This window comes from Sylvia atricapilla, chromosome 14, assembly GCF_009819655.1.
Source record: "Sylvia atricapilla isolate bSylAtr1 chromosome 14, bSylAtr1.pri, whole genome shotgun sequence".
Lineage (NCBI taxonomy): Eukaryota > Metazoa > Chordata > Aves > Passeriformes > Sylviidae > Sylvia > Sylvia atricapilla.
The window spans coordinates 4106295-4622518 of NC_089153.1; the positions used below are offsets into that span (position 1 = coordinate 4106295).

General features: G+C 42.1%; 2 protein-coding genes across 5 annotated transcripts; both read left to right on the forward strand.

Annotated features, from left to right (window-relative positions):
- The first annotated feature begins 6307 nt into the window (after nucleotides 1-6307).
- Nucleotides 6308-477972, forward strand: SLIT3 (slit guidance ligand 3). 3 transcript variants are annotated; one of them, XM_066328944.1, is made up of 36 exons: nucleotides 6308-6993; nucleotides 27190-27261; nucleotides 29758-29829; nucleotides 49374-49445; nucleotides 243866-243937; nucleotides 269050-269121; nucleotides 289777-289848; nucleotides 294224-294387; nucleotides 308574-308715; nucleotides 323319-323390; nucleotides 328636-328707; nucleotides 337230-337301; nucleotides 348639-348782; nucleotides 351281-351444; nucleotides 364703-364853; nucleotides 366433-366507; nucleotides 374219-374362; nucleotides 377764-377907; nucleotides 382852-383015; nucleotides 385191-385323; nucleotides 393840-393908; nucleotides 394981-395052; nucleotides 395235-395306; nucleotides 401229-401300; nucleotides 405718-405881; nucleotides 409653-409777; nucleotides 424916-425013; nucleotides 431136-431275; nucleotides 443182-443275; nucleotides 448122-448259; nucleotides 452693-452933; nucleotides 453869-453999; nucleotides 468197-468351; nucleotides 470540-470825; nucleotides 472912-473120; nucleotides 474603-474926. In XM_066328944.1, the coding sequence occupies exons 1-36, from the start codon at nucleotides 6809-6811 to the stop codon at nucleotides 474842-474844; spliced, it is 4566 nt and encodes a 1521-aa protein (XP_066185041.1). In that variant the 5' UTR covers nucleotides 6308-6808; the 3' UTR covers nucleotides 474845-474926. The 3 variants fall into 3 exon arrangements, with proteins under 3 accessions (XP_066185041.1, XP_066185042.1, XP_066185043.1); XM_066328945.1 differs by having other exon boundaries at nucleotides 474606-474926; XM_066328946.1 differs by lacking the exon at nucleotides 472912-473120 and having other exon boundaries at nucleotides 474606-477972.
- Nucleotides 477973-485122: 7150 nt separating this feature from the next.
- Nucleotides 485123-507878, forward strand: PANK3 (pantothenate kinase 3). 2 transcript variants are annotated; one of them, XM_066328948.1, is made up of 7 exons: nucleotides 485123-485355; nucleotides 494069-494421; nucleotides 495258-495511; nucleotides 495619-495795; nucleotides 497719-497842; nucleotides 500101-500226; nucleotides 501553-507878. In XM_066328948.1, exons 1-7 carry the CDS (start codon nucleotides 485328-485330, stop codon nucleotides 501601-501603), a joined length of 1113 nt encoding a protein of 370 aa, XP_066185045.1. In that variant the 5' UTR covers nucleotides 485123-485327; the 3' UTR covers nucleotides 501604-507878. The 2 variants fall into 2 exon arrangements, with proteins under 2 accessions (XP_066185045.1, XP_066185044.1); XM_066328947.1 differs by lacking the exon at nucleotides 485123-485355 and adding an exon at nucleotides 485363-485450.
- Nucleotides 507879-516224: the final 8346 nt, after the last annotated feature.

Consider the following 516224-nt stretch of genomic DNA (forward strand, 5'->3'; position numbering starts at 1 on the left):
ACACCCTCAAGCCTGAAAGGATGCCACACATCACAGCCTTTTATATATTTCATAAATATTGAAATTATTTAGGTTTTTCAACTAATTTGGTACTTCCTTGCAGGATTCTTACACTCCCTGTAAACGGAATGAAATGTCTTGAGTATTGCCTGCTACCTGTAAGCCATATTCTTATTGACTACAGGTTTAAGAAGAAAATGCTCATCATTAAGCTTTTCAGTGGTAAAAGCATAGAATGGTAGGCTTTCCTTCCTCTCTTTTCCTCTTTGTGGTCATTTATTTACTTAAATGCTGAGCATGAAGCAGAAAAAGGTATAGCAAGCTGTGTGTGCATGAGACAGGTAACTCAACAGTTAATGCTCTGGCTGATGGAATATATGGCAGGGTAAGCGGCAGAGGGGATATAATGTGGAAGGCTCGTTTCTGATATAGGATACAAATCTAATACAGAAAAAGTTAATTTAATTTACTAAGCTTTCAGTGGAACCACTTTTTGTTTACTTCATAAGCTGTAATTTAAAATTCTTTAACACATTTAAAACCTTTTCAGCAGCTGTGAAGGTGCATGATCCCATCTCAATGTTGGCTTTCTGGTACTTCCCACTTTGACTGCTGGAGCAATAGCAGATTAGGAACTATAATAAGGAGCAAGTGAATTCAATACCATCCATTATTAGAATTAAACTGACAGAATAAACTAATTCCAAATTTCAAGGACAATTGCAATTCAGTCTCTGAATTAAAGCAAGAGACAAAATAGATGGTTTAAGTTCCATTCATGATCTCCTACGTAATTACTGTACATGGGCATTGCGTTCCGAGTGGAAGAAATCCCATTTAAATTCTTTGCTGCTTAAAGTTACCCCACTTTTCGTGTCCTATGTGGTGAACCCCAGCGTGCCAGGGGACAAAGTGGCAGGGAGTCTTGCATCTTCCCTCTTCCCACGTCTCCCAGGGGCAGTGCATTTCTGGGAAAAGACGTACGGGTTGGTGACATTTTAACCTGTCATGTAAGGCTTCTCTCCTTGGCTGCGCTTCCTGATCTCTCCACTATTTCAGAGGAAGCAGTAACCTTCAGTCGCGTCTCGGATCTGATGGCTGCTCGCATTTTCAGCGCTTATTTCAATAGGCACGATGTCCGGAAAGGCGGGCACGGGTGCGAGCAGTGTTTTATCCGCCAGGAGCGGGTTAAGGTGACAGCCCGAGCGGCGTTCTCCCGGTGGCCGGAGGATGGCCGCGAGAGGGCACCGCGCCCCCGGGGCCGCCCCGAGCCGCCGGCTGCTGCCCGAACCCGCCGCGGAGTCCCCGGCATCGGCCGGCTGCCCCCAGCCTGCTCTGTGCCTGTTCAGGCAAGGCGCTCGCAGACTGGGTTTAACTCGCTGGATGTCACTGCTCCCCCGGGGCTTGCAGCAGTGCCTTTAAAATTAGGCGCGGTTTGAGCCGGGCACGTTCGAAATGCTCACATCAGGCCGGTCATGTGAGGAAGAATTGAGTGATGTGTCTGATGTGCTTGAGAGCTCCTCTCCGAGCTGTTCTGAGAGCTCTGGGACTTTGATAAGGTTCAAGGCTTGATTCCTTTGAAGTGATCAAAATTAGCCATTTCCTCTCCGCCCTCCTGGTTGCTGCTGGTGGAAGCTCTGCTCTGTTGCTGTGCAGGTAGTCGTGCAGCATGGGCTTTGAGATGTCTTCTGCTCCTCAACCAGAGTGCCACATGCTTGGGTTCCTTTCATGAGGCTTACTTTTTGCCCATAATCTTTTAGATTTCAGGACTGTGTCCAGCCGACCAGTCCTCATCAGGCCTCTAGACAACTGACTCTTGGGTCTGTGAGAAGATGAGCTTTTGGGAGCCATCAGCTGTCTTGCACATGTGCAGGCCACATGCACAGCCCCAGTGCAGCCAGCCCAGTGCTTCTCAGACTTGTCACACTTGCTGCACAGCGTGTGCCTGTGCACAACTGCCCAGAAGTCCCCAACGAGGGACACAGTGACGTGATGTATGACACACCATGTAATTTATCTTTAAATGAACAGTAAACACTTGTGCTTGTGTGTTTCGCGAAGCATGTGCTGGATGTCTAAAATTGTCTAGAAGAAGGGATTTTTATTTTATTTTATTTTCTCACTGACTTCCCCCCAAGCAGCAGCTGTGGTGGTCTGGTTCTGCCCATCCTGCTCCAGAACTCAGCTTTCTTAGCCTGCTATGGACAGTGCTATTGCGAGGTACTGAAGATATTGGCAGGGGATTCTCAAGAGATGACAGCTACAGAAGTACTTAGGTGGCAGCACTGCTTGAATGCAGAGATATTCTGAACATCTGCTTAGTAAATGTCAGCCCATGCTAAGGGGAAAAAAGCAGAATGCCTTTTCTTTATTTGAAAAAAAATATTTATGTGTTAGTCAGTTTTCAAAGATGTTCTAAGTAGTGAACTACTAATTTGCTAAGAGAAGCCAGATTTCCTTGTACTATATAATAGTAGAAGCAGCAGGCAAGATTTAAATCCCTGCTGAGCAGACAGCACACCTTTGATAGTAATCTTGTTTGCAAGGGGTTTTACATGTATGGAAATGTTGGTAGTGTCTAATACTCGAGGGAATAGTATAGATAAAAGCTGTCCAGCTTTAGATGGCTCCTAAAAATAACCTGACTAAATTTGTATTTATATTAAGAAGAAGCATTTTATATATTCAAATTATCCAATAATTTGTAGTTTCATGCAGTTTTATGATACAATGCTGTGCTGACCTCTGCCAATGACCTAGAAAGAGAATGAAGAGTGACCTGTTTGCCAGCTTGTGGCAATTGCTGTGGGCCAGAAGCCATAGGATGTGTGTGAAGGGAAACCAGAGTTAACATCCTGCTCCACTGTGTCTTGAGATTATGTGGCCATCTCCCTTTAAGAGCTGTTTTAACCGGAATCCAGGAGAATGTACCTCTCAGTTTTTACAAAAATTAAATATGTTTCAAGGATAGGCTTGGTTTTTGGCTCATCAATTTTTCTGCCGCTTAATCAGGTTCACTTGTCTTTCAGGGAAGTTTTATTGTAAGGGATTACCACTGAAGCATGGAATATGTCAACTGCTTTGGATGACAGTGTTGAAGAGGTTTTAGGGATATTGTTGTTTTAGAATTTGAAATTCATCATAGATAAAACAGTTACAAAAAAAAAAAAAATCCATCAGGCTATGATGGAATTACCTATAATCTCATTTACTGAGCATCCAACTGCTTCTGTACCCCCATCCTGAGGTGAGGGGTGTGTGCCTCTCCTTAGGGCTGTCCTCAGAGCTGGGAACATGATTGCAAGTGAACTAGAACAGGAAAAGGAGCCTTTCCTTGCTGCGATGTTGCCTGGCTGCCAAGGAAAGTTAGGTTCCAACAAAAGTATTTTCACTGTCAGAATGAGCTAAGGACGTGCGCCATCAGTCTGTGCACAGGAGACTTCAGAGCTTTCCCAGTACTTTGTCTTCCTAAGAAGTGTAATTTCTGTCTTGCCTGCTCTGAACCAGCTGTTCCTTGTTCAAGAGCTGATCTGTTGTAGGCTCACACTTGAGGGAGGGTGCCTGCCTCAGAATAGATAGTGCTGAGTGTTGGTGACATGCCTGGAGCTGCCTGTGCTGTTGGCCCCTCGAGAGGGACATGGCTCGGGCCGTGCTGGTTATCACTGTGCCCTGAGGCTGGACAAGGCTCTGTGGCATTGCCCCTTTCTTCTGTTCATGCTGGTGGTCAAAGTCATTCTCCTCTGCCTTTTGATCTGGGCAAGGAGAGGTTAATTTGGGACTCCAGGCAGGGCGATACACACCTTCCCAAGCTTGTGGATTTGGGATGAGAAGATAGTGTTTTCTAATCTTTTCTGAAGCAGCATAAAGCAGCCTCTTGAAGGGGTGACAGCCGTGTCCCTCTGGGCATTTTCAAACCTTGTGTCACTTTCCCCTGAGCCGCCTTGGGCTGGATACTGCTATGTAAGGGCCACCTCACTGAGCTTTGGGTTCTCATGTAAGGGGTTCAATCTCAAGGCTTCATCAACTTAATTTCCATAAACAAATACAGTTTTTCATGCCAATAATTCCCTATTATATGAGAAAAACAACTTTCTTGCTTCTTCAGACAAAGACCAGGAGAGCTGAAGGTTAACTTGTATCTTCCTTGTGCTCTTTGACAAATTTGCCTTGCCAAGGAAACACTTGAGTGTCAAAGCTTTGCCTGTTACAGAAGGCAGTAGACAAGTAGCTGCTTTGCTGGTGGAGGAGGACACCTCACTGGTTTGGGCAAAAGCAGCTACCCAGGAGGGCAGAAATGCCCTCAGGGAATTCCAAACTTCAGTAACCAAAACATGAAGAAAACATTGCCAGAAATGAACAGGTTATTTAGGATGTGCTGCTGCAAACTGGAAGGCCGTATCCATAGCTTGTGGTGAACATCTTAGAGAGGTGTTTTTCCTACCAGCCCTTCACTTGAAATGCTAAATACTTGTAGAAGAAAAATGAGATGATATTTTGGGCACAATCTGAGAACCTGAGTCCTAATGTAACTTAGCCATGCCAAATCTTTGGAGTGTTTGTGAGGGTTTTGCAGTAATGCTGGCCATGATCCTTGTTGAAAACTTCCCTACCCACAGGATCACAGCCTAGACTCCATAGTCATGGACCACAAGTTTGTGATGCAGATAAAGAAGAGATTATCTGTGTTCCCAAGTAAGTTAGTCATAAACCTGTCTTTTGAACTATTTTTAAGTCTGAAATAAAAAACAAGGTTTATTGAAACAGGCAGATGTTCATCACCAGCTTTATTTTGGCTCAGGAGGTCACTGTGTGTACGGTGTACTACGGGGAGACCCTTCCTGCTTAAGACTTACGTTAAAAAAACGCTCTGTGCCAGGACTTGGCATTTTCTCGGTGCTCTAGGACTTTGGGGCTGTGCTGTCTTTTTTGGCCCTCTTTAGATAAAATATCTGAGCCTTAAACCGCGTCAAATCGGAACAGAATGACCACGCGCAGGGAACCTGCTTTTGCCTTGTTAAGCAAACTTTTCCAAGTTTCAACTTTTGGTGCTGAACTTCAGCGCGCAAAGTCCAGCGGTGACCTCAGCGGAGTCCCGGGGCGGGAGAGGACGGGGCCGGTGTCCTGGGCTGGGCAGCCCGGGTGTCCCCGGCGGTGTCCTGGGCTGGGCAGCCCGGGTGTCCCCGGCGGTGTCCTGGGCTGGGCAGCCCGGGTGTCCCCGGCGGTGTCCTGGGCTGGGCAGCCCGGGTGTCTCCGGCGGTGTTCGGGGCTGGGCAGCCCGGGTGTCCCCGGCGGTGTCCTGGGCTGGGCAGCCCGGGTGTCCCCGGCGGTGTGCGGGGATGGGCAGCCCGGGTGTCCCCGGCGGTGTTCGGGGATCGGCAGCCCGGGTGTCCCCGGCGGTGTGCGGGGATGCGCAGCCCGGGTGTCCCCGGCGGTATTCGGGGATGCGCAGCCCGGGTGTCTCCGGCGGTGTTCGGGGCTGGGCAGCCCGGGTGTCCCCGGCGGTGTGCGGGGATGGGCAGCCCGGGTGTCCCCGGCGGTGTTCGGGGATCGGCAGCCCGGGTGTCCCCGGCGGTGTGCGGGGATGCGCAGCCCGGGTGTCCCCGGCGGTATTCGGGGATGCGCAGCCCGGGTGTCTCCGGCGGTGTTCGGGGCTGGGCAGCCCGGGTGTCCCCGGCGGTGTGCGGGGCTGGGCAGCCCGGGTGTCCCCGGCGGTATTCGGGGATCGGCAGCCCGGGTGTCCCCGGCGGTGTTCGGGGATCGGCAGCCCGGGTGTCCCCGGCCCAGCAGCCGCCGCCAGGGGGTACTCGGGGAGAGCGAACGCGGGCAACAAAAGGCGGCGGAGCCTCTCCGGCCGCAGAGGCAGCGCGGATCCGCTGCGCGCCCGTTCCCGTGCTCCAGCCCGCACGTTTCTTCCCGAACGGGGGCCGGGGGCAGCTTCGCCCCCGCTCCAGGACCCGCGTTCCCCCGCCGCGGCGCCGGGCGGGGAAGGGAAGAAGGGGCTGCGAGGCGCCGCCGGGATCCCCCGCGCTGTCCCCGGGCCGGCCGCGCTCCGCCGTGCCGCGCTCCCGTCCCTGTCCCGGTGCCCGTCCCGCTCCCCGCGGGTCTCGAACCCGCGGCGCCGAGGCGCGGGCCGGGCGGGCGGTGACGTCAGGCGCGGCGGCCAATGGCGCGGCGGGGGGGGGGGCGCGCCCCGCTCCATCCCCGCTCGGCAGCGGCGGCAGCGCGGCTCCGGCACAGCTCCGCTACGGCTCGGCTACAGCCCGGCACGGCTCGGCGCTGCTCCGCCACAGCCCGGCACGGCCCCGGCACAGCCCCGCACGGCCCCGGCACAGCCCGCGGCGGGGGCGGGCCCGCGGCGGAGGGGTCGCTGCGAAGCCCCGGCCGTCCCCTCCGCGGGTTACCTGCCCGGCCCAGGTGGGGCGGTGCAGAGCGGAGGAGGCTGTTTTGGAGGTTGCCGCCGCTCCTGATGGATGTTTTGTGTGTGTTTGCCTCCGCTCCCGGGTTCTCTTTCATCTGAGGACGCATCTGGCTCGAGCTCTGTTAAACTATCTGCCTTCTGGTACCGTTCGTAGATAACAGAAAGAAACCTGAGCCCGAAAGGCAATTCCCCACCTTCTTCCACCTAACGTGACCTTCTCGGGCGCCTTTGAAGCTTTGCTGGTGCTCCGGCGATGATGGCAGTGGTGGTTTCCCTTGGGCTGTACTAAGAGCCTCTTGTTTTCTTTCCCCTTTTTTCCTTAGAGGCATTTCATCTTTAAGGGCCGGCTGCTCACGCTCACTTTTATACCCACCGGAGCCATCGAGAACCATGTTGGCTGGTGGGAGAAGTGCGTTTTTGTGCCTTGGAATGGTCCTAAGCTTTTGGAGCTCCGTGAGTTGGATGCCTGTCGGAGGATGCCCGCATAAGTGTACGTGTATTGCTTCCAACGTGGATTGCCATGGACTGGGACTCAGGACTGTGCCGAGGGATATTCCCAGGAACGCCGAGAGACTGTAAGTAAAACCCGCTGAGGGCTTCTCGAGCACTTGTGGGAACACCTGGGATGAGTTTCCCAACACCTGCCTATCAGTGCAGAGTGCTGCGAACAGGAGCTCAGCAATCCAAGAGGGATTAATGTTTTCAGGAGGGAAGGGGAGGAGCTTTCCAGGAGTTGCAGCGCTCCTGCCGCTGTGCCTTTGTACAGCGATCGGTCTGGGAGTTTCACGGTAACTTTCAGCCTGATCGGGTTTTGCAGTGACTTGCTTGAAATGGAGTTCGGAGCTGTACCCGGAGTGCTGCCGGCTGTAATCACTGTCAGTGCAAACACCAATTTAATATGCAATTAGAAACCTGGATGTTTTCACCTGGCGGCTGGTAGCAATTTCTCCTTACTTTTCTCAGCATGGTGATTTCATCACCGTGGAAAACCGAGTGCTTCCATAAACTAATTCAAATAGAGAAGTCACATTAAACAGCCTCTAATTTCTGTTTTAAACTGCTGCGGGGAAGCTGGTTATTCAATATTTAATCTGCTTCAGGGTTTATGATAGCAACGTAACGCTGTGGGGAGCACGGAGAATAATGAACGCGTTCGTGGCAAATCCGCCGCATTGGAAGTTCTCGGGAGTTTTTGAGCTGTTTTCACTCGCTGAGCGAATTCCTAGGGAGAAAGCTGAAAGCAAACCGGCGTTTTCTGATAGGGTTCTGGCAGTGGCTCGGTGCAGGCGACGGCGTCTGTGACGTGCCCTAATGCATAGCAGATGGCACATCTCCGAGTGGCCGGCGGAGACAGGGACACGTCCGGGAGGAGCGCTAACCTCAGCGGCGCTCCGGGCTGACCCCGGCACTCCGCCGTGCCTCGCCGCCTTAGCCCAGGACTTAAAACGTTTTTGAACTTGTAGGCAAAGGCTGGAGATTGGATGGCCCCACTTCCTGCTTTATTTCCTTCTGGGTCATAGACTTGGGGAAACTTCAAATTCTCGGGCAGTTTTTGCTCCGAGGAAGAAAGCTGGATGAGGTTACTAAGCAAACAAAGTTTGTGTGCAGAGAGCGCTCCTAAGGGCTGAGTTCTGTCCCAGAATGAAATTTTATAGAATCCTTGGCTGTTTCTAAGTGCGTTTTATAGCGTGGAGAGCTCTTAAATGATAGCAATGTGCAGCTTTCTTACTACACTGTTCTACAAGCTTTAATGTTTTGCGGCCGTATCAGCCCTCCTTTTAACCTCAGCGGTGTGAGCAATAGCTTTCAGATGTCAGTGCTATAGAAACCTTCCCTTCGGTGCCTGAAACCGAGCACTCTGAAATTGCTGGGTGGCGACCTGGCATTTTAGAGCCCCAAAACCCCCCAAATCAGGAACAACAAACCCCAGGACAAACCAGTAGCAGGGGAGCGCGCCAGGTACATGTGATAACACGGCTGGTTGGTGTGCTTCACTGGGGAGGTGTGTGCATGGTTTAAAGAGTTAAGGGCTACAATTAAACTTCTAAATTGCAGGTTAAAGTGATTCACAAGCACAAGGTTAGTTGGCCACCTGAGAACCATTTCATAAATGGTAATTTGTTCTAGCTGGAGTTTTAGGAGGGCTGAATTGGTGTTGTTCCTGAGTTTGGTTTGTGAGAATGAGCATCACAGGGATGTGAACTTTCCTTGCCTTCTGCAGCAAGCTGAGCCAGAAGGAGGAGGCTCTTGGCCGGTTAAGTGTTAAAAAGAATGAAGGAGAGCATAATCACTGTCTTGGTCTTGTTCTTTTTGGTGTTATTTACAGATTTAAATTTTAGATTAATGGCTGTGAAAAGAACAATAGTAGCGATTTCACAATATTCAGTTTGAACCTGAATATTTAACCTCAGAGATACCACCACTGATAAATATGAGATGTAGCTGTGTTGGATGGTTTGTTTGAGATTGTTTTACATATATAAATAGTGTATTGTTGGATCATTCTGTGGCTGAAACCTTGTGGAAATAGGATACAGAATGTCATGTGGTAACACTTTAATCCATATTTTAAATACTGTTTTCAGTTTTCATTTCTGTCAGTCCATTGTGAACCTTTCACTGTTTTTGTAGTGTTCACCAACATCTTCGTTACAACTGTTTTAAAGCTTATATCAGTTCCTTCAAATCCGTATTTCTACTAATTGCACTAACTTGTGTTTTCTAATGTAAGCAATAGAGAGGGAAAGACTCTATTCCTCTGAGTCGAAATTCTGCTCACAGGTGAAACATAGTCAGCCACAGGATATCTCAGAGTATCTCATTTTGCCCTGTGGTCCTCAGCAACTTGTAACTATTTATGACACAACAGTGGGTTGATGTGTAATCTTACTAGTATGTTTAGCGTGTAAATAAGACCAAATTGATCGTATCTGAAATCACAAAAATATTTTTTATCTCGGAGAAATGTTTATGTGTTGAGAAAATAATTTTAACTAGTTTCTTGATGGCCACACACGAAGTGCCTTTTTAAACTGTTATGCTCTGGAAGGGTAGTTATTTCTCTCTGCATTCTCCTGAGCTAAAAATTCCACATACCTGTTCAAGTCGGAAACTTTTTGCTCTAATTAGTAAGAGATCTAATGGCACCACTTAAAATATTTTGCCACCAAGCTTTTCGAGTTATGTTTGGACAAATGTTACAGATTGTTTGGGCTAGTGGAGCCAAGTTAAATATTATTCAAATTTGTGTTAATACGAAACCCAGGAAAACTGAAAATATAACATTAAGGAAACAATGGGAAATATCTTTAGGGGAAAAGAATTTCTTATTCAGAAGTTCTATTTAATGAATTAATAGCTTGCTTTGATTACTGATTCTTCATGAGAAATGAGATGCATGCTTGATTTTTTTCCCTCAACACTTTGAGGGTCTGTAGGTTTGCACCTATGATTTCTGTCTTGGAGGAAATCCACAGATTAACCAGTGATCACAGAAACAGAGTTATAAAACAATGCCATACTCTTATTTTTAATTTTTCACAGATCCATCTTTAATAGTAGCTTTGCAAATACAGCAAGTAGTGTTAGGTCTGTGTTGCAGTTTTTACCTTGTTATTACATTCTGTGCTAGTCTTCTATCTAATTGCGTGGTTGAGATGGAAGCTTTGGCTCAGCTCTCATGAAGGGCTTAGAAGAGGTGAAAACTGTCCTGCTGCACGATGGAATGACTCAGTCTGGAGAAAATCAGAGATGAAGCATATCCTTGTCCCTTCCAGGAGTGACTTGCAGTTATCCTTGTTGTGGAGAAGGAATGCTCAGGATTGCCATCGTGTTCCACATCTGCAATATGCCCTCACATTGCAGGATGTGCTGCTCCTCAGGGGCCCTTGAGCAGGATGGTGGAGCTGCCCTATGGCTGTTGTTAGTATTTACTGATCCCTTCCACACTTGGGAAGCAACTTAGCACCTTACCAAAAACAGAAGTTGATAGAATTTTTGTGTTCTGGAGGAAAAACTGGTAATTTATTAGATAAAATAAGTTTTGTATTTATATTGTCTTTATCTATAATAAAAGTAAATCTGGACTGGGCACAGTGATTCTTTTCTTTTAGCTGGGCAACTGATATGACATTTTGATCTATTAAAGGAGGAAAATTTTAGGATGTGTAAACACAGCCACGAGAATCCCAAATATTTTACCTTTCTGAAACTTTCCTTAGGGTCGCATCATCAAGCTCCCATAATCAGAGTTTCCTTAGCTGTGCTTCAGTTCTGGGCTTTGATTATTTATAGGATTTCCTTCAGTGGGAATGTCTTCTGTATGTGTAGAATATCATGCATGTGGCTCTTTATATCACTTAATAGTGCTGGGGGTCACGTTTAGTTTGAGATGATGCATCAATGCAGTGAGCAGATCAAAGCCACCTGCCTGACAGTTCAGTTCTTCGGCTCTGAAAGGAACAAGTGATACCCAGAAACTGCCCACAAGTCTGCTGGGTCAGGGTCTGCCTTCTGTTTGAATTTGTGGTTTTCCTCCCAGTCATGCCTGGTTATCTCCCTGTCTGTTAGCAGCACATTATATATGGAGAAAAGCTTCTTTGGAGAATTTAACCATGTTTGAGTTCTTGATGAGTTTATGTTTGGTGGCTTGGGCTCTTGTTTAATTGATAGCTCTCCTGTGTTAGTCATTGCTTTGTTTTGTCTTTCATTTGAAGGATTCTTTACCTTGCTAAATCGATAAAGCTTGCAGGACTAATCTGTTCTGTGCTTTGTCTGAGCAGCTAAATTGAGTGTGTCCACATTTAGGTGCAATTTAGAAGCTTAGTCATCTGCTTACTCCTGAGTTTTCATGTGGTCTGGGGTTTCTGTTACACAAATATATTATTATGGTGGTTTTGGCCTAGGTGCATTGAGCTGCTGAAGTTGCACTGGCTTGTAATAAGTCTTCAACTTCCTCATTTCTGTCTCCAAATTAAATCAAAGTTCCTGTCTTGAATGCTTCCATATTCCTGCAGAAGGCGATGCTAAACACATGCAAATATAATTATGTGACTCTTACACTGACATTCTGCTTTTCTAGAGCTCTTCCCACTAGGGATTACCACTCATTTGTTTGTAGTAATAGTCTCCAAAACCTTGCATGGAGCATTTCTCAGATTTTTTTTTTCCCTAGGTCGTGTGTCGGTAAGTGATGTACGTGGCTTTGGCAAGCTTGCTCTTGGAGGGACTGATCCTGGGAAAACTCTCTATTTTAATGGGGGTATTTCCCTTTCCTAATGTAATTCTGACTGGTGGTGCTTGAGTGGATGTTGGCACAGCCTTGAGTAGGGTCAGGCTGGTGCTGTTAAATTTGTTACGTGCTTTTGAAGCGATGGGAGCAGGGAGGAGGATGGAATTAGCTGGTGTAAATTGGTAGCTGCAGAAGCAAGTAGTGGCCATTGTCATGTTGCCCGTATTTATTTGCACAAATTTGGATTAGATTTTGAGATGAAAGAGACCAGGCTACTTCCTGCAGAACTTTTTAATGAGCTTCTCTGAGACTATTTACTTTTATTCATATTCGTGCTTTCGCAGCTCAGTATTGATTCATGCAAAGGAATTAGGCCAAAGGAAAATTGCCCCTCTGAAGAGCAGCTGTTGCCTTTTAGGAAGTCCTAAAATACAGATGATGAATATTGTTTTTATATCCCTGGATTTTGTGTATTGTATGGCTTTGGGAAAGCATCTAGCCAAGAATACAGGTATAGCTGTGGGGATGTGAGGCCAAAAATAAGTAAATCCTATAATACTCTTTTATTGGTGTAGTAGCTGTATAGAACTCCTTGTGTTGTACACTGTCATTTGACCTTTAGAGTGAGAAATACTTGTAGTCTTTTGGAACGTCACTGCCAGGGTACAAGCATTTCCAGTTGTGTTTAAAACAAAAGTAGCTTGTCCTGCGTGGACATTGACTTCTGGTATTTGTTGTCTGTCTTTTCAAGAGTATTTAGGCTATTCCTTGACTTCCACAGAGCAGGGGAAAATGATTTTCTCACAGAAATCTCACAGGCTGTTTGGGGATAGTGATAGTAGGGGAAAAGAGCTTGCCTCTAGTAAGGATACTCAGTGAGTAATTTCAGTGACTGTATGTAAAGAAGTGAGCTTGTTTACTGCAGAGACTATTCAGAAGGCTTAAATAATCTTGTGTTCCCTCCCAGGAGCTAACAGCTCGAATGACTTGAAGCTTAATTTTCCCCAAACCCTTGATAAAGTTTATGTGGTGCCCCTCGTGCCTGATTTCCCACAGTGTGACTGGGAGCACCTTGAGGAATCCCTCACACCTCTTGTGGTCCCACAGCTGTCCAGAGGGGCTTCTCTTTTCCTCTTGGGCTTATTTTCCACTCCTGCAAGACCAAACAGTGATGCTTGTCCTCCTCAGGGAGCAGGAGACACAGCAAGTTTCTAACTTCAGGTGAGAAAGGAAGATAAGTTTGGGGAGCAAAGCTGAAGTGAACCTTAGAGGGCAAATGTTTTTCAAGAAAAATAATGCTGGCCTCATGATGGACAATGACTGCAGGGGACATGTGGCAAATTCCTTCAGGTGACTGTCAATCTGTAAAATCCTCACAGGGATGGAGACAGGAGCAGTGGTGTTCAGAAAATCTTGTAAGAGAGGCCAGATTTATTCCCTGTCCTCTCCTGAGGTCTGAGCGCCAGGCTGGTGGCACTGTGCCTCCTGTCCTTGGCTCCTGCTGCTGCTGAGGTCACAGGAAGCTTCCAGAAGTTCTCATTGATCCAGAATCAGAATCACTAGATTGGAAGAGACCTGTAAGATCAAGTCTGACCCAACACCTCAGGTAAACCCTGGCCCCAGTGCCACATCCAGGCTTTGTTTAAACACATCAGGGATGGTGACTCCACCACCTCCCCGGGCAGACCATTCCAGTACTTCATCACCCTTTCTGTAAGGAACTTTTTCCTGGTGTCCATCCTGTATTTCCCTTGGTGCAGCCTGAGGCTGTGTGCTCTCCTTCTGTCAGTGCTGCCGGAGAAAGAGCCCAGCCCACCTGAGCACAGGCACCTTTCAGGACAGGGATTTTGATCTAGGGCTGCTGTGGTGACTCCCATCCCTCGTGTGTTCACTCTCAGGTTTTGTTTGCCAGTGTAAAGCTCTATGAATTCTATTTTGTTTGTTTAAGTCACATTCAGGATAAGAAAGGGCTGGCTTCCAGTCATATTTGGGTTGCAATTTGGCCTAGGCTGCTCTGTTTTCAGTATTTTTCAAGTTTTCTCCAGAGTTCTTTAATGCTTTATTTCCAAGTCTGTTTTCTAGTGAGACATATCATCATTTAAGATCTTGAATGGATCTTGTCAATGGCAAGAACTGCTTCTTCCCCGTTAGCAAATGGCCTTGTAAGCAGCTGACAGTTTGTCTAATGGCATTAAACACATCAAAGATAAGGGAACAGGTCTGTGCTCTGTACTCAGTAAATCTGGGATTGAGCTGAAGGCCATCTCCACAGAAAAGAGAATTTAAGAGGATGATTCTTACCTCCTCCAGTTATTTTCAGCCTTTTTTCCCCCCCTACAACTGAATCTGGTCTGTCAGTTTTCTCTGTCAGAATAAATTTTTGTATTTCGCTTTTACACCATCTGTTTGATGGCTGCAATATATGTTTTTAATTTTATGATTGATAGATTTCTGGAGCTTTTAATTAGATTTTTACCTTTCTATTTGTGATTTACCTCTTTTTCTAAGACCCTAATTTTGTCTCTCAGGTAGAAATGAGAATGTAGCCATTGGCTCAAATCTCCTTTGCCGTCACTGGTAAAGGGAGCATTTACAGTAAACATGAGTGTGGTTAAAATGAGGCAGAAAACTCAGTTTTAAAGCTGATGTTGTCTTGACTTTCCATTGATCAGTCTTCAAAATCTATCTGAAATTTGCCTCTAAATTGATGACAGAATTGATGTTACCCAGAAGTTCATTTTAACCTGTTCTCCTCAATAGTTACAATACTGCTGCAGAAGTGATTTTCGACTTTTTGTCAGAGGGGCTCCTCAGGAGAGTGCTGTGTGCTTCCTGCCTGCAGGATGCTGTGCCTGCCTCAATTCCTGCTTCAGCTGCCTGCACAGGGAGCAGCCGGGTGGAACTGGCACCAGGGGACTGATGGAGACTCTCGGACACCTGGAAATGTGTTCGGAGTGCAGGCAGCCCTGAGGATTTTGGTATGACACAGGGATAAATTTGGGGAGCAGATAACACATTATCCCTGTTGGGACCTTCTGGCTGCCCTGTGCACCCACATCAGTGTGGTTTGGGGCAGCAGTGTTGTAGTTAGGAATTGATTGGAATTAATGTTGTATTTAGGAGTTAATGAGCCCTCCTCTGTGGTGTGGGGACACAGTGGTGACATTGTGCTGTGTCTGTGTCACCCACAGCAGCAGGACACAGGAGCTGCAGGTTTTCAGGGTGTTTTCTCTGCACCTTGGCAGCTTTTTGATTCTGCAGAGACACAGATTGGTGATTCTGTTTCAACCAGGGCTCCGTGGAAGGGGAGGACAGACTGCTCTGGGGTCAAGGATTTGGAGATCAGCAACCCATTTTTAACTGCCTGTCCATGCTTGTAGGAAATATGGAGAGGATGGTGAAGAACTCAATTTCTGATAGATTTGGTGTTTTTTTTTTCCCTTCCATTCTGATGCTGTTTCTTGAGAAGAACAGTCCTGGTCCAAAAGAAAAAAAAAAAAAAAGCAAAGGCAAAACCAGTTTGTTTTGCAAAGCCTAAAATTTGCTGTAATTTTAATTATATCAGTTAAAATTATGGAGTGCAGGTTAGGCTGTGTTGGAGTTGAGGACAGTGCCTGCTGTACTCATCAGTTCTGTTTCATCTGCTTGTCTTCATCCCTTTGTTGTTTTTTCTTTGTGGAAAATCCCTTGGGAAACCTTTGTTTGCACAGTGCTCAATATGAAGAAATCTTGAGCTGTTGTAAGGGTATTCTGGGCATGATAACAGAACTGGTAATAAATTTCATGATAAGCATGTAAGTTAATATCAGGAAGATAACATTTTGATAGCAGAAGCAAGGTGCATGCTACTAGTTATGGGACTATTCCTGAATCCTTGGGCTTTTTTTTTCCATTGGTCTTTTTCCTTTTCTCCTGTGGCAGGGGAGTAGTGTGATAATTAACTGTGATAATTAGCAGAATACAAGTGTTAGCTGACTGTGAGGCATTACCGGTGTACATTGTTGTGGGATCTGAGAAATGATCCTGAAAGTTTCAAATAATGTCATGAGTTGTGAGCCTTCCTAATTTTCTCGGGTCAGAGTAAAACCAAGTATTTTAGGGCTGTTTAACAAAACTGTCTGACTGAGTTGTCATCTCTGACATTTTCTCTGGGCAATATTGAGCACTTCTTCAGATATTTTAGCTGCTTTTTAAGCTGAAGTAGCACTTAGTTGTCTGCCTGCCTAAGAGGTTTTTCAGTGTATGCATTAAATGCAGTGTCATGTGTTATAAGATACTGCCCTAATGAAAAAAATCACTTTACGTGGAAGAGTTTTTCCCACAAACAATTTGTAGAAAATATTCCAATTCCTAACTTCAGTTTTCCTTTGAAGATTACAAAAAGTTTGTCCAAAGATGGAAGACTCTTCCTTAGAATTGTATATTGTCTTCCTTGGGATGTGCTCTCTTATCCAAGGTGAATGAACAAAGAGATCCTGTGTTGTTGCACATTCCCTGTGTAAGAATATAACTTAACTTTACATTAATGGTTTTTCTGCTCTCCCAATGAGGAAATAGCAAAGAGCAATTTGCCCATTCTCTCTGGTTTAGGGTAGAGTGCGTAACATGTGAAGTTCACAGACCAGATGTGGTCACAGGACCTCCAGCCCATTAAAGTAATCCTGCGTATGTATGTCCTGCTTGTCCACAGCTATGGAGACAGCAATGTTTAATTAAAACAGTTGAGTTGTTTAAATATGACTCTGAGAAATTTCAGCGAGGAAGAGATGACTCCAGAAAGCAGTTTGTGTCTTGTGCCTTCCTGTTTGTCCTAAAGCACGTTTTGCCTGGACTTTGGTGGGAACTTGGCTCATGGATTTTCTCCAATTTTGCCTTTTGTCTCTGTGATGGTTTTGTTTAGACTGGGGAGGCATTCTATCAGGATTTTTTTTTTTTCTTTTTTGGAATGCTGATTTTGGCAAAACCTGGATGAAACATCTTTGTTTGGGGAGGGCAGCAGTGGTTACAGCATCACTGAGCAATGTGGGAGCCTCTGGGTCTCAAGCTTGTGTGAAATAGTTGCAGGGTGGTGAGAAGAGGCCCTGGCAGTCTCATCCTCTTGAAGTGGTGGAGCTGGTCAGAGATGGGGTTTGCAGAATACAGCTGGGCAGCAAAAAAGAGAATTCATTGTGAGGGAATGGTGCAGGGAAGCAATAGTACATTTCTGAAATGCCTAGATAAATGCAGCAGGGAGGTTAGCTGGAGACCAGAAAAAAAGAGGTGGGGGGAAAAAAAAAAAATGGAAGGGAAATTCTTGAGCAAAGAGAACTTGTTTTCCAGAAGTGGAAATAGATACTGAGAAATAAAGCCCTAAGGGAAAGGCTGGTCCTTCAGAGAGATGAAAACACACATCTGGATATAAGTTTCTCAGATAAGAATGTGAAAGTGTAGGAAACAGCCCAATGATCCTTTGGAGCGTCGAGTTTTAATAGATAACATGTGAAAAGGCAGCAGAAGATAAGGAGCAATCAGAAGTGTTTTATGGATTTTTTGGGGTTTGTTTGGCATTGGTTTTGGTTTTATGGTTTGTTTTTTTTTCCCCTCTGGAAAGTTCTTTAGCTGATGAAGTTTTTTAGAAGATGAAAATGGATTGTTCCCAGTTGATGTTAAGGTCATTTTATAGAAGAGATAATTTCCAGGTTGGTTGTTCCCTGGCCCTTGTGTGCAGCAGGGTTAGTGCAAAGAGGTTTTATAAGCGTGAGGAGTTTCAGTAACTTGGAACATCAGATTTCTGTGCAAAGGCTTTAGGAAAACTTGAGTTTTCTGTTCATTTAGCAAACATTGTGAAATCAATTCAGCTTTACTGCAGCAAGTAAAAAACCAAAAATGGGATGCGGATGGGGGACAAGGAAGGTGGGAATCTATTCGAGGGCAAAGAAAATTGCTTGTAAACTGGTTGCAACATCTGGTTGCTAACATCAAGTCAATACAACCCTTCCTTCAAAATTCATTTTACACATTAAAACTGTCCTACGCATTTTATTGGAAGGTTTTGGCTTCCTCTGCTCCTCAGTGGCCTCTGCAGACACGTTACACTCAGTGTGGTGGTGCTAGGAATGAATAGAGCTGGTGAAACTGGATGCTTTTTACATTAAAAAACCAAAACCCTGAACGGCAACAAAAAGAAAAACCCCAAACATAAACAGAGATCTCTCTTACCTTTCCAGGAAAAGATCTGGGGAGGGTTTCTAGTCTGTGCATGTCTGAAAGTGAGCAGGGTGATGAAATCAAGGCTTGGTTTTCATGCCAGGCTTTGCTAAAATAATTTGTTTGTTCACAGAATGTCTTCCCAAGTTATCAAGAATTTACAGCAGTCAGGAGCAGGTGTGAAATATTGCAAGTCTGAAATATCAGATTGTCTGTATAAGTGAAGGGCACCCAAACACTGCAGCTTCTTCACTGTGATCTATTCAGTCACACACACACTGGGAAGTGACATACAAAATTAAAGCAGTGGATGTTTTGCTGAAGTTTGCATTTTGCCCAGATGAGTCCAGAAGTGTGAGGCACATCTCTGTTCATGTCCTGATGAGATTGTCCATGTGGCAGCTGAGCTGAGGGAAAATATGAGAGTACTCGATGTGCTCTGATTTCTGCCTTTGTGCAGTGTGAGCTTTGGAATAGCACTGGCCACCTGAAATCCCTGTGGCCAGCTGGTCCTGCTGGACAGGGAAGAAGAGCTGCAGTTGTAGGAGCTGAGTGGGAATGGCTAAACAAGATCAAGGATTCCAAGAAGTTAAAAAAGTGACCTTTTGTATGTGCAGTTGTTAACCTTGGGCTTTATTTTTTTTTTTAAATGACGCTTGAGCTTATCTGACACAGAGCTGTACTTACTACTCTTTATGATGTGCACATCCTCCCTTCTTCATATTAAACCATGTTTCTGTAGCAGCTGTATTTTAAAGTATTTTCTGGGGGGTTTTATGTGTCATATATAAAGTTTTCTGCTATTCCTTGAACTCCCCCAGAAACAAAAGACAACAAATACTTGTTTTACCCTTTTCCTGTGCAGAAAGGGTAGAATCATGGAATTGTTAAGGTTGGAAGGGACTTCATGAGGTCTCCTGGTTCAGCCTCTGCTCGAAGCAGAGTGTGGAATTCAGACAGGAAATGTCTGTTTGGGTCTTGAAAACCAGAAATTGCCTCTTGTAGGATTTTCAGTGACTTTCCCAGTACCAAAGTGAGGCTGCTGCTGACCAGCCTGCACTCTGCCACGTTGTGCTTTTAAACCTTGCGAGGCAGAGGTGATGTTTGCCTGTGCTGGAGGTGTCAGGGTGAGGCTGGGCTGGGTCAGCCTGATCTCTGCCCCAGCAGATGTGTCCTGTCCTCCTGCAGCCTGCTTCACCTCAGCAGCTCTCAGGGGATGTTTGACTTGATCCTCTGCCACTCCTGGGCTGTTCCTCTCCTCCCTGAGCACAAAACCATGGGGGACTGTGCTGGTGGGGGCTCTGAGCTCCTCCCTCTGCCCCTGAACCATCACATCTGGTTTGTTATTTCATAGCTAATGCACTGCTGGGAGCTTTTCTTGATGACCTTTGCCAGCACGAGCTCCAGGTGAGCTTTGGCTTTGCTCAGACCATCACCTGAGCTTTTGGCAGTGTTTCTGCAGCCCTGGGTGCTGTTTGTCCTCTCCCTCCTGTCCATCAGCAGGTGCCTCTGTAGCCCAGGTGTGCACTGGCACAGGAGAAAGTGCCAGGACAACCTCCACCCCTTTGATTCTTGCTGCAGTGTGTCTGTCCCTCAGCAGGGCACAGGTGACACTGCCAGAGGAGAGCTGGAACACATCAAGAGCGAGGACAGGACTCTGGGGACAGGGGTGAGGGACACAGGAGGGTAAAATACACTGTTAAACATTCTGCTGTCAGCATAACCATTCCTTTGTGTGGATAATAAAAGCTGTACACTCTCATAATTAGACAGGAATTCCTGCAGGCTGAGACACACGTGTATTTCCTTGGAAGAGGCAGAACACTTGAATAACTCAATGCATTATTCTGCTTTCTGTGGGCCTTCCACTGAAGTCTGCTATAGGGAATTCAGCCCCTGCACAAGTTGCAAAAAGTTATGGTTTTTTGGTGTTTTTTTCCTGAATATTTTTTAACGTTTGTAGTTTGCCAAATGGTTTTTTTTTTCCTTATTTTTATAAGGATGAGGGCAGAAGTGTGTTGTCTGCAAGCAGTTCCAGATCATTTGGACACTTAATGTGTGTTATTAACCAAGCAGCCCTGTAATGGGCTTCAGAATGGACAGCTTATTCACAAAATTAGGGCACTTAACCTCCGAGGTCCGTTTTTCTCATTGTTCAGACAGAAAGAAAACAGTCTGACTCATACCTGAAAACCTTCTGTAATCAGAACAGAGGATCTAACCTTTTTTGAATTAAAAGCTGTCGTGTAGGTGTGTTACAGAAATATGATGGACTGCAGCATGGGGTTTGCACACTCCAACTATTGTGTGGCTGTTTAATTGCTATTTAAATTTTCCTGAGAGCTGAAACTATCCAGTGTCACACACGTGGTGTCCCACAGCTACAGCAGAAATGATGAAATGTTGAGCTGTGGGTTGGTTGTTACCCCTGTGTAAGATGCCCACATTGCAGGATCCCAGCCTTGCTGTGTGGATCTGTGCACTTCTTGTTGCAGAAACTCTGCAGAATGTCGAGGAACAACTGGTGCTTGTGGCAGGGCTTGGTTTTTGTTTTTTTCTGTTTCTCCACCTGTGGCTTGGTCTTTCTGTAGACCAGGCAAGGGGGTCTGCAGTCTCCAAGCTGCTGGTTGTAAGTTTGCAGTAGGATCTGCCCTTAACCCTTCTTTAATTGAAGTTCAACAGACTCAGGTGTCTCAGCCGCTGTTCAAATGTCAGCAGACATCCTGACAGCCTCTGACCTGTCCTGGACAGCCTGCACTGACCCAGGCTTGCACATGGACTGTCAGACACCCACAGCACCAGGCAGCACTGAGTTATTTCCAGTTCCCCAACCCCTCTGTCTGTGGTTGAGGTGCCTTTGCTGCTTCAAGGGCCACTGCTGCAGTTTTGGGGTGCAGTGGGACTCCAGGAGACCTGGCTGCAAAGCATCTTCCTGCTCACACAGAGTCCCACCTGTGATTGTTGCAGGGGCTTATTTCCTCTCAGATGGAGGGCTTTGGATATTGTTCTTCCATTGAGCTAAATGGTGGGAAATGTTCAGAGTGCCTGTCTTTCTAGAGCTTGGTAGAAATCAAAATAAATTCTCATGCTCCTTTGAAAGTCAGCTGTTTAGAAGAATAAAATAACTCGAGTCTTACAGAGATGAAATGTATTATTTTTTAAAAAATGGAGTTACCTCAGCTGAATATGATTTTGAAGTTTTTTGTCTTTCTTTAGAAGTGATGTTCATACTTGCCCATGTGATTTGGAAACTAGTGGAATTTGTGTATTTCATAAAATCCAGTCCCAGGAATTCATTTCCTGCATTGCAAAACTTGAGATGAAAATATGTTCAATCTGAAGATATGCAGATTGTGCTGCCAGAGGGCTTGAGGATAGTGTTATAATTGAGTGGTTTATCACAGTAACTTTGAAGTTCTTGGATTGAAGGCAAAGGAGAGAATTGCCAAGTGGTTTCTGTTGGGAATTATGGTCATTTAAGGTTAAGAGGCTGGTGGCACTTCATACCCATTAAAGAAAATTAGCTGCACAGCAGAAATTCTGGAAAATAGTTAAAATAATAAAACAGATACTGGGTGTGTGAAGACTGGAAAGGGCAGCCAGAATCTGCTGTGTGGGTACATTGACACATGGGAGTGGATTTTTGTCCCTTTCCTGGTCCTGGTTTCAGCATGTTCCCAAACCAAGAACTAAAGCACTCCAAAAGAGGGGAGACTTTACTGAGCAGCTTTTTGCCTCCAGCTCTGCAGGCAGCTTTGCTGAAAATCAAGAAGGTTTTTCCTCATGGGTTGAAGTTTCTGGAGTGCAAGAAGTAGCCAGGTCAAGGGTGAAAAAATGCATTGCTGTGCAAAATGCAGATTTCTTCCAGCTCAGGTGCTGCGTGTTTGTGATGGTGGTTACCTGGGGATGGGGAGAACAAAGCACAGGAAAACTTGCAGGGGATGACTCAGCTGTGTCCCTCAGGATGCTTTGGGCTGACCAAGTCCTTCAGCAGTGCAGTGGCACAGAAAAAGCCTTGTTCCTCCAGGAGCGAGGGCTGCTTTAGTCACTTGGAGGAACCGGGCTAATGAAAAACATCAGGAACTCCTTAGACCCAGGAATCTGGAATAATTCACTATCACTTGCATTTTAGCTCCTGTGTTTTTAGTCTTGATTTGTCATTTAAAATAAACCCTTTGGAATGTGGTACAAATTAATCATAGCAAAGGATGTGTGCTATCAGTTCAAAACAGGTGCTCTTAAATTTCTTGGAAAATGACTTTTCTTCTGTTCTTCATTAACATTTGGAAGTTGCATGACTCGTGTCCCAGGTGAGGTTTGTTTTGATGGGAATTCTAGATGGTGTGTTGGATCCTGACCTGTTTTTAGGGGGATCAAGAGAGGTTTTTATTAGTTCTTAAGCTTTGTTCTGTGACACACACATTTTATGCATTTTCCTTCTTGGAAAATACCAAAAGTGAGGTGAAGAGAAATGCACCTTCCCTGCAGATTGTGGGGTGTTGGTTAAATCTAGATTGCCTTCAGGGTGCTGGGTTCTGGGCTGATTTGTTTGTCCATACTGTGACACAAATGTGTGGAGCTTTGAACTGTGGTAACCACTTGGAAAACCTAACAGGAACAGAAACTAAACTTTGTGTTTGAGGTTCTGTGACTAGAAATGAATATTTACCTTACTTAGGAAGCAGCTGGACAGGAAAGAATCTCAGTGCTGTTTAACTGGGGTGGGAGCTGCTTTTTGAAGTGTATGGCAGTTAATTTTTCCTTAAATACAGTTTCCCTACTGCTCTTATTGAGATGAGCTTCTCTACTGCCCTTACTGAATTCTTTATTGATGTAAATGAAGAAATATCTGAGGACTGCAATCAAGTCTGGTGATCCTTCTCCTTAGACAGCAGGTTGTTTTTGTTTTCCATGGATTTTCATTTTATGTGATGTTCTCTTAGGTTAAAGACAAATTATATTAATTAGACAATAAGTATTTTTCAAAACAACAATCTAGGACTTATGTTTGTCACTGAAATGCAAAATCAGCTACAGCAATGAAATGATTTGGCGTCAAGGATCTTAATTTTTATTGTTAGGAGTGTCACTGTTTGCCAGATGGGCACCTGGGAATTCTCTGAAACAGAGGCAGATTTGTTCTTGAGCCCTTATTGATAATAAATGGTTTTAACTAAATGAAACAACTGTGTTCCTTCTAGAAAGGGAACTAAATTTTGGCAATTGCTTTTCTGATCGAAAGATAATGGAATCAGGTTTGAAGTCAGGTAGTTTTTCAGATCAGAAAAGAATGTTGAGTGGCTGGTGGTGGTGGGTTGTTTTTTTTTGTTGTTTTGTTTTTTTTTTTTTTAAGCACAACATCTTAAAGCAAACACAGCATTTGCAGTAAGAATGGGCCCAATTTGGCTACTGTGTTCCTGGAAAAGCACAACTGGGCAACCAGAGCTCTGACATGAGCAGCTGATTAAAAGACCCCAAACCTGAAGTCTTGAAGTTGTTGAGGAGTATGTTAGAGATTGACCTCTTTAAGATTCACAATTATGATGAGGGCCCAGACTTTATTATCCAGATTATCTTGGATATTAGAGTAGAGAGAGGGTTGAGATGGCAGCAGAATAACCTCTGACTGCAACAGGAACTTGCTGCAATCCAGTAGTGTTGCTTTGAATTTTTGCATCCTTGTATATGAAAGGATTTGAACGTTGTAGAAGGTATTTTATTTATATATGTATGTCTACTGAATTATTGAGCTGAAGATGGTGCAAGACTTCAGGATCTGGTTGCTGTTGTTCCTGGATCCTGTGTGAGGGCTGCCCTGTTCCTTGGGGGGGTGTTGGGGTGTCAGACCCAATCCTGGGTTTGCCCATCAGGGAGGAGAGGAGGCTCAGAGCTGTGTTTGCCAAGGCTGCAGAGCCTGGGAAGCACAAAGTGGGAAGAGGCAAGTGGATTTATTTCTCCAGTCATAAACTTTATCCAGTCCAAGGAGGAGGGTGGGGGCTGAGGACAGTGTCCGGATGTTTTGGAAGGATTGAGTGGCTGAAGAGAATAATTATCAACTGAAAATTCAGTCGTGTAGCAGAGGAAATCTGTGCGCTCCTGGGAATGTTGGTGCTTTAAGACATTGAAAAGTCTGTCTCAAATTCACTTGATTGTCTTCAGAGAAGAATGAAAGATGAAGCAATTCAGAGGAATTATTGCAATGAAGCAGGATTTGCTCCAGTTGCTCCAAGCATCCCTGTTTGTAATAAGTGTGTACATTGTGTGACTCAGTCTTCAGCATCTACAAAATATGTGTTGAATTAAATTGTTATTAGAACATAGCAGGACATGTTTATGAGTAAAGCTCCCTTAATAGCTCATCTGAACTCACTTTCATGATGTCTTGTACCACTCTAGTCCAATTCATGTTTCTATTCTCACTGAAATAATTCCTTCCATGTCTTTTTTCTTAAAGCTACCACTGTAGCTGCGTTGTTCTTAGCAGGCGTCATCCTACACATTTATGTTAAAATAAATTAATGGATTGACAAGGCAGACCTAATGTCAAGACCTTTACCAAAGCTGGTGTAGATGTAATTTCTGATTTCTTTTTAATGGAGTGATAATCAACTTTGCTGCTGACACTCCAGAAGAGACCTGTATTCCTTAATGGAGTTTTTTTAGGTGTTTTTAATTGATTAGACTATCCTATTGGAATGTGAGATGACCAAGAGTAGTAGCTGGTCCTGCGGGAGAGATCAATGTGTTGAGTTGGATTCAAGATCTGCTTGGCCCTGTGTATTACCCAAAATTCAGGAATTCTGCACAATAAGAATATTATGTAGGATTATTTCATCTGGATATAGATATGAGCTGAAGTGAAATATAAATTAAATTTGCCTTCATGGTATTATTTTCCTCATATCTTAGACCCAGATGATTTCCAAGAAATCAGTTTGGTTCCAAGAGTCCTTTTGAACGCTTGATGTGTTTGAAAGCCAACCAAGATTACATGTTAAGGTTTAGCTCTTTGTAGTTGAAACCCACTAGTGAGCCCATAATCAGCTGCCAAACTTTATAAAGGAAACATAAAATATTATGTTGCCCACAAATACCAGCTGTAAACCACTAATGTCTGCATTAGTTCAGTAATTTCAGAGTCACAAAGTTTAATTGACTAATGGGGTAACCTGTGGCAATCTGCTGCTTTGCAGCAGCATTAGACCTACTGTGAGCAGGAGGAAGAAATTCTGTGTAGTTCATCACAGTTTTAGTCTGTTTTTCTTCAAACGGCAGATAAGCCTTGAGGCAGAGCACACTGGAAAAGGCAAATGTTCAGAAGGTAAACAGTGTTTTTTAAAACAGACAGAGGCTGCAGTTATGGTTAGAGCAAAGTGAACTTCGTGAGGAATGTTTCTCTAAAGGTTAGGGCATGGTGCAAGTAATTGGAATAACAGAAATGGAAACCTTTCACTTAGACTCTACACTTTGGAAGTGACTAATAGGATGATTGATATTGTGTATACAGGATAGGCTGTGCCAATCTGCAGGAGTAGAGGAAAAAGCAATCTCCAGATATGTGTTGATCAAGGAATGTTACAGCCTTTCAGAGCTGAGAGCTGCAGATTTCCCCAGGGGGAGAATGTTGAGTGTTCCTGGGGCTGAAAGCAGGGAGGAATTGTGCTGGTGTGTGGGGCTGGTGTCTCGGGCTGGGTGTGGTGCAGAGGTTGCTGTGTGGATGGCAGGAGTGGTGGCTCTGCATGCACTGGCTGAAGCCAAGTAAAGCTGTGCTGGGATCACGCCTGACCAAGATACACAAGAACTGGGGCCACGGACACCGTGTAGCTCCGTGTCCCTTGGCTGGCTCCTCTCTGCCTTGGGGGATTCCAACCAGCTTAATGCTGTGTTTTGCTAGAGCCTCTCTGAGATAAAGGGAAAGCTTGTGATGGAATGCCATGAAAAGCAGATGGGGAGCAACATGCGAGTCAGGCATGAGCTATTTACGCGTTGCTTACTCCAGACGTAATTCTTTCCAGGGTTTCTTGCAATCAGCTCATGGCACACCCGTGAGTAGTTAATGATGCACCAGGGTAGAAGAACTGAACTGGGAGCAGAAGAGGAAATTGAGCTGGAAAATCTGAAAGATGTAGGCAGTGATTCAGAGGTATTCTTGGGGAAAAGCATGAGTCGATTGCCAGGGTAAAGACAAATGGAAGAGAATGGCTGGTACGGGCAGTGGAAGTGCCCTGTACAGGCCTTGTGGTTTCTTCAGTCAGCCTTTTAACATACAGCTGACATAAGTCAACTAGGGGTACAGGCTGTCTTATTCACACAGCTGAAATATAGAGACTTTTTTTTCCTCTTTCATGTCTTTATCTTTGCTTCTGTGTTTTCCTGACAGGAGAATGTTTCCTGTATTATAGAAATGTCTCACACTAAGATGCATGAACTAGCTCCTATAGTTTTTAAATCTGTTTATAATCCATTTTATGGCTTAAGGATTTTATTAGTATTATTTTGATGTCTGTCAATAACCATTAGAAGTAGATTCCAATATCCTTAAACACTTCTGTGCTCTAGTGCATCACATACGGCTTCAATCCATTTAAGGTCTTGCTTATGTTAGACTCATTGAAAGACTGATTTCAAATGTTTGAAAAAGTTATGCCAAAATTATTATATGTTTTGTATCTACATGCCATATTTTTGATGGCATGAAGACCAGAAAGGAAGACCAGCTGTTTGTCTTGTTCATGTTGGATAGCACTAGGTCAGGGAGAGGTGTGGACAGGACTGAAAACCATGAAACATCTAAGGCCAAATAACAGGACGTGCTCAACTGGCAGAATTCAGGGGTTCTTGGCCAAGGCAGGTCCAAAGGGGAGAAAATGGCAAACCAGGTCCTATGGCACCAGTGAATATTCCAGTCATCTGGGTAGGAGCACACTAAGGAGTCTGAACTAAGTTTTTCTCTTTTCAGGCTCTGTGTGGCCAAAGATTCTGCAGCAGGTTGGACTCACTTGGGTTTAGAATAATAATTTTGGGGCCCTGTACTCTTTCTTCAGCTCTTTTGTGCTAACTGGGTCTTGGATATACACAGCCTCTTGCAGAACTGTAGTCTGAGAGGGAAAGAAGCATGTAGTGAGGCCTGACACTGGAACTAAAAATGGGAGAAACTTCATCTGTGAGAAGAGCATAGAGGAGGAGGAGGAGGCAGAATGCATCGGGATCGATGACTTGCTTTGTGAGATTGTAATGCAGGTGTTTGTACAGTTTGAGCAGCTGGTGGGTGCTCCAGTGATGCAGATACTTCCTGCTAATGGAATTTTGGGTGTCAGTTGTAGTGTCTGAATGCTGCTTTCTTTTTGCTCTGCAGGGATCTAGAAAAAAATAACATCACAAGGATCACAAAGACGGACTTCACAGGGCTGAAGAATCTTCGTGTCTTGTGAGTATAATATGTACCTGGTTATTATGAGACTGTTTTAGGGTGCTACCACTTAGAATTTCCATAATTCCAGAGATCAGATTCTCGTAATTTTGAGATGTTATTCAGTTGTTGGTGTTCTTCTACATCAGGCAACCTGAATAGTTTGTCAGGTGAAACAGGAAATTTCAGGTCTACACTAAAGTGACTGTAGTTTTAGAGCTGTTCAGTTGTTTCTTAATAGCTTTGGTCAAGTCATGTGGTAAAAATTTTGGTCTGCTTTGCAATCAGTTATGCATAAATCAACTATATTGAGACACAAGCAAATAGGACTTGTAGGTTTTGGCCGCTGTAAGGTACAATCTCATTAACAGCATTTTAAATAGTATTAAACAGAAGTTGGTCAAGAATAGCTGTAGAATTTGAACACAAGGAAACTGCTTGTGTTTCAGTCTTAAATACAGAGATTTCAGGTGGTGCTGTCTTGTGATCTCAGTATCTGTCAAGAGCTTAGCCATACCTGTACATAGGCCTTGAACATCAGTTTACAGACTTTTTCATTCCTGGGTTCCTGTTTTCTCTACATGAACCTCAAACAGCATCACTAAGGTAGTGATGAAAACTTTTCCTCTGGGTATCTTCTAAAACAAGCCCTTAAAGCTGAGCTATTACAGTTCTTTAGTGAAAATAGTGAAAGGAAAAGGTGAGTCTTTGCTCCTGCTCCCTCAGCACTTGGGAACAAGTTGTCATATACTGAGGAAACACCTCAAATCTTTTGGAAAACGTTTTGTTCTTGTGGTGTTTGTCTTATCTCTAGCAGAGGAGTTGTTTGGATTTCCTTGGCTCCCATCACAACTGTCAATACCATTTTAGGAGTAACATTAAAATACATGTTCTATACTAGATTAATATCAATAGTTGTTTCAGTTTGGTTGGGTTTTCATGGTGTCAGACGTTGCCTAATGCTGCTGCAGTCTTTTGTGCCTTCAGCAATAACCAGAACTGCCGTCTTTATGTGGAGCTTTTGTCCTGTGTTCATTCCAGGTTTATGTAATTCATTTCTTCAGAGTTTGAATAGTGTAGTGTCTGCCACAGAAGTCACTGGAATAAAATATCCTTCAGATTTTTCTTAACTTTTCTTTGGTTTCTTGAATGGGCTCTACATAATCTTGTTACTAAACCACTGTTTTTCACTTTTTTTTTTCCTCCTTGCCTTGTTAGCTGGGGGGCACAGTGAGAAGACAGAAATCTGCAGCCTGTCCCAGTGTTCCTAGAAAGGCAGCCTAGTCCTGTTTGCACACATCAGAATTAGGGCTAGGAACGAGTGGCCTGGAATCCTGTAGCCCTGAACAGCAGAAAATAATCCTCCAGTCTCAGGCAAACACCACACATTCAAAATACTCTTTAGTTCACCTTTTCCTTTCATCCCTTACAGCTTCATCCTTTTGCCTTATCCTCATGCAGAATTTCCTCCCTGTCCTTTGAGCAGTGTGACTGTCGTTTATGTGCTTGAGTCTTGTAGTTGTATATTTTCATTTCTTGCTGTTACCTGTGGAATGCTCTCTTGCTGTCTGTGCCCTCAGCTCCTCTCCAGTCAGACAGCTCTGAGCATCCTCAGAGGATTGAGGGCAGGGGAGTGGCTGTTGAACAGGACAGAACAGTGTTTTCCCCTGGTGTTCACTGAGTCCAGACTGTTCAGAGGTGTTACACAGGATGTTCAGGGTGTTCAGTCCCTGCTGGAGGGCTCTCACAGAGGCAGGGATGGGGGTGTGCTGGAGGTCACTGAGATGGGACTGTTGGAATCTCTCTCCTTGCCTTCCCCTTCACCTGTCCAAGAGCATTTCTGCTGTGGCAGAAATTTCAGCATTTCTGGATAGCAGTCATCCCCTGCACGCTGTAAATCAGAGAGAAAGCAGTCTCTTTTGCTTGTAACCTTTCCCAGTGTTGGTGTCAGGTGGAGAGAAAAGCAGGATCAGCCCCAGGGGAAAGCTGGACCTGTCCCAGGTGGTTTTGTGCCCTGTCGAGTTGTGTCCTTGTGTCCCACAGCTGCTGTTCTGACAACTGGAACTCCTTTGGAGCACTGAGAGAGGATTTGCTCCAGAGCAAGCCTGAAATCAGCACAGAACAGAGTCTGGGCAAAAAAAAAAACAAAACATTGCCATTGAGTGTGTGCCTGTTGTGGGCTGCAAAGTCAGTTATCTCAGTTGTGGCACACAAATATCCCAGACAGATGAGGAATGTCCCAGGGATGTGACCACCAGCCTCCAGACCAGCACCTTGCTGAGCAAAATGTGGTTACAGAAGTTTAAGAACAAAACTATGTAGCAAATATGGTAAATGACCAAATTTCCTATTAGTGACCAAGAGAAACAGTGCTCCTCTGCCCCTGATTATTGTAATAATCTCCAGTTAAAACTGGTGTTGATACTCAGATGCAAAGAATTTTCATAATGTTTGTAGAGAACTGGGGATGCTTTTATATTTTGTTAAAATTAACTGGTATTTCTGGAATTGCAGGCACTTGGAGGAAAATCAGATCAGTGTGATAGAACGTGGAGCTTTTCAGGATCTGAAACAACTCGAGCGGCTGTAAGTATCTGTATTTACACCTGTGGAAAAGCTACAGATTTTCTACCGCCTTGTTAATGGTCATCCATAATATATAATGATAATAAAATCAACTTTAAAAGAAAGAGAGAGATGAGTACCTGCCTAAATTAAAGTATGCTCTTAAACACAGCAGAATTTGTATTACATGATAGGCTAATACTTGAAATAAAATGTAGAGTGGCTGCCAAAAAAATAGAACTGGCAGTGAAACCAGAGTCTCAATAACATTATCAAAAGGACATTATCTGGGCAAGTCTTAAAATTGGTATGTGGGGGAAAGATTTTTTTTTTTAAATAATAGTTTCATATTATTGTATATTTTTGTATTTTATATATGTCTATGCAGATGGAAATGACAATTTTCTCTTTTGAGAACCACAGTATTTCTAAAAGTGCCTTTATATTTAGTTTTCTGATTCAGTTTATTTCCTCTGAAGTAGGATAATGGCAGTGATAGCAGTGGATTCCAGGGTACCATGGAAGACTTAGTGGAGGATGGATTGTAAATTTCCTCTGCTTTTGATAGCAATTAAGTTAATTTCTTCTCCTTTTTGGAGAAGGTGACTATGAGATGTCTCTTAATCTGGAATCAGTTTATAGGAAACTCCTGGCCTTTCAGGAGAATGAATTTAAATATTAAAAAGGACAAAGTTAATTCTGCATCTGATTGTTGCTCTTAGCTGGGTGTGCTTCCTTATCATCATCATTAATTCTGTCTGCTGATGGTGGGAGCAGAACAAAATCTCTGTAAAGCTGAAATACCTTGGAGAATTATTCTTTGTTAGAGGTAGGTGACCAGAACAATATCACAAGCTGGTTTGGAATGCAGGCTTTTTATGCCTGATTGGTAACTGTTATCTGTGAGGCATTTCTTGTAGGACTTGTTATTTTCCCATTGATATTTTCTAAAGCGGCTTTCAAGAGTTAAGTGCCCACTAGCAATTATTCAAGAGAAGGCTGGAGTGTTGAGCTAATGCTGTACTAAAGCTGTTTCAGATGATCTCAGGATTAGATTTGCATTTGAGTTGTTTAATGAGTGCACTGAACATTTAAAATTAATTTACCCAATACTTTCGTCATGAATCAGAAAGCTCCATCTATGGCAATAAGGGCGATGAGTTTTAAATTCTGATTATAACAGATTTTCACCTATATTCAATTACAAAGTACTTTCATGTGCAGAGGTTTGTCATAGCTGATTTGTTTCAGAAAAAACAAACAAACAAAAAAACAACCTAGCTTAATTTTCTAAAATTAAACATAACCTGACCTTGTAGAATAGTTTTTTCACATTAGATATCATCTTGAAGAGTTAGTATCCTAACTACCCAGTCCTACTTTTAAGCTCATTTTATATACAAGTGTATACATATATAAATAACTCTTTTTCATACCTATATTTAGATAAAGATTCATGTAGTTTCCTCATGTCTAAATTTAGATAAAGATTCACATGGTTAAATTTTGAAAGAATTTTGAAGAAGTTCCAGGAGAAGGGCTGGCTGTTGGTAGCCAGAAACAAAACTCAAGTGTCATCTGTGTGTTGTGTTTCTGCAGAGCCTGCTCTGCCAGCAACTGAAAACAATATATATTGTGAAAGCAGAAGGCAGGAAATCTGATACCTTTAATAGTGTCTCTTAAAGCCTGTGATGTTTGCAAGTCTCAACTTTTTTTTTTCCCTTCCCTGTACGAACTCTTAACTTGGCCTGTTAACCATACTGCATCTCTGCTTCTCTTTTAGGATTGCCTGTCATTAAAATATTTCCTAAATTAATGTAGTATGAAAGGGAGGTCTGGAAACTTGCAACTTTTTGGTATTTTAGCTTAAATCATTTTTAGGACAAAACTATAAATCTGGCTTCTTTGCTATGAGTCAGTAGGCTTTGGAGAAGGAGCTGTGGAAAGTTTGGCGTAACTTACAAAGGCTAAATGGCAACATTTTAGGTAATATTAAAGCGATTTTATTAAGTATTGTCAAACATTGCAAAATGTTAATGAAGAAAGTATGTTGGTTGCATTAAAAAAAAAAACTGGCTTTTTTCCATTTAATTTCTTTTAAATAACAAATAAAAATCACTTACATTGCTTCGATTTTTGGAATAATGTTCTTTTTTGATCTATTTGAAGTGGATGCAGAAGTAATCATTAACTTATTTTTAAACAAAGCAGCTGCATTGGGTCAAACTTTAAAGAACAGGAGTAATTTCTCTTCCTGGCAAAATACCACATATAAAGGTTTTCATTCAAAGTAACAGTGGAAGTATGTTCCACTCCTCTCCTCATGATAAGCATTCAATGGGCTTAAGCTCAGGTGAATATTTAAGCTCATTTTATTTTCCTTGTCTGGACATTGAAGCGCTTTGCATTGTTATTATCTGAGCAAATTAGCAAAATTTTGTTTGATGTGTGTCCTGTAAAAGTAAATTTTAAATAAAATGTCTTTAGAGCTGATACCCACTGCTGCCAAGTATGCCATGGGGGTGGCTCTCCAGTTTATCTGGATTTACTCTGAATTGTTTTTTATTGTGGGACATTAATGTTTAAAATGCAAGTAAAGGAGGATATTGTCAGAATTGAATATTGGCTCAATAAAATTCGGGTGTATCGATTGAAGAAAGAACATCATGCAGGGTATCTGTAAGTGACAGCACAAAGCTGAGAAATGAAGCATGTGGAAGTGGAAGGCAGAAGCCACTCCTTTTTTTGGCATGTTTGTACTCAGCACTTGGAAAGTGCAGAAATCTAACCCGTTGTCTCATAGGAAAATTCAGTGTGTTCAGTGTAAGTTCTACTGAATCCCGAGGTCCAGAATCCTGAGAAACACCAGTGGTACTCAGCACAGTGGAAAAGGCCAAATGTTTCCAGTGCTTTTATTACAGCAAGGTTGTGTAGCTTTGTTCCAGAACATACAGATGAGTGGTGAGTAGCTGACCCCTAGTTTGGATTTGAGCATTTCAGTTTTACGCTTTGCCATTAACATTGGGCAGGATTTTAAGATAAATGACGATGAAATTTCACGCGCCGAAAGGATCGAGAGGCGGACTGGTGGGCCTGAAAGATGAACTGACATTTCTTCCAGAGCCAGATGTATGTCACACATTTGTGTGAAAAACGAGGCAGGATATAAGACACCAACAGATCCTGACTTTTCCACGGCCAACTGCCAGAAATTGTCACGTAGCTCTGTAATCTTCAAAAGAATGGACTTTGGCTGATGGCTGCTTCTTTCTCCTCAAATTAGTGTCTTTAGCAGGCATAAAAGATCTCAACATCTGAAAACACTAAAACTTTGTTTTTGTTGTTTAGGGGAGGGGGGGAAAAATGTAAAAGCGTGGCCAAATCAAATCTTCTCAAAGTTGGGGAAAATAATTAGCTCTAAGAAAAGGGCAAAAAGCTAGAATCCAGATTTTAACCCTGGTCTGCTTTTGGTTTGGTGTGTGTGAAGACAGAGGTCAAGATGGGAATTACGTTTGATTTTTAACTGCAGTGATGCTACTGTGCATTGAGTCTTTGTAAGCAGCTTCCCAAATGCTTGATTGAGGTATTGAAGTGTATTTATTTGGCACAGTGTACTCTAAAACTGCTATTAGTGACCAGAGATGCTAAGGGAAAGAATAAATTGTTATGCGGTGCTTCACAATCTGGATTTCATAAATTGCCGTTGAAGAGGCTTTAAATAAATCATGTAATACAAAAAGCATCTTCCACAATTACTGTGCTGAGTGGGGAGAGTGTGGTAGGTGCTTCAGAGGAGCTGGGAAAGCAGTGAAAGCTTTGGGCAGCTCTTGACTGCTGTAAACAAAGGGCAGTCCTTGGCACAGGAGCAGCCCGTGGTGTTTACACGAGGTTTGCAGTTGGGCTGCAGGCACTGCACAGTTCAGGGGCCACGTGCATCTGGGGAGATGTCACACGGTTCAGATGGAGCCTGGCAGGAAAAAAGACCTTCTTGTTTCCAGTGCCCATTTTCCTGTGACATGGTGGGTGACACATCCCACTGGAAATCCGTGCTCATAAAATGCTTATCTGGAAATGCAGGAGAGCAAAGACACCCTGAAATGGATTTAGAGCTGTGACTGGGTATTTAATCAGTTTCACCAGTTGCATGTTTCCCTCTTGCTGCTCCAGCTCCCACAGGTGAGTTGGTTTAGTACCAGGTTTGCTGCCAGACTGCCCAGAGAGGTGGAAGTGTCGCTTTGCACACTGGACTGATGGATTTCTCTACTTTCACACCAAAGACAGCAGCATCCCCCTGGCTCCTGAGGAATTGGGTGTGGGAGATGTCAAAACCTGAGCTGCACTTTGCTGCTTGGCAGAATTACTGCAGCAGCACCTGCCTTCATGAGGGAACAAGTCCTGTGGAGCCCAATCCCAGGTCACAGTCTGGGTTTCAGTGGTGCCATCTTTTGTAAGTGGGAGAAAACTGTTTCTGTCAGACACCACTTGTTAACTGAACCACTCTGGGACCTGGCAAAGAATAAACAAAACTCAAATTCGGATTGTGACACTTGGAGGTGTGTTCTGGTCTCCTGGTTCGAAGGATGGATTGGTGCTTCTTGTGCTGTCTGCAGCTGTGAGCTAAGCAACGTGAAGCTCCTTATTGAATTGGCTGATGCCTGCACATTTAAGTAATATTTATTGGTTAATATTTAATTAGTATTGTTCATAACTTTTTCCCCCCACATCCTCTGAGAAATTATTCCAGCTATTTAAAAAAAAGAGTCCTGTAACCAATGTCTGACAAAGCAGCCTCTCTCACCTTGCATTTCCAAGCAAATTTAGCCTTGCTTTTCAAATGAGTGTCTGTGTGACTGTTTACGTTGTGAGAAGTCCCACGTGATGAGCCAGAATGTTTTGGGTGGGAGTATCTGACAGGTTGTTACTGGTTTTATTCCTGGATGCTGATGGGACAGTCATGGAGAATGGGGCACTTGGTGCTGCAGAATGTTTTGAGTATTATTCGAGTCCCTTCCATTTGTTTTTCCTCTCAAGTGTGGGGTTTGTTCAGGGCTTCCCTTCCAGACAACGTCTCTGAATTTACATGGAAAATTCATGAATTTATTTGGAGGGACTGTGGAGTACACCAACCCCTCATCCAGCTGAGAAAGCCGGGGGGAAAGGGTGGGAAGCTGGCAGAGGTGTAGAGGAGGGTGATCCATCCTTCCCTGTGTGCGGCTGCAAACTGGCACTGCTGGGAAGGGGATGTGGGGCTGGCTGGGCTGGAAGTCACTCCCAGAAATGGGGATTTGCTGGTTTTCACCTGTTGCAAGAAACTGAACTGCCTCTTTTATCACGATCTGACTCTGTCCCTGCTGAGCTAGCTGAGCACCTTTTGAGTATCAGGGATATGCTGCCCTTCCCAGGGAGAGGGCTTTGGTGCTTTGGCAAGCCCTGCTGTTTTATCATGCCTGGAGCAGAGGTGTTCCATGGACTTCCAGCTGCCCTTCACTCCTGCAGGAGCTCGGGCTGGATCTCTGACTTTAGAGGAGACTTGTCAAGTCACCAGTAAGGAATTTCTGTTTCTTATAAGACTTGCTTAACAAAACCCAGGCAAAATCAGTGGCTTCCCTGAGGAATGTGAATTATAACAAGAAGATGAAATTATAATAAATACATATTTTAGAGTGCAATAAATGCAAATGTTGTTCATGAGCTATGATGGAAGCTGCTATGCAAGATGCAAAAGGTGGCTTGCTGAGCTGTGTGGTGGATATTTTACCTTTAGAATCACACAGGACAAAACCAGTAAGGAGGACAGAGTAGCTCTTGTGCATCTATATGGGGGAATGTGTGTGTCTACAAATAAAAGGATAAAATAGTAAAATGGGTGTTGGCAGATTGAATGGGAGTAGTGCACCTCAGTCAGCCACTGGGGAGGACTGCAGGTACCACACTGTAGGTACCACACTGTACCCAGTCTCACCTTGGCTCAAGCTGACAGCTGACCTTTGGTAATTCTTGGAAAGAAGAGAGGAGCTCATTAATTTTGGTCCAGCATTATGTGCTGCCCTTGGCTCAAACAGCCAAAGGAAATGTTCCCAGGGTATGGCTCACATGCTTCACTTATCTGTCAATACTGTGCACTGGCTGCTCTGGAAGATTTCACTGAGATGTATTTTTCTTACACTATTTAAGTGCCAGTAATTTACAGAAATGTCAGTGCTTTGTGTAAGTGATGTGTCAGATATGGTCAGGAATGATTATTGTTCTTTTTTATTTAAAGGAGCTTTCTTGTTGCTGTTCCCACAGTCCAGAGATACAATCAGCATAAAATTGGGAGAGGAGGGGGATCTGCAGCTTTCAGTACAAAAAGTCATTTTTTCTGTAAGGGGATGTTGCAGGATGTCTGGTACATACATTTCCATATAGAGTCAAGATTCTTACAACAATTAAGGATGGGAGAAAATACTCCAGTAAGGCCTAGTTCATGCAGATATACCCAGTTCACATGGGGAATAAAGTATTCTGTCATTTCTACTTATCTTTCAGAAAAAAATGTTCCCTTATTTTGGCTTTAGTACAGTGGTAATGACCAGGAATGATAATAATTTTCCATATTTACCCTGAGCAGTAAATGCACATCCCAAAACGAAGACAGTCTTAAAGCTTCACATTTTTATAGTCCAAAATATGTAAATTTCTCTTAAATTTTGTTGATTTTGCATCTGTAGCCACCAGTTTTATCAGGAGTTTTTCCCAGCAACTCATTGAATTTTCCTCAAAAGATCTACCACAGGGCTGAGCTAACTAGAACCTTGAAACTAGAGAATTCATATTAATTTTTAGAGAAGCCAAATAAAAAATGGTATTTTTTTTATTAAAACTCTAAGAATAAGAATTCTGTTCGTGGTTAAAACTGAATATTGTGTAATGTAAATGTGCCCCATAATAACCAAATAGTCTGTCTTCACACAGAGACACTTCTGTCATGTCCATGCCTCGGTATCTCAAGATTAATTAGTGTTTGCCTTCTCCTGCCAATAGGGGCTTGCAGGTAGAACTTGTTTATATTTTGGGAGACACAGTGGTTCAAGTGTAAGTACAGATCACTAGTGAAGTCAGACTGTGGTGAAACTACAACAAAAAAGGCTTGAAATGACTTCTAGAAGCAAAACCTGGGTCATTTTCAGATGCCCCTGGTGTTTGTCACTGTCCTGTTCAGCGTCTTAATAAAGCTGTCTGTGGTTCTACTCCAGGTGTTTCAGTAGTTTAAACCACATTGTGAAAAGGTCAGTTGGTCTTTAGAAGCATCTCTGGGAACATGACTTACAGAAGAGTAAGGAAAAGCTAAAACAGGAAAAAAAAATGTATCTGGGGCTTTTTTTGGAGGCAGACTTTGTCCTTCTGTGTGTGCTGGGTATTGAACAGGAGCAGTGCTCAGCTCTGTCCTGTGCTCTCATCTGGGTGTTACCTCAAAGGAGAGGCGCCTGTGCCTTGGATCTTGCTGTTGGGGTTTTTTTCCCTTAGATTAAAGCTCCTAAGTTTAGTTTTTATTGAAGTTAATCAAGCATTACTGCAGGCATTGATATACGTATCTTTGAGGTGAGCTGGTGTGGTGTGAGTACAGGTCGTGTGCTTGAGAATATTTTGTATTTCTAACCATCCATTTAGAAAAACCTAAAAATTGCCTTTTCCTATGACCCTATTGAAATTATGACAGACTGTCAAATTGCCAAAAAAAAAAAATCTGCATTTGCTGCACATGGAGTTTCACGACTGAAAAAGTTCCCCAGTCAGCCTGGCAAAACTTGCTGCCTGTGTCAGCTGTAGGTGTGATAATGTGTGTTCCTGCACCCCAGACACTTCACTGGAATTGTACTTGATGTGAGGGGCAAAAACATTCTGAAATGGTGAAAGTTCCATCCTTCTGCTATTGATGAGTACCTTGCAAGGGGTAAGGCTTGTCTCTGCAGTCTGGTGATGAAATGGAAAGGAGGTAGAAGAGGAACCAGAGAACCTTGATCAGCTTTGTGAGTCCCCTGCAATTCCTGCTGCTTTGGGTTTCTGCTGGGCCATATTTATCTAGCAAAAAAATTACCCCAAACCCTAACAAACATAAAAGCACCACCAAAAAATAATTAAGCCTGTGTTATAAATGAGATCAAAGATGAATCCCTCACACTCTTCCTTGTCCATGAGTTTTGTCCAATAACCCAACTTCTGTGTTTATTTTTATGGGTCTTTGGTTGAAATAAATTCTAAAATGGTACAGTAGCTGTCACTTCCTTACCCTTTGGGGACTATTCAGTAAATGAAATAGTTTTAAAAAACCACTTCTTCTTTGGAGGTGTGTAGAGGTGTGATATTTTCTAACAGGGTATTTGCAGTTGGAAAAATCACAGTTGCTAATTGCTGTGTTTGTGTCCTGTGGACTCCAAGAGGGCACTAATGCCATCACATTTCATGGCTTGCTCTGTCTGTAGCACATAATTATAGAGTTATACATTTCTCAGCCATTGCTGGACAACCAAGCTCTTGGTTATGGCTGGTCCAAGAGCAAACCTTTTATTTCTTCTGCAAACATTAAAAAAAAAAAAAAAAAAATATTAAAAATTGGCCCTTCTCTTCCAGGGGAAACCATTAGCAGCTCTGTCAATAGGCCAGCACAGGAGGAGTCCAAACACAGGAAAAGTGCAGAGGAGGCTGAGGGCAGGAGCAAGGAGCAGGATGCAATGCTTCAGTGAGAGGGTTTGGTTTGCATTAGTACCTCTGACCAGGGCCACAAAACAACGAGGTTTATTTTAACAACATGAAAATAAACGGACCTGATTTCATCAAAAAAGTTTTTGTAGTAGGTCACTGACCCCAAAGAACTCATGGAAAAACAAATTTGAGTCTCATTTATGCAGACAAGAGGTTCTCTAACCACAGGATTCTTGAGCTTCCGAAAGCAGTGGTTACAAAGCAAGTGGAATAAGGACACTGCCATAATTCAGTGGGAATAGCTGATCAGCACTGGACATTACAGCAGAGCTTTTAAACATTATTCTTTTCTGTGGCTTGTTTGTTTGATTTTAGCAGGGTGGTTTTTTTTGGTTTTTTTAATACTTGATGAAGATTTATGAGGATACTTGCTTAAGCAAAACACTTAAGGATTTAGCAGTCATTTCTCCCAGATCTGTGGGAAATGCTGAAGTGTCTGTGTTACTGTTGGGTAAGAACTGCTGCATCGGTGGTCTGGATTATTTGGGTGAACATTATTTAGCTTAAATAATTGCATCAAAAGAGTTTTGCTTCTTTGAGCTTCCTCATGTTAGAAGGATTATGCTGCTTGCCATCCCAGAAATACTATAAGTGTTGGCTGAATTTTGGGCTGTTGAGCACAGCAATCCTTAAATAATCCTGCTCCTGAGTGAAATGATGATGACTCAAAGCACTTAACTTCCTTTTGTTCTTGGAGAATACACGAATATGTCTTGAAGTCTCTCTGTCATGGATCAGGTCAGCACAGTCTTGACTTTGCTTTTCCTGTGGCACAACTCCATTTGAGCTGTGTCTGTTAAACTGGAGCTCCCCTCAAGCTGCACCTTCCTTCCCCATGGAGCAGAGCAAACCAATCCCTGTTGGCTGATAGCTGACTTCATGTTAGTGTCTTGTTCTCAGTTCCTTGGAGATAATCTCTGGATCTTTCTGCTTGTGTTAAGGTGTTCTAGTATGAGGATCCCCCCAAAAATGAGAGGATTTTAGGGTTCATGCAGATGGTGTGGACATTCATGTACATTTTCATTCTTGTACTTGGTAACTCTGAGCGGAATAGAAATCCTATTGGATATCAGGAATGCAGGGGAGAAATGGGAGCTGCTGGGTGCTGAAACACTTCAGAAGAGCTGATCCCTGCATTTGAAAACCTTCTGGGAAAGGGGAGTGGGTCAGAGGAATTATCACAGAAATCGGGTGCTCTCAGCATTCAGACAAGGTGGATTTTGTGGCTGGTTGCTCTTGTGGCTTCCTCAGGAGACGATGTCCTTTGGCTGAGTTTGACAGGTAATTCCCACTGCTGACAGGAGTTGAGCTGTTTCTGTTTGAATAGGTCAATGCTTTGTTGGTATTGGCTTTTTGGTTGTCAAATTGCCCTCAAGTGTGCAGTGTGGTGTTCTTTGTGCCACTTTATCATTTCCTTGTAGCTGTTCCATTGGCTTGGGAGGATGGATCCTTTTTTAAAGCGTCCAGTTTGATTTCAGCAGGAGATGATCCTGCAGGTCTTCCTTTTTTCCTGGTTCTGCTTGGCACAGATCCCTGGGAGAAAGGAGCACCACAGTGCCCCAGGCATTCCTTACTATATATGGATGGTGTGGGGAGCAGGGCTGGTGTTGCCTTATTCAAACAGGAACAGGGTTCTGCTTCTTCTGCTAAAAATTACAGTAAGAGTTGTACTTAGAAGTTCTCCTGCTAATTTTTCGCAGCAATTTTTGACTCGTGGAAATAATATTAATGTAAACTTTTGAGACTTGTCAGCATGGGCAGCATGACTTGAAGAAGTGAATGTTAAAATTTACTTTTTTTTTCTTTGTAGACTTTTAGCTATGACCTGGAAAGATTACTCACTGGTGTAAAAAATGGTTTAGTCATATCTATGTTACTGTCTTTGCAAAAATTGATGAAATATTAAAAGTTATGGACCTTTAGGGGTACTCCAGTAGATTATGTTCCTTGTATTTTATGTTCCTGTTCTTTTCACAATAGTCAGTGGAGTACTGAAAAAGTAACCCTGCTTTTATCACTGTGTATGAATGTTTTGAAGTTAGAAAGTGTGAGTTCCTAATTTTTTTCAGATTTGAAAGAGGAGAACTTTCTAAAGCTTTTCAGAAACCAAGGAGTAGCTTCAGCAGAGACCATCTCTGCTTGAGGATTTATGGCTCAAGCTTTTTTGGCTTCTTGGAATGATAGTTAAAAGAAATAGTTAATTTTTATAAAATCTTCTGCAGGAAGGTGTAAGCTGCTACACTCAGTATGTAACTCTGGAGTTCTGTAAACTTGCTGCTGTGTTAAACTGGACATACACCTCTGCTTGCCTCCTGGATTTAAAGGATTTTCTTGCTGTTGTCATTAATGAACACTCTGATACTTAGGAGTCTCTGTTCTCATCTTCCCTTAGGCTGGGGCTAAGGTTTCTGTCCATTTCTGTATCACTTTAAGGCATTGATTGCAGTTTTTGACCACGGGAATGTAATTAGGACGTTTGCTTTTTTCTTGTGTCTTTGGGAAAAGTTGAAATTTAATCTGTTCCTCCTGCTTCCCTTGCCAGTGTTCCTAGTTTGTTCCTAGCCAGAGACCATCTGTGTAGTTCTTTCCTCCATCCTAATGTCAGATTTTTTCATATCAGGAGATACTTAGGAAAAATAAAAAGATGGATTCTAATATTGAAAGCTAGGAAGTGTTACAGAGGCACAGTTGCTGTGCTGCTGAAATGCACAGACATGTACTCTGCCCTTCTGGGAGAGGGGAGATACTCTTTCTCAGTCTAATGAGAAGTTGGTAATAAAGGTTATTACTTGTGACAGCTTTGAAAATGTGAACCAGGACCACCCAGCCTGCTGAGTTTGAAATAAGGAATCTCAAAGTTATAACTATTATAAACAGTTTTCCTTCAAAATATGGTCCCTTAGCAACTTGCAGTGGTATCTCTCCCAGTTTTTCTGTAAAAGCTTCTGAAATAACACATCATGTGGATAAAGGACTTCATTTGTCCCACACCATAATCCTGTAATATTGTTGTCCTGGGCTTCCTCCTGGTGCCCTTATTGAAATTCCATTATAGATCGTCTGGCTTTATTTCCTAGGGCAGTAATATAAAGAGGTGATGACAGAAAGTAATGGATAAGGTTGACTTTTTTTTTACTGGGTGCTGCATCTTGGCTGTTTTTCCTTACCAAGAGGAAGTGATATGGAGCAAAGGAGAAGTTATATTAGTGATCACAATGTATTTCTTGACTGTAATAGGATTTTCTGGTGAAACCATTGCAGGCAATTGGCTGTGCTCCTGTTCTTGCTTCCCAAGCCGGTGCTTCCCAAGAAAAACTTAGTTACTCCTTGGAGTTCAGTAACTCCTGTCTTTCTGTTCGAGTCTTTTATGCCTTAAGTCATTTTTATTGCTTATTGGTTCTGCCCAAGCTTGTGATGTAACCACTTCTTCCTTAAAGTAACTTGTAGGAACTCTTTCAGCTGCATCATGTTCCCTGAGCCACATCTCCAAGGAGGATGCCATAGAACTCTTGAAAGGAGAAAAAGGAACCTTGCTTATTGCCAAGAGGGAGGCCCAGATGTTTGGAGTGTGAAATAAAATAAATTGCCACTCTGGGAAGTAAACCCAAAGTTTTGGGTTTTTGGATAATTTCTGAGTATTAAAGGCTGAAGTAGCAGGACTTTGAAGCTGCCCATGTGAAAAAAATGAAAAGCACTGTAGTTTTGATTTTTCTGTTGGAGAATGAATTGTGTAATAGGCAGCGATGTGAATATGGATGTTAAACTTGAAAGTTGTTGAACTTGTGTGGAAAGGAATCGAGTGCTACGTATTTCATGAAAAATATGAAGTGCTTTGATTTGGGTCAAAGCTGGCAGTGCTCAGCAGAAAGGCAGACAGGATTTGATGGCTGATGGCAGGATTTGATAGCCCCACACATTTGTGGGTTAAAACCAGCTAATTGCTCTATTTGGAGACAGTAAGAAAACGGTCAGGTTTGGGTCAGAGTCTGTGTATCAACTTAAATTTCTGGGGGGAATGTGTTGTAATATTACTTAATATAATACTGCAAGACATTTTAAATGAAAAACAAAGATATGCAGGAGATTTTTGCTGTGAGATTATCTAGCAGAGCCGGGTCTATTGCTTTTTTTCCTCCACAGCCATGTGGATTTGCTCAGGCCTTAAATTTTTGCAGTTTTCCTGAAGTAACTGATGTTACAGTATTCAAAATCTTCACACCGAGTCAGTGGCATGATGAGAAATCAAATTGCATTGGAAAACTGCAGTTTGCCAAGTTTGAATAAATAAGACTTGCATTGCTTTTACGTTGGGCTTTCATATTGATGCCATAGCCCATGGGAAGCAGGCAAGTGTCTCTTTGAAGGGACTTGGAAGGAGGAAGTTTCTTGTGGAATGAGTGGGCATCAGCTCACTGAAACTTTTCAGAAAAGGGGGTTTGGGTTTTATCTGATTTGTTCCTTACTCAGAGTAAAACTGTCCTGCAGCTGTGAGAAAAAAAGCATGGAGCTGAAAATTCTATCTCAAAATACTGGCTACAGTTAGATTTGGTGTGGTCTGTTGATGTTGCTGCTCAAACCCTCTCCTTGTACACCTTTAGTATAAATGAATGAGAAGACAAGGATTGTGATTGCACTGGAGCTTTTCCATATTACCCAAATAATTTGTATAGGAAATGCATAAGTCCGATACTTTAATTGTTCTTTTTACCTGTTTATTGGATTTCTGAATCCTGAAATTCTTCTGAACCTTCCAAAGCCTAGCTCTTGTGATATTAGCCCTGAGGAGGGGATGCTCTGCATGTGAGGGGTGCAACACTGCAGGATTGTTGGAATGTCGTCTTCTTTTGCAGTAGCAGAGAATCTGGTTTAGATTCTTCGTGCAAAAAGATTAAAATAGCTGCAAGTTGAGCAGTGTTCTAGTTCTGCTTCCATATGCATTTTGTTCTTTTCCATCTAACCTACAGTAGAGAGTAAATTTGGCTCCTCTTGCTCTTATTGTGAGTGGAGCTCCATGAGACAACAGAACCAGGATTGGATGTGACCCTTCCAATGGTGTGAGCATTGAGGGATGCAGCTGAAATCAGAAAGTTTCTTCATCCTCTGCATTAAGAGCAAAGTGAAAATTTTCCTACCAAAACTTAGGGGGTTTTATTCACTCAGAAGTTATCCAGAAGAAAGGGAATAAAGCAAACTTATAATTAATATTATAATAACCTTTGTAACGTGTAGGTCTTTTGCTCCACTTGTTTTAGAGAATGATTCTGATAAACATCTTCAGTCTTCCTCTGGACAATTGTTTCTTTCCAGGCTTCAATGGTTGTTTCTTACTCTGTGTTTAAATAATCAGGGGAATCTTAATAGTTAAGTTTCTCTCCTATCCCAGCTTCAGACAGAGGAAGGAATATGATTAGCCTGGTTGGAGCCAGGAAGGCAGGAATTTCACAGTTAATAACTTCTCCATTGTTTTTTTAAGGGCCCTTGATATTCTGTGATTGACACGGAGGTTGTTTCCCTGTGTCCCTTTGCCTTCAGGACACAGGAACCCCCAGTGGGGCAGAGGGAGCAGGGCAGAAACTGGTCCTTGTTTATATATATATGACCAAAATAATTCGGGAGGTGAGAGGAAGTGTTTGTCCTGTGCTGGAACGGTGTGTTTGATGCCGTGTGGGGCTGCTCTAAAGAAAACATAATAAACCAGAGGGCAGCACTGTGTGTATGGGCTTAGAAAGGTCACTAATTCTGTAAGCCTGCATTTTAGGCCATTTGAGTTATAAAGAAAGAAAACGCAGTTTGTAACATGATAAAGCTGTCAAGTACAGGCATTTATGTACTAATTTTATATGAGAAGTCTACATCCAGTATTAAGAATGAGTAAGCAGCCATTATTAAGGATGTGCCAGTGATATATAATAATTTCAGAGGAAGCAATATTTGACTTTTGCACTGAATTCCTGCAGACAGAAGTAATGGGCTTTTAGCTTTTATCCTTTGCAGCTCCCTAAACATCTTCCAGCAGAACCAGGGTGAGTCTGAGCCTCATGGGACAGCAGTGTCCTGGTGTGGTGGTCTCCATGCCAGCCCTGGAGGGATGGATGGACTCCTGGAGACCCTTGGCTTGCACATGGAGGATTTTGTGTGCTCTTGGTGCCTGATCAGCTCTTTGGGGTTCACTTCTGGGGACATGAGGAGCAGACTAACAGAACAGAATATGCCAAGGTCTGTTTCCTGTGCACAGCAGTGGTTAAAGCACTCTGGAAGATGGAGGGAGCTGCAGTGTGTGGAGACTGCTGACTGCACAGCCAGCATGTGTCTAATCAGAGTTAATAAATTTGACTCAATGCAGGTATTGCCCGAGCTGATATGACTCCTGGAGAGCCTCTCTGCACAGTTCTTCAGCTTCCAGCAGGCTTTATTAGTCTGGGCTCCATGCTGTGCACATCCAGAGCTGCCTCTGATCCAGCACTGGAGCTAATCTGTTCCATGGCATTAGATGATTATGCATCATTCTGCCCGGTGCTCCGAATTCCCGGAATACTTTGCAGGTCTTATTAGCTGTAAAGCATCCAGTTTGGACTACCCTGGAGTCTGAGCAGCTGCATTCCCATCCAGCAGGCCCAGGTCAAATAATGTGCACCAGATCTGGCCTGGCTCTGTGCCCCAGCCTGCTCCCTGCCCCAGGGTGTCCCTGGCTGCTGGATGGTGCTGGGTGTGCACACAGTCCTGGCTGCAGGGCTGCTGTGCTCCCAGCCTCAGGGAACAGCCCAGTTCCGAGGGGTTCTGTTAGTGCTGCATCCCAGGTGGCATTCCCAGCCTCAGCAGTCCCAGGGGTTTGGTTTGATAATGGTATTTTTCCTTTAAATTGTAGTCTGCTGTTCACATTCACAGAGCTGACCTGTCATTCCTCCATGGTGTGGCCAGTTACAGCTGCAAAACTGGCTTGGTTCTAAATTCTTTTTCCAGGTATACCCTGATGCTGTTTCTATTTTAAATCACTAACTTAAATTCAGGAATATCTGTATTTGTTAATAAAGTACAGGCCCAGGAACAATGTCCACTGAACCATTTTACGAGATTCTGGCTTGTTTTGTTTATGAACTTCTTGCAGCCTGTTTTTATTTCACTGTTACATGGCTTCACCATTTCCAAGATACTTGTTATAAAATCAAAAGTGCTGCTGTAATTAAAATTGGACAGCTGACAGGATTGGGATTTATGCAGTAATAGGGTGGTAATAGGTCTAGGCAAGCAGGGGCATTTCTGTTCCTCTCCTGGGATCATTTGGTGTGGGAAGGGGCTGCAGCCCAGCAGATCCTGTGGTGTGCCCAGCCTGTCCTTGCACCTCTCCTGGGCACAGCTCCATCCCTGTGCTGGCATTCCTCGTGTTGGCTTCACCTTGTGCTGCAAGTTTCCCTCTCTGTCCTAGAACTGATACTGATGGGTGAGGATAAACTTCAGTTCTTGTCAAATGATGTGTCAGGAGCTCTTCCACTGCATTTCATCTGTGTTTGGCACTTCTTTGTCAAACCAGAGGAAACAGTGCTTATAAATGACCATTCAGAACATTTGGTCTTTTCATTAAATAATCTTTAAATGCTTCTCTGTCTTTTTTTTTTTTTTTTTTTTTTTTTTTGAATTTAAAACATCCTCTCTGGTACTTTGATACTTCTATATTGAGGACTTTGTTAATGGCCTTTCTCTCAAGCCCAGGAAGAGAAATAAGAGGTGTAATTGGGATTTTTTTTTTTCCTAGGCTATTGGTGGCTTTCTGGCACATAATAAATACGAGCATGTTAAATGTATCCTACATCAAGTATGTCTAAGTTGCTATGAGGTGATCTAGTCTTGTGTTTCAGTAAGAATTGCAGTAGAAGTTATGATACAGTAGGTGATGTTCAGCAGAAACACCCCCACTGTTCATTCCCTCGGTTCCCCTGAGAAGCAGACTATGAATAAAATTACTTTGAGCAGAAGTTTAAACTTGAAATAAACCTTAGGAAGTGGTGGAAGGTTTGGGGACTCCCATGGCTTGAAAGAAGACATGGATAGACACTTGTCTTCAAGTGTTGGGTGTTACATTAATTTGCTTCCTTAGGAATTAGTGCCATAACCTGGCATTAGGGAGCTGCAGCCTCTGGTTTGTGGCAGAGATAAAGCTCACCTGAAGCTTCTGGAGGATGGAATCTCTGCAGGAGCACTCAGAGTAGTGCTGTGGGGGAGTTAGAAAATCAAGTTTACGTAAGTCAAATCAGTGGCAGAATTTCATTGAGCTCTTGGCCTTGCTACACAAATTCAGTTTGCTTTCTGGTGCAGTGTAAAAAGAATTCCATTTAGAATGATATCATATTAAAAATATTGAGTGCATTTAGACCATACAATATGTTTACTGCTAGTGAAGAGCAGCTCAAGAGTGTGAGCTTTGCAAGGGTCCTTATGTGGATGTCACTTCATAAAATGTTTGAAAGAAAATCAATGTGGAGGGGACTTCAGGTTGAGGTACTGAAATGCTTAGGAGTTAAAAAGGGCAGCTGAGAACTTGGCCCTTTTGCTATCACAGGTAGGAGAGTGTTTGCCCATACAAATAATAGGAAATAATTTAAGGTGTTCAATCTTCTGAGTTAACTCGATAGCCAATTAGAGAAAAAACCTCGATGTTAGGGCTTTTTTTTCCCCCTCTGAGTTGTGTCACTGCAGGTTGTAAATGTTTGACTTCTCAGAAGCTTGCTAACCTGGAAATACAATTTCTTGTTACTACATATATTTTCTTGTCTGCTTGTTGGTGTGAAACTTCCTGTTCTAGAAATTTAATCTGATTTTGATTAGTTTCTTTGACTTAAAACAATAAGCATAAGCTCAGCATTTGTGAAACTCCTTGTAAGTAGAGAGAAGCATGTTCTTAAAAAATACTCCTGGGATGTTGCTTTGAGATGAGTCAGATGACTTTGGGTTGACAGTGTGTAATTATGTGTACAGTGTGAGATCTGAAATGATAATCAGGAATAAACATTTGACACCGTGTGTAATAGATGCATTTCACTGGCACTCTTGCATTTTGGATGATAAATAAGTTGATTTTATTCAGTGTTTCTCAGTTACTAGTGGTGGCCTTGGTGAAGGAGGATGGATGAGGAACGCTAAGCCCTGAATAAGTCTTTTTTTTTTTTTTTTGTTATATTTCATCCTGTTATTCTATAAGATAAACATGATTAACCAAGGTAATGACTTTGATGAGGGCTAAGTAGCACATTGCCATCAACCTTGAATTAAATAAGATTGTTTACTTAGGTACAAAATTGTGCAAAGTCACATGGGTGTAAGGGAATCCAGTTCCAAATCTTCCCATGTATTTGCTCAAATACAAAACTAGCATTGCTCATACTCTCTAGAGATTCATTTGCTGTTTTATTCATTTATCTCAAAAACGTCATTAAGTAGTCGGTAAAAGGTGCAGGAAATAGCTTCAGCAGATACAAATCCTGGTTCTCATGTGCTGTGTGTCATGCACAGTGCTCAGGCTCTGTGGGCCTGCAGACACAGCCTTTGATCTGTTCTAGGTGTCAGAAAGAGGAGTTAAAATTCCTCTCTCCTCCGTCACCCCTTTATCTCGCAGGGTGTGTTCATATGGTGGCCATGTGAAAACTGTGCCATATGAAACCCCACAAGGTTGGTTTGATCTCAGGAAGGCCTCTCAATTCCAAAAATTCTTGAATTCTGATAGTGTAATGACTCAGTGTGGAAGAGGTAGACTAGACTAGAAAGCAGATAAGGGGTGCTAAGGGGCGGTGGGTTTATAAAAGTTCCAGGTGTCTTTGGGGAGCAAAACTTCAGCAAAAAGAGATCTGCCATCAGAGTTAACCTGGAAGGTGGATGGGGAATGGAGGGAGCACAAAGACAGACTCATATGTGAACTTTCAGAACAACTCAGCTTCCCCTTTGTGCAGTGAGGTGGTTTGTAATTAGCTCAGGTCAGCTCATTATGCAAAGAGCATTCATTAGCACTGTGAGAGCAGGTGACTGTTTCTCATTGAAGAAGAATTGAAGAACAGGATTGTGTCTTACAAGCAGAACTGCTTTTCGATTTTGCAGGGCTGTCACACGTTTTGTGGAGAGGAGGCTCATGCTTTTTATAGTTACAGGGCTGCAATAGCTTGGAATGGTTGTTTTCTAAAAACTGGCAAGTTGTCACCAGAGTAAAACTCATAGAGTGAGTGAGTAAAAGGGACTAATGTATAAACACTAATCTGTTCTCTAAAATGTTCCTGGAAGAATCTTCAGGATTAATATTCTATTTCAAATCACCATGTAGTCATCTGGTTACCCATATGTTCATATTTTCTACAACAGTGCTCAGGTTTTCCAAGTGAAGTTTCAAGAAAATTCGTTTAAAAAAAGAAATTATGTATACTACAGAAGTAATAGCTAATCTGGGAATAATCTTGGTTGGTCAGGTTACTGAATTTACTGTGCCTACATTTTTTGAAGGAGAATGAAAATCCAGATTCCTGCCAGCAGCTGTTCCTGAAGCAGAGGAAGCTGAGTGTATGATTCTCAGTTTTAAAAGTTCTGTTTGTGTGTTTGTCCGTATGAAAACGTGGTGGTGCCTGTCCCTTGGCTCCCCACCCTGTGGATGTGGGCAGGTGCTCCACAAATGACACAGTTTGGCTCTTGGATGAAAATAAATGCACAAGGCATCCAATGGCAAGTTCCCAGCATGAGGTTTAGTGCAATGAGAGCTTCATGTGTTTATGCATACTGGAATAAACTTCTTCAATTGAAAGATAATCTGATCTATTTTTTTTTATTTTATTTTGATTGTAACTGTTTAGGCGTCTGAACAAGAATAAATTGCAAGTTCTTCCCGAGCTGCTTTTTCAGAACACACAGAAGTTAACAAGGCTGTAAGTATAATCTGATTTATTTTTCTGTGGTGTGTTTCTATTTTATGTTCCTTATTGTGCAGATTCACATGTTTGTGTTTTGACTGCGGCGAGAGGTTTAATTTTTGTGATATTAAACTGCCAGCTAAGTAAGGGCTTTTTAGGGGATGTGTTATGTTTGCTTGTGTGTAGTTGTAATTTGGTAGAGCATAAATATCAGAGGGAAGAGAAACCACACAATTTTTCTATTCCTCATATATTCACCAGGATGACGTCAAGGTGACTTATTTTGAACTCTGTCTGTGGAGCCACAGAAACCATGGAAAGTGTCAGGTTCACGTCTCTGGTCCAGGCTGGACGTCCACAAAGAGAGAGTGCACAGACTTATTTGAAAATAATGGAGGCAGCTATAAATTCTTTGGTTTGGAAAATTATCTTTTCAAGTTAAGTCAAGGCTTTGCCAGATAGACCAGTGAAGTTATGGCTGCTGCCTCGTCAGGCAGGAAGAGGAGAAATTATGGAGAGATAAAGAGGTTTTTTTTCTTTGAAATAGAAAAACTGTGTTATAAAATCTTTAGGTGGCATCAAAGCCATTTCAACAGCAAGAGAAGGATATCATGAACTTGGCATTAATTTATTTTTGGTGAGAGGAGGGAGAGGGCAGTGTTAGAAAAATAACTGGATGATTTATAAAATATATATATTTTTAAAAGTGTATAAAAATAAAATGGATGAGCAGGTGTCTGTGTAGTTACTATCAAAAAAACCAGTCATCTGCCTTTTTAAAGGTGTGGTCAAAAACTGTTTTAAATAATTTTCTGGATCCTGCAAAAGTTAAACCCATGATCCAGACTGGCTTTTTAATTTTGGTTAAACTGTTATTTTAGTGCTTGAGTTTGTTTATGGAAGATCAGATACTAAAACTTGTGATTTGGTTAGTGAAATTGTGAAGTCATTACAGGGTGGCTGAAAAACTTCTCCATTCATGTGTAGTTTTTATAATTGTTTTAATACATCAATGTGCAACCAAACCAACCGTTTAGACAGTGCAGTAAATTTTTTCTTCCTGTGGAGATACAAACCACATGGTGATAGTGCAGATTAATTTTGGAATCAGATGACTTTAAAGAAGTAGGATCTTGGTTTATGTTGAAAAAGGCAAGCTGAACAGTGCTGTGCAACAAGTGATATTGATAGTTTGGGGAAATTGTCTAATGAACTTTTGGTGTTGTCCAAACTTGCTCTTGAAAAACTGTACAAGTCAATGCCATTATTCTGCAGTTGGAAAAACAATTAAAAATTATAAACTATAGCTGTCTTTTAGTCTTAAAAGCTGCTTGGAAAAATCTTTGTTAGACTTGTTTTGCAAGCTTTGTCCTGACTTTTGAATTCACTAGAATATATTTGCTGAATTGATTTACTTGAGCTGAACAATTTGGTTGCATTTCTTCATATTCTTTGCATGGTTTTGAAATTTTGCATCTTGAAACTCCACTTGGGTATAAAGTGTGAGCTGGGACATGGTTGCAGACACATTTATCTGATCTCTGGAAGGTGCCAGTTGGATTTATTTGTTTGAAGAGCTGCATGAACAGTGTGGGTTGGTTGTCTAAGGATATGATGATGCTTTCAAGAGAAAAGCTTTTACAGAGTTTACCTGGATCTCTACAAATTCCAGCTTAACGTGTTGAAAATTGCTCTGTGAGTGGTCTCATTGTACCTGGATATCACGAGAGGAACTCCCAGGTAATTTGTGGTTTCAGTGGAATGCTGTGTGTGTCGATGACTTGTGTGCATCTGTCCTCAGGAGCCTCACACCAAGAGCTGAAGTGAAAGTAGCTGAGGCTGCCCAGCACCACAGAGAGTATTTTTCAGGAGGTCCCGTGATCATGATACATTACAGCCCTTAACAGCAAGGGCAATGATTTTGCTTTTAGAATATAAAGATTGTAATAAAGTTGCATAGAGGGGGATGATTAATCGGAATGCCGTGTTCAGTAATCCTCCCCACGGGTGCTGTCGGAACATTTGTCTTTATTCACTGACATTTCAGTCTTGCTTACTGTTGAACAGAGCATTAAATAGATCACTCTAACACTGTTTGTCAGAAGAAACTCGCTTTTTCTTTTGAAGATACAAGTGTTATATAAATAGAGTGTGTATTATAAGCAAATAAATCTTAGCTCAAGTGAACTGTTTCAGTTCCAAGTGGAGTTTGGTTGCGTGTTTTTGTGTCATGGGGCAAGAATGAAAAATCTGCTTCCTACTGGAATTTGTAAAAATATATATATGCACATATATATGGTTGCTCTCTATTGTTTCGTGTTTCTTGGTCCCGCTGCTGGTAGATTCAGAGCTGTTCTTGCTGCTGTTGTGACTTGTCTGGATGCAGCAGTGCCCCTCTGCTCTTGGCTGGCTCAGGTGAGGCGCAGTGGTGCCTGCATTCCTCCCAGCAGCTGCTCCCACCCAGCCTCTCCAGAAGAAAGCAGAGCTGAGAAAGTGATGAAAGGGCATAAAAGCGGTGAAACAAAAATCAGTAAGGCAGGCTTGATGCAGGGGTGAGGTGGATTCTGTGGAATTTACGAGGAGTGAATTTAAATGAACATTAAAAAGTATAGATAATGCTGGTCTTAATTTTAATTTTCCATGGTACAGCTATAGTGCTTCTGCTGCCTTATTTTCCAACTCTGGACTCTGAGTTACTCAGATGTTACTCCATTATTATAATAATTATAATCCTCATAAAGTAGAAAATCTAAAAGTCAAGTATTTTAATTGTGAAAGCTTGCTACAGCTCAAACAATGCAAAATTTTCAGGAACTAAATATCTTGATGCAGTATGTCCAAGTGATAAGATTTAGGTTTATTCATTGGAACGAAGAGCGCCTAATCTTAGCCATGGAGGAAATAGAGATGAATCTGGTGGTTCTGAAGCTGCCCTGTGCAGCAGGCATGCAGTGAATGTACCAGTCCATGGCTTTCTTCATGCAGGTACAAGCTTGACTGTTTTTTAAGATAAAGCTGCATAGAAGGGTGGCATTCTAAGTTTGGTAGCTTGATGAGAGTGTGAAAATTGAGCATATTTATTATCATGAATAAAATTTGGTGGAGATGGAGTGACTGAGCTGCTTACACATGCAGGAATTTTGTGTGCTGGAGGGTTTTGGGGAAGACCTGTTCATGTTTTAGGAGCAGTTAAACAGAAACAGCAGCTGAGTGTTTTCTCAGTGTTCTGTCAGCAAGGCTGAAACCTGGGACTTCACTGGGGGAACCAACTTTGTTTCTGTAGATTGGTATCAGCAGAACCTCTTCAGCCCTGCTGCTGCTGGCAGTCAGAATGTAGGATGTGGTTTGCTGTCACTGATGTGCTTGAAAAGCTGCAGGACAAACCTGGGGGTTCCTGTGCTCTTCCATGTGCACGTGGTTTGGGACAGTGCTGGATGGATTCTGTGCCTGCCACCAGCTCATGCACGCTGCATTTCCACTGAAATCCACCTTCTGAGAGCTACTGAAATCGAATTTACAAAGCTTCTCAGATTATAACTGCATCCTCAATCCTCACTTCAGGTACCTTTGGCTTTTTTTCTCCAAGCCTCTCCTAAATTCTGAGCTTCAGGATATCCTTGCATCTTTTACAGGGCTGCTTAGGCTTCGTTGTCACATCTGGTTAGTATTAAAAGCAGGAATACATATAGTGAAATAAACCTTAAATGGAATGTGAGGCGTCCCACAAAACGAGTTTCTCATAAGGCTTTGAGCCTTTTCTTCTAGAAAGAGTGGATTTGAGACTCAGGGATTTTGTTTGCTTTGGTTTAGATAAGGGTTTTAAGTTTAAGTTGGAGGGTGAATGAGCCCCTGATTGGATTCTCTAGTGGAAATGTTTCTCATTGCTCTGTTGCCTTCACTGCCTGGGTTTTAAAGCTTCTGAACTGTTTCATCTGGGATAATTATCTAATAAATCAAAATGCAGGCACTTTTAATGAGAAAACTGAATCAAGGAAAAGGCATTTTTAATGAATTGAGAAATAAAAGGATGAAAGATTTTTTTTTAATAGTTTCACATACTTACTAATATCTATCTATTAAGGAACAGGTATTTTTAATACAGGTGATGAAATGCACAGAAGAAGTATAATAAAATGAATCATGTAATTTAATAGCTATAAAACTAGGTTTTGATTCTAAGGCAATTATATTCTTATATCCAAAACAACTCATGAAATTTAGCTGCAAAGGTTGTGAGCAAAGATTTGTGCCTGCTGGAATCCTGTTTCCTTTGTGTGCAAAGCTGGTGTATAAAATGATTGTAATGCATCTGCTGTCCCTGAAAAACAAGTCTTCTCGGGATCCATGAGATACTTATTTTTCTTTGCAAACAACAGGGGGAAACAAGCTCGTTTTCCCACGAACACCCTGTCATGTAAGAATATATTTGTTCCATTGTTGAGGCCTCTATACCTCAGGCTAGCTGCTAAGTAGTCATGGTAAAGCTCCTTTGTGTGTGTGAAAAAAACCTCTTAGAAGGGCTCTAAACTCAAGTATTGCAGTGAGAATTAATGTCTCTACCAGATTTATAGCCATGGACCATTTGTTGGGTCTGTTTACTTTTAATGAACTGTCTTGGTTGTCACTTGACTGAGCAAACCAGACTCTGGAAACGTAGATACTGGAATCTGGTACCAAAACATCAGGATAGTGGAAGCATCCATTAGACTTGAAATGAATTTGTTTACTTTTTTTGAGTAGTATCAGAATCTAGATTTCAAGATAGATATCAAAACGGAGTGTCTTTGTGTGAGCAGAGCCCTGTGATCCTGAACTGAGACAATTTGGGTCCATGGCTGAGCGTGCCCAATATCTTTGTGTCCTACTTTTCTAGTCATGGTGTCCCAATGTTTCCTCATATTCGTGTGTAGCTATTTCTAAAGTAGGCCAAAGTAGCACAGTCAGCAGAATGGAGACACTGTAGACAATTATTTGTTTTAGTAAAATGGCATTTCCTCCCAGTACCGGGAGCAGCCATTCTGTGAGGAGCTGATTGTTGTTGATGTGGTGTAAGTATTTGTAGCACTGTGAGATTTGTCAGAGCTGGATCAGTGGGATGCTTTTTCCTCGTCTAGTGGAATATTTTGAAAGTTGATTGATAGATGGGTAAAATAGTGAGTAAGTACTTGCAGCACACAAATTCCATGAGTAGCCTTAAAAAGGGGCAGTATTCAGTTTTGGCAGAATCACAGAAGAGCTGAGGTGTGTGCTGGGCTCACCCTGGCAGGGTGATGCCCAGAGCTGCTCTGTCACTGCTCTTCTCAGCTGGCAGGGACAGAAAATATAATGAGAGGTTTGTAGAGTGAGAAAAAAAGCAGGGAGAGATCCCTCACCAGTGACTGTCACTGGTAAAACAGACCTGGCTCAGGGATGTTAACTTTACTGACAATGAAATTGCAGTAGGGCAGCATTTTATTTTTAGAAACTGCTATTTGCCATCTCTTTCCTTGACTTGCCCACTTCCTTATGATATCAGTGTGAGTGCAGTGTGTGTGTTTGATTTTGTGTAAGTAGCTTCCTTGGATAATTCCTGCTAGGAGCAGCTGGAGCTATTCAGTTCATGCTTTACCTGAGGAGCTGCCCTGGTCAGACACAATGTGAAGGTGTTCTCACCTTCCCTGTGGACACTGCTGTGCTGCAGGCAGGTGTTGGCCCAGTGAGCAGTGCCTCCTGCCTGGCCCTGGACAAGGGCAGTGTGTGCCAGGTTCTCTCAGTGCCTGTGCAGCTCAGATGGTTATTGCAGCCAGGAGTTGTTGCACATGGCTGTGATTTGCCCAGGATTTGCTGCTGGAAGCCCTCTGAGAAGTGTCACTTGTAAACCCTCCCCTGCAGCCCCATCCTCAGCTCAGAGCATCAAACCACAACTCCTGGGCGAATTCAGCCTCTTTCATCTTGTGGGTGTCATTAGAAGCTGTGCTTGGAAAAGCAACCAGATCATAAATTTTCTTAGTGTCCTCTTTATTTCTCTGTTTGTTCTCTTTCTAGAAAGAGAGCTCTCCCAGATTGCTGCCTCAGAGCTCCATTATCGTTTCCCATTAAAGCAGGATCCTGACAATTCAATTGTTGCAGGAGTTTGAGTTACGGTGTTGCCATGACAAAAGAGCACAGGCTTGTAACAGGGTGTTTTTGTGGTTTTATCCACATCCAATAATTGTAGTTTTACTGTGTATAGATCACAGCAGGTCTTTTCAGAAGACAGTAAATAATTACAGTAAGTGTTTGCTGGTCTCTGGGGTGCACTTTTGGCTTGGGAAAGATGCGCATTAGGTCAGGGGCTTGTGCTGCAGATAGCTGGATGACATTTACACCATTTATCAAGCTGAAGTCATTCTGAATCTTCTTTTGGGCTCTGCTTGTAAATAATGTATTTACCCTTTTTTTTTAATACAAGTACACACCAATTTTACTTGAAGAGTCTAAGGATCTTCTGTCTAAATTAGTGAAGAAGACGAATTAAAAATATAAAAGATTTTTATATTTATTATTTTGAGAGTAGAAAACAAAGGAAAACATGTTGAAAAGCCAGAAGGCTTCCTCCTCGGTGCTGCTTTTTTCCCCTGTGTGAAGTTGGTTATTTGAAATGATAGTGTGCAGATGTCATGTTTCCCCTCTTAAGGAAAATCAGCACGACTGGGGAAGAAGGGGTGTTTTCTGTGAAGATTATTGCTGGGTTTTAGTGGCGTCTCCCTTCTGAGGAGGGTCCCACTGCCAACTCCTGTGATCAGGTCATCTTATTACAACGCTATTTAAGGGAGTTTGTGGCAAAGGATTATACATTTCCAGAAGAAATGCCACACATGCAGATTAACTGTAAGTCTGCTTTGGAAATAAGTTGTTTTACTCTGTTAGCTGAGCAGCTACTGCCTTGCATTTCCCATGGTTTTTCCTTTGCTACTTGAGGGGTGACATCTTTTCATTGATATTCAGCTCAAGAAATCAGGAGGCTCCAAAATAGTGGCATTAATTGGCCATTTAATGATTTGATAATTATTTGGTAGCCTTAGCCATGCTGCTGGGTGTCTGTTTCCTCAATGTTGGGGTTTTTAAAGCACTCTCAGATATATTCTAGTTTAAATCACATGGCTTGGAGAGAGCACATTAAAAACACTGTTAATATACTGTAAGTGGCTGCTCAAAGCAATCCTGAACTGCAAAATGCTAACACCAGTGGCAGCCTTGTGAACTTTCTAAGTCCAGTCCATGATTTTGCTCAACAGAGACCTTTTATGTAGTTTCTGATGCTTCTTAAAATTTGCCTTATTCTTAGTGTCAGCCAAGGAATACCGACCAATTCAGTGTATGCTCACAATTAGACATTAATTCCCATCAGGGCTCATTCTTTTTGAGAACATCCTGGAGGTGCTTAGCAAAATGAAGCGTTTCTGAACATCTGCAGAATCTGCTGCTGCTTTGAGTGAGTCCCAGCAGGGGCAGCTGCATGGGGCTCCATGGTCAGTCCTCACCTGGAGAGCTGCACATCTGGATTCTGAGGGTGGCTGTGCTGCTCTGCCAGCCCTCAGATGTGTCCTGATTCACTGCCTCCAGCTTCTGTCTTCAGAGTGATGAGTTGAAACAGGGGGAAAAGCAGTGACTGAGCTGCTGGTTCCGAGGGCTTTCACATAAATGAGCTGTCCTGTCTCAAAACACAGCAGCTGTGGGTGGGCATTATTGGCTTGCTGTTGTCTTAAATTAGACTTCAGGATCTGGGCTTTCTTTTTTTTTTTTTTTGCTTCTGTGGGCAGCAGTCTGAGTTCTGTAGCTCCCTGCAGTGCTGGGTTCTGGTTCCTGGGGTTTGATTTGTGATGGTGGCAGGGCCAGGGAGCTGCTGCTGCCTCTGCAGGGTGGGTTTTGTCTGTGGCACTCAGGGGCTGCTTTCAGGCTTGCCAGAGGATTGAGTGGCTGTGGAGGTTGCAGCTGGAGATAAATTAGGTTATATCACAGGTATATTATTACTGGGGGATTCTGACCTGATGGTTTATAGGCAGTTTCTTTTCCGGAAACTGGATAATCCTTGTAGTCTGTGCAGCTCTGAGTTTGTCAGGGTCAGATTTACTGCATTTGCGTTGTTAATGTGGCTTTTTCTGGCCTTGCCATTAGAGCTAGTCAGCAAATGTCAGCACATCACAGTGTATTTGCACACACAGTGTATTGCCAGGTAGATATTGCTTTTCTCGTTTGAAAACTTCCTTTTTAATCTGTTCACATATGAATGTTTTTTGCCTTTCCCCTTGCTCTGAAAGCAGCTGAAAACTGTTTTCCTGAGTGTTCAGTGCTTCTGAGCTGCTGCAATCTTATCCATGGTCAGAATGGGAAATTCACTTGTAAATGGTCATTATTGCAGCTGGGAGACAATGCAGAATGAATATAACTCTCTTTTCTTTCTGGTGAGCAGGAGGTTAGAATACATTTGGCATCATTTTCACACTGAGGCAGTCTCCTCGCACAAAGCGAACGTAGGAACAGATTGAACTGATGACCCGAAGTGCAGACATCTCATCTGCACAACAGGAAAAATATCATAATGATAATGTAAATATTTCTGCTGCTTTCCATAATAGACTGTCATCCTGAGGCCAAAGATGAGTTTACATTCGTCGTCTTGTAAAAGTCCTTTCAAATACTTTGGAAATACGTCGCAGATAATGAGAATTTCTTTCGGTGTGTGTGTGGATAATAGAAGTAAGGGACATGATCGTTGGTGTAGAGATACTAATGAGGGTTAAATTACAAGTGCTGCACATGGAGTCTTGATTTTCATCAGTATCTTAAAAAAAAAAAAGGCTGTTTCCCACCAGCAGTTTTCTGCCTTCAGCCCTCCTGGTTGTTTCATGGCAGCAGACCCCTGATTTACCTACAGAGATTTATTGCTCAGTCAGAGTGCCCCATGAGTTCAGGGTTTGGTGGGTAAAACAATGCAAGGCCAAATACTTCCTTGTTTTAATTATCATTTGGTTTTCTTCTTGAAATCTGCAATGTGTACAAGGGGAAGCTTAAGTCAGGCTTTCTGGAGCTTTTCCATGTGTTTCACAGGGGTAACAGGCCATGCCTGGTTAAAGTATTTCAGACACTTAAAGGTCTCGAAAATGAAAGCTGCTATTACTTTTAAATGCACTAAGTTTGCTTTTGAAATACAGTCATAAATGATGCAGGATTTCATTTTGGTTCCAGTCCCTGCAGTTGGGAGAGCCGTGGGATTGTAGCCTGGGGCTGTGTGTGCCTGTCAGAGGGGTCAGAAGCCGGAGCAGGGGATTGGATCTGGAGCCTGACACAGCTCCACGTCCCCAGTGCAGGCTGCTCTGTAAAACTTACAAGGGTAGAAAATATTCATGAAACAAAATTAAAATAACCCGTGCAAGTCATTAAATGTTACAGGGCTACGAGAATAGATTGGCAAGGGCGGTTTATCATCATCCTGCTCTCATGACTAAGGCAAGGATGTTGTACAAGGTGTGCCTTTGAACTGCTTTTATGTCTTCACTCAGTGCAACACTCTGAAAACAAAAGGTTATGGCACCGTGTGTTACACAAAGTCCATGAGCTGATTTTTAATGTTTTCCTTATAGCATACTTTGGAACTTAGTGAGATTATTCAAATATACAGTGATTGCCACGGTTGAATATTGCAGTTTTCTACAATGAAAATGCAAATACTGTTGAGAAAACTGACTGAAGCATATTTGAAATTAAGTACCTGCCTTTTGCTTTGCTCTGTTAAACTCCCTGATGGGCTGTTGCTAAAGACATCTATGAAATGTTTTCTTCAGGAAACAGCTGATATGAATTTACTCCATTCCTATTGATCTGTGAAGGAATGTTAAGTTTAATGTTTTGAATGGGTTCTGTGCATTGTATAACATCAGTGCTCAGTGAACTGTGAGGGGAAAAATGCTGACAAGAAAAGCATTGGATATGAAACCAAATATGATGCTTATAGAGTTAGTTTCTTTTGTGGAGAGAATACTCTTGTATCCTACCACACAGCCCCAGGAACAGAACTCCCTGTAAGCTGTGAATTCATGCAGGGTCAGCCCTGCCTGGCTGTCCCTTTGGGGAGTGAAGAGGTTTGCTGAGTGCACTGGGACATCCAGGCTCTGAGCCCCAAGCTGATTTCTTTACAGCAGGAATATGCACAAAGCAGCTGTATCTTCAGAAGCACTGGATGGATTTTTTTCTGTTTTCACCTTGAGTTTGTACTGCCCTGTCCTGCTTTTTCCAGTAATTGCTCCATTAACCCCATACCTTAGAGTCCCTTACTGGGAGCAGAGCTGATGGTCTATTGTGCTACGTTTTTGACTAGGACTTCTTCTGCAGAAGGGGCAGCATTTGCAGTGCCTTGGTGCTACCTGATCCTGAACTTGCTGGTTTGTAGGAGGCATTTCATTTAAACACCTTTTCTTCCTTGGCTGCAGGTTCCTCTTGTTGCTCCTGCTGTACAAAGACCTGTCCAGGCTGCACTGGGAGCACCATCCTGGCATGGTTTGGGGTGGTGCAGTGCCACTGGGCGGGCTGGAGTAAAGCCCCTAAACCTGTCCTTGGCTGGGTTTGTTGGGAGGACACGCTGGCACATCCCTGTGAGCCAGGGCAATCTCAGTGAGGCTGCTGCAGAGCAAACCCCAGCTGGTGTTCCCCTATTAGGAAAAGAGTTTAAGCCTCACCCCTGAGCTTTTAAAGAACCACCAGAAACTTCCATGTTTTTCTCACCATGTGCCAGGACGAAGGCACCTGTTGGACCCTTGAGCTGTTCCTCAAGAAATGTAACTATTTTCTATTGGGCATCAAATCAAAAATCCCTTCCAGATCCTTGAATACTTAAGAGAGAGCAGGGAGATTGTTGGGGCTTTTTTGGGGTGTCTTAGCAGGTGAAAGGGAACCCCCTGCACTGTGAACCACTTTTATTCTTTTGTTTTATATAGTTTCTTACTTTCTATTTAATTAAAACCTTTTTGCTTTTTCAAAACACCTCCAATCAAGTCGTCTCACTAATTATTTTTAAGCCGTTTCTGGGAGGTTGCTGGTCACCCTCAGAGTGTGATGACCCCTGGTTAAAAGCACGCTGGCCTCGGGCAGAAATTCACTGAGGCTGTTTTGGTGATTGGCATGGGATGGGGAATGCCAGTGTCCCTCCCAGCAGCTCTGGCAGCTTGGCCTGACATTGCCCAGGTGGGCTGCTCAGTCCTGACTTTCAGGGCAGCATTGGTGGAGTATTTTGATAAAGTGTAATTTACAATACATCAGTAATTACAGGCTCCAGAGGGACCATGGTATTTTCTTCCTGACAGGACAGAAAACAAATTTCCCATGAGCCTGGGGAATGCAACATGCCACTTGCCCCAGTTGGTGGTGAACTTCAAAGGAAAACAATGTTTCTTTTTACTGGCCTCTGGTTTTGCACTATTTTATCCTCAAAACTGGCATTTCAATTGCTGGAAGGGAATTATTTTTCTTCGCTGCTTGTTACTCTTATTTTTTTTCCCAAATGGCGTTGCTGGTTTTTAAAAATGAGGACCACCTCACTCTCTTGCAGCTGGAGCTTATTCCAGCTCGTCTTTAATGAGGTAAAGCCATTTCATTGTGTTTAAATAAGCCCATGAACAAAGGGCCAGTTGCTGGGCTGGCTGTGGATGGCTGTGGCTTGCAGCAGGCCATGTGCTGGGTGTCAAACTTGGCAAAAATACCAGCTGGATTGTTTTCCACTTTGTACTTAAGGTTTGTAAATAAATACACTTTTATGGAAACTGTAAATGATATACCTTTAAAAGTTGAGACTTATTTATGACCAGTCTGGGTTTTTTTCACCTCTCATAGTTCACTTGAGAGAGTCTTTCCTTTCTAAAGAATGAAATGAAAGAGGGAAAAGGATTCCCCTCTTCCTTTAGGGCGTGTTGAGATACCACAAAATATGGAAAAGTGAGGGTTTTTCACTCTGGCTTGGCTCTGTAGCCTTGCTCTGAAAATGAAGGAGGAGTTCAGTTAGCAGAGACTTTCTAAGGCATTTTTTGTGTGTGCCCCAGTGTCTGAGTGTCAGATTGGCAAGAGGAATGCCACAGTGAGCTGCTCTTTGGGCTTTCAGCCTGGCCTCTCCCTTGTGTACGGCGACCTGAAAGATTAAAAACTGAGGGGAGGCGACTTTTATGTATGAAAATTTCCAGTGTTCATAAAGAAACAAGGCCCAGAGAATATTCAGGAGCTGGAGGGCTGCTGGGGATGCTGCTGTGCTGAGCAGCCTGTGACAATGCTTCTGTGTAACTTTAAACTGTACTTTTTAAATTATGCAATGCTCAGATACTTCACTGAGCTTTCTTCTTAAGTAAATTTCCACAAGTGACTTCATCTGCACGGGTTGGGGTGGTTAGTTGTAGAAATAGTCAATGGCTTGTCTTGGATCAGCAGTCACTGAGTTGTTAGGGGTTTTTTCCCCATTAATGTGCCTGCTTTTTAAGGTTTTCATATTTAGTATTGTGGTAGTTAACCTATTAGTTTCTTTCTCCTGTAGAAGGAGATTTTTCTGGTTTTCTTTCCAGAAATATAAGAATATGTATACAATACAGTATAAGGAAGAATGGAGCATTTTCACCTCATCAGCATTTAACTGGCTGTGTTTAGAGTGGGAAGTTGAACCATATGACCGTAGAGGTCCCCTACAACCTGAAGTATTCTGTGGTTAAATGTGTTATTTACAGTATTTAATTCTAGGACTTGGAAGCTTTTAGCTGCTTCAAGGTTTGGCAGATACTGTGGATGGGATACCAGACTGTGGAGTTTTTCTTTTTTTTTTTTTGTCCTTCTTCTATTCAGAATGAAAGGTTAAATGTATTAGACAGGATTTTTGTGGGTGCTGGAAGATGCTAGGAGGTGCAAGACTGTGCTCATCATCAGGAAGTTAGAGTATGAGGTGTTGGTTTTCAACTCCCCCAACCCTGGAAAGTCATCAGCAGCCAGAATTGATGAACTACTGCTGAGGAAAGCAAATTTAGTCTCACCCTAAATTGTGCTGTTTGAATCCACTTGAAATATTGTCTTTGGTGTCCTTTCCAGGGGTAGGACACCTTGGTGTTGAGTCTTTTTGCATTTCATCATCTTGCATCTTATTGTGGGAGGAACTGACTTGCTTTATCCATTTTTGCATGTGTCTTGTTTCTGCTTTGCTTGAACCCAGCCTGTAAACCCAGAGTGGCCGTGGTGGGGCCATTGTGTGACACAGGCAAAGAGCTGCTGCCTGGATGTTGTTGGAAAACAGTGTGGAAAAGGAAAAAGGGAGTGTAGTAGAGATGGCTCCTGTTCTCTGGGTTTTCTTCCCAAGATCCTGTTTAGAGTGGGCTTGGCATGGATGGAGGATCCAGGTTTTCCTGCAGGAGGAGGTGTTTCAGGGCTGGCCTGATCTGTGCTCACATCCAGTGGGAAAATCTGAAAGAAGGGCATGGTTGGCTCAATCTCCCTTTATCTAAGAATGTAGCTTTTGAGTTTAAATTATTAACTTAGTTTCAGGTTGCAGGTACAGTAAAAGGTTTGTTCTCTTTCTCATCTTAATCTGATGATCTTGATTTAATTTTTGAATTTGTTTCCAAACAGTCTCAAAGGTAATGTTACTAAATGTCAGCAATCTATTTAAATTACAGAAAAATCCCAACTATTTAAAAGAAAAGTGGTTAAAAGGAAATGTTGTCTTAGTGCCCACTGGGCTGTGCTGAATTTCAGGCATGTTTTAAGCTGCTGCAGCACTATGCCCATGTTACAAATGGGGTTTGTATGTGAAAATTCAAAAAGGTCCAGCTCCAGCTAAGGAAAACACAGCACTGTTTCTTGCGTGATGATACTGGTGATACTTCCCTCTGACACTGAAGGGAAGGACTTCTTTAAAATGTCTTCAGGAAGGCTCAACTTGACTCATTTAATTAAGTTACTGAATTACAAACTTACTTAAATGTGTAAACCAAAAGGTTTTTCTCAAGTAGTGTTGTTTTTTTCTGAAAAACGTTTTTTTTTGAGGTTTTCTGGCAGCCATCTGTATACAGAGTATTAAAAAATTCCAAAATCTAACATCTGTGTTATGCAGATAATTTAGTTTAGAGTTCTCAGCTAGTTGGCCAGAGAAATGATTTATGCTGTGGAGACTGCCATGCCAGGGACAGGTAATATGTGAAGTAACTGTTAACTATGTGGGTGAGACAAGTACTTCAATTTTAGGAAGGTTTGTTTTTTGAAGAAAAAATGAGATATTTGAAATATTTTCTGTTTTAATTTTATTTTTGTAATAAAAGACAAATTCAGTTCTTGAGTTGATTAGAACCATATAATAATATGGTTCCTCCTTTTATATTTTTGCAGACTGAAGACAGACATCACCTCATAGCCCTGCATCTTAAACAAATCCAGATCGCATAATTATCTTCAATTACTTAATTATTACATTATTCTCTACTTTGTTATTCTGAAGGGATTGCAAATAATTGAGTACACACTTTACACAGTAACTCTTCATGAGTCCATACATCCCACTCGTTCCATGAAGTAATGAAGCTTATTGAAACTGGTACATTGAAGTATTAATTAACATTTCATAGAGTTATACATTTTATAATTCCTAAGAGAAAATGCAGAGATTCCAGTTAATGTGCAGTGCTCTTATTCCTTTGAATTACCCCAAGGCACCTGAGCACTTGAATGAAGGGATGGATAATGTGGTATTTTTGCTTGTTGTTAGCTGTGGTCCTTGGCTAACACACATTTAGAGACTTTTTATCACACTTATGGCTCTTTTTTGCAGAATTCTGTGAAGGTGTGAAAAAATCAGTAGGATTTATTTCACTTGTAAAAAATATTAGGGGACAAAAGAGCAATGGATATAGTGAGAAGAGTAGCCAAAACTGGCATCTGCCAGGCTGGAAGAGGATTTTGGGGCAGTTGTTTCATTCTGCTGTGGTACTTTGGGGTTCTCCAGGCTAAGGCATGGCCAGAGGAGCTGGGTGAGGATTCCTGCTCCACACTCCTGGTGCTGCAGTGCCAGGGTGAGTGTTCCCTGGGCTGGGACAGTTCTGCCCATCTCCAGCAGCTCTGGACACACATTGCTTCACTGCCTGAAATCTAAACTGGCAGCAGAGGCTGTCATTATCAACCCCTGGGAAGAAATGCAGCCCTTTTGAACTTCTGCTGACTGTTGAAACAAACCCCACCCAACCAAAAAAACCCTCAAGTCAGACAATTGGAAAAAAAATATAAAAATACAGCTCTGTCTTACATTGCCTTTGCACAGCAGAGTCCATGTTCTAAATATACCAAGTTACAGAGAGTCAGGAGAACAGCTGGGGTTTAAATTCTGCATTATTGAGGGTTCTGACTGTGCCTCTGTGCACTGAACTCTCTCAGTTGTGTGCAGAGTCCCTCTCCTGAAAATCTGACATTGTCCTGCTCAGCATATCAAACTGTGTTAGGGAATAACTTGGGGAAACAAAAATTCTGCATGGAAAAACAGTCCTTCAGTGACTATAAGTCGAGTACGTGGACTGATTCTTTAAAGTCATGTTGGAAAATATTAATTATTAGATGATAAGACAAAAAAATTACCTGATAAGGGCAAGGAATCTTGGAATGTGGAGAGCAAGACTCAGGGTCCTGATTGGAATTCTCAGTTGTTGAATTAAGTGTATTATTTAAACAACTTGGATCCTAGAGGATTGGATGGCATTTGGAATTAAGTCACTTAGTGTGGGTTAGTTTACTGTTAGACAGCACTGGTGTTAGGAGCTGCTGATTTATTGTGTTGTAGGTAGCCAAACATCTTTGTGTGCTGGTTGTTCCACACACACACACACATTTTACTCACCCTCCTGGTAGGTACTTTTTTCCATCACTGCTCTTGCATGTGTTGTGCTGTTGCTGAGTTGCTCTTGGAAACCATTTCTTACTATGGACATGGGGACTGTGTTTCAAGACAATGAAGTGCTTAATAAAAACAGCATGTAATGCAACAGCCTAAATAATTACCAATGTGCATACTAGTGTGTATTCCACAAAAGAGTTACAGTAATGCTGCTCTTTACCTTCAGCTGTTATATTATTGGCATATTATATAAGTAGCCAGCTATTGAGATACTTGGGAATTTTTGAATGAAAGCTTTCGTAGAATTAAAATCTGCTGGGTTTTAATGGGAATATTGGGAAAATTAGGCACTACTTGAATTATCTGAAGTTACTACAGAATAAGTAAATTCTAAAAAGGCTGCATTGTGATCATTCCTGTTCCAGAAGTACTGATGTTTTTTCAGCAGTTGTAAATCAGCACTTAAAATGTCTCTTGGTGTAGAGACAGGACACAAAGGGTTTAGCTGTGCCTTGCCTTGAAAAGTCACGGAATTTCTTTGGTTAAACACGAACTTGAAATGGTGTAATCGGAGTGAGTGATCTAAGTAATTTTTGTTGCAATTTTCTTCAGCACTTACATTGCCCAATTTTTGTGGCAGAGTAGAAGGACACAGATCAGAGATTGAATTATGGTTCCTGGCAAAGTTGTTCTGATATTAATAGAAAGGAATAAAATAAATGGGAGCCATTTTTATGCACCACTGAAGGGAATGTGTGATGGTGAGCCTGGAAGAGCAGCCAGGCTGGAACAGAAACAGGCCTTGAGTTTATGAGCTTGAGATAAATATTTAAAAATGCCATTTCACTACGTGCAGAGTGTATTTTTCACATTTAAGTTTGGTTTCCTTTTAAAGTGCGTGTCAGATAAGAGCACCTGCTGCTGCTGCTGGTGGCAGGTCTGGAAGCCCAGAGGTGGCCAGAGCCTGTCCAGGGAATGGCTCCAGAGCCTGGCAGCGAGGAGGCAGAAAATGGTTGCAGTGAAGTTGAGAGGGCCAGTTTTGGAGAATTTCAGCTATGTCATGGGAAATGGCCACAGCCAGACTTGTGATTAGCACCAGAGAGCAAATCCCCTGGGTCATTGCCAGGGTTCAGGAGGGCAAGACGCTGCTGGGCTGTCAAATTGTTGCCATACTTTGTTTGGAGAAGAAAAGGGAAAATAGAAGTGGGGGGAAGAAAACCAACCTAAAAAAGAAGCAGATGATTTTTTTGGGGGTGTCAAATGTGCCATCGTTTTAATGTTGTACATCCTGGGCAATGCATGAGGACAGAGAAGGGCTGGAACAAGTGCTTTCAGATATTGAAGGTATTGAGGAAATTTGAAAAGTTAATAGCTGCTCAGTTGTTTGAGTTTTTTTTCCTTTGGATTAAAGGAATGTTCTCATAAATTGCACTGATTTTTTTTCTTCTTATGACATTTGCCTACATCAAGGCTACTTATGTATTACTGACCCCAAAATAACTTAAAGCTGATTTTTCTGTATCCTAAGTGCAATGTTATTGAGGGAGTATAAAAAAGTATTTTACCTTTTCTTTTTTTTTTTTTTTTTTTTTTACCAATTAACAGAAGTATATTCGGAAAGGATAGTAATTAGAACCAAAAGCAAAGTAGACAACTGCAAGTGCTCTCAGTACACTGACGGTCATTGAATATTTTTGGTGTGAGGCAAGCTGTTGTAAATACCTGCTGTATTGGTCAGACCTGCTGAGTGTGATTTGTGAGGGCACTCAAGTAGGAGTTTCCTGGTTCTGGGACTCTGCAGCTTTCCAAGTCAAACCTCTTTATTCCTTCAACCCAGGTAAGTAAACAGAGGTGTTCTGCTCTGCCCTTGTGTGGCTGCTCCCCAAACCACAGAGCCATGGCTCTTGGGCCAGAGAGTGGAGGGAGGTTGTGGCACCTCTCCCTGGGGCAGGTGGTGGCTGACCACAGGCACAACCATTCATTTTGTCCTCAGCCCATTTCTCCAGTGCAGGAGCAGGCTGTAGGGTGGATTGTGTCAGCCTGGTTCAGTGGGAACCCACAGCCTGTGGGGTGAGGCCAGATCTCCCTGGATCTCCCTGGATCCCTGCCCTGCATCCCAGTGGGATGTGTGGGTGCTGCAGAACACCCCAGAGGGCTGCCAGGGCTCCAGACTGACAGGGTTCCTCCTCTCAGGAGCCTTTGTCTCCGTGGCACTGATGCTGCCCTGACCCTCTCCTGGGGCCTGTGCTCAGGGGTGTCAGGGTGCCCAGGGCTGCCTGGGGAACTTGCTCCTCTGGATGTTTAGCAGAGGAGGAATCCACTGGGGTGGTGATGCCTTAAGTCTGAGCTTTCATGTTTTTCAGATTCTGTGCTGCCCAGGGGTGTAGTTCTGAGCTCACATTCAGTGCTGGTAAACTTTCTCCATAGAGTGGGTAGACAAAGCAAATCCTTCTCCTGCTGGAGACCAAAAGGACAATGGTTACAACTTTCAGGCCCAAAAAAGCATAAACAGCAGTGGACTGAAGAGAGAAACAAGGATGAGATTTGTAATCTGAAGCTGTAATTGGACAATTAAACCCCAATATGCAAACGGACCAAAATTTATAAAAGTGTGAGATCTCATGACCAGTCACCCATTTTGTGACCATTCTGGGTCCACCTTGGGTGTAGCCCTGGTCAGGCTCTGTCCTGCCCAAGGTGAACCCTCAAGGCCTTCCAGTAAATACCTGCTCTATTCCTCAGCTCTGTGCAGTCTCTGTTCCAGGTCAGCCCTCCCCAGGCATCAGTGGCAGAAGAAAACCCCAAGTCCTTTTAGCTGGGTTAACCCTGAAGCTCTCCAGTCTTGTTTCCTGATCACAGGTGTGGGTACTGCAGCTGCTGGCCAGGGCAGGGACACTTCAACAGCTCAGAGCTGATTCTGCCAGACCTGGAAGTGACAGAGGTGCTGATGAGGCTCTTTCCAAAAAGCCTGTGTGTCAGGCCTTACATAGTGCTCCGCTTTATTTTCTGATCACTGGGCTTTTATTTATTTCTTGTTCCCTCACAATACTGATGACATTTCCAGTTGATCTTTCTGGTTTTTCATTTCCTTACACGTTTCAACTTTCAGTAAGTACAACTCCACATTCTTTACTCATGTGTAAGTTACAGAAAACTTACCCTAAAAGCGAGTCCCTGCAATTTACATGTCAGTAATTATATTTTGCTGTATTAATCTGATTGTTTGAGTTAATCCATCCAACCTATTTCTTTGGTAAATGCAGAAGACTTACAGGTTAGTGTTTCAAGAATAATACTGTAAATGAGCAAGAGCTTTGCAGACTTCTGTGCCAAATGCTGTGTAGATGTAGAGTTCTTTCCCACACAGTTCCTGCCCCCACTCCTCTGCAGTGGTGGGAATCAGAAGCATCACCCATGACTCATAGCACAGAGCTTAATATCTGCTGTGGAAGCTTGGAATGGGGTCTGCCTTGGCCCCAGAGGTAAATTGGGACTATTTGCTGACCAGTTCAGAGTTTACATGGAGCATTTGGCTGGAGAAAGACATTGTAAGTCTTCATGGTGATAACACAGATGCATTTGGGTTGTCTAAAGAACCAAACCTAGGAAGGTGTAAGTAGTATCCATAAAGTGAATCAGTGTTGGTTTTCACGTGTTTCTTTGCAAGGTTAATGTCAGCAGGCTCTTGTTAGTACTTGAGGTTGATGGGTTAAAAAGCATCAATTTCCTAAATGAGAATTCATTCACTAAGACGTAGCTAAAGCAGATGTAGAAGTAAGAGCCGAGTTTTTCCCAGAAATAAAGCTGCTCACTTGAGATGACATCTGAGTCTCTGGTTTGGCCTGAGACTTTGGATTTTAGGTGAGTTTCATTCCTAAAGGATAAATGGGATGGATGAGCACAAAGTGCATGTCTGGTTTGTGTTGTCACCAGTGGCTCCACTGAGGGCTCTGTTTGCACAGGCTGACATGCAGGGTCTGAAAGGCAGTTCTGAGGAAATCTCAGCCTCTTAGCTGAGGGATTAAGAGGTCACCACAAGAACTTCTGGGCACATAATCCTGGAGTCAGAGGCTGAGGCAGTGTTCCAGTGCAACCAGTGACAAAACATTACTGGTGCCCTTGGCAAATACGGGGACGAAGAGGAGGGAGGAGCAGGTATGAATTATGGGACAATCTTCAAAGGATGGAGAGCTAACTGAGCTACCTGGAAACTTACAGAAATTCCTCGAAGTTTTCAGCATTCTGAGAACCAGATGAAAGCCTAAAAATGCCCAGATGTGTAGAAGAGATTTGCAGTGTGAATGCATGAATTCCATAATGACTGACACAGTCACTTGGAGGAATGTTTCTAATTACATTGTTCTCATGTAGTGCTGTGTGTGAAATGTTTTGATCTCACATAGGAAGCAGAGTTAGGTCTGTAACAACGGCAGGCATGGTGTGAGAGTGCTTTGCAGTGTGTTCCTGTGCCTGGAAAAACTGGCATCTTGTTCCCTGTCATCAGCTCAAGATACGAAGAGGAAATGTACAACTGCTGAAAGTTGTGCAAAGAATCTGCTGAGGAATCTCCTGTCTTTGAAGATCTCCATATGTGAGGTATTCATGCATGTTTTGAAGATGACTTGGCTCTTGGGATTCCTGAAGGTATTAGGGAGGAATGAGTGTAGCAGGCTTGTGTTTGGCAAGAGTTGAACAGCACAAACCAAATCACAAATGCATAAATATGGTAAGTTATTGTCTCTGTCAAAAGTGAGCACAGCTAGAAAGCTCTGTCCAACTGTGAGCTGTGTGGTCTGGCTCCTGGCAGTCAACCTACTGCAAGTGTAGAAGTTAATGTTCCAGAAACTTATCTGCAAGGAGCTGTCTGAGCTCCTGATGGGCAAGGCTCGTGTTGTCAGAGATCAGCTCGTGTTGTTCTGATAGCAAACCATCCATCTTGTTCTTGTTGGCTGCCTTAGTCTAGTGAGGCCAGATTTCCACACTAACGTGCCTTCCAAGTACTGAGAGTGCTGAGGTTCATTTCTGGAGGGAAAGGTGTGCTCAAGGAGCTATTTGATGTGAGAATACATGACTTGAAAATCGTGGAAAGTTTCTAAAGGGAGAATGGGAAAGAGTAACTGGAGTTCAGAGAAAGACTATAAATTGCATCTTTAATGGCACTCCATGCTGTGCTCAGAACTAGACCTATAGAAAACAGATAGTGTACCCCTTAAAAATAAGAAAAATCTGCTTCTGTTTCAATACAGTCTTTCTTCCCTCTATGCACCTTGCTGTATTTGTAGTTGCATCCTGCAGCACCTCCCCACTGCTCAGCTGTGAGCTGTCACTGTCCTGCAGATTGCTCCTGCAAACCCTGCTGCTTTATGGCAAACTGATTCCAAACAGCCACAGTTTTTAATCAGCTCTGGAAATGTATAGAGCTGCATGGTGCAGTTCATGACCTCCTTCCATAACAAACTTGATAAAGGTAATTAATTTTCAATAGCGGTTGCTGCAAATCCTGGGAGATGTTTTGTTTGTGTGGCTTTGAGGATATTCTCTGAGAACAGAAGCAGTGCATGGCAAAATGAAAGAGATTCCTCCCCTCTCCTGCAGGATAACAGTGTTACAGGGGAAAAAGGACATTTAAAAGAGAGGCCAGAATCAGCTTTCATTCTGAGGCTGGTGGAGCAGGGCTGTTGAGAGTGACCACGGGAAAAAAAGCTCCACAATTGTGGAAGTGGGGCATTTTCACAGGACAAATCAACCCCATAGTCAGGGAATTCTGTTTTTTTAACAGGATGCAGTAGATTTACTTTTTAGACACTTATTTAATACTTGACTTCCAGCCTTGCCTTGATTTCCTTGGGGCTGGTTCGTTGCTGGGTTCTGCTTTGCACCTCACATCCTTATTTGGCTTGCTGTGTGGGTTTTCTGTGTTTCTTCTGAAATCAAATCCCTGAGGGTGCCAGGTCAGAGCTGCTCTCCAAGTAACAACCAGGAGAGAGGGGGAGAGATGATGATCATGGGCAAACTGGGCTCTGTGTGTGGGTGGTATCTAAAAGCATTTGCCCACACTTTTCTATCACAAGCTGCAAGTCAGTTGTGTGCATTTCCAGTGACTTTGTTCTGAATTAAGGTGAGCTGGTAGACATACAGATTTAGAGCCTAAATGTTTCTTAGCTACAGTGCTTCTGGTGAAGTTCTGCTGTTTTGCCACAAAACAGATGGAGCTTTACTAAGGTGTTTCATAAAAATTCAGGGGATGGCTTTGACAGACAAATCAGAAGGAGAATTTAGCACTCAGATGGCTCTAAGCTGTCCCAGGAAATTCTGAGCAGAATTCTTGCTCTGTGGTGATTAAAAAAATCTGAGAGTAGAGATTGAATGCTGGATTCATAGAAAAGTTGGCTGCTTCTATAGTAATGAGACATAATTGAGCGTAGTGTTTAATTCACAGTGATGTTTTCTGAGTGATATTTGGGCCACAGGGAGAGCAAACCAGGTAGACATTTTTTGAGGAATAAATTTGATTTTTTCTTTGATGTTGAGCATTAACATCAGCTAGGCTGGGCCTGGTGGTGGAGTGTAACTTGTGGTTTCAGTCTTCAGGCAAGCAGAAAATGTACTCCACAGCTTGGCCATCTCTGCTTTTCCTGAGCAAAGCCAAGGTGAGTCAAGATCCTCATTTCAAACCGTGGAAACCTTTTGGCCGCCTTTGCATAAAATGATGGAGTTTGTCAATTCCTTATAACTTTGGTTTGTTTGTTTCTTTTCTCGTTTGACTTCTTGCTAGCAAAGATACTCTCACAATGTCCCGTGTCTCAGTAAATGTTGTGTGAAATTAGGGTTTTGTAGGCTCCTGGTTTTCTGTGTCCATTCCAGTGTGTTTGGGTAATGAGAACGAGCCGTGTGATGCTGCTCTGCTCTGGGAAATCCTGTGAGGCAGAACTGCTGTGGCTGATGAGAAAAATATTTGCCAGTAGGTGCAAAATCAGAGATAAGTTAACTTGAAATACTGGTTAAAGTGTGGGGGAAAATCTTTGGGAACACAAGAAGAGTTTGGAGGCGAGTGACAGGGAGAACAGAGGTGGATTTTGTGTAGAACATCCCTGCCTGGGTTGGGCTGTGGGGCTGAATCCGTGCTGGAGTTCCTTTGGGCCATTTCCATCTGAGTTATGGTTCCTGTGGGTGGTTAGAAGGTTTAGGGGTGGGATTTTACTCTGAAATGGTCCATGGTGTTCCTTCAGCTCCACAAGCTGAGTGTGGACTGAGGTGGTGACCTGTCAGTGCACACTGACTGGAGGTGGAAGTACTCCTGGAGTCCTGCAAGAGCGTTAAACATTGAACTTTCCAAAATCATAAATAGATGTGCATTTGTTTCAACAGGCTGATCAAAGCATTAACCTCTGTGGCTTTAGAAATGAAAATTAACTTCAGCATTTTTTTTTTAAAACTGCAACACTAAAATAAACAATTACTTCTGTAGTGTTAGAAGTGTTAGAATATTGATTAATGGCTTAAATCTAACCTGCTTTTGGAAACGTTCTCCAATAAAAATGTGTAAATGGAAAAATATTTAGGTGATAAAAAAGTGCTGTTCTCCCATGGAGCCTGTTCTGCCTGTTAAGGTGTAAGCCATAAGAGTTTATGTCTTTCAGAAATAAGAAATATATCTGATCTCTCAACTGGGTATAAGTGTTACCTCTGCTGTTTCCATTGTGAGTGTTGTTTGGCCTGACTTTGAATTGGTTGTAATATTTATTTACTGTTTGTTTTCTGATGTTAGTTTGGACTCTTGATAGAAGGTGTACATTGACTGTGCCATGGAAATGCAGAATCACAGGTGTAGTTACCATGGCATCTCTCCTCTGGGCTAGCGAGTGTATAAATTTTATTTTGCTGCTTAATTTCTGAGTAATCTAAGGCCAGATAAACGTAACATTTTCCTTTGTGTACTTTAATGTAAATTGATTTTCCCCATGTCTATTTTATGAATTTTACAGACCATTTATAGATCTGTATCAAACAGATTCTCTGTACAAGTGATGCTAGATTTGTCTGTTCTTTTCCCCATTTGTTTTTTAAATTATAATTTCATCTGATGGAAGGTAATCAGTGCATTTTTAGATACAGTCTGTACATTAAAAATAACTCTCTTAGCTTACTGCAAAAAGAGATTATGCAGAGAAATAGGAAAGTAAATATAAACTGTAAAAGGAGATGAGATTACATCTCTGACTTACGCCTAGGCATTTTAGGAGGAGGGCTGCTCATCAGCTTCACTTCAGAGTGGATTTTTGCCATTAGTGAACTTGTGATGCAGAAAGCTTCAGTCAGTCTTTAAATAGAAAAGGGTTACAGCTGTTTGGGGCTTTTTCTCATCCTAAAAAGGCAGACAGACTTTAAAGCCCGGTTCTGCAGCTTCTCCCTTGTTTGTGAAATTCTCAGAGGGAGAGATAAGAACGAATTTTGCCCGTGCCCTTATCAGTGACCCTCCCTCGGCTGATCTGCCCCCTGTAAAGGGCTGATGGGCCATTTTCCGGCTGCAATTAAAACGGGAAATGCTCAGACAAACGGAACAAGTCGGGAACAGCCACCAAACACTTGTGAGGAGCCTGGGGCAGGGAATTCTTGCCGGCAGCAGAGGGGCTGGCTGAGCCCGTCCTGCTCAGTGCTGAGTAACTCAGATGTGCACAACAGCAGCTGCTGCTGGAAGGTGATGTGACCTGAGCCCAGGGGGTTAGTGACCATCCTCAGAGGTGGACAGGGCTGCAGAGCCTCGTGGTGTAAATATTCTCAATATTGCTTTTGGAAACCTGTGTGTGTTTTTCTTCTGGACTTTTCAAAATCCAGTTAGCCAAATAACCCCAACAGTTTTCTTGTATTTATTTAGGCCGGAAGCCAGCTGCTCAATTTGTCCGTATTAACTAGCTGAGAATTTAGAAGAATAAATATTCTATGAAGTTTCATTCTCTTGAAGTATAAAGTATGTTAAAAACCTTCCCTGTAAACGTCCGCCTATCTTTTGTCTACAGATCAGCAATTTCTAATTGAAGAACTGCCTCGTTTCAGGACAATTAATTTAGCAGCTCACAGCTAATTAATGGTAATTGTAACCTTTGGACAAAAGGGTCTGATAAATCATAAGTATTTTGTGTGAAAAGATTCACAAACTTCTGCTGATTATAAAGTAGGAGGGAAAAGTCAGTTTATTTTGCCAGAATTATTTTTAAAATCTCTTCCTTTAATGCATCTCCCTTTCCTGTAAAAAAAAAAAAAAAAAAAAAAAAAAAACAAGCTGCTACTTCTGTCACCTTTTGACTTCATAAAAGTTTCCCAAAGAAAGTAGCAGTGTTTATTTGGAAGGTAAATGTTTATTTTTGTGCCTAAGGACAGGATGTGTTTGTGCCTCCTCTTGGCCCTTGGGAGGGGAGGAGGCAGAGAACTCCTGAAGGCTGCCTTTGGCATTTGAGAAGTCATCACAAACTTTCAGCCTTAGCGGAATTGCTGAAAAGGGGGTGACTCCACCCACACAGTCAGAGGTGATGGTTTTGGGTGCCCAGGCACAGGTAATAACTGCAGTGAGCTGTTTGATCCCACGGGGCAGAAAATCCAGGGAGATGAGCAGAGCTCCAGAGCACAGGCACAGCTGAAACCCTGCTGCAGACAGGGGAATAAAGAATATAGACCCCAGAGCCTGGGGATGCAGCAGGTCCTGGTTCTCACAGGTTTATTAGGTGAACAGAAAAGCAGCTGAAAGAAGTTTGTGAAATAATCCTTTTTGAGTGAAATTAAGCTGCTTGGCTTCAGCCTGGGTAATCAGTGTGAATACACAGCAGCTTGGCTTGTCAGCAGGAGATGCTGTCACCTGCCCAGTCCCACCTCTCTCTGTGCCCTGGGAGGCTGTTCCTGCTGCATGTTTGGTACCCAGGGGATGCCCAGGGGTGAGGGCACTGCCCAGGTCTCACTCCTGGCCAGGAGCTCAGTGCCTGCTGCTGCCACGGGCACCCAGCAGCACTGGGAGATTCCAGATCCCTGCACAGAGCAGCTGACTGCATGGAGAGGAGATGGTGCTTGGGCTGGTTTTTTCCCAGCAGCAGAGTTAGAAAACTCGTGTGGGTGTATTTGATGGTTGTAACTGTGAAGGTTCTTTGGGGTCTTTAGAACTTGAATTAGCTGGTTGTGTTCAGGCAAGCAGAGTTTTATCAGGGAATTTTGCAGTATAAGCAGTATTTGGGAGATCACTGTTTATTACAGAATTTGCTGTAATAAAGCAGCTGGTTCCTCTGGGCTTTTATTTCTTCCTGTTTCTATTCTCTGGTCATTTTGGTGAGTGCAATTCCCTTTTCTGTTTGCTGTCCTGGTGTGACACCCAGAGCTCTGCAAGCCCCATTAAGAAGGTGGGGATAACCTTCGAGGAGCTGAAATGGAAACCAGCCACTTGAGTTGATTGCATTCCATTTACTTTTGTTGGTGGGTGAGATGACACCTGAAGCATTGATGTATAAAACCTCCTTGGGTAAAGCACAAAGAACAATAATATCTGACTGCTCCAGCAAACTTTATTTACTGTTATCAGGCAGCTTGTCTATTTATGTATTTATTGAGGCTGCGTTTTATTGACATTTTTGTGCTTGGTTAGGGTGTTGTGTTGTTTCCAAAGCCATGTCTGTGATATTGGACAGATCTGAAGGGTGAAGCCAAATACGTGTCACAAATAGCAAAGCAAAAAAATTTGCGTTTCTAAATATTCATCAACATTTATATGAAGTTACCTGTCTTTGTATCTATAGTCCTGATTGTTACAGGATTCAGTTAAATCAGTAATAATATCAGTTCTCAGATATACCAAAGGACTTTGCAGAGTCAGTTCAACTGTAATGAAAAATGTTCCTTTTGTATAAGTTACTAGTGAAATTCAAAATCTGGCAGTAACTCCAAGATGAGGTAGGTTAGGGGTGAGGGAAAGTTGCCTTGAAAATGAGCTAATGAGCATCTGGCTCTAAATGGGAAATGAACTCTTGCATTTAGGAAATAGGTCAGGCTGGTTAACAGGCCATTATCTAAATTCAGCAATATCTCAATTATTGTTTGTAAATGTATTTGTAATTCCATGGAGGACTCATGGTTTGTTTTGGTGCCTTTATTTTTATTTATTTATTTATTTATTTATTTATTTATTTATTTATTTATTTATTTTCCCCCACACATTTGATGATACTGTGATCCTGCTTTGGTCTTCTGTAGAATCTTTATTTAAACTTCCCTGAAAATGAAGATTTTGGCCTTAGTTCCTCTTAGGTCCTCAGACCACTTTTTTTTTTTTTTTTTTTTTTTTTTTTTTTTTTTTTTTTTTTTTTTTCCCTATGCTATTAATGGCCATTTAATTCAATATTTCAGTCTTTAGATGAAGACCAACTTTTTTCAAGCAGTGAGAACTAGAAATCCACTCCAGGGTTGTGTTACAAGTTTGGATACACAGGTGGTGATGGTTCCTTACAACAGCAGGTTGGATAATGGCACTTTTCCCTCTGTAGTGGACGTTCTGGCACCTGATGGGCAGGACAGGACTTGAATTTAAGAAATTGCTGTGGTTTTAGCTATTGCTTGGCTGCTTGCTGTGAGAAGTGATATTCTGTATTCCCTGCAAGAGTGGCTTCAATAACTGCATTTTCTTTCCTCAGAGGACTATGAACATAGTGCTGTCATTTGCTGTCTTTGAGATTTAAATCCTAACTGAATGAACAAAAACACACTTTGAGGTTTTTTTTCACTTCTGGTTACATGTGGAAAGATAGAAAGCAATAAAAAGTATTAGAGAAAGAGATGCATAGAGAGGATGTTCTGTTTCATTCCTGTCCTTTTTGAAATTATAGTCATTTGCAAAAGGCTACTCTTAGTCATCAGAAATAGGAGCAGAAGTCGCTGGTGACTTGTGTTATACAATTGTTTTTGAAACCTTTGATTCCCACACACACCCACAAAAATAAAATAGAAAAACAATACAAATCAAAACAACCTCCCTCAAAGTCTAGATGCCAGAACAGAAAATCATCTCTACATCACTCACTTTTAATGAAGTCACTTTGTGTGTGCCTCTTCTTGATGGTGTGTGACTTTTTGAATCTTCCTGTTATAGCTGTGGATGTTGCAGTTGAAGAGCACTTCTAAAAATCTGTGCATTGGCTGGTCCTTTAAAAATCCAATGCAAAATTTGGGAAATTAACTAGGAGCTATGAGAGGTGTATATGTGGATTCCAGAGTTTTGTCTTTACTCTCCTCCCTTCTGAGAGAGTCACGTAATTCTCCATGAGGATTCTGAGTGTTGACAGAGTTTTAAAATGAATGGAAATTCAGTGTTTGTGACTATTTGCAAGTAAATCTTGAGAACAGTGTGACCTTTGTGCATGTGGGCATTGGCAACTGCAAGTCCCCTTCAGCAATTAACTTCAAGTCAGCTGTACCTAAAGCTGTGCAAACCTGTTCAAACACAGTGACAGTGAATTGCTGACAGGGGGAAGGTCTCTCTGAAACTCTGCATTTGTTGCACATGGCTTATTTTCTTGCTGGGTACCACATCCTCACAGAAAGGCACTGTCCAGAGGAGAAAACAGAAGCATTGAGTGACTAAAGTGAGCAGTGTTGCCTGTGTGTCTTAGGCTTGGCAGATTTGGAAGAAGAGCTTATCTCCCATGCAGATTGAGTGTTTGCTCTTCAGGACTGGGCTCATTTGTAGTGACTTTCATGGGAACTGCTTCTGATATTTGGAAACCAGTTTTTAATAATAAAAACGTATTAAGGGAATTTTTGAAACATGATATTACAAATTGTCTTTAAAGAAATAACGATCGACTCCTTAACTTCTATCTACTGAAAAACATTTAGGAATGGAGTATTTTGTGCTGTTTCTGAAGGAAACATGGTTATTCACTTCTAGGCTTTTTAATGCTGCTGTGTAATAACAGCTGCTGCAGACAAAACCCCTGTGGGGTTTTACTGACAGCCGTGGTGATGGGTTTGGCATCACCAGGACTCACTTGTGGCCACAATCCCTGACTTCCCTTGCTGATGCATCGTTAGGATGTCACCTCAGAGGAACAGTGATTGTATCTGCATGTTTTCTTAGACTGAATTATTGGAGATCAAATGGTTGCATTGGTACCACGGTTTGTGTCCAGTTAGCAAAGCTGACAGACTCCTGTTAATGGAAAAAGAGCTTTAGTTAAATAAAAACACCCCAGAAACAAAGCAAAAACAACCCCCACCAACAGACAGTGGATCTTGATCTTATACTTATATTTAAAGTTGAGATAATCAGGTTTTATTTGTAATAATTTTGAAGGGAAATACTGAAGTTGAGAAGCAAGAGGCTGGAGGAATCCTGTTGATGGAGGCAGCACGGAGCTGTACTCAGGGTTGATGTATAGTTCCATAATGTGCAGGAAACGTGTCGTTTCACTTGGTGCTGCAGGATCAGGGGCATAATCCATCTCACCCACTGTAGTGTGACGAATCAAATCACTGTCTGACAAGATCTGCTGCTTGGGAGCTCTGCAGAGATGAAATGAGGTCTAAATTCAAGGGCATGTGAGAATAATACTTTAGAAAATACCTGGGGATGAGAATTAAATGTACCAAGAGAAGCTAAAATGTTTAATTTTTAAAGGCATATTTGCTGTGTATAGTTCAACGAGTTAATGCTTTCCATATTCTGTGCTCACAAAAAGAAAAAGCAGAATGTGTGTTCTCAAGCAGTTCCTCGACAAGGGCCAGTCCCATTTCTGTCATTAACGACGGATAATGTCTGGAGTGGCAAATGTCCAGAAAAAGCAATCCACTATAAAGGCATATTTACTTCAGTCAGAGAATTCGAGCTGTGGTTAAAGTATCAATATTAGCTTAAGAAAGTATTTGGCAGGGAGAGGGTCCAAAACACGACTGGTTGCCTTACCCTGTGTGTTGTGCCTTGCCCTGGTTGTCACAGAGCCACTTTGGAGCAAAAGGATTCATCTTAATCCCTTCACTCTGCTCGGCTCTGGGGGAGAGCCTGGTTGACAATAATTCCTGCCAGGCCCTGGTGTGTGGTGGCATGCAGAGCTGTGTGCTGCCCTGGCAGTGGTGTCTGACAGGAGGAAGGTGGCTGGCAGGAGTTGAACAGCCCAGCTGGTGCTTTGCCAGTTCCCTCCTCAGGTACCGAACGGCTCAGTGAGCGTGTCACTCGTGGTGCAGCATCCCACATTCTGCCTCTCACAGCATCTCCAGGGTGGAAGAGAGCTTCAGCACCATCAGAGGATGATCCAGCACCTCAAATGAACCATGGCCCAAGTGCCACATCCAGTCCTTTTATAAACACATCCAGGGGTGGTGACTCCATCACCTCCCTGGGCAGACCATTCCAGTACTTCATCATGCTTTCTGTAAAGAATTCTTTCCTGATATTCAACCTGCACTTCCCTTGTCACAGCTTGAGGCTGTGTCCTCTCCTTCTGTCAGTGCTGGACAGAGAGCCCAACCCCAGCTGAGCACAGGCACCTTTCAGGGAGTGGAGAGTGATAAAGTCACCTCTGAGTCTCCTTTTCTCCAGGCTGAACACTCCCAGCTCCCTCAGTTCTTCCTCACAGGGCTTGTAACACTCCTCTTTGATGGTGATGGGGTTCCTGTAAATTCAAGGCTGCAGCATCTGTGCACAAACTGTTCTTGGGAAGAATTCCTTCCCTTTTATTGGTGTGCTTGTGGAACCAGTTTCAGGCTATCAGCACTCCTTGACACCCTTCCCCCGTGTAGATATTTAAAAATAAAAATGAACTCAGTCTTTAAATGGGAAGCATGAGAACCTTTGTGGGTTATTCCACCTATGTGAATATATCTGGGGCTAAGTATTGGTCAGATAGGAAGCCTAATTTCCAGTGACTCCTTTGGGGATGCAATTCTGGAGGGGAACAGTCCTCTGCATGATGTAGCCTCAGTCATGTTCACTGTCAGCATTCCTCGTTGGCTGTAGATGTGTTTCAGGTTATTTTAATGTTTTGGCCAGGTTTTCCCTTAGATATTCAGCTATGAGGGTCTTTATGCATCCTCCAGTTTTCAGAATCAAAACCTTTTCTGTCTTGTGCAGAAACAGGCTGTTCTGACACACCCTTCAGTATTTCCTAATTAGAACATAATGAAATGCAGAAATTCTCCCTTGTAAACAGATTATGTGGTCTGGTGCAGCAATATGAGAGTAATTGGAAATGTGGTGTAACCTTTGAGGGGATGTGTGAGTGTCCTGTGCCCCTTCTCATATTGTTCTCAGGAGTTGATTCTGTGGTGAAAAGTCAAGAAAGGTTAATCTTTTCTTAAATGAGATTAAGGCTAGGGAGCAACATGATTCGCATTCCAAATATAATTAGCAATAAATGCATAAAATGCACAATTACTTGCTTTGACTGTGATGAAGATGGAGATTTTTTTTTGTCTGGGTTTTTTTTTTTTTTTTTTTTTTTTTTTTTTTTTTTTTTTTTTTTTTTTGTTGTTGTTGTTGTTGAAAGCAGCATCAATGCAATTTTGGAATATAAGCTGATCCTGTAATGCCTTGAGTAAAGTTAAAACCAGGAAACTGCTAATTGGATTGCATTTTGTGTTAGTTAACAAAATTTTAATTTCTTTAGGAGAGTGGTTGGTTTATTTTGTTGTTTGTTTTGTTTTGTTTTTCTTGTCTCAATCTTTGTCCCTTGAAGTTGTTATTTTTTTTTTTCCTTGAGTAAGAATTTCAGATATAGATTAAATTCAGGACAATTGGTATTTAATACATCTTCTCTGAGCATGAGGGTCTTTATAGAAGTATTTCCTATTAATTAAAGGTGTTGGCATGAAATAAGTTCATCTTGGGTATTAAAGAAGTTCAGTTCTTGAGTGGCTTGGTGTAAAGAGTGTTTTTGTATCTTCAACAATATCAAGACCAGCAGATTTCCCTTGTATGTCTCCTTTTCAATGCCCAGATCTCTTCATAGTACAGAGGGTTCTGGGTAACTTGATTAAATTATTGATTTATCAAGTTCTGGATTTTTCCTTTTTTTTCTCTAGTTTTACCTCTCTTAAGATGATTCTAACAAGAGAATGAACACTTTTGCAGTGTTGTCTTGACTTATTTTGTGATAGATGGCTTTGGCATTTTCTAGTCTCATCCTTCCAAAGTATTTTGAAAGATTTTGTAATAAACATCTTCTCTCAGAAACTGATAATAAAGGTCTGTTAAGAGTAGGAATTAAAAATGTCAATTTGTTTGAACAGCTTGTGTTGTTTTAGTACAAATTGTTTGGTGAGTACACAAGGCTCCAGTTCCATCTGAATGGCACTAAATTATGCTGAACTAATTATATTCTTGCTTTATGTAGCCTGACATTTAATTACAGAAATTAAATTCTCTGTGCACACCTCACCCCATGAGTGCATGACATGCAGCTCTTTTCCTGTAGCTCTCTTTCACCTGCTTTATCTCCCCATCAACTTCTCATTTGCAATAAAAATGTGTTTTCATGAGAACTTTGACCCAAGATGTTGCCTTCAAGTTGCAGATCATATGGCATATAAGCAATTGGCATAGGTGCCATTTTTTAATTATTTTCAAGTTTGTATCAGTCTTAAATGATGGAGTTGAACTCTTCAATAAATTATGATTTGACCTTTTTTGTTCTCCATGGAAACCAGCCTTTTATTAATGCTACTGTTCTCCAGCAGCTTTTGTGCTGTATCTGGATCTGTAAGCACATATTAAAGGAGAATAACTCCACACCAACACTCCCTTCCCCCCTTAAAGAGCATAATTTATTTAAAATTGCATTTTCAGGTATAAAAATCATCTGAAGCATTGGATGAAATGGTGACTCTGTCAGGTGATAGCACCATGGAACAGGGACTGCTCTGGCAGAGTGGAGCAGTCAGTTCCCAGAGGATTGCTCTGTTGGGAAGCCTGGATTTGCCCCTGCAAGGAGCACTCCAAGGAGGAGGAATATTCCAGGGTGTCCCTGCAGTGGCATTAGGACAGGATACAACTGTATAAAATTCATTTTCATCGGCTCCCAGCGTAGCAAAGAAAAAAGTTCATTTCCTGTAAAAATGTTAAAATATAAATGGATCACCAGAAGTCAAGTTTAAGCACTTAAAACATTAGATGTTGTGTTCAGTACAAGTTTTGTCCTGTGGTAATCTCTGAAAAAATTCTCAGAAAGTTAAAAATCTTTGTTATTAAGCTGCACTTTCCTTTGCAGTATCAAGTTTCAGTTAAATACTGGAGCTAGAACCAAGCTGTGAAGTGTATCTGGAGATCACTGTGGCACATGGTGTCCTCTGGTTGTGCCTGGAGTCATTTCAAAACAGGATCAGGTTCTTGTCAGATAAGTTTTTTTCTGACCTCATAATTAGCTATCCTTGTTTTTCTGGGTGATGTTTTGCGCTTTTGAGATGCCTCAGACTCTAATGCAGACTTTAAACTACCCTCATCTGTAACCACGCAAAAAAAGATGGTTTGGGTTTTTTGGAGCACTGTCTGGGGAATTGTGGATGTGATGTTCATGAGAAGATAGCTCTGCTCAGGGTGAGCAGGCATTTGCCCAAGGTGTCAGTGCAGAGAGGAACCAGGACTGAGCTCTTGGTGTGATCCACCAGCCCGTTAGTTTGTGGGAGTTTGATTGCTTCCTCTGCAGAATCAGCACGTTTATTTGCTTGTCAGTCAAGACATCATTAGTATAAGATGCTCCAAAGCAGAGCTGTAGCTGCTGGAGAATATTGAAAACAGTACCTGCAATTTGGAGAAGAGCTGAAGCCTTTTCCTCCCTTTTCAGTGCTCTTCTGCTTCAGAGAAGTTTTTAACACACAATCTTTCCTGTTCAAAATTCTAATTACGGTCATCTGAGACAGACTACCAGAGTTGTTAGGTGGTCGTTTTTTGGAGAGTTTTTTGGTATTTTTTAATTTTTTTTTTTTTTTTTTTTTTTTTTTTTTTTTTTTTTTTTTTTTTTTGGTTTTTGATTTTGTTTGTTTGGTTGGTTTTTTTGAAAAATGCTGCTGTAGAATTAAAAGCTTTTTCTTTTTATCTGTGCATGTCAAAGAAAATGAAGTGTTTTGGGATCTAAGATACTGCCTGTTAGAAAACAACAACTGTATCATGTCACTGAGTGCTTTGTCCAAATGTAGTTTTTAAAAGACTGTACCATGTTATGTCCAAATGTTGCTCTTTGGAATGTAAAAAATTGAGTGTTCTTCAAGCCTTTGTTTTTGTAGACTAAAGATCTTTTACTTTTTTGGAAGGACTGTTGCACTCTCAAAAATGAGAAGCCTGAAAAGTGCTTGTGTTGTCATTAGACTTTCCCAAGTTAGAGAATAACCTGAAACACAGAGGGGGACAGCAAAAGCAGAGGCAATTCTGAGCCTGGCAGGTTTGATTTGTAATGTGCACTGGTGGATTTCCTCAGAGGGTGCACAGTGAGTCTCCCTGAGCTGCTCCCTCCCTTGGCTGGCACAGGCTGGAGGACCACAAAGCCTTTTTCACTTTGCCCATTCAAAGTTCATCAGCATTAACCTTCTGCAGAACACAAAATTTGACCCTCTATTTACATTTATTTATTTATATATTTATATTACATACATACATACATATATATATACACACACGTATATATAAATCTATCTATATTATCTCTATCTCTATCTCTATCTCTATATCTATATCTATCTGACCCCAGACCATGCAGAGGTGCCTGCAGGTGCTGCTGGGTGTGAGCAGGGATGTGCAGAGGCAGTGTGTGTGTGTGCCTGAGCTGCTGACCGGGCTGTGCAGGGGGCAGGGTGCCCAGCCAGGAGGGTTTGGTGGTCTCAGAGCTGCATGGTTTGGTGCTGGGTTGGGTTAAATTGTGGGCAAAGCTGGGAAGGGAGGATGGCAGTGTGTGTTCCTGAAAGGCTCGCTGTAGATTGAACTTCAGCCTCATGGAAGGAGCAGGTTTGGATCTGGGTGAGTTTGTGAAGTCACTGAGGTGCTGGCAGGTGTGAAGCCTCCACAGCTTCTCCTCTGATGTTAGGGAACACTTGTTTCCTGTGCCTGCTGAACTTCTGCAGGACAAAAACGTGCTAAGACCAAGGAAAAACATTTCAATCTCGGTGGGAATTTTCAGGCAGGTTTAATTGGAGTTGCTCATGGTGGAAGCAGAGCGTGTTTGCTGACCCGAGCATTGCAGAGACTGCACAGCTCCTGCAGTGGAGTGCTGCAAATAATAAATTGTGTGAACAGGGACAAACTCTGAGTAACTGCATCTGTAAGTGTCACACACCTGGGTCTTTACCATGCCCAGTGCCAGTGATAGGCACCAACTGCTTAATCCTCTCTTAGCAACAAATGAATGTACTTAAGCTGAAGTTTCATGTATTTGGGGTCACAGGAAGACAATTATGTTGTCTTCAGTTTATTTTGTTATCCATGTGTGCCTGTTCCTTGAGGAACAAAGTATGGATTATCTTTTTAAGTTAAAGCAATTGCTAAATGATGACAGAAATAGTGACTAGCAGAGAAATGGCAGACATTTGCCAAACTGCTTTGACTCTCCTTGAAGGGATTAAAAAATTCCTGCAGTTTATATAAAATAAACAAACCCAAAACTTAGGTCCTCTTTCCTTTCTGTTGTGTGGTCTTTTAATAAGGGACTTTTTTTTTTTTTTTTTGGTGGCTCCAATTAGAAGGTTTTCTTGTGCTAAAGATTGATTAGGGGAATTTAGAAGAATGGAGTTCTCCAGTTCAAGTTACAAAATATACAAGGCTGTTCAGTAATTACATTTCCTGGAGCTGCTGCCTGGGCTTGATGCAGAGGTTGATGTAGAGTGGGAAGTGCTCTTGAAAACCAATATCTTGAAAATGTGGCAGTTCAGTGCCTTGAGAGGGGACTGGCAGAAAATTAAGTGTGTTGTAGAGATACAGTGGTTATTCTTTGTTGTTTTAAGGAGAAAGTGGCCACACAGTTACAGAACCTGAGTTTTGAATTGAAAGGATCATAACCCTTCTAGGTCAGAAATGCCAATTAATGCTGCAAGAAGGAATGAAAGATGCTGAAAGTTTCTCACAGTGGGGCCGTGGTGCTCAGAGAGATAATGACATTATGGCAGAGCACTGACTTAGTTGACACAGCCCAGGTTTGTGTGATTACTATGATGTAGGAGATTACTTCTGTGCATAGAATATCCCAATTCTGAAGTTAATACTGAAGAGGTTCTATCAGAAAGTTATTCTTTAAGCATTTCCAGTGATGTAAAAGGAAATAATTTTTGCAATATATGGGTTTGCTTTCTTTGTGGCAGATTTCTTGATCAATTAGATTAAAACTATGAAAATTAACATTATAGATACTGCTTTAGGAGTGATGCTTCTTTAATGTAAAAACACAGGTTATTTAGATAGGTTCAGCTTGATAGAAATATTAGAATAATTTCAATAGCAGATGAAAATCTCAACTACAGTTGCTTTGACTGAAAAAAAATTGCATTTGGGCAGAAGGATTTTAAAGAAATACTTAAAGAGCATCAAGAACTTGTAGGTTAAACATTTTGGCCCTAGCCCTGACTTGGGGCTGTTGTGAAAGTGCTCCCTGAGATGAGGTGTGAATACCCAGCAGTGCCCTGAGGGGCAGGGCAGAGGCACAGACAAGGATTGTTAAAATACTGGAGTGTAGAGAGAGGCTGGTGAGGAGGTCAGGGGAGGCAAAGGAGAAATGAAGTAGAGAGGAATTATCAAATGTGCAGGAGCAGTGAGAGGAAGGGGCAGAGCTGAGTGTTTGCTTCCCTTTTTGGATTTTAAATAAGCTCGGAAATTTGCAGTGTAATATATCATCTTTTTCACATTCTTTTTGTTAGGAAATAATTTGTGTGAACCAAATGTTGTGGGCTTTTTTGTTATTGGGGTTTGTAAATTGCATGTGAACATCAAATTGGTTAAAAAGTTGACTGCAGGGCTCCCTGTCTTCTTTCTTGCCACCACTCCAAGAAGTCTTTTGCTTTTTCTTTAGAGCACTAAGACCACCAGCTAATTTAATTTGTTATCTTTCAAATATCCAATTTCCAAAGTATTTTTGTTGCATGCAACATGTATTTTTCTTCTTATTATACATTTTTATGGTTCCTTAAGTTTCAGAAATTTAAGAATACTGCACTGAATAAGGAAGTTTAAGTTTAAATGAAGTTATAAAGAAATGTTAGCTGCAAAACCAAGCAGTGATGCTTTTTGCTCAAGTGGTTTTTACTTTGGATGGATAAAATTGTGCTATTTAAAAACATCAAAGTTCTCTCTTGCAAATGTTTGAAATATTTGATAACTGAAGGGAGTATCAAAATAGAGGTTTCAGAGGACATCTTTCTGTGCAGAAGAGAATACATGTTTCAGGCTGACTTTTTAAAAGCTTGGAGGATTCCAAGAGATAAAAGATCAGAATCAATCTAGTCTTGAATAAGAAATATCATCTCCCAAGAGACAGCATTCAGCAGCTGAAAGCTTTGTAGTTTATGGTGCCTGAGACCCTGAGGTGCTGTTTAAGCACCTTTATTTCAGTTTCTGGAATTCCAAGCTCTCCAGTTCACCTGGATCCCACTTCACTACACCCAAAGCTGCTGCAGCTCCTGAGCATTTTATTGATCATGACAGGGGAGTTGTTGCCCCATGGGAGTAGAGCAACAGTTTGTGAGAGCTGAGAGACTTGCCTGAAAAATGCTGCAACCTCCTCGAGCTAGATGTGTCTTCAGTTACAGAAAGAATTAGAGTGAAAAGTCCAGTTCTGTTTTACAAGCAGAAAAAAAATATTCTGAATCAATGACCATTCTCTTTATGGAGTGAGGTTCCTCTGATGGTAAACCCCACTGTCACCCATGTGGTCTCAAAGCAGAAATTTGTACCCCCTTTACCCTGCCATGTGTTGTGGCTGACCTGTAATAATTCAGAAGAAATAATAGCAATTAAAATCATTATATTAGGCTAAAATAATAAGAAAGATTTTATTTTGAAGTTATTTCTAACTGGGGTTCAAGAGGAGGAAAAAGATCTCACTTCTCTCCCAGCTGAGCAAGTGAAGCCTCAGGGTATGAGATTGGTTTTAGCCATTGTGTGAGTGTAGGTAAGCAAGTGTTGATAGTGAGTTGCAATGTTGAACATTTAATAATATTGTACTTCCCCATCCAACTGTTAAATGTTTGCCTCTGGGTGCTACAAATTTTTGTTCCTGTATATATTTTGTAGCAGCCTTTTAGTCTACGAGATTTACATTTTTGTCTTTTTGATCAAATGGAAGATTAAGTTTATTTCTGAAGAAATCATGTATTTAAAGAAGTCCTCCTTGGTTTAATCTCTTTATATCAACACATCTCAGAGTGCCTTTTTTCTCAAGCAAGCAGGTGTTTTTGTTGAAACAGCTAACTGTAGATAGCAGTCCCACTGCAAATGTTAAGGCAAATCATTAAAAAAAAATCCACTTTCTGTTAAGTTCTTTCATGCTTTTGAGAGGCTCTTCCTGCTGGAAATATCGGTGCACTGATATACCCCGAGGGCCCCTGCTGTAGGCTTACAGCTCAAAAGGTGAACATTAAAGTCCATTATAACATTTGGGGTCACTGGGGTTTTCTCATGGGGTCTCTGTTTACTTTGGATGCTCCTTTGAGGCTTTTGAGTGTGAAGTGGTGGAAGAAAACATACAAATCCAAATTTCAGGTTGTAGGAGGACAAATAGCAGGCTCTGGGAGAGTTCCTTTGATGAATGCTCTCTGCCATGGATATAACTGTGACATTTTGGGGGAATGTTTTATCCTTTGAAGCTGTTTGCCTCATTGTCTCTCGCTTTTCAATTTCTCATTATTTTTGTGTGCTATATAGCAGTCATCAGTTTGTATTCTGGATTCTGGTTTTACTTTCATTACATGGTAACATGCTTTCTCCATTTCTCTTGGTAAGCACTGTTCCAGACTCTTTAAAGAGAGGTTGCTCATGCAAAAACTATGCTGAAGTGCAAATCTGGACGTATTCAGAGAGCTGTTGGATTCATTTTGCTCAAGCTTTCAATTGATTTTAAGGTATGAAAACCTGGGCTTTTATCCAACTGGCCAGGCCTATTACACCATCTGCTTTTGCAGATATTGCACCTTTCTTTGGATCTGCTAGTGATATATTTAAGGTATTCACAGATGCCGTGGTGAGAGGCACCATTGTGGGTGTCATCAGTGATGGGGCAGTGGGAAAGCTCAGATCTGGTGAGGTGTGATGTGACTGCCTTGCTTTTTAAAGCCAGTCCTAAAGAACAGGATGGGTAATTCCTGTTTAGGATAAATGTGTCATTAGCACAGGGACTGAGGGAGAAAAATGAATTTCAGTGTTTCTGTCACGTTAGGTGAAATGATGCTGTTTTACAGAAATTCAGTGTTTAGCAATGAATATGTGAGAATAAAAAGTTTTATGCTAAACTTCAGAAAATCAGCCCCAAACTGGTATTGGCTCTTCATCTGGGCTCTTTGTGGATCCTTATGTGAAGAATTTCCTCTGATTTTGGGGCATGTGAATTTCTCCTTGTTGGGCTTGCCACCTTTAAGGCTTTGGCTGTGGTGGCCTCAGTGGCTCCAGCGTTGGCTCTGTGCCCACAGGTCCATATGTTCTGTGTGATTTCACAAGTTACAGTGAATGTTCTTCTCCTTTCTTTTCACCTGCATCACAATCTCTTCAACGAAGCAGCATCCACTGGCAAATGTTTTTTACATTTCAAGGAAAAATATATGTGCCTGTGAGTTCCCATGATTAAGACCAGGGAGTTTGACACCTGGGAATATAAAACTCCCTCCAAAACACAGCTTTGGTTTATTTGTGCCTGAAACACTTGTGGAGTCACCCTGTGCACAGCACAGATGGAAATGTGTAGAAGGGAAGCTCAGAGATTAGATCCTTGAATTTCTGGGCCATTCTTTGAGCAGCAGGAGAAAGATTTCCTGCAGGTTTATTTGATGACTGACCAGCCTGTGCCAAAGGATGCAGTTCCCTGAGACTTTGGCTCCATCTGAGAGAGTAACTGAGCGTGGTGCAGGGAGAGTGGCTCCCAGAGCCCAGCAGAAAAAGAAATGAGAGCAGCAGCTTCTCAGTCACTGCTTGCAGCCATTCTTGCCAATTGAAGAAAGTACATTTTAAGGAGTGAAGTCATAGGGACATTCAAAAATGTTTAGGAAAAAGTCGACATATTGTCTGTTTGAATTAATATTTAACAAAATATTAGCTTATTCTGTTCTCTAAAGCTTTAAACCGTGTGTTTTAAAAGGGAAAAATTGGAAGTACTTATTGATGCATTAAAGTGTAAGTGCTGTTAGCTAAGCTTCATGGAAGGATCATCATAAGCCAAGAAGAAGCAAGAACATCATCAAGGAACAGTCTGGATTGAAAAGAGTAATACATGGATGACTGTGTGGAAACAAAAATGATTTCTGTCAGTTTGAGCTAAATCCCAGTTAGCCAATGTCACATCTCTCAGGGACATTAAGGCTCCTTCTCCTGAGGTGAGTTTGTGCCCTCTCAATGGCAGGCAGTGTTAAATACACAGTAATCAGGAGAGGCTCGGGGTGACCCATGGTCATTTACAGAGTTTAACCCCAAATGAGTAAATCTGCTGGTTTGTGCATCTGCAGCTCTAGCATGCAGTGCTTGCACGATTGCATCTGCAGTCAGGCATGACCTGCAGCCTCCTGGAATGCAAACAATCACAGCACCAGGCCCTGCACATCAGGATTCTTCCCAAACGTGACAAGCAGCTTTTGACTTTTTTAAAATGATTATTTTTCAGCAGAGAATATTTAGCTGTGTGGAGAGCAGTGCAGCTCAGATTACAGAGAGTTCTGTAAATGACTGCTGTGAATGGATGGACAGGCACTGAGAGCGCACTTTTGTCAGATTTGGCAAAATGTACCCTGTGAAATGGGCTTTATTTCACCAACATTCTTTGCTCCAGGAAGGAATGTCGATAGATGCTTCAGTATCACCACTTGCCCATGTTTGACACCCCCATCAGCTCTGTGCTGTTTGCAGGGCTGTTTGCTTTCTGATGGCGTTGCTTTTTGGAGGTTTTTCTCATTTACACGTACTTGTATTTTAATTTTTTGGTTTGTCAGGATGTTTGGAGGATCTCGAAATACACAGGCTTTGTTTACCTTCAAACAGAATTGCATTTCAAGATATTTAAGTCCTTTTCTAGATTTTCTTCTGACATAAAGTTTTACAATGTATCTTCCCCTGTATTTGGGTGGCCACCGTGCTTTTCCTCTGTCACTGACAACATCACTTTGCAGGAATTTGGGCAGAATTGTAGTGTTCCAGAATTGAAATTTCTGAGATGCACATTAATTTTTATTTGTGCACATGAATTCTTTTCCAGCTAAACGTCTATGAACCCTTTAACTGTTAATTACTTCAGAGTTCCTTTAGTATTATGCATGTGAAATTATCATATTTTAACATTTACAAAAGCTTAAAAATTACTTCTAAAATAGGGAGATGTTAAAACTTTTTTGGGGGAGTGATTGATTAATTAGGAGCATCTATTGTTTTTTACATCTGCAGATTTCTTTGAATTTTAGTCTATTCTCTCAACTTTGGGAAAAACAGGTCTGCCAAATGAGTTTCAGAAACTGATTCCAGGCCTGATTTCTTCAAGCAAGGGATCGGTATGGGAGGAATGCTGTTATCCTGCATTCTGTGGCCTGGAAACCTCATGGGGATTATACAGTCAGAGGATGCTGCTTTTTTCCTTTTTAAAGTATTTCTGCACTTCTCATTTGGCTTTATGATTAATACTGGGAGAAGTTTGGTTGCAGATATTAATATATTCAGTGGCACTTGATGCCTGATGCTCCTGGCTTGTGTTAATGGCATGTTTGTGCAAACTCTCACAGCTTTGAACTCCTCTAAGATTCGTCCTGTTCATCCCAAGATCTGATGAGGATCTCACTGGAATAATCAGAATTTAAGGGGAATCTCTGGGAACTCTGGTTTATTTGCAGAAGTGGACAGGAAAGTGTTTTACCCAGGTGGTGCCATTTTGCAAAGATTGCTTATCAAAGAAAGGAAGACGGGTTTGTGTGTGAAGAAAAGAGGTTCTCAAAAATACTATCCTGAACGTAAGGCAGTCTCATTTTAATTTCGGTGGTTGCAATAATAACCATGTCAGGAGCACAAAATAGGCACTCTGTGTCGAGCAGGGAAAATTGTGGGGTAAGACCTCCATTTGTGCAATCTAAACGTGTAATACAACTCGATTGTACACACATTTATACTTATGACAGCCTTCATTTTGCATTCTATTTAAGAGGACCTCTGTATCTGAAAATGAGTAGCAGGCTCGCCCAAAATAAAACAACTTCAGAGAGAGGATGCTGTTCTGTAATGCACTCCCCAGCCAGCCTAATCAGAAGCCATAAATCAATAGGCAAATAGGACATGCCACTAATTAGTCAGTAGAAAATTCTACCAATGTGTTTTTCAGCAGAGGCCTGTGCCAAGAAATCCCCCACTTGTTGAAGGCATCTTTTCAACTTCAGTGCCTAAAAGACAGATCTGTTTTTTTCAGAAGAAAATTTATGTAAATGGTCTGAGATTTGTGTCGAACTGGAGTAAACCAACGTATCACTAACTGAAATCAAATGTTTGTGAAAGTGTCTCTGGGATAAATCTAATCCTGTCTGATTTCTATTAGCTGATTTGTTTTGCAGTTTAATGGCTGTCAAATTTGGCCTCAGTGTCAGAATCCTGTTTAGCCAAATGTCATTGCCAAGGCAATCTAACAGGCAGTGCTCTTGGTAAATAAAATTTGGCAGAAGGTTCATCAGTGGTTCCGCCAGCTCCAGTCTGTATTTCACACATGTGTGAATTCCTCAGGGTGTAGTACCTCTTATCAAATAAGCATATTTTAGTTTCGTGCTTGCCAAGATTTTTGGAGAAATGGGAAGGTCCCCTCGAGTTGAGCTCTGCAGAGCACAGGATGGAGTCCCACGTACCTGCCCCAGTTCTGTGTGTGAAAGCATGCAAAGACTTTGTGGATACCAAGTATGAATCTAATATTGAAAAAGCTGCAAAATAAATATGCCTTTTTTTTTTCTTTCACAACTGTTATTTAATTTAAATTGTGTTATTTTGTGGTACTCTTTGTCTTTGCCCAGCTGTTAATTAGGACTTTTGACATGCACGGCTGCAGGGGTGATCCCTGAAGGAAATATTTTCTAGTCTTTCACTTTCTAAACACAATTTATGTCTTTCCAGTTGAGATACTTGCATATAAACTGCTATTCTGATGCACGTTCTTGCTGAGTTGCTTCATAAGTCTTCTGAGTAGCTTCACAAGAATGAATATGTGCAATCTACATACAAAAACTGCTGCATATAACAAAAAAAATCTGTTAAATTAATGAATTTTCTGGAAAGAGCAAGCTTTAGGAGAAGCAGAAAGTTACATGAGATACAGGATAATTTTGGAGTACAATTTCCCCTTTTTTTAAGTTCGGGTGCAAATGTAATTTCTCTTTTAGCTGTGTGCTGGAGCATTTTTTGCCTTTGGAAAGGGTGGACATTTTATTTATACTTATCTCGTGTTTTTGTGAGGTGACAGCACCATGTGATATGAGAGAGTATCTGTGAAACACATTAGAGTCTGAATTTTATCTTTACTGATGCCGAATGTCAGACAGATCCCAATGGAATGTGTGTCGGGCACTTAAGTCCTCCAACAATTCAGCTGTACCACAAAAAGGACAATTATTAAGACTCATTGGAGCCTGAAACTTGTAAATCAAGTAATGTGGAAATTCAGTATTACAATTACATGGAAATCTTGCTCAGAATGCATTTGATCCTGTTGAAATGAACAAACAAAACCTCACTCTAAAGCCTCACCAAAGAACCCCCCAAGAGCTCCAGCCTCAAATCCATGATAGTGGTCTGGCTAGTTCTTCACTCCCCAGTGAAAATACATTTAAGGGAAAAAATTTAAAAGCTTAATCCTTTAGTAAGTAATGTGGATATTACATTTTATTTCCATAAAATAAAACTTTTGGCAGAATGCAACAAAAGGGGAACAAAAGTAGGGCGCTCCAGAATCTTTGATTTGTTGCAATAGCGGCTTTTTTAAAAAATGGGTGAACTGGGAGTTCTTCAGCTCTAGGAGGAAAAGACAGTGGTTCAGCAGAAGTCTCTTGATTTTTCATCAGCTCTTTCCCCTGGTGCTGGAAGTTGGAGATTGTCTCCTGCCATGACTCAGCTGTGAGACTGTTGGCTCCATCACTGGCTCTGCTGGGCTGCTCTTGTTCCAAGGTCCATTTAAAGGTGCACTATCCCAGTGTGGGCAGGGACAGAGGATGCAGCTTGTGTCAGTGTGTCTGTCAGCCTGTCCCACGTGTGGGAAGGGAGGTGTGCCCTTGGGAATCCATGGGATAACGGGAGGGGACATGGAGGGCAGCCTCCCTTGTGCTGAGCATTGCTGGGGTCAGTCTTGGCTAAAGTAAACAGCTTGTGCAGGGGATGTTAAAAATTTGGAATCCTGGAGCTTGTTTTCCTACAAGAGAGGATTCTTTGAGGATTTGGTTGTCCTGCTTTTGATAAAATGATTCCTCAGTTTGTGTAATCATTGTGCAACTCCAGCTTTTGTAAAGGGGTTTTGTTTATTGTGAGGAAGGAGACAGATGTTTTTTGTAAGAACTCTTTTTTTCCCCCCGGTGCTTTATAACATCAAAACACAAATCTGTTACTTAGTGCTGTAATCCATGGCTGGTTGTGCTGTTTATAACTTTGTGCTCTGGTTATTTCACTGGTTGCGTGGAGTCTTCATTGAGGAAATAAAGCAACACTGTCATGGCTGTGAGCAATGCTCAGGCATTAACACAGTGCTTTTAGAAACGTCTATAGTGAATGCTGAGAAACATCCTGAGGGATTTGGAGCTGCTGCTTTGGATATGCTGCTGGATGTTAATTCCTCCCTCCGTGCCTTGCACCCCTGTTGGTTGTACTATCCTAGGAAATGTGAATCTCGAGTTGCACAAATGAAGGAGGATAAATTATTGCAGCTGGGTTTAGGGAGAAAATAAATTGTTGCTTTTCATAAATGACTGTTTCAGAATTTGGCATCTGTGTCTGAGGGAATGATGGAGGTATGTGCAGTGCACCCCTGGGTGCTGTTACAGCCTCCTGGTCCTCCATCATCGTGCCCCTTGCACCATGGTTCTTAAATGTGCTCCTGGAACTGTTAGAGATGCTTTGGGCAGGACAAGGATGTCTCCCAGTCTAGTGAAATAATCCCTCTGCCTATTTTAGCAGTGGTATTTTGGGGTGGATGGAGTTCCCCTAAGGGCTCAGTTTGGGAGAGTTTGGCTGTAGAATTGCCATATCGCTCTTTTCAAGAGTGCCAGGAGCCAGTCATCCTGTCAGTGCCTTAATCAGAGCTTTGCATCTCTGTGCATCTGGGACACATTGGTTTTGTTTGCAGTCCCTGTTCCAGGTGGTCAGGCAGAGAACCAGCTCCCTGTGATCACAAACCACACGCACAGAAAGGGCTGCAAACGTCGAGCGTTCGCAGTCACCGAGCAAGGGGAGTTAGAGGAGAAGACTATTTCTGGCATAACAAGGGTATAATTTGGAGGAATAAACTCTTGCTGTATGTTCTAGCCATTTTTTAAATGCAATTTGATGTTTCCCTTAAATATGCCATGAGATCTTTAACTCTGGCAGGAGATGAATACTGTATTCTTCTAAACAACATCAGATACATATGCATCCCCGGATGTGGTAACGCTCGGATTTCCTCCCAAAAATTTCATAGCAAGCAAATGTAGAGAGTAGGAAGTGAAAAATATTTCCAGTGAAAGATTCCTGACATCTTTCTTGCTACTAATGCAAAAAAGAAATGATCTGTAATCACTGCATTTCATGTTCATAATGTAGCAAACATTTAAGGCAGTGATGCTGAAGGTAACTTGTAGGGAATGAAGAAGATAAAAGAAAACCTTGTTGTGAAGAAAACCAAACTCCTCATGAGAACACAGCATTGAGAGGTGTGTTCTTTTTCCATTTACTCTCTTCTTCTGCTTCATGAGGCTCGGGAGCTGGAGTTGTCCAGCCCAGCATTCAGCACTCCATTTTTGCCTCCTGAATGTATCCTTCAGCTGAGAATTCAGTTACAGAATTTCCTATGCTGAGACACTCCCTTTAAAAGGGAATTTAAAAAAGGTTTGGACCTGAATCCTCCTGGAATGAAGTAACAGTTTCTTGGCTTGTAGGTTCTGAAATCAAGTTGAAGGGCCAACTTTCTGAAATAAATTAAATCAGTGTTTTTTTTTTTTTTCAATCCATAGTCATATCAAGACCTTTTACTGGAATAAATTAAAGGGCAAATCTTATCTGAACTGCCAGTGTTTATGATCTTTCCCAATGCTTATCTTCACTTTTCTATTGAGAAAACAGAACTCAGACTTTGGAGTTGTGGATTTGCCAACATCTGGCTTCAAGCAGCGTAGCACAGGTGTCTGTGAGGGATATTTTAAACAACAGAATTGTGTGTTATTCGTAGACTGCACTGTATTCTACAGTGGCTGGAGTTCCAAATCTCTTCCATGGTCAAGATCCTGCTCTTTCTCAGTTTCTAGAGGATTTCTGTGTGCTGCAGTGCTGAGGGTGTTGACTTCGGATTACACGGAGATTTTGGAGATACAAGGATCAGGGTTCCGCTCTCTGGAGGAAATTATCTGTAGGATGTTCTAAGTTATTTGGGGCTTTTTTTTGTTTGTTTTTTTAAATATGTTTTTTGGTTTAATCAAACCAGTGGGAGGTGAATATTGCTTTTTTCCAGCCTTACGTTGCCTCAATATGCTAAGAGCAAGAAAAGAAGACAAAGTATTTTCCATCTGTATTACTGGATCATTTCTTGTGTGGGCCCGTGCCTTGTGGAAGGATGAAACATCCAGTGTGGTTCTACTAACTAAAAAATCTCCCTTTTCTGAGGGACATATTGCCATGGTAGTCCAGGGAGCTTCTCCAGCAGGAGCAGAAGAGGAATGCTTGAGAGTAACAGAACTCTGAGATGTCTGCTAGCACAAATTTCTGATACACGTCTTGTTTCCTAGAAGCTGGAATTGTTTTTGAGTGTGTTGGTTTTTTTTGGTTTTTTTTTTTCCAGAGCATTTCTCTCCTCTTCCTATGTCCTTCCTACTTTTTCTTAATTCTCTTCGTTTTCCCTTTGAAGATTGCAAGTGCATTGAAAGTCAGAATTGACTTTTAAAAGCTGCTCTTTTTGAGTATGAAATCAGGGAGAAGAAATGTGTGTTTTCTCCGTGTCCTCAAGGGTTTTTTCAGGGGGCAAAAATGTTGTTGTTGTATGGAAGAATGGGGAGGCAAACAGCACATGAGGGAATCCAACAGCTGAGAATCACAGCCCAGCTGAGGCTGGCAGGGAGATCCAATCCAACCTGCCTGAAGTGGTGTCCAAACAGATACTGAGTATCTCCAGGGATGGAATTCCATCACCTCCCTGGGCAACTTTATTTCTAAAACACCCTCAGCAGCTGTTTGTTGTTGCAGACAGCAGCTTACTTGCTTAACTGCTGGTTTATTTAGGATAGTAAAAGGTTTGTAGATCAGACTTTTTGGCAACTTTGTTATGAAATACAGCCTAGTAAAAAATCTGTCCCTTTTAAATGAAATAATTACAATGACAACAGGTGTTTGTATTTATCTGGATATGAAAACTTGATGCAAGATATTCTTAGTCCAAAATTAATTTACTTAATAAATGCTTGAAGATTAATGAAAGTATAGCTCTATGCAGCTTTATAAAAGAATAATAAAATTATGTGGATCATAGAGTGGTTTGGGTTGGAAGGGTTCTTAAAGGTCTTCTAGTACAAGCTCTTTGCAATGGAAAGGGATGCAACTCACTAGAACAGGTTTCTCAGGGGCCCATCAAACTTGGCCTTGATGTGAAGCATGAATAAATAAATTAAAGTTAGTTAGCGGTACTTATTTTTGAAGTTAAGAAGCTAATATTAAGGTTTAAGTGTTAAAGTTAGTATAAATGTTTGAATTATTTCTTTCATCTGAGTTTTCTTGGAAATTAAAATTAATTCTATAAACCTCTTCTTATTTTTCTCCTCCAAGTGTGTCTAGTGCCGGGGCAAAACTCTTCTGTACAGAAAAACCATTTACCAAATTGGATGTTCAAGGCTGCAAAGTGAATGGTGGGAATTTGGGGCATTGTGTCTAATAATTAGACTAATAATTGTGTCTAACTAGTGAATTCAGCGCCGTGCACGGTTATATAGTGAGAGTGGTGTTATTTTTGATGAGTATTTTGGAGAAGAGGATCTGGAGGTGTGTGCTCTCAGAATTCCGGAGCGGTGTCAGCCCTGGCGGTGTCCTGCTCCCAGGGCTGGGCACAGGGCTCTCAGAGCACAGCTCTGCCTCCTCCCTCTCCTTCCTTCCACTGCTCACACCTGCCACAGCTAAACCAGCTCAGCAGATAATCCATGGCACGGTTTAGAGTGGTGTGACTCGAGCAGCCCCTGCCCAAATCCATCCCGAGCCTCTCCTGCAGGAGGGAGGTCCGTGTCCTCAGAGGGCACAGCTGGCTGCTGGGAGCAAAATCCAGCGGCCACTCTGCCCTGTCCAAACTGCCTCCTGGATTTGGAAAGAGTTGTTAGAAGTGAGATGGGCAGGATGGGTTTTGTGCCTGGAAAAATAGACGTAAAAGAAGTGCCAAACCTCTGAGTCCCTCACTGAAATGCTCCTCTCTGCTTTTTGGTAGGTGGGATAGTGGGAGAGGAATGACACTTCTACAAATTTCATTCATGTATCAGACGTAGTTATGTACTTTTGTTTTCACAGCTGTGTACTTCAGGAAGATTTATTTGCTATGAAACTGAGGAAGAGTAGCCTTACAAACTACCAGTTTTTGGCAGTGTGTGATGAGACAGGAGCCTGAGGGAGTGGGCACAGCCTGTGGCTTATGAGACTCCCTGCTTTCCGTGGGATTCCTGCAGAAGGATCCTGAACTTCCTGCTGGCACAGCCCTGTGGTTTTATATTGGAACAAACCAGAAATATCCTGCTAGAAGTGGAGCCTGGGATTGCATTTCGGGCTGGTGGTGTGTGTGCAGTGCAGGTGGCTGGGTCCATGCCCAAGTGTTACTTCTGTTGGTCCCTTTATTACCCTGATGTTTTCCTGTTGTATCAATATGTTGGTAGGGCTGTTCAATTATTAATCGAGATGATGGATTGTTCTAGAGAATTTTTGCTGCTTAAAAGTTTGTTTCTTTTTTAAAAAAACTGCTCTGTAATGCAGATGCTCCTTTTGCAATTTCACAATTTCTTAAGCTTCTTGAAATCATACCAGAGTTGTGTTTGAGCTTTGGCAAGTTTTAAATTGTGGGGCTGCCATAGCAGTTTCTGATAGCTGGACTAAATAAAGTGGTGCTGTAAAACACTTCTGTCTTTCCAAAAAAGCAGTGAGAAGGTAGCCAGACGTTGAATGGCAGTTCTTTTGCAAAGCAGTTAATCTTTATAACATGCTACTTAAAAATATGTAACTGTGCTCAGACATTGGCAAGGGTAAATTTAGTGGTGATTAAGTGAAATCATGAGTTACGCTTCATAATATCTTTCAGTCTCTTTTTTCTGCTCTCCCTGGGCAGTAGCGGGTTTTTTTTTCTAAGGTGCCAAGTTTAGTTTATAAATTAGAAATGTGTAAGGAAAGAATGTTCTCTGCACTGACTCACTCTGGTGTCTGGTCTTTATTCCAGGCTGTATTGATGACAAAGTATGCTATGAATTTAGAACATCTACAGCCCTGGAGGTGGCAAATTGCTTTCTGCTTTACCTCCAGTGTTTGCATGCTCATTAGGTTTGCTTCTTGACCTTTTCTACACCAAGTTGCTCTTGCACAGCAGAGCAATAGCACAGGTGTGCTCTTTCAGGGGAAAATGCAGCCTTTCTGGGATATCAGTTTTACAAACTCGTGCTTGCTTCCCTTTGTACTCAAAAATAGGAGTTTTCTCTATTTTGATTTTTTTCTGTTTTACCTGAGAGCTTATGTAATTGATAACTCTTCAAAATACCATCAAAAAACCAATGAAAAAAGAAGTTTGTGATTTTTCAATGTTTCTGTTTAATGGGAACTGTGCTGGCTAGTCAGAAATCATTAAATCCTGGAGGAAACCATTTGAACAGTCTCTAATCTTAACATGGGAAGCCACCAGAAGGAGGAATTTGAAGAAAAGCCTCGTGGGTGCCGCTGCATCTGACCCAGGGCTTTGTTCCCTTCTCCTCCTTGGGAACCAGTCTCTTACTTCTGTGGCTGCAGATCCGTGCCCCCTTGGAGCAACAAGCTGAGGAGCTCCCCTCACATCTTCAGCTTATCTGGTGTCCCAAAATGTCTTACTGTACTGGTTTTTGGGGAGAAGAGGCTTTCTGGATCTGTCCCTTGATAGGTACACAGGCAGTTGTTTTAAGGAATTTTCCTTCCTTACTGATTTTATGTTTGTCATTTGTGCTAAGAATTGACTGAGCTCCCAGAATAAGTGACTTAGGTGTTAGACTTCAAGTACATTTTTGAAAAAAAGCCATTTTTTCCTGAATGGTGCTGTGCATAATGTTGCATAGGTGAGATCTGGTTGAGGGTGGGTGCCAGAGGGTGTTTCAATGTCTCTGAGAGATCTGCAGTTAATTGGTTTCATTTCCTCTCTGGGTAGATCACCTAGACAGCATTTGCTTTGCTCTGGGTAGGGAGGTTCAAGTCTAAATTAAACTCTGCTCTTACACACCTAGCTCTGCAAATTATTTCTGCAGTCATCTACCCGGGTTTTTTGTCAAAGACAGCTGATGAGTGTAGGAGAGGGAAACATCCCTGCAGAGAAACTGCTCCAGCAGCCTTGGTGTCCTTTGTGCAGCTTGGAAATGAATGAACTCTCGGCAATAATTCTGTCAGTCTTGACCTGGAAATTTGAGTTTATGGCTACATAAATATGGGCTTGGTTTGGAGTTGTCATTATCTTTGCTCTGGGTAATTGTCTACTGATCGATCAAAATCCTAAAAATAGCAGCTGATAAGATATGGGACATGCTCTTAATTTTTTATTAATCTGAGGTGGTACCACTGAAGTAGTAATTATATTTCCACAGACTAATTTTATGGAGCTTGAACCTGCAGGTTTCTTTATTCATTCACCTTTTTCACCATTTTCATACTAGAAATATCTTTGAAAACTTTTACTAAATTTAATTATTTTAATTCTTTTACTGCTACTTTTTAATTTCTCCATAGATTTGAACACATTTCTCATCTGTGGCATTCAGTTCACTTAAGCGACCTTCACAAACGTTGGAAAATCTTTTAGGACTGTAATTCAGGGTTTTTTTCCAGTAGTTTTATGTATTTTTATGCACAATTTGTGTATAAATATATCTAAAACTATTGGAAAATAAATAAACTATATAAAATACATTTATGCTGTTAGGCTATTGTTGTCTATCACTAAATTCATCTGTACAATTTTCTTTTTGCTGTCCCAACACACCTATTTTAAGCTCACCATGTCTCTTCTTGGCATGACATGATGATGTTGCATAACCAGTTGGCATTGTGGCTGTGATGGGTTCAAGCTGAGGAGTTTGGTGCCTGGGCTGGAGGGATGCAGAGGCTCCATGGAGCAGCTGAGGAGTGTGGTCCTGCAGCAGGGAGGAGGCTGCAGCAGGCAGTGCTGGGTTCTGCAGCAGCCTGTGACATTTCAGTGCCATCCTGAGAGTGTTTTGCCTCCCCTGCTGTGCACGGGCGGAGGGCACGGAGATGGATAATTAAACTTTGAACCAGCAAACAGAGTGGGGGGGCCGGGGCTTTGAAGAGCAGGAGATGACAAGGACAGTTTCCTGGGGGTTGCTTTGCCTTTTGCTCCATGTGGAGCTGAGCCCCGGCCCCTCCTGCCACCAGCAGCAGCCTGAGCACATGTGGCACAGGCAGCTTCATCCCTCTGGAGCCACAGTTAACATCAGTGAGGGCTGTTTCTAAATAGAATGGAGTGATTTGCTCTCCTTCATCTTCCAAACCTCTTTATTTTCTGCTTCAGCAACGATTCCAGAATGAAATTTGTCTTTATTCCATCGCTGCTAAACTCAAGGAGTTAGAAAAACCTACCCCCTTTTGATATTTTATCTTCAGGCAAAATTGGGGGCAAAACAGACTAAAAATACTAGAATTTGATCTTCCCTGTTGATGCTGATGTAACTGCTTTAATCCTGCAAGTGAAGCTCTGTGTGTGGAAGTGTTGCCTGACAGTCCTTCAGCAGGAGCACCACGGTCACTGTCAGTGGAGATTCACCTTTCAAACCTCACCCCTCTGCTGATGCCTGGGGAGGGTGACCTGGAACAGAGACTGCACAGAGCTGGAGAATAAAGTGGGTATTTATTGAAAGGCCTTCAGGGTTCACCTTGGGCAGGACAGGGCCTGACCAGGGCTACAGCCAAGGTGGATTTGGAATGGACACAAAATGGTCAAACGGTCACAAGGTCTCACACTTTTATAAGTTTTGGTCCATTTGCATATTGGGGTTTAACTGTCCAATTCCAGCTCCAGGCTGTGAGGTCTCATCCTTTTTGTTCCTCCCTCCAGCCCACCCGTGTTTGTATTTTTGGCCCTGGAAGTTGTCCTTGGTGTGCAGCAGGACAAGGATTTGTTTTGTGTCCCTGCTGTGTGCAGAGCTGAGTGACACTGACTGTGAGCTCAGAGCTGCACCCCTGGGCACCACAGAACATGAAATACCTGAAAGATAAAACTGAAGGCATCCCTGGGTTCTGTGCTGCTGGCCCAGGAGCGACTGTACAGACTGAAACACACACATACTGTAACATACACAGGCTGTGCACAGGGTTATATCTATACACAGGCTTAGTAACAACTCACAACTGAAAATGTCAGTACTGAAGGTCAGTCTGCCCTCAGCAAATGAACTTGCAATTCTTTTGTTTTTATATTTGTTTGCTATTGTCAGCTTTGAGCTTATGTATGTTATTCACTGTCAGGAAGCTCGTTCTCCAAATAATAAATAGACCTGCCAGAAAACCTTTTACCTACCTTAGAAATATTCTGTAGGGAAAAAAAGTCTTTATAGAATAATGCATGTTTCTTGCTGACTTTGTAGAAGAATTTGAGGGTGCACAGTAAACTTTTATTAAGAATTTATGGTTTCCTGGCTTACATTTATTGTGTATTGATAAGAATAATCTCATTGTTTTTACATGGCTCTATTGGCTTGTATTCTTTTCTCTGCCTCCCATTGGTGGTTTTTTTAATGAGTCAAAAAGAAAAAAAAAATCCCTGGGGAGGACTTGAGAGCAGAAGGTAAAGTTCAGAACCAGAAAATTGTTTTCTTGTATGGGACAGCACCTGGCTGACCCTTTGCTGTTTGAATGTGGCCTGAAATTCTTTGTGGTTGGAGTGTAAAACCTTTGCCTGCCTTTGCCCCCTGGCAATTAGCAAGTCAGCACGGAGCTGGAGATGTTTTAAATCAGAAAAGGAGCAAGTGGCTGGTGGTGGCTGCAAATCCCCTCAGCGTTGTCCCTGTGAGAAGGGGGCACAGGTTACATCCAGCAGGTGAGAGGGACCAGGAGCAGGATTTGTACTCTGTGGAATGTTTTGTGCCTCTCTGCACCTTGATCCAGCAGACAATATCCATTTTCTCACTGCCTGCCTGAGAGAACTGGCTGGGGTCTGGGATGGAGTGAGGGAATGCCGTAGCACAATGAGAGGGGGGTTATTTTTTTGTTTTCTTTTAAACTTCAAGGCAAAGTGTGACCTTCTAATGCCTTTTTAACCTCTGAGCACTTTTTCAGCTCGAAAGCGATTTAGTGGCAAACAGTAATTAACCCGGAGGGAAACACATCTTTGGGTTTTATTGGATCTCAGTATACGGGTCAAATTAATAACACTGCAGAGGTATCATCTGTGGCATTTGAATATATTAGTAGAAAAAAAATCAGCAGACTTAATTTAAAATTAATATTTTCAAAGATGTAAGTAAGGAAACTTTATTAGAGCAGTGGTGTTTTGAAAGCTTAAACTTTTTAGTGGTTTTTAATACAATTTTACTCTTTTGAGATGGTGATGGACATCAGATGGAGGTTTGGGGTTATTTAGGTTTTTGTTTGGTTAGTAGGTGATGTCTGATACAATTCCTTTGTAATGTTGCAGAGCCAGTTTGTTAGTGCAATCTAACTTTTGTATTTATGTATTTTGTATTATGCTGTTACTTAGCAGGGGTCACAAACCCCACAAAAGAGAATAAATTTTTAATACCCAAGAGTTTCAAAGCCTATTACTAAGTCTTCAGAGGAACTAATGTAACATCCTCAACCTTGCTTTGGGCATAAGGAGATTGTCTTAGAAGGAAAAAAAATAATAAAAACAGAACATAGAGATTAAGTGAAGCAGCATCTTGAGTTTTCAAAAGATCAGCTGTTTAAGAGGTTGGAGTCAGGCACAGGGTTTGTAGGACACAGAACTGGGGCCTCCATCTGAGGCTGTGCTCAGTGTTCCTCATCTGCTCTGGGTATTTGTTCTTTGAATCACTTTGGCATCATCTCAGCTGCACAAATGGGGTCTGAAGGTAATAATGGACCAACAGGTCTTTTAAATGACTAATGACTCTCCTAATAGAGGGAACAATAAGAAAATGGTGGTGGGAGGGCAGAAAGAAATCTAAATTCACTCAGTGGTTTTTCCTACTTGTGAACCCTCTCCCAAGCTGTTTATAAAATATTAGGTTTGCATTACACAGCTGAAGGAATTCACAAAATGTTAAAGCTGTGACTAAACCCAGCCTGTTAGGGTTTTTTTTTTTTTCCTTTGGTGCTCAAAGAAATGGGAGTTGAGGGAATTGACAATGAAACATTGCAAGTTTTCGGCAGGAATAGAGCTCAGAATTGATATTTGAAATGGGGCGGAAGGGAATTAAAGCCAAACACAAACTTCAGCACCATTACCCCAGCAATGCATGGAATGCACTGCTCTGGGAGAGCTCCTTCCCTTCCTATACCCCCACCCCAGCCATGAGTCCTGCAGCCCTGCAAAGCTCTGCTCAGGAAAGCAGCGAGAGAAGGCAGGAAAAAGCCAGAGTTGGAAACTCTGAAGAAGGCCCTTTGAAAGGGGATCAGGTTCGTTCTCTGGGCCACACAGCATTAGGAATTTCCATAAGGGTGAAAGAATTTACGACGTGCAGCCTATCCATAGGCAGCTCCTGCAGCCTGGAAAGCTCTGCCTGTTTTACCCCCAGAGAGAGCTGGTGGCCCTCGTGTGCCTGCTCACCTGGGCTGGGGTGATGTCCCTGGGTGATGTCCCTGCTCACCTGGGCTGGGGTGATGTCCCTGGGTGATGTCCCTGCTCACCTGGGCTGGGATGATGTCCCTGGGTGATGTCCCTGCTCACCTGGGCTGGGATGATGTCCCTGGGTGATGTCCCTGCTCTCCTGGGCTGGGATGATGTCCCTGGGTGATGTCCCTGCTCTCCTGGGCTGGGATGATGTCCCTGGGTGATGTCCCTGCTCACCTGGGCTGGGATGATGTCCCTGGGTGATGTCCCTGCTCTCCTGGGCTGGGGTGATGTCCCTGGGTGATGTCCCTGGGTGATGTCCCTGCTCACCTGGGCTGGGGTGATGTCCCTGGGTGATGTCCCTGGGTGATGTCCCTGCTGTTCTGGGCTGGGGTGATGTCCCTGGGTGATGTCCCTGCTCACCTGGGCTGGGGAGGTGCCCTGGGTGATGCCATCCTGGCAGTCTCCTGCTGTGGGAGATCCCTGCCGTGCTGTGCCTTGTGTAGGTACAAAATTTGAAACCTTTCTGTTCTGTGTCACAGGTCAGTGAGGGTGGCATTGTCACTCACCTCACCAATGCTTCACTATGACACAAGCCTCCCTCTGAACTTGAGCACAGCAAATATTATGCAGGTTTACTGTTAAAAGCAGAGTTAAAATTTTGTTTTAATTCATGGTCACTTCTGATATTCAAGAAGTGTGTTTAGTAACGTCATTGAGACATTGAAGTCGTTGTAGCAAACATAACAAGTTATCCTTTACTGCAATGGTGTTTCCAAGAGTGAAAGACAGAAAATATTTGATGTGAGTGTCCTTCAGTTTGCAGAAGTGCAGAACAGCAGCCCAGATTTCATATCTGCAGTGTGACCCTCTACTCTTTTCAAACTACCCTTTTTGGCAATCCATCAGGAGAACAGAGTACTTGGGCTCAAATGTCACAAAGGTCACACCAAAATTCACTGCCATAACCAGTAATATGCCTTGGAATCTTATTTCCAGAGCTCCATTTAACTCTGAGACCAAGGCATTTTCCTCCTGTCACTGCTCATTCCTGGCTGAGTGGATCTTTTTCTTCAGCAGTGGTGTCAGTGACCTCCTGCCTTTCCACAAATGCCATGTACCTTGTTCTTGGCCTCAAGCCATGGCTCTTCATCAGCTCTATAGAATATTTTCTCTATTACTTTATGGCAGGGGTGTTGGGAAGGATTGAGATGGTCCTTCCAGGATTTTTGTCATGTCCAGCTCCAGATTCATGCCTTGCTGTGCCATCTTTGCCCTGTGCTTTCCCAGAAGGTTCCAGCTGAACCAGAACATGCCCAGACCAGCAATTCAAGCAATCCTGGTTTCTGCTGGTTGTTCCCAGCTCTCCCCTTCACCTGAGAGAGAAAAACCCACCCCAAGGAAACAGACACAGCCCCTTGTCAGGCACTTGGGGGGTAGCAGAGAAATAAATAATCCTACATTTGCACATTTGGGAGGTGGGAATGTGCTTTGGAGCCACGGCTTTGGTTTGGTGGAGCTGGAAAAGGAGAGATTTCAGTCTCAGATAAGGAGGTGCTCACCTTTTGATTAACCAGACCAAAGCGTTGGCCCTTTCAACACACTGGGTAACCTGGAGAGGTCCAAATGAAAAGCACTAATTTTTCAACTCAACAGAACACAAAGGTCAGGATATTTTTGAGTTCATACCGTTCACTTTCTGAAATGCTTTGTAGTGAGCTGTAACCCTGTGGTTTCAGAACAGAGCAGTTATTCAGGTTCAGTAACATGAAAAGAGTTTTATGAGGTTGGGTATAAAGAAGTGTTTCCAAGTTATGCTAGGAAGGCATATATAATTACTTTTGAGACTGTTCTCAAAAAAATTCACTTGAAATACCAGATTGATAGATGTAATTTTAAAAATTTTTGCTTTTTTGTGTGTGTGTGTGTTGTTTTGGTTTGTTGATTTGGTTTTTTGGGGTTTTTTTGGGTTTTTTGTTTGTTTGTTTGTTTGGAGTTTTTATGGGGTTTTTTTGTTGTTTTTTGGTTTTTTTTTTGGGGGGGGGGGTGGTTTTGTTCTCTAGTTTTGGTTTTTTGGGGGGTTTTTGGGTTTTTTTGTTTCCCAAACAGCACCGTTCTGCTGTAAAAATGCAGTCAGTTGTTTCAGTGATTAAATGGCTGGAAAAGCTCTGGAATGGCTTTGAATTAGGAAAAATAAGGCATGCATGGGTAACTTCCTGGCTGTGGACAAGGCTTTTTGGGATGGCTCCTATGGGCAGCTTCGTTAGCTTTGCTGGTGACAGGAGTTTGACTGTGGCACGTTCCAATTTCAGTGATGTTGCAGAGGGTTTGGGCTGCTGGCAGAATGGAGCTGATGTACCGGACTGAGGAGCTGGTTGGGCAGAGTGGGAGAAGCTTTGCTATGCTTAAAAGCATTTTATAAATTGGAAGTATGATGGCTCCTGTAGGTGGCTGTGTGATCACATGAGCTTTATCTCAAAGTGAGATCAAGTATTTCCAAAATGTAACTTTTAATTCTACAATCTTGTCCTGTTTTAAGATTAATTAAGAACACAGTAATTTTGAGTTTCCTCATTCTTAGAATTCCTCATTCGAAGAAATTTTTCAATGGAAGCAGTGAGTGATATCCTGTCACATTTCTTTTTGGTGCATAGGAGTGCTAAGAAATTCTAGGACATAGAAAATGGGATATGCAATTCTATTTCAGCTTTTGGAATTTAATTATGTAAGAGGAATTAAAAACACTGCCTTGGAGTTATCAGACTGTCTGATTTGAATCAAAGTAGCCTTATGTGCTGCTGCAAGTATGCTGGAAAGAAAGAGGGAGATAAATCTCAGTTAAGAAAAAATTGGATACCTGATCCTGCCTTTAAATGTGTTTAAGTGATATATTCATCTTGAGCATGGTCTTGCTTCTGATACTTTCTGCCCTGTGGTTTATTTTGCAATTGCTAAAGCTATTCCAGATGCCAGAAGTGTCAAACAGACAAAGCAGTGATTCCAGCCGACTTAAATTCAGATTATTGATTTAAGGGGTCAGTAGCAGCATAAAAATACATTATACATTTAATGTGTGAACTGACATAAAACGTCTTTGAGCGGCATTATTTTGGTGGCAGGCAAATATTTAGTATGGTTTGAATCCAAAATCCATCAGTTTTTAAGCTGAGGTAGGTAGAAGTGTTTGTAAATATTATTTAAAAATGAAAAAATCAGAAGGGAGGATTGTCAGATTTTGTTACAGAGCATTGGAACCAAAGAGCCATTCTGGATTTCTGGTTCAGGAGAAAGTCAAACATGAGTTATTCGGATGATTGATGGGAAACTGCAATTCAAGCACACTTTTGTGGAAGGGCTTTTGTGGAAAAGGCTTTTCACCATCACATGTATTCCTTTTCTTTCCAGGTATGTTTAGCCAAAGATCTTTTTTTCACTTGCCTGTGCTCTAGGATCATCTGGACCTTCAGCTGATTTCTGGGATGTCAGAGTTATCTAATGCTGATCAGTTACCTCCTGAGGATCCCTTGTGTGTGAGCACATACAAAAGATGTGTGAGTGGCCTGTGACTTGAGAGCTGCTCCATGTAGGTTTCCCCCTGATAAATAAATGAGGATTTATTGATATTAGATGAGGGATAGGCATTGAAATCAATGGGGAAGGGCTCAGCTGGTGTGGCCAGTGCAAAGTGCACTTTAGACTCTGAGTAATTCTAGTTGTCTGTAAAGTTTTTGGAAATCTCCTTTTCCTGAGTGATGTCAGTATTTTTTTTTTAACATCCCCACTACTGAGAACTTGGCCTTTCTGCTGTATCCCCCACCTCCCTGCCCCCAAAACCTCCGTTAGAATTAAACAAATGGCTTTAGCTTTAAAATATAACCCCATAAAACTGCGAGTATAAAGCTTGGAGACCCCCCACCACCACACACACTTTTAATTAAGTCATTGTGTTGTTTCCAGATGAGAGGAAAGATGACTCATTTGGTGACTTAATCTCTGTTTTGTATTCAAAAAGTAAAAATTACATTCTAAGAACTACTTCAAGTTGCACCTTAGCACCTGCATCATAATTGGATGTACTGTGTCTGTTCTCAAACTAAAATTTCTCAGTCTGATTTATATTTTTTCCTCTAAAGCCTTAATTTCTAGCGTCTGAACCTAAACTTTTAGGTTTAATGAAGTTTTAACTTTATAAAAGCAGTGTTTTATCATGGAAAATGCCAGGCTTCCACCAGGAAATTGTACTTACACCTTCCATTATCAACCCAAGGGGTGTTTTTTTAGTCATGAGTCTTAAAATAGAAAGAAGGAAGCCACTTTAATTAATACAAAACTTTGCACTGGGATTCAGAAAACTTTGTGTACAGATTTGCTGGTGTTTAACTGTGCAGTCATGGGCAAAATTCTGTTACTGATCATTGTTCCTGTGCCATTATTTGCTTTACTTCCATTGGTAGCTCAGTGTGGAGCATCTCTGGCTTACACCAACCTCAGCTGCAGTCCCTGCCCTTGGTGTGCTGAAAATGGCAACAGACCCCAAACCTGAAATGCTTCAAGAGGCTGCAAAGCTGCAGCTTTTCTGCTGGAGTAGAGGCATTTACCTGGAAGCCAGGATTGGCTTCTGGGACAAGCACAGAATCGACTGCACACCTCTGCACTGAGTTTTTAAATAAAAACTTGATGGTTCTGTTGCATCAAGATGCAGTAGTTGCAATTATCTTCTTTTATTAGAAACTAAGGAAAAAGCTTTTAAACAAAACCCAAGTTTTGCTTTACACCCTTTAATCTTTGTCTTTAATAACCTTGGAGGGTGGTTAAACACCTCTGGGTAGTTTTTTGGGTTGGCAGTTGCTTATTTCTCAAGTGCAATGGGATGGTGAAATTACCATTAATTATTAACAATCTCCATTAGATGTCAGGACTTGGAGAGATGCAGAAAGATGCCTGTTAAACTCAGTTTAAAGGAGAGACATGTAAAGTGTTTATTGCACCCTGAAATTGAATTTTTGCATTGGTGATGGTGCACTGAACTTAGTTTTCATGCTGTGACTATGGTTATAATGAAAGTTTTAAATAAAATCTCTCAGTAAGAGTGTGTTTTTATATGTGTAGCACAGTTTTGTTCTTTGACTCTTTGGCCATGCTGCAGCTAAAGGAACAGGGGGAACATTTTACAAAATGATGAATATTTCCTGAGCAGAAATGAGATGTTGTTGGGAATGAAGAGAAAGACAGACTAAATCTCTTCTGTTTCCAGCATGCTGTCAGCTGGGCTGAGTCATAAATTCTTCAGTCAACAGCAGTTCTAGCAATGCTGGGAACAGAAATGTTAGTCTTGTACAGAGAGTAAAGAGCTGAGACTTGCAAGTGAACTGAAAGGACCATGATTCATTAAAATCCGAGAAAAGTAGAGGTCCACAGGTGAGAACAATATATTCTTGTCATGTGCCCTTTCAGCACAGCACAGTCATTCATCATTCTGCTCCTTGCTGTAACCAATGTGTGAGGAGCTGTGTTTCCCTTCTGGGCATCTTTTCCTTTTTTTCCTTCTTCTTTCTCCACCCCCCTCCAACAAAAACGGCAGTGGAATTTTGCTCAGATATTTGCTTCTGCTTCCCTTGCTGAATCTTCCATAAATCTTTATCTGTTGGGTCAATTACGAGTCATTACTGAAATAATTCATTATAGGCTTCAGTGAAGTGAATATGGTTAAATTATGGGCAACTGGAGGTTGTTTTCTTTGCTGGAGTTTTCCTTGGGGCTGGCAGAGGGTGTGAGGGGGCTGTGGGGCTGGGGGAAGAGCAGCCACAGGGCTGGCTCCTGTCTGACTGACCCAGAGCTTTGGGCTTTGCCTTTATAATCATTGCACCCCTCCTGGTTTTGTTCTGTCCGCACATAAAAGAGAACAAATTTTTTTCTTCCTGTCTCTTGTTGAAGTAAAAGGCTCTCTTAAAGCAAAATTTATTGTGGATTTACAGGCACAGGGGAGTGGTGCTTCCCAGCCTTGCTGGCAGAAATGTTCCAAGCACAGAGTTCACTACTTTGTGTGACCTAATAGGGAGAAAAACCACTATTCTTCTTAAAGACTGTCATTTAATTAGCTTTGTAATGGATTTCCTTTGACTTCCTCTGCATGAGAACTGCTCCATTAGTTCATTACTATGATTTAAAGGCAGCTAATTACAGTCATAGCTAAATAATTGTACTCAGGTAGTTCAGCATGTTTTGATTCTCATATTAACAGTTTCCAGGCAATGCATCTCACTTGTGTCTCATTTATAGCCCCTTCTACAAATGAAGTGATGGTAACATAAATGTCTTTGTTTCTATAAAAACAAAAGGGAAAATCAATAGTGTCATCTATGAAGAATGTAAGTGTACCAGCATTGAAAATGATATAATGAGTATGAAATGCGTCTTGTCCACTTGTGAATGAGAATATAATATTCCTCAGCAGCAGTTGGTATCTTCAGATTTATTGGGATGGAACCAACAAAGAAAACTACCTGGTGGAATTTCAGTCCCAAAGCCTGTAGGGTACAGGCTGACAAATCAGGCAGAGGTTGAATGACTTCTACATAGTGGACTAAAGATAAATCAGAAGTATTTCAAAAGTGAAACAGGTAATGTTTTTTCTTGGTTGGTTACTAAGAGCTAGAAATGGATTATCCTGTTGTGTAGAAAACAGAGTAACTAAGCAGAGACTCCTTTCCTGTCCAGTGGAAAGGACAAGGCTGAGGTTGCAGGGAGGGTATTTGTTGGTGTGGGGAGTAAACTGATGCTTCATAGATGAGTTGTGAGGGCAGGAGAAGGGGGTGACCTCAGTCATGAGGAGCTGTTCCCAGAGTTTCCCTGTTTCTTTTCTGTGTGTGGAAATTCAGCCTTGCTCTCTGGGGGTTGGGCTCTCAAACACGTTGGTGCAAAGTGTATTGACTCTGCAGATTTCCTCTGAGAATATTTCCTCCTGATTTTTTAGTCTCCAGATCTGGCTGGGGGAATTTGATGCTTGCCATGACTGTTCCAGCTTCCCTGATGGATAGTGCTGTTAGGTGGATGTGGTGTGCTGGTCATTAGGATACTGAGGATATGAGGATATTGAATGCTGGGCTTGATGCATTTGAAGTGTGCAGTTCTTTATGACCACAGATGTGACAGTGATTTAAAATAGACTCAAATCTATTTTGTGTTCTCCATAATTTTGGTATGGGAGATTTCCAGCATCAGCATATAGTGAAAATTCAGAAAGCTTAACTTGGAAAAACCCAAAGCTTTGCAAACTGTGATGTGGCTGAGTGTCTATTAAAACTGTAATGTTAAATACACATTTATAGCACAAACATTTGTACTATTAATTTACATTGTGTCTTTGTGCTCTTGGAAAGCTTTATAGTGAGTGCAAGAATGCTGTGGAGTGGGGTAAGGCAGGTTCATAAATCTAAACCAAGCCACTTCTAGTTTGCAAATGTGTCTGCAGGTCATTTTCCATTTATGCAGAAAGAGCAGTTGCTGTAGCTGAGATGTGGTGTGGATCCTTTCACTGTACCAGAAATGCTTTTGTACAGCCTGTGCAGATGACAGAGTGGGAGCAAAGGTTTATAAAGTGACTTGTCTCCTGAGCTGCCAGAATTGGGCTGCACCTGCAGCCCCTTGCCCCTGCTGTCACCCCAAATTGCCCTGGAATGCTTTGGTGCTCCAGTGGGAGTGTTGGACCTTCACCCTGCTCACCCCTGCCTTCTCAGTGTGATTTACAGGGTTTACTTTGCTCAGAAAGTCTCGCTAAAGCACAGAAAGAACAGCACTGGGGGTTATGGTTTTGAGAAAGACATTGTTTGTTCTCATGGGCTGCACATTCTCCTTGAGTTCAGGTATTGACTGGGATGACTTCAGGTGAAGGGGTTTAACTTCCCTGCTTGGCAGTCTTTTAAACAAACTTCCAGCAGAAAATTCTGGGGATTTTCCCCTTCCCAAAACCAAGCTCGAACAGAGCTGGTAAATAAAAAAGCAAATTCTTCAAGGAAAAGGAATTCAGGTGCCCCACAGCAAGTGCTCTGGACAGTGGTAGGGCTGGTCTGACTAGAGAGCAAACAACAAGGCTGGTGCTGGAACTTCAACCTCCACCTCCATTTGAATGAAATGCTCCTGAGCAGAAGCAGGATGGTTTGTGGGGTGTTCCCTGAGACTTTCCACCATCCCAGAGGGGGAAGTTCCTGACTCTCCATGTGGGACACACGCTGCAGTTCATTTGCCCTGTGGTTTATACAGGGCTAGTTTTCAAAACACCAAATTGTAATGGTATAGAACACACCACATGTTTTGGTATTGCAGTTGTAGTACAGACGTGCCCAACTTTCATTTTTAGTGTATCCATCTTCCTGCAGTTGATGCTTTACTGTGCCTCCATTTTGTGAAAAGCTCCTTTGCCCCTTGTTGCAGCAACATGAAGGATAATGTCAGCTGTTCAATATTTTTTAAAAGGTGCTTATTTTTTCTGCAACTTGAATGCAATTATGTTCAAGTTACCAATTTAATAGTGCTGACTTTCAGAGTAAAACTTAGTTTTACTGTTTCTTTACTCTGTAGCTTATTAAAACACTGTCTATATTTTCATACACTTAAATCCTTGTGCACATTTTCTGATTTTACAGAACAAATTAAAGCATGTTTTCTTATTACTGTACATCATTTTTATAGTTCTCTTTCTCACTCTATAATCCCAGTGGGATTTTTTTTCCTGTGCCCTTCAGTGGCTTATGTAACAAACCCTAAATGAATGAACGTGTTGCCCTTTGCTAGTAGATAATAATTAAGGAGGTACCTCAGATAATAATTAAGAAGGTGCTTCAGAATATTTCTAGAGTTGAATCTCAAGGAAATGTCTTAATTTTAGCATGCAGTTTGCTATTTTTTGATGAGCTATATGGCCCTGTTCTACTTCCAACACTTAAAGAATGTGGTCTGCTAAGAACAGATGGTGTCATTTAAGTTTTATACTGATTCTACTTAAACTTTTAAATGAAGTCCTTATGCTTTTAAATGTTTAGTTAAGACTTAGTTTGATTGTTAGCAAATTGAGAAAAGTTGCTCACAACTGATTACCTGTTTAGGGACTGAAAGAAGTAATTGTCTCAATTTTGAAAACTCTGTAGTCATTAACATCATTAGTGGATTCCTGTCATCTTCCAAAGGAAACAGTGAAGCTGGTTCATAAGCTGGGAATCATAGGTGGACTTGGGCTTTTCCAAAAGCCAGGAAGTGGTAAAACACACATGTGGTTTGCTTTAGTTGGGAAATTAACTTGGATTCTCCACCAGTGAGGCTGATACAAATGAGAAATCACTAATGTATGTGCTCTGCTGTGACACTGTCAAAACAGATTATTTGAAGGCACAGAAGTGATGTGTTTTTGTCAGCTGTTTGCCTCCCTTCATGCAGCTACAGAAGCTGTTGTTTGTATAAACTGCCTTTCACATATTTCTCAGTTTTCAAAAGTTACTAAAGAATATTGTTCATCATTCACACTCACTATTTGCTTGATAACTGCATTAATTCAGCTCAGCTTCCATTTAGAGAGCTTTGAACGTTCTTTAAAAACAACAACAACAACGAAAAATTCTCCAAACCAAAACCCACCAGACCAAGCTCTCAGAAATCCGGAAAATGGAATGCCAGGTGAGAATTAGTCCTGCAAGAGATGAGTGAATAATCTCGGTACAATACTCTGTGTTCCCCAGTGCATTGCAGTGTGCCTCTGATTGCTTTCCCTGGGATGTGCTGATGGCAGAGCTCGTGATGAGAAGAATAAAGCAGAGCATGCCAACTGTTGCTTCTTGCTTCTGCCCTTCTAATACACTTCCTCTTGCCTAAATTCAGCCATCCTGATTAAGATATTTCACACCAGGCTGGGCAGAGGCAGCACCCTGTGTGTGTGTGTGTTCCCTGCTGGGAAAAGTCAGCCAGTGAGGAGGACTGGGCCAAACCCAGTGTGTGTGCAGTGGGAGGGATTATGGAGTGCTCACATGATAATTTGTGCTGTCAGAGCTCTAATCTCTGCCAGGGGAAAAGGACAGTATATCTAACTGCTGCAAACAATTTCCCAAGGGATCAGGTACTCAACTGTTCCCGTCATCAGGAATTTGTATTTCAGCTTCTTTCCTAACTTCCAGAACTGCAGAGGAATTTCAGGGGTAACCTAAAAATTTCCTTGGTCCATGGCACTTGTCAGCACAGCTCTGTGTGCCCCGAAGTGAGAAGCTGCTTTCTGGCTGCAGAAATGTGCCTGCACTGGTGTTTGACAGTCCAGTTGAACACTGTTAAGTGCTGCTCTCAGGGATTTTCTCCACAGTTTGTGGTGTCTGGTATTACCAAAGACTTTATAACTATGGAGAATTTGCACCAATAGTCCTAAGTGTAGGGTTCGTTTCAGTAAAGGGGTAGAAAAAAATAATTTGGGGTGACAGAACACGAACCATTGGCGTTGCCATGGGCATTGTGTGGTTTTGCCAATTAGTTAAATGGCCTGTGGTTACATGAGTGTGCTGAGCACCCACCAGGCTGGTGTGGTTCCTTGAGGATTAGCCTTGGCTCAGCCTGTGAGAGGGAAACTAATGAAGAAGTGATTCCACTTAAGGAGATGCAGATGTGCCGTGGAGTGTCTGTGAAGCAGCGTGTTCTGTGGTGTTTGTGTAAATAGAATATGGTCTCCTTTTGAAGCAGCAGAATAAACTTAATCAGCTTCAGGAAACTAATGAACTGACACTACCAAAGGGGCAGAAATATTGATTCAATCACTAATAAGAAAAACCTAATAATGAAATGTAGCCTTCTATTAATGTGTAAATTCAAAGCAGATGCTGAAGATGAATGAACGCATGGATTAATATTGGGTTTTGTTGTCAGAATTTATGTTGATGGGAAATGGAGGAAATGTACCCCTACAGAAATATTTTGTAGTGGTTGTTAACACCTTATACTCTTTCTAGGACTTGACTGTTTCATGCACTGTAGTATAAATGTGTAAGCTGTTAACAGCAGGATGAACATTCAGCAAGTTGAACAAGCACCTGCTGCCATAACTGAATCATTGTTTAAATTCCCAGTGCATTTCACAGGTTGAAACCCGGACAGGGATTCAGATTTACAGGGCAAGGCATCGCACAGAACTTGCAGTGCCCTGCCCCAACCAGTTCCTGCAGGCTCTGTGTACCCAGGGTGGCTGTTGTGGAAGGCTGAGGTGCTGGGAGAGAGGGTTGGGCACCAAATGGAGCGGAAAGAACCCTTCCCCTGAAGTTATCAATAATGAAAGACTTCAGTGGCATGAGAAATCCCACCCCCTGCTTGCCCCAGGAAGGTGATTGTAGGGACAAGAAAACTATTCCAAGAACTCCAGGTAGTAGTAGGGCTGAGCCCCTTCCCAAGTTTCATTGTCTCCTCATCGTTGCAGTTGACATTGGTGATCTTTCCAAAATCAAGTGCTTGATGTTCTTAAGCAAATACACTGTGAGTAAAGTAGTTTTACCTTTAAAGAATGAGAAATATATGAAGTGCTTGAATAGAAATTTAGACTTCTATTAAAAAAAAAATCAAACAAAAAAAACACCAAAAACCAAAATAGCTCCTACCTCTCCACCAAAAAAAATGCCCCAACACTTGTTTGATTTAGAATGCTTCAGTTTGATGTAAGAGTTATTTAAAGCCTCAAAGCACTGGATTTCACAAGCTGCTTAGTCAATGGGCTCTTAGATATGACGGTGGTTTAATGTTTTTTCCAGTGCATAGCCACCTCTGCAGTGGGTGCCATTCTTAGAAGATTTGGCATATGCTTGAATTCAGCTGTTGAGTGTTATCTCTATTTAGTTGGCCAAATTAGCTAGTCATTTGAGAGTATGTATTCTATATTTGTGTCTCTTCTATATTTGTCAGACCAGTTTCTGTGCTTTAAGAGTCACAAGCTGACTCCAAGTGGTGAAACAGCTCTTTGTGCTGCTTTAATGACATTTATCTTTGTCTAGCTTAGACATTTTCCTCTCCTGTGGTTTCAGAGCATTGTTGTTTTGTGACCAGCTCAGCCTGCTCTGTCTTGCTTTTTAACTTGTTAAATTGGTGGGAGAAGAGTACAAAATTGAGACTAGACAGTGAGTAAAATTTGGTATTTAGCTACACATTGTCATGAAGAACCAGGTGGAGACATGAAGGTTGATGCTGCAGTTGAGCTGTAGCTAATAAAATCTGGATGTGCACGCAGGAATTCTGTGACTACTGGACCCACGCTGAAAAATATTTTGGTTTTTTACCTTCTTTCAGACCTTTGCATCTGGGAAAGGAGGTAGCATCTGCTTTTGACAGGACAATGAGTGTGTCAGTTACCTGAGCACCGTTCTTCTCTTCGAGCTCCTCCTTTAAGCACAAAGTGTAATTATTGTGGTTTGGGCCAGGCAGCTTCTCTACATGACATTCATGTCCTGGCTCTGAGGGATATTCCAATCCTAGCACTGGAGTTAAACACCTTGCAGCAGTATTCCTAGGATGCTCCAGATAAATTTTTACCATCAATCCATCTTTCACAGAGTGAATGTGCATGTTAAAGGGGACACAACCCCTGTGCATGTTATTTCGGGCTGACTGGAGAATATTTAGAGATAACAAAACTCGATCTCATTGTCAGAGGACAAGCATTTGTCTGATTTACTAATCCACAGGACATAAACCAGTGTCTAAGCTAGGATTTGTCAGACCAAAAGCATGTAGGAGCTGGATTTGCCACACGCACATGATTCTCTTTTGCCTGACAGTTCTCCAGTCTGCATTTCCAGGCTCTTGGCTTCTCTCCCTCATTCCAGGTACTGACTGACCCCCCAGCCCTCGTGGTGTCTGCAGGAGCATCTCTGGATTCCCCAGTGTCCCTGTGGGATCCCTGGGCTGGCTGGGTGTGCTGAAGCCTTGCTGTGCCTGGGAAAACCAGCCTGGGACACTCTCTGACATTATCCTGCAGAATATTGCTGTTCCTCCTCCTCCCTCCCTGCTGGACTCCCTGGTGCAGCAACAGGTTTGACTTTTACTTTGAGGTGCTTTATTCTTCCCTGAAGATGTTGTGTAACTCCTGTTACCCACCTCTCAGAGTGAATTTCTCCATGTGTTTTTTCTCTTCAGGCCCCTGCCCCTTGCAGTTGCCTTTCTGGACATTCGGTTTGCAGGGCTGGAGGAATCCTGGTGGAGTGTGGCTGAGCCTGCTGTGCCTGGGCTCACACTTAGTGTTTCTGTTTGGTTTTAGTCAGGATAGGGTGAGGCAAAAATAATTCAGAGAAACTTTGTAATCTCCAAAGAAGAACCAAGGATGGGATTTAATGAACAGTCAACAGACAAGTCCTGAAATCCCAACAATACTTAACTGTTGATTGATTAACTTTGTTTCTAAAACATATAGCTGACATACTAATGCTGAGATAAAAGAAATGTTTGGAAAACCAATTTAGGACATATGATCTTTAATGCCGATTCACTGTAATCTGTCAGAATGTAAATTGTATACACTTAAATCCCAGATAATCCTGTAATTTGCAGCTCTTCATACTTCAGATGATTTGTTATATATTTCAGAAGCAATACAAAAAGCATATTTGGGTTTAGTTGTATTGCTTTTATTAAGATAATATTTAGAGACTCCAATGAAGAATGGAATACCACATGTGTTCAATAAAAACATGGTTTGTATTTAAAGGAAGTAAATTGGGAAAAGATCCCAAAGTTCTCAAGTAAGCCCTGAGTCAACTGCTCTGACCACAACAAGAAGGCTCTTGTTGCTTTCAGCTTCATACCTCGATCCTGTATTTATTTTATGGCTGAACAATCCTGGTGTTACCTTTTCCAAGGTGCTCAATTTGAATTAAATGCAATCTTCTGTGCCGTGGAACCCTGAGGAAGCAGCACTGAGTGTTTAACAGCAGCAGCTCTTGGGCTGAGTCCCGTTTGCAGTCTGCTCACATGATGCTGGGACCAGTCCTCTCTAATGTTATTATTCCAGGAAATACCACGTTCAGGTGTGCTGGGAGAGTCTGCCCTTGGTCATGATTACGGGCTTTTGTGGATGTGAAATGGCTTAGAATAACTTTGCCAATTTTTAACTAAATGTTTAAATATTTTCCTTTACATTACTTAATTTACTTTTCCTTCGTGACTGCTCATACTGTGTGGATTCGCTTAATAGGAAACCTGTCTGGTCTAATCAGGTGCTTTTTCAAGCTTTTTTGTTTTTCTTTTGGAGTTTAGGAATTCCTCAGTTAACTGCTTTTGTGTGATTGCTGATGTCAGTAACAGGCTCAGTTCCTCCAGCAAGAAACATCAATGCAATTAGAGGCCAGAGGTGCAAATGCCCCTTGCCTTGGGAGAAACAGGTTTCATCCATCAATTATAAAGGCATTTAACCGTTCCCGAGGTAATTTAAATGTTTTCAGCCAGTAAGGACAGCTAATTCTCAGCCTTGCAGCCCAAGGAGCCCTGGCACTGCTTCCTCACATCTCTGCAGGTGTTTGGGGCTGGTGCTGACCCAGGCAGGCTCAGTCCCCTGCCAGGATGTTTCTGAGCAGTTCCACTCTGTAGCTAGAAGCAGCTGTTCTTCAGCGTGCAGAAAACATTCAGACTTGAACCTGCAGTAAGAGCAAAATGCTTTGTATGAATCCTTTCCAGTTAATGAAGCCAACCATAGAAATAGCTCTAAGATGTAGATGTAAAAGTCGAGGAATTATTCAGCTGACAGAACAAAACAAGACATGGGGTTTGATAGAAACAGTTGGGGTGGCGGAACAAAAATCCTTACCATTTTTCTGTAAGTGGGCAAATATCCCTTCAGTTCAGATATTTCTTTCAGAAATCAATTGCAGTAGCTTTTTAATAGGTCAAGTAAAAATAACGATAGAGAAGTATCTGATAACTCACAAATACTAAGTTTCATTTTTGACTTTAGCTGTGTGTACTTTTAAGAAAATATTCCAAGGTGAGGACTAAAATCCCAGAACATTGCCCTAGTCTTGATCAGGTTTAGAAGAGAAGTTCCTTGCTTCAGAAGCTGACTGGAATTCCATCACACCTCTTAACTTGTTATTTCTGAAGCTATTAAATTTGACATTCAACTCTTTTGTACTGCTGTGCTGTGTCAAGATTATTTCCTTGGTCTCTTCTCTATTTCTAGTTGCACTGATACTGTTTGGAACTATTAATGTAAAACCATTGAAAAAGATTCTTTTATGTATTTCTTTGGTTGATGTGATGCCTGAATTGCTGCAGGTTTAACACTAGTGGTTTAACTGAGACTCATCAGATCTTGTTGACTTTTCTAGTTTATATTTAGTTGGATTGCCTTGTATTTGCAGTGGCTGCCCTTTGGAAGTGAGCAAGCATCACTCAGCGTGCCAGAATTAATCAGGAAGCAGCATGGGCTGGGCAGGAGGGCTGCCTTTGAGTGCCCCGGGGTGTAAATGGGAATTCAGTGGCTTCTGCAGCTGGAAGAGGCAAGTGTGGCCAGCAGCAAGCAGAGGGGCTGACAGATGTTTTCAAGTGAAGGCATTTGACTCTCAGCAGCACAGAGAGCAGCGTTTGCATCCAGGATGCCCCAGCTGCTGCAGGGATTTCAGCAGGCTCACCATAGAGCATCCACTGGGCCACTTCATGCTGGGCTTGATTGTCTGCTTTGCTGTGCTTATCCCTGGGATAAAGGAAGGGAGCAGGGGATAGAGGAGTGCTTCACATGTGGTCCTGTTACAGCGAAATGCCTGAAGATTTCAGCTCAGTTGGGCAAACACAGCAGAATTAATTGGATTTCTACCTGAGGAAAGGGTAATTTTGCTGCTCTTTTCAAGCACAGTGCTCAAAGTATCAGCCCAGCTGCTGTACCTTGCCAGATCACTTCCATTAGTTGATGAAAACAGTTATTAAATAAGAGGATACCATAAGTAGTGTGGATGTTGAATTTCACTACTTATGAATTCAAGCATGTATTTTGTCTGAAAGCAAAGTATTTGCTGAAGCCAATGCATCTTCATTCATACTTCATTTAACCAGTGAAAATACCATACCAGCTGTGCCAATACTTAACAATAATTATGAGAAGTTCCCAACTATCTGCTCTGTTTGCTGGGAGTTGCAGACCGTAGTGAGGTGATGAAATCCAGTTAGCATTGTTATACCCTGTACACTCAGTGCTATTAGAGAGCCTGTGTAGGCAAGTCCCTTGGTTTGACATCTGAGTCTTCCCTTGGCAAGTGATGATCCTGTCTGTTGTTGAGATAGTTGATGTGGGAATGTGGATAAAATTAACTAAATGCCCAAAGAATCACAAAGCTGTAATGTCTGGTTTGCAATCAGATATGGCTGTTGTGTGGACAGATCCTTTTTTATAAGATGTGCATTAAGTACAACATTTCTTTTGAAGATCGTCGACTTCAAACTGTATTTGGTTGTGTGTGGTAATTTGAGTGTTTTTGTACACAAAGAAGCTGAAAGTCAGGAGAGAGCACGGACTTTCACTGGATCGTGCAGTGGGCTGTTCTGGGCAGGGCACTCAGCAGCTTGACATGAGGCCTGGGATCTTTCCTCTGAGGAAGATGTGGTGTAACTCTGGATGGCCTCTGTGAGCTCTGCCACGTTCCTACTCAAGATAAAACTAATTTCAGAAAACCACCTTAAATGAGGCAAATAGCAAGCATATATAAAAGCTTGACACCACAACAGCAGCAGGCAAAAGCAGCAGCTTTGCATCAGGTGGTGATGAAAGGTCACTTCCTAAGAAAGCCTTGATAACCCTAAATAGTCCAGTATTAGGCTGAAATGTCTTACATGTGCTCTGAGTTCATCTCACAAGGCTGCTGCTCTGGTACATGGTTTCAGAGGAACAGATGACACCTGGATGTGTAACCCCGGTGAGTCATGATTTCAGAGTTCTCAAAGTGCAGTGAAACCAGTCATCATTCTTTGGAATTGGCTGAAAACAAGGTCTCCTTGCACTGAGCATGTGGCCTTGAGCTTGGCAGCTGGAAAAAGCCCCTGTCCCTGCATTAGCAGACTGAATGTCTCTCTTTCCCATCCTGTCTGAGGGGATGGAATGACACTGCCGTCCACAACAGCAGGACTGGCCTGCTCGATGAGGAGTTGGTGTTTTGGCACTGGCAGATGGTAGAAGATCAGGAGGCATTGCTGTGATTTTGAAGGGGAAATCGTTGCTTGTTGGTCACTCAGGCTCTCTTTTGACAGCTGAACTCTGTAAAATCTCTCTGTTTGCTGAAGGGATGGTCAGTTAGTAGTGAGAGTAAAAAATAGAATGCCCCTATTTTCTTCCCTTTTGTTACACCTTTTAATGACTCAGGAGGCCGAGGGAAAACCTCCCACCTTGAAGTGCTGAACCAGATTCCACAGGGTCCAGGTAGGTCTGAGGAGGAGAGACCTGTGATCTTAATCTGTGCACTTAATTGGTTAGGCTGGGGTAAGTTTAATGGGGAGAATGGTACTATGTAGATGGCCCCAGATTTCATAAATTTGTTAAATTTGATTTGATGCCTTTGTAATAACTAGTAAAACAACCTGATCTTGTCTTGGGAGATCTTTTCTGTAGTTGAGGATATGAAGATGTTGCAATGAAACATCTGGCGTTCCTTCCACTCCCTAAAGGAGTGAAGATATAGAGGCCTTTGAACAAAGGTTAATTTGTTCCCTTTTGTGCAGTGTTTGTGTGTTTCTTGTCCTGCTGTTGTTCTGGAACTGAGTTCCCCTCTCCCTGTCTGAGGGGATGCAGCGGGGACTGACACTGGGGTGTCCCAGCTCAGGGGTGTCCCACCCGTGTGCCCCTGCCAGCTCAGGTGTTAAGGGAGAGCAGTGAAGGGTGTGATGGACAGGACTGTGCTTCTCTACAGGAGTTTTTTTTGGTGGGATCCATTCCAAAGGAATGCAGACAGCATAACACAGAGATGTGTGTGCCCTGCAGAGCAGGATAACAGGATTGCAGAGGATTGGGAAAGCCTGGTGCTAACCTGCAGATGTCAGAGACACATGCTCAGGATATGACTGTTGGAGTGGGTGTCTCGAGTGATTTCTTATCTGAAGAGCAGGAAAAACCTTAAGATTTTATTTCTTCTTCATTTTCTGACATTTTACTACTTTCAAAACTGTGCATTGAATTTCAGCCTTAGGTGTACAATAAAATTGCAGCCGGGTATAATTAAAATTATCTATGTTGGGGTAAGAAGTTAAGACTTCATCTCTCTTTTTATTCTGTGTACAACTCTGATCAAGGATTTCCTATAAGCTTTTCTGGAAGGCTAATTTCTCATTTTACTACTTTGATCAGTTTAGCATTGATTTAATTTGTAATGACTGTTTCCTTTATTGCTAGATTGCAAGATAAGTGTTGCCAAATTAACTTTATTTGTGTGTTCAATTGGAATTTTAGAGATGCTTTGCATTCCTTTGCAGGGAAGGTTTGTCACATGCCGCTGTAAGTTGTTAACAGATAGCTTATTTTAAGAACTGATGGGCCTGTCTCTGCCCTGCCTGATTATCCCTGTGCCCCCTTAACTGCTGTGTATTGATTCCAATTAACATGACTGACATCCACCACTGAGGGTGAAGTTAATCAACCAGAGGATCTCCTGTTGTGAATTCATTTCCTCCTCTGAGCTTGTCCTGTGCAGTTGAGCATTTACAGAGACTGATGCAGACACTGCACAGAAACGTCCAGTCTGGGCAACAAGTCTGAGCCTTGGAAACTAAAACAGCTTTTTAGAAGCTGTGCTGGCCAAATAAAGCTGATGCACTTCTGAAAGGTCAAGCAAACCACCATTTCCTTCTATCTTGATTCCTGATTGCTGGAAAAGATCATCAACCTTGGTCAAATTTCAGCAAATATGTTTTTCAGCCTAGCAGCGACTCAGATGAAACAATGGGAGGTTTTGTTAGTGGTGGTGGCATCAATTTTTATATTTGTGCTTTGGATGCTGAAACACGAAGAGTTTTTGGAACCTGGAGACGTTCAGAGTAGTGCAGAAATCAAGGTTATTGAAATAGAGACTTTCTGAAGTCGTTAAGATTTATGATGGATCAAATGTTTGCCTTTATAGAGTGAAGTTGTAGCAGAAAGGATGGAATAGCCCCTTGAGCACAAAGCAGGCAGCAGCACATGTCCACATCCCTTCTTCATCACTGCACCTTGGCCCCTCCCTGGAGTGTGGAAACTACCCACTGTGGGCTAAAAGGGCTGCTGGGTTGGCTTCAAGAGTTAAGAAACAAGTAGAGAAGGAATGGGAGACCTGGAATAATCATCATGAATTGATAACTATCTGGTTTTCTGTGCCAATTTAGCAATTTGTAGCTGTTAGAATGTGAGCTACCATCTGGCTTCACAGATCTCTATCTCCTACTAAATTACCACGAGTGGTCCAGTTCCTCCTGAAAGTTTGTAACTCTGACAAGCAGCAAATAAAGAGAAAAAAACCCTGCTGAGCCCACAGATAAGGCTGATACTCCCCTCTGGAGGAAAAAAAATTGCTGGGTTTTAATTATTTCCTAGTTAAACACTTAGAAAGCTCAGCTCTTTGTATAAACTAAGCTCTGCACTGTTTGTTTTTCTAACTGCATAGCTCCTGTGTACTCATGTAGGAATGATGCTTGCTACTGTAGGATCTCATCTGTTAATGGAAGTGCTGCTTTCAAGTGATTTTTTTACTCTTTATTGAAACATTTCGGTAAATTTTGACCGTGAGGGAGAAAAATTCAGCAAGTATTAACAACTCGGTTACTAGGTGTGGTTTTATGCATTTTGGTTATGGCTGGTATGGTTTTATCTTCCCATCACATCATGGCATCAATAATAGCAACAAGCACAGTGATTTTACTTGGATTGTTTCTCTTCTTGACCAGACTTACTGTGTGTAACAGGTATACAGTAAACTATTATGCAAATAAATAAACTTTTGTATAAATATCATTAGGAGCATATTACACAACCAGCCACCCCAGCTGAACCTTGCTAACTAACCCCTCTGTCTCTCAGTATTTCCAAAAAGTTGATATATATAATAAAATATTTATTACACCCAAGCACATTTATCTCCAATTCCACACCAAAACTTGCAGAAGGTGTGTTGTGGAATTGTCTCCTGTGATTCAAGAACTGGTTAATTTAAAGGTGAATTGTTTACTTGGACTAAGTGTGGTCATGCATAAATTTTAAGTTTTGTTATTTCCAGTTAAAAGCTGAAGTTATATCGAACAAATACATCCTTTTTCTTGAAACAAGATTTATGCCTAACACTGAATGATTGTTACATCAGCATCTGTGAGTTAAACACTGTGATGGGAGATAAAAGGTTTTCCTCTTCCTTAAAGTACAGCTCAATACCTGGATACTGAAATCCAGCCCTGCAGAAAATATGGTTACCCTCAGCCACTGAGCAGTGGAGGTGTGGATCTTGAAGCATTCCAGCACTTTGTATATTTAACTGGAAATTTTTATAGCCCCCCTGTTTATTTTAGTTCCAGCTCCTGGTGGTATGTCACAACAGCAGGCACTGCCCTGTCTGCAGGGGCTTATCCAAGCAATGTGTTCCTCAGTGGTGGCAAACTGAGGATGGGCAGTGAGCCTCTGTTGCCCCTTTCCCTGTCACTCCTGGAGCATGGCTGCAGTTATTATGGCTAGCAAACTCTGATAGCAGATGTTAAAATAAAGGCAGCCTGTATTGGAGCTTTTCAATAAAGAGTAGCTATGAGAGAACCTGGAGAAACAGGCTGGTAGTATGTGTAGGAGGAGCTGATGTTCAGCACAAACTTGGGAGAAAATTTCTTTATAAATGATGGTAACACACTGTCGTTTGTAGGTCTTTGTACACTGAATTGAGGGTTTATATTGCAATTAAACCCACCTTTTGTAAAAGCTCTGCAGTCTCCTGTGAGTGCTGCATTCCAGGCAGTTCCCCTGTAGCTGATTATTAGGAAACTGAATCACCAAACTAAACAGGTTTGTGCACACATCTCCAAATTAGTAAGGCTAATTTTATCAAGCTCGAGCTGCCACTGTGAGTATGAGCCTGCTCTGTTTTAAAAACAGACTATTGCACATTGTATTGTATTGCAAACTTCATCTTAACAGTTCCTGCCTGTGAGACAGCATAGAGTGAAGGGTTTGTCATGACAAACACTTGTGATTCTGTCTCAGAAATGCCACTGTTCCCTCAGTGGAAGGAGAAAGAGATTTATTTTTTATGATCACTGCTATTATTTTGGACGGCTGATTGTTTTTCTTCTCTGCCTGTTTTTGGCTTGCTATGGGCATAAGTAACAAATGATCTAACATTGTAACAGTAGGAAATGACCTTGTGTTCACCGGCTTAGATACTACAAGCACAACCTCCTGAACTGACAGGAGGAGTATTTTCTATTTTGATGAATGGGTTCAGATTTTATCTGGTTTCCCATGGTTACTGGGAAGCAATAGCACGGTTAGCAAAGCACCAAGGGGGGTCCTCTGTTATTTAAAAGTCCAAAACCTCATCATCAAGATTGCTATCAGAGTAGTTCACAAATAGTCTCTCAAAATTCCATCTTCTAAGCAGATCCAAATTCAGGTGGTGGGCTGTTAAAGGATTGGGCATCCAGCTGATGGGCAATCCATCACTGAGTGCCTTAGTGCAAGATGTGCTTTCAGATGGACACAGAATACTGGAGAGGCATAAATCCTATTGAGTGATGTCTTCTAAAGCTGAGTCAGAGACCGTGGTACATACTGTGAGGCAGTATGGTTTTATAAATTAAAGTTGCATTTCCTGGTCATCTAGGTTACATATAAACAGCATCCATAGGCCAAATGTCTACATTAATCTTACATGGTGCAGTCAGAGGGGAGGAAGGGTGAATAATCCTTTCCTTGTGTGTCTCCTTTATTTTTTCCTCTAGTTGGGTATAATCTTTAAATATTTTTTTTTTTTAAGTTTGACCTGTTTTCAGGAGAACATGAGAAGTGGAGGGGTTGGAGAGGGAGAGGAATGTAGCACTGAGAAGCAAATCTCTTGCACCTTCTGATTCTTTGGTTTTTCCAGATGCTTTCAGAGAGCTGGGATGGGAATCAGCTCCAGTCTTTAATTATTCTCATCCCTACACGAGCATCATGCAGAACCTGTGGCAGATGCAGCACAGGCTTCCTGCCTGGTGGGGCAGGAGTGATTTCTGCCTTCCAGCCCTACCTCTGTGTTTGGTGTTGGTCTTCTGGAACCGATGGGAGCCCTTTGAAGAGTGTATTTTGATTAAAGCTGTTGGGTATGTGAAGTTTATTTTGTGTGCTTCAGGTTACAGGTTTTGGCTTCGAAGGGGGACTAAATGGAATCCAGTGCTTTATATCAAAAGTTTAAAGAAATATCAGCATTTTTTAAATATACAATAATTTTTATTATAATAGTTAGGCAAGTCATTTGTCAGTATTATCAGTCCTACCATTTGCTGTCTATAACAGGCTTTGCAGCCATCTTATGACTACATTTAGATAAAAATGAGACCACAAATACATAAATGTTTGTAAGCTTGGCTTAGTTACAATGCAGTTGCAGCTACAGCAGGCAGGCACTGTGCTTGATAAAGACTCCTTTTAGATCATGTGTCTTTGATAACTTCTAATGCAGGGAGTCAACCCTTTGAAATAAATTGATCTTTTAAGCAATGATTTTAATAATGTAGCTAAGAACTTTTTTGTTATGTAGAACAGTTCTTCCTGGTCTCAGCTTTGACGATTAAATTCATTTTTCATGAATTCACAGTGCTTCAGGCTCCTGTGAAACCTTGCTCAGCTTCTGAGGATTTTTTTTTTTCAATGTGTGATGTGAATTGTGTAAAGCCTTTCCATAATCAGAAAGGTAATTTAGGCCTTTCCTGACCCCCTTTCTTCCCCCCCTTCCTCTGAAGAGGGAACTTTCAATAGAGTTGGAAATTCTCCAAAGGCTCTTACACAACTGGTACATTCTGCTTTAACATAATGCAATCTTTCCACACTTTCTGTTTTTACTTAATTAACGGGCGGATGGAAGGAGCGTTAGATTCAGTTTCACAGAAAGATTTTTATGCAACCACACAAGACAGCATGAAATAAAAAAAAGAGAAGAAGGAACTTCACAGGAAATAGTATTTTTGAAAAGTCAGCTGCATCTAGCAGAGTGGTTTTCTCCTGCTGCATGTATTTATACTGTATGGCTGGAAATGCTGTGATTTGGTGAGCTGGCTGTCTCTCATGGATTCAGTGAGGGAGAATTTTCTTTATGTGGCTGATTAAATAGGACATTCTCTGCTGTGCAGTGGGATTTGGGCTGCCCCAGCCTCCATCCCTGCGTTTTGGTTGAGCTGCAGTGTTGCTGTACTGCAGCTTTGGGTCCATGTTTAAGGAGGAAAACTTGCAGGTGGTGAAATGCAGAGCCTTTAGCACCTAGGTGCAAACGGGGGAGCTTTTCTGCAAACCATCCATGCAGAGATGGAGAGCTTAAAAACCACGTACAGCAATGCATGTCTGTGAAAGCAAGGGGGGATGGCTGGAGACTAGAGGCAGTAGGAGTTTGTGAAGTTAGGAAGCATCAGGAAAGGGAATATTTGACAGCTTTAACAGATACTAGCGACAGAGAAGGAGTGAGGGGGAGGGAAAATCAAGACTGGATGGGTAAAATTTTAAGTTGCTTGTTTTTTAAAGGAGTAGGTAGTTCATGGAGCTTAATTGGGGAATAGGAATACGTGTCTGGTAGTCTGTGATCTGCATAGAGCAGACTGCAGCCAGCCATTAAAGAAATGCTATCTAACCTCGTTCCCTGCAAAGCTGAAGTCTGTTAATTAAATAACTGGGTGTTGCTAGATGTAGTTCCTCTGTGTCTATAACAGATATTCCTTCTGCAGACAACTGGAAAATGTAAACCAAAAATCCCAGATGGAAGACCTGAAGGGAAACTTCTCAGCTTAATCTTGTTCTAGTGATTACACTGTGGTGTAGGAGTGCTTGTATGAGTGAATTTCAGTTTAAGGAAATCTTTGATTTCTGTGAAAGACATTCTGGTAGTGTGGAAGGGAAATATGTTGAGCTGCAGACTACAGATTCACTTCAACAGAACTTCCCCTTAGTTTGTTCATCCAACTTTGCTTCAGCATCCAGATTCAGAATTTGAATTGAAGGGGGTTGTTGATCACTTGGTTTTGCTGCCATTTAGAGGGAGCCCAGCCTAGAGAAAAAGGCCAAGGTATAAATGGAGCTCAGCAGCTCCCTGGCCCTGGGGAGGAGCCGTGCCCTGCACCAGGACGTGCCCTGCTGTGCCTGAGGGTCCTGGGGCATGAGATGGCCAAAACCCAGCAATGAGCCCTTGAGACAAGGTGGAGCATCACCCATGGGTGGGAAGGGAGCCTGGCCTCTGCTGGGCAGGGTGGGACACCTGCAGTTAGAGCCCTGCAGTTCTGGGAGAGAGCATGAGCTGGTTTCTGCTTGAGAACTTAACTGGGCCTTGCTTCTCCTGTGCTGCTTGCAGCAATTCCATAGGTCCATGCTGAGTACTCCTCACTGCCACTGGGATGGTACCTGAGAGGGTTGGGTGGTGCCAGTTTGAAAAAGTTGGTTGATGGTCTGGTAGGGTAAATCCTGGCATAAAAGGAAACAGCTTCCTTGTGCTTTGCTGGGTTACTGATGAGTTTGGCTTGAGGGGTGTGATTGTGGTGCCTATTTCCAGGCTAAATTCCAGAGGATTTTAGTGAGAGAGGGTAAAAATGTAGGTATTTGTTTTGCAACTTTATTAAAACAGATTTTTAGTCTTTCCCGAAGTTGAGAGAAACAGCTCTTTCAACTATGAATTAAATATCAAAACAGAACTAAGAGGTAAAAGTCTCGATTCCCTTTTAATGTATTTTTCTGTAAGATAGTTCCTGAAGTTGGGCAGAGCCATCATGCTTTCCACTTTTTATCCCTTAATAAGAGATAACATATTGAGATCATAACTTTTGTGGGGTCCTTTGAGATTGTTAGTCCAACACCTTTCTGTAAAGCTCTGTGCATCCCCTGGAGACCTCTCCCTGGCAGAGGGAGGAGCAGGGGAGGGGCTCTTCCAGCTGGACCACAGATGAAGAAATCCCTGGGAGCTCAGTCCCAGTGATGCTCTGCACTAAAAATCCACGTCCTGTCTCAGTGTGCAGGAGATGACAGTGCCAAGGCAGAGGAGGTTTGCATGGACAGAAAGTGTGTGTCTACACAAACACTGTGGCAGTGCGAGCAGGATCAGACAAAGTATTTTTCTTTTCTTGCAGCTGAATTAATTTTGAAACTTGTAAATATTTCAGTCATTCATCATTCGTATAGATACTAAAATGAGGCATTACTGAGCTTGGGTGTATTATTTTGAGACAGAAGGCTAACATTCTTATTTAGATTAACTACTGTTTTATTAAACCAATATACAGAGATGGTGGAGGTATACACAAGCTAAAAGAAATACTCATTTTGTTGAACCAAGCTGACAGGCCATGATTACAGATCATCTATTTTTGTGATGCAAACTGGAAATTAATATAAACAGTGTGGACCAAACGAGGCTTATGTTTTGCTTGTTTTTGATAGGAGCTGTGTGGTAGGGCTGTCTCTGGAAATCAGTTCCAAGATTTTATTCAGTGTTGTCCTGTGAAAACAGTCCAAGTTAGTATTCATTTCTGAGAGTAACATTTTGCTCTTTAGAGTTTTAGCTTTGAGATAGGGAATACCACAGCAGCTTGCATTAATCGTTGAGTGTGATGAAATGTACACTGTGTATAAAATCCAGCGTTCCCTAAATATCAGATCAGATAACAGACACAATTCCAAATATGTAAAGAGTGGGCAAACTTTGATGACAGTATGATAAATCCTGTGGTAGTTACAGCTAAAACAGGCTGCTAATATGCATCTGAGCTCAGGAGATATTAAACTATATATAGATTCTGCTATTCCTAACAGATTGTTGTTGAGATACCTGACACATTTTTTTTTAATGTTACATGCATTCAGAAGAGCTGAGCTTTACATAATTTCTGGTTAGTGTTAGTTATGTGAAAACATATTAAAATGAGTGGCCTAGTTAGGAAACTCTGTCACATACGCAGAAAGGCAGGTTGGAATATTCCTGCCAAAAAAATGCAGAAACTCTCTCAAAACCAGGCGTTGGGTTCTGTACATTTCTTTTGAATCTGGCAGAGTTTCAAACTCAGGGAGAGGTGACCTGTCACAGTGCCCGTCACTGGAATGGGAGGACCTGAGTGTGTCCATTTTTGTCACTGTCACCTGTCTGTCCAGGCACTGGAGGAGGGTGAGCAGAGGGACCAGGCAGATAAACACCAGCCACAGGAGAAATCAAATACATTTTATCAGCCTTTGGCTAAAAGCTGCCCAGTGCAAACAACCCTGGACATTCCTGAGACAAACTCCCAGCAGATGTGTGAGCCCTGGGGTATGATGAGATGCTTCAGAGGCTCAGCTAAGCTCAAAGGCAAAGAGAAGAGATGAGGCTGGGGTGGGGATTCTCTGATTTTATGCTCTGGATCCCAGTGTGAGGCTAAGCCTGGCTGGGGTGAGGGGGCAGTGCACTCTTAGTGACTGATGGTGTGCTGGCTCTTCAGGAGGTGCACAGGGCTTTTGGCTGCACAGGTCCAGCAGCTTCAGGCCAAGAGAGTTGCAGAAGAATGTGTTATATGGGCAAGCTAGTTCCCTCTAGCAGCCTTCTGGGATATTGTGCAATCATTTCTGCTGAAGGTTTTAGCTTGCTTTGCAAAAACAAAATGCAGCTGGGAGCAGCACTGTCATCTTCAAAATATTGTGTGGTGCCCCTTATCAGCTTCATCCATAATTTCCAGCATTTCACAAACCGTGGCCAGTAAATCTGAAGATTATTTTTAATATTGTCCCTAGAATAGTGTATTTGGACTGTGCTTACAGCCAAAGCATTGCTTTGAGCTTTCAGCACCTGAAATGTGTCTAAGTTGACCTTGCTGTTCTCTTTGGGTGTTCAGTTGCCTGTCTTTGATAGGTGATGTAATAGGTCATATGCTGTTCAAGTATTTCTAGGTCTTTATGTCTATTTATTACCTCTACACGTTTGCTTGCTGGTTCTGTTCTCTTTGCCTGGGGCTGTTAATCACAGTAGTTTATATTTAACCTTTAGCACAGAGACAGGAAAGTTCCATATTTTTCTTACTTGCAGGACAGTACCCGAGGCAAGTGCTCCTGGCCACTGGAGGAGACACATTACTGAGGCAGATGGGCTTTGCTTTTCCTCCTGGGTGTCTGTCTGATAGAAATGCTGTCAGAGAACCACTGTAATCTATTTCTTGTTTGCTTTGTACACATTAGGGATGTATGGATTGTCCAGCTCCTTACTGAGGCTTTACTCAGATTAACCAACTGTTCCACTGCTCCTTCACTGTCTCCCGTCTTTTGCTCTGTAGAGTGGCATAATAAAGTCATTTAACTCTTGAGAACCATCTGACCTCTGGTCACAAAATTGTGTGTCCCTAATGATTCAGCTGGGACACCAATTTGCTGTTGAACATTTTCACTGTTAGTGTGGTTAAAGATTTATTTTCAGAGAAAAGCATCTGCAAATAATGCGGCGTGATTGTGGAGCCAACGAGCAGCAGCCTGCTCTGCTAAACAGCTCCAGTCCTTTGCTAGGATCTTACAGGAGATTTATTTGATTTTACACACCACAGTAACAGTAATAAGTGCCAGGGGATGGAAGTCACAGAAGATATTTTTGCAGGCTGCTGTGGGGATGCACAGGCTGGGACTCAGTGCTGGAGGCTGGCACTGCCCTGCCCGGTGCCAGGGCTCATCCAGGAGGGGCTTCAGCTGTCTGAGAGCCCCTCTGCCTCCAGGGGCACAGCCACACTCAGGTCAGCTGCTGCCTTCTGGGTCTGCTGCTGAGGCCTGGGGAGGGTGACCTGGAACAGGGACTGCACAGAGCTGGGGAATAAAGGAATGTTTATTGGAAGGCCTCCAGGATCCACCTTGGGCAGGACAGAGCCTGACCGGGGCTACACCCAAGGGGACCCAAAATGGTCACAAAATGGACAAACGGTCACGAGGTCTCACACTTTTATAAGTTTTGGTCCATTTGCATTTTGGGGTTTAATTGTCCAATTCCAGCTCCAGGTTGTGAGGTCTCATCCTTCTTGTTCCTCCCTCCAGCCCACCCATGTTTGTGCTGTTGGGCTGAAAGTTGTCCTTGGTGTGCAGCAGGAACAGGATTTGTTTTGTGTCCCTTCTCTGTGCAGAGCTCACTAGCACTTACTGTGAGCTCAGAACTGCACCCCCAGGCCACACAGAATGTGAAAATCATGACAGCTCCAACTGAAGGCATCCCTGGAAGTGGTGTTGGGGATCTGGGAGGCAAAGGGGAGCTGCCTGCAGGATCCAGGGTGTCCCTTCACCACCCACCTGAGAAACACACTCCTCTGAAGAAACAACTCGTGGTGCTCCTGAGCGTGCCTGCTTGGAGGAGAAGATGCTGACAGCTCTTGGGTGGATGACCCTGAAGGTCCTGAGCTACTCTGGTGTCTGTGACTGATGACATTTTTGGGAGGATGCTGTTCTTGGCACCATGGGGGTTTGGCTGTGAGCAGAACACACTCGGTGCAGACATCAAATCCTGCTGGGATTGGGTTCCCTCTGGTTGTTACAGAAACAGCTCACGTTGTGTTTCATGTTGCCGTGGGTATAACTTTGCTTCATCATCCTGCCAGTATGATCTCAGAGACAGCAAAACAATCTGTGATGAGACTGTTTGGACTAAGATGTCCATCTTGGACCTTTCTGTCTTGTGTGAACAGGTCCTTTAATAATTCAGAGCTGCAATTTTTGCTCTTTTGCGTGCTCTTTAAAAACTGTGCTTCAAGTGAAAAACAGTAGTAAAGTAGTAAAAAAAGTCAGTGTTATTCAGTAATAAACTGAATTTACTACGAATTACAAAAACTGTGTATAATTAAAGGAACCTGAATTTAGGGAAATAACAAAAAAAAAAAAAAACAAAACCCTGGTCATGCCCAAATATCCCATGATGCTTCAAGAAAATGAAACATAACCAAAGGTTGAGTTATATCCTATTGTATGTTTAATTCCTGCTTAAAAGAGAAAATCCCATTTGAATAAAAAGAACGTATCTCTATTGAGAAATTAAATGCTCTAGATTTACATTTTCTTTATGAAATGAGGAGTGAAGTCATTGCACTGCATTCTCTTGTTTGACTGACATTTGATTTCACAGTTTTTAGTTGACTTAAGTTGTACTTTCCATTAAAAAAAGAGATTTGTTTTCCCTTGCATAATTAAAAACTACTGCTTCCCTTGGATCTTTAGTCAAGGGTTGATTTTTTTTTCATTTTTAATTTCTTTTATTTATATTTTTTTATGTTACAGACTCTTCATGCAAGATTTTTAATTTTTTTAGGTGTTTTTCTTACTTAGACTCTAACGTCGCCCTGAACTGCACAGAATTTTTGAGCGCTGTTGATACTGCCATCTTTAAATCACTGGAGCACAAAGAGAGCAGGAGCAGATGTTATAAAGCACTTTGATCTCTGTTATGCCAAGAAATTTGGTAGTGATGACCTAGGCAAGGTCTCACAAAGGCCCTGGACACAGCTTAGCAATAGTCGGAAGTTCTGTCTGGCACTTGGAGCATCAGAATCTGGGAAACAACTGCATTTTAAGCTGGGAAAGCCCACCCAGTTCTTTCTAGCTTTTATATTTCCTCCTCACTAGGGACATATTTTCAGTTGTTTGTGGAGATTTTTCACCTCCTTGCTTTAGCTCAGCCCTGCCAGAGCTGGGGCAGGACAGTGCACAGCCCAATTTCCTGCAGCAGAGGGCTTTGTTTTTGGGTGGTTTGTGGGGTTTTTTTTGTTTTTATTTCAAAGAGCCAAGCTCTCCAGTGCTGCAGATCAGAGCTGAGTGTGTTATTTCTGAAGGGGCAGCAGGCACTCAGGCTGAAACACCCTGCACTTGATGTTTGGCTGGCAGAGGCCAGGAGTGAAAGCACTAAATCCTGCCCTAAGAACTGCTAATGCCTGTTGACATAAATGAGTATTGAGGGTTCTCAGCAGCACTGAACCTTCATTGCCACTGCCAGAGGCCAGCTTTAAACAACTCCATTTTATTCCTACTTATGTCCCCAGCCTGGAATTCGGATACAAGCTATTGTTATTATTTCATAAATCGTATTTTAAAAGGGAAGCTTCCTTGCTTCTGATTTATTTCATCTTCCCGTCTGCTGTCTTCACAGGGGCTTCAGCAAACCCTTCTCATAAATGATTTCAGATGATTTCAGGGTATTTTATTGTCATTTTCTCTGGTGAACCAGGAACATAATATTCTTAGTCTCTGTGGAGGAATTCTAGGCAGAGCAAATAATTCATCTCTCTGCAGAATAATTTCATTATTGTTTCTATTGCAGAAAGTTACAATTGCCCTATTTTTAGAAATTACATAAACTAAATCTGAAGACATTTTCTTAGAAGCACAAAAAAACGAAGGAATGGATTTTAAAACCAGTATTCACACACTAGGAGAAGGGTTGTATCTGTTTTCTTTTCTAAAATTAGCTGCTGTGAAATATGGTGAGAATTAAGTGAATGCAGAATCTCTGCTGCTGTACCCTGTGTTTGGGTTAGAAGTGATACTCCATCCCCCTGTACCCATACACTTGCAGAAAGGCAGAGTGCATTGACACTGTTGTAAACACAATGAACGGATCTTTTTCAATGCATCAATACTGGTAAAGATCAACAGCAGAAGGGGTTCTGTGGCATCAATCCCCTTTTCACAGAGCAGGTTCGTGTGGTGTGGCATTTCTGTCGAGCTCTCAGTGGAAATGGAAGAATAGAAAACTCAAATATTAACACTGGCGTGGGAGTGAGTGGGAAGGAAGGGGGTGGTGTGCCAGGAGCCTGTGGAGAAGCAGCTGAAACGTCTCTGTCCCTTGGAGGATGGTGGCGGTGGGTAAGAGATGCCCCAAGTAGGATCAGCACGAAAGCAGCTGTGAGCTGTGTGTGTTTACAGCAGGCAGGCAGCAGCTGAAACACACACCTGCTTGTTGCCTTTGGAGCTCTGCTTATTTTCATAGCTTGTGGCCGTGGCAGAGGCTCCCTGCCAGAAAAAGTTAAATGTAGAATATCCAGGAATTCGGCTGAACAGCGAGCTCTGTCTTTGTGTGGATGAGAATATTTGCGTGGCACAGAAGTGCTCCCGCTGGAAATGCTGATAAAATTATAACCAAGGTTATCCAGGTTTCTCTTCTGATCCCTTCTTGGTGTTGGGGTTTGAACAGGATGAGTAGGAAAAATATATGAAGGGAGAAATTCTTACTGTGAAATGGATTTTTCTGATGAAGAAGTGTGGACTACTCGCTTGGGCTGCTTCTTTTCTGGAGTATTTGAGGAAATTTCAGTGCTCATTAGGATTTTACAAACTGCGGAGGTTTCCATGAGGTTCTTAAAGCACTTGTGAGACAGAATGATAAAAGTTTTAATTTTCTTCCTCTCAGTCCTATTATAATTGTATAAGACTATATGAAGAGAATAATAATAGTATATATGCAACAATCTTAATTGCATGTACATGTATAAATGAGGATTTATATCAGAATTGAATAAATGTGATGGAACATTTAAAGTGGAAAGTGCAACTCTTTTATTTGATCAATAAGGCCACGAGGCTGAAAAAGGTTAACTACTGTGATACTGGAGGAAATTTTAGGAAATTCTAACAGTTTCTGTGAAGTAGGGTAGAAGGTGCTTTCACCTCAGCTGTAAGAAGAATGTGATTTATTAAAATGTAATGTGTATTTCCATGACTTGTAAAAGTGCTGGTGAACAGCCATTGATGCTTGGAAAACCATAACTGTTTTGTGTCCCAAAAAGCAATTGCCTGCTGCTCCTTCTTGCAAACACTACTTGTGAGTGATGCCTTAGAATGTGTCATTTTATATGCTCTGGACTGAAAAATGCCAGAAGTAAGTGTTGAGTCTGAGTGAAGAGATGTAAATGACTGGAAGATGCTCCGAGTTTCTGATTTGGTTGCCTGGAAATGTAAAAGTATAAAAAGATCTAGGTTTGTGTGAGGAATTTTCTCATCATTCAGGTAATACTGTGGATTACTGCATCCCTCTAAATCCATGGTAGGAGACTGGAAATGTGAGTGTTCAGAGCAAGGTAAAATTCAAGAGGTTGAGCACCATGAGGTGATAGAGAAAAGGAATTTTGTCAGGGCTGCTGTAGCTGCAGCTCCCCAAGCAGTGTTCATGTGCTCCCTCCTTCTGGGGGCTTCTAATTTTCCTTTAATCATTCCACAGAACTTATGAAAGATGTTCTGATCTTAACCCCTGTGAATGGCTGTTGAATCCGTGTAACCCTGGTTACCTGAATCCTCAGCCAGGACACGGTATTTCAGTTTTCTCTTATGAAATAACCTGTTTTCCAGCTTTCTCTCTTTGTCAATGTCTGCCCCTCCCTGAGCAGTGTGGGCACAGGAACTGGAAGCAGTGTTTTACACAAAACCAGCCTTTTTTACAGCAGCACTTTTGCTCTTGTGCCACGTGGGGAATCCACACAGGAGCTGTGGTCATCTGCTCCAAGGCCAGGAGGAGTTCACCTGGTTCCTGTGGCGGGATGCAGACACACCAACAACCACACTTGGGTTGAAACAGCCTTAAATCCAAATTGCTCAAGTGACCATCGAGAGTCTGTAAACAGCAATTTCTGTCTGAGGCAGCCTGACCTTGTTGGCCTCAGCTGGATCCAAGGCCATGTATCCTCAATCATGTTATCACTTACGATTGACAGATTCTGTGCTAATTTTGTCTTTAAGAAAACAAGTTGGGGATTTTTTTTTTTAAGCAAAGCAGAGTATTATCTAGTATCCATTATTCCAGGGGAAGGAGTGGGTTCCTGAAGCTGAGTCCAGCCTGGCCGTGGGGCAGCAGCAGGATGCTGGGGTTGGGTGGGATGTGTGCAGGGCAGGAGTTGTGTGTCTGTGCCCACCAGAGCTGAATTAACTGAAAGAGCATCACTGACCTCAGAGATTTCCTATGACAGCAGGGCACCCAGCAGTGCCTGCACAGGGCACCTGCAGCACCAGACAGCTCCAGGAGAGGCAAAGGGAGCAGCTTCCCAGCAGAGTCTCTCCCAGGGCGAGGCAGCTGAGCCAGGACCCCACCATGCATGGCTCTGGGAGATGTTCCTCAGCCTGCTGGTTTTTGAAAGCTTTACATAACTCTCTTTACAGTCACAAATAATACCTTGAGTTCAGCTTTCGTTCAGGTTCGTGTAGCTTCGTAAAGATGTTTTGTCTTTGAGGTACTCAGCAGGGCGAGGGGAGGATTTGCAGACAGAAAAGATGAGGGTGTTTTTTTTGGAGGGAGGAGCTTTTTAATGTTTTTAGCCTTGGGCTATGAAGTGCTGGAAGTGCTGCAGAATTCTTTTTATTTTTACTTATTTTTATCTGTGCGCCAGGCACTCGTCCATGCTCCGTGCCCTGCCAAAAAGGCTTCAGCATTAATGTGACAGACCACCCTGCCCGTGGGTGAGGTGTGTAATTCTTTCTTGGAGCACACATCTCGAGCAGAGGCTGCTTGTTATGTCGAAGTGCATGTGGTTTTCTCACACGAGTTATTTGGCAGTCCAGGGAAAATATTAAACTCCACTTAACTTGGAAAGACCAGGAGGTCTTAAATGCATAGTAAAAAATGTCTGCATTTCATTTTTTCTCCTCCATCTCTTATGGAAAGTCTTGGCAATGGTGAAGAGAGATCGTCCCTCTGAAGTACATCCCCATATTCCAGTGTTCTAACCTGTCTGGGTCAGGAATGGCTGCTGGCATTTGGGTAGGATTTTTTTTTCCCCATGGTTGCCTGTTGAATTTATAAGTAAAAATTAAAATTATTGGTATGAAGTAGGAATTAGGTTCCCAAATCCAATGTTTGGTCCTGGGAACTCCTGGGAAAGTCGGTTCTCCATTTTTGCAGGTGGCCCTTGGGCCTGCTTCTGCCACGCAATTTTTAAAAATGTGTTTTTCACATTAGAAGTGTGAATTTTTTCAGCATCAGTATTAGTATTTGTTATTATGAGAGGGTAATTTTTTCATTTAGCAGCTTTCATTAAAGGTCATAAATTAAAGTTTTTAAAGTCTATTGCCCATTAAAACAAGCAAACAACTTTCAAGACTTTAAAACATATTTAATTATTGGAAATCATTAGAAATTTTCTCCTCTAAGGACTTTTATTTTTTTAATCAAAGTTCCTACTGACAATAATGGAAATTTTTTCTTCTTATGTGGATAGCCATTTAAACAAATGCTGAATATTTACCTTTTTACTTTCTACTTTTATAATAATATTGATATTAGAACGCAGTTTTGGAAAAGTGTTCAACCTAGAGGGTTACTTTAGTCAGAATTGTGGCATTGTGCTCTGAACACTTGTGAGAAAGTGAGGACTGCTGACATTCCCATTCTGCCCATTCCCTGGCTGCAGGGAGGAGCTGGGCTTTGTGCCTCTTGCATGGCAAAGGATGGGGATGGGAATTGGGAATTGGGGATGGGAATTGGGAAAGGGATGGGAATTGGGAATTGGGGATGGGGATGGGAATTGGGAATTGGGAAAGGGATGGGAATTGGGAATTGGGGATGGGGATGGGAATTGGGAATTGGGAAAGGGGATGGGCATTGGGAATTGGGAAAGGGGATGGGCATTGGGAATTGGGGATGGGAATTGGGGATGGGAATTGGGAATTGGGGATGGGAATTGGGAATTGGGAAAGGGATGGGCATTGGGAATTGGGAATTGGGGATGGGATGGGGCTGGCTGTGTGAGGGGTGGGGCAGCTGCCAGGGTGGGGACAGAAATTCCCTGCCCTTAGACATGACAAACACAAAGGCAAAGGAGGGTCCAGGGGAGCAGGGGTCAGGCAGGTCTGGCTCTTTCCAGGAGTTCACCACTTTGACCCAGAATCCTTACAGGAGCAATCCCAGCGTGTTCTTGCTCGTGCTGCACTGGGAGCTGGTTTGTTGTTCAGCAAGTTTTCTGTGCTGCCTCTCCCAGTGTGCCTGGAAAGCAGCATTATTGTGGAGCTCCAGATGTTCAGAACAAAATTGTGATCTGGGCTCCCTGCAAAACAAACAAGCCCCTCTTGGAGTCACTGGCTGTCAGTAAAGCTTCTCAGCAACCTCTTGAAATCAAATCCATCATGCCTTGATTAGTTCTCTGTGTGTTACACTTGTTTGGAAAGCTCTCCTCCTGCCAGCCTGGTGTGTTGCAAGATTTCCCCCTCCCAGACCCAGAGAGGGCTCTGACTCTGCTCTGGGTGCTCGGTGTTCCCAGAGCCAGTGCCCAGCCACAGGGCAGCCTCCTCTGGCATGGCTGGGGCCACACTGGATGGAGCAGAGAGCTCATCACCAAAATGCCTCTGCATTCCAAGAGCAGGGAGCTGAGTTTTGAATCTCAAGGAGAATAATAGGAAAAACAGCTGCAGAATCTCCTAGCACTTCGTGTACAAGCACTCATTTTAAAAATGAAAAATTACCATTTCATCAAACTGACAAAAAATTGGCTTGTCAAGCACTGAAAATAAAATGTGTTTTTCCTTTATTTCTCATTCCTTTTAGTTTTTCATGATACAGTTCAGCTTTCAGCTTTTCCCTGTAAAATCCAACCACTCCTAGAATCTTTATGGAAATGAAAGCCGCCAATTTCATGTGAATTCACAACTCCTGAAGCTGAGGCTTTTAGCCATCAACCACCAAGACTTGATATGGAGTGTCTGTCTGTACCCAGCAGGTCTCAGAGCGCTCTCCCTGTGGGTTCTCTTCCTACTCTGGATGAATCAAGCTGGTGCATTAGAACTGTTAAAAAGCAAGCAGCTCCAGCATGTGCTATGAAGCCAACACTACAGAGCAGTGGAGTTGAAATGAGTAAATAGCAAGCAATTCAGCTTTGATGTACCTAGATATGCCTCTAGGAATCTCCAACTGCCTCTGAATTCCCTGTTTAATCCACTGCGTGTGTTTGAAATTATGCAACAATCTAAATATTTGGGTGTTGGGTTTTGGAATATATGCTTTCATATGGAGCATTTGATCATAAAGTGCAGTCGTGTTCTTGATGTGTTGATTGGAAAATACATTTGTAATGTGCCACAGAAATAATGATGTGGCCAGATGTGGATATCAAGTACCATTGAACTGCTGCTGCATTGTACAAGCTCCAGACACCAGGGCAGCTACAGAAATGGGAAGCGTGTTTGTGGACAAGTTATCCCCCTCCCATTGCCTGCTCAGACTCTGCACCCAGTGCTCATGTCCTGCGCTATCCTCATCCTCTGTGGCCCTGCCCTGACATGGTGCCCGTGGAGCTGTCCCCAGGGCCATTTCCAGGATTCCCACAGCTGGAGCTGTGCAGGGCAGGAGGCTGGGATCATGGTGGATCAAGTGGATCATGGTTCATTGCCCGTGCACCTCAATTCACACCCTGGGTCAGCACTGAATTTCTAACCTTCCCCCTGGACTCAGCCATGGAGGATACACAGGTGGAAAAATCCTTGATATAATCCATCCCATTGTAGGGGACTTTAGTAGGTCTTGTTTGAGCGACTTTAGGGTTTTTTTGAGGGAGCAGGTCATTCTGTGGTTGTCAGAGATTTCTGGAACAGCGAGATCACCTTGTGTAGAAGCACAGTCCCAGCAGTGGGGAGGGTGAGCCTCAGTGGGTCCCCATGCCCTCACCAGCCATGGGCTGCTGGAGGGTCCTTGCCTTGATGCAAACCTGGGAAAATCAGTTCTGAGCTGTTGCCATCAAAATGAATTCACAAGGACTTGTTTGCTGCCTTCTCTGTGTTAAGGCTGATGGGATTTTTTACAAGCATTTCCCAAAACTAGGGCGTTGTATAACTCTGGGTGGTCTAACACTGAGGCAGGCGATTTTTAACTCTTCCTGGCTTTCCTGCAGTTCAAAATGGTGCTATTTGATTTTGGTGCTATTTGCTTTAAAGCAGCTTGCCTTGGGTTTGGCGAAGGTGCTGGGTCTGTTATGGTATACACTGCTAAACACAGCTACAGAATTCCAGCCAGCAGCCCTGTTTGCAGAGGTGGGGATTTTGTTGGAGTAGAATTTTATTAAATTTACAGAATAAATTTAATTAAAAGCCAGTAATTTCTAACATCTTATTTACAGTGTGTACAGATTTAATGCATTGATAGCTTTTAATTTGCACTTGGCAATTTGTTGCAGTAATTTACTTTGTAATTATTTCATGATTGCTAACACTTTGGTGCCATGCCACTCTCTGTTAAAATTTTGTTGTTAGCTTTGTGACTCTCTGATCTTTGTACCACTCTGTGTACGATAATTCTTCATACCTTCTTCTAATCTTTGACTTTGTTCTTAACTTAGACTTTATTCTGTCTTCCTTTGCTCTACTTTTGTCTCTTCCTGATGGGTGTGTGGCCAGCCTAAGAGAAAAAATTCAACTTAAAACGTTGTTTTGGACCAGTCTGTGGTCTGTTTAGACGGACAGCATTTCTGTGCTGGTTTTTACATCAGCAGTATGTATTATTAGCAATATTATTTCCTATGCCACAGGTACTTTCAAGGACAGGGGTTGTCCCCAGTGGGCTGCAGTCTATAGGATTAACAGAAGTAGAAAGGATGTTCGTGTAGAAATTCACTTGAGTGATCGAGGTACACGTTATGTCTGTGTTATGTCACTTGTTCCCCGTGACAAAAAAATAAATGTTTTTCATCCCTTAATGATAAGGTCACCTCACCTTAATTCCGTGTGGATGTTCAGGTTCAGTTCTGGGCTCCCTCCCACAGCAGCAGCCTCTGCCTCAAAGCCACAGGTGCTGGAGGAGCAGCTCTGTGCCTGCAGAGGAGCAGGGGCCAGGCTCCCACATGTGCTCCGGGGGAACTGGAGCCTGGATGGAAAGTGAAGCCAGATGGAAGTGCTGCTAAATATCCCGAGTAGCCCAAGTCTCAAAAGCTGTGTTTTCTGTGTAAAGCTTTCCTGCTATCCTCCAGCCTGGGGAATGGATGCAGTGTTGTGTGGTGCAGTCACCTGTAACAGAGGATGCTCTGCAGCCAGAGCCAGACCCCATGGGGCTCTTCTGCTCCTTGGCACTGACAGGTTTGTACCAGACTTTGATCAAGGTGTGTCTTCCTGCTTAGACAAATGCCAGTGTCATTTGGGCAGCCCTTCTGGGTGCTGCTGACCTCAGATAGCACTCCTGGCCCAGACCCGGGCTGGACTTGTTTATCTCCCAGCTCACAGGGTGCCTTTTACTACTGTGTCTGCTGCTTGACTTGAAAAGGAAACTTGAAGTGGTGTTGCTTGCTTTTCCTCTGGCTCACACTTCAGTCTCAGCCTTGTTATTCTTAAACATACTTCAGAAAACTGCTAGAAGGCTTGTACAAATCTGCACTGGTCTGTGGGCTTATCTCGGATGTATACTTTAGTTTGAAGTATGTGAGATTTCTCCTTGCCCGTTCTCCGCTAGATTTAAAAGTTACAGCTTGGAAAGTGACTGTTGGTAATGGCAATTTATAACATCCTGTGTCCTGGAGCATAATTTATGATGAAAAAAGCAGAGGATTTAGCAAGTTTAAAGCCTCCCTGTCTGTTGCTCTGTTTTAGGCATTGTGGGATAATCTAGCATATGCTTAGTTAGTCACTGCTTCAAATGGAGATGTATTCCAGCTTTGGTACCTAATGTCTTTTGCAGACAGCTTAGATAATGTTGCCTTGTGAGGTGCAGTGTGTTCTTACATTTGCTGTGGCTGCAGAAGGGGAGGGAGATACCTGATGGTCATTTTGTTTTTGCTGTGGAGCACAGATTGTTGTTTGACTGCTTGGAGCTGTGGACAGGGATCAGACTGGATGTCTCCTGTCAGGCTTTTTGGCCACTGTGGGGTGATGGGGTGGCTGTGAGGTCTGGGCCTCACTTATTACACCACACAGAGCCCTGCTCTCTTCTGCTCTGATAGGACTGTCTGGTGTCTGTGGGGACCTGGCTCCTGCTGTCCTGTCACTTCTTGTCCCTGCACCATGAGGAGGACCCTGCAGGTCAGGGCCTGGCATCCTGACCTTGTGTTCACTGTTTCTGCTCAGCCCTGGGTGTGCTCTCCCTGCTGACACTGCTGGTGCTTTGCCAGCACCTCTGCAGAGCTGGACAGGGAGCTGGTTTTGCAGAAGTCTTTCCTTGGATGCAGTTGGGAGGAGAGCAGATGTGTTTGCTCCTCCTCAGTGATCCCTCTGTGCAGGACTGAGCTCGCCATCAGCCCAGCTTACACCACTGAATTCTCTTTCTGTGGATTATTGCTTTCCTTTAAGTATCATGATAACACATTAAACACAAAGTTTCTGTTGCAGTGATTTATGGTAAGATAAATCACTCGTTGATACACAAGGGTTTGGTGTCTCTGAGTTTCTGAGTCTGGTTATTCCCCGTGCATTAAATTACTGTGTCCTCTGACATGAAAGCAGCTGAAATTCAGTGTTTTATTATTTCTTGCACCATTTTGACAAACTTACCAATGTGGTTCGAAGACTGAAGCTGTTATTTAAATAATACAGATGTGTTTGTTCAACTTTACATATAATAGTCCTGGTTTCTTTCAAGTTCACGACCAGCTTTGCCTCAGGTTTAAATATTTTGTTTTCCAGATGCAGGGAGACTGAAAGGGTGGGGTTTTCTCTGCCTTGCAAGGTCACAGGAAAGAGTGAGGCAGCAGGAACAGGAGCCTAGCCAGGGCTGGCAGAGCAGCACCCTCGACCAGAATCCCCATGGTTAAAAAAATTCTGGAAGCCAGCTGAGTTTTCCTCAGTGCCTGTGCTTGCTCATGCACACAGAAGCTTGAGAGTCAGAGAAACAGAAGTTCAATAAATAGTAAAGCTAGAAAAAGAGTACATAAATTCTCCTTTCTTCCCCCGTTTTGAAGTGGAGAAATTCTTTTGTTCCGTTTACATAGTTTTGATAACAGAGCTGGGATTGAGCTGAGGTCTGGATCGTAAAGATGCTCTGATATACTGGATGCTTCCAAATGACTCCTAATTCTGTGAATTAAGTCTATTTTGTTTATTAGAATTGTCAATGTATTTAGCTTTTCCTCATCTAGTATAAGCATTTTAACATTTGCACTCCTATATAATGATTTCAAGATTTTTCTTCTTGCCCATGTTTTACTGGACTTTTTGTTAGCTTGATTTATTATCTTCCTAATCTTACTTCAAAATTCATGTGGCATGTAGCTTCCTTGGCAAGTTAAATGTCAGGTAAATGGCATTGCTGTGTTAATTTAAATTTAATCAATAGATAATGTGCTGCAGCAGGAACACAGAAGAGCTCAGCAGGTCTCTGACTGGAGATGGGAATTTTCTTCCTTAAAGAATTTTGGGGTGCTGTGTAAGAAATGAACACTTAATATTTGACTGGGAAGTGCTGTCATAGTAAATCTCTGATGTCAGTGATCCTCTTTCAGTTAATTTAGTTAGACTGCATGTATTTTATTATATTCTAGTATTTTCTATTCTATTTTTTTTTTTTTTTTGCCATGGACGTTGTCACTATTATAAATAAATCTACCTTTGAGCACAACCCAGCTTGTAATTTGCTGTGGGGAAAGGAACTGTGCCTGTTAACTTGGTTAAAAGCTGTGAGTATGGCTTTTGTAGTCATGGGTGGGAAATGCTCAAAACCCAAAGGACAGAACAGGTATTTAATTTGAGGGTAAAAGTAGGGTAGTGTCATGGGTTTCATCTGAGGATAGCTGTTGGCCTCTACAGAGAATGAAGGACAAGATGTGGATCCCTGTTCCCTGTCAGAGGACATGCACGGAGGCCAGGATTTGGGGCTGCTGCTGCACTCTCAAGTTACTTTCTGCCTGTTTTTGAGGTACCTGCTGTTCCCTTTTTAACAGCAGTTGAGGGCTGGTAAGGGTATGGTAGGATAGCTGGGAGTGTTTGCACTTCTGTGATTTCAAGTGCCACTCGGAGGAAAAAAGTGTGAGCGGAGTGACATATTTCCATTGATAAGGTAAAGAAATAAAAAATGATGATGTGCACGGCCCAACCCTTCCTGAGCACAGCACCTAGCAGGTGATCCTGCAAATAGCAAAGTGAATTCAACCAAAGAGAAGCTCTTCTGCCTTAAATTCAGCTCTGTAACAAACCCCTTATGGGAACATTGTCAGTGAAGAGTAACTCTGTGTTGCTTTCATCTCCAGGAGTTGGTTGTGTGTGTGGGAAGGAAGCGTGGCTGAGATCACCTCTGAAGTTTTCTGTCTCAAGGTGCAGATTTAGATTAAATGAAGCAAATTGCCTGGCGAACTCAAGGCTCACAAGCTCACAGAGCTGGTATTTCTTCATTTCAGAGGTTAAAAGAAAATCAGAGAAGCTGTAGCAGAAGTCTTGAGATTTAATTGGATGAGTAACTGTGTCAAAGACTTGGACCTGGGCAGAGCCACTGTAATAAGAGCAGGCTGAACACAGATGCTTGTACATTCTGGAAGGTTTGCTGTAGAAGTTAGAGGTGTTTCTGCACTGAAGAGTGCTAATATAAAATCAAAATAACAAAGGATGGAAATACGGTAGTTAAATACATTCCAAGAGAATCTGTTAAGCTTCTTAGTATTTTTCCTTCTGCTTGTTCTGCCATAAATTTGGCAGCTGTATATTTCTTACCACAGAATTGCCTGTCGGTGTTAAGAAAACCAAATTCTTTCTTTGCTGGTCACCAGCAACATCCCTCGTAGCAAAAGGCTCAGCCCTGGCGTAGCTTTGCACCCTGAGTCATGTATTTGGTAAACATTTAATTCAATTTGGGTATTCACCTAGGGAGGAGATTAAATGAGAGAGGTCAAGCAGCTGCTGAGTGTTGAGTAATTCTATACTTTGGACATGTTGAGATTTTAATAAACATCAAGGTAAAAGGTTTGAAATTGGAGCTGGGATTGGAGACTCCCGAAAGAAAGGGTTCGTCTTTCGGTTTTAATTATGAAACCAAAGAGACCTCTATCCTCGAGTCCTGCGAGCTGTAGGAAGGTATAATAAGCTATGTTCAGCTTTGATTCTGTATGTGAGAATATCCTTCAGCTACAGATTAAAAAATCTAAAAATGTTTTAAAAATTGTTTTGGAGGCTACCTCCCTAATTCTCCAAAGAGCCTGCAGTATAGTACATGTTCAGGATTTGTAGACTGACTGTGTTACCTAGTTAAAAAAAAAGACCAGACTTGAGTGCTGTGTCTGTGATGTCCTGATTATGTGTGTGTGTCATTCTTAAATTCAGCCTTTTATTTACATTCATGTGAATAAATACTGATTTGGATGGGTATTCCCATGTTTGTTTTGCATCATTCACTTTTCTTGGGGTGAGGAACGTAGTTTGGCTTTCTGCTGTCAGTTCTGGATGCTGCTGCAAAGGCCATTGTCACTCTGCTGCCTCTCAGGTGTGACAATTTGTTTGCTGTGACAGGAGGTGGAATCTCTGGACGTGTGTGGTGCAGAAACTGTTTGTCTTCAGTAGCAGAACATCCTCAGAAGTGAGGGTGCAATCCATCACCCACTTTGCTTGTGAAAGAAGACTTTGCTGCCCTGAGTTTTGGAGTTTTTACACAAGTTCCCCCCTCCCACACTGTCTGGGCACTGGGAAATAACTGAGCCCCTGTAAACACCTACAGTGCCCTTCACTTTTGCTCCTCCACATCTGCCCCTTCAATTACTCCTTGTTGTGCTTCCTGAGGAGCACAAGGTGCTGAAGCCCTTCCTGTCACACTGACCTGTGCTGCTGCTGTTCCCTCAAAAGCCCCTCAAATGTTTTCCTTGTGTGCCTTTGGTCTGTCTTGCTTTTCACTTGTGATATATTACCCTTGGCCATCTGAAGATCATCTTCTTCTCTTTTTATCTTTAGCTGCTTGGGTTCCTGGTGTGTAATTTGCAATTTTTAAGCTACAGTGACGATGGATAGCTTTGCACCTCAGATCCCAGAGATCAGAATGGTGCTGTAATAAAACCTGATTGCAAAATAATTTATTTTCGTTTTCTTCCACACAGTGAGATTTATGGGAGCTTCCCAGGTGTAACAACATCTGCCCCATGTGACCTTCAGCTGGGAGTGAGTCTCCTTTGGTTCACAGTTCAACCTTGAAGCTATGTTTTATTCAGCTCCAGAATATTTAGGATAACTCATTCCACCGTGGGGAAAAAAAAAAATTGCATTTGAAGTTCTCTCTGCCATACATTTCCTCTGCGTGTAGATTCGCTGTGTAGGTGATGTGCAAGTAAGAAAAATCATCGGAATTTGTCCCTACTTTGAGTTACGTGGAAAATACAGGCAGAAAAGTTGTTAGCTTGGTTAAATCTTCACGTATTTTGGTTTGTTAGTAAAACCATTATGGCATCCCAAGACCAGCTCTTTCAAAGAATAAAAGATTCAAAACACACTTATCCAGACTTAGAAAATCTGTTTAGAGTGCTGACTTTGAAGTATTAACCTTAATTATGGTTCAGTGTACGCAGTAATCAGCAAGTGATTTGAGCTGTTCTGCTGAACTGATCCTGTTAAAATCCTGCTGTGGGGTGATTTGTGGGGTAAGATTTTAGTGAGCACTGTCCCACTGGTCAGACCAGAGGGGTTTGGTGTGTCAGGACACACGAGCTCTGTTTACACCTGCCTGGGGCTCTGCTGGCACCCACAGACACGATACTGAAGGTGTTCCACACACACAAATAGGAGCTGCAAGTTTCATTGGTTGAGTTTGGTTTGGGTTTTGATTTCCATCTGTGTAAGTTGTTTTTTTGGGCTTTTTTTTCCTCTCCACAAATATTTGCATCCTGGTTTTGAGAATAAGTTGCATCTTTTTTATTTTATCTTCACAGGATCTTCTAGCAAGACATTTTATGCTACTGTGTGCTTTGTCAAAAAATAATTCTTTTTTGTTTAGGTGAACTTGTGATTTTATTTGATGAATTCTAATTCTTCACATGTGAGAAGCAGTAAAAAATAGTTCTTGTTTTCTGCTTAGTATTTCATGCTATCTCAATGTATGCACTGTCCAGCCCTCCCAAGCTGAAGTCCACAGCTGGCTCTGTCCTTGTTCAGAGAGCATTCCATATTTCTTGAGCTTTCTTGTCATTATCTTGGGTTTGGAGTCGTGTCACACTGAGCTTTATCAGCTTTGATAAAGGCACTTTCCACTTTATAATAGTCCTTATGTGTTTGGAGGCTTCCTGCTGCCCTGAGCCATCAACTTGTTTTTTGCAACATTGAAAACAATCTGAATTATCCACCAGCCTCATTGTCTCATCTCCTGCCTTCCTTCCATGGACACCTGACCAGCCCCAGTGCCTGTTTCCTCAGCAGTGGGAAGCTGCCCATTTATTCCCAGCTTCTGTCCCTTGCTTTTTAATATTGTTAATGCACACAGAGACCCTTTCCTTTTATCCCATGACTGCTTAGTCTTTGCAAGCATCTTTGGTGAAGGACTTGGCCAAAAGCTTTTCAGAAATTAAAACACACAGTAACAGCAAGGTCACCTTGAGTAATAGACTTAATGGCTACTTCAGATATGTTTTTTTTTTATTTTGTGGTAAGACTGAATTCAATAGACACCATGCCAGCAGGTTTTCACTGTATTAGGTCAATATGTGGCTTAATCCTGATTGATGTTAATCCCAATTAAATACCAAGATTTCAGGAGCCTATTTCCTTTTCTTCTTTGAATTGCTTCTGGATATTGTCTTTGCCTGTGTCACCTTCTGATTGTTTCCTGCTGAAGTCGCTTGAGCTCTGTAGTTGTCAATGCAGAAATGTTCCCGTTTTAAAGAGCTAAAAGCAGCTGGGTAGAGTAACATGTGAAGCTTATCCTGAGGTAGTGAAAAACAAAAAAAAAAAAGCCAAGGTATTTGTCATTTTGAGTCACAGCTGCTCTTTGAATGAGCCTGTTGCAGGTGATCTTTCTGTGATTTTTATCAGTGTTGTAAAGCCTCTTCCCCTGCCTTTTCATTTCTGACATTTCCTGGCTCCCACCTGATTTAAGGGAAAGCTTCAGAGTAGGAACTTGCTGAACTCTGGTGTAATTATTTCCACATTTCTCCCGTGGCCTTAAGTCTCAGGGGCATATCTGTTGCATCTTTATCATCTTTTTGCCCCTCTGCTACTACTCTGCTGCAGTTTTCTTGCTTTTGAAATCTGTCAAAACAGATTCAGTACTACTTTTTATACCTTTAGCAAGTTTTTCCTCAGAATCCAGAATCTGCCTGGATTGAATCTCATTGTTTTTTATTTATTATTGGAAAGCTGCTATTTCTCTTCTTTGAGATCTTATATGCCTTTAATCAGTCCTTATGCTACTTAAAACACACTTTTTTTTTTTTTTTTGATTTATGATATCTAAAACTATATAGGATCTAAAATGACTTTCCATCACAAAATGTAATTGATCTGTAGTAGGACAGTACACATATGAATGTGTGGGTTTGAGTTTGGTGTGGTTGCTTGAGATTTTACTCTCCTTAAATTAGCGATTAACTGGCACTTGCCTCCAGTCTCCTCTGCTGCTTATTCATTTTGCCTCTACATCAAATTAAGATGCTGCAAAATTACTACCTGGAGTGTCCTTTGGTCCACCAAATTGTTTCAGTGGTTGGAAATATCAGGACCTATCAATTTAGAATCAACGGAAGAGTATATAATTATTTGGATAATTTCATGCCATTTCACTAAACAGAATTATCTTAATATCCCTGTGCAAGGCAGCAGTGTACCTAAAATAATACTTTGCTGTGCTCTATCAGTACAGCCCATGGAGATTTGAGGGTCACATGCACACAGGTGACTGCACTGTGCTACCTGGGAATTGCAAAGCCTCTGGAGAATCCAGCTGCCAGCATCAGCTTTGTGTTATTGTGCTGCTGACCTTTAAACCGAGAGAAAATCATTGAAAGCAAATTCAATCGGGTGCCGCTGCTTTGTTCAGTGCATCTTGCAGGTACTTTGAGCTTAAAAATAACCTGCAGAAAGGAGTTTTCAGCTCCTGTACCTTTCTGTTGTGTGGCTGGTGTCAGTTTTAATGAACTCTTTACTAAAAGAATACTCAGGTTTTGTTATGGCTCTTGTTTTAAAAGTTACCTGTTGCTCTCTTGGCTTCCAGCTCTTCTCATTCCAGTGTGAGGTTATTACCTGCTGACCTTTGCTAAGGTCAGATTACTTTGAGCTTTACATCTCCTGTGCTGGAGGTTCTGTTTGTGTAATCCACAGGTAAAATTTCATTGCTGTGTCAACATTTATTTTCAGCTGGGCACAAAGTGGTTGCTGCCTATCAAACAGCTGAAGTCAGCAGCTGATTTTCATGAGCAGTGGAGTCACGATTGCCCTTTTTGCTTACTGACCTCAGTGTGTTCTCCCATCTGAAGCTGAAATCAAGCTTCAAGCAGCATTAAAAGCCAGAAGGTTTTGCCTTGCTGTATATTCCTGTTTTTCAGAGCAGTAACTAAAAGCCCTGACACGGGAGCTGTGGAGGAGCACCAGGCTTTTCCCGTGGAGCTCAGGTGGACTTTGGCTCTCAGGGGATGTGAAGCTCTGTGTTGTTTTTACTGGAGCCACCTCCTGCCCAGACCACACGAGATGGTCTTAACACACATCCCTGTACTTTCCTTACAGAGGGGAAAGGTGTTTTCTGCTTCCTACAGGATTACAGAATATCTCTGTGTGGTCCCCTGGTGTGCAAATGGCAAATATCTGCTGTGATTGCTAAAACAGTTCTATCAGGATTATTAATTGCATAATTAGAATGGATAAATAAGGCTTGGCACATGACTGTGATTCTGGTGCTGAAATTTTAACACGATGATGTGCTCTGGTAGCACGCTGTAGTAAAAGCAGTAACTGAACCATCAGACCACAGTTTCCTACTAACATATATTCCTTCTAATTACATTTTTCCATGGCTTAAGAGAAAATTCACAAGGGGACAGTCTGACTCTTTGCAAGGCTTGCTGCCTCATAAATCAGTGTCAGCATTTTGACTCAGGGGCTTGTCAACCCCCCGAGCTTGTTGTCTCTTAGCGGGTGTCCGTGGCACAGGAAAAGATGAACAAAAAATAGCCCAACAAAGTTCTGCTTTTTCCAGAAACAACAAGAAATAAAGACATTCTAGGGATCTTGTGACTTTGAGGTTTCTTTGTGTTTCTGGTTCCCTCACCAGCCCTGCACAGTAGAACGCTGAGCTTTGTGTAGCATCCCCACGATCCAGGTTTCCTAAATTACAAATGTCCTGGTTTTGAGTCCGTGTGATCAAGAAGGCATCAAATGGAGAGGAGAACTCAGTTCCTCCTGGCCTGCATGAGGTGTAGGGCTGCCACTGCTTGGTTCTTCAGCCCCAGATCTGCCAGGAGAGGCAGAACTGGGATGCCAGAGGAATTCATTAAGAGCTTGTGTGGGGGTGTGTGAGGAGAGGCATCTCATTAAGCAGGGAGGAGAAGGGGAAGAGCAGAGTTTGCCCTCCATGGGGAAGGGTGAGCCCTGGCCAGGAACTCACAGAGATGTGGGGCACAGGAGTGGTCCTGGGGCTGCTCTAAAGCCCCCAAGAGCCCTCACAAGGCTGGGGACAATGAGCAGACAAGGGACATTGGACAGTCAAAGCTGACACCCCAAACCAAGGTACAAATTTAAAAAGTCTAGAATAGAGAAGGGGAAAAAAGGAGAAGGGAAAGCACAAAAACAACAACAAAAACAAACCCACAAACAAACAACCCACAAAAAACCCACAACAAAACAAAACAAAAAATCCCCAACCGAACAAAAAAAATCAAACCCAAAACATCAGCAAATAATGTATAACCTGTAAAAAAAACCCAACCATTTTTAACATTGCAACTCAAATATCTAATGGTACGTGTTGGATCTTATTCTTGCCAACGAGAATATTTCATTGTCTAGTCAGTAATTAAGAACACCTTTCACTGCAAGGCTCCTAGACTGCCAATGGTAAATAATTAATGCTAAAGGAGTGATATTTCTCTAAGTGGTGAGTGTTTCTTTCCTCCTTCCATTTATGAGAGTAGGTGAGTAGTTTGCATCTCACACCAACATCAGCTTTAAAGATTCATATTCTTTTGGATTAAAAATCAGTTTAGAAGTTTTCAGTATGTAAAATGTCATTGAGCAAGATGGGGAAAAGAAAATGCTGTGAGGAAATAGAAATCTTGAGAGGAATCCATACTAGCCAAAGCAGCTCTCACTTTACTTGATGCAAAATGAGAATATCTGTGTGACTTACAAATTTATCCTGTAAATTGCTGTTCATTTTCTGGATGATTCAGCATTTAATACATAAATATTAGAAGGGGTTTTATTTATTCTCCTTTGTCCAATCGACAGAAGAAGTATGGTGAATGAAGTCTCCTTTTCTGTGGCTTTGTATTTATTAAATATTTAGGTTGCAGCCCTTTGTTTTGGCTATTTGCACCTGTGCCTGCAGGGAAATATTTTTTTAAATATCCTGCCAGACTGTTGCCACAGCCAGCTGGGTCTGGATGGTTTAATGGATGCACCTACAGAACACATCCAGGCAATGGTAGTGCAGTACTTCATGAGCAATTCACTTTTTTTTCTTATGCACTTTTTAAGTTATCTCAAAGCATTTCTGCTGAGAGGGAAAAGAGGTTATTTTTAGATTTTTTAGATGCATAAGTTCTGGCAAACAAATTAACCTTTCAGTCTTAAATGAGGAGATGCACTGTGAAGTTTCTAGAAAGGAGTACATCTACTGCCTTAAAGGACTTCAGGACTATCTGAAATGGCAGTGATGGCAAACAACAGCTCTGCTCTTAGACCACTGAACCACTAAAATGCCAGAGTATCCCCTGTGAGTTCATGGGCAGCTGGTGATTTATGAAGCTGCTTTTGTGTGCAGTGGCTCAGGCAGTAGAGCACCTTGGGCCAGCCATGGTTTGGCTGCCCAGCCCCATGCCAGGGTGTGGAAATGTCTGTCCAGCCCCATGCCAGGGTATGGAAATGTCTGTCCAGCCCCATGGCAGGGTGTGGAAATGTCTGTCCAGCCCCATGGCAGGGTGTGGAAATGTCTGTCCAGCCCCATGGCAGGGTGTGGAAATGTCTGTCCAGCCCCGTGCCCAGGGTGTGGAAATGTCTGTCCAGCCCCGTGCCCAGGGTGTGGAAATGTCTGTCCAGCCCCATGCCTGGGGTGTGGAAATGTCTGTCCAGCCCTGCCCAGGGTGTGAATACCCCTCTGGCCATGCCCAGGTGAAGCTGGGCTGGGCTGGTTCCCCCATCCTCGTGCCCACACTCAGCCCCTGCAGACAGAACAGCTGTTTGCAGCCGTGCCCCAAGAGACTGCCAACTTCCATCAGCTGGTTTGCTCTTCTTTTTTGACCTTTGAGAATCTAAGTATTATTCCCTGTGCTGTGCCCTTTATATTTTCTGCATAATTGTTTTCTACCTCCTTTGGCCTGTAGCACATCTGAGCCCCCTGGGGCTGTGCTGGTAACTCTGGACAAGGTTTCCATGTTGTGCCTTTGCCCATGGCCAGACAAACCCTGGCAGCCTCTTTATACACTTCTAGACAAGGCAGTCTTAGTGCCTTTTTCTCCCCTTTCTGAGGTGTGAGGAAAGTTTATAGATGATGGGAGGTCGGTTTTTGCCCATCCTGTAAACGCTGTATGGTGGCCTCTGTGAGTCTGACTGTGCAATGGCAGTCTGTCCAGTAATCAGATGCAAACACATTTGGAAGAAGAGAATCTCAATTTCATTTGTTTGTAATTTCTTTGAAAATGGTGATCATGATGAGGACTTAGTGCTCTTCAGATGTCCTAGTGAAAAACGGTCATTATGAAATTTGAAACCTCATTCTCATCAGCAAAAACAAAAGATTTCAATATGAGCGTAGAGAGAGAAAAATCATATTGCATTTCCTCTTCCTTTCTTTTCCTGCTTCCAGTAGGTCCTTTGCCTTATTCAAGAGATCAGTGACTCACTGAGCATATGGCAGCAAATCTGTGGAGCTGGTAATCCCTGTTAAAGCAGATGCCATTTCCAAAAGTTAGGTTCCCTGATTTATGAGGAAGGGTGTTGCGTTCTCCCGATGCTCACATCAAACTCTCTCTGTACAAGAAGGCTTTGTTTCATCTGGAACATTTGGGGCCTGTCTTCTCCCAGTGCTGGAGCAGCACGTGTAACATGAATTGCCTCTGGCAGCACACAACTGGCTGGGAGTGAGCAGTGTGCTCGTGGATCAGACAGTTGTTGCAGTGAAAATGTGTTATCCCTCACCCACAGCAGGCTAAGGTCAGGACTTGGCTGAGGCTGTTCCTTCCCATTTCTGAGCAGGCTGTTTGTTGAGTTTGGTGGAGGGAAAGGCCAGCAGCCTGTTCTCCTTCAGGTAAAAGAGAAACAAGAATCTGGGTGTGATTTCCTTTGGAAGTCAGCCCTCCCAAACTGGCCTTGGTAAACACAGATGAGCAGTGGCTGCTGTAGATCCCTAACAATCCCAATTTCACAGCAGTGAGTGCACCTTGCTCAACAGCTCCATTACAGGATCCCAGATGGAGCAGAGGTGCCTTCCAGCTGCCAGGATGGTTTTTCAGGGCAGTATCATCTTCAGTATCTTTCTGGCAGTATCTGTTTAATTATCTCCTGTACAGCCTGTTCTTGAGGCCTTCAGCTGGCAAAGGCTGTTTGTGTGAAATGTAGTTGGTGTTTGCCTCTGGAGTTTGGGTTTTAGAATAATAACAGCAAAACACTGGATGAGGTATTTCAATTTAAGTATTACTAGCAGCAACTGGTCCCTCTGAATCAATGTGTTTAGAGGACTTTCTCTTTTTCTGTCTTTCTCTCTCTCTTTCTCTTTTTTTTTTTTTTTTTTTTTTTTTTTTTTTTTTTTTTTTTTTAATCCTTATTGTAGCTTTATAATGACAAGCCATGGGTGTCAAGCTGCAAGACATGGCTGGTACCCCGATAATCACTTTAATGAGCCATTAGAGCTGCAGAATCTCACATTAATCTCAAAGGTTGCTGTGTGGTTGGAACAGTCTTGTAGTTCAGTGTGAAGTTGTAACTGTGTCTGGGTAAGAACAGTGTCTGTGACACTGAGTGACGAAAGCAGAGTGAGAGCTCCTGATGTGACCAGTCCCACAACACAGGCAGATGTCAGCACATTATCCCAGTCCCTTACCTTGATTTCAGACAGAATCACCCTTAGCTTGCCAGAAGTGCAGCAGAGAGAGCTCACCTCCCACTCCTGGCCCAGAAGGAAGGACAGAAGGCAGCCAGGTGCTCACAGGGGCTGAGGGGCTGTAGCCCTGTGCTCCCAAACCTGCAGCTCATTCTGGCTCTGGGACAGGGTCAGCTCCATGAGCTTCAGCCACAACTCTCTGCACCAGGGCAGAAAAGGATAACCATTGCTAAAAGCCACCCAGTGATATTAATTCCAATCTCACTGAAGTAACCTTCATAAAATTCTCGTCCCTAGAATCAAAGCATTGCCTGTGAATAAAGCTTTCATTTGGAAGAGGATGCTTTAAAGCTCTAATGGATGCAAGAATCTTGAAAACCTGAATGCTTACAAGTGCCCAGGCTGAAAAAAATTAGGTGAATAAGGTGGTTAAAAATCAATAATAGGACCTTTTCTTAGAGTTGTAACTAATATTTTTTCAGTTCTGTGTTTGACACTGTTGAACAATTAGCTGACTATCATTATCTTTCATAAACAATACACAAAGCCAAGTCCCCATTTGTGGGACTCTGGAGATTCTTAGAACACAACTGTTTCCAAGATGGGGTTGGAAGAGCATCTAGGAGAAAGGTTTTGCTAAGCATGAGTGTGCAATTAAAGAACATTTAAACGTAATTTTAATGTATTATTGAAATTTATTTTGCACTTTATTTTTTCTCTGCATCATTTGTAAGGCTTTATCTAAAATATTGATTTCTTGGCTTGCTACGCTAATTCTGGTTTTATTTTTCATGTGTGGGATAAAGAGTCAAAGTGACTTAATCCTCAAAGGCTGAGAGGAATGTTGGATCTGGCACTCAGAAAATAGTTGGTTTGCAGTGGGAATGGTATGGAAACCAAATATTTCTAATGCTTCCTAAAAGAAGAAAAATGAGCAGCTGATGCTGAGGGCTTGCAACTTTCAAACCTTTATCACAAATAACTCATTAAAATGCTTATGTATTTGGTCAGCCTTTTCTGCAATAGCTTTAGGTTGGAATAACACATCCCCTGTGTAGTTCACGTTTCCACGGAAAGTTCAGAGTGGCAGAGAGTGGAAATACTGGTGAAATTTGGCTGTTCATGGGCTCCCAGCCACGCTGTGTGAGTGGCTTTATAACAACCCCAACCATGTGTGAGTATAACCCCACTTTGTGTTCTGGGCTGCCAGTGCTGCTCCTCGTGAGCTCTCCTGCATTTCTGTCAAATGCAGCAGTGCCAAAGCCCTGCCAGCACCAGAGCACCAGCACAAACAGGTTCTGCCTCAGAAAACACGGGTTTTTAAAGTCCCTCAGTGGAGATGGCCTTTAAAGCTGGGATTGGGAGAATTTGCTGTGCTTCCCATTAACTTGCTATAAACTGTTCTTGTGCATTTACTGAGCTCCTTCAGGCAAGCATCACAAGTTGTGTGAATGAAGTTTTACATGAAATTGGACTGGTTTGCTCCCAAGTTTTAACACAGCTGAGATAGGATTTGGTTTGGCTTAAACAGATGTTTGACATTTGTGGGAAATCTAATTGATGGTTACTGTTTCTATGGCAGATATCTCAGCCTATTTTAGACCAAAATGTAAAACTAGTTTGTAGACATTCTTTCTAATCTCACTTTTGTACTCCTACAGTATTATATGGATTATGATTAGGGCACTTCCTGAAACTGGAATGCTTAAATATTGTATGGAAAGAGATCTTTGCTGTTCTTGCATTTATTGATCGTGATTCTGCACCAGCGACTGCATGACATATGAAATATTTTTGTCCCATACTTTTATATGATGTTTGTATTCCCACTAGAAAAGTAATGAAAATATCTTTTAAATGTCTGGAAGCAAATAATAATGTTACCCTAGCTGAGTGTTCCTGTGCTATAACTGCAAAAGCTAAAAATATGAGCTAGGAGGCTTAATACCGCTGGGAAAAACACAAATAGTTTTGGTTTTTTTCTCAGTTGTGTCAGTTACTGAGTAAAAAATTGCATTTTCTATAGACATGGCCTCAGTGAAAGGTTATTATAGGCCATAATTAGAGGTCTCACTGGTGACAGCCGTAATACCAAGGCTATGCTCAGAGTAGCATGTTACAGGTATTGTGTGAAAGAAACAAATGAGACAAAGGGAATTTTTCAGTGCAAAGAAGAGTCAGTCCTTATGATATTTGGTTAAAGGTGGGAGTGGTTGGAGGCTCTTAGGGTTTTTTGACTGAGAGATCTCCCCAGGCACGTGGTGTGATGGCTGCAGTGGAGGCACCTCCCAGGAGGATGGCAGGGCTGGGGCTGGCAAGGTGTTGGCTGTTCACTGGTCGCAAACTTGGCGTATTTCTGCGATATTAACTCTTCCCATTTACTCCTGTTGTGTCTGGCAGGAGGCCTCAGGGGTCCCCTGTCGGTGTTGCTCAACTCCAGCACCTTTGTCCTTCCTTTGATTAATTTGACAGACCATTGCCAGGCCCAAAGCCAGACCCAGCGATTTTCTCAGCAGCAAAGCATGAGAGCAGGAAAAGAATCCAGGCAGCTCTTCAGTTTTCCTTGCTTTCCCTGCAGTCACTGTATGTTAATGTGCAAATTGGTGTGCACTGAACACACAGCGGTGCTGTGAGTCCCCACGGAACGGAGATCAAACAAGTGTTCTCTCCTAACATTTCCTAAATCTCTGCGAGTGGCATAAGGATTACACTCCTGCTTTGGAATGGGGAAATGGTTTCAAGATGATCTGTGGAAAACACTGGATTATGATTTGGGCATTTAATAATTTCTGTAGAAAAAATAAAGATGTTATTATTTTTCCACGTCCTTTGCCTAAAAGGCGGCTCAGGTTTCTGGCACTTCCTTTGATGCAATTCATACAGCTCAGGGAATTAAACTGCAAAAGAAAGGAGGAATGAAGGCACTAAATGGCACACATGGTTCTCATGTACCTCGTGGCTGTTTGGCAGTGGTGCATTTTCCTGTGCTTCAGGGTGCTAAGGTTTTTGTCCATATTGACTTGTCAGATGAGTTGCTGATTGATTTGCACCTGAATCGCTGGCTGCTGTGAGAGTGTCTACAGAGAAATGGTGTCACCCCTGTTACATGCGTGGCTGGGAAAAATACGACTTGCAGCGAAGGGAAAACATGCCAGGCTGCTTTATACAGGAGAGGAAATGCTTCCAAAACTCACAGTCCTCATTCACAGCAGTCAAATATTTCTGTGTTGTCATTTTACTTTTCGATTTTGGGCAGGGAAACTCAAGCATTACTAGTGTTATTTTGGAAATAGAATAATTTGGCAATTCTGGGTATAGTAAAATGTGAAGGAATATGTCATTCAAATCACGTTGTCAGTCAAAATCCAGCCAGCTGGATTGGGTTGACTGAGGTCGACTTCTCTGTGTAAAAAGGAAGTTTGGTTTCTTGGGCTTTGGGGGTTTTTTAGTATGACAAGTTATGTGTTGAGTCAGCTTGTAACTAATTTATAACAATTTTTTAAGAACCTTTTTCTGAAGTCAAATATAAAATTCAACAAATTCTTTTCAGTTAATTTTCATCAGTGCTAATTGTTTTAAGTATCTCAAGCATTGTCAAGCTAAATATCCTTCCCTTGAACTTAAAATTTTCTTTATTTGCCTGAACCTTTTGTCACCAAAATCTTTGGTTTCTTCCTCCCAGAATCTTTCAACTTCACCTCTGTTTCTGTATTTCATGTTCTCCCTGGACAGGATTTTCAGATTCAACTGAGGAACAGAGGTGGCATTAAAAAAGAATGTAAACTTGGCTACCAAATAATTAATATTCTTTACAAGTCCAACCCTTTTCTGTGCATGGCATTTGATGTGTTCTCTAAGAAATACTGCTCTGCTTGCTGACCTGGTGAACCTCCTCCTTTAGCCATCACTTTGAGTGGATGTCCCTCCTCCCATTTGCCTCTAAATGTGGCAGGAGGACACTGCTGGGGGCATCAGAGGATTGCAGAGGGGAGCCCTGTTTGTGCCTGAAGGTCTGAGCTGGGCTGGGGTTTCACACAGTTTGTAACATCACGTGTGTGAACTTGGACTTGTACTGCTGTGCCTGTACCAGTGTCACAGTGTGGCTACAGTGAGGTGACACAGAATTCTGATCAAGGCAGAATTCTGATCAAGCCAGAATTCATTTTGGAGTCCTTTTTTTTTTTTCCTGAATCTCCTCTCAGTATTTGGTTAGCTTTGCTGGGGTTTTATTAAGAGCCACACCTCACCATTCCAAGGTGGAGGCTCTTTCTTCCCTTTGCAGAAGTGTCCTGAGATGAAAACTTCCTTCAGCAGGAGACTGGATACAATGGAAGTTTTTTCTGGTTTTGTTCTCTATTACTTCTGGGTGCTGCATGTATGCCTTGATTATCATGTGGTCCTTTAGGCTTTCTGCAAGGCTTCTTGCATTTGATAAATGAATATTTCACTGCTTTTGAGGGTTCCTGTGAGTTCTTTCACAAGTGTGGGTTTTGTGGGGTTTATTGACCCCCACCTAGTTGTGGTTTTGCACTTCACCTGTTGGACTGTGTAGTCCTTCCTGTGCCATTTGGACATTTGATGCTTTTTGTAAAATATTTTTATTCCTTGGGGTGTCATTAACCAAAGCAGTGGCTTTCTCTTGGTCCTTCTAAAGTTCTTTCAGGTATTTTCTTGACTCTTCAGGGCAGTGTCTTTAAATAGTTTCTGTGCTGCCCACTCTGGACTTTGTGTGTCGAGTGCCTCTTTGAACTCCTTTCTGAGAATTCAAGGTGCTCTTTTCCTTACATTCCTGCACTTTCTGCTTCTGAAGTTAAACAAAAAATCCACCAAGGCACATGTTTGCTGCTCCTGCAAGGCCATTGCATTTGAGGCTGCTGTGGTCAGTGGTGCAGAGCAGCTCTGGTGCTGCCACTTGCCCAGTGCCTCACTCTGCTCAGGGGGAACTGTTGCTCCTCTGTTTGAGGGTCCCTGCCTGGCTGTGCAGAGCTGCTGCTGAGCACACTGATGACTCAGGATTTTAGCTTTTATATGTTTCAAGTCCTGTACTGCTTTAGGGTATGACTCTCAACTCCATATAGAGCATTGGTTAACTGTCTTCATATGTTGGTCAGACAAAACAATTCCCCCGAAATTCAAGGACACCCTACATCCTCAGTCCCCAAAAAGTATAAACAAAAGTGAATTTGGGGGGAGAAAACTGAGGGTAAATTACTTAATTGCATGAATCTGTAATTGGAGGATAAACCCCTGGTATGTAAATGGACCAAACTTAAAATTGTCTGAAAAACTAATAACCATTGTCCACCTTGGATGTAGTCTCTGTGAGGCTTTTGACTGCCCAAGGTATACCTATAGAAGGCCTTCAATGTATACCCATTTTTATTCTCTTAACCTTGTCTAGCCTCTGTTCTAGGTGGCCACTTCAGGGCATCAACACCCTTGGGTGCCACTCTGCCCTGCCTCCTGATGTGATGTTTGCCAGTTTCCATGACAGACTTCCATTGTGTTTTTGCATCCTTTGCAACATTTCTGCTTTCTTCCTGTATCTACTTGGATGCTTCTATTTCTGGGCTTGTTGTTGCTACCAATGGCACAGCAATGCCAGGAATCATTTAAAAATATCATTTAAAATACCCAGAAAAAGCCCTGTCTGCCTTGAACCTCTGGTGCAATCTCTGGTTACATTTCAAGGAGCTTTCAAAAGATCTAAATTTAAGTAGAGATGGTGCCTGCTAGCTAAAGCCAGTTTGCAGGACACACTCCTACATTCTCCCTAACACAGGAAATAGAATTATCTGATAACTCTTGTCTAAATACTGATTGTGCTGTGCTTCCCCAGTCTCCCTCTGCTTTTGTTGCGAGTCCACGTGTGCCAAACTCTGACAAGAGCTGTCACTGCTCGTCAGTCAGCATTGCCCAGCCCCAGCAGTGCCAGGGAGAGTTTCCTGGAGGTTCTGTAACAGGACCCTGCAGCAGGGCTGGGGGCTCAGCCTCTGCCCCTGTGAGCTGGGGATGGGCCACAGAATGAGAGACGCTGCAAATCTGGGAAGAAGTTAATAAAAAAGTGATACAGGAGAAGTGAGGATGGGGAGGAAGATGAGTGGAGGAGAATTCCCCCAGCTGTGGTGCAGTGCTCTGGAGTCAGCTCCTGCTTGTGCTGGGCTCCCCTGGGTGTGTGTGCAGGATGGCTGGGCAGGCTGGCACATTATTTAATTTAGAATAAAACTGCTGTTCCCCCTGCCTGGTTGAGGAAATGCTGCTTGTGTCATGCTGTGGATGGAATTTGATTTGGTTTCTGTGGAAGCCCAGCTTGCCCTGCCATCCCCTCTGCTGTGGGAGATTCTGCCCATCTCTAGGGACAAAGAGCCTGAGAACACAGAAGAAGCTGGAATAGAAACAGGCTGACCAGAATAAGGACAGGGCTATACCAAAGGTTTGGCTTTCTTTAAAGCAGCATTTAGTGATTTAGTTTTTAAATGTGATTTAGTTTTTAAATGCTACAGTTTCTGGAGAAAAGGTTGAGTTGATTCTGGCTTGTTGATACATCCAGCCGTGGCCAGTTCTGGGTGCTCACAGGTGCCTGCTGCTCTGCCCTGTGGCAGAGAAGGGAGGAGTAGTAATTTTACTGTTCTCTGCTGTTTGCAACTCCTTCTGAAGTTGGGAGAATTTCAGGAGGGACAGACTAAGAAACGTGTGTTTCTGAACGTGGATTTTCTTTTATGGACAGATGAAGGAACTGAAGAACGTAATTTGCAATTAAAACCAGAACAAATTTACACTTTCAGTTCCTGATGAGCTCAGCTTTGTATTTAAATTAAATATTTCCTTAAAAAGAAGAAAAGAATGAAAAATTGTATTTTCTTATAAAACATAATTACTTTTAACTGTTTTTAGAGGGCAGCACAAGAGCCCTGTGACACTGAGTGCTCTGTGCCAGCACACCTCACAGGAGAATGGGGGGAGCAGCAGCCATAGATTGCTTTGCCAATTAATAAAATCCATGTCATGAATTGCAAGTACAAGATGAAAGTTTAGTAAAGGGGAAAATAAAACAACCCACAAGCAAGAAAAGGAGTTGAGAGATGAGGCTCATGCTGGAGATGTCTGTTCATCTCATTATTTTTATAACATGAAACTGGTTTATACTTGTGAATTTTCTTTGCATCAAATTTATTGCAAAAATTTTCCTTTACCCCACTCCAATGCTAAGGTGTTCTCTGAGTATATAATGTATTTCTTTGTAACATGTTTTTTCTTGCATTTTGTTTGTTGGGTAACTTCATAATGCTTTTAATGTAGTTTGTTTGATCTGTTGAGGTAAAAACAAGATGGAAAAATGTGAAAGAAGGTTGGTATTTTAATCTTCTTTTGCTACTGAATGCACTTTGCTCTTACTGGGCTTTTATTAAGAAAAGCTTAAAAAAGTTACTAGCAACTCATATTTCCTGGAAGCTTCTCTACTTCTTTTATGCTCTTTATTCTGATTGTTTTTCAAAAAAATTCATATAGGAAGTATCTGTAAACATCAGCAGCTTTTGTTCCATCCATCTTGAGCTATGGTTTATATATTTTTCACATCTGTCATGAACCTTTCTTTTCCTTCAATGTAAAAAAAGTTGTTTCTAATGTAGAAAATACCTCTTTTTTTTTTTTTTTTTAATGACTTTTAGAAATGAGAAGTAAATTGTTCATCAGGGCATTCAGGAGCGGAAGGAAAAATGAAGGAAAAGTAGAACTGGACACTTTCTTTTTTCTTTGAGCCGTGTATAGCATTTCTGTGGAAAATATTTGTGTTTTCATTTTTATTTGTATGTCGAACTGGTTTAAGTGTGGAGAAATATTTAATTAGGGATTAATGAAAGACCCTTTATATGACAAATGAACATGCCTTTGAGCTAATTTCCTCTGTTTAAAGCTCCACGTTTCTGGACTTTTAATTAAAAGTTTGAAAGAAGTAAAATCAGTGAATACATTTCTTTATAAAAAGGTGTGTATCTAAGCCGTACACATCTCTGCATTCTTTCCAGTCTTCAGAATAGAGACCCGACAAGGAAAAGGCCTTGTCAAGCCTCCAAAGGGGGGAAATGATGCCTTAAGTTTGAGCTTTCATGATTTTCAGATTTGAGTTCTGAGCTCACAGTCAGTGTCACTCAGCTCTGCACACAGCAGGGACACAAAACAAATCCTTGTCCTGCTGCACACCAAGGACAACTTTCAGCCCAAAAGCACAAACAAGGGTGGGCTGAAGGGAGGAACAAGAAGGATGGGACCTCACAAGCTGGAGCTGGAATTGGACAATCAAACCCCAATATGCAAATGGACCAAAAGTTATAAAAGTGTGAGACCTCGTGACCAGTCACCCATTTTGTGACCATTTTGGGTCCTTGGGTCCAGGGCTCTGTCCTGCCCAAGGTGGATCCAAAAAGCCTTTCAGTAAATCCCTACTTTATTCCCCATCTCTGTGCAGTCTCTGTTCCAGGTCAGCCTTCCCCAGGCCTCAGTTTCAGTAGGGTTACACCAGTTCTTCAGTGAATTTGGGCTACATTTGGCTTCTCTCCAACTCCTTGGAGCCACAGTAAGGGACCTCTTACTGTTGCGGTGATTCTGTTGTTTTGTGAAGTTATTTCCATAAATCCAGCTCCCAGTTTAGCAGTCAAACTGGAGTCTTGCTCCTCACTGGCCATGTTCACCTCAAATAGCCATTTGAGGGGCTCAAAAGGCCAGCTCTGCCCCTGCCCCTCTTTGAACCAAGAAGGAGCAAAGCAGGACTCAAAGCAACAACTGTGAGGAACTGGGTTTGGATTTCCAGTTTCCCAACCCTTCCTTGAGATGACAAAAGCATTTGCCAAGGGCTGTGTCACCCACAGCTGCTCTCCCACACAAATCTCTGTCCTTGTCATTGAAGAGAGGGATTTGGAGTTCCAGTGAATCCTGGATCACTGAGGAGGAATCCCAGAGGAATTTTTTAATAGGTGAGAGAGCATTCCAGTGCATGTGAGCTGTGGCTGTCCATGTGCACCATTCACAGCCTGCCTCTTCACAGGCCTCTGGAGGAACCTGAGGGAGCCTCAGCAAGCTCCTTGGTTTAATTCACTCCACAGAAACATTTATTTTCCCTGCCCCCTTTTCTCTTTCCTTTTGGTAGGGAAACCCAGGGATCTGACAGTGAACTTTTGGTCTCAATAAAGCAGTTATACCGAGTTTGGGTGGAATTTCTCTGAACTCCACTAAGAGGGAGAAAATGTGGAAAATGCTTCCTCCAAGCAAAATATGAACAAAATGTTGTGATTCATTAAACTCCTTCCTACTTGCCTGCAAGTGAGAACCTTACAGTTATTCAGCTGAATGGTGCATGGCCCTGAGGGGGCAGAGCCAACAGAAAAAGAGATGGCTTCAGTCCAAAGAGCAAAATGCATGTTTTCAGGGAGATCAGGAAATTTTGCTTCAGGCACATCCCTACTTGCACAGTGAGTTTGTTATATCGGGATTTTATGTTGCTGTTTACTTTGGTTTTAAATAAGAAATGAGAGCTGCCTTTGGTGTCACAGAGTGTCTGGAGGGTGCTCCACAGAGCAGACCATCTGTCCTCCTGGATACCCACTGAAAATGTTCCCTGTCTCTGAACGTACATTATATCATTCTGCTGGGGAGGTGCACAGGATTGTCTTGAAGAAAAACAAAAAAATCCCCACTCCAATAACCAAGAGCCACCTTTTCCTTATCTGGGGAAAGCCTTCTTTTTGAGACTACCCTGTATTTGTTTTATACAAAGCTCTCAACTGTTTCAGAAATAAAGCTGACCACCTACAGATGAATGTGGTTAATTCCCAGAGACACGTGCAGAAAAACTCCTGCAGATATCATCACACAGGGATTTTGCATGAAAAGTTAGAAACAGAAAACTACTGGCTGTTGAGAGGACATGGAAAAAGAAATCCTGATGCCACATGGATGAGTTCTGCATTGTGGGAAAAGCACTGACTGAGCTCCAAATGGTGAGGAGAAAAAGCCATGAGTACTCCAGGAGCAGCTGAAGGAAGGAGCTTCTACAAATCCCAGGGAGGCAGGGAACTGTGAGAGCACAGGGAAAGGCTGATCTGCTGCAGTGGGATCGTGGCTGGCAGGGACCTGGCAGGAATTTCAGCCCCCATCAGCCTGCCAGTGGGGTGAAGGGAAAACTTGGCCAACTTGTACCTACTGCACACAGTGAATGGTGAGATTTGTGTGTTCTCTCTTCAGCAGGAGACATCTGATTGATGCTGTTCCATTGCACAGCTTCCTTAGAAGCAGAGGCAAAAAAGTCATCATTGTTTTTCATCACTTCTTTGTCTGCAGATCCTGTCAATGGAAGCATCTTTGTGCGGGGTCTGCAGTCAGGCCACTGGATCACTCTTAGTCCTGTGCAGATGGGAGTTCTTAGTTTATTTTAAGCTTTTGTTTTCCTAAATGAAAATGATTGTTGGGCAAGTTGAACTCAGAGTTTTAGAATGACTTTTCTTGAGCACATTACAGCACCCACATCCTATTGAATCACACTGTGTAGGCTCTTGGCAGCAGCGACTTCACATCTGTTTTACAATTTTTGAATCTCTCTTAATATAATAAAGATAATGTTTATGAGCCTTTAAAACTGTGGTGTTGGAAAGGGTCGGCTGACTGCTGAAAAGCTGGTGTGATGATGAAAATGAAATAACAAGAATAGACATGGTCTGTATTATAAAAACATGTCTGACATGAAAACAATGGCTTCTTCTAATCCTTTAAGGCTGTGACTATGGGTTATCCTGGAGATGCTGCCATCGACTTCATTTAACTTTGGCTTGAAAAGGGAAAGACTGTATAAAAACAATAAAGTTGATCTTTGGTGGGATAACTGGTGGTGCCATGCTGCTATCAAAGGGAAAGGGGACCCCAGAGTGTTGCTGCAGGGCAGCTTCTCAGCACTGCAGCTGCTGGGAGCGTGTCCAGACTCTGCTGAGTTAGCTCTTCATCAGGTACAGGAGATGGACACACTCAGACATTCAGCGAGCAGTGAAATGGTCAGTGTCAGATAATTTCAGTACGGGTTTTGGATGTGATCACTAACATTTGTGGGTGAAGTATTACGAATTAATGAAGGCCCTCTCTGCTGATGTGCATGGAAGAAATGCTAACTGGGTAATGCAAACCAGATAGGTGTAATTAGCTGGCAGCTAGCCTTCGTTAAAACATATGTGAAGGAGTCATTTAGCTTAGTAAACAAAACCAGTTGTTGGTTTAATAAGTATTTCAGCAGTCCTTCTTAACAACAAAATTTCCTTCCCTCCTGTGTTACATTTTCAAGAAAATATTGGGAAAATTTAATTGTATTGATTGTCCTCTATTGATGGGCCTGTTTACTGTATTTCACTTGTCAGCTGCTGCAGTCAGTCAGTAACACTCACTTTATAGGGAACTGATTAAAGAACCAAGTTAGTTATTCCTGTACAAAAGGAAAAACTTTTGATTAAAGTCCATGTTTGCCAAAATAAATTCTTTGTATTGATGAGGCGTGTTTTCTAAAAAGAGGGAAATTGTGTGTTCTTATTGGAAAGAAACAGTAAAAACTGCTAGAATGTCTAAATTTGGACAAATTTGATTGGCGATGTGTGCAGCCATTGCCAGGGGCATCAAAGAATAGACCTGGAGTACAAAACACCAGGTTCTTTCAAAAATCCCCAAACCTGTGGAACCAGAGCTGGATGTGTTTTCTCCCAGGTCTTTTCCACGTTGCAGAACCCATGTCGTTTTCTCAAGGGTTCCTCAATAGCATTTAGAGAGAGCACTGGCTGTAGCACACTTGGCTATTGCTGTGAAGTTCAGAACTTTTTGTCTCAGTTGCTCTCAGCAGGCTGCCAAAGCAACCCAAGGGTGGGATCAGGGACAACTCTTTACCTTCCTGTGTTCAAGAATCTCTGAAGACGTCTTATTTGTGCAGAATAATCTCACAAAATGTTTTTTCTGCACCAGCTGAGGATTGCATTCTCATCCTGTATAAGTAGACTGGCAGATGTGTTGGAAGGGTTTTATCTGAAAGAAGTGGAGCTGTTTTCACAAACAATTTTTATTCTTTTCTTGCATTTTATATCTGTCTCACTGTCTGAAAAAAGGTGTGACATTCAATGCTTGGGTTTTACAGAACTGAGTCAGGAGAGCTGTGGTTTGCCAGAATGGTTTCTTTCAAGAACATGTGTTTAAAATCGCATGGTTTTTTCCTGAAGGAAAAACAAAACGTGGTTGTGACTTAGAAAAAAAAAAAAAAAGAAAAGGGGTTGTTTGAACCATACAGGTCATTCTGACAGTGATTTCGTGTTCTATGGCATTGCTGCTGGTGCAGCATTTGGCTCAGGGTTGCTCTGGGTTGGCTGTGTGTGCAGCCATTACCAGTGTATTTCTGTATTTATATTTTCAAGGAATGGGTCTGTGATACAAAACCCCACGGTTCTTTTTTTTAAAAAAAAACAACTTGTGAAACCAGAACTAGATGTGTTTTCTGTCAGGTGTTTTCCAAAAATATGGCCCACACTGGGATGATAACCTCTTACCCTTTTGAGAAGATGCAGTGCTATGATTATTGCAGTCCTGTAATGATCACAGGACACTGTAATTATTATGGGCTACAAGGGGTCAAGGTTTGGATAAACATAATGCAATTGGAAAAGTTATTTGTTTATAGTAAAGTATCAGGAGAAGCATCTCAGATGCATTTAAGGTAAGCAAAACTGAATCTCCTGAGGTTAGCCTGCAGCTCAGAGTCATAATTTTTCCTTGGGATTGCCCCAGTTGTTTGGTAAATTCAATGTTCTTTCATGTTATTGGCTGAATTGGGAAGTTGAGAAATGTGAAACTAGAAAGATGTTGATGTTCTTGCCATAATAGATGATATAACTCCAAGGCTGAGACCAGCTTGGGTAGCAAGTCTGCTCATGTAATTCAAGTTGGTTGGACTTGCAGGCAGTTCCTTGGTTGTTTCACAGGTCAGCATCAAATACCACGTTCTGTTTTGTAGCTTCTTACTTACGGGAGCATAAACACCTCACAATGACCATTTCAAGAATTTTTGGAGCAAAAATGTCTGTTTAAATCTTTCTTTTGAATGTAAGAGGAGCTCACAGTGTGAGCTCCTGACTCAGGCATCCTCAGATCCTAGCAGGGAGGTAGCAATGGAGGGGTCTGAAATCCAGAATGAGCTGAACTAAATAATCACCAGCTTCTGATTCTGATGGAAAAGAGACCATCTGTCCTTTCCTTGCAGAACATTGCAATTATCAGGAGTGAGCTTGATTGTCCTTCCAGAGGGGCTCCAGCATGGAGAGATCTGGAGCTCTGAAATGATAAATGTTCCTAATTAACAGGTGGCCCCCAACAATTGACATCCCTGCTGATCAGAGGGTGCATTGCCCATGTTGTGTCCCAGACCACCAGGTGCTAGAGAAAGGAGGTAAAACCAACAGAAATGTATCATTTTTTGCTTTCAGTGGTGGCAATAACCTCACTAAATAAATATTGAGAGAAACCAGACACCAGTACTTTTCTGTGTGAAGACCTAAAATTTCATTACTTCAGCTCAGAATTAATAAATAATTCTCAGTCAGTTAAGAAAAACAATTCCTTCATGTGGCCACGGTCCAAGTCTCTTTGAAGATCTGTATTTCAGTCGCTGATGAGAAATTTCCATTGTTCATGAGCATTGCTCACTCTCAGGCTGAGGGCACAGAAGATCTCCTTCAGGACGTGGCAGATGGTGGTGGCAGAACCAAGGTGTTCCTCAGGAGAGTCCCGTGGGTGTGGGAGGTCTGTGGAGCAGGGCAGCACAGCTGATGGGACAGTGCTGGGCTGGCAGCAGTGAACCCAGGAATTGGCTGTTTTCAGGGGGTTTTATATATTTTTCATCTCTACTCAGTGTGTCCTGCAGAGCTGGGCTGCCCCAGCTCCTCGTGCAAATATCCCAGGAAGGAATTAATGAATGAAGGAATGAATGAATGAATGATGGTGCAATTGTTTGGCTTTTCTTGGAAGAGCAGTAAAATGGATGGAGAGTCATGGATTATGCATACTGGCATTAAAAAGGAAAATGATTTCTTGAAACCTGGAAGAAAGTGTGTTTCCTGAAAGTGTGCTGACCTATAAACTGCTTGATCTGTATTACCTGCTGATGCTCCCTGAAATTGCAGTGAGACAAGAATTGAAGAATTAGAATAGACTAATTGGCATTATTTTCCTTTTGTATTACTAGTGTATGTTATTTTTTTATTGTAAGATGCGTTTCATTTATGGAATTGAATGTTTGTCTTTAAATAATTTCTCTATGGGTAAAATGTGTCATAATTAATATCACTATCAGATCACTTCTTTGATATATCCACTTAAACCCAACAATTACTACAGGACTCTTTGTAAATTATAGTAGTGGCAGAAAAATCAATTAGATGCTTGTTGCAAAAATCATTACATTGATTGTATTTTATTTTTTCTTTCTTTTCCTTAATGCAGAATGGGAAAATGACAAGAAAATCAACCTACCACTCTAATAGTTTTCTGTAGGACTAGCAATTATACTTGTTACAGAATTTATGATCTCATTCCCAATTTCATTATTTTACATTTCAGTTCACACAGACAAATGTGGTAGCCATGAGGATTGTGAGTTTATGGTGGTGGATTTCTTGTATGTTGCTGCATTCAAATTATTTTAATTATTCATTCTGAAATGATGAACGTTTCCAAGTTTTGGGAGCTATTAAGAGGGGAAAAAGCTGCTTCATGATTCAGTCGAATAATATCAGATATTTTAGCATCTCAAAAGAGTTTGAAAGAAAACTGAATTTCAGTGTAATCATACTTATTATATATAAATATATATATTATATTTACAAAATAAAATTAGAAATAAATGTATAATATGATGGCAATAACCACATACTCCTGAATTTCACAAATTCATAGGGTGGTTTCTTCCCTTTCCTCCTTCTTGGTTTTAGTGCAGAACTGTGTGTGTTTCTGAATGACTGAGAAGGATCACCAGGGAATTGTGCCATTCCTGAAGGCACTAAAATCTCTTGGCTACACAATAGATACTTCCTTTTTCACGTGCTCAGGGATGGCTGGAGATAACAGATCTGGGGGTTCTACTCTCTATTTAACCATATGAAGAGGTTAAGTAGACCCAAATTAGTGCTAATTGAGCTTTTATTGCTACACCAACTGTTCTCCATCCCAGATTGCTTCAGGTCTGGCACCTGAAGACTCACATGAGCTGCTTCTCTTCTCCTCTACAGAAGACAAGTAACAGTATAAGTTCTGTGAGCAACACAGCATAACAAATGCTGTTAGATGGTACGTGAAAAATCAACTTCTGAATTTCACTACAAAACCAGAATAATCTTCAGGATGCTTTGGGGCTCTGATGCTGCATCCTGCACCTCAGTATCTGTATCCCAGAGTGCCCAGACTGTGCAGTCTCCATCCTCAGAGGGGTGAAGACCACACAGGATAAAGCCACGAGCAGCCGTGTCTGACCTTGGAGCTGGCCCTGTTGTACACCAGGGACAATCCAGGCTTCCCTTCCCTCCTGGGCTGCCCTGTGCCTGGAGGGCCCTGGTGATGAGTAGGAGGAGACACAACCCAAATTTCTGCTGGTTTTGGATGCAGCTGTGAACAAGATACTGCTCTGAAAACCCAGACATTTTTTTTCTGGCATTTTACTGATCCAAAATAATTTTTCCCAGATATTCCCGTTAATTTAGTGTTATTTCTGTCCCTGTGAATACACTTAGTTGAAAGTCATGCAATTAAACTGAGTCATCCACATTAGTCACTCCATTTTTATCATATGAAGAGATTTCCTTACATTTTCCTTTGCTGGCTTTGTTGTGACCCTCCTGAAATGACATATTTTCATTTGGACAGAAACAGAAATGGCCAGTGAATCTGGGTTTGTAATGCGCTGGGATCTCAATTAATTTCTGAACTAATTAATTTCTGAACTCAGAAATTGATTTCTGAAGCAATCCTTCTCAGGCAGGATTACTGTCTTGCCTTCTCAATGCATTTGGCTTTCATTATGAAATACAACTTTTTAATCCAAACCTAGTAGGATGATAACTTTTTTTCGGGGTAGGCTTCCAATCCATCTTTCACTTTTTCCGTGAGCTGTCTCCATCTGTTTTGGGAGATGTTGTTTAAGGAATGAGTGCAGTGCCCGATGGTTATCTGCTCTGGCTGACAGTCAGGGTGAGGAATGCACAGGCCCAGCGTTAGCAGGAGTGCTGCACTGGGATGACAGCACTGGAATGGCATCTCTGACCCTGTGAGCCTCACACCGCGCTCCTCGTGTCACTCGGAGCACAGCAGCCTGCTGCAATCCCAGCAGGTACCTCACTCTGTGATTAATTGTGCAGGGAGGCAAATAACTGCAGGCAAATAACTGAAGAATTTCTTTCTTTGTACACTCACCATTTCCAGTGGGATTAAATGGAGGGATGTGAGGATTTGTGATGTTCAGGCCACATTCCTGTGTTAATGAGTCACCTTGAATGCTTTCGCCGTAATTGCACTTGGACAATATTTTGCTGTTCAGTACGTTGCAGTCTGGTACAACAGGCAGTAAAACCAAGCTTTGCCAAAGGAAAGGGTAGAATTAGTGATTTAAACTGAAGTTTCAATGGACTTGTGGTTGGGTTGGGTTTGGTTGGTGGGGATTTGTTTTGGTTTCTTTTGCTCGTGTTTGCTCGGGATGACAGCAGCAGTCGTACAGAAAATGCCATTTGTGTTCTGGTGGTGTTCACCTGGCTCCAGGAGCTGGGTGTTCCTCCAGCTGTGAGGTTCAGGGACAGCTGCTGCTCTCAGGATCACCTTTGAAGGCAGCCAGCCCCAGGATGGAGACCTTTCAGTTCAGGTACACTGAAGCATTCCACAGTTCACATGTTAATATTTCTGGCCGCCTCTGAACCGTGGTGCAATGCTCATTGGAGAATATGGTTTAATAGAGCATAAAAGCATCAGTGATCATGCACTGTTTATCCTGCACAAGTGAATGATCATTCAGTGTTTAATACAGAAGGTTGTGCATCTGAATTTTTATTTAAATAGCATCAGTGTTTGTTTCTCCTGCCCTGGTAGCTGGAGAATCCTTGCATTAAATGATCAGTTTCAGCAAATATTTATAATTCAATGGAAGATTAACTTCATTTGCTTACATTTAATGGAAATGATGATTTGTTTCATAGGTTCTGCCATGAAATAGGACTGGGGGACTTGGTTCTGGGAGGTGCAGAGGGAGTCAGTCAAGCGTGTAGACTGCTGTCTTCATTTGTGTTTTCCTTTTATATAATTTTTACAGATGAGTGTTAGTAATCCTCTTTAAACTGGCAAAAAGAAATATTTCAGACATTTTTCCTAGCTGGGCAAAATGTGTGGTGCTTTTGGATGCATGTGGGCAGGGGCAGGCCCTTCCCATAGCGTGCTTTCCCCAGAAATCCCTGGTGTGTAGCTTGCTTTAAATTTGTGTTAATGTCATCTTATTTACATTAACAGTGGATGTATTCAATTCCTTTAGTTCTCTGGATGAGTTTCCTTGGATGGAGCCGTGAATTTCTTGGGACAGAGCCCATGTGGCCTATTGCAGTGAGCAGGAGGTCTGTCAGAGGCAGGAGAGCTGTGCTCAGAGGATCTGGGTGCAGTAGCTCAGCTGATCACCCAGGAGCTCTCCTGGTGTGTGAGAGCCTTTGCTGAGCGTGCCCATAAATATTTCTGTGCAGATGTCAGCGTCTCCTGTGTGGAGCGAGGCACAGATGTCTGGTGGATCAGTTTCCTTTGCAGCCCCTCTGACTCCTTCAGCAGATGACTCTTTGAGCCTGAGCACACAGACCAGGGGGAAGCCACTTGCTGAGTGCCTTACATCAATAGAAACAAAATGTATTTTGGGTTACTTACAAACGTGTGATTGCTTGAAGAATGAATTTCCAAGGAAAGGGAAGTTGGAATATAAGTATGATGGGTTATGCAGGCTTCTGGCTGGAGACTTTCAGGGTTTGTTCTCTGTGTGTCTTGTTTGCATTCAAGTGCAATGAGAAGAGTACAGAGCTTTTTTTTGCTGGGCTGGGGTGTTAAGAGTTCACTGAAGATGAATCTGAGGAAGGCTTTGTCATTGCCATAACAAATCTATTCAAGATCTCTTTAAATATTAAAAAGAAGTTCTGGATTAAAACAGAACCAGAGGTATACAGAAAACAGAGCAGGGTTCTTTTCTTGAAAGTCTTTTATCCTGTTCCACAGCGATTGCTTTAGAAATAAATTTCAGTAATAAATATTTGCATGCTGTACATGGTGAAAACACAATGAGCTGAAGTGGTGGGGTGCAAGTTGAGCAAGTAACCATCTGAGAATTATTCAATTTGAGGAGAAAACAGTCCACACAAGGGTACTTTTGTGGCTAGGACTGGTTGTTTCAACCATCAGTGATGTGAAGAGTTGCCAAATGTGTTGTTTGTGATTCCCATGCCTTCCCCACGCTGAGTCTAAAGAGAAACAGAAAACCCCCAAAGTAAATAAGAGGCGGGTTTGCACAGAACAGTTGTGCAGCTCAGCACTGTGCATCATCAGCCAGGCAGCACGGAGCCAAGAGCAGCATTCTGCGGCAGATGCTGTGAAAATCAATTGTTTTAAGTGGAGATAGCTATTTAAACATCTTATTATAGAACGGGGTAATTGCAATAGATCAGCAGATAAAATAATAAAAAATAATTCTCTGTTAATGGTGTTGCCCTCTATCTAATAACGAACTGACAGCACACTCTGTTGGTGAGACCAAGCTCTCTGCAATCTTCCCATGCATAAAGATGGTACATCATCACAGCTCTCCTGCATGAAAACATGCAAAGTGCTGAGCTTAAGTACCTGAGAGGAGTATTTTTATAATGAACTGTTAGAGGAGGAAAACACAAGCAGTCTAACAGAGGGAATCAAGCAGTAGGGGTATTGCAGGTTGTACCTGTGATCTTTGTGGGATGTTTGTCCTCCCAGGTGATCTTAGAGCCCATATAGAAACATTTCTAACTGCAGCACTCAGAAATAAATTCTTGTTATTTTGGCTTTGTCACAATGTGGCTCTTTCATGCAATTAAATTACACAATTAAATTTCATGCAGTGAAGGGAATGAAAGGGAGGATGAGGGAAAGTGCCTTTTTCTACTGGAATTTTTTGGGAATCCTTGTCTTTGCAAATAATTTCATGGAGTCTAAAGTCAGACTAAACAGTGTATTAGAAATGTATCACTGTATGGAAGATTGCTTCTGCCTTGGTAAACAGAGCTGGGATAGAGTTGCTCTTTGTTTGATGTGCCTGCTAACCTCACACAGTACATTTAATTCTTCCCAGAACGTACCAGTGTGAGCAGGGCTCTTTTGAAGGCTCCCCTCAGTGCCTGTACCCAAATTATGGAGTGGTTACCAGGCACAGCACACACAAATACACAGGCACAGGCACCACAGGCCGGCTGCTGCTGCTCTCTGCACCAGGGGAAACATTCATCCTGATTTTCTCCTCTGCCCAGCGCTCCAGAACACAGCCTGCTTTTATTAGTGGGTGTCAGTCCTTTGCCTCCTCCTCCCTTGCCTTCTTGTTTTTCTGGGAGGTTCAGACATCATCAGACACAGCCCTGATGGGAACGAGACCAGAAGCTGGATTTTGGGGAGCTCTGGGGGTAGGGCTGTAAAGGGAGAGGAAAGGAACAGAAGAAAAGGGGGTTTAATACTGTTAGGGAAGAGAATCTTGGGTAGCAGTTTGGTGGAGAGTTAAAAGATCAGACAATAAATTTACTTAACAGAGACTAATCTACTGGGACTGAACTTCATATCCTGTTTTGGGATAATATATTTCCTTCTGTGCTCTGGAATGAATCTGTCATCTCAAGTCTAATAATGAGAGGCAGAGGATTTTTAATCTCTGACCCCCTTCCATATAATTTAATAAAGGCTGGTTTCTTTATTTTATTTGGAAGCTAACCTATTAAACTTCTTAACTGCTCCTCCGAAAAACACAATTCAGAGTTTTGCGTTTTCAGGTTTTTAAAAATGAAATTGGGGTTTTCTTTAATGGAGAACGATGATGAACTTGCAAAATACTTGTTGTGGGCCTCGATTCAGAGCAGGGTTGTTTGTCTCTCAGCATCTCTGCTGAAATGCAGGGATGGGGAGCAGAGCCAGGCACACTGTTTGCACATTCTTGGCTCCGCATCCTCACCGGATTCCATCTGGGGCAGACAAAGATGGGAGACCTAAAGCTGGCCTGGGACTTTCTGTAGCAGTGAATGATGGCTGTGTGGGAAGCTGAGCTTCAAATGTGGTAACCACATGCACAAATAGCTACAAAATCCCAATGCTCCCCCTCCAGCAGGCTGCTCCTGGCATGGCACTGGCTGCCACTGCTGGGGAGGTGCCACACCACTGACCTGACCCAGGGCTTTGCCAAACCCCTCACTCCTTTGCAATTTGTTAGGAAAAGCTCTCCTCACCCTCGGGCAGCCCCCAGACATGCTGAGATTATAAATCACTCCGGGGGCCTGTTGAAAGCTGCTGCTCCCAAGGAATGTGGTGGCAGGTCACGCTGAGATCTCTCTTCTTGCTCTGCCTGACTAAGGAAGAGTCAGGAAAATATAGCAAAGAGCAAGGCTGCCTTCCCACTGCAAATTTAGAAACAGAGTACAAAAGGAAAAAAAAAAAAAAAAAAAAAAAAAGGAAAAAAAAGGAAGCTCTTTCCTTAAAGGTTTGTCTACAGTTGAAGTCGCTTAAATTAGGGGCTGGTGTCCCCTCTGGGCTCCTGTGCCAAGGATGCCCCTGTCACCATCAGGCTTCTCCAGTCCCTGCTCACCACAGCCATGGGAGACTCAAGGCACTTCTGAGATCTCGCTTCCTCCATGAGCCTGTTTACCATGGACTTTCTATAAAAAGCCTTTTCATGTAACTTACCTCAGCTTCTCAGTTTTTAGTGTTTCTTTTTTTCACTATTACAAACATTTCAGATTTGCCACAGAAAATTCTACAGGCTGAATTAGAAGGGGTGGCGCAGGCCATGCAAAAAAGTTCTTAGATTTCTGTCTAAAATAAAAGTATAGTCCTGACAATGATTAAGAACTTATTCTCACACTTCCCAGAAATTCCAGTCTGAGCAGACAACTCTTGAAACTCAATGCTGAAGTTGATAATTTCCTTTTAATCTTCCAGGTTGCCGTGTCCTGTGTTCAGTTCATGTTCTGAACACTTTGGCTTTGCAAATGCTGCTGAGCTGTAGGGGCTCGGCCACGTTGCAGTGTGATTGGACATTCCTGTGCTATTGAGCCTCTCCACAAAGGGGCTTTAGAAAACAGAGATAGAGCTAATTCACCGTGTTCTTCTGAGAGTTTGGATTCCTGGTGTTAACACAGCCTTCTGGTTTTGAGCACTGACACTCAGAATTTAGAATATTCACATTCTGGAGTCCAGGTGCTTGGTGAGGAGAATGATGGGTTTCAACAACTGAAGTGGAGCTGTGCTGCTGGATCCTTCCCCCTCAGTCCTAGTGCTGGGGACATGAACAAATGGGGCTCCTCTGAGACTTTCTAGGTGACTTTGTGGCTAAATTAGTAAATTTAAACAATCTTGAATTTAAAAGTAGGATCAGTTTAGGGATGGCAGTCCTCTAGGGATCGTGATTAAAATGGGAGTATTTTGTTATAATCTTTGGTTTCCACAGTAACAGCAAGTTATAGACTCATCAGATTCCTGGTCTCTCGTGTGTCCCACTGTTACCTTGTTGTTGAACAGCTTTCCTCTTCAGAGCAAAACCCAATAACTCTTATTTTCCACTGGCTGTAACAGGCCCAGTAATTAGAACAGTAAATTTTGTCCAGTAAATAGGGTATGCACTTAGCTGTGCTAATGTGGTTTTACAGCTGAAGAAAAATGGTGGCAGTGGCAGCTTTAGAACTGATATGAGTACTTTTGTATAATTTAAACAGCAGTTATGGAAAAAAAATAATAGTTCGGCTTCATCTTGATAAATTACATATTATGGATGCCTCTGTAGTACTTTGTCTTCAGAGACACTAAAATGGTTTATATACAATGGACATTTGCTCTTTCATTTTGATTATAAGTGGAAGAAAAAGCAGATAGATGAAAATTGACTATTCATGAGTGGTAATGGGGACAGAAGTGCAGGTTGAAAGACAAATGGTGTTTTTTTTCCTTGGGAAAGGTGATTTTCTGTAGCACAGAGACAAGAACCCAAGACTAGAACATCTGGAATGTTTGGCTTATCCCCATTAATCTTGAAAGTCTATCTTGTGACTTCTGTGGATTTATATTGTCCCTCCTTTTTAGCACTCTGAGTCATTAGATTGTCCACTTCATTATACACATTGGTACATCACACTCCATAAATCCAGACAGGAACCTCCTATTCTCCTGAATGTGGCTGTTATTTCTGTGTTTGCTGTCTGTGTGCATTCATATCCTGTTTTTTTCCCCACTTTTTTGGAAGGTTCCAAATTCAGCTTGTTTGCTTAGTAATAAAGACCTGAATCCACATCAGTGACCTCAGGGAGGGTCTGATGCTTCATTCAAAGCAGGCAAAATTTGAAATAACATTTATGAAGAATTCTCTGAACTGTTGCTGGATGCAAAACTTCTCACACACTCCCTTCCTTAAAAAAAAAAAAGAAAAAAAATATTAAAGGGAAAACAAATATCCCCAGTGCAATGGGAAGCACAGCACCCTGTTTCACCTCTCTGGGGTGTCTCTCCAGGTCAGGTCCAAGAGGATTTTAACTGGGCTCCTGGGGCAGGTGCTCGTAGGGTTTGTGCTTGTTCTACGAGTAAATAAATTACTTCAGTCTCCAGGACTGCCTCCAGGGCCTTTCAACAGCACTATAAATTCTTATTATCCAGACAAAAATCAAAACTTACTTGTAGTAGAAAAAGCAGGTCTTTTGTTTCCCTTTTTTTTTTGTGTGTGTGTTTTTTTCTTCTTCTCAGATTCTTTTAGGACAAAAGAAACCAGGCAAAATTACCTAAAATACTAAGACCTTCAAGCAGACTTAGTTCAGCTCCATGGCTTGGTCTTCTGTAATTAACTGGGTAACGCATGTGGGTTTTATTTTAAGAGGGAAAATATTGTGAGTGACTCAGCATTCCTGGTCAAATACTATGGAGGACTGAAAAAATGTCATTTTCGGTGTATTTTAATCATCTAGAATGTTGTCTTAGCATCAAGTTTACTCGAGTGATTCTGGATTAGGAGAGGAGAGAAAAGTGGTTTCTGCTTTCTGGTTTTCCCCTGCCCAGGGAGGAGGAGAAGCCAGGGCAGGCTGATGGCTGCCTGGTGTTACATGTCACTGGCTGTCATCAGTGACATTGACAGGTGTCACTGGTGCCAGTTTTCTCTGGAAGACACACTTTTGGACTGTGCTATTCTGAATTTTCAAATTAGTGAAACTGTTTCAATTGCAATAAATTATTCTTCAGGTTGGCCAAAAAGGAGAGTCAGTGACTAAACTGTGAGCACCGGAATGGTAAAATATTTTGCATATCTTTATGAGCATTTTTTCCCAGAGTTTATATTTGCTGTATTCTGAGTGTGATACAAATGAAGAGGTTTTAACATTTTGATATCTGTGTCTGAAGGTGGAAATAAAGTCTGAGCAAGGTCATGACTCTAGAGCTGGGCTTCTTTGGAAGTTCTTTCAGCTTTATCAGGGTGTAATGAGTAGAACATGATGTGAAACCACATTAAATTCTATTCAAATGATAGAATAATGCTTTGTGGATCTTTTCAATAAATAAAGAACACAATTACCTCTATTAACAATGACGGCTGAATGCAAAAACCTCTTCAAACCCTGAGGTAGCTGCCTTGAGCTCCTTGCAGGCTGAAGAGTCTCTGGACACTGGGGATGGAAGAGGGAACTGTGAATTTTGGAGATAGAGAGAGATGGACCTGGTAGTTGCTAATATTCTTGGCGTCCTGAAGGTCTTAATTTTCTTGATTGAATTTTTCTTTGATTCAAAATATTCTCGTTAAAAATGTATTCGACATTTATAGTAATAATGGGAAACAGTGGAGAGGGCAAATAGCAATTTAGGAAGGGAGGGAAAAAGATGAAGCAATAGCAACAGTGCAAGGCAGGCAGACAGTAAACACTCTCTTGGTGCAAAAAATGTGGATTACATACACAAAAATTGTGATTTATAGAAAGGAGATAAATAAACATAAATGGCATATAACTTAGTGTAGTTGCTGTAGGTATTACTTTATTTCTGCAGTGAATATATAGCAAACAGTGAACCTGTGCTCTCTGAGAATTTCCTGAGAAATATTTCAGCTGTAACTCTGTATTTCAGTCACTACTATGAAAAAAAAAAAGCTTTTATTTGCTTTAATGTGGGAACAACATTCATTTGTTTCATACCTTCACAGCTCCAGGAGTGAATAAACTTCCCTGAAATAACACAGCTGAAAACCTTGATATTAAGTTTCCCATTGTGGTTCACCTTCAGGTGTATAAAATATAAATTATAACCAAAGTAGTTACTTTCAGCAAGTTTGGAGGATGTGATATCTGTGCATTATAGGGAAAGGTGTAATGTGTCCATCTCTGTCACCCTGACTTCTCCGGGCAGCTTTATACAGCCACACTTGATCTATCAGAAACTATAGTTGCTGCAAAAGTTATGAAAACATCAGCTAATATTTTACAGACTCAAGTTTATTTTCCCAAGGATTTTACCTTTCATTTATCCCGGAGCCTTTCTTTAGCAAACTGGGTGGCGAAAATCTCGTATTACACTGGAATGATGGCACATTGGGCCCGGCTTTCCCCAGAATGTGTGCTGGGTGGATTGTGGCCACAGGCTCATAAAAGCAGCCCCAGCTGTGCCTGGTCCCCTCTCCGGGTGTTGATGTCCCAGGGGCTGCTGAGGCTGAGCTCCTGTCCTTGCTCCAAGGAAGAGGGTGGCATTTGTCTTGCAGAAGCTGGAAGTTGTGGTGGGATGGTTTGATGAAGCTCCATCTGGATCAAACATCCCTCATGAGCTTTGGTGGGGTAAACGGTGTCCTGTGGGTGGAAACTGGAAAAAGTAAGGGCAGAGCAGGGTGCTGGTTTTATCTCCCAGATATATGCCTCTCATACACTTATTTACAAGGGTTTTTCCTCCTTGGCACAGCGAGGCAATTCATCGTCAGTGAAATTCCACACACGGTCAGTATTTTGGGGTGGTGTGGATAGGCAAACATTGTGTTTTCTTCAGAGTGAGATTTCTAATAGAAAAATGTGTATTTGCTATGAATCACACATAGTTGCACAGTAATCTTGTTTGTTGAGACTTCTAGTTACAGAAGCAACCCCAAAATGTATTAGGATCTTACTTTTCGCTCCTGTCAATAGTCAAGACTGTTTGACAAGTTGGGGTTTTTTTAACTGCTATGACAAAAGATTTATGCAGAATACTCTTATTAACAACAACCAAGATGTAGCATCCTTAATCTGAGAGTTGGAAAAAGAGATTTTTGCTTTGCACACAAATTTTTAGACTAAAGTCTGCATGAAGAGCAGATATTAATTCAAATTACACAGTGCCTGGAGACAAGTACTAAAGAATTATAAATATGGTTATTTGTTGTGATAACCTAATTTTAAAGGAGAGGTTTTAATTTTTGACCATGGAGTCATTCACAGCCTCCAACCAGAATATATGGCTTCAATTTTTAGTTTTTGAAGCACTTGAGGAAAAAATTTCAACATTTAACTGTGTCAGTGTCAAAACAATTATTTGTGGAGTGTAATTGGCTTTATTTTTTCCATTTGATAAACTGGACATATAGAGTAAAACATTGAGAACTATATTTCTTGTCAGGGCAATTAGGAACCTTTTTTTCCAGTGGAACCTCTTGTTCTTGAGATTGAGAGTCATGGTGGATCACGAGCTCTGAAGTTGCCAGTTTAATACTGTGAATATTGGTTTGCATTTTGATTTCCTAACCTCAGGAGATCGAATACTCATTAGAATACTTAGGCAGAGTAAGAATACTTTGGTTTCTGGCTTTTGGGGTTTGCTGTGTTACTCCACAGCCTGGGTGCCAGCAGTGGCTGTGAGTGACGAGTCCAGAGTTCAGCCCACTGAGCTGGGAGGTGTGTTTGATCCCTGTCCTGAGCAGCCTGCAGAGCTGTCCTTCAATATCAGAGTTTCCTTCCACCTCATCACGGGACAGGGGGCCCAGCATTTGGCTGGCAGGAGAGAGGGGCAGTCCAGAGAAACTCAGGGCTGTTCTTCCTCAGAGCAGCTGCAGGAGGCCAGGAGTGGAGCTGCTTTGATCCGCTTGTGCTCAGCAGCATCTGAAGGTGGTGGCAGCACTGGGACTGTCCCCACAGCATGGCACATCCCTCTCCGTGGGCACACTCCCGGGGCCCTGCAGACTGCTTTGAGAGGACACCAGTCCATGCACTGGGCTCTCCTAGAGCTGCAGAGGCTGAGGAGTGGGCCAGCCGTGGCTCCCGGTGGGCTGAGGCACTGATCAGCAGAGGGCACCAGATGAACACCGCTGCACCTGCCGGGATGGGCGCAGGTTGGCGGGATGCAGCCAGGGATGCAGCCAGGGATGCAGCCAGCCTTTATCTCCAGCACACACCCTCAGTGTCCCTGCTTTCCTGCAAGGCTTTGGCCTCATAAACCTTATTTCCATCTTAGACTGTGCTGTTAACAAGAACATTTCATGTCAGTGAGCTGCTCCAGTATTGCCTTTTCCAAAGGCTGGGGGATGCCAAGCTACAGAGTCACAGCTGCTGGAAGCTCACATGATCTGTTCTGTCACTTCAGAGAGATTAAGGTTATTCAGTCATGACTTAACACTTGGAAAACAAGAAAAAATTTGGCGTAATTTTTTTTTTTTTTAAACATATTGGGCTTTGTTTAAAACAGCCCAATATGAGATGACTTTGGAGAGGTAGGATGGCATTAATTTCACATTGCCAGAGTTGCTGCATGCTGAGGAAGGGTATCAGAAAGTGAATGAACGACGCTTTTCTAAAAGCTCCATCAGCTTCTGGATTGTTTTCTTTAAGAGTTGCAAAGAAATTTAAGTTTATCAAGATTAACACCTGAAAGAACAAGAAAAAAAACACCCAAGTACTTATGTAGTGAAGGGCTCACAGGTTGCCCTGGAAAGTGCCAGCCCTGCAGTGCCCCATCTTTCCTTCCTTATCTCAATACAGCAAAATACCCTCAGCTCCTGCTCACTTTTCTTAAAGGCCATGCCAGTGTTTAACTAATATAAACCTCTGCTTTTGTGGGATAAAATGTTGGGGGTTTTGAGGAGCAAGAAAGGAAAGGCAGAGTAGGTGAAGCTGCAGACATCAATTGCATTTTTCAAGCTATTCAAGTTCGCTTTAATGTTTTCAGCAGAGTGCATCACCCCACATAATTTCTCCATCTTTTTATAGCTGTGCTAATGATGTTCTCATTTCTTCTGTAATCTGTTTCAGTCCTACACATTAGATTCAGTGATGACTTTGCAGAAAGCACAGATTATGGTGTTGGCAGGAATTCCCTTCCCTGGAGGTACGAGACATTTGAGTTAGGTGAGGAGGGCAGAGTTTGCAGTTTTTCCTGGCAGTGGTTCAGCACAGTTCTATATTTATTGTGACTCAAAAAAAAGCCTTTTATTTAGTCTGTGTATGAAATGCCTCTTGCCTTTCTTTTGGAATTACTGAAAGTTGAGAGCATTTTATATCCTCAGAGATTTTACATTTTTTTACTAGTGAATGTCAGTGGGGCAGAAAATTTTGATTAATACCTATGGCAGAGGGAATACAGGGCTTGAGAGAGTTGCAGTTTATTCTTGGGGAGAGCAGAATTAGGTATCAGTTGCTAATCTGGCTGCTGCTGCAGCAGCACTAGAGCCATCTACGTTTAATTTACTTTTTCTGACAATGATATGTAAAGGAAGAAGTAATTTTCTAGGCCAGAAACATTCTCACAAATGTGAGTATGTTATTGTGATATGTTCTCATGGAAATGTTTTAAGGGACCAAAGCTAGTTAATAATACATAATACTGTAGATAATACATCAGTTTAATCAATGAGTTATACAGGTCAGTGAACTGAAACTGATGTTAGAGGGAGCTGAAAAGAAAATTAATAATTTAAACTGCACTGTATGTTTTTCATAAAGCTGAATGCAGGCAGAAGAAGAGATGGATATAAGGGAATGGAGACACAGATTATTTATGTAATTCATCCACCTGTTCCTTCCAGTAAATAAGGAAATCTGTTTTCAGTCCTTGGTCACCCTTCTTTACATAGGTTAGCTTCTGCTCTGCCTCTTTGTCTTCTCAAAATATTTTTAGATGTTCAATGTCTCAAGAATTAAAAATCCTCCTGTAAACTAGGTGTTTTTAATAACTCGTGCTTGGTTGTCGGCAGCATGTGCTCTCAGCACTGAGGTTGAGAAACCAATCCCAAAGCAATTTTATTTGTTCTTTCCTCACTGATTTGAAGTGAAACAAGTCAGTGACTGAAATCCATATAGTGCTTAGGGCACCAGAACCAAATCTCCCCCACTCTCATTATATAATATTCAAAAATGACTCTGCCTGCCTACAGCAGCCAGGCCACTCAAGTCTGGCCTGGTGAAATAAAACAATGATTGAAGTGATTGGGGAACCACAATATCCAAAATATCCTTCAGGGTCTCTCCTCAGCCATCAGCAGGGCCACAGGGAGCAGATCAGATGGTAAGTGTTACTTTTCAAAAGATTCTGGGGAGCAGCTAGAGAGTGTGAAGTCTTGCAGACTTTTTGTATTAACTACTTGTTTAGGAAAGCACGGAGATATTTTCTGCTGTAGCCTGAACACCACCTCTGAATACCAGAAATCAAATAAAATTCCCTATTTCCTGCCTTCCCAAAGTAACTGCAGTATCTATAAACCTTCTTTACCTTTGGGCTGAGATTAACAAGTTCCCATAATTTTGGATATTCCAAAAAGGAAAGGCAAAGCAGTGATATATGTGCTTCTAGCATCAATGTGAGAAGAGTAAGCAAGGAAAAATATTTCCATTTCTGTGATTTCTCATTTGACTTTTTTGTTTGCCACTGAACTAGTAATAGATGGGATGAGAAAATATTCAAACTGTGATTTTCAGTGAGGGATAACAGTAACAGATTTGTATAGATTTCTGGTAAATTTCTACTTCTTTTTTTTTTTTTTTTTTTTTTTTTTTTCCTCCCCTAACCCATGTCCTTATTTATGTGCCAGCAGAGAACATCCATGTACAAGTCAGCTGTTTTTTCATAAATACCTGAGTATCCATGTTTCCTACAGCATTTTTCACCACCACCCCTCTGGGATACAGTGGCCTGTCTCTGACTGTGAGTTTTGTGTGCTCCTGAGATTTTCCATGGGGGGGAACGTGGAAGGAAAGCAAAGGTCAGGTCAGTGAGGTGCAGGAAAATGTTGGGCTGCGTTCTCAGAGCCTCTGAGGGCAGCTCAGCTCACTGGCCATCCTAAGTTTGCTTTAGTCAATCTGGCATCTTCTCTTTCTCTGTCACAATGTTAAGATCTTTACAGACCTGCACTCTCGAACCAGGAAATTCCTCAGTGTTAAAGATGTGGTTCAAAAGGATGTATGTGTGCTGGTTTTTTCTATTTGGTTTGCTTCAGATGCCAAAAACTGGTATTTACTGAGTGCCCAGCATTTAGGTAGTTGAGATTAATCATCTCTCTCTGTTTTGAATTCCAGTGATTTATTAGAAAGAAATTACACTGACAACCCATGAGTTTGTGTGGATGCTCTAAAATCCATTCTTGCTTTTGGCTTCCTAATAAACAGTGAAAAATCAACTATTGGTTCAATTCCAAGGGGCAGAGCATGTGAGTAGTGAAAAAAATCTTTGCTAAAGGCAAACTTACTAGGTTTTGCCAAGAAGCTTGTGCAAATGGCATTAATTATTAAGAGCATGATCTGTGTCAAAGAGCATTTATGAAGTTGAAACACATAGACAAGACATTTCATTTTATACAAAATCAGCACCAATGTTTTAGACTTATTGGACAGGGTAGGTGGTCTTCAACAGTAGAAGAATACTCTGTTATTCTTGTTGTTATTATTTCTACCCCACAGATAACAAAAAACCCAACATGAACAAAATCCAAACCAGTACAGAATGACAAGGGCATTTGTCATAACCAGGTGCCAGAAAATGGAAGAGGCTCGAGTGTTTTTTAACCCTGAGCTTATGTTCTAAATTTGGATTCTAGAAACTTTTTCAGGTGCCACTTTGCAGGGATTTGTTTTGTAAGTGGAAAATCAAGTCGTTCTGCTGAATGTTTTCCTGTCATTTGTGGTTTGTGTGCATTTGGATGATGTTAAAATATCCCAAGTGAACTGATAGGCCGTGGTATCAGAACATCCCTGTTTGGAATCACACGTCGACAGACAAGCAGATCGCTTTCTGCATGTGCCTTTGGAGAGGTTTAAGGAATTTGAAAGTTAGTGGAAACAGCATCTGTCAGCTATTATTGTAGTGTTCTTCCTTGTTTAGCAAGCTGTCAATAACTAAATTGACAAAATCAGGCAAATGTATTTTTGTGTACAGTCCCTGACAAGTGGCGGAGGCCCATTTGTGTCTTTTCTTGGCAATGCCATTGTAGGTTCATGTACAAAATCTAAGCAAGTTATCACTTCACAGAAAGACATTGAGCTAAGCCAATCAAAAATACTTGCTTTCTGTTATAACAACTATTTAATAATTCTACTGTAAATAAGAACCAGTTGGAAGATAGAATGTAGTAGCAAGATATTTCGACTATCTCTGAAGTGAGCTAAATGTTCCTTCTAGCAGTTTTACAGCTTTACAGATGTCAGCTGAGGAGAACAAACATTTTCATAATTTATTTATCACAAGTGAAAGCTGATTCCTCTACATGCTCATCTAGATATTACTTTCATTTTTCTGTCTCCATCATATCCACTCCAAAGCAAACGATAATCTGAGATTCTGAAATAGCTTCTTTTTTTATGGATGCTTTTGGAGCTTCCTTCTTAGTCAAGAGGATCTAATAAGACATTGTCCATCTGCAAAGCTTTTCCAGGAAATGCTCTTTTTTCTTTGTTTTGCATAGAATTTTATTTATGTTAAAGTCACCATAAGAGCAATGGAAGTTTTTACTGTTTCCTACAGAAATTTCAAGCCACCAGTTTTAGAACTAGATGTGTGTAAGAATTGTATTCAGGCCAGTGGAAGAAGAGGAGCTTGGCCCCCATCTTTTGGATGGACTGTTCTACTGTGCCTCCAAAAACTTTTTTCACCATATGTGACCAAAAATTATTTTTAAATCCTGGGATTTTCAGAGTGAGTGGAGATTTTAGGCTAACTACAAGTAAGTGGTAGGAAAGATCTGTATAATATGAAAGAGGTGGGAGGAGGACAAATCCCAAACTGTTCCATGCTCCCTTGATCCCTTCTAAAATTCTGAGTTGATATTGCAAGGAAATTTTTCTTTGGAGTGTAATGTTTACTTGGGGAAGATGGTGTTAAAGAAAAAAACCCCTTTATTTAGCTATGACATTCTTAGGATCATTTAGCTGCTAGATTGGGCTGTGCAGTGTTTGAAAAGAGGCAGAAATTGCAAGATAAGATCAACTGCTCACCTGGGGAGACTTAGAAAAGTTTCATATTTGAAGCACATGTTCCAAATGCTAGTCAGGAATGGATAGCATTAAATTCTTACATCTGGCACAGAGCTGCTTGCTTTTATGTTGGTTTCTTTTCTTGTTTTATTGTTTAAAAGGATAATAAAACCTCACAATAATATCTCATAATCAGTATAGCATATCTCCAGGCACCTTTTGAATGGTGGCTTTGCCAAGAAGAACATACGTCGTGGTTTATTTTGCCTACAGAAATGCTGAGGGTTTTCATCTGGATCCCTTTGGAAATAAATTTATGATTTGTACCAGTGCAGAAAAAGGAAGAGGAAAATACTCTGCATTGGCTGAATGGATGGTAATTCATTTTGGCTGTGTGGCAAGCAGAATTAATTATCCAAGCAACGTTACACCTTTGGCATGGCTTCAGCTGTTGCACATTGCCATAGATGCTTCAAGGCCAAGGCTCCTGCCATTTTCCTTTGGGTTTGGTATGCTTCTATGGGATATGAATAAACTCAAAATCCACCTGAAAATGATTCCACCTCATAGGTTTTTAGTGGGTTTTAACACAAATTTTAGCTGTACTTCACACGTACTGCTCTTCACTGCTTGTTTTTAGTTTAGGATTGCAGAAAATGAGTAAGAGCAAGGGAAGGACTTGAACACAGAATGTTTGTGTGTCTTCATGAGAGCTTTCTCTTTGGAATTATTTCCAAATATTCCACTTGTTTCAGTTAATTCCTTTTTTATTCTCAAATCTAATTTAATGCACTGTTGATGGCAATGGAGTGTTCATTTGTTGTGTTTGTTGTTGGCAGATGTGTGTTAGCTGGATCATGTGTGCCCTCTTTGTCCACTCCTCCCTGGACATTGGGCCACTGTAGGAGACAGGTCCTTCAGCTCAGGCTGGTTTTACATTTCTATTCTGTGGCTTCTGCTCTAGATTTTTTTATCAGTTCAAATTTCTCTATAATTTTCAAAAGTAGCTGTTTGCTTAGGACACTGAGGGAATCAGTATCCATGAATCTCCTAAAAATCCCAGTCACAGTGCTTCCAGCTGGCAATTCCAGGGTATTTTCTTCCCCCCATCAAGATCTGTGAGGTTAGTCCTTCCTACAGGCAGTCTTTAATCCTCCCCTCAGTCTAAAGGGGCTGCTTTTAGCTCTCTCTAAAGAAGAAGCTCTTTTTTGAAGGTGTCAGCCAGAATTTTATCCCAGGAATGTCCAGATGGTGTTTCGAGGAGAAGGAAAGCCATGCTTTGACAGTGACGTTTGGTTGGTCACACTGACGTGTTCTGACATCCTTTCCTGGAGCCAGAAACTGGGTGGTAATTCTGTGACTTGTGCATCCCCTTGTCCTGCATCTCTTTAGTCCCTTTCACTCTAGGGCCCATCGAAGTCAATCTGTGGCTGGGTTGTTCCAGATTGACAGTTCCATCATCTTGACTTTGCTTTGATGTTTGGGCCTAACCACCTAGAACCACCACTGCTCATTTTTCTTAATGGATGAAGAACTTGTCTGTATTACTGAAGTAGTTTTTTTACTCTTATAGATGAACTATCTGGGAACATTCTGGGAATAGGCTGCAGTTCCAAACAGAGTTGTGATTACTAAGCAGTTGGGTTTTTGCCATCAGCAAATGATCATTCACTTACTAATGCAGTGAACCATTTTAAGAGAATTTTTCTTGTCTTTTGTTACTGTTGCTTATAGCCATTTGTCTGATTCAGTCTCTTAACTCCTCGCAAATTGTTCCCATCAAATTAAATTTTTAATCTGTGACAATGCTAAATGCAGTTAATTGTTTATGGAATGTTCTATAGCACAGTGATAGAGACAGTGTTGATCAATCAGGTGCCTCTAAAGCATGCAGATCTAATACTGCATCACTATATTTCAAAAATCATTACTGTTGCTTTGGAAAGTGTTAGTTGTGGTTAAAGATGTCAGCAAATTTCAGAGGAGGACAGAAAATATCCATTTAAAAATCTTAGTTTAATATAAAAGTTAATGCTGGAAAGTGTGCAATTGGAATTTTATTTTCTTTCTGTTACACCCACTGATGACTGTCACGAGAGCAATAGGCCAGACATGGGATTAAAACTGTGCTAGTTAAGTAATTTACTAACTACTATTCTGCAGTTCTACTCTTTCTTTAGACTGCTGGCTTGAACTATAAACTTGAGATTTCTTACACCTCTAAGACGTTTTACTAAACAAATATTAATTTAATATTAAGGCTTACAGAATGGAAACTATTGCCTATACAGTACTCACAGTATTAAAAGGACCAAATGTAATAGGAAAGGCAATCTTTCATAGAAACACATAAATCGAATCCGTAAAGAAATATTTTTTTTTCTGATTCTTCTTCTGTAGACAGACAGTTTCATCATCATGCTCCCAACAGATAATGTGAATGTCAAGGTGTAAATATGTCTTGAAACAACTGTTTAATTTGCCATGGGAAGTTATTATGGTGACTGTAAATTATATGACTTCCTCATGCTAAGTAAACCCAAAATGAAATCTAGACAAACCATTAAGGAAATAAAGCGCTGATTTAATTCTATTGCATTCCAGCATTATGGAAAGACACATCTTGGAACTGGGATTGATTGGAACATTTTAGACTGAATATGTTGACATTGAAATCTGATTATTTTCTGTAGATGCTCAGATAACTCAACTTATGCTGAGCTGCCAGCCCGATCCCATGAGGGATGTTTGCCACTAGACCCTGACCCTGTACTATCCTCTGGTGTCATGGATCAGAAGCTCATGATTGTGGAGCCTTTTCCGTGTCTGAACGTTGGGGTTTTTTAACCAGGACAGTTGTGTCTCCCCAGGATAGCTGGAGAAACACATTTCATCTGCTTTGCCTTTGATCCAGGTCCCTCTCCAGCAGTGCCTGAACTCCTTGTGTTTCATGAGGAGTAGGTCAGACTTTTCAAGGGCTCATGTCGTCCGTCCTCCCCTTGCACGGGCATGTGCAGGACCTCCAGAAGGTTTCACTCAGCATAAGGGTGTCCAGTATAATGTTTTAGCTGTGATTGTGTTTCCCTGGGTGACTTCCTCACCTAAATTCTAATTGTGCTGGATGAAATGAATAAATAAACAAATGAGATTAGAACTTTAGGTTGAGATTTTTCAGGACAACCCTGCTTGCATTTAAAATGTGCCAGGAAAACAACTTGGAGATGTCTTTTGGGTCTTAATTATTGTATTGACTAGTGCCTCAGTCATTTTCCTTAAAATTTGTGATTTTTGATCCGTGAAGATTTTGTGACAAAATAGAAGCCCCATTTTTATTTCACATCATACATTTGTCTTCTCAACTTGATCAGCAACAAGCAGACTTCACTCTTGATATTGGAAGAATTCAAATTTGAGCTTGTTTGTCTTCTTAAGCATCACTAGGGGAAGGAAAATGTTAGGTACCTGATAAGCTACTTTTGTTTGAAATATTTTTCAGGTGGGATTTTCTGGGGAGGTGGTCATTCACTAGAAAAAAAATCATTAATAAAGTAAAAAAACTCCCATGCCTTTGGGTTATTGAGGTTTTATCTCTGACCAGCAAAAAGGCAACACTTAGGCCAGATAGAACTGGGCTCCCTACAATACCTCCACATGGCTAAAATTGCTAAAATTACTGGGCAATTTTGGTAAGTAGTTATTACATAAAAAGGGTGTTTCCAAGTCCTTTACTGATCAATGGCTAACCAGGGCCATATCATAAAGAGATTTGAAATAGAAATGGAGCAGATCTTCTGTGTCTGTGTATTAGAAACTGGTATCAGGTGGCTCAGGAAGAGCATCCAGGGTCACTTCGTGCTGTTCTGGCTGAAGCTCTGGATGCCTCCTGTGTCACAGCTGTGATTCCTGCAGTTTGGGGTTTACATCCACAAGCTGGACTTCTTTTTTAATTCTGTGAAACTGTCTGCTCAAAAGAGAAATTGTGTGTGTGTGTTTATCTTTCTTATTTATTTAGGAACTAAATAAATATTTTGGTCTTTCTCATTAAGATAAAATTCTCAAAACTACCTCATAAAACTAAGCTGTAGAACAGGAAAATTATCTAAGCTGGTGTTTTTATTTTCCTACCAGATGCTTTTTAGTGTCCAGGTGTATATTTGACTCAATTTTCAATGACTATTCAAAGTAGAAAGCTGAGTTACACCTTTACTTACAAGGTATGAGCAACCAAAGCAAGGGTTAAACAGTCCTAAAAAACCTTAGGTTATGTTAAACCACATGCCAAGTTTCTAAAGTGAGAGGCATGAGAACAGGTCATAAATCACTGTGTCTGCAGAAGATGAAGCCTCCAGTATTTTTTATTTATGCACCATTCTGATTTGCCACGAGGAAGCTCCTTGTCGGGATAAGTGCTGTAACTATAGTGATCACACACTCGGAGCTGCAGCTTCCAGCGTGGGGCACAGCCAGGAGAGCACCACAGCATCCTCTCGCTGGGCTTCCAGATAGGAAGGGGAGCATTTGTCTCACAGTAATTCCTTTTTTTATGGAAAACTATACATAAACCACAGAAGGAAAAAAAAAAAAAAAAAGTGAAGGTAAAGAGGAGTTATTAAAATACTTCAAGGAAATGTATATACTTCTTTTCCTTACGTATTCCTTAACAGCAAACAGGAGCAAAGAGTTTGAGGTTCCTTTTTAAAAAAAGCCAAAAACCAAGCTTTTGGAAAAAAAGGTTCTAAATTTCTTTTCTAAAGACAGCTTTTCAAATGCATCTATATAAAAACTTGCTGGGGTTGTTTTGTATGTGTGCATTTGGATCTAAGTATCTTCATAGCTCTGGCTTGAGCCAAACACTTGAAGGCAGAGGTGAGATCCCCGTGCCTCTCTGGACCCACACGTGCTTCCCTGCTCCTCCAAATCCTTGGAGAGAGCCTGCCAGATGGAACATCGTGAATCCATCCACATGCATTCAATTGTGTAAAAAATAGAGATTTGATACATATCTCAGAGGTTTCTGAGTGATCTGAGGATGTTTTGAAGGTTTTCATGAGATCATCTGTTTGATTTTTACTTGCTGCAGATACCAGCTCTTTCACTGCAATTACTGGCTCTGCAGCTCTCTGTGCTGCCGCGTTCTGTCAGTCTCCTCTTGTGCTCAGTCCTTGTGGCTGTGAAAAAAACTATTCCTGTTCAGGATGATAACAGTCAGTGAGGAAAAACCCATTATTTTGTGACAGTGTGTCTGCAGAGCTTGTGCAGCACTCAGCAAAGAGGGGCTGAGTTCTCAGCACACCTGCGCCTTCTGTGGAGGCACATACGGGGACGTGAGATGGAATGGCACTTTTAAAAATTACAGTTCCTGTTCTGAGCTTGGCCCTGTGATTTTTCTGTGTTTGACTCGCGTTTTGTCTAAAAGGTTTTAATTATCAAGTCAGTTTTTATTTAGAATGACATGTTCTGACACATCATATAACAGTAGTTTATACACTCTAATCAGTTTTAGTTCAACCTCAAGGAAAACGTTCATGTATCTTTTCTTTTTCTTTGCTAAAGAAAGGTTTGAAATATCAGTGTGTAATATTAAGTCTTGCTTTACTTTCCCCCAGTGATGCTTATTCCTCTTTTCTTTCTGTAAAAAGTTGCTGTTTTCTCTGGGGACAGCACTAGAACCAGTAGTCTGAATTCTTGGGGTTTATCCCATGTCTATTCTTTACTGCCTTTCTCCTCAATAACTCACTTGATCTGTCTGGGTTTTCTGTTCATCTCATAAAGTGGGAGTAACAATATTATGACTTCCTTGGAAATAAAGTAGGAATTTCTTTCTGAAAATCAATAAGTAAAATCTCTTCTAAGGTGCAGTCCACATTTTCTCATTGTAAATAAGATGTCTTGAGAATTTTCTTCTCAACTTGGACAAGATGCCTGTGGAAGTATCAAGTATCTTGTCAAAACAGTAAAAAAATGTTGCCTGAAGTGAACGTGTTTTGCAAACTGCAGAGACCAAAAAAAAAAAAAAATTAAATTTTTCAGAAAGATGTGTGGTTTCTCTTTGCAGGAAAAGATAGAATTTTATTCCCTAACCGCATTAATGGAATTAGTTTTCAAACATAATTTTTGCCTACAGACACTTCCCTCCACCCCATATTCCCTAATTCTGCATCTCACAGACACTGGTGGCTTTTTCTGAGTAAGCTTTTCCAAAAAAATGAGACGTAGCAAACCCTTGGTGCAGAAAGGTTGGTGTCAGAGATTTATTCTCTGCCATTTCGAGTGTGTCTCCATGTCCATCTCTGCCAGGGCCCTCCTGGCAGCAGAGATGGGTATGGGACAGAGAGGGATGTGGGGTAGGGATGGGTATGGGGCAGAGATGAGGATGAGGGCAGAGATGGATGTGGGGCAGGGCTAGATGTGAAGCAGAGCTGAGTGTGGGGCAGAGATGGATGTGGGGCAGAGATAGATGTGGGGCAGAGATGAGTGTGGGGCAGAGATGGATGTGGGGCAGGGAGGGATGTGGGGCAGGGATGGGGATGGGGCAGAGATGGGGATGAGGGCAGAGATGGATGTGGGGCAGGGATAGATGTGGGGCAGAGCTGAGTGTGGGGCAGAGATGGATGTGGGGCACGGAGAGATGTGGGGCAGAGCTGAGTGTGGGGCAGAGGAGCAGCAGAGGACAGGATGTGAGCAGCCTGCTCGAGACAAAGCAGAGAGCACTGCAGCTCCCAGGGAAGAGGCAACATTTCTCAGTGTGATTAAGTGCTTCCATAGAGCTGCGGCAGCTACAACAGCACGTACATCTGGTCACTTCACTTTTATGGAATGCTTTTCCCAGATTTTGCAGTATTTCAGTGAACATGTGTATGTTTATATTGGAGAAAGGAGTTTGCTTTAATGTCATCCCTTCTGAGACGCGCTCGGTAATAAACAACTCCAGATCACACCTTCCATTTTTTATCAGGAGTGAACTCAAAATGTTAAGCTGAATTTCAGACTCAAGCTATTCATCATTTGAGAATACACCTGGGTTTTTGATAAAATACGTGTATATCAATACAGGGCTAGTGTGTGAAATTCAGGCACCCCAGTTTTATCTAAACATGGGATTAGTGTGTGAAATTCAGGCACCTCCTGTTTGTTATTTTCTCAATTTTAGGTCATGATGTCTTTTGATTTCTGTCACTGAAGTGATTAGAGCTGAATGAATTTTCATGCATACAGGTTGGGGAATGAAAGGAATTGGTGCCATGTGTTTCCCATTGTGGGAACCTTTATGATATCATCGTCAGAGAACATGCTCAATATGCCTTCCAGACTTGGCCTGCTATTTAGGTCGTGATTGCTTTGGACTGTGTCAGGACAATATTCATATTCCCCTCGGTGCATGAATATTAAAATATTTAAAGCATTTAGCTGATAAGAGGAAAGATTCCCTCCAAAAAAACAAAACCTTTATATTCCTGATGAAAACACATGCAGTATCTCGTTTAACGTTCAGGCCTCATTTTGCCATGGGCATTCTCAGGAGCTCCCTATTCAATGCAGCACTAATTCTCACCTATCCATCCTTAGGTACTCTCAGAAAAACACATTTTTTGGTCCCAGTTGCTAGAAATAAAGTCCTCCTTCTGTCAGCATATGGGTAACAGCTGTCATTACCACCAGCCAGTTATATTGTCTGCTGTCCCACTCCTTTATCTGTCCAACTCCAGACAGTAATTCAGAAAATCAGAATAAATAATCAAGGCATGTGAAACTGGAGCCAAGTGTTTTTTATTTACAACACCTGTTGCCTTTTGGAGGGTTGGCACAGTCAGTCTGAGCCACGGCAGCTTTCTAGATTTTCCTCTCTGCATTGCATGAGAAGTGTCTTTGCAGGTTGGTTGGTTTGTTTGTGTGGGGTTTGTTGTGTTTTTGGTTTTGGTGTAACTCTTAGTTTTCACTAAAAGGTCAAAACCCAAAATAACACCCCACATCTTCAGCAAAGGACTGGGCAGGAGTTTTGCAGTGGGTGGAACTGTGCCCATTTTCACCCTGTGATACACTGTGTTCAGCTGGAGTGCTGTTGTTCCCTCAGCTCTCCTGTTCCTGGGGCAGGGGACATTAAACACCTCAGAGAGAAAGCTCTCCTGTCCTCCTCCTCTTTAACCTTTGTTTTCTTTACCAATGTGTGTGCTCACTGCAATTCTCTTTATGGATCCTTGGATTTTCTTGTGTAAATTTTCCAAGTGCAGTGTGTTTTGGGTGCAGGGAGGAAAAGAAAGGAGGGGGGCAAAGTGCCTGTCTTCCTATTTCTTCAGATATTTCCAAACTCTTAACTTTTTTCTTAATTTCTGCCTCTGAAACCATGTCAGTTAAAGCTGAGGTGTTTTTGATGTTTCAAACTACGCAGAGCTTGCATGTCAGTGTTTGAGTGCAGGATGGGGCTCTGCCTCAGCCAGGTGTTTGGGGCACCTGGTCTTTGTTGTGTTGAGGTTGTAGTGACCCAGAGCAGCTCAACACAACCATGCACAGCTGGGTTTCTTGGCGAGGAGCTGGAAAGAGATCCCTCATGTGAGCTTTTTAAGGCACCTAAGTTTGTTATCTTTAGAGGAAGTGGTGGAGCTGGAAGTTGATAAGCTTTGGAGAATAGAGCCCCTTTTGCAGGTCAGACAAGTTATCTCCCTTTCATCCAATTAGTTGAATTAGCTAATTAGTGTAATGAATAAAATTTTATCTGTTCAGAAGCCTTGTATTACCTTTGTCTTTAAACTGTCACAAAAATTACGTCTTGTTTAATCAGAATTCACATCAGTTTTGTGTGCTGAAATTTAGAGAAGTAGAAAGAGCACTTAAGTGACTAGCAAAATTAATTAGAACTCTAGAGTTACTTAGGCTCTAAAGATCCAATACCTCTCTAAAGCACAGTTAATGATAGTAATTTTTTTAAAAAACTAGTATTAACTAAATTCTGTCATGGGAAAACCATAAACTCAAAGCCTGATAAGTAGAATGCATTTCTTGCAAATGCCTGTAGGTACATACATACCAACCACATATGTATATAGAAATATATATACTTTATATATACATGGTCTTAGCATCCAGTTCCAGCTTCTGCAGTGGACTGCAGTGTCCAGTGTGTGGTATGGGTGGTTTTGCTGCCTGTATTAACAGGGGTGAAAAATTATGCACTTGAGTTCCAAGTGTAGATGATTTTGTTTGCCTTTTTTTTTTTTTTTTAATTAATTTTGTGAGAATTGATTGGTCTCTAGGTTTATAGCTGCAAAGTACAGGACAGAAAGGAGAAATGAAAATAGAGTCTCTATATGCATAAAGCTATATGCATGTATTTATTTTAATTTGAAATAATTACTTTCTTGCAGAACAGCCAATGATTTCTCATTTCTGCATGTAAACAACATTTATTAAAAGTTAGAAAAGACAAAATACATTTTGGATAAAAAGACACTTATAACTCTTAAACTAAATTATTTTTGTTCTAGAAAGAACCACCTTTTCTTCACTGAAAGTTTGGAGGCTCTGTGAAATAGCTGTTCATGCAAAACATTCTGCTGCTTTAATAATTTTAACAAGGGTATAGCATGTATTATATGTAACATATTCTCCATATCTGTAAACCTACATGCTATACTCAAATCCAGAATACATACAATTTCCTGGCAAAATGCCTCAGTGGGAAATGAGCACAGCCAGAGCTCAAGTGGCTTCAAAGCAGTGCAGGACCCACAGGCTGAGCCCGCACCCATTTCAGTGCTGCTGGGGTGGAAGGGGCAAGGAAGGACACGGGGAGCTGAGGATGTTCAAGGAGTCTACAGAATAAACCCCACCTGCCTGTTCTGAGGTGCCTTTTCAAAGACCTAAGTGGCATGAGTAAATAAAAGTGAATAAATAAGAGTGGTGGAGTTAAATCTTCCTGTAGCGCACTCCAAATGGGGTTAAACATTGATAAATCAGTGCTGAAAGGATCCCTCCCTTTGCCATTTCCCAGTTGGAATTACCGTACTCTGGAGGAGAAAAACTAAAATGGTGTGACCTTAACATGAGGAGATGCTGTGCTTTCCTTGGTTAGAGCTTCTCTCCATGTTTCAAAACTCCCTCCAAGACACCCATTTTAGCAAACCTGTGTAAAGAACCACGCCTGTGTTTTTCACTGCCCCTAGAGCTGTTACTTATTCTTCAACCACCGAGACTTAACTAGAACAAAATGTAATAATAGTTAGTTAGTGTTTGTTTCTTAATTAATGTCCTGATTGTCCATCCAGTATATCTTCTGTCATGGGCAGCTCATGGGGATGGCTGGCAGTGAAGTCAGGCCCGTGGAAAGCACTGTGGGCTCAGGAGCTGCTCCCTGTGTGTGGCACATCCTTGTATGAGAATGCTTTTGGAACACGCTCCTTCTGCCAGTGGAGCCCTTCCCCTCTGACACAGAGACTTCATTTGGTGATGGGATTATCGACTGGGTGTGCTGCTGCTGTGATTTCATCCATTACCATCCAGTCTTCTCCAACAGTTAAAAGCCCACCCCAAAGGGAAAGGTCTCTTTGGAGAACACCACAACCACCCAGGAAGGAAGTTCCCATTTCCTGCAGTCTTGCTAGAGAGTAGTAGGGTTTTTTTCCTCTACATAATGGCTTTAACAAGGTATCTTTTTCCTTTAAAAAATAATTATCTTTTAGGTTTCTATGAAGATGATAGAAAATGTTCTGAATTTAGATGTTTTGCTGTCTTGGTAGGAGCATTCCCCATGCTCTGTGAATGATCATTGCTTTGGTAGCTGTGTAACTTTTATTTTGCTCTGTGAGTTTTTATTTGAGGTTCATGTATAAATGCTAGTGTGAAACAAGTACTTTCTGATTAAATGAGATGGTTTAAATAATTTTTTTTCCTCAATAACTGAATTGTAATGAGAAATTTGATTCCTCAACCCTAAAAAAATTCCAGAATTTTGTTTTTTCATTAATAGCAGCAGTGGTTTTAAAACTGTGCTTAAGATAAAAATGTATTTTGTATGTTGTCACTTAGTGTGAAAATGTGCAAAGGTCACAGGTTGTTAATTACCTGAAGCTAGGAGCCTGGAAGGAGGACAGGAGGGGCTCTGGTTTCCCTTTGATGAAATGAAACTTCATGGTCCCCCATAACTCAGTGCTGAATGAAGGAGGGGATGTCTCCCAGGTGATAAATTTACACTGTGTAGCCTGAAATTTATTGGAGGCTGAATCCTGGCCATAGGGTCAGTTTAGGAAAACTCTGCCGGCAGAGCAGTTCTCTGGGCCTGGTACCACCAGCATGATATAATTAAATACGTTGTTTGGCCAGCAGATCAGAGTGGGAGTTGGAATTAGGGTAGGAGAGCACAGCCAAACAGGCAGGGTGCAAACCAGCCCTGCTTGTTGCATTCTTCCTTATTTAAAAGGAAGAGGAAAAAAAAATAGGGGTGAAAAAAACTTGTTCATGTTGTGATTACCTCTGGAAAGAAGGTCTTAGAAAGTCTGACACTTAAGAGGAGAGGTAGGAGGGCAAGACAGGGTGGAATGGCAAGGCAAGATTGATCCTTGAGAGGCTCAGGGAGTGGGGGGAAACATGTTACAAATGGTAATAAGGCAAGTCAAGAAAAATGATACCAGATGTGGCTGTAATGCCAACAATCAGCAAAAAAATGTAAACATATATAAAGCTGTAGTAATAAAGCTGTTACAGCTGTAATGTTCAGGATGGAAAGAAAAATGAGGTCTCTCTTTTTAACTTCAGCTCTATCAGGCTCTGGCCTCTCCTGAATCTTGGTTTTCCCCTCATCCACACCATCCTGTTAGAACAGTGATCCATCTTCATGGAAATTTGGTAGAGACCATTTCCAGTGTTTTGTATAAAAATAAAATACGACATTGCCAACATCTTTTACAAGGAACGGTTCTATTTATATCAAAGAACACTTTTGAACTCTCCAGCATATTTCACAACCAATTAAATTTCTAAGTGCATGGAGGCATGTGAAAATTGATCCCGGTCAATTACAAAGTATGAGGGTGCAGAGGAGCCCTGTGCATCACTGCAGCCCCACATCTGTGTGTGCTGTCTGTCCTCCTCCCCTGGATCACAGTTCCCTGAGCCCTGGTGTCCCCTGATGCTGGCACAACAGATGTCAGGCCACCCAGGAGGCCACAGGTCTGCCCAGGAATCTGCTTCCTCTGGATTCATGGCTCCCATGGTCTACCTGACCAAGAGTTTAATTCTCCTGCCTCCTATTCCATATTCACAGGACTCTGCCCCAGAGCACCTTCAAACCAGTTGAGAACTGGGTGGCAGTTTTAAGGGCATGCCTTATTTTCTCATCAGTTATTAGATCTGGGAGTTCTTATACTTTGCTAACTTTTCAAAGGGTCACAAAGTTTGTGTGTTCCTACAGGCAAGTGATCCATATCTGCAGAAAGCTTTGTTTTTCACTGGCTGTGAGCTCAGTGATTCAATATTTGATAATTAAGGTGTTTTCTGGTGATCCCATGATTCTTCCTGGTTTTAATAATGCAGCAGCTCTTGGATCATTTATAAATAATGACGAAAACTTTCAGGACTTTCAGTTGTTCCCAGCATTCTGGGGCTCTGTAATAATTGCATCACATCAGCCTAGTGAGTTAGTGCAGTCCTAATGCATCCTGAGTGTGAATGACTAAAAAGTCACGTGGCTGTTTTAAGAGCTGTAAATTTTGCATGTAACTGTGCAAAAAAGTACAGCCTTTTATGGTTTGTGGTGTTGAATCACTAAGTTTGTGCCACACTCCTCTCATTTTATGGGCTCTTGTACATATGATTAAAGGAAATATTTTTTAATAAGCTGTTTTGTAAAACTACACTCTGAGCTCGCAGGGAGTGGATACATTTTAACAGTTCTTGGAATTTCCAGTCCTCGTTATTATACAGAGTTGCTCAGTCCTTTCCTTACTTAGTCAGGAAGCTTTTCAGATTATCTGTCAGATGTTGTTCTACTCAGCCTAAGCGTTTCATTCATGTGTTATCACGGTCCTTATCATGCCATAAATACTTCCTGTCTTCCTTTGTTCTGATTTTTTGACTGCATTCATCCCATGTTTGCATTCAAGTGGGGAACAGCCTAATGCCCAGGCAAACCCTCAGGATTGTTCCCATTAGGGAGGACTCAGCTTTGGCTCAGCTGGGTGACTGTGCACTGTTGGCATGACTGCAGCAGGATTTCACGCCTGCAGTACAGAAGTGTTGCTGTCAAGAGGAGATGTAGAGAGCAGCAACACTGTCTGCTTGCTTCTCTGAGGTCTGAAATTTGTGGCCTCTACAGGAGTATCAATCCATTAGTTCAGATAGATTTCTTTGTTCTGTCTCCTCAGTACTGATTGCATGAAATGTCTTCAATAATTCGTTTTGGAGCCATGCTTTGGAAAGAGTCAATTGCCTTATTAGTAATTTAAGTTTCCCTCCTATTATTGCTTCATGCAAAATGGAATCACTGATCCTGTGTGGGACATCCCTCACCCACCTCTGTTCCTGTTGCTAACTTGAACTATGGGGAAGAGGTAGTCTTAAAACAGGAAAATGCTCTTCAGGAGGAGCAAAAGCTTTTGCACATTGCTGCTACAGCCCTGAGAGCACAACCTACAACCCATCAGGTACTTCCTACTGTATAGAGCATCCATCTCTGAGCAGTGTCCTTTAGGTACCCACACCAAGCCCTGAGTGCTGCAATCCCCTGTGCTCAGGCTCTCACTTCCCCTCTGCTCATGTGGTTGTGACTGGGAAAAGCTGCAGCTCTGCCTGGAGCTCTGGTTGGTCTTGGAGGGATGCTCTGCTCAAATCTCTTCTGCTGTCAATGCAGCATCAGCTGCCCTGGAGTGACAGCCCCATGAGTTTGTCCAGAAAGCATCAGTGATCTGGATTTGCAAAACAGAGTGCTTCTGCAAAGAAGAAACGGCAAAATAGTCATATAAGGGAAAGGAAATAGGTGTTGTAAGGAAAAAAAAATCCCTTTTATAGGATTGTAATGAGCCACTTTTCTCAAGTGCTTGTTCAGAAATATTCTCCAGAAGACTTCAAGGTGATAAAAGTAATGGCTTCTGGGAGCTGTTTGGTACTGATCTGAAAATAGAAAAAAAAAAAAAAAAAAAAAAAAACCAAACAAGAAAAAGGTTTATGCAACCCCCCTCAAAAAAACACAGCTCTGAGCTATGGACAACAAATGGAGTCAGAGAGAGGAAATCTGCTGTCGTCAAGTTAACTTACTGCTGAGCAATTCACTGTGATTTTTGTTGATCCGATTTATAGTAACTCATGATAAACATTTGAGAGGATGACAGTGTGTTCTCACAGGTACCTCTGCAGTTCCTTGGAACACTGAAATAGGTGCTGAAGATGCAGACTTTATTTTCAGAGAAGTCAACCTTATCATCAGGGCCACCCAGGGAGTGAAGAATTCCAGTGACTCCCTGGAATCTAGTGTAATCTCTTGTCTCCAATCTGTGCCAGGCTGCAGGGAGCTGCTCCTGCCCCACAGGTGACCAGCCTGCACCACCCACAGCAGCCCTGGGCACACAGGAGGCTGTGGAAATTCCCATCTCCAAGCCTGCTGAAGGTCTTTGGTTCCTTCATCACAGCAGGGGAAAAGTGTGTGGGTAACTGAGTGCAGGCAGGAGCCCCCGCCAGCCCTTTGCCCTGAAGATAAGAACGAATGAATAAATAAATAAATAGTGACACTGTGGTCAGGGAGGCAGGTAGTTCAGAAGGGAGGCAAGAAGTCAAGTGTGGGAGCTGGGAAGCTGGTGCAGACTGGGAGGAGGGAAGAAGAAAGCGTGGGAGGTCATTTATTATTTTTTTGAGCACACCATTCAGTTTCAGTGTGTAGTTAAGACAAGCTAGGAAGTTTTTCACAGGGAGTTTTAAATATGTATATATCTACATCAAACACCTTAAAGAAAATCCTCATTCATTCTTTCCAAAATGTGGGGGGTTTAGCCCAAGATGATTCCTCGAATGATACTACAATCCCTCTCATGGCCTCTTATTTTCACTTAGGGGAATATATATATATATATTTTTTTTTTTTTTTGTGAGAGGAATCTTCTGCCTGGAGTAAACAAAGTTTAAAATTTGCATTTCCGTCAATAAGAATATAAACATCTGCGTGCTTTTCTTGCTTTGGGTGCGGAATGGTGACTGCACTGGCTCCTCACAGCGAACCAGCGTCACTCCAGGACTGAACACAATAAGTGCAATAAGTGCATTCAGAGGGTAAAGTTCAGGCGGGGGCGAGGTTTCCAACAGGGGATGGTGCAGGTGGAAAGGCCAGGTGAGGCTGAGGGTTTGGTTGCAGGTGAGGGCTCAGCCGCTGGGTACCTGAGGGAGGAGGATGCTGAGGGAGTAGGGAGCCGAGGAAGGAGGATGCTGAAGGAGAAGGATGCTGAGGGAGGAGGATGCCAAGGGAGGAGGATGCTGAGGCAGGAAGGAGGATGCTGAGGGAGGAGGATGCTGAGGGAGGAGCAGCGGTGCTCATCCCGCCTCTCTCTCCCCCAGGTGTCACTGTTGGGCCGCACTGTGGGCCCCACACGCTCCGGCTCCATCACCTGAGCGCTACCTGTGGCACAGGGCCTGAGGCAGGCATGGCAGTGGTTGGTGTCAGCCACGGAAACATCGCTGTTTTAGTGCTCATGCGAACGTGTGGTGTCCGTTTTCTGCTCGGGTCAAGTGCTGTTCTCCCTCAGGCCCGGAGCTGAGCTGCGGACGGCGCTGGCGGGAGGATGGAGGGGCCCTAGCGCAGGATGGCAGCCGGAGGTGGGGCTGTGCCTGGAGCACTGCCCCTCTCTGTCCTCAGCAGGTCTGTGCTTCCCTGGATGTGAGGGAAGCAGGACACAAAGGCTCTGTCAGCAACTCTGCGGGTGTCCCCAGGTCCCAGTCCCGGCTGCCACTCCCCGGGGTGGCCCTGCTGTCACCCTGCTCCCAGCCCACCTGCCTTGTGCCTGAGGGGACACAAAGGCGGGACGGGGAGATGGGGAGCGCCAGAGGAGAATCCATTCTGCAGTGTCCCAAAGCTGGGAAGACAGGCTACTTGGCTTCTAGTTAACACCAAGGTAGCGCAGATTAATTTTTTCCTAAAGCTGGTTTTGATTTGGCCGAGGCCTCTGTGTCACTGTGCCGGCCGAGCGGGGCGGGGAGCGGCCCCGCAGCGCTGGTGGGCGTCCCCTTCAAACGGGCTCTGCTGCCGTAATGAAATAATTCCAGAATGCCAGGCTGTTATCCAATTAGGCTGACATTTCACCATTGCTGGCCCTAACTGGATTAGGGCCGTTGTGAAAGGATTAGCTGTGCAGCAGAGCCGAGCGGAGCGGGCGAGGCGCCGGCGCTGTCACGGCCGCGGGGGAAGGAACTCCTTACACACAGTGACAACACCGAGTGTTTAAAACCTGTGACACGGCCCTGGGAACCCGGCGCGTCCTCGACACGGCTCTCTGAATAAATAATTCAGGGCAGTGGAAAAGATAGAAGCATTTATTTGACTCTTCTCGCTTTGTAATTGCTGCCTGTTGCCGTCTGCATTGCCACGGGAGCTGATGTGCATTTTCTGGAGTGACAAAATATCCCAAATATTTCTGTGTTTGAAACGCCGGTCTTCATATTATATGTAATAATTCGTGTGATGCTGTGGCTTCTCTCTGAATTAAATGTTTTTAAAAACATTAGACTGATTAACAATCACTTCAGTAAGTTCACAGCAAATTAAATATTTCCCAACCCCATAGCTTTTCACTTGCATTTTCTTCTCCTTTATTTCTCGCTTCTTTCATTCCGCTTTGGATTGGTGTAAACACTGAGTGATGGTTGTTATTAACCAGTCAGACTGTGCAGATTTCAATTTCCAGCCCTGCACTTCACTCACACTAACCATGCTGTCACTAAATGCAGTTCTAGGTTGATTATTATCATCTTCCGTGCATGGTGGGCCTTGGTGTGTTTTCTATGTACAGCATTTTCGAGGCTGTTCAAGGGCTGCTTTTCTGTCGGAGTACAAGAACTGCGTCAACAACAATGAAGAAAAGAGTAAGGAAAGAAAAAAAAAAAAAAGGAAATGAGTTTGTCAGAGTTAAGAAAGGAAAACAGTGCATTAAAATTGCTTTGAAACTATTTTGTTCTGCTTGTCTCTCTCCTGCCAAATCATACTCTCATTGAAGTCAATGGGAACCTTGCCACAGAATTAAATAAGGACATAATGGAACATTGCTAACGTCACTGCCCTGGCTTTCCCCTCCCCTTCCTAAAATGGTTTTCTTCCCTTCTTTCATTTCTTTTTTTTTTTTTTTTTTTCCCTTCCATGAAAGCAGGCATAATAATTATCTGGAGCCATATTTAGTGAGTGTAATTATAGTATCTTTTTTCATGTATGTATTTACTCTAAAACATTAAATCTGATTTATTTTCGTTCTGGAAAAGATTTGCCATTCTGTACACAGTGCTACATGATTTTTTAAAAATCACATTAATTGTTTCAGCATCTTATGAAGTAAGTATTATACCCTGTGAGTAGGAAAAAAATAGGTTAATAGTTGTGAATGAGGTGACTTTGGATGCACTGGAACAGAGGCTGCCAGCCCAGAGCTGTCCTTCCCAGACTTGTGCTGTCACCAGCTTTAGTTCCACACGGTATCACTTGGATGGGAAGCCTGGCTGTGGAAAAAAAAAATCTAATTGTCTTGGATTTCCTTGGTGAAAGTGTTTGGATTTGATTCACTACCACACATTGCTTGTTAGCTGTCTTGTCTGTGGAATTTGCACATTTCCAAATATTTCATTCCATATAATTATTTGGAAAATTTCGAAGTAAAAGTGCTTCAGCACTTATTTTGTTGTTTAATTTAAAAGTTTGCCAAAATGGAGCTGTTCCTGCTGACATTTTCTAAATGAGATGTTAAATCTTTTAGGAAGATCTCAGATCTATTTCATTTTGGTATTCCAGTTTCTGCTGTGACACAGGTTTTGAACTTAACTAAGTGTAACCTTTCAGTCTTTCTAAACAGGGCTATAGTTCAGTAGTTCAAATCTAGAAATTCATGGAATTTGCTGTGAAAACTGCAGCTCTTGCTTGTGTTTTAGCAAGGCAAGTTCCTTCCGTGATCAAAGCCAGTCAGCACCGAATGTGTACAGATTTCTTTTTACTGGGTGACTTGCTGAGGGATTGAAGCTGTGCTTCCTTTTAACTGCTGGAACGGAATGGGCGTAGGAAATAAGACATGCAGAAAGATTTCTGTTGAAGTTTTCCCAGATTCAGCACCTAATTTTCCTTTAAAGTATACAGGTTAAGCTGCTCATTTTTCCACTCCGTGCAAAATAACCCGAAAGTAAGGCTGATTTAGGGAATCCCTGCTTGCAGTGCCAGCCAGTGGACAATCACTGGAGCCTTTCCAAGCAGGTGACGCTTGCTCCTTCGGTAACTTTTTCCCTTCCTCTCTCTCTACTTTTGCTCTGCCATCATCTCGTGGTTTTATGGGTCCTGTCTTCCCCATTTCCTAATTATGTCCGTGGAACTTGATCATGATATGAGTAATTGGAGTTCTGATACAGGCTTACAGCATGCATTACAATGTAATATGAAATGTAGACACTTCTGCTCTAAGTGGAAGTGACAGATCAGAGCTTACAAATTGCATTCATTCATTTAAGAACCGTCTGGGACATCTAAATTGATCACATGTGTTGTATGGATTATGTAATATTAATTAGAGTGGTATCCAATAGTGCAGCTGTGGTCTTTGATGGTTGTATTAAATCTCTGTTTTCAGGAGGTTGTAATTCAGTTCTGCAAGTCTTTTATTTCACGGGAAGAAAACCTGAAGTATAATTCTTTCTTCATTGAAATTGAGAAGTGTTAGCATAGGTAGATATAAATTCAAGAATGAATCAAAGAAACAACAATATCTATGAGATCTCAGACTTCCAGGTATTTTTACACCTGTACTCAACTTTTACATCTCTAGAATAAACACTTCATCTCATAACTGAATATTTTCTGTTTGAAATAGAGGTAATAATTTCTTGCCCTGCTACTGTTGTGCTAATTTTTTACATAAGCTGATGACACTTTTGTGTTTCCTGATGGATGTTGTCAATTGTTGCTAGGTATTTATGGTATATAAGTATATTCCATAAATATAAATATATACAGTATGTACAGTATTTATGATGAACTTATGTGTCATTATTAGTGCAGGATATAACTAAGGAAAGGTGGTATGTTGTTTGTCCAAGGCAACATAAAAAAGAAGTTCAAATTTGAAGTGTAAGATCACATCTTCATGACTCCTATGCTCAGTTTTCCTAAATCCAGGTTTTCAGCAGTATTGACTTTATGTTAAAGTATTTGTATGAGGATGTGAATGTGCTGCCATTATTTTGTGCAATATTTTAGCTGCTGCTGGGTTGGGTGCTTGTAGTTGGCCATATGTGATGTTAATGTTCTGAAGTTAATTAGGATTACTCACAAACTTTGCTCTAAAAGTTAATTTCTGCTAAAACTACCAAGCTGCATTCTAGGGCTGATTTAATTTGCATTATGAGTAGTGCATCTTCTGATTCACACCTTTAGGCTCCAGTCTGTCTAACCAAAATAGTCGTAATACAGAGAAATTAAAGGGCTGCACTAACTTCCTACAAATTACAGAAAGAATTTAAAAATGGCATTTGAGCTCTTCAGGATTATGAATGTGGCTGGGTGTTTTCATCTGCAGTGAGGCTGCAGATGAAAAAAAAAAAAAGTGACTTTTTCCCCTGCATGTCTTAACTTCCAGTTCAGAACAACAGCAAACTGCTCCGGGCAGGATACTCACAGCCCTTCCTGGCTGCTGGAATATTAAGACTTCAGCAGTATTGTCTATACCATAATGGATCTGTACTGTTTTCCCCAGACAATATGTGCAAAACTTGGTATTTAAGGTCTGCAAAAATGCTTTTTATATACAAAGAAGTTTCCTCTTCTAGTACATAAGGATAAAAATCTGTCATTACGCAGCTATTTTTAATTTGGGGGTTTTTGTTGTTGCTGTTTTTCTGTTTGCTTGTTTTTAATATTTCTCCAAACATTCATTCATATTCCTGTTGAAATTATGGGCTACAAGTAGCACATCTCCTTTTGGATCCACTTTTAAAGGAACAGTGGCCCACATTCTCCTTCTTGTCCTTTTGATTTGTTGTTTATTGATGTTTACTCTGATGTTTAGAGCACCCTTTTATAAAGCAGCTCTTCCCAATTCCTCTCAGTATCTTCCAGCCCTGAGGAGCTGCACCAGGCCACATGCACATTGCATTCCTCCCATGTGCACCACGAGTTATTTCTCAAAGCAATGTTGCTTTTTAAGTTTGCAAAAGCATTGCAAAGCAATCTTCAAAGCATTTTGAATCAACCTTACACCAGTGACATGAAAATAAGATAATTTTCCTTTTTTGTGTGTGTTTGTGCACCGCTTCAATTTCAGTATGTTCAGTGTAATGAAAAACGGTTTGTTTTTTGGTTTTTTGGGTTTTTTTCATTTAAAATTACAAAAGAAAACTTTGGAATGATCCACTAGAGTGGGAGAAAGGTATAAGTTTTCCACTGGGATGTCTTAACTTGCATCCTGGTTAAGAGTCAGATTTCTTTTTAGATGAAAATATAAAAAATCTGTGCAGATACAACTTTTTATAAGGATTTTTGTTGTGAAGACTGAATTGATCCACTGATCCACATATTTATATTGTCAATCTTTGTAGTTGATAGAGACAAATAATTTTGTTTTAATCTTTTGCCAAAAGCAAAAGATTATCCTTCTGTTTAAAGGAGCTTCTTGATTATAAGTGTGATTTGCATCATCTGCTGAATTAAATTTTAGCTATATCCCAAAACATAATTAGAAGCTGAATGAGTCTTACTATCCTTTAGTCTCTATATTTCTCTGATTTTATTTTGATTAAGTTGTATTTTTAATATGAACAGATACTTTGACTTCTTAGGAAGTAACTTTTGAAAAAACATCCCCTTTGAAAATGCTTTATAAAATTACTTAAATGTCTACTGCAGTGTTTATGCCAACAGGAAATATCAGCTCTGCATGGAAACACAAAGTATTGCCTTATGCTTACTGAAGGGAGCAGTGTTTCCAGGAGGGCTTTTGTTCAAACATGTACTTGATGGATTTTATTTATTGGAGCCACTGTAGTTTCCTGCTGCCCGAACATCAGGAAATCTGAATTCTCTTTATGTCCAGGAATCTGCAAGGAAGAGATGGCCATCCCTAGTGGATACTGGTGCAGAATTTCAGCACTTAGCTCTCAGTTCATTTCCTCTCTACTGCTAGATAAATTTTTCATCTCTGTGAGGAACTTCCATTTCCATGAGAAATCAGCCTTTTAAATTTTTTTTTAATTAAAAATGCTATTAAATAGGCGAGCTGGACAGCAGCTTTTTGCAGCTGTTGTTATGGTGTGTGATCAGTCTGGAAATGTGTGGAGAAGGCTTTTTAGGATTTAGTGAGCAGGTCCTATCTAATGTTCCACTCAACCTCACAGATCCCCAGCATAACATCACTGCAGTATTTATCATTGCAAAATGACCTGTTGTTTTCCTGGAACTTTTTCTTCAGCCTTTACTTGTCTATAATGAGTAAAATTGTGTGCATTTGAAATCCTTGATGGGTTTTTTTTTTTCTTCCTTTTTTTCTTCTTTAAATTTGTAATGAAATAATTTCATAGTTATCTTTCCTAAATTTCCAAGTAAGGTCTTCCTCTGGGGCTGCCCACCCTCAGCCAGGGGCATGGGGAAGGTTTAAAGGTTAAAACTGCTCAGTCTCATTCCCTTGCTGCAAGTTTTAAGCAGCTTTGCCATAAAATCTGGTGGATATGTACAAGTTTTAATTATCTGGCTTCATTGGGTGGCTCTTGTATTAAATACCTGCGTGGCTGAATGTCTGAACCCTATTGTGCTGCTGGAAAATCCACCCCAATAGATCTCAGTGGAAGTTAAGAGTGGTAGAAGGAAATGAAGTTCAGGGGAAATCTAACAGTTTACTGTTTGTATGGAATCAAAATGGTTTTGAGCTACTTTTAACTTGAAATGCTGAAATCAAAGAAATTAATCAAATAACCTTTTATTTCTGAAAATTTTACTCAATCGTTTTTGATAGCTCAGCAGTTTCATTTTCATAAAACTTTTTCTTTCTGCTTAAGGACGGAATTTAGTCATTCTGTGATTTTTTTTTCCATGAGAGATTTTAGGGCTGGTTTTGGAAGACGAAGTAAGTTGACTGTGTCAATGGCATTTCCAGTCTCTTTACCTGTTTTGTGGCAATTTCCCTTCAGAATACGAGTATCTGAGACATCTGAAGAGTAAACCAACAAAGAAAACTTGATATATTTTATCAAGATTAATAGAGTTGATCAAGACTAAGACTTCTTTGAGACATTAGTTTGTATTTTTTATACCAAAAGGTTCAATTTACAATAATTTTAAGCTTTATGCATAATGAGAATAATGTTTCAGCATCCAGCATCGATTAAATATCATGATTTCGGTTCTTAAACTATAAGCAATTTTTTAAAGAATGATATAAACTATTAAGTAGTTTATTGTGTCCCTTCCTAAAGGCAGCAGAGAGGAAATGAACCAAAAGAAATGCTATTATTCATGACAAATAGGCAGAGCAACACCAGTAAATAATGAGACCACTGGTAGTTAATGGGCAAGCCACAGTGGATTTTAAGATGATAAACCAAATTATTATGCCCATATTTATTTGATTTTCTCACTGTAAATTTGAGGGTTTAACACAGGAGTTCCCAGGCTGCAGATGATGTTTTTCTGTGTGCAATGATACCATTTGTTTTGCTGTCCCTTGTTCAGGGTCAGTTCAAGTGTCCCTAAGTTTACCAACCCTTTCCTGTGTCTCCAGCCAAGTGTCTCATACTGACATCATTTATTTTCTCTCTCTTGTTAAGCATCCTGGAAATGCAGTGCAGGTGATTGAGGTGTAGCCCCTGCTGAATATCATTGTATTAAGAGCTTTTTTTGTGAGTTTTGTAAGCCAGTTTTGCCATGAGGACAATCTCATATCTTCAGCCTTTTTCTGTGGCCAATCTCTTGGTTTCCTGTAGCTCAAATGCATTGTTTGCCTCAGTCACTGCGACACTCAGTGCTCCATCCACAGCTTTTTTTTGATGCTTTATCTGATCTCCTAGCTTGTACTCAACTTTCTCAGGTCAATAAAAACTCATGTGAATAGTGAAGAAAGAGACAATGAAAAATGGTGTCATTTCCAATGTTGTTTCCTGGCTCTGACAGAATTTCTGATGGTTTTTTTGCCATGCTCCTCGTGGCACCTGTGATCATTCTCTGTCTTTCCATTTCTCTGAAATGTGACTATCTCAGCCCAAAGTTGCTCCAGGCTAAGCTGGATTCCGTTCCTGACAAATCCTATTCCTTCCAAATAGCACTAAGGTCTGTTTACCTGATGATTTCTTTCTGAGATGTATGAAATTTAGTACTTCCAGTTTCTTCTGCTTGAGCAGAGTCCTTGATTTAGGCAGCATTGTGTATATTATTTGTTCTGAAACCATACATAAAAACTGAATAGATCAGGTAATCTTGCAGCAGAATGAGCCATTCATGTAGCTGCTAAATAACACAATTATTTTATATTTTGATAATGAACTCAACTTTCTTTTAAATATATTGGTCATCTGTAGTCAGGGTAATCTTTCAGCTCTGTGGAAGAACATCTCTGTGAACTGGAGGATACTTTAGGAGGCTGATACCTGGTCAGTGAAGTACAGAGACATATCCCAGTCAAACAAGCAAGAAAAAACCCTGAAATGTTTATTTATGAGCCTAAGTGGAAACAAACCCAACTCTCCTGCATGCACTTGTGTCACATGAAAGTATTTTAAATTACAGAAGTGCTGAACCAGGCCCTCAATAATGGATGATTTTGCTCTTTTCACCTTTAACATTAGTTGAGTGAAAGGGAGTGATAGCTCTGAAGAATTATGTAGCACTTGCAAAATGATGTCTCTGTCCCCTTCTACCCTTTACAGCTTTGCTAAATATTAGGAAAATTCTGAAGCTGTGGATGTTGGAATACAGACTATGTATTGGAACTCAATGGAAATATACTTTCCACCAGACTTTAGTTGAGCTGCGTTTTTCAATAATTAAATTAACAAATATCACTTCCTAACTCGGCTCCTAGTTACAGTGTTTATGTTAAATATTACAAATAGTACTTGTGCTATACTAAATGGAAATCTTCATCCTGGAATGCGTTTGTCTTTTGTAAGCCAGAATGTCCCTGTTTGGGGAAGTAAAATGAGTCTTGCAGACTCTTCTGGCAGGATGAAATCCAGGCTTCTTGGGTATTTGAAAACTTAGACTAAAAGTGAATTCTCTAAATCCTTCCCTCCTCTTTAAAACCCAAGGACAGCGTTACAATAGAGGGCTGCTGAAACATTTGAGCTTTCACTCTAATCTACACTTCAGCTTTAAATGTCATGAATTAAAGTAATTAACATTAATAGAATTCAGTTCTGAGGAAGACAAGGCGTGCAGGCTCTGAACTCTTGCTTGTATCTTTCACTGTACTATGTAAGGGATATTAGGAGTACTGAATGGATTCCCATGAAATAAATGTGTGTAGTTGTACTATTTTTTGCTTCTTTTCGAGGGATTTTCTGAGCAGCACAAACTATTTTAGATAACAGAAATTACTGTTAAGGGCAGGATGTTAATAGATGTATTAAAACTGAAGGAATTGCTTTTGCAAACTGATTATTTTGCAGGACAGTTTTTATATCTTTAAAAATACATATTTTTCTCTTTAGCAAACTGCCAAATGCCTCTTAACATGAGCTTTTTGCAGTGTCAAGGAGAAATGTGGGCAGGTAGAAGGTCTTTTCATTGCTTGTTAGACAAAATGTATCCCTTGCCATGAAGTGCAGGTTGGGACAAATTAAATTTCTAGGAAAATGTCATGAGTGGAGAGATGACAGAAAAGTGGAGTGGCGTTAACAGAAGTTTTAGTTAATAAATGAGGAGTTGTTTATGAAATATTGTTTTGTGTTACCTCTGTGTATGTGTGTGTTGCTGCAGAGTGGTTTTATCTGGTTGTTGATGCTGGTCTGGGAGAGCAGTTGTGTGAATCCACACTGAAACATATGTGATCTTAGGAGACCCAGTGCTGTCAAGAAAATAAAACCAGTCCCGAGCACATCTTCTGGCTCCTGGAGGATTCAACAATCCACTGAGTTTTTGAAAACGTGGCTCCTTTCAAGTGGGAAAATGAGCAGAAGATAATTACAATCTTTTTTTTTCCCCCAAGGCAGCACACACAGCAGTTTTTGTGTTTTCAAGAGCGACAGATGAAGATTTTCTGAGGAGTTTGAGAGTGTTTTCACAGAGGCATTATGGAAGCATGTTTTGCCGTGTGAGATTTATAATAACTCTCCAAGTGTTTGGTGTGGCTCGGGCCTGTTGGATTTCAGCAGCAAACCCTGTCTGCGGCAGTGACAGGAGGGGTGATGTTATCATGTCCAGAAGGCAGGGGTGACAGTCAGTGCAGGGAATGGCTAAAGAGCTGTTGGGATCAGAACTTCCACAAATTGCAATATCCATCCTAGGCAGGCAGCCCTGCCCACTTTGGGGTTCAGAGTCCCCAGGGAACTGCTGCTCATCTCTCAATCTGAGAGTAGATATGGAGCTCCACTGAGCTCAGAAGGCAAGACCCCTTTTTTATGACAACTTAACATTCATGCTCATTCCAACTCTGAGAAAACAGATTTTTTTGTTCTCCAGCAGAGCTGCAGTTCTTGCAAAATCTCTCCCATTACATCAGGTACTAAAGGAAAGGAACTGAGAAGCAGTAAAGTCATAATGACTGAACAAATTGTTGGGCTCTGTTCTTGCTTTCCTCTCATCTTCAGCTTATTACAAAGTCAATTTAAATGGAAAAGTGAGCAAGTAGCAACTGCTCTGTGTGTTGAGAGGAAACTGCTTTCAGGAGTGGGGTGAATCTGTTTCTTTGTGTTTGCAGTGAGTGCTGTGGGAGTGCCACGGCCTTGGCCAAGGAACAGCCGTGGAATTGTATTTCTGTGTGTTGGTGTAACCTCATGCTGCCTTCATTCCCCCCCTTCCAGGGCACAGGGATATTACAGGCAGGGAGGGTCTCTCAAGGCTCAGGTGGGGGTTTGAAATAAACTAATTTTCCAGTGTTCAGCTCACTCCTTGAATTACATTGGGACTTAAGATTTTCTGTCCTGTTGTCATATTTTCCTGTAAGACTGTGCTGATTCATCAGAAAAAACCCACTTTGTTATAACACAAAATAGCTGGTAAATGAATTTAATATATGGAGGTGATTTTTTTGCCTGGTATTTCTGTCTTGTGGGAAGAGGTCAGAGCAAAATCTCTTCTTGGCATGGCAGAAGATCAGGCTGTGTTAGTAGCTGTATGTACTGAGTTAGACTCCTGAGCTGAGATATTTCAAAGTAGGTGATAGGTTTTAATTATTACAATGGGGAGAAAACATTTGAGAAAATCAGTGCTGGATCTTGGGGAGCCAAGACTCCAGTGGAGTTTTCCTAGATCTGTCAGTACATTGGTTTGCTGTCACTGGGAATTCATTGTCACCATGAATGAAATGTGAAAAATAATACCATCAATGTTGCACAGTTTATTTTAATATCGCTACAATATTTAAATGCCTTACATTAGTTGCCTGGAAAGACAAAGCATTATAATTATGATATTTTGATTTTTGCATGTCTGTACCCTGAAGAAATCCCTCTGAGCAGTCACAGTCTCATAGTAAATCGCACTGGAGGGCTGCAGAGAAAGTGGATGGGCTGTAGCAGGAGTGCCAATGTAATTATATTTTGTTCTTCTGTGTGGTTACTCCTCGGGGAGAAGGAAGTTGGTGATTAAAGTGATTAGGTACCAATATTGTTGTGGTATTAGCCGGCACCCAGGCAGTGCTCTGAGCTGTGTCACTTCATAGTAGGGCTTTGTATATGATTTACTCAAGGTAGAAGTATTTAGAGTAATTAAGGAGAATAGGAGCTTAGCTGTTTAGAGGTAATAATGACTACAGAAGTAGGAATAGTAATGGTATTTTGAAACACGTGGTGACAATCTGGCCCTCTTTATTTCTGCAAGGGTATAGTTAGAGCTCCTGGTAGTTTCTAAAGCAACTGTGTTATTTCTCTAACTGACAGATCTTATGCAATCGAGCACCTTATGCTTAACCTCTGGTTGTATTTCCCCTTATTTTTTTCCTGACCTTGAGTAAATGATTGTCATTTTATGTTCCAGCCGAAGTCCTTGAAATGTTCCTCTCCAGAAAGGGACTCAATATCGCTGTGCTGCTCCCTGAAGATTGCTGGGTACTGCGAGGGTGGAAACCATTTGCTATTACTTAATGAAAAAATGTCCTCCATAAATCACCTCTTCAAGTGGAGCTCACAGAGAAACAGCATGAGTCTTTAGCACTGCCAGCACTCTAATAGACTTATATATCCTGGGTACTCATTATTTGCTGGTTGTTAATTATAGAGTGTGTTTAAGACAGGAAATCTGGTGTGCTTCTTAAGGAAAAAGCAGCATGACCCATCCTACAGATGAGAGGGAGAGGGAGCAGGCAAAGGAGGGGAAGGTTTAATTTAAAGGAATGGGCTATGTATTTTACCTACAATGAAGTCCATCTGATGTTTTAATGCATGTCTGCATGGTGTTGGTTTTTTTTTTTTTTTCCCTGAATATTGAGGCTAAAGGATTTTGAGACCTCTAGAAAGGTTATTTCTGAAGCAATTTGGGTGCATCTTTGGAAGATTTTGTTTGCCATTATGGTAAAAAAAAAAAGCCAAACTCTTTAGGTAGATGTGTGAAAGATGTCCCTGCGAGGGGAAACTGGAGCTTTAAGAGCTTTATGCAGCTCCCTGCTTATTAGATCTTTTAATCTAATTAAGTGGTTTACTCTGACTTCACACAGGCATGAATCAGAAGCAGTTCATCTCTGAAGTCAGGTGTGTGCAGTCATTATCCTCGTGGTGGGGAGATGAGGGCTAAATCCAGTGCCTGTGAGATCACCTCTCCTCCCTGCTCCAGGAGATCACATTCACATGTATGTCACTGGGTGAAGTGTATAAATAGCTTTACAGCAAGGATTGGCAGCTCAGCTCCACTTTTCCTTCCTCCAGGCGACTCTTTTACCGGCTACTTTCTATTTCTGACTTTCTGGAAGGTTTAATTTTCTTCCTGTCAATGGCACAGCTTCAACAGGGAGCCAAAGGGCTCTGCCAGCAGAGCCACTCTACTGTTGGGGACTCCCTGTTCTGTCAGGGAGTGGCAGGTTTTGAACTTGCTCCAACAGGAGACAATGTCTGCTGCACATAGCTGCCTGTCCAGGCTGTCCTGAGGAAGGAAAGTCCTTCCTACAGAAGGAAAGTCTTCCTCCTTTGGCTGAAAGGCTACTTCTGTTTCAGAGGGAAGATTTGGAGGGTAAATGGAAAAGACAGGAAAGGTGGTATTCACCTGGTTCTTGAATCTTTGTCATTCAGCTCTTTATATTTGTTATCAATAACCATTAAAAAGCCATAGGTTAGTTATAAGTAAGCTCACATTTGATCTTGGAAAGAGTGAAATGTTTAGCTATAGGGGAATGGAAAACTTACTGCTCTGCTGGAGATGTTCTGTGTGAAGCTGTCGTACCCATGGGAGCAAAGAAAATAATTGGAACAACAGAGGTTGCTCTTGATTTCTTGCTAGCTAATGACCCTCATTTATCAAAATGCAGGAGGGAGAGACAGCATTCCTTTCCTCAGGAAAAACCTTTCTATATCTTAATTCCTAATAATGTATACACCCACTGTCCATTCAATCTAAGATTTTCTTCCATACATTGCTGGCTCCTCTCAGATCTCACTGCACGTGGAAGGTGCTTCCAACTCCATTCTGTTGTGCTGGAATAGTCTGGAATAGTCTGCATCCTGTCCAGCCCATGTGTTGTGCCTTGGAGCAGAAAGGAGCTGACATAAAACTGACGACAGGCTGTCTCTGTGGCAGATTCTTGTCTTCCTGAGATGTGTACAGGGTCCAATGGCTGTATCAGAGCAGGAAATGTGCAAAAGAATGACTGGAGTGCTAATTAACAAAGGGAGTTCCTTCATAGAGCAATTTTATTGTACTATAGGCTTTAATAAGGCTAATTACATGCAATTTATATCAATAACCTGTCAGGCTTGAAGACCAGCAGAATTAGAAAACCTGTGTTAGGAGCCATTATTTCCTTAAGAATACTTGACACTTTTGAAGACATCCCTTTTTTGAGATAATTGATGTCATAAAGCCATTATGTAATTTTTATTGATGTATAAATGTATATTTATATTTACAGCATATAAGGTTTATAATTTTGCAGGAGGTGAGTGACTTCCCAAACTGTTTTTAGTAGGGACACTGGAGATCAAGACTTGTCTCCAGCAGAAGTGGTGGAAGAAAAACTTTTCAAATTACTAAGAACCTGACTCCAAAAAAGAAAAAAGAGAGACGTGGACTTACTGGAGAGAGTCCAGCAAAGGCCACAAAGAGCTGCAGATCTGACTTCAGAGGAGAAGCTGAGAGCTGGGGCTGTTCCTCCTGGAGGACAACAGGCTCTGAGGGAGGTTTGATCACTCTCTGTGATCATCCATGTGGGTGGGGATAGTGATGAGGGGCTCAGGCTCTTCTCAGTAACGCCCAGTGCAATGGGCACAAATTGAAGTACAGAAAATTAAGGAATTTGGGAATTGAGTGACCCATTCCAGTTGGGGCCTCCTTTGAACAGGGAGATCTGCATGATCTCCAGAGGTTGCTTCCAAACTCTGCTGTGACTGAGATGGCTTTTATCTGGTGATTGTCTATCCAGCTCTGAGATATCAGTGTGAAGATACTTGGTAGTATTTTGATTCTCTCTTTACACCTGTTTGTTTTTTCACCTTTCAGTGCTGATTTTAGACAGAAAAATGTCAAGGTCATGTTCTGACCTAAGACTGTAGCACCACACTGCTAATCAGAGGTCATTCATACCTCCTACTCCCTAGGTTGGTTTTTCTAAAGAGCCCTCTTCTAAACATTTTTATTGCGTTATAGCCCTGATGAAGACAGGAAAGCTTGGCCTGACAGTTAAAGAATGGCTGTTCTGTATTCAGACAGGCACCAGCTGTAAAACTACTGCTGATAGCCTAAGATTTCTGTAAAAAAATAAATCCCAATTTTGTAGTAACTTTCTCTGACCTCTTTACCTTGGTGTTGGTCTCCAGATGCCTGGACTCAGGTCCAGTGGTTGAGCTGGAATGTGTCAATTGCCTCAACCAGCACCATTACCTTACCCTGTATAACTGAGTGTTGGCTCATTTCAGTGGGCAGAGCTCACCAGAGCCAGCTGGGCTGTTCCAGTGCGCCCTAACCTCACATGGGACTGCACTGGTGAGCAGTGATGCTGCTGGTGGAAGAACAAACCTTGCTCTGTGTCCATCCACCGCGCTGAAATCACTGCAGGAAAGCCTCTGCTGCCCTGTCTCACAGCCAGGTGCAGTGCTCCTGGCAAATTCCTGGAGGTCAGAACTGTCAGACAGCGAGCTGGAAGCCTTGACAAAGCATTGGGGAAGGATTCTTAATGCTGAATTTGGCTCTGGGCTGCACTGGCTTTGCTGATTGTTAGTACCCATGCAGTTGTGAAGTTTGTGTGAGCTACTGAGACCTGTCCTCTGCAATGACCTCTCGCAGGGGTCAAAGCAGTGCTCCAGACAAACATCCCTGTGGTCATGGGGACACGTTGTGCTGTGGAGGCTGTCAAACCTCCAGCTGTGACCTCAGCACATGAGTTACTGCCCCAGGTGGTGACAGGCCTGGGAGAGGTGCTGGAGTGGCCAGGGCTGGCAGGGTCAGGGTTCAGCCCACTTTGGAAAGCTGTGCCTAGGAGTTGGCAGTCCGTGATAGTCCCCTAAAGCAATCCTTCTGGCAGTGTTTGTGGAGGGACTGTTATTTGCAGCCTGAGTTCCTGAAGGCATGCTGGAAATAAGGAAACTGCAATAATCAGGTGGCAGCAAGGAATAAATTCTCCCCTCCAGTGAATGCAGAATTTGAAAAGATCAGGCCAAGTTAGAATTTGCTGCAGGGAGAGAAGATGGACCAGAGCCTTGTGGCCTACAAACTCTGCTGGAGGAAAATCTGGTGGTTTGTACTGACTGTGGCTCTGCTCCCTTTCCATCCCACAACCAGAGCCACAGCAGAGTCTTAGTAAGTTGAAGGGTTTAGATGAAAATTACTTGGTTTTTGACTTATTTTTTGTCGACAAAAATGGCATCTCTCTAAGGGTTTACATAGGTGCTATAATCCATCTTCTTCCATTTGCTTCTTAATAAAAAAAGACCTAAAAAGCAATCTTGAAATGTTTTGGATCCAGGCAGTGAAGTAGTTTGCTATCACCACAAGGAGGCTGAGGATCCTTCTGCTTTCTCATGCGCTTTATATTGTCACAGCCTTTGGAGATTGTCCAGAGCAGAGAAAGACTGGTACGTCTGATGTGGCATCTACTAATTCTCTGCAAAAAATAAATATTTGTCATGTTCTGGCAAACTCACAACAAGCAAATAAAAAATGTGCATTTTCTAACTGAAAACACCAAACATCAGCTAAATCCAGGAGGCTGGAGATCGTCTCCTTTTATATTTTCCTCAGAACAAAAAGATATCATGAAAAAAACCTTTCTTTCTGTTTCCAAGTAAAGCAGAGATTAGAAGAAAAAAGCCCTATCTTTCTTTTTTTCCCTAAACTCCTCCTGAAACATGCTTGGAGCATTGGAAAAATTAGTAGGCATATGATAAATGGCCCACAAGCGGCAGATGCAGTAATCTGTGTGCCTTTCTAAAATAACTGTCTTAAGGGGAACTTTTATGTCGTTATTTCTTAGCCACTCTGGTTATCAGAATGGCTCTGCACAGCAGCATATATCATGCTTTTATTTTAATTAAACATATCTCAAAGAGGAGCTTGTAAAAACGTAGCTAGAGGTATTTGATGGGATTTGAACCTGAGGTCATTTTGTTCTCTTCGTCTCATTTGCATTCAGGAGCTTCTCCAGGTTCTCTGTGAGCTGGGGGGTTGTGGGGCACAGGATGGGTAAAGATCATGGTTTGTGCAAGGGCTGTTTCTACATCAGTAGACTTCTTTGTCATGTAGCTGCTATATAACACTTCTATCTTCATTTGCAAAGGAAGAGTGACCATTTATTTTAGGAATTTTACCCTTTCATTTTTCAAAGCAGGTTAATGCATTTTCTCAAATGTCTTTGGTCTACAAGCTGTGTCTGTATTTTCCTTTATGACAACCCCAGCCTGCCTTCTCAAACACTAAAGGGTGCAGTTTTGATTATGCTGAAACCTTAATGTTTCCAGAATCACCTTTTAACACTCTTGTCTGGTTTATTCCTTGGTAGCAAAGAGGCAGATGAACAAAGTGCCCAGTTCCTAAGAATGATCTGGGAGACAGAGCTGAGTGCAGTAGTTTCAGTACAAGGTAATATTGAAGAAGATTGGCTCAATGGAGCTTTAGTGGAGGGAACATTCATAAAGAGCTGTGTGAGAGAGTGTATTAAATGGACTTGTGTCAGGATTCATTTGTTATATTTACTAGGGATCTGCCTGCTTACTGCACAAGTACCCTTTATTACTGTGTTGAATTTAGACATCACCCAGTCCTTGGCAAGATAACTTTTTTCCCCTTTGTGTGTGCTGCAATTTACTTTTTATTCTCTTCCATCTGCTATCAAACCTACAACTGATGTACTTTTTTATCAGTGCTGTGGTACAGCAGATGCAGAAGGTGTTTCACTGCAGTGATTTCTGTGTGGTGTATTGGTGGTTTGGCTGCCTCCCTTGGAGAAATCCAGGTTACATTGTACAGTAGGGCTGGTGGCTGACATTTGTGACATGGATTTTTTTAGGATAGGATCTTGTCAGTTGTGTGATCTTTAACAGAGTAACTTCATACACACCTTGTACTGGCTTTTAAAACAGTTTTGCAAAAGACATCACAAATTTAATGCTGAGGTGTGAGCTGTCTGCTTTCCACGAGAGATTTCTACATTCGCTTAAATGCAGAGAAGAGATTCTTTCTTCAAAATTCAGCACTGTGCAAGCACTGCTGGACTTCACAGAGCTTTCTGTGACAATGCTGAAGGCTGGAATATTAACCACTCTATGGAAAAGAAGCTTTCTGCAGGCAAATATATTTTATTTCTAAGCTTGAAAGTTAAAAAATGCATAAACGTTTTAAAAGCATTTTGGGTGTATCTGTACAGTGTTTAAGACAAACAGAAACATATATTTGCTTCACTACAACCACAGATATCCTTCTAATCCGTATTATTTTAGTTGCTTAGTGTTATAAAATGTGAAATAAATCTTAAAAAGCCTGAATGTTTCATATGCATGAAACCTGATCACAGCGTGCATGGTTCAGGAATCTAAATTCTGGATAACTCAGTGCTTCTGGTATATTAGACCTGAATTTTTTCACAGGTTTTTTTTCAGATATTTAATCTAAAATCTTACAGTAATTTGGTATGATTATTCTTGATTTAAAAATATTCTCCTGTGATAGAAAGCATTCAAGAACTGACTGGATGTGGCACTTAGTGCCATGATCTGGTTGGCTGGTGATCACTCAAAGCTTGGACTTGACGATCTCTGAGGTCTTTTCCAATCTAAATGCTTCTGTGATTCTGAATTTGAATACTCAGAGCAAGTGTAGGCTTAGACATGCCAATTTAGCAATGAAATATTAGTTTTTTCTAAATAATGGTTGCATCTTCATGAAATGTAGCTCTTGCATGTTTATTTTGACTGTTAGATCTGTGTTTTAGAGCTTCTCCCACTAATTAGTCGAATGGAGTCTGTGACAGCATTTGAAATATATTAAGTTTATATATGCAGCCTAGCAGTTAATGGGATGTTTATGTGTGACCACACATGCAGGTATGCTACAGGTGGAGGAGGAGATGTGGGAGCCACTGTTACCAATCCTGAACTGAATTTTAATCATCTTGTCACCGCCTCATAATGCTGTAAAATACTGTGGAGGGCTCCTGTTACTGAGTTTTTGGGTTTGGGGGCATCTTGTGGATCAGAAGGAGGTTCTGTGTTCGTGGTGTCATTTTTTATCCCGCTGCTGAGGGCATTGCTCTTGGCAATGGTCACTGCAGTGCCAACCACGGTCCCCTTCAGCTTGGCTGCAGTAGCAACAGGGCTGCTGGTTCCAAAAAGCTGGAACTGGACCAGCCCAAGGCAGGAGAACACCACGTGTGACATTCAGCAGAGCCACCTCTTCCCATGTGAAGAGAAGTATGGCTGTGCTGAAAATGTGTGAAAAAATTTCATATTTCTGCTCCCTGCAATATATAGAGGATATATTGTTCCAGTGGCTATTGGGATCCTGACCACCTCCTAACTAATCTGTATGAAAAGGGATTGAAAATGCAAATAGCTTCAGATAGCTCAGGCTGAAAGAGCAGGGAGTTTTTCTGAGCCATTAATACTGTTCTGGGTAGAGGCTTATCTGGCACTGGGTTAATAATGCACATCACAACACTCCCAGCACCTTGCAGTTCCTTTGGCTTCCCTTAGCAGCACAGTTGGACTCCTACACTGCTTTTACCTTGTTTAAAAAAGAAATCTAATTGGTCATTATACTGCATTAGCATCTGTAATGAGCCCAGGAATCCCTTTTCAGCTTTTTTCCATGCCTGTCTTCAGGCAGCCTCTGTCGGCGTGTTTGATGTGAGCATTAGCACAGCAGTGTAGTTAAATGCAAAATTTTGTTCTAAGAAATGGTATGATAAAATTTTAATTAATCTTGTCGTTCATTCTGATCCCTCAACAGAAAATGAATCCTTTCTCTGCACTATTTACTAGTACATGAATTTATTTGAAGTTCTGGTGCTACTGTGTTAAAATGAATAATTTTTTACTTACTAGAGTAAAACACGTAGGTGTGAGATCAAGGCAGCAATATGTCAGTCTTCATGTTCAGAACCTATCTACAACTTGAATATTAAACTTTCTTTTACTTATTTCAATGTATCCTCATTTTTCTTTTCTGTCATTACCTGATTTCATGTGAAAATTTCTTCATGTGGTTCTCTTTTTCATAATTCATTAGATTTGGCATGGCTGTTTATTGTATCATCTTGGCATCTGGCTAGTGTAGCTCCTTTGAAACAAACAGTGTGCTGGAACAAACCCTTACAGAATTAACCCTTGTGATCTAAAGCAGACAGGTGCATGTACAGTATGACCATATTACCTGCTCTGTAAAACTGATTTAGCAAAAGTAAAACATTTTTGTGCTCTCTTGTTAACCTGAAGCATTTAACAGCATTTTCAAAACATTGTTAGAATTTTTTTTTTTTACATTTTCTAGTGCATCAAGAAGATTACATCTGCTGTCAAAGGCAGCATCTCTTAACTGGAGGGAAAAAAACCCAAACTAAAAAGAGATCTGCAAACCTTCACTATAAATAAAGCATTTCAGTCTTGTTTGGAAAGTTGTAAATCCCTGTACTATAACAAATGTTTTAGGGGAAGTTATAAATCCCTGTGCAATTGAACTCTACCACAAGTATCTTTATCCTATGGTCAGAGCATAGAAAATTCTACATGTTTTTGTCTGTGGTTTTTAGGTTGATCACGTTGGGCTTTTTTTTCCTTTCTCTGTCATATTGTGGGTTTTTTTTGGTTTTTGTTTTGTTTTGTTTTGTTTGGTTGGTTGGTTTTTTTGGGGTTTTTTTGTTTGTTTTTGTTTTTGGTTTTTTGTTTTTGGTTTTTTTTTAATCTGTGAATTCTATCATTATTATCCTGCCTAGTCAGGAGTTTGGGTTTTCCTGAATGATTTACAGCTGTTCTGTGTGAGAAGGGACAGACATGCAAGCTAAATATACAAAAGATATATATTTTTAATAACAAAAAGCCAAGGAGTGTTACAGCACTGTTACAATACCAGTACTCCCACCCCAGGCCTCATGCATATGCATGATGTGGGACCACCACATGGGAGAAGCACAATGAGCAGGAGGAGAAAAAATGAGTATTGATAAAACAAGTCACAAACTGTGAACAGCCCACAGGAAATATCTAATCTTGGTGGGTGTGCTTAACTGAGACAGATGAAAATCTAAATCCATGCAGCTGATAATGTTTTTATCTTGAAAGGTCAACTGGGTGTTTGACACTCCTGGTCTGACCAGGAACCTTTGTAAAAGACATTGAGGAGGGTGTCTTCAATGCATTTTATTTAGGATGGACATTTATGAGTGGTCATTGACCTTGGGATTCCATTAGCAGCAATGAAGGGCAGCAGTAATGCCTCGTGCTGAGCGCAGTACATGATGCATATACACAGATGGGAGCAGTGCCCTGCTCCATGCTGGGCTGGGCTGTCCCACGGCACTCTCTCTGCATTCCTAGGGCCAGGAAGATAAAAGGAGCAGTTAGTGACACTAAAAATAGTGGCACTGCTTTGGAAATAGTTTTACTTTACAAAGTGTTGGAGTTGCACTTTTTCTGTGTCCCTTCTTTCCTCCTCTCCCTTTTCTACCTCCTCTGTTTGGAAAACATCAGACAAAGTTTCTAATTCTCTACAGAAAGGAGGACAAACTCTGTTTGCCTACTCACGAATGAGTTCAGTTGAGGGCTGTCAGAAAGATGTATTACCAAGTACAACAAAATGTTTCCAGAATGCCCTTACATGAAAATGTTTTAAACTCCATTTATTTGTAGAGTTTCAAACTGGCTCTGGGTGACATTCATTGTACCAGAAGCACAGTGTGTCGTGTTGAAGGATCAGCAATCATGGAATCATTTGTATTGGAAGGGAACTTAAAGATGCTGTAGTTCAAACCCCCTGCTATAGGCAGGGACATCTCCAAGCTCAGCCAGTCCACCCCAGTGAGCAGGAATTCAAGCAAAGGTGCCAAGGAGGAACTCAAACTGAAATACAAAGTGTGCAAGAGGTGGAAGAAGGGAAAGGTGACTAGAGAGGAGTACACAGATACTGTCTGTGTGTGTGGGATGGGACTGAGGAAATCATCCATGTGGCTCTCACTGATGTTCCTCTTTGTGGAACTTGAGACTGGTTAGAGCCCAGAGAATTCCAGAAGGAACAGAAATCAACTTCCTAATTCTATGGCTTCTCCATGCCTGTGACGTTGTTTAGGTTCTGATAATGAGAAGTCCCAATGTCTTCAGTAAAACACAGTATCAGCAATAGTCAGACTGACTCATATATGATGGAAGCACAAGAGAGAAAAAACTAAATTGTATTCTGAGCTGCAGACATTCAATTTATGGTAGTGGTCACTGAGAATAGAATATCGCACTCCTTGTTTGCCATCACAGTTGGATTTAACCTGAGACAATTTTTAATTCTCTTGATTTTCTTCCCTATTCCAAATTAATTTATTATTAATGTGAGAGGTTTTGTATGTTTGTAGGGGATGGATGTGGTGGTTTTGTTCTTGTTGGTTTCTCATACAACCAAATGTTTTCAGTATGTCCAGAGCATGAAATTCCACATATTTAATATCAGCTTAGTAAAAATACATATATGTACAACTACATGTACTTCAAAGAATATTCTCTAGGTAATACTTCAGTCTAATCTTCCTTGCAAGGATATAAAGAAGTACCTAACTTCAGTATGAGATTGTGAGCTGCTCTTGAATTGTGAAGAACAAATGAAGTTATGAGTTTCACATTTGAGTGACTTTTATTAATTGTTTTTCTCTCCTGTCTGCACTTGGATATTATTTGTCTGGAGAAAATAGCTCAGCAAAAAAAAAAAATTATTTAGCCAAAAATACTAACAAATTGCATAGTTCTATCAAGTTCACCTAAACCCGCTGATTCTTCTTGCTCTCCTTTTCATCCTTGTTATTCAAGTAGTTTAGCATGAAATAACAATTTTTTGATAAATCACTAGAAGACCCAAACAATTGGCATTGTCAGCAAATTAAAACCATAAAGATAGCAGGCATTCAAGCTTTAGAAAGTACATTGTTTTCTTAGTAGAATAGCTTGCAAATAAAAACGATAAAAGCTGACCACTGAGCCATGGCAATGTTGGCAGAAGGATGGACATTTTAAAGGTCATATTGGATAAATCTTATTTTTAAATGTAAAGTCACCTGAAAATCATACATTTCCTTGAGAAAAGAAAGTTTGCCTTTGGAAATGAGGCTTGCCTGCCTTTGTCATTATATCAAGCTGAAAAAGCAATTTGGAACCCCCTACAGATTTACATTTTCCCTTTCTAAACAGCAGAGGGAAAGGAAAGAGAAGTTGCCACCACCCAAGCAGCAAACATCATCCATGGTCTGTTCTCCAGCAGCTGTCGCCAAAAAATGCCTTCTCCTGAGTAAGAAGGATCATTTCTTCTCTTCTGGGGAGGCTTTGGAGCATTCCTGATGGGATGGGCTTTGCTCCCAGCCAGCTGTGGTTGGCAGCGGGCTGGGTTGTCCCATGGCAGAGTTTGGGATCTTGTGGGGCAGCATCTCCAGCCTGGAGCCTGCAGGATTTGGGGATTTGCCCTGAGCACGGTGTGGAGGCAGCCTTGCCTTAGGACAGGTTCAGCTGCGTTAGTGAGGGATCACTGAGAAGATCCGTGGCAGAAAGTGTGAGGAGACAGTAAAAAAAAGGCAAATGTTCACTTCTTCTTCCCCACTGAACCAGAATGTGGCACCTCAACCATCTGTAAAGGCCTTGCTTTAAATGAGGTGCAATTTTCTTAATATCTTCTCTTGTGGAAGGAGCTAGCTGAACCTTTTCCAGTTTGAGCCTGCTGGAGACATCTAAAGAGCCCTTTTCTTCTCATAAAGAAGTTTCTGAAGAGAGCACTCTGGTAACCACTTGATGTATCTGTCTTTAATGCACGTTGAAAAAAAAAGTTGAACTTTAAGGTCCCCTATTCTGTAATGCTGTAATGCAGGCTGGGAACTTCTGGGCTTGCACTTCTGACTCTGGATCAAGTGCTAAAGTTCCTCTTCAAAGTGGAAAAATAGAAATGCTCTCCAAGGTTTATAGCTGTGCTGTGCTGGTGTTGGGGCGTGAGGCAGAATGGATTCACTTTGGCACAGGTAGGAAAAGTTGTTACCATGTTATACACAGAGAAACTCTGACTTTTAGTCTCACCAAACCCTCAGGTAGGGGTGGAGCACACTGGGTACTCTGCTTCCCTTTAGAATTATCAAACCATTATCAGTCCCTTATCCAGCAGACATTGGCTGCATGCCTCCTTGGCTCACTTAATCCTAGCTGATTTCATTAAAAGTAAAATATTTAGTATTAGTTTCCCATTAAAAATATTTTATTAGCTTTAGACAATATTTGTAACATTTCTTTTAGCCTGCAGAACAGTATTTAAGTGAAAGTTGTGGCATGGCATGCTAAAAATCAGTTTATTACTGTGACTTTATTTTCTGCATAATTGCATACTTAGATTTGAAGGAAGATCTCTCTTTTAAATATAAATATATTCACAGGATAGATATTTTCCAATTATTTGCTCTTGACATGTATGTTTTTAATAATAATTGACATTTTAGCGTAAAGTACCTCTTCATCTTGCAAAACTTAAAGCAACAACTAATTAAAGCAGTAGTTCTACTGTATTTGAAGGACAGTTATTTCTTTTGGAATGTGTTGCAAGCCTTGGTTTAAAGTAAGTGACCAGTGTTTTCTGGTTATACAATTGAAGTGCTGCATTCAGATGTCCTGATTTGAAGGTCACTGCAGCAGTTGGGGTGTGGTGTGAGCAGCGGTGCTCCCGGCCACCTGGGGAGGCTCTTGTGAGTGAGTGGAGCATCATTTTCTTCTTGAAGATGGTTTAAATAGAGGTGGATTAATTTGTTGGTCTCTCTCCCTCTCTTCTTCTTCTTTTTTTTTTTTTTTTTTTTTTTTTTTTTTTTTTTTTTTTTTTTTTTTTTTTTTTTTTTATATGTATTGCTGATGCCCGCAATTGCAAGTTACAGTACTGTAAAGCAAGTACAAACAAAAGTTTGGAGAAGCTTCTCTAGAAAATATTTTCTGATGCTGCTGCAGGACAGTGGTGCTACAGCAGAACTGGGTTTTCTGCAGCTTGTCATTCTCAGAAAATGCTGCCTTTGAGATACTGCTTAAAATAGGAGAGCATCCAGGCAGCTGAGTTTCATGTTTCCATTTGAATTGTCAAAATGATCCTGTAACTTTTTTCTTTTATTAAAAAGAAAAAATCCTGAGCAACTTTTACAGTAATGAGAAAATCTGCTCATTAGGGTTTTCCAGCTTTGAATCCATAGTTTCTGTGGCATCAGATACCCAAAACTTCAGTCTCATTACCACTGAGGAAAAAAACAATCTTTTTCTCAAGTGATTAGCTCTAATCAGTCAAACATTGAAATAACCAAATATCACTTCCCTGTTAAGGATGACTTTTGGTTTGGTTCTGCAGAAAGTCTTTTGATCAAATGCTTTTCTTTAAATCCATGAATGTCTCTGTTCATCCTTTTCCAGGAAGACCACAGCACATTTTATAACAAAGTTGTGTACCTGGTTTAGAATGACTACCAAGAAGAAAAACTAAATTTATTCTCTCTTAACCAATCAAATCCTCCCATTATTCATAACAGTGGAAGACTTAAGCAATTTCAAGGTGTTCAGCTTTGCTTGGCATTATTGCTTGAGCTGAAACTAGCTTGAGCTGAAGCTGCTTTTCATTTTTAGTGGATAAAAAGCTAGGAAAATAAATGCCCTTAAAAATTACATATAATCCAGCAATTTTTTTATACAGTTTTTTTGCTTCATGGGTTGTGACAATCTCGAGGAAAACTAAGATTTGAAGTTATCAGATACTGCTGACAGCAGATACTGCTGTCTCTAATAGTGATGTATTGAGATGTCACACCTGTCAGTAATTTTTTAATATGAAATATTTAGTCTTAAATAATGTCAAAAGTAAAAGTTTAATAGTTTTTATTTAAATTAAAAATATTACCATTTCATCTGCAATTTCACAAATGACCATGAGAATGAAATTTAGGCATAAAAGAGAAAGGAGAGATATTCTGAGAATAAACTATTGAGGTAACAAACCAATTTAATGTCATCAGTGCAGAAAAGGGAGGAAACAAATGCAGCTCTGAATGCTGAGAAAAGAACACACACATCCACACTCAGTAATGAAGAGACTCTGCTGGTGGAGAAGTCGCAGCAGACAAACCAAGGGGGAAAGCTTTGACTTTTTGGGTTTATAACCTCGTTCTTAGGCCATCAGCTGGCTGGAATGGGTAATTCTTTCCTGAAATATAGCTTACTAGTTATAAATTTTGTACTGTGTAACAAATTGGTATTGCTTTAGCCCAGGATACCCACTGCTGCAGTAAAGGGATGGAAAGCTCCACGGAAATGGTCAGCTGGAATTTTCAGGATGTAACCAAACACTCTGAGTGAAATGATGCCATTCCAACAGAAAGCATTTGGTTGTAGTTCACCTGTGTGGAGAAAACAGAGTCAAATCAGAAATTCCTTTCTATTTTATTTAAATAATTGCACTTCAGTACATGAAAATCATTGCCATAAATACAGCAAATTCTGAAAAATCGGTTCATGTCTTAGATATCTGTAAAAGTAATGGGGAGAGGTAGGATGAGGTTTGTACAGATCATTCCTCTTCTTGCCTGACATTTCAGCTGTTGCTCTTAAGGTGGTTTTTTTTAACCTAACAAACTCCTTTATATCAAGGAGTTTATCCTTCACTGTCACAGATGCTGGCATGGAATTTAGCTAAAGAAATCGATTTAATGTTTTGAGAAAGGAGAAAAATTAGGTTGGCTTTACAGAGAAAACATTTAATAAGGATAAGAAATGAAGTCAAAACACAAGATTTGTCTCTTGCTGACCAGAAATAAGACATGAAAAAGCTAAGCATATAGCTGTTCCATGTCTTGGTTCTGTCAAGGACCACTGTCAAGTTGTATTTGGTTTTAATTACAGTTTAATTAGAGGTGACACAGTTCATAGAATAACTAAAAGAAATACTTTCTTGGGAGTATTTACAGGCAGAATCTCTTCACCTGAATAAGAACTTGAAATTTAAATCATGCAAAGGCTTGAGCTGGATATTACTTTTCAAATAAAATTCAATGAATTGTTTGGCTGAGAGGATAGGTGAAGGAATAATAAATGCTCTTGTTTTACTTAGGGGTTTTGTACTTGAAGCTCCCCTGGCATGGTTCTTGTAATCTTTAGCATTTCTGTATTTTTTACCAGGCAGTGAGAGAGACAATCACATGTGAACAGAACTTTGTCCTCAGTTTGTTTTTGGCAGAGAAAAGGTGCTTTGTGTTGTCTGCTCACCTGCAGTCCTGCTGGGGGTGGGGGTCTGCAGCAATATCAGGGAAGTAACTTCTGCAACACTTCCCACTTGAGGAGCTATTTCATTTTTGCATGAAAGTCAGGCACTTCTCCCATATAAATCCTTCTCTTAGAATATCCTGAGCTGGAAGTGACCCACAGGGATCACCGAAGTCCAACTCATTTACTGTAGAGCTGTGTCACTGACACAGATGATGGCTTTGTCAAGGTTGCAGAGTACATTTAGACATTTAGAATGGAGCCAGGAATTATGCCAGGAATGCAGCATCTGGTGCCTTTTTTTTTTTTTTCTTTTTTTTTTTTTTACCCCAGAGAAGGTGGATACCAAACTGGAAGCAGTCCAGGATGGGAATAGGAGTCCCCATTGCTTGTGGTGTAAAGATCCTTGTGCTTCGAGGCATTTATGCTGCCCTAGTCTCACAAGAAGTCTGTGGAGTAACTGCATGTCTGCAGAGAAAAGTTCTTCACTTTTGCTTGGAGGAGAGGCATTTTAGTGAGCCTCAAAGGGGAAAAACCCCATAATCATTTAGGCTGAAGTGCTTCTTAATTCAAATGACATGCAACTTAGAGAACTTGATAAGAAGGATTAGAACTGGAAACGAAAGACATTTTTAAAAGCAAAGCTATTACAGGGTTCATTACTTTATTTATACGTTCTCCAAAATCACATGAATGAAGGGAAAAAATGAGGAGAAAAAATACTGGCTTCAGTTCAGAATGTCAATTACTACTTTTTTTAATCCTCTTTTCACAATTTATTTGACATCTTGAACAGTAGCCAAAAAAGCTATTATAACTATAAAACATATTCATTGGTATAAATCTCATTAAGTTGAGCAATTTAATTAAGGTATTGACATGCTTAATTGATACGTGCAAGGAGAGACCATTTTCATATCTAATTTCCATACGTTTTCTGCTTTTAAGAAAACTAGCTCCGTAAAAATGTTATAGATTCAGCTAAGCCCTGTCATCCCAGAGGAGCACTTGCTGCCATTTACCTTGATTTAGAGCCAACTACTCTTCTAAGTGGAGCTCCATTAAATGGATCTGATGTATGTCTGACTCAAACATGCGTCAGCTTCTCTTATGATCAATAGTGGAATATTTATATTAATAAAGCACCAAGTTAATTAAATAAAATAGTCTTCTGGGTAAACTTAAGATACTAGGGGATGGGCAGAGAATCAATATACTCTGCCATTTGAACATTAACTATGTGCTCTGAAATTTTATGCTACCTTAGCAAAGATGCTTGCAGTGTTGGAGTCTTGGATGCACAGAGACCCTCAGGGCAGGAATCTGCTAAGCATCCTGGGCAGGATTTGTTTACAAAGTTACAGAAAAAACAGCAAACAAAAAAACCTTGGGTCTGTTTGGCTTCTGTGACTTCATTCCTGCAGACAACATTGGGAATCCTTTCTCCAGGACTAGGACTGAACACAGTGAAGTGGTGTTCTCCCAGTTGAATAGTTCTCCACTGAACTATTTCAGTGTTGCCAGAGAAGGGGCATGTGTGACAGACTTGCCATGTTTGGGTTTGTCAGTGATGGTAAAGAGGCATAGGAGCCATACAATGACTTTTTAAAAACTACCTTTAAAATGGGTTGGCCATTCATGAGCGTGTCTAGTTCTGGTGCATTGCATGTTTCAGCCCAAAGCACAACTGCCCTTCAGCCTTTTCATCCCCATGGGCTCTGTCCCCACAGACAGAGCTGGGAGAGAGATTTCTTCATGAGTGGGTGACCTCTGACCACTATGGAAACCTACCCCTGTGGGCTCTGTCCCCACAGACAGAGCTGGGAGAGAGATTTCTGCATGAGTAGGTGACCTCTGACCACTATGGAAACCTACCCATGTTAGAGATGCATTCACAAGCCTCAGTCCCAGACTGATGTCCCCACTGTGCCCTGATAAGCAAACTCTGTCCCTGTGGTACTGGTGCTATTTCTGTGACATGCAGATGGCCTTTGAAGAAAACAAGTTCCCTCGGGTACTGTTGCAATCCACAGCTCCCACTTCATCCTACCTTTTATCTACATTTTAAAGTTTCAGTACAATACAGTGAAAAATGTGGGTTTTAATCCTGCAGCTTTGATAAACGCCTCACTTTAATAATCAAAGAAAATGCTTGAAAGGCCAGGAAAATATTAATTCATTATTAATAGTTTATCCAGTCAGTTTAAAACTTGTTCTGTGTAAATATGCTTCCATCTCTTTAGTCAGAGGCACCATGACATTGCTAACAACACTGATAATTCTGGTCCAGAGGCAGTGGGTGTGTGCCAGAGCCCTCAGTTCCTGCATTCCTTCTTCACTCACAGCCATGGGGCTCTTTCCTCTTGGGGTTTAAATGGGCTGAGTTACAACTGAGGGGATTAGAACATGTTCATTTGGGCTTTCTCTCCTTTTTAAAAGCTCCCTTGTGTGGGCTGGACTCTGGTCCTTGCTGAGCCTGCTGAGCATCCCCTGACCATGACCAAGGGTCAGGAGCTGAGTGGAAGATCTCAGTGAGGTGATTATTTGCTGACTTCTGTGTGACAGACACTATCTGCCATGGGAAGTGGCAAAATCAGAATGTAAATCCACAGGGAGGTAGCTTATGGAATAATGCACAGAATTTCATAAAATAATCAGTAGTAGTAATTCGGGGCTATTGCAGGAAGAGGACATTGACATTGTCCTGTGATGTGTGATTTTGACCTGGTTAAAATGCTTCTAATTACCAGGCACTAGGGAAAAGCTGAAGGAACAATCTCCTTTGTCTTAGAGTGAATTGTCTTCCAGTTCAGCATTTACTGAAAACCCTTGGTTTAGAATCTGTTTTTCTAACTATGTAGAATCTTCTGAAGAAGAACAAAAGTATAGCATGTTTAAAACTTCCTAAATATGCTTCATCCATGAAGAAATAAACATAGGCTTTTATTTAATATTCCTAATCAAGGCACATGTAGGTTACACCTGACAGTTGAAAATACTTAATATATGTAAAACTACTTCTGTTCCATTATTGGTTTTGGTAAAGTGTTGGTAATACACCCCAACTGTAACATTTAGTGTTTGTTTTGCCTTTTTTCCTTTACATCATTCTGATTCAGAAAGACTGAACAAAGAGTGCAAGTTAGAAAGAGCATTGGAACCATATGTGTTATAGTTGTATATAATCTATATCATAATTGTATAAACTTTACAGGGTGGGATAGGTTTAGTTAGAAAACCACTTTCTGTGTTAACCACAGTTCCCTGGTATTTAGAGTTGTCTTTCCACAAATTTAATGCTCAAAGAAAGGAAGAGTGATTGCATCTGAGTTGGGATAAAAACAGGTTCCACAGTGAATTCCTTTCTGGAACCAAACAAAAACCTTTGTGTATGGAACTGGGATGCAGATATTCTTGTATATTTTTTGACTGACTCTTAGTTTCTGTCTCTCGATTGTTGGTTTTCTGCATGACATCTGGAAGTAATGATGTGAATAATATGAGGATGTAAACTTTCCAAGTCTTATAATGAAGTTAAATTTCCTTTTCTGATAAGATAAGACTATTTTTGTCGTATGACACATGACACCCCTTCAGCTAATTGTTTTTTCAAAAAGCTTGCTAAGGAGGTGTCATAAATTGAAAAAAACTTTTGGGGCAATAAGTCAAGTTTTACTGTCAGACATATTTTCTCCTGGAGTTAGTGGACCTTGGAGAAAGTCCTCATCATTCCCAGCAGTGATGAAACCAAGTCATGCTGGAATTTGATGTTCTTTGATTTGAGAGTGCCTCAACAATGAAACAGCAAAGTGTGGACACACTGGAGTCTGTTGTGAAGGAGCTACTCCTCCCTCTTCCCTGGTCAGCTCTTTTACATTTAATTCAATTTTGTGAGCTGACATTGTCAATCTGAAATTCAGCAAGATGCTTGACAGGGGGAGGAAAGCCGAGTTCATTTCTGGAAGTGGCTTTATGCAAATGAGTCTCTGGAAGGAGGCAGCTGCTGATGAATCAGAGCAGTGCCCTTGTTCCCTCATCAGCCTTGGGAATAAAGCTCAAAAAACACCATAAGCACCTTTGAGAGTTGCTGTAAACCATCTACGTACACCCAAGTATCCCTATCAGTATTTTTAGGTGTTTGAGGATAAAAGGAATGAATCTGTTTTCAAAGTAGAATCTGGAGGATTTTTTTACACAGTGTTTGGGTGGATTCAAGGAAATTAATTCAGCTTGTAACCTGTTCACACCAGACTGGTTTGAAAATGGCAGTGAAGTCCTAGGAACACTTAATTCTCATGAATTGTCTCAATTTTGAGTTTTTAATAAAGGTCCTTGGTAGCTGATTTACTGGAACATTCAAAGAAAACCCTCAGTAAGCTGAGCAGAATGATCGTGAGTTTAACTTCTCTTTTGGAAGAACTCACCATTTTATGTGCACTCTAGCTGAAAGCTAATTATGTTTTAGATTTGTGTCACATTAGCATGTTTGTTCTACTGGTATACTTGAGTTTTATTGTCTCTACTTAAAACACCTACGTTCTATTTAAATGGCTTTTTCTAAAGCACGGTGTTATTGAGTGATAAACTCCCTGTGCATGGAGTGGGGATCTCGAGGGTGCCTCACCTACCTGAATAACCACTGAAATAATCACTGGAAAAGAAGAAATCATTTGGTTATGTTCCAATGAATCTTTTTTGGTGTGGATAAAGTAGGAGAATGAGGTTTGTAAGGGTGGTAATGGCCAGGATGACCTGCTCTGGAGTCCTTGAAGAGCTGCTGGGTTGTGGGTCCTCCCATAAAACAGAGAGCTGCTGTTACTTAAACACTTGCAAGAATCTCCCCACTCAACTGAACCACTTTGTGGTATTACAGCTTGGTCTAATAAATCTAGATGTCACATCCACCCAGAAAAATGAATTATGGCTACAAACCCGTCTGAAGTGGATCTTCGTACATCTGCAGTGTTTCACTGGGACTCTCAGGGCTAAATGATCCATAGCGGGGAAGATACATAAAGGTGAAGCTGTGGAAGAAAAAGAGAAGCTAAAATATGAGAAAAAAGGGGAAAGATGCATGGAACTCCTCTGTCTTTTGTCTTAGCTTCAGTATCTGTTACTGCAGTCTGCTGAATATCAGTGGAATAGATACTGCTGGTCCAGTATTATAATTTATTTTTGAAACTTTGATTACAGCTCAAGTACCAGTGTCCCCCTTTGCACAGGTGCACTTCTTACCACAGAACAGAATAAAGGCCCTCATCACCAGGCCTGAGCTATAAACAGAATGTTGTTTTGCTCACTGCAGTGCATTCAAATACTCTGCAACTCATTTACACCTCACTGGGATAAATGGAAAGTCACTGTAGTTGGTTTTACTATCCAACGATTCTCTGTCATTTTCATTACTTTTTACATAGCCACAGGAATGTCTGCAGTGATCATGCAAACAAATGGTATAATGGGAGAACTTGGTAAAAAAATAAAACCTAGATCTTTACACATCTAATATACAGAATCGCAGCCTGAATTAAATAAATCCTGTTGTGATTATTGTTTTCATTCTACAATGTGATGATTAGGTACACAAAAATATTAACTGGCAGGGGATTTTTTCTTTTGATGTATTAGTAAAGTGCAAAGAAATCTTTAGTATAAAAATATTCCTCATTAACAAAGGCAGAGTTAGGCTAAGACAGATCAGTCTAAAAAGAGTCTTGCTCCAGATGTTGATCAGTTATCCAAAAAAAAATGCATGTTTTATTCTTTATGATTTCATGTGTTTACCTTCTAAAATAAAAACTCATCATAATTAAAAAGGTATATAACCAATAAATTGCAAATATCTTTTTGTCCAGTGGTCAGCCAGGGCTGTGGAGGCTCCTGTCATTTAGGGGAGATCAAGGGACGGTGATATTGCCTCCTGAAGTTTGGAATTAGCCAATGTATAGGATTTCTTTCCAGTACAGCTCAACAGACGAAAGTATAAACCCCAAAACAAGTCAACAGTATAAAACCAGTGCTTTTTAAAATTAGCTTAAAATAAAGGTACCTCCATATAGCTGCATTTCTATTTTCGAAAGTATAAACATTAACAAGCAGTGAGAGAGCTTTTGAATTCACATTGTTTTAGTAACAAGAAAATATTGACAAAAATAGAAAATGATGGGGAGAATAATTTTTTTCTCTGATGTCAGGGCTTCAGTCCCCCCTCTCTGAGGTGCGGGTGCCCCCACTAAATCACATTAGTGCCTCGTGCTCTCATCTCACTCCAGGGCAGTTGGAGCACTTGGGTTTGTGTGGGAGCATCACTGCCCTGGAGCCCTTTGCTCTGTCAGTGATGCAGAGGTTCAGTGGGCTGCAGGGTTCCAGAGGAAAGGTTTTCCCGCCAGGATGGATGTGTCTCTGTGGTGTCAGAGCTGTGTGTCTGCTGGCTGAACACTCTCCTCACATGAGGGAAGGCTCGGGGATGAATTGCACCAAGTGGAATTCCTGTGGGACTGACTGGGAAGGGATTTTCTGTCTCTCCCCACACTGCTGGAGCACCTTGAGTCAAATGCTGCCTCTCATTGTGTTCCTTTGTCTCCTCCATCAAAAGGAAGGATTAATTACATTGATTCCACTTCTAAAGCACCAAACCCCTACATGAAATACTGCTAAATAAACTGTATATTTAATATACATTAAATACTGCTAACAAAGACATCTTACTGTCATTTTTTTAGTCGGGAGCCCTACCCTATTTCAAGTGGGCTGCTTCTCTTCAGGAGCTTCCTCTGAGACCACTGGATGTTACTTTCCTGCTCCTGTTCCTGCTCCCTTACAATCCAAAGCTGAGTGTAAATACCTAGAGGAAAGATTTTACTTTTGTGTGTATGTTCCAAAAGACAAAACAGATGCTGCTTTCTGAAATGAAAGCTCATGATCAGTCTCAAGATGGGTGGTTTTAAAATAAGAGTCTAAATGCTGTCTGATCACAGTTTGCTCGGCATTTTGGAAATGGCAGGAGTAGGGAGAACTGTAAAAGTCATAAAGACAAATGTTGCCTTTGATTGGACACTGGTAATGATTAGTTTTACAGTTCATTTAAAATTATATAAAGATATTTATTAATCTTCTTAGAGATATTCTGATAAATTTAGGGTTTTTTCTGGTTTTGTTAGGTGCATCAAGAGACAAATGTTCCACTGTGTCTCAGTGAAACAAGGTGGGGTTTGGGGTTTTTAAATTTTGTTTTGTTTTTTTTCTAAGCAACCAAGAATTTTAAAAGCTTCTAATGAAGAATTAAATAATCACAAATTAGTATTCTCTGTTCTTGTAAACATTTAAAAAGACTTCAGCATGTGCTGTGTGATCCCTGTGGTTGTGTCAGGACAGAAGTGCACAAGTCCATGCAGCTTGGATCCCTTGAAGGATCTTTATTAACAGATGTTGTTTTTTTTAAATTTTCCTTGGAGAAGGTGGAAGATGATGATAAAATAATCATTATAAAAATAATCAAAATCATTTTTTCCTCTGATTCATTAGTGACCACCCCTCCCAAATCTTCAGGCTCTGGCTCTGCTCAGTGTCCTGCTCCCAGAATGGAGCTGTGTCTGACTGGGGTTAATGAGGCTGCCTGGGCCTTTGGGCAGGTGCTGAAATGCAGAAGTACAGAGTTAATATCTATCACTTCCCAGTGCAACTGGATCAACAGGGAAATGGTGGTGTTTATCTTCTGGAGGCTTAGCAGCAGGGCTTGTGCAGCCGTGTGTGACTCTGTGAAAGCACTGAGCACTGCTTTAACTGGGATTTTTGAGCTAAATTCCCTCCTCTAAACAAACAAAACCAAAGCAGTGTTTTTCCTACAGCCTCCCAGAGCACGAACTGAGGGCAGCTGTATTGTAAAAACACAGTCACCTTGTTCAGGGTGTACAACATCTGCAGGACCTCTCTTGTTTTGCGGGACTCAGATGCTTGTCACCCTCTTTACTTTTCGTGCTCTAGTAGGAGGAAGGAATTTTTTTTTTTTCCTTTTAGAAAATCAGCCAGTGATGCCAAGTTTCCACAGAGTCATGCTTTACAACACTGCTGTTGTTAAGCTCTTGCCTTGTAGGCCATCAGAAACAACACTTTCCCATTTTTCCTTCAGACAGAGAGCTACAAGTGCTGCTTTACAGTAAATACCATTTTTGCCCTGACCCTGCAGAGAGGGAGAAGCCATTCCTGCACTGAGGGGACAGGTGCTGAGGAGTGTCAGACCTGCCACAGCTTCTTCTCCTTTCTGTTGGAGGGACCTGATTTGGGCAATGCATTTCCCACCTGGCAGATGATAAATACCTGGAATTTACCTTTACATATTTACAAGGCTCAAAGTTTCTGAATTGTTCTTAACCGTTAACTCAATTATTTTTTAATATATGTGTAGAACAGGGAAACCTCTAATACTGAACAGTTTGGGAAATACTAGGACATTATCTCCTAGGTAAGAATGATACTTAGTTGTTGAAAATGCTAAATATTAGTTTTAATTAAAAAAAAAAAGCTGCCACATGATTTTGGCAGAGCAGGAAAAATCCTTTTGTTCCTTGCTGTAAATGAAATGCATAATATTCTGTGCTGGAATTTTTACAGATAGAATTGAGTAAACATGTTTTCCCCTACAAATTTCTCTGGTCATTCTACTTCTTTTCATCTTGGACACTTTTCCTGCAGAGAGCACTGGTCCTCCTGCCCTGTCTGTTCTCTAAATGTAGGAGTTCTCTTCCCTCAGCTTTTGTTCTATGAAAACCCTGACTTGTATCACTCCTCACTTTATTGACTTGCTTATCTTTTATTACATGTTACTTAGAGATACCTATTATCTTTGGATTATACTCTCTAATTTTCCCCATCTGTTGTTCTTTAACTCCTTAATTGTTTTACTTAATTCAGTAAAACATTGCAGCATAGAGTTTATGTGTAACATGTTGTACGAATTAAAACTAATTCTAATGAGACAAATTGCAGTGACCAGATTGTGTTAAGTATGTGACCTTTAGTGGAGCAGTTCAGTCTAGTTTTAGTCCAGCTGTAAAGAAAAGCTAGACTGAAGAGCAGTCATTAAACATTGAAAGTGCACAAAAACCTCAGGAACATTTTATTTTATTTCATTTTGATCAGTGCATTGGACTCAAATGTCTTAAACTCAGGAATCCTAATTTGTAAAATAATGCAAACAAGCTGCCAACAGAGGTGAATTAATTCTTATTTCTCTCAGCTGCACATTCTGTAGCCAGAGAAAAGCTGGTGGGCACAGTGCTAATTTCTGGGCATTGCTGGCAGCTGGCCCTTCCTTAAAATCAGGAGTCATATGTTTCATTAGTTTTATTCTGCAAAGCAGGTGAACAATATTAACTTTCCAGTATTGTTCTGGCAAGAAGAGAGGATAGGAAACAATCTTACTTTGTACTCAAGTGCCACATCCAGTGAAAGGAAGCAGTGTTTGTCTTAGAGGTCTGTACCAGCTGCTGCAGAGCTGTGTGTGAGCTGCCCTGACTCATTCCAAGATGCAGCTGAATTGTGGATAAGCTGAAAGGCCCCTGAAGAACAGGAATCAGGTTTGTTAGGCTGGATTTTCCCTTCATTTTAAGTAAACCGTTGGTTCTGTGTGTTAGTGGTTAACTCTGGGAGTTTGCAGTTTCACTGTGGAATTGTCATACAACAACACACTGGGAAAGATACAGGTTTGGCTCTGAAGAATTTGCTCTGGGTGACTCATTCTTTAAGGCTTGGTATTAAAACTCTTCAGACATTAAAGGCAAGCTGAGTTCTTTATTGGATAACGCTGCATGGTGATCTCCCAGCCCATTTGAGTGGGAGAAATAATTAAAGATTAGTGTTCAACCACATTAAATACTTCTTAATCAAGCTGTTTTTCAGGCACTTGCAAAAAAACCAGTCTTGTTAAATTTGCAAAGCTCTGTGTTAAAAGAGGTTGGGAAAATAACTGGTAAATCCTCAAAGGGTGGGGGTTTTTTGTTTGAAAAGGAAGAAAACCTAAGTATAATGCCATCACTGCTGATTTTTTGGTTTTCATACAATATATGGTATTTTCAGTACCCTTGTAACTTTGTAAGTTGTATTTTAGTTGTTCTAATGTTTTAGATCTGTGGTATAAATGAAGATTCATTCTCTGGATGTTCGTAGGGTCTGTGTTCCAACTAAGTGATTTATGTTCTCTTACTGGCAAAATAATAATAAAAAGAAGTCTTAATGTATTCTATTGCTCTGCTAGATATTTGAATTTCCACTTTGGATGCAATAGGCAGTGTGAGAGCAGAAAGCTAAAACCAGCACTACTGCAAAGACTGCAGAGGCACTTAGGAAACGTCAGCACTTTTGGATGGGTTTTTTTTTTCCCTTTCCAATCCTTTTATCAGTGAGGCACTTGCAATTCACATTTGAAGATCAAGAAAACAATATTAGACTTGCAGAGGGAGTTCATCTGTGTCCAAAGCATTTTAGTTAAATTAAAATAAAAACTAAGAAAGGTACTGGCTTGTGCCAGCTCTTGCTCGAGTCTGGGCTGGACTAACGTGTGCTGTGAGCCTCAGCTGCTGGTTTGGTCAGCTCCTGCCTCTCCTCTGTGCAAAGTGGCTGCCCAAGTTCTTTAACACCTCTGTGGCTCCATTGCCCCAGCTCAGCAGTGAGGATGCTGTTTCCCCTGGGGGTTGTCTGCTGTGGAAGCTGCTGGATGAGTGTTTTTCCTGAGCTCTCTGTGATCTGCTGCCTGTCCAGGCTGGGGCTGGCTGCAGGCTGGCTGTGCCCTGTGCCCTGCTGTGTGCCAGGTGAAACTGCACAGAACTTGCCTGCATTTACCAAAACAGGCAGGAAAATTCAGTCTAGAAGCGTTGGCTTAGCTCAACGCATCTGTTTGATCAGGATGCAGATGAGTGTGTCCTGGTTGTGTTGGGAGCTTTCTCCACTGAGGAGCTCCTGCCAGGAGAGTGCTGCTGATGGACTGGCACGTTCTGGTTTGGCCTCAGGTCAAGTGATTTCAGCTCTCTAACACTGCCTCTCAGGGTGGGGGGTTTTGGAAGTCTGTTATTCCCTAAGTCTGGAATCTTTCAGATTTGCCCTTTAGGACACATCATGCTCCCCCCTTGGACTTGCCTTCCATTACAGAAATAGGGGCCTTGAAACTTCTGTCAAAGAAACTGAAAATCTATTTGTAATCATCACCTTTTTTTTTTTTTTCCCAGATTTGCTGTTTATGTTTCTTGAATACTACAATATTTTTCTGTCTGCTTTTTAGGATTTTGTTTTGGCCTCACATTAATTTATCTAGTTTTCTACAGTTACTATTAATAACTAATATTTATTTTGCATACCATTGCTGTAAACTTCCCATTATGTCTGCTATGACAAGCAGGGAATAAAAAGCTGGAACTTTAACATAAACTCAATAGACAAGTTTCTTGTTACAGCCTTCTGCTACCTCAGGGCAAATTTTGTGAAGTGCACAGGCTGAGGTTTGCTTGCTTATGAAAGATGCTCAACAATACTCTGGCACAATGTCAGGAAGCAGAGAGAAACACTCCTCTTGACCATCTCAAAACAGGACGATTTTGATTGTGAGGAGGCAGTTAGAGGAAAAGAAGCATTGGTGACTTGTCTTCCATGCTGTGTCACTAATGCCACGCAGGCTGTCAGTTCCCAACCCACAGGAGAGATTTATGGAATCAGCCCACAGTCCAGGAGATTGAAAGAGGCAGGATTGTTAGCTAGAGGAGGGTGCCTTGCAGAGAATAAAAAAAATACGCTTTACAAGGAGGTTTTAATAGGAAACAGATGAACTTCCTGCAGTCCCCTGGTTCTGCCTGGCTGCAGGTTAAAAGTTGAGCATAAAGACAAAGCAGAGATCAAATATATAAATTAGCCCTTGCAGAACACAACGATGTTATGAAATATTGCTTGAAAACCTGATTTACTTTTACACATGATTTGAAACACACAATAGAATACCAGACAAATGCAACCTGAGATGGTGGATTAAATGTGGTTTTATTTGACCATACAATTCCACTTTTTCAAGCCCTTTTTGTTCTGCTTTGCATGTGTCTTCCTTTCAGATCTTACTAATTTTTGCCTTGCTAAGCCATTTTGTCACACTTTTACCACAGCTCTGCTGTGCCTCACTGTCACACCAAAGTGAAAGCTTAAGGCTTCCTCCTTCAGGGTCTGAAATATCCTTTACTTTGTCCCTTCTCTGTCCGGGTTGCCGGATCATTTGTCTGGGCTGAAGGTCTGTCTTTAAAGAACTAATATTTTGTTGCTGGCAAAATAAAGGGCATGTGAAGGAGGGGTCAGGGTGTGGATCAGTGTTAAACAAATTGTGAAGGTCACCAAGAGTTTTAATCTGACTTGAAAAAGAGACTTGTATCCAGCAGCACATTTTTGTTTGCGATAGCCTGAATGAACTATTGTGGCTACTTTGAGAATTTGGTGTAGACTGCATGACTGATATAAATTGAATTAGTCTTGTGACAAGGACATAGTCCCCTTTTTTTCTTATCTGCCTGATGGAAAGCAGAAGAAAGGCCTGTGTGACACGTCTTGACCTGCAATGTCAATGTGGGCTTTTGTGACAGGCTCTGATTTCTGGCCTCTCATTTGATAAAACCAATTTGGTGGAGGCTAGAAAGGAGCTTGCTGAACACTAAATGTACTGACACGAAAGGGTGTCTGGGAGTGAGTACAGAGAGTTGCCAGTCCCTCCTAATTGTCATTAGCCAGCCAGAGTTTCCTTCTGAAAATGGGGCAGAGCCTTGGGGACACTCTCACCCCAAACAATGCACTGTACAGCTCTCTGCAGGATCACCTTTATTTGTCCTTTTGTCATCACTGAGCCTTCCCTTTCCTCCACTTGCCTATTTCTTACATTTTTCTTTCACACTCCTCTGCCTTTCTTCTTTTTCCATTCCTGTCTTGCCCCACCCTTTGTCCCCTAAACCAAAGAAACCTCTGCCCCTTCTCCGTGCTGATGGGGCACCAGCAGGAAAATCAGGCTGAATGCTGGTTTTCCTTAGCGTAGACACATCCCAGCTTTTGGTCTCCTGTCCATTTCCCTCCCATTCCTGATGGCCTCCTTCCTCTCCCAGCCTCGCCTGCACTGGCAGAGGGGCTGTGAACCTGGAACAATTTATAGTTCATCAAGGGAAAAAGCACCCGAATGCAGGCTGGGGAACAGGAAAATGTAACCTGCACTCACACAGCAGATCAAACCATTTTTTAATGTGTTTTAAGTCCTAGAAAGACTTTTTGAATTGCTGTTGATTGTTTAGGTTTTTTGTTGTTTGTTTTTAAGCATGGTTAAAAATTCAGTTTTTCCCATTGATACATAATGCAGTGGGATTTTAATGCAGTAGGTTAAGATCTTTTCAGTGTAAATTTAAAAAGCTCAGAAGAGAAAGATTGTCAGGTTTTTCCTGAATGCTAATTTCAAATAAGAAGCTATAATCTGAGCAGGGGTAGCCAAGTATTTTTGCAGTCAGTAAACAAATAGAAGCATGCTGAGAAAATTACATTTACACTACAGGCTTGCAATTCCAAGGCATTAGAGTTGGCTGCAGGTACTCTGATAGTGAATCATGGCATTGTACCAGCATCATGATCACACTTGAGTGATGTTTGCTTGAAGTTCTGTCATTTGTGTCAGGAATTCTGGTGGTTTTGGTTGGAGAGTCATTTCAGCTCATTCCACAGACCTCTGGAGGGGAGAAACAAAATTGAAAACACCGTGTGGTGTAACAAATCCAGCAACATCTACTTTTCCAAGCACGTGGAAGTTCCATTAGCTCATGCAGATTTGAGAAATGTGTTCTCTTTGTTAACACAATGATTTTTTTTTTTCTGTTCTCTCATTCAGAGACCTGAGCGAAAACCAGATAAAAGGAATCCCTAGAAAGGCCTTTCGAGGAATCATTGATGTGAAGAACTTGTAAGTGACAACTTCATTAATATTTGTGGTGAAAACCTTTCTGCTCACATTACATCTGCCTGTTACTCTCAGTTTGAGTACCTCGTGTCCAGCTCTGTCAGTGGAGCACAAAGGGACCCTGCAGGTTTTGTCAGGGGCTCACAGGCTACTTTGGTCCTCATAGCTGTGGACACATCTGGGGAGGTTTTGTGGGAAAAAAACATACTGAAAGGCTTCACTCCTTCCTGCAGTCCTGTCCTGGAGCAAGATGTACAGAGGGAAAATTACTGGTAGAGTTTGTGAGTGGAATTGAAATGTTTTGCTTAGTTTAAGTTTTCTGTCCCATCACTTCTGTCAGAAGTAAATGTGACAAACTCTGGCGCTCAGGCACAGTGGTTGAGCACAAATACCAGAAAATGAAAAAAGAAAATAAAAATGGGAGCAGTTAACTCTGTTAAGGAGTTAACTGTGCAGGCTTTGACAGTTTATATTTAAAATTAAAATAATATAAATAATTTAAATTAATTTATAAAAAATATATTAATTAAAACTATTACAAAATTTATAATAATTAAAATGATTTATGAAAGCCTTTTCAGAGAGAAAACAGGGCTAATGAAGCCTCTCTGACCTAGCCTTTTGTTGTGAAGTAGTCTGAAACTAATGTAATGACTTAGAGCTCTGTGTTTCCAGAGCTGTTGGAGGCTCTCACACGTTACAGAACACAAACCCATTTTTGTGCACCCACACACCCACAGTCTAAGGCACCCTTGGCTTTGTTGGAGTCAGCACGAGGTGAACTGAACAAAGAAATATCAGCCACTGATGGGCAGGGTCAGGATTTCCAGGGACAGCCTTCTGGCCCATTGGAGTTAGCACTGTTACCACACCAGCAGCTGAGCACTGATCCCCACTGTGTCAAATATGGGAAGCACAGCATAAATGGTGTGGATTTTTTAAGCTGAGTAGAAGAAACAGCTAAAGGTGATCTGAGGAGCCCTTTTCTGCAAACAGTCTTGCAGCATACCTGTGTTCTGTTTTCAGGTCTTGCCCCAGTGAAATGCTCTCAGGCATGTGATGCAATTGCTGGGGCATCCTGAGAAGGGCCAGGAGCTGGACTCCATGATTCTGATGGCTCCCTTCTCTTTTGTCTTGTTATCCTGAATTTTATTTGCATTGTAGGGTCTATAGGAACAATAGATGGTATTTTGTTTCAGAAAATCCACCTTTCCCAGCTGTAATTCACTGTTAGTTGTCTGACTTAATTTCAAATAACAAAGTTTGCATCCAGAGTTTAGTTCACCTCTGACAAGCTGTCACAACAAGCACGGGTGTTTTGATTTATGCACCCACTCTCAGTGCAGAAGGATCCAGGGTTTCTCCTTTCCATGAGCTGATATCAGGGGATGACTGGCTGCAGTGCCTACAGGAACCATATAAATGTTGGGATTTAAAGCTTTAACAAAAACTTGCAGCTGTCAGGTTAGGCAGTATCTATTGTTTTGCTGTAGAAGACATCAGAAGTACTTCCCTGTAGCTACAGTTTGTGACTTCTGTGAGCACTGACCTTATCACAGAGCCATGAAATAGTTCTGGTTTGGGGTGGTGACCCAGTCCAGCCTCCAGCTCAGCAGGAGCACAGAGCTTGGTACTCTAAAAGATTACTGTTGTGAGCCATGAGTACTGATTATTTAGATAAATAGCAGGAGAAGCAGACTTTCATTCATATCTAGACATTCTTGATAAGAAATGTACTAATCCTGTGCCCAGGGTGGTCCATGGCAGCAGGTGACTCTTGGCTTCCAGACACAGAGGAGTGGCCTGTGACTTGCTGAGAAAAGCCTGGCACAACCTTGAGCCAACATGCTGCTGGAAATACATTAAAATTACTCCAGCTGTAACTCTAAGGCTGTGATGCAAGCTAAACCAGGTTAACAGTTAAAGCTCTTTAAGCAGTGAGCTCAAACATGCTGATTCCCATTTCCAGCCTGTGTTTGGCAGCCAGGTCTCTCCTCTCTGGGTGCCAGCAGTGACCGTGGCAGTGAGCAGGGCTGTTCACTGGCCTGAGCAGGACAGTCTCTGCCCTGGGGTGCCCCTGAGCTGTGCCTGGTGACTGTGACACAGAGGTGCTGATGGCACAGCAGAAGCCTTGGCTGTTTCTGTGGTTGTCCCTTTGCAGATTTATTGTACTGTCTCAGTGTTCTTCCACTTTACAAAGCGTATTTGTGAGGAATCTTGGAGACTTTTGGGCACAAGATCTAAAGCTACAAATCGTCCCATACTCCCCAAGCCTTTCCCATTTATATTTAGAATTTGTACAGGGAAAGGCTGACCTTTGTCATGGCTTGACCTTTAACATGGCCTCCAATTCTTCCAGGTTCTTCCAAAAGTGTCCCAATGTCATGGCAAAAATAACAACCCTGGAGATATCATTATAGAGCCACAGCAAGTGCTAGACCAGATGAAAGTCTACAGATTAAAGCTGTCTTTAAGCTTGGAAAGCTTCTCTCAGGACAAAATGCCAAGCTGATGGAATAAACTGAGCCAGGGCATGAGTTCTTTTTGGACACCAGTTCAGAAATGTGTAGCATGAGGGCTCAGTATAAATTACAGTGGGTGCCATTTGAAAACCCTGTGAGAATTACCCTGTCCCAGCATGGCCATGGCAGTGATGGACACAGAGTCACAGGTTGTGTCCAGCTGGAGCAGAGTGGTGTAAAAAAAAAATCTCCTTCCAAAGGTGGAGGTGCTGCTGGATATGGGAAGCAAAGAGAGTCTTTGGTGATGTCTCCCAAGCACCAGGGCTCAAGAGCTGGCTTGATAAAGGAAAAAATAAAGAAAAAAAAATCATTAAAATTACGGGGAGGGGGGGCGGGAAATGTTATAAAAAGCAGTGTTGCAAGGTATTTTTCACTGTGTCTTTCTTTTTAAATGATAAAAGCTTTCTATCTTATTCTCTTAGCAGAACAGTGAGCCCAGGAAAATGGGCTTAGATTAGGACTGTGCTAAAGAGTTTTAAATGTCATGGAGGATAGTCTTTTTGCATAAGACAAAGTCAAAGCAAAGACTGGAGTTTTTCAGACTCTCCTAAGTGGGAGAAATTTCATTGTGTGAATTATTTTTATATGAAGTGTTTTCTGCCGTTTGAGTGCAAAAATCATAGAACCTGCACACAAATAAATTAGTGAGTGTATTTCTAACTGAAATGTAGAAATAACTATACAGCTTTTAGAAAGTTTCATGAGCACATAGTGTCCATTACCAGTAGTGAATTTATTTGGGAATTTGGCAAAAAGTGACACTTTGAACATACTGTGGAGTAGATACATAAACTCTGCTCAGTGGTCCTAAGAGCTGAACAGGAGAGGGCAAGAGAGGGCCAGCCTGCACACCACACCTGTATTCAATTTCTGTTACTTATTACTTAGAGAACAGGAAATGTTTCTTGCAGGAATCTAGCCCCAACTAAGCACATTTATTTCAAGAATTAAAGTATATGGGTTTGTGTCTCATTGAGCTTTGGGCTAGCTCAGCGCTGTCAGCTATGGCCTTCCATCATAAATATATATAGAGCTGCTTCTTGGATTTCTGCACGTTTCCCCTGCTCTTATCACATCTTGGCATTCAGGGGAGGGTTTTTCTGGTGAGGCATTCCTGCAGTTGCTCAGCCCTCCTCAGTGAGGGCAGCCAGGATTCCAGTACAGGGATATACAGAGCTTGATGTTAGGAAGAAATTCCTCCCTGTGAGGATACTGAGGCCCTGGCACAGGTTGCCCAGAGAAGCTGTGGCTGCCCCTGGATCCCTGGAGGTGTTCCAGGCCAGGCTGGACAGGGCTTGGAGCACCCTGGTCTTGTGGAAGGTGTCTCTGTCCATGGCAGGGGGTGAAACAAGACAATATTTATGATCCTTTCCAACCCAAACTATTCAATGAGTCTACAGAGATCTCCCAGCCCAGGAATGGAAAACAGGAATGCACGTGCAGGAGGATGCAGGGCAGAATGATAGAGCAGCAGAGCAGAGGGGGATGCACCCTGTGTGAACACCACTCAGAGCTAGAGCCACACACAATGACACAGGCACTGCTATTTCCGTCAGGGGTTGCTGCAGTTTCTTGTTCTTCATTCACTGGAACTCGGGTTCATCTGTACTCAGCTCCTGCCTTTTATCTCTCCTAGGCTTTGGCTGTAAGATTCTGTAGCACTGGGATTTAGGGAAAAAGTGAACAGGTTCATGTGTCATGATAATCCAGGCTCATTGCATTTCTGTCTGAATACTTCTCAGCCTCACCTGAGATAATAGCTCCTATCACTGGACCTGCAAAAGGCTTTCCCTGCATCCTGGGGCCACTTAGCAAATTGTGGGTAATACCCCCCTTGATAGCCCTAAAGGTTCTTGTGGAGGAAGAAATGAAGCATTTAGATTTATGTTTTTAAAAATTCAGAAATACATCAGCTCATATGTAACATTTAACATTTCTGCAAGTCAGTACGCATTTATTTTCCTAGTGGTTAAATTACCTCTGCAGTGTGGAAAATCAGAGCTCTGTGAGTACTGTAAAATATTGTTGTACCTATTAGTTTCAGTTCCTTTTTTGTTAAATGGCTTTTCCTGGAAGATTCTGTTACTTTTTCTGTATGCATCTACTATTAGCATCAATCCATGGGACTTTCACAAAAATTAAACATCTTGATTACACATTCAGGTTTTGGAAAAAGCTGAACTTGCTCTTTACATTGAGAGGTATTTTGCATTCACCTACACAAAATATAAAAATGTTCCTGTGTAATTTTTTTAATCATCACAGCCAGCTCTGCAGAGTATATTTGTACCTTCTGCCATTCAGCCATAGGAATAATTAAACATACCTGTCAAGTTAAACTAATGAATGCACTAATGAATAAAGGAAATAGTGGTTGATTTGTGTGTAGCCATTTCACTAAAAGAAAGCAAGTGATTTTGAGTTATTTGCCATACATAAATATGCAGTAGATCTTAATGAAATGTTACACTACAAAACATAACTCCTTTAGTCTGGGTTCTCCAGGGAAGCTATTATCCAGAGCGCTCTGAAATTCCTGGCCGAGGTTTCTTGACATTTGTGTACAGTATTCAGTGTTACTCTTGCAGTTTGCAGTGAAATAAAACAAAAGAAGGAAGATAAACAGTTGGCCAGATTTTCCATTTGTTTGGTGTAAAATCTGGAATAAGCCTTCTGCAGCCAGTGGTTGGCCTCAAATAAAAGCAGAGAAATGCCTAGAGGAGAAGTGATTATCACATGTTGGGTTATGTATTTGCTTATGTATCTCCCAATGGACTGAACAATGTGTATCTATATTTGATGGTGTCCATGAAAAGCTCAGTATATTTTAAACAGGAATACATGAAAATTTAAGGAAAGGGTATGTTTCTGTTATGGAACAGATTTCAGGTTGTTTTGACAAAGAGCTGGTGAAACAGGTCAGAGGCATGGGAAGAGCTGTTTGGAGTAGTCATTGGAGACAAACCTTTTGCACTCTTTAGGGGGGCAAAAAATCACTTTACTTCAGCTGTATAAATTTGTAAATAATTTTCCTCCTCCTTGTCCATAAATTCACACTGCACTCAATATATTCCAACAGTGTATTCCTTTCTATCTCCCATAATTGGTCTTCATTGTGATAGTGACCATAATGAATTCAGGAGAGATCTCTGTGGCCATCGCCTTTGCTTTCCTAGAAATGTCATTGTCATGCAGCATTATTATAACATTAAAATAACAAGTTACCAACTTACCACTTTCTATGGAGAAACACCACCTGCAGCGTCAGTTAATTTTATGAATACATTAGTTTGAGCTTTTGCCATCTGTTCTACCCCTTATAATAAATGCAAAAAGCATATATTTCACAATTAACTCATTAAAAGGATATGATTGATTGGAATGCACACGCATGTTCCCTACACAGCGGTTAAGGTGAGATGTGCAGAACCGACCGAGCACAGAGAGAGACTCAGAGCCGTGGCAGAGGACATTTTGTGAGACAGAAGTGTTCCTCTTGGCATTCTCAGCCACACACACAGGGCCAGCACATCAAGTCACACAGAAGGGTGGCACTGGTTTCTTCATTGTTCTCTTGAGAGCCTTGGCCCAGCCCTGCAAGGGCTCCCTCCTGATTCTGCCCAGGGAGATGCTGCTTCCCTGCCTGAGGATGTAAAATGACCCTTGGGGGTATTTTTCTATTCTATTCTGAATCACTGACCTCTAAAATCTACCTGCCCTGATCTTGCTGAATGGCTTCCCTTGTCTGTCTTACTGTAAAAATAAGAGAAAATGTTGTAGCAGCCCTCTTATTAGAGGGTAAAAATGAGCTGAGGTACAGACTTCTTGTTAAATATAGCATAAGAAGGGTCCTGGTTTATTCCTCTTCATGACTTAGTCATCTTAACTCCAACTATTCACTGAGTCTGGCTGCAGCAAGCTCCTGCTTTGGATTTTCCTTGCAGGCTCTGACTGCTGGTTATTTCCTGCTGAACTCTGACTGCAGGCTTTTACCCAGCCAGACTGTGACTGCAGACGCAGACTGAGCTCACAGCAGTGATTCTCTCTCCCCAGGATCCTCCATAATTCTTTCCTTCATACTCCTCAAGATTCCTGCTCTATGATGATCCTCCCCTTCTCAGCTCACCCCCTTTTATCTCACTCATCTTTATTGGCTACAGTGATGACTCATCAGGGGTGAGGCTGGATTGGGTAATTAACACAGCGCTCACTTATCAGAGCTGAGGTCACCTGTATTCCCTTCTCCTACTGAAAAAACCAAGAAAGCCTAAATGCTGTGCAGGCTGGCTTTGGGCAGGCAGGAAGCTGTAGGGAGGAATTGTGGTTTTGTTTGTCCCAGCTGGAGGTGCTTTCCTGCTCGCTCTGTTGCCGTCAGGAGTGTCACAGCTGCTGCAGCCACAGCCCAGGGAAACCCTGTTAGGGCCATGGAGATGAAAACTTGAGTTTCAGAAGCTGCATTATTGTAATCAGTTTTTTTCACTGCCTCCAGTGAATGGGCAGAGCCTTTTTTCTTTTCTGTGCAGCACTGGAGAGATGATGTGTTCATTATCAGCATCTTCCTGATGGTCTGTGGGAGCATAGGGTCTGTGCCCTCTCTGTGTCCTGTCCTTGTATCCCTTCCCTTGCAGAAGAGTTTCATGCAGGATGGTCGAGGGTGAGCAAGGGCTCTGGAACAAAAAACTAATTCTGCATTTTTCTAGAATGTGCTGCACAGGGGCAGTGCCTCCTTGCTAACTGTGCTGAATGATGGTGCTCTCTGGCAGTTTATGGGAATTGTCATAAAGCACTGTGGGGTCTAAGTGTTTTTACAGCCCCAAAACTTGTGTGTCTCTTTTGACATCATAAGGAATAGCCATTATTCAGAATTACCTTCTTGTTAAGAAAGTTTCACAGGATTTTTCCAATGTGCACTGATGCTAAAGGACACCAGTTCAGCAGTGATCTTGTTAGCGAGTGAAACAGTTCCAGTCTTGATAGTGCATTTTTGTAAATGCTTGGCATTAGTGTTATGTCAGCCCTTCAGGGGGCATTTGAGAAGGACATGAAATGATAGGACAGTGGGGAATGGCTTTAAACTGATAGAGAGCAGGTTTAGGTTGGATATTAGGAAGAGATTCTTTGCTGTGAGGGTCATGGGGCCCTGGTACAGGTTGCCCAGAGAAGCTGTGGCGGCCCCACCCCTGGAAGTGCCCAAGGCCAGGCTGGACAGGGCTTGGAGCACCCTGGGACAGTGGAAGGTGTCCCTGCCCATGGCAGGGGGTGGAATGAGTTGGTCTTTTGTGCCTTCCAACCCAAAGTGTTGAATGATTATGTGATCCTTTGGTTCACATGGCCATCTGGAGGGTTTGGTCCAACCTGCAGGACATTCCTGTGTTTTAGGAGAAGGGCTGTTAATGAGGATGCTGCTCCTTGCATCAGTCCCCAACGGCCTGGGATGGTCCCATGTCCATCAGGGAGCAATGAACAGACATGTGCAGACTAACAACCTGTAAAGTCTGCAGCACACCTGACAAACGCTGTGTAACCTCAAAACAATTCCATGAAGTAGTTAAACCTGTGCCATATTTGGCAGTATCATCAGACCATACTTGTATTTTTTGAACACATTTGGGCTTATGTAATCCCCTTTCTCATGTCCCTTGCTAATAAATGAAACACCAGGTGGACAAACCAGCACAGCACGATCTTAAATCTGTTGAATGTGCTAAACTGTGACTTGTACTTCACGTGAGATTGATTGCACAGATTGAAAATGCGCTGCTGATTTACTTTTTTTTTATTTTTTAAATGAAAACATCTGCAATAAGTAGAGTAGATGTCTGCCCTGTTCTCTTGTCCACTTGCATTTCAGGAAGTGTTTGTTTTCATGAATGTCTGTAGTTGTGGGCTCAACTGGCCACAAGGGATCTGTCACTGACAACTTATTAAAAGCTGAACCATCACTCCTGAGGAACAGATTTCTTCACTGTAAAGGTTGCTTTCCCCTAAGTAAAATGTCAGATAAATAAAAAGCTGAAATGTCTCTTAAGTGTGTTCTACTTATAAAACAGAAGTACACAGGCCAATAGTATTTAGTAGTGGAGGACGTATGTTTGGTGGCATTTAATAATTTTTAAATTTTCAGTTTTTTGAGCTAATCAGAGCTGACTACCTCTATAATAAGGTTATTAATAATCCTGATTTACCCAATTTCTGTATTCTGGATATCTACTGCAGTGTGTATTGGTTTTAGTATTAATTTTTGGGCAAAACCGCAGATTTTTTAATATTTCTTGTCGAAGTAAGACAAACATCAATACCAATTGCTTTCTCCTTGTCTGGAGATGTATTTCAAGCATTATTGAAAGCCTGCACTTTAATTGTTTATACGGTAAGGTCCTAATGCTGATGACAAGAAAGATGAAGTATCCCACACAGGCCTAAATCATCCTTTCCATCTACTTTCCATCTACTTCCCTATGGTTTCTTATGCATAATTTATTGCCTTCTCCAGCCTGAGAGGGGCTCCTTCTGCAGGCACCAGCAATGAGCTCTGTTAGTGGTCATCAGTGGGGTTGGAAGTGTCCCATCAAGAACATGGCACAGCTGACACAGGGATGGGAATCCTTTGCACAGGAGACTTGAAAATCCAGCCTTTGTGTGTCAGAACCTCGGGCTTGATGGTCACTTCTACAATTTCTCTTTGATTAGGTAAAATCCAGGAGTCTGGAGATTTAAATTGTATATAGCTTACTTACTTAAATGGGACATCGGTGGAATTTTTTAAACAAGATCACAAGCTCCAGGTCCAGAGTTTGATAAAAGAAAGCCTCATGCCTAATCCTGAATGGGACCCATTATCTGGGGTTTGAAATCTGCTACAAAAAGTCAGGGTGACTATTGCTATTTCCAGAGATTACTTATCTGCTTACTTATTTCGCTGAGCTCTGCTTGCTGCTTTCTGGGCTCATTATTCTTTTATCCTAATGAAGCACAGATACATTTTGATGCAGCACCCATGCTGCAGCACTGCCTTTGTATGGAGAGTAATGAATAGCAGATTTGGCTCTTTTCTGTTTTAATAGACTTACAAGAGTCTCTCTGACAGAAACAAACTCCAGAAAATACCTTGATTTAAAAACAGGCTATGTGGTATTCTTACTGTCCTTTTGATATAAAACTTGATTAAAATGGGATGTGACATCAGTTGGAAAAGTATGAAAATCAAATTTTCTTTATTACGTACGTGTTTAGGCTAACCTATGCCTACAGTTTATCTTTGTATAATTTATGCTGTCTCTGTGCCATGCCTTCATTTTGAATACATTTGTTGAAGATTTCCTGTAGCATTCATCTATGATTGTCAAAAGGAAGTTTTATTCTAAAAAAAAGAGATAGTACTGGTTTTAATTATGAATCTAAATAGCTTCATAACCAGAGTGAACTCTGAATTTACATCATTTTTATGATAGCCACACCATTCCAGGTTTATTGATTTTGTCATTTGCTTCATTACATTTAATGCAAACCTTTTGTACAAAATTATTCTGGTGCTGTGCTGACCACGGAGGGGTCAGCATGTGCAGTCTCTAGCCAAAACAGCACAGCAGTATCATTTTAGTGCAGACTCCATGGAGAAAGGGGGGTTGTAAATACTGTCCACCAGCAGAACAAAGTTTGCCTTTTCCACTTGACCCTCCCAGCTGGATGAAGTTAAAACCACAGCTTGAGTTGTCTTTTTTTTTTTTTTTTTTTTTTTTTTTTTTTTTTTTTTTTTTTTTTTTTTCCCCACTCTTTTTTCTCTCCTCCTGTGTTTGGCTTCAGCTGTTTGGTCAGTGTGACAAATATCTGTTCCTGGAGAGAAGAAGGTGTTTGGGGCTGGGTTTGGGCACAGAATCCCTGCAGCACCAGTTCTGTGCCCATGGAGATCTCCCAAAGGACATGGTCTGCAGGAGTGCTGAGCTCCTGCTCAGAAGCTGTTTTGAAGAGCCACTTGCTTTTTGGCTTTCAGGGCAGAGACACTGGGTTTCTGGGGTCTCCAGTTGTTTTTCCATTGCACTGGGACTAAATTCCCATCTTTGCTTTTGTAAATAGGTAACAATGTGCCCGGATTTGCTGTACTTCTGAAGGTGTCCCTGCCCATGGCAGGGGAGATGGAATTAGGTGATCTTTAAGGCCCCTTCCAACCCAAGCCATTGTGTGCTCGTGGTTGTATCTGCTTGTATGAATAAAACTTCTTGAGGTCTTAATTAATACTGCATAACATTTTCCGGATAACACAATCATCACTTTTAATCTAACTTCATTTTAAAAAGTGATGCAAACACTATGCAAAACAGGTAAGTAAATGGATCCTTGTTTTCCCAGAAGGCAGTGACTTGGGCTCAAAAATTAATTTCAGTAATTGATTAGGGGACCAGATTTCCTGCCCCACTCTTCCTTGACCACAAAATGAGATGGATGTCCCCCGGCTTTTGACCCCAGCTCTTACCTCAGCTGCAGCTTTTTTCTTGACCCAAGTCCTCAACTCAGCTGCAGCCTTCTGTGTGAGAGGAGAGCTGCCTATTTAAAACAAGCCTGTGCAGCTTCTTGCCACATTTAGAGCCCAGAAGGGACTGATTAAATTTCTCATTCAGTGATTCAGTCTGTTCCATGGCTTTGCTGTCCTGCAGTTGGGTGGCTCCATAAGATAAAGTGTAGAAAAACAAAGCCACCTGCAATTCAATTCAATACAAAATTGATATGCCTTGAAAGAAAATATTAAACTGCAATGGTGTAACTCTACTGTAGAGTTTTTTCATCACAAATTGTTTTTGTATGAACATATGCTCACTGTGTTTGTACAGCAAGGGATGTTATACAGTCCTTTTAAACAGCTCAGTTGCTGCATCACTTGAAAATTTCCTAAAAAGAAGCTCACTTAATGTAAATCCTCCATGGATATTAAGAAGATCCATGGGAGGATCTTTGTTTTATTAAAAAAAACACCAGTGTTTTTGCTTGGATTTGCAGTGTTTTCTTCCTGTATAAAATAAGGATCTAAATCTGAGCGAAGTGCAGAGGGAATTCTCAGGCACTCAGATGTCTGTGATGAGATTAATAGAAATGAAGTTGATTATCTAGGTGCAAATCTGAGAATGGCTTTAGTATAATTGCTTTGAGGTAGGCAAGAATCAGAGCCCTTTTGTTTAAGACCAGATGACACCGGGTGAGTGGAGACAGCAGCAGTGGAAAGGGCTGTGAGATGATGGTCTCATTTGTACAGCTGATTTCTGCTGCTGAATATCATTTCCCTCCACTTTTTTTTTTTATTTTTTTCTTCCTACCAAAGGCCTGTGGTATCTAATTTTGCTTTTGTTTACCCTTTGATAGTCCCATAAATGTCAAAGAAACAAATGAGAGAATTCCATCTTCATGTGGAAGTATCCTCTGCTCCAGTCTTTTGTGAGTTTTTTTAAAGCTCTTTTTGGAGTTATTTTTCCAACTCATTGAGCAGCACAGTAAGCACAGTGGCAATGTACATGCACAGTTTGTCCAAAGTGCAATTTCTCACTTAGGATTCTTTTTTTTTTCTCTCTTGTTTGACTAGGGAAAGCAAGGATTTGGGAATTGTTTATCTGAAGGAACAGCAGAATTTCATGAATGAACAATCAATCTTATTTCCCTATATAAATTCTGCATCAATATCCTGTCAATCACAAGTTGCTTACACAACAGTCATGATACCTTAATGCTGGAATGCAGAGTGGTGCTTTTCAAAAAACCCCTCAGAAAACCCCCAGCCCAAAACCAAACCTCCAAACCCTAGAATTTAACTCATTTAAAGAGGTAAGAGCCTGTATAAAACTGTGATGTGGTGCACAAGATCTCTTAAGGCAAACCATTTGCATTAAGATGCCCATGAGCAGTTCTTGCTGCATTTTCAGGAGCCCAACATAAAGCATCCAGCCTGCCTCTCAGGGCATCAGAACAGGACTCTCCCATACACATTAAAGATGGCTTTTTGTGGCATGGGATGGGAAATGGAGCTTTCTGGTGTGAAAATCAGCTTTAGAAATGAGATTGACTTTTTTTTTTTTTTTTTTTTTTTTTTTTTTTTTTTTTTTTTTTTTTTTTTTTGTGACCCTTCAGTAGCCTTGTATGCAAGCTTCACCCCTGAACCTACTTTATTTAGTATTTAATTTATATGCTTAAACTCGGGTCGTATGCAGCAACAGCTATTGATTAGGTCCTGCTTTTAAACCCAGTCTTAGAGGGAAGATGACTGCTGCAAAGAGGTCAAGTGGTTTGCCTGAAATAATTCACTGAGTAAGGGGGACTCACAATTATCTGAAGCATTTGAGCAGGGGGTTGATGTTGGGGGTGGATTTTCAGTTTGGTTTTTAGCTCTCTGCCTGCAGCTCTCTGGCTGCTTTTCAGAGATGTGGTGCTCTCCCTTCCTGAGGAAAGATACTGAAGGGTTAATGTCCAGGCAGGCAGGGGGAGCAGGCAGCCCTTCACAATAAATTGGGCAATGAGCAGCGCTCTCGGGACAGGGACTGAGAAGGATGGGAGAAATGTCCTGTGAAGCCAATTGTTCAGGTATCCTCTTTATCCTCTTTACCTACTTTAAAAAGAAAAAAAAAAAAAAAAAAAGAAAAAAGTTGCTTTGATTGTAAGGAAAAAAAATTGGGGCAGGGCTTTTTATCCTGGCCGTTTTATTTCAGTGCTGTCACATCTCAGTATGAATCAGGTTTTTGAGGTTCTCCCTGAAGGGTCAGGTGAGGTAACTGGTGTGATGCTCTTGTGATCCAAACTTGCTGCCTAATCCTACCTGCGAGTGCAAAGTTTCCTTGCACGTGGTGTCCTTTTTGTCATGAGGCAGAGGAAACAGATGTCTCTGTATGAATGTATTTATGGACTAATGTCAGGAAAAAATACTAATAAAATATACACCACCTAGCAAGGAAAATTTGAAGTCATCTGGATAAGTTAATTTTTAAGATTCTTTGATAGTGGCTTCAAGTTTGTAAGGCTTGAATCCTTATTCTGTGACTAGTGAGTAAATGTGAATGCACATTTCACACCTGTAAGCGTTTATATTTAAGAAATCACAATGTCTAGGATGCCTTGAAGTTTGTTTTAATGATTTCAAAAGGAAATACTTCTCTTAAAAAAAATTTAAAAGAACAGTTTACAGAGAAAAATATCAAAGTCTGTAACATCTAGGAAGTTCTGTAGATGAACCTGCCTCTGTAATATTTTCTGTTGATATCAGAAGCTCAAAAATTATTTAATAATACTAACTATACGTCTAACTGTAAGCCATCTTCTATCCGTATTTTTGTTTTTAAATTGAGCATGCAGTTATCTCAGGATGCTGTTTTTACCAGGTTTTGATAAAATAATTCTTTCACACTTACATTCATTACAAGTCTTGCCTTTATAGATAAGTCCAGAGTTTTAAGTCACTCAAATCTCCTGGAGGATGGAATAAATCCCTTTGGAGGTGACCTGTCCCCCTGTTCTTGCAGTGCCTGTTGTTCTGGAGATTATGGCTGTCCCTTGGTACTTGCCTTTCTGCACTGTGATGTTTCAGCTCCTGGGTGGAGTTATTCCTTGCCCAGCACTTTATCTCTCCAGGAGATGGGAAATCCACGAGGAAAGCTGAAAGGCCTCAGCACCTGCAGCCTGCTTTTCAGTTCCCCCCAAGAGTTAATCTTATGTGAGGATGTACCAGTAGGGGTTTTGATGACTTTTTTTTCCTTTCAAGCACTGCAGCCCAGGAAAACACCAGTGCTGTTATACATCCTTTACCTATATCTTTGTCAAGGCACTTTGGGGCAATAATGACATCAGTAATGATCTCTTGCACTGTGTTCAGCCTTTTTGTATATAAACTCTCCCTCCTCCATGTTTACATTAGTATTATACCTATCCCAAGGCTAGAGAAGAACATTTTAATTTGGGGATGATGTAGGTTAGTGGAACTGGAAGAGATTAGTTCAGTTCCTAAAATTTTGTAAAACCTCATGGCACTGCTGACAGCTCAGGGGAGGAGGAATGAATATATTAAAGGTTGAGGGGTTCAAATGCTACAGCCCATAAATGCTACATCCCATAAATGCCAAAAATAGATGGATGCCATTTGTTTTTATGAACTAAAAGAAGCAGATCTATGGTTACATGTAGGTGGAAAGAAACTCCCTGGTGAATATGCACAAGAGCTGTCACATATGCTCCCTGCCATGTTTCTGAAGGATACGTGGCAGTGCCACATTGATTTGGTAAAACATTGTTTGGGAAGTTGAAGATCTGCTAACAAAAACTGAATGTAGTCATCCAAACATATGGGGTGCTTATGGTTCATAGGGGCATTCAAATAGAACATTTGTTCCAAAGTGCTTGTAAGCATAAATCTGCAGGATGGATTGCTGTCCTTAGCCCGGGTGACAAACATTTCACAGATGATGGGAATTTGGCTGCCTTGAAAACAGTAAAGCAAAATGGATTTTCTTGTCAACTGTGATCCGGTTTGCTGTTAATTCCAGAGCACTTTTCAAAGTATTTAAAAACTGATGTAATTACTAAGTGCCTAAATAACCAAGAAGAACATTGGCTTTGATTCCCATCAGGTAACTTACTTATTTTGGTTCCTACAATATTCTTCAGGGTTTCTTCTGTTTTACTTTTCTTAAAGATTTCCTCTTTTTTGTTCTAGAAACTGTTATTCTTTCCAAACACTTCTTGTTCAGATTAGTTATTTTTAAGTGTTTTAGGCCTTAATTTGTTAGGTGCTGGTGTTTCACTGACAGCACAGGGGAGTTTGGGAAGTGTTCTCGACCTGGTGTAGACAAAGGAGTGTAATGGCAGAGGGGAACACAAGTCATAGGGGCAGAGCTGCTGTGACATCTTCAGAAATATGTCATAGGATGAATAATTTGGATATGGACAGCTACTCAGGGAAGAACAGGTCTTCAGGTTCATATTCAGCTGCCCAACAAACACTCCACTGTCTATGGAGTGGAGATAATGGAGAATCAGCTCAGGAATGGAGATAATGAGGAATCAGCTCAGGCCTGCTCAGGACTCTTGCACGAGAGACCTCATTATATGTGACAGAACAGCAGATTTTAGTGCTTATTGAAACCCTTAGCCACTCTTCTCAGTCTAAGGGAAGTGTTATTTGCTTACTCACATATAAATACATGTATATGTGACTACCTAAATTACATATATAAGCACACAGAGTGCTCAGGAAAGTGCAGCATACTATTTTTACAAACTTAGTACAAATACAAATCAGCATATAAAAGCACAGAGCAAGATTTCACCCTTTCTGAACAGTTTTTGTAGCATAAGCAGGTAATGCAGTAACCCAAAGCACAGAGTGTGTGTTAACCTATTTGTTTGAAATCATTGCAGGCAGGAGAAGCAAACCTGGGGCAATGAGGTATAGAGTCAGACTGTAAAGGTAATTTCAGTGGGACTGTGGATGGGGAACTTGAATTCATTGCTTTGAGTAGTGAGAATGAAGTTTGATGCAAGTGCCTTAAAGGCTTCTGAGGTTCAGGCTGAAATCCAGTGTGTCCCTCTCACCCTTAGAACCAAGTCATCTAAACTCACCCATACTCTCATCTAGAACTGGTTACAGGTCAGCCACAGCTCTGACTTGCAGAATGGGATGTGATGCTAAGAAATGACAAATATAAAGATTTAAAATCACAGGATCGGGGCTTTGCATAGGCACTGAAGCAACCGTTGGAAAACAAATTTCAAAGGTTTTTATGGTCTCCATTGCCAGCCCTATTCTGTACCAGTAAGAGGGCAACAGCACAGGGCTGTAGTTGTGGATGAGGTACTGCTGCTGCTCTTTCTCAGCTGGCCTGAGAAATCCACCAGCAAAGCAGAGAAATGGTTAGGAGTCAGAATTTGGAGCTGCATGTCATTAGGAGCATTTCTGTGTTAAAAACAAAACCTCTGATAATAGACACAACACAGAACTAAGCCAAATGGCTCCTTGTCTTAAAGTAATTCAAAACACTTTTTTTGTTTTGTTGGTGGTTTGGTCAGTGGCCAGTTTTACAACAGAAATTACTAGAAGGGGATAAATTCCATGTCACAAAAGCAAGAAGCTGTTGCCTGATCAGTACAGAAGGAAAAAGGTAAAACAAAGCAAAATCCTAGAAGCACACCCTCCAACCCTGCTTTTCATCTGGAGGTGCCACTTACTCATCCCAAAACAGGAACCCACAGCTGTGTTGAAGATGAAATGGCCTGATTTGGAAGCCCTTAGAAAAGCTTTCTGAGCCTGTATTAAGCATGGTCAGTGCTGGAAACCCCTATCAGAATGATTTAAAATTAATGCATCATCTTGAAATACTAAATTTCTTAACTCTTCTGCAGTGGCTGTAGGAGTTGATTGAAGAATTGAGTAGGACCATGTTGAAAAAAGTTCTCCAATCCAAAATGGCATGTGGAGATATTTAGAACTGTGATTCTTTCTCCAGCTTTGACTGTCCATTTTTTAATTTTTAAAAGTAGCCTGATAAAACAGGCTTTGGTTGAAAACTTATTTGTGTGTTGTACTAAGAAACTACCATTTATAACTGCAAGCTGTTAATTGGATATTATCCACAAGTTTTTAATATTAATTTTCTAATTACAAAAGAAAAAAAGTTTAAAAAAACAAAACCAAAAAAACACTTTAAACCAAAAAACCCCCCAAAAAAAACCCCCAAAAAACAACAAATCAATTGTTTTGCCCAAATTTACCAGCCGTGCAGCAAGGCAGACACTCTGCCATATACTCCCAGTATTTAGAGGTTTGGTATTGCTTCCTCCTAATTTTTGTCCTAAGAGGTAGAAGAACGTATCACAAGTCATTGTATGACTGTGGGTGATAGCATTAATCTAATCTGATATAGGATTTCAGAAGGGACAGATGTCTGGAGAGTGAATGTCCAGATTTCCTTTTGCTCTGTCATCCCCCAAACCCTGTAAAAAACAGCCATTTCTGGGCCTTGCCCTGGCACATTCACCTTCCTACGTTTTCATGTTTGCTGGTCAAGTCCTAGCTTCTTAAAGGTAGAAGAGCCTTCATTTTCCTGTCAAACATGCATTTTTTAAGTTTTTTTTTACCCAAAAATGTGTCAGCAATGAACATCACCAGCATGAACACATTTTTTTTTTTGCTTGGTGTCCATGTTAAAGGATGTCCTGGCAAGCTCTGCACGTTCCTGTGCTGCTGACACAGGCTGGGCTCAGGGGCAGCACCAGGGATAGCTGCAGTGGTGTCCCTGGGGCAGCAGGAGTGTCACCCATGCCACACCTGGCCAGCCCTGCAGCCAGGGACCAGCAGAGCACCAACCCTGCCTTGCAGCCCATTTTAAAAACGCCAGCGGCTCCAAACAAATTTTGTCTGTGTGACAACTGACAGCTGATCCACTTCTTAATAGGAAGGGATGGAACATTCTGGGTCCTCCTTTTTAAAGTTTAGGTTCTGTAGTGGATTTGTTACAGCACAGAACGTAGGCACGGAACGATTTTAAGGAGAAAATTGGAATCCCAGTTGCCACTGCCGTATTGAGGGGCGGTAGCAGCTCCCCTGTGGGGGCTTGTTTGTTTTGCCGTGGAAATGAGCGGGACTTCTGTGCTGTTAGACCCACACAAGTGATGCCATGGTGGTGCAGGAGCCTGTGTAAGCACCGGCCTTGCTCACGGGGCACAAACTGTGGGTGAGGTTCAGTGGTGCTGCTGCGCCGCGGTCGGGATGGGGCACGGGCAGCTGGAGCCTGCAGACTCCCCGTGCCTGTGCCTCCCTTCCCACCAGAAACAGCCCAGAGGAGGGAAGGGCTCAGGCTGGGATGGCAGCAACAGCCCCAGAGGAGCGGAGGTCAGGGGTGGAAGGCAGCAGTTCCTGTTCCACCTGCAGCAGGTGGGTGGATGGAACCACCTGCACATCCTCTGCCCCGTGCTCTTACAGATGTTTACTCCTCATTTAAACAACTGTGTATTTTTTCTGTGCAGGTACATCACTTTCAGATTTTCCAGTTTCATAATACTGTCCCTAATGATACGATTTCCTATTAATATTCCTAATCTGATTCTCTAGTAGGATTTCCTATTAATAAGGTCACTGGTTAGTAACATTCTGAACTAGAACTTTCCTTGTGCTATTTGACACTTGTCAACTGAACATAACAATAAAAAAAGAAATTAATTAAGTGCAGACCTTCTAAAACTGTAAAAACCACTACAGTAAGTAACTTTCATTTTCTCAAACACCCATTTTATCTTCTCTTTTCTTCCCCTTTTCCCCTTTGGGGCTATGGCAGAGGAGAACAACAGATGGTTATCAGTCAAGAGTAACTAGGGAAACAGCAAAACCTGCCCCAATTGCTATGGAGACAGCCATTTCTGTGCTTGGTATGCACTATTTGTTACATCAGCAACCAGAGAGAGTTAAAAAAAGAAAAAAAAAAATGTTCTAAAGCACATGATATTGAAAGGAAATCTCGTGTTTGTGTGTATTTGTCCTTGCAGCAGGAGGAGTCTCCATGTTTGTTTGCCACTCAAGTTTTGCTTTAAGCTGATATTTTGGTTATTTTGTGACAGCAGCATTTTGATTTCTGAATTAATGTAATACAAATACTCAGAGTAAATACTTAGTAATTTTCAGTAGTCTGGAGAATAATTATTCATAAGCAACTCTTCCCTTTCAAATCAGATATTCTTCCTGCCTTGAATTTAACAACCTGGCAGCACAGGTTGGGTATGAAAACTGCAGACAGAGAATATGAATCTGCCCATTTATTTCAGGCAGATGAGCTGTTTCTGCACAAAGCCTCAACCACAGCTTTTGGCAAAACCGCACCCTTGAGAAACAAAAAAAAAGGGAATGTTGGAACACTTGTAAAAATCTGAGAGTGAGATTGCAGCTTGATCAGAACAGCTGTATCAATCTTTTAAATTTTCTAATATAAGCAAGCTCTTATAGATTTTAGTGAAGCATAAATAAAGAGTAAAAATTAAATGGGGAAAAATGCATTAAAAGCTAGTTTGAAAGAATTTCACATTACCTCAAAGCACCATCTTTCCCCATTTATTTGGGTTTCCTTATCAATTAATACAAGGATAAGGACTTTAGGTTGGTATGTGAGAAATCTGAAATAGATGTGTTGGTGTCACTTTCCTTACATATTTTAATATTCTTCAAGTTACATAAGGGCAATAAATGTTACAGAGTGTCTCTCTAATTCTGACAGGTTATGGAAGAACTTAAATATTAGTGCAAACTTTACAGGAAAGGGATGACATAGAACAGCAAGTCTGTAATAGAAACAAAATGAAAAAGGAAATGGAACCGAAATATGTTGTCCAAACGGAGGTTCTTTTGAAGATATAATAAGCAAAATTAATTCTTTTCTAAAAATGATTCTATAATAATTTACAGTGCATTTACCTTCCTGTGAAATCACTACCAAAATTCCTTTAAATATTTTGGCGATACAATAGCTTTAACACGGATACGTCTGGTTAAAAATGCAAGTCTTCCCTTAAAGAGGAAATGGCTCTTCTCTAATTTTTTATCTGCAAGTGTACATCCAATCTATAACAGTAGCACAGTAATGTTATATCAGTAACAGTAAACCTTAAATATGCAACTATTATAACACTGCTTTTTTATACTAAATGTGAAATATGAGAAAGAAATTTGAACACTATATATTACAGTAGTCATCAGTACTGGCTTTTATTTAAATATTTAACTAGATTTTGGGCAAAACATAGAAAGAGGTTATAGTAATTTAACTACTGTCACAGTATAATTAAAAAACAGATTAGCACTTGAGCTCTGCAGTGGCCTTGGCAGTCTTTGAACATGGGAAAAAAAAAATCCCTTACTGAATAAAGTACAAACCCCTGGTTAAAAAGTCCTTTATTGTTAAATGTTGTTGCTTGAAGGGCCTCTTCTTTGTGAATGTGAGTGTGGCTAATCGCAGAAAAAATGCTGAAATCTCTTACCTATTTGGTGTGCTGTGAAGAAATCTTGCTTGTAATACAAATGTAGGGTTTTAAAAATTAATTTTTTAATGTTCATTTAAAAAAATAGATCATTTCAGTTTTGGTAAATTTCACCCTGAGTGAATTCAGTTCTCTAATATTTTAGAACAATTTTGTGTTTAAATAAAAAAATCTTAAAACTAGTAAGATGATAAAATTATATCAGCTTTATTGCTGGCGATTTTTATCTCTTAAATGCATTTGAAAATTAAATATTCCTTATTGTTGTGAGCAAAACCTTCAAGGCTTGGTATTTAGAGGATTATTTCAAATGGCAAAAGAATATCACCCTTGTAAAACCCTATTCCTTCTAAAAAGTATTTGAAATTTAACTCTTATTTATGATAGATAATGCACCAGTCTAAATGGGTAAGCCAGAGTTACACTCTATCAGGGAAAAGGTGTTTAAACATTTAAAGTGGCATTTTAGCCAAGCCATAGATTCCCCTGTGATATAAATCTGTTGGGATACAGCCTTATTTCTCATTTCTTAGAAATGTGATTTGTCTCTAAGTTGTTTCTTTTTTTCCTTTAAAACATCAATTCTTAGTTTTATCAGTTGAATATAATGTAGTCACATAATTTTCCCGCTTTTCAATAAAAAACTGAGAGTAGTTATTGTGTCCACACTAGAGCCAAATTACAGTAATACATATGGTTTCATGTATTACAGCTCTGCCACGTGAAAGATGTCTTTTCCTCTAAAGACTTTTATAAATTCTTGGATTGTTTATAAGCATTTGTCTGTGTCACACTCCACCTAAATCCCATTTGCCCATTCAATATTTTCCTTGCTTGAGTGCCTTGCTCTGCTCTCTGAGGTCTTCTGGTGCTGCCGTTGTTATCTCTTGGCATTGTCTGGTTGCTAATTGCCTGTCAGGGAGATGTGGGATCCCTGGAGCTTCCTGGGTAGGGTCAGGGTGGAGAATTCAATCCCAGGGGAGCTGCTGGGTGTCCCCACATGGGATCTCAGCTCACTGACCTGTTCTGACAGCATCACCCAGCCCAGCTCCAGGGGTTGGGTCTGCTCAGCTTCAGTGCTTTGGGTCTAATGCATGAGAGATTCAGCATTTAAACTAGACATTTTCACCCAAATCAGTTAGGTATCTGTGTAACTCTGCAAAATTTGTGTGTCACACAGCTCAGTTACTGTGGTTTCGTTCATCCTTCAGCAGCTCAATATTTCTCTGTGAGAAACGTTTTTTGGTCAGAGGCAGTCAAATCACTTGGTAGGTTTAGATAAAAGTCTGAGCCTAGTGCTGTATTCCTTCAAAAGGCAGAGTAAATGCAGGTATGAAAAGTGATTTTGTCCATGTATTTTTAAAATTGCCTCTTAAATCTGAGTTTGTGTTGTCTGACCTTTTACTACCAGTACGTTGCACTGCTACGTGCATAACAACTCATTTGTAATCTCAAGGAAAAGATTTGCTAGAAAGGCTGTGAGTGCTGACAAATAAAGGTGGCATTTAAATCTGAATCAAAGCTTCTGCAGCCCAAGACCATTTTCACAAATTCAGGTGAGGTGTCTCAGGCAGCTGACCTGTGCTCCATGTGCTCTGTTCAGAATGGAGACATGGGAGCGGTGTCACAGTGTTCCTCAGGGGAACGTAGCTTCCACCTGTTCTGAAATATTGGTTTTTTCTTTTTTTTTTTTTTTTAAAGTTGAAATTTTACCTTCTCAGCATGCAGCTAATATTATTCAAGTAAGATGTTCTTCTCCACGAATGTTTGGGATGTCTGTTCGGTCCCTGGAGGAGCTGCACGCACAGCCTGCCCACACCGGGTGTGTGAGCTGCCTGCTAGTCCACATCACAGGGGGATTGGTTTGTCTTCAGAAGCATCAAAACACATGCTGAACACCTTTGGCTTTCTGTAAGACTTCACTTAAACTTTTCCAAAAACTTTAAACTTACCACTTTGTCTCAGAAGGAAGACATTTAAACTCTCCAATTTCTAGTCTTGCCTGAACCGCTCACCAGGGTGCTGTACAGATGCAGTGAAATAGGATTTCCATCTTTACACACAAAAAAATAAATAGGGAGGCAGAGGGTTTTAAAACCTAATTTTAGGACAACTAGCAGTTCCCTTTGAGAAGAAATTCTCATGTTTCAATGCAGATGTGAATGTTTTGGGGTAATAGACACCAGGAGACACGAGCTCTGTGGCAAAGGAGCATTAAACACGTGAGTCTCTCCCCATAGACTGTGAGGAATTGGTTCATGGGCCACAGAATCAGGGTGTATCACTAATGAATATGTTCCCTATTTACTGACAGTCCTGCTAAGTGTGTGTCTTCTGAGCATTGAGAGGTTTCCCTTGCTGTGATCCCTGTGCATCGATCACACACACTAAACCTGGTTGTTGGCAGTGGCATGACTGGACCTGTGGAAATATGATTAAAATGGTCATTATGCTTTTTCAACAAAAATCAATCTATGAGAGTAGCAGGGTTTTTTTTTTAAAAAAGAAACAATACTCACCAAGGAATCCCTTTAATCAGAAGGCTTTGAGAGTAGCACACTGTGGGTTTATTTGCTTATTTTAGTGTATTTGGCAGAAAGATCAATATCATAGTATAACTCCAATAAAAATCATGCAATATATAATACTTCCCATAAAAGGAGAGGGAGAGGTGATTCTCAAGTTGAGGCTCTTTTCTCTTCATCATGTTAGCTGTAAACCTTCTGCTTAATAAAGCTAAGTGTAAAGTACTTAATCATGCAGAGAGCACTGTATTTAACTCATTTGAAGTTTATTCCTCTTCAAAATGCACCATCCCTTCTTGTTTGAGCAACAAATTTTTGTCAATTAAACAGGGATATCAGGACAAGTCTTGTCAGCAGTCAGAAACAGAGGTTTTAGGAACTTTCACAGGTGGTCAGAGAAACAGAGAGAACATAAATATGCATGATACATTTACCCAGATATGAACTCCTAAACACAGAAAAATCCCTTTTGGAGGATTGTACATCCCAGTGTCTGTCAGTATTGGACACTGCTGCAGTTTTGCCAAATTCACAAAGTTCCCTAAAGTGAGCTAGTGCTACACGAAACCTTAGTTTGGGCTTTATGGTTCCTAAGGATTTTAGTAGACCTTAAAGTGTGAGTGGGTTTTCCTGTACTTTAACTCATAAAAAATGCAGTGTTCATTGATACAGATTATGTCACAAAGGGTAAGTTTCCCATGGTTGTCAAAGATGTACATATCCAGGATGCTCAATGTTAGCAAATCAAACTCAGTCTTTACAGGGGTTCATAAAGATTGTATTTGCTCTGTGCTTTATTGCTGTATAATAAGAAGATTGGTACAAATGTCTATTTAGACCAAAAATTAGATACAGCCAAATAATTGTAAAGTAGTTGGTGAAACTATACAGCCATAGTATACATGGGTGTAATATATTTGCTATAGTTGCATATTTTTAAAATAAAAATCAGAAACTACAGTGTAATCTTTGTATCTTTATTCAAGATACTTTACCCACATAGTACGAAACGTCTCTGCCTCACCAAATCCAAAGTTTATGCTGTGCAAAGGGCAGTAACAGGTAGAGTAGGAGCTGGCATCTTTTTTTTTTTTCGTTAAATGCAGATATTTCACTTGCATGTGACTAGATCTGTAATTTTATTTCTTTAAGTGTAAAATTTAAGGGATCAGATGTCAGAAAATGTAATCACTGAATTTTAAATGACAACTTTAATTCTTTTAAGCAGAGGAGACAGATGTAGCTGTCTTGCTCTATCCACATATATTGCAAAATACATTTAAATCACGTGCATACAGGGAGACAAATGAGAGAACTCCGCCATCCAAATATTAAATTACATGTTTTTGAAGCAAAATAGTGTTTTAAGTGTACATGTGTATAATGCTTTTTGTCACTGGATTGCTCTCCCTGATGCAGTTAGACAGAATCTGTATTTAGTCAGAAATCTTTCAATAGAAAGGGCTACCAGATGGGACCAGTAACAATGCAGAGAGGCATCGAACCACCACAGACATTTGGTGCTTAGAATAATAAAAAGACTATAAAATTAGATTAGTTGAGTCTAATTTGGAATTGGTATATTCCCTATGCACTCTCACAGCTCTTGGGTAGATAAAGCCTGAAGATTTAGTACTGTCAGGACAGAGGACTCCAACTTCCAGTAAAAGAAAAAACGGCATTCTGGGAGGTCACGGAGGGCAGCCCAGTGACCTCCAATGATTTACAGGCCTTTAGCTTAATGAAATTGTTTCAGTGACATGACGGTAAAAGCTCATAATGGATTGGATGCCCTAATGTAATGAAATTACTCCCTTCTGCCTTTAAAAAAAAAATAAAGGCAAAAGAAAAAAAAAAAAAAAAGAAAAGAAAAAAAAAGAAAAAAAGAAGGCGAAATTAATATTTACTGAGACCTGCCAGGCTTCAGTGTGCGGAGCGTGCAGCGCTGTCAGACAGCCGAGCAGCCCCGAGCAGCGTGGCAGCTGAGCAGGCGCTGCCAGGGGGTGGAGGGACACCTCGCTGACGGGGAAGCCCCAGCCTGGCGCTCCGAGCCACCCTTCATCCTCTCCCTTCCTCTCTGCAGGCAACTGGACAACAACCAGATCAGCTGCATCGAAGATGGAGCCTTCCGAGCCCTGCGCGACCTGGAGATCCTGTGAGTCGGCCGGCGGCGCGGCGCGGGGCGGTGAGGGCGGGCGGCGGTCCCGGCGCTGCAGTGCCGCGGGCCGGGGAATGCACGGCCCTGGCTGCCCACCCCGGCACGGGCCGGCTCACCCTGCCCGGGCCGGCCCCGCTTGTGCCCATCGAGCCACGGAGCAGCCGTGCCTGCCGCTCCTGGGGAGCGGGGCTGGCCGCGCTCCGTGCAGCAGCCGCGCTTCAGCGGCGCTCCGCCGGTGCCGGGGCTGCCCCTGCCCGCTGCCGGGGGATGGTGACAGGGTCATGGCAGCGAGACGGGACCGCTGCCCCTGGACTAAAGCTGTTTCAAAGGTGTTCGGTGTGTGAGAGGGAGGAGAGACGGGCGCTTGGCAGGCTTGTTCAGTGCAGTCATTGGCTTTTGGGGAGGATCCTTCTCCGAGGGCTGAAATAACACCACGTTGTGCTCTCTTCGTGTACCACAAACTTTACACACAGGCTGTTAAAGCTGCAGCACGTATTGAAAAAAACGTTTTGCCAGCGAAAGCTGACTCTACCGGAGAAGCAGCACGTTAGATTTAGAACGCTGTCATTGTAATGTAAATCCAGTATTATCCTGAACTTGGTATCTGAGCGGATAATTTGCTTATTACTAATAGTAACTTGTTCACTTAAAGACCTTTCCTAGAATAGGTTTTCACAGTATGAAGTGCTGTAAAGCTTTCCCTGTCACCCGAAAGTTAATCCTGCAAAGCTGAGTGTCGGTACTCTGAAAGCACATCATTCTGCTCCGAAATGGAGGGGGCTGAGAAGGACACACGCACCCCTCCGAAATTCCAACTCTCGTCATTCATCCCCCTGAGTTAATGGGAGAGCGGCCGTGCCCCAGAGCACACCTTCCTACAGCAGGGAAGGCCTGCCCAGGCTGCTGCAGAGCTTGCCCTTAAATTACTCGGGATGAAACAGCAAATGGTAGGTGGATAATAAAATAAGCACCTGCCTCAGACGCTGGTGGCACCTGGAGGCTCGGCAGTCACGACGCCGCTTTGGGCTGCCGGGGGCAGGCGGAGCAGCGGGGGCTGGAGCAGCGCTGTGCCGCACACCGCGGGGCTCGGAGCGCATCTCCCAACGCCCAGGACCGATGCTCCAGGGACTCTGCCCGCCCTGCTGACAGCAGCAGCTCAGCTGTCGGAGGGAGCTGCTGGTGGCCGTGTGTGTCACGGCCTCTCTGTCCCCCCGTCCCCAGGCTGGGACCCTGATGTCGGTCCGATGGTCCGTGTTCTGTATTGGGCTAGCACAAGGCTTCTGCAGAGCTCCTTATCTGGGAACGTGTGTTATCAAGAGCGCTGTTTGAATTCTGTAGTAATAGCACTTTTCAGGAAAAGTAATGTGTAACCACTGTAAAATTTTACTTCTCTGTCAGAATGAAAAGTCTGCTGTGTGGTGAAAAAAAGGAAAAAAAAAATTGAACTCCTCTAAAACTAGCGCTGCTTGCTTTTTTTTTTTTTTTTTTTTTTTTTTTTTTTTTTTTTTTTTTTTATGGACTGATTTTCTGTATCTGCAGAGAGTGAATCAGTCCTCCACTGACAGCAGACTGTGCTATAACTTTCACTAAATAGGCTGGACAACAAATGGAGCCCTTTTTTGCAATACACAGAGTTCTGCAGGCTCTGCAGAAGTTGTTAGGAATGCATTCCTTCTCCCTAGGATGTAGTAAATGCTGAATTAGTTTATTTACCTCTCTGTTTTTAATTGGTTACCTCTATGCCAGTTATTTGTGGGTGGAAGAAGATGAAGACATATAAAATAGATCATAATCAGTTCTTTAGTCTATTTTTAATTTTCAGCGCAGACAGTGTTACAGAAAAAAAATCAATATTAATTCTAAAAGATGAGAAAACAGATTGATAGTATCTATTTCTAAACTTAAATTTTACTTGCAGTCAAAAATGTGTTTTATACTTCCAACATAATCTGAATTTTTCCCATGTTTTTCTTCAAAGAAAGTCTGAGAATTTAATCTATCAAAGTAAATTTGCTAAATGCCCCAGAGAATATCATATCTTTAGTTCTAAAACAGTCATAAATGTTAAAATTTAAAGCGATCTGAGCCATCGATGAACATTAACAAGTGAAACCAAATTTCAGCATTTCAGACTCACTGTGTATTTTATGCAGATATATTTTAACATATAAGGCAGTATGTAGAAAATATTCCGTGATTTCTGCAAAAAAAATTCTAATTATCTGTTTGAACAGTTTGCCAGAGTACCAATAATGTATTTCTTCTTTATCTTACTGTAATCTTGTGACCTTTCTGATATTCATTGTTTCCATTCCTGCACTTTTCTCCTCACATGTGGCCTGTCTACAGAATTCTGAATTTTCTATAATTCAGGGCAGAGCCTCGCTCAAAAAATAAACTAAGAATAGTTTCTTCAGAAACACTTTGGCTTCTGGATTGCACGTTTCATTCACCTTGAGCTCCTCAAAAAACATGACTGCAAGGAGCTTGGTGGATGAGAAGGAATGAGAAGGAATTTTGGTGCAGTTATCCTTCAAAACGCAGAGCATGCCATGACCCGTGTGACTTATTTCTTCATACCAACAAGTTGTTTTCATTTACTATTCCCATTTTATTGGTTGGCGTTATAAATATGTTCCTGAACCAAGTGATAGCACAGAGGCAGGGATGGAAACAGGACTGAAGTTTGTGTCTAATTGGAGTGCTTGGCGTGGTGCAGGGAGTTGTGAACTTCAGCTGCAGCTTGAGCAGCCCAGGGTGCGGAATGCGGCTCCCAAGGCAAACGTGCTCCTGATCACTGCTGTGCTCAGCAGCCTCTGAGTTCCAATGCCACAAAAAGTGTCTCTGATTTTATGGCCAGACCTACGTAGACCCTAAAGCAGGTCATGAGTACTACTGCTGACTCTTGAGTTTTGGGTTAAAAGATGCAAAAATGTTGAATGTGAAGTGCTTTGGTGCCTTTTCTTGATTGTCTTTGCCTGTTCAGCAAGTCAAAAATAATGTCTGAGAAATGACCTGCAGAGCTGATGGACTTAAAACATCCCATCCTGGTAGTTCTGCATTGGGGGTTTGTTCATCCTTGCCTCAGATTTTCTGAACAGATTCCCAGAAGAGAGCCCCAGAAGGGCTTGGTTTCCATCTGTTGGTAAAATGGGGGATTTTCTTGTTGACATGATTTCTGTGTCCCCCTTTTTATAAGATGATAAAACATATTTCAGTGGGTTGGTCTTGCATTCTAAAACGTAGAAAAATGTGTGCAACAACTGAAACAGCAATAAAATGTAAATTGGGCATTATTCATAAATGAGTGGCAAAAGTTATTAACTATCTTATGACTTGTTGGCATAGAAATGCACAGAAAAGTTGAAGAAAATTGGTGGGAAACCTTGACTAATTAAAAAATTTTTAGTAGGAGAAGGTATCTGCTCTGCTTAATTTTTTACGTACGTCCTGTGGCAATCTCTGGCAATAACGGTATTATTGAGAAATATCTATTACTTGTAGCTGTAAGTATGATTAAAGGTTATTAAAAAAACCCTCAAAACCAAACCAAAAACCCAGTGTAGTCTTCAAAATGATCAGCTGCTATTCCTTGTGGTATGGCAATATGCTGTTCGTATACTTTGTAGATTAGAAATTAGTCCGTGGTTTAATTTCCAAGTGCCTAGATTTATGAAGGATATGGGATAAAACACATCTCAGGTTCAGAATTTCACCTCCAGTCTCTTAGGACACATGAATAAAAGGAATTAATTTCAAGATGGTTTAACAAGTTCAAACTGGATAAACTGGTAATATTGAGTGCCTGAGCATACTATTGTCAATTAGACTGGGAGGGCTGAACCATTTTTCTCAGTAAGAAACAGAACTCAGTTTAGTAAAAAGCCCATTAATTTATTTGTCATTGTTTTGTCTCTCTGGGGTAACTGGAAAACTGTGCAGTGGCATGGGAGTTGTACTGTGTGGACAGCGCAGAAAGAATTATGAGTCACTGTTGACAACTTAGGTGGAGTATTTTCTGGGTTTTTTATATTGTAAAAGCTGTTTTTCTACTGCTTTATAATGATAGCTAGAGGGTCCAGGGCTTGAACACATTTTGTTCGTTGCATAAGATTTTATCATACCAAGAGCTAATCCTAGGAGGCCCGTGCGTAGTATTCTGTTAAAGAAGGCAAACAAGTTCTTGCTGTACAGAGCTAGAATGATTTGGGGGTTTGTTTGTTGTTAGCCACATTAGTTGTAGGTCTTTCATATCGTATGGCTGAGTCTGAAAATCCTCCCTCCTGAGTTTCTCCTGCTTTTGGAATGAATGAGCACTGGCTGCCGTTGGGTCCGTATCTGTACGCGCTCAGGGATCCACCAGTTCACTTTGTGTGCAAAAATCGTGCCAGTTCATCCACAAGTAGTAACCAAAAAAGTGCAAGTATAGTCATACAGATATTTGTGACTTCAGTTCCAAATGAGCCGTACATTTATTAAGGAGATAATTTCTTCTGATTGCAAAATGTGATAAAGGTTAGGAAAAATGCACCACCTCTCCTTTCCAAAAATCTTAAGGTAATGGGAGAAATTTAAATTGTTCTGTCAGTATTTGTATGCAGAAGCTTTTCTCTCCAAATATTTCTGCCATACTCTTCTTCCTGCTCCATGACAAACCCAGAAAGCCACAAAGCTGCAAGGGCTGTGCCAGTGTTTTCGAGCTCCGATTCAGCCGCGAGCGGTATCCGGTGGGACACAGCCAGTCTGTCACACCAGCCTGGCCTGCAGCTCCACTTCTGTGCATTGTCTGCCACATCCAGGCATTGCAAGCATTTTACCAGTGGGTAAAAACTGGGATTATTCCTGCTATATTAGTTTGGATTCAATATGTTCCTGGTACAAACGATTCTTTCACAAACGGTTTAGTCTGTGCAATGTCGTGGAGGAGTGTGCTTATAATGCACCCTGCCTTTTGTCATAGCAAACTTTTAAGAACTTTTCTGAACATTAATCAATGTTTTGTGCTGCAGCCAGGATTTAATTGTTCCTAGGGTTGCCTCTGTGTGCTGAACACTCAGTTATGTAGTCAGTTTTACTTATTTGCAAAATGCTATTCTGGGCATGTCTTAACTAGATAGAATATTTTTATTTGCTTTCACAACCTGGAGAGACAGGGAGTGAAAGTCATGACATAATTCTAAATATATGAGATGTCATTGCTTAATGAAAGCCTGAAAATGCCACACAAATGTGATTTCCTCCTCTATTTCACTGGAAATTACGATCGGTTGAGGCAATCAGGATTGAATTTGAACTCTGTAAATCATGTTCCTATAACTGATACAAAAATGCCTAAATAAATAATGAAAATGAGAATTGTTTGTCAAATGATGTGCATAGCTGGTTTACTTACTTGAGTACAGTGAAATTTAAATTATTGCAGTTTTTGAGTTATGTTTTTTGTGGTTTGGGTTTTGGATCTTTCTTTGTGTTTGTTTTGTTGGTTTGTTTGGGGTTGTTTTTTTACCCAAGGGTGTATATTAGCTCAAATGTATGCAAATTAATAAAAGCAATTCAAAATCTTTACTTATTTCATCAGTCAACGTGAAAAAATGATACGTGTAATAAAAAGTAATGAAAGGGAGTAACCACTGGCAGTGCATGAGTCATTGAAGTATGTACCTGCTTGGTGAAATTCGGTAAAAAACAAGGAGTTTGGCATTTCTAGGAGTATGCACAGTTTTCTATGTTGAGCTTGTCTCACAGACAATCGAGTAATGCCAGGGAGGTCAACAGTTGGTTTGGCAATGGTTTGCCCAGAGTACAGAGGTATCAGTAGAAAAATGGGAATTTCCCCTTCTTTTCACTCCATTATTGGACTGTCCCTTAGTTTCTTCCTGCCGCCTGTATCACTGTCGGTCTGTAAGGGAAGGAGAGATACTCCCAGAGAACCTGGCTGTGGTTACTACAAGATTTCAGTTACATAAATAGTCAGAGATAAGATTAACTACAGAAATGCCTTTTTTGAGTGAACTTTTAGAAAGTGGAGTGCCTCCCCAGTGGACCCTAGGGAAAGGAGGTGCATAATCAGCGTAACAACTTGATGAGGGAAGATGGGGTGCATACGTGGTTGCTTGATAAGAAATGTTTTTATTTGCTAATGCATGTCCGTGGGAGATCTGGTGTCCCTGCTCAAGATGTGGAAATGAAATCTGAGATAACCTCTGTTGTAGAGCAGATTACAAATGGGAGGTTGCAAGTACGGCATGGTGAAAGGAACACTATCCAGATGGCACCATGGTGACAGGCTTTATATCAAAGAGCAGCCGAGACAAAATAAGAGTGGCTAAGAGAGGGTCTCTGAGAATCACTGATGCCTGTTACAGATGTAATGTAACTCTCTCTTTATGGGGAGAATATATTTGCATAAATTCATTGATCAATGATTTTGCTAATCCTGCCGCATTCCAGGCATGTCCTCTCAAATTGATGAACATTTCTATCAGTCCTTGGTCTGGATGCCTAATTATGTTACATATTTAGAAAGATGGATTTTTCCCTTCCTGGAGCATATGTAGTAGTTGAATGCAGTGCTCATTCTCCTTCCCTGCCCCATTAGGTTGGAGGGTTTTTTCCTTTTAAGAATAGCCTGGAGCCATACAGGCTGCAGAACGTATCAAGATAAGAGCAGTGGCAGGTTAGAATTATTAGTTTCATGAATCACTGACCAGCATGCTTTTTGAGGAAGCCCAGTTTTATGGGTTGTGTCATTTAAGTCTGGTGCTGCAGTCACTGCTCAGAGAGAATCCAAAGTCAAAACTCAGGAGATACAGAGATTTCTGGCAAACCTTCTCTCCCATGATATTAATTGTTTCATTTGCATGCTCTGCTCATCTTGTGACCTGCCCTCCCTCCCCTTTGACTAATATAGTTTCTTCGTCAGTAATATAAAAGATGTAGAACAAGCATTTTGACTGTTGAAAGTCAAATGAATGTGAACGACTTAAACCAGAGGACACTCAGCTGAGTATTTAATGTTGATATGCAGCTCAACACCTTAACCAAGAGCTGAGCTGAAGAGTAGGATGGAGTAAAACTCCTTGCTGCTGAAGTTGAGGTGATGAGACATTTCTGAGGTGGATGAGCAGTCATTGTATGCCGTACTCTGCGTTCATTGTTTCTACGGCTCCCCAGAGCAGCAGGATGATGGTGCTCTGCACATGCATCCAGGAGCTGGCTGTGGTTCTGCTGGCACCAGTGCAGCCCCTGTGGCTGGCAGGAGGCTGCATGTGTGTGCACCAAAGGTTCCTGTGATACCACTGTCAAATATCCCGGGATGTCCTCAGCCCTCCTATGACACTGTCCGGGCTCCAGAGCTGGTGGTGTATGTGGAAACTCCTGCTTCCTCTGGGCTCAGTCACAGCAGAGAAAAATAATCTGTACAAAAAGCCATTTCAAAACACATAACTGTTTCCTTTCTTATTTTCTGTGTGCAACTAAAGGCATTGTTTGTGACCAGTAGGGGTGTAGATGGTTTGTCCTTCTCAGAGGTTGCTTTTGTCCCTCTGCTGTGCTAAGTACAACATAGACAAAGGCTCTGAGCTGTAGCCAGACTTTATTCAAGGGAGGACTCAGAAGCCTGAAAAGAGAGTGTAAAACTATGATGGGAGCTCTGTATACCTGGATTGTTGAGCTCCCAATTGAAGCAAGATGTCAGATATTTTATCCTATATTGTAGCTGCAGGGACCAGGGTATTATGTATTACATATTACTAGCATTATCCAATATTTTTAGCTAGGAAAATGATGTTGTGCCTGTAATACATTAGAAATCAAATCATTAATATGTATATAGTTACCTTGGAATGGCTTGAAAATGAAGTAGGTAACTATATTTGCACCTGAAAAAAAATGCATTGGTAAAATCGGTTTCTGATCTAAAGATCAAATAGTGTCTTTTTTCTTGCTGTTAAGAAGGTTCTGCATATAATGTAGGTATGTGCATGTGTCTGTGTGATGATGAGAGCATTTTAAAATGAAGATTAAATCAAGAAAAATATTTTTTAAAACTTAAAGGAGTAAGATTAATATAAATTAGATTTTATTTATGTAGCTTATGTAGTCCTGGGTTTAAGAAAAAAGAAAATTAAAGAAAGATGGAAGTATAAAATAATGTCAAAGTCATTTGAAGACAAATAATCACAATTTCTATGTTAATTAAGTTATCATAAATGAAGCAATTTCATGTTAACTAGTTCAATATTTTTGAGGCAGAATTACATTTCTTATGTTTCTATTTTGGGGTGAATAATCTGAATGCATTGGTTTTAGTCTTTACTAGTGATGGATGGCTACGCTTGGGACATCTGTACATCCTTAGAAACAAATCCAAAAATGCTGTAAGGCCATCCAGAACCCTTTATTATGATGTACCATGTTGCTGGAGTGTTCTAGAGATACCTGAGAAAATAGCATGGTCAATTGAAAAAGCGTCAATGGCTACATGAAGCTGCTGACAGAAAAGGTGTTCAGTTGTGCCATTAACTATTTTAAAATTGCTTGTGTCCCCCTTGTCTCAGCACTGGCTGGGTTGGTCTGCAAGCACCAGACTGTTGCTCGGAGTGGGGTTTATTTGAGGGTAAAGAGAAGAGGACACAGTGGAAGCCAGGCTGACGGCTGAGCTGGATGGGTGAGGCAGCGCACTCTGGGCAAGGTCTCTGCGCACCACCAGAACCTTGGGCTGTGTGTGACACCAGCAGGGCTTTGTTGGGAGAAGGGAGCGTGGGGCAGCGTCGCTGGTTGATGGCTCTCAGCGCTGGACTTGGCTGCTGCGGTCGATGAGTTGCCGCAATGCAGCATCTCTGCGACGGCGCTTTGGAGGCCGCCAAAGCCCCCGTTGGTGCAGGAGGCGGTTGTGGGCTGGGCGGGCTCTGGGGAGGGGGAGCCCACACTGCAGCACCCACGCTTCCTACTGGCTCCTTGGGCAATTCCAGCGGTGTCTTAAAAGGGTTGGGTCCATCTCGTCTGCGAGACATCCCGTCTTCCCGTCCGCGGGAAGGGCGTTCGGAGCCAGGTGAGGCACTCCAGCTGAAACGGGTAGGACAGACCCTCCACAATGGCAGGTATATTTTCTTTTGGGTGCATGCAGAGATACAGCCATGTGTGGAGAAGAGTTGACTCCTTTTATTTAGCTGCTGCTCACGCTTGTAGAATATTCCTGAACAGATCATGGGTGTGTCGAATTTTTTCTGTGTATGTTTTATTTTGTGCTTTTTCACCGTGTGGACTGGAGGCAAATGATACTGTGAGTATTTGCTATTGAGATTGTTACGGTTTCTTATGCATATTGCGTGAATATATACCTGGTTAGGTATTGCTTCTCATGGGCAGGTGGAGTTGGGGAGAAACGTAAAAATTGGAAAGATAGGCATTTTTAAACACTGACCTTTCTCTTGTGTGATACACACAAGTACTGTCTAATGCCTTATTAAAATGAAATCCTGATGGAAAGCAGATCCCTTTCCAGCTTCACCAAGAAACGCAATTGCCCTTGTCTAGAAACTACAGGTAGTCTTTGTCCTTTTGAAGCATTTCTTTCTTCAATAAATGTAACTCTTCCTTAACAACCGCTCATACATGCAAGTCTAAACTCACAGAATGTGTGTATCACACATTCCCTATTTCATTCGTGTGGGTTTATATTAGCCTGTATTTTAGCCTTAATTTGCAGCATGGATGAATTGCTGATAGGGGTATCACATACTGTTAGAATATAAAATTATTCCACAAATACCTTCTCAGTCTCTTGCACTTCGGGGAGGCAATTTTGGAAGTCAAGGCGAGGTGTTCTGTCTTTAGGAGATTTCCTTGTTGTCCCTCTTCTGCTGTCCAAAGCCAGGAGTTGCCTGCGTGGCTCTGTGCCGCACCATGGCCATTGTCCTCTCACTGGAGCTATGGAAGATCTCTTCCTGCTGCTGTCTCCCAGTGGGAATGCCAATGGCCTTGGGAGCTGAGGGGCAGCTGAGACACTGAAGTCAGAGTGGCTGCTCTGGTCAGACAATGAGGGGCATTATTTTGTCTGCAGCACCTGCTGGTCCTTCTGTTGGGGGAAAATTGAGCCCAGGGATTCTAGCAGCCTCCTCTCCATGGATTCCCATCGCCGCCTCTCACGAGGCATTGGTAGAGCCTTTGACACCAACACTGGCTAAGCTGCCAGCAGTGCCATGGCACTGTGGGCTGGTGGGTGGCTCGTCCCCCTCTGTCCCCAGCGGGCAGCGCGGCCCCGCAGTCAGTCCGCAGGCTGCCGCATTGCGGCACTGGGGCGGCCACGGCTGCCACAGACCATCCCAGGGAGGCTGAGCATTGCCACAGAGCACCAGCACTGCATGCAGAATCCATTTTTGTCACTTTCCCTACCTCAGAAAAGGCAACTAATTTCTGTCTGCTGCCCAGAATGGCTTTTCTGTTGTTGGTGTGTTACTGGGAGGAGTACAGAAGGCTGTGCCCGTTGTGAGAATACAGGCTGGTACCATGAGGCTGTAGCATTAAGGCTGCAGTGTACTCAGGACAGGACAAATTAAAACATGGCTTTGAAGAATCATACTGTTCCTTTCTGATCCAATGTTAATCAATTTCTTTAAAATGTCTTTTGGTGAAGTCCTGTAAGGAAATAGTAACACTCAGCTGCCTGGATGCTGAAACATTTTACTTTGGAAATCTCCATCATTAAAAGCCATCAGCCTGAACAAATGATCAAAGTTGCTTGCTCCTTTCAAATTTTGGAGTCAAACTGTGTTAGTTTGAATTGGTTTGTGTTTATAAAGCTGTTTCAGCTTCAGAAAGGATTAACTTGAAACAACTCTTCAGGCAAGGACCTGAGAAACTGCTTTATTTTGCTGAGGAGCTGATGCAACAAATGTAAGGTTTGTATAATCGGACTTCATGTTGTTGATTATTTTTCATCTTTTCCATAAATTCACTCTGGTAGGCTTTCAGACCTCTCTATGTGTTGAGAACCCAGTCCTGTTTCCAGTGATTTTGGCAGGAGCAGCGCAAAATCCATAAACCACAATTCCTGACATGCATGCAGTTAGGTGACACCAGAAGTCACGTTTGGTATGAGATCTCTGTATAACAAAAAAAACCCCAAAACCATCTCTTCTTAACACTGAATTTATACTAAAGTGAAATAATTGTATTGTAAATTTTCAAATGAATCTACAAAACAAAATTTAGGGGAGTTTAAATGGAATGCAATTGTATTTTTTAGGTTCCTGTGAAAATTTTTGCCTTAATAAATAGATTTCAGGACTAGATTAACTCCCTGCTGAAATGAGCAGTGGGATTTGCTCTGACTTCAGCAAAAGTTGGTCTGGGTGCTATGACAATTGGACTCGTTCCCAGTGGTTCTAGGCAATAATATCAGCTCTGAAATTCGGTACCATAGAGAAACATCAAAACCACCCTAATGATGCAAAAGATTAACACAGTGTTCTCAGAAATACTTTTGTTTCTTTCAGTCCAAATCAAAATTCTGGATGTAATTGGGACTTAGAGCCACAGCAGGCATTCCTAATACAGTGAACTGAAAATTGTGTAGCCTTTGGGTAAAGACCTGAGAAAATGTCTTGATTAAAAAAAAGAAAAAAAAAGGGAAAGCCAACGTTTCGTTTGCTATTTTTGAGTTGAGAAGAAAAACTCATTGGAGAATTCTTCATTCAAAAATAAAGCAGTGGCAGAATAATTTCAGCCTGCATTCTCTTGTCTTTGCACCATCGCTTTTATATTTTAATTCAGGCTGAATGGAATTTGTATTTTCTGCCTAGAATTAAAGTGCCATGTAAAAGATTGAAAAGCTGATTGAAACTTCTCTAAAAAGCTTTTTCAACTCTCACGAGGCATAAATGTTAGAAAGAATTGGGAGATGCAACTGGTACATGTATTTTGTACAGCTGATAGAGGTGATTTGATTGTGTAGGAAAATAGAAATGTCTTTCTGTGCACAGAAAGAGCAACTTCCTCTAGGGGAAGCAACAAGACATTTCATCTAAGACCATGTGAATGACATTCTTGATTTAACATCTAACAAAGTACACAATCTAAATTTGTACCCACTTTCTCTGTATGAATTTATTATGTTTTCTTTTACCTTATCCTGTTCTCTGCTTTATCTTGTTCTGGAATATTTTATTTATTTGGGTGTTGGTGTAAGTAAGTAAATTCAGGCATAATGATATGTATGTGCATATCTAACATAAGTTCAATGGCTAAAGGTAACACCAGAAAGCTTTGGCCATACATCACCAAAACCCTTAATTTTGCTCATGCTTGATTTTTTCCTGGCCTCTTGCCCATTTCCACTGATGCCTAGTCCCAGTCTCTTTAGCTGGATAGCTTACCCAACATTTTCTTGCTGCAAGTCCTTTTTTTTTTCCCTCTCCCCTGCTCTCAGCCTCAGCTCCTGAGTTTGCCCATCCCAGAGACTCCAGCCAAGGCACAGCCAGACTCCAGGAAGAATTAATGCAGTAATTACAGGATTTAAGTTAATATGCCCTAAAGTTATCACTGTGGGCAAATGTGAGCATCCTTGCCAGGTTCTTGCCAGGTGACAAAACAGGCATTTTAAACAAATAATCTGTTATTATTATAATAACTCAGTTTCCCTAAAGCCTAATGTTTTTGAAAGAAATCTCACTCCTTCAAGGAAAAAAAAAATCTGCCTTAAACATCTGGCCTTTATAATAAGCTTAACTAGTTAAAATCTGACAGTTATGTGCAAATTAAAATTAGCCACAGAATGGGAAGAACCAGACAATTGTAGCAGTAAACACTGTCGGCAGTTTTGTGCATAATAAGTAAATGTGCTAAGCTCATTTACTTTATTTTTTCCATACATGTCGAAAACAAAGATTTTCTTTCCTCTGTATCCTTGAGATGTTCGTATTTCTGATGTCAGCTTCCCAAGTTAACGGTGCTGGAGCCTCTCGCGTTGCTGTGATGAGAACATTTGTGAACACATTGTCAAAAGACTAATACTAGAACAGAAACCACAAATTGGCAACCAGTTATTTTTATTTCAGTGCCTTCTCCGTGTCACCTGGAGACTATTTAGACCATTATTTGCCTGGGATAACGTTGTGTTTAAAAATAGCGCTTGTCTGGTGCCAACTCATTTTAGAGTTGGGTACAAATATTGAGACAAACCCCCAGCTGTTCCTGCTTGTGCTGCTAATTTGAGGTGTCAGCTCAGAGCTCTGCTGCTCCATGTCAGTGAATAAGGCCCCTTGTGAGATCATTATGTTTTCTAACAGTGCCGAGTAACGGATTAATCAGTGCAGCATCAGTTGCTTCCATTATCTGCCCACATGGTAGTTGTGGGCTTTAACTTAAACAGTCTGTGGTGAGATCAAGGAATTGAGTACAAGAGGCACTCGGGGCTCGCCACAACTCAGAGGAGATGCAGTTGAGCTCTGGGCATTGACTAACAAGCAAACCTTGGATGCCTTGAAAGTGGAGGGTGACTGCGCTCACTGCTGGGGGATGGAGTGCCAAAGCTACTTATCAGAGGCCGTAAGAAACAGTAAATATTTAATTCAATGCAGATTCCTCCTGACCTGTGTGAAAAATTGCTCTTTGCAGCTATTGGAAATATGGCTCCTTTTGCTCTGCAATCTGAAAGTTAATTACAGACGTTAATTATGGCAGCGCATGAAACTCAAGTCTTGGGTTTATTTCTAAATATAGATTTAGGTTCACCTTTTGGAATTGCTGCTTTTAGTTTTATTGGGTGCTGTATGAGGGCTGGAGGGAGTCAGAAGTTGTCATCTGCTGTCCCTCCCTGGAATCAAATCCAATGCCATTCCTGACAGGGATTCATTTAGTATTTTGTGACAGGCTTCCCTCCCGATGGCTGCACACTCTGGAACAGCTCTTTTCTGTATTTTTTCCTGTTCTTACTGTAAGAAACATTTTCCCTATATCTAATGGAAATCACTCTTTCTGAAATTTCAGCCTGTTACTGTGTTGCTTAACCCCTGTGTGCATACAAGGAACGGAGGATGTCTTTTTCCTTTGCAGTGGCATTTTATGTAGTTGAATGGAGGTTTAAAAGTAAGTGATGTGAATCTGCTAACACAGAGGTCTAAGGTAATGGCACTGTTAGTACTAAATTATGCTGCTGGTGCAGCTCCCAAATTCATATTTCAGACAGACTCTGAGATCCTCCTTTTACGTGCATAAATCCTGATGGTGATGTCTAATCCTGCATAGGCTCAACAGTTTCAGTCCACATGTACACTGAGAAAAGATTCCTTCACTTCTGTTTACCAGCACTACACACACTGACATCCCCCAAAGCTTTGAGGTTTTGGGTAAGCCGTGTTTCTGGCACTGCCAGGGACAGAGTGCTGTTGTCTTCTGAGCTTCACTGGCAACTGAGGCAGAGCTGTTCAGCTTGCATGGTTTTTTTCCTTTTTATTTATATATTTTTTTTTTTTTTTTTTTTCCTCGCTTCACCCACTTCTGAGTAGAAGTAACATTATCAAAAAAACCTCTTAGCATGAGAGGCTTAATTATGCTTGGAGATGCCTTGGTTAAGTCTGAATGAATTTCCTGCTCTCATTTAGTGTGTGTATAGCTGCACTGGGGATAGGAGCTGGGAGCCATGGCTGTGGTGGGAGAAGCAGTAATCAGGGACTATGACAGTAATTCACTCCTGGGAACGTTCCCAGCCTGCTACACACCATTTGTAGCTATCCATTGCATGCACATGGATAATAATCTTGCATTAGGCCCAATTACATGGTGTTATGGACACACAGCACAGGGATTACACACCCAGCCAGGAGCACCCCATGACAGAGCAGTGGGATAATTGGAGAAGACAGAAGGAAATGTTAGTTGTTCGTGCTCCCAGTGCTGCAGAGCCTGGCACAGCTCAGCCCCTCCAGCCTGCTCCCCTTTGCTTTGCTGCTCCATTTCAGTGTCTCACTTTCAAAACCCTGGTTTATCACAGGGGGAGGTAACCCAGCAGCACCTTTTCACCATGTGTTCAGAGAGTTTTGGGTGGGAAAAGGAACTGAACATCGTTGTTTAACTTCGCGTGTAGCCCACAGACACTTGGAAGCCTGTGCTGCCAAAGAAGGGTGGGGTTTGTAGAATTCCTGATAGCAAATCCTGTGTGTTAGAAACCTGTAAAGAACCTACACTGCCCAAACACAAAAGGCATTCAAACCCAGCAATAATCCAGTACATGAGATGGTGCCTTTGCAGATCTCTTTTCTCCATTTACCTATCAGTAAATGGGTCTGAATTTTTCTTTCCCTCTGAGAATTTTGCAAATGCCATGGTGTTTCATGGTCAGCCAAATGTGACACAAAAGCAGCCTAGTGTGGATCAAAATCCTGAATGGCCACACAGCAGGGTTCTAGTAACTATGGGAGATGCTTGTTAAGCCTTGGGGAAAAGTGTTTTCTCAATTTGAATGAAGTTTGAATTAAAATTTCTCAGTTTGATTAGCCGTTTTGCTAATCAGCTGCAGATGTGGAATGGGAAAGAAAACCAGTCCCTGTTAGTGACAAGTAGCAAAGGGCATCTTCAGCCCCCAGCAGGTGCCCCTTTCTCCCCTGCCTCTTTCACTTGAATCTGTTCAGGCTGAAAGAAGTATCATCACTGTGGCCATTGTAATGTACTGATGCACATTATGAAAATGCCTTGTATTTAGAAAAATGGACATCTGCATAGGTGTGGGGTTTTTTTTCCTTTTGTTAATGATCAACTAGGATACCACAGTTTTTATTAAGCTTGAATGTAGCAGCTGGGATGGTGGTTTTGTCATCAGTGCACTTGTGTGTTAAACAAGAAAAAAACCCCTCCTATGGGTTTTCCCACTTGAAGTGTGACTGGAGAACATTAGGAAAGTCGCTTTTTACTACATAGTTAATGTTTCAGATATTTCTGCTGTGTTGTGTAACATTTTCTGTCAGAGGAGATCAGTTTGGTACTAAACCAGATTAGAGCATGTGACTATGTTGTCATGAAGGTGTGATTTTTTCAGATTAAGAAGTTGACAGGCATTCTGATGTTTATTGTATGCACTTAATTATATTAATTGAATTCTAAGCAAGGGAAGCAGTCTGTGATTTACAGAATTGAGATTGAATATTGACCTGACAGCCTTGGATTTCTGCTCTCTGAATTACTCCAAGGAACCTAAAAAGTTGCTTAGAGTTTCTGAGTTTTTAAAATTAAATACTTGTACTATTAGTCGGGTTCAAAATTTAATTAGTTTCCTTTTGTCTCAAGACCTCTGCTGTAAAAGTTGTGTGATTTCTTCTAGAATTAGGAGTATTGTTTTTTTCTGACCCTAATCAGTCCTGTGCCAGGTGGAGAAAGGTGTAAAGGATAATGCATCAATATTATTGAAAGAAACCAGACATTCCACTCATTTCTGCAGGTTAGTGATTCTAATGTACTTACATTGAGTCTGGAATTACCAGCTCTGTGTCAGGGAACTACAGTGGAGTTCATGAATTTGGAGCAAGTCAGAAGAGAACAAAAATGCAACTGCATGGAATTAAATTTACACCAAAAGTTTGAGGAAGGAGATAAGTAATTGTTTTCAAATCGTGACAGGACTGCAGACTGAGCACTCTTCCCTTTAGGAAAATACTGATTAGTAGGGGCTATAAATCAGCCCGATTTTTCAGGAGGAGGAAGGCAGCTCCACACGTGCCCGTAGCCAGTTTGGGCGACTGGCAGAGCAGTGATTGAGGAGAGCAGCTCCTCTGGGGCTGTAAATTGGAGTCAGTGGGACTCTGACAGTTCACCGTGGGGGAGGATGTGCCACCTCAAAGACTGCTGATCTCACGTTATGCATCTCCCAAGTAGTCCTTGGAGGATCCTTAGGGCTGCTGCAGTCTGCTTCTGCTTACCCTGCAAGATCTGACAAGGATCACAGCCCAAGGTGGGAAGTTGGCTGGCATAAATAATATTGTCTATAAGCCCAGGTTCCTGAGTCAGCATTTTGGGTGTGAATAGTTTACAGGGAGAGGACTTCTAAATGAGAGGACAGTGCTTTTTCAAGGGTTCTGGAAGAGGTGGGAGGTTTAAGGCTAAGGACCACTCAGCAGAATATGTGTCCCCATATGATGCTGGAGGAGTCAGAAGATTCTGGAATTCATATTTCTCACAGTTTCCTGGTATTTAGAAAACTCTTTCTATGGATTTGATTTTTGGGTGGATCAATCTGAGGCTAGGACCTTGGAGCAGCCAGCAGACAACTGGAGCATCATTTCTTTTTTCCCTCCATGTACTAAAAATGCTGCTGTATTGTGAGTTCACCCTTGTCAGGACGCATCTCTTAAAAAACCATTTCTGGGAAGGAATCCTGTGCATGATGGAAAGCTTTGCAGGATGTCTCTAGAGCACATCTCTACCTGAACACATTCCCATTGCAGAGTTCCTGCTGCCTGGGAGCTGAGTGCTGTGCAGCCAGAGCAGCAGGGTTAAATTCCTGCAGCTCCAGCTGGGCTGTAGCGCAGACAGTTCACTGGCAATTAGTGCCCTTTGCAGTGTTTGGCCTCCTCTGTTCTGAAATAATTGCTGTTATCATAGATGTTTTATTGCCTTCATTATGGTTAACATTTAAATATCAATGAAATAGTATTCTACTAAGTGATCTGTGCAGTAGCTGTCTGCTGGAGTTATCCCTGAAATTTGTGTTTAAGGAGAATATTAATTCAGCACTGATTTAGGGTTCTTAGGAGGAGGGTTATATATTTGTCAGTGAACTATGGGAAACGTTTGCTTATTTGAAAATAAGCAAGTATTTGAAACCTTTGCAAAACCTGAGCCCCTCTCATTTGATATCCTGTGAGCAGAAACGCTGTGTGATGTATTTGAAGAACTTTTAAAATATTTTTGAATCATCAAGTCAGACAGTAGCGGGTGACCTTTCTGCATGCAGATGAATTGCACTGGGAGACAGGGATGTGTTCTCTGCCCTCAGTGCAGAAGGAAGCTCACAGTCACAGCCTGTTCTGCCTGAATCCAATCCACATCCTCAAGGAATCAATAGAAAAATCTCTCTTGAATTCCTGTGGCCCCCACTGAGTCCTGTAGTGCTGTGTGTGACTGGTTCAGACATCAGCTACATCTGTGATTTAATATTTGTGGGCTGACTCTATGTGTGGCTTTTATCTATCACCATGCCAGTGCATAACTCATTTTAAAATAAATGACAACTAAGGCAGGGGGTTGTCTCAGAAATATATTTTTATGTTTACAGGAAAAAAAAAGGTGGTGCAATTATAAATTCGATTTCTGAGCCCTGTTTGAACTTCCCAACCTGTAAAGACCAAACACATACTGAAGGGTGGGGGTGTTGATGTATATATTCATGTACTCAGTGGGTTCGTTCACTTTCTGAAATTGTTCAGGCTTGATTTTGGCTCACTGACCACAAAAGACTTTGGTTCCATCACTGGGTAAATAAGGTAGTGGAGCACTAGCAATTGTATGACAGGAAGGTTCATTTTGCACCCTGTAGTCTGCCCCAGGGGGATGTGAGTCGTCACTGGGACCTTACAGGGGTTGAGAGCCAGAGCTTCCAGCCCTGCAGATGAGCACTGGTGCTCAGGGTGCTCACTGCCAGCACTGCAGCCACAGCACAGCCCTGCAGGCTGGCAGGCACAGCTGGCAGAGGGCTGGCAGCTCCAGGAGCTGACTTCAGCTCTCCTGCTGGAGTTGACAGTGTTTCCCTCTTCATCTTGCCCTTTAAATTTTTAGTAGGCTGCCTTTGAGTCCTTGCGTATTGAGAACCTGAATTCACAAACCCAGTGGTTTGTGCACCCATTGGTCCCAGTACTTGGCTGTGTGTTTCTTGTCCAGTTTTTAATATCTTTAAGTTTCCTGGAGGATCTGGAATGAACACTAGATGTTATACTATAAGTTATCATTTGCTAAGACTGACATCTCTTATCAGCCTGGTGTGTGAACATGTGTGACTTGACTGATACAGATCTCTGGCATCAGATCTCAGATTCCAGATTTTCAAAACTCTGCTTTTACTGACATAACTCCCTCTGCTCACAGATTTGGAAAGGAAGGGTAATTCTGCTCTGTTGGTGCAGTTTGCTGCTGTCATGGGTATGTCAGCCCCCAAGCTGGCTCCAGATTGCCAGTGCATCCATCTGGTGCAGCTCTGTGCTGGAATACCAGCTCTGATCTTGCTGAAGGAGCACTGGGTGCTGTCCTGCCAGGGTGCAGCACAGCAGCAGCAGCAAAACAAGCTGCCAGTGTCAGAACTGCTCCCACCCTGCTCCTGCCAGGGTACCCTGCAGCCTCCCATGGCTTTTCCTATTTGTGTGTGCATGTGTCTTCCTGTGTACCCAAAACCCAGCCTTAATCGGGGAAAATCTAATTAGCTGTAATCATGCTGATGTTTTAGATGATGGCTCTGCCAAGGGATTTCTAGGCAGAATTGTAAAAATGGTTTTCGAATTGGCAGATGACCAAGAAAGAGAGTTAACTGCTGGAAGACTTTTCTAGAGCTTTTGATTAAATGTCCTGTATAAATACATGACATTGAATGGCTGAGTAGTTCCGGGAGGGATGATGTGCCATTAAGTTGCTTCAGCAGGTATGTGTTCATGTGTTCTTCAGCACACACACAGACACACAGAAGCATTGTCTTTGCCAAAGTGGCCCTGTGGGATTCTGTGCCCCTTGTAGAAAGCAGAGGGTTTTTCCCCTGGTGCTGTGGACAGCAGGTTTCAAACAGGCAGTGACAGGACTGGCCACACTGAGACACTGAGTATTCACCAGCCCTGTCCATTCTCATGACAAACTGGACCTACTGTGTTTGCAGATTTGGTGCACTTGCAGCATGGCAATTATGCCCTGTTGAAGTGCTTTCCATTTCCTGTGCTATCTTGATAAACTTCATAGTTTCTAATTTGCTGGAGAGTCATTGATCTAATTAGGAGCTCCACAAATGGGAGCAGCACACTCAGCTGATGGTAATCTCAGTTCCTTCTTCCTGAGAAGCTCGAAGGGGGTCCCTCCAGCAGCCCAGGTTTTCTCCTAAGGCTCTGCTTTGACAGAGCAGCAGCAATCCTTCTTTGCCTGGGTCAGGATGTGCTTTATTCCAGGCAGCTCCACTCCCCATATATTTTTCCTGAGGAGAGGGAGCCCATCCATCTGTGTGTTTCTGAGGAGCAATGGGAGCTGTCTGGCCGTGTCAGCAGGCTGTGCTAACCAGCCTGGGAGAGCCAACAGCTCTCTTCTGGTCACAGTACCTCCAAGTCCTTCAAATTGCCTTTAAGTGCTGTGCCCAAGTCTGCTGACCCCCACTCAGGCTGCACTGGGTTTTCAAACAAAGTGGCAGCTGAACAGACAGGTCTGGATCTGTTCCAGTGGTTGATAAAACCTCATCCTCTCTAGCCCTGGTTACCCAGACTGGTACACAGTGACCTCCAGCCATCCTGGTGCTGCTGTTGGTTGCTTTCCCTGAGCAGTGTCTTTCATGGTTTGTCACAAATTGTCACAGCTATTGAGGAGCGTGTCTTGCTTCTTGCCAAGAATTTGAACATTTTCTGTAAATGATGTGTTGGTGAAGAAATGGAAATAATTGATCAATCTATTATTCTGTCTTTTTTTTTTCTCTCCTGACAGTACCCTCAACAACAACAACATCACCCGCATTCCTGTCACCAGCTTCAATCACATGCCAAAGATCAGGACTCTGTGAGTAGCATCTTCTCATGTTATAATACACCCCTGGTGCTGTAAGCCAATCTTTTGACTGTTTGTCCCCTGTGATAATGTCATTTCAGTCCCTCAGGCTGCCCCAGAGGCCTGGCTGGCTGCAGGGCTGGGGAGCCCAGGTGAGGCTGTGCAGGGGCTGGTGCCCACAGAGCCCTGAGAGCTCCTGTTCTGGATCTCTCCAGCATTAAATAAGAGTCAGTTTTATCAAGGTTTTGAATTTACCTGGAAAATAAATTGGCCTTTTTTTTTTTTTTCCTCCCATGGGAAAGTCCATAATGTTAAATGTGTTCCAAGCTGGAGCATCAGAAAGATCATAAAAACTGCTCAGATAGATCCAATTATTGAATTTTGTTAATATCCTGTGTTTAAATCCCATTTATTCTTTTCGAATTCAAAATACTAATTTCTGAATCAAGGCATTTTTGAAGAACATGAGAAAAGCATCTTTCCAGATACTTTCTGAAATAAAATGTCACTTATTCTGATGAATGTTTTTTATAGAAGCTTTTGTTTTATCAAATCCATTTGTTTCCGAGCTGCATGCCATTGCACTGGAAAAGCTCTGTTCTTTAGTAGATCAAAATACAAAGACTGTGAAATTAGACTAAGCATTTGTATAATTTAGCCATAGCCTACCAAAACCATTTCTTTAAGTAAATAATTTCTTTAAATTCCTTTAGGGAATACACAGCTTCAGGAAAAGTCACGTCTAAACAAAGCACCCCTGTTTTTCCTCCAGATTCTCAAACTCATCCAAGATGTATTTAATTCTAAAGGCATAGAAAGGGAAATAGTAGCTAGCCTGAAAATTTTCTGTGCCACTGAAAAAATACAATACTTCAAGGATGCTATGCATGCATGTGTAAAATCATATTAAATAAATTAACAGAACTGAAGAAAAAATGGCTCTTTCTTACGTCAGTCTCTGTAAGATAACCTCTGACTTCAATTTGCATTCTTCGTCAAATGATGACATTATTAGATCTTAATGTAAATAATTAAATGGAAGAGTGATGTTTGTCTTTTAGAAGAGAATGGCTAAAGAAGATAAAGGTGTAGAGTTAAGGTTCCTGGAGTTTTGCCTTTTCTTATTCAGTTACAGTGGTCCAGAAAATTTGCCTGGCTTTTCCAGATTAGCCAGTCTTTTCTGTTAGCCCAGCTCAGTGCCTTCTGCCATTTTCCTTTTAGTTTAATTTCAGAGATGGCTTTGTATATAGCTCCCCAGAGACTTACACTGACTAATCCCCCTCTGCTGTAATTAAGGAGAAAAAAAGAAAAGGAAAAAAAGGGAAGGAAGTCATAAACAGGATTTATAAAGGGAAGCTTTTCTATTGAATTCTGAGAGACACGTTTTATAGAACATGAATGCTGCCCCACTCTAAAAGGATTTGCTTGAAATTTAATTTAGGGTCTATGGATAAAAGGACAGCTTTAGCAAACTTGCATTTGTATTCATTCACCTGATTTTTTGTAAAGTCAGTTTCATCAATATCAAATGACAGATTTCAGTCTCCGAAGACCTGCCAAATAATTCACAGTACCTCTAGCAGGTCAGCAGAGGAATTTGTATAAAGATACTGTTGGGGGAAAGATGTAAATATTCTCTAGAGTTTCTTGTTGGAAATGGATCATTAATGATGTTCCTCACAGTTTGGTGAATCTACTCTTTTTTTAAAAAATTGTCATCAGTGTGTCCATCTTCTGAAATAGCCTCACACTTGGATGTACTTTCTTTTTTTTGCAAGTTTTTTGTGGGAAATCTCTGGTCTGAATGTTCCTTAAGCAGGGATGAGCCCTTTTTCCAATCAGCTGAGGCCCAGTGCAGTGTGGACAGTGTTTTCCTTTGTGTCTCTTTTATGCTTTGGTGAAATCCATTAGCAGGACATTTGGGGATGCTCCTGCTGCAGCTACTTGTGCTGATGGTTCTGTGAATAAGCAGCTTTCCTTCATGGCTCTCAAAACAATCTGCCTATTGTAGAATGGAGAAGAAAATATCAAAAGTATATTAACTTTCAACATGATCACTCAGGGGAAAGAAAAAAGGGTAAAATGCCAGGAAGTTTTGAAGCATTTGAAGACATTGAAGAATTCTTTACTAAAATATGCTCTTCTGTGCTAAGATTTTTAGTTAACTGTTTTTTCTGTTCTTGGGTTTCATTGATTTTTAGCCTTGATTGGAAGTGACAGGAATTAGTTTTTATTGATCTGCTTTCCTTTGCTTGAAACAGCTTTATTTATGATAAAGCATGTTCCCTCTACCTATTTGCTTAATGGTAAGTGTCCTGTTGTCTCTGCATCTGTGAATTACTGCTGAGACATGTAATTACATTATTTCTTTTAATTATTTTATTTAAGGGTAAAAATGTAAATGTGTGAAAGTACTTCAGTGGTTTTTGTGTTCCCAGGGAATTGGTTTATAATGCTTTTGAAGTATGTTGAAAAGTGTTCTTGAGGCTGTATTTATTAATATAATTATCAAAAATATACTCTGATAGGCTGCTTTGTTAAGATAGGGTCTCTTAATGATCTTTCTAAAGCAAACGATGGAGTAGCTGTGCCAAAATGAGATAATGACGAGGAGGGCTCTGCTGAGGCAGAGAGCTGGTGGTTTGCCCTGCTGAAACAGGAGCCCCTAAACCCCAGATAAATCAATTTAGTGAAGGAACAATAACCCTCTAGTTTCACAGAACTGGAAAACTGCCTAACCCTGACCCTTTTAGTGAAATTGTGCTTTTCTCACTCCTGCTTGCATACAGGGGTGCAGGGAATGGCATGGGATGAGCTCAGTTCCAGAAGGAAGGTGATCCATTGTTGACTGCTGTGGTGGGAAGGATGGGACTCTGAGGACTTAAATGAAAAACTGACTCTGTTAGGTTACAGCAAATTCTTACATAGGATGATTTCTGGCTAGATTATATTTATGTATTTATTTGTTCCTCAACAAAAAGGCAGATTGATGGTTCATAACAGCCAGGCTTTTTACTAGAAATCTAACTGACTGCTGCTTCAATTAAAGAGCTTCGCAATCCCTAAGCTCAGGGTCTTCCAGCCATCCTTGTAGAACAATTACATTTTACAGTACTCCCAGGAGATTAGTGCTTTCCATCTCTACAGGATAAACTCTCAGTTCCAGATTTCTGGGGATATTTTTTTCTTTATTGTGGCTGTCCACCCCAGACATACAAATCTGGGGACTGTCAGCCTGGACGCCACTGCTGAGCTGAGCTGAGCTGCTGCTGTGCTGTAAGGACAGCTCACAGACAGACATTTCATTTCTTTGGAGGATGGACAAGGCTAAATCTGGTGCACAGCAATTGTGTGCCTGTAATATTAGTGAATAATGCTTTGTCTAACCATTTCTGACAGGATTTTTAATCTGGTTCATCATTTCATTTGGTGCAACACTGCAAATGCATGAGTCATTACAGGAATGAATTAATGTCCTGGACTTTTGTTTTGACCTAAAGTTTGGTAGCTATTTAAATGGCCAGATTCGTTCCCTGAACCCGTCATCATTTTGCAGATGTGATAATGGTTCTGCAGGTGCTTGGTGCTAGGCATGGAACAGGCTGGGCATGGAGCTGCCCATGAGTGGATCTTTCACGAGCTGAAAATGCCTGTCTAGATCCTTTATACTTGGGTTAAATTACTCCAGGAGAAAGAGCATTGATGAACTTGTACAGGCAACACAGGAACAGAAATGGTATCGGTAGCCTCTGAAGTTTTATTTTGCCTGTCTTTTCCCAGAATATTCTGAATTGGAAGGGATCCATAAGTCTTCCAATCCAAATCTTCGGTGAATGGCCCATATGGGGATCAGACCCACAACCTTGGTTTTATTAACAGCATGCTCCAACCAACTGAGCTAATGTGGAGAGGTTCTTTCTCTCCACCTCTCCCCAAAGGACAGAGAAGAGGGAAGAATCACTCATCATCTTGTTCTTCAGCCTGGGCTTCACGTTTAATAAGCCATCCACTCATTGATACCACATCCACGCAGTTCTTTCTGACATGAAATCATAAAGTGATTAGGTGATGCAGTCTGAAATTCCTCGTATTTTTGTGTCTAGAATGGTCAGCTGTAGCTGGATCATTACTAAACTTAATTTTTTGAAAACATTACAGATAATAGCACAAATTTGTGTCTGACCTTTGCGTAACATCCCATGGCAGTGAGGACAGTCAATGACTCATCTCTAGGCAAGAACCTACAGTGGTCCTGCTGAAATGGCAGCAGGGAGCAGGGCAGGCTGGCAGTTGATGGCTCTTTGTGGGGTTTTGTTTTGTCCTTTGGGGCTTTTGGTTTTTGTTTAGCCCCCAGTAACGCTGGGTTTGTTTGCTGTGTGTTCTGCAGGCGGCTGCACTCCAACTTCCTGCACTGTGACTGCCACCTGGCCTGGCTGTCGGACTGGCTGCGCCAGCGCCGCACCATCGGCCAGTTCACCTTCTGCCTGGCGCCCGTCGGCCTGCGCGGCTTCCTCGTGGCCGAGGTGCAGAAGAAGGACTTTGTCTGCTCTGGTAATGCTTCTAATTATCTTGCCTTTATCTGTTCCTTTATCTATCTCATATCACTGTTGCCATATAAAAAAAAGCCAGCCTGGAAAATGGTTGTGTCGCGTTTGAATGCAGACAGCGGCAATCCTGTTAGTTTTCATCGTTGCTAAACTGTATGGGAGGAGATGAAATTGTTGGTTTTTTCGGCTTTGTGAGAGTTATTGGATCCCAGTTAACATTTAGGTTCTCAAATTACTTCTACTGCTTTAACACTGCCAATGATATCAACATAAGAAATCAATTAACTGTGGATAATTTGGTATTTCTCAAGGGAAGAGCTCCACAGCTGACTGGAATACAAAAGAAAGGAAATAGAAAATGCAAATCTGAGTCTGTTGACAAATGATTTGACTTTAGAACACGAGGAGCAGATTTTATCCCAGGGACTGAAACAGGGATTCTTAGGGAGCCAGTGCACTTTGCTGTTGTACAAGTTTCCACGCTGATAAATGGGGCTGATGATACTCACAAATCATGAGTCTGTATGTTGGGCCTATTCATCAAGTCCCTGGAGCTGCACTTGGCTCTAGTAGGATAGAAATACATTTTCCTAAAAGGAGGAGAAAAAGAGCAAAAGAGAAAAAAGACAAAAAGTGGAAAAAGAAATCGCTGAGTTGGGTTAAAAGGATGGATGTGGTGGAGGAGCAGCATGGCAATGTGTAGACTGTGGGAAAAAAAAGACACCAGATACAAGTTTGGAGGTAGTTTTGCAGCCCATGGTGACACAGGAGACTTGTGACATTATGGAGATGATGTGAGTCTGAACCTTGATAGACTGCAAGTCTTTCGCTGTTTTGTTCCTTATCTCTCCCAGCCTGTGGGCCCCAGAGCTTTATCCCATGGGGACATGGATTGGCTGTGGAAATACAGCAGAACTGTTTGTGCCAGTGATGTTTTAAGAATGCCTTTTTTCTGTCATACCATTTACATGTGAAAAAGTAAGAGAAACAGTTGCATTTAAAGAAGAAATGTTTGAGCCCACTCAGCCATGGTTAATTAATGCCCAGCCCAAAGGTGTGCAGAAATGTAATGGCATGTGGAAAATGAAGTTGTGCATGGTGCTCATGGAGACATGGTATTTCAGAATGCTGAGCAGCTCCTACACTGTAGTGGAGATGATAGGCAGAATATCTCATAAGTTGCATTAAAAGTTTAACTAAAGAAGAAGTTTAGGAATTTAACAGTCTTGGGAGAGGAAGGATAAAACAAATGGATAAATGAATGAAGCCATTAGCAGAAGCTAATTTTACCAAAGAGGCAACCACAGCTTTTTTTTTTTTTTTTCCCCTCTCATGAAATGAAGTTTCAGATGGAGCATGAGTTCAGCTATTTGGATTTATGATACAGTGAAGTAGAGGAAAATGAGTTGTTTAAGTCAGGAGAAGAGATAATAATTGCTGAATGAGAAATGTAATGTGAGCAGAACTCATTTAAATGGGGTTGTCTGTGCAGACTATGACTTCTAAAAGTGACAGGGTCTTTAGCAGTTCCCTGTTGGACCAAAAGGATATAGGCGTTCTCTCAAGATTTGCCTGCTTTTGTAAAAAATACAAAATCATGAAAATTCAAGGAAAGAAAGTTTCAGTGAGACAGTCCATCAACTGTATCCCAGTAACTCTCATTTGGGAAATGAAATGAAATGTACTGAAAAAGAAATTCATTTGGAGAGCTCATTTTAGTGGTGGATTTAGCTGTGAACTCAGCTTAGTACATGCTGGTTTGATAAAAGCCTACATGGACAGCTAGTTTAAAGAGGATATAAATCTTCCCTTCTCCCCATTACAGTTCTTATACCTGATTTTACAGCATAATTTGTTAATGTGTGACTATGAAGTCAGTCTAGGACAGGCAGTGAAGAGTGAATTGAACTTGTCCCTCTGCAAAGGAATTTTATAGAAGTTATGTGAGTTACTGTAACCAGCCCCCAGCTGGCAGGGAGAGCTGCCTTTGCATCCCAGGTAGGAAGAGCTGAAATACAAAGTGGTGACTGTTGTGCACTCTGTTGAAGTACAGGTTGAGAATCTCAAGCACTTGTGTTTTTATTGCGGTGGGAATCCCACACAGCAGCAAAAAAAGCCTCAGCTTTTCCTTTACTTGTGAAATGGGCTTCATCAGAGCATTCCAGTTCAAACCTGGTGCTGCTGGATGCTTCAGAGGAGAAAGAGTAGAATCATAATAAGGGGAAAGAAGAAACACAACGCTGAAAAACTGACTCCTCTTTATTCTGTGAACCTTACGCAAGAATAGTGATGTTTTAGAGTTTTATGAGAAATGTTTCTTTGGAAACAGATTTTGAATGCTGCATGCCACGTGTGAAAAGAAGAACTGAAACAATGATAGAGAAGTGCCATAAATAGAACCCAAATTGCCAGGTTCCCTGTGGATGTGTCCTGCACCATAGTGTTTGCCTTAGGTGCAAAGTCTCTCCAGATAATCTTGCTGAAGTCACTTATGTGCAGGTATATCAAGGTAAACTGAGTCATACCTGTGTAACCTGTGTGTCAGTCTTTAAAAAACGTCGTTCAGCTCGTTCTTACAAATGATAAAAAAACTGATTCAAATGATGCCTGAAGGTCACCTGTGAGCAGGGGAGAAGCTGTTCCAGGTTTCTCTTGTTGGAGCATTTGGCTCAGAGCTGGAGGTGAAGGTGTGCAGGATTCAACAGTGCACAGTTCCCGGAGATAGGTTTGGAAATACGTCTGGTTGGATTTGTGTTACTGAGGAGGGGAAGGGTCAGGGACAGAGTGGGGCTGGGACTAGACGGTTCCTCATCATCAGAGGAGAGGACCAGGTGCTGCTGGCACTCCAGTCACCCAGCAGGGCCTTCTGGCTGGCTCCTTCAGCAAGCTGTCCCCTCCTTGCGGGAGAATCTCTCCTCCAGAGCCACCTCTGACAGAGTAGCCTTCCTGGGCCTTTGCCTGCCAGGCCATCTGTTCTGGAGAAATCTCCAAACAGGCTCCTCCTCTTGCACTGTTGGTCATGGAGCTCTGAGATGCCTTTGAAGAGGAGGTCTCCTACAAGGTGGGATGGGAAGAAGGTGAAATTCTGTGGCATCAGAGGATGAGCCCCTTGTTGATGTGCTGCACAAAGATACCAGGTTGTGTTTCACATGGATAGAGGGTGTATTTTACATGGATAGAGGGTGTATTTCAGATGGATAGAGGGTGTATTTCACATGGATTGAGGGTGTATTTCACATGGATAGAGGGGTGTATTTCACATGGATAGAGGGGTGTATTTACATGGATAGAGGGGTGTATTTACATGGATAGAGGGTGTATTTCACACAGGTAGCATGATCCCTTTCACATAGGTAGCAGGATGTATTTATTTTTCCTCTCTCCACCATAGCTTTGCCATTCATTGCCACACTGCTGTGACAAGAAAACAGTTCACTGAGCAAAGACAGTGTCAGTTGAAATACTACCTGTATTCTGGTCTTTGGGAGGTGTTAATTTTTATATTCCCTTAGGCAGCAGTAAAGCATCTGGGGGGGGTTGGCTTATGCTTAGTACCTCTTAGAGCCTTCCCATCTTTGCCTGGACCAAACCCAGCTTCCTTCCTATGCTCAGATGTTTCACTGTTGGACTGGTTTCTCCTTCTCTGTGTCTCTCAAACACATTCTCTCTGTCTCTCTGCCTATTTGTCTGTCTCGTCCTCATCTGACCTCCTTATGATAGTAATTTTATTTCATTTTCCTCTCATGTAAGTTTTATTACGGCTCTTTGATTTTTCTTCTACCTGCTCCTTACTTACTGAAGTTGAGATTAGTTTACATATTGATCAGTTATGTCAAGTTATTATGTGTTTTCTCACCTGCAACAGCTGTAAATCTTTGCAAACAAGGCAGTGGGTTCATGAAGTTATGCCATCAGCAGCACCTTGCTTTTTTCAAGGCTCTCTCTGCAGAAGCCAATGACCCCATTTGGAATTTTTTTTGCAGTGATGAGTTGTTCTGGTTTTCCTAAGTATATACATGAGAATATCTGTGCATATAAACAGGAGAATTGTGCCTCATGCTGTGATCTGTGGCATACTGCACTGCTGACCAGATCTATTCTAATTTTGGCCAGTAGCTTGATGGTGGACAGTGTTTACTCTGGAGTATGAAGATTGGGTAAGATTTCTTAGGCTAGACCAGAGACTGATATTTCTAAGAATTGATGAAATTTGTAAGCCTAAAATATGTGATTTTTAGTACTTTCCTAAGATATTTTTCTTTAATAATGAAACATGCATTGTAGGAGAAGGAAGGTGGATTCATACAATGTTGTCTTTTTGTATTAGAAATAATTTTCTTTGAGTCTTGATCCTTAGTTTCCATTCTGACAGTCTCAAAGAATGTAAAGAAAATCAAGATTCATAATTTGGACTATAAGACTTAAATTTCAGTCTGATATTGACTCAAGAGAGAAATTATTACCACAGCCAAGTGTTTTCTGGCTAAGTAAACTGATGCTGATTTTGAGAAAACACTGGATTGACCCGAATCTCAGTCGAAGATCTGGATTTTCTGATTCATGTGGTGAGACTGCAGCTGAGGTATAATAAGGAGGAAAACATGTTAGCTTCCTGCTGCTTCATGCAGACTGGAAGCCCTAATAAGGAAGCAGATTTATTTGTTTGGGTGAAGTCAAACAGTCTTCAAACATAACTGTTACTGTGGCCAGACCACGGAACTCAGGAGATTGTCTTGCTCCATTTCCTGATAACTTCATAGCACGTTGCTGAGGAGACAACCAACAGCAAGTAGCTAATAAAATAGCCCTCCTCAGGCTGAGCATCTCAATGAGAGCGTTCAGGAGATGCCAAAGGAAAAGTGCGTGGGGAGGGAACGCCCCCATGGGCTCCTGGTTAAAACACCCTGCAGGGTGTGTGTGCATGGGCAGGGGACACTGCCAGCACAGGGCAGTGGTGCTCCTGGGAGCCACATGGGCAGGGGCTGTCTGCTGGGGATGCAGGTTTTGCCAGGGATGCCAGTTTTATTGGTGGTGCGGGTTTTGCTGGTGATGCGGTTTTTGCCAGGGATGCAGGTCTTGCTGGGGATGCAGGTCTTGCATGGTTGAGGGCAGTGGCTCCTGAGGAGCAGTCTCTCCCTGTTAATGCAGATGAGCTGCCAGTGGCCCTCGTTTCTGACGAGCAGGATAAGCAGTGTGAGAGGAAGAGGAGGAGACCTGTGTGTGTGTGTGAATGGTCACTTTCTGCCTTGTGGGACACCCCCATTGTACCGCTCTTTTACTGCTCTTAGAAGGGACCTTAACCACTTCATCCCACTGTGAGCTCTTTCCTAAAGGGTGATCTCTGAGTCACTTTAGATGGTGGCAGCTCTTTTCTCACTGTTCTTGCTGTTTGTGACCATCCACAAACCCAGTAAGTGCTCTTACAATGGAGTGCAGGCAGGATTTGAAGTGTGTCTGACTTTTAAAGCCTTTTGGCAAAACTTGAGATTTTAATTGGATCTTGGGAAATTTTTGTGGAATGCTGATGGAATTTTTACCTCCTGTTACAATTTTCTACCACAAACTTTCATTAACATTTAATAAGAAGAAACATTTCAGTATTATGCATTTGTTAGTTGCTCCTCAAATGAAATTGTATAGGAAATTTGGAGAGATACTATTTATCAGTTTGTTTGTTTTGTTTCCATGAAGTTTCTTATTACAAATCTAAATTTACTCTAGCACTAGCAGTGATGGTGTTTCATAGCATAGGAATTTACTTCTTGACTTGCTTAGTATGTAAGATGCCACATATGGTGTTTTTCATTTGGGGGACCATCTTGTGAATCTGAAGGATAAATATGTATTTATTACAGCACTTAATATTTCTTTAAAGACCAAAGCTGAAAATTGGCTTTTAATTACAGTAAATTTAGTTTTATTACTGAAAATGATGTCTTACCTTTCAGTATAATTAGCCTTTTTTTCTGGAACTCTCTTTTCCCCAGAGCAGTATGTATAGCCCTTTAATGCTTATTTAATGATGGCAGGTTGTGGTATAATTATTCAGCCACTGAGCTTTTGAACTGTTGCTGTAAAAATAATAACAAGATTAGCTTTTATGTTAATGTCCAAAGCTGGTGGTTTTTTTTATGAGTAGTTACTTTGGTAGTGTTTTGGTACAGAAGAAAAATGCTTCGTGGCAGTACCACAGCTGTGCTTGGGGCTGTTTCCCAGAGAGCAGTCCTGGTAAATACAGGGGAACAGGGTTGACTTTGAGTATGTGGAGAAGCCTTGCATGAAATCTGTAGACTTTTTCTGATTAATACATGTGTATGATTGGCAGCTCATTTATGGATACACAATTAATAAGAGTAATGAAAGGAAGCATAGAGCTGCTTATAAAGTAACTGCAGAAATTAATGGAGGACAAAGGCAAAGTTGCATACAGTCAACACCAGGTTTGTGTGAATTTCTGCTTTATGGATGGTGAAATTAGTGATGTTGTAGAGTGGCATTACACCTGTGGTGTTGACTGCTCACAGTCTCCCTCGTCACAGCACTGAGGTGAAACCAGGATCTGCTCCAGCACCTCCTTCCGTCCCTTTCTCTGACTTGGCTGCTCCCAGGGCTGTTTCTCACAGCTTTTCCCTCACTGCCTGGCTCCCCTCTGCCCTTTCTCAGTGCACTCAGACAGAGGCACCAGGAGCTGCAGGGGGAGGCTCAGCTGTGGAGCCCAGTGGAAGCAGACAGAACTGCCCTGGCCTGTTCCCAGAGCAGCTTCCCTGGCAGAGCTGGCACCAACACCCCATTGTGGTTGGTCATGACACTCAGAGTACTTCAGTAAAACATCTGAAGGCTTCAAGCATCAGCACCTTGTTATCTAAAAGTCGTCCATACCTTTTCTCTGTAGTCTCCCAAGGGTAGCTCCACACAGCTCTGGCTCTTTGTCTCCTGCAGTTCCAGCTCACTCCTTCCCATCCCTATCACTGCCCCCTAACCCTGTCTGTCCTGCATACAGCACCTTACCTTTTCTGTTCCTTGCACAGCCAGCAGACCCCAACTAACTCCCACGCAGCTAACTCACTCTTTATCAGCCCCATAGCTGTGAGGGCAAGGCTGTTCCCACACTTGGATATTAACACAGCTGCAATATATCCAGGGCAAGACTGACTTCAGCACCATCTCCGTCTGTCTCCTCACACCCCACAGCTAAACTGAAGGGATCTCCTGGCTTGTTGAATTTACTCCTTGGAATTGCAGGCTAACATGTTTAGCTCTAAAGATCTGTAAGAATTCTACTCTGTAATTTCCAGACACCTTGAAGAGCTTGAATTTACCAGGGGCCTCTTGCAAAAGACCAGAGGCAGCAACCCCAGCCTGTCCCTGCCTTCCTTAGCATGTTCCCTGGCATTATTTTCCCTGCCTTCTTTAGCATGCTCCAAATGCCAAAGAATCTGGTCCGTGGAATCCCAAGGCAGCCCAGGGAAGGTTGACTCACTCTTCAGTTCTTACCTGCTGACCTGGAAAAAAGCATTTCCTCCCTCCAGATCTGTCCATGGGGAAGCTCATGACCAGACTGGAGCCCTTGGATGTCATTGTCAGGAGACATGTCCCACTGTGTCTGCCATCTCCGAATGGCTGTGTCAATCTGTAATGCCTCTGCCTGGAATGAATCCCACCCTCCTCCTGCTCCTGAAGAGAGCAGCTTTGTGCCAAGGCAGGGACAGCCCCGTGCTTGCTGCAGCAGGATGCAGATGGGGGGGCAGAAGCAAAGACAAACGTGCAAGCAAACAAAATCATGTAGCATTTAAAACTCCTTTTCAAATAGCAGTAAATCAAAGCCCAAGGACTGAGTAGTCTTAAAGTATTTCTATTCCTTCCATAACTTTATCAAACTTCATCATGGAACAGTCCACGATGGATCACCTGTTTGGAACTATACTCCCTTCACAGGCTCACAATTGATCATGACCATTATCTATCTTTTAACCTTGTGCAGGTGGCATCCTTTCACTTAAATAATTTATGTTCCTCTTCATTTTTATGCTTGAATATATTTATAAGTTCACTGCATTATTTCTGGACCTATTTTTAAATGTCACTTGATACGCACCTTCAAGAGTGCTGATAAAAATTGTGGACTTGGCTTTGATGAGATGACTGTGCATGGGCACCATTTGAGCTGCAGGAGCACTACATCTTTTAAGAAGCTCTGTTAGAATTTGTTTAGTCTTTGGAAGAGCAGGCAGTGTCCAAAACAGAGAACCAAATGCACAGTAGCAGCCTTCCGTGTGGTGCAGTAGTTGGAAAATGAAGTTCTGCCTGCTTTAAGGTGAACATGCCTGTGTTGATAGGGCTAGAGAAAGACCTTGAAAGACTCAAAGTGGACACAGGGCATAAGAGATAATGTGACTTTTCAACCCCTCCTTTGGGAGGCTTAGGTGAAATAAATTTCCCTAAAAGAAAAACACTTTTGTCATAGTTTTATAGACTTTATTGTCTCACGGGTTCTGTTTTATTAATCCTTCAGAAGAACAAATTCACCCCTTCAACCTCGGTTGTTATAATTGAGGCTGCTGCTTTGTTCTACTGTTGTTCATTTTTCTTAGCAGTATTCCATATAATTGCAGTGCTATTATTATTAATTAAATAATTGCAATGTTAGTGCTTTTAGGATAAGGCAGTGTGAAGTAAGGTCTGATTTTCAATGGTGTTACTTTACTGATAGATTGTAAAACTAAGTAGGATTTTGTAGAATAAAGTAGGCCTTATTCATTAAGCCAGACCTTCCTTTCAGTGTAGTTGGATATTTCCAGTTTTATTCCTTGATATTTATTTGTAAACTGATTAGTGTTGACTTTTGCCTCACAGAACTGTTGTGCTTATGTGCCATGAATTTTTAACAGATAAATTTACTCTTTGGGAACGTTCAGCAAAGCAGAGAACTTGAATGAAATAATGAATATTCATGACTGGCAAGTTTTTGCATACCATGAACTCAGTGGTATTAACATCAATTAGAGGCTTAAGTTACTAATCATAAATCTTAAAGCTGTGCTCAGCAAATAGCTGTTGAACAACCGTAGATGGAAATATTTGCTTTAAACATTTGCTGAGCATTTGTGTAGGATAAACAAATTTGTACAAATTTTGTCCATTAGAGGAATATTTGCCCTCGATAAGGAATGTTAATTTTGCATATGGTCAGTTGTGGGTCCCTTGCCCATCTCCCTCTGCAGGACTCTGTGCTCAAATGTCCCTTTAAACTGGGTTGCAGACGTCAAGCAGGAGCAACATCTGCTTTAGGTGTTTTGGAATAAATTAGTTCATATCACTGGGAATCTAGTGCAAACTATGGCTCATGCAGCAGGAATTGATTTCAGATATCCCAGCACGGTCAGAACTTCCAATGGGTTATTTAATTACAGCCAAAAAGGTCGTACTATATCCATGGATCTGCAATACTTGTAGTGTTTTGTTTATTGATCAATAATTTTGTGTCTGATAAACTTTAAATGATGTAAAGTCAGCACAGGTTTTTAACCAGGAAGTCCTGTCAGATTTATCTTAAAATCCATTAACATGTCTTACAAATAACATTTTGCTGGTGAAAAAGAACTGCTGCAGAGGTGATTGGATAGGTGAGGAGGTAATAAAACACACTGCTTAGTGTGCTGGAATTGGGTGTCAGGGCTAATGAGATTATTTAGTTTATTTGGTAATTGCAAAATTTATTTTATATGCCTGTGACATTTAAACTGTCCATTTATTCACCCTAACAATTCTATTCTAATTGTAATATTATTCTGTTTGGTGCTTTTAAAAGAGGCAAATGAGGGACTTACTTGAAAAAAGCATCTGCTATCTCTGTAAACTTCTGGGCCCTAAGTCTCCCCTCTCTTTCCCCTTTTCCCCTAACCCATAGTCTGGGACTGTAAATTAAAGTGGTGGCAGATATTGACTACCATAATTATTGACACTGTCATTCCACTGCATCAGGTAAAAAAACAGCGCAGTAATTTTTGTTAATCATGCTCCTACCCTGGCTTCCACATTTTGTTCATGGTTTTCTTTAAGCAAAATGTATGATTGAGTTGATGATTCTTATCTCAGAGAAAAATATAATTAACATGGTGAACTAGGGCTGCTGTGTATTACAAAAAATCTGCCATGGGAAGATGACAGATTGTGAGAACAACTTCAGAAGGGGAATAATGTAAATGCAGTTGATTTGTCTGTGGCCATTTCCTTTTGCTGCAGCCACACTGTAAGGAGTTTACTGCACTTAGTGAAGGACAAAGAGAAATCTTGAAGTATTTCTGTCTTTTCTGTATCTTTTCTTTTGAAGAAGTATTGGCAGCAAAGGGGAAATTCATTTTTAGATTTCGAAATATCCTTTAGAGGCTGTGTTGATCATCTCTATGCTTGTACTCTACAAACCTATGAAAGTCATAGCCAAGTTTTAATGACTTTATATTCCATAGCCTACTTAGACTTGTTTTCTTAACCAGTCTTTTTTTAAACAGTTCTCCACAACAATACAAACATTTAACTGATTATATGGATTGGGGGTTTTTGTGCTTTAATTCTGTAGATCTGCAAACAATGGATCCTCATTGAAGTGGGACTATTAAATTCAAATCAGATTTGAAATTCTGTTTCTAATGTTATTCAAGAAACATTCACCTTAACAGATGATTTTTTGTGTGAGAGCTGATGGAATATGTGCTAGATGCCTGTTGAGTGTGCATATGCAGTAACAGTATTCTGTTCTTTGCCAAGAAAAAAACATAAGCAAAAGCATTTCATCAGGATAATAGCAATTTATACACGAAGTCTTTTTTATCATTAAAAATCTCAGAAACCTGCGGTGTAGATTACTTTTGCTCATGAAGAAGAAAGAAATGTGCTTGTGATGCTTGGGGACCTGGTTTAGATGCTTGTTGAAGCTGGCAGTGCTGGGCTGATGGCTGGACTCAGTGGTCTTGGAGGTCTTTCCCAGCCTTCTCTGATTCTACTGCTGGTACCTGCTTTTTGTTCCACTGAGACTTGGTTCTGTCTTTTCTCCCTGTTCAGACTGCTTCATCCAGTCTCCCCTTGCATGCCCTGCCTTTCCCAGCACTCTGCAATGCTGTATCCCCAAACTGGGGAGGTGCTGAGCTGAGCTCCACTGAACTTTCTGCTGTTGGTGTAGATGCAGTGGTGTCAGCACAGACTCTTAGAGCTCCAGCTGTTAGCACATCAGCTTTTTTGATGCTGTTCCCTAACAAAAAGGGAGTGTAGTGCTGCTTCTCCAACCCACAGTGATGTTATAACTGTGTTGTGGTGTTATAACTGTGCAAAATAGATTTTTCCCCTGCTACAAAGCCTCTTCAGAAAACACATCAGATGTGGAGATGGTAATGGTTGTGTCGAAGCTTTGACCTTGTTGCCAACTTTCTGCCTCCCAGAGAACAAGGATTGCTCTGAAGTTTCTTCCTAATTTGATAATTTCTCCTATCCCTAAAGGCTTGCAGTCCTCGTTTGCACTCACTTGTCCTTCATTTTATTTTGGCCATTGTACCACAGGGTAGGCAGACAAAAAGAAAATGTAAAATGTAGATGATCAGGTCCAAGAACAAACCTCTTGTTCTTATACAAACACAGCAGAGGGCTGTGTGCATTCTGAGGCAATATAAACTCCTTTTGGAAGTAGTCACAGTTAAAATCCTACAAAAACCTTAGACTCCATGAAAGACAAAGCTGGCAGTGCTGTTGTGCAGGTTTCTGTCAGTTTTGTAGGAATTCTGTTAATTGACAAGGGTGGTATGTGTGCCCTGCATTTCTATGGCCAGAGAACAAACCCAGGAGAGCTGCTTGTCCTGCCTGTTAAACATGTACATGTTTAATTAGTGACATTGGTTTTTTGTGTTTAGTTCAAGTAGCTACCACTTAACTACTGTGTTAAATGCAGGGTTGGTCACATGTATAGATGGTGTTAAACCAATAAGAAGATTTTGAAACTGGAACAAGCCAAAGTTCAGGGTGGCTTGATAAATATGAATTTGTTTCTTTGGACCATATACGCATATGGATTTAGATTTTAATTACATTACTGAATTCTTTTTACAGTAGTTTTTAGCCCAGATGATTCTTCAAGGTGACACTGAAATGGTCTCTGTCTTGAGATGAAAGACTGTTGATGGAAAGCTGCTTACCTGCCGCTGTCAAAGGGGTTGGAGAGTGGAGTTTAAATGAGAGGGTATTTTAGCAAAGAGAAGGGATCATTAGGATCATCTCATGGTGGAAGCAGCTGCCCATTGTTATAAAGAATGTATTTGACCCCTGCCCATGCACAAATTTCCTGTGAGATCCATTTATTTCTCGATGATCACTACTTAAAATCTAACTTCTGGTTGCCTGGATTGGTGCTCTGAAGTCTGGACTGCCACAAGTGAGTCACTCTGATTAACAGCAATGAGAGCTATGTTTAAAACAGAGTGCTGTGAAACCCAGAGTTTTCATCTGGTGTCCTGATAGAAAGTCAGGTGATCAGCCAATAAAAATATTTCAAACCCAGTGTTTGAATTTGGCAATGTTTGCCCGCAATTGAAATGGTGATCTTATCCTGAAACTCTACATTGTATTTTAGTATAAGGCAGTTCTGTCAGCCCTGGTTACAAAATAATATTTATAGAGGATGACAGCATGCTTGAACTTACAGAAACTCAGACAAATTGAAATTAACTCCCATCAGAATTCAACACCTTTCTAATGGAAGAAATGATTCCACAGTAATTGTGTTTTGCTTTCCAGGAGGGCTCCCTCTGCAAATGTAAAGTCACCTGCAGAAGTTTTCAGCTGATGTCCTTTCAAAGTGTATTTGCCTTTGAAAATAATGACACTTAGAGATGCCACTGGAATCTTTTTCCAATATTTACTTTCTGTGCTGTTTACAAGGTGGTGAAAGCAGGGATATGTGTAGCGTTCTATACAAGCTGACACTGCTGTGCAGAGTTAAGAGCTAAGCCAAGCAAGTACGGAGGCATAAATCAAGAGAGGAAATTTATAGAAATGTTGCACTTTTATGAAATTTATAATTGTCCTGATGAACATTGGATTACAAGTTGGTGCAAATAATTTTTTTAAAACTTTTTTTCACCTGTAGTTAGAATTCATTAAAGTATCCATCATGTGTCTTTTCGAAGACAAACCCCAAGAATGTACAGCTTCGTGAATAATTTTTTCACAATTTTGTACGTATTTGTGTTTTGACAACTCTGATGTATTTATTTTTCCACCCAAAAGGCCAATCTTTTACGGTTTTTGTCACTTCTTACCAGCACAAGCCTTTCCATTTAGCCATCTGTATCTCAGCATAAAGATAGAGGCTTCCTTGTGTTCCGTGTACTTTGGAATAGGACTCACTATAAATAAACCAATAACTGCTACATCTTGATAACCTCAATTAGCATAGCAAACCCATTTTATCTATGGCTAAATGTATGCATATATCAAAACTTTAAATGTAGGAATCATAACCATTTGAGTAAAATTGACATAATTGCTACAGTTTCAAAAAAATGTAATGACACTTAATTAAGCCTGAATCTAATGTATTGACTATAATTTGTATAGAGCAATGTCCTCATGCTACACCTTTGCTGTGTGTGTAGCTTTGTGTCTTTGTGTCTAGCTTAAGCAAGGGTTTGAAGGTTTGAACTCATGTTTTTCGGAATTCTTTTCAAGTTTCCATAACTGCATTGTCTAATCTTAAAAAAACTATCTTTATATTCCCAGTCTTCATGCCATAACAGGCTGCCTTGTTTCAAAAGCATAAGTCATCGCTGATGAGAGTCTTCTCTCAGTATGTAAAAGTACTCAAGAAGTGTTTGTATAATGGAAACTTCTAGGCAAATGTAACTTTTGGAAATACTACTTGATCCTAAAGCTTAATTTGAAAAACTCTGAATGAATTGATATGGGTGAGCATGAAGTGTTCATGAGGGAAAGAGATTGATAGAGTGGAGACTGAGGAGGAAATAAGAACACAGTATCCTTTTACATGTTTTCTCTGCAGTTGGTTTGTAGAATATTATATTCACTTGCAAATAAATTATTACCTTGTATAGTAAGAGGATGTGCAAAATTCAGAGCCTGAAGTATTTTGTTGTTAAAATCTCTCACAATCATTTTTTAAGGCCATTTAACGTTTTCCTTGTGTCTCAGGTCCCCAGTCTGAGCCCCCGTCGTGCAGCGCCAGTTCCATCTCCTGCCCCTCTGCCTGCACCTGCAGCAACAACGTCGTGGATTGTCGGGGAAGGGGCCTGACAGAGATCCCAGCCAACCTCCCAGAGGACATTTGGGAAATGTAAGTGCCAGTCTAATGTACAGATCTTTTCAGTGTCTCTCCATTTTTATTCCATTTGACGGCCCGCCATGTGGAAGAAAAGCACGTGTTTTAAAAACTGTTCTAAGTAGTTGTCGGGTGTGTTGTAGCTGTGTAGCCCTGGTTCTGTGCCTGAGGTGTTCTGGTTTTCTGAAATTCTTTTCTCAGGGAATTTTCTGTAAACAGGAGAAATATTTTTGTAACTGTATGTATGTTACTCATTCCTTCTCCCTAGGAGGGACGACTTCTTGATGTCCCTCTGGTCTGACCAATGTGATTAAAGAATGAAGAGGTTTGCCTTTGTTTCACCAATCAAATTGGTCTGTGCAGAATAGTATAAAAGAGAGACACATCCCAAAAATAAAGGAGTCATTTTCAGCCTTCTGAATCTTGGAGTCCATATCGTTGTGGTGTAAAACAGGATCATAATTGTCCTCTTTGATTTGATCTTTTGATCTAAGGGCTCAAGCCATTTTTAAATGTAAATTAAGATAGTTTGGTACTGTCCTACCTGAAAGAAAGATAAAGTTCTTGGTGCCTTAAGTTCAGATTGTGTTTACATTTCACAAACCCAGAATTGCAGTTCTGTAGTCCGTAAATGAAAAGACACAGTCCTTTCTTATTTCTAATCAGTGATTTCCCCATGAGATGGAGGCATGTCTTTTTAGCTTGGCAGGATGCATTTGTAATGAATTAGAACATCAGAGCACATTGTCCCTGCTGATTTTACCTTCTATGTCTTGTCTTCCACACTGTTATTTCTAGTTCTTTAACAGTTTTGTGACTTGTGTTGTGGAATCACATGCTGGTTTTACAGACTTGTTTGCCTTTACTACCTTTAGGAATTGGAGCCATCTATTTCAGTGTCCCTGACTTAATACTACTGTGGTCCTGAAATACTGTTATATTAAACCATTTTGCTTGTGGTTAGTCCACAGGGAGTGCAGATCAATTCTTTTCCTATTTAGGTTCTTGTCATACAGAGTTTTCTGACATCCAGCCAGCTCTTGCAGTCTATACAGTATAAATTCAAATATTTGTATGGCCACTGGACTCATCCAGTTTCTTGTTTCTGTAGAAATACTGGTACACAGCAAAATTCAGCATCATAAAGCATAAATTCAGAAGATCATGGAATGTTCTGGGTTGGAAGCAATCCTAAAGACCATCTACCATGGGCAGGGACATCTTCCACTATTCCAAGTTGCTCCACATTCCATCCAACCTGGCCTTGGACACTCGCAAGGATGGTGCAGCCACAGCTTCTCTGGACAACCTGTGCCAGGACCTCTCCACCTTCACAGGAAGGAATTTCTTCCCAATATCCCATCGAACACTGATCTCTGGCAGTTTTAAGCCATTTCCTCTTGTCCTGTCACTCCAGACCCTTGTCCAACATCCCTTTCCAGCTCTCCTGGAGCCCCTTTAGGCACTGCAAGGGGCTTTAGGTTTTCCCAGAGCCTTTTCTTCTCCAGGATGACCACCCACAGCTCTCTCAGCCTTTCTCAGTAGCAGAGGGGCTCCAGCCCTCTCATTGTCTGTGTGGCCTCCTCTGGACTTGCTCCAGCAGATCCATGTCCTAATGCTGTGGCCATAAGAACCCCAAGGAACTTTGAATTCAAGTAGTTCTTGTATTTGCCCTTAAGTCAGTATTTTCTTGTAAGCCAAATTGCTCTGGTAAGAACCCTTGATGCAGAAACTCTTCTATAAAAATGAAACACACAGCTGTTGCTCTAACACAGTTATTAAAGGTGACCTACGCTTCACTCTGTTTCAGTATTAATTAAAGATCTTTTATTCAACTTTCCTACCTTTCTTCATTAGCATGGGTAGACAGAACCTTCTCTGACAAAGCTGCCAACAAGTCCTAAAACTGTTTTTGTTGATAAAAACCCATCACAAACCAGGAAATTCCCTTGTCATGGGACATAAGCATCATATGATGCTAATTTTCCCTCTGCCACATATGACTAAGAAGTCTGTTGTGTAACTCTATTACTCCTCGAGGTGAAGGACTTCATTACAAGAATGTTTGATATTAAGTAACCAATTTAGGAAAGCTAGAAATCTGTATCCCAGACTTGCTTTTTTCATAATTTCATAAAATAGGTAGCAAGAATGTAGAGAATGCAATTTGGTATTTTATAAAGCTTCTTGTTCAGTTGGGAGCTGACAGCAGCAGCCAAATTGACTGAGGAAAAATGAGTTATGAGAAATTGAAGCTGAGGAATACAGACTGTGTGCTGCGTGTTACAAAAGATTGTCTGCTTACAAAGTGGTTCTGTTTTGCTTTTCAGAGGAGAAATGAACAGTTTGTGTCATAGAGAAGCACATGAGAATAAGCACAGAAAAGTTTTGCGTGACTGCTTGGGTGAAAACAAAAGTCATGATGCACCTGGAGGCATTTACTGAAAAGAAATATTGAAATGCATATGGTGTGGTGGTTTGCTGGTGCATGAACAAAAGAGCCATGCCACTACATTGCTTCAGCATCTCCAGTAAAAGGAGAGATTGCAGTTATTTAGAAAGGGTGAGAGAAAATGCGTGCAAGGTAAATATGGACCGTGGTGTGAGTGCAGAATGGGTGTGAGGCTGGAGAGGTGTGGGGAAGGAGGGATGATCAACACACTGAGAGCAGACAAAGTCTCCAAGGAATGTTTTTCTGCTCAGACTTGATCACAGCCTTGCAGCCAGCACCTCTGAGACTGAATGACAGCTCAGCCCACAGAGCCAGCAAAGCCAGGGGAGAGCAGAGACCTGGAACCAGCTGGGGGAGCCTGGCAGGGTGGTGTTGTGACAAATACCTGTAGCAGCTCTCTTGGCTCAGGACATGGGCTGTATAGATCCTTTCTCAGTCATTAGTGATGCCCTGGCATAAATCAGCCCAAGGACAGCTTTCCTGCACGTGCAGATGTGGGCACTGGATGTAAATGTCCTGGTTGTAGTGTTTCAAGCAGTATTTGCTGCCTGCTGCATTTGTTTGATGCCTCCCAGTCAGGACAGGTATCAGTAACTCCCTGTGAATCTTTTCCCACCTCACAACACTCTTCCTCTGCCCCTTCTTTAGAATGAAGTTTTCATGCTGGTTGTTTGTCTGCCTCACACTGATGCACTCATTTTTGATTGGTCACTGCAAGCAAGGCTATATTTTAGGATATGAATTCTGGGCAGCTCTTGGCTTGAGAATTTTGTACACCTTAAAACAGTAGTGTAGGTACTACCACTTGTGCCTTTGTGTTTGATAACACTTGGTGCAAGTCCTTCCTGAGGGCACAGCCCTCCAAAAGCAGGATACAGCCCCCCTGCTGCTGCCAGAGGATGCTTGTGCCTGGTAATGCCTGGACAGGCAGATCCTGGAGCAGCAACCACTGGCGCTGGGTGCTCCTTCTCTGAAGGGTCCTCAGATCCCTTAAAATAAGGAATTAATTATTTGCTAAAGCTAGAGACTAGATTGTGGTTGGGACAGATGCTTCAGAGATTGTAAACAAGCTGAGCCCAGTACAGAAGCTGATGGGAAAAGAAGGGTGAACTCAAATGAGGAAACAACCAAACACATGAGGAGAAGAATTGGGAACAAAGAAAATTGAGACAGGGTGAGCCAAGAGAGTCTGAGAAAGTAAAGAATATTTGGTGGTGTGACCTGAGCTTGGTGGCAGTGGACACCAGCTATGTAGGGTGGACTGGGGATGTGGCAGGAGGGCTGGGACATGGGGCTGGGCAGGCTGTGGGGACAGGACAGAGGGACACAGGGAAACGTAGAGCCAAAGAATCTCTTCCCATCAGAAAGCACATTTACCTTGGAGAGCCTTCCTGCCTCCTCACCCTGTGCTTGGGAAACCCAGCAACAATCTGTGGTCCCTGCATTAGGGACTATCCACATTCACTGGTAAACTGCACAGGGAGCTCCTGTTTGCACTTCTGCTCTCCCAGTTAGAGCGCCCTACAGGGGCCTGGGACTCATACTTCTGGTACACTTGTGTTTCCTAGTGATGGAATTAGTAATTTCAGCTTTGGGGTTCGAGGCCACTAAATTAAACAAATATTTTTTAAAGTAAAAGAAATAAATTAGAAAATGCTAAAGTTAATGTTTGTAGCTGCAGTCGTCATTCAAAGTTTTTGTGTATATTTGTGGTGGTATTCACTTCAACAACAGCACAGTCTCCTACTGCTGTTGAAAGCTTGGATTCGTCTTGTTGTCCAGGGATACAGGGATGTGCAGGGAGGGAGCCTGTGTGTATAGATAGGGTCTGCTCACTCATTGCAGAACCAGGAAAATTGTAAAATGGGAACTGTGGGGAAGATAATATCATTAATGCTGTTCAGAGAACTGGGCTGTGTCTCTTCTTGCCAATGATTTTATTATTTGATTCTGGGCGAGTGACTTGCACAGACTTTTCTTGGGTGGTCACTGGTGATGTAATCTCGGGTTCTGGCTGACTCAGCTGAGACATTCAGAAGTGTTGAGGACTCACAGCTGCAGCAAAAGTCAACAGGCACTGTGCTTTGAACACTTTGTGCTGTGCAGTGCTAATTATTCTGAAGAGCCAAGTCTCAGTCATCTGCAGACTTATAAATCAAACTCCAGGATGTAAAGTATATCCTTCATTCTTGAAAGAGATCTGAGGTCTGTTCACATCAAGCTTGCTTCACCACTGTTACTTAACCTGGTGTCTCTGTGTCTGGTGATATTGGGAGGACTAGAATGGAGTGAGCCAAAGTAAAGCTGGGTGGGATATACCTGAATCAAAAATGGGGCCCATTTGTTTAAATGCAATTGCTCCAGAGAGTAAAGAGGCTGCCAGTCCCTGAAGGAAGAGTGCAGTTTGGGCACCCATGTCTGTGAGATAATACCCACAGCTTCCTCTGACAGCTGAGAGGAGCAAACTGGAATGGCAGCTCTTCCACCAGCAGCTGGGCTTGGCCTCAGGTTGATTTTAGTCACTTGTTCTACATGGGTTTAGTTTAGCATTTTCACTTGTGATAGCTCAATTGGTGGCTGATTTTGTAGTACATGGTTGTGGTGCAGAATCTCTACTCTTAGGAAAAATGTAATGTTGGTTTTCTCCTGGTTCTGGAAAAATGAACACAAACCTAATTTTCTGCAAGATCACCACTTTGTAATGTAGTGTTCTACTTGTTCTACTTTTAATGAATTATTCCCTGACAAATTTAATGTCATGTGGGTACCACTGTGCTGGGCAGTGTTGCAGACCTGTAGGCAGAGAAGTTTCTGTTTGTTGTTTCAGGAATTGTCTCAGGAAGAAACTGCCTTCTCTGTTCTTCAGTACCTGCAGGAACGTGTATTTCAGGGCAGCTAGGACTTCACCTGTGAAGCTTTTGAAAGCTTTTTTGATTTGAAGAAGGTGATGAACAATTTCCAGGCATTTAAGTTACTGGTAGATTCAAAATGTATTTTCCTCCAATTAAAATGAAGTCAGAAAAGCTATTACAGAAAGATTGAGCACCAGTGACTATTCACTATAATAAGAATGTTTTTTTTGTTATATAAATTACACATTAACTACACAACAGCATTTTCATGTTTATTAACAATTGGCTTTGATGTTCTCAGTTTCATAAAGGTAAGAGGTTTTTCTCTTATCAAGAATATAGGTGTGTAGAAACTGTAAACTTCATAAACAAAGGAATGACAATTTTTCATTTAACATTGTTCTTCCTCCTGAAAGAAAATTAGAATAATTTTCCCAGGCTTCCAGTAAATCCTGCAGCTGAAGCCAGCACAGTGTTTTTGAACGCTGCAGTAAATGCTCCATAATTGCCTCTGGTGGCGAGTTCTCTGGCTGGGGAATCAGGTTGGCTCCTGTAGTTGAATCATGTAATACGATTTTCATTCACTGCTGTAAATTGGCTCTGGAAGGCTTCTCATGTTGAACCTGACTGTAATTCTCTGGATCTCACCCGACAAACTGTGTCCTGCATTCCACAGAAGTTTATTTTGTTGGGCCAAAAATAGATAGAAAATTTTTTTGGTTGAGTTCAAAACACAAAAATAATAAAGAAATAAGAAATATTTTAGATTGATAGTCAGTGGAGAAAGTCTAAATATATGGAAAATTATAAGAATAAAGGTGTCTTCTGTGCTGAGACAAATTAAGGAAAACAGAAAGCTGCATTTCACAGTGTTAGAAACAAGCAGTAACAGCAGGGAGTTTCTGCTGCAAGATCAAGGCAGACTTATTTCTTACATCTTTACTTTTATTTCTGAAGTTGTGTAACTAATGTCATCTGCAGGCACAAGAAGATGAGTTTGTTTTGATAAAGCTAGATTTTCATACACATGGTGATTTTCATTTTGGCCATTTCCATTTTTAACCTTCTTTACTGCTTTTTATAATTGGGAGATTTATTTTAGGAGAAAAGTTATGTGCAGGTTAATTTACTCAGGCAAGCTGTGTAGGAGTAAACATGAAAGGTTTGTAGGTTTGAGATTGTTGTGGGTTTTAGTTTGGGTTCAGATTTTTTGGGGTTTGTGTGTGTGTGTGTGTAGTCTCTTTTTCCCAGAGACATAAGTTCAGTCCAGTATAAATATAAATTAATAATTAATAATATAATATAATACTAATATAAATTAATAATTACTAATAAAAACGAATAGTGTAACCAAAAGGCATATATCTATTATCTAATACAAATTTCACTGCAAAGCTCCTGTGTTGCCAAGCAAAATAAAGATTGCCATATATAATGAGTATGTATGTTCTTAAAGCTGATTATGAAGAGGGAAAGCAATTGCTGAAAATAAAATAGAGAGCATAAAATCACAACTTGGACATAAACTATACTAATCAGACTTTTTCCTGGATGAAATACTAATTGTCTTTTAGCTAACACATGTTCTGTTTGTTTTGCCTAAAAAGACTGTGAAAAGAAGAAGGGATTTGAGGAATGTCTATTGTCAAATGACAGAATCTGTTAAGAAAATATTACAGGTGGCAGAATTTCAACTACCAGAAAACTACTTAATTTTCCTGCTGATTTCTGGTGCTCTGCCTTTTCCCTGCCCGTGTTGTAAATGGGCAGTAAAAACAGATGTTACACAATGTACAGAGCTCTTAACAGTAACTTAGATTAGAGATTAAAAAATAACGTTTTCTTTTCTGTCAGCTTACTTCCATCTTCACTAAGTCTCAAAAAATAGTTTTGTGTTACAACTTGATAAATAAAATGCAAATTAGCTTGAAATCCTCAGATCCCTGAGCTAGTTCCAGCATTGTGAAAAAATGTGAGAAGTGATCTGGGCTGGAAGTTTCTCGAAATAATTGGAAGCCAAGAGAGAGTGGTCAGGACCAACCTCCTTCAAGCAATAATTAAATAGCAGTGTGATGTGTTTAGGGGTTAGTCTTTCTGGGACCTTACAGAGCTTCTCAGTGAAGCAAATATTCTGCATCTGGCTTGTTAAAAACTCTTCCTACATGTTTCTGTTTATCAGATTCAACCACTGGTGAATGATTGCTGTCATATAGGTACTACAGAAACTCTCTGTCTCCCTTCAGGAGAAAAAAATCCATAATAACAGCAACAACCAAACAAAACCCCACCCCAACAACAATGACAAAAACCAACCTGAAAAAACCCCAAAAACTTAACAGTGCAAAGTGCTCAGCGGAGGATAAGGTTGTGTGAGGCTCGGAGCAGATGCTGTGCTGTGGAAGTGAACACAGGACTCTGCAGCACCCTGTGGGATGGTCTCTTTGGAGCCTTCTGAACTGAAATCTCTGGCTCTGAGCTGGAATCACTGGCTGTCAGGGTGTGGGATCCGTGTCTCTGCCGTTCACCACAACATCTCAGGAACACCAGCACTCATGAACTCGTGTGCTGGTTGAAGGAGGAATGGAATTACCAGCAGGGACATGGAAATTGCCAAATCTCTCCAACTTACAGACTCTGTTTTCCTGCATTTGTGTTCACAGCCACAGGCCTGCATGGAGGTAAAATTCTTCCTGCAAACCCTGGTCCTGAGTCCACATGACCCAATCAAGTCAGCTGAGATGGGAAATTACCTGTCTAGTCTAGAATCAGAGCAAGGAGGCATTATTTTATATTCTGTACCCCCAAAAGAGCTTCTGCTTCACCTTGAACATCCTCACAGGTGATGGCTCAGGGGAGCTCACCTGGAGACTCTGCTCTTAGATGTGCAAAGCCAGCAGCAGTCCCTGCAGTGGTGGGATTGCAGTGGGAGGGAGCTCAGGGGAAACCTGCACCCTCATCCAGGGATAAAGAAAGGAAAATGAGACTGGCAGGGACTTTACAATGAAAGCTGATGAGAAGGGCCAAAAATTCCCACCACAAATGTGGAGTATCACAGTGGTAGATGGAGAAACTTTGAGGTTTGGCAGAAGAATGCTTCATTCTGGTGTTAATGTGGTTAGAGAGACACTGGTGTTTTGTCAAAAGATGTTTTGTGAAATAGCAGTCTGCGGATTTCTCTGGTGTTTCCTGTTTGTCTGTGCTATATTAATGCAAAATTAACATGCTGCAACAGAGGGGATGGAATCCTAATGTGGCTGCCATCACAAATTCAGTGGGTACCAGCTGATACCTGAGCAACTGCTCAGCTGCACAGCTGAAACTGAATCCACTGCAGTGTGTCAGAAGATCCAGTGTCACCAGCACTGCCTTTGGAGTAACACCATGGCATCAGGGTGTCAGGTATCATATCAAAACATCTGTTTTCATTCTGAAAGATGTCTTTTGACGAGCAGCATTATCTGTGTAGCTTCCTGGGTAGATTTATGTTGACAAGTCACTTCACTGTTGATAGGATTTTGTCTCTTGAAGCTCTGCCCTCGGGTGAGCTGTTGAGAAGCAGCCCTGTCTAGAGCTACAGCAGGAGCTCAACAGCTAGACCTTGAAAATCAACACCAAAGGGAATATGAAGGGAAACTCCAGTTGTCACCTTGTATTAATACAGGTGGAGGGTTTGCTGCCTCTCAGCTCTCCATTTCCTAAGGCAGACTCCATAAGAGGCATTTATAATGCATATTATTAATTTTATTTGGAAGTCATTCGGGTGCTGTGATGAAAGGCAGCAGTATAAAAGTCTTGGAGGACTGTATGTGTTTAGGGGTTTTATAGTGGTGGTAGAGTCTGGCTGGGGTGGAGGCTGAAGGCTTTAACAATTAAAACAAGCAGTGAGCACAGACATCCTAAAATCCTCCATGTCCTGCCATCCCAAGGCACTTTGTTTTCTACCAGGGGGCTGAGGGGTGAGACACAAAAAGCTGTTCCTTGGGATAGAAGTCAATGAGCACTTTGTGAAGCAGCAGCACTGCAGGTTTTGGCCTTTACACCATGGCTGTTTCATGTTTTGCTGCTGGATGAGCCACAAGTGCTGGCTGTGTGACTGCAGGGCAGGATTCCTCCCTCCTCTCCAGGGCTATCTTTGGGTAAATACTTAGTGCAGCTTCCCACCCTTGCTGTACATGCTGGGAATAAAGCTTGCATTTCAGATGAAGGGGCAAGAAAGGCATCAGGGCAGGGATCAGATCCAGCTCATATCTGTAGTAAGAAGACCATGTATGATCATGCTTTATTTAGTATAACTTATTCACCTTGAATACTGAAAATTCAGTATTCAAAGACTGTGGACTTTTCTTCTTCAGAGACCAAAATGCACAATAAGATATGAGAGCCCAAATTATGAGATAAATGTAAAATAATGGTCCCCAGTAGGTTTTTATAATTCAGTTGTTTCAGTCCCTGGATTGACTGTTGTGTTCCCTAGAAATTTCCTCCTTCCTAATCTAAACAGTCCTGGGTTTTGTCACCATGGTGGATGTGAAAGCTCCTTCCTTCCCCAGACAGTTCCCTGCAAATCCCTGCTTACAGGGCAGGAGGAAAACAAGGGTTTTGCCTTTCCCACCACCCTTCACACAGGCTGTGTGTGTCCTTCCAGGTGAGTGTGCCACAGGTTAGTGCTGCTCTCACAAAGCTGTGCCCATACTTTCCATCTCAGAAGTGCCTTTGGCTCGTGGCTCTTTGGTTCTGGGCAATGCCAGCCCAGCAGAGCCCTGACCCAGGGACCAGCCTGGCTCATCCCTCACTCTCTGTGTCCCAAAGATCAGCCTGGCTCATCCCTCACTCTCTGTGTCCCAAGGACCAGCCTGGCTCATCCATCCCCTCACTCTCTGTGTCCCAAGGACCAGCCTGGCTCATCCCTCACTCTCTGTGTCCCAAGGACCAGCCTGGCTCATCCATCCCCTCACTCTCTGTGTCCCAGGGACCAGCCTGGCTCATCCATCCCCTCACTCTCTGTGTCCCAAGGACCAGCCTGTCTCATCCATCCCCTCACTCTCTGTGTCCCAGGGACCAGCCTGGCTCATCCCTCACTCTCTGTGTCCCAAGGACCAGCCTGGCTCATCCATCCCCTCACTCTCTGTGTCCCAGGGACCAGCCTGGCTCATCCCTCACTCTCTGTGTCCCAGGGACCAGCCTGGCTCATCCATCCCCTCTCTCTGTGACCCAAGGACCAGCCTGGCTCATCCTGCCCCATGCTCAGGGACATTTGTGACACGGCTCAGGCAGGAGCTCCTGGCACTGTTAATAGAGTGTGGCTGTCTCATTTGTAGGCTCTATTCATCTGACAGCTGAGAATTATCAGTACTGATGCTTCACTCCCTCTCTTTTTCTCCAAGGTAGTGATTTGTCTATGTTATGGGTAGGTAAGCTTGACAAAACATTGCACATTAGCAGCTGAGACAGTGTTTGAAATGGGAAAATTGCTGGCAAACTGCTCCATTAGAGACCCAAATAACAAATTCCTTCTTTCCCTCAATGAAAGGGAGATAGTTAAGGCCCGAATTAATACGTCTGTCTCCCCAACTCTGCAGGGGGAATCACTCTTCAAGACGAATGGCTTCATCACTCCTGGGTGTGAGCCGGCTCTGCTGAGTCCCTGTTAGGCAGAGTTTTTTATCCTTTGTGTTTTGCCATCCTGGGCGTGAGCAACACAGGCGCCCGCAGGAGGAGGTGATGAAAAGATTTGCACCTCAGTGAACTTTGAGATGGATTAGCATGGGAATTTGAGTGCTTTTTCTTTACCCTGGGATAGTTTTTCATCTTTAACTGCATGGTTTCCCCTTGTTTGTTTTGTTCTGGTCTTTTTTCTCGGATATGTTTACTTTTTGCTCTCATTGCTGCGAAGTCATTTAAAAAAAAAAGTGGGAAGAAGGAGGACTTTATCCTGTCTAGCATCATGTTATTACAAGAAAAAATGGATCCGAATCCAGTGAGCCCCCATACTTTCCAATCTCTGATGATATATTAGAGAAGAGAAAGGAAATTGTGCCTGTCCTTTGATGTTGTTGTCACAGGCTGTCAGATAAAGCTGGGAGAGGCAGACAGAGCATTGCTGTGTGTCAGGAGGGGATGATGTGCTTCAGTTCACCCCAGCACTCAGCTGGCCACAGGGGGAACAAAGGAGGACCAAAAACCACTGGGAGTTTGAACAGGGCCAATTCACTTTGTCAGTGCTGGGAAGGAGTCTCTTAAATACATCTGAGTATGAAATACCACAGAGAACCAAGAAAAATTTTATTGAGTTGTAAGAAAGCTTTAATGGGAGGGGTAGTAAGAGTTTAAGTTATCAAAATTTAGCCTTTTGGAACTGTGTGTCTTGTACAGATTTCTGAAATGTATTGTGAAATTATTTTAAAGTATATTCTGGTAATACCTTCCCCCCCCCCAAAAGTGAACTCCCCGATATTGGTTTGCATGAGCACAGATGGTTTTATAGTCTGTGACAGCACTCCATAGGACAGGGATAGACCATAAAAAACACAGCTTTCCAAAGGTCATGTTCCAGGTAACCTAGGTAGTGTTCTCTGAAATAAAATGTGGCTGTAAAATTTACACTTTGTCACTTTTTGAAGGAAAAAAAAGACAATATTAGGTAAGAATGCTGCTTTTCGCTTAATTTCAAAGATGGCATCTCTAGCAGTTTCCCATTATCTGATTTCTAATTAGGCCTTCATCACCCAAAATTGCCAGCATCCCTTCTGGCAGAACCTAGAATTTCTTGAGCTCTTTAATCGTCTTCTGCACTCAACATGAGATGTATGAGCTAAATGAGGTGAAAGAGTGAAGTATTAACACAAACAAGGCGTTACCTGGTATTTTACTCGTGAAACTGCATTGTGTTTTTCAGGCCATGTCTGCCATTCTGTAACATGCATTTACATAAAAAGTAAATAGAAGTCAGATTAGTACAGATTCACTCTGTTAAGGCACAAGCTTTAATTTCAATTTAATTTAATTCAATTTAATGCAGCCCTGGACTTAGTGCTCTGTTTTATGCCCAGATTGGAGCCCACCTGCCAACACACCCCAATGAGGGCGTGGGGTGCTCCTCTGGTCCCATCTGCAAGGTGCAGTGCTCTGAGCAGAACGTCTTAGGAGCATCCTTTAGTGCTTCATTTGCTTCATGGAATAAAAAAATGTCAGGTGCTGTGATGGATATATAGCAGCAGATGACAAGAGCCTTGTCCATCTATTTCTGTACAGGCCATCTGCTCCAGGTTTTGTAGGAAAGGGTGAAGAGTTCACTAGGTACCTTCAGCAAGTCTCAAATAACTCCTGTTTCTCTCTTCCTCTCTGCTTTTCCCGGAAATTTCCTTTTTAAATTATTTTACTTTTTATTACTTGGGACCTGTAGATATTCCAATTTTGGATTGTTTTTCACCCTATGCGGGCAGAAAACCCTGTGTGTAATTCCACCTTTATATCGCTAAAATTGCCTTGGAATTTTGCTTGCAAAAAGCTACACTTTTCCCCCATCCCCATCTTTGGGTTTCCCTGTGAGGACTGCATGCTGCCCTGGTGTGCAGGTTGGCTGAACCCCCAGTTTCCATCCCCAGGGCTGGGAATTTGGGCAGGCAGGACCCTCTTTTGTTCCTAGAAGTGCCTGCACAGAAACACTTGGGAGGAGTTAAACACCCGACTGGCAAGCTGACAAAAAGCCTTTCTGGGAAGAGTGTGTGCTGCTAATTCTGGTGACAAACACCCAACAATAGTGGCGTGCTGGAGCTCACAGCAATTTGCATTTCACTGTGGACTTGCCAGAAATGAAGCGTGATATATTTAGACCAACTGGAAGGGAAATCTCAGACACTAATTCAAATCACAAAACAAGGAATAGAATTAACTCAGATCACAACCTTTTAAAACATAGACGGCTACAGATATGAAAGAGAGTGAGCACATTGGCTGTACAAGCTGACTGTGCAAATATCAAAATATTTGTACTTAAAGAGCGTCTGAGAGTATAAATGAGCTGGCAAATTATCTTCTTTTCAAGAGGATTTTTTCCTTTTGCTTACGAAAGCACAGATCACCAGAGGGATAGAGAGCTTACACATTTTCTCTCTACTCTTCCCTAGTACTTTACAAATCTTGATTTACTTCTCCCTTCTTCCATTTCACTTTATCGTCATTCCTGGTTCTAAAGCTTTTTTCCTCCCCTCTGCATTGCTGCAGCAACTTGAAATGACTGGAGTGCCTCATTCCATTATTCCAATATGTTTTTGTACTTCAATTCTAAGCCATTTTCAATCACAGATTTATTTTTTTACTATTTAAACTGTTGATCTTTAGGACTCTTCAGGGGAAGAAATACACAACATTTCAATAAGAGCAGGGTAAAACCTCACTTTAGTCTCAGTCCCAACTCAGTAGAAGTTCAGCTACCATGGTCAGTGGAATTTGTTGTTTGAGGATCCACATTTCCATTTCCAGTGGAGATGAACATTTAAAGTTCATCTGAGGAGAAGCCATTCCTTTTAGCAGGAATTCAGGGACTTGCTGACAAATCTTCGAAAGTACTACTGGGAAGGAACAGAAATTAATCTCAGTGGTTGCTGTATGTGGTGTCTTAAAGCTGCTTACGTTTTATGTTAGTGATACATGCATTTATGGTACTTCATAAAGAATACTTCTTTCATGCCAAATCATAGAAATAAAACCAGCAGACTTTTCATGTAGTCTGAACTGTATTTTAGAAAAACTTATATATTTGGTAGTTGGAATAGGAAGATGCAGTTGTCTTTTTTTTACCCTTTTAACATAAAATGCTTCTCACCCTCTTAAAAATCTGAATTTATTTTGCAGTGAATTCACTTTGGTTTCTAGCATGTTCCCACAGGTTGTTGCTCCTGAATTGTGTTATTAATCTGTTTCTAAGCTGTCACAGCCTAGCCTAGCTGCCCCTTTCAACAGCTACATTCTATTTACAACAGCTAGTCAAGGAAAGCATCTGAATTTTCTGATTTTTCTACCTTAACTTTAAAATACACCTGTTACTCTTTATTAATTCCATGAGTGTTAAATGTGCAATTTCCTTCCCTTGTGACATTTTTTCTAGACCAATTTAGCAATCAGAGAGATTATGTTATTTTTCTAAGTTGTTCTCTCAGTATTTTCTCTATTTAGTGGACTTCAAAACAAAAACATGTTTTGCATAAAACCCTGTAAAATTGCTTTATATTTCCATAAAACGTACTGTCATATTTAACGTAATTCCTGTCCTATAGCTGTGTAGTTAACATATATATTGCTTTGTTTGTTTTCAGACGTTTGGAACAAAACCTCATCAAAATCATTCCCCCTGGAGCTTTCACCCAGTACAAGAAGCTTAAGAGAATGTAAGTTTTAATAAGACCAAAATGCAAGAGCAATCATGAATCTTCTCGCTTCAAGTTCGGTATCTTCATTTTAGCAACATATTGGCAATTCTGTGTTGAAATCACTGGGGATTGCACAAATCATCTCTTCAGAGTGTAAGCAACAATGGAATTTGGTTTAGGATGCCTGACAGTGCATGAAATCCTTAATAATGCTTAATTTCACTTCCTATTATAAACGGTGTGATTTAATTAGTTGTTAGTCTGCTCAAACTTCAAATGTGCTTCCTCAGAAAAGATGTGAAGTTCCGTTTCCCTTCTGCTCCATTCTGTGCCTGTTTGCAGCACGTCGGGGTGGCTGACCCCAGCTGCAGCAGGAGGCACCTTCTTGCAGAGCACTGAGGAGCTCTTGGTGGTGCTTTTGATGTCCTGATGTTGAGGTGGTTTGACTGTTTACAGGAAAACAAAGAAACCTGCTGGAGCTTGTTTTCTCTGTCGCTTAATCACCAGTGGATACCCAGATAATTCTGCCTTTTATTGCCTCTCGTGTTTTCTCTTTGGATTAAAAGAAAATGGTAATCCTGATGTGTAGCAGTGCTGTCATGCAGATAACACGGGGCATTCCCCCAGTCAGGTTTTGCTTTCATTCCTGACTGATATGTGAGAGATGATGTGACAGTTCCATGATGACACGAACAATGGTAGAGCAAGTTACCCTTGCTTCATCACAGTGCGGAGATAATGATGTTGCCACTGGAGCAGTAACTTCCAGAAGTCATTCAGGCTTTGTAGATCAGTGCTAATGCTGCTGAAAAAATGCCTTTGCAGTTCTTCTCTGATGTGAACAATACTGGGATTAAGACACTGTCAGTTTATTTCACAGAAGACACTGGATTATCAGATGGCTTTGGGAAACTGAACTCAGCTTGCACACCATACCATTGATTTAAGGGCAAAATTGCTGTGTTTTCCAGCCCCAAATTGGCAAGTTCCTAGAGCTGAAGAGGTGTAAATATAGATCTTAATATTTAACAGATAGAATCATCAGTCTCAGATGGCCTCTATTCTTCTGTCTCGCTTTCAATATAGCTGTATGTATTTTTAAAGAAGTACTGTATTGGATAGTAAGATGGTAATTTCAGTGAATAATGATGAATCCCTTTTCAGTGACCTAAACTGTAACTTTTTTATTATTAAAATTACTACATAGTTCTTTCTAAGGTATGACTAATTTTAGATTTTTGCAGTGTTTTACTGTCTTTTCATTTTTTTACATATCTTTTCATGATTGGTGAACTCTAGTTTTATAGGAGTTGACCAAAAAGTACTCTTTAATGTAGACAACTGCCCTATCCAATGTAGCACTTGCTGTGTGAAATGATTAATATTAGAATTCTGCAGCAGAATTCCATTAGCAAGTGGTGCTAACAGCTTTTTGGGGTACAAGTGGCATGTTCATTGAGATCTGAACTCATAATGAAATAATAAGTGCCAGATGATCTGTGCTAAAGCTTAGTTAACATGAGAGGATCTTGTAGGAGAACTTGGGGTAGGTATTGGGCTGCAGAGTGTCCCATAACCAACCTGATGTTTTGCCATTTGTTTATCCACTTGTCTCCTTGTTAAAGTTTGGTTCCTGCAGGATTGTGAAGCTCTGGATTGAGCAACAGTTCTGTTATAAATAGTTTTATTGAGGACATTTTTTTCAGTAATTGAAGAGATTATTGACACCATCTTCTCAAGATTCCCAGTCCTGTTAACACAAAAATATACTTTGGTGAAAAAATTACATCCTAAACCAAAAGAATCATCCATTCTTTTCCTTTACAGAAAGGATGAGTTCAATATCACTGAAGTTTTGTTAGCTCTTCTTCATTTCTGTCACTTTGATTTCAATGAGCAGTGCCATAGCAGGAAGATTATCAATTTAATTAATGGATGCCCTACTGGGGGTACAAATGAAGAACATTCATATAATTGTTGTTATTATTACTATTAATTACTATAATAATATTTCATATTATTCAGAGGACAGTATTAGCATAACTCCATAAATTGTATTGCATTTTTCTCCTTCTGGTGAATAAATATGCAAGAATGTTAGTGATAATAGTCTTCATCTGCAACTCTGCACTCCCTGTATTTTGATTCTTTACTGAGTATTTCCTGCAAGATAATGAAGTTTCCTTTTCTTTACTAATTGGATAACTGAGATTAATTATTAAATTAGATCCACTTGTCCAACATAATCTTCCTATGACTTGATATTATTAGGTCAAGATGATAGCAAAAAATGTATATTAATTCAAGTGTTATACTGGCATATAGCTGCAGTTTGCTGTTTAGAACATCTTCAGCAACTTCCAGGATAGAAGAGTTATTTTGGTGATTAGGTGTAGTAAAGGAGCTGAAACCTGCTTTGTCTTAGAATTAATCATAATTGCCCACATCTCCTGTCTCTGCTCTTCTGAGGCTTTTAACTAACAAGTTTGTAGAGCAAGAGTGAGATGAGAGCCAAGTACATGGGATAGATTTGAAGATGTGGTTGCATCTCTCTAGCTCTGATGCTTGTAGTGGCATTTCATGTTGTCAGACTAATTTTACCACATTTTAGCAGAAAACACATTGAGATTTCACAGGCTTCCCAGTAGCTCTGTGGAGTTGTGACATTTTTAAGCAGCTTCTACAAACTAAACCATATATGACAAGGATTTTGCTAAATACTCTTGTCAAATGAGAACAGTCTATTTTATATGTTGGAGATAATCAAGTAATCTGTTTTTAATAATGTTGGTCAACAAAGAGAGTATTCAACCAATGCTATTAATAGTTTTGCAATTGGCTGCATCTAAAAATAAATCTCTTTTGTTTCCAAACCTTTTACAGTGGAGACATTTATGCCATACAGTCGTATGTTACTCAGCAACTTGCAGGGAGGGTATCCTTGCTCCTCTGGTGCAAAGTCAAAACCAATTTATGTCCCCAACTGGTGACTGAGCACAGCCACCCTCCAAGGTGTGTGCAACAACCTTTTCAGAGATTTCTGTCAGAGGTGCAGAGAGGGAGGATGAGGTGACTGATGCCATCCCTGCCTCAGTGGAACCCTGATAATTTTATTACATTTCCAGTTGAAGAGGCACACTTCCCCTGAGTGGTTCTGAGATACCCTAAAGTAAGAAAATGAGCCTTATGTCACCTAAATTGTCTTAGCTGTGCAGCTTAGAAAAGCCTCTCTCTGACTCAGTGTAAATGAAAGACATAATAGGGCAATCTCACCAAAGCAGGCCAAACAAAGGGAGCAAAAGTACCAGGACAAAATTGAATCCCTTTCTCTCAGTCAAGTCAGAAGGAGATGGAACCTCCTTATACGAAAGCAGTGGAACTTGGGCTCTAATGGAAAGGAAATAATGTGTCTAATTATCTACTAATGCTGATTATAGTGCATCTGCATGAAGTGAGAGAGTGCCGTTGCCCAGCGTGGCATTTCTGCACGTTCAGGCACCATTAGTTACACACTCATTAGTGTCCAGACATGGGGAGAGGGGAAGGATGCAAGTGTTGAGTGGCAAATCACTAGAACAGTGAAATACTTCTCTCAAAACTAGATGCCCCTTTTCAGATGCTTGTTGCTGTTCAGCAAATTTGCCTTTTCTCGTGATTTTGGTAGATTTTAGTACGTTGCTCAATAAATAGATAGGACTGATCCACTTAGTACTTCTGCTTACTAGATAAAAAGCAATAGTCAGTCTAAACAAGTTTCACAAAAAGCCTGTATGAAAATAAAAATAAATCTTCCTACTTTCACAGTGACAAGTTTGGCTGCTGTCAGTTGGGCTGCAAAGCCAAAACTTTCCATTAAACCTGTGCTGCTAGGCAGGATGTTGTAAGAGAAAACATCAGCAGATTGCAGAGCAATTCTTTATGAGCTTTAACAAAGAACCAAGCCTTGGAAAACTTACTGAAGAACCAAACAGAAAAAAATCCTACTTTACATGGCTAGATTTGAAAAGAGTTTGAGGACCTCATTAAAATTTTAACCAACATAATTTGTAGCTCAAAAGATGTAAGAATGGAAAACCTCCTTACTTTCCGATAAGTCAGTTATCATTCAAGTGATGTTTTATTTAGTCTACTTGGATCCATAGCATGTGCCCCAGTGGAAATATCAGTGAAGATGTACATGAAATATGATATTGCTTCAGCTATCAGTGAAGAGATTTGATGCCACTGATAGAAGCTGGTATCAGCTGTCAGGGAGTGCAGTGAGGTGGCTGACTGGAGGTTGTGTCCCAGCTCAGCACCTGGTGGAACTGATGGACAGAAAGTCTGGATGGCAGTGACAGTCCCAGTGAGGACCCAGCTCTGAGCAGCTGCCAAGTGCAGTAAACTGGGCTCCTTGTACAAAGTTACTGTGGCACAGCCTGTATTTATCTTTGTCATCTTGGCTCGTCATGATTCAAATAGAAGAGTATTTTCCAAACCAGGGGCACACTTTACTTTGAAAACACAGCAGGCAATAGTGAATCCCACTCACACCACAGCCAATGGGATGGAATCCTGCTGGGCTCCCTGACAGGGTCTGCAGTGCTCTGGGGTCCCCACAGTGCTCTGGCTTCAGAGCTCCACAGTTCCTGTTCAGATGCCTGGAGGCTTCCTCCAGTGGCTGAACTTCACCAGATCAAGGCTGAGTGGATTTTGTGCTGCTTTTTTTTTTCTTTTTTTTTTTTTTTTTTCCATTAAAGCCCAGAGCTCAGTGGAGCAGTGCTGAGCTCCCTGCTTTGGGTTAGGGGCTGGGTGGGCACTCTGCATGATCCTCTCTGTTGTTAGACAATGTTATATATAATGTTGGCCTTCCATGCCTGCATTTAAATGTTCAGACCACTTTTATGCTTTGTCATGGGCTGCTCCTCCTGCTCGAGGGCCACCCCACAGGGTCACAGTGTCATCTCCAGTGTTAATGGCTTTGGGATGGTTTTATCAACGTCACTGCTGCTCTTCCTAAAAACCTTTTTTGTTAACATCTATAAAACCAAAGACCTTATTAAGAAGGGTGCCTTATTATTGTGGCCTGTCATACTGACTGATGTTTTCTGATGCTTCCTGGGATTTGCCTATCTCTGCCATTACATAGTTCATCATTTCTCTGTGATTAATTGAACATTTACTTCTGATTTTAAATCAAGTTCTTCCAATAAGCTACAGCTAAAATATTGTCATTAGATCCCTGTTTACTAACATTTTTTAAAATCCTTCTTTCTTTTCACAGAGACATCAGCAAGAATCAAATAACTGACATTGCACCGGATGCATTCAAAGGCTTGAAATCTCTCATTTCATTGTAAGTAGAAAACAGAACTGAATGGGCATTTGGGGAGAGCTTGCATGTAAGAGGAATAAAAATTATAATGTGCTGTCTGGGGGAACATATGTTTCTGTATGCAACTGCCAGCTTGTGTGAAGCATCTGATCTTTTATAAATGAAAAATTTTGTAAATGAAAAATGAAGTTTGGGAAGGAGGACTGTCTACAAGTCTCTCATAAGGCTGCTGACTTCTGCACTTCTTCAAATCAGTTCATTATTCAATCTCCTGTTCACGTGCACCTGCAGGCTGCTCCTCACGGCACACCAAAACCTCGTGTTTATACACCTTAGCTGTAATTACTGCTTTGTTAAGCTGGAAGGGGACTCAGGTATGATTTCATACAGAAGATAAAAGGAAGGTAGGATCTCTTGACAGCCATTTGTTTCTCTTTATAGAACACAGAAAACTGATTTAGCACCAAGTTGAATTTACATGCAGCTGTATTTCAGCCTAGGTACCCACAGCACTATTAAAACAGTCAAGCTTTTAATGGTTGAAAAGAGCAATACAAGGTCAGGAGTTGCATATTGAGGATAAACTAGAAGAGAGTGGTAGAAAGCCTCATGTTAAAAGAGGGAAGCAGAACTAGAATGATATTTACCTGTGTTAATTTTAAAAAACCATATGGAAACAACAATTTCATTAATATTCATACAACCCAGCTCGGTTTTTAAAAAGCTGTAGTTTCTTTCTACAAGCTGCCACAGTTTTATTTTCTGAATATGTGCTAATTCTGAGAAACTGAATGATTTTTTGCCCAGAAGAATATCAGAAAGTTATTAAGTACTAAACTTACATGTTGCAGTAAACCTCTGAGCCAGAATGCAGAAGGATTGGCCCTTTCTTGTGCCCTGAATCCAGCTGGGAGAATGCCAGAAATATCTATTAAGTGTTGCTGGTGTTTGTTGAATAGTTCAGGTGGTGTTATTCAACATGCTGTGGAAATGGTCAAATCCCTCACTGCTGTCTGGAAACAATTCAGCAAGGGAGTGACATTTACTGAACACTACAGTTCTGGCTGAGTATGGGACTACTGCTGATGCTGCAGGGCTGCAGCTGCCTGGTCCTGGCAAACCTCCTGGCTTGGGGTGAGCTGGACAAGACATTCCCACTGGCCTTGACTTCCCAAGGCAGAACTTACTCAGCTTTAGCACAGTTACCCCCGGGTGGCCTCAGGAGAGTGGGACAAAACACATCCCAGTGGACAGAGAGGAAATGAGAATATAAACTGGGCAGGAGTTTGTCGTGTTTTGACTTGCAGACAGAAGCAAGTGACATGAGTGTGTATTCTCTGCCCAGTCATCCGAGGCGATATTTTAAGTAGATGATGTTTGAGTATGTTTCTGTCCAAGTGGGTAAAACAGTGCTTAAGTCAACGCCAGAAGGTTGTGGCAGGGAGATGAGAGGCAGCACAGCAAAGGCTGCAGCAAAGGAGCTGCCTCCAAGTCTTTCCTTTGTTCCATGTCTGCCTCAGTTTCCCTCCACCACAGACACACAAAGCTGTAACACAGTTTCTCCTCTCCTTGGCAGCCTTGTTTCTATAACAGTATCAACCCCAGTCTTGAAATTATCAGCCTCCTCCTCTAGGGTCAGTTCTCTGCTGCGTTTTTACTTTCTTTTGAAAGGTTTTGCCCCTGCTGTTCGTTGCAGGTAGGTCTTACAGATGTTTTCCCTGTATCTGACAAGCCATGGTTAGTTTCCTCATCTTTCATGACCCATCACCCAGCCCTGGCAGGTTCCTCACTGTAGTTCTTCAGTTTCTGAGCCCTTGAAATCTTGATGGAGCAAAATGATATGCTGGTCAGCAGAATGTGGGTTTCTCTGAAGAAAGCTGCCCCGTGTTCCTGCCCTTCAGAAGCAGAGTATCTTCTTCATTCAGTCTGAACTTTGCCACAGCCACCAGCCCAGCTGAGTCAGGCACAGAAAGACAAGTGCAGGAGAAGAGAGGACTCCTTGGGAGTGTCAGTCCTCCCGATGGCACTGCCAAAGGGGAGAGAACAAGGAGGCAGGAATGAAGGGAGGCAGTGGCTTTAGCGGTGTTTTCTCCCTTAGCAGCTCAGTCTGTTGGTGCCCAAGGCCTCAGTGACTTGACTTTACCCTGAAGGAGCCCTGCTCTGCATACAGGGAACAACTCTCCCTGTTCCTGCACCTCACTCAGAAGTGATTGGGACATACATTTTAATGAGTCATCATCGAGGGTAAATCTCTGTGCAGAACAGCTGGACTTTTCAGCCAGCTGAGTTCCAACCAGAAGAAAGGAGGGGAAAGTATTAATGCACAAATAAGAGTAAGCAACTTGCTTTCCATTAAAAGTGAAGTGCTGCTGTACAACCTAATATCCTTGCGCTTTTTTTGGTGTTTTTATTCCCATTTTGTGCTCCTCCCTCTGCTCCCTGCTTGCATGCAATCACAGTGCTCCCTATGGGTCTGGAGAGCCAGAGTGCTCCTCTGGAAGGCAGCCAACGTGGTTAGTCTGCCTGCCTAATGCAGGCCTATATTTAGTGGGTTCTACTCTGCTTTCTTCTGAAGACAGCTTGGCTTGGTGTTTCCAGGCAGAAATGCTTCTCAGAGTACTCTGCCTGTTGTACTTGTGTTGAGATGGTAGAAAAAAAGAGTGTATGGCAGTTTTCAAAACATGGGAATGTTTATAACAGAAGCTGTTTCCTCTAAAATGTATAAGACTTAAATCTTTTAAAAGTGCTAAGTGATCCATGTGCTAACAGGTCATACATTTTTATTGTAAATCTATATATTTCCACTAACAAGAAATTCACCTGTGGGAGTCAAACAGGATGCAAAATGATTGTGCTTGAAAGCAGCCATTTCTGCCTTGGGTTTTCTCTGCATTTAGCAAAAGAAAGGCAAGTTTGTTCCTGTAGGGTACTCAAGACTTCTCCATTCCCCACATGCAGGAAAAAATAAGTTGTTTTTTCTGTGCTCATTTTTCAATGGGATTTTGTTCCCTATTCATATTACTCTTTAGAACATGAAATTTCTACTCAGAAACATTTGAGGACACATAACTTTTTTTTTCCCCCTGATTGTTACAGAATAAGGAACTGGAATTATTATGCTTTAAGAAATTTTTTTTCCTTCTTCTTCTTCTTCCTGGAGTTTACTGTCTTTTCCTTTTCTTCTTCTTGTTCTGGAAGAATTAATCTTGCCATGCAATACTTCTTCATATAAGTATGAGAGCAGATAGTACCCTTGCATTGAGAAGTGTGGCAAAAATAGGTGGTTGCAAATGAATGTATTATCTGAATTTGAAGGAAAAGTTTAAAAAACACTCTGTGTGTAGTACCTGGTGCTTGTGTTCCAAGGCCTGTGCAGGAGCTGCAGTGGTTAATCACAGCCCAGAGCATGGGGGACAACAGGAATAGTTTCATGTTTCAAGATTCCTGCACACACTTTCCAAAGTAAATTAGTTCCTCATTGAATCAACTTAGAATCTGTCTGGTATCAGTGAGAGAATTGTATCAGCCTTTAGTTATTGTTAATAGTATCAAAGATAAATGTAATTTCTTGGGGCCAGTAAACATCCCACAAATGTAGGTTTGGAAGGCCATGTCCAGACTGTCTGGGGACATTTTATGAGATATGACAAAATAGTCCAAGCCTTCAGGGTGTTAAAGTGCATAAATAAGTTTTAGACCATTGCAGAGGGAGAATTCCTTTGGTTTTGTTCATATACTGAATTAAGCTAATGAACACTTTCAAAGCTTAGATCAGCCTGGGCACAGAGACAAGAGACAGCTTAGGTTTTGACATAGCAGTCCCATTTAGACCATCATCTCCTGGGTGATGATGTATGGGGTGTCATTCATGGTGATTTGAAATCTGCAATAAAACACTGTCTATTGCAATAGCTGACAAACTTATTTTAAGGTAACAAATTGCTTTGGATAGTTTTACTGTGATTTATTTAGCTTAGCTTGTTCTGAAGAAATATGAAATAGTGCAGGGGGGAAAAAATTACATGTCTAAGTTTCTTTTAGATATTAGAAATTTATTGCTGTTTTTATCCCTATCAATTTGTCCTCTTCTGAAAACCTGAATTCGTGTTGAGCCTGTGCCATTGTACGTAGCTTGGGAAATATAATTCTCCCTAGCAAGAATTGTTTTCACAGTCTGAAGGAACATTAAAAGCATTCTGAGGGCTGAAAAAGACATTGCATAAAGTCACAATTTGACACTTCAGTAAGAATGTTTCAGCCCAGCCAAAATAAAGGAACACTTAGCTGGAAACCATATGGTGGAAAGTAAGGGATTCTGTGCTAGGCTTTCATACCTCAAAAAACTCTGTCACCTTCAAGGAAAGATCTCTGTATTCTGTGATCTGACTTAATGAAGCAGCTAAATTGCAACTACATTTGCAAGTAAGGAAGCTGAGGAGCAGAGACAGAATAAAGAACACGGCAATTATTGTTTCACACCCTTTGATGGTGACATGTTAAATTTCAGTGCATCTGAAAGGCCATGTATTGGTAAAGTCGGGGCAAATTCCCTCCTTTTAAAGTGGTGCAAGAGGTCAGAATGGATACAGACTGTGAAGAATCAGTGTAAATTTCGTGTTTTAAGACCCTTCTGCTGAAGGTTTGGTCCATCATTGATTATAGTCTCACTGAACTTGTAGCTACATTTGCTTCCTGTGCTTTGTTTGTGTTTGGTGTGTCCTAGAATTGCAGATCAATCCATGCAGGGACTATTTACACTGTTTAATCTTTATTTCAGAATAACAGTCGGGTTAAACAGCAAAACTTGAAGTTTACTAGTAACAATTAATTATTTAATTGGAAATTTAATATCTATTTAATTGAAAATTTAGTGTCTTGGGATAGATACATCTTTAGGGGGCTATTAAAATATGATGCCAGAATCAGGCTGAAGAAACACAATGCCTCATTTGTGAATGTTTTGTATTTGTATAACTTCTTGTTTCAGATCCATAATGACTCTTTAGAGTGCTGCTCCCAGGGATTTGCAATGCTTGCAGTGCTGCCTGGGGTCTGTGCTTTATGTGCTATGGTATTTGTCAGATCCAAGGCTGACTTGCTTTCCTAAAGATGAGAAGCCAATAAGGAATGAGGAGCCCCTACCAAAAAAAAAAAAAAAAAAAAAAATCCTAGTAATTTTTTTGGTGTTCTAATAAATGTTCTAATTCACCGATTCACTGTCTATTGGCGGCAATTACTGAGCTAATTTTATTTTTATTACATGTTAACTTTGTTAGTGTGTTTTTAATTAAAAAAATGCTTTGGGTCTAAAATTTCAGGTGCTTTGGGATAGAGGAAGGGTTGTGTTCTGTGCCAAGCTTGCACATTAGCCAGGACACCTGCATGTCCTGCAACACGTGTAGGGGAAACAAGTGAACACCATTTTGTAATGCCACAGGCCAAATCTTCTAAAATTTACCACTGCTGGTAAAAGCGCTGCAGATTTAAATTAAGCTCTTGAATTGGTCGTGTTTCCTGGTTTTTAAAGTTTGTTTTGTTTTGGTTTTGTCTGTTGTTTTGTTTTATGGGCTTTTTGGTTGGGTTTTGGGAGGCGTTTTTTGTTTATTTTCAGGTTTTGGGGGGTTTTTGGAGAGGAGGGTCACAGGAATTCCCAGCCTGGCTGCCTCCATCACTCCAGGGCAGCAGCTGCTGGATCAGAGCAGGAGCCTGATGCACCAGGAGCCAGCCCAAGTCATGATCCTTGGTGTGGGTGCTCTCCTGACTGATACAGAGAGCTCTGAGCAAAGCAGGTTTTTTGGGCTTTTTCCTGCAGTGAAGGGCAATGAGAGCTGCAGAGAGGAGCTGCAGAGCAGTGCAGATGTCCCCTCCTCTGTGCAGCCCTGGCATGGCAGGCAGACATGGCACGAGCTAATGTGGCTCTGTGCAGTGCTGAGCATGAATATGAATTAGAGACAAGTGCCTGAGCTCTCATACTGACTTTTGTTTAGCTGCTAATCTGTTTGAATGCTAATGTGCCACATGCACATAAGCCAAATTAGTTTGGAAAATGCTTATTTTCCTTTTCATGTCTTCTAAAAAATGGAGCTTTGTTTTCTTTTATAAGCTACTTTGATCTGTTTTATTTTGCTCAAAACAATAAAGAAGATGTATAAACACATCCCAGGCTGAAAGTTCGGTAGCACACTGCACTGTGACCTTCTGGCTCTCAAATGAAAAATAAATTTCAAAAATTGGCTTTGAGGGTCTTATTTTGATATTTACATTCAGTAGTAGCATAGGACATGAGTGTTGATATTTCTTTAAGGTTTTGCTTTCCCTAAGTGTTTTACCTCCATGGCCAGAATAACCCTTAGGCTGAAGTGGGGATATTTTTACTTTCCATGAGCATTTTGTAAATCTTACCTTCTCAGTTCTTCTCTGCTGTTGTACTATGAATTATTGATCAGGACTGCTGATCCTGCTCCTTCACAAAACTCAGGAAGATATTTTTCTGACATCCCAGAGTTTGCAGTCTAAACTCGTTGTACAGATGACACACTTGCTAAAGAAGGGTTTTTCAGAAAGACTGAAAGGTGAAGAGGAGGCACACTGGGTTCTGTGGGCATTCATATTTTAACCTTTCACAAGTATTTTACTTGCAGAGGTTTTAGTTTTGCTTTCTGGTATAGGTGCACGCATCTTTGTTCAGAAGGAAATCTTTAAGTCAGCCTTTCATATGTTGGTTTAGAACCCAGTGAAATCCAGGGACTTGAATGTTTGTCTGAACGATTCTGTTAAACCTGTCCAAGTTCAGCCACCATTTCCATCTAGCTTTGGATAGAGTATAAAAATCTCCATGAATTGCATTAAATTTTGTTGAAATAGGAAGTTTTGTGTGTCTTCTGAAGCTAAAGTTAAAACCCAGAAAAATTTAGAAGCATTCATTACTCACAAGAAACACTAATGGGAGCAGCACATTACAAACACCTCCTGACTCTGTACTAGATAGAGAAATTGTTACATTTGTTTAGAGGGGATAGAATGCTGGATGACCCTTAGTTTCTTGAGTAGCTCTTCAGTTCCTGCTGAACTGCAAAAGAAATGAAAAATTTGGTTTCAGTTTAGGGTTTGGTATTTAAATGGTATTTAAATGGTGGTGTTTTGTTTAGGCTCAGAAATGAGCTGATCTGGGAAGGCTCCCACAGGGGTGATGGGCTCCCAGTGAGTGATGAGGAGTAAACTGAAGTAGAGATGCTCTGGGAAGGCCAGGGGGTATTGGAAATGGTCTGTTATATTAAGAGTTTGTTTTTCACTGTGTTCAACTCTGCCTAACAGTTCAGACGTTGTGAGGCAGGGTAAGCCAGGATTTCAGCCAACATCCAAGCCTCACATGGCCTTTTGATTCATTGCCAGCCTATTGTTCCACATTAAAAAGGGAGGGAATCAACCAATTTAGTGACACATCAGCAGCAGAGTTTTGGCATGAGCTGGTTCATAACCATTTGTCATGTCCTATGTAGAGCACAGAAATTACATGAATTCTGGTTTTCTCAGCTTAAAGTGTTTAGGTAAAGCAAAATGTTGTCAGAGGGAGGCTCATCATCTTCCCTTTTAGCAGGACTCACATAAGCTCCTCAGCCACTCTCTGGTTTTGACAAATGACACCGACCTGCAGAAATGACATGAGCAAATACTTCAGCCATGATTGAATTTCTGGTGTTCCTGTCATACGTGATTTTGCTCTGATCATTGGGTAACACATCTCAGCATAATGGTGGTTCTGTCTCTCTTCCTCCTTCGTTCAGTTTCTAAGGATAATATATGTGCATTTTTCCATTAAAAAATGAAATATTTTTCATGTTAAAACTGAATCATGGATATCAGGTCGTATATTTTTGGTTGATTAAATATACACATATATAGCTCATATATAGCTTTGTTATTAAAGCTTTACTGATTTTTATAACTAAGCTATACATAAATTATTTTTGAGTTCCTGAAATATATTTCTATTTCCAGTTCAGGATAAATTTCTTTATATTAGTTCATTGAAATGGTAACAGCAGCTGGTGAAGCCATAATATTTTATCCGATGATGTCTGTGTCACATTTCATGCCAATTACTGTATCTTAAGAGACTCAGTTATATGAAATTTTATTGACAACCAGCTTGTGCTCTCTGGCTTTTAAAATTCAGTATTACTGAGCAGAATTCTAGGTTTTTGCATCAGACAATGTGAGCCTTTCAGTGGCTAAAATATTTCTAAAAAGGATGGGGAAAAAAAATCCCTTAACAGAATGAGAAATATTTCAGATACAGTTTTTGGATGATGTCCAGTTTCTACATTAAAAATGCCTTCCAACACCAGACGAAGCCTGAATCATAACGACTCATTTAATGCCATGTGCTCTCTGAAAAGAAAATGAGATCAGTGGTTAAATGAAATGCCCACAGATCCTGGGCATGGTGCACCGTGATCAATAAAGATGATAATGCAGAGATGTGGGAGGACACTAAACTGGGTTGTTATTTAAGATTTATTTTGTCTTCCTGAATCTTTCAGAGTGCTCTATGGAAACAAGATCACGGAGATTCCCCAGGGCCTTTTTGATGATCTTGTGTCTCTGCAGCTGCTGTGAGTATGATCCCTTCCTCTTCTTTATTTTACTGACTAGCTGATTTACTGTTCTTTCAGCTTCTGACATGAATAGAACCACCTTTTCCACTGCAAACTCCCTGGGATGTGCTAGTCTGTTGTCTCTGTCAGGCAAGAGGGAGGCAAGGGCTGAAAAAACTAAAAAAGGAAGGTGTCAACAGTTTTATAGCACAGTCTGTATAATGGATAATAGACACAGAGGATTTTAGTGTGGGGAGGAAATGAGAGACTCGGTCCAAGAAAGGAAATTTGGTCACAGGCTGATGCGTGGGTGGGGATGCCATCTGATTGTTTTTGCACATTTAGCACTTGTGGTTGAATGTCTGGATCCTTCAGGGCTTCTGTGCTGCAAGAACCTGCTGGGGCAAGTGAAAGGGCAATGTGAGAGGTCAGACTGCTTCAACTCATGCTCAGTTCTGTGTTCTTATGATGTCAATTGGGGCTTAGTTGCAAGAGAAATGATTTTACAATACATTGTTATTTAAAGTATTTTATGCCATGTGTGATTTAACTTGCAGTCATGATCAGGGTAAGACATAGAGAGATTCAGTATGTGTTAATGGAGCAGAAAAAATTTCCTAAGCCAAATGTGAAATTGCAAATTTCACTCACTCTTGTCTCCATGATCACATTGGGAACCAGTAACTCCTTCAAAGGGAAGGGAATCATCATCCAGGCAGTAGAGGGCAGAGCAGGGAAGTGAGTTTTATGTGTATCACTGATGTTCTGATTACCATCATAGATGATGCACTCAGAAAATAAAGGTGATGTATCAAAAGGGAGTCAATTGTGGTTTATGTCACATATAGCACTCCACCCCAAACAGTAAATCAGATTTAATATAGAATATGAAGTAGCTTTTGGACATGTTACTTGAAGCCTTTCTGAGAGTCCTGCTGTAGCCAGCAATGAATTTCCCAAGGATTGTCATTGCCATTGGATGTGTCACTGTGACTGCAGCCTTTGCTCCCCTGTATGGGATAGCAAAGTCAGCTTAGATTTAGATCAGCATTCATGAGCAAAGCCAAACAAGCCAAATGAGGTCACTGAAATGACTCTCTATGCTAAGTGAAGGACTGCTCAGATGTGTAATTTATCCATAAGACCTTAATTGCAGACATGGACCACCCTGCTCCAGAACAGGGCAACCAAGAGCCCCTTTGGTTTGGCTGTGACAGTCCCTAGGTCGTTTTATCTTCACCCTGTGCACCTTTTCCTGGCAGCTCCTTTCCTCTCTCCTGCCCCAAACCTCACAAGTTTTCTGGTAGTTCAGTGTTTCCATGGCAGCCTGGGCAGTAAGAGAAATTTTGGTGATGGTTTTGCAGGTGTGACTCATCCTACTTTGACCTCTGAGAAAAAAAAACTCTGTTTTAAAAAATCTGAGTTTACAACAGTCCTCTGCAACCCAAATATTTCACAACTTTGAAGAGATACTCTTCTTGTTCTGTCTAATTCAAGACACTTTACAGATAGAATCCTTCCCAGTAGGAAAATATAATAAGAAGATCACTCAACACATGGATCACTGTGTCCTATAAAAATTTGGGTCTAGAACTTTTGCATAAGGCATTAATCAATTTTAACTCTTTACAGAATAGTCCTGGCATGCATGTAGAGTGGCCTTCAGTGAAGTGAATATTTAAGACAACATACAATTGTTTTTAGTCAGAATTAGCCCAAGTGATGCCTTGTTGTTAAGGAAACAATCTGTGTGCCAGGGAGCCACTGAAAGATGATGTGCTTCAACTCTTTAAACATTCTCAAGCTGAGACAATGTAAGTAGGTTGCCTCATTTTGGGATTCCCAAAATATCATGACCCTGGAGCTTTCCAGGGTCTTCTTGAGCGTGTTTGTATGTAAAGTATCTTTTGGCAAGGAGAGCACTCAATGATCATGTTTAAAATGCAAACAAATGGCTGCAGCTTTTTGGATTGTGGCTTTGAAGCAGCTGCTCTGGGATTGCTTGTAGTATTTTAATGGCTACTAAAAAAAAAATAAATGGCATTCGTTGGTCTTAGACCTGCTGTTGAACAATTGGAAGAGTGCCCTATGATTAGATCTAATTTAGTGTTCCATGGGCACTAGATTGGATTTCTTCTTATTAGTCTGGAGACACTCTGATAAGAACACTCTGATTAAGGTATCCTGGTAGCCTGTCTGATTTCCTGAGCTGGAGCAGGAGCCGTTTGGAAAATGTACTGGCTTTATAATAAAGCAGGACACAGTGACAAAAAAGGGAGTCCTTGTGGGTCCTGTATTACTTAGAAGGAAAAAAATATTATTTAGAAAGAAAATATATTATTTAAAAGGAAAAAATAATTACTATGAAATTTCAGAACAGATAATTTTTTTATTAATTGTTTTGGATAGAATTAATCAGAGTTTTTCAGACATGTAATTATTCTTCAGTTTGAATATACTGTCACAATATGGGCCAGAATTATTCTGTATTCTGGCTGAATTTTCTCTCTAAGGGCCTAACACTGGTGTCAGGAGCCCCAGAGCAGATAAAGGGGTTCTCATCTCAGACATGGTCACATCTTCAAGTGTCCTCTTTGACTTTGGTGCAGGGGAAATGAATTCAGAACAAATTTTAGACCACCTGGCTGGCATCAGCATTCCACATTTCTGCCCTATAAGGCAGAGGTGGTGAGCCAGGATTATATTATATTTGGCAAGAAAATAACTAGGCATGGTTAGATAATAAGGGTTCAGAGGGTTTTTTGTTGAGGATTAGGGTGTGGTTTCATTGGGCTTTTTTTAAAACCTATGGGTTTAATTCAAAATGTTGTTTCTGAATTTTCATTATAAGTAACTATCTTAAGTCATTAACTTTACCCACAAAAATAATTGCAATTGGATTTCTGTTAAATTGCTGATTTCACAAATCTTACGTGTTTCTTAAGTATGCAGTGGTAACCAACAGAGCAGCAAAAATGATTCTTGGAGTCCAACCACACATCTGTTCTGTGGAGCAGAAGCTTTTCTTGGACCATGGAGTTTTCCTTATTCTTTTTGAAGGTGCCAGAGGAGAGGATGATAGAAAGCTTTGTAGCTACTGTACCCTACCCTAAAAGAAAACCTTCTTTTCAGCAGGTTGTATCAAGTGCCTTCTGGGAATTTTAGGTCAGTTTGGGTTTGAGAGATCTGTGTTGTTTTCCAGAAAGGGATAACTGGGGGGATTTTTTTAGCTTTTGTGGGTTTATTTGATACAGTGAACGGAAACTTTCATTTTCTTGGGGGAACAATGCATCCAAGCTGTGAAATAGTGCTTGATTAATGTAATTGTTTTCATTTCTTGCATTTAAATGCCAAAAGAATGGCAAGGGCTTCAGCTTAAGGTGGAAGTTTTCGAGTAACCATTAGCTGTGGAGGGTTAGTCCAGGAGACCTTCAGCTGACTTTGGGCATTCTAGAAACTGGAAGACATTTCAATGTCCTGCTCAGCTGTCCTTCAGCTCCGCTGGAATGTGGACAGGCTCTTTCAGGAGCTTGCCAGAGTGCTGCCAGTCAGTGCATGGGGGGCACAGCCCAGCCCTGCAGCTCCTTCCCTCTGGGCAGCCCAAATAGACCCCAAAGCAGCAGTGGACGCTGAGTTTGTGAGCCAGCATCTGTCCTGTCTCAGTAAAACACTTCCCTCCCTGCACCCACACTCACACAAACACTCTGGGAGCCTTTTTACTGCAGCCGTGCTCTGGCTCCTGGAACAAGGAGCTATCATAAAATCTCTGCTGTTTAAAGAGGCTGTATAGCACAATAATATGAGGGATGAAGTCTCATTTCTCAAATGCCTGGCAAGTAACAGTTTTCAATAAATCCTTTTCCTTGAGGAAATTTACTTTGCATAGTTACTAATCATACAAGTGCTCAGGAGTGTTGATCCTAAATCTTCTGCTTGTGATCCTCATGTTTTACTGAGCAAGAAAAATCCTCACAGTGGGCTCTGTTTTGATGTTGCAAACCATCGGGAGATCTACTCCTGTGGTACATATATTTTAAAATCAGAGGCTTGTTGTGTTTCTCTCTCAAAAAACGAAGCCAAAAGCTTACAACCTTCTCCTCCTTCACTTAATATCTGGTCATTAGGGAAAGCTCAACACTGCACTTGGACAGGACCAATAATCATATTGGTGCCTGGAGTTTGACATATTGACAGTTAAAGGGATGTCAAAAGTGGTGACAAATTATCACTCATCTGACCTGGGTTAAAATTGGAACTAGATGTAATATTTACAACTTGAACTGTAACAAGCTAAAATAGACTTGTATGAAGTGACAAGTCATGTGTGTGCTTTCAGAAACTGCTATCATCAGTCTTCCCAAAATTCAACTGATCAAATTTTGGTTTGAGAGATTCTTGCATTTTTTCTAACTTGCTTTTTATTCTGTTTTTTCTGGGATGAATAAGGCAGATATTTGGCATCCCCAGCTTTTTTCTGGTGAGGCTGCGTGGAAAGTGTCTTCATGGCAAATTTGCCAAGTTTGAAGTGCTTGTGTTGATTTGTAATTCTAAATTGAATCCCAGTACTGAAGAGCTTAAAGCAGGATCTGCCAATTATTTGTAGTGTACTTTTGGGGCTTGATCATTCTCAAAGGGAATGCTGTGATGTACAGACTCATACAGAGTATTTAAAAACAACAGAATATACATAAATTCTGATTTTTGGCATTGTATACATTGCACTGTTGTATACATAAATATATTAACCAGCTATGTAAACAGTACAGAAATGTCAGAATAAAGAAAGTACAGTTTTCCATCTACAAGTCTTAAATAGCACAGTAGTCTCTTCTCTTGCCCATAGTGATCTGGGCTTTAAGTGATGCATAAAATCTTTTTGTTCTGTGGAGTTCTTAATTTTTCTCATGGAGAATAGACAACAGTCAGTTAAAAAAAAAATACCTTGTGACTAAATTTAAGGGGAAAACATTTCCACAGTGATGTCAGGTAGTTGGAGTAGGCTGCCCAGAAAGCTGTGCATCCTCTGTCCTTGAAGGTTTTAAAAACCAGACTTTACCCAGACTGGATAAAGCTCAAGGTAACCCCATCTGACCTTGCAGCTCATCCTGTTTTGGCAGCCAATCAGGGCAAGAAACCACTGGGGCTTCCTGGAATTCTGAATTATCCTGTGATCTGGTGATCTGCATTGAGTGTGCATGAATGAGTCATGCTTTGAGTGGGTTTCAGACCAGATGACCTGGAGGTCCTTTGCAACCTGTGTCATTTCTGGGATCTGTAAACATAAATTCTTAGCAAAATGGCAGATGAGCTTTTCTCTTGATTACTCAAAATATTTCTGCCTACAGCATAGACACAATGCCACCCTCATCCTTCCAGTCCAGGACAGAGTGCTCTCTGCACAGACCTCTTTAATAGCTTTAGAATTGCTTTCCAGCTATTTGCCTCAAGCTTTTTTCCTTCAGATTTCTGCATTTAGGTCGCTATTGTGATAATGTTACTAAACTCAATAGCCGCTGTTAAAAGTGAGGAAGCAGCATCTGCCAGACTCAGAAATACAATTACAGTCGAGCACTAATGAAAGACTGCAGCAGCATCTGCCTTTCCTGTGTCACTGGTGCATGCAGCTTCCCAAACAACTGCTCATCCCCACGTCAGTGTGACCCAGCAGCCCCTCTGACGCCAGGGCTCTGAGCTGGGCTCTCCTGACAGAAGCTCTCCTCGTTTTTATTGCACACAAATCTAACTCTGCTAGCCCTGAAAGTTGTGAAAATGTGTTTTTTCCGTTGTGCATCTGAATTATCGTGTGGTTATCTAGAATCAGCTGTGATCTGACCCGCAGGGAGAAGTTAGATGTGCTTGAATTTCAAATAGCAGAAGTCTGGGTGCTGTGACAACACGTGTTTATAATTCTCCAGGTAGTGAAAGAAATACCACAGGATTGTTTTGTGGGTGCTGTTCAACCAGAGTTGCAGGCTTTGGGATCAGAAAAAGAATTTCTGAAATCTCTTTGTAAATTCCCATCGAAACAGGACTGTCAGACTGTGCTCTGTACTTCCTTCTTGACTCATTATCAGCTCGCGACTTCTCCATTTTAATTTACTGTGAATAAATTTGTCATCACCATCATCCAGTTCCCTGAACATGGAGAAACACTTGAAGCTGGTTAAGCAAGCATGATGATGATTTCATGCTGGTTGTTATCAGCTGAAGCACTGACAGACTCTTCAGTGGTCAGTCATCACATTAGAAAATGTAAATTTTAGTAGATGCTTTAATATCTCGACACAGTGAGAGACAATCAAAATGCTCCTTGACAGTCCAGACCATCTCAAAATGTTCCTGAAACTTAATACAATTATTTTGCCAATAACTAGGCAGGGGCACACACAATTCTGTCGTTAGCTGTTGCTTGTCATTGGCTGCTGGGATGACCAAGTGCTTGACTAGATACTGCTCTATTGACACTTCAGCTGTTGTCCCATGAAAAATGGTGTTAAATCAAGGATGACACTTGATTCCCTATAAATTTCAAGAGAGAATGCTGGAAAATACATGCTAATTTATTTTATTTTATTTTTACTTCTTGTGACACATACTGAATATCCTAAGGAAAGCTTTCTGTGAGAATTCTTTCTTTGCTGCCTCATAATTCCCCTGAATGTAGGTGAAGCCTTCAACTACTGATATTCTATAAAGGTCATGCCTGTTCAATTTGTATTCTGCTGTTACCCAGGCAAAACTGTTACCCAGTTCTCCTCTCCCCTACAAGTCTCTTGTGCCTCTTACATCTGTTTTTTCTGGTGAGTTCTCATTTTCCCCAGTGGAGTCTGGCATGTGGGATGTGCCAGCCATTTCATGGGATGCCAAACATTTTCCTTCTCATCGTGTTGTCGTTGCTGTCAAAACACAAAGCTGGTGAAAAAGGAAGAGAAGCTTTTCAGTGCCTCGGTGCAGTTTTTCTCCCCAGCACTTTCCTTTAGGTTCACTCATGTGTTTAGGATGATTGCTGCTCTATCCTGGAGCACCAGAGGCCAGCCTGCAGTCTCCACATGTGTAAGGTTGCCAGGCTGCTGTTGATTCTCCAAGTTTTGTGGTTATTTCCTGATAGTTTGATTACTTGACTTCACTGTGATAAAAATACAAACATGGCTATAAGGGTAAAAGCCATATAAACATTCCCATTTGCTCTTAAAAAACAATTTTTTCAGTCATTTTGGGTTTGGAGTTCAGAATGTTATTTAAATGTTAATCACTTGAAGCTGTGCTTGGGCATATAATTCAATTATGGGACCATCTTAATTATGCAGATGGTGCTTATGGGCAGCTGATACAATTACAGAGCCAATTCAGTGCACATTCATTTCAAGGGCTTAGCTGAAACACGTTATTATTTCAATGTGTGGGGACAAATCCACTTTTTCAGGAAATGGGTTCATGGAATTGTAATAGTGCCCTGCTCAGCTCGTTGTTTCAATGGTGTGCAAACCACAAGGTTTTCAACCATTCTGCCTTGTTCTGTGGTGGTCCAAGGCTTGTGAGAGGTTTCTTCATGTTTTTTACATATCCAGAGGGATGAAAATGGAGACTTGAGTTACTAATCCATCATCCCTCTGGGTAGCAGGCGGTTTTATTTCTACTTGAATATTTAACCTCCTTTTGAATAGTGCCCCACATCTGGAGGCCGTGTGTAAATCTCATCCAATCAAGCTGATAACAAAATAGGAGAATTAGTGGAATTTACTTTCACCATGAATTGGTACAAAAATAAATACTGTGTAATTCCTGCTAAAATAGAACTCTATTTTTAATGTTATTTCTTCTTTTGGTGTAAGTCCAATAAAGGAACCTTTAGTGTGTTTTATGGCCTGGTTCAGTGTTCAAGGAAGATTCTGCTTCCTGGAATATGTTTTTCTCATCTGCCTTTGTGTTAGTTTAAAAAACCTCTTAAAACCACTTTTAACTCCATGTGAGGCCTGCCTTGTATACTTAATTAAAAATTAGATGCCATTAGTGGAGCTGGGATAATGAAGAAAGATTAAGTAAAGAACTGAGATTTATAGAGAGGAATATTCATAGTGGATATTGTAAAATAACTGAGAGTTTTGAAAAGAATATAAACCTTAATGGTTCTGGCCAAAAGTCATCATCTAACAGTAAGGAGGGGGAAAAAATTTTTAGGGGTGATGTATTCTTCTTCCTCAGTTTTTCACTTTCCCTCCTGTTTCTCACAGATTCTGAGCAGAAATAATGATTAATGTATCTCACCATGCACCCCATATGGCTACACCTGGATTACTGTTGAGTAGACTATCTCTGATACACAGAATAGGTGGTGTCACCTCAGAAAAGCTGTTTAGGACCTCAATTCCCACTTGTGATCAGTCTGCACAAGCACTTTTCTGTTCCAGATTACTCAGATGCTTAAAGGAGAGCCTGTGCCTCTGTATTTGTGGATGTATAGAGGATCAGTTGCTCTCATTTTCAGTGTTTGGCTCTAAATAAATGTCACAGATTATATCACCATGAACACAGTCATCAAAAACTCATGCCAGGAAACCTCATCACATTGTAAATTCTATTTTCCAGTATGGGGTTTATTCATGTTTTGTTGAAGCTAATGGGGGAATGAATCTGGATCCAGTGAATCCACTGCAGTTGCAGGTCAGTTTTGCTCAGAGGGTTTTTCAGTGGGATGGATCAGTGATGTGGACTTTGTGCCTGATCTTTGCACAGGAGGGAACAGCATCTGCCCAGAGCAGCTCTGCTGTGCCCTTCTGAGGCATCCCAAGAAGACACACTGGTTACCCACATGGGGAAATACAAGTCTAGTTCAGTTGTAAATTCTCTTATTGCTGAGATTGTTTTCATTTTTGTTTTATGCCTTGTTACAAGCACTGCTTGCAACATAAACCATTACTGTAATACTGGGGAAAAAAACATAGCATCTAGCAAAATCAATTGAAGTACATACTTGTTTCCAGTTTTGTTCCTGGGTAGCTGAGGTGCCAAGCCTCTGTCATGGGATGGAGCAGCCAAACCAAGCTGGTGTGCATTTCCTAAAATGGGGGTCAGACCAGGGCAAAAGGACAAGGGGTAGAAACCAAAGGATTTGTAATGTCTAAGAGCATGTCTAAGGATATTGTTCAAAATTCAGTACCTGGTTCGGCCTCCTACTACCTTGTTAAGCCATTCTTTATGGATGAGATACTCTACAAGCTGGAAAGAGAAATGCAGGATGTGTAAGATCCGAGGGGAGGAAGGTTGCTTTGGTTTGGACACACAAATGGCTGTAAGAAGCAAGCAGGAAGGGGTGGAATTGCTGTTGGAGTGAAGAGGAGGAGCTGCTCCTGTAGCCAAATGGGAAAATTGCCCTTTTACTTTAGGGGGAGCCAGCAGGAGTGTGGATTAGGTGTCATGGAAATACAGATTCCAGAGGGGTCATACTAGTGCTGCTTATGATTTCATAAAATTGTTTTAGCTATTAGTTCATGCAAAAATGTAACCTCATTTATCCATCATTGCCTTCTATGGGATTTTGTCTTAGCTCATGTCAAACTTCATTTTCCACAACATATAAAGGAGGAAATCTGGGTAAATCGATACTGACTTTCCTGTCGGCTGGGAAGGGGAGTTCTCTTTTGGAGCCCTCTCATTCCAAAGCATTCCTGTTCTCCTGGAGTTCTCCATGCTGCCCAAGTCTGCCTTCATGTCCTGGGTATCACAAACACTTGTAACTTTTGGCTGCAGCAACGGAGCTCTGCCCAAACAACAGTGGGAGGAGAGAACTGTAATGAGTGTTGATGTTCCAGAGGTTTCAGGGATGTGAAGGCAGAAGGGAGCATCTTCTGAATTATTTTTTGGAGGAAAAAAAAGCATCACATGCAGCTAGCAAGCTTGTATTTCTTCCTGAGTGGCTGCCCTCTTGCCTTTAGTGGTGTCTGTGGAGTTTGTTGGGAATGGAAGCTCCCTGTGCTGTTGGAGGTGTCTTTAAAATGGTGCATTAGCTTGCTGAGGAATATAGAATATATTCTTTTTGCCTATAAACATTATTTGTCATCTGTTTTCGTGTTAGTGTGCTGCCTCACAGGGAGCCACTTTGATGCAATATTTAGTCCTTTAAATTCATTGACAAGGGAAGAACTTCGTGCTCAAGACAACTGAGTAAACAACATATACTGTTTACCATTTTTCTCAGGCTGGTAGTAGTCAAAAGTTGTGACTTGGCTAAGAGGAATAGGTAATTTCCTGCCTATTTCCCTTCTAAGTGCAGGATACCACCACGCAGATGACAGTGACAAATTAAGTGTTCTTGTGTTTGATTGTCTCAGCAGGAGATGCAGCTTGTTGTTAGGTTTGTATATACTGATTACATGGGGCAGAACTCTGGGTGGATGATCTAAGAAAACTTGCACAAGTACTGTCCAAGATTTTCTTGCTGAACTTGTTTAGTTCCACCAGCTGATTGCTGTGTAATTGTAAAATATATGGGTTTTTAAAATAGTATTTAAATTGCCTTTGTGCTGCTTTTCCACAACTGCACAGGACTCTGGTGGGACTGGAATTCATGGAATTGTGGGACAGTAGAGGCTGGTAGGGATCTTGAGTCATCACTTGACAATGAGTCTGGAGAACCCTTGCCTAAAGTAGAGTCACTTTATCAGGTCAGAGCAAGTTGTTCATGACTTTATTCAGTGTCACTTTGAAAACCTCCAAGGACAGGGACTGAGGACACAGCTGCTGTGGCAGCCTGGGCCTCTGCCTGGCTGTCCTTGGGTGTGAACTGAGTTTCCTTTTAGTAAGTTTTAGCCCAGACCTTACACTTGCCTCTTTTTGTCTCCCAGGAAAAAAGTCTTTTTAATCTTCTGTTATCAAATTAACCCTGCACTCCTTATCAAAAGATTTCTCCAGAATTTCACTTAGACTTAAGACAGCTGCTGGTAGAGAAAATTGAAAAATGAGAGGTTTTCTCATTGTGGACTGTGTGTGCATGGAATAGCAAGGTGGGGAGTAATTTTTATTCCTGTGCATATTAAGCTGAAGTGTGTTCCTTAAATATTTGTGGAGAGTTTTGAGTAAATTGGGAAAGGGGTAGGCATACAAAGCCCCACCCCAGTTTTTAAGTATTTTGAGATGGCTAGCACTGCTATATGTCCATATATTTCCCAGCTACGAGAGCACTCATGTCCACTGTGAGTTTTTCACCTTTTAAATATAACAGGCAAATGAAGCCTTTACATGTGGTTTCGCTTTGGTGACTAGGTTAATATTTTTTCTTAGATTTAACCCTAAAGTCCACTCTATCTTTATTTGATTATTCCAAGATTAATGAATTCTAAACCTTTTCTCTGTTTTCAGGCTTCTCAATGCCAACAAGATCAACTGCCTGAGGGTAAACACGTTCCAAGGTCTGCATAATCTCAAACTGTTATCTCTTTATGACAACAAACTGCAGACCGTCAGCAAGGGGCTCTTTGCACCTCTGCGATCGATCCAGACTCTGTGAGTATGCAGGCACATCAGAAATGACAGCTCCCTCTTTCCCCCCAAAGATGCTGCCTGTCTTTGCACCTGACACCAAGACAGTTTGGAAGAGACATCCATGTAGCAGCCCCTCCTCTCCTCACTGGGAGAAAAGGAACAAGAAGAAGTGTTGCACCAGTGCAGCGAGGGCAGGATCGACACAGCCTGCCCTCAGTGACAGAAATGTCAGAACTGTGTGAAGCTCAGGCTGTTTGTTGGGGAGATAATGTGTGTGTGTGACTCTGGATAAGACAGGAACAGCAGATTCTATTAGGATCATTGCCTAACAGTTTTTAATGAGCCAATGAGTTGGCATCTCTCCTGCCTGGGTCTGACTCCTGCTGTGCAGTTCGTGACTTCTGTAACCACATTTCAGCCGACATTCCACTTAAGGGGAATGATATGCTGTATTATTTGATCCATTAAGAAAATCCACTAAACATTTTTGAATTTGGAGACATTAGAATAGGCATCAGAAGCAAAAAATATAGAAATGATTCAATATTTTGCGGAAGAAGGTCTCATCCTAAAGTTGTGAGTAATAAGATAATAAGGTAAATAGTACTCCTTCAGAGCTGGAGTTGGCAGCCTGATATTCCAGTATTAAAATATGTATGAGTGTGTATATATATACATACTGCAGTATCTGTGCACACACACACTGTAGTACTGCAATTTTTGCATGCAAATGCACATTTATATATTTTAATACTGGGAAAGCATTGGCTGAATCAGTTCTATAAATGTTTTATATCATATACAAATGAACTGACAGGAATGATTTCTTGCAGCAGAGTTTCTGCCACGTCCTCAGGCAGCCACAAACACAACCTGAATTTCCAACAGATATATTATACATATCCAGTATGTATTGCTGCAAACCATTAAGGCATAGGAATACTCATGTACAACAATCCCCAGTTCTACCATGCTTTCTGCTACTGCAGCTTGTGTATGTACACACGTCAACTGGGGCCACAGAGAGGGGTCTCTTACAGAGGTATGTAAGGTTTGTCAGGTGAAACAAAAAGGTTTGTCAGGCTTTTTAAATGTTTATAGCCCTAAGGTATGAATATTTCCCTTTGATTTCCGTAGGGTTTTGCTGCTGTTCCTGGTGGCCTTTGATTTAGAATGTTGCTTCGCACCAAGAGACTTTGTCATGAAGTTTTGATTCATTCTCCCATTTTTAATACTCCAAGCGATTGACATCTTCTGTGCTTTTTCTAGAGCTGCAAAACCAGACTCAAATTCTGTCTCTGTGTGATTTTTTTTTCCTTTGGTCCTTTCACAGTAGGAATGGCTCCACTGCAACAGGAATCTTGAGTTTCTTCAGGCCCTTTCTGCTCTGTGTGCTCTCCCTTCCCAGTCCTGGACACCCATTGCCCTGTTGTATGTTACACATTTTGTTCAGTGACAGTCCATAAACACAACTGCAAACAGAAAATAAGTTTCTACAAATGGAAAACAGTAACAGAGTGAGAGAGTTCTTGTGAGGCTATAACTTTATACCTCTGTCCAAACCAAATTGAAACATCTGTCTTTTCTTAAGGTGTCTTTGCAGTTACTGGAGAGCTGAGTCCTGCTCCTTTGGAGGTCAGAGGGACTGATGCAAGTTAGCTGAACTGAGATTAGAACCTGGCTCCAGGAAAGACCTGGAAAACTCTCCTGAGTCAAGCAAAATAAATCAGAAAAGCAGCAGAAAAACTCACTTTCTCTCTAAGATGCTTCAGTAGATTTCTGTTACTGAGGTCTAAACATCCAGTTAAAATCAATGTTATAGTAGCTATTTCCAATTTCTTTGGAAACAAGTTGAGCAAATTTTGGTGAAGGATAGAGTGAAGCTGTACCTTGCCTAAACATTTCAGTCTTTAAATTAAAACCTTCTGCTTCAGGAAAAAATACATATGAAGGAAGTACTATTATACATGATAAGCATGTACAAATACTAATTTCACTCGTGAAAAGATTCTGAACCACTTTTGCCCTTGCCCAAAGATCCAAGGTGCTTTACTAATTCACATTTTGAGCTTGCTGATAAAATTTCTTTCAAACAGGATACAAAATGACATTCAGGTGTAAGGTGCATTTCTCTCAAAAAGCAGCATGTCAAGCTCAGGAGAAACGGTGGGATTTGGGAGACAGCAGCAGGTCTGTGTCCTTTAAAGGGGGCTTTGCCATCTTAATTTCTGTTTCCTCTGTGCGAGGAGAGGACTTGCTGCAGGTTTAACGAGCTGGGAAATTCTCACACAGTTCTCCCATTCACGTGCAGCTTCCACGGGCCTGGGGTGCTTTTGTTTTTTGGGGTTTTTTGGGGGTTGTTTTTCGGGAGCCGATTCACTTACTCCCCTCTTTAGGCTCAGCGTCGTTGAAAAGAAAAACAACAAATCACCCCCCCAAAAAAAAAACCCCAACCAAAGAATGATGGAGCACGGTGTCACAGGTCACTCCTGATTAAACATGCCATCCTTCTCGTGCAGACATTTAGCTCAGAACCCATTCGTGTGCGACTGCCATCTGAAGTGGCTGGCTGATTACCTGCAGGATAATCCGATCGAGACGAGCGGAGCGCGCTGCAGCAATCCCCGTCGCCTTGCCAACAAACGCATCAGCCAGATCAAGAGCAAGAAGTTCCGCTGCTCAGGTAATTCATTTAGCCGGGCTCTCGCTCGGGCACGGAGCAGCTCCAGAGAGCCCACTAATCCAATCGTGCAGGACAGTGTTTGCGGTAATGGATATTAGGGAGCAGCTCGGAAAATCAAATTGGGGCAAATTCGGTTAGGTCGACAGAAAGCCAATTACCTTATGGATTAAAAAAAAAAAAAGAGAGAGAGAGAGAGAGAGGGGGAAAAAAAAAAAGGCAGTCTATAGCTGTCTTCTCTTAAAAAACAAAGAAAAGAAAAAAAAAGGTAAAAGCTTGTGACTTGTAAAAGCTTGTTTGATTGTAAAAAATGACTGAATTATGAAATATTTTAGGGAAACAGTGACAATATACGTGAATCCATGTGGGAAATGTGATGTTTTGATGGGATTGTCGTTTGTATTCAAGCAGAGCTCTTAGTGATCTAATGAGAGCTCAGCTCAAGTTTAGGTCTCACACCTAAAAGGCTGAGAACAGTATGAGAGGGTTTCATACCACTGGCAGTGGGAATTTCTGATTTGGGATGGGAGTGAAGTGGGGGCTGAGGGAATGGCATCAATTCACGTGCTTTCATCTGTTCATTTTCCTTACATCCATGAGTAACACACACTAACTCCAGTAAAATTGCCATCAAAGTCGGTAAGATTTTTGTTTTCAGGAAGCTTTGAATCAAAAGGTGCATAATAATTTAGGCAAAGGTTTTGTGTTGTGAATGAAACAGAAAAATGTTTCCACCTGAAATTAACCTCCAAAGTAACATAAACAGCTTTTTCTTAATCCTTTTATGTTCTTTATTTATGGTTCAGCTGTCAGTAAAAGGATATTTCTTGTCTTACACAGCAAAACTGAGCAAATGACTGTGTCTTCATGTGTTTTTCCTATTGGTTACATCTATTTTGGATTACTGCATTTTTGTGTACTGTAAAGACAAGCAGGTTTCAGTAAGCAAATCTATTAGTGTGTACTGAGGAGAAAAATGACTGTTATTGATGGAGTACCTTGCGGTGTTTTCTATGAAAATTACTATGATTTTTCTCTTTCTCCTCTGAAAAGAAACATGATTAATTGTGTTCCTGGTGGTGAAAGATGAATGGCTCTAGATGGGGATGCAGCATGAAGCTGAGTGGCAGCAGCCCAAAACAAGCCGTTGTGCTTTGTGCATCTCTGCGAGCTAAACCTTCCCTTTGTGGGGGGAAGAAAATAAAGATAACTTCATTTGCAGTCAGCTTTTCTTGGGCAGGCTTGTTAAGGTCTTCAATCCCTTGTGACTCGATCCACAAAATTTATAATCAGGCCTGAAATTATGACATAGTTTATCTAGATTTTTGGATTGTGTCCATCATAGTAACAATGTAATTAGCCAGTAATATTCATATTTAAAGAAACTGAAAATGAAAACACATAAATATAGTTTAAAAGGGAAAGCAGCCTGCAGAAACAGATCTGTATAAACCTGCACCCAATTTGCCATTGTTATTTTCTTCTGCTTTTGTTAATGGGCTAGAGGAATTAATGCTATGTGTGTGCATGCATGCTTTGAACAAAGGTGCAGGCTATTGGAGAAGGCAAACACCATCTGACACCATTTAGGAGAGGGTGAAGCTAAGAAGAGCTATAGTGCAGAGCACAGTACCTGGTGATGCTGAGAATAATATTCTGTGTGAGTTCTTATCATGGGGGTCCTTCCCTTGAGGCATTAGGCTGTTTTTCCCTGGGTCTCCAGCTCTACATCTATATCAAAACCACATGGAAAAGGCATAAACCTGACTTACTGAGGAGGAGAGCAGGGATTGAACAGCTTCAGAACAAAGATTTCAGCTGGATGAAAACTAATGCAGTTCAAAAGCTCAGTAGAGAAGAGATCCTTGGCTGTAGAGTTTCCAGATGGTGATGAGATACATTGAACTCGACTTGCTGTCTGCTCACATGAGACAGGGAACATCTAAAGGTTTAGAAAATCTTAGCTTGTAAATCAATCTAGGGAACAGACATCCTTGGCACCTGTTCTGCTCAACTTGTCCCTTTGAATCATGGCTGCTGCAGGCTTGGCATTTAGCAGGAATTTTCCATGTTTTCAGTTTGAGGAATATTTTTCATCCCAGGATCTAACACAGCATGCCTCTGTGCAGAAATGTGCATGAGGTATGAATCTTCATTTAGAGCATTGGGCAGTGCTTTGTGTCATCCAGGGATGACACACTCCCACTGGGATGGCAAGGCTTAGTAACTTGTCAGTGTCCTCACTGTCTTTGGGATTCTCCCTTCTAGTTTTTACATCTTCTGCTCAGTGTATGAGAAAACTGTTTTTATTTTAAAGTCTTATGTAAATGTACATCTTTTTCTTAAAGGGTTCTTTTTTCAGGATCCTGGTATTTTCATGTAGTTTGTGTAATGCGTTTAGTACATGTCAGAAAGTTGTTTTTTTGAGGAGAAAACACAGGGAATGTGAGAGGCTGGTTAAGGAAGAAATGTGAGGGATTTTATCCTCACACAGTCTCTGACCTTTGAGAGGAGATGAGGATGCACAGAAAGTGTGAGCTCTGTGGGAGCAGAGGTACTCAGGCAGTGTCAGAGTCACACCAGGAGCAGTTAAGCCTGGGTGAGCTTAATTCTTTGACATCAGGGGAAGGCCACTTTTTAAGTCACAAAATTCTGAGGGTGTCCTGAGGAGATCTGTGTGTCATCCACATTCCTTCTGACAAGGGCATGTAGTGATAGGATGGGGACAGTGGCTTTAAACTGTGAGGTGGTTGGTTTAGATTAGATACTGGGGAGAAATTCCTCCCTGTGAGGATGGGCAGGCCCTGGCACAGGGTGCCCAGAGCAGCTGAGGCTACCCCTGGATCCCTGGCAGTGTCCAAGGCCAGGCTGGATGGTGCTTGGAGCAGCCTGGGATAGTGGGAGGTGTTCCTGCCATGGCAGGGTGGGACTGGGTGAGCTTTAAGGTCCCTTCTATCCCAAACCATTCCAGGATTCTGTGATCATAAAGGGGACTGTCAGAAAGGACCCGTTCTGAGAAAATGGTGTGACTGTTCAGTACATTAAGGGAAGAAAGGGAAGTGCTTTTTCTCTAAGGATAGGAGAGAGGAGTGGAATAGCAGGAACAGGAGAAAAGCTGAGATGTTTGAAGTTTCATCAGTCTGAAGTGGCAGAGGAGCATCAAGAAGGTAATGTCAAGAGGACACAGAAGCAGATGGGCTAAATAGAACTGCATTTGATAATTAAATGAAACTGTGAAGACAGATCTACAAAACCCATTCTGCACACTGTTTCCTTCAGTTTGCATGGCAGGTCCCCACCATCCTGTTAGATAGCATCTAGCCAGAAGTACTTTACCCTCTTTTTTTCAATTGATCAGTTCTTTCAGTTGAGGCACTTTGCCCAGATGCTATTTCCTCCCAGAACCTAATGACTCGAGCTTTTACTGATAACAATGGAGCAACATCTGCAAAGGTTATGAGTGGCCATAGGAAGGAGCTTCTGTGCAACAGGTAGATAATGTACATAATTCTTTTTAAAAGGAGAATTGGAAGCATTATAGCATGAAATGAAGGAACAGCAGGGAACAGGACATATTTTTGCCCAGGGCTGTGAAACAGGCAAAGCTTTTGAATATACCATCAAATATGTTTAAACTTCAGATTGCAATAGATACTATTTCCTGTGATTTTTTGCTTTCTGTCTGATGCAGTGCACCACAATAATAACAAGTCTCCCCTTGCCCAACTGTCTCCCCACAGCTATACAATCTGACGGCAAAAAATCTGTGATGTTTTCTAGAAAGAGAAATCAGAAGTACAGGCTGTGACTAATTCTCTCTCCTGTTCAGAAGAGGGAAATACTATCATTTTCAGTGCCACAGTGAAATTCTGATGATCATTTTCTTTTTGGTTACATCTGCCCACTCTTGCCACCTAAGGGTCCAGTGGTGTTTGGCAGCCTTAGGTCACTGGAGGCTCCCATTCTTAATATGAATAAGGGGGGGAAAAGATAAACACAAATATCCTGCCCCGAAGCACTTGATTAAGTTCACTACAAAGCAGTTTTATTTTCTAAGGCAGGACTGGGCTTTAGGAGTAAGGGAAATGAATCTATGAGCAGATTGTGTTGTCTCTGTGGTAGCTTATTGTCACTTCAAGACTTGGCAGGTTCCTTGATTGCTGTGTGACACTGTGTCTGAAATAGCTTTTGGAAAGAATTGCCCTTGCATTCAGCTGTATATCTATTTCTCCCTGTGATATGTTTGCATTTTTCAATATATTGTGCATTTTAAAAGCGATGAAATTCCACCTGCTGTACTGACACAAACTATCTCTGATAATGATCAAAGCAATGTGTTTCTACAAACATCACATCACAAAAGCTCTTTATCTTCTAATTCTTAGAAATAAGACTTTTATAAAGAAGATTGCTGTTTGAAATACTCTGAAGTGAACCTATCTTATTGCTTCCTCCAGCATACATTGTGCCTAACTGCCTTTAATTAGTTACTTCAGTTCCAGACTCTTCTATACAGTCAAAAGGACAGGGGAAAACAGGAGGAGGAAAATGAACCATCTGCCAGCATTATTCTCTCCTTTTTGGACACTACTTCTTGTTAACCCAACCCAGAGCAAAGTTAGACTTTGTGGTACATTTGGGCCCAAGAATGGGCTAGTGTGATTTCTCTCATGTTATCCCCAATTATTAGATGGTAATGTAGCTGCTTTTTAATCACTCATAATTTTTAAGGCATTTGACAAAACCTCTTCTCACTAATTGCAGCTTTTCACCTAATTCTTTCTGTGTCTTTTCCAGTCTCTGTCTTCATACACACTCACCTTCCTCGGGTTACCTGTCTGCTTTGGAACAGAGTTGCTATTTCTTGTAATCACCTGAAATTTCCTTCTGTCTTCTCTGCATTGTTGCACCTTTAGAGGCCCAGAACTGCTGTGGATGGAGTCAGGGGAGCACAGGCTGCACGTCAGGACTTTTTGTCCCCTCCCTGTATCAGTTCACACATTTCATGTCACTTGGACTCCTTGCGTTATCCCATTCTCTGCTCCTGGTGAGGTGTAAACACTATTGAAGGTTTTTGAGCTCTCAAACTGAAAGCTGCAATGCCTTGCTATTCCTCAGCTAGCATTTAAAAGTCATGAAAGGCAGGTGAATTTAACCAGATCTTACATCATTTATCTGATGGAAACACTCGCCAGTTGTTCCCATAATTTGCCAATCACTCTGATGAAAACTGTGCAAATTCCTTTAATTTTTAATAAGCAAATAATCATTTAGACACCATGGACTCATGCTCCTGCCCTTGGCGTTTTCTGTTTGATGGAAAGCACAGGTCTCCCCCTGCTCCTGTCCTTGCTGCAGGAACACGTTTTGGGGGCTGTGCTGGTCCTGCCCATGGTGTGTGCAGGGCTCCAGCAGCTCCTGAGCCCTGGCAGCCTCTGGGTGTGCCCTGGCTGCTCCAGACCTGCTCATCCTAGTGGGAAATCTCACCTGGGGCCAAGCTCCAGCTCTTTTCTCACCATGGCTTTGCCCTGCTGTGCAGGAGAGGGATAGGAAACACTGCTTATGGTTTGAGAAGCTGCACTCAGATTTCTGGCCGTGGTTTGGTTTAGTTTGGAGGGGTTTTGTATGTTTTTGTTTTATTCAGTTAAATTCTGTGTGTTGTACCCCTTTTTTTCCCCCTGAAAGACACAAAGACTCAGCAGAACTGTCTGAAACCCTCAGAAACCCTCAGAATATACCAAAACTGAGGATATGTCTGTGGTGTGTAAGAATTATTCTTATCTGAATAGAAGGCTGTTTAACACCAATAAATCACCTGCAGATTAAATCCTACACTGAATTTGTAATTATGAATATGAATTTTTCATGGTACACTGAAACTGAGTATATTTGGGCTTTGTTTTGCTTGAATTCTTCCTGAAGCTGAAGTCATTAGAGAACACAATACAACTGCTATGACTAATAGTAATGGAGCTGGGTTCCCTTGTACTGTGCAAGTGTTGCTGTTGTTAAATTAATTTGACTGTACTGGATAATGATTATAGCCCTCCCTTTCCTGCACATCTTCGATAGCAGTTCAGGTCTTTATATTAAAATTTGTTTTAAATTTGCTCAGTTTCTCTGAGCCTTCACTAGGCTGTGAAAAACACAATGGTGAAGGGTCCTGGCTCTGCACTGGGGGGAAAGAATGGAAACCATTTCGCTCAAGGAAGCACAGGCTTAGCATGAAACAGGTGGGTCTGTTTGGCAGAGAGTATGGTTCTTAATAAGAACGTAAACTGACGTGTTTCAGTTAGAAAGTTTATTTTAGGCTCTGCCTCATTTTATTTTTGGAGTTGAAGCAATATATCTGAACAGCTTTGTTACCCACCAACATCCTTATTTGCAATTATAGTAAAGAGGCACTGGGAGGAGGGAGGATGAATGTTGAGTCACACAGTGTCCATGTCACTTAGGCATCCAGATATCACAGTTAGCCTGGATTCCCCATGTATCAGAGTGCTGGGCTGTGTAGACTCTTCCCTTGGGATCTGAACTGTCCTCTTAATTAACTGTGTCAGAAAGCTGAGTGATTGATTGCTCCTTTAACCTCAGAAATTAGGGTGGGATGGAGTTTGCTCTCTCCTCTCAGCTGGAATTCCATGTGTTGAGGTTAAGCTGAGCAGCACCAGAGGTGCTAAGGCAGAACTTTCTCTGTGTGTAGTGGTCACTTGAATGGGGTACAGAAAATAGCCAGGGAGGTGCTGGCATGAAGAGAGCTCGGCAGCTAAAACCAGTGCAGGGATGTTGGTGCTGCAGTTGGACAGGAAATTTTTCATCTGACTCTTCTAAAACTGCAGCAGTCTCCTGAGTTGTTGCAGCCTGATGGGACAGTTACAGATAGGGTCCTGTGTAGAGATTCTTTACAAACTGCAGGTTCAGTGACCGATTAGCAGAACGTGGATTCCAAGAAGCAAACAACCACCAAGAGCAAACCATACAGTGCTGCCTTGTGTAAAGTATCTAAAGGGAGAGGTTCTCATGGGCACTGGCAAAGAGCTGGAGATGTATTTCATTTTTCAACTTCATTTTTGCAAACATTTGTGCAGGATGATCTTATGTACATCCAAAGGCTTATGGATTTTTTTTTTTAATGTAATTTACAGAATAGTGTGCTCTCCTGGTATTTCTGCTCTCCTGTATTCTAGGGACACATAAATTAGGATTTTGACAGATTTCTTTGTGCACTGGTACCTCTCGTTCATTGCAGTTGATGATTAGTTTAGGCAGTTATTGTAAGTGGTGTTTAATTAGTGCAGCAAAGGAATAGAGACTTGTTCAAAATATTCTCGTGGGGTTTCTCAGGAAGGTGTTTGCAGAGCTCAGACTGCATTTGCTCCTAGTAGGACTGAAAGAGTTCATTGACACTGAAATTACTGAGTTTATTACGGATATCCCACTTAATACTGTAAATCAGTATATAATATAAAAATCTTTGAAAGATATGAACTGTTACTTGTCATTGTTTAACAGAGTACTGTGGATTAATTTGTTTGAAGAGCCCAGGCCAGAATTTCTGCTTTATTAAAGCAGTGTGGGAATAAGGATATAGGATTCTACGTCCTTCTTCACTGGAGCCATACAAAATTATTGGCAGGAATGCCAGTTATAGATACAATTTCTCAGTAAATGAGGTGTGGATTCCAGGGTTATGCATACTTTGAATTAATCAGGCGAGAAAATTAGTGTGGTTTTGTGCCACATTGCATGAGTCACAGAAGAAAATTAATAGTCTCATGTTTTTATCAATTCAGACTCTGGCTAGTTTGGCAGCTTGTGGAGATTGAAGATTTGTGTTAGGTCCCCCTAAAAAACAGCTTCAGTTTATTTCTTAGATTGCAAAAATCAAATTGCCGTTGTTTAATTGCTGAACCACACCCACAGTGTGGGGTGGCTGAGTTAACACTGTGCTTGTGTCCTGAAGTTCCCAGTGTTGGCTTTTCTGATAACAGTGCTGTGTCGTGGCAGAATGGTGAAGCACAGAGCCCTGCTGTATTATCTGTCATTTCTGCTCAAACCTTGTTCTCCATGGAGGTAATGAATAATCTGCTTGGTGCTGACTTTGTTCTTTGGGCACTGCAAACCCCTTACTAAGGAAAGTGACTTGTATTTAAAAGCATAAGCACTGACCTTCACTGAAGTCCAGCAAAACACAGTGAGCAGTTGCAGAGGACAGCCACTTCTCTCTCATCTGGGAATCCTGCAAGAACGTTTGAGATGTGACTTTCAAAATCACTGTCCACTGGCACAGCTCTGCAGACAGTGGAGTCAGGGAGAGCTTTATTCCAGTGGGAGCAGTCAAGCCTGAACGGAATGCCCTGCTTTAGATGTCAGTTGCAGGAATGAGTTACAAGAACAAAGCTGTTTGAAATAACTCAGGATGTCGGAAATAGAGAATGCTCAGCTTCCATCAGCAAAAGATGTACAAAACCCAACAAATATGCTCAGAAACAGAATAACAAAATGCTGTCTGTGTCTGTAGTAGCATGTGTGTGCTTCTCTGCTGGAAAGTGCAGAGGAAACCAAAAAAAAAAAAAAAAAAAAAAAGAAAAGAACAGCAGTGGCAATTACAGATTGTCAGTGTAAGTGCCACCAGCATGAAGGGCCTGTGGGAGCTGAAATCAGGCTCAAAGGGCACTCGGGGAGCATTTAAGGCCACAGCTTGGCCATCAGCTCAGAATCTGCTGTTACTAATACGCGCTGCAGTATTTCAAAGGCTGCATTTAAATAAATGGAGCAAACCTAAATGGCATTTTTACTGAAAGGAGACACCAGGAGAGAGTAAGTAATAAAAAGCAGCGTAGATTGGGCATTCAGTGTGTGGTGGGGGCTGCACATGCTCCCTGGGAGGGGCACTGAGGACTCCTCTGGTGTGTTCCCTATCGTGTCAGCTCTGTCTCTGAACTCAGGCTCTGTTCGTGTTCACTAACCCCAATTGTGCTCCAGGGTGTTCCTGCAGTAGCATGAAGGATGACCTCTTGTATCCAGCACCTTTTTGCATGGGTGGAGTGGAGAGCAGCTCTCCGTGAACCTTCAGCTTGTGCTTCTCCATGCTGCTTCCTCTCAACGCTCCTCTCTCTCTGGCGCTGCCTAACTCTGACTCTGGCTGTCCATGGGGTTTTCCTTTGTGCTTGATCTAACCATGTGGTAGAACAATACAAATGGAACATGGTTCTGTCAAGCACCATGGAAGGCTGCATACTCCCTGCAGCATGGCATGCCTGGATACTTCTGCGGGGCAGAAGCATCGAAAGGTGAGATTTCCCTTTCCCTTTCTGCACAGGGACGGTGGAACAGGTGAAGTGTTGCTAACCAGCCTCCCAGGCACTGCCAGGGAGCCACAGTGATGTCTGCACAGACTTTCCACAGGGCTTGCATGCAGAATAACCATTTCTAAGTAATTGATCTGTTTAATTGCTCTCACAGTGAAGGAGCCGGGCATTCTGTTGGTTGATAATGTTCAAGGGTGATTTCAGCCTTACCTACAGAGATGAAAAATCACTTTTGTCTCCTTACCTTGTGCACAATGTAAGCTGCCTCTGTCTGTTTGATCTGTCCAGTTAATCCTTCTACCTGAGATACACTTTGGATGCCATTTCTGCAACAAGACACCTGCCACTCAGTATAACTTCAGGCCTGCTCTTAACGTGCTGGCATTGCATTGCAAAAAAATAAAATGCCAAAAAACCTTCAGAATAGTCTGCAAAGCATTGTCTTTCATCTCTAGAAAATGACATGGTTAACATGGCCTGTATGGAAACACCACTATCCAATAATTCCATAGAGCAAAGCTGAGTCAGCAAATCCAAATGGAATTTTAGCTTTGACAGCTTAGGTAAGATCTTCAAAATACTTCTGCCCCTCTACACAGAGGTAATGACACCTATTCATAAAGGCCTTTGAGAGCCTCATACAGAAGTTTTCTTATACTGAAATATTGCCTTGTCTTGCCAATTTATCACATCTGTTGTGGAGCTGTCAAAAGAAAGACATTCAGGATTCTTAGATTTTATCTGTAGTTACTGATAAAAATAAACACTAGCAATATGAAATTATGACCAAAAAATGTGCTTGTTTTTTATTCCCTATGAGAATTGTGATCTCGTGTTTGTTTGAAGAACTTTAGAGATTCCTGAGTTTTTCTTTCAAGTTTTAGCCCAGCTGATCTCAATGGTCATACTTTTGGTGCCAAATTTGAGGCAGCTGGATCATTTTCTTGAATGAATGTATCAGATCACTTTTCAAGCCCTGTTGAGACAGCCTGATTTGTAGGGCAGCAGTTCCTTTCAGAACTCCTTTTAAGTTCTTCAGACAAAGCTTAAGTTTTAAAAACTGAAACGAGGTTTTCTAAACAATAGTTTAAAAGAAGAGTAGAACAAAAAGACATTTGTCTCCCCTGTTGCCCATGTGGGTATCAGAAATGCACACAGAATGTTTGAGCACTTGGAAATGTGATGTTCCTTTATCTCAGTGCTGCTGTTCTGTAGAATGCCACGGTGGGTTTGTTTTATGATAACAGGAAATCACAGTACCTGATAGTGGGGTCACATTGGCTGGGAAATAAAAATGTTATCAGGGTAACTAACAAACCAAATAACCACAGCTGCCCTCAGTTACACACAGGCCTTGCTGTTGCCTTGGCTACTTGTTTTACAGCAGACTTTAATTATTCCTGATTTGGTGAATTGCTAGAGACTCCCAGGTCATGTTGTGTGCAGCATCTCTTCTCTGTGGCTTTCCACGGATGATTTTAGGGTGTGCAAGAAGTACTCCAAGCCTGTGGTGGTGAACTGTGTTTCCTGTGTCCTGTTGTGTTCTCTCAGAGCCTGGCAGTCAGGAGGAATGGATATATGTGCTTAAACAGTTCTGCAAGCAGATGGTTGGATTTCACATTGCTATCCCAGATGGGAATATCTTAATAGAGCAGCCACCTGTCCAAGTGATCTCAAGGCTCAGGTCAAACAGTAAATTTTATCTAGTCTTTGGCAGGTGATTCCTGCTGTCTCTCAGGCTAAGAGATGACTGAGTACTTGCTGAGCACTTGCAGGCTGTTGGTTACTCTTGGTGATTACCTGAGAAACTCCAGTTTCAACAAAAAAAGAAAATAAAGAGATAGAGAGAAGGAAGAAATAAGTGTGAAGGTGATGCTTTCTCCCTTGCTCTCCTGCTGAGCTGAGGCCTTTCCCTGGTTCAGTGGTGGTAGCTGTGGACAGATGCCCAGGCAGCATCAACTTCTTAGAGCTGCTGCAGTGTGGAAGGTTGTGTGCCTCACCATCAGGAGAGGGGGTGCCGAGTCAAAGTGTGCTAAAATTCCTTATTTGTTCACCCAGAAAACTTGAGAGAAAACCAAAACTTGTTGATTTTTCACCAGTGTTATACAGTGTTTTCTCTCCTCCATCAAGAATTCCACTCTCCCATCTCTTTTTTCCCATAGGAAGGTGAATCTTGTATCCATCAGTAGACAATTTCACTTAATAAATGTTTACCCTATTTAACTTCACGTTGTTTGTGATCATTTTTTTCAACAAAAGGTTTTCAACTAGGAAACTTAGAAGTGCTTCTTCAGGGGTTAATTTGGAGATTTCCAAGACACTTTGTGATCACTGATTGTGGGTGGGTTACTCAATGTGTACTGTAATTGTAGCAGTTTTAATAAACTCTGGTTGTGATAACTGTTTGTCTTTGGTGTTGTTTCTAAGGAATCATAAAGAAGCAAACATTCTGACTACCAAGCTTGGAATGTCTAGGACTGGAAATCAAATGTTAGCTTGTTTTAAAAGGATAAGAGTTTAAATTATGATGGTGTGGGGAAAATCTTTGACTGTATTTTTATAATGCTTTAAAATGCCCACTGCTCCTTATACTTTAAGTGCTGTGCTGTCAGTGAAGTTGCACTTTAGATGTATAATTTATAATAAGCACAAAAACCAGCAAAGTATTTAGCACCACTGAAGTAGTAAAGTACAAATCTGTATGTCAATGTTCTCATAATCCAACTTGGAATTACAAAACTAAACCAAAGTGTGTCTGTGGGATCAAAGTGTTAGATTGCCTGTAGAATTGCTTGTTTTCACTGCATCACCCTGTGGAGAGAATGCATAACATAAATTAAAATAATAGTGGATATAGAAAACATCTTTTTTCTTCCAGAAAATAGTGCATGGTCATAAAATGGGCAGTGGTGTATTTATTAATCTGGGAAGGGGAAGCAGGTGATGAATGTCATCAAATCTCTAGAAACAAATTTCAGTTCAGGTTTAAGTTTTTGTTGATGCTTTTGGGTTCTTAAAACATTTGTTCGGCTCCTCTCTCTGAGAAAGCCTTGTTATTGACTTTTAAAAACTCAGAAAACTTGAAAAATGCTTCTTGGTAATTACCATCCCTGGGCCTTGCACAAAGTTCCTGCAATGGGTCTGGTGCTTCCATTAGGAAATACAAAGTGAGTGGGCAGGAATTGCATGGTGGGGGTTTGGCAGCACTTTGCTTGCATTTATTAATCCTCCTGGTTCCTTGAAGCACTGAGATCGAGTTTCCAACCTGCTGCTATTAAATGAGAAAAACCAAACCTGAAAAGGACAGATTAGTTCACTGAGTCTAATTGGAAAAGCATTTCATTAGAATGGGTCAAAAACCCAGTCAAAGAGGTCTGGCAATCACGGTGTAATGGTACATCAGGGAGTGCTTCTCACTAAGTATGCTCTACCCGTTCCTTAATTAAAATGAAAATGATTTAAACTGCTATTACTTTCCTTTGCTGTTTGTTTAACATAGTTAATAAAGATGTCTAATTGTTGGAAAGTTGACAAGGTTGTCAAATAAAAGATTGCTCTAAAAAACAGCTCTAATAGCTGAGGTCTGAACGTTTGGTCCTTTTAAATGACATCTTTGAAAGTCTTTTGTCATTTGAATTCTTTCATGAGATGCCTTTTCCTTGTTGCTGGACTAAATTCCAAATGGGAAAAAAGTGACCTTGCTGGAAAATACCTTAACAGGTAGGCTTGTTAGACAAGGAATAAGTCTGTTAAAGGGGGAGTGAAAAACCAGGGAGAAGTCTTGGGAGTAATTTTAAAAATTGCTGAGCACAAGTCCTTGGCAAGTATTAAAACTGTGTGCAGGAGCTGGGGGATGACAGGAGGCAATGCTGAGGATGGATTCCATGATACCTCTGGTTGCTGCAGTTATCAACAACTGATTGCTGGAATATATTTTCCTTTTACTGCAGGGTCAGAGGATTACAGAAGTAAATTCACTGGGAAGTGTTTCATGGACCTTGTCTGTCCTGAGAAGTGTCGCTGCGAGGGGACAATCGTAGACTGCTCCAACCAAAAACTCACCCGGCTGCCCACTCACCTCCCTGAGTACACCACTGATCTGTAAGTGTGCCTCTCCCAGGGCTGTTCAGCTTTCTGATTTTTAAAGGCTGTAAAAGGGACTCAGGTAATTAAAGGCACCTCCTACTTTTATCCCTGTGTGAAAATGGGAAAGCTGATTTTATTTCAGAGTTGCACCACAGCTCTCATTTCTGTAGCATTTGTGCCAGCTGTGGGGATGAGAAAGGTGCCACAGCCCTGTGCCCCAGCCATGTGTCCTCCTCCAGTGCTGGCCAGGCCCAAGCTGTGTCCTGCCTTTCCAGTCTACCCTGGAGTCCTCTGCCTTTGCACCTGGTCATTTTTATTTAAGGAATGGTTTTAACCATTTAGTGGATCTGTGATCTGTCATCTCAGCACTGCCTGCTACTTGGGTGGAACAGGTCATATTAAACTAATGTAACTTCAAGAAACTGGAGTATGAGAAAACATTCTTATTGCTTAGCAACTGAAGATTCTGATTCTTTTCTTGCATTAGTAGCCTCTTCAAACAGAATTTTCTTTTTTGAGTTAGTGTTGTATTTATTGTATTTATTCTATTTAAAACCTCATAAAAATTATTGATCTGAAGTCAAGAAAAAATATGAGAAACTCACAAGAAATTATGAGAGACATCCAGAAACACAGTAAAGATGCTACATAGCAAAATAGAGCTATGTGCAATCAGAGAAAGAATTTTACATCCCAAGCCTGCCAAGATAGTGGCCTTCACATTCATTTTGAAGATCAGCAGATTTTGTAGGAAAGGACCAGAAATCAGAGTGGTTGTGGTTACATGGACCATGTCTCCAATTGTGTGTCTCATGTACAGAATGCAGGACAGAGGTTCAGTCACACAACTGAAGTTTGTGTGTAGTAGATGAGGTCAGTAATTCCTTGTCCCATGCCTTGGTAGGTGAAGGGGCTCTGACACTGTCCTATTACACTCTTTAAGGCATACTAAGCTTTGGATGCCTTAGGTTTGAGCTTTCATGTATTTCATGTTCTGTGGTGCCCAGGGTGCAGCTCTGAGCTCACAGTCAGTGTCACTCAGCTCTGCACACAGCAGGGACACAAAACAAATCCTTGTCCTGCTGCACACCAAGGACAACTTCCAGGGCCAAAAGCACAAACAGTGGACTGAAGAGGGCAGCAACAAGGATGAGACCTCACAGCCTGGAGCTGGAATTGGACAGTTAAACCCCAATATGCAAATGGACCAAAACTTATAAAAGTGTGAGATCTTGTGACCGTTTGGTTATTTTGTGACCATTCTAAATCCACCCTGGGTGTAGCCCTGGCCAGGCCCTGTCCTGCCCAAGGTGGATCCTGGAGGCCTTTCAATAAAGATCTACTTTATTCAACAGCTCTGTCCAGTTTTTGTTCCAGGTCACCCTTCCGAGGCATCACTTTTACTATATATAGTCCTCCACGTCTCTTTTCTTTCAAAGCTAAACTCTTTTACCTGTGGAGGTCTGAGGGAGATGTCCAGGAGTGCCTTGCTTAACAAAGGTCATGGTTCTCTGTGTGGTAGCCTTGAATGTCACAGGGATGTATCTACAGACATCTGTGAGGCATTGAATACGTCTTTCTTTGTTCCTCTCAGGCGTCTGAACGACAATGATATTTCTGTTTTGGAAGCTGTTGGACTCTTCAAGAAATTGCCCAACCTCAGGAAAATGTAAGTCTGAGTCACTTGTTAGGATACATGCAGCCTTGGATTGGAAGGAAGGAGGAAGGAATGAGTTTTTTATAATTTAGTACTGCAGTAGCAGAAATCACTTTTTTAATGTGAGTTTAACGAAACTGAAGGAGTTCCCTGTTGGACAGACGGGCACAGTTAAGCCACAGTGACAGATGAAGATCCCTAGGCTGACATTTCTGTGGGTTTTTAAAGGCTACATTTCTTAGTCTTTCACTCATAGAGACTGACAGGAATTCTGTCCCAGAGTTTATTCTGATATATGCTTAATGTTAGAGATGATTATGACATTTAGCATTTTGGGTTTGTCTCTCAAATGTATTGTGTGTCTCCAGCTGTGCTATGATTGTTTCAAATAGTCAAAGGAAAATAATATTACAAGATATGGACAATGGCAGCTTCTGATGATCATTATTGGTTTAGCCAGGAGAATAAATTAGCAAACATATAGATCAGTCATTCAAATATAGTTGTATAATTCTGCTGACAGTCCTGGCACAGTACATTGTATATTTTTAATAAGTGCAGTGTTTTGGAAAGAGAATAATATGTCAGATACCTGCTGATAGTCTTCAATATACATCCTTCTGAAGTTTTTTAAAGTTTGAAGCATATGGACCCATTGCTAATGTCTCATTTAACTGTTTGCTTTTAGTAAGGTTTTCTTGTCTGGGTCAAACTAATTTAGGGAACTCAACCAAACCAGGGAATTTCTTCTGCATTTGTTTCACGTGGTTTCTGCCATCTGGAGCTTGCTGGCCATTTGAATCCATGTGACATCTCAGGGGCTTTGAGGGCAATTGTAGTGGGGTTCTTTTTATTTCTACAAGAGTTTCAGATGCAGCAGTGCAGGCTTGGGCTGGGGTTATACCTGTGTAAGCACAGGCCATCAGATTTGAGGAACTAATCACAAACATTTGCCTCATGTTTTATGAATGATCAATAATTTGTAGCTACTGTGCACTCAGAAGATGTTGTTGACATTGTTAAGTGCTCTGTTCCCTGTGTAAGTAGATAGTAAACAGGAATGAAAAATGCATGCTATATAAGTGTGTACACAACCTGGAAAGCTTCTATCCTCATCAAACCTTCAGGATTTATGTTTTGAAAACTGGAATAATTTGTTTCTATTTAAAACTTACTGTAGGGAAGTACAGTGCTGTCCTTCCTGTCCCCATTGATCACTCAGAGGGAGGGATGCCTTGACAGGGGCTGTATTTTGGGCATAAATCCAGCATAAAACTGCTGTTGAGAGTATTTTAAGAGTTTGTTTCCTGTGAAACAAAAGATTCTTTTGTCTGTCCATGGTACCTGCTGAGATCAGAGGTGTGCAGGAGCAGGTCAAACTCATGGCAAAAAGAAGCTGCACCCTACAAAGTGCCTCTTGCTGGGTTTTAGTGGCAGCCTCCAAGCAGAGGCTCTTTAGGAAATCATTGTAGCTGAACTCCTTTCTTTTGTTCTACCTGATGCTATAAAGATGTTTCTCCATTTTAATTTAAGGGATTTTCTGAAAGTGTTTGGTTTTCATATGAGCAAACCAACATTTCAACCACAACTTTTGATCCTTAAAAAGCCAAATTTTCCTGTTTGTTCCATTTTGTGAAAAGAAGGGGCTATCAGGAAGAAAGAAGCAAACACCCCTTTCCTTCCAAGTTACTTTTTGGCCTTTACTAGGCAAAATCCTTCTGCTAATGGAAGGCCCCTCTGCACCATGCAGGAAGGGAAATGTGGGGAATGCCACAGATGGGATTGCTGCTGCTCTTGGTCCTAAAGCAGCAGCTCTGTGTGGCAGGAATGTCAGGCACAGGCTCTGCACTGGGCTCACTGCTGCTGTGAAATCAGAGAGGAAGAACATTGGTCAAATCCCCATTTGTTAGTGTGTATAAGGGACAAGAAGCCTAGCTGTTATTTGATTGACAGTATTGACTCTGTCTCATCATATATTCCTTGTCTGCTTAAGTGTTAAAGGCAAACAGCAGGTGGAGGAATCTGTCTGGAAACTGAATTGCTTCCTAGGGTTAAGAAAACGGCTCAGAGCTTTGCAGTGGCAGAGCATTCGCCTAAATCATGTAATATTTCTTTCTTGATTTTTTCTCTGAAATACTTTTTTTCTTCGAAATTAATCTGAATTATCTGTAATGTGGATATCTGATGTGTATTTGAGTGCTTGTCCTTTGGTTGTCTTTCACTTGAGTTTACGACTAGTGACAGATCCATGCAAAGAAACTTCATTTCATAGTTCCACTGTGATTGGTAAAGCTCCAGCAGAATTCCAGACAGAGACAAAATGATGGGGAAAAAAGGGAAGTGTCAGACCCCCTTTGCAATAGGTGGTAGCACCAACCCCACCTCTAATATGTAGTTAGTTGTTGTGGTGTAATTTGTCTGTAAATAGTTCTCCTAAGCTGAACTTTATTGTACGATTTGTCAGCCTAGGATTTAATATGTTATAGTGCAAAACAAAATTGAATTCTTGATATAGATATTTAAAGGTCAGGGATACATAATGCAATGTGATGCCACATTTTACTTAGTAATTAAATTGCTAAGATTACCCTGCTGGTTTTTAAAAGGTTAACATATCTGCCTGTGCCTTTAAAAAAAATAAAAATCAACTTCAATAATTAGCTGCAAAATCTGATACACATAATGCTATTTTCATAACCTACATTTTAATAATCTTTATGTTTAATGCTTTTTACAGTAGAATAAAAAAATTGGTGTAGATTCTTCTAGACAGGTCTAACCCAGTCCAGAAGTAATTTAGGAGATTCTCCCTGTTTTGCTTTCATTGTATTCTTACCATATTGCCTTACCTGATCTTGCAAGTGTAAAGGGAAAGCTGAAGTCTCTGAAGGCTGAAGTCCCATCCCTAAGACTTCAGGCTCCAAGGACTGTGTTGCTGGTATTTTGCAGTGGTTAGCAAAGAGCATTTTGGATCTGCCTGAAGTGCAGCAGAAACACAAGGATGCACTTCTGAGCTCTTTAAGAGTGGGAGCTGCTCCTTGACTTGGATTTTTGGGGGTATCCTATGCCCAGGATATAGGAAGGCTCCAGGACCTGCTGCCCTCCAGCCATGGGAGCTGAAAGCTCCTGCCTTTCACAGGGAATTATGTTTCCAGTGGGAGAGCTTCTCACTCAGCAGCACATCAAGGGCTCAGGCAGGGAGAGGGGATTCATCCCTGTTCACAGAGGTGAAGTTTTGACTTTTGTGGAAGGGAGCAGTTCTTTTCTTGCAGCCACTACCAAATCCAGCATGAAGCAAATGCTGGGAACCACACCACTCCCTGGCAACACCTCAAGTTGTTAATTAGAGAAAAAACCTTGGAATGCCTGGGGACTCCCATGGCCATGGGAGCCTGGGGGGGTCTCCTGGCCATGGCAGGTTCACTGTCCAAAACCCTCCTGTGTATCTGAGTCAGAGGGAGCAGAGATGCCCTTGCTTGCTGAAATGGGATAGTGACTCACAGGCAGAGGCTGCAGCCCCCAGATGCCATCTCTGGAGCTTGCCCACTCCTCTGTGCCTACAGGAAATCAGTGGCCATTTCTCCTTTCCTCTTGCCGCAGAAGAAAAATCAGCAATGAGCTCACATTGAAAATAGAAAGGTGAACTGCCATACTTCATGCACTGCTGGGGAGAAAGGGGACTGACCTCTTCTCTTGAGAACAAGAGTAATAAAAAAATATTTACCTCAAAACCTGAAAGGGTCATCTAACAGTTCATTCAGTTAAGTCTTGCCAAAGTTACAAAGTGAACATATAATATGGTCTTTATTATAAGAAACGTCAGGCTGTCTTGCCATTAGCTGGCATTGTCAGTCCACCTCCAGCATGTAATTGCCTTTGGAGGCTTAATTTGGCTGTAAGTATTTCTGCTAGATTGAACTGTATGGAGTGTCAGACCAGGATTTGAACATTTTACATGTGAAATAAAATTGAATGATGATAGAGTTTGTGGACTAGAAGTCAGTTTCAAAACCAAGATATCAAGTTTCTTGGGGAGGCAGAAGTAGTTTGTGCCCTTTGGAAACAGCTGTTACCTGTTGTTCCTTCCCCTAAGCGTGAATTCTGCCATGGTAAATGAGGTTGCAGTCATCTGTCACTTGTTATACAGAAACTTGTTATACAGACTTTATTTTCTGGAAATCATGTTGCAGAGTGTGTTGTGCTTCATGGCATTTGGGCTCCTTGTGTTTTTTACAGCGAGGCCATCAGTCTGCTCTGCTGGGTGAGTGTAGGAGTGTCACTGGGTGCAGTTCGCTGTAGTGTTGAAGACTTTCAGTGCCATCCTGAAAACAGTTCACACCATCAAACCCAGCCAGACTATTGGTCTGGAAAGGCTGGAAAACCCTCTCAGCATCCTCCAGAGGAATGCAGCAGCACTGGGCTTTGTCTCCTCATGTGTGCTTAAAGATTCTGAACACATCCTCAGCAGACAGAAATATTCTAGGGAAACCTCACTCAGAACAGGCTGTTTTTATGATGAAACTGCAGGGTTGGAGGTGAGACCAGGCAGATCCCTTGTGGCTGGGCTGGGCTCAGGGGTTTTCCAGATGGGAAGGTGTGTCAGTACCTAAGCACAGGGGAGCTGGAATGCTGACACTGACCCAGCAGGTACAGCAGGGGGAATGCTTGTGTTCAGTCCAGTTAATGCTTGTGTTGTGAATAGAATCCAGCTCGCTCTGTGTTGAAGTCATGAGATCAGCAGAAATAATTTTATTATAAACTTCAGCCATAAAGTAAATAAGATGCGACTGAACAGTGAGCTGTGTGAACAATGTCATCTTGATAGCTTCTCTTCATTTCCTATTCACAGCCCCCCATAAAGCAGACCCAGGATTTCTGAAAATTTATTTTGACCTCTTGCCCAACATAAAAGTCTGGCAATAGGATTAAATTTTATCAGCAGAGTAAGTCAGCAAGTCCTTCTGGAACAAGCCTTCAGGAGTTACCAGGCTGAGGCCAGGCTGGCTCCCGTTTGGGTCCTGCTAGAGGGCATAGGAATCTCGAAAGTCAGTTTCTTTTCCACTGTCTTCCAGTATTTCAAGAATTATTCCTGGAAGAAGGTCTGTGTTGCAAGAGGATAGAGTTTCTCCATAGTGGGAGTTTGCTATAAACTGTCAGTAAGTTTTTTCTGATAAAAAATTGCTTGTCAAGTGTGATGGTCACATATAAAAGAAGCTTTTAGAATGGGGAAGGATGGAGTTAGGGGTCTCTGAGTTGTAGACCAGGCAAAAGGTTACAATGCTTTCATTTTTTAAGCTTTATACAAGCTGATTATTTTTCCTGGTAACTGTAGACTGAAAAAGATGTAATTTCTGATGTTTATTATTCTAGCTGTTCAGACTTCAGAGGAAAGTTGGTTTTGGTTTTTTTTTTGGTGACTAAGTGTTGTCATCTGCCTTTTTTTTTGTTGCATTCTGATATGGGAAACACTAATTCAGGAAGACAAATAACAAAATCCAGGTTGGCAGAACATCTGCTTTGACAATATTCCAGGCAGGATTACAGGGCTGTAACATCTTTACCTATTTATTATTACAGAGCTTCTCTTTTCTCTGCCTTGCAACTTTGATTTCAGCATAATCTTGGATTTTCAAGTCTCTTGCCTGGGAAAGGTATTTATAATTGGCTTCTTCTGAGACTGCTGGCATATTTATGGGTAACTTCGTGTTGCTGAAAAGATCAGGCATTATTAACTCAAATGAGCAGAGTTGCCTATCTGCTCAAGTCCTTTGGCAGCAATTAAAATTCAGATGTTTGCACTGTATAAAGGTGCCAATTCCTTTGCAGATTGTGGCCAGCTTTTGTCTCCAGTATTTGCTGGTTTTTTTCCTTCAGTATCTAACCATTATTCAGACCATTAAAATTGCCCCCGTGTTTTAATACATGTACCTAAACATCTTTTATATGGTAAAAAGTAACTAATAAAACTTTGTAACTACAAGTTTGCAATTTCCAAGTCTTTGTCTGTTATAGTAACTCACCCTCCCTTCCCACCACAAACATTTACTTACTTATTTTCTGTGCAAATATGCATCGTGGCATGATCTTTACCAGGAGGGGAATTTTGGGGAGCATTTATTTATGCCAGCATTTAAAAGAGATGCAGAGCTATAAACATTTCCACTAGAGAAATAGCTGAGCCCCCAAATTAAATGCATATGTCAGAATATCCTCCCTTGACTCACTTTGACACTGAACATAAACTCTTCATGTGAGCGTTAGCACAAAGCACTAAACTTCTGGAAAGAGAAATCTGCCTGTAAGTATTTCTATATGTTTTTATGTTATTTTTGGCTGATTGCTGGCGTGCTCCTATTCTTTCTGATCACAAGAAAGCACAAGAGGTGATGGGCCACATGCTGTAGGGCCCACTCTCTGACAGTTGTTCAGCAGACATAAACCAGTGTACTCCAGTTTCCCACATGAAACATATTACCATGGCGCTTTTTTTTATTTCATTTTATTAAGTGATGACTTCTGAAAAGAGCAAGACCCACATTATTTCTATCTGAGGCCAAGCTGTCGTCTTTCCATGTCTTCTGTCAACTTTTATCCCAGTAAGATTGCCAGCTCTTCTGAGCAGAGTAGCCCAGGTGTTAATCTGATACCTTGTCATTTGTTTTATATCACCTGGAATTGGATTTTGAAACTATTACTCATGCTGTGTCTGTACTGGGATCATTTCTGGAATAATGTGCTATTCTGTATGAGTAATGGTGTTGGAATTTAGCATCTTCTTGGGAGCAAGAACATATCTTCTACTTTCTCCTTTTTGTTGTAGATAGTAAAACAAAGAACCATGTTTCCTGTCATAAACCTCAACAAATAGAATTATTCATCACAATCTATACAGGACATCATGGGAGACACTTGAAGGACTCAGGCTCAGTTTCAATGTGCTTAAGACCTTCTATAGAAATGTTTTAAATAATTGAATGCCATTTATTTTTATGCATCTCTGATGGCATTTTCATCACTCAGAAATTGTCTGTTCACTGGGGTTTTCACAAATATGAAATATTCAAAAGATTCACTTTGCATTTCAGGAGGACTTCATTTGACTTTGTAGATCAAAGTTTTCTAATATTGATCTATAAGCAAACATCTTGAGACTGTACAGGCAGAGTAAATATTTAGAAAATAATGCTGCGTATTGCAGTGGCTGTGAATGGACAATTACAAGATCTTTGTTTCTTTTTGAGTGGTGGGGTTTTATTTAAGAGCTCATACTAAAGTTGGTATCAGGTACATGGTGCAGTGAATAACAGTGGTCCATGTTTCAATTTCGATGGCAGTGGCATTAACTGACCCTTGCCAGATGAGCATCCAGACCCAAGCATTGCCCATAACTTCGTGGGCATGAATCAGATGCTGGAAACTTGCACTTATTGTTTCCTGAGACATGGATAAGAAAGAAGAATATGAGATGTTAAAAGCTGGTAACTGCATTAATTTTAATTATCTTGATACAGCTAAAATAACTGTGGTTTTGATGAGTGCCAGGGAGCTATTTGTAAGGACAGTAGGAACACCTTTGAATTTCTGGATGCTTTCCTTGCTGAATGAACATCTCTCCAGATAACCACTAAAAGGAACAAATTCTTACTATCTTCCTCCCTCCAGTGCCATGTTTGGACTAAAACACTGCTCATTTTCTCGCTGGTGACTGGTTGTGTCCTTGCAGAAACCTGAGCAACAACAAGATCAAGGAGATCCGGGAGGGTGCGTTTGACGGCGCGGCGGGAGTGCAGGAGCTGATCCTGACGGAGAACCAGCTGGAAGCTGTTCATGGACGGATGTTCAGGGGCCTCACGGGCCTGAAGACCCTGTGAGTGCAAAGCCCTGCCTTTCTTCCCGGAATAAATGATCAGCCCAATTTCATCAATGTGCCGTTTTATTAGAAAATATTGCCAAATAGGAATTTTGGAAAAAGCCACAGTGAATGGACAGCATGGAGCCCGGGGTGGATACTGGGTGAACCTCAGACCTCAGTCTGCCTTTGCAGGGATGACTTTTATACAGTTTTTTTAGCCAGAGGGGAGATTGCCTCATTCCGTTGTCCACTCCGTTGGTGTTTCACATTCATATTTCTTTTCTCTCCTTTTGCTGGTCTGATGAATGGTTTTCCAGGCAGGGCTGAAGTTTCTGATTATAGGTATGGGAACCTGGCATTGGCATGCCCACCCAGGCTGATGTAGATAAGATTCTGATCAGGTGTTGATCACTGGGTCGTTGACAATCCCATCTCCAGAGAGGTCCCATCTCCTGGTAGGGACACCCTCCTTTGTGTTGTAGATGGGTGGCTCCCCCTTTTCCTGGCAGCAGCTTGTAGTTTCACCATCACTTTGATTTTGTGGAAGTAGAAGTATTTGATACAGTATATTTCTATAAAACACGAATTAATTCTTCAATACTTACAACACTTCCTCCCTGAGCAGGGTGGGAGTGCTCAGCCTCAGCAAAAATATCTGCTAAAATATCTGTTCTTACACAGCCAGTGCTACTGCTGGGCTTGTAGAGTGCACGTGAGGGTTTGAAAAATTGTCTGAAAAGGAATTTTAATCATGCAGGAATAACAAACAATAAGGATTCCACTAGGTATTGGAGCAAACTGGAACAAGGCAGTAACAAGGGGCAGAAGGCCTGTGGCTGGGGTCAGACAGGGGTATTGTACATTCTGGGGTGGGGAGGAGTTAAGGCACGGTCTGAGGGAAGGGTCCAATTGGGGAGAACAATTAGGAATATTAAAATTCCTGCACTAAAAATCAACCTATGGTAACACAAAGAACTAGGAACCTTCTAGCAATGATTTGCATGCTTGAACAAAGGGAAAATGTGAGTAAAGCCTTTTGCTTACTGTATTTAGAAAGGGGTTTCCCAGGGGTTCTCTTTTTCCCTGGTGAATCCACTCTCTACAAAGGTTTCCATCTATTATCTGTGGTCATGAGCAGCTTTGAGATGTATGTGCTGTTCCTGTAAAATCTTCACAGGACTAACATGATGGGGAACCTGTCATTTGTCAAATTTGTGCACTTCCAGTCACTTAATGCTTTTATTATTTTGTTTTTCCTGTGGAAACAACATGCGTAGGAACATGTTTGCCATCTCTTTGTCCAGCCTCCCACCCAAAATGGAGCTGTGCTGTAGAAAGAAAGCACTTGACTAAGTGGGGCTGTCAAGAAATAGACTCTAGGAATCAAAATACAGTCCAAATCTGCAATTTATTCATTAGCAAAAAATACTACTTATGTTGCAAGGTATCATGACACAATTAGTTCAGTCCTTACTCAAGTGTAAAAAGAAATTCAAGTTTCATTTCAAGGACTTTGTTCTGTAATGACAAGTATGGAACTTTTGCTGTTCCATTAACATTTTTTTGTGGTTACAGCCATCTGTTCTTTAATTTAATGTATGCACTTTACTAAGGGATTTGAAAATACTGCCCATAGATATTAAATTAATTTTTATACTGTAAAGCAGCCTGTGGCAGTGCTCCTAAACAAAATTCAACATTTTTTAATAAAAAGATGCTTAACATTCAAGCTATCCTGCTGACCTGACCTACATTTCCCCCAGCTGATAAAGCAGTCTAAATATACACAGCATGATATGAGGATTTGTGAGTCTAAGTTTTCTTTCAGGAAGGGCACACAGTGCGTGGTGAACCATGATATGAAACCAAAGGGTTTGTCTTGAGGGACATATATTGCTATCCATTAATTGACTTTCTTTCAGCATTAAAACAGTAATCTTTTGCAAAGGGGCTGCATTTGTCAGGGTCATGGTCCAGCTTTTAAAAGACTGTATGTTCCTGCAATGTAATGAATCACTGTGCAGGATATATTGGCATTCAAATCCATCCATCCCATCTTGCAGTTCTGCTGCCTGATACATTCCATACAGGGCAGGAGAAATGTCTCCTGCTGCTGCTAAGCCACTAAGGGCCTTATTCTCAATTTACTACCTGTTCATTTTAGAGCTTGTGCTCTTGACCTGGCAAAGATGTCTCTGTGCCCTGTGGGTCTTTCCTGACACAGTTTCACCCCAGCTGCAATCCCAAAATGACAGAGACCATGGTGCCTCTGGTGGTAACTGCACAGACACCAAGGATGCAGCAGCAGCACAACATTCAGCCTCAAACATGGAATGTCTGTGACAACACTGTGAATGTTTTCCCAGCCACATCTAACCTCTCTCTGGTAGCATTTTCAGGTAGCATTTTGATCTAGCATCTGCCCAGCTGGCAGATACCAATCTGAGATTTAAATTCAAGCTCCTAAGGGAGTCTGAATTTCCATTGTTCACTGCATGAATTTGATACCCAGGAGTTAACCCTCCTCAGCTTGGAGGATCAATTCACTGCAACAGCAGCACGAGCTGCATGTGTTTTGTGGATCTTTGGTAGTGTGCTTTAATTACTGAATAATTTTTCACCTAAGTAGGAATATCACAACAGTGCAGTGATGTTTACAGACCCAGATATTGATTGGCATGCAGTGTAACAAATACACATGAGCCTTTTCTGCAATGGAGTGAAACAAGATACTCCAGTCTTTCAGATTAATTGGTCTTTACTGTCGAGTTCATTGTTACCATAACAACTCAGAGAGATGTATCTTCCAAAACACAGCACTGATTCATCTGGTACAAGCACCAAGCAAAGACCACTTTATAGCATGATTACTGGGTTTTGTCTTCACAATTAATGATGATAATGATATTCTGGAGCCTGTGCCAGGTCTAGAAATCTTTCCTAAGAAATTCCTTGATTTTTGATGAGGATACTGTTTCCTTCCATACTTTTGCAGTGTGGATTACAAAAAGCATCCAGGACATGAGCAGAAGTAATGCAGCCTGTATTTGTTATTGTCACACACTTCTGGCAGTCTTTCTCAATTGATCTCTGAAATACATCTCAGCTTACTGTCAGATATTTATTAAATTGAGCCTTTAGTTTTTATTTCAAGTTTGTCACTAGCAATAATTTTAACTGCATATTGCTTTCAGATGTGCAGGTCCCATCAGCCTCTAATGCTGAGTGGAAGAGATAAATTTTAAACTCACAGACAATGTTTACATGAATCTAACCCTCCTGTGGCTGTGTTCTGCTTCAGCAATCAATAAACACAGAATGCTTTCCAAAGCATCTCTTGATGCCCTTGGTAAAGCACCTCCTATCCTGAAATGATACTCTCAGTAGTTCCTAATTCCCTGTTTTGATCCTTGCAGGATGCTGAGGAGCAACTCCATCAGCTGTATAAACAACGACACCTTTGCTGGCCTGAGCTCAGTGAGGCTCCTCTCTCTCTATGACAATCACATCAGCACCATCACCCCTGGAGCCTTCAGCACACTGGTCTCTTTGTCTACAATGTAAGTTATTTTTTCTTGGGATGAACATGTCATGGTGCTATTCTTCTGTGCTTTCCTTTTAAAAAAGACGTTTCAGTTTATATGGAAAACCTCCTCTAGGGAAAGAAAACTCCATGCTACTGAAATCACATGTTTGGAGGGTACAAGGTGTGATATAAAAAAAAAAAATGAATAGTTTCATCTGGAGTGGCTAAAAACACTCAGAGGTTGCCAGGCTCAGGCAGGGTGACTCTGTTTTGCTGTGTCATAGCCCAGTGCATCATGCAGTGGAAGGTCATGTAAAACAGTTTCTGCAGATTCAAAAGGCATAACTTATCACACACTCAGCTCCCTGAAGCTGCTTTAGTAGAGTTTGATTTTGTAAGAACAGTTTTCTTGTGTTTCAGTTAAATTAGTTAAACATCAGAAGGCTACTAGCTAATTCACAGATTTACAGAGCATCTGAAGAAGACAAAATAGTCAAATCTTACTGAATGTGAATTTGAAAATCCCAACCTGAGCTTCATTTTCATTTTCTTACACTTCTCAGTCATTCTTTGAAATATTTCCCATGCTTCTTAAATACTTTAAAATGCTTTTTTAGTGTGTCCATTTTAATAAAGTACAGACTGATAAATATGGAAAGAAAGTCTGCCTTTTGTTTCCAGCTGTGAGAGGGGACCCTGGTGTTGCTGTTAATGGAAATTGTCTGTCCTGAAAATACAGTCCAATTGTCCAGTCAAAATAAACTCTCCATCCTATTGCATTTCAGCATTAGAAAACATTCTCCATCATGTTTGGGCAAATAAAGAAGTATTGAATCTCAGCTGTTTTGTTGCTCACACTTTCTCTTTGCTGTGGCAACTTTTTACCACCAGCAAATCAGTTATCATTTTGGCATTAGCTCTGTGCAGCATAAGAAATGCAGAATTTTCTTTTCTTTTGCATTATGTAGTCCCGAGAGTCATCTTGAAATTGATGGACAAAGAGAGAAACACAAGTAGATTCTTTTTATTGACTGTTTTCAAGTCTCTGGTCAAAGCAAGTGGCACTTGCTGAAAGCTTGTTGTCACTGTGCTGCCCTCCATGGCATGGCTCCCTTTGTACAGAGCCTCTCTGAATCCTTTATCTTTATCTTTTTTTTTTTTTTTTTTTTTTTTTTTTTTTTTTTTTTTTTTTTTTTTTTTTTTTAGAAAATAGCCCATTTTTTTTTTCATCTGTGGGAAAAGATTGCTGCACTTTCTAGGGAGAGCAATTAAAGCTGGTGCTAATTAAAGTGCATTGCTTTGGCCCTGATTTGCAATCCTGTTGGTTCCTAACTGTGTCTTGGTAGAAAAGCTTGTTCTTTGACACAGTTTCATTCTGTGTCTGATCTTCAGGCAGAAAAGATGTGGTTATGACTTCTCTAGACCCTGGGTTGAGGCCATGGTGATTTTTGACATATAAATGCAGAATTCAGCTTTGTTCATTTCCTGGCAGCTCCATTGTAGGTGGATGTGTTGGATGACACCACCACTGAAGTTAGAGGGTGTGACTGCTTTCCCTGTTCAGCCCACATTTGGGGAGCTAATTTGGTATTGTAATGCCTTACTTTTACATCTATCAATGGGAGACAAAAATCCATGCAAAGTACCATTTCCATTTTTATATTGGCATATTTACAGCACTTAAGAACATTGCTTCTTTTGTCCTTACCCTTTGTGAGTCAGTCTCGTTGATATTCTCAAAACATGGACAGCTCTGAAAGTAATACCCTATTGAATGATTTTCACTAGAGAAAAAACATCTATTTTTTAGAAAAAAATAGTAATTCTTACTGTGTTGTTGGTCAAACTAGGCACTGTAGCATATTAATTTGAAGTCCACTTGCAGTTCTTCACACAGAGAATCAGTCATGTCTTTTAGTCCTTACACAGTCAAGGGGAGATATTTGCAAGCAGAACTGCTTTTCCATGGATTATTATTAAAATAACTGCATGAAGGTAATGTCAGAATGACATTTAATTATTCTTGTATAAACTTCACCTGAATTCCAGAATATATTTTCAATCTAGCTTCAAAAACATCCAGATGTGTTCCAGCATGTTTTTCTAACAGGTCACTAGAATCCATTTAAATAGTTAATATTCTGTGACTTCTTTGCAATTTTGAAGAGGCACTTGTAGTAGGATATGCATATTTCATTCCTCAAGACTTCTATTTCCCCTTGATTTTTAAAATATGTGTATGTCCTTGAGTAAACACTTCTGAATTTAATGTTAGTACAAAATCTCTGCTAAAAGTTTGATTGCTGTATTTCTGTCTGAGTGGGTAAATCACTATTGTATGTATAGAAACTCTGATTATTAATGATGAGTTTTCACATCAGTTTTTCTGCCCAACATTACTGTTTCTGATTTGAGAACTCCACTTGAATAGTCAGTTTCCTCAGTAAATCTTTGGCACATAATTAGCCTTTCCAGACTTGCAATTTCATTTCAAATCAAGTATGAAATCTCTTTATCCATGTGATATTTTAAGGAGAGACTTCATCTTACATTTCTATCTTAAGTTGCATCACAGTCTTGCCATGGAAAGAGCATGTATGTAGTGAACTTCATACTGCATTAAAGCTAAAAATCCTAAAAATCCCTGCTCTGCAGTTGGAAAAGGATAAAATCTAGCTGTTGCTAAAGTGGTAGAAGGATGTGTGGAATTGCTGACAAGATCAATTTGTCCTTTTTTTGCCTGGAGTGATTTGAATTTCTAAATGGGATATTTGTTTATTTTTTAATTTATCTGTAACAACCTATTTCTTTCTTACTTCCTAAGAAAAAGCATAATCCAACTTCTAAATGAAAGATTCCAAAAATTTTACATCTTATGTTAACCTGTATTTGCCAAGAAGAGAAGGAGGCTTTGTGGATAGTTACTGCTGCTCAGCTAGTGAGCAGTAGCACATTAAGCCAAAACAATCTCTCCTCTCTAGACAGGGATCATTTTTTTTTTTTTTTTTTTTTTAAATATATGGAGCATTCTGTAGATTGTGAAAGTTTTTGATACATCTTGGCAGGATGCTCTCTAGATGTGCAAAATGTCCTTTACTCTCAGAGCTGCTGGTTTTCCAAAAACCTGATTAGACACACCTGCTGTTTGTTTCCAATTGTAGATGATTTAATTCTGAGGATTTGTGTCATGGAAGTAGTTTATGCACATGATCTCACTCTCTTCCATCAGTGGAACAAATGGCCTTTGAAGCACTGCCTCGCTCAGCATCGGCGGTTTAGACATTTGGTTTAGGCACTCTGCTCATGCCAAAGTGTATCAGTGTGGAAAATATACAAAGCATCCTGCATGTGGTCCCATTATGGATTAAAGAAAATGGAAGACAATTCAGAAGGAAAGCAGCTAGAATGAGAGTATTGCTTTCAGCACTTTCACTCTGAAAGCTCTTCTGTAACCCGGTGGTTTTCTCACCTTTCTGCAGCATTTGAACCTTAGTGTGAAGCAGGTGGGGTATTTTTATAACATTATGCTGAGTTTTCTGCTCCCCCGACTTCTCCTTTCTCCACAATGTCCATAAGCCTGTGTTAGATCCACATGGGATTAACCCCAGAGCTCCAGGGCAGAGCAGTGATTGAAGTAGGCTGTGCTGCAGTGCTGAGAGCAGCTGTAAATCATATTGTGGCTATGTGATGTTGGCCTAGAACCTACAGAATTTAGGAGTTGCTTTGGGTTTGCTTTCTAGCTGCCCCACCTCAATTGTGCCACATGTTTTTGTCTTCAGTACTATTGTTTTCTGAAGGAATTGTTTGGCTGAAGTCCTATTTTGACTGCATGATTAGGTTTTGAAAGCATCTTGCAAGTGAAGACTTACAAGCTACTTCAGCTACTACACCTGAACTTCAAGTGCCTGTTTCTTGCCTTCAAATTTCTTGTCTTAAAAGACATGCTATGATCTAAAGAAATGTCATTATCATCTTTCTTTGTATGCTACCAAAATATTAACTCTTGGACACATTCATAAACAATAAAATTCCATCAATATTAGTTTAGATACATCATTTCCCATACACAGGCCCTGACAGCTCGTTGTTCTTCTGTGACACAACCTCAGACTGAGGCTGTTGGTTCTCCCTGACTGTGCACACAGCAAAGTCAACTCTCCCTTTTTACCAGGGATCTCAGCCTCTTTCCTTCATCTGAAGTTTAGTTAGGAAAGAGCTGCTAAGTCAGGCTCTGTTAAAGCTCCATCCCTCTCCTGGAGGTGGCAGATGATTGCTTTGGGGGCTGCACACCACAGCACCATGTCTAGGCTGCAGCTCTGGATGGAAGATACTGCAGGAGCCGGAGCAAGGTTAGAAGCAGACTCCACAAAGTTCACAAGGCAGCAGAGCAGACTCTTTTCACTGCAGATATCCAGACCTGAGGAAACTTCACAAGTGGCTCAAGATGACAGTGCTGCTTTCTATACATACATATGTACATATACAGGGCCAGCCTTGTTGTTTCAATAGGAACCCCCAATTCACCTTGCCAGGGGCTCCCTCCTGGCTCTGGTTTGGGTGGGACAGAGGCAAAGGCAGGGCATGAGAGGCTGAGGCAGGTACATGATCATGTTAAAGACCATGCACACATGGGTGCAGTTTGTGAGGTCAGTTTAGACTTGGGTGTGAGCTATAGCTTGGGTTAAATTCCACGATAAATCCAGCCCTGGTAGTGATGTAAGTATGTTTAAATAATATTTTTAAGCACTTTGGTTTATAAACATATGTCTATATATGCATAACTCTATATATATTAACTATAATCCCAGCCCTAATATAAAGCCTGTGTAGAACTTCCCAGATCTGCAGGATGGAGGAGAGATCTCACAGGAACAGAACACAGGAAAGAGCCTGGACTTGGGGCCCCTCATCTTTCTGCAGTTATTTCAGTATTTCTGTATGTTCATGTGTAATGGAATCATGTTTTGTTCCCTTTCAGTAACTTGCTGGCTAACTCCTTTAACTGTAACTGCCATTTGGCCTGGCTGGGGAAATGGCTGAGGAAGAAGAGAATTGTCAGTGGAAATCCACGCTGCTTGAAACCCTTTTTCTTAAAGGATATTCCGATCCAAGATGTAGATGTCCAGGACTTCACCTGTGATGGTAAGAAAATCCAGTTTGATTTGGCACTTGTGGTGGTGTAGTCACCTCTGTGAGAAGGTCCCTCCCTACCAAGCAGAGCTGCCTAGTAAACAGTTTGGTTTGGTGATGGAAAAGGCACCCACCTAGAGCTGATCATTGTTCTATATCAGTGATATATTTTTATTCTTGATTTCCAGTTTCTGAATTTATGCTATCTACACCTAAATATAAGAATTAATTTATTATAGACAAATGCTCTGCTTTGTCTAATGCTGGTGTAATCCTGGGCCTTCCTTACTCTTAGTTAACACTGAAACTGGTGGGAGTCGTGCTTGCTTGGAAAGAAAGTCTCTTAGATTTGGGTACTGTTCAGGGTCACCAGCAAAAGGTGAATACAGGGAAATAAAAAAACATCTAGATGTTATTTGAAATGCTTCGTGCTTTGTCGGGTCTGTGTGGGTTTAAAAGAAAATACCTGACATTTATTTAATTCTCCAGGTAGTTTTTGTCTTCTGATCAAGCAGACTTTAGAGAAACTAGTAAGGAGAAAATGGCTTAATGAATGCCCTGCTAACTTGACTTGCAGCTTATTCAGACCAGATAGGATGGAGGTGCAGTTAGTCATACCTCTAAAGAGACAATAAGAGTGAAGCAGTTCTCTACTTAGAGTAAAAAATTAATTCCTGTTCTAGTCAAGCAATCTGGCAACAGGCCCAGGTTCTTGAGCTCAGAGCTCAAGAGACCCAAGTTTAGTCATAAAAGAATAATTCATTTTTAATTTGAGAGAAAAAAAATCCCCAAACCAACCAAAATCCTGGTCCACAGATTGACATTCTACACTTGGGAGAAAAGAAGAATCCTGGTGCACAAAATGTCATTCCACAGTTGGGAGCTTTCTCTGTCAGGCAGTAACTTGGAGTCGAGGCAAATGGAAAGTAGGTGGTGGCAGGGTGTGAAACACAGAACACAGGGGAAAATTAAATATGCTGAAAAAACATGCTCTTTCTGCAGGTTTATGAAGGACTTTGAATTTTGTTTCCAGTCATTAAACTCAGTGGGCAAGAAAAGAAAAAAAAAAAATCTTCTCTATTCTTCTGTAGTCTGATGGTGCCTCCCCAGCCCTCTGAATGCAAATGCTCCCTACCCAGAGAGTCAGGGGTAATTCTGTTATCTTGTACCACGACTTCCAGTCTTTTTCTTTCATCTCAATGCTCATGGGTGCCTCCAGCAGAGAGAAGAAAGAAGCAGATCTGTCTCAATTAGTCCTTGCATCAGTTAAAAGAGAAGAGCAGGCAGCACACAATGACAGCAGGCTGCGAGCTCTGGGTGTCCGTGCTGGGCAGCCCGGGCTGCCTGTGCTCACTCACAGCTGTGTGCTTCCCCTCCCTGGCATCCCGGGAATGTGCCACTAAGTGTTTCCTTTCACATACATCGTGATCCTGCGGCAGCCATGTGCCTTATGTTTTGCAAAGCCTGTTGCTTTTGGGGAAAATCCATGCTTTAATGTTCTTAGCTTCAAAGCGTTGGTTTCTACTGCAGAAACCCTATTGTTCTTCAATTACAAGATTTAATCTGCTGTTTATGGACCTTTGAAACCATTTTTGGAGAAAGTTGATATTTTTATGTGTGCACAGATGGATTGCCAGCAGTTGGAAGTGTGCTGCTTCAGTTTGTTGTTCGCCTGGTTATCGTCGTTAAAAACATTGAGCCTTTACAATTCAGATCATAAACAAAGTGCCAGGCTGACTTTGAAAAGTAAAAAATAAACATCTAAAAGCTGAATTTTAAAAAGTCTTCCAAAAGGAGAGTAGATAGTGAATAGCATCTGTCTAGATGAATTTAAGAGCAATGTCCGGGTCGAGTTCTCCATTTCAGCTGGCATATTACAGGTGGGGGGAAGATTTGGGATTCAAATATTGGATTGCACTATAATTTGCAGAATTACAAAGTAGATTCTCATTAGGGAAAAAATTTAATAGAAATATTAAAATATTTCTATTCAGTTTATGAAGTGTTCTGCCTGAAGAACTTGCATGAAGGCAGGGTGATCCAAAGCACTGGATTTAGTTTAAAATGCTGTGGTGGTTACCCTGGATTCAGGGTGCCCCTCCCTGGTCCTTGTCACCAGTTCCTTCAGAGTGGGTACCTTGGGCTGGAATGCTGATTTCCTGGCACTCTGCCTCTCTCCCTGTGCAGGTAATGATGAGAGCAGCTGCCTGCTCTCCCCTCCTTGTCCTTCCCAGTGTACCTGTGTGGACTCCGTGGTGCGCTGCAGCAACAAAGGGCTGCGCATGCTGCCCAAGGGAATTCCCAAGGACGTGACTGAGCTGTAAGTTACCTTTTACCTGTCCTCTCTCTCCAGAAGTTCATCAAACTGCATCAAAGTGAGGCTTTGTGGGTCCGTGGGGGGTTTGCCTTTGACTTTAGTCATCTGTGCTTTGGTGCTTCCCGTATGTTCTGACCATTATTCTTATTCTTATTTGTCCCTTGACTGAATAAATGACTTGGTAATGGGAACCGAGTTTATCCGTCCTTGTACCCATTAATTCTGGGTGTAGGAACAAATGCATTTATTAGGATCAAATAATCCTGCAGTGCTTCTGTGAGAGCCCAAGCTCACAACAGGCAGTTCGAAGGGATGATGAAAATATGTTCCTGAGTTACGCAGATGTGAGCTAATTATCCTCTGAGGAGATTAAAAAAGGAAAAAAAGGAAGCTGCTGGTGGAAACAAGGAATTCCTTTCTCCAAACCTCATGAAATGGCTAAAATAACAGACAATTAGATTATATTGCAAAGTAAATTCATCCTAGTTGAGAACCATCTTTGTAGTTGTCTTTTCATCTGTGCCTCAGTAGGACTTTATAGTAGATTTTCTTTCCATTGAAAGAAAATATCCTGCTTGGAACTGCTTGGCTTAAGCAGTTGGTAGTAGAAATACTGAGCTTTTCCCCTTTAGGCCCTTATTCAAATCTATCCCAGGTGAGTCATTACTGAAACTTGTTACAATCTCATCAACATTTCTATGTGAAAATAATTGGTTGAGTTCGTTAGTATGTTTGATGAATTTTATAATGAACTAAAATTTGATTCTGCTATTTTCTAGTACCTACTGTTATTTTTACTCCCTTCACAGGGGGAGAATAGCGTTCACACTGTTTTTACCAGTGCTGTAGACAAATACAAGGCTTTGCTGGTGAATGAGGGTACTGGAATTGCCTGGGGTAATTCAACATGGAAGCTTTGCATTAATAAATACATTCTTGGAACACTGTCAACCAGGGCGTGGTTAAGTGAATTGAATTAAAAACCAATTCCTGCCCTGGATTCCTTTATATATTGCCATCAGTGTTAAGAAGTCTGCAAGGTCATCTCTGCTCTGCTTTTGTTCAGGTTTCATTGCATTCAAGTGTAACTTGCCAGCAGTAAGATATCACAGATGTTACTTCGATTTCCACTGCCACACTGAGGAATTTTTGTGTTTAAATTTTGCATATTGAGTTTTACTGATACCGTCTGATACCCTGACGACATAGCTTTCACAAAAAGAGTAAAATTAATCTCACATTCTTAAAAACTGCTACATTTCTTAACCATTTCTTGGCAAATGAGGCAATAGCCTGGAAGTGAGCAGTTTGAGTTCATAGGAGTTTACGTGACTGTCTTCTTCAGTAGGAGCCTCTTGGCTGTGCAAAGCTCTAGTTCAGCTTTCTGCTTTCCATCCAGAAATGTGTCAGCAGAACACAGACAGCCATGGACTGCCTGGCTCTGAATATTTCATATTCTGCAAATATAACCTTTGAATCTGTCCCAGCTGTCTCAAAATTCAATCCTGATCTCATTCCCTTCTCAACCAACATAAACGGAGCTCCTTATTTGTATCTACACCAAAAGATGGGTTGCAGGTACTGAAGCATGAAATTTCATGTGTTTGTGGAAACTGGACAAGAATAAAATAAGTAAATAAAAATAATCAATCTTACTTGCCTTTCTTCTGCTTCCAGACTGGGACAGAGATATTGCCCATAACCTGCTATTTCAGGCAGGTTACAAGTTGCCAGTGTGAAGTTACACATTTTTATTTTTCTGTGTTTCAGAATTGCCATTGTTGCTGTGATAAGCAGCATCTCATGTGAAACCCAGCCTCTTGCCTCATCTTGAGGACAGCTGGAGCTTGGCAGAGGGAACCCAAAAGCTTCCTGGGCACAGGCTGAAAGAGACTTGCCTTGTTCAGTTGCCCCAGCCCAGAGTCATGGGTGCCAAGGAGGTGACAAGGACATGCAGAGCCTCTGGTCCCTGTAGCCCACAGCTCCCTCCCTGCAGCAGGCCTGAGCAGGATGCACGGGAGCATTTCAGTGCAATTTTTATGAATGCACCAGTCTGACATTTATAACCTTCCATTGCTGATGTAGTCATCTGCCAGGCACATTGGTTGCAGTGGTTTTTATTAAACTGCAGTGCTTTTGTGCTACGTGCTTTAAGAAAAAGAGCTGCCACACATCTACTTAAACCACTCTCTTGTGGCTGAATGTAGCCTTCTCAGAAGTGCCTTTAAATTCTCTTAGAGGTCTTCAAATAGTCTTAAAACAGGAATCCTTTCCTTGTAACAGGTATTAAATAGCACGGTGCAAAAATAAGCATATCTCTTGCAGAGGCACATAGGGGAAATGTTACCCTTTCTGGGTCAAATTTCACTGTACCTACACTCAGCAGAAAAGATCCCCAGCAAAGTTTTATTGCAGGGAGACACAGGCTCACTCCTTTCAGTGTTCATTCTGAGTTTCTGTTTCAATGTATATATAGACAGGACATGTGAAAACCATTATCTCCTTCATATTTAGAGCTTGGAATAATAGGAGACATCCCTGTGTTTGGTTTTTACCACCCTTGGGAGCAGGGATTTCCTTGGCTGCCATCTAGAACAGAGTTGAAAAGATCACTAAGTGTCCTGGCTTTTTAGAGGAATGATGATGCAAGAAATTTCTATTTCCCAGTTTTTCCTTCAGAAAACCCCATCATCATGGGCAAGCTTTCTTCCAGCTTCTTGGGAGTAGGAAAATATTATGTTGTTTCTTGCAAATTCCTTCACTGTATATTCCTCCACTGTATATTTACATACTGCCTACATTTTTCCCCACTGTTTTCTTGCCCTGAAGAGAAACCTTGGGTTTTTTGAACATAGTCAGTTTTCTGCTCCAGATGTTCAGAAGTAAAATGTTCATGCAATGAGCTAGTTTGGAACTTAGCCTTGCTGTTGCTTAGTGTTTTAGGCTTTCCTTTTCTTCTGTTTTTTTCCCTGAATCTGTTTGAACTAAGTTTCCCAGTCTCTTTCTCCTTTCATGTATTACCTCAGTGTGTGAACACTAGATTTTTTCCTTTTATTCACAAAAGTATAGTCTATTTCTAATAAAGTCTTATCTGACAGCATCCAGCTGCTTTTATGGACCTACAGCAAATAACATTTTGCACTGGGGAAAAACATTGGAGGCAATTATGTGGACGGCGTGTGCACAAGCTGTAACATAATGAGCATGGTGTGTTTTAGAATAAATATGTACCAATCATGTCATCTCTAGACTCCAAATGTTGTCATGACAGTGGACTATAGGATAGCACTGGTGGGATTGTTAGAAAAACCTGCACCCGTACATCATTGTTAGCGATTATTTTCCCTTCCATTTATATTAGTGCAGACTAATATTTGCATTACTTTTGCCATTTCTCTTTCTCTCCTCGCAAACCTTGTCTCTCCCATTTCTGTTTCTTGTTCTATCTGGTAGGTTCATGTATTTGACACAGCAGTTTTCGTATTTACTTGGAGGTATTTACCACCAATCCCAACCCCTTTTTTTCCAGCTTCTGTGGTGTTTGTGATTTCCTTTGATTTGGTACTAAAACCAGTGGCTCGTACCTGGGCTGTGCTAATGGATGCCACAAATATGCCCAAAGCAGTTTTGGTATGTGGGGAATATGGTAACAGTTCAGCACCATTTTTCAGTTTGCCTGCCTTGCTGCTGATCAAAGGGAAACTGGAGTGGGATATCTGATGAAGATCATCTGCTTGAGAATGCAAATGCTCTTGCTTGTCTGGCAATTCACACTGTTTTAAACAATGATCCCCAGCATGGGCATCAGGGAGCTTTTCTTTCATGATAAAGGAGAGAAACAGTTAGGTTTATGTAGTACTGCTTATTTTCTGCAGAGGGGGATTCTCCCATTGAGAGAAGGGAGAGTTCTCTAGAGAGTATTTTACTTACAGATGAAATAGAGGAATTCATCTGCATTTCAAACCTGATAGTTTAGAAAAAGTAAATAGTATCAATACAATGGAATAATGTGTTCAGTGTTCAGTGACTGGTAAAGTTTGGGTGTGTATGAGAAAGGTGACATTAGCATTAGCAGAGACTAAAGTTTAACTTTCTCTCAAATACAGCCATATTTCTGTGTGTCAGACGTGGAGGTTGTGGTCTAATGTACAAAAACAGGAAAACCCAGAGTCCAAATTTGCCACAACCCATGAAAGTGTATTTGAACCCAAGATCTGTATTTGAACCCAGATCCACACTTGATTTTTGTTTCTTCTCAAGAAACTGCAATTGAAGCTCTTAAAATTCGTGTTTTGTGGATGTTTCATCTTTCACAGTCCAATTCTTTTCTAGACCACCATTTCTAGGAAATGAAATTTGACTCAGAATTTTAGGATACTGCCTGTGGACATTAAAAATTTTGGAGTGTAACTTAATTTTAGAGCTACATAAAATTGCCAAGTGTCTTGGTTTTTGTAATGTAACATCCTTTGTGGAATATTTAAAGGGAAGGTTTTGTGCCTTTTCAATTACTGCCTGAGAACCGATTTCTCTCTCCAGTTTCTCCTCTTAGCACAGATTGCCACTGCGAGCTTGACTTTATGACTGAATAGACATCTCAGTACAAAAAGGATTCCAAGTGATTCAAATTGTTACACGATGCTCTGGCACCTTGTGCTGGTTATATCACCTCCAATCCAAGTGGTTTCAGTACAAAAATAGACAAGTTGGAAAAAAGAGCAGCTGTCATCTTTTATGCATCGTTTTAAATTTTTTATGTGCGATGTTGGTGTGTGTGGAAGATGCTGAATGAGCCCTGGGGCTGCTGCAGGCCATGTCCCACAGTGGCAGCCCCCCCACCCATGTTCTAGAAGAAACCCTTCCAGGTAGGAAGGTGGTGGCTTTCTTTGAGAGCTGAACACATATTTTGGGATTTTTTGGTTGGTTTTTTTCAGTTTTTGCTCTGCTAATTGCTTGTTGGTTTTAAGTCATTATTGAGACTTGAGGATTCTCAGCAGCATTCATAGGGTAAAGAAAAAACCAAAACCTTCCAATCTGGTATTTAAACTAGAGCCTAGAGACCTTAGGAAGCAAATGAGGTTGTTTTGGATAGCAGTCAGTGTCTATTTTAAGGCAACTGACACTCAGTCTTGACTCTGTGTATTAATAAGTCGATTCCCAGAATTAAAATTAGGCATGTACTTTTCTTCATTCATACCAGAATTCCTTTGCATACCAGATGCCATGGACATCATATTTCTTTGGCTAAAGACTGGAAAGAATTAAAAATTTAATCTTCCTTCCACATTAGCTCTTTTATGGCTATTTTGAGGGGTTTTTTTTGGCAGGGCATCCGTAGCTTCATCTGTGGGTTTTTTTATTTATACAGATGTATACATAAATACACAAAGTTTTGTGTCTCTCCCCATTTGCCCTCAGGAATAATTCTTTTATTCACTATGCCCAGCTTCCAGCCCCCTGGCAGCCCCTATCCATCCAGCAAGGTGGGGAGGGGCTGCCCCTGCACCCCCCAGCTCTGACAGAGGCACCTCCCCTGCTGCAGTTGTTTGCCTCAAATCCTGCATCCCAGATCCTCCTGATACTTGGCAAGCTCTTATGCCTTAAAAGCCTTGGTAATTTCAAATTCCCTGCACTTAAATGTGCTTTCAGAATGAATGCCTTCAGCTTAGAAAGCACTGCCACGCTTTGGATAATGGGGTGAGAGGTTTAGCAGTGGTGAATTGTTCTTATGGATGCATGAAAAGTGTGTTATCAGTACTTTTTCAGAGTTAAATTGTGTTTATTCAGAAACTGCACCAGTGGTATGAGTATTGCAGTTTTCTGCTAGCACATTTATATAACCATCAAATTGCTGCAGTGCAAATCCAGAGCTATTCAAAGCAGATCTTCTGTAGGAGTTGAACTCCAGGGGTCTGCATGTCTATGTTAGCCTGAGTCATAAAGCACTGAATTAAAATGTGCACCCTTGACTTTTGATTGCCCCAGAAAGCAAAAGAGGAGGGAGAAACTTTGGCTCAGCACCATCAGTTTGTTTAAATTGCCGGCTGTTTCATATTGAGATCAACAAGAGAATATCCTGAAAATATGTTCCTGAAGAATTCAGCATATTGCAAGAGTCTCCTTTCCTAAAAGAAAATCATATATAACTTCCAAACACATAATACATAACCTGCTTTTGATTTCCTTTAGAAATCCTGAGAATTTTACATTTGGAATAAAGACTAGAACCTTAACCTGCCCTCTTGCACGGGTTTGAGATTTGGGATTTTCTGGGATGAAGGGGAAGGCACAGACTCCCAGCATCTCGCTGCATCCACAGCAGCCTGTGACTGGGGGAAAGACTTGGTTTGCCCTGTTAAAGATGTGGCATGCATGTCTAAATTCTGAGTATCTCCTATATAACAGTTTAGAGTGGGAAATTACCAAGAAACTCCATTTTCACAATAATTTATAACCGATTCAGCCAAAATTTAGCAAGTGGCGTTCTCCTGGCTGAGTGTGGATATCCATGGGAGATGTAAGTGTGGCACAGCTAACGTGTCCTCTGGCTAGTGAGACTCTGTCCCAGCTTTGCTGGCTGTGCAGCTCTCTCACTGCTCGTGTCATGGGAGAGATTCATTAGTTCAGTAGGGTTTTTTAATTGAGAAAGCAATTTCTTCTGTTAAAAAGTCAGAAGTCTGTATCCCACCTTGTCCAGCCTTATCCTGGCAGGAGTTAGGTGAGCTGCAGTGCTCTAGGGCACCTCTGCCAGGATGGGATCCTGTGCACAGGCAGAAGGGATAACTGTGAGGCTGGTTGGAGTAGTTCAGCTGGAGTTCAGTAGAAAAGAGATTTGAAGCAGCAGAAAATGTTGAGAGGTCATTAAGCTGAAACAAAAGGGGGGAAAAGTAATGCCAGCTATAAAATATATTATGTAAGAAATTCTGTTGGTTTTTATAGGTTTTATTTTTTGAATTATGTAAAAATAAAGTTTGTGGGAGAATTTTCTTGGATTTAGTTTACACAAGTATCTCTGTGCTGTTACAGTTAATATAGAAAGGGAACATTGAGCTCAAGGATAATCTATTATTACTGTTGTTTGCTATAGTAAGTGCAGAATAAGGAGGCCTGTTGCCAAAGAAAAGGAAATTGTATGTGTGGAATAAAAATTCTTAACATGATTATGGGATTCTGTTTTCAGCAGCAGAGACAGCACATTAAGTGTTCTGGTGTCTGTGGGCTGCATTTCCTGGCTACACTTGATTATGTTTCAAAACATTCCATATCAATTGCATTGCCCCATGTCTACCTCAAGAAAAAATCCCTGCAGCATCATGTAAAGAAGGGAAATATCATTTTCTCTTTCATCCCACCTATGGAGTCAGGAATGCCTTCCTCCCCCACGGTGCTTTCTGAGAAGGATGCATTAGTTTCCCAGGTAGATCTTGCTTCTGGAAGATCTCTGGACAAACATCTTGACAGTGCCATGGTACCACAGTAGTCACTTGCCATTGGAGCCTTATTACTTCGGCATCTTCCAGGGGTACCTAAAAGCCAAGGTTAAGGAAAAAAACCCTCCAGCTCTGTCTGTATTTTATTGCAGTAAGCAGGAAAACGCCCCCATCCCATTGCTGCCACAAGTCAGCTGTGCAGACTGGAGTACCCACGCTCTCTTCTAGGCAAGCTTAAAAGTATTGTGATTTTTCAGGGGGTTTCTGAGTAACTCACTGGTCATGTTTCTTCAGTGGAGAAATCTGCAGAATGGAAGCTCAGTTTGCCTGTATGAGGACTCAGGATTATCCCCAAAGCCTTTAGCCCTACCATGCCTGTGTCTGCATAGAAATAGGGTCAGTGGTGTCTCAGACAACTTCCACACTGGAAACACAAGATATGTCATTAAATATATTTAATGCATGTAGGAGCTCTCTTGTTCCAAGAGAGCTTGGTCTTTGGTCTTTAATTGACACCAAGCTTTCCTCATGTACCATCATACTCTGAAAAAGAGAGGCAGGGAAGGTGTATTGTTGTGGTGGATGTGCCATCAAACTTGTGGAAGGGTGTGTTGATGCTGGACTAAGTGGGACATTTGAGCACAGAGATCTGGGAGTGCAGCTCCTCTTCCCGTTCTGGCTGCACAAGGAGCACAAGACAAGCCTCCCTCGCAGGGTCAGGGAGCAGTCAGCACTGTTGGAGAGACTTGGGAAAGGTAACTCTAAGTTCAGGGCACAAGCCATGCAATTTTTCTCCCCTCCTTCAGCTGTTGTCACAGAAGAACCAAATGGTCATTTCTGTTTGCTGTAGGCCAGAGATCCTTTATGCGCTTCCAAGTTTTAAAACAAATAAAGTAAATCAATAAGCTGTCGTGCTTTGTGTGTGGGGTAATTAATTTATAAAGTAAAAGCTGTTGGAGTTTCAAAGCAATGGATCAAAGATAATTTCATTAGTGACAAACTTTATATTGTCCTCATTCATGGTGCAGATTGAGTGACGTGAGTTCTCGTTAAAGTGTTTGTGTAATTGTCTAATCTGACTTTTTTCAGATACTTGGAAGGAAACCATCTGCCTGCTGTGCCGAAGGGGCTCTCTGCCTTCAGACACCTGACACTGATGTAAGAAACACGTGGTTTCAATGTCAGGAAAACTGCATGACTCTTTCTGCACCGTGCTGTTGGTGGAACGTAAATAATTAGTATTTGGAGGAGAGGGAAAAAGTCAACACCAAACCCCAAAACCTTCTGTGATTTGAATTTGGAAAGAATTTCACAGTGGACACTGCTGCCAATAAATGTTCATAAAGAGTGAGGTGCCTGAGAAGCCCCTTGCTCTGCAGGACCCCGAGAGGATGAAACTCTCCCGCAGGCTGCTGCAGTTTCATTTGGCAGATTTATCTGTAAAGGTCATTAGCAGAGGAGACACATTAATTTGTGCTAGATGAGGCAGTATTTATAATGCTAAGGCAATGACAATTTGCATAGCTGTTTGTGCTGTGAACAGTCATGCAGATAGAGACACAGCTAGACTTTGTTCTGTAAATTGCTCCCTGAAATACACAGGAGTGAAATTTCCTGCCTGAACTATTTATCAGGAATTTTCAAATACTGTTGGAATCAGCTGTGCAGATACTCCAGTCCAATGGGCTGGGCAACCTCAGACAAAAACAACATGGAGGAAAAACTGGAATCCTTTGTTTTAAGGATTTTTTTATTTGTTTTTTTATTTGGAAATATCTCTAATTTTGCTTCTCAAGGGAGACCAATAGCAAAACAAAAAGTTCTGGTTAAGCCTAAAAGACTTTTTAAAATGAAAAATGAAATTTTGTTCTAGTAGCTCTCAATATGAAGAGCATATGGAAATGGGGAGCCTGGAATATATTGCAAAGCAAGTTGGAACAGTAAATATTTAGCAGTGCTTGTATCATTTATTCTTTTGGTTTTTTAATTGAATGCTATATGCTGGAAATATGCCTTGATATTTTTGAATATGAGGCTTTTTAGGGGAGTTTGATGTGCTTTTCCTTTAGATGTGCTCATTCAAAGTTGGTCAGAAAATACACCAGTTGATAATATATGACTTTTCAATTGCTTCAAGCATTTTGCTGTGCAGATATTATGTAATCTTTTCAAAAAGGCATTTTTCTTAATTCATACATGTAAATGATATTTTCTCTGTGTGTTTTTTCAGTGATTTGAGTAACAACAGCATCAGTGTCTTGGCCAATTACACCTTCAGCAACATGACTCAGTTATCAACGCTGTAAGTAGCCCAAAGTTTTGATAACAGCTTTAATTGCTTTTCCAACACCATCTAAGCTGTTGAGCAATTAGTGTATCTCTTGTTGCTTAAGTGTGTGGCTTTCCATGCTTATCTGTGGTTGAATTAGCAGTGAACTAACCAAAGGCAGCTCAGAGTTGTGACTCTGCTCTCCCCTTCTGCAGCATCCTGAGTTACAACAGGCTGCGGTGCATCCCTGTCCACGCCTTCAACGGGCTCCGGTCTCTGCGAGTGCTGTAAGTGCAACTCCTGCAAGGCAGCTGAGCTGCAGCTGCTGGCAGGGAGGGGTTCATGGGCAGCTGGTCATGAATATTCACATCATTAACATCAGTGTGTTTGTACTCTGGTGCAATTTGGCCAGTAGAGGCCAGAGCAGGTGAGTGCTGAACATTAAATATTTCCAGGAGAAGTGGCTTTTGTCTGAAAGCTCAGGTACAGGAACTATGATGGCAGCAGGTCTCCAGAAGACTTCATAGAGTCTGTCTCTTCTGCCTGAGCAATGTTTGGGTAATCCACAGGAAAGGGCTTTTCTCCTATTCTGTATACACTTGGTCATAGAGTGTGAGTTTCCATTGGATGCTTCAGCAAGAGTGTCTTTGTGGAAAACTTGTGCATTTTCAGAATATTTTCTATTGATTCAGATTTATACAGGCAAGCTAGAATGTGATCTGAAGGGAAGTTGGAACCCCCCACACTAAATCAGTGAATAAATCAGTCCAGTGGGCACCAGTAATGCTGAGATGCATATCTCAAATGTCCCTAAGTTATGAATAAAATTGCACCTCACATTGAGTGGGGGCCTGCTCAGAGACATCCATCTGTGGTTTATTTCTTGGGAGGTCCTTTTCTGCACTCTTCTTTTCTTTGCAGTAGAACTGCTTTCAGCAGCTTTCTGGATCAAACCATTTGTTCACAATCTCTTGTGAAATTCATCTTTATATTGTCTCAGAGTGAGGGCTGGGGGCCTGTTCCTCACAGCAAGAGCCTCCTCCCAGCTTCCTCAGGCATCTGCAGGACTGGCTCCTGCTTCTGTCCCGTATTCTGCCTCTCACTATCAGAAACACGGCTTGGGTTGGTTTTGTGGACACCTGGCCCCACGTGCAGCTGTCTGGAAGGTGAAGGCACCTTCCCTTGGCCCAAAAACACGAGTGGGTCACCATGACTTGCACAGTAGCCGAAGAGGATAAATTAAATAGCTTGTCTGTGGTGAGTTTGTTCAGTGTGCTGAAGGAGAAAGAGCTCTGAACACTCAAAGCTCAGGACAGAGGAGCTGAAGATTGTCCTGAGTTCTTTGAAACTTCACACTGATATTTTCCATTAAAAAGAGATAAAGAGATTAGGTTCAGATGCAGAAGTTTGTGTTAATTTAAAGAGCAGTGGTTGCTGTGCACTGGCTCCATAAATGTGGAATCAAAGTGTCAACATGAGCAGGACTGGGACTGTGGGGGAAATAAGGCAGAGCTGCTTGGCTGAGACCTTTCACTGTGGTTTCAGTGGTAAAACAGATATCTCAGTTTCAACCTCCCAAATTACAAGACAGCTTTGGATTCCCACTTTTCATTAGTAAAAACAAGAAAGATACGTGATTTGGATTTGTTGTTTTAAGTTTGGCTTGGGATGCTGATTTCTAGCGCACTAGAATGGTCACATTTGAGCTGTTACATGAGTCCTGAAATTCAGCCACAGATTAATATGTTCTGTTTCATGGCCAAATAAATTATTCCATATGGAACTGTCTTCTGGCCTGCTTCTGATATGCAAGCTAGCTTGATTAAAGCTCGTGTGGGGCTCTCTACCCTGAATTGCAGTGTAGATAAACCGTGCCTCCCTTTTACCAATAGCTACAATTTGTCTTTTCACTTCTGTTCTTGCAGGCCACATATGGGCAGAAACAGAGGGCAGTATTTTAATGACAACTGTTCGTTTTTGGCTTTTTTAAATTATCTGCTAATAAAAAAGTATCTTCCTCCTTCAAGGGAGAAACCCCCCCACTGCCTTGGACAGAGCAGTGAAATGAAGCCTAAATGGGAATCTCTGCCTCTGCTCCCTGCATTTGGAGGCCTCCAGATTGATTTGATTTATTATGGCCCACAAAACTCTGGTATCAGCTACAACTTTTGCCACGTGTCATCACTGTTGCTACTAAAAATCAATTCTCCAAAGAGAAAACAGTTTCCAAGAGACAATATGAAATCTGTTATTGTCAGTTTTTTATTATCCGTGCTCTCACGGGAACTTAAAAGAAAAAACATCAGCAAAACAATTTCCACTTTTTTTTTTTTTTTTTTTTTTCTTTTTTTTTTTTTTTTTTTTTTTTTAAATAAGAAAGAATGTAGGGATCTCATTACCTTTGGCCATGCATGCCTTTGAAGGTAGCAGACCCTTCTCATTAATGTCTTCCAAATTCCTTATGTTTTCTGTATTTTTCCCCCTCTATAGTAAATAGAGTAAATAAGTGCTTTGAAAATCAGAATAATCATAGCTGTAGGATGCACTTGGTCTTTGAGAGATATTTCATTCTGAACTCCCTTTCTTAGATTTTTCAGCACAAACCCAAGTGAGAAAACTGCAGAGTCAACATGTTCATGTTTAATCCTTAATATCTATCAATGTTTACACAATCAGGTCTTTAATCTCAACCTTCACATGGTTTATCCATAACAGCAGCCAAAGGGTGCTGGGAAGCACAGGATGTAGAGTCTGGAGAATTTTTTTAATAAGTAGAAGTTGATATCAGTAGGTTTTTGAGCCAAAACTATTACAGTAGAAAGTTGTGGATTTGTTTTTCAGTTAATTTGTCCAAAGCTAGTCTTCTTAGAAACTAAATATAAACAGATTAAGGAAGCTGAGATTGAGACAACTTATAAATATTAGAACTTTCTGGATGACCTGAACAGATTATTTTAAAGATTATTTTGTAATCACATATTTTTACATGTGACTTAGTTAAGAGGCGAAGTCCAAAATCAAAATACTTTCTGTAAGGTCACTAAATAATTGTCCATGTTATAGTTAGGGGGAAAAGGGGTAAAATGACCTACTGAATATTCCATTAACAGATACTCCAGTTTTACTGAAAACTGATGGGTATTTCCTGCAGTTCAAAGCTGAGACAAACAATAATATGCATGATGATAAAGCTGTCACCAGTAATCTTTGGGCACAAAGTTTTTGCAATACCCTTTCATTGTTGGGTGCTGCACTAATTTGACCTAACAGAAGCATCTGGCTGTTTCTTTATTATTTTATTTTGCATCAGAGAATGACTCCTCGTATTTATCCAGTCAGTTAGTACCAGCTCTGCTGTTGTGAGCGTGGAGCAGTGACACCGTGGCATTCCCTGCCATCTGAGCTGTGCAGGTCCCTGCAGGTTTGACATACTCGAGGGCTCCCTGTAGGTGTTTGCCCCAATGGGATGTGGCTCTGTGAGCTCAACCCTTCAGCCACGTTTGTGTCTTCAGAAAAACACATCCCCCTTGTCTCTGCAGTAACCCAATGCTGTGGACAATGGGCTGGGCAGGCAGGACGTGGGAAGGGTTTGTAAAAGAAAAACAACCAGAAAACTCCAGCCCAAAAGGATATGTTGAATTAATTTCCTTCCCTGCAGACAAAGGAATAAGTTAGTGAATTCTGTGTAGAAGGAAGTTTTGATTTCAAGAATTCTCAAGTGTTCTGTTACTCTGTCCTCCGGAGGAGATCCACATCCCTTTAAATCCATACCCCTGCTGTTCGCTGGAGTTCAGACAAGAGGATCCCTAGAAATTGTGCTTTTGGGGAGAATACAGACATCAGTGTGTGTGCTTTAACTGTCCTAATGTTAAAGATTTTATTTGACCATTTGCTTCTAAGGAGCTCTTGTATAAAAATGTGTTCCTGATTTTGATCCAAGAGGAAAGATTTTGTTGCGCTGTTGAATTCTCTTGCGACTATTTATTATTGTGAGTTTTTTAAGAGAGTTTTAGCATTTGTCACATCATTTTAGTTGCAGGAGTGATGTTGCTGACACTGTTTTTTTATTAAAATGAAAACACTTGCATCCATGAAACACCTCAGTGTTTGGGACATGTAATAAAACCAATCCTGCTAAGGTTTTTATTTGATAGGTTTAACTTCTTACAGATAAATGACTATGTCGTTCTTCAGCTTCTCTTGGATGCTCCCAATACACCTAGAAAAGAAAATTTCCTCCTACACAGTATAAATGTGACTGATACAACCCAAAGATTAATATAAGTTGTCTGTTTACAGAGAACTGTCTTGCAGGTTAAAAGATCAGCAGTAAGCTGATTGTGAGCAGCTGCTTATTTAAATGTGCTCATTTCATTGACATGTGGTTGATGAGGTCTTCTCACACCAACAAAATACTACTTGTTTAATAGCTGTGGGTACTGTCTCACTTAGGTGGTCATTCTGTACAGAAATAGTGAGTGTATTTTATCTGGAGTTACTGTGTAGGAGCTCATATCCTTCCTGTTCAGAATAATTTTTTGGAGATACACCCTTATAGAAACCAAGTTATTATTAATAGTCAAAACCAAGGAAGGCTTAAAGGAAAATTTTAGAATCAGGATGTTGGAAGGGCATCATGTACATCCTGGTGCAGCTGAAAGTGGCATTAGGGAAGAAAAGTTGCAAAAAACAGATGCTGTTTTTTTTCATTTGAGGCTACTGTCTGTTTCCATGGGTTGAGATTTGGATTGTTTTAAACGCAGTATTTCAACAATACATACACCCACAGAAATAAAAACTGTAATTGCTGTGTCAGCAAATCACCAGGTAAACGAGAATATAAATGACTTGAGGGCAAGAGCTGCTCCAAAACATACAGCAGCTTTCTGGTTTCCACCTTCCTCTGCCATGGTTGGAGCACTGACAGTAATTCCCATTTACATTTCCCGATGTAACCCATGCACAAACACATTTCTCAGAGGTAAAGTGGGTGGTTAAATTGTCCTGGAAATGGTGGAGAATCCCCTCACCCTTGTCAGGGGTACTGAAAATGCTACTTTCTTTGCACAGGGTGAATAATGTCCTAAAACAACCGATTTCAGGTGCTTTCCTTGGTAGCATAGAGAACAGGAAAGTGTGGCAATATTTACCCTCAGGTATTGCAGCAACCCTCTAATTAGAGGGTAAAAATCAGCCAAAGCACAGACTTCTCATTAAACACAGCATTAAAAGGGGCCAGGTTTATTCCTCTTCACACCTTATTCACCTTAATAACTCTAACTATTCACTGGCTCTGGCTGCAGCAAGCTCCTGCTTCAGGTTTCCCTTGCAGCCTCTGAGTGCTGGTTGTTTCCTGCTGAACTCTGACTGCAGGGATCAGTTCGCAGACTCTGACTGCAGGCTTTTACCCAGCCAGACTGTGACTGCAGGGATCAGTTTACAGACTCTGCAGGCTTTTACCCAGCCAGACTGTGACTGCAGGTGTCAGTTCACACACTGACTGCAGACGTTTACCCAGCCAGACTGTGACTGCAGGTTCCAACAAAAGGCTCTGACTGCAGACCCAGACTGAGCTCCCAGCAGTGAGATTCTCTCTCCCCAGGATCCTGCTTCATAATTCTTTCCTTCATGCTCCTCAAGCTTCCTCCTCCATGACAATCCTCCCCTTCTCAGCTCATCTCTCCTTTATCTCACTCATCCTTATTGGATACAGCTGGGACTCATCAGGGGTGAGGCTGGATCAGTAATTAACACAACTGTTACTTATGTGAAGTCAGCTGTATTCCCTTCTACGCACAGGTACCCTTTCACTCTCTCCTAGGATCTCTCTGAAGTCAATACTTAATTTAAGTTTTACAATGCTTATTTTCCTGCTCTGTTTTTGCTGTGCTTCTGGCTAATGGGATTCTGTAAGAGAACACAGGTCTGGATGTGAAGGTCTACCTGTCATCAATACGCTTTTAATAGCATAAATGGGATGTCACCTTTTTAATTTGCCGCAGCTCTCACTGACAATTTGATTGCATCATTGTTTTAAATGCCAACACCTAGAAACAGAAGTGATAAATTGTGGAAGTTCATGAGTTGTGTAGCTCACAGAAACTCTCAAAGAATCAAAATTAAATACCCTTTTTAACCATTGATTCCTTTAGTTGTAGGGAGCAGACGAGATACTGTGGTTTGATATCTTCTGTTTCTCCCCCTTCTAGGACACTCCATGGAAATGATATTTCCAGTGTTCCTGAGGGCTCTTTCGATGACCTGGTGTCCCTGTCCCATCTGTAAGTATTTCTGCTTGGCTTCATCTCTTTGACTGATGGCTTCAGATTTGTAAAACAGCACATATTGGTAGGATTGTATAGCTTTTTTGTTTGTCCTGCTCACTTTACATAATATGCTCTGGATATTCATAGTGCATCTGTTCAAAGGAAACAAAAATTGCTAGGACCTGTTGTTATTAGTTATAAAAATATTTTCATAAGGAAAACCAAATGAGCAAGTGTGGCAGTTTTCTCTGCTGTGGACTTTGTGTTTAAGGTTTTCTTTCAGCATTGTCAATGTGAAATGCAGAGCATATTATGGTTTGAGAGTGAGACAGGAAACCTCCCACAAAGAGCAAATATTAAGCAAATGTGAATTCTTTGCTTAATAAGTGTCATATGTTTTGCATACTGGAATGTTGTCTGTATATGGACTTGTTGATGAATCACTACTACAGACATATATTTAATCACAGGGAAATTGGTCATTTCACAGCATTAATACTTCATCCCATAGTTTATAAAAATTATTAGGCATTTCAGCTTTTTGAGGAAATTACTGTTATACTGGTAGAGGGCCAGAAGACTTTCAAATGCAGTTTAGCTGATGAAAGAACAGACAAAGAGCAGCAATGGCTCCAAACTAAACCTAAGTGACCAGAAAATACTTTTTCACTGAGATAGTGTGTGATACTTCACACTATTAGATAATTGATGTAGGAAAAGCAATTTTGTGCAGCAGGTTTCTTGATTACTGTCCTTAGTTAATCAGAGGGCTGGGTATGTGTTGGTCCCTCTTTGGAGTGAGTGGTTTCACAGGCTGATACAGATGTTTTCTACCCTGATACACACAAGCAGGCATGCATTTAACATAGGTTTATATCTATTTATTGTCTCTTTTTAACCTTTAACATGCCCACCAGAACACTTCTCTAAACACCAGATACAGATTGTATTTAAGTGTTTCCTGGAGAGCAGATACATCTGTGGCAGCTTTCTGTCTCTGTTCCTCTATGGACAGTAAAAAATAAAAATATCTCAGATTTTAGGGAGAGAAATCATGAGAGCAACTTGGGTAACTTGAGCAGAGAAATAATCGTCTCTGTTTCCAGCTAATACCTTGTATCATTGATTCTGCACATTTGTTTTTCCTGTTCCCAGTTTAGTCAAGTAATTTTTGTGTGTTTGGGATTGAAAGTCTGACCAAGCTGAAGCCCTGTACCTGTTTTTGGAAGTGCAGTGACACCTTCCAGACTGGGAATCTGGCTGCTGGGGATATTTCAGAACTCAAGGAATAAACATATTGTGTCCCATTTGTTTAGATTTCCCTCAGGGTTTACATTAAGTGAAGTGGAGATCCAATTTTCCTGGGTAAACCATTCACCTTAGGGAGTGATAAAACCCCTTTGGCCCAATACAATCACTGCAGTCTTTCTGTTCAGATATATGTGCTGCCAGAAATGTAAAATACACAAAGCCCAAATGAAAAGTAATAAATAGGATCCATAAAATAAATAAGACCTGTCTGGGGTGTAATTTGCACAGTTGAGCAGTTGAATTTTACAGTGCAGTTGTGCTCTCCAGTTTCTTAAAGAGGATCCTGAAACTTTTAGCAACCACAATTATTTTTTCTTCACATGCCTGAAAAAGCTGTGCCCACTCCAAACAGAGTCATACAAGATAGAAAATAAATGCATTTTAAGCTCCTCCTGATATATTGATCTTCAAGGAGAAAGCATACACTTGGAGTCAGTGTGAAAATCATACAAGGACTTGCAACCCATCAAACTCTTAAGGCATGGGAGAACAAAAATTTGTCTTAACTGTGCAGGGTGTGTGTCTGAGGGTGGGATTGCTGTTGTGGCAGGGGAGAGCCGAGTCCCAGGGTGTGGGGAGGATGGTCAGCCCAAGCCTCTTGTGGCAGGCCAAGGGGGACATCAAACTGCCTATTCGAACTGCAGAGAGATATTTGTGTAGCACAGACAAGATTATTGATTTTAGTCAGAGCCTTTTGCAATAGCTTTGAGTTGGTCTGTGATTGGAAGAAGAAAAGTAAAATCTAGATGGTCCAATCACTTTTTCCATAGCTGTTTAAAGCCTACAGGAACCATTTCACCAAATTTCCTTTATGTCATGAACATCATCTCAGTGTAATGGGAATATCATAACAAACTACCTGGCTTTAGCTCACTGAATTTAGAGGTAGGTTTGTATGTGCTGTACACTGCTTTTGTTTTCTACTTATTACTTTATTTAGTTGAATGACATCATTGTCTGTTTAAGCCATGACTCTGCTGATGTTTTTAAGTCCAAGGCAATGATAAGAATGCTACAGCACTACTGTAGGATTGTGCATAACATGACTTCAAAAGAGCCCAAAATCTGCTGGGATGGAACTGGGACCTTCCCAGTTAGGTCAGTTCCTGCAGTTGCTGTCCTTGCCATGTCCTTCACTGATGCAGTGTCCCAAGCACTGCCCACACACAAAGTGACCCTGTGGCCCTCCAGGGATTCCACAAAGCCTCAGGAACAGATACTGTTGAGTACAGCAGGTATTTCCAATGTATTTCCCATAAACAGCTCAGATCCTGCTGAATTATTTTCCCTTTTTCTCAATTTTTTATTAACTGCCTGTAAATACAAGTTGCCCCCTCCTCTTTTTTTCAACATTATCATGGATAGAGTTATTTTAATTTGCTTTATTCAGAGTTGCCCCTAAACAAAATAAGTGTCTGAACAGAAATGTCTGCCCAACATTTTGAAAATGCTGTTGGTGATATTTCCTTACAGCAGAGGATATTTTTACCTTCTGGAAATATTTTGCTGTAATAGGCAAAGAAATTGAGAAGGTATGTTAGAACTCATGAATGAAACTATGAGAATTATTTCTAGTTCCTAGAAATAAATCTTTAAAAAATCCAAAAAAATAGCCCAAACCAAACAAAAAAAATTAACTAGAAGGCAAAAACCCCCAAACAAAGCACAAATCACAAACAGAAGTGGGAAAGGATACATTACTGAAGTTGTCAACAATATTATTAGTAGTCATTTCTAGTGACTGTAGAGAGCTTTATTTCCAGTGCAGTTTATAAATATTAATTAACGTGGTAACAAGCTTTCCGTTGTCTTCCCACTCACATTTTATATATGGCACTTTCTCAACACTAAAAATTTCTCAGCTTACACTGCTGCATTTTGTTTGACCTTGGACAAGTGAGCCAGTTGATCACAGTTCCAGGGTCAAAAAGTCAACGCAGTAGTTTTTTTCCATTGTAAGCAATGGATTTACAGGAGGAGTGGATGGATATTTTTTAATGCTGAGCTGCAGTACACATTTAATTTTGATGAATGAACCCCAGACAGGGTTTGAACCCATGAACTCTCATTATGAATCTGTCTAGGGCACAGTGGGTTCATTAGTCACTTCAGTAGAAATGTATCAACAAATTGACTGAGGTTTCTATCTTAATATCCTGCCTGATGTGCTTTTATTTGAAAGAAACCTGAGTTTACAGTACCATCTTAAATATAGTTTATAGCAAATGCAGGAATTTTAAAGTCTAAAAGCCAATTTCAATCATTGTTTTTTTTAGTGTCTCTTCCTTGTGCTATTCTTTATTTAGTTTATTTTCCTTTCATGTCGGTTCAGGTGTTGTGCAGCTGAAGTCTTATGTTGACTTTGAGCAAAATAAATACAGACTTTCAACATGCATTTCTTCACATTTTTAACAATTAGTTGGCTTCAAACTGACTTTTCTGAAGTGTGAAATTTGCAATTGACTGATTGTCTGAAAAGACACTTTCTTTAAGAGAAAGAGAAGTACAAATTAGTCAAGGTAGCACCTAAATTTAAGGTTAAAAAGTTGGTTTTCTTTTGGCAAGATGTCCATGAATAAAGGAAATATTCTGAGAATTCTAATTTTACTATATAAATGCATCTTCAACTATTTGACCTAACTCAAATGATGGGTCAAGCAGCAAATGTGTTTTCAAAGTCATAAATAAACTTAAACGGAGGTATCTTGTGCATATGTGTTTCATATGGTGAGGAGTCATTAATGTGAGTCATCAGATCCAAACTAAATTACACAATTCAGTGTTCGGATAGGCTCAGGAAGGACAGAGAATTAAGGGAATCAGTGTGATAAATTTGATGAAAACAGTATGTCTGGTGGCATTGCTCAAGCACAGTTGTTTGAAAAAGGGATTTCTTCTTAGGTATTTATATAAATTCCCTACCTAATGATGGGAAGAAAGGAGAAGAGCAGTAACACCGCAGCAGATAAATCTAAAATCCCTCCTGAATGCTCATTAACTCTTTGCCACGTTGGGAAACAAAGCACCCCTGTGGCAACGTAGGATAACCTGTGCCTCGGTGAGATCAGAGCTGTTTGTTATCTTTGCCAAATAACCCCTGCTCGTTGTTTTGCACCACGAGGGCCCTGGGCACCAACCCCCTGCACTGTGACTGTCACCTGCGCTGGCTCTCCGAGTGGGTCAAGGCGGGCTACAAGGAGCCGGGGATCGCCCGCTGCCGCGGCCCCGAGGCCATGGTGGACAGGCTGCTGCTCACCACCCCCACACACCACTTCCAGTGCAAAGGTAGGAGCCAGCTGGCGCCCTGTCCTGCCCACAGGGCTGCACCTTACAGCCGTGGGGTTGGGCGTTGTGGGAGAGATGGGGTCGGGGTTTGTTTTCAGAAACGTCGCGTTCCGAAACGTTGGGGTTGGTTTCCTTCCACGTTGTGTTTTCTTGTGTTCTTCCCCCAAAGTGCAGTTAACTGCTGCACTGGCAGGAAAAGCTGGGAGCCTCAGAGCAGTGAGTGTTCCTGATGCTCACACCAGGTTATGTAATGGCACTGTAGCATATAGGCTGTTGTTAGAACTTGCTGTAATTGGTTTTGGCCTGTGATTTGTCCCAAAAACATTGGGAAAATAAGAGGTATTATAAAAACCTACAGCATTGTAGTTATTATGCACTCTTACTTGAAAACTGAGAAACTGAGAATGCTTCTAGAAAGCAAATATTTACCAAAAGTACATTTTCTACAGCAGATTTGCAAACTGTTCCCATCAGCAGCGATTCAGAACCTGCAGATTATGAAAAACACGTCATGTCTGAATTCAGTGTGCATTCTTTCAGGAGAGGCTTGAGGTGCAGCTCTTTGGGGCACTCAGTGACAGGAGTGTACCTCTTTAGAGAGCACTCAGACCAGTGATCCACTTTTTTGTGGATTAAGTAAGTAGATCATTAGTGAGTGGTGAAGATTAAGATATATCTATATGTTCGTGTAAAAATAGAGTTTCAGAGGTTTGCTTACCAGCAAGGACTTGAAGATGGAGCTGTATTTGTAGTGGAAAAGATGGATCAGTAGCCTCTCTTAGAAATGGAAATGAGGGCATAAAGCCTGTTTTTATGTCTCTCAGAGTGCCATGCCCATTTACAGCACTGCCTGGCAGGGTGATTTTATAGGTGCTGGAATTAAACTGCTGAACAAACAAATGATGGTGTTGGGGTGAGTTTAAAGCACAGGTTCCCAAGGCCGAGCGGAATTTTATGTCCTTTCAAATATATCTTTAATAACTGTAACCTTATAATTTAATTACTTTGAAATGTCAGTCTCAAAACTATCAGAACTCTGACCATAATTATCAAACCACAGAATTTACAGTAGTCTCTCAAATGGGAAGTACAAATATAAGAAGTACTAAAAATACCAAATAATGCACTTGGTTCCGTGTAGTGAACCAAAGAAAATAATTTATTTTGTATATTAAACAGGATCTGAAAATTAAACCAGAAGCTGGATGTCTTCATTATTCTGAACCTGTGATATATCAGGAGATATGTTAATTTTATCTCTAAACTAAACAAGCAACTCTTAGGCAAGAGATCAGTAAATCTGTGATCCTATATTAGATGTACTTGTGTGCTTCCTATGTAAAAATTAGATTGGTCCACTAGAAAGCATGTGTTCATTCTAATATCCCAAAAGCCTCCATAGTTTGCTTTATCTGAACAGAAAAGAAGAAAATACGTGTTGATTTGGAGTTAGTCTTTGCACAAGCAGAAACTGTTGATGGTCTAGACAAGTGGCAGTACAGTTCGAGAAGCTCCAGGCCATAGAAAAATTCACCTTTTCTCATTATAATATGAATATTTTGAAAACCAGTGCATTATTTGGCAGTCTCACTGCACCCCATTCCCATTTCAGGGAGTGCTGAGCTCTGACCCCCCCAGACCTGGGTCCCAGCCCCAGGAGTTGGCCTGTGCTGGGCTGGGCACCTTGGGCTGCTGTGTCAAGGTCATGCTCAGATGTCCTCTGGGACCTCCAGGAACTTCTACATAAAGAATAAAAATTTTAAAGTAGTTTAACTTATTCTTGTTAAAAATATGTTTTTAGCCTGTGCCTGAGCAGGAGGTTATGTCTCAGCAGAGCCAAGGAAATAAAAGTGTGTTATGTGCAAGTCATGCAAACTCAGCTCTGCTTTTTATTAACTTGCCCTCCCAGCTATGCAGTAGAGGAAAGGAATGTGCTGGGCTGAGGGCATTTTGCTATATGGATTTATAAATCAAACCCACAGAGGCAAAGTAATGAACTACTTAACTGCTAGGAACTAACACTCTTCTTGTTAGCTCCTGCATTGATTAGCTTTGATCTATGATGTAGCAATAACTGGAAAATGTGCACGTATTATGATATTAATAGTGGAACAAATTCTGGCTTACTGACATCTATATCTAAAAGAGCATCACTGCTGCCTGTCTCAGGAGCTCTCAGAGGAGCCACCTTTGTTTATTCTCTGTGTATTTTACCATGAAGACAAATGTAATTCAGAAACAGCACATTCCAGCCCCTGTCAGTGCCAGGAGTTCAGGTGTGATTTCCTCTTGCTGTCCTAACTCTAAGGTAAAATCATGTGTGGCATGTAGTTAGACATAAACACGAAGACAAACTGGGATGACAACAGTCCTTTATTTAATTTTTGGGTTTTTTTTCTTCCTGTGTATTTTCCCTTCATTACTGCCTGTGCTCTCCCAGTCAGTCCCTGGTGGCCCCACCATCACTACAGGACCAGGACACAGCCCAGGTGCTGTCACTGAGACCCCTCAGTCCCCATTTCTGCCATCTTCTTACCCCTGCTGCTGTTCTGCAAGTGTTCAAAGTGAACAGTGAAAGTTTATAACTCATGCAGGACAATTCAAAGCAAATTCCTGGCTGGAAGGGAGTTTTTCATCTCTAGCTCTAGTAACTCTGGAGCTCCACCTTCTCCTGAACATTAAATTTAAGCTTATTTTCTTCACTTTCAGTATGTTCCTCAATGTACTCGTTCTTACCATTTATCATGCAGAAACAGAAGCTCTGTGCCCACTTTTGATTAGTACAGGACTGATTTTAAATTATTTTAAAGTGTATTTCCTTGAAATTGAAATAGAATTATTTTAGGGTCTTCACTGCCTGATATAATTTAAGCCACTTGAAAGTGCTAGGTTTTATTTTTTACAAATAAAAAAACCCAATTACTTAATAGTTATTATTATTTGAAATGTAGCCATTTAAAAAAATCACCATGTTTTAACTGTGACTATAACTGCCTAAATTAGCTGTCTGTAAAATCTCAACCATAAAGTATTGATTGACTTGGTACCCCAAATGTAATTAGTGTTGTTTAAGTCTGTGTTTGTTTTCCTGCTCACCTACAAAGTTCACTATTCTCTGGAAGATTCCTGCTACAAATATGAGGTTTATTAAATGGTTTAAATATGGCCATGTGTATTTACCTGCATACATTTACAGCTTTGCATATTTGGTTTTATTGCACTTTGCTGAGATAGCTCAATGTTGATCATTCTTCTGGGCAGGAAGGAAAGAAAATAAGTTTCAAACTCTGTTAGAATTAAGGATGGTGGAACACTTTGCACCTAAATATTCCCATAAGCCTCTAACTAAATCTGTCTTGTGCATGGCTTTTATTTATGTTGTTGCATCTGCACTTTCATTCTTGTTATCAGCCATAGAAATGTCAGGTTACAGTTCCCTGGGGTTGCTGTTGCAGGATTTCCAGAACTGAGAAAAGGAAAAATTGCTGAAAGCCATATATATATATAACCCTCTCCCTGGAGGTTCCCAACATGCTTTTTTCAGAGCATATGTTTGCATCTTCAGGAGAATATAAGCATCACTGAGACTTGCCTAGCACTTGATTTAAGTACTTACAGCCTCTCTGATCCCTGGGAATCCCATGGTGTCGTGCAGTGCACCTGCAGCATGTGCATTTGTGCCAGTGCTTGGGGGAAGATGTTTGTGTGTGCATGGGAGGTGTTGATTTTGCAATCCAGTTCCCTGCTAATGCTCTGTGTTTGCCTCTCCAGAGCCAGTGGATCTCAGTGTTGTGTCCAAGTGTAACCCCTGCCTCTCCAGCCCCTGTAAGAACAATGGCACCTGCAGCAGTGACCCCGTGGAGCTTTACCAGTGCACTTGTCCTTTTGGTTTCAAGGTATGACCCCAGATGAACTCATGAGAAGCAAGAAAATGTTCCCCCATTGCCTGTGGTTCTTTAATGGTTGTGCTGTGAGAAGTTAATTTTACTGGGCTCCAAAGTTCTCTTGCTCAAGCAGTTGTGTGTGACTTCTCAGCTCTGCCCTGCCACAGATTTCATCCTGTGCAGTTGGAATGGTTTTGCTTTCTGCTGTGACCACACACATCATCCTGAGAAACCTGCCGTGGTTGCCCCTGTTTTGAGCAAGGTGGTTGGGCTACACAATCTCCAGAGGTCACTTCCAGCCTCTCTGATTCTGTGATGTAGATATTCATGTAAAATGGCAAGTTGGTTTGATCCTCCTTTTAGTTTCTTGGGTTTTGGGTTTTTTTTTTTCCTGCCAGCAGCAGGATCACCATTTCATTAGGCTTCCAGCCAAAGGGAGGGCAGTTCAGATGAGAATTAAGCGCTGGTTTGGTCCATGGTGACAGAATGTTCAAACCTTGGAGTTTACATCCACTTTCCACAGAGTGATGAGCAGAAGAGTGATCCCTGATCAGACATCACCCCTAAATCAGTTGGCTCTGAATTCAGAGCACTAATGTCCATGGAGGGATCTGCAAATATGAATCCTGTGGGTTCCAATCACTGTGAGCAGTGCCAGCTTCCTGGTAACACTTTGGGAAATGGGGTAAGGGTCATTGGGTAAAGCAGTTTCTTCAGCAGTGATGGATAGCTCCCCTTGTTCACACTGCACTGTGGGAGCTTAAGGACACCAGGGCACTGTCTCAGAGCTGATGGAGCTGGAAATCTAGTCCAGGAGTCAGTAGCTGAAGGATTAAGTATAAATAATAAATGAGGCATATGATCTGTTCACAGCCAGGGGGCTTCCAGGTGCTATGGCCATAGTAGGCTGCATCCTGCAGGATTTTATTCACCTCTTTGGATATTTCTTACAGTCCTGGTCAGCTGAAACAGATGCTCATAAAACACAAAGTAGTAAGAATTATAGGGGGGAAAAAAGGAGGGCAAAACCAGACATGCATGTGGGAAGGATCTAGGAATTAATTGGTTCTTATGATATCACCATTTCCCTTCTCTGTTTTCCTGGGATGTATCTCAGAGTAATTGATAGATCCCTGTAACATTAGGAAAGGGAAAATATAAAGCTTATTTCTACTATTTCACCCCAGTGCCCCCCACACTTGGTACTCAAGAATAGTAACAGTTCTCCTAAATAATTGAAAAAGGCATTGGAAATTTCCTGTCATTAGAAATCTTTTCTACCCATTGGTATATCAACCAGAAACTTTTCTAGGATTTAAAAGACCATATTGTCAAAAAAAGGTTTACCTGAAACTACTTGATAACAATCTGTTTATCTCCTCAGGTTAACAAAAAAATGGTCGTTTAAATTTGATTTTTAACATAAATTATGTTGAAGTCTTCAAGTGGGAACTTGAAAAGTAAATTGTTTCAGAACTAGCAGGAGAACACATAAGTCTTTGGGCATACCTTACTCTGTAAGACATGAATCATGGGGCAAGTATCCAGGTTATTCTGAGTAAAAATGTATTATGAACCTATCTTTTTTTTTTTTTTTTGGCCCTTAGATTTTTGTTTGCTGGTTCTTTTGGTTTTTTGCAGTATCCCTTGTTCACAAAGTCACTGATATAGATGCATTTATACTGCTAGAAGACATATTTATGAAGGGAAGATTTATTAAAAAGAAAAATCAAGGATAATCCTCTAGTTTATCAGCAAATTGTAGTGTGCATTAAACCCCAGGATGCATCGTTTTCCTTGGAAGGGTTTGGGTAAATGCTTGATGTGACTCAGTTGAAACATCTCACAGAGCATCCAGCTTTTCTCCTCTCTCACACACTTTCTCAGGTGACATCAGAGTGTGAATGCAAAACCCAAACCCACTGTAAGTTTGTGAGCACCAAGCTGCCAGCCAAGCGTGGCAAAGAGCAAACAGAGCAGGCATGGCACTTGGAGCAGGCTTTAAAAATACTGGGTAACAGTTCAGGCAGAATTGGTGGAAATTTAATAAGCAAAAAAAGAACTGTGTGTCTTTACCACAGGTTTTTGAATAAAAATGAAGTATGACAGGTCCAAATGCAAACCATATGAAAGGAGCACTCTATCTACCACGCAGTTCTCCACCAGAGATTCATGCTAATTCAATAACAATACCTTGCTTCCTTCTCACCAGCCAGCACCAAACAGCTCCATCCATCTGGAAGCTATTTCCCAGACCTTGATAAATTGCCCTAAATCTGCCCTCTCAGCATTTGTTTTTCCTTGTTTGATGTCGATTTTCAAAAAATCCTGTGTGGAAGAGTGCATCAATAAAGTGAAAAACCCACCCTTTTTCCAAATGTAAGCTGACGGCTTCACAGCGTTCCCTGCAAAGGGACAGGCATTACAAGCAGCCTTCTGGGGTCCTGTGCTCATGCCAGCCTTCAGAAAAGAGCAGCACAGCCACCAGAAAGTCACCTGAGTGCCCAGTTGCCAGAGTGGTGCCTGATGGATCAGGGCATTCTCCCAGTCAACTGCATTCTCAAAAGTTTGTGGTCTGGTTTTTGCTGTCACACTCAGGATGCTTCCAGCTCTTACTTTTCGTGCTCACAGAGATGTTTTTTGCTATTGAATGTTTTGTGGGGGTTTTATCCCCACAGAATTCCATTTTGCCATTGAATGGATACTTTGTGGGGCTTTTACCTATTTTAGTGCTGCTGATGGTTTGGGTAAAGTCAAAAGTGAGCTAAGTCATGGAGCAGCTGAGCTGTGAGGCTGGAGGGCCCCAGTTTGATGAGGACAGAAACAGAGACTGCTCACTCAGGAATCAGCAAGGCTGATGATGATCTTTGCTGCTGCTCTTTCCTTAAAATAGGTGATGAATGTGCTTGTTGAAGATGAGCCATGGTTTAAACAGTGCTGTTGTGGCTGTAATTTGGGGAGAAAGCCCCAAGGAGTGGGATGTGGCACCTGCAGCACCTGGCAGGCTCATGAGCAGGAGCTCCAGGGTGCCACCAATGCTGGCAGGACCTGGCTCTCCATGTTATAAAGCTCATGTTTTCATATTAAACACAGGCATAGGTGTCATTCTCCAGTGGTTTGGTTTGGGGTTTTTTTCTCTTCTCCATAGCATTCTTTGAATGATTATTTAAATAATATGTGTGGTTTAGATTGCAAAGTCTGATAAGTAGAGAGATGAAGCTTTCTCCTGCTGGAAATATTGCTGGCTGCCTGCAGGAGCCAGTGTGTGTGAGTGCAGCTGGGGCTGGGAAATAGATAATGGCAACTACCAGTTCATTGATTCTGTGGACTATGTGGCTTGTAATATCCCATTGATATTGCAAAATTGAGTCCATGTGTGTTGGAATTCAGGAGATTAATCAAACTTGCAATCAATAAGCCATTGGAAAAAAATTCACTTGAATAACTGTAGCAAGAACTAAGGTGAGTGAATCCAACACCTCATGCCTTTTGTCAGTGTTTTTTCCGGAAATGCCCTTTTGTTGTTTTTTGGTTGACTTCTGTCTTTTATACTTCCTTTTTCTTAAAATTGAGGTAGCAACAATTAAAGAATAATTTGCTTTCTTTCAAATAGAATTATTTGTAGAACTGGGGAAAGAGTTTAAAATACATTTTTGTTTTGCATGAAATGAAAGAACATTGCCAACCCAGAAGAGAAAGCCCAGTGCCTGCCCAGGAATCTCCACAGCGTCTCTGGCTGCTCAGGTTAAGGAGCCAGAGATGCTGGAATGCAGCTGTTTGTCACCTCTGGGTTCTGCTGTCACTGAAGGCTGTCTGAAATGGAAAGTGAAGATAGGTAAAATTGGCACAGCTCACATCCCACACTCCAGGCACCAGATGCTGATGCATGTCTGTGGTAGAGTTGCTCTCAATTTTATCCAAATCTATTCACCTCCCCGTTGAGTTCAGCCAGTGTCCTGACTTTTCCTGCAGCCCTGCGGTGTCCTGAGGGTTCAAGCAATTTCACCAATCATCCAGAATGACAGATACAATTGGAAAAATCCTGGGTAAAGCTCTTGGGCTTTGGAGAGACAGCATTCTTTGCAGCCAGACTCTTGTGGTGGGAGGCATTACAGTGAAGCCAGAAGGATATTTAGTGAGAAAGCCAGGCTCCAAAGTTCTGCTAGGAATTCAACTCTTCACCCTCCCCACCCCCCACGCCTGGTTTCTGTCCTTGGAAAGAAGATGAGAAGTGGAGGGTCAGAGGAGAATGTCCCTGGGAAATGGGGGATTCACACATATCCCATGTTGGGCACTGATACCAATCCTGTGCCAGCACTTGAGGGAGTCAGTGCAGCTGAGCAGGAGCTGTAGCTGCTGAGCACAAGGCTGACAGAAGGTTTTCTGAGCCCTGCCCTGGTTGTGCCCCTTGGTGCAGAGGAAGTTTCTGTGTTTGCCCTTTGCCATGGCGAGGTTCTGCAGCGTTACACAGACTATCTGTGAGAGCCCTGCATTAGGGCAGCCTGGGCAGGGCTCAGCACAGGGCTCAGCCTGGGTGTGCTGCTGTTTGCTCACCTGCAGCTACCTGGGGAAGTCTCCAGCTCAGGGGCCAGACAGAGACTATTCCAGCAGGGCAGTTGCTCAGTGATGCTGGCTCGGGTGGGGATGAGTGGCTGTAACCCTGTGTGGAGTTCAGCTGCTGCTGTGTGACAGTCCCTGTCTGGTTTGTCAGGCTGATCCTGTGTGCAAATGGAGCTCTGTGCTTTTGTTTGCCTCTGTTAACACGCACACACACACACACACACGTGGGTGCCCACGTGCATCCTTCAGCTCACAATAAATCCCCAAGCTGGAATTGCAAAGGGAGTAGAAATTGGAAGGGACTCTAAGCAGCCTGTCCTGAAGAACACAAAGCAGGAGAGCAAACTCCTCTCTGTGCCTCCACGTGTTGCTCTGTGCTGGCCTCTCTTCTCTCCTGGGGTCAGGGTTGGGGGGACAGGCACTGGAATGTCAGCTCAGTGCCAGGGTTTGGTGTAGAAGAAATCAGTGTAGCAAACTGCTGTTTGTGTGAGGTGCTTCTGCCTTGAATTTTCATTCTAATCAATTCTCCTGGAGTGCGTGTTTATGGGATCTGGGCTGTTTTGGTTTTGTTTGATCGTTTTTACCATACTGAAAATGCGTATTAATGAATGTCGAAGAAGCATTTTCAGCTCATAGTGAAAATGAAATGAAAGAGAAAGCCTTCAGGGATAAGAGATAATGGGTGGCCACATAAAATGAGTAGATCTGTATTTATGTGTGGATTTTTAGGGCAAACACCAGGATAAGCAGTAGGTGGTTATAATTTCATATAAAGCTCCTAGGGCAGAAAAAAAATTGCAGAAATCACAGTATTTTCGTCCACATGCTTATTCTGTTAAATTTACCATGCAGCAGTCAGACTTGTGTTACTTGCTTTTTGCCCTTTCTGCTGTAGTAGGTCTAAAGAAAATGGAAATTTACGTGTAGAAGAGCATAAAATGAGAGGCTTAGGGAGGGATTACAGCCCCAGTTGCTGGCTGAAGGCGTGGAGGCAGGAGCACACCCACCACAGCCCCTGTAAAACCCACTCCTGTAGGCTGGCAGGCCCTAATGAGGGCTCTGACAATAAAGCCAGCTCTGAAGAAGTATTTTGATTTTTGTTAGGCCAACAAAACCCCAGATGTTGAGCAGCTCCAGGCAGTCACTGTGTTTGTGCAGTGCTGCATCAGGAGCTGAGCAGCTCAGGGGATGGGGAGCTGCACCCACAGGTACATGATCATTCTATTGTCAGCGGGGATTATTCCCCCTCACTTGGTTTTACCACTCTTCTCCTGGTCTAGTTCTAAATGAGTGACCAGACTTGCAATCTTTTTTTCCCAGGGTAAAGGAGAAGTTTTTATTAGCATTTAGTCTGAGTTTCAGGCTCTTGTTCTTATGTTTGCCTGGTCCTATTGCACTAAATGGGATTTTTTTCTTCCTCTGTGATTTTTCTGCCTTTCAGGTGATTGCTGGTTTCTATAACTGCTTAATCAAGTTCTCTTGAACCAGGTCTTAATTTTCTGCATCCCACCATTTCTGCATGATTGAACCAGCTGATGCAGTTGGCCACAGCTGAAAATCCTTATTGTACATTTCCTTGTGATTTTCTGTCATCTGTTATCCTTGAGGCTTTCTTGGCACTGAGTGTGCTCAACGAAATGACTTTTGGGTTTCTTTTGTTGTCCAAGAACACGAGCAGAGATTGTCCTGGGAGGTTGATTGCCTTATTTTCTCCTTTCCTTTGGAGATGATGGAATTGATGAAGTTGCTATAAGCAGGCTAAGATGAAAAGAAGAGTAAAGCCACTCGTGTAAATAGAAATGATCTAATGTCAGACTTCTTTGGGAATTCGATTGGGATTAGATTAGTGTGTAGGGATAAGTGCACAAACACTGCAAGGTAAGGTTGTCCCAAAGCTCTCTGACCCCCATGGTCCCTGGAGTCCCCTCCTCATCCTGCTGACAACCTCTGAAATAAATACTGTGCTCTTGCCCCACGTAGTAGGCATGTTTCACTTGTTTAGTAGTCTGAAAAATTCATGTGCCCCTTTGCTTCTGAAATCAGTGCTGCCTGCCTGGGTTACCTGCCAGTTCAGCCCACCACCAGATTGATTTCAAAAAGGATTGCTGGTGTCTCTGAGCTGGGAAAGGAGAAGCTCTGCAGATCTTACACAAGCAAAACAGATTACAGTGACATTTCTGCTGAAATAATGTGTATTTCAGTGTGAGACCTTTCATCAGCAGAGAGCTGTTGCAAACCAAATGCCTGCATCCTTAGCAAACAGGGATGTGCCAGCAGAAGGTTCTTCCAAGGGCCTGGGACTCTTCCAGCATCTTTAGCTCTATTTATTTCAGAAACCCAGTGAGCATTTTGAAGAGATTTTTTTTAATCACATAATCTCTGCCTCATGTTAGGCTTCATTGGGTTTCTGTTTGTAATGTGTGCCTCCTCTCCAGGCAGGCTGTTCAGTAGCTTATGTATTAGGCATAGTTAATTTAAAATACAAGAATTATATTTTATATTTCTTTCTTTAATCATATTGATAGTATTTTTGCTATCTATACAAATGTCCAGTCTTCATAACTTTCTCTACAGAGTTCACATTGAAAACAAGGCACTGACTTTGGATAGCCTGAAAACGGAAGTTTTACTGTCAATGCAAAATGTACTTAAAAATGCGAAATGTACTTAAGCACTTAAGTATTTTGAAGGTACTAAAAAGAGTGTTCTCATTCATGAATACTGTTGGAATTAGAGACTACATAGGAAATATTCAGTGTTGGATTTATATCAAATATATTGGGTTGTATTTTATGTATAGAGTCAACCCTCAGCAAAATGAACTATTTTCAGTGTCCCTACTTTTCTTCTGCATCTCCCAGAATGTTCACACAATGGTCTGGATGAGTCAGTTGTAACCTTGGAAGCTCTAGAGCACCTGTCCCAGCCAGTTTGGCACCTCTGCACTCATTTCAGACATGTGCTCTGTGAATTGACATGTGATGGATTAATGACATATCTTCTGTCATTGATTAAAAGCCCAAAAGACCATTGAAACCCAAAGTGCTTATGTAAGGAGAGGTTTAGAAGGGCAATCAGGATTTGCATGGTAATTAATATAATTACAAAATAAACCTCAGATGCCCACAGGGAATTAAATTCCATACTCATAGGAGAAGAACCAGAGTTTTTAAAAAATAATATGATGAATCCTTGCACTTTGACTTTGACAAGCATATTCTTGATTACTAGCTGGAGAGGTAATGGAAGGTGTATTATACCCTGGAGGGTCATAAATCTTTCTGATTTAAATGAAATGAGGCTTAAGAGAGCAGAGTTTGCCTAATTTGCTATAAATAGACAATTGTGATTTATTAACAAGGACAAGGAAGTCACTAAGAAGTGCTGCTGCCATGGCCAATTATTGTTTAATCAGATGCCAGATGAAGCTAGACTGGCATAGGAGGTAACCATACACTGCTGAAGATGGTGGGGTTTAAATATTGTCTGCATTTTTTACTTCTGATAGTAACACTAAGAAAGTTTGCAGAGAGAGCTAAAACAGCTGAGTGGTGAGAGGGGCAGCACAAGAACAATATCAGGGCCTCTTCTTTTCAAAACCTGCCTTCTGTGCCATTTAACAAATAGTATTTCTCATGTTTATGAGCAGCAGGCAACTCTGTTGTAGTATGGATGTGTCAGTGTAAGTACAGCTGTATAAACAGAGATGCTGAACTGAAAAAATAATTCAGATCGTGCTAGGTAAAATCAAATTTACATTAAAAAACTTTTATTCCAAACTGGAGGTGGATGAAATTAATTGATTTTTCATGTTAAATTAATTAGTTTCTAAACAGCAGTCCTCAGAAGGCACATTTTTATTATCCCATTGGGAGGAGTGACTGAAGAGAAAGAATTAATTCATCCCCAGTGTGAGTGGGGATTTGTCCCTGAGGTGTGGGTGTCTGTGGCAAGGTCTGTGTTCAGAAGGAGGAGTCACAAGATTTTTGTGAACAACAGATGATCAAAATCTCTCAACTTCCACCTGGCAATCTGAAAGCCAAAAATTCAGCAAAGTCTGATCCAAAATTGCTGTGATATTATCCATGCCTTGCCAAATAATTTGTATATATGCCTGAGCAGATGGATCTAACATACGCCCTGCCAGCTCTTCTAGTTGTTTGACCTTGCCAATGAGCGTCAGATACATCTTTTCCAGACTGAGGCTTAGCCATTATGTCCATGGCCAGGAAGAGCATAAATAAGGAAAACAGTTTCACCTATGTCTGCTGAAGAGTTTCACGCTACTGTGTGTGGCTAGCAGGGGGTCAGCTGTCTGCATGTATCTCCATACCTGGGAACCAGTTTCAAATGGCCTCACTGGTAAAATAACATTCCTTCCCAATGCTGGACTCCTTAGCCCTTCCTTTAAAAGAATTGAGGTTAATTTTACATTTTGAAGTCAGTTCCATTCTTCCCACAGTTTAGAACATCTCTGATTTTTTGATAGCATTCCCTTCCCAAAGCTGTGTTTGCAGGGATCCATCAAGACCCTGAGCACCAGCTGCTCTGCCAGCTTCCATAACTGCTCTAAGACTTGCAGTACATGTAAAACTTCTTTTTATGATCCCATTATAGCAAATACTGGGTTTCCCTGCCTTGAAAGGCTCTGAAATACACAACTGTGAATAGAACTTGAGAGAATTTTTCCTACCAAACTTGTAACTTAGCGTGTTGGCTGCGAGGCTGAAATTTACAGTATCGTGTTTCCTCGGTCAATTATGCAAAATTCTTCTTGTTTCTTCTTTGTATTTATGGCTGCTAAATGTGTTTATTACAGGGGAAACTGCTGAATGCCTCATTCTTTTTTCCCAGCTAATTTTCTAGTGGAATTGAAATTTATGTGATAAAACTTTGTTCGTGAGACATCTCGTTCCCTTCCTGCCCTGGAAAATTTCAATTTACTCCCCAATTTTGACTATTTTTGGCAGAAGGATAAAGGTTTCAAGTGTTGATAGAAGTCACTGGTAAAAAATGCTATTAGGTAAAAATTAGCATCAGTTTATACCTTATTGTTTAGCTGCATGGCACAGCTTCAGGAAAACCTTTGATCAAAGTTCTCACTTCACTAAGCATGAAAGAAGTAAAACTCAAAGGAAAAAGCTGCATTCAAACTGCATTCTCTTTCTGTGCTGAGTGTCTGTGTCTTCTGATGCTTCTGGATTTTTCCCCCTCTCCTTTCCTCTTGTCCCATCCCATCTCGTTTATTTTTATACAAATCTCCAGGAAATCCCTGTTACACACCACATTTAGCCCTTCCCTGTGCTGTTGGACCTTGCAGGTCTGAATCCAAGGGCAGGTCCCACTGACACATCCAGGTGTAGCAACACTCAAGTGTGTGCATCAGCCTAGATCAGAATAATTCAGAAAACTGCTAAAATCCTTGCCACGCTCTGTGGGAGCAGAGCACAGCTCAACAAAGTGGCTCCAAGTGTCCATTTATTCTTCATTTCCCAGGATTAGGAAGTTGAAATGTTAAAGCTGGCAGATACTTCTAGGTTGGAAAAACATTCCTGGATATACTCATGGAACACAGTGTTCTTCTCAGTTATCTTTCTGTGAATTTTCCTTCCAATCTATCATGAAGTGGAAGATTTACTAAGCCTTTTCCCTTAATGCAATGGTTTCTTATTAACTTCTGACCAGGAAACCCATAAGACAAGTGCTGTAATGTTTGTGAGACTGAGAGTTGGATGTGGATGCATTACTCCCACAATTAGGAGTGTAAAGGACAGAGTGTGCAATACAGTGTCTTTGTAGACGTAATTTTGTCTGTGTTCCTTAAAAGCTTTAGCTGTATTTAGACCTTGATAATTAAGTTGTTTATGAAAATTTCCTGGTTCTTAATTTAAAGTCTCTATCAACTATATTTGTCTTCATTTAGTATTTTTACTAAACACATGAACGCTACCATCTGTTCCCCACATATACCATCTAGCTAAAATTTATTATGAACACATTGTATGTTGTTAACAAGTCAAATAAACTTTGGTATTTCTGTTGTAGAGCTCATTTCTCCAGCATGCTGTGAAACACTGTAGTCATTGAACTGGGCTGTAATTAGTTGGAAAGAGGTCTCCCTATTCCCAAACCAGTGAGGTTGGATAGATTCCTGCCTGTCTGCAGGTGTCTCCCTCACTGCCTGGTGTTTCTCCTGCAGTCAGCAGTGATGGTTTTATTCACCTTCTGCCCATGGTGAGCTCTGTGCTGCCACCCCTTATCTGTGCCCACTGCTGTCAGAAACAGGAGAAGGATCACGCTGGGATGGACAGAGTTCAAACCTCTGCCACGGGAGTGTGAATGAAACTCTCGGTCTACACAGACAATATGATTCTTGAAAAGGAATTGAAAAAAAATCTTGCGGTGGTTGAAACGGTGTCAAGGCAAATGAGTGCTTTTTTTACTGTATTATCCCATGTTCTTCCTGCTGAGGGTTCTTATTAGTTTTTGCTACTTGTTATTGGGTGTTTTATTGATCATGATATAATGTTCTCAGTATTGGATCCTTGTAAAAGCTGGAATTTGGCAGAGCAGTGCTGAGGAACAGCTTGTAGATACAGTAATGCCCAGTATGGGTAATTTCAAACAAAGAACTGACTCTTTCTGTGGATGGTGAATAGTTCTGTTCTCATTCACTGAAATATGGAGCTGGAGCAGCTCAGATAAAGAAATATGGAGCTGGAGCAGCTGAGGTGCTTCAGCTTTAAAAGGACAGCTGGACTCTGAATGTATATGTCTTCTAATAAGTTGCAGAAATTTCCTGTTTCAATGCCTAAACCTTTCCACTCCTACAGAAAATGAGAGAAAATATATTAAAGTGTTTTGGATCTGATGCCTTCCTATCAGACCAGACAAAAATTTATTGTATCCTAAAAAAGCTCTAGAAGTAAAATATTGCACACAGAGGGACCTTCATCCTCTTTCTGTGAATTGCTGAGACACTCCTATCTTCCTGCCTGTCCTTGAAACAAGTCTGCACCTCTATTTCTGCTTCAGACTTCATTAAAAGGCTCTTTAGTCTTGAAGCAAATAGACAATATTCTCCTTTGTAACAATAGTTATTTCCAGGCAATGTGACTCAAGGAGTATTTCCCAACTCACAGATAAATTAATTTTAGTGATGCTTGACAGCAATTCCATTTTTCCAGTAAGAAGGCTTACTGTAAATTGAGACTGGAGAATTGCATTATTCATTTGAAAGATGTTTCTAGAATGTCTTTAGGCTCTTCTGGGTAGTGACAGTCTCATACAGAAAGAAAATGGCCTTGCTTTGCTGTAGATTTATTAGTACCACTATTTTCTGCAGCTTCTCTCCTCTCAGAGTTCTTTGTTTTTCAAAGTCTTCCTTGTTAGAGAAGTTGTACTTGTTTTGTGGGCTGGCAATGTGCTATTGATAAAGTCAGCTCCGAGAAGATAATCCTCAGAGAAGGATTAAGTGTTGTTTGCCCATTTATTACAATGAGTAATCTGAGTCAGAGAGACTCTGATTTTCTTAAAGCCACATAGCAACTTAGCGTTGCAATTTTCTGGTTCAGCAGCACATTCTGATGGGTTTCCGTGCTGCCTGAGGCCCAAGAAGCAAATAATTCAGCCATGTTCAGTACAGAAATGAGAGCAGAATTTGTCTTGCAAACTTCATGTACCACTGCAAGAGACCGAAAGGGCCTTGCTCTCATTTTAACATTTATCTTTATTAATTTTTTACAAGAACATTCAAATTAATCTGAGTAATTATAGTGGAAGTGATGGGACTGTTTTACACGATGTTCCACTGTGACAAAAAACCTTCAGAAAAACAAATGCTTTGCTGTTTGCTCTGCGTGGCTGCCAAAGGTTCAGTATTTTAGTGATACCAGGGTGAAGAGTCTGTGTGAAATACAAGTAGCTGGTGTTGGTGAAGTATCTGTATAATAATCAATTCTCCAGGGGCACAGGAAAAGTGTAAAGACCAACACCTTCCAGCTTCTCTACAGTAAGGTGGAAAACACCCAGGATCCAGGGCACAGATGGACAAGGGATGGGCAGTGCTGGAGCAGGATCAGTGTCACCGTTCCCATCCGCAGAGCGCTGCGGGCCACATGGTGCCAAAATAAAACCTGCAGGAGCTTCCCTCGGCGCCCTCCCAATTCCTGCCTGAGACATTTGGGAACTGGGGGTTTCAAATGGAGAAGGACAGGCTGCTTGGCACACGGAGCAGGGATGGAGCAAAGCCTCTGTGCCAGGCCCTGGGTGAGGGCTGTGTGTGCTGCTGGCACTGCCACCGTGGGGGATGAGCTCACAGCAAGGCACGGGTGGCCAGGGCTTTCTGCTGTCCTTTGGAAGTGTTTCTCTTCTGATACAGCCATGGGGAAGGCTGTCCCTCTTTCCTTGTGTTTGCAGAAATTTTAGAATGCAGAGCTGCGTCTCCTGACTCTGGGGAATGCTGGAGACAGAGCCTCAAGAAATAACAGCTTTGTTAACAGAGTTCCTCCGTGGTGTTGGATGAAATTACAATATAAAAAGTATAATACATGTATATATATGTACATATTGCTGGAGGCCAACAGCATGAGACTCAATAAGATGAAGTTCTGGGGTCTGCCCTTGGGTCACTACAGCCCCCTGCAGCTCCAGGCTGAGGGCAGAGGGGCTGAAAGCTGCCAGGGGAGAAAGGACCAGGAGGTGCTCCAGAGACTGAACATGACCCCATGTGCCCAGCTGGGCAAGAAGGCCAGTGGCACGTGGCTTGAAGCAGAAATAGGGTGGCCAGCAGGACCGGGGCAGGGAGTGTCCCCCTGTACTTGGCACTGGTGAGGCCACACCTTGAGTGCTGTGTCCAGATCTGGCCACCAGCACTGCAGGACATTGAGGGGCTGGAGAGTGTCCAGGGAAGGGAACGGGGCTGGGGAAGGGTCTGGAGTCACAAGGAGTGGCTGAGGGAGCTGGGGGCCCAGCTTGGAGAAAAGGAGGCTCAGGGGAACCTTCTCTCTACGGATCCCTGATGGGAGGGGGCAGCCAGGTGGGGCTCAGGCTCTGCTCCCAGGCAGCTGGCAATGGGACAAGAGGAAATGGCTGTGCCAGGGAAGGTTCAGGTTGGGTTATCAGTTAAAACTTCTTCACTGAAATGGTCGTTGGGCATTGGAATGGGCTGCCCAGGAAGGTGATGGAGTGATGATCTCCGAAGGTGCTCAAGGAACAGCTGAGTGTAGCACTCAGGGCTCTGGTCTCGTGGTCACAGCAGTGATCAGTCAAAGGTTGCACTCCATCCTGTAGGTCTTTTCCAGCCTAATAATTCTGTGATAAGCAGTATGCCTCACTTCTTCACAATGAGTTCCATGGCCTTCTCATGATGGCCCCATGTCCTGCCTGCTGCAGAGTGCTGATGATTTCAGAGGTGTCTGGAGGACAGACCCATAGGACACGTGAGGAAGAGCCAAGCGGCAGGACTGGACAGACCAGGTCAAATGAACCCTGTACTAGAGTTCACACTCATAAGCTGATTTGGGCATTTTATGCCTTGGTTAGGCCTAACTGAGGCTGCACTGATATCAGGACAAGCACTCCAGAGACAAATAAGGATGAAAAAACCCACAGCTACCTGAACTGAATTATTGTATCTCCCAAGATACAATATTTTTCTCCTCTTGACTGTAGTAATTTACCAGTTTTCTAGTAGATGAGCTGGCAGAGAGAAGTTCACTGCTAGCATGACCTTCAGCAGGAAGAGCAGAGTTATCTCTTGAACTTCTTATGATTGCCCAGCTCCTTTGAGTATTGAGACTTTGGGGTGGCTTTACTCCACCTACTGTGTCAGTAATGAAAAGCAAAACCAAACTCTTCAGTGCATTTGCCAGTTTTACAAATAGCTTGTTCTAATCAGCAGAATATAATAAGCATAGAAATGTGTTTATGCTTTGAAGGGCCAGTAAAAAGTCAGTAGCAGTGGAGGTTTCTCAAGCTGGTGAAGGTTACTTGGAACTGAGGTATGTTATAGGGCAATCCTTAAGAACAGAACAGAGTCAATGATGAAATCTTGGTGTGTTCTGTGCAGAAATTCAAACTCAACTCCCACCACACAGAGGGCCTCTCCCTCAAGGGTTCTGACTCTGGTAATGAGCAGTGTGTGCTGTTGCAGGGTTTAACTGAGTGCCTGGTAAATGCAGTTGGTGAGTGCTGGCTCCACATGGGCTTGTGCTCACTGTGTGTGGCCTTCTGCTTACCTTTGGTCCTGACTTGTTCTTTTCATTGTAACTAACATTAAAGTGTGTTAGAGCGATGGTGAAACCAGCTGTTTCCTTAAAACACTCCAGTGAAAGAGTTCATGGCAGCCTTGAACCTGCAGTGATACTGAGATACCCGCCAGCCCCGTTGGATAAAGCAGTTGCCCTGCCAAATTCTCACTGAAGTCATGAATAAATCTGATTGTCGATAAAGAACACGAGGTGATGTCATGGGTCTGAAGACCACAGACCTCTTGTAAGTGGTGCCACAAGTAGGGTGAAAGAACAGGAGACGCTGATTCAGATGCTGTGAGCCTTACTAACATTGTTTCTTTTGAATTTTCCCAAATAGGGTCGAGACTGCAGTGTGCCCATTAATTCCTGCATTCAAAATCCATGTCAGAATGGAGGGACCTGCCACCTCACAGAGGCAAATAAAGATGGATTCAGGTAGTAGCACAAAGTTTGTTTAAAATGAGATGATAAAATTTAATGTGTTTCTGCTTTGCACTAATGAACTGTAATGGCTGCTTTACAGAAAGGGCTGCATATGGCATTTCTATTTGCCATACAAAACTATTGCTTTGCTTTCATTGCTGTGACATATCATTTCCTGTGAAACAGGCCTCCTTATTTCCTCATAATGGAATATATATTTAAGAGCTTTTGAGTGGTCTCTATGATCTGCATTGTGTTATCTGTATCCTAAATTTCCTTGGGGCATTTCAGTCTCACATCTAAGCTGTTTTTGTATTTGTAAAGTGAGCATCTGTTGCTTGACAGCCAGATCCACAATGTTTTCATACTGAAGGATCTTGCAGACAAACAGGCTTTAAAGAAACAATTAAAAAGCATGGGGAGATTACCACATTTTAAGCATTGTGCCTGCAAGAGGATAACCCCAGCAGCTGGACATTGTGGATTTCAGCTTGCCCATAGAACAAAGATGTAGCAGAGGTGGGGATACTCTGAGAGAAGTCCAGAAATTTTAATTAGATAGCTGGGAGAGCTGCACTGCTGCAGGCACTACTTCACAGCTAAGAAAATACAAGTTTGAGGCTTTGGTCACTCCTTGTCATTCAAGTTGATAGAAAGTTTCTTTTTAAAAAAGAGCTGCTAGAATTTTCATAGATTTGCTTCTCCATGTTTATGCTGTTTCTTGCAAAAGAAGAAGCAGTAAACAGAAGAAATGCCCCAATGCTTCTCTCTGCCTGTCCACCCTCAAGAATTCCCTGCTTCCAGAGGCAGATGCAGATGGACACAGGACAGTGGTGATCACCTACAGTGGAAAAGCACAGCTTGATGGGGATGAAGAGACACTGTCAGGCTCCATAGTGAACAGCAGCTGGAGGTTTTCCAGTATGGAGAGCAGGAGACATGGCTACAGCTTCATGAGGGGAATGTCCAGGGCTCAGCTGGAGCACCTGTGGCAGCCCCTGAGCAGAGCAGAGCAGTCTCCTGACTCCAGATGTGTCTGCAGGTCATGGTGGTGGGAGAGGAGGGGGAGGCTCAGCAGGTCACAGCATGTCCATGTGGTTGTGCTGCTTGACAGACTCTGTAGATTCTGGTGAAACCACTGCTCTGATCTGATGTACCTCCTCTTGGTTCAGATTTTAGCAGGACCAGCAATTTTTGCAGTAAAAGTTCAGGTTCGGTTTCTACTTGAGAGATTTAATGGTCTGGTAATCTTCAGTTCACTTTCCTCTCTGGTCACTCATGTACGTAGCTTTTTCCAGCTTGTGCCAATGTAAAACTGCACTATATTAGAATGCTGGAGTTTGTCACTCAGTACTCATTTTTCAAAAATACAGCTGATACTAAAAATGCAGTAGTAAAACATTTTATAATATCCATAATACTGGAATGAGAGCCTTCAGCATATATTTTGCATTGGGTTTTTCTTTAGCATTTTTGTTTTGTTCTGTGGTAGTAGTTAAAGAGTTTTGAATGACCTGAATTTAAAGCTGCTTCTGAATTTCTCTCATGAATTGAATGAATTTTACAATTTCAGAGGCTTTGCTTCAGTTCCAAATGAACGTTGTCTTTGAGCTCCTTTATAAAACTGCAGGGGTGGTTATGTTGATGAACAATATTCGAGGCTTTTTAGGGAAGGATTCTGCTTTTATAGTTATTTATATAGTTTCAGTTGGTCTAATAAAAGACACATAAAACCATATCTCATCAAAATCCTGCTGCATAAAAGTGAATGTTCAGCATATGCATAGCTCCATTCTCTCCTTGTTTTTAGTTCAGTGAGTCCATAACCTTTGTGGCTCTGCAGGACTGTGGAGCTTTAGCATGGCTTAGGGAAATGTGTGGAGATGGAACAGCCAGTGACAAGCAAGATATAGAAAGATGTTGAGATTGAATTCAGTTGGTTAGGTTGGGGTTTTTTGGTGGGAAATCTCTCCAGTGGATGGCAGCAGTCAGAGTTATGTGCATATAAATTGTGTTCACCAGGCTGGGAAAACGCTGCCCTGCATTTTGTGCTGTGAGGAAGCGGATGTCAGAAACATTTTCATGAGAGGCCTCCTTGGATTTTTTTGTTGTGTGGCCTGTAAAAGAAATTATATCTTCTATATATTTGCTTCCCTAGGGAAATATATTCATACACAAGCCCTGCTGCCAAACTTGTCAAATCTTTACTCTTGTAAAAAGGAAACTTAAGCCAAAGTTCTCTCTCTATGAAATGCCAAGCTGTTTAACTCTCAAGTTTTTGTGGCCTTAGACAAGAGAATTACCATTTGAAATGATGCTAAGGTGGTGATGTTCCCTCCAAGACAGGAAACTCTGAGTTTTGACTGAGATTCCAGCCCGACATCCCTGCTGTGCCTGGTGCCCACAAGGGCTGTCAGCAGCAGGGGCCTGAGGCACTCAGGTTTGCTGGAATAGCAGATCCTGGTGGGACAGCCAAGGGCAAAGGTTCAGCTGGAGTTATTCTCTCCTCTTTTACGCTTGCACTTTTTCAATCCTGAGTAATTTTCATATTCTCTTCCTTCAAGCAGGGGCAGCCTCTGTGTTGAAGAATAGATAAGGGACCCGGTGTGGCTCAGAGGAGTGGAAAAGTGAACGTCCTGCTCCCTTTGAATTGCTTGTTCTAATCTAATCTGTGTCTGCCTTGACAAAAGCTTGCCCAAAAAGTCCCTTCTTAAGGCTGATAAAAGAGATGGCCAATGAGACACATCCTGGTGGTTCAGCAGGCCTGGAAGGGAGGCTTTGGCAGGAGCAGAGCTGTCAGCTCTGCTGCACTTACCCACAGGCTACAGCTGATCTCCGATAACCTGTGGTGCTGGGAGACAAAGGCTCTGGGTTATTTTAACTTTTCTCAATAAAAAACCTCCTCCATTTCCCAGATCGCTTTTTTTAGCATTTTCCACAAACTGTAAGTGCCCTCATAAATGTAAAATCCTGGAACTGATTAACTGCCGAGTGTTAATTCTGCCTAGCTCAAGGAAAAACATTGCACTTCTAGACTTACAGGCTACTCCACTGGGATCTAGGCATAAAAGGCATCTTTGCCATGGAATTGTAATATTCCTGAAGGAATTAACTATATCTATTTAAAAGTGAATTTTTTTTGGCAACGTGATACACTGTATGGATTTCTATTTTAATAAACAGATGCTAAATTTTTTCATTGGATTTTATTTAAAAAATCTAATACAGTAAACTTTAAAAATTGCCAGCTTAAAAAAAATTTATAACATGCTTTGGGTCCAAAAGTTTATCCCAAAATGTTGACATTTGTGTTCCCTTGAAACTTCATGAGGATAATGGGATGTTATGTAAATCTTTATAGGAAAACACAACACCAATCCCTAAACAAGAGGAATAGAGGATTTGGACCTTTATTAGAGCACAGAAGCTTGGGAAACAGTTGTTTCCTGCATGGTTCCATTGTTTCCAGCATCCACATGAAATGCTGTCTCACACTGAGTCCCTGCAAAGTTCTCATCATTGTCTCTGGAATTCATTTTCTCCCTCGGTCAGCTGGAACCCAAGTCTGATGACCTTCCAGTCACTCAGCAGATTTCATTTTTCTTCTAAACCTTTTCTGGGAGAATACATACAAACAGTCCCAAGCTGCAGTTCTTTCAACATGTACTTCAATCCAGGTCCCAAGTTGTATGTTTTATCTTTTAATTTCAGGCCTCATATCTGGTACATTTGAATGCAAATCAAAATAAAGAATCTTATGTAAGCAATAATGTAAAGACTCCCAATACTACATAAGGACCAGTAGCCAAATGTCATCAATTATTCTGACATTTCCCTGAGTATGGAATGTGTCCTAATACTGAGCAATTTATGTTAACAATCCCAAATGAATTGTTACTAATGGTAACTCCACTGTGAACCATTACTGTGATAGTGTTTAATAATGTCATTTTTAATTGCACACATCCAAGCTGTCCCAGTTGTTTTGTGGAAGGAAAATGGTGTTATGTTCGCATAAAAAACCAACAGCACAAAGCCACTCTTGTTGCTTTTCTTTAAATAGAGAGAAACATTTCTGTTCCCAAACTGAGAACTTGTCTTCCAAGTTGCAGCCTGGAGCATATTTTTATGATCGAGTTATAAACCCCTGAAAATGGGGGTTTGTAATCAGAAAGCAAGACATGATGAATGTATCACTGTATTTAATGAGATGTCTTTAACCCTCTCCCTGACACTTGCATTGCCAGAAAAGATGGTGTGCCAGCTCTTTTTTCTTCTCTGCCTCCTGTGATCCTCTGGCTCTGGGTCAGCAAGAGGACATGTTTATTAGCAATAATGAGCTTGAGACAGGAAAAGAAAATATTCCTTATTGATTTATTATGTCCTAAATTGGATTTATCGGAGCAGTTTGGTTTCGGTTATTCAGGGTGAAGGTTTTCTAACTGTCATGACCTGTGGATGGTCCCTGCAGAATGAAGATGACTCTGAATGTGACCAGTGTCCCTCTTCTATACCCATCTGAAAGCTCTTACTGTTGTGATGGCTCAAGACACATCCCCTTCCCATTTTTTCTCCTCTCTATTACTCCTTTCTGAGATTGCACATCATGAGGAATCTAACTTGACCCTCATGATCCAGCCTGAGACTTCTGAGGGTGGATGCAGAGCTTTGTGCCATCCCTCCCTTGGCAATCTCTGTACTCAGCTCAGGCTGTGGCACACAGGAGGAAGGGAAGAAAAAGTCCTGCTGCTTTCTTCACAGAGTCTGAAGAGCTCCTTATTCTCCAGGGCTCTGGCCATCTCCAGCCCATGACACCTGCACAAAGCTGGTCTGGAAAGCAGGCTAACCACCTGCACAAAGCAGATAACCACCTCAGGTCCACGTCGTCCATCGGAGCTGAAAACAGACCCTGCAGCCATGTCTGCCTTGGAAATGCTCCTGGTTTCCAAAAGCAGTGGATGGCAATTAGTGTGACTGCTGTAGTGCTTTCTGGTTTTCATCCTCATCAATCAGTAGTGCTTTTTATTTGTTCAGTTCCTTTTCTGCCACCAGAGCCTGCATAAGAAAGGAAATGAACAGCAGAGTGAATGTGTAGTTTGGATTGGGACTGCAAACAGCCCTTTCTGTGACTACTGAACAGCAATGCTGGCACTTCAAAACTGACATTTCAAATATCACTGCTGGCTTCTCAGAAGCCCCTGATATTACTGGAGCACTTAACTCCTGTTTTTAGACTCTCTTTTAGGAATCTCTGGTCTCCACCTCTTCATCACTTACAGATAGTTTAAAATATAAAGGTTCTGTTTGTAACCGTAGCTTCCAGATCTAGAAAGGAAATGGAGATTACAAAAAAAAAAAAGCCTCGAGTCATTCTTCAACCATTTAGTTTGCTACTCTCCCTCTAGGGACCATACATCACACTCCTGTGAGGTGAAATGTCTAGTGCAATTATTCTTCACTAGTGTCCACATTCTCACAGAACCATTACTGGCTCTGCCATGGTCTGTGTTTTAGCTGAATTATCTGGGCATCATCAGCTCTTCTCCAAATAGATGTTGGGGGAGCTGCAGACGTACTGAAATCTTACAGCACTTGTAAAAGCAATCGTTCCCAAACATTTCTTGTTTGGACAAGTGACAGAGTAGTAATGAGAAGAAAATGCTCATGTCTGTAAACTCAACTCAAGCTGCTGTTCTTTGAAGAGACCGAGGTATCCAAGAGCTGCCAAGTTGTCCTGTGATTGTGCAGTCCTCAGCAGGCAGATGTCCACATTCTCACAAAAACATTAACAGGGAAGCCAAGGATTTGAATGTTGTGATGAATGTTTATTCTCCTGCCCTGGAGTTGCTTACATCAGCTAAGGGCCAGTTATCAATAAAGCAAGCAAAGGGAGCATGGCAGAGGCTGGCTCCTGAGGATGATTTCTGTCTCCTGTAAAGAATTCCATGACCCCAGGAACCATCAGACTGCATCCCTCACCAGACACTTGGGGTTAAATTCCTCTGTGCCCCACAGCAGCAGTGAATTGGCTCCAGCTGACTTTTATATGTTTTAATTTCAGTTTGATATCTCAAACCTCCTTTCTGTTTAGATTCATGCTAACTTTTTTCTTTTTTATATGTATTTCTCTAAAGCTGTTCCTGTCTTCTTGGGTATGAGGGGGAGAGGTGTGAAATAAACCCAGATGACTGCGAAGATAATGACTGTGAGAATAACTCTACATGTGTGGATGGGATCAACAACTATGTGTGTCTCTGCCCTCCTAATTACACAGGTAAGAAAAGGCCACGACCAGAGAACAGGAATCCTTGAGAAGTGCCTGAAGGGAAGGGTCCAAATTCATGTTTATTTAGTGCATAAGCATATAATTAACTGAACATGGAGTCCCCTTTGAAACAATCTGAATCTCTTCCTGGAAAAATGTTAAATTTACTAATATTGCAGTATATGTGCTCACAAACGTAGCCACTTTTCTGAGTCAAAATACTGATGCCTCATTGTAAAATGCATTAAAAAACAGTATTTAAGGAGTCAGAGAAGTCTCTACTTCAACGTGCACATTCTCAGTGGTGAGCTGAGCCTGATCCTGTCCTGAACCTTGGAAAACCTTGGCTTAAGGGGCATGGCTTTCACCTGACATCTCAGGGGTCTGCATGTATAAACACAGTGAGCCTGAGGATGTGCTGCTAAATTCCTGATCCCCATTTCACAAGTGGGTGAGCAAAGGCTGTGTAGGAGGCTGCAGGCTCAGCTGCTGTCCCAGGTGTGACCCGGGTCAGGGAGCAGTCAGCTGCTGGGTCTGTGGTCACAGGGGTTGGTGATGGAGTTAGAAATGGGGCAAGTGTCTCCAGTACTGTCCTGCACTGCAGATAAATTCCTTCCTAAACCATCTGTGAGAGCAAAGACTCTCCAAAGTGGAATCTAAAACTGGTTTTCCTCAAGCCATTCTGGAGCATTCCGTGGACTCACTCACACAGCATTAGCCCAGCCCTCCTGGCTCGGTGTGGAGGGTAAGGAAACACCTGCAGGAGTTCCTGCTCCAGCCTTTGAAACTGGGGTTATTACCTCCTGAGCATGGAGAAGCAATGAAGGGCTTCTTGTATGCTGGAATATATTACATGTCAAGGGATTTAATGAGGATCAAGCTTGAGTGGCTGAGTAAGGCAGGAGGAAAGCTTCTAGAATTTCCAAACTCCTAAAATACTTTTGTGGCTGATACAAAGGAGGCCCATGTAAATCTTCAGCTGAGAAAAGCCTTACGACTCAAAAGTACATTTATTGGGTCTCTAAAATGATATTTCTGCCAAAACCTAAAAAAAATTCAGCTTAGCAGAGTAAAGAGTTTTGCTTGTAGGATGTTGAACCCATTGTGCTTACTTGTGCACTATTTATGTCAGCTATTCTTGGGTGGTTTCTAACAAAACTCAATGCAAGGAGGCAGAGTCTTTACATTTACAACAGGAAATGGATTTGACCAGCCAAGAAAAGACATAGCCAGTAAGGAACTGAATCCAGCATATATGCAAATGCACTTTCCTTTCCACAGGATTATTGCAGAATTTTTCTTTTTCCAGACAGTAAAGGTAGAAAAGAGCGAGGCTGGAATTTGTTCTCAAATGGCCCTCTGGATAATGGCCAGGGAACTCATGTGGTACTTTTAGGGTCAGTTTTGAAATATTTTTACTCAACTTCCAGTGGGTTTTGTTTGGTTGAATTTTGGCTTCAGGTTTTTTTGGGTTTTTTTTTTGTTTTTTTTGTTTTTTTTTGCCTGAGTGTTGTCTGTGCTGTGCCTACACTGCTTACCAGGAGTTTGTCAAATCCCAGACCTCAGTGTTGCCATGTGGGTAATACACAACCACACAATAAGCATGTGCTATCATAGTGCAGGCAATAAGCTGGATTGAAAAAAAAATGAAAGAAAAAAGTTGGAAAAAAGAAGAATTTTTAAAGAAAAGTAGGAAATACTTCCAGAAAATGTAATGTGAATCATAGGTGAAAAAGCTTGTGAAAATAGGGGTGTTGCTTAGATTAGAATCTGAAGGGTTAGAATAGTTGGTGTTGCTTAAAATAGGAGGAGTTTAGTGAACTGTGATACCAGAATTGCCCTAACCTGCTTTATCTCCGTTTTGGAGGGGCATATTTCAGAAAACCTGATCAGTCACCTGGGAGGACTGACTGCAGTGCAGCTGGCTGGGCTGAAATGTCCCTCAGAGCAGGGCAGGGAGCAGTATAAAATGGCTGGAAGAATTGAAGCCAAACCAAAGTACACACAAACCAAGCAAACCTGAGAAGTGGTTTTGAGGGCCCTTATGAGTTAAATCCAAACACAAAAAATGGAGCATCATGTGAAGTTGCTCAATTGGCTGAACAGAAGTGGAGGAAATGCCACGGAAGCACAGAGGCAAGTCATGAAAGCACACCTTGAAATGGTCTGTGTGTCTGACCTGGAAAGAGAGAGCACTACTGACCAAAGAGTTGGACTGGAGTCTCCTGTGACATCCAGGGCATCTCTGAGTGTATTCTCTTCAGATGAACCTTTCTGTACTGAAGGGATATCTGACACTACTATGGCAGTATCTATTAAACACACAAAAAAAGAAAAGGAGGTGCAGATGAGTTCAGTATTGCATAGCGTATGAAGGCCAAGAGTTCAGAGAGAAAGCAGTTCACTGTAGGGGTCAGGAATGCTTATTCCTGTGCTCAGAACTGTGTGTTGAGGTACCTGCCTCTCTCTGGTGCTGACTGTGCTAAATGTTGTGTTATCAAACTGTGTGTGCTGCAGCGTTGCCAAGTGTATGGATCTGATCTACATGTGGATGAACAAAGAATGGCAGGGCTGTGCAGTGCAGGAAGCAGTTTTGTCTGGGGGACAATGAGCTCTGAGTGCCTGAAAGGGCACAAACATCCATAGCCAGGCTGGATCTAGCAGGACAGAAAATGTAGGTGATATGTCTTTATGTTGTACCCAAATATTATTCTTACTCACATATATACATATATATATATACACTTATACCAAATACTTAGTTCTGTTGTTCACAAGTAAACAGACAAAGTAAACCTTTTTTTGCCTTTTTTTTCCTCACCAGTGCTTACATGGAAAATAGAAATTTCTTTGAAAGGTTGACTGGCTGGGTTTTGTGGCTGAACAAATCCAGACCATCCATTTTTATCAGTGTAATTATGCAAGAGTTGTTGTTCCTATGTACAAATGGCATTTCTCAGCTGCAGTTAACCCCACGTTCAGTCAGGAGTGGTCTCTCTGGCACTGGAGCTGTTTCTGCACTGATGGCCTGGGGTGTTTGCACTAACCTGAGCTTGGAGGTGCCCAGCTCAGACATTGCAGATTCCTGCTTTTCTCCCCTGCCAAGCAGGGAGCCTGAATCCCTCATCCCTCCTTGGATGCCACAATGCTGGTAACACTGCAGCGATATTTCAGTAAACTCTGCATTTGTGGAACAAATGTATCTGCAATACAAAAAAAAAAAAAAAAAAAAAAAAAACAAAACACAACCACCAACAACCCAGTCTGAATGCAGGGAGGAAGATCCAAGAGTGTGTATGTGTGTTGTTCTGTAAGAAATAGTCAAGGTCCCCCTTGGCTTAGTTGGATAATGGTTAAATCATGATAGTAAATCTTATGTTCCTAAATGAAATACAAATTAAAAATGAATGTGTTGAAAATTTTGACTATTGACAGAGTCACAGTATCCAGGCTTTGGCTTTTTCCATACCTTAGTGTTTTCCTTCTCTATCTGCTGTCTGCCTGGTTTTACTTGTTATAGCCTTTTTAGGGAACAATATCCCAAATTATGATGGATGAATTTTGCTTTCACTGGTTGGAAAAATGAAGACCAAAAATCTTTCTTCAATTAATAAGATTTTGCAGTGTTTTCTTTTAAAATTCTTTGACAGTCTTTCCCCCGACTCAGAGTAGATGAAAAATGTCCAATTTGTTAAGTGACTGCTGAGGAAGGAATTTCCCACACTCCAGCCCCATTTCACTTTCATTTAAAAAAAGAAAAAAAAACCCACACCAAAAAGCAGCCCACACTCACACAATAACCTCCTTCCTAGTTCTTTTCCATCTATTAACTTTAAAACAATGTGGAATTACAAATAGATTCCATGAAGTAGTAAATGCAAGTTAAAGAAGACAAAACTGAGAGGAGTGGAGGCAGACAGCTGAATGCCATAAAAAAGCTTCCAACCCATACCCACCATTACCAGGTTTCCTCACCATTATTCAAATCAATATTTTCAATATTTGCTGCCTGTATTTGAACAGCCAAACTGACATTGATGCCGTGTAGCAGAATCCTGATGGCTTTGTCAGCTGATGTCTTATTTTTCCTCTGCCCAAGTGGTTATTTTAATCCTGAAGCTAAATTATAAACATGTAATTCCTCCAGGACAATCTTGTACCCAAATCCTGCCTGCTCTGAGGAGTCTGGGGCTGGTTTATGACCTGCTTGGACTTTTGGTGGTTTCCAGCTCCTCCTTGCAGTTTTGTAGGCTCTCCTTCCCTTCACAGAGAAACACTCATAGGGCCATCAAAAGAGAAGGACACATGTTAGATCAGTCACCCTGGTTCTTGTCCTTTTTGTGTCTTGCTAATCTCTGCCTGTCTGGCTGTAGCTGGCCTGTCTCCAGCTCTTCATACGAACATTGTGTTCTCCCTTCAGCTTGGTGGTGTAGGGATGTAGGGCAAAATTCAGAGAGATTTTCCCTTCCATTCCTTGTTCCTTTCATTACTGTTTCAGACCTTCTTCAGACCATCACAGTCCTCGACTCAGACACAGAATCTCATCCTGTCCTGTCCTGTCCTGTCCTGTCCCAAAGACACTCTGTCCTCAGCCTCAGTGCCCTCTGTGCCTCCCCGTGAAGTGGGGTCCAAACTGACAGGGAGGAGCAAATGGGCTGCACCAAACATGTCCTGGGTGTTTTGAATGCTTTGGTGCTTTGCCTGCTGGTTTATTTGGTTTTGTTGTTTGCTGTGACTTCTCCTCCTCCTGTCTGATTTTAGCAGCAGAAATATGTAGCACTTACACACCAAAAAAAAAAACCCAACCAGGAAATATATTCCTGTTTGCTAAAGATCCTAAAAAGCCTCAACAATGCTCTCATCTCTTTGTTCTGACATCTGAAAAAAAAATTAGGTCTGAAAATAGGTCTTTACTAAAATACACAGTAACCAATGGCAGAGGGCAGGAGCAAGTGTTTTAAAATAGTTTTCTTCCCTGGGAAAAAGCTGCAAGCAGTTTGTATCACTGGGAAAAAAATCTCTCTCAAAATAAATAATAATAAAATAAAGCTAGGAACTATTTATGGTTTGATATGTTTGGAAGAGAAAGCTAAGATCTGTTTTACCTTAGGGGACCTTGTGGTGTCCTGTGGTAGATGGTATCTGAGAGTTTTGCAGCTCTAATACTTTAGAGCCCAATTCCCTGTGAGGGATTTTGAGCCCTTTTCCTGGAGTGTCCTGTGGTGGTAACTGTGTCTGGCCACAGCCAAGCACCCACTGCAGCCAAACAGCTCCAGGGAGAGCAGCTGGGAGGGGCTGGTGGCTGTCCCTGTGTGCTGGAGCCCTGCCATCTCTGACTGCTGTGACACTGAGGTGGCACCCATGTGGCACCCATGGGGCTCTGTGAGCCAGCCAGTGACCCCTGGACAGGCTGAGCTGGATCATGGCACTGAAGCTGCTTTTTCCCCCTGAGTTTTTTTCTTACAGGAACAAGGAGGTTTGAGGTGGCGTGGTTCAGCCTTGTGGTTCCACAGGGATCTGGGCTGCCTAATAAATGCTGAAGGCTTAAACAAGTACTTAACTATCAACTCCTTTTAAATTTTGGAACTTCAGCCATAATGTCTTCAAGACAGAGAAAATTGTGGTCGGAGTTTAGTGTGTTTTCTTCCTTTTTATTTGAAGGAGTTCTGCCTTACATGGAAGTTTCTCAGTTTTAGTTACTTGGCAGATGTGAAGTGTACTTGCTTTCTGCATGAAACACAAAAAGGCACCCACATTTCCCAGTTGTGTAACTAGGAATGAGAAGTGCTGGAAGACCTGGAAGGTTTGGGCTTTGTTCAAGAGCCTAAGCCCATTTCCAGCCCTGTTTTATGAAGAGAGAACCACATGTCACTGCTATCAGATTGGACTCTTATCTGATCATACTGGGAGGAAATAGCACAGCAACTGGCAGTGCTGCAGCCTGTCTTCAGCCTGTGTGGGTGTCCTGCTAATCTGGAGTGCTCAGCTCCAGGATCTCCTCTGGTCAAACTCTCCCATCTGTAAAATGTAAAGTGTCGTGTTTGTGGAATAACATACACCAGAGAATTGCTCCTTGTTCATCAGGAGCAGAGCATGTCTGTAAGAAGGTGGAATGTCAGCTACTGCTGTCCTTCAGGATGAGTAGAGTGAATTCATCCTCAAATGGGATGTGAGAGTCATTGAATCCAGTCTGTCAAGGAGCACAGTGGGAAACAGGGGAATCAGCTCCTGAAGAGCTGTGTGCTGTGAAGGGACCCACACTGGAGCAGTTCTTGGAGAGCTGCAGCCTGAGGGCAGGAGCCCTTTTGGAGGAGTCCATGAAAGGCTGTATCCCATGGCAGTTCTGGAGCAGGGAGCAGAGGCAGGAGTGCTGGAGACAAAGCATTTTTAACAGGCTCCAGCCCCCGTTCCCCACCCCCTGCTCAGACCAGCAGGAATCCACAGCATGTCCAGTGTCCTCCCTGCCAGCCCAGGAAGGACATCTCACAAGATCTGTGGCATCTCAGGTGTGACCTGCTGCACTAGATTGTGTGGCTAACTCAACTGATCCTCAGCTCATTCCAAACAACTGGAAGACATCCATATGAATTAATACAGCTCAAAATGTTGCGTGTCCAGCAAAATTAAGATCCTTTCCAGACACAGTGGTTCTGAAGAACAGTGCTTTAGGCAGGTCACCACCTTGTAGGGGCACTGGAAATTGTCTGGTTCAGTTAATGTTTCACACACTGTATTGTGTGGCATTTGAGATGTTGAATATGGTTTTTCATACTTCAGCAGTGCATGGAACACATTCCTTCTTCAAAATTCTGAAGCAGTGAAAGGATCATTATTTCCCTGCCCAGATCTGGTTTTACCCATTCTCCCTTTGTTGAACCTTAAGGTTAGAGAGAATTCCTCCTTGAATCTGAAAAATAAGCCACTGTTGGAATCCCAGTGTGGAATTGAACTCAAGGGTTCCCACTTAACAGGACAAAACCTGGTAAAACTTGTGAGTTTTTAACAATTAAGACAGGATAAAAAGCATTAAGTAACTCTTTGCCTGCAAAGTATTGTGGGCAGTGTTTGTCAAGCAAGAGCAAACTTCAGTGGTCATGCAGAATTTGCTACAGTGCATTTCAGGTGATTTCTTTCATGTTTTTGAATCTAACACAATAGCATTTGCTGCTGAAGGATTTTCACAGTTTCTCGTTTATTCATTGCAAGTTGAAATAGTTTGGAAGCAAAAAATTCATTTTTCTATTTTCTAAGATGAGCCTCAAATCATTTTCATCAAACATCAACAACATTCCTTACTGAATTACTTCCTTGGAGGAACACCCTGTCTGTTCCACCCAACCACTTTTAGGTTCAGTGTCCTGAAACTTCCAATTGGCACTGACTTCTTTTTAATGACTGAACAGAGGGAAGGGGAAAACAAAACACAAGAAAACATTTCTTCCAATACAATTTCTTAGATACAAAATGAGTAGTCTCCTATGAGAAGAACAGCATGGTGTTTTTCATTAGCAGCAAAGAGACGAGTTCCATTCGGACTTACCTGGCAGAGTTCAGAATGTTGCAACACACAGTTTAACCACTCACCCTGTGCAGCCTGGAAGTTTCCATGCTGTGGATCCAGGCCAGGCCTTCTCCATCCTTCCTTCACCATAAGCACGTTCCTTTTCCCAAGTAATATTGTGAAATTCTCGACAGCATATTTACTGCGAGTCTTGCAGGCCCTACTAAAGCTTCTCCTGCATTAAGGACAGAGATATTTTCTATGTGGTTTCGTCAGCATATTACAACCAAGTATCACCCAACTGACACATGGAACAAAAGAAGAATCATTGAACTCATTGGTTGCAAATTGGTTCTCTGTGTTGTCTTTTCAGAACTGCAGTTTCACTTAAAGATAAATAAGTAAAATACTTTTACTGCATCCAGCTTCTCTTTTACTGATTAGGGAGGAATAGCATAGCTTGGATCCTGGTTTTAGAAGTCTAATGGGGCATGAAATAAATAGCTCTCATGACAGCACAGAACGGAAAAAAAGATAGATGATGATTAAACTGTGTGTAAAAGTCATCTTTATTGCCCTATTGTTGTTTTGGCTTCATTCTGAGACGTGGGGAAGGCTACAGAAAAGCCCAAGCGTGTTTTTTGGCAGCCCTTCATAAGCAGTGAGCCCTGTGGAAAGCCCCGTGAAATTCATGATTCTGTTGAAAAATAAGACCAGGAAGAAGTTTCAAGAGGGGGGGAAAAAAAAAAAAAAAAGAAAAAAGAAAAAAAAGGAAAAAGACAATGCCAGTGAAGGCAACCAGGAAGGTAGAAGGAGAAGAATACCTTGGCTATTGTACGGAGATTTTTTCTCTCTTTTTTTTTTTTTCTTTCCCTTTTTCCTTTTTTTTTTTTTTTTATTTTATTTTTGCACAAAGTAGCAGCAAAGGGAGAGCCACCTGTTAGAGTTCCACCTGTCACTATAACTTGGTTCTAATCTGAAAACTGCAATATTTTGTGCTATATCAGACTCTCCTCTTCATCTGTCCAGCATCTGCTTGCATGTTACCAATTCTTTTCAGCTTTGATTAAAAAGAATAAGTGTGCCTTGATGGAACAAAAATCATTATTTGGGATTAAAAGAGTAGTTTAACTGATTAGAAAAGAAACATAACTGTGCTTTTCCTGTCCATTTTATAGAAGTGCTTCAGAAACCCATAAGTACCCAAATTGGAGCTGTGATTTGAGAACACGTAGGAGAGAGGAAAATGGGGAGGTTGGATGGTTTTCTACACTTGGGAAAGCATTACACTGAAGTTTTCTCTTGTTTTAGCATGCTCAAATATCCTCCACAAAGAGAATCAGTGCTGCTAGGAGTTGGCCTAAGATGAATGTCCGGTTTGTTTTTAGGTTCACATAACTATCCAGTGAGAAACTTGGACTAGACCTTTAATTGCTGCACAGAGAAGCAGCCCTGTGTCACTCCAAAAAAAAAAAAACCAAAAGAGGATCACATTTTTCCTCTGATACTGACATTAAAGCGACCAATGAATGTTGCGTTCTCAGGTCTGAGGGCAGATTTTTTGGCCCAGATATTTTCTGACTGAATAAAATATGAGAAAGACACTGTGTAGCTGGTGCCTTGGGTTTTGCTTTTCAAAAAGTATTTTATTTCCCTGGCATGCTTTCTGCAGCATCTACTGATCATTGGTGGGGCCTGAAATAATGACCAAGAGGTATTTTCTTTCTGAGATGAGGCTGCTCTAGTTGCAAGGCATTCCCAAGTGAGCTCCCTAATGAATGATAGATGGGAAAAATAACAGGAAGGATCCTTCAATGTTCCAAGTTTTGCATGAAAAATATCTTTTTTTTGGATGCTGTGTTTGGTACCTAGCCTAGAATTGTCCTGCATTGTGATAGTGGTATCTTCAGAATGACACAGTGAGTCATAATATTTGACATTTGGGGAGATTTTTACTGGATCTCTAAGCACTTGTCAAGGCTGTTCAGAAGAATACTTAAAGAAGAATTATGATTTCCTTTGAGAGTTTCCATACTGTTCATATTTTTTAAAAGCCTGTTTCCTTTGCTTCAAAACAAAACGAAAGAAAAAAATAGAAACTTCAAAAGTATGTGTTGACCATTCTTAGTGAAAGGATAGTTGAAGGTATCTATCCACACTCTCTTCAGTTATTAGATGGTCTTCCAAAATTAGTTCCAGCTTTAGCTCATTTGAGTTTTCTTAATGTCACCAGCCAGTTAATTTTTCAATATTTATTTTCACATAAGATCCATAGCACACGAGGGACATGGGGAATACCAAGATGACAAACTGGCAGTTCTCCAAGCATTGTAGCAAGGTCTGACCTCCTCATGTTCAGGTCTGCCCCAAGGCTGAGGGAGTGCCTTTGCTGGTTTTTGGAAGGGTTGGTGGCCTGTGGATTTGGGGACAGAAGTAAACAGACCTATCCCAGTCCTGCCACCTCAGAATGTGTGTCAAGAGCTGTCCCCAGTGTTCACTGTAAGAACTGAATATCTCTCGTGGCTTTTGAGGAACAACAAAGTGACCACTCTCCAGCCCAGTGAATGTTCCCTGGTTCCCATGGACCTGCAGTGTTCAGTTTCTCTGGCACATCCCCCTTCCTGAGCTGTATACATTCATTATATTTGCACAGGGTTTGTCCAGGAGTGTGAAAAGACTTGGTGCATTTAATGGTGGTGACTTCCTGGGATTCCTTGGCACCAGGTGGAATTGCATGTCTGGTGACTGATGCTGTGAACAATGAACTGCAGGTTGCCATGGCAGACTCCCCTGGCAGTGCCAAACCCAGCCCACCACAAAGTCAGGAGGATGTGTATGGCCCACCAGGATGGGGTTTGTGCTGGCAGTTCCCCCCCATGGATTGTATTCCTGCTCTCATTTACATCTGACAGCTCTCAAAAGCACATCTAGGACACGTTCCTTGTTTGAAACACGCAAAAACAGTTGAGTAATTTTGGCAAATACATATTACACTTCATTCTAATAGCAAGAGTCATATCAAGAGGTGTGTATCTTGTACTGGAGGAAGGCTGGACAGGGAGGAATAACCTGACAACATCAGCACCTGGGGGAGTTAGCAAACCACACCTATCAGCACCAGAGTCATCCTCAAAACTGTGCTCTCCGCCAGATGCCAAATGACAGAACTGATAAAAGATGGATGGTTCTGATTTGCATTTGCCATCTGAATTTTGATCTTTGTGGTTTGCTTGGCTTCTGTTTTCAAGTGTTTCTCTGTAACCACTGGAGTGTAGAGAAATGTAAGAATTTTTGAAAATGGCATTTCTCCCAAGACAGGTGGAGCTGCAGCTCCATGAAAACCTTCCAGAACAATGCCAGCCCACCAGTGCCTCCCACACTGCCCTTTTCCCCCACCATTCCCGTGGTCTGTTGCCTTTGTGATGGGGTGTACCATGTACAGGCACTGAAAATATGTATAACCTTGAAACTCTGCAGTTGTGCTCCTCTGGTAGAGCTGCACAGGGGGCTCTGGGACTGTAGCTTTTGGGGGGCTCCATGTTGAGATTCCCCAACCTTTGCTTTTCCTGCAAGGCTTTGGGAGGTGTGGGGTAGGTTTCTGTTGGATTCTGGGGAAGGCAAAGATTTCTGTGGTCTTTGGCTGGATCTCAAATCCTGGGGTACTGAAGTGTGACCTAATCATTTAGGACTCAGAGAAGGATTGTATTTAAATAAACTATCACGGTTTGAACACTCTACAGCTATTAATTATTAAAACTTACACAAACCCAGGGAGGTTCGTGGCATGTTCTACACTGTACCTAGAAGCAGCTGAGCTGGGCTTACATGAGGTGGATTTTTTTCTGAAAAGACATCATCTCCTGTGAGCACAATAGAGCTAGTACTTCTCTTATAAATAGTGAATGTTTTATAATTGCATGCAGTCCTAAAGCTGGTTCCTATTATGGAAAGTCGCAGAGGTTTTGGGGGGAGGGTTTGTGGGTTGTTGTTCTTTCCCAGAACAATGTCCAATCTCTTCTTTGGCAGCGTATGAACCATGGCTGAAATATGTGCCCGTGTGAAAATGTTACGGTCTAATGAGCAACTTCACTTTTGTGTCACTTTCTTGCTTTGAAATAAGAGGTTCTGGGTCAGGAGCGGCCCATTTGATCCCTCATCTGTCTCCAAGTGGAGTTTATACATCAGTGCTTTTTATACCAGCCTTTCAAATCCATGTGATAGAAACAGTGTGGTCACTGGAGGTCAAAGGAGCTGGTTTAATAAAGTCTCATGTGCCCTCAACAAGCAGTTTTGTCACTTCCTGCTGAACTACTGAGCTGTCTGCACTTAGGGAGATCTGCCATCCCTGGACATCATGGGTGTTCAGGATTGCTCAGGCTGTGTTACAGCTTTTTTTGCTTTTCCTTTGCCTCAGGTGAACTGTGTGATGAGGTGATTAACCACTGTGTTCCTGATCTCAATCCCTGCCAACACGAGTCCAAATGTGTTCCCCTGGACAAAGGAATCAGGTAAGAGAGTGTGTGTGTGTGTTGGTCTCTGCACAGAGGACACATTCATCCATTGACTGGGGTTGTACTGCAATGGCTGTGGAGCAAAGATCACCAAAATTAACACAAATAATGCAAGACTACATACACTTCAGTCTGTGCCACATTTTAACTTCAATACATCCATCCATACTTTCCTAGCTTTCTGTGCTTTACTTGAAAGTAATGGATGTACCCTCAGAGCAGAGGAATTATTCTGGAATAGAGCATGGCAATAGGAGAATTTATGGAACAGTCACTGCAAAGTACCTTATCCTACATCACAAATCAAGGACAGTTTCCTTATGTGTTCCTTAGGGCATCTGTAAATTCCAGCAGTGTAACAGGAGCCTTAACAGATCCAGAGCTGCATGGCTCCAGCTCAGGAGCCACCTTCTCCACTGGCCTTGCTTGGCTCACCTGGGGTTTGGAGATGTCTGTGTTGGCATTTCCCCGTTGGGAATGACACTGCCTGTTTCACAGGGGCAGAAGGAAGCCTGGTGTTTCGGATGGCAGCACAGCACCTGGGGAGGTGTGAGAGGTGCACAGGGGCAGCATGCATTGCTTGTCAAAACAAGGGCTGCCAGAGCAATTCAGCAAATAGAGACAGCTGAAAAGTCAAGCTCTGTGAAAAGCTTGTCAGGAAACGATCGTTGGAGACAAATCAAGAGGGTTTGGTGCAGAGCTGCTCTCTGCACCTTCCCCTAGGGCTGTTTTCACAGCCACAGTGCAGCCCTGAGTCAGTGCTCACTGATTCCCTCCTGGGGTTCTGTCCTGCACACCCAGGAGAGGGAAAGCAGGCTTTGTTCTTCCTAGTAACCTCCAGCAGGGTCAGATTGCGTCCTGTGAAGCAACCAGCGTGTCAGAACAGTGTAAACTGACACACAGGACATTTCAAGAGAGTTGAAATGAACCAAAATCTTAGAGAGGATGGCTATCTCAAGGGCAGCTGACTCTCTGCTGGACAGTCAGACAGTACCACACAAGTCTTTCTTCTGGGTGAAAAGCCTGCAGACAGAAATGTTTCCAAATCCTGAAGATTAAGCTGTTAAATGATTGGGATGGTTCCTGAACTGATGTGCAGGCACTGGACAAGGAGGTGTGTGCCAGTGCATAAATAGTCCCTGATGTTCTTTCCAGGTTTCATTCCCAGTTAATCCATCATTTGGTTAATCCAGTACCTTTGGTTAATTCAGTGGTACATCCTGTTATGAGGTGAAGGCTTATAACTCCAATTACCTTCTTTTAGAGCAGGAAGGGATGGAGACAGCTGTGGCCCTGGATGGTTTTCCCCTTGCTGGAAGCATTGCCATACCTGCCACCCAAACAATTTCAGTAAATAAGATACTTCTTCTCACATGCTTGCTAGAAAACTGTTCTTCACAGTAGGGCCACAAACCCTTGAGGGGAGCCTAAATAACTGCTTTAAACTGCTACTGTTTGTTGTGTTATTCTTCCCACTATTCATGGAATGCTACAGAAAAATCGTGTTTTCTTTACTGCTACTGTCCCATGTTGCTTTCTAGCAGCCAAACTTCAGAGGTGAAAGAGCCTTGAATGTAGAGTGTCCAAGCTCTTTGTTTCATACTTTAGTGGCACCAAACCATTCAGAAATGAGCCCTCAGCAGTAGTGCAGTGCTGTGTGTGTGCTGCTGGGGCTCACTGAAAACAGCAGCCTCTGCTCCTGTGCTGTAGCTGATCCCTGAGCAGCCTGATCTCCTGGTGGTGCAGGACAATGCTCCTGCAGGAGGAGTCAGGCTCCTGGCTGTCCTCTGTCTGCTCCAGAGGCAGGGAGTGTTAATGGCTGGAGTCAGGCTTGTCCCTGAGCTGTTTGTGCCCTGGGCATGTGAGCAGGACACACCGGTCTGCCTGTCCTGCCCTCGGCTCTAGTCAGTCTACAGCTCTGCAGAGGGAAGAAAAGATGATAAAGACAGGGAAAAAAAATAGGAAGCCAAGTTATTTATTGATGTGGGGAGGGAAATTCCATTCTGGGCCTGCGATAGAAGCCATGATTCATGCCTTTAATACAACAGACTTTGAGTGCATGCAGATGCAAATTCCCTCAGATAGGCCAACAATTTAAATACCACTGGACAGGTTTTTAGGCTCTCTGTGATACTGGGAATGTTGCCATCACTCCAAGGCTGTAACAGAAAACAAGATTCCGACTGCAGTGGTGTCAGATGATCACTGGGAAATGAGATAACTATCTAATCATGTAAATCGCTCTCTTACCAGGATCTGAACATGAAGGTTCCTTTGCCATCTTCTTTACTGCGTCAGACTTTTACTAATTGACACTCAGTCCCTTGCTGGCACTGTGTGGAATTGTGGGATAAGGATGGAGTTACCATGCCACCACTCCCTGATGGCACAGACCCTGAGTTTCTAGGAAGAGTCCAGATGAAGAACTCCTGGGGCTGAATTTCTCACCTCCTAGACTTCAGGCAGGCATTTTTTGGTAGCTTCAGCCTAGATGTGACACACCAGGAGCTAAGAGAAGACTGACCCAAAAGGAATTCCATGCTTCTAAAGCCAAGCCTGGAAGCAGGCTGGACTATTTCTGTATGTCTTTGGCTGCACAGAGCTCTTTGCTTTTGGAGTTAAATTTGCAGGTGGCTTTCCTCCCTTCCAGCCTCCACATCTTTAGTATGCTGTTACTATATAGAAGAAGAGTAGCTTTCTGTATGCCAGAAAACAAAACAAAAAACACCAACCTTTAACACAATGAAATTACTTCCAAAAAATAACTTCAAGAAAGAAGCATGTTTTTCCATTCACTGTATTGATGTTGGAGCATGATATAAATATACTTTATTATTCCAAAGCTTGGAATTATTACCTGACAGCTTAAAATGCTGATTTAATGCAGCCCCGCAGAGAAAAGTGGTGGTTCTGTCATTACTGAGATAGCCAATACACATCATAAAATTGATGCATGGCAGCCCTGAATAAGGAACTGCACATTGTTCATTATTACATCACTTTATATTAGGACTGCAGGGATCAATAAAAAACAACAGGATTAAATGCTGCCAATTCCCCTCACAGTCTTTTGATTGACACTATTTCCTTGCAGGTGTGTCTGCAGTGCTGCCAGAAAACGCTGCCCATTTCTTAGGGTTTGGGGCAGGAACACTTTTTGGTTTATGCTCTTTGCTCAGATTTGTCATCTCCGTTATGTTAATCACAGTATTCCCTGAGCCACCAAGGTGTGAAAAAGCAATTCACACATGCAGAGGTGGGCATGGACCCTCCTGTGGCTGCAGAGGCTGGTGATGGGGCCTCTCCTGCAGGGAGGGTGGAGTGTCCACATGCCCCTGACCCTGCCCATCACAGCCACAGGTGAACATTTGCCCCATTTCCTCCAGGTGCTATTTCCAGCCAGTCAGGCCACGCTCTGAAAGGGAGACTGGAGCTCACATTGTGTGTGCCTGAGTGGGGTGGCTGTTGTCACCCTGGCAGCCACTCCCGGGCCAGTGGCACTCGCAGGACACTGCTGTATTCTGCACTGTCCCCCAGCTCACTGCCCTGCCCTGGGAGCTGCCAGCAGCCTCCTGCTGTCACTCAGAGCAGCAGTCAGAACAATGACTGCTGCCTGGGAGGTGGAAGTGGCTTTTCCTCATGAGTCCCGTGTGTCCAGTTCCTCTGAAGAGGTTTTCCACAAGGTGCCTCCTCCTGCATTTACCCCACCAGGCTGCAGGCAGGGAGGAGGAGGAGGAGGAGGAGGAGGAGGCCAGCTGAACAGGCTGATGGAGCAAAAGTCTCTTTCCTAATGCCACATCCTCAGCTTCATAATGCCTCTCCTCTTTCAGCTCTCAGTGACTAGCACGTTGGGTCCAACCACAGGCCCTAACAATAGCACAAACCTATCTTTTATTGCTGAAATTATCTGTAGCTCTTCCTCTGATTTGGTTGAAGTGGTATGCCTTTTGTTTTCCAGATGTGCAACTACATCCAGCTGGGAGGAGTAAAATTTGTTTTATGGACTAAAGAGTATCCCTGACTAAACATTGTCTACAGTATAGATTCAAAAAAAGGCTGCACAGCAATCCCAAAAGATCTGATCCAAGTCAGAGACTTTGGGATGCATTTTCTATTGTCAGGTTATAAACTTCTGCAAGACTTAAAAATAGAAATGCTGATGCAGCCTTCATACAGCAAACTTGTGAATTGTATAAAATAAGACCAACAGGCAATGTCTGCAGGTTTGGGTACATCCCACTGTGCTCCATCCCATGGTGTCACCCCACAGCAGAAGGTGCAGTGTCACCATGGCAAAGGACACACTGCAAACACAACTGTAGCAGCATTTTGCCTCGCAAATGAATGGAAAGCAGGTGGTGGTCTCAGAACTTGGTCTTTATCTTTGAATTTGGTGAGGTTTATAGTTTTTTTACAGATTGGTTGCATTTGGAAGGTGGACTCTCCCTTCCTGCGCTCCATGAAGCTGCCCAGAGCCAAGCTCAGACACCCAGCAGTGTGCAGGCATTGGCAAAGTCAGAGCCACTGCCCGTGCAGAGCATTACCCCTGGAGTCTGTAAGGCTCGGGAGGGCATTGTCATCTTTAGCACATCTGCCAGGGGCTCACCTTCTCCACAAACTCAGCTGAGGAGAAGCTGTAGGATGGCGGTGCTTTGCTCGACTTGAATTTCCGCAGATTGCAGAAGCTCGACTGCAGCCAGCTCGGCCCTGAGCCTTTCTGAGGGCCGGAGCCGCGCTTCTGCTGCTGCCAGGAACGATGGCAAACACCTCCCCGGCCAGTGTCAGCGGGTGCTAAGGCTGCCAGGTTGGAAGGAGCCATTAACGGGGATGTTCTGCCTTGCAGATGCGAGTGCCTGCCGGGATACAGCGGCAAACACTGTGAGGTGGATGAGGACGACTGCGTGGGCCACAAGTGCCGGCACGGAGCCGCCTGCGTGGACGGGCTCAATGGCTACACCTGCGTGTGCCCACAGGGCTTCAGGTACGGCTGGGCTCCGGGTGCTGTCCTCCTCGGCGGCCTCTGACAGCTCCTGTGCCTCCCCGGGATGGCTGTGCCTCGGTCTGCTCCCTGCAGTGGGGTTTGACAACCTAACCGGACCCGGGGCTGGCCATTCTTGCTGCGAAAGAGCGATTTTGGGGCGGTGCTGTGTGAGTGTGTCTGCCCCGGCCATCCCTGCTAACACACTGAGCACACACCAGTTATATATATATATATATACACTCCCATCAGTTATATGGAGATAAACCCTGCATGTGCAGAGTGAGCAGAGGATAATAATAATAAAACTGCGTTTATGAACCCTCACAACTGGCTGCAAGGAAAACATGAGTCTGAAGATTTTGTGGCAGTGTCTCTGTGCCTCTTGGATGAGCTCAGTATGATTCAGGCTGTAAATTTCCAGCCTCTCATTCTGACAGCTGCCAATATATCTGACTCCTGGAAATCTCTCTGTCTGTCAAAGATAAGTGTGCTCCTCCAAATGGATTCACTAATCATTGCCTGGGGCTGGATACTGGCTTCCTTCCAGCTAAACCTTTTCTGTGTTTGAAATACACACATGAGACAAAGAAGGAGTACCTGAAAAGATCAGTCTTGACAGAGCAGAAATTGCATGAACACTTATAAATCATCTTCTCTGCTTTGTATCTGCAACTGTTTTCATTCTTCTTGCTTTCATCCTTGCTGGTTTGGGGTTTTTTTCCCTCCCTCTCAACACACATTTCTGTTGCAAAGCAGACAGCCTTCCCTGAATAGGCACTGATATATAACATGATGTCAGCCCATGGTTTCACAGAATCAGACTTGTTATTTACAAGGTATCAGATATCCTCTGCATTTCAAATTCATACCCTTCTCTCCAAGTTTCACTCTCTGCTTCAGTCCATTTGATGGCCTTAGGGATCCTGCAGATTGGTGACTGGTAAGGCTGACGTGACTGTGGGATGTAAATCCTCAGTGTTACCTAGTTGTTAGAGTTGAGAAATGGGATTGCAAAGCCAGTCCTGGAGTCAAGGATAACTCAAGCCTGTCATCAGATGGGACTGACTGGGAGACTTTTGCTGCAGGTCCCCTGATTTTTTTAAGGCCTGTAAGCACTATGCAGTGATGAATGTGAGGGGATTTTTCTGGGAAAGCAGTCACAGTGTTTGTCAGAGATGTTCTGAGCTGGCACAGCTGGGTGGAGCAGCAGGGGTAGGTGGGAGACTGGTCTGGTCCCTTCCCATGTACCACAGAGCTCTGCTGGAAATCTAGGGAGTGCCCCAGGTTGTCTGGTCTCACACCAGGGGCATCAAGAGCAGAACCTGGAACAGTCCAGTCTTCTCTCTCGACCAAAGGAGGGAATCTCATTCCATTAACAGTCCTCCAAGGTGAGGAAGCATCTTTCTACACTAAGCTACAAAACTAAACTACCAGCTTAGACAGCACTTCACAGCCCAAGGCAGCCATGGGCAAGCAAAGTAGTCCCACTGCTTGCCAACAGCACAGCCAGGGTTAACTTGAGTTCTCCTGTTTGCTTGCTTTTTTTTTCCACTAGTCCATGCCACTTCTCTAAATTTCCTGTGCTAGATGCAAGGAGGACAAGGGTCTTTGGGGGAAAAAACCTCACACTGAGCACTACCACACTCGCTCTGCCAAGATGTAGACAGCAAGATGGAGCCCCATGTGTTCTCCATGCAGAATAGTCCCTGATCTTGTTTGATTTCAGGATTAAAATTCTGCTAACAAAATATGATCTCATTATTCTTCCCATGATTCAAGCCTTTTGTAGTTTAAAGGCCTGCTGCTCTGAAGGGGGTTCTGAGGTTTGGGTTTTTTCCTGTTAAGATTACAAATGCAAATATGGTGATTGACAGAGTTCAGCCTTCTGATGTTCAGGGTTACAGATTCCCCTGTCCTTGCAGCTGCCTTGGGCACGCTGATGTGTGGCAAGGAGATAACTCTGCAAGTGTTTGAAGGCTGCAGGTGTTGATGAAAAGGAGAGAACACAAGGAGTGGTCTGACAAAGGTAACTAGGAAACCTAAGATGATGATTAATATAAAGTTTTTTGGCTAAGTATCAGGAATCATTTCCCAGCAGTGAGTTTGCAGAGTGCCCTCCCAATTATCCAGAGCTTATGCTGTTGTAATAAATGCACAAACCTGTAGTGATTTTATGGTTGTCACTACGTTGTGTGTCAAAGCCATTTGGAGCCACACATTAAAAATATGTTAAAACTTACATCCTCACACAGCTGAACAAATGGCACTGGGGTAATTCTGAACAGTGTAGGTAGGACCTCATGCACACTGAGGCTCTCATGACAGCCCCAAAAATCAATAGTGGCACCATGCACACACTCACTCTCCCATTGCACCATTTCCCATTCACTCGTCAGGTGTAGTTGTGCTCCTTGCAGCACCTTTCCTTAGCATTCACCAGCTTCTCCCAGCTGCAGAATATGCTTTCCTCCTGAAAAGTTTTCAGTGTTTTCTTCCCAAAATAGCACTCATTTGCCCCCTGCAGATGAAAAACATTTTAGAGAATTTGTGAGCCCTGCTGAATAAACCCCAAGTTCTCAAAGCTTCCCTCCAGCAATCAGCCTCACAGTAGTGTTGCCTGATAAATGCAGCTCTGCTGGGGAAGCACACATTAAGCTGCAGAGCCTGATGGAAGCACTGCTCCTCTGTGGTGCAGATGCTTCCGAGTTCTCCACTGGGACAGATTGATGCAAAGGAACTCGCAGTGATTATTTAAATAAATGAGACTGTACCAGGCAGAATGGACTTAGCCAGGCTCTGGAAGTCAGGCTGTGTTCCACATTCCACTGCTGGGGAAATAAATCCTATTAATTATTTCTAAATATATACTTTTTAAAAATGTTTAAAATTAAAAAGGAAAGGGCCTTGACAGACACTGTCATTAATATAATTTCTAGGTGCCAGTATCAGGAGAGCTGCCCTGGTAAAGCCATGCACCAGAGGGGTTTCACAGCAAGGCTGTGCAGGAGCCAGACCAGGAGCTTGGGGAATCTTTCACCAGCACTATGCACAGACACTCTGGCTTCTTCCAACATTTGCTTTCTGTTAGTGGAGGCTGTTGCGGGTCACATGGATTTTTTTTATTATGATTATTTTTAACTTCCAAAAAATTAAAATTATATACACTGACTTTTCCTCTTGTTCTCTACTTGCTGCTGAAGACAGCACAAAACAAGGGGCATTAGGGAGAACGAAGCTCACAGGCTGGGCTAGCTGTGCTCTGTTCTGCTGGTACCTCTGGAAAGAAGTTCCCTTGTTTGCCACTTACCAGAGCAGAGTAGACTCAAATCACAGAAATCACAGATCTAGGATGGGGAGGTGTCAGGTTTGGGCTTAAATGGCTCACAGATTTCACTGGGAACCTCTGCAGAGCACAGTACGGGTGGAAGCTGTTTCAGCCAGGCTGCAGTGCCTTGCAGAGCTGAAGAACCAGTGCAAAGGGCAGTACAGGCTGCTCTCAGTGTCTGCACTGGCTTGGAGGATTAACCCCTGATATGTAAATGGACCAAGCTTATACTGTATGAAAAACTTGTGACCGTTGTCCCACCTGGGGCACCAGAAACTGATGCCTTGGAGGGGCTACCTAAAACAGAGGTCAGACAAGATTAGGAGAATAAAAGCAGGTATTTATTGAAGGCCTTCAGTAAACACCCACTTTTATTCTAATCTTGTCTAGCCTCTGTTTTAGGTGGCACTCATGGCATCAGCAGCACCCAAAATAAAAATGAGAGAACAGTGGTGTGGGCCTGATATTTCTGGGTCTGAGAGATTCTAGCCTGCTAGCAGCTGGTAACCTTTTCCCAAGTAAAAATTTCTCAAGAAAGCTTCTTCTCAAAACTAATCTTTCTCCAGGTAGTGTTTTGCTGTTTCTCTAGTTTAATCAATAGGATTAGAGAGGTGTCGTTCCTATTTACCAGTCATGTTAAGTCTGTATCAGGACACCTTATAAAAGATAGTAAGAATTAGACAATAAAGGCTTTTTTTCTATGCTCTTTGCTGTTGCAATAGGACACAAAATAAAGATGCTTGACTCCAGTCAGAAGGCAGGAGAAATCAGAAGGCTTTATTTACAATTCACTCAGCCCTTTTGTAACATGCTGGGCTAAGAAGGCACGTTATTGGTCCATGAACTGAGACCTCTCCCATTGACTCAGTAACAGAAGTAGCAAACAACACCTGTCGTTATGGGAAAGGAATATTGTTTACACAAGGTTGTTTTAGGAAAAACGGTTGAAAAGTTTCCCTTGAGAAGAGCTAACTCTTCCCAAGCTCAGAAAACACCGCGTCCGCGCTTTGCTTTCTAAAATACTTGGAGTCTCTCATCTTCCTTCCGTGCCCCGCGAGGACGCAGTGGTGACCGAGTGGTGACATTTGCCCTCCCTTTTGCTGTGCAGTGGGCTGCTGTGCGAGACGCCGCCGCCCATGGTGCTGCTGCAGACCAGCCCGTGCGACGACTACGAGTGCCAGAACGGAGCGCAGTGCATCGTGGCGCAGCGCGAGCCCGTCTGCCGCTGCCTGGCCGGCTTCGCGGGGCAGCGCTGCGAGAAGCTCATCACCGTCAACTTCGTGGGCAAGGACTCCTACGTGGAGCTGCCCTCCGCCAAGATCCGCCCCCAGGCCAACATCTCCCTCCAGGTTTGTCTCCTCTCGGCTGTAGCGCCCCTAAGGTGCCTGTGTCTTGTGCTGATGGAGCGTGGGCTGCTGGCCAAAGTCCTGGGAAAGTCAGTCAGTTTGTGAGGCACTTGTCTGCTCTAAAATTGTAGCCCTGGTCTGTGCCTGAGGTGTTTTGGTATTCTGAAATTCTTTTCCCAGAGAATTTTCTGTAAACAAGAGACGTGTTTTGTAAACTCTACCTATGTTTTTCATTCCTTTTCCTTAGGAGGGACTTCTTCTTGATGTCCCTCTAGTTCGACCAATGTGATTGAAGAGGTTTGTCTTTGTTTCATCAATCAAACTGGTCTGTGTAGAATAGTATAAAAGGGAGACACGTCCCAAAAACAGAGGAGTAATTTTCAGCCTTCTGAAGTCAGAGTCTGTGTCATTGTGGTGTAAAACAGCATCACTAAAATCATTGAGATGTGAAGGAGCGACTGAGGCACCTTTGTGGGCACACACCCAGCCTCCAGAATGTCTCCACATTCTGATTCCCAGACTGGCAACACAGCCAGGGATGATTCAGGAATGCTCCGTGTCTTCTGACTGATTCACAGCATTGTGTTTCATCCTGTACAGCTTGGTGTTTAATGCCATGATGCTTCTTGAAACACGCTGCTGTGAATGGCCTCTCTGGAGAATATTTTTCTTATTGAGCAGACAAGGCCTGGGGTTTTCTTACAGGCCTAAGGTTCAGAAGACAACTGTAAACTGGTTCTCAAGTGAAATAGGAAGTTGACCTTTGTGAGCCCACCCAAGGGTACCAAGACCTTTTTGTGCCTCCTGGCTCTTGCTCTCATTGCTGCTCACATATAAAGTATATTTGAATTGCATATATTGGTTGGATTTTAAATATAGGTTTATTTCTTTTATTAATCATTTTCAAGCAACCTTATATGGTTCTGAATGTTTCACAGGTAGCCACAGACAAGGACAATGGCATCTTACTGTACAAAGGGGACAATGATCCTTTGGCTCTGGAGTTGTACCAAGGACATGTGAGGCTCATCTATGACACCCTGAACTCCCCACCTACTACAGTATACAGGTAAGTGGCTAAGCTCTGCCAAGACTGTTGACTTCCAAAACTGGTGGAGGAGAGGTAGGATTTTTCTAAGCAATGTGCATTGGATAAAAACCTTTTGTTTTACCTCGAGGTGTCTCTTTTATGCATGTAATTAGATGAGAAAGTCAGAATAAAGACTTAGCTAGAGGCTGCATGGGTAAAAATTGACATTTATTGGCAATACCAGTGATGCTGTGTCCTCCTGTAATTATAGGAAAATGCGTTTTCCAATCTACTGTAAATTTCAGTTTCTGGTGAATTTTGTCCTCGAAATAGTTCCAATTAATCCATTTCTTTGTTGATATCTAGCATTAAGTGACTACAGTCAAGACAGAACAGTGAATGTGCAACTGCAGGGTTAGACTGTCTCAAATAGAAGGAGAAGGGCTGAACTCTTCTACAGGGTGAATATTCTTAAGGAAATTCTTGCCATTTCTTATCAGTAATAACTACACAACCACAAAAAAGCACAAATGGCAAAGGCAAATTGTAGGGTAGTTTGACCTTCAGACACTTGGCTTTTGAGGATATGAAATCCACAGGTTTTATTCACTAGTCACAAAAAAGAAAAGCAAACATTGAAGTGAAATTCGTGCCTGGAGATATTTCTGTAGGAAGGAGGGATGTGCTGCCCTTTTTGTCCACAGTTCCTTCAGCATCTCTCTCCCCTGGTTGTTATTTTCAAGCCCTGTTGCTCCAGTTTGCTCTGAGCACAGATGCAGTTGTGACCACACAGAGCATTTTGGGTTCAGCACAGACTCCTGGCACCATGTGTGCAGCAGAGCTGCAACTCCCAGCCCTCCTCACGCTGTGGGGGAAGAGCATCCTGTGAGAGCAAGGGACAGGATGGATGTCACCACGCATCACCCACCTCAGACTTTTCTCAGAAAGTTTTCTCAGCACTTGCCAACACTTGAGCCTCCCAGGGAATTTTCTTTAGGGGAATGGTGACATTTTTAAGAAAATGGAAACATTCTTTCTGTATTAAAGCAAACTGGATAATACCAATGCACATATGCTGGCAGGAAGAGCACTAGCTTGTCCCCTGTAGGAATTAGCTTGCCCATGGTTTTCACCAGCTGGATGGATAGGTGTGAAAAATGTCTCTGTGTGTGGCAGCTGATCCCAATTGATGAGCTGTTAGAGCAAAGCTGAAGTTGATAAACAGCTTTATGCCTCTAATTAGAACGGAGGGAAAGCTCGTTAGGCGTGTGGGCAGCACAGGGGTGACAGGTCCATGTGGATGTTGGCTGGCCATCAGCACAGCAGACCGCGGACAGGAGCCGCTGCCACCACCACAAAAACAACACCCCGTGGAGCCGCTGCCTTGTGGCGGGGCACAGGGGTGGCCATCCATGGGTGCAGTGTCCTGGCCATCACCGTGCCCTTCACACGGCTCACAGGAGGAGGAGCAGGGCTCCATTCACACTGACACCTCATTACCATAAGATTAACGCTGCATTCTGTGCGCCGGCTCTGCCGCCATGGGAAGGAAGCTGCTTAATACGATGCCCTTTCTGAAATGTCACTCTAATCTTTTATTAGTTTAAGGAGTGGAGCAAAATGGGATTAGCATGGAGCTCGATGGGAAAAGATTACGTTGATTGAGAAAAACTGCAGCTAAAGAATGTCAGAAAGGGCCTCTAAATAGATTAAAAGACTTGTTTTCCTTAAAGGCTGAAGAAGGAGCAGGAAAACCTGCTTGTCCCTTTACAAACATTGGATTTAAGGGTAGGAGGCATAAGTGGATCAGGTCTAACCTCTCTGTTTGACTTTTAGCTAAGGCATGAGCTCTGTTTGGCCTAAGACGTGACTTCCAGCTTGGCACAGAGGTTTTTATAGGAAAACACCAAATAACAGAAAATCCCCTATTTTGTTTAGTAGCTTGGACAATGGTCAATTATTTCCATTACGCAGGCATTGGCCATCATTTCTAAGTTGTGTCACTAATACCTTCTAGATTGTTTAGAGTCTTTCTCAAGGGAAATTAAAGTCTTCTTATACCTGGACCTGGTTCCTGTGAGTTTAGGTGGACTTCTATTTGCATTTTCTCCTAATCTGCTTTTTGATGAAACAAATGGCTGGTTCAGTGTGATGCATTTTCTCTCAACCTGAATTATTTGGGAAACTCTCTTCTTCAATTTCTACAGCTTTCATTTGTCATTAAAAACAAGGTTGCCAGGAGAACCTGTAACATCCTGACCTCACCAGTTTTCCTTCCCTATTGCCTCCTCCCTCTTGTCTTGTTTAGATGTTTCATTTCAGTCTCAATCTCAGCAAAAGTGGACTGTTTGCCTTTGCAAAGCTCTGTTGAAAGACTGTTAGATTAATTTTCACAGTCAGTAGTATCATGTTGTGCTCCCCTCCAAAGCAGTCCACTTCTTGGACTAGATGAGCAGGGCTTTGGCTCTTGGTTTTCCCCACAAAAGTCTGCCAGAAGAGGAGGCGGCCTTCAAACAGCCTGGTGGGAGCTGTGCCAGCTACAGCTGCAGGAAATCTGTCACTGACCTGGTCCTGGGCTGTAACTGAGATGTTTTGTTGGCTATTTCAGGTACTCCCAGGATGGGATGTGGGAAGTCATTGGCAAGCCGCATGATCTGTAATTCCTCATCAGAGTGGCAATGATAAGATTTATTAATAGTGTTTACGAACAGTAAAATTAGCAAAGTACTTGGCTAATACAGGTAATATCCTGTAGGGATAAGATAAAAGCTGTTGTTTGGGAAGCCAGCAGTAAGTCCCACTTGGTGGTATTTTTCCATAGTATTCCACAGGGGTGAAGCACTCCACATGTTCCAGTGCCAAGCTGTGCCCCAGCCCTGTGGGACAAAGCTGGGGGAAGGTTTGCACCAGACCCAGGGCAGCTCTCAGCTTGCTGTGAGCCCTGAGAGTGGCTCTGCTGCAGGACTGCAGTGAGGAATGCAGGGCAGGGATGTGCCATAGGAGAGGATTGCCAGGAGAGAAAGGTTCATTTTAAGTCCTCTGGGGAGGCAGGTTGTCTCTGGCTACCAGAGGAAACCTGTTCCTGTTTTTTAGTTGCTCCTCTGAGCAGATTGAACCAGAAGTGCATTACAAAGTCAGTCTGGAAAAGCCCAAGATAACTGGCTGTACATTCAGGTTTGCTTAACACGTGTTTGTCCCTGTGATAGGTTTGGTTAGAAAGGTTAAAGTTGACATTGGGCTTCTCTTTCATTCTAGTCAGGTAAAGGTCAGCACATGTCCAGTGGAAGCAAATGCCTAAAATTCACTGTCATTTATCATCAAGTTAGAGAGAGATACAAGTTAATCCATTAATATAATATAATCCAATGGCAGAACTCACACTTTAGGAGAAAATCTGACATCTTTTACTGGAACCTGTCACTTGTGAGCTGCAGAAGGATGGTTTCCTGGACGTCAGAGTAAAGCTCTTACAGAAGATCCATTTTTAAAGTAGGATTCCTAGTTACTGTTTCTTTTGTTCTATTTAATTATTCTGTACGTGGACAAATGAGAACAGGAAGCTTTTTCTGAGTGCTTTATTGCCCTCCTGGTTTCTGCACTGCTCAGAGTTACTATTCTATGCCATGACAGTACTTGGTGTCAGTCCAACAACGAGTTCTTGAAATGAAGTAAATCTTCTACACAGATGCTGTACCTTAATTTAAAGATGCCAACTAGTAAGGAACATGCTGGTTTTATTTACTACCACAATCCAATTGTTAAAAGTTTGAATTAACAAAGAGCAGTTAATTCCATAGTTCCAGCATTCAGCCATTGACACTGCTATCTGTTTAACTGTATTCTATAGGGAGAACTCCCTATTTTCAGTCTTTTTTCCCACATCTGTTCCTTGAGCCAGAGATAAGACCTCACTTGTAAACTTTTCTCCAATAGATTTTATGCTGCCATACAGTCATATTGATTTGGATGCTGAAATAATCCTTCCTAACAGAAATAGAAAACAGAACTTTGACACCAACTGCTGATGTAATTCCCTCCAGAGTTCCCAGATTGCCATGTTGCATACAGACAGTCATATCTGGTAAATAGCAAGATGCAGGCGTCGTTGGTGTAAAATCATATGTTTTCATGCAGAGTTCCTGACAGCAATGAAAAAGGAGGCAGTTAGGAAAAGATAAGAATGAATTATATTTGTCTTTTTGTAGAGACTACACCCAAATTACATTATAATTCCTTTTAAAACTATCCTTGCATAATCTGCTTTCAAAAGTGCTACATCATTAAAAATATTCCTTGTAGATTGTATCATGCAGTTCTCATGGTCTGGTTGACTCTCACATAGCATAGATGGATGTTCTTGTGGTTAAAGCAAAAGGCCTGAAATAAAGGAGCTTACATTCCTACTGTATCTGTTTCAGATGTGATGACTGCAAGACAACAAATTAAATCTGCTTCCCTGTGCACGATAAAAAGTAGAGAAAGGCATGAAAAACAGAAAAGGTGTTTCAGAAATGTGCTGCAGGTCTCTGGAGGGTGAAATTCCTGCTCCCCTGTCCCTCCAGGCTATGGAACAGCACAAACACAAGGTTCTTATGCCGGTGGCATCTGCAAATTTCTGTGCCTATTTCCACTCCCCTGGGCTGTGCCTGTGGCTCTGCAGCCTGGGAGCTGCTGGAACTCCGTGTCTAGCACTGTCCCTGGCCATGCCACTGCTGAATGGATGTGCTGCTCCCCAAGGACTTGGGTCCTCTACTCGAATTTCTGCTGGTGCTGAGCTCGAACAGTTGCTTTGGTGGTGGAAGAACAGCCACACCTTCCACGGAGGAGGAATTTTGTGCCATTGTCTCTTTAGCTGAAATTTCTTATCTGGAGAAAAAGCCTGGGAGGCTTCACCATTAATTTTCTGCCTTCTGGGGAGGAATGTACTGGAGGAATGAGAACATTAATTATTCTTAGAATCATTATTAGAGCTTGTCAAACTCAGTTTTTGGCAAAAGTGTCTTTGCAGAGTGCACTGCATGACTGGTTCTTTTCTTCCTATCACCTTCACAGTCTGCAGCCTGTGCTGTGCCCATCCCTGGTGGGATGCCTGTTCAATACTCTGGATTGGCTCTAAATAGACTGTTTTTCAGACATCTTTGTGAGGCATCGCTGAGCTCTTTACAATTCTGCATATTTGCAATTCATTTTGTTCTCTCTATCACGCACTCTTATTTTTTCAGGTACCCCTTAGGGATTCTGTATCAAATCTAATGAAAGAAACTGGCATCAGTCTCTGACCTGCACAGGAAAAACTGTAAAATTTGAATGGACTTATACATCTTGCATGAGCCAAAGCAAAGGATAGCTGAGTTATTTTTTTACCTTTATAAAGGGCTCTGGAGTTACTTAAATGGGAGAAGGATGGCAAGCGTGTGAGTTCCTGTCAAGCTACAAACATTGCATTTCCCCTGTTTTTCCTGAATTTTTGTGTAGTAAGACAGTGAAAATGTAAGGTCAAGACCTTAAAATATCGATTAACTTTTATCATTAGGTTCAGAATAAAATATTTGCTTTCATGAAGTACGGAAACTTTTTCCTGCTGAGCTGAAGCTTAGGAAGGGTAAAGTTTTGTCCTTCAGGCTGCCGAAGGACTTAGCAGGCAAAATCTTGTTAAGCTGAATTAATTTTTTTCTTTGTAAATCTCTCCAGTATCTCTTGCAAGACTGACAGTTTCTCATCTCCTCTCTCTGCCTCCATCCAGCTCATTCTCTTCAGTTCAGTGTCCGAGTACACAGAAGCTGCAAACCCACACTTTATGTCTCACACATGTAGAGGGTGGTTCAAAGTGAGCTTTTTACCAGAAGAAAGCTAAACCTTTCACAAAGTGAGCCAGTGCTGGCCTGTCTGTGGTACCAGGTACAGGCAGTTAGGAATGGGTCATCTAAAGCCACTTGTCCTGTGGGAATGACTAAAGTTACATTCTCTGAGTCTAAAGTCACCTTATTCAAAGGCCAAAATCTGGAGCTGTGGGTCTAAGCTGCACTCAGGCATCCCCTGTCAGCAGAGGCTAGGCTGGAAAAAGGTTGCAAATACGTTTTAAAGGCAATTTCCTGCTATACCATAGGTCGTTGGTCCAGTAATACACTGCCAAAGTTGATTAATACTGATTGCATCAGAGGAAGGTTGAAGTGTTTTCATAATAGACAGTGATGGAATAAACCTAATCATAGTCAAAATGACTTTATAAACTTCCTGTGCACTAATGACGGGCTCATGTCTTGAATTGTGAGGGATTTTTGCCTTACAACAACATGTAGCAAGCTAATATGTTTATTTTTTCCTGCCTGTAAATTTCTTGTGAACATGATGAGTAACACGAAGTTTAGATGTGTACCATGTGTGGTAGATTCATATCCCATCTACCCCAAGTGCTGGGCTGGCTCTGCATGCAATCAGTGCAGCCTCTGTTGGAAGCAGCACACGCAGAGCAGGAGCTGAGGGGCATGTGGAGGTGCAGGATGGGTCTGTGCATGGTTATTTCAGTGCTTCTTCCCAGTATTGAAATGGGAGCCACAGCTTGGCCCCAGTGCTGCAGCAAAAGGTGGGCACAGCAGCTGCTCTGGTGGTGTCAGACATCAACGGGTTTGGTCACTTCTGTGGAAGGAGAGGATCCAGCTATAGGTATGTTGCTAGAGAGGAGGTGAAAACAATTTCTAAATAGGTATGACTCTTTTTCTTGGGGCTTAGCCTCCAATTTCAGGTAAAACCCATCATTCTCTGTGACTGTGACTGGGTGCCCTGTTAATTGTACTCTGTAGTGGCCCTGCTCCCTGCTTCCTGCTGCTGATGGTGCAAAGTTTGCTTGATGAAACAACTCTGTACAGGAAGGCACCTGGTGATTTTCTCATCAGGGCCTGCCATTTGATAACCAGCTGTTTTTCTAGAAGGTGACCCCATGCACCCTGCTCTGTTCCAAGCCCTGGTGGGACCAGGGCCTTTGTCACAGCCTGTCCTGGTGTGTGACACTCAGCTGCACCCATGCAGTGCTGGGGAGGATGTGGCACTCAGGCTGCCACCACCCTGCTGCTGTGCCAGGGCCTGCCTTCCCCTCTGCTTTTTGCAGTGCTGTTTTTATAAGGATACCAGATTTCACACAACCCAATAGCACTGCAGAATCTCTGACTGATTTTTTTTTTTACACTCTGTATTTCGTGGGTTTGTTATTTTGTCTGATGCACATCACTGTGAGGACACCAGGACACAGTAGCTTGTGATACCACCATGTGCAGTGAGGAGCCAACACATCCCAGGGAGAGGGTGGGCAGGGAGCAACACTCTGATCTGTCACTCAGGAGAGGCCCTGGGCTTGAGGAGTGCATTCCAGCTGTTTTTACTGCCACTGCACTTGCTTTAACAGATTCTCAGCAGAATGAGGTATCCAGCTCTGCTGGTGCGAGTGCAGGAGACAGCAGCTTCTGCTTCCAGCAGCTTCTCCCAGCAAATTCTGCTCCCAGCAGTGGGGCTGGAGGGAGCTGTGGGACCTGATCCAGGTCAGGGACACTATGAGAATCCACTGCAAACATGCAGTGTTTGCCCTGGCTGGGTGTCTGACCCTTTTATGAATCATCTAGGGAAAGGGGTCAGGATTGTGTTAATTGCATGTTGCAGAGGTGTAAAAAAGGTCCTTACTTTTCCCTTAGAAAGTCTGTAATACAATGACTTTCACTGCTGGCAGGGGTGCTGCAGGAATTGAATTATGGCTGGAAATTAGATATGCATAGCCTGGCCCAACGATCATTAAGGGAGATACGGTAATCAGCTGCCAGTGTTCAAGGGCTGTAAACACCCAGAAGACAAAGATGGTTTTTTTGGGTGGTCTAAAAAGTTGTAAGTAGGAGAAAAGGTATAAAACCAAGCAAATTAAAATGGAGGTATCAAAGAAAAAACTCCTCATGTCGAGTACTCTCAGCCTAAAAGACCTAATACTCAAGTCATGTAAAACAGGATTGAACATAACAAAAGAGTATATTTCAAGCTGAAAGTGAACTTGAGTGCTTTAATATTCCTTTCACCTCTTATTTCCCTAGTCCTGTGTTTCATTAGCATTTTTCATACTTTTTTCTCAACATGTGGTTTTTATTTAGCTCCTGAAGATGATAGTGCTTGAAGTGATGTGTTATTGTGGAGGTAGCACAAACACCACTCCAATTATGATTTTGCCTTTGTTGCCATGGAGAAGTTTAAATCTATTTTAGGCCAAGGACTGATTATAGCTGGAACTTATGGTAGGAGGTAAGTGTAGCTTGGAAAGGTGAGAACCCATCACTGCTGGTACCAGCAGTCAGCCTGGCACACTGTGAGTTTCACAGCTCCCAAGCTGCTGACATCTCAGCGCAGTTCCCTGCACCTCTCACCTTGAGATCTTGATTTCGGTACCTCTACTCTGGTGCTGTAATCTCCTTTAGCTCTTTTGGACGTGTATTTTGTTTATTCCTTCTACAACAAATGTTCTCAAAGATTTTCAAAGTTCAATGTTCCCCATGGTATTCATCCCCAGTCTCTTACCATCCTTGTGTTTCCTTTGTTTTCTGTGTCAAATGAGGCATGTCCCCATTAAGACAGAGGTCAGGAAAATCTGGAAACTGCAGCTAATGAATTAATGTTCTCATTTGCATAATTGATGGTTATATATCTCCTCAGTGACATGGTTTGCTGCGATACTTAAAGCTATTTTTGGTTTTGATTCCTCTGCCCTGCTGTTCTCTGCTGTCTACAGTTAAGGTATATTACTAGACAGTGAAAAAAACCTCTGACCCCAAAGCCCAAATTTTACAAGTTCCAATTGAATACTTTAATCCTTTAATGCATTTCTGTTCACTGGCATATTTATAGTGGCTCAGCTCTAAATCTCTCATGGGTGTTAGAGCAAGGGGAGTCAGTGAAACATCTGCATGTGCTCGGGGCTGGAGTACAGGGGAAAGAAAATATATAGGAGGGAGAAGAGAAAATAGCTGAAAAATGAGAGTGGAAATCAGTTCTTTCCTGTATTCCCTGGGGGTTTGTGTTTAATACACATCCCTTTCTCTTCATTTCTCTGTGTTCTGGAGTCTGAGTTCCCAGCAGGGGCCACATGGCTGTGTGCAGTGCCCTGTGCAATGGCTCCGTTGGCTCTCCTTGCTGGAGCTGCTCTGCAGGACCGGCCAGTTCCCTCCCCGAGGAAAGGTTAATGTCTCTTCATGGAGCCCTCTCCAGTGGCCTCCCTCCCCTGGGAGGGCAGCTCTGAGGGAGCAGAAGGCTGTGGACACAGGGATTTGGAAGCTGGGCTCTCCTCACATCCCATTTTCCTCTTTTGGTCAAATTTGACCAGATGCCATGGCCAGCTCTCCATGAGGGACACCTCAGTGAGAGCAGTGTACTGGACCGTGCAAGGCAAAGTGGGCTGTGAAAAGAGGAGTGTGATGGAGGAGAGGAGGAGGGATGCTGCAGGGACTGAGCACAGTGGGGGAAATGCCCGTCCAGGTGGGTCCTCACCAGCTGCCGACCACAACCAGAGCAGCAGTGCCTGCCTCCTGAGGAATCACTTGGTGTTATGGGGAACTTTAGATTCCTTCTGCTGCTCACTTTTCAGTAAGTTTAATTATTAAACTCCTGGAAAGCTTTGCTTACACTTCAAGTGTTTACTCTTCAATCGGAATCCCTCCCCTTTTTTTCCACGAAGATATGTAGGAAACTATATAATATCCAATGGCGATGGCAAAAAATGCTGCGGTTGAAGTCAGCCAGAATTTCCTGACTATTGCCGGCTTGGAAACATCTCAGGAGGGGCACACGGTTTGTTAGCGCCCCGGGAAAGGCGGCTGCGGCTCCGGCGGCCCCTGGGCTCGTCCTGCCCTACCTCTCGGGTGTCCCTCGTTGTGCCCGCACGGGATGGTTCCGTTTCACCGTGACGCGGGGCGGAGTGGGGCCGGAGCGGGGCTGGGAGCGGGCCGGGAGAGGGAGAGGACCGGGACAGGGAGAGGAGCGGGATCGGGACAGGGAGAGGAGCGGGATCGGGACAGGGAGAGGAGCGGGATCGGGACAGGGAGAGGAGCGGGAGCGGGACAGGGAGAGGAGCGGGATCGGGACAGGGAGAGGAGCGGGAGCGGGACAGGGAGAGGAGCGGGATCGGGACAGGGAGAGGAGCGGGATCGGGACAGGGAGAGGAGCGGCAGCGGCGCTGTCCCCGCTCCACTCGCGGTCCCACGGCGCCCTCTGCCGCCCGTCCGCGCCGCTGCACCGCGCTCCCGGCCCGCATTCCGGCCCGCATTCCCGGCTCTCGGCCCGCATTCCCGGCTCTCGGCCCGCATTCCCGGCCCGCATTCCCGGCTCTCGGCCCGCATTCCCTGCCCGTATCCCGCATTCCCGGCCCGCATTCTCTGCCCGTACCCTGCATTCCCTGCTGTCAGCCCTCATTCCCGGCCTGCACGCCGCCACGTTCGGAGCGGGCAGCTCGGTGCGGGGCGGCCGGAGGAATCCCCTAAGTGCCGACTCGAGGCGGGTATCTCCATCCCGCGGGCAGTGCCCGAAGGAAGAGCCCTGTCCGAGCCCCTGATGCCCGGTGTCAGGAGTTCAGTCAGGGTTTGGACAGGAGCCTTTGGGCGGCGGGTCTGGCCGGGGCCCCGCTCAGAGCGGAGCGCAGCGGCGTGCGCTGCTCAGCGCCTGTGGCCGCCGCCCTTCATCCCCGGCCAAGCCGCAGTCTCCGGCTGTCTCCGCCGGCTGCCGGGGCTCCGAAAGGCCCGGCTACGGGACAGCCTCTCCGCAGAGTTCGTGCGGTGTTTCTCCCACCGCTGCTCTCTCCCCCGCGGTTGTCTCCATCTCGGAATCCTTAGGCGTCTGAATGCCTTTCCGTCAGCAGCAGCAGTAAGTGCTCTCACACAAGTATCTGCTGGTTGGGGATTTCCTGTCATCCCGGCTGTCCACATTCAGCTTTTCTATCATATCTCTGTGTCTTCGCAAACAGCAAATGAGTGCTTTGCCTGTTCTAACTTTATCTGCTTTACAAAACTGCAGTGTTGGGTGATGGCTGTGAGTTGCTTTGTTTCTCAAAAGTTCAGGCAAAGATTATTTTTATTCCGGGTTAAAAAGTGAAAGAATCAGCACGGAGTAATACTCATCCATGTGTTCCTGCAGACTGGGACCTCTCACTCCCTTTCCAACAAAAATACCAGCTCTGGGTTGGCTGAAAGGCATGAGCACCATGTGGGGTGGCTGCTTCCATCCCCAGGACTCACAGACTTTTGTTTGCCTGCTAGTCAGGGTGTAATCTGGAAAAAGCACACCCTGTGGAGAGTAGGTGATGAATGCCTGTGAAATCCTGCCTCTGGGAAGAGCCACTCCTGCCAGATGTGATAATGTTGTCCTCCGACAAATGGAAATTGCTTGGCCCTCTGCAGATACGCACGTGGTTGGTGTGTTATCCTCAGCTATTGATCCTGCTGGGGAAGGGCTCCCTATCCTACAGCCATCCATCCCACCTCCACAGGGCTCAGCTCTCACAGCCCGTGGGGTTTGGCTCCACTTCTCCCTTTCACTGGCACTTCTGCACAGCACAGTGAGTGACTAACAATCCCACACGTGCATTTCCATTTATCTCGCACCTTTCAGCTGGAAGTCCAAGAGCTTCCCCCCTGGGAGTCAGGCATTGCAGAGAGCAGTGAGATAAGCAGGGAGCACAGAGGGATCACCCAGTCAGCAGCACAGCTGCTCCTCATAACGAAGCAGACACTTAGCAGAATTCCAGAGTATCCAAACACAAAGTTTGGAGCAGCTGTTTCCAAACTTACTGAAGTTGCCAATCCACGAAGTGCTGTGCTCGAGGTGTGGCCCCGCTGCAGTGCACCCGGGGGCAGTGGGGACAGGCTTGCCCTTGCCAGGGGCACAGGCTCAGCCCCTTGGGCAGTGAGTGCAGCACACATCCTCTGCCTCTCATCCACTTGCTGCCCTTGCCAGGGCCCTGATACAAGTGCTCTGATCCAGAGCATCTGCTGGACCAACTGGATCTGCATTTTTGTACAGTGCCAAACCTTTATGTTTTTTCTTTTAAACACTTTGAACTGTACCATCAGCTCCAGGTTGGTGAGTTCTCCCCAGGGCTCTCTCACCATCCTGAACATGGGCAGCAGCCACAGCCCAGTGCTTCCCTGCAGGTCAGGAATGAGTGGTTAAGCCAGCAGAGCTCTCCTGGGAACCTTTCTGCGGCAGAACTAACTCATTTATGTAAAGCCACACCATAAAGGTGCTCATACTCTGCTTTCACCTTACAACCTGTGTTACCTTACATGAACTTTTGAAGGCCTATGTGTTCATGATTCATCCCAAAAAACCGTGGAGAAAGCAGCACTGCAGAGGCAGGTCAGCTCCAGTCTGGAACAGCAGTGTGCTCTTCTCAAACAGCACATCCCCAGAAACACCTGCCTGACATCGCTCAAGTACAATTGGTGATGTCAGGTCTACCATAAAACACTATAAAAATGAAACTTCTTCCAGCAACAATTGAATTCCAGTAACCTCCAAGGCATGTAATTTGTTTGAGAAGTCGAGGCCCTGTTTCCTTGCTGCAGTAGCATTACACATCAATTCTGCAGGTCTGGGCACTAAAGATGGGCAGCATGTCATGTAGGTGTCACATCTAAAAGGTGATTCACCCTTAGAGATGAGTGTGTCTCTTCCTCTCCACTGACAGTGAAGAAAGTGTGGGTAAACAGCTCAGACACACTGACCTTGCAAATTTACAAATCACCTGAAACAAACTTGACGTGTAAATTTGTAACTTCCTGTGGCAGGATGCTAAGCTTATGGGCTTTCTGAATGAGCAGAAACCCAAACTTGGACACTGTGCTGTGGTGTACAGCAACCCCAAATCCAGGCTGTTGTCCCAGCAGTATCTCAGGAATGCCCAAAGCTGGTGTGTTCTGTCGTTATCCACACATAGCAGCACCCCAGCCTGAAGGGAGGAATCTGGGAAAGGATGCTCACAGGCAACACTGCATGTGGGCAGTTCTCAGAGCCCACAGGCTGGTTCCAGACCAACCACTACTGCTGTCAGATCTTACTATGCCCTGGTGTCTGAGTGCACATTTTAAATTACACCTATAGCAGTGGGAAAATCCCATCAGATCTGTAACTACCACCCCAGTTTTCCCAAGAGCAGGTAATCTTACCCTTGCCCCTCCCTGCTTTCAGGAGTGCATGAAACCAGTGTGGTGTTTCAGAGAGTTTCACCATGCAGCATAAAGGTTTGAGAGCCGAAGCTGCCCTGAAATAAAAAAATGATAGTGTGACACAGATGGAATATCACTGGCCCTGTTAATGTCTGGGGGAGGGAAGAGGAGATGAAGGTGAAGATGGTTTGAGGTGCAGACTAGAAGGTTGCTGCAGGCTTCATGCATCTGAAAAATCAGTGTTAAAGTAATAAATAGACACTACTTGAACATCTTGTCTGCTCAGATGGCTGCCTGCTCCCTGCCTCACCACCCAACAATTCCTACTGTTTTACCCTCAAGCTTCAATCTACACCTTAATGTTTCCCCAAAAGGAGTAGCAATTTGTCATATTTCCTTGTGTTCAGGTCGGATTGTCTGATGTTGAACAAAGCACACTGGTCCTTTATAAGCCAAAACCTCCTGAATTCCTTCTCTGGCTTTAAGATCCTCAGTCTGTCCTTATTCCTTTGTATGTAGTTCCAAGACACTGCTGCTGTGAGGAGATGCTGGTTTCAGAGGCCCTTGCTGTCTCACCCCAAACTACAATCTCTCCTGACCCTGTGAGATAATTTGAGTTTAAACTATCCATACAAGAAGGAATTATTTCAGTCAGCAGATCCAGTCTGCTGCATGAGCACCAGTCAGTGTGACAGAGGGCAGCAAACTGTGGCTGAGAGCACAGAATGGGATTTTTTGGTAGTTTTGTCACCAAAGCCAGTGTGTCATGTAGCTACACAGTTGCTTTTCTGCCCTGGGAAGAGCACCTCAGTGGCTGCTCTCCGGATTAGCTGCCTTCTGAAGTGTTCCACGTGTCAGTACTGCTTGCATAGGACCAGCTGAGTGCCAGTCTGTATCTCCCTGCTGGAGGAAATGCTGAGAACACTGTGACTGCAAACTCCAGGGCACTCCAGAGCTGTGCTGTGCGCGGTGTACCACAGGACAGATGTCACAGAAGCAGAGGCTGTTCCTTGTTCATCTTCTAATTATTATTTTTTTCCCCTCTTACATTTTAGTGTGGAAACAGTAAACGATGGGCAGTTTCACAGTGTGGAACTCGTGATGCTGAATCAAACTCTGAACCTGGTGGTGGACAAGGGAGCTCCCAAGAGTCTAGGAAAGCTCCAGAAACAGTCTTCTGTCAGCCTCAACACGCCCCTCTACATTGGAGGTACTGTGAGTTGCTCTAGAATTGAGATTTGAACATGTTTTCTCAGAAGCAAGTCACCTTCCATCCTATGGAGAGGGTTCTCACACAGCCACCCCAGGAGCAGCCTGCTTGGCATTTCAGAACCTTCCAGAACTGGCTGGCACCAAGGTGTCATGGATGAAGTGGAAGTATCAGTGGGAGTACCACAAATTATCAAGGCAAAAAAGCAAATCAATAGTCAGTAGGTTTAAATATACCATAACTGAGCAGTATTTCTGCTGGAAGTTTTATAGAAGTCTAACAATTGGGGGGAAGGAGGTGTGTGATTAAAAAACATATTCATACAAGCTAAGAACACCTTGGTTAATAGTTTTCTCACTGGAAACTGAAGCCACAGTTCAGACAGATATTAGAACTGACCAAACCTCAGTTAAGAAATTTTTTCACATTAAGCACTGAATCTGGAGGGAGAAGAAGCCAAATGGGGTGGGAAACAATGCCCAGAATAATGACTATACCACTGATTAGGTGTCTGGTTACAAGAGACAGAACAAAGGCTGGTCTCTGCCCAATGGATTGTTTTTGCCAGAAGCCCCCTAGTTCTGTTCTGCATGTTGAAATTTCTCTTTCAGTGACACGGAGTTCTTGAATTTTTAGTCAGCCTATTCCAAACACAAAAGTCAGCAGAATGGTAATAGACTCAAAGTCTTTGAGCCTTTTCTAATGAGATCATTGAAGCCAATAGCAGAAACTCTTACCACCTTCAGTTGGTGCTGGTCAAGGCTTTTCTAAATAATTTTCTTTAAGAACACTTTTCTAAAAGAACCCTGAATATTGCCCTTGTAAAACAGAAAACTGGCTAATCTTGCTTTGTACAGAGCTGACTTTTAAAATTGGCTCCTATTAAGAATGTCACAGGCTATTAAAAAGCATTGTGCATCAAAGATAATCTGCTGGTGCAGAGGCCATCACAATTTCTCCCTTTAGCACAGCACAAAAGATAGCAATCCTGCAGCAATTTATACCCAGGGAACTTGGGAACTAATCCTGTGGAAAAGTTTCATTAATGGATGAGCACCATGGATCAATACTAATTCTCAAAAGGTACCTAAAAAATTCTCAAGAAAAACCTGAGGTCTGGAATGAAGGACAGTTGGATACCAGGATCCATGGCCTCATTAAAGCCTTTTTTTGTTGCCTATTAAAATTCTTTTCTTCTTTGTTGTTCCTCTGAAGAACAGCCCTCCCTGTTCTTCATGTGCCATCTCTTCATGTGCAGCCCTCCCATGGAAGCCAGCTCCCCTTCCTCTGCAGGTGGTTTCATTACAGTACTTGCCTAAATTACCCCAGAGCAATTGTTCCTGATCTACAGTAACGTTAACACAGACCTGAACCTTCAGGTCCTCACAGTTCTGTCCATCTCACAACCACATCACCTGTTCTAGCAACTTTTCTCCTAACAGTTAAACAGGTGCTGGATTTGTTTGAGGACCACCTTTAACAGTGGCATTACTTACAGACAGCAAATTGAGAGTCCTCACATGGCAGAAAATGGAAGCACTTTCCTGTGCTAATGCAGCTGTACATCCAAGCTGGCATCGGTGGGGAAGGCATAAAACATCCAAAAGAACCTGCTGGCCATCCAACCATGTGAACTCTTCCAAGCACTAGAACAAGATGGGAGGTGCTCACCACAAAGTCTTGGCCTGCCTCTTGAAATGCTGTTCCCTATCTTTAGAGCTTTTTTGCACTATTTTCCATGGGATGCGCTCTTACTACTCTCTGTCTTAACACTGTGACCCAGTAAAGCCAAACTGTCTCGCTGCATCCCAGAGGTGGATGCTACCTGCTGACAAATGAAGACATTCTCAAACCTTTCAGAAAAATAATTGCTGTTAAACTGTAGAGAAAAGGAACGTTATCTAAGGACAGGAACACGTGGCCACCAGTCAAAAAAAAAAAAAAAAGGTTTTGTTTTTCTTCTTCTTTTGGGTCATGTCCTTCTTACAGAAGATTGAGTGAGTTTATGTTTTTTTCCTTTCCATTTCCAGAATGAGGACAATGAGACTGTGCTACCTTACAAAGGTCCTATGCAAATTAATTATTGAAAGATTTTAAGGGGCTGTGACAAAATAATCTTTAGCAGTTATAATTTATATATTATCATTGCAAGTGTAAGTGAACCTTCCCCTTTTGCTTTTATCTGAAGGGATCCCAACCTCTACTGGATTATCATCCCTGCGCCAGGGTGCAGACAAGACACCAAATGGTTTCCATGGGTGCATTCATGATGTCAGGATCAACAACGAGCTGCAGGATTTCAAGGATTTACCACAGCAGTCACTGGGAGTCCTTCCTGGCTGCAAATCCTGTAACATCTGCAAGCATGGGATCTGCCGATCCCTGGAGAAAACGAGTGTGATTTGTGAGTGTCACCCAGGCTGGATGGGCCCTCTGTGTGACCAGGAAATTGGAGATCCATGTCTTAACCACAAGTAAGCTCAAACAAATGCTGACAGGAGAGCAAAACCTTTACAGCTAATGCATATTTTATATTTTATCTTGCAAAACCACATCTGACCGTTTTTGGAGGGGCTGGGTCTCCATATGAGGTTATTGACAATTGTGAGTCTGCATCTGTGGCAGCTCTCAATTTCCACTTCTTGTTCAGATGTTGCTCACTTGCCAAAGGAGCTCAGGTGTTAATGCTGCAGGTCATACCTTCAGCTGTGACTCTGCACATTAAAATACAAAACCTCTTGTTAATGGGCATGGCTTAACCCAGGAGGTGAGTGCCTGCACAGATGCAGAGCAGAGCTGCCTGTGAGTGGGAGGTACACATTTTAGGGGTTTTCTCCCAGCAGCACTGAGCCCAGTCTTGAAACTTACTCCCTGAAGACCATTATGCACTCCAGTGTGAGCAGTTTTAAATTTCCCAAATAGTTGACTTACATATTACATTTTGAAACAGCCCTTTAAAGTGCAAGTTTAAAGGATAGTGTGGTGTTGCATGTGAAGGGAGCGTGAGTGTAAAGTATTTACAGTTCAAAGACTCAATAACCACATCTCCATCAGAAACACGGGATGAATAGCTTTCTTATGGCAAATACACAGGAAACAGTCCCGTGCAGAGCAGCAGGCTGCATATTTCAGTGTTGTTTCATAAGCAGATGGAAGTACTTTTGTTTTAGAAGTTCCTTCAGTTGCTGTCTTGGAAGGCACTTTTCACAAGCACATACTTCTGACAGGTAAATTGATGCAGTGAATAATCACTCTCAGAAATATAACCTGGCAAAGGTACCATTTTAAACTTCCTTCTGGTTCTAATTCTGCAAAGTACTGAAGTCTGGAAGGTGTTGAAAAGCACCTGACAGTTTACAAACCAAAGGTATGAAGACCCAAACGTTTCCTTGAATTTCCAGTGTCAACACAAAGCTGTTGTGGTTGGACAGAGAAAAATAAGGGAGTTCCAGATGTTTACAGAATGAGGGATGGTTTCTCTCATAGTCCAGGTAGGGTGAGGCAATCTTGAACATAGCCCCTTGCTAAGGAAAGTAGCTGTGTGTATTTTTAATGCTTGCACAGCTTTCCTGAATCACTTGAGCCTTTTGGAGCTGGCTCCCTGAAGCCCTGACCGTGTTCCCAGGGGAGTGTGGAGCCCTGCTGGCAGGTGTCTGCTCCAACACTCACGGGTTAATCTCACTGAGGAAATGCACCTGGAAAGATCAGGAAACCTCTGGTTCGTGTGGCAGAAAATACTGCTCTATACAGATTGTGACTCCCTTCATTACGGTATTTTGCATGTCTGGATCTGACTGAAATTACTCTTAAAACTCGCCTTCTTAGTTCAAGGCTTAAAAATTAAATGTACAAAAATTCAACATAAACAGGGAATAATTTTAAAGTACTAGAAAGCAATTTAAAATAAGAGATATGTTCTTATGCCAGGTTATGCCAAAGGTTTATAAGCCCTGAGCAGTTTTTCCTTGGCTAGAGAGAGTTGCTTTCCTCAGTGTTCTCAGCCCTGTCCCAGAAGTGTGGACAGTGTCAGAGAACTTGCTAAGGATCACCACCCCACCCTGTGGTGTTCCTCGGAAATGCCAAAGCTCGCTGCAAACCCCAGGAGCCAGGGAACTCTCAACTACAGCTGCCCGTGATAGGTCTGTGCATAGCTTTGCCACAAGCACCTTTGTTTATCACACTGGTTTTCATCACCTGATATTATTTGTACAGTTAACTCTGCTCAGGAAGCCTGGGCATGCAGCTTGATTGTTGGCACCGAGTTCCTTGTACTGATGCTGTAAATGTGAGCTGTCCTGTATGGATGGCAAGCTTTGGTCTGTGCTCATGGAAGAGCCTCATGTTTTCTACTTAGGTTCACAAATTCTAAATGTATTCTCTGAATGTTATCCAGTATTCACTAAAAACTCACCGTTTTCTGCAGAGTGTTTGACCCTGAGCTGTTGTTTTTGGATTAGGATCCTGGAATTAAATGGGCAGAAATGCCAAAACCAAACATTTGTGGGAAAAGGAACTTTCCCATCCAGCAAAGACCAGCTCTAAATGCTTCTGTTTCTCCAGGTGTCTGCACGGCAAGTGCACGGCGGCCGGCACTGCTTACACCTGTAAGTGCACGGAGGGCTACACAGGGATGTACTGTGACAAGAAGAACAATTCCTCCAGCCCCTGCAGGACTTTGAAATGCAGCCACGGGCAGTGTAAGGTGTCAGAGCATGGGGAGCCCTACTGTGAATGTGACCCCGGCTACAGTGGAGAGCTCTGTGACAGAGGTAGGCTTGGCCCCGGGGCTGGGAGCTGTGCTGCTGCATTCCTGCTTTACGCCTCTCTTCCCTGCCACTGGACTTGGGGGGAATGGCAAATACAGGATAAAGTTAAGCCAGCCTCTGCAGAGCAGTACAGGGAGAACAGAAGTACATAACAGTAGGTAGCTGCTATCACATGGAGAAATAGGGACACGGTGCCGAGTTTTATTCTCTGTCTCCTGAATCCTCAAGGTTTGCTGCTCCCAGGATTTGGGTGGGATGTTTAAAGAGGTGGTTGTGAGGTTTACCCTCAGTAAGCAGGGATCAGTTATTTGCACTGCTGGGAAGGGAGGTTGTACAAGGAGGAACTGCTCATCTGAAGTAGCATGAAAGATTCTCAGCTTGCTCTTTCTTGGGCAGGTTTCCAGGGGAATCCAGATCATGCTAGAGTTTCCTATAAGGGCAGAGGCCCAACTCTTCTGCCATGACCTGAAAAGACTCCCTGGAAACTCACTGAATTTTAACTGTGTCCTTTCTGCCTTCTTTTGTTCTTGTCTAGAAGGAAGGAGCTGGATTATATTATTTTTATTTAGGTTATCCATTTCCTGTGCACAAATCACAGACTTTCCAAATTTTACACATACCCATCACCAAAATGTATCTCCTGCACAGAGGCTGCAGAACAGTACAGACCACTAGGGTCACACAGAGCAGGCTGACCTTTGCTCTGGAGAAGCAGACGTGGTAAAACTTGTGGTTGTCAAGACAGCCACAATACTCAGAGTGCTTCAGTAAAACCTCAGAAGCTTCAAGTATCGGCACCTTGCCCTCTAGAAGTCTCTCATACTTTATCTTTGTTGCAATCCCATGGGTAGCTCCACACAGCTCTGGTTCTTTCTCTCCCCTTTCTCTGTTTCATCTCCAGTTCTGCCTTGTTCCTTCCTGTCCCTAGCACAGCCACCTAACCCTGTCTATTCCTCATACAATGTCTTATCCCTTCTGTCCCTCACATGACCTCCTGTCCCTTTCTCCTCACAGCACAGCCAGCAGACTCTAACTCAACCAGCTAACTCACTCTTTATCCCCCCCACAGCTGTGAGGGCAAGGCTGTTCCCACTCTTTGGTAATTAACACAGCTGTAATATATCAAGATTGCCTTCAGCATCATCTCCATCTGTCTCCCCACAACCTGTCTCCCCACAAAAACTAATTCCTATTTTGCAGGAGTGTTTGCAGGACTCAACACTCAGCATTCATTAAAACACTTGCAGGCTGCTGATCAAAGCCAGCAGGCCTGCTTGGCCTCGGCCTTGCACCGGATATTGCACATTTGTGTAGACAAGCTCTGTTTTGGTGGCAGGTACAAAGCAATAAAAGATTAAGGTTCTTCTCGTGCCATCTGTTTGTCTTGAATCACGTTCTGAACCCAGGGCTGCTCGCTGATGTGCAGGGAATATCTGACCAAGCGGTTAGCACGTTTTTTACTCGTTTCCATCTCTGTTGCCCCAGCAGAAAACCTCTGCCAAGGAGACATCATCCGAGAAGTGGTCCGCAAGCAGCAGGGCTACACCTCGTGTGCCACAGCCTCCAAAGTGCCGCGCCTGGAGTGCCGCGGGGGCTGCGGCGGCGGGCAGTGCTGCGTGCCCCTCCGCAGCAAGAGGAGGAAATACTTCTTCCAGTGCCTGGACGGCTCCACCTTCACGGAAGAACTGGAGAGACACGTGGAGTGCGGCTGCTCGAAGTGCTTGTAAGCCATTCTCCGGTCTCTTGCCACTTTAATCGACTCAGAAGCGTTATCAAAATGGGACCTATTTACTTGCAGAGTGAAGAAGAAGAGAATAATTATTAAGTATATTGTAAAATAAGCAAAAAATAGAACTTATTTTTATTATGGAAAGTGACTATTTTCATCTTTTATTATATAAAGTATCGCACCACTTTGGGTATATGTATCATATAGTGAGCTATTTTTACCATGAAACTTTTTTAACAGTTGTAAGAAAAAAAATTTCAAAAGCTAAAAGGTTAAAAAAAAAAAAAAAAGTTATATATATAAAGAAAACATAGCCTAACAGGAGGAATGTGGGGTGACTTTATGTGTATGCACAACGAACAGACGTAAAGGTGTTCCAAGGAGCTGCCCCCGGACTGATACGGGCTGAAGAAAGCTCTGAGGCCCTGGTTGGGAGTTCCAGGTGAGCAGATCCCCGAGACCAGCTGCATCCAGGCGCCCGAAGAGCCTCTCCAGCCCCTTCTCTTCCCAACACTGCCCATGCTGGTTTGCTCCTGGACAGTGGCCCCGCTTGCTGTTCGTGAACTGGTTCCCTGGAGCACACAGGCACTGCCGTAGCTTGAGGCTAATTACATTATTTGACTATTGTAATACTATAATACATTTTCTTGCTGTGTATGTTGTACTTATCTGTGTTCACGTTATATTCTGCAGCAACTGTATCTATAGAGCACAGGCAGCTTTATCCAAAAGAAGGGTGCGAAGGGAAAGGAAGTGGAGAAATTTATGTTGCTTTGGGGTAATTTGGGGGCAAAATGTGAAATAAGTGCTAAGTGATGCCTAATAAATGACATAGTACTTTTGTGTAAACTCCTCAGCTATGTTATTTCCCAAGTTTGTGCCTTCTTGCTCCCAGTCTTGAGCCCTTTTTTGTATATGAAATGTAAGGAATGCACTGCTACATAGTTTATCACACCTTGACACTTTAACTTGCAAAGGTTGTAAAGAGCATGAAAATACCGCAGGTGCCAGAAGGCACCTGCAACGTATCAGCTTTTACTGCCACTGTCACTCGAGCCACGGGTGTGAGCTGGGCCCTGGCTGCTGCTCAGCCACACGCTGGCTCTGAGCAGCTGCCTGCCTCCCCACAGCTTCCCAAGCGAGCAGAAGTTGCACTAAACCCATGTGAAGGTATTCAGCTGACACCTGTGTGCCCCAGCAGTGCTGTCCTGCACAGGGAGAGGTGTCACAGCTCCACCCAGTGCAGCCTGACCTGCTCAGCCAAAGCTCTGCTCCGTGTCCTGCACTCGAGCCTCCCAAAGGACCCCACACCCACCCGAGCTGTGTTCAGAGCAACTGCTGAGTAGGAAATGGAAATCAATGCAGGGATGAATTCTCACTGTGGATGTGAGCGGAAAATTGACTCTGGGAGTGAGTTTGGTTTTTGAAGGGTTTTTGTCAGGGTTGCCTTTCAGGGTCAGGACATACGTGCAAAGAGCACCATGGATACCTTGAATTTTCTCTTACTGTAAGTTTCAAACCTCCCCATCAACAATTGTTTTATTATCTGTGTAATTTCTTTCTTTCTGTAATAGAGTAAGCATTATGGTCCTTTCTTCAAGTTCTCTGTCCCTAAGAAAGGTAGTCAGAGATGCTTCCTAGCAGCCATAACGTCCTTCTGGGAATCCTTACTGAATCCTTACTGGTCTCACCAAAAGGCTTTCAGATCGGGATTTAGCAAAGGATGAGTAGGAAAGCTGAATCAAGAAAATGGGACTTTGGTTTGATTTGGGCTTTGGAAGGATGCACAGAATGCAACCTTGTCATGACAAGTAGAATTGTTTATTTCCCACTAAAATGAAGAAACCATCTAGATATAATACAGCCAGAAAGCTGTCACGTGCTTATTGTTCTTCTGCTGTCAGTCTCTCCTTAACTGCAGCAGTTCATTCATATTTCTCTGTTATGACCAGAGCAATGTGAGCAGACGGGACATAACCAATGTAACAGCCATCTCAAAAAATCATAAAAATAAATATCAGTACGTGGAGCTGGCTAGCAATCAGTGAAACAAAAAACAATCTCTCCTTAATGTGCCAGACTCTGATTGATACAGTACAGCTCAAAAGCCAGGGAAAACTAACCCTGGTTGCAAGTACCATGGACTGCTTTTTATTTTCAATATAACATCAGAAGCTTATAACAGCTGGGGTTTGTGGTGTACAACTAAAGTCACCTAAACCACAACCTACACATTTTAAAAATTCATGCGAGTAACTGCAAACACTTGTACAAATATGTGCCAGGCACACTAATACCATTAATGCTTCATTCCTGCTTAGAAACATTTTAATTTCTAAAGAAGCAGCTGCTGTGGTCAGGCAGAAGAGATCCAGCCTAGCAGTGGCTCTGCAGCCCTCAGATTTGCAGCCACTCGACTGCCATGGCCTGCAGAAACACGGCCCCTCTTGAACCTGTCCAAACCCGTGTTCACTCTGTCACTTGAGCAGCAGCACGGTGACAAAGAGGGTGACATTTACGGGTGGCCTCACACCTGCTGGAGGGTGCTTTGAAAGCAAGGGCCTGGCAAGGCAAAAGCCATCAACATCTTGTTAACACATCACTCTGGGATTTACTTAAGCCAAGCCTTGCAGCAAAGGGACCAGCAACAACTCAGCAAGGCCGGCCTTGTTCCTGGCCCTTTTCTGTCATGGCACTTCAGTGTTAAGAGTTGGGATAAAAGAACTAAGAAAATATCTATTTTGTAACCAAATGATGCAATTTTTTGTATGCTTTTAGGCAGCACTTGCCACTGGATAGTGATGCTTTATGTCCATGATTCTCTAATTGCTATAGAACTATTTTAAGAAGAAAATTTAAAAAGCATTCAGATGTGCCAAAAATGTGAGGTTAACTGAAGTGTAATTAGCTCTGAAAGTTCCTTTGTAAACTGCCTAATGTTACAATAGATTTCAAGAACTGTGGGTACAATGCAGTAGTTTTTACCTCCAGAAAGTTTTAATATAAAGTGAAGATGCTTACCTTTTAAAAATGGCAATGCAGACTGGTGTGAACTGATGTATTTTATTATTAGATTCTCATTGTGATGTAAGTTTAAATAAATTCTTGGGTTATGGAAAATTGTAACACCTCGTGATGCACATTATTTCTCTGTGTATTTGAGGTATTGAGTCCAACCTTCAGTGTCCACGAGGAAAGGATGGAGGAACTACAGCCATTTCTCTTGGACAAAGTCAAAGAACAAAGAACTGTAGTTAAAGGTGGTTATGTACACTAGTTACAGATTTTCATGGCATCACAGCCTAATATTTTAGGAGTTTTATATGCACAGGCAGATTAAGCCACATAGTTTTTAATCCTGGAAATTTTCTTTAATTAAAAACTTTGTTTGCTACATTTTTAAAACTGTTGGAGAAAGGCCTGCAGCAAAAACACACTCATTAATTAATGTTAGAATAAATGAAGAAATACTGGGAATGGAGCTGAAGGAGATAAGGCTAAGGAAATGGAAGTCACACAACCAACCATGGATGGAAGGGATCCTGTGATGTCCTCACACACACACTCCAAATCTGCTGCCACACTGCTGTAGCTGATTATTTGTTATTAGTGACCCAGCAGTAAGACTTCTGCTATTCATTGCATTCCAGCCTTAGCACAGAATAAAATGAAGTTCCCACCTAGTCCTCTGCCTTCCCTCACCCATGCCCCTGTGCAACACTCACATATTGGTAATTATGCTTCAAACTATGGTCCTTGAGAGTTGCCTTTCCAGTTCCATGCAAAACTGGTGACAGCAGTTAGCCAATAAAAACACTCAACCTTAATGAGCATCATTAAGTCTGAACTATGAAGGTTAATTACATAACTAGCAGTAGCAGATGGCAGCGTTTTCACCTAAAGCAAACCCAGCTGAGCCCACTAAAAAAGCTAGCAGGGAAGTGTTCAAAAATGTCTGGGTAGCGGCTGCCTTGGTTTGCTCAAGTTTATTTGCATTGCTCGTGGCTGTGCAGCTCGGGGATTTCTCAGCAGGCACTGAAGGAACTGCAGCCTGAGGATACAACGCTGCTGCTTGTGCTGCTGCTTGCACTGCCCCAGGTACTGCTTTATCAGCCCTTGGTACGAGGCACAGTGCTGGAAACGCTTCTATCCCATGTTCCTTCATGTCTGTGTTTCTTACTCGGCAGGGAGTAGTTGGATGGAGCTGCTGCTTGCACGGTGCTTGGCTGCGGGGTTTGCCTTGTTCTCTGGGGTCCTGTCACTTCTGGTCTTTGTGACCTCCTGTAGGAGTAACCCCCCAGTTTGTACCCAGCTTACACCAGGCAGCCCCGCGTTCAGCGGGCTGGGCAGGGGGAGCTGGCTCAGCTTTGGAGAGCCCCAGTTACTCCTGATGCCTTGGTTTGAGGCTCAGCGAGATGTTACACTGGGCGGCCAGTCCGGTATCGTTCTGTGTGCGCGCTGAGGCAGCATGTTTTGCAGATGTTTTCCAGATGTTCTCCAGGATGGGCCCCGCCGCTTTCGAGGACAGCGGAGGAGAACGGGGACCGCCAGCAGGTGGCGCCGCAGGGCGGCCCGAAACGCTCCCTGGGAATGGAATCCAATGGAATGGAGCGTTTCTGTGGAAAGGGACCTACAACAGCCATTTGATCCACCTGCCTGAGCAACTCAGCGCCGACAGAGTCACAGCCCACTGCTGAGGGCACTGTCCAAATGCCTCCGGCACTGCCAGGCCTGGGGTATGACTGCCTCTCCAGGAAGCCTGTTCTAGGCCTTTCCACAAAAAAAATGCTCCTTGATGTCCTGTAGAAACCCCCCTGGTGCAGCACTGAATGTTTCCCATGCCTGCTGTCTGGATCCTGGGGAGACAGGCTCAGAAGTGCAGAGTGCAATGAGGTCACCCCTCAGTCTCCGTCATCCAAACTAGACAAGCCCAGAGTCCTCAGCTGCTCATCACAGGAGCACATGTATATGCAATACACCGATTTTCTGGGAAGTTTTAAATGGTAACTTCTCGGGTTTTATTGATCTTGGGCCATCAACCTCTTAGCATTTGTTCACCTGTGACAACAGGAGTCCCTGCTGCCCCCACAACATGGCAGGGGATCACCATGGCCTTACCCCAGGAAAGTGCATGAACTGGCAGCACAAGGGTGGCCCTGCTGAGCCCCAGGAGACCATGTGGGACCTGAGGGTGCCCAGTATTTCATCAGCACCATCCCTGGCAGCAGGACAAGGGCTCCATGTGCTGGCATATGGGACAGCTTGTGCCTGTTCACTGTGGCAGCCTCAGGACACTGGTGTGACGTCAGTGTCACACGGCTGCTGTTGGTGGTGATTATTTCCGTGCTATCACCTTATGGAATAACAACTGATTCTGCTGTTTGCTCACACACACCGAGGCAAAAGCAGTGTGTGCCTGCAGAGTTCATTACCCAGCAGGGTCTCCAGGCTGTCAGGAGCACACCCCACAGCCTGTGATACCTCTTGTCTGTGAAGAAAGCACAGCTGCTCCTCCGAGCACCTTCACCCTCTGAGAGCCCTGCAGGCAGCAAGAAACTCCTCGGGCATGGCACGGAGCACACAGGCAGTACAAGCAGTCCGTGTTGGAATGAGGAGCTCACACTTACCCCGTGATGCAGGGGGCACCCCGCAGTCTCACAGGCAGCAGGAACAGAGGTTGCTGCCAGACGTGCACGGCTTTGTATCTTGTTCCTCTGTGATCTCTTGACCTTCTGCTTTCCCAGGGCTTCTGAGCTTTCAAAGTACAGTGATGCTCAAGGTAGTCTGGGGATGACAGTGCCTTTTCTGACTTGTCTGTGTGGTTTCTCCCCATGGCACAGGGATCACTCCTTTTCTATAAAAATAATCTTCTACAAGGCTGTGTCTTATCTGGGGAGGAGAAGTGCACATCCTGCCTCTGAGCTGTGGGAGGGAGGAAAGCAGGTAAATGAGTGTTCAGAGGATAGCTCAAAACTGACAGGGAATCAGGCCATTTTCAGTGGTCCAACCCTCCAGCTCATCTTGCACCAGCAGCATTTACCCAGCTCCTCTGCTGGAGGAAGGGAAGATGTTTGGAGTGATGGTGTTTGCCTTCCCAAGTCACTGTCACCTGTGATGGAGCCCTGGTCCCCTGGGAACAGCTGAACACCCACCCACCCATGGGAAGCAGTGAATTCATTCCTTCTTTTGCTTTGTTTGCATGCACACCTTTTACTTTCCTGATTAAACTAATTCAAAGAGTTTTCTTGCTTTTTCCCTTCTAGTTCTCTCCCCAGTCCCGCTGACAGGGGAGTGAGGGAGTGGCTGTGAGGGGTTTGGCTGCTGGCTGGGGTTAAACCTCGACAGGCAAAAGCCTCAGCCCTGCCTTTGACACTTCTTGCAGAACAAGGTTACAAGAACCAAATACCACAAGGCAGTTTAGGTGGGGACTTTGCAGCACATGAGATAATATCAGGCTTTCACCGAACATGTGATAAGAGCAGGCACAACAGGCGGTTCTTATAAAGCAGCTTACACTTCCTTAATTACACACCAGCATATTTTGCATCTCTTAACCTGCCCTAGTTTCTCCTGATAAAGCTCTCATTGAACTGTTGGGGATGGGTTTTTTAAATATTTTGCTTATGTACTATATTGAGTAAACAACAAAGTGTGATTTATGGCACCAACACAGACTAACTTGGTGACACCAATAAATAAATAAAGGTTTTTATATAGCACTGAAACAATTTTCATTTCACCCCAGTAATACTAATTTTAAAAAAGTCCTTTCCTTCAGGTATATCATTCATATAGAATCCTCTTATCTGGTTTCATTAGCAGTAGTTACATAAGCGTGTGTGTGTGTGTGTATATATATATAGACACATTTATATAGCAAATCATACACTCACCTTCAGATTTATTCTTAATTAGGAGGTATTCCTAAGCAGTGTGTTGATGACATACAAATAACTCCAATCTCAAAGTGCTCATAACTTATAAATCGATTACTCTGCAAATTAATGAATGTTCTCAGCCTATCACAGGCTCAACTTGCAGTTTGAGCTAAACCTCTACTCTGAGATGGACTAAAGATAAGTGAGCCTTGAGCTCAGTTTCATTTTTGGGGGTTTTATTTCACATATTCTGTCTTAGCTGTGACATTCAGATAAAATACTGCAGCTTATTGTGAAGAAACTGAAACTTCAGATTTGCTGATCTTGTTTGTAACTGAACAGCCCTTAGCTCATTCATTATCATAGAGCTCTTTATCTATTCCAATTTTCACATGGGGAGATGAGTTAAAAGGGTTTGCTTGACAAAATAGCTAAAGTGGGCACCCAGTGTATTAAAATTCAGAACTTGCTCCTAAAACCCATGCACAAAATCCACATTTTTGACCCTGGCAGGGTCAGAGGCTAGGAAAGCAGTCAGTAAATCTGCCTTGCTGAAAAGGGAGAGTTATCATTTCCTCAGTGAAAGGCTGGGTCAGGAACTTTTCTGCCTGTTTCAAGACAGCAAGAATCAGAGAGCTGTCAGGTTGTATACTATGGTTTTTCTTATTTTTCTGGGTTGCACGTATATATTTATTACCAGCACTTCCCAGGGATGGTATTTCATTTCCTCTAGAGTTAGAAGGTGTGTAGGAAACAGAGTGTCAGTGTTGGGAAAAAAAAAAGTCTTAGAATTGCGGTAATAAAAAAGCTCCCTGCAGATCTGTTTTCCCCAACCCCACCAGAGATGTCTGCAAGACACCGGATAGCTCATTTTACACCAAACATTCCACGCTGCACAGTCTAGTGACAGGCAGGAAATTAAAGACTCTTTTCCAATCACTGTGTCTATTTATGAGTCAGTTAACTTCCAGGTAGCAGCTAAATTCTTATATTCCCTAATATGTATGTAAATGCTTGTGTTTAATGTTTCAATAGTAAACTACATTGCAGTGAAAAACCACAAAACCACACCAAAACTTCCTCACTTTAAGACATGGGAATTTCCACAACTATATGTAGTTTACAGAAAAAGAGGAGTTCTGCAGCTTGCTAATACACTCTGAACTTCCTTTAAAGGATGACACATGAACATTTAGAAGACTTCTGAGCAGGTTTTTCCAAATACAGATATTTCAGAAAGGAAACATGATATGGGAAAGGGCACCCACATGAGAATTTCAGCTTATTAATGTGGGGCTCTGGATTACAATGAACGATAAATATATGACAGGCTTTACATGTTTAGGAGCAGTGGGGGAATGGAGGGTGAAAAGACATGGTTCCTGTCCTTACACAACAGGTTTGTGAGTAAAACTTATGCCCAAGAAGCTGAGCATTTAGTCTTTCCTTGGTTTGTGAATGGTTATTTCAGAAGAGATTTTTGCCAAAGTTAAACTCTGGACACAAAGAAACTTCAGCTTCCAAGACAGATTATGCCCAAATCCTCTTCCTAGACCAGAGCTTTTAGGTTTATCCTAGGTCACAGTAACTGATCTGTAATTCCATGGCACTTTATTACAAAGGAGAGAGGAGAAAGTGGAAAAAACCCACTATGAATTCTTGGTGGAAAGGCCAGAGTTGTGAGCAGTAGGTGGGAGACCTCACCATGTCCTGCCACTGGCAGTGGCTCCCCTCTGGCTGCAGAAAATCCGGACAGACTGCACAGCCCTCAGAGGAGGGGTGACAGGGACTGAGTGTGCTCATACCTTCGTGCACTGAAAAGGAGCCAGGGGATGGCTAGTGCCATCCTGGCCTGTGCCAGGAGCAGTGTGACCAAAAGGAGCAGGGCAGGGATTGTCCCCCTGTGCTGGGCGCTGCTCAGGGGCACCTCAACGCGGTGTCCACTTCTGCGCCCCTCAGCTCAGGAAGGACTTGGAGGGGCTGGAGCGAGTTTAGAGAAGGGAATGGAGCTGGGGAAGGGGCTGGAGCCCCAGGAGAGGCTGAGGGAGTGGGAAAGGGGGGAAGGAGCCTGGAGAAAAGGAGGTTCAGGGAGACCTTGTGGCTCTGCACAATGCCCTGACAGGAGGGGACAGCCGGGGGCATCGGGCTCTGCTCCTGGGGAACAGGGACAGGAGTGGCCTCAGCCTCCACCAGGGGAGGTTGGGTATCACAAGGGATTTCTTGACAGAAATAGTGATTAGCTATTGGAACGGGCTGTCCCAGGAGGAGGTGGACTCGCCGTCCCTGCAGGTGTTTAAGGAAAGACTGGACATGGCACTCTGGTCTAGGTAACATGGTGGTGTTTGGTCCTAGGCTGGACTCAATGATCTCAGAGGTCTATTCCAACCTAACTCATTGTGTTTTTAAACATCAGCCTGTTGCACCAGGTGAGGAAAAGTTTCCAGGGAAATACAGTTATTGGTGCAATCACTGGAGTCCAGGCACAGGAAAGAAGCCACTTCCCAAACTGCTCCGCTGCTTAATTGTGAGAGCACTTCAAGTCAGAGCCAGGGGAAATGAAAGCAAACTTCAACTGCCCGTTTTCTTTCGAGACACACAGCATTGGCGTGCCTCTCGCAGCGCCGCAGATCGCGAACCCCGGGCCCCGACACCGGCTGATGTGAGGGTGTCACCGCAGCGCGGGGCTCCCCGCGGCCCAGGCGCGGCCATTGGCGGCGGGCCCTGAGCTGAGGGCCGTGCGCTGGGGGCCCGGGGCCCGCCGGGAGCTGTAGGCGCGGCCATTGGCGGCGGGCCCGTGCGCTGAGGGCCGTGCGCTGAGGGCCCGGGGCCCGCCGGGAGCTGTAGGCGCGGCCATTGGCGGCGGGCCCTGAGCTGGGGGCCGTGCGCTGGGGGCCCGGGGCCCGCCGGGAGCTGTAGGCGCGGCCATTGGCGGCGGGCCCGTGCGCTGGGGGCCCGGGGCCCGCCGGGAGCTGTAGGCGCGGCCATTGGCGGCGGCCCGTGCGCTGAGGGCCGTGCGCTGAGGGCCCGGGGCCCGCCGGGAGCTGTAGGCGCGGCCGGACTGCGGCTCCCGGCGCGCCCCGCGCCGGGCGGGGGCAGCGCTGCGGCAGCGGCGGGGCGGGCGCGGAGCCGCCCCGGCCCCTTTGTGTGCGCGGCCGCGGCTCCGGCGCCGCCGCCATCTTGTGCCGCCCGGGCCCGTGTCCGCTGGGGCTCCGCGGGGCAGCGCCGGGGCCGCGCTCCTGCACGGAGGGGCCGAGCGGAGCCTCCCCGCGCTCCCCCGCCCTCCCCCACCCGGGGCCCGTCCCGCGGCTGCCGCTCGGCACCGTCCGCTCGGCGCCTGGCCAGCGGAGCGCGGCCGCCCCGCCCCGTCTCCCCGCCCCAGCCCGAGCGCCGATGCCGCCGCTGGAGCGGCCCCTGCCCGGGCCGCGGGCGTAGCGGCGGGCGCGGCCAGCGCCGCTCCCCGGGAGGCGGGCGCCCGGCGGGCGACGAGCATCAGGAGAGCGAGGCCCGGCCCCGCGGAGCCGCCGCCGCCGCTGCCCGCCCCATCAGGCGAGCGGCAGGAGACCCGCCCCGGCCGGCAGCGAGCCGGGCCGCCGCCGCAGCGCCATGAAGATCAAGGATGCCAAGAAGCCGTGTAAGGCCGGGCCGGGGGAGGGGGCGCGGGGCCGCGCGGCGGGCGGTGGCCATCCATGGATCCCGGAGATGCCCGCAGAGACGCGTCTCGCTCCTGTGCGTCCCTCTGAGGGAGGTGTCGGGGTTCAGGTGATCCTCAGTGCTGGCGTCGGACGGACTAGAATAGAAAGTGATATAATCGGTTTCTTGGGGATGGGTGCCGTGTTTGATGAAGATGGCACTTAACCACTGTGCTGAGCATCTGCGCAGGTGGCTGCAGTTGCTACAGTTTTGTTTTTTAAGAGCTGATCAACTTCTCATTCTTTTTAGAATAATTACTAATATTTGGGTAGAATTCTTTCATTAAAATACGCTGAATGCTCCCCTTTAATAATCGCAGCTGTAGTAATATTTCTTACTATGTGTTACTCTGGAGTGCCATGTTTGTTTTGGAGGGCGAAGATATGGTTTAAACTCAGGTGAATGTAAACAAAATGTCTGAAGATTACAGCTACTTCTTGGGAAGAGATGTTTGGGTTCAGTATGGTTAACCTACCTGCAGTTGATGTGCTTTCAGTGCCACAGATGCACAGCCGTGCAGGGCAACACACCTGTCAAGCTCATACAGGTGTGCCTTATCTGAAAGGGATGCAGGTATTGCTCCACTGAGATTAGCATCTTTTTCTTTGTCATCATACTTAGACTTATTTTAGGGTAAGTTTTTAGAGAAAATGGCTAGTCCCAAATTTCTAGGCCTCGTGTTGTTCATACAGTGTGACTGGCTAATGAACAGCATGCAACTAAGATAGCATGTTGGCAGTCAATGTTTTAAATTTACTTTTTGAGCAGCCCAAAAAGGAGAAAATCACCGGACATTTGACACAGGAAATATTAGCATAGCTCTAGAAATAGCTATAAAGGCTTTGAAAGTACATTGTTTCCTGTGGTCTGTTGGGGAAACTCTAAATATGCATCTTGTAGCACAAAATTAGCCATCACCTCTTGTTAGTGCTAGTGTATGGAGATTGCTGAAATGACTGTAATGGTGCTTATGAAGAGCAGAGTTCAGGCAGCATTCTTTTCCCTTGGTATAATATTAAGAAATCTCATCAAGACAACAGTAGCTGGCTGTAAAAATGTTACAGTGATTTGGTAATTGAAATGGGGAGGCTATGGCTGCTCCTACTGTAGAAACCTGATAATTTCAGGACTCTTTCTGCTGGACCTCAAAGCCTTGTTTTCTCTAGTGGAGGATTTAAGCCTCATGGTTAAATAACAGTGTGAATGTTGTCAAGAAGTTTTAACTGCTCCAATATGCTGCAGTTGTTGTTAGGCTCTTCCAGTTCTTGAACTTGAACTTTGATGTTGGTTTCATGGTGGGAATTAGAAACAGTTGGAACTGCATTAGCAGGGTGGGAAGGTTACAGCGTCAGTCTACGTTGTTTATTTCTTCTTGACTCTTGAACACACTTTGGAGCTGGTGGCTTTTGAAAAGATAATAGCACAGAGTTTCTTAGGCGGTGAACTTTAGACTCAGTCTGCAGATTTCTGCTCATGGTTAATCACACTGAGCTGAATGTCTGAAGAAGACCAGATCCACTGAAGCCCTGAAAACTGAAATTGATGTTCAGGGGCTCTGATACCCAAATAATGCCAGTTTTAGATTGCTTACAAATCATTTGGCTAAGACACTTGTCAACACTTTTCAACACAATTGCTGAGTGTACATTCCTTAGACCAAGTGAGTACCTAATCATCTGTTATGGAGCCAAACGTGCTTCTGGGGAAAAACAGAAAATTGTTACTTAACCTGTGAAGTAGAATAGAGTAGATTGCTTTAGTCTACTTGTACTTTTATCTGTGGTGTTTAGCATCAGGAAGGATGGCTTGATTGCAGTGACTGGCGTGAGAGCAGTGAGGGTAAAATAGAGGCACCAAACCAGTTCAGAGTTCCTGATGTGGGCACCTCGCCTAGACATGCTTGTGTGGTCCTCCCTTCTACATCTTCACCTGACTAATGCTGTCACTAATTTGATGGAGTAGACACTGTGAGAAACACAGCAGAATTTATGGAACATGGCTTCTCAGACTGGTGTCTTGAAAGAGGCTAGTAAAGGGCCATTTAAACCTCATCTGCTGGTCATGAGAGGAGTCAAGCATTTTAAAGGAAGACAAGAGAAATTCAAATCAGGAAGACTTTGTACTGAGTAGCAGTGGAAGCTCCAGAGGTTGTGCAGTCTACATTCTTAAGGATTCTTGAAAAACTTGTGAGCCTCGGAGTGTTGACTGGACAAAGCCGTAGCTGACCTCATCTCGTGTTGGCAATTTTCCTGCTGGTGTAACAGGGAGGTCAGAGCAGATGACCTCCAGAGGAACCTTCCAGGCAGCAGTTGCATGATAGCTCTTGTGAGGAAATGCCCATGGGGAAGAATGGCTGGTAATTTCCAAGAAAATTTGCAAAGGTTGTTTGTGGGTTGAGATGATAAATTTGAGAGCAGCAAGTGTTGCAGAACTGCTGTTATGTGAGATCTGCCCAAGGGGAAGAGAGCAGGAATTCATTCAGAGAGCTGTGCATGTTGGCGGGGGAAGGCGGGAGCACTGTGCCAGCGCGCTGTGCTCTCCGGGGGAGCTGGAGCCCTTCCTCTTGGCTCTGGAGTGTTACCCAGTGCTGAAGGAAAGGCACAGACTTGGAGCAGTTGATACGCTGTGTATGTTACTTTTTGCAGTTTGTTCCTCTTGATTGTTTATTGAAAGTAGCCTGAGAACAAACGCCTGCATTTCCCTTGAGGCGGGTTGAGATGCACTAATATATGAATGTACATTTCAAAAATCTTGCATCAGTATAAAGGAAAGATGACAATTTCAATTTTATTTTCTCCAGTGTGGTTCTGTGGACGCATGTGATTGTTGGGGACACATGGAGGATTAGTGTAGTAAAATTGATGAAAAACTCATTTGGATTGATGGAGAATCCCTTATAAATAGATGGATTTTTTTTTTCCTCATGGAATTTGCTGCATAGTTTTTTTGGTATCCTAGCATTTTCTTACTGGTCCTTGAAAGCTGATTATTAGCCCATAGCAGATGTTACAGGCTCTCACTTGGTTGCAGTTGAAAAATGTATTTCTAATAATGGATTAATTCTGCCAAGAACAGTGTATACCAAAAGAGTTATACACAGTGCATCTTTAAGTGTTAAATTATGCCTCTGCATTCTGTATCTCACCATAATAACACCTATCCCCAAAGAGACCGCTGCTGAAATGTCAACAAAATTACCAGAATGAGCAAGGAGGCAGAAGCTGAAAGCAGTGATATTTTCTTGTATTAAGCTTTATGTGGTACCCACTTGTAGAAGTGATCAAGCCCATGAAGAGCAGTTACAGTAATTGCCCATTACCACCTGTCCTCCCACCGTGAGCGGGGCTGTTCTGGAGCGTGATTAAGGTGACTGAGTGGGAGTTTGCAGAGCGTGATGGAGTTTTCCCACAAGGAAAATGGGAGGATGTGCCAGGGTGTGTCAGATACATTTAATTTGCATGTTAATTCTGTCCAGCTCAAATGTATTTTGTGCTGGACTTGGGATATTTGAACCAAAAGCCTGTAACACAACTTGTTAAAGTCTCCCGTGTCTCAAGGACTCAGGACTCCTAAGTGCAGTTTTACTCTGTAGAGGCTCATAGGCAGTTTAGATTTGTGTTCGTGGGCACAGCAAAGGCATTTTGCTGCCCAGCCCTCAGGTTAATCCCATTTAACTTAGCAGTTCAGCAAGCTTTGGTGTGTTTTCTCTTAACCTGTCCCATTGCTGACATTAGCTGCCTTAGCCCCCCAGCTGATGTAGCTGTTAAAATTTGCCATCAGGTTTTACTTTGCTGCATGATGATGTTTTAGGGAAATGCTGGAAGTGTAAGAATGGATGCACATGCACAGAAGAAAATGCATTTGGAAAAATGCATTTAGTGTATGTGTTTATAAACACTGTGTAGCAGTTCAGTATAACTTTTAAATAGTTGTTTGCCTTGTCAGTATTCAGATAAGAATGGGATCAAGGTTAGTTTTGTTATCAAAGGCTACATGCTGACCTTAACTAGATAAGTTTTGGGCATCAGAACTGATGATACTGCATACTTTAATAGAGAACTGTTCCAGTGTTGGCAGAAGTAAGTTTTAAGTTTTTGTGGATTTCATGATAATTTTCCTTTCTTGCATTTTAGGGCTGTATAGCATAATGAACTTTGGCACCCTTTGGCAGTTGTTCCCCAAGCTGTTGGAGTGCAACAGTGTTATTTCTTAATAATGCATCAGCTCTCTCACAGAGATGACACAAAATGTGGTAGGCACACAAACATGTTCTTTGCTGTCACTGACAGCCACAAATTTATTTTTTCCCCATGGTGCCAAGCTCCTAGCTTGGATTAGGAGTTAGCTACTCTTCTTTGAAGGTTGATTCTTGTTAATTTATACAGGATGGACCCCGAGTGTTATTTTATCTTACAAGGAAAATGAAGTATTTCAAAGGTGTTTGTGTTTCAAATATGTCAGTACATTCATAAGAAAGAGGTTGACAGGAATCTGTTTCTCAGTTTTTAAAAGTGAAATACAAATTGAACATGAAACTGAGGAATCTTAGGCTTGACTGAATAAGGAGGAGTAGTTGAGTCTTTGAGTGTGTACTTCCTGCAGCTTCGGATCCAGAACGGGTGTACAAATTCAGAATACAAGTGTGCAGTCTGGCTGGGAATTTCAAAGGTCCCCTGAAGAACCCATGGAAAAGGCAAACACTTCAACCTTTGTGCTTGCGTTGACAAGCAAGACATATACCATAATTATTTCCTTTGGCATGTAAAGACCTGATATGATAAGATACAAGACTGCTGCCAGTGACTGTGTACAGCAGGAACTTGAGAAGTGCAGACACAAGAGAATGAGGCTTCCTGGTACCTCTACCTCTCCTCTTCCCTGTATCTATCTACAGATACTCTGTATCTCTAAAGATTATTAAGGTTTAAATAACAAGCAGCAGCCACACCAGCGTGGGTTTCCTTACTCAGCAGAACAGCTCCATCATTATGTGACCACAGTACGCTTCCCTTGCTGGAAGTGCTTTTCTAACTGCAGGAAGCAGTTCTAGGGAATCCTTTTAAAGATCATGGGTTTTTTAAAATTCTGAGCAGTTTGCCCCTCAGAACTGTCTTCACAGCATGAACTGAGCAATCTGGTGCTTTACTGCAAGGGTTCCTGGTTGCTGTGTCTAGGTAGGAACCACAGTGGCTCCTGGCGGAGCTGGGGAGTGAAAGAAAATCTGGATTTGTAATTAAGGAGATTGTATATTATGGTACTCCACTTGGTGTCCTGAAGATAGTTAAATTTGGTGTGTAGTATCACATTAAACACCATATGGGTTTTGACTTCCCAGTTAGTGTTTTACTTCATGTATCTGTCTCTTCTTGGATAGTAAAGATCTGTATTTTGTGTATTCTTAAATAGAGCCTGGCCTGACTTCCTAGAAGCAGAATGTATATTTTTGAAAGAGTTTTATGTCATTTATGCAAGGCAGTTGAGCCTGTTAAATAAAAAGCTGGATTCCTACGTTTCCTTTTTTTCAAATTGTTGCTGACCATGGCATAGAGGAGCTGAACTTTGAAAAGTTTGGCCCTGGATTTGTTCTGTGAATAGCAGTTAAATTCTCAGCAAGGATTATTTCTGAGCTGTGCATCACTTTTTGTGGAATATTCCTGGGAATAAGAATCAAGAGGAAGAGATGAAAAAGATCTTTTAATGATCTAAATCCCCACAGAGCTGTGGAAAAAAAGTCCAGTTTTAGTGCAGGGGAATTGACTCTCATTATGGATTGAAGTTGTGGAATGATGGTTACAGTTGTGCAAGTCTGCAAACCTATTATCTGCAGACCTGTAAGCTTGAAAAAAAGGTTGTATAATAGACACTGGCCTCATCCAGACATCTTTCTGTAACTGTGACTGCTGAAAGGATCAAGCTGATGTCTGGGGATATTTTTTCCTAAAGGTTTTGCTGCTAGCATTCTGCTCCTAAATCTCTCAGAGAAGCATGACCCACAAATACAAATATAAAAATAACTGTTATAGAGTCATTTATGTATCCCTGCATCCAGATATGATGGATCCTGAGCCAAGATCTACCCTAAGCAAACCTGCAGCAGTAAGAGGAAGGTTCGCGAGGTTTCCATGTTGTGTCCATGTACATTCAGATTTGATAAAATCATTGTATTTCAGTTATTTAAAGACAGCTCAGATATAGGTAAATCTTGTATCCTTGCAGTCCCAACTGATAGTGCCCCTGCCATTTGTGTGTATGAGGATCCCCTTCTGTGTTTGGAAAACAAAATGGCTTTCATTTCCTGGCTGCACCTGTAATAAAATCTGTATAAATCAATCAAGAGTGGCTTGCATGCACAAAGACCCTTGTGTAACACCTTCCTGCTGGTAGAAGGACTAAGTTAACAGTACGTGGGCCCAGTTGCTTGTCAGAACTCCTCCACCTTGCAAATGAAACTTGAGCAATGTACTTGCCAGCCAAATCTTGACAAATTTTCAATAGACAAATGTAAAACTTCCTGGGGTTTGTCACAGAGGTGAAAACTGGCCTATTTCTTCAGTTTCAAAATTGTAAATGGCTGTTAAGATCACTCAGTTAACCCAGAAAACTGATCGTGTACAGCATGATCCCATTTTTCAGCATAAAATGTGTTCTGATTTAAATTATGGAATAAATGTACAGTTCAGCTGTTCTTGTTTTTTACTTGGTGTACAAGATCCATAAACCTTAAGACTTACAGAGGCATGACTAATGCTGTATTTGCAAAAGCTTTTTGGATCATTTAACATGGGATGAAGTGGATCTTCTGACAAACAGGCATGACTTGCACCAAATCATCCTTAACTCATCACATGAACTTTCAGCTGTTCCCCCCTCTTTCCTGTTTCGGAGGACAAGATCCCAGTTATTCCCTAGGCCTGCTGAAGGGGAGGAATCCAGGTAGTGCTTGGGTTGGTGTGTCCTGGTTAAATTCTGCATGGGTTGGATTGACTCCTACAGGCATCAACTGCCCTTCTTCAGTTTTGTTCTTGCGACATCATTCATGGCAAGAGGTTGAACTTGGTGAGGTCACTTAATAAATCCTCAGCTGATTGTGGCCAAACAGTAAGATGACAAATATTCTTATGTCCAGAGTCTCAGGGTGAAGAAGGTGGCATGCAGTCACAAATTCAGTTCATGTGTGTCTTTATGCTTAGTCTTATGCTTAGCCCTCAGTTTTATAGAAAAGAGACCAGGCTTACAGAACTTCTTCATGTCCACTTCAAGCTAGACTTTGCTCACAGAATTTACCCTAGTATTTAAATTTTGTTTTTCAAGGTAACCAACTAAATATTTTTTGTTACATCTGACAATACTCTCTTGATGCCTCTTTCTGAAAGCTGAGGGATCATCAAAGTTTTTCTTCTTAACTTTAGCGCTGAATAAATAAACTGACATACAGCCAGCATTGCCTAAATATATTAAAATATTTTGGTAGGTCCTTCTTCTCAAGGATAGATCCCACTGGTAATGTAAATACAGTGTAATTGCATCTTGCTCATGATAAGCATGTTTACATCTTTCTGGTTTTGTTCCTGAGATTCATGCTTCTGTAAGATATAAATTACATCTGAAGAAATAAATTGGAACACTAAAAAAAAGAAAAAGAGGTGGTAAAACCAAGCAAGTTTTAGTGTCAATTAGGAAATAGAATATGAGCTTCCCAGCTGGGTATCCAGGATCTTTTTTAAACATAAAAATTAAGTTTTAAGTACTGTTTCTGGGAAGTGACAGTGGGAAAGCTCTCAGTTGAAGATATTGTCTTTGCTGTAGGTTCTCTGAGTATCTGTTTCACTGCACTTAGTTAAGAATATTTATTGATACAGGCATATTCAAATTTTGGTTCTACATGTCATAGATGAAATCCCTTTTAGGAACTGCAGTCATCCTACATAAGGAACAAAGGCAAAGGACTTGTGGTTTGGTATTGTTATTTTGTAGTACAGAAATCTCCTCTTAGCCAAGGTACAAAAAAAAGAAACAACAAATGGAACCTAAATTCAATAATGTTAATTTTTTCTTTGGCTTGCACTTTTTAATAGGACATTTTGTTATACCTTTAACTTCAAGAGATAGAAATTGGGCATCTTAACTGTGTCAGTTTTTAAAGTGCATGCAAATAAATTAAAGCTTTCCTCTCAACAACCGCATTATGTGAGGGACTGTTGGAGGAGGAGTACCTGGCCTGCCCCTCTTGTCAGCTGTAATGTGTAACCTGCTTTCTTCAAGTGTGCACTGCAGTGTTTGTGCTGAACTACGTCAGAGCTGTTATTTTAGAAGTGAGGGTTATTTTAATCCTTTGTTCTCAATAAAAAAAAAGTGGTTAAACTTTGGTCATGAGTTGGTCTGAAAGATAGGGTATAGTTTGGGGAGTTTCTAGTTCAGCTTTCCGAGCACCTTATAGCATTTAAATATGTAGAGTTGCTGGTTTCTCCATTTTTTACCTGAGGCCAGAGAGATATTTAAGGTCATGTAATCAAAATGATTCACTAGTTCCTTTTTCCTGTGAGGTTTGTTGTTAATGTCTGTCTTTGAAAAGTACAGCCAGGGTTCAGTTTTCAGCTCCATGTGTGGCTTTTGTTCTTCAACAAACCTAATGGCTCATTCTTGTACCTTCACAGCTTTCCCATGGTTTGGCATGGACATTGGGGGAACATTGGTCAAACTTGCCTATTTTGAACCTATTGACATCACTGCAGAGGAGGAGCAGGAGGAAGTGGAGAGCCTGAAGAGCATCCGCAAATACCTGACTTCCAACGTAGCCTACGGATCCACCGGCATTCGGGACGTCCACCTGGAGCTGAAAGACTTAACCATCTTTGCTCGAAGAGGAAACTTGCACTTTATTCGGTTCCCAACTCATGATTTGCCTACCTTTATCCAGATGGGAAGAAATAAAAACTTCTCAACACTACACACGGTGCTCTGTGCCACCGGCGGTGGCGCGTACAAGTTTGAGGAAGATTTTCGCACAGTAGGTAGCCTGGCTTGCCTCTGCCTGAAGCTGGTGCTAAAAGCATTGCTGCTGACGGCCTAAAATACTCTGTATTTTGAAAAATTCTGGAAAGCTCTAATATTTTTAGTTGTATGAAGAATTGTGTACATTAATTAATTCTGAATTGTATTAAGTATGGTGGGAAGTTACAGCTTTTCTGGAATCCACCTTTTAATTGTCTTGCTTTAGGACAGAACAGCAGCTTAAATATCACGTGCAGAGCTGTGGAAGAACTGTAGTCAGCCTTAAGCCCCACAGAATTTCTGACCTGTGGTTTTCCTGTGATCCTTGGAGTGTTAAGGAAATTGCAAGGATAGTATGATGCCACTGAGCTTTTTATGTGCTGATACCTTAGAAATTAGTGTTTTGACTTGTGATATCGGGGAGGAGCCCCACAAACCTTGAACAGATTTGCAGATACGAGTTCCAGCAAGATGGCACTCAGTGGGGCCTCTAGGATGTTTGATAACCTTTTTCTTAATTTAAATTGATGAAAAATGTTAATTTTTCAATGGAGTAATGTCTTAGTATCTCAAAAGTGATCTTTGAGCTTACTGAAGCAGATACTTATACTGCATTTCTCTTCTTGATTTAGGTCTGAGATCTGGATTTACACTCAGATTAACTTGCTAGTTTATGTTTTCAGAATTTAACTCTAAATTCTTTGTTGACTTTATAGTGGCGTTGAATTCCTGAATTAGTCATGTGAGATAGCTTCTTAAAAGTTGGGCAGTACAAATATAGTCATAAATTTATAACACATTTGTGCAATGTTAAAACATGTTGCCACAGTCTTTTTTTCTTTCTTAACACAGATTGGAAACCTCCAGCTGCACAAACTGGATGAGCTTGACTGCCTTGTCAAAGGCTTATTATACATAGACTCTGTCAGCTTCAACGGCCAGGCAGAGTGCTATTATTTTGAAAATGCCTCAGATCCCGAGAGATGCCAAAAGATGCCTTTTAACCTGGACGATCCATACCCATTGCTGGTTGTTAACATTGGTTCAGGAGTCAGTATTTTATCAGTCCATTCCAAAGACAACTACAAAAGAGTAACTGGATCAAGGTAATTTAAAAACCTGCATTGGGGTTGTTACTCTATGGGGCAAGGACATAAGAATCTTTCATGTGAGGAGATGCTATTTAAGAGCAACTGGTTTTTTGTGTCCTTAGTCTAGGTGGAGGGACCTTTCTTGGGTTATGCAGTTTGCTGACAGGCTGTGAAAGTTTTGAAGAAGCTCTGGAAATGGCATCCAAGGGAGACAGCACACACGCTGACAGGCTGGTTCGGGATATTTATGGAGGAGACTATGAAAGATTTGGTTTACCAGGATGGGCTGTAGCATCCAGGTAAGCAGGAGTCTCTTTGTGGGTTCTTTTGTTGCTTTGGGGAGCTTCAAAAACAAGACTTGAACTATTCATGCAGAGAACTGCTTTTTTTGCAAGGTTTTATTGTAGTCAAGTTACATTTTTATCCTAAAAGTGTGTCTCCTCAGCTTTCCTGGAGGTTTAAAGCCACGTGCAAGTGCAGGTGCCTGCTAGGTTGGTATTGAAGAAACTTCCTGAGGTATTTCGTGCACAGCTTTGTGTGAGTCAGAGGGAACACAAGGTGATCTCAGGAGCAGCAGGAACAGAGTGCAGAGGTGGTGTGGTACAGCCCAGCAGGCAGCTGAACTCCACTCAGGCACTCCCTCCAGTGAGACAGGGGAGAGCTGGGAGGAAAGGAACAAAATTGGTGGGTTGAGATAAAGAGCGTTTAACAGGACAGGAATGGAACAGAACAGAATGGTCCCCTCTCAACTCCCTGTGCTCCCCCATTGTGCTGACTGGTGGGGTGAGGAGCAGAAAAGGCCTTGACTGTGTGCAGGCCTTGCTGAGCAGTAACAAAAACATCCCTGTGTTATCAGCACTTTCCAGCACAAATCCAAAACACAGCTCCATAGTAGGTACAATGAAGAGAATTAACTATGCCAGCTAAGACCAGCACACAGCTACTAGGAAGGAAATTAATTTTGTCCCAGTCAAAACCAGTACAAGAAAAAAGTACCAATTTCTTCTGGATTTACTAGAGTCTTTTAGTAGAGAGCCATTGTCTAGAGGGAAGGTCAGTGAGAGATGGTATTTGTGTTGCTCTTACAGTGAAGCAGTTCCTAATTTTTTTGGAAATGTGGTTGTCACTACAGACACCTGATGGAATGTTGTAACCAGTTTTCTCACTGGTGAGAGTTGTTGAACACAAGCAGTTTGCACCGTGAGAATGACTGTCATTGTCAATGACAGAGGACTTTTGTCACAGCTGCACATACTATTTGCATTGGGGAATATTATTGGTGATATTACAGCTTCACTACCCTTACAAAAGATAAGAAAAATAAACTCTGCAAGCGGAACTAATATGTACATGAGAGTGTTCATTAAATCTTTGCTGTTATTCCATAGTGAGTCATAATTCATGGCAACTTAATTGTTCTCCCTCTCCTGCCACCTGAGTCCAAGGCTCTTGAGAGCCCATGTGCTGAGAGGTTTTAATATGTGCGAACTCACACTTTAGTCAATATGTTTTAACTTGCTTTATGTTGGTGCCTTCTCTTCTCATGAGCTTTTTAATATCCTTAAGAGCTTTTATGGCTTTTTGAGTTTTAGAATAATCAGGATTCCTGTTCTCAAAACTGACTTATATCTGGCACAGAATCCTTGGTGCAAAATATCCCACGTAGCTATGGATTCTTTTCTTTTGTGCTGTGCATGATAAGGGAAGTGCCCTTCTCATTCAGAACTCTTCATTTGTGCAACCTAAATTGCATTCTGTCAACTGTTTTATTTTGTTTCAGAGGGTTGTATTCCATCATAAAACCATTCAATTCATCTCTGGTTTTCTTCTACTTCGAGAATAGGAGAATGGATAGGTATTTGTGAGGAAGCAAGCATGAGAGATGGAGGATTTACCAATCAAGCAGTGACTTAATTTACAGTGACTAGATTTGCAGAGTAGTCTTCTGTGAAGAATGAGACTGTTTTACTGTAGGTGGTTCTTCATGGAAGTCAACAATCTGAACAAAAATATTTTGCTGGGAGGCTGTTATTGTAACACAGTTGACTGTGAATGAATAAATACAGATGTAGTGTCAAATTGCTGTATTTAATACACACTTCAAAAGTGAAAGCATGAGGCATAGGTTCTGTTACCTATGTCATACATAAAAAAACCTATTCTGAAATTATTTCAAATGCACATGAATCATTGGTAACTCATGGCCATTTCTCCTGTTCTAGTTTTGGGAATATGATCTACAAAGAGAAGAGGGAGTCTGTCAGTAAAGAAGATCTTGCAAGGGCCATATTGGTCACCATCACCAATAACATTGGCTCGATTGCCCGGATGTGTGCAGTAAATGAGGTAAAAACTTCTGACAATGAAAGGAGCCATCTACAGCTCTCTTACTTGTCTTCACATGAAATGACTGCTAAAATGGTGTATAATGTGAAACCTTTTCATACATTCTCAAATGAAATGGGGAAATTCATGTAGTAGCTTTGAGTTGGGCTTACAGTCACCCTGTTTTAGCAAGGGGAATTCACTTCCTCCATCACAACACCCTGTGCTTACCTGCAGGCTTTGGGCTCCATTCTTTAACAAAGCTCCTCATCAGGTGCCCTCCCCACTGGCAAAAAGATGTCCTTGTCCCACTTCTCCAGACACAATCAAAAGACTCTGAAGCAATTCCTAGTACTTCAACCACAGAACAGTTGGGGTTGCAAAGGACCCTTGGAGATCATGTAGTCCCCCTCCCCTGCCAAGGCAGAGTCACCTAGGGAATGCATCCAGCCCTGAAACATGGACTCAGAGACAAACTGTGCACTCTGTGCTTGGAGGTGTCAAAATACATGACTTGAGCAACTGCAGCATTTAAGTTGCTGAAGGTCCTGCTTTGAATAGTGCATAATGTTGGCCTCCAGCAGTTTCTCCAAGCTGAAATTGTTGTCTGATCAAAGCCTTGTTTCTAGTTAAACCTTATTTTAAATTTTTTCTAGCTCTTGAGACTTAAAAATCACTTTGACACCTCTCATCTTGCTGGTTGATACAAAGAAGGTTTCCTGCCATCTTCTGTTTCTCAAAGGTTAAAAAAAAACCAGTGTGTGTTCAGTATTAGTGTGGACAGCCAAGAAGCTGTGGAAGAATACTGAATTTAGGCATAGAAGACATGAGTGTCTGAGCAGCATAGATTTCTTCCCTTACTATCAACAAACTTGGGATAAAATGAGCTTTAGTAGCAGCTTTCTTGGATGTGACTATGGGTGACTGAATTTAGAGCTCTGCTTAAAATCTTTGGATGTGATTGTCTCAGAAGTACCAACAGCCCTGTTAGCTGCAGTAGCCCTCCTTTTGCTTAGGAGCCAGATTAATTATATTTTCTAGTTTTAGTACTGCAGCTTCTCCCTCAGTTTCATTATTTTTCTCTCATGTCTGTCTTGGAGAAGAAAGGTAATTTTGTGTGTGTTAAGTTAGCTTTGGCTTTTTGCTTTATGGCAAAGCTTAATAACAAAAGAGTTAAAATGAAGGTGAAGTTGAAAGTATATTCTCCTTGTCTTAGACAAATGTATGCAATTTATAGTTAAGGATAGGAGTAAATGAGGACAAAACAGAAGTTGTAAACTGCACAAACTAGCTTTATTCCAAGAGGTCTTTGGTCTAATTCCAGCTATGTCACAGAACTACAAACCATAAAAAATAGCTAATAGGGATACACAAAGTAGTACCTTGAATTGATGTATGAAGATGACGTAAATGTAATTATTTTGACTTCCTGCAGTAGAGCAGAATTATGTTTTTCTGCCTTAACTATGTGTCTACTTTGTCTTCACTAGGAATTAAGATGGTTAAAAAACAGTTGCATATTAGACATTTGACTACAGGTTGAATTGTCACATTAGTTATTGTAATAACTTGGATGTGATCATTTAATGCAGTTATGTGCTTTTTTAAGCACTGTGCTAAGGACTAACACAATTATATTTTCTTTGGTCCTTCCCCTCGTGTCATTAAACCAGTGTTTAATATTTTCTCTTAATGCTGGATTTACTTGAGTTAATGGGGAATATTAAATGATTTTCACTGTTTTACATTTGACTTGATTAAAATTCACAGCTCACTTGTAGTGTTCAGCCCTTAGTCTGATATCAGGCTGAGGTATGCTGAGGTCTGAAGATGAAAGGAGCATCTGTCATGTCTTGCTGCCTTCGGCTTCTTTACAGTGCTGCCTTGTTGCATATGGATCAAGCAGCATTGTACAGGGCTATGAAGGCATTGAGTCTTCTCTACCAAACAGAAGTAGCTTTATTTAATTTCACTTTTAGCTGGGCTCTTTCTTTGGTGTAATTGCTGAAAATGCTCACTTAATTTGAAACACAAATGTTACTTGTCTGTAAATTAAGTCTTTTAATTCTTGAGGGTTGCACCTTTTTTCATTTTCCCCAAGTATGCCATGCAGTGTAAATTTTGAAACCATGTTTTAATTGTGGGTTGTTTGTTTTTTGTGGTTTTTCTCCTTGCTTGAGACAGTCTTCTCTTTCATAGCTTTATTTTTCAAAGCTGTGTTAAACAATGAAAAGACTTAATCCTTTGCTGTTTTTCTTTTTTTTTTTTTTCCCCCCCAGAAAATAAACAGAGTTGTGTTTGTTGGCAACTTTTTGCGTGTGAATACTTTGTCAATGAAGCTTCTTGCATATGCACTGGATTACTGGTCAAAAGGACAGCTGAAGGCCTTGTTCCTAGAACATGAGGTATGTTGTGGCTCATTTATCTGTGTATATTGTTTCACCATAAATCAGAAATGCCTCCATTGAGTAGCTCTCATGTGTGCTATCCTGAGGCACCAAGTGCTCAGTAAATATTAGAAATAAGAGGAGGTTTGTCTTGCTGAATTGGTTCTCTGGAACAGTTCTCTGCCAGGGAAGTACTTCTGTCACTTTGGGGTATCTCAGTTCATGCTGTGGATCTTAGGAGAGGGACAAGAAAATGTTAAACTCTGTGCTAAGGGTCACCAGTCTTCCTTGGGTTTGGGTGGAAACAACAGTAAGTATTGTGTTTCAAAGAGTGCAGAAATGTAAAGCTTGGTCCTTTGAAACACTTGCATTGTTCTCTGCTGAGCTTGAGCAATGTCTTGAAAGTCCAGACTGCTTTAACAAGGCCTGTTTTCATTCCACCACAGACCCCTCAGAGCAGTTGCAGTGATTTTGTGCTTTGAGAATAACCTGCTTTTGTGCAGCTTCTGCCATTTAAATGAGTATACAGTGCTGAGAGCTTTGACCTGTTTTGGTTAAAATATAGGCAAACAGTATTAATTACAGGTGCAGCAGTTGCTGACTTGTAGCTTCTGGGCAGTGGATTGGGATTTTTTGTCCTCAGTTCTCTTGATCTGAAAATATTGACAGCATTCCATCTGTTCCCTTCAGTTGATTCTCACAACTCTTTTCCTTTATTGCTTCTCCCAAGACTGACAGTCTGTCCTGATGTCCGCAGTAACAGTGGAATGGTTCCTTACTAGTTCTGCCCTCTTCAGATTTTACTTGGGTGAATTTTAAACTCTTACATTTGCTCAAGTATATATTCCAAACACTTGAATAATTCTTAGTTATAGAGAGGGGGAAGATTTCACTCCACAGGGGAAAAATAATTCAACAGGAGAATGTGGTTCTTTGCATGCAGGTGGGTAAACAGTCCCAAAGTGTGATGTGTGGATAGTTCAAGGAATTTTTCACTTGTACTTTAGGAATAATGCTGCTATGGGTATTGAAGATTCCTTAGCAGCTCCTTTAGGAAGAAGAAACCAAACCTGATTTCCATGCTTTAGGAGTCACTGATAACCTGTCTTAGAGGTCCTGCAGTGTTTGTGAGGTTTGGCAGGAAATCGCCTAAAATCAAGCTAGATAAGAAGGATAAACTAATAGCTTCACAAAGCCTTAAATAATTACTATGAAATATTATATATTAAAAGTGTATAGTGTTCTCTCTGTAGCATTTATCCATCAACTGATTGTTGTCACTAAAATATGATTACTGCAGAATTTAATACCCTACTTAAACTTGATTTTTTTTTTTTTTAACAGGGATACTTTGGAGCTGTTGGTGCTCTGCTTGGGCTGCCAAATTTCAGTTGAGATAGCAGATGTCACTACACTGAACTATATTCCACCTGAACGACGCTTGTTTATGTCAATGGGAATTAAATCAGGGGAGGGGAGAAGAAAATAGCTGATTTTCTGTGTCTCTTTTTAAGAAGTGATGAAGCTACTGATTGCTGTTGTAAGGAACAGGGTTTCACTCTGCTGGGTGTTGGCAGGTGAACTGTTTGTGGCTATTATTTATGTTCTTTGGTACGTGTAGCCAGTAGTGAACTTCTAATATGCAATACATCCTCTGAAAACAACTTTCCAGAAATTCCAGAAAAGAAAAAAGAATGCCAAACCCTTAAGTGCTCAGGATGCAAATATTGCAGGTTTATTCCCAAGGCTTTAGGGCCATCATTTTTATATATAATCAGTGACTGAAAAATTATTTTCCTTAGTTATACTGTTATTATGAGCACAAGTTTTATGTGTTCTTACAGAAAACAAAAGACAGCAAAATACTATTAATAAGATGAGGAAACTGTAGACAATTGCTTCCCACAATAAATACAGGGTTCTTTTGGGGGGGGTTTTTGTGTAATGGAAATAATATTAATGCTTTAATTTCCAGTGGGAAGAATAGAAACACAAAGAATCAGCCAAAGCAGCAGATTAAGCAGTTGGTATTTTGGAGGTTTCATGAAGATACTCACCTTAATTTGTTGGAAGATTCAGCTGGTATTTTGGGAAGATTCCTCTGTCTTTGGTTGTGTTTTGAAAAGAGTTCAGTGATTAATGAAGGCAGGTTTTGGGGTGAAGATTATTTTAATTTTTTTTTTTTTTTATGAGGACATGACTTCCAAAATACCTTCTGGATTTCCCCCCCCACCCCCCAGCATAAATTCTGTCATCATGAATCATAAAGCCTGAGGGAATTGAAGAAATTCTTACAAAATAGTCTAATATGGGACCTCATAATTCTGATGCTTTGGCTTATTTCTGTGGAGGTTTGGAAAAACTTTTGCCCCATCCTACTCATTTGAAATTGTGATTTCCCTGTAATTTTGTAAGAGTTGATCAGAATTCAAGTAGATGTTGAAGTTGAAAGGTTGGTTTTGGATTTGGAAGTTTGTTTTTGGAAGGTGAGGACAGCATCAGAGTTTGTATTGCAGCAGCAAATGGACCAATATTTAATGCACTTGCAATATGGAACCTTTCATCAAATTGTGGCCTTGGGATAAAATCCATACTTTGGAACTGATTTTTGGGGTTTTATGTAGACTTTTAAAATTTACAGTTGCGATTATTACAGTAACATCAGTCCTGAAGCCAGGACATGAGATCTTAAACTTACAGGACTATTATACAGTCAGTAGCTGTATGACTTTTTGTGGACTAAAGAGCTGCCCAATTTTGTGATATTTTCATGTTAAATTTATTTCCTGTAAGTGCATGAGGAGCAACCAGACTCAAACACATTCATGTCTCGGGGTTTAAGGTTTTTAAAACTGATTGCTCAAGTATTCCACAACGTGGCTGTGTTGTATTTACAGATACAGCCCCTTGTGTTAGAAACCCTTGTGCTGTTTTCAGTCTTCTCTTTCTCAAAATTCAAAGCCCCAAACTAACATCGTAGGTTTTTGCTTTTAAAATTTACTGTGGTCCTTTAAGAGTACAGTACCTTAGAGTAGGCAACTCATTAAGTGCAATGCTAATCACAAATGCAGTTCCATTTATTGTTGCTTTTCCTGGTACTTGTACTACATTTCCATTGTGCTTGCTTTGATGTTTCACTGTAGACATAAACAACTAAAAATTACACTCCCAGTTCAGCTGATCTAATGCTAAATCAGAGCACTTCAGAAAGTAAGTGAATACAGTTTTTATAGAATGTCTTTACAAATGCTGTAAACTGTTCCTTTTGAGTTAGGATTGACTATCAAAAGTAACCTTTATTTGGTTATAAAACTGTGTAAAAACTTAATTTTCTGAATGTTCTGGCAGCCTGCTGAAAATGTTGCGAACTAACTGCATATTTTACTTGCAAAGGGTGCTTTAGGAAACATACTACAACTCCATTAGAAACAGTTCCTTTAGACCATGTTTATTGCTACTTCATTTGTGATACTGAGGATCCTCTTGAAGCAGTAGTTAGAAGCTATTTGTATATTTAACCAAAAGCACATATAGAAGATGATTACCTAATACCCATAGTTAATTAAGCCAATTGAAGTTGATGTGACCTAACATGCATTTTTTAAGTAAACTGTACAGAGTTACAAAATAAGCAAATGGAGTAATTCTTGAATAGCTGTACTGTATAGAAACTACTGTGAGAATCAAAAAGTATGCCCTACCTCTGTTTATTTTCCTTGAGCTTTGAAAAAAATTGGCTTCCTGTTGCTAATTTCATCAGCACAATTGTTACTTCATTACAAGAGCAACCACAGCAGTTGTCAAGCCCTACTGTAAAGCCCAGGGGTCCTGTATTTAAGCCACATCTTTGGGTTTCATCTCATTTTCTGTCAGCTTAGAACTTGTTATTAGTCTCCAGAGATTGACTCTACCAGCAGGAGAAATGATAGGCATCACAAATAGTTGCAAGATAAGCCTTAATGTCTTGTCTTCTAAATCCTCTTGTAAACAGGTTGAAAAGGCTTGTTTCTTTTATATGAATCACTGAAGTAAGTTGCTTTTTCCTGATACAGTCTGTTTTTACTTTCACCTTTGCCATTTCTTTTCCTCAGAGCTAATTGGTTGAAGCAGCTTTAGGGTGAATTGATTCAGTGTGATTTTCAGTAGAGAAAATTTGGGGTTTTCTCAGGACTACTGTTGTCTTCTCAAGTGGAACCACTTTCTAGAGGAAAGTTCTGTGATAGTTCTTTTAAGTAAAATGTAAGACCCATTTTGAATGTGTAATCATTTGCAGCTCAGTCAGCCATGTGAGTGCCTTTTAATTTTTTCCTATAATGCCAATTTTATGGTACTGGGACTTTATCCATGAGGTTTCCTAACCAATACTACTTACCAGAGAAATGGCAGGTAATTTCCTTGGCCGTGGAGATGATCCCTTTAGTCCAGTGTAGCAAGAGATATCAGGAAAACATCATCAGGTTTCTGGCTTCCTGTGCCTGTAGCCCTTAATCTTGGGGTAATGATTTTGCATTTCTTGGTCTTATCCCTCCAGCTTGGTCCTTTCAAGTATTATGCATAGTTTTATTGTAGCAGCATCTCCCTAAAAATCATGCAAGTTTATAGTGAGATAAGTACTCTTTATTTCTGGGTAGAGAAGTTCAATCCTAGGTGAAGTTATTCCAAGCTATTAAACATAACCACTTTGACCTTTCTGAATCTACTTGGGTAGTTGCAGTTTGAATGAAAGGGGAACTCCTACAATACATTTTGAATATTTAACAGGCTGGAATTAAAACATTCTCAGTGTTCTTTAATGAACCGAGCAGAGGTTTCAATACAATTTTTCATTCCTTTAGTAAAATCTCGATACAGTTAGGAGTTCAGAGAGAAGCTGCAGTGATACACCCTGTGTCTTAGTGTGCTTAAGATTTCCAAAGTGTGTTCATGTGTCTGCTCTGCCTTTTGAAGATGTGTCCCTCTCAAGGCCCTGTGTGATTATACCAAAGGTGCTCATAATCAAGGGTTACAGGGTGGAAAGAAGAGACCAGCCACATTGTCCCGCTTAGCCTCAGCTGTGTATTCAAAAGCTCTGGCTTCTCTTGATGGATCATCTGCTCCTTCAGTGGTACTGTGACATTCCTACTTGTGCTTCAGTTGGTAGTATAGCTGCAAGGTGCCTTTAAGGGCTGAAATACTCTTTGTCTCCACCCAATGTAGGTTTTCAGGAAACACCTGCTTCCAGATGGGTTGAAATAACTTCTCATTTCTGAGTATTTCAAAACAGCAATGGGGTTTTAACATTTGGAACTAATTAAAGGGTCTTATCTGAAGTAGATCTCTGCTAGAAAAAGACTAGATGGTGTCTTTCCCATCCAGTCAATAATTTTCATTAATGACTAAATTTGCAGTCAACCTGATTTTAAATATCACTCTCACTGTTGACAATCCGGATATCCTGAGGAAGCAGTGAGTTCAGAGCAGAGGTGAAGGTCACTGTGGTTCTGTTGAGCTAGTTCTGGTCAGTTCTAGTTACAACGACTGATTCTTTCCCTTTCACTTGTCCTTCTTTTCTTATCTACATCTTTTTCTGTAGGCTTCAAACCTATGTAATATTTAACAGAGCTGAGGTTAAAAAGTGAACAAACATCAGTGGTCAGGTTAGAAGTGTTTGAGCAAGGCCTGTAGGTCCCCGTGCAGAGCTGGGGGGACACTGGGCACAGTTTCTGTTTGGATGTGGTAATTTTTTCATTTCCCATTAATGCGCAGTCAGAGGGATTGGGCTTCATAATCATTGTGATTAAAATGGGAGATTTTAGCCCTCAGACATGACCATGGGAGATTTAAAAAATTCTTTTTCACAGTGTGGAAGGATAATTCCTGCTTTAAGTTCTTTAAAGTTTTACTGATGTATTCCAAATTACGTCACCAGTATTTTGTCAACTGTGGTAAAATTAGTAATTCTCTTAAGTTAACAAAAGTCTGCAGATAAGCCTGTTTTATTAGTTTCATTTACTTCACACATGGAAAGCATATAAAGTATTCTTAAAAACACACTTTCGAAAACATCTCAGATGATGCTGTAATATGTCTGTAATTATTCATGTGCTAATGGAATATGTTTGAGCAATCTCAGTTTGCATAACTGAGTGTCAAATCCTGCTCACTCTGTAGTCACTTGAGTAGATCATTCTTTTAAACTAATGAGCAAGATTTGGCCTCAAGGTCTTCTGCCTGGAGAACACAATAATGCTACTTTGCATATTCCTGCTGGTGCTAAATCATTTGTTGAAAATAAAGATTCTAAATAGAAATTGTAAATAAAATATTTATGGCCTGGTCCTTTTGAATGACTTAAATTCTATCATTTGCCAATACTTTTTGGCCTTATTTTGAGTTTCCCTTTTGGGTTTGGATTTTTTGACTGTGTGAACTGTGTTTGTTAATGTGGCAAGTCATTGGCAGGTGTGGCTTCCTGTGCTGCTTTATGTAAGGCCCGTGGCACATTAGGAGACAGATGAGTTTTCATAGCTGGGTTTCCATGTTATCCCTGATCTTGGTTTGTTACTCTAGCTGTTTGCACAAAGTGTGTCAAGTAGAACCCAACTGGCATTTGTTCTCTGCTAAAACTTCCAAGAAAGTCAGCCACTACTGAAAGTGTTCAGGAAAGATGTTGAAGAGTCAGAAATATACCCATTTAAAGTAATTTTAAAATCTAAATGTGCTAATTAGTGTTGCTTATAAAATGAACTGGAATATAGTGTGCTGGTTGCTAATCTTTGCTATAAATGGCTGGCATTTCACAATTCACATTTCTGGCATCAGTTTAAGAAATTGTAAATACAAGCTTTGGGAGGAGGTATATTAGTTTCAGATTGTGCATTATGAAAGATTAGGGAATTAGTATTTTGAGACATACTAAATTACAACATCTTGAACATGAAAATTAATGTGTTTGTGTTAGGGTATAGAGGGCTTTAGATAACCTGCACTTTTACATTCTTGAGTTTTGGCATTTTAACAAACAAACATTTAATTTTCCATTTACTGTCTCATCATATGCAGGCCTTGTAATCACCAGACGCTGTCTTCAAGTATTTGTTTTAGTTAGCAAAGCAGAGAGGCAAATCTGTAACTTGTAAACCCTGGTGGGATGGAAGTTCTCTGAAGAGCCATTCGGTTAAGTTGCCTTATTCTATTACATTGCACTCCTGGTATGTCTCTGCTTTCTTGTTTACTGTTCAGACACTGAAGATGTGATGTAAAAATATGTGCTACAAATTTTTCATCATAAATTACTCATGAATACCTTTGTGTCACCTGTTAAACAGCTCTTGTAAATGATGCCTTTATGCCATCTGTAATACAGCTCTTGTAAATTGTTTAAATTATTTTTTTTTATAGATTCTCATTATTGAATGTACAGATTAGGTCCCTTTAATATGTCACTGAGTAAATTTGATTTGGGCCCAAATATGGACAATGCTGTAATTCATCCCATCAAAACTGTAAATAATTCTTTACTGCTTGTTTGCATGAGTGAAGTTTGGATTTCATTTGCTTTGTCATAAACCAACTCCTCTGTCATGGGCCTACTTTTTACAGTCTATTTTCCTGGTTTTATTACCATTTGTTCTGTTCGAATGTTGAAACAGTACTTTGTCTTTTCCTAATAAATAATTTGAGATTGTTCATTGTTGGCTTGCATTTGTGGGTTTTGTGTGAGAGATTTCTGGGTGTGTTCCTTTCCTTTGACATAACAAATTTCTGCAACATTTGATACTGGGGGTTGTTGCAGAATATCTTTAACTAAGGCAACGTGCCTCTGTGGTTTCATGCTCCTTTCTTCCTCTGATAAACTGCTAATTCACAGCTCTGGGATTCAGGTCCTGTTTTCAGACTCACTGGATGTGCACTGGTTTGCAGTGTTGAAGAATGAAGGGAGCTCTGGAAGCATTGTAAGCTTTCCCTTCCAAATTCACCTGCTGCTCTCTGCACATGGATGAGAACTCAGTGTCATGTTTTGCTGAATAAAATACTTCATGTGCAAAGTGCAGACCAGATACATAAACTAACTACTCCTCTCTTGGAACTGCCCTTTGCTTATGCTTTGAAATGCCAGATTTTGTCATCCTGAAGTTGTCCTAATTGGATTCTACTGGGCAGGAAATTGAGAGGAGGGGAACATGTGGCACAGCAGCGTGCTGGCAGTGCAGCTTGTGACAAGTTTGCTGGGTCAGGGATGGTCCTGCAGGGTTCTCTGCAAACATTTTAGACATCCAAATCACAAAGCTTTGCTTTAAACTGCCAGAAATTAAAACTCCCTTCTGTGTTTTATCTTCGATGAGCTCTGCACCACATTTATGTGTTTTAGGGGAAGCGAGCTGCCGAGGAACACAAATTCTGTGCAAGTTTAGGGAGCTCTGTCTTGTTCAGTGTGGTTTTTTTTAAAGCAGAAATACCTCATGAAGGGAATTGCACTAGCCTTTTGTGGAAGCTGGTTTGCATTTCAGCCGGGGTCCTTAACTGCTGCTGGTGCAGCCCATGTGCAAGCTGAGGGGACAGGATAAACTTTAAACTTCATTTACTTCTGTTTTAGCTGGTGATCTGATTTTTTTTTAGAAGTTTGTATGAAACAAGTGACTTCCTCTTACTGTAAGACAATTCAAGCCAGCTGTATATGAATTTTTGTTGTACTCAAGAAATGCAAACCTCTAATTTAATAGTACTTGTAACTTCACTGTTTTTAGAAACGCAGATTAAAAATAAAGTTTTCCCTTAAATCCTGGAGTGGAACCCCCTGCTCTAAGGCCTGTCTATCTACAGTGTTCAATAAAGATATCCACTTTCTGCCATTTTGGGGTACAGTGCAGAAGTGTGAGGAAATACCAGGGGTGGCCTTGTGCTGTTCCCAGGCTGCAGGGAGCAGGCAGATGTCAACCAAAACCCACAGATTTGTGAGTGTCAGCTTGGAGAGCCTCGTGCAATTCCTGTCTGATGCAGGTTCTCACTTTCCTGGAGGGGCTGTGCTAAATGGATCAAAGGTTGAGTCTTTCATTACCCAGATGTGTCCAGGTATGTAAATCACTGAGCTGCCTCTAAATGAAATCTGCTCATGTACTTTTTATATCCCAGGCTTTGGTCTGGTTTGTGGAGAGTAACTGATACCATTTGATAGCCGATGGTAAAACTTCCCAGGGGAAATTCCCTTGTAGGGTGCACGAGGGTTCACAGCAGTCATTTGAGGAAAGGGCATCACTTTTCAGGTGGTTGGAGAGCTGCTCACAGGGTGTGGGCAGTGCTGAACTGCTGCCTTGGAGCCTCCCCTGGATGCCTCCCTCCCTGCTTTACACCCAGCTGGTGTTTCTCCTTTACACCCTGGGTAAGCAGAGACTTCAGTGGAGGATTTACCCTTCCTGAGGGGCACACTGCTGAGGTGCTGGTGTGCACAAACACCTGGGAGCAGAGCACAGAAGGGTGAGGGGGGAAAACACAACCCAGACCTTCACTGAAGCCCCCACATGCTTTGTAAGATACCAGGGGAATTGCAAGTGTGCAGCACCTGATAAACTGATCTCTTTTCTGGCCATTTCTGGGGTATTTAATGGCAGCCAGATTTTAAGACATTCACCATCCTCTGGAAACTGCTCTTTCCACCACTGCCTTTCCCAAGTCCCTTGTCCCAGAGCTGTTGGTGGGGGTGACACACAGGCAGGGCCAGAGGTGCAGTTTTAGGCTGAGGCAACATCAGGAGAGGTGAGGAATTCCAAGAGCCTGAGATGTTTTGCTTATAAAAGGAGCAGATCCTTTCCAGGCTCTGTAGCCATCGTTTGCATGATCTGTTGCTGACAGCTGGGGGGCTGCTCTCAGCTTTTCCTAATTAATCCCTTTACCTCTGGATAATCATCCCAGCTCTTTCTGGTATTTTGGGGGTGGTTGTCAGCTCAAACTGAGACCTGCAGGAGACAGGAAAATATTTGGGTCCTGATGTTCTCACATCCTTTGAGGATTAGGGTTTGATTCTGCTACCACAGGAAAACAGAGGACAGACTGAGAAAAAACCTTCAGACAAATAGATATTCAGTCCTGCTACAGGGCAGTTGTAAAAAATGTGTTCCAGCTCCCACCAGGAATGTGTTAGAGATGTTATAAGCATCTTTCACACCAAATACTGCTGCTCTTTGCTCTGAAGGGTGAGAATGGACCTCTGGGGATCTCATAAGAAGGGTGTGATTTCAAGTTCTCCATTTTCAGCTGCTTTTCTCCCTCACACTGGGACCTTGAAGAGGGGCAGAGATGCCAATGCAAACAGCTCTGCTGCCAGACCAAGAGAGAAGCTTTAGGCAAACATTGCAGTATGCAGGAGGCTCCCTGAGCTCACAGATATGGTTACAAAACACTCCACAGCATGTTCCAGCCTCAGACATTAATGTGGTATTTATTTTAGGCTGATTGGTGACAGTTCACTGGCTGTGGTTGCACTTCAGCTTCACGTCCATTTCCTCTGTAAGGACTAACAAACCCAAGATTAATCTTGACACGAAATAAGTGCTCATTTCCCCCCCAGGCTCTGTAGGCACTATAGGCTGTGCTCAGAGCCGTGATTTCCTCCATAGGATCTGTCTGGGTGGGGGGAGTCCCCTCATAGCACAGGACAGTGACACTGGGTGCTCCCCCCTCTGGTTTTGTATCACACAGATGTGGCCCTTGGGGACACTGTCCAGTGATGGGCTTGGCAGTGCTGGGTCAGTGGTGGGACTCGATAATCCAGAGGCACGTGTATTTCTAATTTAGCTGCCTCTTTCTAATTAACACATCTGTTAGAAGAAACCTAACCATAGGTGTTAAAAATATAGTGATCCACTACAACCCGGGATGCTTTGTGTGAGATCTTTGTGTGAAATTACCCTTATTGTTACACTTCGGTACCCTTCTTCAAGTCTGCAGCTCCTTACCATCCTCTCCATTATTAATTTTATGTGCCATCAGAGGCATTTAAACTTCGACCAAAACACATTTTTGAAGCCAACTCTCACATCAGAACTGGGGAATTGTTTAACCAGTAACATACATGACTCCTAATAATCCCCCCACCGCTCCTATCGTTTTCTTGCTTTTGCTTCTGGAGTTTTCACCACCTTTGCAGGTAATGACCAGTATTGGGTACATGGGCCTGCAAGTGTGATTCTGGGTGAAGCTGAATCCAGGCTGGGTCAGCTGCAGCTCCTGCTTGTGGAGGTCCTTGCAGCACACCAGGTCCCTTTGAGTCACCAACTCCTCCACAAATGTCCCTCTAACTTTCAGGGAGAATTATTAAATACCTTATGCAGAAAAAATACTCAAATTTTCTTGATAAGCAGGAGTTTGAGTGTGTTATTCCAAGCAATGTGTTTGCAAAAGGAGTCACAGCTCTAGCCCCAGTTCTAGCGTTCTGCCTGAAAACTGGCATGTGCCTTGTCTGCACTTGCAGTGGTTGTTGTGGCTCTTCTGCAACAAGGAAAGCCCAGTTTGCCTTGATCACCACGCAAGAGATCATCTGTTAATGCTGAATTCTGCACCTCTGGTTTGTTCCAGGTGGGCTTTGCTGAGAGGCAGAAACCACTGAAGAACTGAACCTACCTCAGAACCATCCTAAGGTTATTTTCAAATATATTTGCTAAATTTTATCCAACCTAGACAGTACTCTTGGGCCAGCTGCTTGATCTGGGAGCATCTCCAAGGACACTGGGGTTTGGGACATCCCTGGGACGTGCCCCCAGCCTGCAGCCCAGAGCAGCTGAGGGCACAGGGGGCTGCCCCTTGCACTGGCCCTGGGGAACCTTTTGCACCTCCACAGGGGTGGTGCAGACATCTCTGCTCATTAATGATCCAATAACACGCTGGATTTCTTTCTGGTGCAGGCTGGGGCAGGCTGTGTGAGCACGAGTGACCTGTGCTGCTGCTGCTGCTGGTGTTCCTGCTGGCAGCAAGCCCTGCACAGCCTCAGTGGAAACAGCTCCAGAGCAAAGGGAGAGGATCTGGCTCAGAGATCACCTTCAACCCCACATCTGCTGGTGAGAGGCAAAGTTGGGTTCCACGCTTGGTGGGCTCTTGTGCCTAGGACACGCTGTTTAACCTAAAAAAATACATTACACTGCCATTTGATGGCACAGTAAGGCTTTTGGTCACTCCTCTCAATATTTAATTAACACATCACTGGTCTCTAGTCACTCTAGTTATTGGAACATATTTTTCCCAATCAGAGTGTGTCAACAAAATAGTAATATAAACATCACACTTGGAGCCTCCTTCTCAGCTGCTGCAGCTCACACTGATGGCAAGTGTTGCTGGAGTAGAAAAAAAATTTCCAGCATTTTTAGAGAGATTTCCTAACAGCCCTTTCAACAGATACGAAACTAGACATGTTGAAATAACACTTGTCACTTACATGTTTGTTTGAAATATGATTCTCATTTAGAGTATCATTCATGATTTCATTCAAATGCCTGTGTTCCCTGAAGAAATACGAGACTGCTGTCCTATCCTCTGCAGCTCCCACGCCTACAAGAACAGTATTTGATTCAGAGGGAGTATCTCTTTCAGACTAACAATGTGCTGCTTGGCTTTTCTTCCTCTGTCTTCAGCGACGTGATCCTCTGGAGCTGCCAATTTTTAGCCTGGTGTATGCTTATAAATGTATCATTCTGAGACTCTGGACATTGACGTGTGTTGGGATTTTTTGCACAATATTTTCCTTTCAGAGGATTTCATGGGAAACTGAGTGCACCTTATTTTAAAAATAAAATCACTCCTTCAGCTCTGGCCTCTTCCCTGCTATTGGCTATTGATGATATTTGTGTAGATAACTGGAAAACATGTCTTCATTCTTAAAATATTATTTTGCAATCCCTTTTTATTAAAAAGGTGCTAGTTTGGTTGGGGGTTTTTTGTCAGGTGACCTCCTCATGCCTTCGTGGAGCAGAGGGCACAGCCTCTCCCCAGTGTGTCACCAGACATTCCTGAAGGGCAGAACTGGTGCTGAGGGGCTGCTGAGCACTACATCTGTCCCAGTTTATCATCTCTGCCTGTAGCTGCTCCTGAAAGCCAGCAAAGCCCGGGTGCCTGCAGCACGGCATTTTTGGCTTGGCAGGACACACACCCCAGTGCTCTCCAGGGCTGCTGAGCTCAGATCTGGCTCTGCTGGAGCCCAGAGCCACTCTCAGCACCCTCCCTGGTGCCTTCAGAGCTGGACTGTGCTGTATAGGTGTGTGTAGGTGGGCAGCTGGTCCTGCTGGCCCCTAACACCCCTGTGTAGCTGTGCTTCTGTCACACACGAGGAATTATTTGTGCCATGGTGCCACTAAAGCACGCGTGAGCCTGCCAGGAGGTGTGCACACAGAGCACAGGGAGATGTGCTGGGCTTTGGGAAAACTGGGCACCTCCCCTCCTCACAAACCCTGCTCTTGGCAGGGTGATGAAGTCAACCCGCTCAAACAAGTTTTCATTAATGACTGAGGCTTAATAGACTCTTCCTTAAGCCTCTAAACTGTTCCCACAAACCCTGGTCCTTTTAAGTCGTCTATTGCCACCTTCAGCCCCGTTGCTGTCACTGATGTGGCTCTGTGTTCCCTCAGCACCTCCCAGAGCTAATACCTTTCCTTCTAGGGCAGCAGCTCCTGCTCACAGCCTGGGCTTCTGTTCTCACCACTAACTCCTCGTGGCAGAGCTGCAGGAAATGCCTCCAGGTGGTGCTTACATTCAAATGTTTGCACTAGCATGTTCCCACCAGGCTGCCTCAACAGCAAAATATTGAGTTCAGTGCACTCTCACTACTTGATGTTTTTATCGTTTAAGGCTTGAGACAACTTGTAAATGCTTAAAATAGCGTGAAAATCCCTGTGCTGGCACAGGCTCTCAGCCTTGTTGGAAGGCTGTCTGCTGTTCTCCTGGTGTGGAAGTTTCATATGTTCCAGAGAACAATTATGGAAGAGCAAAATTTTAAATAAAGGCTATGTGGCAGTGATCATTTAAAAGGAAATCCATAGCTTAAAGGTGTCAGAATAGCAAGATGATTTAAAAATCAGAATTGATGAGCAACCAGGAGTCCATAAATGAGTACCTTGGCTGCAGAGTGTTCCATTATAGGATCACCTTTGATTTCCACATTTTTTAAAGGTATTGAATGACATTCCTTTTTTGTATAAACTACAAATAGCTGCACTTTTTCCAGGTTCTGCATGTTCCTGGAATGTCATGTGTAATGTAAACTTTCCTGAGTCAAGGAAGGAGGAAGCGGGGAGGAGGGTTACAGGAGCAGCTGAGTGTTGGCTCCTGGCAGCTCAGCTCTGGGAGCTCATCCTGGGGCAGGGAGATGAGCCTTGGCAAGGTCTTCTCAAATGGACAGGCTGATCCCACCCCTCCTTTTATCAGCCCTGTTCGGGGCTCCGTTTTTCCAGCAGTCACTGCTCCAGGCTGTGTGTTCCTTGGGGCAAAGCTAAGGCAGAGCCCTGCTGGGAGCTCCTCCCTGCACAGGTACCAAACGGGGAGGGTTTGCACCCTGGGGACCTGAGCTCTCACTCCTGGCCCCTGCAGGTCTCTCCCCCTTGCCAACAAGCAGCCTGTGTTTGCTTGGGAGGCACGGGGAATGGGAGCTGTGTGTGAGCCCTGCCCGTGTCTGCCCTGCCAGGACCCACAGCCTCTATGCTGCTCCCTCTGCTCTGGCACACAGGAGGGGCCATGGGCTGCCTTGTGGCTTTGGGATGCACGGAATCCAAAGCAGGACACCTGGAGCAGTCAGGTGGGACAGCCCCCAGCCCTGTCCCACCACCCAGAGCCAGTCCCTGTGAGACAGTGCGAGGCTGGTCCTCACAAGGCACAGAGGACTTGCCCAAGAACACATCTGCCAGTGTACCTGCAGTCACACAGTGCTGTTTGTCCTGTAAATAATACTAAAATCTTGGTGGAAAACTCCTTTGGGACAGGGGAGAAGTGACCTCCGTGTTGCTATTTGTAACAGAGGAATGTGGCTGGGGCTAAGAGAGACGTGGGCTGCTTTTACCACCGTAAAAACCCGTGTTTTGGACAGCAGACAGCAGGTTTGCTCTGTGCTGTGAGAGTGGGCATTAACAGGGGATATCTGACCGAGTTACAGGCCCCCTCTGCCAGGGAAACCTCTCCCTTGGCATGGCCTCTCCTGGGAAATGATGGCTTTAGCTGCTACACGAGAGGGGAAGGAAATCTCTCGTGTTGGTTTCCAGGAGCTGAAATGGCCCAATTCTGCATGTAAAGAAAAGTCAGAAATGCCTTTTCCTCCAGACTTTCAGCATGTCCTGATGCCCAGCCCTGCCATGGCAGACACACAGGACACCCCTGGGCTGGCTCAAACAGTGCCATGAGTGCAGCCAGAGGCCTTTGGCTCACTGATAAGCTGCTTGTCTTCAAACTATCCATTTTTTATTGTACTCTAAATAAATACTCCTCAGTGTTGGCTAATAAAGTTGTCTTTTTGAGCAAAAGAACGACTCGAGTTCAACCTTAACTGTTAAGGTTGTTCTTTATCTTTTTTTAACAGTATGCACGTGATCATACACTCCTTTAAATCTTCCTGAGAGAGAGTGGCAGTATCCAAACACATGGTTACCAGCTGCAGCCAGCAGTTAAAACATCACACCCACGGTCTCTCCAGGTGCAGATGAAATCCAGATGCCCAAACACTTGAGTTCTCCACAAGGGAAATGCTAAATTGTGCATAAAAACAGTTGTATCGCAGCCTTTAATGCTATGAACATATTCAGATTATTTTTGCAGGAATCCTAATGACTAGTTGCTAGCTTTTTATTTATTTATTTTTTAAGTCTGTTGTTTTACCATTCTGGATAATTAAAAATGCCAGCAAGACTGAAAGAGATCTGCTGAGGGAGGATGTTTGCTTCATCTCCAAATGGCCTGATGTTTCGGGAAATGTTTCAGCCTCACAGGAGTCCCAGGGCGGAGATGTGAGTGTGAGAAGCTTCTAGGAATGTGGAGCTCTTTGCTGCTTTTTCCTAGCACAGCTTATTTTT

What these genes read in the sequence shown, in the direction of transcription:
- SLIT3 (XM_066328944.1), top strand. Translation starts at nt 6,809, where the DNA reads ATGTTGGCTGGTGGGAGAAGTGCGTTTTTGTGCCTTGGAATGGTCCTA. An exon ending in ATGACTCAGTTATCAACGCT is followed by an intron (nt 395,053 to 395,234) that starts GTAAGTAGCCCA and finishes CCCCTTCTGCAG; the next exon opens with CATCCTGAGTTACAACAGGC. An exon ending in CTGCCCTCCTAATTACACAG is followed by an intron (nt 431,276 to 443,181) that starts GTAAGAAAAGGC and finishes CCTTTGCCTCAG; the next exon opens with GTGAACTGTGTGATGAGGTG.
- PANK3 (XM_066328947.1), top strand. Translation starts at nt 485,411, where the DNA reads ATGGATCCCGGAGATGCCCGCAGAGACGCGTCTCGCTCCT. An exon ending in AAAAGAGTAACTGGATCAAG is followed by an intron (nt 495,512 to 495,618) that starts GTAATTTAAAAA and finishes TTGTGTCCTTAG; the next exon opens with TCTAGGTGGAGGGACCTTTC. An exon ending in CCTTGTTCCTAGAACATGAG is followed by an intron (nt 500,227 to 501,552) that starts GTATGTTGTGGC and finishes TTTTTTTAACAG; the next exon opens with GGATACTTTGGAGCTGTTGG.